The following is a 513,574-nucleotide window of genomic DNA, read 5'->3' on the forward strand; positions in this document are numbered from 1 at the left end:
TACATCACAGCAAACTCAAGCACACAGAAATAAACCCTCACCAAAGGTTAGAATGAGTGTGTCTGCGCACACATGATTTAAATACAGTATATCAATTTAGAGTTTAAGTGTGGTTAAGACCGATAAAACACCCAGATTACCCAGAAAGTAGAAAACACAATACAATAGTATAACAGTTTAAACAAACACTTCCCTGATTTCAGTGTCAAAGTCAGTCCTCTTACGTACTAATAGCATCCCGATGCTCACTCAAAGCAAGTCTATCCCCAGTCCAAGCTCACCAAACGCTGGTTATCTTTTTAAAGTCTGGGCAGTCAAATTGCAATCGCCGCACCTGCCGACAGACTGCTTTGCGCTAATTAAACAGGTGTGTCTATTCACAGTTCTAATGGAGCAATCAGCGAGGTTCATTACAATACTTTACCGGAAATGATAAAACTGACATTTGCAATAACCGTCTAAAACCGTTGCAAAAGTCTCCTGGGAGCCATAATAGTAATACAGTATTGTATGTTACATTTCGAAATGTCACATTTTTCAGTTTGTCAGTTTTTTGTAAAGTGTTGTATATGGAAAAATACAAATCGTTATGTAATTCAGTAACGTAACATTATTCACCAGGTTTTATTTGACTTTATGAAACAAACTTAGTTAATTCTATACAGGGATACAAAACTTTTGACCAAAGCTGTACAAATATGTCTCCCTGGTAACACTGTTTTACAGTAGTCTTAATATTGAATAATCATATTTATATCCAAGGTATTTAATTGTTAATTAGTTTTGGGAATAAATTAGACAGCTATATGCTACAAATAAATGATGCACCTAAACACCAATCCAAAGAAAAGGAAACGTTTTCAGTATTTTTTTATTTATTACTTGATTTTATTAGTAGAGGGTTTAGCTATTGTCCAAATTCTTAGTAACATTTACGGTAGATGACAAAGGGCCCCCTCTCATCATAGTCCTTCTTCTGAACCCAGAGCTGCTGGAATGATTTCAGAGAAGCCATAATTGATCCACCTATCCACACTGAGTATTTACGCTCCGGTGTTGCCACAACGATTGGATTGCTGTTGGGGGCAATTTTCACCAATTCGTTCTGGAGGCGATCTGGGAAGCCTTTAAACAGCGTGGATCCTCCACAAACCAGGATGTTCTTCAGCAAATCCTTCTTCAAGTTAATGTCACATTTATTGATGCTGTTCATGGTCAAAGTATGCAGTCCTGGTTCTTGCGATCCCAGGAGGTTTGGGCGGAAAAGTGCCTCAGGGCACCTGAACCTCTCTTTACCCACAGTAATCAAGTGCCCATCAGGAAGCTCGTAGTCCACAGTGTAGTCATTTGGCGTCAAAGACATCTCGGATTTTATATCAAGGGGGATATAGCAGCATTTCCTTTTAATGTCGTCCACGATGTTGAGGGAGCTGTCTGTGAATGTCTGTTTGCCTTCTTTTAAGAGCTTAATCAGGTACTTGTTTAGGTCGTCTCCAGCGTAATCCACTCTGCCAGTGCAATTGGGCAGATGATAGCCGTCGTGTATTGGGACAGCATAAGAGACGCCATGTCCACTTTCTACCACTATGCCGGTGGTTCTGCCGTAAGAGTACAGGGACAAGATGGACTGATAAGCGATGTACATAGCCGGGATGCTGAAATTTTCGAACATGATCTCTGCAAACTTCTCCCTATTGGTGGTGGGGCTCAGAGGAGGGTCAGACACCATGACTGCGTGTTCTTCACTGGGGATCTTCAGCTCCTTTTTAAAGACATAGTTCCAAAGGGATTCCACCGAGTCCCAGTCAGTTACTATGCCATGTTTCAAAGGATTAACGAAGTCCAGGTCTGGCTTGTCTAAAAGCTCTTTTCCGACAAAGGCCTCTTGGCGATTGTCCCCGGTCTTTGCAGACTGTTGGCGGGGTTTGCCGACTGTAGAGGAGATCACGCATGAAGGTTTAGGCTGCCCCCCAAAACCAGCTTTCAAGTATCCTGTACCCAAATCTAGGATCACTGCCTTTGTATGTTTAACGATCGTGGGAGGGTCCACCTTGGCTGCTAATCCTCCAGCTGGCTTCGCTTCTTCAATTGGCCCCGGTTTAGCTCCTCCAGCTGTTCCTGGTTTGCTGGCAGTGGCGTCGGGACCGAGGCTTTTTGGAGGATATGCCGATTTCGGATCATTTTTCACCAGCTTGGCCACTTTTGCAGGTCCCTTGGTCGGCACTATTGGGCCCTGCATTTAGGGGCTTGTGGGTGGTGTAACTGACATTTTTAAAACTGTTTCCAGATGCAAGATAATTTACTTTTGTGTGTATCTGAAACTAAACTTATTTATATTCAATATTATTGCATTGTGTTGCATGTCATAATGACAGATGTCGACAGTCGATTGTGATGTATGTATACATCATGGTGATGTTCCAGAATGTAACAAGCAATATTCAGGAAGGACTTATGCGTGCTGCTTATGGACTGGTGAAAGTCTTAATCATGATGCATGACAATAAAACCAAAAGATATATATTTAGACACAAAAAAAAAGTTACAAATAATAACTGGGCATGATGCCTGTTGTATCGCAACTGTGTTGCTGTTTCTTCTTTATTATAGTCCATAATTACAGTATATATATATATATATATATATATATATATATATATATATATATATATATATATACACACACGCACACACAGTAGATGCAGGTTATTAGCAACCCTGATAAAGACAACTTTTGGTTATTAACATTTTCCTAGGAACCAATCCCGTTACATAGACTGTAATGTGGAATGCTGATATTAGCAACTGCATGCTGCTTATTAACAACTTTCATTTTCATGATTTATGCGCATACTTCATGCAGTTTTTATAATACACTGACTTCGCAACTGCGTATTTCTGGCGGACTGAGGCAGAATCGTGGCTTTGAGGCAGTACTATTTAAGCCTACTTTTTTGTTTTGTTTTACACACGCGTGAAGTAAACAGTTCTATGTTTGGGTATTTCGTATCTCTCATGTTAATTTTTAACACAGTAACATTTAAAACACTTCTATTTCAGTGCCATATATGTAACTTACAACTACAGTATATATTGTTCCATATAAATACACTAGAAAATGGGGGCTTTTCACTTATTGGCAACTTTTGGTAAATTACAACTTTTTGCTGGGAACCTATTGTTAATAAGCGGCATCTACTGTATAAAGTTTTTGCTCAAAGAACCAACTTCCCAACGTTTCGTTATGTTATACCTTTGTCAAGGGAAAGTGTGTTTGAAAACAAACATTAGAGGTATTTATAGGCTTTTGATGCCATGGTAACCACACATTTATTTATCTTAAAATCTAATGTCTTTGTGATGTCATTCACTATAGCTACTGCTGTAGCAATGTACTGTTCCTTTCTATTTAGACCGGGGGGGGGGGGGGGGGGGGCAGCTTACAAGTGTTTTGTTCTTTTGTTTAAACCTTTTATTTTGGCCCTTGTGCTGTGTTTTGTTTGTTCCTGTTTTTGTGTTTGTTCGATTTAATAAAAGTGCTGGGTCTAATTCCTGACGGTAACCAGCCAGGGCCGTGAGGCTACCCTGTCACAGTGTATGCAGAAATACATATATTCAACATTAATAATTATTTTTGTTAACCCTTGCTTTTCTCAGTGGGATTCTCCCCCAGGATCAGCCATTTTTTGGCTGTAGTTGACTCTCTTCCTATAAAAAATTCACTAAAAATCTATTTTTTACAGTAGCATCATGGAAATGGTGTCCTTTTTTCAGAACACTCTGGGGAACATTATGAATACTTACATACAAACTTTTTAAAGTTAAACACTTTTTTTTTTATTTTTAGTATTTTTTATTATGTATTCTGCTTAGAGATACATGCATAAAAACATGTTATTCTATGACCCGAGGGACCTTACGATACTTCCTGAAAGTTTTGTTGAAAAATATTGATGTTTGGGCAGATTATAAAACATTGTTTCACCTGAGTGATTGCAATGACATAATACACGTTTAATCTCAGGGTCTTTATATCCAATAATGGACACTACTCTCAATTTATTTTTTCACAATAAATATTTATAAATAAAATAGTTATTCATTTCATTATTATCAGTAATAAGGAAAAAAAAAACATACCTGATAGATTTAGTTCATGAAATAGTATATGCTTATATCCACTTGTTTCTTGATATATATAAATGTTGTAAAAACATATATATTTAACCATGAGACAGAATAAATGTTCTAATAGAATTGTCAAATACATCAGATTTACAGTGGTTCCCCTTTTTTTATTAGTTCTAAACAAGTTTCTGTGAGGTTTTGTTTCTGCTTTTGTCTCTGCTTGACTTTCTCCACCCTTTAGACACTCAATGCTCCTCTCAGTAAATTAACTATCAGGACGTGAACATCAGTCCCTCCCCTATGCAGTGATATGTGTTTCAAGCCTGTACTGCAAAGCATGGTGGCGCTGTAAGTCATCAAAACGAAGTGCTTTTTTTATTGTGTTTACACGATCGCCGTCTTAGAAGCCCACTTCAGTATGATTGTGTTAACATGATCTCGGTCCTTAAAGGGTTCATTGACAATTTATATACAGAAATAAATACATTATTCGATGATATACCTGCATTTACAAATAAGCTTCGGTAAAGCATAAGATTAACCGGTAAATGTCTGAAAATAAATTTTAATATTTATGTGGGGTCAAACTAACCTGGTCTTCATGTGGTTTCATCATTGAAATGTCTTTAAATAAATGTGCATCTCCATGGGCCCAAAAATATGTCATAATCTCACTACTGGTATGTGTTGATTATGAGTAGAGTTAGTATACTTATATAACAGATGAAAAAATTCAAGTCGTAGAGGCATATAAATGTAGTAACTTTTTTTTTTTTTTTTTAAACCATCGAGCATAGTTTTAACACACTGCATACAACTATGTCTTTTACAATAACAACACTCTGAATATGAAAGACCAGAAAAAAACAACAACTTTAATTTCTAAACATTTTTATAATTAAATGAGAACTTTTACACATTTCCCACCAATTACTGGATTAACATTCAAATAAGTTGCACACCTGTAAAATGAAATATTCTCTGTATATTAGGTGCCTAAAGCAGATCACGAAATTACAAACAATAACATTTTATAAAAGTGACCTACCACATCATCAGCACTTATTCATTTACTTGAGATAAAAATGGCATATTTTAATGCACTTTCTGGTTAAACGCCAGGTGATATCACCTTGGGAAGTGCATTTTCAAATGTTCTTTTAACTGAGGAATAGTGGTCAGCTCCCTTCGGCAGACATGACATCGGAGTGGCAGTTTAAGCAATTCGTTGGTCCCATCCTTTACTTTGACTTTTCCGTTTCTCTCCACCATTTCCATGACATCTGCCAGAAAATACATTACATAACTTATGCTCTAATGTATTAATACCTTTAATTGATTTTTAAAAGGGTTGCACTTTCACTTCCAACCCAAGTGTGTTTTTGGTGCAAGGAAAATGGGTAGTTTTGCTATGCTTAGACATTCTGTTCATTGAAAGCTCTGCATTTCACCTACATAATGGTGTTCTGGTGAACAATAACAAAGCATCCACTGAGACTCGTTGTTATGTGAATATTAATGTCTGTATTTCAAACGGTGTCTGACATATGAAATGTTTAACACTAGAACCGCCAAGTGGGTCAGTTTGACCTATTTTGCATTTAAAATGTTAATTACTCTTCCGTTGTTAATCATATGTGTGTGTCCGTTTTTTACTTTTCCTAAATATATTGTAATGACCCGGACAATTGTATTGTTGCAGGACTTGTTGTCTGTCCCGTTTGTCTTGTCTGTCTTTTATGTTATGTGTATTGTAAGGGGAACGGGTCACGCCGTTAGTTGGCAGCGGGAAAAGGGGGACTGCAGACCATGGGTCGATTGGTTGAGCCGGACAGTGGCGGGAGATGAGGGGAGGTTATATAAGGTGGTGGATGAGTGACAGAGGGGGGAGAGACGGGGAGTGAGAGAGAGTGACAGCGACTAGAGAGAGAGATAGCAATAGAGGATAAAGAAGGGTTTGTTGTTTTAGTGGCGTGAATTCCGGACCCTGACAGGAATTCTCTGTTTATTAAAATAAAGATTCGAGACCGAGAGTTCCACACTGTCTCCGTGAGTCCTGCTTCATAAACCTGACAAAAACGCTACAATATGAATTAAATATCCTGACAGCGTTTGATAGCCAGAATTGCAAACATGATAAAGTTATAAACAGTTCTACCTAGAACCGCCACGTGGATCAATATAACACACCTCCTCCTCCTCGCACACGTGTTTTTTTAATTTATTTTATTTCAAGCCTTTGTTTGTAGACTGACTCGGAGACAGAGATTGCTATGATTGTGGATTTGTCAAGATGCCAACTCAGTGAAAGCCTAGTTGCTTATTTTTCAATGTACCTGGGAGACAACAATCCTTCGTTTTGTTCCAAAAATGCAACTGGGAATATATCTTGAATATTTAATCTTGAAAGTAGTCATTTTGATTGGAATACGGCAAACTGAAATGACAGGTAGGATAACAACTTATGTGCCTAATGTGAAACATATTATATATATATATGCTTTTTATATTACGTTTAGAAAAAAAACATTTTGCTTTTACAGGTTTGTTGTATGTACCAGTTTTCCCGTGTTTACACAATAGTGTTTAATGGAACTGCGTCTGTGTTTTCAACACAGCTCCCGGATGCAGGAATAGTCAGCTGGCAGACGCGTACGCTCCTCCATAGAGTACAATGCAGCCGTCATACCGGAAGTAGTGTTATATTTTCTTTTTATGCAGTATTAGAAACAATGATTTCGGTTTTATAGTTTTGTGTGTACATGTATCCGTTTACACATGTACACGGGTATATGTACATACCAATTTCTTTTGAAATGTGTATTTTATTATATTTTTTCACTGTTTGTAGTTGTGCTGCATATGCGCTCATTTTCAAAATAAAGCCTTTTATGTTTAATTTTCCATTTAAATACGGTGTTTCTGCGATGCAAATGTTAGATATGATGTTCATGAATAAAACTTTTCAGTTGTATCTGATAGTCTGTCTTTCATTTTCATAACGAAGGAGTTTAAAAATGTATGGGTCAAAGTGACCCACGTAGCGGTTCTAGGTTAAAAATAACCTGGCATGAAACGGTTCACTAAAAATATATATATATATATATATATATATATATATATATATATATATATATATATATATATATATATATATGTATATATATATATATATATGTAACATGACCAACGCAATTATAGAATACACTTGTGTACCAATAGGAAGAAGATATTTCTAACGCTTGTAGTCTATTATCCAGAAACCAAAAGAATCTTCAGTGTTTCTGGGGGCTACTCCATTTTTTAATAAAACAAAACAAAACATAAGTAGCGTTGCTATATTAAGTGTTGTTATTTGTCTGTGTATTTTCTTTAACTTAAGGTGCTATTGGGTTAGTGGTAAAACAATAGTTTTCTATGACCTTTCGCAGGACAAAGCCAAGTCTGTGAAAAGTTACTGAGAAGAAGATGTTATTGTAGGTGAAGGCTGTCTGGACTTGGTATTGAAATGTTTGTTAGCAGTGTTAGCCAGTAGCTGCAGTCACAGAACTGTGTAACCATTTATAAAATAACCTTGTGTAAGATTTAAACCCACATGACAAATATATGTAAACTACACTGTATTTAAACATTAATCTTGCATTGTAAGTCTGCACTGCCCTGTAACACCTGTAAGTCGCCTTGGATAACAAAATGCAAATTAAAAAAACTCATTTGTTAAAGACAAACACTAATGTATTATGTACAGTTGGTTTGTCTTTCTTACAAATACACTCAAATTAGGACATTTACTATTGCAACCACAAACATGCATTCAGAGAAGACAATCTTACCTTGAGATTCAAGAAAATATTCTGTTGTAAAGGAATTCCAGTGTTTTTTGTTTTTCAAGGAAGGGGAATCAAAGTCTTGGCTGATAACATGAAGATGGATGTGACTTAAAAAGAGAGATACACATGTGTCATTAGCAATAAGAAATTAGCAATTCTATTTGAAAGCCCTTTCGACACGGACAATTATTATATGGACAGTTCTTAAACATATTAAGTCAAGTATATCTGACTAGAGCAATCCCTATAAATGCTTACCTCCCTCTGGTAGTTGTGAGACAAAACCTTATAGGCCCATTGACTTCTCTGTAAAATATAAACTTCACACAACAGTCTCTTCAAAAGTTATGGCCACGAAACACAATAGTGTCCAGGACTATGCCAGGTGTCCCTGGGACTATCTCCCCAATTTGCAAATGACCTTATTATGATCACTGCAGAAAATAAAAATGAAGTAGGAAGACATTTCTAGTTGCAGACCGGATTGTTGACTGTAGATAGAACGAGATAGATAAAAATAAACTTGCCTTACCTTAAATATATAATACGACAAAGAATTTGAATAATGTGTTGTCTTTTGTTGACTATATCTGGTTGTGCTTTTTTATGTTCTACATTTTCTTTTTATTATGGTAAATTACCGTGCTTATTTAGACACTACGATTTGACTGGGGAAAGATAACGTAGGGTTATTGGAGTAAAAAAAAAAAGGTAACATTTTACTTCCTTTTTAGCTTAATTATTGAGCTTATTGCTTCATCTGAATTGTTTTCTTTAAGTTTTCAGAGCATTTTGTTAATGTACGTCTGTTTTTGTTTTTCGCTGTTTTAATGCAACTGTTCATTTTAACCATTTTTTTTAACACAACAGTACTCACACACGTTTGGTCTCCATCATAACTGTTGCATGAAACCGGAGTGTAATAAGCCAGCACCTCTGCATTTGTATGTCAGCTGACAAGTGTTCAGTTGATATTGCATCATGCCTTTCTTCTTAAAGGTGTACAGCCTCTATATATGAACCCCCAATATCTCTCACAAGCACCTGGGTACATATTGTTACAATATCACAACATGGTGCATATGTATAGCTATTATGTACTATATATCACCTTACAGTACAATAATATGACAAAAAATTGACAATGATAATACCCGAAAATAAGCTTAATATTTTTTTTAATAAAGTAGCCGACGCAAATATAGTATTAGGCAGTGGATTGCGCCGATCTCCGGCTTATTTTGACCACCTGCATTCATTGTCACTATTTTTGCTTTGAAAATAATTGGTTATTTTTTTAGCAGTCATTTTTAACGTTTTAGCCTCTCATAGTGCTAAACACAGAAAACTTGCCCCTTCAACTCTGACTGGTTAAATGTTGTGTTAAGACGTAACACAGCTGTCATGTGATTTCAAGATTTATTTTTCACCCAGCAATGTTTTTTCAGCGGGGCGGCGACAGCCACTTTGCCGGGCGGCCCTCCCGGCAGAAAAGGCCTGGGGAGAACCCTGCAATGGTAGCTTAAATGTAGCCTTTTTCCATTTATAGTACTGTTTTAAATATTTTAGAACCATTACAATAGGAGGCAGTGTGGTCCAGTGGTTAAAGAAACAGCCTTATAACCAGGAGATCCCCGGTTCAAATCCCACCTCAGCCACTGACTCATTGTGTGACCCTGAGCAAGTCTCTTAACCTCCCTGTGCTCTGTCTTTCGGGTGAGACGTAATTGTAAGTGACTCTGCAGCTGATGCATAGTTCACACACCCTAGTCTCTGTAAGTCGCCTTGGACAAAGGCGTCTGCTAAATAAACAAATAATAACAATATGAGTATTGCATCACTGTGCTGTATCCTTGTATTGTTTCAGATTAAGGCTGCACACATTTACTGTATTAAAACCATTGAAAACTAATTTTCAGAGTTATGGACATTTCAGGACCTCCATTCCCAAGTTGTTCGTAACTCAGAAGTTCTATTGTAGCACCCAGTATGAACTCCAGAGGCAAAAGGATAGGTGGTGGCTCAAATTAAGGGACATAAAAATAAAAAAAAATCAATATTGCTGTTGACAGCCTTTGTATTTTACCTCATGCTTGGAATGGCATGATATCCCTGTCGAAACTGCAGTGTGCTGAAGTCAGGGCAATCTTGTACTATCTTCTCCCCAACGTTGTGCATGTGCTTCAGGAGGGCCAAATGCTCCTTCTTGACTGCCTTCAGGCTGGAGATCGATTCCCAGGGAAGCACCAGCCAATGATACCGGGCTCTGGGGTACTTGTCCTTTATAACAACCACCTTTTCGTCTTTGTAAACCTGCATCAAAAACCACAACAGGAGTTAGTATACTTTATTCAGTATGTTTGTTTGAAAACGGAGAAACAGAGCATTCGTAAAAGCGATAAATAAATACAAAATGTGGCCAAGTTTTATTTTTGTTTTTAACTCTTTCAGTACTTTAACTTATTGTACAGAAAGATAACTAATAAACAGTTTCAGGGCATCCACATGATCAGTTTACTGGTCTACTGTTGGATTTATTGTTCCTACACCACAGCAATCTACAGGTCAGCATTGCTGAAGGAGATACAGTTGTACAGTGCCCATCACTAGGTAGTCAATATGTTAATGTTTCACTTAAATATATTTATTTTTGACACTTTTATTTTTGTCATTTTTATACATCATATTTCTGGGAGCGAGCTGACCCGATTACCTGCATTTTGGGATCTTGCATAGAGGATTTTAGTCCTTGACTCCAATGTCCACCAGACTCCTAGAAAATAAATATTATATTATTAACATTGCTATACGGCAGGTTACCAGGAACTCATCCACTTGAAGGACTACCACTTGGAATGCAGGGGGTCATGCTAACACGGTTCAAATGCAGGTTCAGTAGCTCAGGAGCACATCGAATACACACACACACATACAAGAATGACCTACAATTTGAAGTTTTAGAAGAAATCAAATTAGATTATGTACAATATAGAGACAAATAAAGGAAAATAAATGGATAGACTCAATACTATGATGCCTGAAGGTTTAAATAGAAATGATTAGTAGATTGTTATCATTAACTATGTAATAAATGACATCACAAACACATTTATAGATTTAAATAGAAATAAGTGAGTGCAGTTACCATGGCATCAAACGCCTAGAAGTACCTCCACTGTTTGTTTTCAAACACTTTCCCTTGACAAAGGTATGTTAAACATACCAAAACGTTGGGAAGTTGGCTCTTTTGAGCATATGTATATGTATGTCTATATATATATATATATATATATATATATATATATATATATATATATAAATACATGTAAATACAGTATATAAAACTGCAGTGTACAAAATTGAAGGCATATGAAAGAAAGTTTTTTAAAAGATAAAATATTTTTTAATCTTTTAAACTTTTTGTGTACATCTTTTAAAAATATTTCTTTCTATATATATATATATATATATATATATATATATATATATATATATATATATATATATTAATTATATTATGTAATTTGAAAGTGTTTGCTTAACACAGCAGATCACACCAATGTTTGTTATGAAATGATTATGCTCATAAATGTATTAACCCTTTGCGGTCCTATGTCAACATTACAATTTTCCCTTTCCGGTCCCTGTCCGACATCGTCAAAAAGATGTCAAACACATGTCTCTAGTCGTTTTTTCTCCGGAAAAAAGCCGAGAAAACCTTTCAATGGCCAAATGTGACTGATAGGAGCTGAGAGAAGCCGAACAAAAAAAAAAGGGGCGGATTTGAGCAATACACAGATGTAACACAGACATAACCAAACAAGATAGCTGCTTCCGCATCCAGCGCTCAAAGAATATCACAGACATTTGCAGAGCTTTTTGAGATGTTATAGTAATAAAATAATGACTTGGATCGCATTATTGAGGAGTTTGGTGATAAAACGAGTGATCAGGAGATGATTTATCGGTATGCATGACTATGAAGAGGTATGTGAAAAATACAGCGAACAAGGGGTGGGGCGGGGCTGGAGATGCAGTACTGAGTGTCCTGTTGATATGCAGTGCCTTTTAAACCTGTTTTACTGTGAAAAAAAAAACAACTTTTAAACAGCATGTGTGAAAATAAATTGGACCTGATGCGCCTGAGAGGCGCTGAATAAATGGACCGCTAAGGGTTAATAGCCAGTACTAAGCCTAAGCTTACCTTTCTCTCAGGCACTTTTGGAGAAGGCATGAAGGTACTGCTGTGGCTTTCCTGTGCACATCTTTCAGAATCCCTATTTTGTGTGTCCAACCTTGGAATCTTGCTACTTGGGGATGAGCTTTTAGCACTGCCAGTCTCACACTGCCAGGGCTGGCCTCCTGTGGTGTCTTTGAACTTGGCCTTTCCTCTTTGGTGGGAGAGATTGTGTTGTCTGCAGCCTCCTCCCTGAACTGCACTGTGTAGGGATACTTCTGATTGACTAGCTGCAGAAGCTGCCCTGGCTTCAGCTTCACTTCGTTGCCTTTACCAACATCCACCAAGTCCACACTGGTTGGATTTACACCCAGCTTGAGAAGACAATTACAAATAACAGAATAACGTTAGCTTATTATCATAACCCTGGTTCCCTGAAATAGAAATGTAACCATTACCAAATAGGTATTTACCTCCTAAAGACCCGAAACCTGAATAAGATATAACAAAGCTGCTCAGCTTTATGAGAAGAACGTTCCCTTTCATGTACGAAATGTAACCATTAACAAATGGGTCAGTAAATCCAAGCCATCCAAGGGCAAGATTGCTGCACACTGGAATGCTACAAAGCTAAGCCAAGGCTTAGCCTTGGGATTTATCACCATAGCAGACAAGTGTGTATGGAGCTGTCGCTCTGTCAGACTGGAAAGGAGGTGGAGGAATGCTTCCAATTCCAGACTGGTTGACATGAAATGCCGAGATCACCTTTGGCAAAAAGGCAGGATTGATACAGAGCGTAACCTTTGTCCTGGCCTCTGTAAAAATGAAGCAGGCTTTTGCAATGGAGAATGCCTGCATCTCATTCACCCGCTTTGCGGAGGAGATAGCAAGCCAGAAAGCCTTGCTTTGAGCAATAAAAATTTCTGCTCAGCTGAATGCAAGGGCTCATATGGAGGGTTCATGAGTGCATCAAGCACCACATTAAGCCTCTAGCGAGGAACAATCCTTCATAGGCGGCCAAAGTCACCAAGCTCCTTTCAAAAATTACTCCACCAGGAAGTGAGCTCCTGGGGAGACCGAGTCAATTTTGACATGGCAAGCTGAAATAGCTGCCAGATAGACCTTTAAATGTACAGTGGGATTTCCCCTCGTCAAACAGGTCCTGCAAAAATTGCAGTTTAACTGCCATGAGACAGGTCGTGGGGTCGAACCCCCGAGGCAGGCACCACGCATGAAAGATGCCCCACATGTACCCGTACTGGAAATGCGTGGATGCTGCTCTGGCATTTTGCAGGGTGTCAATACCCCTATTGGACAGACCCAGACGGCTTAAAAACAGTCATTCAGGGACCAGATGGGTTGGGATGCCGTAAGGTCCCCTGCACCTGACTGAGCAGATTGCAGTGCTTGGGCAGTCTCCACAGCTGTCCGCTCAGGAGCTGCATCAGGGCTGAAAACCACAGCCTCCTGGGCCAATAAGGGGCTACTAAGAGCACCTTGGCCCAGTCCTGCCTGACTTTCTCCAGACACAGCGGGAGCATGGTGAGCGGTGGGAAGGCATATAACAGTTGCCTAGTCCACTGGTGTGCCAAGGCATCTATCGGCAGCGGGTCCCAGCCTCCTTTTATGGAGAACCAGAGCGAAGAGTGGGTCGATTCCTGGGAGGCAAAGAGATCTATCTCTGCTCTCCCGAACCTCTCCCAAATGAGGCTCACCACCTCGGGCTGAAGCCTCCATTCTGAAGCTCTGGGAACCCCTTGAGAGGAGGTCCACCACCCAGTTTGTCACCCCAGGCAGGTGTACTGCCCGCAGTGAGATGAGGTTCTTGTGTGCCAAAGCAAAAGCTTTCGTGCCACACGATGCAGTCTCGGAGACCTGAGGCCGCCCTGGTGGTTTATGTATGCCACCACTGCTGTGTTACATAAGAACATAAGAAAGTTTACAAATGAGAAGAGGCCATTCAGCCCATCTTGCTTGTTTGGTTGTTAGTAGCTTATTGATCCCAGAATCTCATCAAGCAGCTTCTTGAAGGATCCCAGGGTGTCATCTTCAACAACATTACTGGGGAGTTGGTTCCAGACCCTCACAATTCTCTGTGTAAAAAAGTGTTGTCCGTACAGACAAGCACATGTCTCCCTCGAACCTTCTGATAAAAATTCTGCAAGGCCAGGTAAACTACCTGCAGTTCTAAAACCTTGATGTGGAGACCCTGCCATTCAACAAAGCACCCCAGCCCAGGCAGGAGGCGTCCGTGGTGATGATCTCCCTTCTGGTGACACTGCCCAGCGCTATGCCAAGGTGTAGATGGGCAGGTTGTTTCCACCAAGAAAGTGCCTTTAGACAGTGGCGAGACACTGTCACTAGGTGGTCGCAGTTCAACGTGGGATGAAAAACGCTGCTTTTGAACCAGGCCTGCAGAGGGCGCATGCACAGGAGACCCAAAGGCAGGGTCTGAGAAGCTGCTGCCATCAAGCCCAGAAGTTTCTGGAATGTCATTACCATGAGCGCTCTGTTGAGCTGAAATAGCTCTAAACAGGTGGCTATTCTCTGCACTTTTCTGTCCGACAGAGTGGACAGCATGGACCTGGAGTAAGGCCCAACAGTTGAAGGTGGCCAGTGACAAGTTCCGTGTGGGCATCTGCCTGTGATGGAGACGGCACAAATGAGCCAGTCGTCCAAATAATTGAGTACTCTGATGTCTTTGACTCTCAATGGGGCCAGGATAGCTTCCATGCACTTCGAAAAGCACAAGCTAGAGAGAGGCCAGATGTCAAGACCCGGAACTCGTATGCTGTTTCCTGAAAGGCAAACCGCAGGTACTTCCTGTACGCTGGTTTTATGGGGATGTGGAAATAGGCGTCCTTGAGGTCCCCCAAGGGGAACCAGTCATCTGGTATGACTGACTACAACAGCTGTTGCATTGTCAACATTTTTAACCTGATTCGGCTCAGATACAGGTTGATCGGTCTGAGGCCACCATCCCGCTTGGGCACTAGGAAGTACCTGGAGTAGAACTCTTCCTCCAACTGGTCTATCATGCGAATAGACAGTTTTTGCAGCAGAGCTGCTACCTCCTGAGACACCACCGTGGCGTCCTGTTGGTCTGTGACTGAAGTTACAGTCATGCCCTGAAATGGAAGGGGGACCGTGCTTGAACTGCAGTGAGTAGCTGATCGGAACGATAGTAATCACCCAGATATCCATGGTGCACTGACGCCAATACGCCTGTGGCAGCAAACCGTGGTGGCTGTTGCATGGGCTTGTGGCTTGGCCTCAGGCTTCTGCCTCTGCGCCGGAACCTATTGTAGCCTCCGCAGTGAGCAGCCATGGGCAGGTTCTGAACACCACCTCTGTCAGCAGGCGAAGCCAGCTGTGCCGGTCTTTGACACAGTAACTCGGTGAGCACAGTTCCTTGGTGGGAAACTGCTGCCCAGAGCTTCTCCATCTGCTCCAAGTCCGCCGATCACTTGGAATGGTGATTCTTCTTCTTCCTCGGGGGAAGAGAAGGAGAGACAGAGGAGGATAAGGAAGACTGTGAAGACGGCTTCCTGCACGGGCTACTTTCCTGGGTGCGTCATCCGCTCTCCCTTGGCACAGAGCCATGGGTTGAGGACGCAGCCACCTCTCTACTAGAGGGTGATGAGGAAGAGCGCTGTGCAGGCGTTAGGGACGCAGAGCGCTCTATAGAGCTGCAGGAGAGACATTTCTCCAGCATGCGCTTGGAGAAATATGCTTTGCGTGCTCTGGCCCGAGACAGGAAGAGCATCTGCCATTCTTGTCATCAACAGGCAGGCTGGCCTTGCATGTGTTGCAGGGATAAAACCCAGGCATTATGCAAGTAGTAATGCCGTGTAAAGTAACAATGTACAGGTGCTGCCTCCGTCTGCTTACAGCAACAGGGCTGTTCAAGACCTGAACAAGATCAGCTTGGTACCGGACCGGGAATGTAAGCACTGGTAGTGGGTCAGAACAGAGACAACACCGGGTCGGAACAGGGACGATACCGGGTGGTTCAGTACTGGTTTGGTGACTTTTAGCACCAGGTCGATACAGTATGGTACTGGTCAGAACTGGGTCGATTCAGTACCGGTGCGGTAACCTCAGTCCCGGTTCGGTAAGGTAAAGTACCGGGCTGTGAATGGAGCATGTCGGTGACCTCAGTACCGGTACGGGTCCCCCGGTTTGAAGTTACCACAGGTAGCACTGTACAGGGATGCCCACCTGTGCAAGCTACTGACAAAACCACTCAGTCAGTACAATGGCAGATCTGTGCGTACAGTCCTTTATACCCTCGGGGGCGGGCATGAGTATGTCACAGGCTCGGCTGAGCAGTTTTGTTATATCTTATTCCGGTTTAGGGTCTTTAGGAGGTACATACCCATTCGGTAATGGCTACATTTCGTACTTGAAAGGGAATTTAAAATTAGCTTTGTAAGGTCATGTTAATAAAAAGTTGCATGTGATAGACATTGTAAGAGTCTGTTTCTTCTTGTGCTGATTGGATTTTGCAGTAGAGTAATTAGTAATAAACACAATAAAAGTATAAGAAACAATTAATACCGATGGAGGCATAAGTTGAAATTTTATTTCCTTGCATTTTTTTTCATATAGTTCTTTCCTTTTTAAATTATCCATATTTTCATTAATATTTTTCCAAGAGCAGATCATATCTGTCTGTTGCTATGCTTTATATACAAGAATGTATATTGCTCTCCACATCTTACCTGCTTCACACCAACGTATCCTTTTATTGTAGTCCGCCTTTAGTTGTACTTAAAAGAAAAAGAAAGTTATTGATGTTGGAAGTACCTTATTGAATTTATAAGAGAAAATTGGGTGTTTCATAATAAAACTGGCATGCTATATTGTACCTGAAACAATAGCTGTTGTTGTCTTTTCATCTTATTTTTAGGAAAGACTTTCATTTCTTTAAAGAATTAAAAATGAATATCCAACACAGCAGGCATTCCTGCTTGCATCAATCACAGTGATATCTTGTGACTGTCTACATTTTGAGACCAATTGCAGACCATTTATAATATTTTTTTATAGAAGTGTATGTTTTCTTATATAGGACTGCCCAGGCTGAAGTATAAAAAACAAGCAAAGAACAAAACACTTGTTCAACAAACAAAAAGGGGATCCTGTGATAATATTGCTAGTGCTAACAACAAGCATGTCAGTGACATTCATTCCTCCACAGATGTAAATAAACATGTATTGTTATCAGTAACATAAAACGGTAGGTCACCACTACCTATTTGTATGCACATGTTGACAGACAGAAGCCTTCACCTAGCCTCAGATTCCTATACTCTCTCATTAACTGCTACTAACACAAAGTTTCATCAGAATTGAATAAGCAGTTTTTGCAAAACCTACAAATTGTAGTTTTTTTTCGTTCTAGTTTTGTAAAATGAAGGGATGTTTTACTTTCAAGAGGGTAGTGGTGTTTTAAAAAATATCCACTAAAACATGGTTACAATCTAGTTTTCAAATCGTGTAATGATAATTATTACTATTAAATTTCATCTAATGATTTTATCTGTTTTTACACAAAATGAGGTGTTTTTTCCAACCTTGTTGCCTGGAGCACTTGTCTACTATTTTGGTTTCAGGACTCTGGCCTAACACGACTGTTTGAAGATGGTCGAGTTTGATAGGTTGGTGGCTTCCATCCCTCCTAACAAACCAGCAAACACGCACCATTCCCCTGTAATTAAACAATATTATTATTTGTAATTGAAATGTACCGGCTTTCTGCAAAACATCCTACTAGTGACTCTAGAAATAGCTCGTGAAAATACAAAACAGGACAACCCACTTGATATAAAAAACATAAACCAGGAAATTAAACTAGAAATATGCATTGCAGTTTATTGTTTTGTTTTGTTTTTTAATCAGTATACCGGTCAACATTGCAACGTTACAATGACAGTATTTAAACTTTCTGTTAAGTTTATTATTATTATTATTATTATTATTATTATTATTATTATTATTATTATTATTATAACAGGATTTGAACTTATAATGGCATTTCGTAGATTCTCATTCACAAACTCTTCAACCCCACACTGTCTCTGCATGGGATAAAAACAAATTGCACACTGCTGGCGCTGTCGAGTTTGCCACAGTATGGAAGGCGAAAGGGGACAAAAAGTATTTGTCAAGGGACACTGAAATAAAATGAGAAACGCTTCACAAACATTTCTTTAATCTGGATGTTCCTTCTTAGCATGTTTCTATGTATATTTAAATGTTACTGTATTTACATTTTTTTTTTTACAGTGGTTAAAATCTGTAATCAAGTCTGTTTTCCGGAGTGGTTGATAGTGTCACCATCTGATACAGCTGCTTGCTCGTCACGAAACAGCAATAACGTGGGGTGTAAAGTCAATATTAATGGTAGTACAGTACAATTATACCATCATTTTTGTACGCAGTATCATTAAGGCTGTCATTCATACCAGCCAGGACGGTGTGGGTCCATTCTTTCCCTACGCTTACGCCACAAAAAAAATAATAAATAAATAAACACAATGATTTACAGTTTGTATTTTATTATAAAAAATAAAAAACATTTTTACAGTGCTTACTATTTTGGATTATTTATAACTTTTTCAAATAGAAAGCGTTTCCAAATAGTTTCCTAAACACTGTCTTTTGATTCTGTTCATCAAAGACATGTAATTAAATTTTTTAGGCCTATACTGTTTGGTATTCTGTCATAAACCAGCAGTTTGTTAGTCCCAAAGTGTTGTGACGTAAATTATATATTGTATATTAAATAAACAAACAAAAAAACAATTGAAAACAACTGCTTTAGGTGTCACACTTGGTACAATTTGTTTCCGATTTAAAATGATCAAAATACCGTATGTGTACCACTGTGCAGTATTGCAGAAATTAAATTGTTACACAGTGGCGACTGACTGGGCGTCAATACAGACAACGCTATTTATTGGAAGTTTACTGTTTTTTCAAGGAACTGCAGAACTTTTTTTTTTTTTTTTTTTTTTTACGTAAGGCAAATTTTACTTTATGGGCGGCACTTCTATGCAACGTCACAGGTTTGATACAAAAAGCCGGATGCCGATTGCCGAAACCAACCAGAAGGTTCTGGAAGGCTCTTGCAGCTGAGAGAAGATTAAATTCTGTAATGTAAGTACGGAAAATGGTTCGATTAAACAATTAATTTAGTGTACAATATCATTAAAAAAAAAAAAAAAAAAAAAAAACTGTGTGACGTTACAGACTAATATTTACTAGCCTTGTTATGCTGCTATGTAACCTTAAAAGATATGCCAGCAGTATATCATATGGGATATTTTATTTTTTGCGATTTCTTTCTATTATAAAAGATGAGTATACGTTTACTACTGTTTGAAATTTGAAACATAAGTCTTGCGTGACTGACGTTAAATTTAAATGTATTGAATGTGATGTTTATAATGGATTTGGGCGATATTATCAATCATTTTCTCTCTGTATTACGTTATGTCTAGAGACGGTGCCGTCTTAAATGTTTTTCTTTTCCCTGCTGAACGTTCGAGATCTCCTTTGTTCTTGTGTCGTGTTAATGTCCCCAGACGCCAGGGTTGTCATGTTTGTATGACGTCTGTAGCCAAAAAAGCCGATTCAAAAACAGCCCAAGAGTAGACTAAAACGTGTTACTTAAATTTGCACAAAAGTATAACCCAATAAATTCTGATATCAAATCTGCACCCCATGGAACAAACAACCAGTGCCGATTCTGGAAATTACCATACGGGTCAGAAGAGTGGCACAATTTAATTGGAGTATTTTTTGGTCTATTTATTTAGTGTTTTCCAACTGTAATAAAATGGTCCACAAAGACAACCATGTAGATTATTAACAAACCTACATAACCTGAAGCAAAAGTCCATGAAGTGTTGGGGGTGGGGAACACAATTATGTAACTTCCTGCATTAGGGAATTCTGAAGTGCCTTAAAATGCCATACTTTGGACACATGTATGTATTTTAAATGAATCGCGATAGAAAAAGTAAAATAGATATATAAATAACAAAAAAAAAACTTTAATGCTGACTTTAAATTCCGGGTGAGATTTGAGCGGAAGCAAGAGCTGCCTCACAGAAGCAAGAAGCTGCCTCACAGAAGCTGTATGAATAGACAATGGGGACCCGATTTGCAATATGTGAATTACGAGAATAGTGTTATATGCCCTTAATGTCTTTATTTGTGTTATTTTGATTGATTGGACCATGCATATGAAAACAGTTAAAAGCGCCAACATCTGCAGAAGCATGCAAAGTAGGCAAAAAAAAAAGTAACCCGCGACTGGCTTTTCAAAGTAGCCCAATTCCGCGGTTAAACCGCGGACATGGAAACCTTGCTTGACGCAGCCGTATGCCTCGCCTTACAGTAAACTGCGTCATTTCCACAAGGAAGACGAGAACCTATCCAAAGAAACCATGTGTAATTCCCATTGTTATAGACTTGGTTGTGATCTGATGTTAACCGCTACTGCAGAAGCTGACGAATCAGACGGTTTATAATGTTCTAGTTTTTAAAAAGGTGGGTGGGGGTTATTTGGAGTGACGTGTAGTTAATTTAGACAACACATAAACTGCACCTTTTTTATTCCGACACTGATTACCATACGTAGGTGCTGCACACGTGATCCACCTGCACTCTTTAGATAAAGAAAGTCTTTCAGTTGACCCTCGCCTCATATGTGAGTGTAGTGTATACTCTTCTCTCGGAGGTAGCCTTTGATAATAAGGGGGCATTATGCACTGTTGAAGATGTGTTTGTTGCCCAATAACTGGTTATGTAACTAATATATTCAAATAAAAGCACCCAATTTGAAATTGAGAAAGAAATAAACTGTCCTGGCAATGTTATTTATCCCCAAATCATCAATTAATAGTGTGTGGTAAAGATTCTGTTAACTCCAAGTCAATTAGTGATTCTCTACTTTGATTTTAAATGTATGATCTAATACATTGAAATATATACACATAATTTTTAGATATTTTGTGTAACCTCATGTAATCAAATAAACTACAAAATGATATTGCAAAAGTCTACCAGAAGCCATAATAGTATTTCATGTTAGATTTTGAAATGTCACATTTTTTAAATTTGTCAATTTTTTGTTAAGTTTATGGAAAACTACAAAGCAGTACGTAATCGAATATGTTAACGTAACATTATTCAGCAGGTTTCATTTGACTTTATGAAGCAACATTTGTTAATTCTATTGGGTGATGCAAAACTTTTGGCCATAAATGATATTAAATTGCAGCTGTCTGTATATTTGAATGATCAGCCATAATCTTTGAACCTTGCATAATATAACTGGGGGAGGATTGCCATACAGTAAAATATTAGTCTGTTAATTTATCAAATGTATTTCATTGCAAGTTATAAAACTGAAAATAATGCAACCCTTATTTCTGTTTGCCAGACTATAGACTCTAAAGTGAAAATGGTAAAGGAAACAGAGTACTATGACATGTTGGGTGTCAAACCCAATGCAAGTGCAGAGGAACTGAAGAAAGCCTACAGGAAACTGGCTCTAAAATATCATCCAGACAAGAATCCCAATGAAGGTGAAAAGGTAAGTACTATGGCTGCGTTATTTGTGTTCACTTTTAATCAAGGGGGAGCACTACATTTTTTATCAGATTAGTACAAATTAATCCTTGTCTCCACTGATGTGGGGGATTTGGCAGGGAGTGACTCTATTGAGAAATTGGTTTAAAAAGAAAATAATAATAATAATAATAATAATAATAATAATAATAATAATAATAATAATAATACTTTCAGCACCCGCACTATAAATTGTTCCAGTGCCACTGTTTAGAAGCCTTCACATTGACCTAGTTGGCTTCTGATTTTGAAACTTATTCATGTGGTGGTGCAAGCTTTGCCCTAGTGTAAACATTTTTGGGTAATCTGTCCCTTTACCTAGTACAACCAGCATCCACATTCATGTTCAAGCAAATTGAAAACACAAATAACTTTAACCCTTAGCGGTCCATTTATTCAGAGCGTCTAAGGCGCGTCAGGTCCAATTTATTTTCACACGCGCAGTTTATTTTAGACGTGCTGTTTAAAAGTATTTACTTTCACAGTAAAACAGGTTTATAAGGCACTGCATCAACAGGACACTCAGTGCTGCATCCACCCCACCCCTTGTTCGCTGTATTTTTCACATACCTCTTCATAGTAGTGCATACCAATAAATCATCTCCTGATCACTCATTTTATCACCAGACTCCTCAATAATGTGATCCAAGTCATTATTTTATTACTATAACATCTAAAAAAAAAGCTCTGCAAATGTCAGTGATATTCTTAGAGCGCTGGATGCAGAAGCAGCTATCTTCTTTGTCTGTATTATCTATGTGGTGCAGGGGCTATCTGTATTCATGAGATATGCCCCCTTTTTTTTTTTTTTTGTTTTCCAGCTTCTCTCGGCTCCTTTCGGTCTCACTCGGCCATTGAATGGTTTTCTCGGCTTTTTCTGGAGAAAAAACAATTAGAGACCTGTTTATGTCTTTTTGATGTCGGATAGGGTCCGACATTGGACAGGAAAGGGAAAATTGCAATGTTGGAACAGGTCTGACATAGGACCACAAAGGGTTAACATTCTCATTTCTGCCCCCTATACAGTTCAAACAGATTTCCCAGGCCTATGAAGTGCTCTCTGATTCCAAAAAAAGAGAGCTGTATGACCGTGGTGGGGAGCAGGCCATTAAAGATGGTGGCACAGGAGGCAGTAGCTTTGGCTCACCGATGGACATCTTTGACATGTTCTTTGGGGGAGGTGGAAGAATGCATAGGGAAAGAACAGGTACATATTTCTGTTTTTAATAACAATTTGTTAAACTAAAAACAGATGTTACTTTTTTAGTAACCTGCTAGAATCCCAGATGCACCCCCAATTTGAGATGTACATTTTACATTGACTGAAGATTTATAAATCCACAATTTGTTTGTTTTATAGGAAAAAATGTGATTCATCAGTTGTCTGTAACCCTGGAAGACCTTTACAATGGGTGCACAAGAAAACTTGCACTTCAGAAGAATGTGATCTGTGATAAATGTGAAGGTAGGTCCAGTTTATCATAACCATGTTTTTGTCAGAATCCATCAACCCGAGTAAGCTTATTTGTGTGTAAAAACAACAGCGTTGCAGTCCTTTTGCAACCTGTCCTGAAATCTTACGGTTATTAACATATTTGCTTATTATTAATTGGTCACCTTAGCAGATGCTTTTATCCAAAGCGACTTGTAGAGACTAGGACGTGAACTATGCCTCACTTGAAATAGGACCTTGTTTTTATCTCATCCGAAAGACAGAACAAGGAGGTTATGTGACTTGCTCAGGGTCACACACAGTGAGTCAGTGGCTGAGCCAGGGTTGAACCAGGAACCTCCTGGTAACAAGCCCCTTTCTTCAGACACTTTAACCACTGGATGACCAAGCTTCTTCCTATCATTCTGCGCACTGTCAGCACTTGTTAAAAATATATATGTAACACTCCTTTATTATTATTTATTTCTTAGCAGATGTACCCGATCTGAAGCAAGGGCATAACATGCCCCAGTATTTAAAATAAAAAACATAAATATTTTAAAACTAGCAAGAAATGACTTAGTTGCAGTAGCAGCAGTTGCATTATTTTATTATGGGCAAACTTTGCCATCTAACTTGGAGGAATAAGACAATTTCAATGGTATAAACAAGAAACAACTCTTGACTGGTCCTTGTGCAACTAAGTTTATACAGTTAAATACATACTGTTAATTGTTTTATTTAGCAGACAAGTCTGCATTTGCTTTCACAATTGACTGATATGTGTGTGTGTGTGTATATATGTATATGTGTGTATAATATATATATATATACATACAGACGTGCTCAAATTTGTTGGTACCCCTCCACAAAAAACGAAGAATGCACAATTTTCTCTGAAATAACTTGAAACTGACAAAAGTAATTGGCATCCACCATTGTTTAGCATTGGAAGACAAGCGTAACATGACCAATAAGTTGCCACCTGTTCCATCAAAACATTACACACAAAAGACAACATTCCTCCGCCCAGGAGAGCAACCACCAAGAAAAGGTGTTAAAACCAATCCTCGCCCAGGACAACTGGAAGCTGCTAGAGACTGGAATATGCTGGCAGATGTTGGTCAACGGCTTATTTTTCCACCTGAGATTGCCACCACTAACCTTCGACCAGATATTGTCTTGTGGTCTGGATCAGCACGCCTTGTTAACCTGGTAGAGTTAACAGTGCCATGGGAGGATGCTGTAGATGAGGCGTATGAGAGGAAGAAACTGCGGTATGCTCAACTAGCCACTGAAGCGGAACAGCGAGGATGGAGAGTTCGGGTTTACCCAGTGGAAGTGGGTTGTCGAGGATTTGTGGCACACTCTACAACCCGGTTTCTCAGAGACGTCGGATTCAGTGGCCAAGAGTTGCGTCGCACAGTGAAGAACTTATCTGAAGCAGCAGAGAGGAGCAGCAACTGGCTGTGGTTGAGACGGAAAGATTCTGGCTGGGGACAGGTAAGTAAGCTGGGCTGAGTTGAGTGGGGGACGGAGGGGGGTGATGCTGGGACGCCAGAATCACCGTCGAGCCCTCTTGAGGTGTCGTGGGCTAGTCGACGAAACACTGAGGATGGAAGGTGCCCACTTGAAAACCCCAGAGATGTACCCTACTTAGCTCAATCCAGACGGTTGTCATGCTGATGCGCTGGGGAGGCCGCACTTTGGTTGATCCCCGGAGCCAGCATCGCAGCCGTTGTGTGTGCTGATGCGCCAGGGAGGCAAAATAAGCTGATCCCTGGAGCCAGCATTACACTTCAGCCATTAACACCAGACAGAAGGATATCTACATCATCATATGGAAGGAAACGTAAATGGATGGAGACACATATGGATCACATTAGTTTACTGTAAAGCTACGTCTTAGTTGGTGCTTATCTTGGCGAGAGCCGAGTTCAAATCAGCATGAAGTTTTAACATCTACTCTCGTGTAATGGAAATCATGTTTATTCCATATTTAATAGAAATCAGACTTTGCTTTTGATTTTTTATTCAACATAATATTGTAAATAAGAAAACAAATGAAAATGGCATGGACAAAAATGATGGGACCGCTAAGCTAATATTTTGTTGCACAACCTTTAGAGGCAATCACTGCAATCAAACGTTTTCTGTAGCTCTCAATGAGACTTCTGCACCTGTTAACAGGTAGTTTGGCCCACTCTTCCTGCGCACACTGCTCCAACTGTCTCAGGTTTGATGGGTGCCTTCTCCAGACTGCAAGTTTCAGCTCTTTCCATAGATGTTCGATAGGATTCAGATCAGGACTCATAGAAGGCCACTTCAGAATAGTCCAATGTTTTGTTCTTATCCATTCTTGGGTGCTTTTAGCTGTGTGTTTTGGGTCATTATCCTGTTGGAGGACCCATGACCTGCGACTGAGACAGAGCTTTCTGACACTGGGCAGTACGTTTCGCTCCAGAATGCCTTGATAGTCTTGAGATTTCATTGTGCCCTGCACAGATTCAAGGCACCCTGTGCCAGGCGCAGCAAAGCAGCCCCAAAACATAACCGAGCCTCCTCCATGTTTCACTGTAGGTATGGTGTTCTTTTCTTTGAAAGCTTCATTTTTTCGTCTGTGAACATAGAGCTGATGTCACTTGCCAAAAAGCTCCAGTTTTGACTCATCTGTCCAAAGGACATTCTCCAAGAAGGATTGTGGCTTGTCAATATGCATTTTAGCAAATTCCAGTCTGGCTTTTTTATGTTTTTCTTTCAAAAGTGGAGTCCTCCTGGGTCTTCTTCCATGGAGCCCACTTTCGCTCAAAAAGCGACGGATGGTGCGATCAGAAACTGACGTACCTTCACCTTGGAGTTCAGCTTGTATCTCTTTGGCAGTTATCCTTGGTTCTTTTTCTACCATTCGCACTATCCTTCTGTTCAATCTGGGGTCGATTTTCCTCTTGCAGCCACGCCCAGGGAGGTTGGCTACAGTTCCATGGACCTTAAACTTCTTAATAATATTTGCAACTGTTGTCACAGGAACATCAAGCTGCTTGGAGATGGTCTTGTAGCCTTTACCTTTACCACGCATGTCTATTATTTTCTTTCTGATCTCCTCAGACAACTCTCTCCTTTGCTTTCTCTGGTCCATGTTCAGTGTGGTGCACACAATGGTACCAAACAGCACAGTGACTACTTTTCTCCATTTAAATAGGCTGAATGACTGATTACAAGATTGGAGACATGTGTGATACTAATTAAAGAAACTAATTAGTTTGAAATATCACTATAATCCAATTATTTATTATCTTTTCTAAGGGGTACCAACAAATGTGTCCAGGCCATTTTAGAATATCTTTGTAGAATAAGCAATAATTCATCTCTTTTCACAGCTTCTTTGCTTTATTCTATGACATACCAAAGGCATGCAAGTATACATGATAAAATAGCTTTTAATTTCATCACTTTTCAGGAGGAATGAAGCATTATTTCAATGAGCTGTAAGGGTACCAACAAATTTGAGCATGTCTGTATATATATAATCTATCTATACAGTGCCTTGCAAAAGTATTCAGACCCCTGACCAATTCTCTCATATTACTGAATTACAAATGGTACATTGAAATTTCATTCTGTTTGATATTTTATTTCAAAACACTGAAACTCAAAATCAATTATTGTAAGGTGACACTGGTTTTATGTTGGGAAATATTTTTAAGAAAAATAAAAAACTGAAATATCTTCCTTGCATAAGTATTCAACCCCATGTGCTGTGGAAGCTCCCCGTTTACACCGATGATAGAAATTGCCCTAACAAGGACACAATTACCTTACCATTGGCCTCCACCTGTGACCCATTAAAGTTGCTGTCACATTTTCTGGATAAAAACCCCACTGTTGAAGGATCATTGGTCAGGCTGTGAATCTGAAGGAAAATGAAGACCAAAGAGCATTCTACAGAAGTTAGAGATAAAGTAATACAAATGCATAGATTAGGAAAAGGGTACAAAATAATATCCAAGTGTTTGGATATCCCAGTGAGCACAGTTGGATCAATAATCAGGAAGTGGAAGCTGCATCACACCACCCAGGCACTACCAAGAAAAGGCCGTCCCTCAAAACTCAGTGTTCAAACAAGGAGACTTGTGAGAGAAGCCACAGAGAGGCCAACAATCACTTTGAAGGAGCTACAGAGTTCAGTGGCTGAGAGTGTAGTAATGGTGCACCAGTCAACCATATTAAGAGCGCTGCATAACAGTGGCCTGTATGGGAGGGTGGCAAGAAAGAAGCCATTACACAAAAAGTACCATCTGAAAGCACGTCTGGAGTTTGCCAGAAAGCATGAGAGTGACCCAGCTGCGATGTGGGAAAAGGTTTTGTGGTCAGATGAGACCAAGATAGAGCTTTTTGGCCAAAATTCAAAGCGCTATGTGTGGCACAAACCTAACACTGCCCATGCCTCAAGAGACACCATCCCTACAGTGAAGTATGGTGGTGGCAGCATCATGCTGTGGGGATGCTTCTCATCAGCAGGGACTGGGCATCTTGTTAAAATTGAAGGAAGAATGGATGGAGCAAAATACAGGGAAATACTGCAAGAGAACCTGCTTCAGTCCGCTAAAAAACTGAAGCTTGGGAGGAAATTCACCTTTCAGCAGGACAATGATCCCAAGCACAAGGCCAAAGCAACATTGGAGTGGCTCAAGAACAAAAAGGTGAATGTCCTACAGTGGCCCAGTCAAAGTCCTGATCTCAATCCCATTGAGAATCTGTGGCACTATTTGAAAATTGCGGTCCACAAGCGTCGTCCAACCAACCTGAACAACCTGGAGCAAATCTGCCAAGAAGAATGGGCCAAAATCACTCCGACACTGTGTGCAAAGCTGGTACATACTTACCCCAAAAGACTTAAAGCTGTTATTGCAGCGAAAGGTGGCTCTACCAAATATTAATGTGTGGGGGTTGAATACTTATGCAAGCAAGATATTTCAGTTTTTTATTTTTCTTAAAAATATTTCCCAACATAAAACCAATGTCACCTTACAATAATTGATTTTGAGTTTCAGTGTTTTAAAATAAAATATCAAACAGAACGAAATTTCAATGTACCATTTGTAATTCAGTAATATGAGAGAATTGGTCAGGGGTCTGAATACTTTTGTAAGGCACTGTGTTTATATATACTATCATATACACACAGACTAAGCCAGTGCTTCTGACAAGGCAAGTATTTTGAATTGCTTTACGTGGGGGGTACTTGCCTTCAAAAGAACAGTACTTGCGTTTCTTTGTTTAACCCTTAGCGGTCCATTTATTCAGCGTGTCCAATTTATTTTCACATGCACTGTTTTTAAAAGTTTTTTTATTCAAAGTAAAACAGGTTTAAAAGGCACTGCATATCAACAGGACACTCAGTACTGCATCTCCAGCCCTGCCCACCCCTTGTTTGCTGTATTTTTCACATACCTCTTGATAGTCATGCATACCGATAAATCATCTCCTGATCACTCGTTTTATCACTCCTCAATAATGCGATCCAAGTCATTATTTTATTACTAGAACATCTAAAAAAAGCTCTGCAAATGTCTGATATTCTTTGAGCGCTGGATGCAGAAGCAGCTATCTTGTTTATGTCCGTGTTATCTCTGTGGTGCCGGGGCTATCTGTATTCAGGAGGTACGCCCCCTTTTTTTTTTTTTTCGGCTTCTCGGCTCCGATCGGTCTCACTCGACCATTGAATAGTCGTTTCTCAGGAAAAACGCGAGAAAACCAGAGACCTGTTTTTTACGTCTTTTTGATGATTGAGACACAGAATTCTAGGACTATTGCTTCTGACATTGATTAAAACACTGAATTGTTGTACTCTCCTATACCAGTGACTCAGTGTTACTGAGTAAGAGAGTTTACTGGTTTATTCTCAGTGAGTATAATTTACATTTTTGTTATTATACAGTTATACTGTTAATTCAAAATATTTTTTACAGTTGATTTTGAGTTGTCAGCATTGAAAATTGTCGAACTTGGTTATTAGTTGTTAAATTAGTAAATTTGAAAATTGTCAATGGTCCTTGCTTTTGTATCAGAAAAACCTGTATGAACCCTGTATTTACGACATCTGATTGAGTTAAGCAGAGATTGTGATTCTTGCAGCTGAGGTTTTATAAGATTGTGAATTGGGCATACATGTAAAAGGTTAGAGTAACATTTCAAAAACTGTTTGTTAACTAGCCTCGTGTCATTTTACCAGATGGATCAACATGATAAAAATCACAAGTTGTAAATGAAGTTGTTTTCTGAAGATTAAATTTGCTTCTGAAAGTGGTCCAAAATGGCCCGGAATGCATCTGAGAGCATGTACAAAAGATTGGTTTTGACCCAGGAGTTTGTCAGAATGATCATTGGTAACTTCCACCCATGGTATCAGAAGTAAGATCGTAATGACATACTTTTTCATCAAAGTAAATTTGGACTGCCACATTCTACATAAGATGAGCAGTGTTCATATTTATCAAATTGTTGTATTGTGTAATATAATCTGAAAATATATATTTTTATTTTATTTTTAAATCTCAGGACGTGGTGGCAGGAAGGGAGCGGTGGAGTGCTGTCCTAGCTGTCGTGGGACAGGAATGCAGGTGCGCATTCACCAGATCGGACCCGGCATGGTGCAGCAGATCCAGTCAATCTGTACAGGGTGTCATGGCCAGGGGCAGCGCATCAATCCCAAAGACAAGTGCAAGACCTGCAATGCAAGAAAGATTGTGCGGGAAAAGAAGATACTGGAAGTTAATATTGACAAAGGTATGGGCATGACATTTTGCTGTGGTTTTTGTTGCAGGTAATTTTTTAAACTGGAACTCTATACATGTATGCAAATCCATAAGGGGAACTGACTTGTTTCTGTATAAAATTTATAACATGTGGTAATAAAGTTCAGGGTTGTGTGGGGGAGTTGCAGTATTTAGTCAGGTTAGCAATAACATTATAATTATGGTCTAAATAAACAGGGAGGAAGTATTACTTGAGGGGAGATGCTTTCAACTCTAGCAGTAGGGTTATTTTCAAGGTTCTTTTGCAGATCCGATCACTTCTACTGCACACTTATGCAATATGGAGAGGAACATGGTCTGCTAAAATAAATGGGGATTGGAATTCATAGTACTGGTTCTGTACTTGTACTAGATGTTCCCTTGTGTTTCATACACAGGCTCTCCTTACAATCTGCTATTGGTGGTCTTAAAATGTCATGCACTCTTGTAATGTTTGATTTGAAAAGTAGTGGTGGTGATGGTTAACACTGTTCTGCTAATATTGGCGTCTTCAGCTAGAACTTAAGTCTATCCATAGTAGTCTCTTTCTTACTATCTCTAGCTTCAGGATGCTAAACTGCTGGCACAAGAGCATGATGTTCTGTGGCACTGGCAGTTCAGCGAAAGATCCAGGATCACTGCTCATGGACAAATAACTCTTGTGAACATGTAATCCTTGCAAATGATGCATCAGGGTACCGTAGTCATTGAACACAGCTTCAGTGACGAGGCAGTAGCACGGGCCAGCATCTGGATAAAGGGCCCTTCGATCAGTGAGATTGCATAGGGCAGCATGTTGTCCTGGTGTGTTTTGAATGAACTTTGACACTTGGAAATGCTTCTCATAGATTCCTGCTCTACCCATTTTGGTGATTAAGTGCTCCTCCTACCCAAGAGTGGTTTGATTACATCATTCTAGCTGTGGAGGGGTTTGGTAATGTAGCGCTATAATGGTTGGGCATGCTCTTTTTGGAATGAACTTGATCCAATTGTAAAATGTTTAGCCAACCATGATAAATGAAGGGACAGGACATTTCTAATAACATGGCTGGACAGTGCAAACTGCCAGATCAAACATTTGTGAAATGACACCAACATGTGCTTTTGTATGGTTAGGTATGAAAGATGGACAGAAGATCACATTTGCAGGTGAAGGAGATCAGGAACCAGGGTTAGAACCTGGAGATATAATCATTGTCCTGGATCAAAAAGAGCACCCAGTTTACACAAGGTAAGCATTACATTTTTTTATTTCCCCCTTGGTTTGTATTAACGGTAGTAAAATATTCCTGAATTCAGAAACCGTAAAAAAAAAAGTTATACGCTGGCTTGGAAGCCTATTGTTATTGTTAAGATTATTATTATTATTATTATTATTATTATTATTATTATTATTTTTCTTCCCAAAATTCATACGTAAGTAGGTGCCTATGGCTGGACAACCAGACTGGCGTCCCCAAATGAAAGTCACATGGTTTGACCGCCATATTGGATCTTGTGGAAATTTTGGGAATTTTTCAAAACTCTTGTCGTTAAAAACAACTTAAGGTGGAACTATGACAATGGCAGCAGATAGTGCAGCAATGGCCTATAAAAAACGTATGTTCAATCAAGGTCGATTGAACAATTACTTTGCCCGCTACGCTGGATTGGCACCAAATATTCAACAATCTTCTTGTCTTAAACCGCAACGTCAATCGACACCTAAATTGGCACGCATGTACATGACCAGGTCCTTTCTACCGTTTGTAAAATCCACGCTTTTTCGTTAAACATGGCCGCGGCGTGCAAATAACCGTTTCACGGCAGCTCTATTTTCATACATTCGTGCATAAATCCAAGGTGCAATACCATAACAAGAACATCATTGCACTTATGCTCTTCAGTGTCAACACAATTGCACTGACCACTGGAAAGTAATAACTGCTGAAGATTGAAAGAGATAGCTCACACGGCGTGGCAGCCATATTGGAATTTACGTTGAAATTTTAACTCCTAGGGCGTGCCGATAGGGTCATAGTTATAATGGAATACATATAGGAAGTCATATGTGCTCTATGAAAAAATGTCATCGCCCGTGACCTCTGACCTCTCAAAGGTCACACGTGATGCATGACATCATCAACATACGCAAATGGCTATAAAACTGCCTATAACTTATCGGCTGCACCAAAATGCACGAAATTTGACACGGATGTAGAGGACTGTGGGATGTTGTGCCATGGTCAATATGGCGGCCTTTGGTCACATGGTGTGGCAGCCATCTTGGATTTAATGAAAATTAGGCAATTTTCAAAAGTCTTCTACTCATGAACGGTCGGTAAATACCACAGCTGTGAAAAAATGTTGTACATAGTGCGCTAACCAATGCGCTTAAATTTCACGATAACTGCTTGGAAGTCTTTTATAGTTGCTAGCAACTCTAGTTCAAATTGGTTATTGATTCTGAATAAAGGTAAACCTCTTTTTTTTTCTTCCTAGACAAGGAGAAGACTTGCTTATGCACATGGACCTTCAGTTGGTAGAGTCACTCTGTGGCTTTAAAAAGCTTATCACAACACTTGATAACAGAACTATAGTTATAACATCACATCCAGGTATTTTTTTTTTTTTCTTTGTGTGTAACATTTTACTCCTCCCCACCCCCATGATAGACTGACAGCTATTTTGTTCATATTGTAGGTCAGGCAATCAAACCTGGTGAACTCAAATGCATTCTGAATGAAGGGATGCCAACATACCGCAGGCCGTATGAAAAGGGTCGTCTCATCATTCAGTTCAAGGTATGCTTTCATCTTCTCTAGGTGGAGGGACATCCCAGCTAATTGGCATCTTTGTGGTTGGTAAGCCCAAGTGTACACTGTATAATTAAACCAGAAACTCTTGCCACTTCGCAGATCACTCCTCAATATACAGTAATCCATTGCGTAATCCTGTTTTTAAATACCATTATACACGGCTGTAACCGTTGTATTCACACAATTATTTTGCGATTTGGCTTTTATTGATAATCATGCAACACTATCCTTCGCTGATCATTTGTGCCCACTAACAGTTTAGGTTATGCTTCATCCAGTACCTTAATTCGTTTTCAATCTGCATTTTATTCCAGTGCTATCCAGTACTGGGTTTATAAGATTTTAGGTAGTTCAGTGGAAGATCTAACATGAGATTAAACTAAAAGTATTAAGCAAAGTCATCCACAGATGTGCCTGTGCCTTGTTTTTTCAATGTATTTTTTTAATATATAATTTATATATTTTTTTAGGTTGTCTTTCCAGATAAGAATTTTATCCCACTGGATAAACTGAAGCAGTTGGAAAAGTTGCTTCCCAAAAGGCAAAAGACTGAATCCATTGAAGATGTGGAGATAATGGAGGAGGCTGACTTGGAGGATTTTGACATGTCCCAGGAAAGAAGGCGGCATTATAACGGAGAGGCTTACCATGATGATGATGATGATGAGGACGATCACCAGAGGCGAGGCGTTCAGTGTCAGACTTCTTAAAACAAAAATGGCCTTCCCTCTTAATCCATTACTTTCTTTAATTTGCTGTCTTTTTTTTTTTTTTTTGAATTACGAAGCAGTTGCCTTCCGTGTCTCCATATAAAGTGTTTTCATTTCAATCCAGATGCATGTTTCTTAATAATGAAAATGATGCTCCCAATAAAGTGGAGTGGTTAACAAAATCTGGAAGTGTAGAATAGTTTCCTTTTCACATCCACATTGCTGGTAAAAGGTATGTGAACTGTACAACCTTTAATTTATTGTCAGTCAAAATGCATGGACTTAACATGAGTCATGTCCCATGTTAGTGTTGCTCCACCATATTGACCATATTCATCTTGAAGAGCAAATGTAACTTCAAGAATGTTTGTTTTGTTTTTAAAATGCAGATCTGTTTTATATATCTAAAATGAGGTTCATCAACTGGAATGGACTTGCAATTGAATGTTTAACTTCTTTTAGAAAGTGTGTTTTTTTTTTTTTTTTTCTGTAAATATGGCATTTTACTTTACACCCCTGGATCAGGGGGGCCAGAACCATTATTTACTGTTTCTATTTGTATATATTTATAATTATAATTAAACCTGATAACTGCAATTGAAATCCATATTTGACTCCTGTCTTAGTTCTCATAACTTTGTTGAAACTATTTTTTATAGTACTTTGTCTTGAACCATACTTCTCCAAGGATTTCATTATTAAACCTTTTTACAGTGAAACCCATTCAACCTTGGAAGATCTTCAACCAGAAGTTGTGAGGAATACTGTATAAAGGATCAAAACACATGCATAATGTAAGGGACTTGCATCTGTATTCAATGTTTTATTACATTGGCTTTTATCTCTAGATATCAAGCTTTGACAGTGCAGTGGTGGGATCGTTTTTAAATTTACTGTCAGAAAAGGGTTAATTGTCAAACTGCACATAGAGAATCGTATCTTAAAACCACAATAAAAATGTTCTGATTCCATACAAAAAAAATGACATTACAGTACTTAAGATGATATCCACAATTGTGTCCATGCAATGGTTGAGAATGATATGGCTGTAATGCTAATGGATACAGGTTTCATGGTGTCAATGCACACTGTAGTAATTCTAGGGTGCCAATCAGTGTTCATGAGCTTTTCATGTTGTTTCAAATCAGGTATTGATGCTCATCAGTCTAGAAAAGGTTATAAAACCATTTCTAAGGATTTGGGGCTCCACCAGTCCACTGTCAGACAGTCTACAAATGGAGAAAGTTCAAGACCAGTCACTACCCAGGAGCGGTCGTCCTACCAAAATCTCTCCAAGAACAAACCGGAAAATCATCAAGGAAGTCACAAAGAACCCCAGAGTACCATCCAAGGATCTGCAGGCCACTCTTGCCTTGGCTAATGTGAGTGTTCATGACTCAACTATCAGAAAAAGACTGAACAAGAATGGTGTTCATGGTAGGATAGCCAGGAGGAAACCACTGCTCTCTAAAAAGAACATTGCTGCCCGTCTGAAGTTCGCCAAAGAGCATATAGATGATCCACAAGACTTTTGGAACAATGTTCTCTGGACAGACGAGTCAAAGGTAGAACTTTTTGGCTTCAATGAGAAACGTTATGTTTGGCAAAAACCAAACCCTGCATCAAGCATGGTGGTGGGAGTGTGATGGTTTGGGGCTGCTTTGCTGCCTCAGGACCTGGATGGCTTGCCATCATTGACACTGTGTCAAAAGATTCTAGAGGAGAATGTCAGGCTATCCGTCCATGAGCTGAAGCTGAACCGAAAGTGGGTCATGCAGCAAGACGATCCTAAACATACAAGCAGATCTACAAAAGAATGGCTGTAGAAGAAGTAATTCCTCGTTTTAGAATGGCCTAGTCAAAGTCCAGACCTAAACCCCATCGAAATGTTGTGGTAGGACCTGAAGCAAGCTCTCCATGCAAGGAAGCCCTCAAATGTCACCGAGTTGAAGCAGTTCTGTAAGGAGGAATGGGCCAAAATTCCTCAAAACCGATGTGAGAGACCAGCAGTTACAGGAAACACTTAGTTGAAGTCATTGCTGCTCAAGGGGGTGTCTGTCACCAGTTACTAAATCTAAAGGTTCACATACTTTTTCACACGTGGATATTGAATGTTGAATCATTTGTGGATAAATAAATATTGAAAAAGTATCATTATTATTATTAGTTTATTTTAGCAGACACCTTTATCCAAGGCAACTTACAGAGACTAGGGTGTGTGAACTATGTATCAGCTGCAGAGTTACTTACAACTACATCTCACCCAAAAGATGGAGCACAAGGTTAAGAGACTTGCTTAGGCTCACACAATGAGTCAGTGGCTGAGGTGGGATTTGAACCAAGGACCTCCTGGTTACAAGCCCTTTTCTTTAACCACTGGACCACACAGCATCATGTTTTTGTGTTATTTGTTTAATCAGGTTATTTTTTATTTATTATTAGGACTTAGATTAAGATCTAATAACATTTTAGGTTTGAAATATTTGAAATATGTGAAAATCCTAAGGGGTTCACAAACTTTTTCTTGGCACTGTAGTCATAGATGACCTTTGATAATCTTAATTGGGCGCCACATTTGATGAATCTGGCATGTGCAGGAAAGTTGCTGCAATTGTACATTACTGTGTGTGTGTATTATATATATATATATATATATATATATATATATATATGCACACTATACTGTGTCAAAGTATGCATCAGAAAATCAAAGTACTGTTAATCAGAGCTCCAGTTACAGACAAGCCAATTTTATGATCTTCCACGAGTACTGTAAAAGAAAAAAAAAATAAATTGGGCCTTGCCCTCCTTCTGTTGTCTCTGGTACATTTTGTAGAAGAACATTAAAGAACAACGTAAAGTTGTACAATATATGTTATACTACCATAGTATGCATTAAGATTTATCATCTCCTCAACACAACAAAGTGGAGCTGCAGCTTGTTAGAAAAATGGTAACGTATAAAATAAATAACTTTATTCAGCTGATATTAAACAACTGGGAAATGATCGGTCATATTGCTTAAAACTAACTACCAAGACGTATGCTATTGGATTTATATCTAGAGTTCACGTGACATTGCACAAGTAAGCTTAGAATGTTGTTACTAATGATCATTAAACGTGGTGTTTGTACAAATCAAAAATCAGTTTTATATAAAATATTGTAATCATTAAGCTCCCCTGCGTAAACTTTGCACACAGCCAAAAGGTCTCGTCTGTCATGAGAAACAGGATAAGATCTGGTTACGTTGAAGTTCAAAGAGCCCTTTGAACTCAGGCAGAAGATCCTTGTTTTCAAGGTGCTATTTTCACTATATACAGCAGATTGGAGCATAGGTGTTAAAAACACGATCAAACCCGACAAAAAATGGTTCTCACAGACAAAGTATCGGCTTGGGCTATTGGAAGGAGGGGGGGGCTAGCTTTTATTGTGTATATTAACTGCAGAACTGTATGTCTGGACCCTTATCAAATCCTCACTAAAGTGCACTGAATGTTGTTCCATCGAGAAGGGTCCTGCAGGTTGCTTGAAAGTTTTGTTTGTTTCATAATTTTGCTTGCAGTTTGCCTGTGATTACGTTTTGGATTATATTTTTGGATTTTCCTCTGTTCCGGAATTAAACAGTTTTTATTGAAAAATCACTTCAAGAAGACTGGAGTTATTATTTTTGAGAAATTACAAACCTTACTACAGTTTCCTTCAAAAACATTAGCAAAATACAGTATAATCAGCTAACAAAAAGATCTTCCTCAGACACTTTGCTAAGGCTACAAGTATCATCGCTTGGTTAGAAGCATGTTTGCAGCAGAAAAATGCAAAGGCAAAATAGCAGTGATGTTGATTGACAGTAAGGTAGAAGTGGATGGAATGTTCAAGTGTGAGGCTGGGTGAGAAAGAGACTTGTTCTGGACAAGACATTGAATAAAAAGGTGTTCATATGAGAATTACCCTTTCCTTTGTTCATACAGTAGGAACATGAGCATAGCGTTAACAGGACCAGTATCAGTACAGTAATGCTTATTACTGACTGACCCCTAATATGCAAAATTTGGTACTCTGCAATTGGGATTTGCAATGGTAGCAACGTTAGTTCAAGGAAGTGGATCAAACTCACTTAACCCCCTTGATGGGTGTATCAAGTGGACTAAATTTAGTATGCTGCAATTGACAGTTTAGAACTCTTTCATGTTTGTGTTTTGGTCCGTATTGAAGAGGCAACTTTATAAAATATGCAGTTCTAAAATTCCTGGCTACTTTCAGTTTTACATATTTATTTGCTATCAAAAATATAAAAAATAAAAAAAACCTATCATTTCACATTCACAAAAAAAAAAAAGAAATTGACATGATTAAGACATCATGCACTTCATCGAAACAACTTGCAAATTATCCAAAATAAAAGCAGAAACCATGTTGAAGATTTAATTCCACCAGAATAACCAAACAAATGTATATTTCAATTTTACAGTCTTAATGTGTTGATCCTAATTCATGAAAATAGGTACATTAGTAACTGTGTATTCTAAAATGGGAAGCAACAACAGAGAAAATATATCTGGAAATGAGGAGGGAAAAAAAAAAAAAACATTACAAAATCTGGTTATGAAACAAGTTTATAAAAGTTGTGTAAAATGCAACCAAAATTTTTATCAAAACATAAAAAGCATGGTATGAAAACAAAACAAGTCCAACTGATGCAGCCCCTCTGCTCCCCTCCCCCATGAAAATGTATCAGTCCATTGAATCCAAACCGGGGGAAACAGCTATGGTTTCCAGAGTTTGAGGAGACCATCTTCACTGTACGTGGCAATCAGATTCTGATGTGGGTGGTGTGCAATTCCAATGACATCCTTCTCATGGATCTAGTCAAAAACAAAAGGAGCTTAGAATACTTTGTACACAATTAAGGACGTAGTCCCCCAATTAATTTTTTTTCTTTTTTGTATTCATTTTCTACACTTTAAAAAGTGTCAGTACCATTTGCTTTGTTCCTCTGTTGTTGTGTATTAAAAACCTCTTGAATTCATGCAAATCAATACGCAGAAGGCAGCTCAATGGAGCTTTACCAGATGTTCAGAAAATATTAACTCAAACTTAATCATAAACGTTTCTTTATAATTTATTTTTTAACACACACCATATCTCAGATACAAAGTCAGGGAGTGGTCAATGCTCTGTATTTTAAATATTCCGAGCATTGCTTGCATTTAACATGATTAATTTCAAGACTCATAGCCACGACTAAATATGCAGATTTTACAAACTGTGCTAAACATCAAGATCTGCTGCTCAACTTGGAACAGTTTAAAAACCACCAAGCACACTTACTGTCAAGGTCCTCTCTAGTTTGCCGGTGACTGTACTGAAGCAGTACAGCACAAAGTCCTCTCCAACGCAGTATATCCATTCACCACGGGGAGACAGTGTGCAGCACACAAAGTCACCACCTTCCCTCTTACCGGAGCTGAAGCTTCTCACAATCTGAAACCGATACACATTTTAAACATTAATTTCAGCAAGTTACCATAATCTACATTCACATAAATTGAAATGCATAGCATGAAGTCTAGATAACCCGTCCATTGTCCAGAATCTAAGTCACCATAACCACCTTTGTCAGCGTTTTAATTTTTTGTAATCCTAGTTTGTGGAGGATGAAAACAAGTAACCTCAGTTTACATTTAAGACATCTCAAAATCTAAGTACTTTATTAACCAATCACTAAGAATCTACATTCTTCAAAAACTGTACGAGATGGCAAAAGAGTATCATTACATAGCAGTTTAAGCCACTCCAACTGAGTGGTGACATCCAAGATTTGCCTAGCTATGCTTTGCCAAATTAATCTCAAGTGGGCCTAGTAAGTCTCGCAGTAAAACCGGCTACACAAATGCAAGGTCTATCACTAACCCTCTTAAGGTTTAATGTTCTTATTATCATTTTACCCTTGCCCCCCATGCCATGAACACACCTGTCCCTGCATGTTCATGATAACCACTGTGTTGGATCTGTTACACACTACAAAGTGCTCTGGGTTCTTGGGCAGCAGGATGACGTTGTTTACAGTAATGTCAGTTCCAGCTGTGGTACCCAAGGACTTGAAAGTATTAGAGCACTCTGTTGTCTTCATGTTCCAGATCTGTAAAAACAAAATAGAAGTAAATTACAATAAAATTGACAAGGGACACATTCCTAGAATGTGGAATACCAAGCTTCATGGATCATGCAAAAGAGCTGTTGATCAAAATGCTTTAGTTTCCAATATCCTAAATGCTTCACACCATTTTCACTACAATTGGATGATCAGTTGTCAAGATATAGATTGTTGCTCAAAGAGCACCGTGAGCAACATCAGGTTCAAAGTGCTAGCAATGTTGGAATACAAAATGTTATTTGTATGCATTTTCTTTTACTTGACACTATCAGGATAGGGCTAATAATAGTTTTCTATGACCGTTCACAGGGCAAAGGCAAGTCGGTGAAACGTTACTGATGTGTAACCATTTATAATAACCTTTGTGTAACTTACACTCACAACCGTTTTGTATTTTTAATTAAGATATATACAGATATAGATATATATCCATGGGAAAGTTGCTTGAGCTTACTGCATTATTAGACATTGTATAATTAGTATTTTCCTGGTATTTTATACCAGGAACATTTTATACCAATATTTTGATTAAAACGCTTCACAAACACATTATCACCTGATTCTGTTGGCCAATCAAAGTCCAATTATCGTGGCAAGTGCTGGGTGTATTAACTAGCTTGATCAGAAACTAAATTGAAATACTTCACAAAAATATTATATTTTGAGTGGATGAGGAATGGGGAGAAAATGTAAATCAGGTTTAAGAATATTCAAAAGAAAAAGTAATGTTTCGAAGTATACAAAAAGCCAGACAGCAGAAGTGGGCCAGATAAGGCAGGGGATGCATAGTACTGCAAATACCACTGCATTGAGGTACTTGTTCACGGTCCCAGAATATAAGAACATACTGAATGTAGGCGACACATTAAACTAAAACAAGAAAGTGAACTGAGAGACAAGCAATCCATTTCTGAGGCTTTTACACACACTTTAATAAAAGAGAGCGCAGAATGAGTTTGTCAGAGCGCTGTGCTTTGCTGGACAGCCGCTGTTTATTGCATAGGGGTATGTATTTGTGACTTTGCACAATATTGTCCATCAGCTAAAACACTGTCTTAACGCCTTCTGCAGACACTAGCTCTGTCAGCATAGCGATTGCCCAAATGTTCACAACTGGGTAACTTCAGAAAACGTGGCCACGATTTGCACAGATTCTGCTTCATTATACATCCCAGGGGCATTAAACTTAAATCAGAAACCAGATATGCTACACATCATATTCCACATGTAAAGTGTGTGTATACTGAGATTGTTACAGATGTTTAAATTAAAAACACATTTTTACCGATTTTATCCCTATTTAATATATGTGAAAAACTCCGAAAAATTCCTGGGAAAAATTGTTGTTATTGTTCAGATAAAAACCGGAAATGAGGAACACCAAGTATAATGTAGGGGTATGAGCGGAATAAAATTTTAGAGAAAATACTAAGTTTTAGTGAGTTAAATAGTTGCTGCACCTTCAAGGTTATAACACCTAATGCTGGTGTGAAGCAAAATTGTTTTGCTAGCATAAGTGATAAATATCTGAAGCAAACTGAATGATGTAACCAGAACAACTGGGACTACTGGGTGAAACAAAGAAGCATTTATGAAATGTGTAAACATCAAGTGCTGTATAAAACAGGTTTATTTTTAATATAAGTAAATCTTGCCTTATTCTGTATTTTGCAAGCTGTCAAAGTTTATTAAACACTTAAACCTTGTTGTATTTCAGCAAATACTTTGGGACAATCCACAAAATAAAAACACAAAAAAATAAAAGTAATCTAGGGGCCAAAATGTCACAACTGAGTTTTGTAAAAGCATGTCAAATTAAATGCTTCTGGTCAGTATACCTTGACTGTGCCATCAGAAGATGCACTGATTATGTAATGTCCATCCTGTGTAAAAGTGGCTTCATTTACAAATGAGGAATGGCCACGGAATTCCTTCAAGGTTTTCCCAGACTTCAGTCCATGAACTCTGCAAACACACACCAAAAACAAAACATGTTTGTCACTCAATACTCTTGCATTACACCCAAATGTTTCTTCAGCTTAATAAAATGTACAGTGGGGCAAAAAAGAAGAAATAATTAACAGTAGAACCACACAATAGTTGTGTTGTGCCATGGTGTTCAACATACCTGATAGTCTGGTCAAAAGAAGCGCTGAGAAGCTGACTACTGTCCTTGCAGAAGCTGAGACAGGTGACCCCTTTGCTGTGAGCACGCTCAAAACGTCTCAGGCACTGGCCACTCTGAATCTTCCACACCTGCAATTCAAACAGGATGGCCCATTAGTCTTCTGGATCAACTACTAACGGTTTGCCTTTCTCCAGGGTGGAGATATACACAATAACGCTGCAAGCTCGTTACAAATGTTTAAAAAACATGGAAAATGTGGTAAAGAAGGGGTAGGAGTTTAAACAATAATGAGATGTAAACGTAGAAGTACTGCATTATAGTTCATATTTAACCAATAGCTACAGCAATTGGACCAATACATGTCCTGCAGATCAGTACAAATGAATGCTTTGCCTAATTCAAAGAACAACTGCACTGGGGCATTGCACATTACAGTGGCCTTAATGGTTTACCATATGACAGAGAGGGTAGGTGGGGTTTAGAATCACGTGACGTTTACTGGTTGGTAAGAGTATTAGGTTCAAACTCTGTGAAAGCTACAAACAAGGAGCAATTAATTAAGAAGCTGTGTGGAAATATGTTTTCTTTTATTAAAAAAAAAAAACTATCAAGTAAAATGCCCCCATGTAACTGTCATTAAAAAAACAGGATATGAACATGTAAACTCACTGGTCACTACGAGTATCCCCACTTAATAATCAAGCAGACTTGGGAAGGATGTCATAAGGTACAAAATATTACTTGAAGCAAATAACGGCCTAATGGCCACTAACTGCTTGCAAAATACACACCCACATCTCAGGCCTACTGTGCACCTTCACTTATAGGTCAAGTTATGTTTACCAGCTTACATTCCAACACTTTATACTAGTACAGCTATTTCCAGGAAAAACTTCTTTTTTTGTTGTATTGTTGCAGACTGCTGAGTGTACAGCAGTAAATAAATAAAATACCTAATAAAATATCCATCACTTTTACCTTAATCCTTCCATCCTGTGCACCACTTGCCAACATTTCAGTGTCCCGACTGAAGCACATGCACAGAACTGCATCGTCCATCATCATGAAGTTGTCTTGTGCCTGGTACTTCAAATCCTAGAGCAAAGATAGCAAGTGTAGTTTCTAGTTATCAAACTAGAAGAAATGTTTTGTGCTGAACACACACAGCAGCCAGCAAGCAACATCCTCATAAACAGACATGGATTTTGTTTCCTAAGCATTAAATGCACCATTTGTAGGATTCTGTTTTTTTCTTTTTCTTCCAATCAATACTAAAATCTAAAATTCAAATTGTCTATTTGATAAACAAAAACAATACACATGACCTACAACAATTTCTATTGTGCAACTCAAATAGATTTTAGATGGACAATGTTACATAAAAGTATTCACTCCAATTATAAATAAATTTACAAACAAGAGGAGGTCATTCGGCCCATCTACTCTTGCACGGTTCCTAGTAACTGACTGGTCAATTTTTGTCTTGGAGAAAGTGATTCAGCATCAAACACATGACTCAGTAACCCAATCCATAACCTCACAATGCTCTTGCACTGCAAAAACCTACCTTTCTGATTTTGCCAGTGGTGAAGTTCCACACCTCAATAAATCCATCCACAGAGCCAGTGACCAGATACTGCCCATCAGGAGAGAATCGCGCACACTCAACATGGGACTTCTGGCCAAACTGTTAGGCAAAACAGATCAGTTCAAATCCTGATACAGAACTGTCTGTCTCTAATATTTTTTCACACAAAGCAAACATGTCAAATTGTTTCGACATCATTTGCTCTGGATTTACCTTGATGTGTCTGTTGAGCTGTGTGGGGAACTTCTCCTCCTCCACATCCTTTACAGCTGCTTTACCCCTGAACAAATCGATGGTCATGCCTGGTGGAAGGAGCCCCTGGTGCTGCTGCCACTTCAGAGACTGCAGGGAAGAAAAGCTTACTGAAAATCACTTTTTAAAGATGAATTTTACAGATTGTGAAAAGTCCTGCATAAGCAGCACTGGAGACTAAATTGCTCTATATGTAAATCAACAGTGCTTAAACACATTGCCCTACAAGTATGCCACAAGCCATAACTGGGGCGCAATCCTCCTAAAGTTTAGTCTATCCAATCCTTGGCATTAAGACTGCCTGCAAATGTGCCTAGTGCTAGTTTGTGTCAAACTGCATGCTGGTTTTGTTATGTAGACCATTGTCTACTGAGGAATAAGTTGAAAACACATATTTCCCTTAAAACCTGAGATCAAGTGTAGCAAACCCATTGTGTAAACCCACCTGCCCAAGTAGGGCCATAAGACGTGAAGGGGGAACCACACTGACTTCTCCTGCCAGAGCCTGAGCGATTGCTACTCTCCGTTTCTCTTTACTGCTGCCATCTGGGTAGGCCTGCAAGGAAAGAGAGGTTCCCATTAGAGGTGAATGTGCCAAATGAGGATGGGCCACAAAATGAGGTACTGAAATGATGAGTTGCTCCATCGCTTAAAGCATCACAAACAGTGAACAAAACAAAAACGCTGTATGAGAATAATTTGGATAAGTGCTCTGTTACTTTACATTTAAAATCTTTGGAAAAAAAAAATTCTCTGAACAATGTGTCTGGAATCATACGGAGGTTAGCTTACCTCTCGGGGATCAAAGTAGGACCTGGCCAGGAGGTTCTCCAAGTGAATATATCTCTCTGGCTGGGTTTGCTTCAACATGATCATGGGGTCTGTCTGCCTTAACAGAGACCTGGCAGCTCCCAGCTCACGCAGCTCAATCAGTTCTAACACCACCTGTGAGGGACATGAAAAGCAACTCATTAAAAAGGCAGCAGGAGGTACATGTGCAACTCAGTGAACAAATAATATAGTGAATAATAAAAATACAAAGCTGTCAACAGTTTTACTTTTCCCTTTTAATAATTATTTGGCTGCTCTAACAGACTATTTATTCATTTCTCATACAGTACACAGTATCCGTCACTTTTGTTGAAGGCCAAGTGGCAAGGTTGTCCTTGATTTCCTCATTCCAGACATACGGACATTTATGTGTGGAATGACACACGGATGTCACAGTATTTGTGCTGGTCTACTAGAAGTGTGACCTGTATGAATAATAAATTACAAGCATCATGATGTTCATCCCTTCTGACTTTTCAACATGAGCCTACAGAGCTCAGTGTCACATTACTTTCTGGAATGGGGAAATCAAAGACATAGACAAAGAATTGTGAATTTAACTAAAAGCTTGTTAGTAATAACTTAATTTTATTTTATTAATTTAGTCATTGCCAATTATTTTTTATTCTTTTCTCCCAATTTGAAATGGCCAATTATTTTTAGGCTCAGCTCACCGCTACCACCCCTGCGCTGACTCGGGAGGGCGAAGACGAACACACGCTGTCCTCCGACTGCGGACTCACCATGCAGCCACCCAAGAGCTACAGCGTCTGAGGACAACGCAGCTCTCGGGCAGCTTACAGGCAAGCCCACAGGCATCCGGCCAGACTACAGGGGTCGCTGGTGCGCGGTGAGCCGAGGACACCCTGGCCGACCTAACCCTCCCTCCCCCTGGGCGGCGCTCAACTGGCCAATTGAGCGCCGCCCCCTGGAAGCTCCCATCCTCAGGTCGGCAAAGGAATAGCCTGGACTCAAACTCGCGACGTCCAGACTATAGGGCAAATCCTGCACTCCACGCGGAGCGCCTTTATTGGATGCGCCACTCGGGAGCCCCCGTAATGTACTATTTAAAGCTTGCGATATCATTTACACCAAACCCCAAACCTCTGACATGACTTCACTTTCTACACATTATGCCCATAAAGAGCATCACTTACCTGCTCATAAAGGTCAATGAGAGTCTTGTCAGGCAGCTTGAGAGACTGTATAGCCTGCAAGACTGTGTCCCAGTGCCCACTGTTGATATCGGCTACAAAACTCTCAATACTGTCCACAGTGTTCAAGGAGACGGTCGTCTCCTCTTGTAGAGTAACCAGTGTCCGGTGCAAATTGTTTTCTTTCAGGTACTGCATGATCAGACGTATGACGCTGTAAAATAAAAGGTTACATTTGCTGTGAATATCAACGAAGTGTTTTTTTTTTAAACCATCAATAACCTGATGACCTTTGGGAAGGTTCGCTAATTATATGCTATGTGCTGCATGACATTAATCTGTCCACAGTGCAAAACATTATTCAACTACCTAACAGAAAGACAGTTTTTTTCTATTACTGCAATATAATGGAAATATAGTAAAATCAAGAGAAACTGAGAAACACAATTTAAAACTGCACAATGTGGGTAATAAAGCTACCATTTCTGCATAATTAATAATGCAGCCTGTTACTGTACAGGACACAATCGGCTTATAGTACCATTAACACTTCCAGATCTCAGACCACTTTAAAAAAGGGGACTAAAAACACGCACGCCGCTCTGTTCAGCGTTAGTATAGTTCCATGCTTTTAAAATTATATACATTTTTCAGTTTAGCAAGTAAAACAAAGTTTATATATATATATATATATATATATATATATATTATACACACACACACATAAATTAGATACTGGGCAGATATTGTATTTTGAGTACCGTTAACCTAGAATTTCGTCAACCAAACAAAAATAGTAGCAGGAGCTATTACTCCAGATACGCTCATTGTTATGTACCGACACTACACATTTACCAATATTACACAAGATAATAATGTTTTTCAATTTCTTTAAGACTGTATTGTTTTTTATTTGTCTTATTTCATTTATGTGTACCGGTGTTACGTAGAATTCAGTGCCCCATGGAAACCAGTTTCCCCTGCTTATTGTACTAAATGCACTTAGATGGTCTGGCGATTCGTCTAACGCACTTTTGCCATGGTTTGTTTTGGCCGAATACCGAAGTGAACACCTTTTTCTAAAGTTAAGGGTGAGGGTTAGTCTATATTCGCCCGATTACGCAACAACCTTTTTTTTCTGCCAGACCTATATTGGCAGGTGGAACTGATTTCCATGGGGAACACAATTCTTCGTAACACCGGCGGAGGTACCCTCAGAACGAACACGTAAAGTATGCAATAACTACAGCAGAACTCAACGAAACAATACATTTTGTTTTCAGGAATAATATTTACAATACAATTGCATGCGTCAACATTTCACTTCGTAGATGCAGTCTACTTAATGTTTTTAATGCTTCCGTTTTTGGCAAACTACACAATCCAAACATTCAACAGCAAACCGTGCATCCACGGCTACCGCTTTGACTAGGCCTCAATGAAACACATCCATTCGTACCCATTTACTGAATATAAATACAATTTCAGTGATGCAGACTTGTTCTGCTTAACGCATATGTAACTTCACGAAACTTACTCTGCCGATTCGACTTCCAGAGACATGATTTAAATCCAAATATGGACAAGATCGAAGAAATAACCAACACAGTGGACCCCACAGCGAACCACTGCACAGGTTCAGACCCTTGTCACGTGACCATGGAGGGGAGAGGGAGAGGGAGGGGGAGGGGGGTGTCTCTCTCTCAATTTCAATTTTCAATTTTCAATTCAATTTCAAGTGCTTTATTGGCATGACTGATAAAGTATTGCCAAAGCAATGATGGGTAAATTCCATCTTTACAAGTAACATTTAAAATATATGTAAATGTTACATAATAAAAAAAAAAACCAACACAGTATACTTAAAACAAATCACAACAACAATAATAATGATTATATATATATATATATATATATATATATATATATATATATATATATATATATATATATATATATATAATTAGATAATTATATAACATGTATTTATTTATTTCTTCTTCTTTTCCTCCCTCCTCCTCCCTGTGTGAGGAGCCTCGGTGTCACTCCCTGTCCCTCAGGCTGTGACAGGCGCTTGTGAATTGGGCTGCCTCTTTAATCCAGCTTGTTTCCTCTCCTAAGAGGATGGTGAGTTTTTCATGGTCTGCCAGGTCTGGGAATTGTTTGCAGAAATGTTCTATTTTTGGGAAGAAGGCTTTCATTAATGGATTATATTTGGAGCACTGCACTATAAAGTGTAACTCTGTCTCGACCTGGTTGAGAGGACAGTGAGCACACAGCCTCTCCTCTTTGGGCAGCATGTCTGCCTGTGTCGGCCCTTCTCGATGGCCAGGCTGTGCTTGCTGAGCCTGTACTTTGTTAAGGTCTGTCTCTGTTTGTTGTCTTTCACCCTAGTCAGCTAATCAGCCAGGGTGTAGCGTCTATTTAGGGCCCGATAGCATTCCAATTTACATTGTGTTTTAGTGTGTGTCCCCCAATGAATAAGGTATTCTTGTTTTGTGCTATAATTTGGTTTACTCTGATTGTATGTGTTATAGTGGAGCTGTTCTGAAGCTGGTTGGTGTTAGTGCAGTGAGCTTCAGGACAAGCTGGCTGAGGGGACTCTTCTCTGGGCTCTGCTCTTGGTATTGCAGGGCTTTATGGTGGTAAGAGTTTATGTTACTATTTTTGCAGAACTCTGTATGCAGGGCTTCTGTTGAATGTTTGTCCCATTTTGTAAAATCGTGCTCTGTGAGCGGACCCCACACTTCACTGCCATACAGGGCAATGGGTTGGATGACACTTTCAAACATTTTTAGCCAAATTTTAATTGGGATCTTTATATAACTTTTTCTCTTAATTGCATAAAAAGCCCTGTGTGCTTTTTCTTTTAGTGCATTCACTGCCAGGTTGAAACTCCCTGACGCGCTGATTTTTAGGCCTAGATAGGTGTATTTTGAGCAGTGTTCTAAAGTCTTTTTGCCAAGGGTGAAGTGGTACATGTTTCCCTGAGATCTGGCTTTTTTCTGGAATGTCATGACTCTGGTCTTGTTCATGTTTACTGCCAGGGCCCAGGTCTGACAGCACTAGCAGTGACAGGTTCTGCTGTAGCCCCTGTTCAGTGGGTGACAACAGGACCAGGTCATCTGTGTAGCGCAAGAATTTAACTTCAGTGTCATGTAGAGTGAGGCCAGAAGCTGCAGACTGCTCCAACACTGTGGCCAGCTCATTGATATAGATGTTGAACAGTGTTAGGCTTAGACTGCAGCTCTCTCGCTCTCTCTCTCTCTCTCTCTCTCTCTCTCTCTCTCTCTCTCTCTCTCTCTCTCTCTCTCTCTCTCTCTCTCTCTCTCTCTCTCTCTCTCTCTCTCTCTCGTCCCGTACCGTAAGTGTAAGACTAAAGCACCAACCCGAGGACTGCAGTATTTTTATGAATGGTTTCAAAATGTTGAAGACACAGTATCATGTGAATTGGTTTTACAAAGTCAAATTGCTGTTTGTTCTATTATTTATAAGTCGAAGAAAAATTATTAATTATTTTCCTTACCGTACGTTGTTTGGTTATAATGTATTTTTATTTAAATATAAATAATATTCTTAAGGCTTACTGTGGGTTATTTTGTCTTTAACTTAAATTCTAGATACATTGTTAAAAATAAGAGATCCACCCTACTGATAATAATTAAACAGTCATAAAAATTGGGGTTATATTGCAACCTCACTCTTGTCCACTAGATGGCCTTATTTTGTTGAAACACGATAGTTGAACTATTACAGTACAATATAGTACAATAGATTAGAAAACATTATCACCAATGACACACAGCTCAAAAAGGAAATATAGTTGATAGTATTCTACACAACTGCAGCCCAGAGAAAGTACGATAAATAAAGTCTAAATATCCCCATAAAATGAACTGTAGAGTTGTGTACTAAGTGAAGTTTGAAGTTCATGTCAATATATTTCTACCAGTGTGACCATATGACTGTGTTTGGAAGGGAAGAAGTTATTTCTTGTGAAAAAGGGTCATTTCGGAATTCAGAGGTAAATACAATATTTAACACTGATAATTACATTTCTTCTCAATGTAGAACTTTACAACAATCTGTGCAAGTCTGTTTCATTTGGCTCAAAGGTGGCTTTCCATGTGAAATTTTGTATCAAACCATAGGCCTTTTTAAAATCACCTGTGTGGAGATTCATCAATACTCCATTTTACCACACAAGACAACCTTAAGCACAACCTTGCTTTGCCAATCATTGCAGACACTGTAAAGTATTCAGTGTCTTTGAGGTGTTGCTTTGTTGTTGTAGTGCTACTGAAACAGATACAATTTTTCTGTATGCAACACTTTCACACATACAGTATGCATATATTTTCCATAGTCTGCAAATTGCAAACGACTAGTCAAAATGGGGGACAATTCCAAAATGATACATATAATAATAATAATAATAATAATAATAATAATAATAATAATAATAATAATAATAATAATAATAATAATGATAAAACAAATTGCCAATTCCTTTTCATCTACATTTTTTTCAAAAGTTTACCGGAATACAAGTGATGTATTCTAGGCTTAAGAAAGGATAAACCCAAACTCACTCAAAGTGGCAGATAAATTTAAACGGCAAGTAATTTCATTTTCTTTAACTTAACATTTCACAGCTAACTTACTAGGCGCATTTGAAGAATATAATGAAAGCGAGAGAGAGATAAAAGAAAAGTTTTGTGATGACCTAGATAACCCTGATGTAATTAATGAAGTTCCCTTGAGTGCAGTAATAATAAGATAATGAAAAAAACTTTAAGGTTACACCTAAATTAGCTTTTTGCATCAAGACGATATCCCCAGCACAGCATAGATAAAATAAAAAAAAAAAGTGCTTTTGTGATTTTGGAAAATATTTGAAAATGATTTAATGTCAAGTATTTCAAGCAGATTAAATGCAATTATTTCAGGATCATTTTGAATTACCTGTAACTGGAAATTGATAGCCCCCTAATAACTCAATCATGCACACTGACTAGTTAACCTGCTTTGTATCTCCATAATGCTGCAATGTCTATCATACTGCACCACTAGAAATACTGAGGGTTTTTTTTTTCAATAATCCACATCTTTAGTAGTGCTACAGCTTTCTTTGTGAAGGGCTATTTATTGAGCTCTTATGTCACTGGTCAGTTCACAGCTCCTCTTTTGTTTTAATGGTTGCTTAGGCATTCTTATCACAGGTGGTAGTCAACAGGCTATCCACAGCGGTAGGCAATCCTGATCCTGGAGTGCCACAATCCTGCAGGTTTTGTAGGTATCTCTTAATCATCAATTGCTAAATACCTGGAACACATGGTAATTCTCACCAATTAAGCCAATAATTGAATCAATTAGGGGTTGGGTAAAACAAAAACCAGAAGTGCCTGTGGCACTCCAGGACCAGGGTTGCCTACCCCTGGGCTATAGTCCCAATTTAAACCAGATTTCAATCAAATACCCAATACAAATAGAAACAGAAATTATACATTAGGTGTAGGGATAACTACATTGTCAACACTAAATCACTTAGTAGTTCAGACAGCTCACTTTGCAAGTACACTAACTAATTATGCAATTGCAGGCCTAATTTGAATTACTTACCAATTCCTTAGTTTTAATTGATACAAATGCAAAAACCAAGATGACTACATAAATTTGGAATGTTTGTAATTTGGGGATTTCTTAATCTAGACAGTTAAAGGACTTTTTGGTGGTAGTCTCAGACTGGTAGTATCTGAAGAACCTGCCACATAGTTATATTTAATAGACTTTATTAATTTGCATGACAATTGGGATGGAACTTGGTATGTACGTTTATGCTCTTGAGAGTATTAGAATCTAGGGCACAGTGACCTACTCCTGGGTCTATTTCCTCAACCTTAATGTAGGTCATGGTAACAGCAACATTTCTGTCTTGGTTGTGAAAATCATAATAAAAAAAATCTAATGACAAAACTGTTTTCAATTCAATCAATTACAATTAACACTAGTGCAATGATGCGACCACATTCTACACACCTGTCTGATATGAATCCCAAGCCAAAAAGGGAAAGGATTACTTTTTTATTTGTCCACTAGATGGTGATTCTGTTCAACCAATTACAATGACAACTAAAATACGGCAAACCCTGCAGCTCCAGTTGTGCTCCCAATCTTTCTGTCTGGTTTAGAAGAGGTTCCTGGCGTGTGAACATTAGACTGATTTAAAGTTTTTGGTTGGGTTTGGACTGCAGGGATTGAGATTATTTTCATATCAATTTAACTCTGTTTGTGCAGTAGTTTAGTATTTAAAACGTCCACACTTCCAGTGTTCGCCAAATGGACATCCACAAGTTTTATTTTTCAGCATGGATATTCAGTTTATTACAAATTAATACTACCCTGAGTTTATACATTTATTTCCAGTTGACGTTATTGTTTACACAGCTGGATACCTCAAACTTCACTTTGTAAACTAGCTTTATAGTTCATGTCAATGGAATATGGGGTTTGGATGTACTACTTAACCTACTGCTAATTAACAATGCACTACTTTAGACTATTTGAAACCTCAAGTAAATTCTAATGTACAATTGAATTAACTTGTACTTAAGTGAGTCTGTAGCAGTGGTATGTTGATGCGATTTTGTAAGACAAGTAATGGCGTTTGCTCTTACCTGAGCCATATTGAAAAGCTCTTTAGATTGTTGTGAATTCTCACACTTTAATTGCACAACTGATTTAGAAAACAGACTGTGTAATTGAGGTTGGTCATTGTATTTGCGGTATCAGGTGTATACCTTACAAATTCCTTGCATGCTTTGAAATTAGTAATGCTATTGTCTCTTTTAAAAAGCAAGCCCCCCTTTTTGTTTTGCATGCTTAAAGTATCATGCGGTTCTATACCAGTAAGTAAAAGAAAAAAAAGCAGCGCCACAATCTAGTGGGGGTCTGGGAAAGCAATGAAACGCAGGAGCATTTTCAGAGAGCCTTATGCGCAATCTATCCATTGTGCTGCAAGCTCATAGAGCCTTATTCGCAGTCTATCCATTGTGCTGCAAGCTCATAGAGTCTTACTCACAATCTATCCATTGTGCTGCAAGCTCATAGAGCCTTACTTGCAATCTATCCATTGTGCTGCAAGCTCATAGAGCCTTACTCGCAATCTATCCATTGTGCTGCAAGCTCATAGAGCCTTATTCGCAGTCTATCCATTGTGCTGCAAGCTCATAGAGTCTTACTCACAATCTATCCATTGTGCTGCAAGCTCATAGAGCCTTACTTGCAATCTATCCATTGTGCTGCAAGCTCATAGAGCCTTACTCGCAATCTATCCATTGTGCTGTGAGCTCATAGAGCCTTATTCGCAGTCTATCCATTGTGCTGCAAGCTCATAGAGTCTTACTCGCAATCTATCCATTGTGCTGTGAGCTCATAGATCCTTACTCACAATCTAGCCATTGTGCTGCAAGCTCATAGAGCCTTACTCACAATCTATCCATTGTGCTGTGAGCTCATAGAGCCTTACTCGCAATCTATCCATTGTGCTGTGAGCTCATAGAGCCTTACTCACAATCTATCCATTGTGCTGTGAGCTCATAGAGCCTTACTCGCAATCTATCCATTGTGCTGCAAGCTCATAGAGCCTTACTCGCAGTCTATCCATTGTGATGCAAGCTCATCATAGAAAGCTTGGGCTTGCAGGGAGAAATGGACATGCAAATACCTTGAGTGACGAGTTGGAAAGCCTCACACCTCAGTATCAGATCGGTCTTAAAACACTAGAGGGAGGAAAGGGGGGGGGGGGGGGGGTAGTGTTTCAGTTTACTTGTTGCTCTTATTATAGTTGGAATATTTTAATTCTGAAACAAAAATTCTGTACCTAACCATAATAAGGTACAGTCTATTTTAATGACTTAAACTGCAGTGTATCTATAAAGTGAAGTCGCCTTTCATCTTGGTCTGCTGCGCCACTTTTTCCATTCCCTTTTTATTGTATGTAATAATGATGTTAAAAAGTGGGTCAATCGATCACTCCTAGTTAAATGACATCTGTATTTTGATCTGACATTGTTTTTGCCACTGAAATACACCCCACTATGCATACTAAATAAAGCATAAAGTTATTTTATCGATAAAGGAAAAAATCGATCCATTCAACTGTTTCTAAAAGTGTCAGTGTTCAAAAACACAGAATATGTAGATTGACTGTCATGTTTATTAACATACTCTCACATTGCCAAGGTAATGTATTTTCAGAAAGCAGCCTCTTAAAGGTTAATTATGGGGAAATATGAAAGTTCATAAAACAATTAAGCCATTTAACGTGTGCTGAGTCACACAAGAGGCTGGACGCTCAAGCTGACAGGTGATCCTTTTTTTGACAGTGTAAAAGTCTGAACAGCACAGTCAGTGTTATGGCAATGTGGGAACCCTCAACCATCTTTTTGAACAGCATCTTTATTTACGATAGTTCTAGAATTAGTAGTGTATTGTCAGAATAACTAGACTTGTAAGAGTCTAGTGTTATGAAAGGATAAGCATGGCTGATTAATATATTATAGTTCAGTTTACATCACCTGTGCTACATAACCCAAACTATACCAAACTATACCAAATAACCCAAGCTGCATCATCGACTTTTTCATCATGCAGATCGCGCTTTTCACAGCCGTGGCAATGGAGGATGCATGTTACTGATGATTAAAACAGATATTGTAGCGCTGGGCTTTTTATTTGCAGTTGTAAAATCCATGGCCTTTTTATTGGTATACAGAATGCAAAAGTTATTCATTTTGCCAAATAACATTTACTTAAAGCAGTTGTAGCGAACAAACTTCTTTCATAAATTCTACTGGTCGTGCACTTCCAGTCACCACTAGTGGTCTCAATGAGAAGTTTTGAAAAAAAATATTCTAGCAAACATGTTTATTTTAAATGTTATGTTTTAATTCATTCCAGTCTTTTCAGAAGCAGGCCTAATAGTTCAGCTAGTAGGCTAATATATTGGTAAATACTGATCACAGCAGAAACAGACAGAGGTTATGATAACTTGATACACAAAACATTAGTTTTATGCCTACCAGTTAAGCCGCTTACTATGCATTTAACCAATGAATTAATTCCACAAAACGTTTGTTTAATTAATTTAAAAAAAAAAATTTCACTAAAGAACATCTTTGATTGATTTATTTTTTTTATTTTTTTCAGAAGCACTCTGTAATCTGTCTGAAGACATGCAGAAACACATTATATGTTTTTACACTAACCGACATACGCATAAAAAAAAAAAACCAACAACATTGTTTTATGTGCAGACTTTTATTGACACACATATTTTTGACAAATTTGTGGATATTCAAGCAGTCTGTGCTGCCCATTCTGACTGAATGCCACACGGGTGTCACATCGTAATGCCACATTCCAGTGCACGCAGAACTCATTTGAAAGTGATTTTAAATGAGAGCAGTACCTTTCATTCAGCAGCAAAACAAAATCTGCCAGCAACCAGTCAACCCAAATCACAGATACAGTGACTGAAAAGATTCCTAATTGTGTTTACTTCCATAATTTCAAACACACAGGGCTAGACTGTGAGTTAGTAAATTATATACAAAATCACTGTTGCAGGGAGGCAGAAATTACAGTCTCTTATACCACCTCACTTCTGAAAATGTAGTAAGTTAGTAAGCCTGGGAAATAGTGATTTAAGCAGAACCATTATTATTATTTATTTCTTAGCAGATGCCCTTATCCAGGGCAACTTACAATTGTTACAAGATATCACATTATACATTATACAGATATCACATTATTTTACATACAATTACCCATTTATACAGTTGGGTTTTTACTGGAGCAATCTAGGTAAAGTACCTTGCTCAAGGGTACAACAGCAGTGTCCCCCACTGGGGATTGAACCCACAACCCTCTGGTCAAGAGTCCAGAGCCCTAACCACTACTCCACACATAATAGGATATTAAAGGGGAAAGAAGCTAACATTTTGAAAATGTAGATGATGTAATCACTTTAAAGACCACATTTGATCCTGAACAAACTTTGTTTATTCTAAATGCAAATCAGGATGCGACTGCCTGTTTCATTTGTGTAGCCAAAGTAAACGATCACACTGTTATTTACATAGGTTGTTGTTAGATTATAATCTTGTGTTCAAAGCTTTCTGGGTAATTATACAGTAGACCTGTCTTTATCCTGTGAACCCTCAATGCAGAAATTGGGATGTGGTTAAGAAGTGGATGCAGTTCAATCTCATCATCTGCCTTCAAAGATGAAAGTCAAAGACTTCCACTTAGTATAATTTACACTTTTAGGTTATTTTTAAGTTCTTTGTTATATCCCCTTTAAAAAGTGGTGAATGTTCATGGTCATTTTGCAGTTTGCCCATGCTAATGATAATCATTTACCATAGTCTGCCATTGATTTAAATTGCTTGCCATACATAACTTTCTGTGCTTACCTATGGCAAACCATATTTTCATTATATTTTACTACACTTTAATTTGCAAGTAGTATTCCTTTACTGAATCAATGCCAGATAAGATACTGTATATTTTGTAACCCAGAGTGTGTGATCCAAAGTAGTTACTGTAATCTAAATAAGAGCTCTGCATTTAACATCTTTATTTGAGTAAGAATAAAACAAATCAAGATTTAATTACAAACCAACATAAACAGTGAAGTACTTTTGGTGTATGTTTCTCGTTATTAAGCTCAAGACCACTATGTGGTGGGCGTTAATCAAGCTGGGCAGCAAGCTGCACTACAGACACTGGATATAAATTCACCCCCCAACCAGCCTTGCTAACTAGTCCCAACTATCTCTTACGATCCCAGTCCCAAATAGGTGTTTCCTATTTCCCCTTAACCTAAGCCTGTGAGCATTGTGTTCTACAGAACTAAAGTCCATAAACTTCTTCTTCTTCTTCTTCTTCTTCTTCTTCTTCTTCTTCTTCTTCTTCTTCTTCTTCAAGTGAGGGCCAGACCACAGTAAATGACTGAAAGCGAAATCAAGATTTACTGGGGAGACATATTTTTTGGGGACCCACATTTTTGATTATGATGCTACAGTTACGTTCTGTGACCTACTGTATACACTTCTTGGTTTGGTCACATAGTTTGATTGCAGATAGGCTATTGTACAGGAATTGTCAGGAGGAGATTTGGTACCTTTAATGAAGTTACATTTGAGAAAATCTCCAAAATAAAACAGGAGACCAATGGTAATATTGATAGTTCTAATAAGAGGTATGAAAATTGATTTTAAAATCTTACTTTTCACTTTGAACATTGAACCGATAATGAGACTACTCTCACCCAAAACATTTTTGAAGAAAAGTAACCCATGAACACTTTAAATATCAATATTGATAATACTGAATATTGTCATGTTTAACTCATTTTCATATTTGTGATGTGGTTGCTCCAAAAAAATAAACTTACAACAAGAAAGTGTCTAGCGTTGTCATGGTTTTGTCAACAGGTCTCACTCCTTGCAGTAGGAGTAGTGAGTAGAGTCATGTGTCAGTTCTTGCTGCAGTACCTCATTGCCACCTACTGACCAATATTTACTATGTCACTGTATATGCAATAATAAATTGCATAACCGTATGACCTCTTCCTGAACCTTACCCTGGGGCTATCACTACCTTAATAATGTGGTGGGTAGAGCGCCAAACCTACTACTCACATGGAAATGACAGAGAAAGAGAAGAGATGGATAGGAGGGAGAAGAATAGAAGATGCTTAACTAAAGCAGATGTCTCTCCCCTGACAGAACACACCTTAATTAGTAGCGTATGTTTTAAGTTGATGGTTTTCTTCTCATCGATAGAATTAATTTACATATAATTGTGTGAAATTGGCTTATTAGTAGGATAGGTTTGTAAACATGTTAAATGAATCCTTACAGTGCCCCCTGTTTTTTCCACAATTTGATAATTAAAAATGTTGGTTAATTCATTGTTAGACCGTACAGGTACTGTACTTTACAATATAATTTACCTTCACTTATTCACTTTCCTCAGTATTTCATGTTTTTTTTTTTTCTTGTGGAATTATGAGCTGCTAGGGTTACATATTTTTTCACTAGATGATTAGCATGTGTTTCTGTTAGTATTTGTACCACTCGTTGAATCCAATTATGTGACGTTCTAATAAAAAAAGCTATACAAATTAAATGTGATGGAGTTCAGAACTGCACTTAACCAAAACCTGCTAATATAATTTACAAGGCAGTTTTATTGCTGAATGTGTTTTAAATGTGTAGCATATGATATGTAGCATGGAAACAAAAGATATATATTTTTAACAGGAGTCTGTGTGTGATGCAGTTCTAGGCCCCTTTTAGTAATTCCTGATTATAGAAATTGGTTGACATTAACAATATAAGCATGGTAATTAGTGGGGCCTAGATGATGCAGTGAGTTAATGCCTCTGCCTTTACTCTAAAATGCTGGAATAGATTACCCTCAGTGGACAGTGGAGCACATCACAAAACCAATACACAGCAACAATTGCTACCAGACATGTTTGCAGACAGTCTCCAAAAGTGAGGCCAATGTGCATGTAGACTGAACTCCATTAATCTCTGAGAGGGTGGTCCTCCTGGGAAGACTGAAGCATGCTCCTAGCATAATATAGATAACTCACATTATCAATACTTGTGCCATCGCTGCTCTGTGGCAGCCCCCTGCATTACTTAATAAACCTAATAAATAGTGAAACAGCAATAGAGAATGATTGTAGGATATTAAACGACATTAAAACAGGTAAGAAATTAAATATGCTGAACATGTAGTTGGTATAAAGCTTTGGATGTGGGTGTTGCCATTCTAGGTAGAAATCTAAAATGAAGGCTTTGGGCAGACAGAAGAGCAGGTCAATGCTAATTGTTTAACAATCCATGGCCATGGTAATCAGATGTATGTTGTGTAAGTTGATATGAAAGAAGAGTGGCATTATTATTTGTTATTTATTTCTTAGCAGACGCCCTTATCCAGGACGACTTACAGTTGTTATAAGATATCACATTATTTTTACATACAATTACCCATTTATACAGTTGGGTTTTTACTGGAGCAATCTAGGTAAAGTACCTTGCTCAAGGGTACAGCAGCAGTGTACCCACCTGGGATTGAACCCACGACCCTCCGGTCAAGAGTCCAGAGCCCTAACCACTACTCTACACTGCTGCATTATAACACTATCAGGCCATGAAAGCTACATTTCTGAACTGACCAACAAGGAAAGTAAAAACACTGTGAGGGTTTATGTGTGGCATCCTGCTGTGTGAGTTGGAACTGAGTTAGAGTACTTTTCTGCTCTAGTTCTTTGAGATAGTGGTGTTACTGACCTATAGTTGGGCATGAAATGGATACTTAGATATTTATTTGTCCCCAGGCTACTGCTGCTGAATCAATTTCCAGCTTCACTGCATAGCTTTCACTGTAGCAATAGCACAGTGAATAGCAGAATCAGATTTGTTGTTTATACTTTCTTTATTTTAATAATTGTTATAGGGTGGGCTTGTTTTAAGGTTTTCACACACAGGTGGGATTTTGGAGCTCCTAATTTAGTACTGTCTCTCCTGCTTTGTGCTTCATGCAATAAACAAGATGGCACTACTGTGTCTAAAAAGACAGCTGAAGCTTCACCGAACTCAAGCGTCATAAATGAGCTGCAGCCGAGCATTGAGAGCTTTATTTTAGTGCTCTGATGAACATTGGGAGCATGAATGCGAGCCCATGTAAAACGGGGCTTTGAAGGAAAGATCAGATTTATTTTTGTGAACGCACTTGTAGTCATTTGTCGTGTGTGCCAGTGTGTCTACGTGCATGCAATCATGTTGGAGTGTTTGTGTGTGCAATTGCACATTTAAACAAGGGAACTGCTCTATTAGTTTCACAGATGGCAGCATATAGCTTTAAACACTGCATTCCGTGTTTGTTTTTGATGTAGAAAAAGAAAAGCCAGGGATTGTTGTTCCCCATTCTGTTTATCATAGCAAATGAATAGACATTTATTTGAACTCACATGATCATAATTTCAGGTTACAGCATGAACATTTGTTGATTCCTTATTTTACATAAAAAAACTGTAAAAGTTATATCAGTATACTACCACCTATCGCAATGTAATAGGCGCATTTTGTGCCAGGCTCATATTTTCAATGCATATCTATAAAATATGACCACAAATCTAGTTCACCCCTTATAAAAGTTTGCCACAGTATTTTCGCAGTTTTCTCATGTTTTTTCTCATGGTTATGATATGCATTCACCATAGTTTACCCTGGTTTTCTATGTTTATATCAATATGCTTTAAGATACCTCACTATTCTTTACAATGCTTACCAGTGCTTTTCCATGCTTTCACTATGCTCTATTACACTTTGCTATGCTTTTGATAAGGGGTGAACCATGTAATCTAAATACTCATGTTCGTGATGCTACATGCAGCAGCAGGGGCTTTTAATCAAACACTGTTATGACACAGGGAGCGATATGGTGGTTGTTGGGGGGCCTTTGTTTGCCTTGAAACCCCATTTACAAAAAATACTACTGAATTACTGCTTTGGTACTACATTAGCGCTATTGAATACGGTACTGTTGTCAATCAGAAGTACATACAGTGAGTGAGAAAATTAATCAGTTCATAACAGGCTCTCAGCAGCTTTACTTAAGTACTACTTTAAACTCTTCCTCTATTACGGTTCCACAATTATATTCAATTGTACACTGCAAATCATTTGCAGTCAGTTTACCACTGAGACCCAATAAGTACCTGTTAGAAAGGTCCTCCAGACAAGGCTTTTTTTACTTTGAATAATTTGTTTGTCAGCTGCATGCCCTGGTGTAATTGTATCCAGGTAGAATGATTGAACACTGCTTTCCAAGATAAAAGGTTCACATTCCTTTCAGCTGCGTTCTAATAGAGATTAACCTGAACCTCCTCTGCGTGTCAGACTGTAATACAAGTATCTCATACCTCACATACCTGTGTTATTGTGTGCTCTGCCCCCAAACTATGATTTAGACAACTCTGCAAATACACAGAGAAAGTGTTGGTATTATTATGGTACTCTACTCAAACCTCACCCAAGCGCACCTCAAGCACAATACCATACAAACTGCTTGAAGTCGTCTGCCTAATTTCTGTAGTGCACCTATAATAAGAAGGTTTTGGGCTGTAATGCAAACATCATTAAACTCCAAACACTAATGCCGGTGGACAAAATGTTTGTACAGTAGTAGACTATGGACATTTTTTCAGAGTTTACTACAGTTTGTAATTTACTCCTATATTTTAATGAGGGAAAAACAGAGAAAATGTTTCACCTGAGAATGCATAGAGGCACCCGTCTGTACATACTGTACATAACTTGTCCTGTTGATCTATTGATTTTGTGTTTGCAGTGGTGGCTGTGTAAATAAATGTTGCTGACGCTCTTGTTATTATTCTGTAGCTGAAAACCACTGTTTAGAGTTCAGCAGTTCAGGATACAGCCCCAAGACACATCATGTGAGAATAGTGATATTTTTTATTGATGATTATAGAGTATGATATGGAAGAATCATTTGACATCAAGCCTGCTTGGTTTGAGGGCCCACAGCCTGGACGGCTCACAGCTATTTTAGCCCATTAATTTGAAGGTTTCCTCGGGAACAAGTAAATGCCCTTGGGTGTTTAAAGTTGGTGTAATGACAGGGTTTACCTCATATGAAAGTATTTAAACAGAACCTTGAAGGTAGAAAACCACAATGTTCATTCCCCAGCTTGTGCCAGGGTGATACTTCATCCTTGCAATTGATGATTTCCAAAGTTTTTTTTTTCCTTTGATGAAACATTTACATGCACAATTTTGTGATTTTATTTATACTCAAGTTCTTGCTGCTTTGAGTACCCTTCCTTGTGTAAAGGAAACAACAAACTGGCCTGTCAAGCGTGCTTGCATTCTGAATAAGTATGGTGTATAGTTTTGAAACATGCAGGGAATTAGTTTTCATTAAAGTGTAAAATGTAACATATTTGTAAAACGCTGGAGTTTGTTTTCCAGGTTATAGAATTAACGTATATTTTCTTATTTTGGAACACATGTCAGACTTGAGAAGCATTTGTAAACCATCCAGTGTGAAATAACGTTAGTGTGAAAATGGTGCACATCCTCGATTATGTCTTGCGGTGTACGGCATATATTGAACAGAGTAGCATTCTACCTCTACCTTGCGAACAGATACAGCTATTCAAGGTGAGAATATGTTATGACAAGTCATATTGTGTATTCATGCTCCCGATAAAAAAGATATAAGTGGTGCTGTGGCGTTGCCCAAGGAGATTACAGCGTTAGTTGCCGCTGTGGTGACTTAATTGTGCTAAATTGTCTTGTCATGGTAGTTTACTGTTTGTTTTTCAATGAGAATCTGTCTCTTTAAGAAATGTAAGGTGGGTGAGCCCCCTCTCTGACGCACGTCTGGTATGCAAACTTATAAATTTAGCAACAACGTGTCTCAGGCACAAAACTCTTAGAAGCAATTGTCAGATCATTAAACGCATTTTAATTATGATGCACATTTGGTTTGGAGCAGGAGCTGGCGCTCACTGACTGAAGGACTACACCTAATCGAAAGGTGATTAAAAATACAGTAGTCTTTATTCTCATTTAACGTTAGGCTTATTATAGATAAACACACAGCAAGAAAAATCACGAACATTAAAAAAAGTACCCGCAATTGGAGATGGCAGCAATCCTCTGGATAAGAGTTGCTGGTATTTTGGTTACAGTATCTGCTTTATCGCGCAAGGTAAGATTTACAGTATTACTGATCATTACTGTTTGGTTTGGGAAGCGTTAAAACATCTTTTGTATATTATTTTGTAATGGTCATATAGTATTGCTATAACAAGTTGTGCACCGTATGATGTCATTCTGTTCCGAGAACGCACTGGCAAGATGCTACACATGGCGTGTACATGTGGAGATCTTCAGATTTACGGTGCGCTTTGATTGGAATTGAAATGAAAACTCTTAGGTTTAAGCTATCCACCATCAAGAGTACAGTGCCACAGCAGCTAAATGGTGTTTAGTACGTTTTAACTACTGTAAATCCTAATGTCGTTGTTACGCAGGTACTCGGATGAAACGCTGTATTCCGTTAACAAAAGATGTTAACAACACCTGTTACCTGTCCTGGAGTGAATTTCCTTTTGCAGGTGTCAGTGACTTTTCACAGTTCGAAAATCTGTTCTTAAAATAACGATTCAATTTACAGAAATTGTTTTTCACTGTTCAGGTCTTCCACATTTCTGTTTTTTTTTCGGGGGGGGGGGGGGGGGGGGGGGTTGGTAGGGGGGAGAGAAAATACAACAGGCTTGCATGCTGGATACAGAATGTTTTCACGTTGAAACATGTGCTACAGCTTACCCCACGTCCCTTCAAAAATCACAGTCCTGCTGTATTTTGGACACAGTAGATTAACAGTATTACTACGGTGTACCATTATAGCTAGGCAGTAGTACTGTATTGCACCAGATTTAACGTGAAATATATTGAAATATGAGCCCGTTGTTTGCTGTAATATTGAATTATTTAGCAAGTGTATAAGTGAAAGGGGATAGCGAACATAACAGCTTCAAATCAAACTATACAGGATGTGGCCAGAAATATAGACTACAGTAGTGTTACGAATATGCATTTCTGTAATTTCTTCTGTATGCCCTCCTAAAAATCTAAGCTTATTTTTTTAATACATTTTTTTTTACCAGTACTTGCATAACATATACTGTATATGTATATATTCAAATTACACAGGCACATTGGCCCGTTAATGTACCCTTGGTTTTATGTCAAGAGGCACAGTTTCTATGGGTCTCATTACAACTTAGTTAGAAAAGTGGAGAGTGCCATAAGTAGTAATAGGTGTGTTTAAAAACTTGTATTAGTAGGATTACAATCAGACATATCTATTAACATCTGTGTGTGTGTGTGTAAGTACTGTACGTATTACATGTGAAGTGCATTCCCATTACAAACAGTCCTTATAGTGGATTCACATAGTTTGCTTTGAATTACATGTCTTTCAAGACTAATATTGCATACTAGAATAGGTAGGTTTGCATCACACAGGTACCAAGTACCTGTCTTTTGGAGCTGTGTGTCACTGACGCTATTTATCTAAATGGCTTTTCTTTGTATGTCATCAGAATGATTCATCATCTACAATATTTGCTTTCAGTGAAGGATGTTTAAACTATCCTATCCTCCTTGGACAGACTCTGACTGTTCATTTAAAGAACAGTGTCAAGTTGTCCCAGATTTTTCAAACATAAGTAAATGATAGCAGTTTGCTCTGGCTCTGTTCTAGATAACTCCCCTATGTTAGCTATATGGTCTGTTGCCAAGGTAAGGTTTAATTCTTTCACTGCTGCACCATAGCCTTTCTTCACAAAGCAATAAATATTCAAAGTTGCTTATGGTGAAGATGCACTAGCAGCCTTCCTTGAGGGTTGCTCCATTGAAAAGGGGGGAAAAACATTACATTTTGACTGACAGAAAGTGAGTTCCTTCTATAAAGGCTGCAGAGTAAAATTACCTTAAAAGATCCTGCAGTATCTGAAGTAATTTTGTATGCTTCTCTACATACTGTATATTGTCCAATCTTTTAAGAATGCATTTAGTTTAGTACGAGAAAGATTACTTCACATTAAAGATATTTATTACAATGTAATAGAGCTTTCTTGTTGGCTCAGGAACTTGCCTTTCAAGGTTGTAGTTTTTAAACAAAATATGTTTTTACATTATACATTTTTCTAACTACACCATAGTTCCACTATAGTCACACAGTACTATGTAACTACGCTTGCAATTACAATGTAGCTGGTGACACTTTTGTTAACCAAACAATTATGCAATTGTTAACATGAGAGACCACACCATAATAATTTATTTGTATTACACCACATGTAAATGAAAAGAAAAATGTACATGAATAAGTAGTAATGTGTTTTGATTTGACAATAATAATAATACTTATAAATATGTCTAAGACAGAGAACTGGACTAATTGAAGGAGAGTTTGCTTCAGGGATGTAATGTCCCCATTGAAACTGGAGACCTATGCAGCACATTGAACACAAGAGGGCGCTTGATGTTTTGAACTGTGAGATGTGCGTCCCACCGGATTAGAATTACTACTTTTCATACTTAAGTTGCAGTAATAAATCCCTGAATTACTTTTACCACCTGTCATTATGTTTAACCTGGTGTGGTCCTTCAGAAGTATTTAAGTATAACATCTTTGGTTTATGTCATGACTAGTCATTAATATCAACTTGTACAAACTTGCTTGTATAATGTGCCAACCGAATAGCTTAACCCCAAGGTTACTGAACTCCCCAGAAAGACAGTCAAAATTAAGATGGTATTCAAAATATAACCTTTCTGTGCTGATGTAAAATATAAGAATCATTTACTATAATACATTACCAGTTCTTCTTTTTTTCTTTTAGCATTAAAATGTTACATGAAAGATTTAAAGAAGTCCAGCAGGGATATTAAAAGCTGTAGTATGGACAGTTAAGGCTGGGTTATACAAAGTTATTGTAGCTGTTGGTCATACTTTCAGCCAGTCTGCGTTACTGCCAGAGTCGGCTTGTGATTAAAGTTTCCAACAGGCTCCACACTCACGGGACACTTTTGAGACAGAACGGGATTTTAAAATTGCCCCTAAATTGAATGAAGTGAATGTGTAAATTGGATCCTATATATTTGCTAAAATGAACACTGTTGCTGAATTACTATGAGCAGCAAACAAGTAAAACTGATCAGCTGTTCTCCATACTGCCTCCAATCAGACGTAGTGAACAGCTGAGCAATGTTACTGATCTGATTGGGATTGTAATTGCATGTTATGGGCGGTTTAATATTAATGAACAGAAAATAAATAGCGATGTTAACTTACTAGTGACTCAGATATATAAATAACAATAATACAAATACAAACACATTGTATTAATTATTATTATTATTATACAAGTGTTTGCTGCGCATGGTATTTAAGCACCAATATTAATTTTAGCAAAGGTTCATTTATGCTTTAATTTCATTCAGTTTAGGGGCAAGTTTAAAATCATGTTCTGTTGTTTATGAACATCTTCAATTAAGAGTTCCTCAAAAACTTGCTCTATCGCGCCTCACTGGCTTGCGACCATGTGACAAATGTTGAATTTTTTCAACATCATCCGACCCCGTGCGTTTTGCGGTCGCAGACACACAAGAAAAGGCAGTACGATTTTTCAAAAAAGACGCAGCTCGAGGCAGTGCGGATGACGTCATTCTGCCCGTCGGAGACCAAAAATGCAGAATTGTGTGGTGGTTTTGTGATGTGGACAAGCATTCACTTAAGCAATAACTACTGAGTGCACAATGACTGGGGATATTATACTAGTGAGACCCTGTAGCTATAGCTGTTATTTGACAGGGGTTTTGGTGTTTTCTTTTTAAGTTCCTGGAATTCAGCTTCCGCTCTGAATCCAACTTTAATTAATCATTCTGCCATTTTGTGTTATTGCAGGATAATAGAATGTGCAATCCCAATAAAAGGGAATGTTCCCGTTTCTGTATTCATTGTTACCTAAACAATCAGGGTTGTTCTAAAAGAACTCCAGCCATTCTTCTGTTCCTGTATTGAACTTCAGATGGTCCTTTACCCATTAATTTAGTTAGTCCTTTACCCATTCATATCAGAAAATGAAGAGTCATAGTAAGGAAAGGCATTTACCTTATAAACTTGCTCGAGAGTTACTGAAGACCTAAATGGTCCATAGGGAAGGAAAAGGGAGTTATTTTGTCAGTTACACAATACACAATAGCATTTCTAAATAATTCTTCTAGGATCTCATTTAATAGTACAATACATGCCACTCTTCACACCCTTAGCTCTGTTTTATTCTAAGAGTTCCCTGAATACAAATGAATAGATGTAGAGGCACACCAGTCCCCGATGACATCATTATTCCTTAGACATACTAAAGTTTAATAGACAGCTTAATAGAGCTTGATTTGACTGTAATTTGTGGGTGTACATGAGTGGTTTTCAAAAAACTTGCTCATAACATCATAATTTGGCTTCCGTACACAGATCTATTTAGCCATCTGTGATCCTTGGTCCACACATTTTTCTGTTGCCTGTTAGTTTGTAAACTTGCACAGGGCAATGTGTTCAAGGATTGTTGAGCACTACTGTCCAGAGTAGTTAAGTTCTCAATTTGCTGACAGCCTGTCATTTTACAGTTGACTGACATTTTTTAATCACACATGGGGAATTATTGTCACACACAACATGTTGTAGACAGTAAATTGTCCCGTATATGATGGCCTTCAGCATTCTGGAAATAAATTACCTTACACTATAAGCATCCTACTGTATAAACACACAATCTATATTTGACATGTAGGACAAAACTTTTGAACGCTTAACCTCTAACATCATTAATTACCATACCTAATTTGGTTGCCGTTGTATCATGATTTGTAGGGTTAAAAATGCATCACAGTTTTTTACAAGCAATCAGAGTAATGCTTGGATGGTGGTTCCTCCAGGGAAGAGTTGAGACACTTTGGCACAGCAGTATCTGCTTTCAGTTCAGCCAAACCTGCATCTCATGGAAATTAAACAAATAACTGTAAAGTATTTAAGGTAGGACCTTAAGACTTTGCCAACTGACATCACAAAAACAAGTAAGACAGTACATATAAATAAACTGTGGTTAGATTTGTAGATGTGGGCGAGTATTTTATTTATAGGCCTATTGGCCTTGTCATACCAGTTTCAGGAATATTCCTGTGTACATAAACTTAAATGATGTGTGCTCTACTTACTGCTATTAAATGTGAACTACTAAGAAACACTGCCAATGTCTGGTACTGCCTGGGTTCTATTATGTATTAAAAAATGTGGCAGTGAATTTGTAAGCCTCGTAGTTTGGTATGCCAGTTGCCATATGTTCACTGGACTGCAGTTTAAGCACCTCAGTCCTTACCCTTAGTTTTGCTGCACTCCATTGCTTTTACGTTCCCTACTGGCTACAGCTCATTTGTCAGAATTAAACATGTTACCTTTATTAGTCCTGTGGCAAAGTGGTTAGTAGTGCTCAAACAAAGACAAAAATTATTATTATTTATTTCTTAGCAGACGCCCTTATCCAGGGCGACTTACAATTATTACAAGATATCACATTATTTTTACATACAATTACCCATTTATACAGTTGGGTTTTTACTAGAGCAATCTAGGTAAAGTACCTTGCTCAAGGGTACAGCAGCAGTGTCCCCACCTGGGATTGAACCCACAATCCTCCGGTCAAGAGTCCAGAACCCTAACCACTACTCCACACTTGTGCCCTTATAATAACACAGTGACAATAACACAGTGTTCATGTCCAAACAGTTCTTTTAATTGTCACGGTTTGGCACCATCAAATAATAATGCTGGCAACTACACAGCAATGTGTGATTGCACAGCTAAGCAAAACAGGGTTTCAGTCCCAAAATAACAATACAATAACACAAGCATGGCTCTGCGTCCTTTCTCGCGGTGCTCCAGTGCTGGTGGTGATACACAATTATTGGTGACTAGTGCAGTATTTGGAATCCGGGTTTAATGCTGGCTGGAATAGCGACCGCTCCCGGATGTTAGCCGTCTACTAAATACAAATAAACAGTGGTTAACAAAACAAATACAAACCGTCACAGTTTCGTTTTTACTCCTTCCTGGTTCTTTCATAAAACCATAACAAGGGAACAGATTGCATCATCACATCCCCTGAAATACTGTCAGAAGTCCATATTTATTTTAGTATGTTACCCTCAAAATATAAATAGTGTGGATATCGTTTGGCCCATTGCATTAGGGTGAAGACACACAGCCTTTCTCCTTTGGGGTTTTGTTTCCCTCGTAACTATAATAACCAATACTGTTGCCTCCAAAGGCTACCCTGAGTGTTCCTCATTGGTACCTCTGAGCTCTTGAACAGTAGGATATTCAATCCATATGTATATTTAGGAAACATTAAAACATGTTCTTAAAGGTTTTTAAAATTCACCCATATTCTAATAAGACATTTTAAATCAGGTGCTATCACCTGGTAACGGTTCCCTCAATTCGGCAAGTAGTGGCGCCATTGGAGAAGGTCCACAGAACAAGCAATCAGTCAATAATAGTACTGTTTTAGACTGAATAAATAATCTTGCCCATTTTTATGGCCAACCATGTTTTTTTTTATAAATCCAGTGGCATCAGTGTTGCTTCTTAAACAGCACATATTTAAAAACAATGTTTCAATTGCTTCTTCATACTTCAGTTGTTATGAAAACTTCTCAAGCGGAATCTAATGGTGACCTTCATGTTTTCCCAGATGGTAAAGACCTAACTTTTTGAGTTTTTTTTTTTTTTTTTTTTTTTCAATTAAGGGCCACAAGGAAAACAGTACTGTATTCAGAAATGTGTATTGTTTTAGAAATGTGTGGGTGAAGAGGGGGGATTTGAGGTTGCTAAAAAGGTGATCATTAGAAAGTAATTGTTTTAGTCTTAAGCTTTTTCTTGTTTTATTCTGCAGTTTCCCATATACTTTATAGGCAAGTTCTCTTCATACAGATTTCCAATTTTCTCCCTTTTTGGAATGTTAAAACCCGTATTTATTTTTATCCAGTCAGTGCAAGAACCTCTAAACTCTGATTACAAAGCCACCACCATGTTTTTATTCCTGGTTTAAAAAAGTGGGTCTTATCCAGTCCTTCAAATTATATCTGTCAGAATTGACCTTTCTCAGTTGTTCAAAATTAGATGTTCAAATCAGCTGTCAATAGAGATTGCTATCTGTTAGGGTAACATTTGGGTTTACAAATAGGTCTTGTTTTAAAGTCCACATTAAAAAAATAAAATGATACTATCTCAACTGCTGCATGAAAAGTATTTAATGTATTTGCTGTCCTGAACATAATTTATACTCGCCCATATTTACATAACTGTTTTGAATGAAAGATACTTGGCATTGAGGTGTTGGAAAAACACTTGACATTTAACATTTTTCTTCTGTTTTTTTTTTTTTTTCTCAACGATTATATTAAAGCAAAGCCCATTGTGCAACCTAGGCGTTGACACTTGAGCTTTTTGCCAATTGCTTCAGTATCTTAAATAGTTTAAATAGTTAAAGCACATAATTAATGAGCTGCACAGACAAGGATCATACTGTTGTTGATGACATATAGAACTGAGCGTCCTGTCAATCATGACGCCTCCTTCAGTGAATCTGCTGCAGTAAAAGCCCCTCTTGACAGTCGATGAGTGGCTCAATTGACTTGCACTTTGAAGCTAGTTTTGCCGTACAGGGTTGAATAGGGCTATGACAGGGTGGAAGCCTTGCCAGTGTGTGTGTGGGGTGGGGTTGTGGGGTGGGGTGGGGGGGGGGATATTGGGTTGGCAGGGAGGGGTTAAATTTCTCACTGTCAAAAACATGTGGGAATGTGGCTGGAGCCAAGCATTGAATACATGAATTAATGATTAATTAACCACAGGTGTATAAAATAGGTGTTCACGGATGTCCGATAGAAGGATTGGAATTGATGTTGGTCTGTGTTTTGTGTTCCGTGCAGGGCTGTCTGTTTAGTTTCGTGGATTTTTGTAAAACCTTTTGTTTTGGCCCTTGTGCCATTTTTTATTTTGACAAGTGTGTTTTTTGTAAATGTTTTGTCCATTTTTTATTTTTGTTTATTTAATCAACATATTTAACCTTGCAGCTTTCTGTGTCCGAGTCTCTCTCCCTGCAAATAACATCTGGGCTGGGAGGCTACCTTGCCACAAGGGTACAGGGAATAGAGTTGCACTTCTTGTTTATGCCAACTTGGGAATCGGGCAAGTCGCATCCCTTGCAGTGTGACAGCAGGAGCTCTGTTGATTTGTACGTGTCTGATGGTAGGGCTTGTACAGGAAAGGAAACATTACAGAAGCTTACCAAAATAGTTGTTCTGAAGTCTCTATAGATGCATTGTCATTTGCTGTACACTAACTGTTTCAAATTTGTATCAAATAGTGAAGTCAAGCCAGAAATCCCCACTTATTTTCTTTTGATACTCAAGCTGGACACAGATCAGGAGGTATCCGGATGGTAATGCCAGTCTAACAGGTGCAAGAGTTGGTGGCTGCTGTGCCCATATTCCTCAGTCAATTGGTTCCTGGGACATACCAGGCATGTCTCTTTGTAATGCCCATACAATCCTTGGCCTCTTTTAAAAATTTTAAATATATAGCAGATGCTGGTTATTAGCAACCCTGATAGAGACAACTTTCGGTTATTAACAACATTTTCCCTGGAACCAATCCCGTCCCATTATTGACAACTTTATTACTAGTTGCCAGTGCTACAGAGTGCACTTGCGTGATTTATGCACATACTTCATGAAGCTTTTATAACACACTGACTTAGCAACTGCGTATTTCTGGCGGACTGAGGCTGAATTGTGGCTTTGAAACTGGCACAAAGCTGCACGCAAAATTGAGATGGATTTACAGTGGGAGGTGGTACATTGGAAAAAGCAGACAACATTGGACAATTTTTTTTTTTTTTTTTTTTTTTTAATTTAGTAGTCTCCCATTGTTTTTATTGTTTTATTTTCTCCCCAATTTAGTAATGTCCAATTATTTTTAGGCTCAGCTCACCGCTACCATCCCTGCTCTGACTCGGGAGGGGCGAAGACGAACACACGCTGCCCTCCGAAGTGTGTGCCGTTAGCCGCCCGCTTTTTTACACACTGTAGACTCACTGCCCTGGGCAGCTTACAGGCAAGCCCGCAGGCGCCCGGCCAGACCACAGGGGTCGCTGGTGAGCCGAGAACACCCTGGCCGACCTAGCCCTCTCTCCCCCCGGGCTATATTTTAATTTTTTTTTATTTTTAACTGCTTGCCTAAGGTGGCTAATGCCAATTGTTTGCATTGCATATTGGGTTTGTGATGTTGACTGCCTGCTGCTCATTGATTTATTTATAGCACACATAATCCTAAGCCTTCAGGGAGGAAACTCTGCTGGTAAGCTTTAATTGGGGGACACACAATATATGTTACAGATATTTTTTTGTTATTGTATTCTTGCGAATAATTCATAACCAAAATAGTTTTTCTTTAATACGTCTAGGTTGCGCCTACCTCACAAAGATATTTTGTTTGGATTGTGCATAGGTCATTCCTGCATTCCTTGCTACACATTTCGAATGCCAGTGTCAGGTCATTTTGAGAACTTCTTTATTTAAAATTCCAAAAATAACTTTTTTAGTGTTTATAAATAACTTGAAAGGTTAAAAAAATGGACACCTTTGGACATTTCATTTAGTTAGTTATGCAAGTAAATGTATGCCATTACAGGTTCACAGAGTGTAGCTATTTCACAATGTGTGCTTGTGACCTGGATGGCTTGTGGGTGACATCAGACCTGGAAGAGTATGCACAGACAGTACTACGGGGTATGACTTGCACACGCTTAATAACAAATAAAAGGGTTAAACTGAAAACAAAATACTTTCAAAAAACAAAACAGTGGCCAAAACAAACAAACAAAACAGACACGGAACAAACAGGTATCGTGCTGGTGTAAAACCAGCACGGGTAGCAATTGTTTTCTATATTATTCTCTTTATCTCACAACTCACGTCTCTCGTTCCTCCTCTGAACACACTAACCCTGTTCAGTCAAAGCTGTGGGTTTTTATACATGTGACCGTCTCCAGATTAGTAATAAATGAATCAATCTGGAAACAGTCACATTCTACACGACTTTAGCATGGATGGGGAATTTTAACCCCATCCATGCTGTAAAATAATGAACAATACAACTTGTTTTTACGCACTAAACAATACATTTTAAATAATAATAATACAACATACACACGGGCAGGGTTGTACCCCGTCAGAGTGCTAATTTCCTATCCATGTACTGAGAAGTGAAGAACCATGGCTTGATCATTATGGGTCTGTTCATTTTACCATGCAATGTTGAAAGGATCTTCAGTGTGATCACAAAGATGACACTGTACGTCTACGAGTTGTAAAACTAGGATACCAAGTTAAGGAGGGAATCTTTAACTTACCAAGGCATGATATTATGTCAGAATACCATCTGTCCAGTGGTCCTCGAACTATGCCTGTATTCAAAGTTGTGCCACGAGACCAGAAAGTGTATTACTGATGTCATCTCAATCTACTGCTCTGTGCTCTCAATCTCTGCTTTTGTATCCTTTGTTTTTAAATTGTATTTTATTTTATATTCTGGAATAAGTAATACAATGTTAAATGTCAGAGGGGGGAAAAAAATGTGAGAAATACACATATATGTGTATGGCCAGAAAACTTTAAGAGCCACTTCAATATTACAGAAGATAAAAACTTTAACTGGCCTTTGGACGCTTCAGCATTTAGAAATTGCTTCAAGACTTGTGGACCAAACTGCGCAGGCTGTTCTGTAAATTAAGCACTCAGACAAAGAACCATATAGTGCACTCCATACATTTATTTGAGACAGGCATACAACAACTGGCATGTTATGTCTTGAACTCTGATGTTTGCAAATAACTAAGCCATAAATAACTAAAATCCTGGCAGCTATGAGCTTAAAAAGGACTTAACAAAGTAAATTTGAAGATGAGCTATTTTGGTTTTTATTGAAACATAAAAGTCAGAGACCTGGTTTGCAAATTGTTATAGCGGGCATGGAAATAATTAAGATTTAAAAATGAGTACGAATTTATGAATCGCCCCATCATTAAATCACTAGATGTATGTGGTTTAGGGCAAACACAAACACTGATAGTCAGAAACATTAAACTCTCCCGTGCTTTCATTTCTGCCCGCTCGATGTAGGTGATTGACTTTAACAGTGATTATTGTGATTGTGTTTAACTTTGCTTTGAAAAACGGCCAAGGGAATAAACCAAAAGCTTGACAAGTTTTTCCAGGAAGAAAAACACATCTGTAGCTGATAATCGTGACATTCAAAAAAGGGAGGGCCTTGTGAAGACTGCAATGTGAAAACTAAGAAGTCCTTTATTTCTAGATTTGCCGTTTTTAAGTGCATTATGGGACAGTTCTTAAATTGTTGGTTTACTGTTCACCAAGAGTTCACCATGTTAGAAGGAGATTATATATTTTTTCTGGTCAACAGTAGAAGTTTTGGGTGGGGGTTAAAATGATGGGATGGGTGGGTTATGACCTGATGTCTGTTAGAGTCACTGTAATTCCCATTTATAATAGCCTAGAATTAAGCAATAAAAAACGTAAAAGGTATGACATACTGCCAACATTATAGTTATGCCTAAAGCTGAAGGTTAAGAGGTATTTTTTTAGCATGATATTGCAGTATGCCACTACATTTAAGTTATTTAATGTAATTATCTTTAATACAGTACTATTCTTTACATTTGTCAAGCACTTGGCATCTGAAAGCACTTTACAAAACCAGTACATGACTGAGCAAGAGGCCAGCTGTAACTTCAAACAGTCAACCATAAATTCAGCGGGAAAACTGTAGCACTACCTGTCATGTAGAGAAACGTTTCAGCTAATGCCTTTGTCGGACTGTAGATGGCCATTGCAGCAGTCATTATGTATCCCTAGAGCCATTATTTTTCTTTGAGCCAGATTGTTTCTTGTTACAGTTGGTTTAGAGGCAGTGTCTTCCTAGGCAGTCTAATGTGAGAAGGTAAAATGAAATGGTATTTTGTCACAAACAAAAGCTTACAGGCCTGATTTAATAATACTAATAATAGGGCAGCAGTGGTGTAGTGGTTAGGGCTCTGGACTCTTGACCGGAGGGTTGTGGGTTCAATCCCTGGTATGGGACACTGCTGCTGTACCCTTGAGCAAGGGTTTACTTTACCTAAATTGCTCCAGTCAAAACCCAACTGTATAAATGGGTAATTGTATGTAAAAATAATGTGATATTTTGTAACAATTGTAAGTCACCCTGGATAAGGGCGTCTGCTAAGAAATAAATAATAATAATAATAATACCCTTTACTTCAAAGTGCAACTTGCACTCTTTTTGTGAAAACAAAATATAACTGTTAATTTAACACTAGTCAGGTTCATTTAATCAAAGATGTGACTGTGGTGTTTGTTATCAGTTTTATAACATCAACAAATCAAATGTGCAAATTACATATATTGTAAATACCTTGCTAAATCAGGCCCCATATCATAGTACAAACTTAGGAATAGTATTGTAGCACTGGATGAAATTGCTTTTTGGAAAAAGAAGGCCATCTTGACAACAGAGCCCGGTTCAATAGCCAGAAGGCTCTTATTTTGCAGCAACAGGTTCACAGAAAGTAACACAGCTCACAGCACACGATTCTCCACTCTCTGAATCCACACACACTCACACACCTGATGCACCCTCTTTTATCCCCTCTCAGACACAGAAAACACAAAGTTACAAGTATGTGAGGCTTCGACCAATCGGCAGCCACTGACCTTTAACTAACAACAATGGAATAGATTATCACGTTCCTCACCCAATCGGAGTCCTTTACAGCCACATGGGGTTCACGTGAACAGCACCGGTGACCCCGTGTAGACTGCCTGAACCAGCGCCAAGTCCCAGCACCCTGTCGCACGGTGCAAGCAATCAATACCCGCAAGTTAACAGTTCCAGAATGCAGTACAGCCACAGACAAAGCCAGTCCAACTGCACTCGCCACTACAGTATTTTATTATAACCCTACCACAACTGAATGTCACAATATTCACTGTAGAAAAATAATATATTTCTTTATTTTAACCCATTGGTATCAATGTCCTGTCCAATTGCATAACAAACTTGTGTCGGAACTTCATTCTTTCTAATGTACAAGAGTAAGTAGAAGGGTTCCGAAAAATATAGCGTTCCACGTCCCCACGTGTTTCTACAACTAAATAACATACAGTGCCTTGCAAAAGTATTCGGCCCCCTTGAACTTTGCGACCTTTTGCCACATTTCAGGCTTCAAACATAAAGATATGAAACTGTAATTTTTTGTGAAGAATCAACAACAAGTGGGACACAATCATGAAGTGGAACGAAATTTATTGGATATTTCAAACTTTTTTAACAAATAAAAAACTGAAAAATTGGGCGTGCAAAATTATTCAGCCCCATTAAGTTAATACTTTGTAGCGCCACCTTTTGCTGCGATTACAGCTGTAAGTCGCTTGGGGTATGTCTCTATCAGTTTTGCACATCGAGAGACTGAAATTTTTGCCCATTCCTCCTTGCAAAACAGCTCGAGCTCAGTGAGGTTGGATGGAGAGCATTTGTGAACAGCAGTTTTCAGTTCTTTCCACAGATTCTCGATTGGATTCAGGTCTGGACTTTGACTTGGCCATTCTAACACCTGGATATGTTTATTTGTGAACCATTCCATTGTAGATTTTGCTTTATGTTTTGGATCATTGTCTTGTTGGAAGACAAATCTCCGTCCCAGTCTCAGGTCTTTTGCAGACTCCATCAGGTTTTCTTCCAGAATGGTCCTGTATTTGGCTCCATCCATCTTCCCATCAATTTTAACCATCTTCCCTGTCCCTGCTGAAGAAAAGCAGGCCCAAACCATGATGCTGCCACCACCATGTTTGACAGTGGGGATGGTGTGTTCAGGGTGATGAGCTGTGTTGCTTGTACGCCAAACATAACGTTTTGCATTGTTGCCAAAAAGTTCGATTTTGGTTTCATCTGACCAGAGCACCTTCTTCCACATGTTTGGTGTGTCTCCCAGGTGTCTTGTGGCAAACTGTAAACGACACTTTTTATGGATATCTTTAAGAAATGGCTTTCTTCTTGCCACTCTTCCATAAAGGCCAGATTTGTGCAGTATACGACTAATTGTTGTCCTATGGACAGAGTCTCCCACCTCAGCTGTAGATCTCTGCAGTTCATCCAGAGTGATCATGGGCCTCTTGGCTGCATCTCTGATCAGTCTTCTCCTTGTATGAGCTGAAAGTTTAGAGGGACGGCCAGGTCTTGGTAGATTTGCAGTGGTCTGATACTCCTTCCATTTCAATATTATCGCTTGCACAGTGCTCCTTGGGATGTTTAAAGTTTGGGAAATCTTTTTGTATCCAAATCCGGCTTTAAACTTCTCCACAACAGTATCTCGGACCTGCCTGGTGTGTTCCTTGTTCTTCATGATGCTCTCTGCGCTTTAAACGGACCTCTGAGACTATCACAGTGCAGGTGCATTTATACGGAGACTTGATTACACACAGGTGGATTCTATTTATCATCATTAGTCATTTAGGTCAACATTGGATCATTCAGAGATCCTCACTGAACTTCTGGAGAGAGTTTGCTGCACTGAAAGTAAAGGGGCTGAATAATTTTGCACGCCCAATTTTACAGTTTTTTATTTGTTAAAAAAGTTTGAAATATCCAATAAATTTCGTTCCACTTCATGATTGTGTCCCACTTGTTGTTGATTCTTCACAAAAAATTACAGTTTCATATCTTTATGTTTGAAGCCTGAAATGTGGCAAAAGTTCGCAAAGTTCAAGGGGGCCGAATACTTTCGCAAGGCACTGTACCTGGAATTTTTCTTTTCATTGTTAACATCCTGACAACTTTTTACACTTGTAACTTTAAAGTCTGTTTCAAAGCTCTTTTCAAAATGGCTGCTCTAGTGCTCTGGGGTTTGAGATCTGTCCTCTAAATCTACAAGAAGAGCGATTTTTGTGCCGTGGTGTTTCAAAATTACAAGTAGAAGTCAGGAAAGTTTAAATTCTACTGCATTTCAATGGGATATTTTGACAACCTTTCAGGCATCAATACCTTTAACATTAAAAATTCTTCAAACTGCATGAAAGTACATAGACTTATAATGATAATAATAAAATAAAAAGGATTGATTGTCCAATAGCCTTTCAATGGGGCATTTCATGGCAAAATTCAAATGGTGTATGAAAAACATTTTTCTGACATTGTATTAACTACCGCAATGTATTGTTTTTATTGTTTCGATTCACTTTGTATAATTTTTCACAAGTTTAAAACAACTCAGTGACCCCACTACAGCTCATGTCTAAGCTCCAAGTACACCTGGTACACCAGAGTGTAACCATTAAGCAGCAACATTTGTTCTATGTGGTATTTCTTACATCGAGTGTTGCAGGGGGGCAGGTTAATGGTTACACTGTTGTGTACTAGATGTATTTTAAATATGATTCTCAGACCTCTGTTAAGACCAATGGGTGTTTTAAACACCAGGATGTGATGACTAAAAAGAAAATTAAATGAATCTAAACAACAACAAGAAGAATACATTAAGAAAACTGATATTTTTTAAGCCCATAATTTTTTTATTTATTTTTTTTTGTAATTGCTGGTACTCGTGCTGTACTGTAGAATACAGCAGCTATACAGTTTTGCTAACATACAGTATCTACTAATTTTTAGTTTCTTAAAGGCCTTATTTGAAACCCCACTGACCGACACCTGTTTTAAACTTCAATACTGGTTTTTTTTTAGTCAAGTATTAAAAGGGGGTTGGGGGGCAAATACCCTTAATTATTCCAGGTTCTGTTTCATCACTGTGAATATATTGCAGTACAGAGGATTTTCTCACTAACACAACTCTCAAGCCTGAGCTGCAGAGTTGCTGGTCTTTGCCAAGTGTTCGAGACCTAGGATTTCATGTGTTTGTACAGTACCTGTCATTCTGACAGTACACCAAAAAAAAAAAAAAACTGGGAACATGAATATTTTGGATGTAGTGAAATATGTTAGCTGGAGGGCTGGAGTTTTTAATTAAACATGCTTCTTTTTGCCTGTTTTAAATCAGTGCCAAAAGGTCCAATTCATTCTTGGAAAACATTACATATTCTTATGTTTCAAATCAACCTTTTCTTCTTTCAAATCCAGAAGTTAAGCATGGTGTGAAGCACCATTTTATAGCAAATAAAAAAGAGCATCTGGTACTTCACTAGGTCTGTTTGCGTGCCTGATTTACAGGTAGTCTTGCGCTTAATTGGTTATTTCACCAGAAGAGTGAAATTGTCTCCAAACCTTCAATGCCACTTTTTCTGTCAATAAATCAACCAGCTATTGATTTCCATGCTTTGCAAGACATTGCCGAGGTGAAATTACCTAGGAAGTGAAATAACAGACTTCCTGAAAATAAGGCAAGCATCTTCTTTAATCTAGTGTTGTAGTTTAGTTTACTTGTGTGTGATATTATTAAGAGGGCAGTTGGTGCTGACTGAATGGCAGTAAGTCAGGGAGGCAGTTTAACTGCCAACTTCCAAACTCAAAATGTAAGGTTTTAGGTTTTGTGTCTTTGATTATAAACGCTGCAGCATTTTTTGTTGTGCTTGGTGAGGGGAGATCCTTTCTTTTTTTAGTAGCTTGTTTTGCTTACAGTAAAGGGGAGCTTGCTTTGGTTTACAGTAGAGGAGCACCCTACCGTGCGTAACTTTACTTTTATAGGGTCAGTGTGACAGGGTGGCTGGACGGTGACGTCACGGCAGAAGAAGGAAGGTAAACACACACCAGGCAAGTACTGCAGTTAAAGGCGGTGCCGTTTTTATTCAGCAAAAATAAATCAAATATTTTAACAAAAATAAACTGTGCTCACAGAGCAAAAATAAAAGGTTTGAACAGAAACAACACGAACACAAAATATAAACAAAACCCAGGTCAGGCTGAGCAATTGCCTTCACTGTTCCTAGAGTTTTTAATTTAGTTTCGTTTTTGCTCGCGCTCTCTCCGCTCTCGTTCCTCCTCTTAAACACGCCACCCAGAGTGCAGCGAGCTGCAGGCTTTTATATCGTGGCCGAGGGGTCTAACTGGCTAGTAAATTATTCCATTACACCTCGGCCACAATCTGCACGAGTCTATTAATTACTGCTGTGGATGGGACTAGCCATCCACGCTCAAAACAATCGGCTACACCGTCAAAATACAAAACAATAACAAACCCAGCAGCACTTCACCGTCATATTTATAATAAATAAATCATGAAACAAAACATGTACAAAACACACTGCACAGGGGCGGAGGGGGAGACCCCGATCTAAAAGTGAATAAATAATACGTACAGGGCTCTCTACCCCCCTGCTACAGTCAGTAATAGCTGTTTAGCTGCCTGGTGTTATTGACATTTAAAAAATTGTCACTTATAAAGTTAGTTATGTAAATCAGTAAAAATGAGCCAGCCATTTTCTTCTACTGACTGTTTTTACAGCCCTTGAGTAGCACTAATATTTAACTACCAAATCTCAGTTTAGGTCCTAGATTAGGGCTAATCGGGGTTTGTGAAATTAGTCACAGTCCCTACAAGTTGCTTGGAAAAGAAAAAGGAAATGATGCTGCTCAGTTTGCACATAAATGGCCTCGGGTTCTTCATGAGGTTATATCTGTTTAGCCCCCCTCCACTTAAAGAAGAAGGATCACTGATCCGATTTAAAAACCATAGCGTGAGACGGAACAACAGAAGACCCGGGGTCCTATCTGTCAACTGCTGCCGTATACTTTTTGAGGAACATCCAAGCTTTGACAGCGCTTTTCATTACCTCACACAGAAATTGCACGGTATGCAACTGAAACGGCATTGTTTGTCACAAGATACGACACCAGTCGACATTCCATCCTGTTATATCAGATTATTATTTTTTTTTTAATAAAATAGCAATTAGGGTAATCTTCAAGCAATGTGATAGTTTCTGAATAGAGAGATACTAGCAAACCCTTGCATTAATTGGTCAGTCATTGTACTGCACTGAGATTTTTCACTGACAGAGAGCATTTTTTGGTTCAGGTGACTCAGAGCCTGCAGGTAAATGGCTCCCTGCTAAATGTACATAAATAATACCGTACATTATTAATATTACTTGCTGTCTGCTTTGATACTATATACTGTTTTGTCATAGAGCTTGTATAATTTGAAGGCGGCTAATATCCTAAAATAAAATTACAAAAAAAAAAAAAAAAAACTTTTAGGTGTGTGTAACCTAAAATGAGAACATCAGGATAGTTTAATCTGATTTTTTATTTTTTTATGTTGACACCTGTATACATCCACCGAGCAGACATGACTAAAGCAATGCAAGCTTTTTTACACGAGTACAGCAGCATCCCCACAGCTGCCCTGGCATGACCACCCTACTAGGGGAGGAGGGCACAGTTATGTCTTTATGCCCATCCAGTACTGTAGGTACCCAGTGCCAATTGTGCAGAAGTTCATTTTGTGATGTACTACTGCTGTCCAGTGAGGCTGAGATAAGAGAACACTTGTGAACTCAAGCTAGATTTAAATCCAGGCCTACATAGGCAGTTATCGGCCATGTGCTGTAGCATGAAAATCAAGTTTCTGATATTATTACACTTTGATATTTTAAGTCATTTTCATTTTAAGTGGAGGAGGGGTTGGTAAATCTCTATATATTACGATAAAATAGTGGGCTTAGTTGCTTGACAAGTTACATTTACTTACGATGCACAGGAAACACAAAGGGGTAGACGTACTAAAGTGTTGCATCTGTCACAATCGTTGCAAACCACATGCAAACCAGTCGGAAGTGTAGCGTGAAATGTCTAAACCAATGCAATGCTGTTAGCATTATTTTAATGCTTTGCAGCCGCAGTTCTTATTTGCGCTTTAGCCTTAAATGAATATGAAATTCTGGGCGTTCTGCAGAAATTTGCAAAAACAGGGTGGAGATAGTGCGGGATCAAAAATATTGTAATGAGATGTACTAAAGCTGCAGGCAATTGCGACACTTACAATTGCAAAAATTTGTTAAGAACTTTTGAAAGCATGTTTTAAACAGTCGCAATTGTTGCTGGCATTTCCCAGTCCGCTTTTTCTCCTGCGTTGCCAGTTGTGCTCAATGCATTTTTGAGATGACCTCCCAAGTACCTAATTTTCACTAAAGTCAGGGTGTACTTACAAGCCTTGAAAACAAATTTCTATGACATTTCTGGTTTTCCCAGCATGTTGGGAGCAATAGTTTGCACACATTCTGAGCGTCTGTATAGGACCATGATCTATTGTGTGTTAATTGCCTAGGCTACTAAGTAGACCAAGTTAAAAATAATAATAATTAAAATAATAAAAAAAACATAAAATCATTTACCGGTAGTTTCAATTTAAAATAATCTTTTATTCACATTGTACACCAATAGACCTAATGTACAGATTCATATTTTTGTTCATAATGTAATGTGTAGCCTACCCAAAACACAGTAGTGTCATTTCAGTGTAATGATTTATATATTTAAAATACATTGAGCACTATAAATGTAGGTGTGTGCGATTTTATTGTACTGTTTTTAAACCTGACACCTCCTTATGTCGGACAAACATGTCCAGTTTAGCGAGGGGTTTCTGTATGATTATGAAAAGCTTTTTGGGGGTGAAGTTGGGATTAGATGGGATTAGACTGCCTTTCATTTTTTATCTATATAACAGTATTAAAATAGGTAAAAAAGAAGACGGAACAGATTGCATTGTACAGATGACCTTTACATTTAACAAAAACTATGTTATTTTGATTCTTGCACCCTTGCATGTATAGATGTTATCCTTCGGGCACCCTCTGCCGCAGCAAACCACAACTCAGCTGCTGCTATTTTATTTGAAAAAATGTCGCACAACTCTCGCTAGAGATCTCGCTAAGGTGACGCAAATAATATTTAAATTAGTATATTGAGGCTTTCTTCATTAACATATTTTTATTAACATACAACAAAATGTGCACTTTGCGAATTGTCGTAACCAAAATGCAAACTGCGGCATGTTTGCACTGTGACTGGCCCATCTTAGTACATCTACCCCAAATGATCTTGCAATTCAATGATGTTTTCTCTCACAGTACTTTAGCACAAAATCAAATAAAAAAAAAGAGAAGCAACAAGCACCTTCACCAGGCAATTTTCCTGATAATGTTTTAAGGGGATTGCTATAATTTAGTTAGGTGTTGTCTTTGGAGAATATGCATGATTATCAGTCATTAGTGGTACATTATGTGCAATTTTAATTTGTATGGTATAGGCTATTCTTGCACTGCATTGCTGCTTTGAAATACTATATATTCTAGTCTATATATTTTATTAGGTTATATATGGCCATCAGAAAACACATTTCTGTACTAAAGCTGTTCTTTCAGCACTATAAGCTCAAGTACTGTATAGGGTAATGACCTTTTCTAACACACCGGTTTTTGTAAACCAATTAAAAAAAACTTATCAAACTCTATTCCCCAGGGCATTTACACAGCAAAATATCATAATTAGGAAACTGCTTTTATGATTTATAACTCAAATGATGCTTTTTGTCAAGGTGCATGCCTGGTTTAATAAAAAAAAAAGGTTAGCTGTAGTTTTATAGAATATTGTATTGCTAATTTTAGTAAATTATCTAACTGGGGGGTTAACCTGGAATGAATCGGTTCTATCATAACCAGAACATTGTCTGTTTCTCATCTCGGGGCTCAGTAAAGAATGCAGTGCTGTGCAGGCTGAGAGCTGTGTGAGAAAGGGATATAAAATGCTTGCCGTGCTGTACGATTTTACAACCTCATAGTCAAACAGGGCTCAAGTACTCCCCCCAGTCCTCACACATGAGACACTGGTAAGCCAGTATGTGGCTGTCAGTGCTGGGGTGTGATTTATGTAGACAGCCAGCAAGGCTGTGACGGCAAAAGGTCTTTTACAACTTTTGTTCCCATACTGAGCCCTTCATTTTCAGTCACAGCCTGTAACTGAGGGGCTGCAGAGTGAACCTGACAGTGTTTTTTCTGATGTGCAGTTCCAGGAGTAGGTTATTCTGAAGTTAGCCTAGGAGACTGGTTCTAGTAAACAACAGTAGCTCTCTTCGCAGTAGCAGCAGATGTGTTATCTGCAAAGGGAGCAGCTACAGGCAACAAAGAATGCCCCTCTTCCTATAAATAATCAGCATTTGCATTATGAAAGTTTGCCATACCAAAGGAGCTGTGAAAATCCCTCTGTGTAAACATTGACGCTATTCAGTTCTCACAAACCTCAGCAGCCGTTGCCTTGCCCTGTCAGTCACCAGTTGCTTCTGGTCTCAGGTATATCGATCAGAAGGTGCTTTCCCCTCACACGCATACTTCCTTTAAACCTTTAAATCTTTGATTCATACCGTTCTGTGGCCAACTTACTAACAGCTAACTCTTACTTCATTACATTATGTCCTCATAGTCAGTATAAGTGGCTACGCCTTGTAGTCAAAATTGTTATAAAATGTAACTGTAGAGGGATTTTTAAAAAATATATTGTCAAAAGGAACTGCATGATTTATGGTTTGCAAACTATTAATTTAGTTAAAGAGGGGTTCACACTTTCCCTCTGTTACTGTATATCTATCAATCCATCCACCCAGCCTTATTCTCTGTTGCTTTTAAAATAATATATTTTGCCTTGTTTCCAGATCCCTAAGTCACTTATCTATCTGTCTGTCTACAGCTATGGCCAAACGTTTTGCATCACTCTATAGAATGAACTAATTTTGCTTCATAAAGTTGAATGAAACCTGCTGAATAATGTTACAATAACATATTGAATTACATACCGCTTTGCAGTTTTCCATATACTTAAAGAAAAACTGACAAATTGAGAAATGTGACATTTTAAAATCTAACATGAAATAATGTACCACTATTATGGCTTCCGGTAGACTTTTGTGGTATCCTTTTGTAGTGTCTTTGATTACATGATGTTAAATAAAAGATCTAAATTATGTTCATTGAATTTTTTTATTTATTTTTTTGTCTCAATTCTAAAATTCTAGTTGATGCAAAACATTTGGCCATAGCTGTAGATTGTGGGAGCTGACTTGGGGGAAATATGATATTAAAAACGACCAGGTTCAAACCTGACAAGCTGGGTTACATTTCCTGCCGCCCCTCCTGCTTGCTGCTTCCTGCAGGCCCCTCCCTTCCATTATGTAATTTATCTGATATTTCTCATTTTAAATGTGCACCGCATGGCATTTTTATTCAACACAATCAAAATAATTTTTAACTGTTCTTAGATGGGAAAATTCTGTGCTGCATATAGTATAATGCATCATCTTTATAATCCCTACAATTAGATTTGACAGGCACTATTGACAGGAGGGCCATTCCACTTAAGGTTTAATAGGTAACATTCAATAAATAACTACTCTTAAGAATTATTATTATTATTATTATTTTTTTAAATGTAGAAGGTTACACACTTTAGATTATCTTTTTTTAATGGAAAATTTGAAAACTGTACTGGACATATTAGAGTAATTAGATTCAGATCTTACATTGACTGAATTATTCACATAGTACGGAAGCATCACTGAGCTGTGAAGATGCGGACTTCATGGTTACTGTTTTCTTTACCTTCATAGCTCTAAAGTACCATAAACATCTGGAGCTGTGTAGTGCAGAAAATAAATACTGAGTTCTATCAAATTGGCAAGCATGGGTAGTGGTAGGGAGGAGGCAGCTGCAATGACTTCATAACACAATGGCATCGGTGCTCCAGTGCCACGTGAGATTTGAACAGGCAGTCCATCCCCAAATCCTCACAAAACACCTTTTTGGTTAAATGCTTTGTAAAATGCCATGCGTTTTTTTACGTTTTAAACTTTTACAGCATCAGTTCATTAATATGAGTGGTTTTAAATATTACAAACAGCTGACATGTTCAGTCAGGGTTCCTATATGAACTGAGGGTTCCTATATGAACCCCCCCCCCCACTGCTTTTCATGTAATGTGTCCTGCTGCGCAATTTCCATTTGCTGGCAAGTATGCATTAGTGATGTGTGAAATGTAGATTTTCCTGTCCTTGCTTCCTGCTTTGCCCTTGTTATTTGTTCCCCATGGTAACCAAAAGCTAATAGGTCAATGGGAGGGGATGGAGATACAGGATTTCATGTGTCATTTTTTTCATTTTGGACTAACTAAAATGAGTAAGAAAAAAACTATAAAATATTGGAAAATTGCAAGCACAATCTTAATCTGCATTGTGAGGCTGTGTTTAAACACCACGAAAAGGGAATTTTCTCACTACCCACTCTTTAAAAGCAAGTAAGCAGAAAAAAAATAAACACATGCAGCCGTGTTTAAATACGACTTTGAAACGTATTCAAGAATATGTATTACAATATTCTGTGGCTACTTGTTTACAGATCATCTTGACTAGAATTACTTTCTTCACTGCCAGAGAATAATAGCTTGCTGTTACCAGCAAATGAAAGGTAAACCTGTAGTTGCTACCCACAAGTTAATGAACAAGGGTCCATATAAAAATGTACAATTAGAAACATATTGGAAATCTGACAGTTGCCTGCATTGAGTGCTCCATATTGGTAAAGCTATGTAGAGGTTTGTTAAGCATGACCTGCTCTGTCTTTATCAGGTTGGGCTATCAGGGCATCATTTGTTTTCACAGTGACAGTCTTCCGCTCATGCTTTCATTCTTATCTCCAGGAACTTACCTGCAGCGATAAGTCATGCTTACTGACCTATAATTACCTGTTTCCTGGCCCTCTCTGTCATGGAGAGTCATGGAGAAATTGCTACTGTTCTCGGTACCTGCACACCTGCTAATAGAAACAGATCTATTTCTTTGCTCTTTTTTTTTTTTTTAAATGCTTACCGGGCCTGTATTGTTCAAGTTGATGGGTAGGTATTGACAACCACAATTCCTCAAGCTCATGTCTTCTCCTTTGCACAAATCTGTTGGATCCATTTGAAGCGCTTAGCAGATAGCTTAAATGTATAATATCGCTAATGGACCCATGTGTTTAATTGTGGTCTTGGTTTAGTGGAAAGTGGAAGAAACTGAAGAAAGTAAAAGTTCATTAAACACTCACCTACAGTTTAAGGTGGTGCTTATACAAGTGTTAGTGTGATGGGCTTCTGTACAGATAGGTCAGTATGTGAACCCAAAGGCAAATCTCCAGTTATAAGCACAATGCTCCTATTTGACCAATCATACGGTAACATGAGTGCCCTACATTCCAAATCTTAAACTTATAAAACAAAGTTACAGCCCCCTAAATGTTTGAGTTTGTTTATTTTTATTTGGTGTTTTCACTCCTGAAAAAAAACTAAACAAAACATGCTTATGACAATTTGTAGTAAAAAGCTTTGAGAGTCTCACCCAATCTGTTATAATGTGTTTGTGTTTAATATCAAATGTGGACTCCATTCAATTGTAGTTCCCTTTTTTAAATAAGTAGTATTTGAATAGGGAAACATGTTAGTTCATATCTGCTTTGCATCACTTTTAAAAAATGTTTTTGAGCTTTAGGTCAGTGGGTAGGGAGAGAGATATATAATTACAGATAACATTATAATCCCTAGCATTATTTCATATTTCAGTGTTAATGTGGATTGACTGCTGTTTGTACAAAAATAGTCTTTCATGTTTTCTTTTTCTCCACCAGTACTGTGAGGTATCCAAAACCAAGTCCGAATGTATTTTGTTTGAAATTTCAAGGGAAACTATATTTTTGTTGGGGATTATCAAAGTAAAACCTTGTATAAAACAGAGTCCTAAAACCAATATGCAGAAAAGCAGTGCACACAAATGGGGGCTATAGCTAAAGATCATCTGAAATCTAATGGAAAGAAGTATATGACAGTTTGGTGAAGATTGGTTCAAAATAAAGGCAGACACGACAAGCACATTTTTTAAAAGTATCCTACTTTTGACTGCTCCAAGAACAATTGCATAAACCAGTTCTGCTGTAGTCAGATGATTAGAAATTTTAGACAGGAACCACCCTGTTCTCATTATATAAACTCGCCCTAGCTTCTCGGCACGTAGAAGTACATGGCAATCTGTCATTACAGTATTTTACATTCCATTCCAGGTGACTTCAATCATTATACAGGTTCCATAGACATATTACAGTATATATATATATATATATATATATATATATATATATATATATATATATATATATATATATATATATTGCATTTATATAGCACTTTTTATGCAAAAGTATCTCAAAGCACTGTACAGTACATAGCAGAAAAAAAGAACAAAACACAGTACATTTGTATAGCATGTCACACAAAACTGGCATAATCAGACCATTTAAATAACAGTATACACATAATAATACAAAAGCAGCAGTTTTAAAGTTACATTAAAACCCACTAAGATAAGAAAGCCATTTTATAAAAGTGCGTTTTTAGTCAGCTTCCCTGACAAACGAAGGCAGAGCCATAATTTCAGAGCTCTACAAGAAAAAGCCCTACCTCTTGTGTTGCATTTGTTGACCGTAGGAATAACCAGCAGCCCTGCATCTTGTGATCTCTGAGTGCTGTTTGGTAGATACGCTGTCAGTAACTAGGTGCTAATCCATTTAGGGCCTTGTAAGTTAACAGCAAAATCTTAAAATCAATATGTACACTGCACAGGGAGCCAGTGTAAAGAGGCCAAAAACAGGGGTAATATGTCCACTTTTCCTAGTTTTAGTCAGAATTCTAGCGACGGTATTCTGAACAAGCTGCAAGACACAGCATGTGTCTTTAAAAATGAATGCTGTTTTCATTACCTTCCTATGTAGAGGGCATTAAGGTCATTCATACAGTAGGACTTGAATGTCTGCCATCTTGTTGTCTCTCCATCCCTCCACAGTCAGTTACACTTACCCAAGCTGACAACTTAAGCCATGACACATGCCACCCACAGAAGCACTTTCACAGATTACTAATGACTGTGAGGCTCTGTAGATTTATTCATGCTTATTTGATATGAATAGCTAACTGGAACGAGCTGTTTCAGTTTTTTCATGTGACGTAATAAAACAAAAAAACAAACAAAAAAAACCAGCAGGAGTCTTTGCATAGCAGAACCACATGCTTTTCTTTGTTCAAAAATCTTCACAGGGTGTACTGTATTACTTTCAATTATCGCTGCCCTTGAATAAGCGCCGCGCCCAGATATCAGATTTGTAATAGATGCCGCCCTCAAATAAACGCCGCTCTCAGTAATGAAACATGTACATTTTTTTTCCCTACACCAGCTCAGATAAATGCAGCACTTAATAAAGAAACACATACAAAACACAGTATGGCAAAACATTACAAATGGAAACAAAATGAACTGAATAAACTTGAATAAAGTGTATTTAAAAGAATACAATTACACACTGGAGCATACCGGTATTTTACTGTAAGGTTTATGGAACCCAAACAAAAAAAGGATACCGTAGGCGCACAGCACTATATATGATACAGCAGCACTAAAATAAAAAAAAAAAAAAAAAATATATATATATATATATATATATATATATATATATATATATATATATATATATATATGTATATGTAGGAATTAGCAAGAAAAGTAATACATTTTAGTTGTAATGCAGGAGCTGTATGATTATTATTTAAGTTTCTTAAATACATTTCTGTTTTGGTTGTATGCATGGTATTTTGGCTAATAAGAGATGCTGCTGAATCCTGATCCAGACAGGACGTTTGGAGGGTGGGGGTGTGGTGTTTTGCAGTGTCAAGCGGAAGCTAGTGTAGCTCTCGCTGTAGCGTTGCTGATTAAGGGATAGTCACGGGATCAACCTATCTTCCTCACTGAAGCCCTGCTGGATCAGGAGACCGTGAGTGTTTAGTTGTCCTGCTGGTTGAAGAGAAAGAAAAGCACCATATTAAAGAGTTCAGCCCTGTGACTCTTAGAAACTGCTGTAAAGAAAAGAAAGGGAAAATAAACCGACAGTGTTGACTTGACATTTCTCTCGTTATTATTTCCCTCTCCATGCTATGTGTCCTCACCTAGTCAAACACTGATCTGATCTGCAAACTCAACAGTTTTCATTTTAAAATGGTAGGACTTCTTCACCATCCTTATCAAGTTGTATTTGCAGAAATAAATTTCAATATATGGTTCCCTCAAATACCGCAATACAAAATTGAGCCTTTCAAAAACCATAGTACTTTATAATTACCGCCGCCCTTGAATAAGCGCTGCAGCTGTTTTTAGCAATTTAAAATAACTCTTGACACTCAGCCCTATTTCCGCCTGTTTTTCACTGTTTTCATTTATGTATGTTTAACTGAATAGTTTGTGCTGTATGCATATACTGTAACATATTAAATGAAAGCCCACAAAATTTCCTTTCATATTATGTAAGTTGCAACAGGATCAGGCATACTGTATGTGGTAGAGGTGAGAATATATGTAAAAAAAATGCACTATATACAGTGGTTTGCAGAAGTATTCATCCCCTACCAATAAATGTCACATTTTGTTGAATTAGAAATAATTTATGCACAGTTTTTTTATTCAAAGCTGTAGTGGTTAAACTGAACACTGTTATATGCGGAGGAGGTTAAATGTCAGGAAAACTTGCAAAGAAAATGTACAAAATGAAATGTACTGGTTGCATAAGTATTCAGCCCTTTAATTCAGCACTTGGTAGAAGCACCTTTTGCAGCAATTACTGCAATGAGTCTTTTTGGATAGATCTCTACTAGCTTTGCACAGTAGGATGGTGAAATTTTTGCCCATTCTTCACGGGAAAATTGCTCCAGTTCTGATAAGTTTGTTGGGGATCGTCGATGTACTGCAATCTTCAAGCCTCGCCATAAATTTTCAATTGGATTCAAGTCAGGACTTTGACTGGGCCACTCAAGAACATTAATTCTCTTCTTGTTCAACCACTCCAGTGTGGCTTTGGCTTTGTGCTTCTGGTCATTGTCTTGGCTGACTCAAGCAGGTTTTCCTCAAGGATTTGCCTGTACTTTGCACCATCCATTCCCCCCTCTGTCCTGACAAGCTTCTCAGTCCCTGCTGAAGAGAAGCATCCCCATAACATGATGGTGCCACCACCATGCTTGACAGTTGGGATGGTGTTGACTGGGTGATGTGCAGTGTTGGGCTTGTGCCAGACGTAACGCTTGGAATTTAGACCGAAAAGTTCAATTCTTGTCTCATCTGACCACAAAACCTTTTTCCACATATCTGCAGTATCATCTACATGCTTTTTCGCAAACTCCATACATGCTTTAAGATGAGGCTTTTTGAGTAATGGCTTCTTTTATGCCACCCGTCCATACAGGCCAGCTTTGTGTAGGGACCGGCTTATTGTTGATGTGTGAACACTGACTCCCATCTCAGACACAGAACTGTGCAGATCTCCCAAGGTCATTGTTGGCTTCAGAGTGATATCCCAAACCAGTTTCCTGCTTGCCCAGCTGCTCAGTATGGGAGGGCAACCTGATCTTAATGATGGACTTCACTGTGCTGAGAGGGATAATCAGCACCTTTGAAATTTTCTTGTACCCTTCTCCTGCTCTGTGCCTCTCTACCACTTTATCCCTGACTTGTTTCGAAAGCTCCTTGGTAATCATGGTTGCTTTGTTGGATCACTATGTGAGTTGCAGCTTGAACGTCTTTATATACCTGAGGGAAATTATCTACAAGTTAAACCACTTAGAGTACACACAGGCTGAAACCATTTCACTAATTTTGTGACCTTTCAAACAAATCATTTGCACCTGAGCTGATTTAGGGCTGCAGTATCAAAGGGGTTGAGTAGTTATGCAACTGAGACTAATCTGTTTTTTCCTGTAAATCTTACTTACTGATATTCTATATGCATTTTTTAATCAATGTGGAGTAGTTTGTGTAGATTCTACTTGTAAAGTCTAATTTGAAAGCGTCATGGAGTACGCTCAGGTGCCAACAAAATGTGAAAACTTTGCAGGGGGGTGAATACTTCTGCAAACCACTGTATATATTGTAATCATAGATGGCTAAAAAAAAACACTGCACCATTGAACTTCAATATGAATTGAACACAGGGGAAAAATTCAGAAAATTGGGTGAAAAATAACTGTTTTATTAGCACTTTACCAACCAAGCATAATCACAACTTTTTTTTTCTTTTTTAACAAAACAGAATTTGGAACACTGAAGAGAACTATTTACAATTTGACATGCTCAGGCCATGTCCCATTACTTTCTGTGCCACACTGTAAAGCAGTTCCTGTCTAGCACAAGGCGCAATGGATAAAACTCTCTCTCTCTCTATCACGCTGTCTGTCTCTCTGGTCTGTAGCTTCTCAAGCGCTCTCTCTCTGTGAACTACGTACGGTATGAGATTCTAAGCTTTCCAGATACCGTCCCTTTCCATATAGCTGCTAAAATGACAGAGCAATGGACTCAAAACGAAACTTAAGCTGTGAACTCTGTCACATATTGAGAGGCATACCTTCAGGCGATCATAGCTCCGGCTAGGAGTACCTCTCACAAACACTGAATACGTCATTGGAAAGTACCGGGTCTGTACTTTTAAACAAGCCCGAAGCACATAGGTGGCTTTTTACAGTGCCTGAGTAATATGCACATAAAATGAATGGGGGCTGAGTTTTAAGAGATATGGTAAGCATTATTTTAATGTAAGTTTGTAAAAAATATATAATATAATTAGGGCTTCTGTGTTTCGGTTTTTATTAATAAAATTTTTCGATGCTTATTTTTAGCTATTTTTAAATTATGTAAATGTTTTTTGGGGGTTTTTTCTGGGCTTTTGTTTGTTATGTACTGTATGAAATTAATGTTTTTGGATACTTTCCAAAATGCTTGGGCTTTTTTTCTGTCAAAATATATATAGTAGTAACTCGACAGTACTTGCACACTTAACCTTCTTTCCTTTGCTGCCTTCCACAATGAATCCTTATGGTCACAGGCACATTTTTCTTTTCTTTTTTGTGTGCATAGGCATTTTTGAACAAGCCTCCATTTCTAATTGTAATATAATTTTAAATTTCGCAAGCGGAGTCTCCAATAGAAATGTAGGAATGTGCTGTCACGCAGTAGTTGGGGTGAGTTTAAATTATTCAGAACAAGTCAATGATAGATAAGTCAGGAAGGAGGGACATTGCCCAGCTGCACTGGGAAAGGCAGTTTTTTTGTAGTAGTAGCGAAAGTGGTAGTTAACGTGAATTGCCTAAGCATTTCCACCATTTTTCCGGTGTTTATTGGCTATACACCGATTTCATTTTTTTGTACCGGGTGTTTTTATCAGTTAAAACCAAAAATTAGAGGCCTTAAATATAATACTGTGGCAAGTGCAATAATTCAATGTGGCTTTTATACGTTATACCATCATGTGCTCAGTTAAATGAGATATATACCGGTATATTCCCCTTGAGAAACAGACCAGTTTGTGTTGGTTATCTTCCATTCCCACCACTGCATAATATTGTATTTTTTTGTTTCAACTTCATGTTCAATGTACAAAAGAGCTGCGTTAAAGGGCTGTGATCTTAAAAGTTTTTCTCCTAGACCCACAGAGCAGGTGCCAGTATGTTTGTGATGAACAGGTTGCGATTTGATGGGCGGGTAGGTGGGATTTCCCTGGCTCTGCTTTTTTTTTATCCCTGGGAATTTGAATTTGACAAATCGCACCCTGGTGGTGAACACTGTGTAACCGTCACTACACTGCAATAACTATCTTTAAATCCAATGCATTAGTAAGACCTCATCTAGAATATTGTGTTTAGTTCTGGTCACCTCGCTACAAAAAGGATACTGCTATTCTAGAAAGAGTGCAAAGAAGAGCGACCAGAATTATTCCGGGTTTCATATGCAGACAGGCTTAAAGAATTGAATCTATTCAGTCTTGAACAAAGAAGACTACGCTGCGCTCTGATTCAAGTGTTCAAAATTCTAAAAGGTATTGACAATGTCAACCCAAGGGACTATTTCGACCTGAAAAAATAAACAAGAACCAGGGGTCACAAGTGGAGATTAGATAAAGGGGCATTCAGAACAGACAATAGAAGGTACTTTTTTTTTACACAGAGAATTGTGGGAATCTGGAACCAACGCCCCAGTAATGTTGTTGAAGCTGACACCCTGGGATCCTTCAGGAAGCTGCTTGATGAGATTCTGGGATTAATAACAACCAAACGAGCAAGATGGCTGAATGGCCTCCTCTCATTTGTAAACTTTCTCATGTTCTTATGAGATACAGGTCATCAAAGCTTGACCTGATTTGGACACCCACCCTACCTTTACATGGTCATAACTTCCTCCATAATTGACATAGAAAGCCGGTGTTGGTGTCATTTTAAAGCTCTCAAATAGGTTCATAATATAAAAAGTGATGTGAATATAAAGAAGTTGTGTGAATCTGTGACCTTCGACCTCACCCAGGTCAAATCGCATAACCTTGGGATTTTGTTCCTTATCTACATTTCCTGCAAGTTTCATTTTGTGCCTGCCATTGATTGGCACAGCACAGAGTTGAATGCAGAGTGTCAGGTGAATCTTCTAAGTGAAGCGATTACACCCCTAATACAATTAAACAAAAACACGAAAATCGTTGGGGCTTAACGACATATCTGAATTATCTCTTATGAATAGCAACTGCCGTTAAATAGGCGACAATGGACGAAATCCGATCGTGTACTCCTGTTTTCTCATTTCGACAGCCGTTAACCCTTTATGAATAGAGCCCTAAATGTCTTGCAGTTTTGCAGTCTGTATGATATTGACGTCAATTTGTTGCATAATTGGCAAGTACTTCCAATGACTTTCTTGGCAGTAGTAGTCTCTGTAAGTCGCCTTGGATAAAGGTGTCTGCTAAATAAACAAATAATAATTGGCATTAAAGACATCAAAGCATGCTGTGACCCATTTGCAAAGCATTGTGGAGTGTGCCTCACTAAAGGTCGTACCTTAACAAAGAAGCAGATCAAGGACCACCACCAAGTTACCCTTGTATGAAGTTGCTAGCCCATCGTCCTCTTGACCAAGACCAAACATCACCTTCAACACAAAGTGACCCAAAGGAGTCTCGTTCCAGAGAATCCAGCCCTCATGCTGTTCAAGACAAACAACCTGAAAGCAACAACATTTTCAAAGCTGAAAAGGAACATGAGATTTCACAAATAAACAAGGCCTTGGAGGCAATACAAGAATCTCCACTGAAGAGAAGGAAATTGTCACAAAAGGTATATGCAGCTCAGAAGGTAAAGGTGGTCAGCTGAGGGATGAACTTCAAGAAAATGAATTCCTAGTTGTTGGTGATTTTGCTGAAAAACTTCACTTTCGTCATGCAAGACGAAGCACAGTCACACCATTGGAACAACTCTCAGGCAACCATACAATCTTTTGTTTGCTATTGGCAAGACAAAGATGGGAATTCTCAGCACATCTCATACGTTGCAATATCAAAATGCATGACTCATGACACAATCGCAGTTTATCTCTTTCAAAAGCATCTTTTGAGGTTCTTGGAGAACAAATTTGGGAGGTGCCTGAGAAAAATCTATTATTTCTTTGACAGGTGTGCAGGGCAATATAAGAACTGTAAAAATGTTCTCAACATCTGCCAGCACTTGGAAGATTTTGGTGTGGAAGCAGAGTGGAACTTCTTTGCAACATCTCATGGCAAAGGACCCTGTGATGGTGTAGGAGGAACCATTAAACGAATGGCAACAAAAGCCAGTTTGCAGCGTCCATACCATGACCAGATCCAGACTCCACACCAGTTGTACAGGTTTGCAAAAGACAACATACCTGCTCTTCAAGTAGAATACTTCACGATAGCACAATGGCAAGCTGAGCAAGATTTTCTGGAGCAACAATTCCTCAAGGTAAGAACTGTGCCTGGCACACGGCATCTGCACTTCTTTCAACCAGTTTCCAAAGCAAAAGTTTTTGTACGAGAGTTCTCCCAGTCAACAAAACAAAGAGAAGAATCAATTACAGTCGAAGAGGATGTCCTACCATTTGACCAAGTGAAAGGATATGTTACTGTTCAATATGACAGTCACTGGTGGCTTGGGCTGATGGTGTCTGCTGATCAGAAGAAACGGGAGGCTGAAATTAACTTCCTGCACCCGAATGGACCAGCACGATCATTCTGTTTCCCATGCCGTCCAGATCAATTTATTGTAGAAATAGGGGATGTGCTGACATCAGTGGAGCCAACAACTGCAACAGGAAGGGCATACACCCTGAGAGACAAGGAGATGCCAAAGCATCAAAAGCCTTGACAGAGTGGCTACGAAGGAAAAGAGCAACTTAAGCATAGGTGAGTGGTAAATTGTGTTACATGCAGACATATAAGAACAGAGACCTGAAAAATCTACATTTTTACCACTTATAACAATATTGGTTTTTTGGGTTTTTTTTCCAGGCTCTGTGATTCATTGTATTTGAACAGTGGTAATTACAGTTCCTGGAGAAGCATCACTGGTGGGGACAAAATTAAACATGCACAATTCAGTATTGATTTATATTTAATTCACCTGTCTTTGTTTGTTTTAGCCAATTGTGTAAATATGGCACCTTGGTTAATTCATTAACACAGTAATAGCTGTTACAGCTGCACCAGTTCACCGCAGCTTCAATTTAACAGACGAGGGGAGTATACTCGATTGCAAATACATATTTTTGTATTAGGTGTGTAATCGCTTCACTTAGAATATTCACCTGACACTCTGAATTCAGCTCTGTGCTGTGCCTCAACCAATGGCAGGCACAAAATGAAACTTGCAGGAAATGTAGATAAGGGTCTAGGCTACACGCTATCAAAAACTGACACAAATCCAAGATTACATTATTTGACCTGGGTGAGGTCAAAGGTCACAGATTCACACAACTTTATCTTGTATTTCAATATAATGAATATATAGTCCTATCTTAGAGCTTTAAAACAACACCAACACCAGCTTTCTATGTCAATTCTGGAGGACGCTATGACCATGTAAAGGTAGGGTGGGTGTCCAAATCAGGTCAATACTTTGATGACCTGTATCATGAATGGGAGGTCACTCAGGCCTACAATTCACAGTGTAACCATTTCTTCCAAAGACAATAATATGTGCAAAGGTTTATTAAAATCAGAGGGGGTCAAGTGAAAAATTGCTGTTTTTTGATTGATTTCATATGGAATGACCCAACTGACTATCTATCCAAGGTTATCTCAGGATTACCCCTAAACATATGTACTGTAGGTGGTTGATATAATCCAGATGGAATGCTCATTGATTAACTTGTAACTAAAATAATTCTCACAAATGTAGAGGAATGTTTTCTGTTTAGAACTGGCCTTAACCTAATTCAATATCAATTGTTTTTATTAACTTCCCTTTTCCTTTTCTCTAATAATTTGAAAATATAGCCAAGCATAAAAAAACACCCAATCTTAAGTTAATTTTTCTTTTTTCTTGAAAAATGAGTTAAAATTAAAACAGTAAACTTCTAACTGCTTTAAACAACATCAAGCTTAAAGTTTATGTGTAGTCATTCTTGGACTCGTGGATGTTCCTGGATCTATTTTCACAGGACATCAACCTGCACTTAGTTCAACTACGACTACATCTCATAAAGTGGCTACATCCTGTATATTTAAATTTACTGCAGTGGTATAAAAAGACAACATTTACATGTGTAACCAGTCGGATAAATAGCCACGTTTATTGACAGTATTTTCCATGTTAAATCACTTGGATACAAAGACCACCTGCGTATAAAGGTTATTTCTATATCCCTCAAGAAGCTTCTATAAACTGGTTTGACAGTAATGCATTTTGCAGTATATTTTAGTCTTTAATGCAGTAGGAGAGACTGGATAAAATGAGAATGTTGCCATGTTTTATCCAATTTCAGTTACACAAATGTGTATTGTTGCTTGAAAAGTAGAGGCTGACAGTGTCTGAAAGTAACCTGGCAGCTCAGGCTGGAAAGAAATTAGGAGCTTCCTGAAGAACTAGGGGGGTTAATGGAAAATTGAGAAAACTGGCTATGAATACTCCATTTTATAAAGGTTTTACACTGCTCCATTACTTGGATCTCATACTGTAGTTTATATACAGCCTGATTGATGTAACTAAATACCATGGGTTGCACTATAATGGAAATGTGACCCTGATCTCAATGGGTTATCACCTTCATTAAAAAAAAAAAAAATCATAAAAACATTGGTCCCCAGCTGAGTCATACAGCGGAGGTTCACATCCTGGCTGTGCGAAGTAGGCCGGTCTTCGCTGGGTTAGGGAGGCAAAGCTGACGGGGACTTTCTGCTCATCGTGCTACAGTGAACCCTGCTGCCCAAGCGCCCAGCGAGCTTAAAGGTGGATACCTGCAGGGCTAGCCTATGTCCTCCAGAAGACGGTAGCTCGCTGACATCCACTTGAGTTCCTGGGTGAAAAAAGGAAGCTGGCTTGGTCGTGGGATCGGAGGACGCCCACTGAACCTTAACCATGTGGGCAATTGCTGCGTTGAGGGGGAAAGCGATTGGGCATTCCAAATTGGGAGAAAAGCAAGGGAAAATAATAATTGGACAGACTAAAATAAATAGGTTGGTAAATTCAAATCTTCAAACTTTTAAATTTCTTCTGATTTTTAATATTATGAAACCTGAAAGGGACTGCCCATTGGTGGCTGCTTATTCAATAGGGCTTCTGTCATTTACTTATATTTAACTGTTCTTTAACCAGGTATTGCTGGTTAATAAATGAGGGGTACTCAGTAGACCATTCATTTTACTCTACTTCAAAGTTCATTGATGTGTAAGTTATCTGTAGCAATTATCCAGCTATATCATATTTACATTTCAATATTGCATTGTGTTAAATTGGTTATAACTGACATATATTCGAAGTGCAATACCAACAGTAGTCATGGACTGTGTCTCAATATCAGATTCTCAAGGGCATTCAGGAATCTGGTGTACAAGCTGGCTTCATTGTTTGATAAAATACTATAATAGCGAAGCCCTTCTCCATGGACCTTTTGTAGAAAAGTATAGAATTGTTGCATGTTTTTGGTAATGATGCCTTGTTTCATCTTGAATGGGTCAGACCATGACATTACTCAGCTGAATGTAAAGTTAGATGCTCCCTGTTCCATATAGAGTTGCAATTAAATTAATTGGTTTGCTGGGTGCACGCGTAATTTAGAGTGTTATCAGATTGAAACAGGATAGTTCTCAACTGTTAGAGCATCCGGTTTCATTAGAAGTTGCATTCATGGGCATTTCACTACCCCTCTCTTTAGAACTAACTTGTTGTTGGTCTTATTTAAGGTTAGTGTTCTGGATTTTGTCATATGCACGAACATTATACAGTTTTAGCTTTCCCTCCTAATGAAAATGTCTCAAATCTTCTATTTGTAAATGGTAAGCAGTGCTGTGTTAAATCTGAATACCTGAGTAAGTGTTCTAAATGAAAAACAACAGTGCAGGGGTGTTTGTCTGCATTGATCTGACATGGTCCTGAAAAAGCTCTTCAAATAGAGTTGACCCGCTCTGAGGAGTTTGTTTAAGGCGGAAAGCCTTAAACAAATGGTTGCACTTCTTGATCATTACAGATGATATTACATATGAATTTATTAAAAATCTGTTTTTAAAAAGTATTAGTCGTCCTAGTAGTGGTAGTTGTAGTAGTAGGTCACATATCAACTGAGAGAATTTGAGTATTTCATCAAGTGGCCTACTACTAGTCTATACCCAATCCATCACTAAACATGCATTCCTACTGCAAGTGCATACTTCGGATGGGATGCCATCCTGGGACGTCGGAGTACCAGAGCAAACGTGGTACCACTGCTCCCTCAATTGTTTGCACAAGACCCACAATTGTTGACTATGTTTTCATGTGTGGTACAAGGAATAGGGTCACTTGGATCTTTGCCTTTAGCCCTTAACATTAGGCTATGTTACCGAAAACAATTGCCCTGACTATAATATTTTTTTTTCTTGAGTGAATTTTAGTGCTCTTGAAAGGTGATGGACAATGGCATTGCCTACAGTTAGGCACGGTCCTGGCAGGTGACATGAAGGCTTCATCTCATTGTTAAGTGTACAGACACCTCCCAAACAGTTGTGTGGAATTATGTGGCAGTTGTGTGGAATAAAGCAGACTAAAGTTTAGAACAATAAATGTGTTTCACTTTTTAAATGGATTAAATCCAGGGGTGAAATTCTGCTCCGTACCGGGACTTACTTTAATGCCGGAACTGGGTACTGAGACTGTGTTTTTATCTGTTTTTCATTCAACACTCATGCTTTCTGTCCACTTACACAATCCACTAGCACAATGTTTCTCAAATGCTGCCACCAACATGATTTTGTTTGGCCAAAGCAGCTCCCCAGTGGCCCCCACTCATCTCTTAATCGGCACACCTATACACCTTACATCTTTCATTTAGCACAGTCCATGCTGCTTGCAGCGGCATGGAGTAATTATTATTTTCTTTAGGGCGGCGATAAACTGTCTAAATATTTGAACGAACATTGCTGCAAATGAATTTGAAGGCAAAAATCCACGTTGGTGTCCACCATTAATTACATACAGTGCCTATAGTAAGTATTCACCCCCCTTGGATGTTTTCAGTTTGTTGTGTTACAACCTGAAATCTTGATGCATTTAAATGATTTTTTTTTCCTTTGATTTACACAACCTACTCAACACTTTGAAGAGGCAAGAGAATTATTATTGTGAAACAACAGTTAATGAAAAATAAAAAAAAACGGAAATGTCTTGGTTAGATAAGTTTTCACCCCCCTGAGTCAATACTTGGTAGAACCACCTTTGGCAGCAATTACAGTTGTGAGTCTTTTGGGGTAAGTCTCTACCAGGTTTGCACATCTGGATCATGCAACATTCACCCATTCTTCATGGCAAAATTGTTCAAGTTCTGTTCAAATTGGATGGGGATCGTTGGTGGGCAGCAATCTTCAAGTCTTGCCACAGATTTTCAATTGGATTCAAGTCTGGGCTTTGACTGGGCCACTCTAGGACATTCACTTTCTTGTTTTTAAGCCACTCCAGTGTCACTTTGGCTATGTGCTTGGGGTCATTGTCCTGCTGAAAGGTGAATCAATGTCCCAGTCTTAGGTCTTTTGCAGACTAAAGCAGGTTTTCCTCAAGGATTTGCCTGTATTTATCTACATCCATTTTGCCCTCTACCCTGACAAGCTTCCCAGTCCCTGCCAATGAAAAGCATCCCCATAGCATGATGCTGCCACCACCATGCTTCTCAGTAGGGATAGTGTTACCTGGGTGATGTGCTGTGTTGGGTTTGCACCAGACATAACACTTTGCATTTAGGCCAAGTAGTTCAATTTTTGTTTCATCGGACCACAGAATCTTTTGCCACATCTTTTCAGAGTCTCCCACATGCCTTTTTGCAAATTCCAAGCGGGATTTGACATGGGCTTTTTTCAGAAATGAAGAATCTCTTCCATACAGGCCAGATTTGTGGAGTACCTGAGCTATTGTTGACACATGGACAGTTTCTCCCATCTCAGCCATTGAACGCTGTAGGTCTTTTATAGTTGTCATTGGCCTCTTGCTGACTTCTCTGACCAATGCCCTTCTTACCCAGCTGCTCAGTTTGGGAGGACGGCGTGCTATAAGCAGATTCTGGGTGGTGCCGTATACCTTCCACTTCTTAATGATCGACTTGACTGTGCTCCAAGGGATATTCAATGCCTTTGAAATCTTTTTATACCCCTCCCCTGATCTGTGCCTTTCCACAACTTTATCCCAGAGTTGTTTTGAAAGCTCCTTGGTCTTCATGGTAATATCTTTGGTTTGAATGCACCACCCAACTGTGGAACCTTACAGAGACAGGTGTATTTAATCTGAAATCATGTGAACCACTTTTATTGCACTGTGGCAGAGTGGTTTCAGTGATGTCACGGACCAGGAAGAAGCAACACAAAAACAAAGAAGGGCTGGGCAAAACTGAAGCGCAAACGGCGCTCAGCGCGTTTATCAAATAATAAAACAAACAATAGAAACAAAACAAAAGACAGAAACAAAAGGGCACGTTGGCCAAACAAACAAACCAGCACATCTAGCAATTGTTATTTCTGATTACTAAAAAAAATTCACGTCTCGCCTCTGACACTCTCTTCACGGCTCTCTCCACTGAGCGCAGAAAGCTGCAGGTTTTTATACAGGTGATCTCCCGATTAGCAACAATTAATCCATGAATTAACTCAGGAGATGGTCACCATCTGCACAAGGTTTTTAAATAAATAAACAAAACAAACGCACAGCTTTTCGCCGTCATCTCAAATAATAAATAAGATGGACGCCTTCGTTCACCTGCATAAAAATACAATACAACAGCAATAATAATAATAATAACAATAATGAAAACATACATAAATAAATACAAAGGGGTGGGCATTTTGCCACATACACACAGATGGACTCCATTTAACTTACTGTGTGACTTCTGAAGGCAATTGGTTGCACCTGAGCTTATTTAGGAGTGTCATAGCAAAGGGGGTGAATACTTAATGAAGACTTTTCAGGTTTTTATTTTTAGTTGATTTGTTTTTCCACCCCCCCCCCCCCCCCCATTTTTTCACACATTGAAAGTGCTGAGTAGGTTGTGTAAATCAAAGGGAAAAAAATCCCATTTAAATGCATCAAGATTTCAGGTTGTAACACAACAAACTGTGAAAACATCCAAGGGGGGTGAATACTTACTATAGGCATTGTACATAGTTGATAAATATTAGAAATAATTATCACAACACGTTTTGCCTTGCACCGATTTACCACCTTGCCAAAATTTTCACGAAAGTTTCTAAAATGGCAAGTGATGTGTGAGACAGTAGGGATTAACATTAAAAAATGCAGGATCAGGGGGTTCCCGAGTGGCGCATCTGGTAAAAGCGCTGGTTCGAGTCCAGGCTACACCACTGCCAACTGTGGACGGGAGTTCCCAGGGGGTGGCAAACAATTGGCCGAGTGCCGCCTGTGGGGGGGGGGGGGCTTAGGTCGGCCAGGGTTTCCTCGGCTCACTGCCCACCAGCGACACCTGTAGTCTGGCCGGGCGCCTGCAGGCTTGCCTGTGAGCTGCCCAGAGCTGCATTGTCCTCCAACGCTGTAGCTCTAAGGTGGCTGCATGGTGGGCCTGCAGTGTGAGTCAGCGCAAGGGGGGAGGGGGGGGGGTGGGGGGTAGCGGTGAGCTGAGCCTAAAAAATAATTGGCTATTCCAAACTGGGAGAAAAAATGATAAAAAAAACAATTGGCGACTACTAAATTATTTAAAAAAACAAAAAAACAAAGTGGTGCTTCAGATCTGGCAATCGGGATACAGATGTAGATGTGCTTCACGCTTTCCAAACACTGGCCCAACTTGCAAGGTACATGTTAAGTACAGTGATCAACTTTTTATTTTGTTTTGTTGTGACAGTATTATTTTCTGTTATGAGGACTGTAATAAAAGAAAACCAAAACGGTGAGTACAATAAAATCTACATTTTATTGAAGAGTTTATTTAAGTTAAATTTGAGTTTTCACTTGCGTGTTCATCTAACAAAAGACATAAGTAAACCACAGTAGTGATATTACTTTATGAAAATGTGTATTTTGACACTTTGTTTATAGTGCAGAAACCACAATGCCAAGGATTAAAGAAAAAAAAACTACTTTTATACAGTTTCTGCCTGAAATACTCTCATCTTTTTCTGGAATAGATCATGGTAACTCATCTACACAGAAACACAGCAGAGAATCACATGGAATAGATTATTGTAGGATAAGTAATAAAGTAATAAGTAAAAAGAAAAAAAAAGAAAAAGGGATACATTTTCTAATCCAAGGCTATCATTGTAGCAAGGCCGATCCTGTTGTATAGTAGGTGAGTACCCAGGGTCTGGAAAATATGGGGATGATTTCAGTGAATACTATGGAGATTAAAATGGCCAAGTCAAGTACATCATTTTTTTTAAAAGTAGTGCCTTTTGTAACCATATACTGTTTCTTTTGTTTTTTTTATAACGTCATCCCTTTTTTTGGGGATATCTTGAAACAAAACTCCCTGTCTACATGTCTACAGCAGATACTGCATAGTGTAATATTTCTTAATACTTATCATTTAAGGTTTAACTTAAGTGTTATATTACAATAACTGAGTGATACAAGCAGAGGGTACAAAGCTTTCCGTATTTCCAGCTTCTTTGTTTATGATGAATTGGTTATAATTGATCAGTTATTTAAGGCATATTTTGTATTCATAAATGTACTGATTTTATGTATACATAAAGCATTTAATCATTGGCACTCACACATTGGCTCCATTTTTTAATGTTCACACCCGGCTGCAAAAACGAGTACCTGCACTTTTTTTGTTGAGAATTTCACCCCTGATTAAATCTCTACTAGAGGCAAAAGACCTGAAAGTCTTGTGAATTTGCCGTCTGTATCACCTAGCCTCTCCATTTGAAAGGCCAGAAATTGCGGTACAAAAGTCTGGTTGCAATCAATAAAACTCAACTCCATAGAAATTGTTTCAAAACAGTCTTGGAAGCAGTGGTGTAGTCGAGGGTATACACAGGTAAACAGCGTTCACCCACTTAATTTGGACAATATAGCATTTACCCACTTCTCATATAAGAGTTTACTCATTTCCACTGTCTTGTGATATGCAAATCCTGGGTTAAAGACAAGATATTTTAATGGTGAGCGTCTGTGTTGCGTTGCTGCGCACGAGACTGACAGCTGAGAGCTCTCAGTCAGAACTGTGGCGCAAGCAGGGCTGCGTGTTATGTTTGTGTGTGTGTGTGTGTGTGTGTGTGTGTGTGTGTGTGTGAGTGTTCTTAGGCACACTGGACCTGCAGGGCGGAGCTAGTAGCCTTCATCCTAGCCTACGAAAGGACGCTCACAGAACTGGGTCTGTGACTGTTCAAATAACTGTATGTGGGTGCTCTGGTTGGCTGAGGGCCAATAACAGTGTATGTGTTCATGTTTATCTGTTCAATCTATCTGTTCAACTCCACCACACAGGGGAGTTTACCCACTTTTATATTTACCACTACACCACTGTTTAGAAGCATGCAGCAACAATAAAAAAACTCCCACACTGTACAAGCCATACCATGTAACTTAACGCTTCTTCCCACTTCTTGCGTTGCCAGCATCCATTTTGTGAGATATGAGTACATACTGGATCTGCACAATAAATGTAAAAGTCTGTATAACTTTCATCCATATACAAACAAGGGTGTGTGTGGTGTCCCTCAAGAAAGAGTTCACCTAGTGACCACTAACAAATCACATTTTTACACCCTTGAAAGCTGTTTTTTAAGTCTATGCCTCTTCTATGGTTAGGAATTTGGCTTGAATGTTCATGGTGGTAGTAGGGGTGTTTATGCAGATGGAGCGTGGAGCTAGGGAAAAGCTTTTTTTGTTTGTTTGGGACACCTGTTTTCTCTTCTGTGGGATTTTCTTGACTTTGCCAAGACCTTAACTATAACAGATGCAAGTTATTTTGTTTTAAAACAATTCAAGTTTTTCTTTTACTATTTATATAACACGCATATCCAAACATACACATCTGCATATTACTTGTGTAAAGAGTGAGCTTTTACCATGGCATACCAGAGTAAACCTTTTTAATGGTCTCCACAAGGAACAGTTATAAAAGGAAAATGCAGTACCATAGTTGGGCAGAATGAACAAAGAAAGTTTGCACTGCACATAATGAATCAAAAGTGACACAGGCAGAGATACCCAGCAAGTGTCTGGCTGCCTACAACAAAACAGTGATTTTAAGAAGTGAGACAGGATGAGCAAACAGTCAGATTTCTTTTCTTATTACACACTAGTGGCACAGGGACTATTCATGCTTCTTGTGGCTTGTTGGCAAAAATATGTCTGTGAATGCAGAAAACACTGCATAGGGAGCCTTTGTTAGAGTAAGTCAATAAGGAAGCAAGAGTCAGTCAGTAGGTAAATACAGACTGCAGGCAAACAAGAGTCAAGAGGCATTTACCACAGTGAGCACACTTGTTACCTGTAAGCTTTGTTTCTTTTTAAGTCTGAGGCACGACTCATTCCATTCCACAGTACAGGGGTGTCAATGTATCGCACACGAGCAGTGCTCAGTCTTCTGGCTGATTTTCAGACTTTTTTTTCTGTGTAAGTTTGTCTTTGATCAAATATTTATTTCCACCTCATTTCGTTCTGCTTCTAAACCAACTGTCATTCTGCAATGGGCTTGTTTTTTAAATTGTATAATGTCGTTAAGTGGGTAGGCCACGTAGCTCATTGTGAGTGGAAACGTTTGTTGCTTGTCACAGTACTTTGCGCACATCTGCAAGCTTGATCCATCATGACCAACTTGACCAGAGTGGTGCAGTAGTGGTTTTTTTTACCAATGTTGCATTTCCAGAAAGACCCAGGAGACTATTTTAAAAAGACACTTTGGTCAATTCCACCACTGTGTTGAGGGAGACAGATGCATGGGCACTCACTATCATGCCCCTTGTGAAATACTTCTGCATTTCTTCTTGATTGTTATTCAATAGTTGCAAACAACTCAGACATCATATATAGGTTTAATGGATGACTTCATAATTTCACAAGACCATATAAGAGGAATTTTGCCTACAAGTAATGGCCAAAAGTGAAATATTCACTGTGTATGTTCCACCTTCAATGGAACTACCATATTTGCAGAAATGAACTTGTCCTTCGCCACTTTTTTTCCATGTATTGAATCCTAGGCCCACTTCTGCAATTTTTCAAAGTTGTGTTGTTTAGCATTATAAGATGCAATAAATATGAAAAGATGATAATGGTTAGATGATGCATTCAAAAAAATACCTTAAACTGAGCGGTCATGCACAAGTGGGCCTACCTATGATTTGATACAACATGTAAAAAAAAAAAAGATTCTCGTCTTTAAGACCCTGCAGATATGGGCTTCCAAGAGTGGTGATGGGTGATGGCACTGGGTGTGCAGCCCTCCTTATCCCTTTGAATGAAACTGGGATTAATTGATGGTTCATCCCACATTCCTGTTTATTTTGTGTGGTTTGATTTCTTTTTTTTTTTTTTTATATAAATTTAGTTGTTGCCAATCAGTGTTTTATTATTTTTTCCCCAATTTGAAATGCCCAATTATTTTTAGGCTCAGCTCATCGCTACCACCCCTGCGATGACTCGGGAGGGGCGAAGATGAACACACGCTGTCCACCGAAGCGTGTGCCGTCAGCCGCCCGCTTCTTTACACTCACCGTGCAGCCGCCTCAGAGCTACAGCGTCGGAGGACAACGCAGCTCTGGGCAGCTTACACGCAAGCCTGCAGGCGCCCTCAAGACTACAGGGGTCGCTCGTGCGCGGTGAGCCGAGGACACCCTGGCCGACCTAACCCTCCCTCCCCCCGGACGACGCTTGGCCAATTGAGCGCCGCCCCCTGGGAGCTCCCGTCCATGGTCGGCTGTGGAATAGCCTGGACTCGAACCGGCGACGTCCAGGCTATAGAGCGCATCCTGCACTCTAGCAAGTGCTTTTACTGGATGCGCCACTCGGGAGACCCTTGTGTGGTTTGATTTCATTGTAAAGGGATGCCATGTTATGATGTTTGTGAGCTCCAAGAAAGTAATTGGAATTTAACATTGGATTTAGAAACTTTAAAGCACAGTTGCAATAACTTACAATGGCTGATGTGACAAGGAAAGGCAATTTTTCTAAAGAAGAAATAAATACAATTATAGAACTTATTGGTAAAAACAAAATGGTTATATTTGGCAAGTTGTTGGGAACCCTAACATGGACAAAATAAAACATTTATATTAATTTGTTTTATTTAAGGTAAAAATTATTTGTCTGTATTTCGTCAGTATTCATTACATACATACAAACATATAGTTTGTAATCAAGCGCATGGAGTAGACAGAAGAAAAAACTCATTTTCAAGCATTTTAGAACTCACTACTCAAAGGGTTAAGTAGAGCAATATTTATAAGGTAAACAAATTATAATTATTATTGTTATTACTATTATTATTATTAACTTAACCACTGTCTCCCAAAGCCATTTATCACCAATGTCACTAAAGCGATCGGCAATATCACAATTCGCCCAAATGAAGCTGTCGTGTGTACTCCCAGGGTATCGAATGACACAGACATTTTGACATCCCAGATCACTTGACTGTCAATGGTATGAAAACCTTTTCTGCATACGTACAGGTGCTCATTCTCAGCAGGGGACATACTTTTGTATCTGACTTCCATCTTTGCCTCCAAGTAGCCTACTTTCGGCAAACCACATAATTTAAAGAAGTCTGTCATTATTCTCTTTGTCAGGTTCTTCAGGAAAGCGTGTGTAGTCACCAATGTGTTAGACAAAGCTGTAGAAACTTTGAATACGCATCTAGGAACAGTGGCCATACCATGACAGTCGGCTACTACTTCCTGAAGTACCGCTATCATAGAGACCTAACTGACCTAACTGCTGCTTTTGATACCATAGATCATAGCATTCTTCTTGACCGCCTTTAGAAGTATGCTGGGATCTCTGGAACCTGTCTCTCCTGGCTGTCCTCTTACCTATCTAGACGCATGCAGTTTGTTTTCTATGATGGAAGCAGTGCTGACGCAAACCCGGTCTGTTCTTGGGCCTCTTCTCTTCAACATCTACATGCTTCCCTTGGGTCACCTTATCCAACATAGCCTCACGTTTCACTCCTATGCACATGACACCCAGCTCTACCTAAAACTAGACCCTGGATGTCCCTGTGCCATGATCCGGCTCTCAGCTTGCATCCAAGACATCAAGGCCTGGATGTCTGCCAATTTTCTTCAGCTCAACACCAACAAATCTGAACTTCTTCTAGTAGGATCGAAAACTCTACTCAAGAATATTGCTGCCTTGAACCTCAAACTGTCTGCTGCTGTCATCTCCCATTGTATGAAGCCTTGCTGTACTTCTGGATAGTAACCTCTCCTTTGATGCCCAAATCTCCTCTGTAGTCAAATCCTCAGTCTACCACCTCTGAAACATCTCAAAGGTCCGTCCCTACCTTTCCCTCCCGGATGCAGAGATACTCTGTCATGCATTTATCTCCTCTCGAATCGACTACTGTAACTCTCTCTATGGTGGTCTTCCATCACGCGCCATAAACCGACTGCAACTGGTTCAAAATGCCGCTGCTAGGATCCTTACCAGATGTAAAAATCATGATCACATTACCCCCTGTCTTGCCCAGCTGCACTGACTACCTGTTAAATTCAGAATTCCTTTCAAAATTATCCTGCCTGCCTACAAGGCCCTTCATCACACAGGTCCAGAGTATCACTCTCACCTGCTGACCTGCTATGTCCCTGCCCGCAAGCTGAGGTCCTCTGGCTCAGGCCTGCTTATAATACCCAAGCAAACGCGCGCCACACTTGGAGAGAGCTCTGGTAGCTTCATGGCCCCGACTCTATAGAACTCTGTCCCAGCTTTAGTGCATGCAGCTCCCACAATCACTCGCTTCAAATCAACTCTCAAGACCCACTTGTTCTCTCTTGCTTTTAATGCTCTCTAAGCCTTGTATCTGTTACTAGCTGTTGTCTAAATTGCTATTTCAGGTTTTTTACTCCATTGTATGATTCTGTTTGATACACGCGTCCACAATGTTTAGAATTCACATCCTAGCCTTTTATTTAATGTATTATGCCTAAGGCCCTGTGAAAATCGTGGACATTTTCTTTCAAATTCACGGCAGTGTCACGGGTAAAGTATCGTATTTCGCGGAATGTGCAGGGAAATATGTTATAAATTACGTGTACAGATTATTATGTTGTTATTTAATGTACTATGCCCTGTATTTTAATGTATTATGCATTCTTCCTCACTATATTGTAAAGCGCTTTGTGATGGTGGTCCACTATGAAAGGCGCTATATAAAATAAATATTGATTGATTGCTCTTGGTAATCGGTACTTTGATACTAATTCTGTATACGCATCAAAAGGTTTTGCCAAGTTCCTAAATACTCTCTCTTCTCATTCCTCTGCCATATCGACGACAAGCCAGTAGTAGTATGAGAGTCATGATATCTACTAAAACGATTTGCGATGAAAATGACTATTTGCGGTAGACCTCTAGCACTCGCAAGTTTCAGGAGAAAACCAGCGACGCTGCAGCCCTGCAAAAGTTTTATGAAACACAAATTGCGACATGCAAGGGGTCTGTGACAGTGATTCCTCACAAATTGCTTTTATGAAATGGGCCCCAGGTTATTTAAAGTTTGCAACAACAACACTATTATATAACTACGATGACTACGACTACGACTAATAATGAGCTTGTTATCTGAATGTTGGGTAGAGTGATATCCCACAAACATCGTTTAATTTACTTCAACATAAATTAAGTGTTTGTTTTGTAAAACAAACAAAAAAGAAAATGACCATATATAGCATTTACATTGATAAATAATTTATTGATAAAGAATATTAAACAGCTGTCTACAGGGTATTTGTTTAGCTTTATAGCCTATGGAGCTAGTTTTTTAAAATGGTATTATTTTATTTTGTTGTTCTACAGTTATTTCTTTGGAGACAAATGACATGAAATGGTAACACATGGACAATGCAGTACCTTTGTTTCCTTTTTGTTATTGAACAGAAGGATTTTACTATATATGTAATATACATATTGTAGGTTTTTGTTTTTGTGCAAAGCAATGATGTAAGTAAGCACTTGAATTCAGTTCTAATATAAATTTTAGTAGACGCTTTTCTGCAGATATGTTAGGGTGATTCATTGCTTTAATTATCTTGCTGTAGGAAGTCTGTGTTTCATTAATGTAAAGTTAAACACTTGCTTATTTTAATGATGCTCACTTGCTATGACCAAAGGCTCACTTGCTATGTTAGTTTTCCTAAATATATTACATCTAGCCTATGCAGCTTCCCAGTGGGAGAGTCTAGTCAGGATATTCTGGGCCACCTACATAACCTTAATTGTCAAGGTAAACAGCTGCCAGCAGGATCTCCTACCTCGGCCCAATTAACTTTCAATCGCATAAATTAAAAAAAAAAAAAGGCACAAAAAACCCTCCAGCAAATATTACCCCTATTGTCAGCTTTAGTTTTCAAATGGTAGGGTAAGTGTTTTATGACCTGTTGATATTTCCATAAGTTTAATTTCAATTTTTAAAATGTATTTCATTAAAGCACCGGTAAAGCTTGTAAAACCAACACACAATACCACAAACAGACACAGTGGGGGCCTCCCCTACTGTGTTGACTTTGTAGATGTACTAGCTGAAGCTGTTTTAGGTGCACACTAGGGTCCTGGAGTGGCCGATTTGAAGCCAAGTCAATGCATGTATTAAAGAAGTACTGATATCTGACACAGAAAAGATTATACCATTGATGTTGGGTTCCCAAAGGGGGGGGGGGGGGGGGGGTGCACACATTTCATGTCTCACACTGTCATGCTAACCCAGTAAACTCTCACACAACATACAATGCATCCATGTTCTGCTGTACTGGTGTGTGTTACTAGCTTGATGCTTTTCTGTAATGTTGTGGGCAGCAATGAAATACAAAATTCAATTATTTTTAATAGTAGTTTCAGTTTTAATTGCATACTTCTGGTAATCATCTCATAGACTTTCAATGAATGTTCATACAGCATTTGGATGGGCCAATTATACTATTATCCAATTTTGTTATTTGTTTTTTAGCTTTTAGCCTTGCTGAAGCTGACTTTGGGTTGATGTGGTATGCCTGCACACATAGCATTATAGAAGTTGGAAAATCTCCGAAGAGGCTTTTGTTCCGTGGCAAAATAGGGAGAAACCACTTTAATTAAACTGCTTTCTGAAGCTACAAATTATGTCATACTACAGTAGTTTTGTAACTGGTGTGGTTTCCTTTCCCAAAATGGAAAATGGGGGGCCTTTGTGGTAGCCTACTCCAAAAATGTTTTGCTGCGTTCTTCCGAGGGAGACAAATTTGACAGTTCAATAAACTCTAATCTGCATGCAAGCTCATACATTTGGTTTATCAAGCTGAAGCCCACTTTTTAATATTGTTAACATTCTTCACTAATCATTTGCCTTAATGAAATTAATGACATTTCACAGACCGAGACCAAATTAATTTACTTCACAGGTCTCCAAGGTGTTTTCTCTTGCAAACATACGTCTCGCGCACAGAGGAGCAGTTGTGTAGAGATTGCATATCCCTGTATCTGCTCATGTGAGGCAATTGCAGTCATTGATATGAGTAAAGGCTGTTGACAGATCTTTATTAACTTTTTGCAGCGCTTGCTATTCTTTTACAGCAGGCTCTGGTGGTGTGTTCAGATTATTAGGGCTGCCAAGAGGGTGGCTGGCTAGGCTGATTTTGGTGGGAGGTGAGTCTCAAAATTCACTTCCAGACTAACATGGGCAGAGGCAATGCTGACAAAAAACGATGAGGTATATCACAGGATACGAATAGAGAGACTGAGTGTTTAAGTGTTTGAACAGGGTAGCCTTTGCTTCGCTCCTGAACCACACCAAAGCTCCATCTAAGTTTCATTTAGGAAATCCCAAGATATTTGATTCTATTTAATAGAATATCTTTAACGAGACCAAGCAACAGTCAGAACGTGCTCTTTTTTTTCCAGCTGCTTTGATTTACAATGGTCTCTCTCCAGGATTTGATACCGGTACAGAACTACAGTGCCTTGCATAAGTATTCCCCTCCCTTGGACTTTTCCACATTTTGTAGTGTTACAACCTGGAATTAAAATGGATTTAATTAGGATTTTTTGTTACTGATCTACACAAAATAGTCCATAATGTCGAAGTGGGGAAAAAAATCTACATATTTTTCAAAATTATTTACAAATAAAAAACTGAAAAGTCTTGATTGCATAAGTATTCACCCCCTTTGCTGTGACACCCCTAAATAAGCTCTGGTGCAACCAATTGCCTTCAGAAGTCACATAATTAGTTGAATGGAGTCCACCTGTGTGCAATTAAAGTGTCACATGATCTCAGATTAAATACATCTGTTTCTGGAAGGCCCCAGAGTTTGTTAGAGAGCATATCTAAACAAACAGCATCATGAAGACCAAGGAGCTATCAAAACAAGTCCGGGATAAAGTTCTGGAGAAGCACCAATCAGGGCTGGGTTATAAAAAAATATCCCAAACTTTGAACCTCCCCCGGAGCACCGTTAAATCCATTATTAAAAAATGGAAAGAATATGGCACAACCGCGACTCTGCCTAGAGAAGGCCGTCCACCAAAACTCAGTGACCAGGTAAGGAGGGCATTAGTCAGAGAAGCAACCAAGAGGCCAATGGTAACTCTGAAGGAGCTGGAGAGATCCACAGCTGAGATGGGAGAAACTGTCCATGGGACAACTATAACCCGGACGCTCCACAAAGCTGGGCTTTATGGAAGAGTGGCGAGAAGAAAGCCATTGCTGAAAAAAAAACATATCAAATCCCATTTGGATTTTGCCAAAAGGCATGTGGGAGACACAGCAAACATGTGGAAAAAGGTTATCTGGTCTGATGAGACCAAAATTTAACTTTTTGGCCTTAGCGCAAAACGCTTTATGTGGCGCAAAGCCAACACTGCTCATCACCCTGAGAACACCATCCCCACAGTGAAGCATGGTGGTGGCAGCATCATGTTATGGGGATGCTTTTCATCGGCAGGGACTGGGAAACTGGTCAGGATTGAGGGCAAGATGGATGGAGCCAAATACAGGGAAATTCCAGAGGAAAACCTGTTTCAGTCTGCAAGGCACTGTATATGATGGGATTGACCAGGAAGAGACTGAAGGATATCTTCCAGATAAAAGTAAAGAAACATAAAAAGAAAACTCTTTCAAATAAGATGAATGTTTCTGTAATAAGTTATATACAAAATATTATTACCGGATTCTGCCGCATCAACATCCTTGTTTGAACGATCACCAACCCCAACTTTTAGCTGAAAAGTCAAATTTTCATCATTAATTTCCGGTTTTTAATAACCATGCGCAAGTAATGTCTGAATGGAAATATCGCGGCACACATGAATAAAAAAAACTGCCTAGAAGTAGTTGCTCTTTGCATTGAACGATTCAGGGTTAGGGTTATATTCTGTTCAGATAACGAAGACGTGGAGTTAAGCGGTTTCAGATCAGTCCGCAGTCTGAGTGATTACGCTGTCCTGTTACACAACAATCCATATTTTTGATTTTTTTAAAAAAATAAATTAGACACTGCAACAGCTTGTAACTCAGGCATTGTTTGTATTGAACATTTTAATGTTATAGTGCTACTTTGAATGCTATGTTAATTTACTTTGTGTTGTGTTTTACTTACAGAGATTATGTAAAGCCATTTATTTTAGTGGACTGTAAATTTCACGCGTTTTATATATTTTTTAAATGTAGCAACCTTTTATTTGAGCGTTTTTCACCTACAAATGATGTGCTTTTGCACTGGACACTGCAGCTTTAAAGTTGAATGTTTGTTTTGTGAAAAGATTTGAAATGTGGAAACAGTGGACATACTGCAGCAGCTTTGAATTGTATTTTACCATTCATTAAGTAACTGCACTTCTTGATTCTTTATTGTGACTGTGTGCTGTGCTTTACCTTTAAATTTTAATCAAGCCTAATTGTAAACATAATCTATCTACCTAATGTTAAAAATACTCCCTCTGCAATAATGCCTGTAATTTCGCCCCTGCCTGAGTCAACACTCTCTCCACTTTTGCCTTAATGACGACTTTACGCCCCCTGGGCGTTGACTCGGCAGAATCCGGTACTTAAGAACCTGGGAACCATATTTGAAAGGTTTTACCCAGTCTTTTTAAATAACTCCCATTAATAAAAATAATATATATATATATATATATATATATATATATATATACAGTCTAACTTAAGTATAACAAACCTTTCTTATAAGGAACATCCGTATTTAACGATGCCAACAGCAAGAACCGATTTTTTTCAATGCAAATTAGCCCTATTAGAACGATCACGTACAGGATCGACCCGGATACAACGATCTCAGTACTGACTGACACTGAACTTTCTCCAGTGTCTATTATGTTATTCTCTCGGTGAAAACAAAGACCATGGTTGAGTAATTCAAAGATAACGCTAATTCAAAGATGACCTATTGTAGTACTAATCATGCATGACGAATGCAATCGTTGCCTGTCTGTCATCTTCACACAAACTGCAACAAGGCAACGGGCGTGAAGAGCAATCTACGCTGGATAGTTTTTTCAAGAGAAAGGACATGTAATTACTGTATTCAGCATACAAGTGTACATTCTTTCATTTTTCATTTCTTTACTGTTTTCTTTTAAACATACCACGGGTGGGAATTAGTGTAATTTATATGTGGAAACAGGTTTGTTTTGTGTGCTTTTTGGAGTTGTTATGTTTGATCAAATGATTGTTTACAGACGGGCGCTCGATTGAGACTTGCTGCCTACCTGTCCTGTATGTGTGTCTCTGTGTGTTACCATCGTTGGTAGCGTCACATGACCCGTTTGTTTACTTTCTGTGTTGTGTTTATAAATCCTGCGCGTCTGTGCCGGCGTTTCAACTCCAACACACGTGACATGAGTACACTGTCACAATACTGTTTAAATGTTGATCAATATGAAAGAATAAAAGTACTATATGTTGATGTTCAATTCAAATTTGCCGTTTTGTCATTATTCTGATACAGAAAAATGCCAAACCCTATTACAGTGAACACCCTGATATAACGAACATTTCTCCAGGTCCCATGGGGGTTTGTTATAGTGAAGTTAGCCTGTATATGTATGCATGTATGTATGTATTAATGTGTGTGTGTGTGTGTGTGTGTGTGTATATATATATATATTGTGAGACAGCAGGGAGGGGGTTAAAACCTCCCTGAAGGAAAAAACATGTAAAAATGCACCTTTATTTGAGTTAATTGTATTTTGGTTTATTGTTTAATTGTTTAATTTAATTGTTTAACGGTTTTATTGTTTAATTATCCCCTGCACCTGGGCGGTAATTGGGAATAGGGACCAGTTGCAAGGTATTTAAGAGAGGCAACTAGTCTGCTCATGGCTGCTGAGTAGAAGGAGGCAGATGAGGTGCTCTGCTTCCGAGCAGTCTGAATGGAAGTAAGTGCAGTGTTAAGTCTGCATAGTTTTTGTGTGTGTGTGGTGACAGGTAAACGGCTTAGCCGTCCTGCGAGTTAGTCAGGGAACAACCTGTTTAGTAAGCGCTCCAAAACGGAGTTAGGTGTTTATTTTCTGTTTTGTTGTGTTTGTTTTATTTTTGTGTTATTAAAAATATAGCGCGTCAGCGCGAGAAAATCCATTTCTGTGTACTGGGTCGTATTTTTAAAGGGGCACGAACCCGTGAGTGGTGCGAGTCTTTTACAATATATATATATATATATATATATATATATATATATATATATATATATATATATATATACTGTATATATATATATATATGAGCCCTTTTCACACTGGCATGCTCTACCCGGGTCTCAATTGCATTTTGAATAAGCAGGGTCAACCTAGGGTGACAGAAGCAAGTTCACAATGCCCCGAAGAAGCAACGTTCACATGACCATGCTTTCTTTTGTTTCTAATCCAGCCAACATGTTGCAAATTGTTTGGAAGACGTGCTTGTTACAGACGCTTCCATCCAAGCTTCTCTGGATTGAATCGCTGGCCCAAATGTTTCTTAATCGCTCCACGCCATCCCTGCAACAATCTGGCTTGTGCTGTGTCTCAAACAACATACCATGAATAAGCAGAAATGGCTTGCAATTTCCTTGTGGAAGAGTGCCCCAGGCTGCTCAGAACTTGTTTTGCAGTCAGTCATGTAAAATGAAAATTTGACCTGCTAAACAACCTTGGTAAATCTAGGATACTATCCTTAACAAGCTTTTAGATGGAATGTGACATTCAGTACATTTACATGCAGGCTAATATTCCATTATTATTCGAAATACTCAGTATTCGGAATAAGTATTTTAGTCATGTAAACAGCACATTCTGAATAAGATACAGTATGTGAAATACTAGTTCATGTAAACACTGTTTTCCAAATACTTGTCTTTCTCTATCCCTGTGCATGTGTGTAGTCATGATTAGAAAACCTGTGACTGGCATTCTTAACCTGGCTCCGTACTGTTAGGTACCCTGTGGCCCACAAAAAAGTCACAAATCGAGGCATGTATCAAAGTGTAAATGGTTGAGCGCCATGTAAACACTGCTAAAGAGCAAGGCCCAGTGAACTGAACATCTGTTCAGCTCAAAGAGGCTAAGATAAAAATGTACAAAATGCTGTCGGTTTCATTCAGACATTTTTGCTAAAAACAGAAGGACTTTATTAAAAGGAAAGCTGTTAAGATGATGAAACTTGGTCTTGCGTAACAGTTGGCTACAAAACAAATGAGGGCCATCTGTGTTGAAAAAGCATGAACCTTATAAATGTTCGCACAGAAGGACTGTCTTCCTATTAGGCCTGTCTGGACCTTGTTTTCATTAACAAATGATTCACACAAATAGATAAACACATGTTTCAATTCTGGTCTCACGTGGAATAACAAGCCGGTATCCTGTTTTATTTATTTATTTTTTAAATTAAGTGACTTCATGTGAGCTGTGCTGTAGTCACCGGTGCTAATTTTAATACATTTAATTAACTAATTATAAATGACAGCATCCATCTATAAAAAAATAATAAACAAGGTTGTTAAACAAACTGTGACTTTCAAGTGGTGGTGGTGGTGGTGGTGGTATGGGGGCGGGGGTATACCTACCTTGACCTGACTTCTGCAGTAATTTGTTCAGTAACATTAAACGCTACATCATTTAGTGTTATTTATGTATGTGCTTGTATAATGATAATTGCAGTCCTTTATAATCAGCATTATTACATTGAATGCTGTGCCATTAGCCATGCTTTACTCAATATTGTAGGACTACATAAAAACATGCCCCATGGGGAAACATGGCATTGATTTGAATGTGATTTATTTTAGTTAAGTCCACAATACAAAAGTTTATTTTCACATTATTACATTTTTACATATTGCACCATTGTGGAGTGAGAATAGTGAACCATATTATTAGATATCTAAGAATTGTGGAGTTGACCATAGGAAAGCAATATCCCACATGCTGTGCTGGTATGATGATATATCTGTACAGTTTTTAACACCCTGGAGTGTGTTATCTTGCTGATTTTTAAATGGCACCCCCACCCCTCCTAAAGTGAATTGATTGTCAAGAGAATCAGCCACTATTCCAAGCTGTGCTGGTATGGTGACATACAGTATCTGCACAGTCTGGAACACTTGTTAGCCAGTGGCATTGCTTCCTCTATTATCATTTTCAAATAAATAATAGTGGAGCCCAGTGATTTAGTAGACCGCTCATGCAAACAAGTAACAGTTAAAAAAAAAAAAAGAAGCAGCAATAGCTTTGTCTCCAAAAGGTTTCCAAAAGCTTTTGACAAAGTCCCGCATAAAAGATGAATTCTCAAACTGAACGCAGTTCAGGGATTCAAGGAAATGCATGCACATGGATCAGGGAGTGGTTAACATGTAGAAAACAGAAAGTACTGATTAGAGTAGAAACCTCAAAATGGACGAGGTAACCAGTGATGTACCACAGGGATCAGTATTAGGTCCTCTGCTATTCCTAATCTACATTAATGATTTAGATTCTGGTATAGTAAGCAAACTTGTTAAATTTGCAGACGACACAAAAATAGGAGGAGTGGCAAACACTGTTGCTGCAGCAAAGGTCATTCAAAATTATTATTATTATTTATTTCTTAGCAGACGCCCTTATCCAGGACGACTTACAATCGTAAGCAAATACATTTCAAGTGTTACAATACAAGTAATACAATAAGAGCAAGAAATACAATAACTTTTGTTCAAGCAAAGTACAAGTGTGACAAACCACAATTCAATAATACAGCAGATAATAGTGATAGTTACATCAGGATATGATTAAATAGTGATAGTTACATCAGGATATGATTAAATACAAAGTACTACAGGTTAAACACTTGGCAGATTACAGTATTCTGAAGTACAGGATTAAATGCAGTAAAATAGGGGGCAGATAAGAGCAAAATAAAGCACATTTACATGAAGGGTGATAGTGTTCCAGGATACAAACAGAGGAGTTCTACAGGTGCTGTATGAAGAGGTGAGTCTTAAGGAGGCGCCGGAATGTGGTCAGGGACTGGGCAGTCCTGACATCTGTAGGAAGGTCATTCCACCACTGCGGAGCAAGGGTGGAGAAGGAGCGGGCTCTGGAGGCAGGGGAGCGTAGAGGAGGTAGAGCCAGTCTTCTAGTGCAGGCGGAGCGGAGAGGTCGAGTGGGGGTGTAGGGAGAGATGAGGGTCTGGAGGTAGCTGGGTGCAGTCTGGTCAAGGCATCTGTAGGCTAGTACAAGAGTCTTGAACTGGATGCGAGCGGTGATCGGGAGCCAGTGGAGCGAGCGGAGTAGTGGAGTAGCGTGGGCGAAGCGAGGCAGAGAGAACACCAGGCGGGCAGCAGAGTTCTGGATGAGCTGGAGCGGACGGGTGGCGGATGCAGGGAGGCCAGCCAGGAGGGAGTTGCAGTAGTCTAGGCGGGAGAGTACCAGGGCCTGGACCAGGAGCTGGGTAGCATAGTTGGTGAGGAAGGGTCGGATTCTTCGGATGTTGCTCAAGAAGAATCGGCAAGTGCGTGCCAGAGTGGAGATGTGCTGGGAATAAGAGAGGCAGGGGTCCAGGGTGACTCCAAGGTTCTTAGCGGAGGAAGAGGGAGAGAGTGTGGTAGATTCCAGAGGAACAGAGATAGAGAGATCAGAGGAGGGGGAGGAGGAGGGAAAGAAAAGGAGGTCAGATTTAGAGAGGTTGAGTTTGAGGTGATGCGAGTGCATCCAGGAGGAAATAGCAGACAGACAGGTAGAGATACGGGAGGAGATGGTGGAGTCAGAGGTGGGGAAGGTGAGGAAAATCTGAGCATCATCAGCATAGAAGTGGTATGAGAAACATAGACAGCATTCAGAACTGGGCAGACACATGGCAAATGACATTTATTAGAGAAAAGTTTAAAGTACTGCACGTAGGCAATAAAAATGTGCATTATAAATATCATATGGGAGATACTGAAATTGAAGAAGGAATCTATGAAAAAGACCTAGGAGTTTATATTGACTCAGAAATGTCTCCATCTGGACAATGTGGGTAAGCTATAAAAAAGGCCAACAAGATGCTCTGGTGTATTGTGAGAAGTGTTGAATTTAAATCAAGGGAAGTAATGTTAAAACTTTACAATGCATTAGTAAGACCTCACCTAGAGTATTGTGTTCAGTTCTGGTCACCTCGTTACAAAAAGGATATTGCTGCTCTAGAAAGAGCTCAAAGAAGAGCAACCAGAATTATCCCGGGTTTAAAAGGCATGTCGTATGCAGACAGGCTAAAAGAATTGAATCTATTTAGTCTTGAACAAAGAAGACTACGTGGCGATCTGATTCAAACATTCAAAATCCTAAAAGGTATAGACAATGTCGACCCAGGGGACTTTTTTGACCTGAAAAAAGAAACAAGGACCAGGGGTCACAAATGGAGATTAGATAAAGGGGCATTCAGAACAGAAAATAGGAGGCACTTTTTTACACAGAGAATTGTGAGGGTCTGGAACCAACTCCCCAGTAATGTTGACACCCTGGGATCAACCCAGGGATCCTTCAAGAAGCTGCTTGATGAGATTCTGGGATCAATAAGCTACTAACAAACAAACGAGCAAGATGGGCCGAAAGGCCTCCTCTTGTTTGGAAACTTTCTTATGTTCTTATGTCTCCTGTGAGTCATGGTATTATATGACTTTCTCAAAGACACACACTGTAGACTTTGTATTTTCCCAAAACAGCAATACTACCAATTACTTTAAATATAAAATAAATGTTTCCCATGAATGGAAATACATGTTTTTGAAATGAATATACTTTGCTAAAATATTCAGTAGATTTCTTTCAAAACTACACATTTAAGACCTATATCATAAATAGATGTGCATGGCGTGGAACGTATATGGGTGTTGGCTGCAGTTACATTCAATGACTGCAGTATTTCGATCCACCACTCTTCTAGATCAAATTACCTTAAGGAGGATTCATTTGAATCCCTATGATTTGATGCATTCTCTCATTGATCGGTACAAAACCTTGTGTGTGGATCGCAACTATGTCGAAAATTGTTGGAGGTGACAGGGTTAACACTGTGTGATTTTATTTTCTGATGGGCCAATCTTTAGGAAACAAATACCTTATGGTAAAATTGCCAAGGATTGAAGCACTGCTCAGGCATTAATGTTGTTGTTTTTGAAAAGAAATTGGCAGTACTAAAAAAAATGCTCAACCCAAAACCAATTAGAAATCAAAACACTGCTCCAAAAAATAACTCTCTGAATGATCTCCTCTGGCTATTTAGATGTTCCAGCTTGCTGTTGTATAAAATGTGCCACCACTGTTCAATGCTAAATAATGATCTGCTCTGCAATTCATTTGCCTATTTCTACTGGCTTATTAAAGGCGTAATTTCGTAAGACCGAACTGAACTGGACAATCTGATTTGGCAAAACCATTCCACCTTCCTGCCATGGAAAGCGTTCCGCTTATTCGGTTAAACAACCCGGTCTGCTTGGCGAGCTTTACTACTATTGTGGCTTCCGGTAGACTCTTGTGATATATTATTTTGTAGTTTCTTTGATTTACATGATGTTAAATAAAATATCTAAATCATATTTCACCATGTGGAACTAGTTGAAAAGTCATATTGTCACATGATTTGAATGGAATGAGAAATGCCAAGTAAAGGCAGAAGGGGCAAAATACTACTGAGGAAGAAGCGACAGGAGTGTGCCAGAATAGAGATGTGCTGAGAGTAGGAGAGGGAGGGGTCGAGGGTGACACTGAGATTCTTGGTGGATGAGGCGGGAGAGAGTGTGGTGGATTCAAGAGGAATAGAGATAGAGAGATCGGCGGTGGGGTGGGAAGAGGAGAGAAGAAAAGGAGGTCTGATTTGGAGAGGTTGAGTTTGAGATGATGCGAGTGCATCCAGGAGATGGCCGAAAGGCAGGCAGAGATATGGGAGGAAATGTCAGTCAGAGGGGGGAAAGGAGAGGAAGATCTGGGCATCGTCAGCATAGAAATTATACAAGAAGCCATGGGAGGAGATGAGGGGACCCAGGGAGCGGGTGTAGAGAGAAAACAGAAGGGGTCCCAGGATTGAGCCTTGAGGGACACCTGTCGAAAGAGAGCAAGAGGCAGAGGGTGAGTCACGCCAGAACACCCGGTACATGCGATCGGAGAGGTAGGAGAATCAGGCAAGAGCTGTGGCAGAATCCCAGGTCAGCGAGGGAGGACAGGAGAATAGCGTGGTCGACTGTGTCAAAGGCAGCAGAGGTTGACATTTTTAATTACTGTTAACAAACTTAAGAATTCTCTACCCAATCTTGTAAACATTATTATATAATATGGAAACATTTCTGAATACAGTCAATTGGTCAAAATCTGTCTGAACCTGTTCCTTTATCTAAAAATTGTTTTCCAACTGCTTATTCTAATTATCACTTTTAAATGACCTTCTGAAGGTATTAAATATGTAGGTATTGTAATTCCTAAATTTGCAGATAAAATGGTTCAGGTTCATTTAAATCCACTATTAAAAAATATTAAGGTTAAATTAGAACTCTGGAATAAACTACCTCCTCTCCATTTTGGGAAAGATAGAAACAATTAAAATGAATATTATGCCCCTATTGGCTTATGCACTGGCCCCAATTGGCTTATGCATGGGCTATGGTCCCTGTTTGTATCCCCCCTTCATATTTTAAGACAATAAATTATTTTTTCTGATTTTTATTTGGTCCTCCAGAAAACCTAAATTGAAACTTGACATATTATTTAAACCCCACAAAGATGGTGGCCTCAATTTACCAAACCCATATTCATAGCAATGTAGACAGTTTATTTACATGGCAGTTGTTTCCTCAGCATGACACGCTGAATACTACTCCTTTGCTGAAGCTAGAAGAAATTGCTAGTCCCTTTTCTTTAAAGGAAATCTTTATGTATGGTAAGCCTCCCTTTTATAAGACACAACCCACTCTTCAAGAATGCTCCTCCCCTCTGGGCTCCGGAAGCGGCGGCTCCTCCCCTCTGGGCTCCGGAAGCGGCGGCTCCTCCCCTCTGGGCTCCGGAAGCGGCGGCTCCTCCCCTCTGGGCTCCGGAAGCGGCGGCTCCTCCCCTCTGGGCTCCGGAAGCGGCGGCTCCTCCCCTCTGGGCTCTGGAAGCGGCGGCTCCTCCCCTCTGGGCTCCGGAAGCGGCGGCTCCTCCCCTCTGGGCTCCGGAAGCGGCGGCTCCTCCCCTCTGGGCTCCGGAAGCGGCAGCTCCTCCTCTCTGGGTTCTGGCAGCGGCAGCTCCTCCCCCTCTGGCTCAGGAGGCTGCGGAGCTCCGCTAGCCTGCTCCCATTTTTGGAGTAACAGCTCCAATTCGGTTGGCTCTCTTCTTTTCTGCGGTGCCAACCCCATCTCTCTCCCCCATCTCTCAAGTTGCTCCTTCTGAGCAACGGCATTTCTGGTGATCTGTTCGATCATTTGCAATAAATCCATCTTCTGGGTCTTAGGGGCGCCCACACTCTCTGACACCATATGTGAAAGACTCGCACCCACTCGGGTTCGTTGCCCCTTTAAGAACTTGACCCAGGAACACAGGAATGGATTTTTCAAGCGCTGACGCGCTATTTTTTTTAATAAACACAAAAATAACACAAACAAAATACAAAAGCAAAACAAACACCTAGCTCCTCTTGGAGCACTAACTCAACTTTCTGTAACACCCTGACTAACGCGGGACAGCTATGCTGTTTACCCGCCCTTCTCAAAACACACCGGTTTGAAACCGCACTTACTTTTTCGCTCTCTTTCTTTGGCTACCTGGAGACAGCGCACCTCTCTGCCTCCTTCCACTCTGCAGCCCCGAACAGACTGCCTGCTCTTCTTTTAAACCCCGCACCTGGGCCTAATTTCCAATAACGTCCAGGTGCGGATGATAATTAAATAATAAAACAATTAACAAATCAATGAAACACAAATTAAACAAAAAGGTGCATTTCTCGCAGGGAGGTTTTAACCCCCTCCCTGCTGTCTCTCACAACCCGCTATCTTACAATATATATATATATATATATATATATATATATATATATATATATATATATATATATATATATATATATATATATAAATATATGCTTTTATGGATATTTATTGTACTGTTTTTTTTAAATGAATAGATAAAAATAAAGATAGTCAGAATCATTACAGTTATAATGTATTTGCCAATGTCCTTTTCTTATTGCTGATTTAAGGATGTGCAAAATAAAAATGAATAAGTTAAAATGTTGACATGCGGAAACCCACGCTCTCAAGCAGCACTGCTTAATGGCAGTGTCAGAGACAACAGCAATAGTTTATGAATGTTTAAGTAGGAGTCTGGATTGCTGGTTATTACAATGGTTAACAAATCACTACGCTTTCTTTGTTTATTTCAATAGCCCAGCACTAAATCACAGCCCTGAGGATTCAAAAACAAAAAACAAAACACTTCTTCACTTTATTAGTGTTGTTGAACAGGTTAGCTCAGGGGTGGGCAATTCTGGTCCTGGAGGGCCGGTGTCCCTCCTGGTGTTCGTTCCAATTGACCAATTAAGCTTCAAATAAGCACTTAATTGGTTCAATTAGGTAATTTAGAGTACAGTTGGAACAAAAAACCAGGAGGGACACCGGCCCTCCAGGACAGGAATTGCCCACCCTTGCATTAGATTGATGGCACAACAAGTAAGTATTTTTTTTTAACTTTAAAAGTAATGGCTCTTAAACATCGACACCCCCTCTCTTCCGCGCTCAATTTGGGAAGAGAAGTGTCAGCAAGCTTCCACAACGCCACTCTCCGTAACTACATCCCTATTCTCTGAATGGACAGTGTGGCAGGGCGGGAAAAAATTTGTTGGTGGTTGGCAGGGATAAGGTTAATGTCTGTCCCTGCCAGAGAAATGTGTGTGTGGGTCTGTGTTTGCCCAGTCTCAGGTGTAATTATTTATTCTAATTGATTCATTTAATTAGTGTCACCTGCTTTGAATTAACAGGCAGGTATTTAAACAGGACTGTGTGTGTGTGTGTGTGTGTGTGTGTGTGTGTGTGTGTGTGTGTGTGTGTGTGTGTGTGTGTGTGTGTGTGTGTGTGTGTGTGTGTGTGTGTGTGTGTGTGTGTGTGTGTGTGTGTGTGTGTGTGTGTGTGTGTGTGTGTGTGTGTGTGTGTAACATTATTTTGTTTAATCGGTAAATGGCTTAGGCATCCAATGTGTTAGGGATTGAAAAAAAAGTGTAGTTACTACTCCATGTGAGTTAGGTTTTTGTTTTGTTTAGTTTTTTTTGCTAAATGGAGCTACGAACCTTAAAACAAGTAAAATCTTTCACAACAGCTAAATTGACAGCCCTGCTATCATTGGTTGTTTCAAGTGTCCATTAAAAGAAAATGATTGATATGAACTGGAGTGATTCCACCTATTGCTCTCCTTTTTTTAAAAAACGTTGAAGCAGCCAATGATAGCACTAGCAGGGATTAACATTTTAGTGAATTGGAACCCTTTGGCCTTAAGTGAAATATGGGGACTGGTATTTAATTATGGTCAGCAATACTAAGCTCAATTACCCAGAGATCATTGCTAGATTCCAAAGACCTTGTGACTGAATAGAAAATCGGGAGGTTAGGCAGGTGTGGGTCACAGCCAGATAATATGCTTGACCTTGCAAGCGTGAGCACCCTCGCTGCCTATATGAAAAATTATTTCCTGTTAAATGTACTAAATGCATTTATTTTTTATTGGTGCGCTCGCGTACCTGCACACCAGTTATGTGAACCCCTGTATAAGAGATTAAATATCCCAGTGTATTTCGACCCAGTGGAAGTAATGGATGGATCTCATGCTGCAGGGATATAAGAGGCCATACAACCCTGTTTTTCCTTGGGGAATCGCAGCATTTAATTTTCTTCCATTTGTTATTAAATCTGTAGTAAGAGAATGGGTAACCATTTTATCAAAGGGGAATGCCAGCGCTAGGCCTCTTACCTACTGATGATGCTGTCCATGGCTCAGTTGCCGAATTTTAGGTTAGCTGTAGACTGACAGGAAAGGCTTCTAAACTACCTTTTGATATAAATTGTAGTCTGATCGTTTTTGTGGAATTGTCCTTGGCCTTTCCTAACATCTTGATCTGTTATCTGATATTATTTGGGCTGAACCGTATCCACCCTCAAGACTTAATGCGGATTATCCATCACTTTACATTACTTTTTTCAGTATTACATCACACAGGCAGATCCCAGGCTAAGTAATTTATCAGGGTGGGAGTGCAGATCCTTACAGTAAATGCATGAGCAGCAACTGAATTAAATGGCCTCAAGGTTACTGGCTGTGGAGATTGATAGTTTGTTTTTTGTGTTGTGTGGTTAGAGACCAAAATACAAACTGCACTTCCCACTGCTCTTGCAACAAGGTTTCATATATGTATTGATTGTTTCAACAGGGAATACCAAGTACTGTATGTTTGGCACATGCAGTAATAATGAGTTCAAATGGTATTTTAGACTCAAGTTGTGTGTGTGTGTTTTTTTTTAAAATATATATAATTTAAAGTGACCAATTATTAGTTTATTTATTTCCCCCCCGATTTGCAATGTCCAATTATGTTTTTTCTCTGCAGCGAGTCCCCACACAGCACCGACATTCTGAGGGTGTGTGAGCGTCCTCCGATCTCACAAGCCTAAAGCCAGAATCTCTTTTACGCTGAGCAATCCAGAGCAGAGGTGGGCGGGCTACTGATCCCGGAGAACAGAGATCAGCCCTGCTTTTTATCCACTCTGAATGTGCTCCGTGTCTGGCCAGTAGGGTTCGCTGTTGCGTGATGAGGGGAAGGAGTCCCTTCCGATTTTCCCAACCCCCACACCGGGAGTGTCGGAGCCAAATGTGACGCCCCCTACGGAGTCCCCAGCAAAGTTAAGCCTCTTTGCACAGCCTGGACGCGAACCGGCACTGTCCAAGCTGTATGACTCATCCTGCTCTCCCAGCGGCAGTGCTTTAACTGGATGAGCCACTTGGGGACCCCAGACTCATAAGTTTTAATTGGGTTTTCATGCCTCCAAGAAACAAATACAATACAGGCTACATCATTGCAATTTGCTTACACACAGAGCATGGATATATTTTTCAAGGATATTTTAACATGATCGAATCACTGAATTGCAACATATCTGTACAAAACTCAAGAACAATGGCCTTACAACTGGGGGGGGGGGGTGTAGGGGGTGAACTGAACATCTTTGTATTTGTTTTTTTCTAGGCTTTGTAATAATGCAAACACTGTAGGATGCAAGAGTTCATTATATGAGAATGGAGTGGACTCAGCCAACACCTGTTGATATATATATATATATATATATATATATATATATACATATATATATATATATATATATATATATATATATATATATATATATATTAGTCAGCTTACCCATGAGACTTTACATGAAATGTAAAAAAAAAAAAGAAATAGCAGCGATACATCACTTTTGTACTTTAACTGTATTAGAATTTGACTGGTCGCCACAGAAACCTTAGATCTGAAGCATAATCAATAATCAATCAATCAATCAATCAATATTTATTTTATATAGCGCCTTTCATAGTGGACCGCCATCACAAAGCTCTTTACAAGATAGTGAGGAACAATGCATAGTACATTAAATACAGCAGTAAAAAAAACAGTGCAGATACATTAAATAAAAGGCTAGGATATGAATTCGTGTGTCAAGCAGAATTAAAAGAATAAGATGGAGTGAAAAACCTGGAATAATAATTTATACAACAGCTAATAACAGATGTCAGGCTTAGAGAACATTAAAAGCAAGAGAGAACAAGTGGGTCTTGAGAGTTGATTTGAAGCGAGCGATTGTGGGAGCTGCATGCACTAAAGCTGGGAGAGAGTTCCAGAGAGTCGGGGTCATGAAGCTAAAAGAGCGCTCTCTGAGTGTGGCGTACTTTTGCTTGGGTATAACAAGCAGGCCTGAGTCAGAGGACCTCAGCTTACATGCAGGGACTAGCTGGTTAGCATGTTGGAGAGGTTCTCTGGACCTGTGTGATGAAGGGCCTTGTAGGCAAGCAGGAGAATTTTGAAAGTTATCCTGAACTGAACAGGTAGCCAGTACAGCTGGATAAGATGGGGTATATGTGATCATGATTTTTACATCTGGTAAGGATCCTAGCAGTGGCATTTTGAACCAGCTGCCATCTGTTTATGGCGCTTGATGGAAGACAACTGTAGAGAAAGTTATAGTAGTCGATTCGAGAGTAGATGAATGCATGAGAGAGTATCTCTGCATCCGGGATGGTAGGGACGGACATGGCATGGGTTAAATGGTTTTATTCATTTGTATCGGAAGTCTGTGCATTTATAATAGGTCTTACGTAAAATAACTTGGCCAAATCGTTCTTTCTTAAAATGATTTGCCATGCCTTTTACCCCTGTAGGAAATTTGATTCATGAAGTCCAAATGTCTGTCTCTCTCTCTCTCTCTCTCTCTCTCTCTCTCTCTCTCTCTCTCTCTCTCTCTCTCTCTCTCAATTTGTTTCTCTTGCGGCTTCTCTCACATTAAGGGAGTCTTGCATAAACTTTCCACTGTATCAAATCTAGCTTTAAATTTCCTTGGCAAACCCACTGAATACACTGAATACCCAGGTTTCCACCTCATTTCCTGGGCCGTCACTGACCCTGTCGGATTGGGCGATGTTTGGCTAGTTCCCGTGGATTTGCAAGGGAGATTGTTGTATAACAATGTTGATTCAAGGCTTGGGTATGAATGAAAGTTGTCCCCTGCCAATGTGCTTGCCACAGCTGGACCCAGGGTGGTTGCAGCTTAGTTTTCTTGACCTTGGCTGTATAAACTAGCCTGTTTTTTAAAAAAAACATTGCAGGTCCCAGTGGGGGTCCAAGGAACATTTTGGTTGCTATGGTCCATTAGCCCTTCCATCCAGCCAACATCCAGTTACCATGTCCATCAACCACTGGATGCAGACTTTCACTAACTTGATGACCTTTAGGTATTGACATTGAAAAGACACAGTGCAAATACAGCTTTTTGTTGGTTTGGTTGGTGGAAAGAGAGAGCACTAAAATAAGAGTTTAGCTCACTGAGTGCCAAGAAGGCTTCAAGATGAAGATTGTGTGCCTACTGAAACTAAGTTCAGTGAATGTGAACAAAGAAGAAAGCTAGAAAGATTATTAGTTTTTGATTAGTAACACATGACATATCTTGAACAGTCCGTAAAGAATCATATTACATTTGGTTTATAAAGGGTTCTGTTTTGTTTAATCAAATTTACAGCACAAAGAAATATATGGAAAGCTAGGGTGTATCCAGATTACCTTTAGTGATATATACAAAAACAAAATGTAACTCTACTTATTTTACGTGGGTGCACAAGTAAACAAAATACTGCTAATTCGCCTGCGTCCGGTTTGAACTTGCTGCCTGTCCCTGCATGCTCTGTCTGATAAATCTTACCTAAACATGGCCTGTATTGCATAAATGGTGATGGTCTTAGTTACAGCTTTAAAAAAATCATGCATGCAACTTTACAGCCAATTCATTAAAAAAGATGACAATTTACAGAGACAAATTATGCTCCAATGGTATCCCTAAGCAAAGGTTAACCATGGTAAATTTTGCAGCATTCAATACTTTCCTATGTATGCTTTACCATGCTGTCAACTATCCTAGCCTATAGTTTTACTATGTGTAATACCACAGCAACGTTTTACAAGAGAAGTGTCAGTCTGTCCGCATGTGCTCTGTTCCATTTTCTCTTTCCATTACTTATCGAGTTAAAATCTCAACCCCACTGGGAGGCTTCATTCAATTTCACAGCGAGTGGACATGCATTTGTAGGTTAATAACAGGCAAGGAAGATTGAGCATGACTAGATAAATACCATGCTTCATAAGAGTTCAGTGTTACTAAATGATGCATTTGCCAGTTTTTAAACAAAGGGGAAAAAAACTATTTGCCTTCAATCTGCAAGTTAATAACTGACAAAGTTACTTATTTTCCAGTTTATGAGAATTAGTTTTCAGATAATAGTTAAATATAGTGTTTTATAGATGATAAATGTTTGCCTGGTTTTGTTAATTGGTACTTCTTTAAAGCTGAAGGTATCATCTCCATAATTTATGTTTAATCCTAGTCCTGGTCCTGAACACCTGAAAAGATAATCTGGCCCCTGTCAATTGAAAACCAAACCATATTGGGTCTAACATTGTTAAGCACTAATAGAATAGTGCAGTGGAAAGACTGTTAGCTTTGTCTGAGGATAAGAATACATTTCGTAAAATAAATGCTGATGGGGTTCTGTAAATACACTGAGAAATACTATACATTAACTGATGCCCCTGTTTGTTGCTTTGCTCATGAGGCTTTACAGACCATAAACATGACCCTGACTGTCTCTTACACTTTGTTGACGCCCTTATGCAGGTGTTAACAGTTTGAAGGAAACACTCAAAAAAGGTCCCTTGAGAAGACAGCTGCATTTTTGTATCCGCTTTATCAGCTTTTGTTTCTCAGCCAAATTTCTACCGTTTCATGACCCTGTCCCTCTGCTGGATTTATTCTCCAACATTGTTGCCTGGAGGTTAGCTCACACAGCACAGCTGCAGATCCCCTCCTGCAGACAGAAAGTGAGAACAACTTGAAACTCACAGCATGAAGAGTTAAATTCACCTCTTCGTAGAGAATGTCTTTATTGTTCCCTTTTTTGTTGAAATTCAGTCGTGCTTTTTGCAAGACATGTAATACACAGAATGTAATGTTTTTCATTACAGTGTGTATTCTGTTTATATTGAAAACTAATTTTGAAACAGGGTTGTATTCTTGTAGGCCTTGGTATTTGTACAGTATCTCAAACAGATTTGTAGACATTTTATTGAATTGTGCATGTATTTGCATACTGTTGCTGTATAACAAGTATACCCTTTTTCCGTTATGGATTGTATTTTCATTTAATTACACCGTGTAACAATTATTATTTTTTTTTTTTTGGTTCCTGGGTAGTAAGTGTTATTTCCTAATTGCTTATGCCTCAAAAGTATAGAAAATGGCTATTATTCCCCACAAACTTTGCTTTTGTGACCAGGACAGTGATATTTTGAAATTTACCTATTTCCAATGAGAAAATGGGCAAATTTGTGTCTTTTTGTTCACATAAAGTCAGAAAAAAACAACATATGAATCCAAATTAACATGTATTTATACTAAAGTAGTACAAAAATGACTACAAAAGATTTAGAAATGAGTAGTTTTTCGAGATTTACGATTATACTGTAAATCACTTTCACGAATCAGCCCCCAAATGTAGTCTCCCATCATGTTCTCGTTATACTGTCCTTGGTAGCGGTGTTCAAAGTCCAGTATATCCTGGTGGAAGCGCTCGCCTTGCTCCTCCGAGTACGCTCCCATGTTCTCCTTGAATTTATCAAGATGAGCATCAAGGATATGGACTTTGAGGGACATCCTACAGCCCATTGTGCCGTAGTTCTTCACCAGAGTCTCAACCAGCTCCACATAGTTTTCGGCCTTGTGATTGCCCAGGAAGCCCCGAACCACTGCGACAAAGCTGTTCCAAGCCGCTTTCTCCATACTAGTGAGCTTCTTGGGGAATTCATTGCACTCCAGGATCTTCTTTATCTGTGGTCCGACGAAGACACCGGCTTTGACCTTTGCATCAGACAGCTTAGGGAAGAAGTCTTGAAGGTACTTGAAGGCTGCCGACTCCTTATCTAGAGCTCTGACAAATTGTTTCATAAGGCCCAATTTGATGTGCAGTGGTGGCATCAGCACCCTCCGGGGGTCCCAGCCGTACTCATCATACTTCAAGGCGTCCAGCAAGGTCTTGATGCTGTTGTAATCCTCTTTGAGGTGCACCGAGTGAGCCAGGGGAAGAGACGGGTACTTGTTACCATTATGGAGCAGCACGGCTTTGAGGCTCCTGGATGAGTTGTCAATGAAGGACAGTATAACGAAAACATGATGGGAGACTACATTTGGGGGCTGATTCGTGAAAGTGATTTACAGTATAATCATAAATCTCGAAAAACTACTCACTTCTAAATCTTTTGTAGTCATTTTTGTATTACTTAAGTATAAATACATATTAATTTGGATTCATATGTTGTTTTTTTCTGACTTTATGTGAACAAAAAGACACAAATTCACCCGTTTTCTCATTGGAAATAGGTAAATTTCAAAATATCACTCCTGGTCACAAAAGCAAAGTTTGTGGGGAATAATAGCCATTTCCTATACTTTTGAGGGATAAGCAATTAGGAAATAACACTTACTACCCAGGAACAAAAATTGTGTTACATAGTGTTATTATTATTATTATTTATTTCTTAGCAGATGCCCTTATCCAGGGCGACTTACAATTGTTACAAGATATCACATTATTTCACAGATATCACATTATTTTACATACAATTACCCATTTATACAGTTGGGTTTTTACTGGAGCAATCTACGTAAAGTACCTTGCTCAAGGGTACAACAGCAGTGTCCCCCACTGGGGATTGAACCCACAATCCTCCGGTCAAGAGTCCAGAGCCCTAACCACTACTCCACACTGCTGCCCTTAATGGTAGATGGTACTGCAATACTATTTGTTATAAAAAGTATTGCCCATGATATACACCTATTATGTTTTATTGATGAACACATTTCATCAGAAAGATACTTGATAGGCCCAAAAAAAACATACACACTGAGAAATGACTGAACCTTATTGAAGCTCATTGGTTTTGTACAGGCTCTCCTGAGTGCTGTGTGAAGGAAACATGTGGTAACAGGATCCTTTGTCACAAACAAAAGTAGAATGTCATGAACTCTGACAAAAGTGACATCTGTGGTGGATGCAGTCCTATTGCAGGAAGGCATAATTAAGTTAAGTGTCATAATTTGTTATTGAAAAGTGTACATTGACCACATCCTCCCCTCCCTTCCCACATAGGCTTTTGTGTGGCCCCTTAACTCTTATTACCTTCATTAACATTTTTACATTAAAGTTATGTGTGCAAAAGTATGTATGTTCAATGAAAGTGTCATTCATATCAACTACCTTTTTTCAAATTAAAAATGTGTTTGTTACACAAGTAAAATACTTTTTTTTTTTTTTTAAAGTTTGCAATATAAACCCTGTGTGGGAATTGAATTGAATGCTTCCAATGCAGCTTGCAATGCAGATGCCCTAGCTTTCATGCCACAAAGTTTATGCTTCCATTTCACAACATTTGCAAGTAGTATAGCTGTAAAGTTACAGTTTTTAACAAGTAACAAGATGAACAAGATTTTGTAAATAATGATTACACTATGTAACACAATTTTTGTTCCTGGGTAGTAAGTGTTATTTCCTAATTGCTTATGCTTCAAAAGTATAGAAAATGGCTATCATTCCCCACAAACTTTGCTTTTGTGACCAGGACAGTGATATTTTGAAATGTACCTATTTCCAATGAGAAAACGGGCGAATTTGTGTCTTTTTGTTCACATAAAGTCAGAAAAAAACAACATATGAATCCAAATTAACATGTATTTATACTAAAGTAATACAAAAATGACTACAAAAGATTTAGAAGTGAGTAGTTTTTCGAGATTTACGATTATACTGTAAATCACTTTCACGAATCAGCCCCCAAATGTAGTCTCCCATCATGTTCTCGTTATACTGTCCTTGGTAGCGGCGTTCAAAGTCCAGTATATCCTGGTGGAAGCGCTCGCCTTGCTCCTCCGAGTACGCTCCCATGTTCTCCTTGAATTGATCAAGATGAGCATCAAGGATATGGACTTTGAGGGACATCCTACAGCCCATTGTGCCGTAGTTCTTCACCAGAGTCTCAACCTGCTCCACATAGTTTTCGGCCTTGTGATTGCCCAGGAAGCCCCGAACCACTGCGACAAAGCTGTTCCAAGTCGCTTTCTCCTTACTAGTGAGCTTCTTGGGGAATTCATTGCACTCCAGGATCTTCTTTATCTGTGGTCCGACGAAGACACCGGCTTTGACCTTTGCCTCAGACAGCTTAGGGAATTAGTCTTGAAGGTACTTGAAGGCTGCCGACTCCTTATCTAGAGCTCTGACAAATTGTTTCATAAGGCCCAATTTGATGTGCAGTGGTGGCATCAGCACCTTCCGGGGGTCCACCAGTGGCTCCCACTTGATGTTGTTCCTCCCCACAGAGAACTCGGTCCGCTTGGAAGGGTCCACCATGCAGAAGTAGCAGTTGCTTGAGTGGTCAGTGGGTTCCTGCCAAATTCTTGGGATAGCGAACTTCATGGCTCTCTTTTCCCCTCTGTACCATCCTACAAAAATACATTTATTTCACCCATGACTAATGTGTAAGAGATTCTCGCAACATTTTTCATATATGATATATTTTTTCAATAACATTGAAAATTGTAAAACATTTTAAAATTAAAAACTTTTACAATTTTAAAAATTTTAACAAATTTTATAACATAAAATTCCGAGCAACAATTGTCCATCTTACCTTCCAGAGTTTTTTTGCAGTGCTCGCAGGTGAAATGAGGTGCCCAGGGTTTGTCTTGATCCCCGACAGGCATGCGAAATATGCCTTGTAGGCCTCACACATCTTAGCAGATGCTTCCACGGAGTACTTTTTCACTCTTGTCTTGCTAAATTGGCCGCAGACATAGCAAAATGCGTCTGCCGGATGCTTGCAGCCTCTTGATGCCATCTCAGAAAAATGCAGATATGTATCCACTTAGGCAGCTGGAACTAAACTGAACTGGTGGGCTTAAGGCCCCTGTATTTATACTACTATTTATATTACTGGAAAGTTCTAGAAAGTTCTAGAAGTTACTCCAAGTTTACTCAGCACTGAATCTATCTGGAATGTTCTGGAAAATAGGTAAATTTCAAAATATCACTGTCCTGGTCACAAAAGCAAAGTTTGTGGGGAATAATAGCCATTTTCTATACTTTTGAGGCATAAGCAATTAGGAAATAACACTTACTACCCAGGAACAAAACAAAAAAAAAAAAATTGTTACATGGTGTTATGTATTATCCTGATTTGTATTAAAAGCTTTCATCTGATTTTGCAAACTATCATAATAAGCTTGGTCCGTTCATTTAATATATTGTAACGTTTTCATGTTTAGGAAGTAGTACTCAGGGAGGCGGTGTTGAATTATCAAAATGTTTGTTTTATTTGAAACTACAGAGAATTCCTGTCAGGGGACGGAATTCACGGCACCAAAATAACCCTACATTTTAGTCTTGGCACTTTCACTGCATATTCTCTCTGGTCACAGCTCACATGGTCACTCAGTGGCACCCACAGTTTCTCATTCAAGTTCAGTGCTGGACTGTCTCCAGTCCCCAGGCTCATGCACCCCCTTATTATATAACCTCCCGTCGTTTCCCGCCGCTGTTCGGCTCATCAACCAGTCACATCCATGCTCTGCAACCCCTGAAAACAGCAGCACACATTCTCCCATATAAAAGACAAGCGAGACAAACTGAACAGACAACAAGTCCTGCAACAAAGCAATGGTCCGGGTCGTTACAATATATATATTTTTTAATTTGAAAGTAAAAATATATGAAAGCATGATGACCTTTATGTGCAAAAATACAATTGAACAAGAACTGTTGAGTATTTATTTTCATTTCATCCAGTATTAAATGGCAATGTTTATATCATAGTGAAAAAGAAATAGATAATAAATGTCTATGATGTATTGATTTATGTATGCATTTATTTAAATATTTATTAATGCTTTACTTTTATCCTTCAGCATAGCTAATTTTCAGAAAAAATGATGTTCCTTCTTGTCCAATAGGGACCACAATGAGTGTTACACTGACAGGAAACCAACATTTTTCATAGGTCAAGATCAGAATCTCAGAATGTTGATGATGATAATGATGATGAAGATGAAAATGAATGATGACTCGAAAAATCTCCAAAATATAACAAAGTCCCGAGAATTCTCAGCTGGCAGACTTCATATTTTAAAATACTGCTTGTCTCAACTAATAGTGTAGCACTGACAGTAATAACACAACACGCTTGCAAACTAAAGGTTATAGTTTCAAATCCCACACATGTCATTTATATATAAAAAAAAATGTTGCAGGCAAATGTTCCATTTTAAAATTTCATATAAACGATATAGACGTCACAAAATGTGTGTTCCCTAGCCCTTTCAGACCTGGTGTCCATTACAATGTACATCACATGTTTGAGCTTTTTTTTATAGCATATTACATCACTGGCTTCTGATTGGTGATTAGTGGACTCTGAAGGACGCTAAAGGACCAATCAGAAGGCAGTATGGCCTTACTAGTTGACATTTGAACAAGTAACACCACACTGCGCTTCAGCATGGCAGCACAGCGCCTCAGCCACCCAAGTAAGGAACACTTTTAACAGTTTTATATGTATATCTGGACATTTATTAACTCATTTGCTTGATTTAACATGATATTTAAACATGATATTTGTTAGTTCAAGTGTTATATGCTTCATACAGTTGGTTAGTGTAGAGTTGTAAATGTAAGGAAGGATTCAATCTAATTTAGTAAAACATTTTAAAAAAATGAGAGGTGGCCAATAATTTAAAAATCCTGATTAATTTTTGTTACTATACCTGTTTTTTTACTTGTTTATCCAGTATTCATGGAAATAAATTAAATGATAAAGGGAGAGAGTGAAAGAGACAGAAATCCTTTTCACCATCATTATTATTAGTAGTAGTATTGCTATTATTGTTACATTATTATTTATTTCTTAGCAGACGCCCTTATCCAGGGCGACTTACAATTGTTACAAGATATCACATTATTTTTACATACAATTACCCATTTATACAGTTATACATTTATACGAGCAATCGAGGTAAAGTACCTTGCTGAAGGGTACAGCAGCTGTGTCCCCCACCTGGGATTGAACCCACAACACTCTGGTCAAGAGTCCAGAGCCCTAACCACTACTCCACACTGCTGCCCACATTGCCATAACCTTGTTATTATAACTGTTATTACTACTACTCTTGTTATTACATCATGTCTCCTGCGATATTATTATTTATTTCTTAGCAAACGCCCTTATCCAGGGCGACTTACAATTGTTACAAGATATCACATTATTTTTTACATACAATTACAAAGTGCACCTGTGTTTTGTGCCACATAGAAATTGTTTCAAGGCTGCTCACCGCAAGTAAAAATTCTAGACCGAGGCCTATGATAGTATCTTTGTTTTTCTAATAGCATTATTTTGTGTATTTTTTATTATGTTTTAATTTCAGGAAATGTTCTAAGATGTTCTGAGATGTTCTAAGATGTGTTTTCAACATGTGAATAAGAAAAAGTACACATATCCCTGACATTGACGTTTTTTCTGATTTGCCTGCTGTTTAGTCCCAATGTCCATTGGAGTGGACAACAAAAAAAACAATAAAAGATTTGTGCTAAAATCTAAATTTTGTTTGAGTCTCATTTCTAGTTGCAATAAGACTAGGAAAAAAGATTTTTTTTTTTTTTTTTTTATGATTGAAAATAAATTTTGGACTGAAAGGGCTAGTATACTGTATTTCCATGTTGACAAAACAAGTTAATTGTCATTAAAACTCGGATGTCATGTAATATACATGTGTGTGGATAAAATTCCCTGGGGTCTTCAAAAAAGTGTTTTTTTTGTGTGTGTGCGATGCGTGTGACTAGTCAATTTTAAAATATCATTCAATTATTTAATATAGATCAGTGGTTCTCAAACTTTTTTGTTCGCAGACCACCAGAATTTTTTTTTTTTTTATCTCGGCGGACCACACAATAACAGTATTTGTGACTGAAAAATAAGTACATAAAAAATAACTATTATACTAAGAATAACCATAGACTTACCTTTCTTTGTTTCAATGCGATGGGTGGGCCTGTTTCTATGAGAGTTATTTTAAAATTTGAGTTTTAAAGAACAGTTCTAGTTTACTTTTCATTAACACAAATTTACTGAGGGGAAAAAAACGACCTGTTTTATTTTTAAATGGATAATTCCAGCAGAAATGTATTTTTGTGAATTAATAATCTGTGAAGTTACACCCATGAGGTACCAGCACAGTCGATGCTACGACGGTCCAGCTATAATCTTTATTTATAAAACGGAATGTTTGGATGCTGCACGCTGATTGGCTGTTGAGGATTTTTTTTTACCATGCAAAATAGTACAATGCACAGCAGAATTAATAAATTATCAATACACAACTTATAAAACTCGCAGTAAACACACACATTGTTTTTAAAAATGAGTGACATTCATTTCGTCACATTTGATCTTTTTGGAGGCATGACAGTAGACGTGCAGAGAATTACAAGAAGCAAAAGCTCTGTTGAAAAAAAAAAAGACACACAAAGATTTAACAAGTCAACAACTTAATGAAATTGAAGAAAACAAAAATGCTTTGGCAGGTTGTGTTTTTATTGATTTGATGAAACATAAAGAAATGGTAATCGACTTTGTCTTGAAAATGTAACGTTCTGCTACGATAATTATATGCTTCAGTGCATAATTCGGCTGGTCAAGAGTACTAGTCTCAGGTTTGTTATGTTAGCCTCCGTGCTGGTCTCAATCGCTCTGTACACTGCGGACATAAACCGCAATGATAGCCTGTTAGTGACCAAGCATTTAAAAATGCCAATAATGTATTTTTCTATTAGGTTCTCTAGCTCAGTGGTAGTAATGCGTGGATAGTGAACTTTGTCTTTGCCTCCTTTTCTGTATCTTTTCATTATCAACAAAAATACATGATTGGCATTTTTAAATGCTTGGTCACTAACAAGGCTAAAATTGCGGGTTATGTCCGCTCTGTTTACGGAGCGATTGAGACCAGCACCGGAGGCTTCATTAATTGCAATAAATGGAAACGTTGAAAACCACCAGTTTAATGTTAACAACAAATATACTGTTTCACTTTGTGCATCCAACCCAACTACAGCCGTATGTTAATGCAACACAACACACGCCCTGTCGTGTGTTACTGTACAAGCTGCATGTAAGCGCAACACGAAAACTCCCTAGTAACGAATACATTTTAGACACTCCAAAACGATATATGACGGAGAGTTTAGACATTTTTTTACTTGGAGATATTCTCCATGTATGCATTGTTTTCCTGCATCTGTAGCTGGGTTTTTAATGTATGGAATGGGATCTATAAACTATGCTGCTGCCTCCTTTCTGTAATTATGTAACCTTTCCAGGGACCACCTGAACAGAGCCTGTGGACCAACAGTGGTCTGCGTACCACAGATTGAGAACCACTGCTATAGATGATACAGACGTCAAAATAAATGCGTTCCCTAGTATATTTCCATGTTGACAAAACAAGTTCATTGTCATTAAACTCAGATGTCCTGCAATATACATATGCGTGAATAAAAGTGCCTGGGGTCTGCAAAAAAATATGTTGGGAGAAAAAGAAGGAGAAGGACATTTTTACCATACATTGGCGACTTATTTCTCTTACTGTATGACAGGTATTGACTTTTTTTTCTACATTTCACCTAAGAGTGTTGGGAACTACAAATTAAAAGTGAAATGGTGCTTTTAGCTGATTTATTTTGCTGTGCCAATACCCTGAAAACACATAAACTATCCTTGCTCTATCTGGCAGTTCTCGCACTTCGCTGATATAACTTGGCGTGAGGAACTTCCGTTCCTCTCAATATAGGACTAGCATTCCTAAGCTTGTGGGGCTTGCCCAACCTAATGCTGAATTTCTGATGGGGACTTTGTGGAAAACAAATGTTAATTAAGTGAAGCTGTTAGTTTTGTGCTTGACGAGTTTGCATAGATTTGATTTGTCATCTTTCACTCTGGTCCATGTTGTTTTTCCCACAGCCTCACAACCTTTATTTGGTAAGGGTTGCCTAGCAGCCAAGACCCCTCTTTTTTTCAAAATTCTGTTTTGTCAGGGATCCTGTGTGGCTAAAAGCTCTTTCTCACTTTTGTTTTTAAATACAGTAAATACAAGTTTAGGTCAAAGAAAGCTCTGCATGCTTCAGAAAAAAAAAACATTCTTGTTACTGGGCCCTGTCCCAAGGCCTTGTTTAAGAGCTGGTACTGGTGGGAGGCAGATTTCATGCTGCAACACTCAAGACCCTCCATGCTTATACACTCTGAAGGGAAGAAATTAAGCTTGAATAATTCATTTAATGAATACCTTTGCCAGCTCTGACACTTGGGCCAAGAGAAACCTGCAAATATTTAATACAAACTTCATGTGTTCACAATATTCTTTAACCCTTTTGACAGTTAACTATAATACAAGTATTGAAACTCTACCGGCTAGATCTTCAGATAGATTTCCTCTCATTTCCCTCTGTTTATGTACCCTGCATGTTTACATTTCAAAACGCACACCACAGTGTGGTTATGAATTTGCCAATGCTGCTGAATAAGGGTTAAAACGTACAGGCTATACTAAAAAATACGGTGGAACTTAACAAAGGCGCTATCACAGAACAACAGTTTGTAAAGAGATTATGTTATTTCTGTGAGAAGATGATATCTGTCTTAACTGGGAACACGGGTCTCTTGTTTCTGTCCAGGTGCTCACGCAGCTTACCGGTCAGGTCAGAAGATTTTTGCAGTTACTGTATCTTTGGTTACATTAAGAGGGAATGCTGAACCTGCTCTCTTACAGTACATATCTCTTTGAATAGGTATGGGCAGATGGCAGTGATGGAGCTGTGTTCCTTCGAGAGTTCACACTGATCCGGAGAGATAATCTTCAAGATGAATCCCTGTCGGAAATCTTGGCTAATCACAAATCCGAAGATCTTGTAAGTTAAGATCCTGTTGTTTGCTTGTATTGTCTTTTTATGACATTCAGTCAGTTGCTTAAAAGTATTTCTCAGCACCTGTTAAACAAACCGTAGGTACACACTACCCTTATTTTTCGTGAAGCTTTGGAAACACACTGTGGAAGTCTTTTCTTGCATAGTCTAGTGGGTGCTCTCGCATAACAAAACTTCTCCCAGGAGGAACAGATTCAATAAACACACACACCCACACACACACACACACACCCCCACACACACACACCAAAAACACTTTTAGGTGACGTGTGCACTTTAGTTTCCAGTGGACGGTATTCAGTACTCTTCTTCCATGTCAGGTACATTCCTGTTATGGGCAATTATGTCATTTCTCAAAATAACAAAAAGTGTAACAGACACCAAAACTATAAAAATGAAAACTCACAAATCTGCAGTAAATTTGCTGCAGGCTTGCAGCAAACTAAATAATTCACCAGAAATGTTTGCTAGAAGTGCAGCTGTTTGTGCTAGTGGCTAACCTTAAGCAAATTTCTGACACACAGTTTGCCAGAAGTTTTTTTTTTTTTTTTTCTGATTAACATAATGATTTTATGAGAAAATATATGTGGTACTGATTTTTAAATAATAATATTAATAATAATAATAATAATAATAATAATAATAATAATAATAATAATAGGAATATATCCTAAGTAGTATAACTGTGAAAAAAAGTTTTGAAAGGATTAGTTCTTGAATATAATTATTATTATTTTGTTTACTATTTTCTGACATTAGAGCTCATTAGAACTCAAGCATCAGTTTTTCTGTATATCAGTAAGAAAATTCAACACCAGGAATTAATTTCAAAATAAACAGTTTATTTCCAAGTCAAAATGCTTATGTTCCATCTCGGTGGAGGACAAAACATTTATGTGAATACAAGAAATATATACAAATACCTTATGAAAAACCAATGTAATTGCATTAGATTATTTATCTCCTTACTATATATTCAATTTTAATTGATAGCATATTATTTGTTATTATTATTTGTTTATTTAGCAGATGCCTTTATCCAAGGCAACTTACAGAGACTAGGGTGTGTGAACTATGCATTAGCTGCAGAGTCACTTACAGTTACGTCTCACCCGAAAGACGGAGCACAAGGAGGTTAAGTGACTTGTTCAGGGTCACACAATGAGTCAGTGGCTGAGGTGGGATTTGAACCGGGGACCTCCTGGTTACAAGCCCTTTTCTTTAACCACTGGACCACACAGCCTCCTATCGCATCTTTCCCTTAGAAGGTGTATATATATATTGTAGAGTGGTGTAGATGTTGAACTAAAGCTCATCACACTGACTCCAATGTATTTGGAGTTTCACATACAAATATTTTGGCAGTCCCAGGGACAGAGGGTCAGGTGTATGTCACCAAACGAGCAAGATAGGCTGAATGTCCTCCTCCCGTTTGTAAACTTTCTTATGTTCTTATTTGTAAACTTGGACCAATTTGCCTACACTACAGTTTGACAAAAGCTGTTACAATTTACAACAGGTAGCGTCTTTAAAGAAATCGACACAAAAATGTACCCTAATTCCACTGCCTTCCAAAGACTGCACTGCAGTGCATAAACTGTTGCAAGAAACAATGAGAAATTTGGCAACTGCCTTTTCAGCTAAACCCTGAAATCAGCAGTAGATATAACCTTTGTGCAGAATGTGTGCTGAAAGCACTGACCAAAGTGACACAAGTCAACTTATTATTTACCATGGTTTTTTAGCCTAACAGAAATATCTGGAGGCTGTAATGCAGAAAATATAAGTGCAGCCATATTCAGTTGTTTGGAAAATGAACAACATAATGATCCAGTACAGAATATTGTATGGTTTAAATCTGACAGTGCATCAGTAATGCTATTACAGCATTATGAGGTATACAGTATTGCCAACTCTCACGAATTAATCGTGAGACACACGATTTCTAAGTTAAACTAAGACCTGCTCGCGATCTCGTGACAGTACTGTTGGATCTTGGGATTTTTCGCTTTTCGAAAGATATACGTTAGTCATGCTGGAAAACTCAAAGAAGTGCAAACACTGTAGATGCAAATTCAACCCAGACTGGAGCAGTTGCTTTCCAGCTCCTTCACATTGCTAAACATGAAACACTCCAGTAGCTGTCATCACAGCAGCTGTCTGCGCAGGAGTAACAGGTACGATAATAGATCATGTTGTTTGTAATGTTGAATGGTGATCTGGACTGTCTGATTTTGTTATGCGTTTTGAGAAGCACTAATAGAGGTTTGTAAGATTTGAGGTGTAATAGACTCAATGTAAGCTGTTGTTAACAAGATTTAAAAAACAACTGAAAATATTGGTTGTCTCTTGGCACTGAAATTTAGGTTTATGTTTTGAAAAACAAAATATCTCGTGAATCGAACACCAAATCTCTTGACTTCTAAAGCTGGAGACACACGTCCGATGCGATCGTTGCATCTCTCTGGCCGAGGTGGCATCGCAAAAAACACCACTGAGAGCACGCATGACACACTGCCTGATGGAATCGTGGGAAGTGGGGCATGTTTTGTGAGTTTTTCCGGGTGAATGGCATAAAACTGAGGTCCCAAGGTCCCAATTTGAACAGATTCTGCTAGCTATGAGGTCTTGAGCAGATTGCACGAGCTATACAGGATTCAAGGAGAACAGCTTCAACAAGGCCTGCGCATATTCCTTTGGAAAGGCACGAACCAGACCAGTTTACAGGTGAGTTTACATAGCTTGAGTACATTATTTATAATATACAACATTATATATATATATACTCTACGTTAAAATGTTGGTACGTGCTTTATTTGGTGTAAGATAGATGTTACCGTCAAAAAACCATAAAATCTCGAACAAGCCACATTTTTCATAAATGTTACTATAAACTAATTTGGGATTCGCATTTAATTGATATCACTTATAAATGAATGATATTATTATTATTATTATTATTATTATTATTATTATTATTATTATTATTATTATTATTATTATTATTGTGATGTAACTAAATATGTGTAGCCACCAATCTCAATGTCAGATTTGCTGTTAACATGATTGATATACATATTATATATAAATCTTATTTTTTGTTTGTTTTAGTGTCATCCAAAAAAGTAGTTTTGGAAGCAGCAGCCAAATTAAATGTGCAGGAAGGTTCTGCTGGTAACGTGCTTGTTGTTCTGTGGGAAGATGACACATGGATGTTATTGGTGAAAGGGACATCGTGTCTGTGAACATCCAAACATTCAAATATGGAGCTTCAATTACTGCACACTATGAAAGAAACATACACTGTCTTCATTTTATTTAGATCAGGTAGGATCTCTGAATTTCTTCATTTCTATTGTAACTTAAAAAAAAAAAAAAACACAGATGTACATTTCATGTTAAGTACCACCCACTACCCCCCACAATTATTCTGCTGTAGTATTACATTGTATTATATTTCCTGTACTCGGATTTGCTGAACAGAGGGATATAATCCCAGAAATAAATCCATTACCAAAGAAAATACTTTTTAAAAAGAAAACTGCATATAATTCATTTTTTGTTTCGATCATTGTTCTCAGTTTATTCAAATAAGTTTGCAGTTTTAAAAACACTGTTATGTACCCTGATTATATAGAGTAGCTCCACAGTGGGCGTTATCAGGCATTATGGATAGCTTGGGTGTAAAAGGCCCTGAGAGAAACCACCCAAGCAGTCCGAATGCCTAGTAATGTCCTCCTGAATAGAATTAACTTTTTACAGTTTGCTTTCTAGTTTTTGATGCTTGTAAAATACAATGTTAATTATTATTGTTAGTGTCAATTAATTTGCATGTAGTATATTTATTGCAGTAAATATATCTAATCAAATGCATACTATGTTTCAGGTTATACTAAAACAAGACGATGCATGTCCTCAGGGATATGAGCAAATTGAATCGACAGAACTGGCTGTCTCAAAACCATGGCTCCAAGGAACATTTGCTAAGTGTCAAGAGAAAGGACCAAACTTTTGATCAGGGAAAACGTCATCAATGTTGGTGAAAAATCCTGTAATGCGAGCGTTAAGATGTAAGTGAAAGTAATTTTAGTAAGTGTAAGTGATTTAAAACAGTTGTATCTAATACAGCTAATATATGTTTTTTTTTTCTTTGTTTAGTGTATGCCATCAACAAGCTGAGAATGAAGGATTCAGACTTCAATAAAGCAATTAATTCATGAATCATGTTAAGTAAATGACTGGAGCTTGTTCTTTTCAAATTACATTGAGGATAAGTCCAAATGTAACAAATCTAATCCATATTTAAGTTCATATACAGTGCACTCTGTTTTATAAGAATTACTGATATAAGAATCAATCACATACAGTGATCAAAACCACTGGGACCAAATCATTCCTATACTAACCAATGTAAATTTTATTTTTATTTGATCACGTCTTGCGTGATTAGCCATGTAAGCAACATGTGCAGTATAATCCCTGGTCCGCAGCGACTCCCAGTAGAGAAAAAGCAAGTCGTGCAGTCCCCATGGCAGGTGTTTTTCTTCTTCTCTGTTAGTGGAAATGTGTTTTAATAAAATTAATACACATTCATTGAATACATACTGAGTACAGCACTGTATTACTGAGTGATATGCATGTAGAGGGAGGGGGATTGCGTAGCATGGGGGGCGGGGGGTGCAGAGCTTAGCGATTTGCATCGCTAATTGTAATCATATCGGTCTGCTTTTAAGAATCAATTGCTTTTATAAGAATCAAATCATCAAAACATTTCCTTTAAAGATGCACTTTATTCAGTCAGTTGAGTTTGATTATCGGTGTTGGCGACTATTTGTTTTGCTATGTTTGCTGTTCAACATTCAGCAACTTCAATCTCCTAACCATTTGTATGCATTCTAGTGAACTTCTTGCTTGAGGGTAAATAGTTAGCACACTTTGTCAGCGTTGTAACACATTCTGACATTTTGGGGTTTGTTGCAAAAGATTTACTTAACCTAGTTGTGTTATTCCTGTAAAATATTCCTGTAAGCGATGTATACAGAATTAATTTTCATAGTATATAAAAATCACCAGTCTCCTATCTGTTTGGAGAATTAATTGAAATTTTTTTTTAAAATATAAAATAAGTTGTATAAATTTGCAGAGCTCATGCTTTGATACATCATTCTTGTGATTTATTTTCAACACTCTCTTGAGGACGACATTGAGGAATTCAAAAAGATTTGCTGTACTTGTTTTTAGGGTAGCGCTGCAAACAACCCTGAAGAATTCCCGCTCAATCTTTTGCTTGGCACGCTGCATGTTTGCATAGCAAACAGTCATGAGAGTGCGTTTCTCGGTTTGTCTGACAGGCACGATGAAAAGCACAAATGCATTTGTATGTTTCTCACCCCCTAATATTGCTGCATACTTCTTTATTTGATTCAGAAGTTTAAAAGCCATTCTAAATGCATGTGTATTTCCTCTCATGTTGCATTTTAACTTTAATTATCCCGGTAGGAAGTGCTTAAAGATGTAGAAACCTAAGCTAAGCTTTAAATAACAAAATTATGTTTTTGTTGTCCAGACTTTTTATTGTTCCTTTGACTCGAATCCAGTCCATTTGTTTTTGTTTACCGTTACAAAGGTTCATGATACATTGATTTGAGGCCTGGTGTTCTTTGTACCTTATAATTAACCGACATAATAAAAACAATGAATACTGCAGTGCATATCTTGGCTTCTTAACCATTCAATTACACGATGATGCACATTATTCCTTTAAACATGAATTCCGATGCTGCATAACTGATCTTGAAAAATAAATAACACTAATTGTAATGTAAGTAAAATATGCAGTCAGTTTCTATTCCTCTTTTGAAAGATGTATTGAATGTGAATAGATTAACTTTGTCTTCCTTGCATCCACCCTACAATCATTTTAGTTTGTCTTTCTATTGTACTGTAACTGGTTCAGTCATTTTGATAAGCTTTGTGCCTAGCTTCAGATGCTTTTCAATTACCTGTATTCATCTGAGTAAGTATGGTGATGACAGTTGAGGTTTGCAGTTGAATAAATACTCACATGAACCTATACAGTATATAAGATTCAGGTTATACAGTATAAGAAAATTAGAAATGGGAATGGAAACAGAAATGGGCTATCACTGACAACATTAAGTAAATGAATTAATCAACAAGAGCAATTAAAATACACCCTTATAAAAGTGTTGCTGCACGCATGCTTTGTGCTGTACCGAAGATAAAACCCCTGCTGACATATCTGGTTCACAGATGTGCACACTTACCAATGTATGAGAAAGGACACGAAAAACAAGATCAGCACGTACCGTCAATATAGACTAATTGTTCAGTGTTATTGTTCGGCCTGATGAAATACCTTGCATACTTTGTCAGAAATATCCTTGAACCTTAAAGCTCATTTCCTGCCACTGGGAAAACCCTTGCTACGTGGATGCTGACCTTTGACCTCATAAGAGATCCGTGAGCACGTGGGTGTTATTTCACTCACATTCTCCTGCAGACGAAATCATCCCTATTATGAAATCATTACCCTAAGTAACACAATGGAGTTTAAGTGTCTTATTTCTCGAGTGCCCCCTGCATCTACTTAGTTTTATAACAGGGGGGGAGGGGGGGGGGGGGTCGTGGGGACAGACGTGAATGGATCAAAGGGCTTGCACAAGGGTACCCAGTGGGTGATGGCTAGTTTGTAGCTTTGCCTTAGCCACTACTATACCATGCAGGATTTACTTACTGGGATGTCTATGTGTTGAAGACTGCTGGGCAAACGAGATAAATTCAGTAGGATAATTGTGACGGGCTACTAATTTAAATGGCTGCTAGTTGCACAGTTTACTTAATTTTAATGTTTCCCCTTCGTTGCTAACATTGATGCCTTATTACAATGGCCCACTGACATACAGTATGAATGAAGAGAAACTTCTGGGATTGATGATTGTTCTTTTTAAGCCTTGCAAATAGTGGAAAATCTCTGGAGTTTCAGTTTGTCACTGTTGGGGTCAGTAATCTTCACATGTTCCCCCCGACCAGCCAATTTAACCAAGCTGGATTCAACTAGGAGGCCTAGACTTTAGTACTGGATCAAATCTGTCATCACACAGTGCAAAAATCTCAATTTTAATTTGAAAGTTGTACTGTAGTTTTCTTTGTTTCTTTTGTCCTCCTAGAAGTCCCAGAATGTAGTAACAGACATAGATTAATATTGTTTGAAGGCCAAGAAAAATACCATTATTTTTTTTCAAATCATCTTTCATTTTCGATTCAGAACTTTCTGTTTCCGAATTACTCTGAGTCCTAATGTCCAAGCGTATAGAGCTGTGGGTGCTTGTTTCCTTGACTCTGGGACAGAGAAGAATTATTCCAAAAGAAGAAAATGTTCATCCTGTCAACTTTCGTACTGTACAGTAGAAAGAAAAAAAATGAAGTCCACCATCTTTACCACAATTGTAAAACAAAAAAGAAAGTACAACTCTTCAAAGCGTTGCATCACTGTAAAAACTTTAACCATTTTACCAGTAGGTAATATACTAAAATAATGGACATGACCTCAAGATTATCTCACAATCGAAACTATGTGGGCAGTGCAAAACAAAAAAAAGGTTAAAATGTGATGACTTAACAAGGTGCAAAATCCCAAGTTTGTTATATTTCCCCCAATTGGTTGCTTGCTAATTAAAAATAGCAACAAAAAAAAACTTGGTTTAAGGCCACCTCGCAATTAAGACCTCTTTATTAGTCCTGATTATCTCCCATTGACAGCAACTGCTGAGACTAATACTGCTTTTTTCATTGAACAAAAATCTCAGCTTCAGTTCGGTTTTATGCCTGTAATTGAAACGGTAAACAGTACCAACCCTTCTGAAAACCTGAATGCAACACCATTGGCACAATTTAGATTATAATTAACTGTTAGAAACTACAGTAGTTCATTAGAACAGTTTACATAGAAGAAAGGTATGTATAGGAGGCTGGTGTAGGAGGCTGTGTGGTCCAGTGGTTAAAGAAAAGGGCTTGTAACCAGGAGGTCCCCGGTTCAAATCCCACCTCAGCCACTGACTCATTGTGTGACCCTGAGCAAGTCACTTAACCTCCTTGTGCTCCGTCTTTCGGGTAAGACGTAATTGTAAGTGACTCTACAGCTGATGCATAGTTCACACACCCTAGTCTCTGTAAGTCGCCTTGGATAAAGGCGTCTGCTAAATAAACAAATAAATAAAGGTTATGTACCTTAAGGCCATCCCCCCATTAAGGCCACATTTTGGTTGCAAGGTTTTTTCTGTACTGGTATTCTTACATCTGTGTCTTTTTTCTGCTTACACTGCAGCAGTTAGATAATTGCTTGTACTGCAGGTTGAAGAAACACAAGCAATTTATGTTTATTATCTTGTAATGCACTTGAAATCCAAATGGAATTAGAAGCATATTTTTATTTAAACTATAGAGACAAAAAAACAAACAAACCAATATAGTAGCAAAGAAAACATGCTTAAGTAAATAATATTTACAATTTCATATTTTAAGTGCAGTTGACCAGACAGCCTATATACAAGAAATGAAGGGGGGAAAATCTGGCTACAGGTTTGTGAAAATATATATTTTTCATCATAATTCTTTTTTGTGTTGCTGGTATGTAAGTGTCAAGAGTTCATAAACACAAAACTCACCCCAAACTTTGCAACTTAAAAAAAAACAAAACTGTAACACATGATCAAAAACATTCCAGAAAGGATAAGCTGCATGTAGAATAAGTATTTACTGGTACTTGCATAGTTGTGGTACAGTATATACAGAAACAAATATTAGTGCTTTATTTTTATTTTTTAACTCTCACATAGTAGCATTAAAATAGCTTTAAAAAACAAGCATTACTGAATTTGATATTGTAAAGAATGTAAGGGCTGATATGGCTGCAATGGAGCTTAGACATAGCAATTCATAACACTACCTTTTAACAGTGACTAGTTTTGATGATCATTTTAGCCCCAAACTATTTTTCTGCAGCAGTACAGTAACTTCCACACTCATATGCCTGACTCAGTTGTCTGTCACTCACAGATATATGTTATAATGGTAAGGAAAAGACACCAGTACACCCATTCAGATATCTGTCACTCTCATTAATCAAAACCTAAACTTGCAACAGTAAAGACTGTATTAGTTAAGCTACAGTACGTGGGCTTAGCATGAGTATTCATGTTGGCTTTGTTGTGATTTTAACAGACAAGTTAGGACGTAAGAAGCAACGTTAGATCAATTGAGGCCACTGGATTCCTTGCCAGTTTTTTTTGGTGAATGGTAGTCATGCTGGTTGTAGTGAGGAAAATGTAAGAATGTTTTTTTAAAATCTATTTTCTGTTGAAGAAAAAATAGACTGTTACAGTACTTAAAAGTTGATCTCTACCTCTTAGGCCTAACAAGCAACCCTATTCACACACAAAACATGCCTTTTTCTTTTCGGCAAAAGATTTTGATAGTCAAGACCCCACATAGGCAGTGGCACCCTAAATGTTATGTATTTATTACCAATGCTGATTGATTAGCTATTTGTTCTTCATTTTACCTCCAATCATGACCCAGTCTTGGCAGTTCCCATTAAAAACATGCTGATAATTGTTGTTATTTTAATAGCTTAATTATATAAAACAGTATTTGCTGGACTGTGAAAGGACAGTAGTTAAGTTACATTCCCTAGCTCACTGATACGTTCACTGGTCAACTCTTGTGTGAGGACATTTTAAAACCTATAGTACAACCACCTTGTGACAGTTGGCTTGGGTGGTGAGGTCAGGCCAGGAAGATAGATACGGACACAGACAGACTGGGTATGAAAAGCACTGCGGCGCATTTTAATTAAATAACAAAAGGTTTTTTTTAACAAAACAGGAACGAACACTGAACTCAAAATAAATTGGCACGAGGGCCAAAATAAACAAACACAATAAACAGAACGCAAAACGTGCTGGTACAGCAATCAGCAGTTGTTTTCTGTATTTCATTCATAGATCTCTCAAACACCATCTCTGTTCTCCACTCCTGAACACTCCCACCTTGCTCAGCCACAGCTGTGGGTTTTTATACATTAGCAATAAATTAATTAATCTGGAGACAGTCACATTCTACGCGAGTTTAGCATGGATGGGGAATTTTAACCCCATACATCCTGCAAAATAACAATAATAAAAATTGTGTTTTTACAAACTAAACAATACGTTTTAAATATAACACAAACACAAAATAATACATAATACACACTTCTCCCCCCTTGTGCGTAGCACACATGGCCTCAAAGGCCACCTCCCCCTTAAAAGCCCCAAAGTCTTGCCTATCGTCCTTGGCTAAGCACGGAGACATCAGGGGACCCACGGGCGGAAATGCTGACAGCTTACAGGCTGGCTTCTCCAGCCAGGGCAGTCCTGGCAGCGGAAAGGCTGCCCGTCGCAATGCTGGCAGCGGTGATGCACTCCTGCAGTGGAAATGCTGCTAATGGCAACACTGGCAGCGGCACTGCTGTCAGTCGAACTGCTGACAGCCAACGGCTGGCTCCTCCAACCAGGGCAATCCTGGCCGTGGGAATGCTGACAGCTGGACGAGGTCCTCCTCCCGTGGCACCGCTAGCAGCAGAAAAGTCGGCCAGTGGCAATGCTGGCAGCAGAAAGGCTGACAGCGATGTGGCATTCTCTGCCAGCGGCAGTGGTGTGGCATACCTTGGGGAGCAGCAGCAAACGACCTCCAGGTGGTGACAGACAGGCGTCCTCGGGCGTGGCGAACAGGCATTCCAGGACGATGGCGCTGGTAGTGGCCATGCTGCTTTCAGCGCAGGAGGTCTCCTCACCTCTCCCCTCTTCTCTGTAGCCAGCAGTTTCCTTTTCTTGGGCTCTGTCACCAGAATTTCCGGCAGCACAAATGCTGCTGCTGGATACAGGAAAGCCCCGGGTGATGACGAGCAGGCATCTCCGGGCGGTGACATGCTGGCCTCCCGGGTGATGTCGAGCAGGCCTCAACAACCGGTCTTCCTCTGGTGGTGTTGGTGGGAGCAGCAGGTAGTCTCCCTCTAGCAGTGAAGGCGTGAGCAACAGGTAGTCTCCCTCTAGAGGTGGAGGAGGGAGCAGCAGGTAGTCTCCTATCTCTGGAGACTGGTGCAGCTCTCCCTCTGCCACTGGAGACAGCTTAACTCCTCCCTCTCGTGCTGGAGACAGCGGGGCTCCCTCTCGCTCTGGAGACAGCGTGGCTCCACCCTCTCGCTCTGGATACAGCGGGCTTCACCCTCTCGCTCTGGAGACAGCGTGGCTCCTCCCTCTCACGCTGGAAAGAGTGGGGCTTCTCCCTCTCGTGCTGGAGACAGCAGGGCTTCTCCCTCTCGCGCTGGGAACTGGTGCTCCTTCTTTTCCTCTTCCTGGAGGAGGGGGCAGGACCACAAAGTGGCCCCACACCCTACAGGCAGGGCACATGTTCAAGGCCTCAAGAGTGCTGAGGTAGGCAAACTAAACAATACATTTTCAGTAATAATACCACACTGTGGCAAAGTGGTTGCTGATAATGAACAGGTGCAGAGGTGATGCAGTGCAGGAATAAACAGATTTGTAATCCGGTATGGAAAATGGTAGTTTTATTTTTGTTTATAATCCAGGTCTGGTGACCAAATAATAATAAACTCCGTTATACACAGCGATGTGTAAAACACGGAGAACAGTAACAGGGATTGCACCCCTAAACAATAAACACAGTATCTCTCCCACAATATACAACCACGGTCACCAGTCCTGGGTGCGTGCTGTAGTGCTCGTGGTGGGTGATACAGTTTTAAAGAGTGACAAATAGTGCAGTGCTGTTCCGGGTTCAGTGCTGGCTCTTAGCGACAGCTCCGGAACGTGTTAGCCGTCTATAAACACACAAGTAACAATTATAGACAAGACAAAACAAACAAAACACTCACGATTCTCAATACACAGTGCACGGGTTCTTCTGGGTCTATTTCAAAACCAAAACGAAGGAAAAGATCTACAATTCTCCGGCCCCTTTATGCAATTATGCATGACCCCTTGGTAAACGATTTCAGCTGACTCTATTGTCTGCAGCTGCTACCTTGTTTACCTTCCGGGTCAATACGTTCCTGCAACGGAGTCTTGCCTTCTTCCAGGCTGACTGACTTTCCGACCCAGGAAATGAACTGTCAGGCCAACCCGTCCAAAGCCTTTCCCTTTCGCTACTTAGCGCCCTCACAGGTCGGGAGGGAGATTTACAACCAGAACTCATTATATTTTTGTCACAAACACAAATACAAAATAATACATACGGGCGGGTGTACCCCATCACACACCTACTGTAACATATAATCTGGGTCCAAAGACCCAGATTATTATTATGAACTATACATCAGCTGCAGAGTCACTTACAACTACGTCTCACCCAAAAGACGGAGCACAAGGAGGTTAAGTGACTTGCTCAGGGTCACACAATGAGTCAGTGGCTGAGGGGGATTTGAACCCGGGACCTCCTGGTTACAAGCCCTTTTCTTTAACCACTGGACCACACAGCCTCTTCTCTTAGATTAAAACTATCTACAGTAGGACTGCCTTACCCAAGATACCTTAGTAGAGGGTAAAGTAAAGTTATTGCCAATCGGTGTCAGTGAAACAAGCCTTCGGCAGCAGTGTTGAGTAGTGGTTAGGGCTCTAGACTCTTGACTGGAGGGTCGTGGGTTCAATCCCAGGTAGGGGACACTGCTGCTGTACCCTTGAGCAAGGTACTTTACCTAGATTGCTCCAATAAAAACCCAACTGTATAAATGGGTAATTGTATGTAAAAATAATGTGATACCTTGTAACAATACAATATATCACATAAGGGCTATGATAAGAGCGTCTGCTAATAAATAAATAATAATAATAACAATAATAATAATTTAATAGACTCCATTATTTCCTAATAATTCAAAACACAGCTGGTTAAATTCCCTAAGTGTTATATTGTTGACAGCTCTGTTGTAATTCTCTGGCTCTTGGAAGACCATGCTACTGACAGACAGACATGATCCAGTGGTTGAAAACATGGAAAAGTATATATAAAACATTTTTTAAATGCTCTATTTCATTTAAGTAGGGCATAGGCTGCTTCTACAGATCAAAGGTGATAGAGGAGAAAGTTCTTTCATGTAGTACCTGTAGCTTCCAACTGGGTAGTCATCAAATGTAATTAAAAAAGCTGTCAACGGCAGGATAAACCTTTCATCAGCCGGGATGTTCCAGTAAGCTGCTCGATGCCTTATGTTTGCTAGATCGGATTTCAGATACTCTGTATGGGCTTAGCATGAGTCTTCATGTTGCCAAGGTAGGACACAAAAAGCAACGTTAGATCTTTGCCGAGGCCAGTGGATTCCGAGCCAACTTTTTTGGTGGATGGTAGTCATCCATGTTGGTTGCATATATTGACACAAAAGATGTTATTAGTCTGTTTTTAAATCTTTTAAGGCTTTTGTTAACACAGATTCAGAAAAGGGTGCTCCTCTCTGACAAATCTCTTAGTCACTGCAAGCATGGACACAAAAAGAGCCTATGACATCATATAATTGGACTTCCAAAAAGCCTGACAAATGGACACAAAAAAAATTATCCTAAAGTTGCAATTGGTGTAAGCACTGTACCTTTTTTATTCCTATCTATAAAGAAGCCCTGTGTAAAAAAACAAAAAAACAAAACACACCTTTCCCACTGAAATCGGTTTTCCTCATTTTTGTAAAACCAATTGTAAGCAGAAGGAAAGCAAAACATTGACAAAGTAAATCAATCTTTACATTAGAGATTTACAATGATTAAAATAACGAGGACAACCAACACTCATTCTTTTAAAGCACTAACAGAATCGTGTAAACGTAAACAGCACCAGGCCTCATTAAGACTAGCACTTTGTTGGCATGGAATTGTACGGCTCTAGAGAAACCCTGTGAGATTTGGGGCCTGATTTAATTCAAAATTCTAGCACTGCTTTAGACATGGGATTGTTCAAAGAGAGGGGGGGCCCATTCAAGTGTGCAGAACAGCGGCAGATCTGAATACTTAAAATAATGCCCATTGTTACATTTACAGTTAAAAACATTACTCGTCCTGTTTTTTGATAATGTTTTTTTTTGTTTGTTTTACTATGGAATAGGTTTTCAACACACTTCAAAGTGCTGTTCCATTAGGTATAATTCTATGGTAGTTAGGAGCTATGATAATAGTTTGGATGCCGCACATTATAAAGAATCATACTATTAATTAAACCTGCATCGCCAAGAAAGGGTGTCTCCCCCGACAAGATTTCAGAATTATATTACAGAAACATTACACAATCTAAATGTGCTACCTAGATTTACAACAGAAAGAGTTTACAAAGAGCAATTGTTACATTTCTTCCTTGAGATTCTATAATAGCACAAACAAGATGTGCTGTACTGAAGTAGTGCAAATACTACTTACTACATTAAAGTTTATCTACTTGCTATGAAAGTGTCATGAAGATGAGTTTGATATCCCGCTCAGCGTCAATGCTTTACTGTCATCTGGTAAAAGATTTATGATGTAAAGTCTATCTCTAGTATGTATGAGTAATACTATGAATTAAAATACTTTATAAAACAGGATTCAATGTAATGAGCTTAGAGACCATAAGCAATGGCTTTCATAATTGAACTACACAGAGAGCTCAGCTGGTTATTGAGATTTCAGTGCTGTTATCAGCAAAAGCTTGGTGGTGCATACTTGCTGGTATGAAATGTTTCCTTTTGACAATTGTTGTGATGCATTGGTGCAGCTCTTTGTCCATTTTATCTGGTTTGGATAAATACTACTATGATAATATAATAACATCACATTTATAGGAAAATAACATTTCATTCTGGGCCCCCTAACCATTGTGTAACAAGGTCATGACAATGAAACATATACAACACCAGTTAACATAAGCCTCTAGTTTATGTAAATGGATTAGTTAGTTATAATACTAAATAAGATGATTTTCATAACCTAACTTGGACCTAAAATAATGAATTGTTGGCCGTTTCAAACTCCTTGATCATTATTCACTACATAATTTCAACTCCACTCATTTTCGCTGTGCTTTCTGTTATCATTCACCGTGTTAAACCGAGCAGAGCTGATGTTGTTGAATTTTGGTTTACACTGGCAAATGCTTTTATTACCGCACGAGCCTCCGAGACATTAATAAGAACAGATTTCAGTTGGAGCCGCTGTAATGATGTGCTGCTTTAGTGTTATTTGTTGTTAATCATAGCTTGTTGGATAGGTCTCCATTTGGTTTTGTGGTGCTTAGATTTTCCATTGGCATGTGCAGCTTTTGAACTGAGGGCAGGCAAGTAGACCAGCGTAACTTGATGTGGTCTTGCTAATGATTTGTGGTGCTGAAGTCACACAAGCATTGGGGGATGCTGAGCTACACTGATGTCCTGTGTTTTCAGTTCTACACACGCGTGTGTGGGGGGAGTGGGCTTTGCCTCTGAGACTTTTCAAAGTACAAAGCTTGGTTTCACACCCATAATCTCCCAAGATGTGTGTGGCTCTTAGTATTCAATGATGTCTTCATTTAGTGGGTGGAACAAGGTCCCTGTGAGAGGTGACACTTTTAAAGGGAAGTAATGAGACACTGTGACCAGGAAACTAACTCAGTGGTAATTTATTCTTTCTGTGGCTGGCATGGCATTTGCAATGTGTATCATATGACGTTGATACAAGAACAAAATAATTGTATATGCTTTACCGGGTTTAATGCGTGTCAATATGTTTTACATTGTATATATTTAAATTTGCAGTAGGATTGCCTCTTATGATTATAAGAATATCATCTCAGAATTGCATGGATAGAGGTGACTTCCAAAGAGCTGTCAGATGAGACTAAAGTAAAATAAAATAAAGGACTTTCATTAACTTGTTAAAAAAAATATATATATATATATACAGTGCCTTGTGAAAGTATTCGGCCCCCTTGAACTTTGCGACCTTTTGCCACATTTTTTGTAAAGAATCAACAACAAGTGGGACACAATCATGAAGTGGAACGAAATTTATTGGATATTTCAAACTTTTTTAACAAATAAAAAACTGAAAAATTACAGTTTCATATCTTTATGTTTGAAGCCTGAAATGTGGCAAAAGGTCGCAAAGTTCAAGGGGGCCGAATACTTTCGCAAGGCACTGTATATATATATATATATATGATTACTCCTCCACAGGACATCCAGGATTGGGCTAGGACTATATAAAGAACAATCCCGTGATGCAGTTCAGTTACAGGCGTCATTTGTGGAGCCCACTCAGTACTGAATACATTGCAGCGATAGGATATACCGGTATTTTTTTAATAACAATACAAAATATCGTTAATATAAAGTGACTGTTGTTTGAAATTAAAATGTTGTAGTCAGATAATTCCCCTTTATATAATTGCTTGGCACATAGTTTTATTATTATTATTATTATTATAGTACTACTGCTAATCAGGGTCTGTACACTGTTTCTAATAAACGGGTCTATTAAAAGACCCTTACAAATACATCACAGAAATATTTACATCCACTAATATTTTTGAATTGTCCAAGGCACAAGATCCAATTCTTCTTTAAACGGTGATTTCTTGTTTCTTTGAAAATATATTAATTCAGGGCTACAACAGCACAACACAATGCAAATTCTAGCGTGTGAGTGGTTAAAACCTCATCATAGGAGCAAAAATAAATTGAACTATTGCCCTGACATCCTTACACCACTGGGCAATAGCCTCCATCTGTCATATGATTGGTTCACACCACTGTCAGTCCCACCCCTTTTCAAAGGAATACCTTTCTCTCCTGCACTCCTCCTCGCAACAAGAGAAAATGGCTGAACACCTATTCTGTGACTTAACAGAACATGAATTACAAAACATACTAAAAAAAGAAAGATGCTCTAAACACTAAAATGGTGATTAAAACGTCACTGTTTTCTGACTTTGTGAAATTCAAACAAATTCACTTTGACATAAACTAGATTATGCAGCATTCAGCAAACCAGAAGGAGAGCGCTACGCCAAAAAAAACTAAGACAACGATGCGGTATGAACATCAAAAACATCTTCTGTTATTGTATGTTTATGTATTTACTTATGCTGTACCAGCTATATTTAAACAAAATATATAAAGTTGTATTTACTATCTAACCTTGCCTCACTTATTTTCTTGACTGATTCATATATTAAATATGTACTGCAGAATCAGCCATAGTGGAAAATTAAATGTCCCTCGGGCTGCAGCTTCGGGCATTATATCCCCCCTGTCGGTATTATATAAAATAAAATCTATCTCAGCATTGTGTTCTGCTCTTTTTAATCTTTGAGTACTTGGAATTTCTAATCTTCACAGATGTGGTGGTGCTCCTCTTCAACAGCCAAGCTCCTTATTGCTGGGCATTGCTGTCCTACAATGACTCTCACTCATTCTCTGTACTGTAGACTGGACTACAGCTTCAATACTCTCCCAGTACTGAACAGACTGCTATGGAACACTAACTTGACTGAACTCTACACTACTGAAGAGACTACTGAACACGATAAGGCTGTCACATGTACAGATATGTGATAAAGATTACATCACAATTCTACCATATAAGGTAATACTTTGTAGTCTGGAACCTTCCCATACTGATAAATAGATAAGTCCTATGTCTAATACATAGAAATTCTGGAACATTCTGCTAATGCCAAATAAAAACAATGCAGACAACCCATAACAATTCTGGACATTTTTATACTGATAAATGGAAAAACAAAAATGACTTGATTAATTACAATATTTCGACAACTTTAACGACATGTTAATCCCGTTGTGAGAATGTAACATTATGGCTTGCTGCTTTCGGGTGGGGTGAGAAATCAGTAATTGTAGTACTACTCTATTACTGGTGTATCATTACAATCAATTCAGAGTGAGGTGTGGTAGAAAGTTTTTATTGTAACCTAGGAATGTCTAATTTTCATTGAAACAAACTAGCGTAGCAGCCTTTTCTATTGATGATCCCAACAGGTCACAGACTGTTGGGGGGTTTCCAGAATCTGGCGGATTTTTAGTCTGCCTTAGGCACACAGGTCTTTTGCCTTCTTACTAAACAAACCCCACTGAAATTACTCCCAGTCACTGGTTTTGTTTTGCAATTCTCAATCACGTTCCCATAAACAACAGGGACAGCCAAAACCCCTTAGGGCCACTTGGCATATCAAAAGATCCAGAAATGTATCAGGTAGGTATTTGCGTGCCATGTTATTTTAAATGCTAACAGTACGTAATTGTATCATGTTGACTGATCCGTCCTAATCGAGCATAAAGGCAGGGATAGCTTGTCGAGACAGCAGAATGCAGTATAATTCCATGATTGATTACTTAGACTTCTGTCACCATTGAATATAAGTTACTTGTACAGGTGTTTTCTTTCTTTTGTCCTAATTGCATAAAATACAAGTCTCAAGGTACCGAAGTCTTAAATTGGTTAAACAGTAGGGTTAGCACTGGCATTTCTTGTGTTAAATTACTGTAGCAAACCCATGAGTATGGTATCTGTTCAGATATAGAACCTGATCACTATTTTTACAATCACAGCCAATATTAAGCTTCAAATGCAGAAAGTGGAACTTCAGATTTTTTTTACTTCAATTACTAATGACTAGAGGATGCGATTTTGACATTCTGAAGACCTGTAGTATAGTTTTGTTTATCTTGTACAGCCAGTGAGACTGAACTAGCCTTGCAACTATATTCAGAAACAACACATAGGTGTTGGTGCTCACTTGATCTTTTCAGTGCCTTTGACGAGAGGGCTTGCGTCATTATTATAAATCACATATCAGAAATCAACCAATCACAGTGGAGTATTTGCCAACATTCCAGTACATCTTATCCTGTGTACAGATGTCATCCTGTGCATAGATCACCACACCTAATTCAAACGTTCAAAAATCAAGACAAAACAAAACAACAACAAAAAAAACAACACACCTGCTATCTTTAAGAAAATATTACCGAAAGTGCAGAAATGTGGAGTAGTGGTTAGGGCACTGAACTCTTGACCGGAGGGTTGTGGGTTCAATCCCCAGTGGAGGACACTGCTGTTGTAACCTTGAGCAAGGTACTTTACCTAGATTGCTTCAGTAAAAACCCAACTGTATAAATGGGCAATTGTATGTAAAAATAATGTGATAACTGTATAATGTGAAATAATGTATAATGTGATATCTTGTAACAATTGTAAGTCGCCCTGGATAAGGGCGTCTGCTAAGAAATGAATAATAATAATAATAATAGAAAATAAATAAAATCTCTAAAATCTGAACTTTTGTTACTTTTGTTTTAATAAACAGTATCACTATGACCCAGCACCTGTAGGCATTTGATTCTGGACTAAACCATTTCTTGTCTGGAGACGAATTAATACATTGTGCATAGCATCTCTTATTGTATAAGAGATGTCATTTTGCACAAGTTTAGTAGCCAAAACCATATAGATCCACGAGGTGACATCTCTGGTACAATAAGAGACACCCTACACTCAACGTATTAACTTATATTATACAATGGTAAGAGAAATTCCTGAGCTGTGATTGGTCAGCCTTGCACTAGACCCCGTGATGTTATCCCAGCATAATACTACGGATCTAGTACCGGCAACCTCCTCACTGAAAATCTAGACAGACATATCAATCCACCACAACTGTCAATAACAACAGAATAAATTGCACAATTCCAAAAGTAAATTTTACCTTAAACAACATGACAACTGTGGAAACCTTGTTTGGCAAAAAGCCTTCAAATACAGAGCAGCCAAGAGACCAGACAGCACCTCTCAATGAGAGAAAAGAAAAACCCATTAAAATAAAAAGACACCTGGAGATCGTCTCTGAGGGACTAGACAAGATAGAATCTGACAGAAACGACAAACCAACTGGGCAGTCCAAGTTTTTTTTAAATGAGCCGCACCTGAGCTGTAATGTACTATTAGAACGTCATAGTTAATACTTTACTACAGTTGTAAATGGAAAACTGTAACTATTTTATGAGGCGGAATGTTCTTGCTACATTTGTCTAATTTAAAATCATTTTTAAACATATGAAATGAGTCTTATTTGCTTTTTTATATAATGCACTCCAGGTTATGTGTTGTGCTGGGATAACATCACTTCTCGGTTGTTAGACGCCCAACCACCTGAGGCGTGCTGTTATCCCAGGACACCAACGCCTTGCCATGTTTTTAACTCGATGGGAAATTGTGGTGTGTGTTTGTAAAACATTTTAAAAGAAAAATGTAAAATGATTTATCGCGGCTCAGCAGTAACAAGTGTCAAGTTAGTAGGTTTTCTCATTAAGAAAGCACACCTACTGTAAGTGAACATTATCACTTAAGTGTTCTTTCTGTAAATGTCTGTTAGTTCCCTTCAAGGCATGGTTAAGACATTCACAGGGCTGTGTCTGGCTAGTGAGTAGAGGAGTTTCCAGTGATGTCAATTTACAAGCACTAAAATTCTGCATTTAAAAGGCTGCAATCGGGGCTCCCGAGTGGTGCATTGTCACAAAGACGGCCAGAGTGGGTGGCGTCAGACCAGACAGGAATTCAAACACACAGACAGACGGTGGTGATGAGCTGAGTGCAATGGCTGCACTCAGCGTTTATTAACAAATAAAAGGTTTTAAACGGTACACAAAACACAGGACACGGCACTACACGCCAAAATAAAAAGACAAACAAAACGGACTACACAGACAAACAAACACGGTGAGCAGATACTCTAACTATTATTATTATTACTATTCTCTTTACCTCCGTCTCCAATCCCGTTCTCCACTCACCGAACACCTCCACGAGTGACTAAACGTGCATCTATTTATACTGTTTGTGCTGGGATTCATTTACTAATTAATTATTCACTTGAATCCCAGCACGTGAATTAATTCTGTGCAACCCCGTGCTCGCATATTATATTTTAAATGCACGTGCGTGATGTGCAATCCCGTGCCTAAATACAAATATAAAATTTAAACACACGTGAAACACAGACCTGTTTATATCCCGTGTACCAATCTATACACCAACATTAACATACGCACGCATATATACAACACAGAACACACAAATGCACACAGGGGCGGGGCACTTTGCCACATATACCCCCCCTTGTGCGCAGCACACATGGCCTCAATGGCCACCTCCCCCCTTAAAAACCCAGCAGTCCAGGACAAAGTCTCGGGCTGGGAAGGGAGGCTTCAGTAGGCCCATGGCTGGCAATGCTGTCAGCTCCCCTGCCGGTAGTGGCACGGCTGACAGCATGCTGGTCCCGTCCTGCAGCGAAAAAGCTGCGGGGGCGGGTGGTCCCCCGACCTCCCCCTTCTTCGTAGCCGGCAGCTCCCTCCTGTGGGGCTCCGGCCACAAGAACTCCTGCAGCGAAACTGCTGCTGAGGAAAGTGGTCTCCAGACCTCCTCCCCCTTCTTCGTGGCCGGCAGCTCCCCTTTCTGGGGCTCCGGCCACCGTACTCCCTGCGGAGGTACGGGCAGCAGAGGCAGCTCCTGCTCCTCTGCTCCGGGCGGTGGCGGAGGCAGAGGCAGCTCCAGCTCCTCTGCTCCTGGTGGTGGTGGAGGCAGAGGCAGCTCCAGCTCCTCTGCTCCTGGCGGCGGTGGAGGCAGAGGCGATGGGGCTGATGCTGGCCACTCAGAGGGAGGCTGTGGCGGTGCTGGCTCCCTCTGCTGTGGCGGCTGGGCATGTGCGCGCCGTGCTGCCTTCAGCAGCATAGCTAGAGGCTGCTGGGGGACACCAGCATCCTGCCCTTCTCCCCCCAAAAAATTTTCAGGGGGTTGAGCCTGTAACCCCTCCCCTTCCGGCTCTTGGGGCTGAACCAGCAGGCATTTTCCCTCTGCTGGTGGCTTGGGTCCCAGGGCTGTGGAAGCCCCGACTTGCCTCCCTTTGGGCTGTGGACGCACCGACTCCTCCCTGTTGGGCTGTGGACGCCCCGACTCCTCCCTGTTGGGCTGTGGACGCCCCGACTCCTCCCTGTTGGGCTGTGGATGCCCCGACTCCTCCCTGTTGGGCTGTGGACGCCCCGACTCCTCCCTTTTGGGCTGTGGACGTTCGGGCTCCCCCCACTCAGGCATAGGACGTTCGGGCTCCTCCCACTCAGGCGTAGGACGTTCGGGCTCCTCCCACTCAGGCGTAGGATGTTCGGGCTCCTCCCACTCAGGCGTAGGACGTTCAGGCTCCTTCCGCTTGGGCACTGGCGAGCTGGCATAGGGGCATCCTGACCAGTCATGTCCCCATTCCTCACATCGCCCGCACCAGCTCGGTGGCACCTCGGAGCAGTCCCTCCAGCGGTGATCCACCTCTCCGCACCAGGTGCACCAGGGGAACAGGTTCTCTGGCTCCTCTGGCCGCTGTTGCAGTTGTGGTTGGGGCGGTGGGAGCAGCAGTCTACCCCCCCCCTGCTGGTCGTGGAGACTGAGGCGACCCCTGCTCCTCCCTCTCCTGATGGACAGGGCAGTGGGCCACGAAGTGCTCACCTCTGCAGATGGGGCATCGTTGGGGTAACTGTCCGAGGGGGTACCAGGGGCAGTTGGTGCTGGAATGCCCAGGCTCAGCACAGCAGTAACACCCGGGCTGCTGTTCCTCCGGCTGGTGTTGTGGTTGCTGTTGCTGCTGCAGCTTTCCTTTCCCCCTTCTCTTCTTACTCCTCCTCCCCACCTTCCTCTCCTGGGCCGGTTCCTCCTCCTCCTCACCTTGGAAGGGGCAGATCGCCACCGTGTGTCCGTAGACTCCACAGGCCATGCACCAGCCTTGGTCCTCGAGGCCCCCGAGGAGGTCCTCCAGGTCCCGGCAGCCGTCTCTCCAGCCTTCCATTTTCACTTTTTTTTTTTTTTTGAAACCAGTCCTGTGGGTTTTTTTTTTTTTTTTTTTTTTTTTTTTTAAACACAAAACCCCCTCTCCTGGTCTGACGCTTGGAGGCGCTGTTATCCCACTTCTAACACCACGTGTCACAAAGACGGCCAGAGTGGGTGGCGTCAGACCAGACAGGAATTCAAACACACAGACAGACGGTGGTGATGAGCTGAGTGCAATGGCTGCACTCAGCGTTTATTAACAAATAAAAGGTTTTAAACGGTACACAAAACACAGGACACGGCACTACACGCCAAAATAAAAAGACAAACAAAACGGACTACACAGACAAACAAACACGGTGAGCAGATACTCTAACTATTATTATTATTATTATTATTACTATTCTCTTTACCTCCGTCTCCAATCCCGTTCTCCACTCACCGAACACCTCCACGAGTGACTAAACGTGCATCTATTTATACTGTTTGTGCTGGGATTCATTTACTAATTAATTATTCACTTGAATCCCAGCACGTGAATTAATTCTGTGCAACCCCGTGCTCGCATATTATATTTTAAATGCACGTGCGTGATGTGCAATCCCGTGCCTAAATACAAATATAAAATTTAAACACACGTGAAACACAGACCTGTTTATATTCCGTGTACCAATCTATACACCAACATTAACATACGCACGCATATATACAACACAGAACACACAAATGCACACAGGGGCGGGGCACTTTGCCACACGCATCCAGTAAAGGTCCTCCACGTGGAGTGCAGGATGCGCTCTATAGTCATGAGTTCGAGTCCAGGCTATTCCTTTGCCGACCAAGGACGGGAGCTTCCAGGGGGCGAGCGCCGCCCGGGGGGAGGGAGGGTTGGGTTGGGTTGGGTCGGCCCCTGTAGTCTGGCCTGGTGCCTACCCGAGAACTGCGTTGTCCTCTGACGCTGTACCTCTTGGGTGGCTGCATGGTGAGTCCACAGTGTCAAAAAAAGCGGTCGGCTGACGCCACACGCTTTGGAGGACAGCGCGTGTTCGTTTTTGCCGTCCCGAGTCAGTGCAGGGGTGGTAGCGGTGAGCTGAGCCTAAAAAATAATTGGCCATTCCAAATTGGGGAGAAAATAATAAAAAATAATTGGCAACGACTAAATTAAAAAAAAAAAAAAGGCTGCAATCAGCCATAGCTAAATATAACTTTTTTTTTTCGGGAAACCATTGATAGCAACTAGTTCAAAGCTTGAAAACGTCATATTGAACAGCAGTAAATTGCTAAAAAATGTCAGGGCTAAGATCCATTCAGAGTAGTTTGAGATGCACTGCAGTGATTTAAACTGGACATGCTTCTGAAACAGGGTGTGCTCAGCCAGGTAGCAAGCAGGTCTGTTGACAGCTACACCAGTCACACCTCATCAAGGAGGGTTTGCTGTAAGCCTATGTGTGGGAGCTAAAAACACCTAGTCATCTGGAGAGCAGCGATCATGAGTTATTCAAGAATTCATTCGACAGTGAAGGCAGCACTCCAGAACATTCCTCAAAATTGTCTATTTGGAAACGGCAGAAGGAAAGAATATGCATGATGTGGCCACCCAAAGTAACCAGACTTGTTTTCAGCTGAGGTTTATTCAGACAGAAATTTAAACGATGGTTAATAAAGGGTGTGCATCTGCATAAACCACTGACCTGAGTGCTCTGGTTTCACTGAATCTGCGGATTGTCAGCCTTGTACTTGGCAGGCATCAATTTAAGACCACTATTGGTTGTTGCGTACAGTATTATGCTATGTTTTTATATGGTCATTAGGGGATCCTCTTCTCAAAAATATATGGTTGAATCATTTATTTAATATTTTTTATACAGTATAAAGAAAACACACACACAATTGGCAAGAAAACCTGTGCAAAAAGATCAATCTGGGAATATATTAACCCTACAGTATATTGCCTTGTTGCTTTTATACATTCTTTTTTGTTTATATATATATATATATATATATATATATATATATATATATATATATATATATATATATATATATATATATATATATATAATTTCACATTTAACATGCCCCATAGGTTGTTTTCTGTAAAATAAATCTTAGTTTTTACTCTCTGGTATAAAACTTGAATAAACACATTCCCCAGTGAGCATACAGTTGTACTGATACTGCTAATGGATGAATAAACTGAAACTATTGTAAACCTGAAAAGACAAGGACAGAAATGGTTTGGAACATGAGAGGTTGAACTTTAACAAAGCCCCCACATACTGTTCGGTCACTTGCTCTTTAAATTAGCATTTTACTGTGTTTTATTCAGTGAAACCAGATCGTCTCAGAGGCATCCAGTAAAAACTAAAGAGGGTTGCCTGTCCAGTTTTAAAAAACACTGCTCAACTCAGTTTTCGTTCATGTTTGTTCAGATTATATTTTATGAGTGGTGACAAAAAAAATTGTGCTTGTTTATTATTGTAAGACACACCATCTGAAAAAACATACAATCATTACATTCTATTTTATGAAATAGAGATAACATTTTTGAGCTTTTGTGCAAGCCGTGAAAGAAACTGGAATCCAGTGTACTCTTCAGATCCAAGAACACCTGTGGTCTCCCAACTTGTGGATTCCATGAACCTTCATTTGTGCCTGTATCGTTTTCATAACGCAATGCAGTGATAGTTGACCCTTTACATCACTGTATGATTTAAGAAGAAAAAGGATACAGGTGCTGGCTGTGTGCTCTATAGGGTTGCCAACGTTGTATTTAAAAAAGTAGCCCTAGTTTCTGTGTCAGTTGACAGGTTATCACTAGGCTATATGTGCAGTTAACGTTCTTCTTGGCTGAAGGAAATGCAAACAAGCAGTACAGCTCAAGATAAATGTAATAAGAAAAATTATCAGTAGTCATCAGTCAACATAACCATATTTAAGATTTGGAATTACTGAAACCAGGCAGTCTATAAAAGCCATTAACCTAACCTTAAGTACTTTGACATATATACATTGATATTATTAGTAACATACATAATCATCATTCATCTCCAATTGACTATGCTTTATTGCACTGAACATAAGAACATTTCCCCAAGTTCTCCTTTCTGTAAACTACTTTCTGTAAATAAACTATATCAGTGCCATACTTACACAGGCCGAGACACTGTGAAATTGACATTGTGCAAATCAGCCAGAGATGACATTTTTTGTGTACTATCTAGTCTGAAGATGGTGTTGTATCCTGACGTCTTCAATAAGTGTACCTCTGTCAAAGCATGGCTGGTTGAACTATAATTTGCTGCCTTGCATTACACTGTGTAACAATTATTATTATTTTTTTTGTTCCTGGGTAGTAAGTGTTATTTCCTAATTGCTTATGCCTCAAAAGTATAGAAAATGGCTATTATTCCCCACAAACTTTGCTTTTGTGACCAGGACAGTGATATTTTGAAATTGACCTATTTTCCAGAACATTCCAGATAGATTCAGTGCTGAGTAAACTTGGAGTAACTTCTAGAACTTTCCAGTAATATAAATAGTAGTATAAATACAGGGGCCTTAAGCCCACCAGTTCAGTTTAGTTCCAGCTGCCTAAGTGGATACATATCTGCATTTTTCTGAGATGGCATCAAGGTCATAGGAGACTTCAAAATGGTGGCATTCCTGATGGGTCTCCAAGGCGGTTTTACCAAGTTCCCTGCTATCTTTGCCTTTGGGACAGCAGGGACACCAAGGCGCACTACCACAGGCGGGACTGGCCACAGCGGACCGAGTTCTCTGTGGGGAGGAACAACGTCAAGTGGGAGCCACTGGTGGACCCCCGGAAGGTGCTGATGCCACCACTGCACATCAAATTGGGCCTTATGAAACAATTTGTCAGAGCTCTAGATAAGGAGTCGGCAGCCTTCAAGTACCTTCAAGACTTCTTCCCTAAGCTGTCTGAGGCAAAGGTCAAAGCCGATGTCTTCGTCGGACCACAGATAAAGAAGATCCTGGAGTGCAATGAATTCCCCAAGAAGCTCACTAGTAAGGAGAAAGCGGCTTGGAACAGCTTTGTCGCAGTGGTTCGGGGCTTCCTGGGCAATCACAAGGCCGAAAACTATGTGGAGCTGGTTGAGACTCTGGTGAAGAACTACGGCACAATGGGCTGTAGGATGTCCCTCAAAGTCCATATCCTTGATGCTCATCTTGATCAATTCAAGGAGAACATGGGAGCGTACTCGGAGGAGCAAGGCGAGCGCTTCCACCAGGATATACTGGACTTTGAACGCCGCTACCAAGGACAGTATAACGAGAACATGATGGGAGACTACATTTGGGGGCTGATTCGTGAAAGTGATTTACAGTATAATCGTAAATCTCGAAAAACTACTCACTTCTAAATCTTTTGTAGTCATTTTTGTATTACTTTAGTATAAATACATGTTAATTTGGATTCATATGTTGTTTTTTCTGACTTTATTTCTCATTGGAAATAGGTAAATTTAAAAATATCACTGTCCTGGTCACAAAAGCAAAGTTTGTGGGGAATAATAGCCATTTTCTATACTTCTGAGGCATAAGCAATTAGGAAATAACACTTACTACCCAGGAACAAAAATTGTGTTATATAGTGTTATGTGTTTAGGCAGTGTTTGACATCCAGGCTGATGTCTAACATGAAATCCTGTGCTTGATCCAGCAGAGGTGTGTAATGCTTATGGTTGTTCCAATGTAAACAATTGTACGTGAACGGAATGCTACGGTTGGATGTAAAGCAGCTTAAAATGGAATTGCTGGATGTAAACTCCAGCAAGGTTTGTATTAGACTGATGAAAACATGCTTTTGCTATCTGTTATACCTGCAGTAGAATAGCCTCTTTAGCTTGTCATCTTGTGAATGCTGTATCTTGTTAAGGGCTGTGAGTCTGAATTAAGAGTAGAGAAAAGTTGTGTTCCAGAAGAGCACTGTCGAAATAAAAAAAATAAAAAAAACACCTGTATATGAAAACTGAATTGACCTACAGCTATGGCCAAAGGTTTTGCGGCACCTTGTAGAATTTACAAGTTTAGCTTCGTAGTCGAATGAAACCTGATGAATAATGTTACGTTAACATATTGAATTGCATACCGCTTTGTAATTTTCCATATACTTAACGTAAAACTGACAAATTAAATATATTGCATTTCGAAATCTGGAAAATACTGTATACAATATTATGGCTTCCGGATAGATTTTTGCTATCATTTTGTAGTTTCTTTGATTTACATGATCTTATATAAAATATCTAAATTATGTTCGTGTTTTGTGTTATTTATTTATTTTTTTTTTAAATGGTCTAAATCCAGAAATTCTACTTGATGCAAAACTTTTGGCCATAGCTGTATATTATTTCTGTTTTAGTACTGTTGAGTACATTTCCATTGCATTTAAAGGCCTCTTCAATTGTATAGTTTACTTGCTCATGCAATTTACCAGACTTGTAGTCGAGTCCTCAAACCTTGAGTCTGTGTCAGAGTCCTGAGTGTCGAGTCTGAGTCCGAGTCATCAGGGTTCGAGTTTGAGTCCAAGTCACTATCATTCAAGTCCTAGTCCGAGTCATGAGTCCTTGACTTCGAGTCTGAGTCCTTGAAACAAACTCAATCAGTTGTCATTAAAATAGTGGTAATAGTGGGGGAACAGTTTACCTAATGTGTCTGATATCCCTCAGGGAAAATGCACAAATAATAAAAAATACAAATACAAAAAATATATATATATTTATTTTTTCTAGCTAGACTATTCTATTTGCATGCCTTTTTCAACGTGTGTGTCACTATGTTCTTTTCTTTTGTAATTGGAATACTGTTTGAATGTACCTGAAGTTTATAGATAAGCTTCAAGTTCAAGATTGTGGGCATTGTTTTTCACTTTGATAGAAGCCATGATCCAGACTAACAGCTGGTGTAGTGTTAGAAAGTGGTGCATCGTCAGAATGTGGTATGCGTACCAAAACTTGAACCGTGCAATGGCAGAAAGTGGTACGCTGTCAGCTTGCAAGTGGTACGCTGTCAGATTTTGGTACAGATCCAATCAATTGTGATCTGATGGGTGTTTTCCTATTGTCAAAAAGAGGTACATTTACCATTAATTATACATTATTGTTTTGCAACAGACTGGAAACAGACTATCAATTTCTCTAAAAAGAAAAAAACAATTGATGAGAAGTCCACCGCAAAGTTGCACAAGTAAAAAAAAAATGTACAAGACTCAATGTATTGCTGATGATAAATATTCACATACTATTTTCTTAATTGTGGAAAAATATGATAAATGACATTAAAAACAAGGTAACTGGAAAATATGATAAATTCAATTAAAAAAGATGGACGCCTCCCTGTTTTCTTAGCGGAAGTTGTTTAGGCAAGTGCAGTGCGCTGAGTACCACTTTTTAACGCGTACCTAGAAATTACACTACACCGGTAAGAAATAAACGTTACTTTCACCTCTGACTATAGCATCTACTTTGACTTGCAGTTGGATTTGTGTGGGGATATGTTTATGCTACCACCTAACTCGCTTCCAATTTCTTATTCTTCCTATGAGCTTACAAAGGGCTAACCTGTGATTGGATAATATTTTGTTTGGTGGGTTTTTATTGTGCAGTTTCCTAGTAATTGTAATATTACTTGTGTAATAGAAAATAAAAAAGGACTCGTTGTTAATATCTCTAAGTCACAGAGCCCAAACGTTCAAGTCCGAGTCAGAGTCACACAAGGTTGAGTCTGAGTCTTTTGCGGCCATGACTCGAGTCCTAAAAGTCTGCCATTTACAAATCATTTTTACAAAATGGTGCCTATTAAGTACATTTCAAAGAGCAACTTGTACTTGTGTCATTGTCTGATAGCCAGTAAGGAGATACAGCATAGCCCTATGTTATAAGTAGCACTACTACCATAGTAAGACCCTATCTGGATTAATATGGAATTAGAGATTAGTATTTAGATGTGCCAATGCTTCGATCATTGATATCTGAGATACTATCTCTGATTTGATCTCACTTAACAAATTCTATTCCTCTCTGATTTATATGTTCCCAGCCTAGGACATTTTACACCAAAACAATGCATAATCACTGTTGTTATCATAAACAAATTGTCATTTTCATTGTAAATTGCTCAGTGAAAGTATTTATTTTTTAAAAGCAGTCTCTATTTTTGCATGCATTTAAAGAAGCTGTAATATAATACAATAGAAAAACATTCATTGAGTGAATGAGAATTTGAATAGTCATTGCCGAACTAGTTTGCACTCAACAATTATTTGTAGTGTTTTACCAGACGTATCTGTAAATATTTTTATTTTCTAACCTTATTCTATTGAAAAGGCAGAACTATGCCGTATCAGTTCCAAGTGTTTTTGACTTGCTCATAATTCATAAACATGGTAAGCATTTGGTCAAAACTAATCATACAGCAGACACAAGTGCTGAACTATTTCCTAACAATGTGTTGATATTGCGTGCCACCTTCCATCTTTCACATGACAAATACCCCCCCCCCCCCCCCCCGCCCCCCTTTTTCGGAGGGAAGGGATTAGCGTTGAACAGCTTCCAAGATCCCCCTGGCTGACTTTGTGCTCCCAGTTAGTTGCTTGTAGTGATATTCCAGCACTAAATCAAAAGGCAGATTTTTTTATCGTGACTGTAATCATTTATTACCAGAGCACATCACATTCCTTTCTTTCAGCGCCTCCATGCTTTACTGCTGTCATCGTTTTGATTAATCGACCCAAACACGTCGGGTTGTCTGAGGATCATGAGAAAACCAGCAGCACCCTTGAGTGCCATGCCTACCAAATTTGATTGACAGATGACTTTACCAATCGAAGCCGTAAACAACGATGTGTAGCAAGAGTGAGCATAATCAGGAATTTCAGCTTCTCTCTTGGTTTTGGTAGGCAAAACCAGTTTGAAAAGAAATTCACTTTAAGGAATTCACTTTCTCACATTATAAACAGTTATAGATGTTTGTATTTACTGTAGGCATTCTGTTATATATGATTTTTAATCCATTCCCTCAGAACCATTTTTCGCTGATCAGAGATGATATGGATTAAGGCTCAAACAGCGTTCACTGAGTGTATGCATTTGCTAGTATTGAGTGCTTCCCTGGTTACAGTCACTTTGTGACCTATAGCTAATCAATTAAGACGAAGAATAAAAGCAAGCAGGTGAATAGCAGGCTTTTGTAGTGCATCCTTGGCAGAGTAAGATTTATGGAGAAGCAAGTTAATAGGACAGGCCATGTCTGCGCTTGGAAAAGAATGATGGATACCCTTTTCAGCAAAAAACACTGGTTGACTGATGATGATCAGTAATAAGGTCATATGAAATGAATGACATAAAGATAAATGGAGGCTATAAAAACAAATTTACATTTTTCACAGCAGTGCAGCAAGGCATCATGTTAAAACAATATGTTTTTGATTGAGGAAGAGTTGTATATGGTCACAGTTTCAACCCTTTTTAACAGTCAACAAATTAATAAAAGTGACTGTGAATCATGCCATGTTCTTTAACGGCAATAGGGGTTAATCCAAAAAGGATTAAACAAATTTCATTTACAATCCCAGACCCTGGCCCTGCACCCAGACCTTGTTGAAATGTGCTAGCAATTAGATACCTGATAATTGTCGTTAGAATATGCTGGTACTCCATAATAGATGTCTATTCTATAGATGAAAACAGTCATGTAATCTCATGAGTAACTAAGAATTGTATTGTTGGTGATGAAAAAGAAGTGATGCGTCATAACCAAGTGATAACCAAGTGATGACCATGCTATGCTTTTGGAAAGCATTTTCTGAAGATATTTTTTTCAAAAACCTTTCAGAAAGCCATCATATGTGCCTTGCAGCATTTTCTGCAGGACAAAGGCCAGCTATACACTGCCTGCAAGACCAGACTTCTCCAGCTAAACACCATCAGCATCCTGCAGTGGCCAACCCAATATCCTAATCTGTTCTCCATTGAACCATGGACAGGTCACCTTTGGAGACAACCATCCTAGTATCTTCACACACTAAGGAATGCGCTGTTGCTGTAGGTGGAGAAGCAATTCATTCCTTAGTCCGATTTATCTGGAGGACTGCAGGTGTGAGTTCCCTTTCAATTCGAAGACGACCAACAACCAATACTTTTGGGATATGCCTGACACAGGCCAGGTATTTACTGAGCATTTTATGTCAGAGGTGCCGATAGGCTCCTCCGGGGAGTGACATCCCTGGTCCCGCCTACCGAGGGAATAAGCAGTCACGCCACGGAGATCACATTCTCTTTTGCTTCTCACAATCAGGTATTTAAGGTAGGTATAAACTAACCTCTCCAGTTGCGTGATTGAGTCTTTGTAAAAGAGCTCTCACTTCGAGTTTTTCTGTTAATTTCCCAGCAATTTATTGCTGGAAGTCGGCTTGCCACTTCCCATCGAAAACTCAGCTTCTGAGGACTCAGCTTGAAACGCTGCGCAACTACTCTCTGTTTAAAAAAAAAAAAAAGTAAATCTTTTTTTCAACAGCCTAGATCGCTTGGCGACTGTAGTCTGTTTTTTCTAACCCTACAGCATCTGCTGTCTATGTGTTTTTTACTCTGTTTTTGCAGCTAAGAAAAAATAATAAAAGAGAGAAAAGAGAGGCGTATTCCTCCACCGGGACCCAGCTCTGACGCAACTGCTGTTGAGTCGACACCGCTGGGCTGAAATCGGTGTGCGTGACCTTAAAAAAAAAAAAAAAATACCCTACCCTTCAGCTTCTGCTTTGTGTGAGTGTGTCTGTGTGTTTTTTCACTGTCTTGTAGTTAAAAAAAAAAAAAAAAAAAAAAAACGTGTGCTTCCTCCACTGGGTCTGATTCCAGCCTGCTAGACTTCATGCATACATTGACCCACCCACCTCTGTGCATTGGGTCGTAATAAAATGAAAAAAACTCTCTCTTTCTCTTTCTTTATTCTCTGTGTACTCTGTAGGCAGGAGCAGTAAGTGGGCGAAACATTCTTAGCCTGCTTTGAATATCTCAGAACTGAAGAGCAAGATGGCTCAGGTTCTGGAGTATCTGGTCAGGCAGCAGGCTGTTCCCCTTGCTCCTGCCCCAGCTCCACCTCCGCACCTGCCCCGGAACCAACCCCGCCCTGACCGGCGGTCACCCCGAACGTCTCAGAACGAGACCGCAATGAGCGAGAAGGAACAGGACGCGATTTCAATCGTGGCTTCCTGGGATGGGGACTCTTTTGCACAGCAGGAGACAGAGGTCCAAGAGATAACCCAGGAGACGGGCCCTGGCTCTGAGGTTACCTCAGAGACTGGTGTTACCCCTCCCTCAAGCTTAGTTCGGGTGCTTATGGAGCGAGCCTCCCACTTCCTTGAGGTTCCCTGGAAGGCAGCGCCTGAATAGCGCCGCTCTGTTTTCAGACTGGTGCAGGCTTCGAAGATGACACACTGGCGTCCACTCGTGACACAGATGGTGACCTGGATGGTTCCGATCCTCACTCTGCTGCATGGCGACCTGAGGCATCGCCTTGATCTCTGCAGTGACTACTTATTCCCTCGGGAGGCGGAACCGAGGACGTCACTCCCCGGAAGGGCCTATCGGAAGCTCTGACATAAACTGCTCAGTAAACACCTGACCTGTGGCAGGCATATCCCCAAATTATTGGCTGTTGGTCATCTTCTCTTTCAGGGAACCATTTTCACCCCTTGTGTCTTCACCATTAGCCTGTGACAAAAGCCTTTTTTTGTTTAGTTTTTATTAAAACATGCAGCAAGTTTCAATTAAATATAAAACCAAATAAGTGCTATACTGCATGCTATATTTGTCAAATTCAATTTTAGGGTTGAGAATAATAGCCAAGCTACCATAAGGGAGATGCTGTGTGTTAAGTAAAGACTTGATGTCTGGCAGTAAGCCAGACAATTAGTAATGGTAGAAATACCATGGATTTGTGAGGAGTAAGTTTAATCACATGTAGTTAATTGACTTTATGAGAAGCAAAGCTTTATTTTTTTTTCCTGACGAAACTTTAAGCCATTGAAGCAGGTTTAATAGAGAACAGCTAAGTGGAAGTCTATGGAAGTATTACTCCAGATGGGTATGTGAAAGGAAGGGCAGTCTGTCATGGGACCTGCAGCCTCTTGACTGAACATCTATTTACATCCGCTAATGGGAGCAGAGGTCAGATGAGCTGCTATTTCTCAGTGCAGATGATGAAGTGATGATGTCCCCTCAACAACTGTTTAACAGCATACCACAATCCTGGCAACAACACAAATGGTTCCTTTGCTTAACCTTGCTGTGGAGATCACAGGAAGTGACACTGTCTTTAACTCTCTGCCTAACTTTATATTTTCTTTGAGCTCTGCTGCCATGAGGCAACAGAACCTCTGGTGCCCCACCCCTCACCCCCTTGGTCACTTGGCCGGGGCAATGCTTCACTATTCTGTACAGTAGATTGTGATTTCCTCCTCTTTGTGAGCACTCTACATTTTAATAAACACTGAAATCATTTAGTTTAAATTTAAAATAATCTTTTATTTGCATTGTACACCAATGTGTCCAATGCAGCAGCATGATTTATTTTGTGTTACCATACCGGTAGCCTACAGGCTAAAGTAAAAAGAAAGTGTGCTAGGTGTTCATTTGATTTTACTACAGTACTGTGTACTGTATAGGCGTACTGTACAGATTTAGAATTTTGTTCGCTAATGTTGGACAAACATATCTGGTTTAGCAATGCTTATGAAATATATATATATATATATATATATATATATATATATATATATATATATATATATATATATATATAGGGGTCTACTTAAATCGTGGTAAATTTATGTATTTTTCGCAGGTAAATTACGGAATAAAATTAGGATTTCGCGAACATTTTGCGGACCTGTTTAAACATGAAATAAACCTAAGTAGACAATATTTCAGAGCACTATAAAGCCTAAAAATAGTGGTACTCGCTTCCTTACTAAAACAGAGTGATTTCATTTGTTAAAGGCGAGCATTCAGCATCCCCCTGCAGTTGACTTGCCCATACATTGAGACTGCACGTCTGCATCCACTGAATTGGTTGGAAGTTAAGGCAAAGCTTTGCCTAGTTATACAGATGTGGAAATCGATTAGAAACTGTCCAAAAACTCGGTTACCCAAGGGCATCTGGCATACTTTAATAAAGGCAATATATGCAGCAAGTTCGTTGTCATGTTATTTGTCCCATCCGATAATTTATTTTATTAGTACCGAGTCAAAACAAAGAAAACATAGCCTAAGTAGCAGGTTGTTTGAAGCGAGGTGGCTGTGTTAGATCGTACCTGTAGTACTGATTTAACTGGGCTACAACCGACAGGAATACTTTTAGTCTACGCTGACTTTCCAGTTTGTTTTCTAAAAGCTGTTTATTTTACGTTTTGTTCAGCAGCCTCTGTAGTAGCCTTAGTATGTTTTTGTAAATGTTATTTGTCTAAGGATGTTTTTTTAAAAAAAAAATGTTTCCTTAAGTGCAATGCACACAGGACAGCAAAGGAATAAAAAAAGCCTATCTACAGAAGGAAGATACGTAGTTTTTATCGCTTGCGTTGTGCAGTAGTTAATTTAAACAAGGTTTTTTTTTTTTCTCCATACTTGTCCGGTATGCATTGGCCCGTAAAAGAGGTTAATTTCGCGGTGACCCCTCAATTTCCTGATTTCGACAAAATCCGCAAAATCGCAATTTAGGTAGACCCCGAAACCCAATGGTCTGGCGAGTCTAGTTTTGCCTGGGCCAATCCCAAAGTTACTTTTTTTCGGCACTCGCCCGTGTACAATCGGGAGAATCTAGATTGGCCCAGAACTTGAAAAAGACAACTGGTGCAAAACCCGGTTTTTCAACAGTTTTCACTGAATTTCGGGGCTAGCCCGGGCGAGTCTAGTTTCGTCCAACGCTTCAGTGTCGATGCTGGGCATCATTTTGCCTATGCCAATTATTTGGGCAAGTTTAGTTTTGCATTTCTACACTCTCCCCTGCCAGCTTCCTAGTGCGTGCCGGGGTGCCTGCCTCAACTCCACTTCTGACAACAATGTAGCGACTTTGTGCTGGGTTTCCAGCGGCGGTGCTGAAAAGGTAGGCAAGCTTCTCTGGGTTGAACAGTATGCCCAAATGTTGATTAGGGCAAATGTTTCTTCATCCCTGCTACAATGCAGCTCATGGTTTCAACAGAAATATGGATAAACAGAATAAACAAAAATATTCCTTGCGGAAGTGAAACCTTCACGCAGCCGTGGCTGTTTGTTATTTCGTCAGCTGTCATGCGTTTTGTCTTGCTCAACCTGGGTCAAAGAGTGTCAACCCACATGCTGAGGTGGGTCGCTGGGACCCGGGTTAACCTGGATACAACCCAGGTACGTTGTTTCACACTGCGCAGGATTGTGATCCGGGTTGCCAGAACCCGGGTCCTGACCTGGGTAGAAGTGCCAGTGTGAAAGAGGCTTTAGTACACCTACCCCTCAGTCTTTTTGTAGTACATTTTATAATTGTATCCTGTGCTGCATCTGTTCTAAATATACCCTTAAATGTAACAAATAAAAGGGAAACTATGTACAGTATTATGATAGGCGCTGTGGCAGAGCGAGAGCTCTGCCCATGTATATTTATTGCTGTTTGGTGGTGGATGGCAGGGATGGGGTTAATTTCTCCCTACCAAAAACATGTGAGAATGTGGCTGGAGCATTAATTAGATCATTGCTAATTCTTGATTAATTATTATTATTTATTTCTTAGCCACATCCCGTAAAAGGAGAGCCCAGGGCTCCATTTGGAGAGAGGAGTTTGGTGAGTGAACCTGCGTTGTTTTTGTGTCTCTGTATTGTTTCTGTTTGCCCTTGTGCATTTTTGTTTGTACTTTTGTGTTATTTTTGTTTATTAAAGTGCACTTTAGCGCTTGTACTACAGTTTCTTGGCTTCTGAGTCTCTGTCTCGCCGCCACCCTGTCACAGGCGGTTTGCGTCAGTTTTTAATTTTAAAATAAATAAATAAATACATTTTCCAGCATGTGATTAAAGTAGGCTCGATGTAATCTGCAGGGAGTGGAGAAACAGAAAACACGTTCTATTATTGAAGATTTTTAGGTCTCCTTTAGACCCCAAATATTTTGTTAATTGAAGTCACCACCAGACTTGGTTCCAAATTGAAACTTAAGCCCCTTGAAGTGGTATAGTGACTATTCACTGCAGTAAAGAGAACACTTTCTCACTGCTATTCCACTGTTGAAACCATGAGAAAGAAAACAACAAGTTTCTTTGTTTTTTTTTCATATCGTGATTAGTGGTTAGCCTGGAATGTCATTTTACATTTTTTATACAATTTGCCATTTTAACATGGTTTGAAATTAGTAATATATATATATATATATATATATATATATATATATATATATATATATATATACACACACAGTGCCATGAAAAAGTATTTGCCCCCTGTATGATTTTCTGCATTTTTCACAGAGAAAAAATGACACCAAAGTTTGGTGCTTCTTTCATTTGTGTGGTGTGCAAAGTAATCAAATATGCAATCTTCAGGTGTGAAAAAGATATTGCCCCCCCCCCCCCCCCCCCCCAGTTAACCCAACCCAATTAAAGGGATAATTAGGGTTAGCTGTTTGAGTAGGCCTGATTTGGGCCAGCCCTGCCCAATATAAATCTGACTAACTTCGGCCCTTACCATCAGAGTGAAGTTGTCAGCACACAGGTTCTAGATGCACATCATGCCATGAACAAAAGAAATTCCTGAAGACCTCTGGAAAAAAATTGTTGATGCCTATCAGTCTGGAAAGGGTTACAAAGCCATTTCTAAGGCTCTGGTGCTCCACCGAACCACAGTCGTGAATCTTCCCAGGAGTGGCCGTCCTGCCAAAATCTCTCCAAGAGCAAGGCGTAAAATTGTCCAGGAAGTCACAAAGAACCCTAGAACAACATCCAGGGATCTGCAGGCCTCTCTCGTCCCGGATAAGGTCAGTGTTCATGACTCCACCATCAGAAAGACACTAGGCAAAAATGGGATTCATGGCAGAGTAGCAAGGCGGAAACCATTGCTCCCTAAGAAGAACATGAATGCTCGTCTCAAGTTTGCCAAAAAGCACCTGGATGATCCTCAAGAGTTCTGGAACAATGTTCTATGGACAGATGAGTCAAAAGTGGAACTTTTTGGCCGACATGGGCCCTGTTATGTCTGGCGAAAACAAAACACTGCATTCCACAGTAAGAACCTCATACCAATGGTCAAGCATGGTGGTGGTAATGTCATGGTTTGGGGATGCTTTGCTGCATCAGGACCTGGACGCCTTGCCATCATTGATGGAACCATGAATTCTGCTCTGTATCAGAGAATTCTACAGGAGAATGTCAGGCCATCCGTCCGTGAGCTGAAGCTGAAGCGCAGCTGGGTCATGCAGCAAGACAATGATCCGAAACACACAAGCAAGTCTACATCAGAATGGTTGAAGAACAAGAAATTTAGGAAGCGTTTGGTTGCAGTTATTGCTGCTAAAGGTGGCGTAACCAGTTATTGAGTCTAAGGGGGTGATTACTTTTTCACATGGGGGCCCTGGATGTTGCATAACTTTCTTTAATAAATAAATGAAATATGTATCACATTTTTGTGTTATTTGTTCACTCAGGGTCCCTTTTATCTAATATTAGGTTTTGGTTAAAGATCTGATAACATTCAGTGTCAGAAATATGCATAAATGCAGAAAATCAGACAGGGGCAAATACTTTTTCACTGCACTATATATATATATATAGTGGATTTGCAGAGAGGGCGTTGTTATGGGAATGGAGTTTCTCTAGATCATTTATTCTTGTATTATCTGGAATATACAGTATTGTATACAAAGATGAACTATAGTTAGTTAATGAGAAATGCTGACGTAACTTTTAGAAAACAAATATTAAGTTCTTACTCACATCTGAGTCTGTACTGTAAGTCTTTAACAATTACCTTCTTCCAGAAGGTGGGAAACTCCTTTTTGATCAGTTCAAAGCAGTTTTATAGTAGGGCTGGTTACTTGCATCATTTTCCCAGAAGTCTTTTCAGCGTCTTCAATGTTGAAAATACTTCTAGTCATATGGCAAGCCAAATTATCATTTAGAGATATCTCAAATTGCATTTTAAGTTATCTTGAAGTAGTTAGAGATATGCGGTATATACATCATTTGCAGATATCTTTTAAATAAATTTGAGATCTCTTTAAATAACCATTATGAAGATATCATAAGCTGAGATATCTAAAAATGAAATATTTTTACAGATATCTTTAAACAATGTTTTGCTAGCATGGTACGCAAAACTGTCATTTAGAGATATCAAAATAAGTACCTGTTCATTTAGAGATTTCTCGAAATTAAGATATCTCGAAATGACTTCCTGTTCATTGAGAGACATCTCTAAATTACTTCCTGTTTATTTAGAGTGATCTCAAAATGAACAGAAAGGTATTTCAAGATATCCCTAAATGACTTCCTGTGAAAAAGCTATTTTTTTAATGGACTTCCTGTCCATATCGAGATATCTCTAAATTAACAGAGAGTTATTTAGAGATATCTCTAAATGATTTAGAGCAGGGATGGGAAACTTGAAGGTAGCAGAGGGCTAGAAAATCCACTAAAACCCTTTGGAGGGCCGCATTTTTTGAGGCTACATATTATGTAACTGAGAAATATTGCTATAATACAGCATGTTAAAGGACAATGAACAGTATAAAACTAAGTGTTCTTAAATATAGAAGCCCCTTATAATGCCCTTTATATGCAAAACAACAAAATGGTTTAAGTTTACATTTTTACTAACCCTTTATCAGTGTACAGAAGAGCTAAATGAAAGTAACAAAAAATAAAAAGGTCCTTCTTAAAGTTTTTTTTCTCTCTGCTGCTTATCATCATTGCAGTGTTTTGCCAGTGTGAAGCTTGAGGGCGAGCCTGCTTGTGCACTAAGAATGGCACATCTATAGCAATTGCAGTGCATCCAACCTGCATAAGATGGAAGAGTGTTTCATCTGTCAGCCGATTCCTTTCCTTTGACTTCAGATTATTCAGTGTAGAGAAGTCACTTTCACAAATGTAAGTGCTCCCAAGCAGTTTCCAAAACTGAATGCCTCTTTGTCGGTCTACCTTTATTTTACTCATGATGAAACTAAGTGTAATGGCTGAAGAATGCCGAGCTTCCCGTCTCACTCGCGGCGCAGCGGTTATAGACCTAACATTTCAGGGGATTGAATTTTCTTGTTGTATTCAGCATACATGCAACCCAAAGAAGCAGGCAACCCCTCAACTATGGCAAGCCAGGTTACCATTTAACAATATCTCAAATTAATTGATAGATATCTCTAAGTATTTTAATACATTTAGAGATCTCAATTATTTCCAGATATCTTTAAATGGAGCTTTAAATGAGGTATCTCAAAATAATTTAGAGATATCTTAAAATAACTGTTCATTTAGAGATATGTCCTAAATCATTTAGAGATACATCTAAATAATATTTTCACAGGTCATTTTAGAGATATCTTGAAATGACTTCCTGTTCATTTCGAGATATCTCTAGAGATATCTCTAAATGAACAGGAAGTTATTTCAGGATATCTTAAAATGATTTAGAGATCGCTAAATGAATGGGAGGTTATTTTGAGATATCTCTAAATGACAGTTTGGCATACCATGCTAGCAAAACCATTGTTTCAAGATACCTGTAAGTCAGTTTGAGAGATCTCTAAATGATGATTTGGTTTGCCATATTCCTCCTAGCGATTTGGTCTTTCACACTGAAACAAGCACTTTATACTTGCAGTACTGTATGCTTTTTACAGCAAAATTAAAAATGTTGAGGCAGAATAAATAACCTGTCAACTGTTGATGGGCCATATAAAATAAATTGGGTCGCCAGTTACTCATCCCTGATTTAGATAGATCTCTAAATGAACAGGATGTCTGAAAATGATTGAAAGATATCTGAAAGTGCATTTTAGATCTCTAATGTAAAGCTCCATATGTGGAAATCATTTTGAGATATCCCCTAAATGTATTTTAGATATCTTAAAATGATTTGAGATATCTTTTAAATATTTAGAGATATCTGGAAGTGATTTATATCTATAAATTAATTTCAGATATCGCTAAATGATCATTTGGTTTGCCATACTAGTCAATGTTTGTTGTTGTATGAAGCAGCATACTCCTTTATGGGTACAATGGGGGTTGATTTGAATAACCTGTACCTGACCTGTAGCCTGTTTTTTTAGTGCCTGAGAACCATGTATAGGTGGTTGATTCAATGTCAAATTCTGTCAAATTCTTCCTGGCCAGGTGATGGGCAGTTGGGTCACCCAGTTTTGCATTTGGGGCAGTTTAGGGACTTGAGTTTAATATGGTGTTATGAACGAGTCCCCCTTGGTTGTGAATGGGCTAATTTGGTGGATGGGATCCAGGACACAACAGTAGGTTGCCCCCTATATAGGCGTGAGAACAATTACAACAACTACATATGAATTTTCACAAGTTTTTGTGTAAAAAAAAAAAAAAAAAAAAAAAACTAACATAACATATTTTAGATATTATGGATGGTTGATGGGCAGTTCACAAAGGCACCCAGCTATATTGGGCAGAAGCCAGATTCATCTTTGTACTGTGGATTTCTAAAACATTTCTGCAATAAGGTTGTTTATTGGATAAGTAATCTTGTTTAAAAGGATGGGTTTCCCTGGGAGATTTCAGCAGCTCCACTAAGAAGATAACAACCACAATGGCTGGGTGGGAATTCCAGAGCCTGGCTGTGGTTACTGCTCCATTGTACAGTCTGCTAGGTGGCTGACATGAACACAAGGAAGCTGGAACTGCTCTTGGGCTGCTCCTTGGCACAGGCCATGCCCAGTAATTGAACAGTGGGCTGAGTAGGGATCGCCGCAGGAAATTAAACAGCACTGTCATGATTTCTATATTAGAGAGCAGATTTTCCTTTCTTTTTTTCCTGGAGTGTACAGTACATGGCCTGTCACCCAGTGTTAAAAGGCTTATGTCCTTTTGTTGACAATTATTCAAGGAAGGTTAGTGAAATGGCACATGCTGGCATTAGTATGACTTCACTTCATTTGTGCTTTTTATAATGCTATACTTAAATGGCATGCTGAGTATTTGCTAAGGGGCCGAAGTATAATTTTAACATAGTGGTAATATTTTGGCATGCCAATAATATTACAATGAGTTGAACCAATACTAAATGGTTAATCCATCGCAAAAGCACTTTGGAATATGTGTTCATCCATTTGTTCCAAAGCCTGTTTTCAGCCTGTTTTTATATATAATGTTTTACACATGTTAAAAAAGAAACCAGCAACCGTCATTTTATGAATATCAAACTTTATATTATTAATTTGTAAAAAAAAGTTCAAGCTTTGTGAATCATAATCCTTATAAAGAGTGCTTTTAATAGTACAGTACAATACTGTATTCTTTGTAATTGAATCAAATGAACACTAGAGGGTGCTGTTTAATACTATACAGTACTCTAGTAGTATTATTCTGTACTAATAACTAAAAAGCACCCAGAAACCAATTCCATTCACTGTTTCATCTGCCTGTCTTATAAAGGAAAGCTTCTATCTGGAAAAGGGTAATGTTGCATTCTTCTCAAGAAAAGCTTTCAAATATACAGGACACAGCATATGCCAATACCATCATAATAAAATTAATCCAAATAGCAGCTGTCGAAACCAAACTTAAATAGTATAAAGTAGTTCTATTCTGATGTGTAAAGCATTTACATAAATCACTGTATTTTTATATGGGTTGGTGTTATTTTTATTGACATGGATGCATCAAAAACATAAAACAAAGAGTAGACTGCATTTTTAGTAGGGTAAATATTCCACATGGTCAATACTCTCATCCGAACTGGTGTAGATTAGCTAGCTTGGAGTCTATTACTATATTACTGTTATATTTTAAGAGTAAGTTAAGTTTGTGTCTGTTATATATTGCTCTTACCCCTTTTTAAAATGTTTTTTTTTTTTTTATTGAATAATAATTTCTTACAAAAGAAACAAAATTTAAAAGAAAAAAATCATACACACAATGTAACAATAATCAAATAATATACTCAAAACATAGCTTAAACTGTCTAATTGGAAGCTGCTCTATGTGTGAGTGACTGTTATTGGAGCTGTCTGGACAGCTGAGGGTGTACTGTACCTCAGAATAGCTTTCAAAGTGTCAAGGGTTAGTGCACTGAGGTATGGGGCTTAAGTGCATTGAACCACTGGGCTCTGTAATGACACTCGAAGACATGAGTATGATTATGTCCTGTTACTGTTATCAACAGAGCTGCGCTTTCAGTCTGGTCTGTAGGGGGCCTGATGGAGTTCCACAGCATCACAGGTTCGATGTCTGTCTTTCCTCATTCAGATAAAGTACTAATTTCAGAGGTTGGCTGTGCCAGGTCTGTGGCACTTCCTTAAAGCAAGCATGTTCCAGTTGTAATATTTGGTGCTGCAAGGGCTACAGCGTCACTTTAGGAGCTGAAGCTCTCTGTATGTTTGGCTCCTGCTATGATTTTCCAGGTCCCTGAACTTATAATCTTGTGGTTCAAGGGGCAACACAGCAGAAAATATTCTGCTTAAAATTAAAAAAGGGGGGAAAACACTGATCATTAGAGTACAAAGATTTTTATTCAAAGGGAAAAATATGGACCAAATTATTAGCCAAACTATGTAAAACAAAAGTCCTGATAACATTAAAAAAATAACACAGCGATTCATTGGAAAGTGAAATATAATTCTCAGATTCTCCAGGAGAAAAACTACAAAATAATTAAACACTGATTGCATGCTATCATTTCTTGAGGTTTGCTGGGAGAGGATAAGAAAGAAAATAAGCTTTTGTCAAAACTTATGCAAATATCATAAATCCATTTCCTGACATGCATGGGGAAAATGCATATTTTCTTCTCTGTCTGTGGGGTGCAATAAAGCACCTTCTTAATGAACTCCATTAATAACACCAAGCGTGTTTAAACATTAACAAAATGAAGGTGAGTGGGCTAGTGACTTATAATTTATAATCTTAAAATTGAATGTTTCATGGGTTTGTTTTTTGCTTAGTGTACTGTAACTATTATTACCCTATCTCTGAACTGAAGGCCAACAAAATATTTAAAGTTTAAGGTAAAAAAAAAAAACTGGGTCTGTGCTTCATCTGGATAAATAATTTCCCTGAGCAGAAGAATGCTGTTTTAAGAGCCTTTGAAAGATGTCATCTTTGTTGCCTGTGGTGGTCCAGAACCTTATTAAACAACAAAATAATAGCAGATATGAATACCATCGCCTTTAATTCTGTCAGACTTGTAGTCGAGTCCGTAAACCTTGAGTCCGAGTTCGACTCTGAGTCACTATCATTCGAGTCCGAGTCCGAGTCACTAGTCCTTGAAACAAAATCAAATCAATTTTCATTAAACTAGTTTACCTAACGGACAGTGTCAGATATCCCTCAGGGAAAATGCACAAATAATAAAAAATAAAAATACAAAAAAGATGATTTTGATTTCTTTTTTCTAGCTAGATTATTCTATTCACATGCCTTTTTCAACTTGTCTGTCACTATCTTCTTTTCTCTTGGAACTGGAATTGGAATACCGTTTGAATGTAAAGTTTATAGAGCCAGTGTGGGCCGGTATTGCGTACCGGTAAAACATTTGTTTCAAGGTCATTTTATATTTCGACTTATCAAAACGATTGTTTAGGCTACATCATTTTCTCATTTGTATTTTAAGTCCTTTCCCACCTCCCGGCTTCTTGGTTGTCCGGTTACTATTGATGCTTAAGCAAAATAACTCAAGTCCTGTTCACATGATTTGGGATGACAGAGGGGTGATCACCATGGCAACCGTCACTCTTGCAGCAAGCAACGCTGACTGTGAAAGGGGGTTCAGCATACCTGTCAACATTGAGTTTTTCTGAATTAGGAGCTTTTGTAAACTGAAATCTTAGTGGCCTCAATTGTAGTGAATACAGTCTCCACCGCTTAGAACGGGCGCATTTGTGTTAACGTGATTGTGGAAGGGTGGTGGGCAATTCACTGACACATACGGGAGACAGAAGGTTTTATTTGTAACACCGCTCAGGCGCACCAATTTATTTTTACCCGCAGAGGGCGGTGTTGTCCATGGCCTGAATACTGGCAACAGTAAACAGGACTGTTGGGTTTACCAATGCTGGTATACAGTCCAGTGCACATACAAGTGCTCAAAAATAATAATGAAAACAAAAGGCGAAAGAAAAAGGGAAAATAAAACACAGTAATAAAACTACAAAACAAAAGTGTTGCTTACGCAGTGCCCCCACTGCCGCTAAGCCGGTCAATACAGGCCTCCGACCTACACTCAGCTATTTCTAGACACTGGGGTGGCCAGAGTTCCCCGTACAACTACACACGTCAGCTTGGGTACGTAATTATTTCTTTTACTTTTTAGTTTCTTTTAAGGCAGGCTGTCTCACCACCCGAATGCACAACCAAGTGCAGTTCTTATGCGCCGAGCAATCCCTCAAGGCCTACCTCTCAGTCACTCAGAGAGAGGGAAAGTCAGCAGACCCTCTTCCCCACCTCTCCGTGTCATCGCCATGACTGACAGGCGGATCTTACGAGACTGCTGCCCTCTTCCTGCAGAACCACGGATACGCCAGATAGTCAGCACAGATCCCCCCTGTTACAGTGATTCACCCGCAGTAAGAGGCGATGGACGGTATAAACTCCCACAGAACCAAAATGTCCCCCAATCACCACTACAGTAATCAAAACAAACAAGCGTGTATGTGGTTAAAAATCTTTATTAAGACACTCATTACACTAATAAAAAATATATTAAAATGTATTAAAACCTTTGAATGTAATAAAAAGTACAGTAATCCGTCGTGTATCTGACTGTGATGGGACTAGAGTAAGGGTGGATATGTAAAAAGGCGGATAAATTAATCCTGTTTAAAATACCATTATACACAGCTGTAACAATTACTGTACTATATCATTATTGATTTGAGATGCAGCTTTTATTAGGGAGCTCCCCTAAATCCCTTGTTTAGAAAGATTCAGGGTATTAATGCTTGTGGCTGAGTAGCCGTCTGCAGTGTGGATGCGTGCATTTGCTGCTGAGTGACAGGAATCTTTTCACATTTTGGTAAATTAAGTGGTATTAAGTTCTATTGTTTTTTTTCTGTCAGTTCTGATATATCTGCCTGTTTGACGGTAGCTAATTTTCGATTTTATACTTAGTGGCTAGTTTTACATTGAATTTGCCAGGTGATGATGTATGCTGGGAACAAATGGAGATTAGAAGCAAAGCACAGAATATTTAATCACACAGCGACTTTCTGATATGAATTAAGAAGCTCTAAAAGTACAATTATTCTTTTTTCATTCATTTTTGTTTTCAGTAAACTATTAAGGTGACCAATGTTCTGATGTTTTCAGTGCAAACAAAAAAATGTATTCCAGAGATTCAGGGAGCGCAGCAAAATCAAATTATGTATTGTTCAAGAATGCAGTTTTAGAAATGTATTTCTAAAGTGCTTAAAAAACTTAGAACACCGTTTAAAGTAGTAAAGAGAAAGGCTTGTTAAAAGCCAAATAATTACTTACATGTTTACCATGCTGACATTAGTTATTATTCCTTAATGCAAAAGAGAAAAAAAAAAACTTGGTCTGCGATAATTGCAATTGGATTTGTAGCTGTATTGGGGGTGTGTTTACGCTACAACCTAACTCGCTTCCACTTTCATATTCTTACTATGATTGGCTACAAAGACAACAGGGCTAACATTTCAAGTGTATTGTAACACTTGAAATGTATTTGCCCTGGATAAGGGCGTCTGCTAAGAAATAAATAATAATAATAATAATAATAATAATAATAATAATAGATCATGTTTTGTTGGGTGGGTTTTTATTGTGCACATTTTCCTAGTAACTGAAGACATTGTATTCTGAGAGATATAGTTGTTGGTGGAAGTTTTAGGGGACGCGGGCCTGAAAGGTAGAATTTCTTGTGTAATAGAAAATAAAAAAGGACTTTTTATATAAGAGATAAAAACGTTTATCTCTCCACAAGGTTGAGTCTTTTGTCTCCGTGACTCGAGTCTGAGTCACGAAAAATGCGACTCAAGTTCTACAAGTCTGAATTCTATAGAGGTCTGTGATATAACAAGTTTAAGAGCTTTAGGTTGGCAGGATTTTAATCTGCCACTGTCATGTAAATTGATTTTTAAAGCAAGTAAGTTATTCCTTGCCAATGAATATATGATACACAGTACTTGATATGAATGTAATTCCCAGATGTTATTTAAATGCTCCTTTCTTACCACCCGAGTCACAAATCCACTTCACTTTTGCCCTTCTCAATACAACAGTCAGCTACTTCACAACTCTCTCTGCTATTTCCGACACTACAGACCGGTGTTCATTTTGTCTGCCTTATGAATGAGCCCACACACTTCCACCTGGTTTCTTTGTGGTAGATAAAAATGTGGGTCACACGTTTTGGCAGATGGTTGTAGAAGCTGCTTTACGAGATTACTTTGGTGTTTATGGCCTCTTTGCTAATCTGTTGTGGTATTCTGTTTTTCCACTTAATTCGTAACTCCGTAAATGGTCCCTTTGCACAGCTAAACTAACCTTTTGTCGACCAGTTTGGGGAAACATTTTGCTTGAAAGCATTTCATGGGGCTTGTGACTCAAACAGTTGCCCTGTCTCTTACTGCAGACATTCTGGCTGGTTGGGGTTATTTTTTAGGGCCTATTATCTTTCAATGATACACTTTGCTTATCTAGCCTATATTTAGGCTTGCTACTTTTCAATTTTAATCGGTAAAGCTCATTAAACGTCGAATTCCCAAACAAATATGAGTTTGACTGAAATAAACGTACATAGGATAAACATCGGTAAAACCACTCACTATTTTTTATTTTCTTTCCAAAAATAATAATTTAGAAGTCATCTCTAGTTTGTGTAGTTTTTATACTTGCTGTCTGTCCTGTCTCCATTCTGCTCTGAATGGCTAGGGGTCGCTGTCAGTCATCTCAGTGGTCCCTTAATAGGCTACTGTAGTTTCACTGTCAGTCATTTCATCCTGTTCTGACAGATCTCGTTGACTGAAGCAGCACTAGAATGCTCCCATTCATTTAAATGACTGTCAATCATCAAGACCTGCACTGACTGTGCACTTTCATTTGCCAGCTACTGGCAGCTACTTTGAAATTAGCAGGTTACAGTGTAGGTAAGCTGTTGCTATAGGTATACGATGACAGTTACTAGTTTGATTTGAAAATGAGGCGCAAGAGGAAAACACTTAATGAATATTGTGCACAATACCCTGACCGACGGCTGAAGTCTCCTTGGCAGGACGAAGCGGGCCAGTCTGCCTTGCCTTCCAGTGACTGTCCAGCTGTGCTGAAGCAGGAGACGGGTGGAGCTCAGACTCCAAGTAATAAGTGGAACTGCAAGTTAGTTCTGTTCAACTATCTGATGTTTTGTTCTGATCATATTATTTTTACTCATAAAGATATGTGCTGCGTTTTCTACAGTTTATATGAGACAATTTTTTAATTTGTTTAGGATCTTTATCTTTACAAGGTATAGCTCCGCTGTGACCAAACATTATTTCAATTAGAATGGTTTTGTTGCATGGTGAATATGATAAAGGGGTTTCGCTAAATGAGATGTTTCTCAATGGTATAAAAAGTTTTTTTTTTTTTTTAAAGCAGAAAGGTCGATTTCACACATTCTCTGCTTGAATTGAAAAATTCTTTCTAAAATAAACGTTGCTATTAATCGTCGATTTGGCAAAAAACATTTTTGAATAGTAGCAAGCCTACCTATATTACAGTTAAAAGAGAATCTGACAACTAAAACTGATGGCCCTTTGCCCTGTAATGCAATTTTGGTGACATTCTTTGCCCCATCCATCTGGCGTCAGTGCCAGTGGGTCGGGATAACTTTTGGGGTGTGGCCTCCTTTGCATGTTAGCTTTAAGCAATTACAACATGCAAGTGGTGAAGCAGAAGAAGCGAGCGAAAGAGAGAATAGATACATTTTTTTACACAATGTTTTAATTTGTATATATTTATTTTTTAATTAAAATGAATATTGCAGCTATGCGAGCTGTAATGCGGAATGTGCCTCCATTAACATTAACTTTAAGGCTACTCTGAAAACATTTTTTAAATGCATACACATCATGCTTCGTAATTACTGGAAATAAGTTATTTTTAAAATTGTTTTCAATATTTGAATAGGCACGTAATCATTTGCTGTGTGGGGTCCTTTGCTATGTGTGCATATGTTTCCGCATGAAGAAAAGGTTCAATGTTTATCTATCTATCTATCTATCTATCTATCTATCTATCTATCTATCTATCTATCTATCTATATATATATATATATATATATATATATATATATATATATATATATTTCTATTTTTTTAAGTATACATTATTTCACACAGATATAAAGTGTGTGCTTTGTATTATTTAAGAAAACTGTTTTTGTTTGTCAGAATTATTCAGAGCAGCACTATAATGTATGAAGTCATTCTGTCTGTACAGTCGGTTTAGAGGCGTTCTAATAGCTGTGTAGCTGTGAGGTGTGATTTATACCTGAACTTTAATGACACTTTGAAAAGTTAAACAAGCCGAACAGCTAAAACAAGGCAATCTTTGGAATTAACAACCCTTGGTCCCAAGGACACAAATGATAACTGAATTCCACCAGCACCGAGTTCAAAATCCCTTCAAAATCACAACATGAAGGGGACAGCACAATCCCTTACAAATGTGTAGCATTTGAACACACAGCAAAAATAAACAGTATTTAAGTACAGTAATTGCAATATGAAACACTCACAATGATTGCAAATATCATGAAAAGATAAGGGGACAGTAAACATTGTAATTGCAACTGTATTTACGGCATTTAATTTGGTTGCAATTTAGTTCAGCAGTTGCATATTACACTGCATAATAAAAGTAAAAAACATGTCTTATGTCTCATTAGTATAACACACGTCTTGCAAGTACACTTATTTTTCTGAAGATAAGTTATTATGATGATCCCAGCTGACATTATGTGCAGCAAAGGGAGTTTAAAGCTTCACGTGGAATTCTGTTGCCCTGTGAAAATGTTGTGGTAACAGGAGGTAAGAACATGTTTTTTAAGTTTTGGTTATGGACTTTGTGTTGTTAACTCATTTTGCAGGCTGCAGAAGTCTGTATTTGTGTTCCTACTGTAATTATTATTGTAAGTGCTCTCTTAGGATATAGAGTGTTTTAAAACAAGATTGTAAACTCTCTTTGGAAATTGATAAAATGTTTGCCATTGTAGGTCAGCAACCCAGGCAGCTCAACCTGGTATTTTTCATCAGTGGGACTCGATGGTGCATTACAAATCTGGAGCTTGTGATATTGTATTATCTCATATATAAGCTGCAGTTTGGCAGCGTGTAAGCCCTTAAAACAGGGATCCTTGGTAATGAGTTACAATGATTGACTGGTGTCCCAGTTTGCAAATGCTTAAAATAAAGTATGGATTACTAACTGGTCTATAAAAGACACAACAGCAGATTTTACAGCAACTAAATACACAAAGCCTTATAGCAATTCTGGTATGAGACCTTTATTAAAGTAGAATAGCATGTACCTGTTTGTCTCATGTATGTAGTTTTCTGCCTTTGCTTTATCATATTTGTTAAAGAATTAAAATGCAGTACAAAAAGCAAAAATCCCGAATTGAAGCTGAACTTTTATTCAGTCTGACATGAATCGTTTCAAAGTGGACCAAACTGAGTTTTTATTCCAAATCAACCTGACATGAAAAGTTTGTTATGAAAAGTTCATCAGCTTCTCAAGTTTTTTTGTTGTTTTTTCTTTAATCAATTTTGCTTTGCCGCATAGTTTCTGAACAAGCCAAAAAACAGAGTGCTGTTTGACAACCTATATTCACAACAGAGATATGCCTGTGTTCCTCCTTTTTTCAAATGATCAGTATAGTTTCCAGCTTTGTTGCAACATTAAAAAAAAAAATATTTTCAGATGCATGGTTACGCAGGGTGCGGTTTTTATTGAGACAAAAGAGTTGACTTCACTGCTGAGGTGGCATCCCGTGCGTACAGACAGTGTGTGTTTTATGTTATCCTTTTTGTTTTGTTTTTTATTTGGGGCCCAAGGGCTCAGTGCGTTATAGCCGAAGGTTCATTACAATGAAGGGTGTTATAGCGAGGGTGTGCTGTATTTAAAACATTTTTACTACGAGCTCCAATTGGGATGACCCATCAGGCCTAGCCAGCATGGCTCTGTTCAGCTCAATCATGCCCCCAGGCACTGCCCCTACTCACTCCCATGCTGGGGCCGCAGAGAAGTGCTTTTACAGACAACCGGTTGGCAATTTTATTTTCAGAATTGTAAAATGCAAGAAAATCTCAAATGTGTAAGACAAACAGCATGCCTTCTTCAAAAGTACAGCTATTAACTTCATGGGCAAGTTTGCTGATGGTTCATCTGCAAGTAGCCTGTTCATAGAAAATCAATAGAATTGTACATTATATACTGAGACCTATTTCTGTGAGCTGAAACCAGCACTTTGATTATTGGTAACACTTTTCTTCACTGGATAAAGTAATAAACTGTATCTTGTTTGAATGCTTCTTGGACCAGTTATTAATAAACAATACACACAAACTATAAGGTTTTTCATCTCAAATTATCTTTTTACTGTGCATCTCAAATGTATTTTTAGAGAGGGTTTTCAGTAGATAAATAAATAACAGTATGCAAATATGGAAGGAAACAAAACTGTTATCCCCTATGTTGTTACATATGATTGCAGTGTAGCATTCTGCTATGATAGCCTATCCAAGAGTTGGACTCCCATTAAAGAATCCGACCCATAAGAAGATAACATTCAAGGTTCTATGCATGGAATGTGCAGCAGCTGCTGTGATGTTGTTGTACCTCTGTTGTGCAGACCCAATAGACCCCAGTCCACTTGTTGTAGAGCAGTAGTATGTATTGACCCCAGAGCCCTGGCTGGAATCTAAACAGAACCTCCAGTCCACCCCCAAATGTGGGTACAGGGCCTCCTCTGAAATGAAAATGTGTGTGCAACTGTCTGCCAGGAATAACCACCTTGGAAAGGATAATACTGTTGAGTTAATTTAAGCCCTAGCTGGTTTGTGTATTCAAATTTTAAACTTATTTGATTATTTTTTGCAAAAAAAGAAAATCATGCGTAATTTGATGTGGGTGAAGTTGCCAGCATTCCTGTTGCCTGTTTTCTTGATAAGATTGTCTGGCACAGGCCCAGCAACAATATTCCTAAGGAAACATTATCTGACAGTGTGAAATGCTTCAAGAGTTGGAAAATACAGGCAGCGGGGTGTGCGAGGAGAACCGCAGCAGTAGTTATATTTTATATTTGTAAGAGCAAGTCCTGCAGTATATGTGATTTATTTCTCTGCTTGACATTTGTATCCCTGGCTGGCAATGTGTAAGTTGGTGATGGGGTTATAGGGGTATAGTAGAGATGCCTGTACATATATCTGTCACGGATGAGACTTTGTATATCTTAAAGTTTCATAAACTGTATACACTCATGTTGTTTAAATTATAAGACAGTAAAGCATTTTCTGTAAAGCATTTGCCATAAAATCATATCACAGGCGAGCCAGGTTAAAAATCTGTTCTGTAATTACCTTGACTTTGTGAAATATAAACAAAAATACTTACACTGTAACTAGAGGAAATTGACATTCATTCAAAGATATCTTGGAAACAGGCAAATTGGCAAATGGCAAACAATTTGTAAACCTTACAGAAAAAGACAAGTTTTGTTTATTTTGGGATTACTCACTGTTTAAATGCCTGTCACTTTGTTTGTCTTGCACTTGAAGTCATTTCAAACTGCTGCTTTGTAAAAAGGAGGAATAAGGAGTACACACAGCAGGGTTCATTTACCATTCTATTTCAGCTGTTGGAAAAGAATATGTGTGTGTGCGTGTGTGTGTATTCCTATACTAAAGTGTTTTAAAACCTTATTTCAGGAATGACATGTGAAACTTTAAGCAAGACACAACTACAAAGTCTCTGAAATAGGGCCCACGCACCAGCTTATTGGCCAAAACTGAACATCTGAAACTGACTGTACCATGCTGGTCTGTGCATCCGGATTTCAATCTGTCATCTGCATTTCTTCGCAAACCACATGCAGGGGTTTGAGTGGGCTGGAGAATGTGCCCTGAGAAAATGTATCTCGTTTTATTTTCAGATGGGTTTCGGGCAATTCCAATTGTATTTGTGTGGGGTACTTGTTAGCCTCTATAAAAGGAATGCCTATGGGGGGGGGGGGGGACGGGACTGTTGTGGTTTGTGTTGGCACATGCGATGTGGATGTGTAGGCCTATTATCATCTGTAATGGTTCTGCCACAGCTGTACATTATAGGAATGCTGTACAGTTTGTTCCAGATGCAAGAATTGCTGTAGGAAATGGTGGTCAGTAACACAAAACTGCACACAGTAAACTCCTTCCCTCCCTACTACAGTACATGTGCCCATACTGTATATGGAAATGTGATGAGGGATGCATATTAATCCACAGATGGCATTTTCTTTGCTGATGGATGTTGCAATTAATAACTTCCATCGTCTAAATTAAAAACGAATGGTTTTATCATCTACAAAGTAAACCCTTTCCTTAGTGTTTTTATCATTTACTGTTGCCATATGAAACAAAATTTTTATAATTAAGGAAAAGACTGCAGCTGTTTATTTTATAGTGCTCCATTTGAACCGAGAAAGAAATACATTCAGATTTCCTAGGACTGTTCTTGCTACACAGAGCAGTCCACCAAAATTGATTTTAAAACCTGAATCAAAAATGTTATCAGGGTTTACAGGTTAAAATTGAAAGATATTTTTAGACAAAGCTTACGGTATGCGTACAGTATATAATATATATAACATCATGAGTCTCTCACTCTATAAAAGATGTGTATAATATATATATATATATATATATATATATATATATATATATATATATATATATATATATATACACTACCGGTCAAAAGTTTTAGAACACCCCCATTTTTCCAGTTTTTATTGAAATTTAAGCAGTTCAAGTCCAGTGAATAACCTGAAATGGTACAAAGGTAAGCGGTAAACTGCCAGAGGTTAAAAAAAAAAGTTTAGGTTACCAAAAACTGAAAAATAATGTACATTTCAGAGTTATACAAAAAGGCCTTTTTCAGGGAATAAGTAATGGGTTAACAACTTACAGCTGTTCTGCAGCAATGGAAGTAGATTAAGCCTTGAAAGTTGATGCTAACAATTCCTACAGGTGTCCCACCTTTTGTTGATTACTTACAAACCCTCTGTCTGTATAAAAGCAGTGTTGGAACAGACTGTGTTACTACACCCTCTTAAGCATTATTTGGACAGTATTGTACTGCAGGAAGTAGTATATTGCTCTCATAATGGCGAGAAAAAGGCAATTAACAAAGGAAGACAGACAGACCATTATAACCCTTAAAAGTGTAGGTCTTTCCTTTAGAGAAATTGCAAAGAAAGCCAAGGTGTCAGTGAGTACAGTTTCCTACACCATCAAAAGGCACTTGGAAACTGGAGGAAACTCTGACAGGAAGAGGTCTGGCAGACCCAAAGCCACAACAGAATCAGGAGACAAGTTTCTGAGAGTCAACAGCTTGCGTGATAGGCGGCTCACAGGACAACAGCTTCAAGCACAGCTTAACACTGGTCGAAGTCTCAGTTTCAACTGTGAAGAGAAGACTTTGAGCTGCAGGTTTGACAGGTCGAGTGGCAGTAAGAAAGCCATTGCTAAGATGGCAAAATAAGAAAAAGAGGCTTGCCTGGGCCGTGAAGCACCGCCAGTGGACTACTGAAGACTGGAAGAAGGTCTTATGGACCGATGAATCAAAATCTGAAATCTTCGGTTCATCACGCAGGGTTTTTGTACGCCGTCGAGTAGGCGAAAGGATGGTTCCTCGGTGTGTGACACCAACTGTCAAACATGGAGGAGGAAGCGTGATGGTCTGGGGCTCTTTTGCTGGATCCAGAGTCGGCGACTTGCACAGAGTGAGTGGCACCCTGAACCAAAACTGCTACCACAGCATTTTGCAGCGCCATGCAATACCCTCTGGTATACGCCTAGTTGGTCAGGGGTTCATCCTACAGCAAGATAATGACCCAAAACATACCTCCAGGCTATGTCACAACTACCTTAGAAGAAAAGAACAAGACGGTAGGCTTCAAATCATGGAATGGCCAGCACAGTCTCCAGACTTAAACCCCATCGAGCTGGTTTGGGATAAACTGGACAGAAGGGTGAAAGCAAAGCAACCTACAAGTGCAACACATTTGTGGGAACTTCTGCAACAGTGTTGGGAAGAACTTTCCGAACAATATTTGATTTCCATTGTAGAAAGAATGCCATGAGTGTGTTCGCCTGTTATATCTGCAAAAGGTCGCTACTTTGATGAGTCAAAAATTTAGATTAAATTTTGTTAAACAAAACGATTCCATGATTTCTTTTTTATCTCCAATTGTTTATTTGTTCTGTGCTTTAATTTCAGAGTACATTGAGACATTAAACTGCATAAATTTTAATAAAAACTGGAAAAATGGAGGTGTTCTAAAACCTTTGACCGGTAGTGTGTATATATATATATATACAGTGCCTAAAGTAAGTATTCACCCCCCTTGGAAGTTTTCAGTTTGTTGTTACAACCTGAAATCTTAATGCATTTAAATGGGATTTTTTTTCCTTTGATTTACACAACCTACTCAACACTTTCAATGTGTGAAAAAATGGAGGGGTGAAAAAACAAATCAATTAAAAATAAAAATCTGAAAAGTCTTCATTAGATAAGTGTTCGCCCCCTTTGCTATGACACTCCTAAATAAGCTCAGGTGCAACCATTGCCTTCAGAATTCACATAATAAGTTAAACAAAAATTGAACTATTTGGCCTAAATGCAAAGAGTTATGTGTGGCGCAAACCCAACACAGCACATCGCCCAGGTAACACCATCCCTACTGTGAAGCATGGTGGTGGCAGCATCATGGATGGAGCTAAATACAGGCAAATACTTTAGGAAAACCTGCTTCAATCTGCAAAAGACCTAATACTGGGATGGAGATTCACCTTTCAGCAGGACATTGACCCCAAGCACACAGCCAAAGCGACACTGGAGTGGCTTAAAAACAAGAAAGTGAATGTGCTAGAGTGGCCCACTCAAAGCCCGGACTTGAATCCGATTGAGAATCTGTGGCAAGACTTGGAAGATTGCTGTCCACCAACGATCCCCATCCAACTTGACAGAGCTTGACCAATTTTGCCAAGAAGAATGGGCAAATATTGCACGATGCAGATGTGCAAACCTGGTAGAGACTTACCCGAAAAAACTCACAGCTGTAATTACTGGCAAAGGTGGTTCTACCAAGTATTGACTCAGGGGGGTGAATACTTATCTAACCAAGGCATTTCAGGTTTTTTTTTATTTTTTCATTAACTGTTTTTTCACAATGCAACTTCTCTTGTCTCTTCAGTGTTGAGTAGGTTGTGTAAATAAAAGGGAAAAAAATCCCATTTAAATGCATCAAGATTTCAGGTTTTAACACAACAAACTGTGAAAACGTCCAAGGGGGGTGAATACTTACTATAGGCACTGTACATATATACAATGTATTCACTTATTATAAGACTCAAAAGGAATACAGTTTAACTACTATTAAACAAAGGCTGGTAAGGCTGGTTGTGTTCTTCTACATGAGGTATAGCATTAAACTGTACTTGTGAGGATTCACAATTTGTGGAAATAAATGTGATGTTTCACTGAAACCCATTTACCCATTTGCAAAAAAATATTTCCAATTGCAGGTCAAGAAATAGCCTTCAAAACTCGAGCTAACCCTAGCCTTTTTTGTTATTTCAACAGGCACTTCAAAAGTACAGGAGACAGATTAACTGTATGATTTTTATTTATTTATTTATTTATTTTTGTACTACAGTGTAGTGCTATGCATTTAATATAGAAATACCACCCCTGCCTGTTACACTAAGAATCGATATTTGCTTGGATCCCATAAGACGGTTTTATTTTTGAGTAAAACAAACTGTGTGGTTCAATTCTTTGAAGCGCTTATTGGAAACCACACAGTCTACCTGACAATCGAGCTCAGCTTTTTGACAAAGGGTAGTATATCCATGTGAATAAATATTATTTCTAACCATTTTTAATGTTAATCTTGATAGCACATTGGATACAGTCCTTGTTAGGATATAATTTGATATGCTTCATCTACATTTTTTTACATATTAACCTTAACAGCACCAGTGTTTAATGGATATACTTATCAAGGGCGATCAAATAAAGTGATGAAATGGCTCCTTCTGGTATACCAACTGTGAATGTACTGATCTGAGTAAGCAAGTTAATGGGAGAGGTATTTCCTATTCTTCAGAAGCACAGGAATTCAAACAGTACATATAGATGAAGGGACAGGCTCAGCTACATCAGTGCTTCCCCACCATTGTCAGAAGTACATTCTCAGGAATTTCAAAACATACACCTCCTGAATAATGTCACAGAAATCTCACAAACTAGCTGAGCGCTCCCTTTAGATCAAGCAATAAACCCTTAAAATCACAGTATTGAATCCCACTGCTGGAAAATACTTTAATACAAAATACTTCTCTTATAATAATTATAGTAGTTGTAGCATTTCTTTGAAAATGTACCGATTTGAAGTTAAGAAATATACATGTTTTACCGAACACGTGTTTTCTGACGTTCATGTTGCAGTGTAGCAATTGCATTCTATCGTCGTTATGCTGAGTAACCAAAAAACAAAGCACATACTAACTTAAGTTGTTAAAAATAATTCTAATACAATTCATTTAATTAGTAATAGCAGTAACATGTTGACACAGCTTTAGCACAGCACAGTAAGGGGTCCCTGTTTGTGCTATGAGGGAATTTTTTATAAAAATATTTAACAAATAGTAGAACCTTGGTGCATTTCGATGGGCTGGAGCTGGGGCTCCTCCCTTTTGTCATCCCGCTAAAATACCTGTCAGTCACCATTTTAAACTGTAGCCAACTCCTTAATTCTCGTCTTGCTTTTCAGTTTGCGGTTGCCACACAGACTTGCAGACCCAATCTTAAAAAAATACTCACCCGAGGCAGCTTTTTTTTTCATCTGAATCCGATGAAGATTTTTTCTCTACTTCTGGCTGTCTTCCTTTAACAAATAACCCACTGAAAAAATTCTCAAAAAAATCCGCCAGTCCTGCTTCTCCTCCATCTGACAATGCTGCCGAAGATTTCCATTAAGCCACTGCCAGTCCTGCTGCTTCAACCTCTGCTCATCCAGCTTTGCCCTCTCCCATTCCTCCTCGCCGCTCTAAACGCATCAAACCTCAGGATGATTCTCCAGCGCTAATCTCTTTAATAGATTCTTTAGTGGTCGCCGTGCTAACGCTTGCTGAGTTTGTGCTTCCACCTGCCATTCTACCTCTCTGTCCAAAAGCAGCCTCCTCTTCAGCCTCAAATTATTCTTCCGCTGCTCTTGATAACACTTTTTTTAGGAATCGTGCATCTGCAGTTTCTCCTATTCATTCTTCAGTTCCGTCTGGTTTTTGAACAAGCAAATCCCCATCTATCCCCATCAACATCCCGGCTCTATCAGATGCTCTTCAGTATCACCCTAGTCATTTTTTTGTTAATTATCTACTTTCTGGCCTTACTAATGGTGTTTCTACTGGTTTAAAATCCAACCCTTATTCCTCTATTGTTTGTAAAAACCTCCAATCTGTTATAAAGTAACCAGAAGTCATAGATTCTCTCATCAATTCCGAGATCTCAAAGGGATTCATGGAGGGCCCGTTTCCAGCCCCTCCCTTCCCTCAATTCTGAATCAATCCTACTGGAGTAGCTACAAGGAAAATGTCAAACAAGAAGCGCCTCATCATTGACTTCTGCCCCTCGCAGCTCTATCAGCAGCATTAATTCATTCCCTCAGATCAGTTTTCCTCAGCGAGGGCGATTCTTCAAGTAGTCAAGGTGAAAACCCTATTATGTTGCAAAAGTCACAAGCATTTAGTCTTTATTCTAGTAGTCCTTTTACGCAGGCCTGGCTCCTACCTCGTTAAATCACATTTAACAGTCCTTAGAGATATACATACAGACGTGCTCAAATTTGTTGGTACCCCTCCGCAAAAAACGAAGAATGCACAATTTTCTCTGAAACAACTTGAAACTGACAAAAGTAATTGGCATCCACCATTGTTTATTCCATATTTAATAGAAATCAGACTTTGCTTTTGATTTTTTATTCAACATAATATTGTAAATAATAAAACAAATGAAAATGGCATGGACAAATATGATGGGACCGCTAACCTAATATTTTGTTGCACAACCTTTAGAGGCAATCACTGCAATCAAACGTTTTCTGTAGCTTTCATTGAGACTTCTGCACCTGTTAACAGGTAGTTTGGCCCACTCTTCCTGAGCAAACTGCTCCAGCTGTCTTAGGTTTGATGGGTGCCTTCTCCAGACTGCAAGTTTCAGCTCTTTCCATAGATGTTCGATAGGATTCAGATCAGGACTCATAGAAGGCCACTTCAGAATAGTCCAATGTTTTGTTCTTATCCATTCTTGGGTGCTTTTAGCTGTGTGTTTTGGGTCATTATCCTGTTGGAGGACCCATGACCTGCGACTGAGACAGAGTTTTCTGACACTGGGCAGTACGCCTTGATAGTCTTGAGATTTCATTGTGCCCTGCACAGATTCAAGGCACCCTGTGCCAGGCGCAGCAAAGCAGCCCCAAAACATAACCGAGCCTCCTCCATGTTTCACTGTAGGTATGGTGTTCTTTTCTTTGAAAGCCTCAGAGAACACAGAGCTGATGTGACTTGCCAAAAACCTCAATTTTTGACTCATCTGTCCAAAGGACATTCTCCCAGAAGGATTGTGGCTTGTCAATATGCATTTTAGCAAATTCCAGTCTGGCTTTTTTATGTTTTTCTTTCAAAAGTGGAGTCCTCCTGGGTCTTCTTCCATGGAGCCTACTTTCGCTCAAAAAGCGACGGATGGTGCGATCAGAAACTGACGTACCTTCACCTTGGAGTTCAGCTTGTATCTCTTTGGCAGTTATCCTTGGTTCTTTTTCTACCATTCGCACTATCCTTCTGTTCAATCTGGGGTCGATTTTCCTCTTGCGGCCGCGCCCAGGGAGGTTGGCTACAGTTTCATGGACCTTAAACTTCTTAATAATATTTGCAACTGTTGTCACAGGAACATCAAGCTGCTTGGAGATGGTCTTGTAGCCTTTACCTTTACCATGCTTGTCTATTATTTTCTTTCTGATCTCCTCAGACAACTCTCTCCTTTGCTTTCTCTGGTCCATGTTCAGTGTGGTGCACACAATGATACCAAACAGCACACTTTTCTCCATTTAAATAGGCTGAATGACTGATTACAAGATTGGAGACATGTGTGATACTAAATAAAGAAACTAATTAGTTTGAAATATCACTATAATCCAATTATTTATTATCTTTTCTAAGGGGTACCAACAAATGTGTCCAGGCCATTTTAGAATATCTTTGTAGAATAAGCAATAATTCATCTCTTTTCACAGCTTCTTTGCTTTATTCTATGACATACCAAAGGCATGCAAGTATACATGATAAAATAGCTTTTAATTTCATCACTTTTCAGGAGGAATGAAGCATTATTTCAATGAGCTGTAAGGGTACCAACAAATTTGAGCACGTCTGTAGTTACAGCTGTCATAAACGCAGAAGGACACAACTAAGGAGAGTAAAATTGGAACTTCTAAAATCTTACAAAGTTGTTGTAAACACCATTTGTAATGCAGTGTGTGTTTAATTATTGGTACATTCTTATGATTAAATATTAGCATGGCCCCTCCTTAATTACCATAAAATCACAAAAGACTACCAAAAGCCATAATAGTAGTACAGTCATGTTTGATTTTGAAATGTCACATTTTTAAATTTGTCAATTTTTCGTTAAGTATATGGAAAACTACAAAGCAGTATATAATTCAATATGTTAACGTAACATTATTCAGCAGGTGAAGCAATATGAAGCAATATTAGCTCATTCTATAAGGTGATGGAACACTTTTGGCCCTAGCTATAGATGAGGTGTGTCTGGGTGGTTTAAATGGGAGATGAATATACAAATAAAGATGCAGTCTGGATTCTAAGACACACCCAAAGCAGACTGCGAGGACCTTTAACTGAGGTTCAGTTTTTCTAGCATTGTCTTTGAACTGAACACAAAAGCTAACAAGTTTACAATTGGAGCTAATCAAACAAACCTAAATGTGTCCAAATAGAGAAAAAAACTAAAATGAATGTATACCAGCCAAGGGTCCCGGTTTCTTCTCATCCACATCTCACATCATCCATGCTCTCCCAAATGAGGATACATTTTTACTGATTTTTAGCCTGGTAAGATTTGTACAGATGCATGTTTCTTGAAGACAGTGTTTCAAATTTTCATCATTTCTGTGCATTCCATGTCAACTGTGTTGCTCATTATAACTTAGGAACTTCACATAAGGACTAGTAAGTTTATGTCAGGACTAGCAAGTTTCAAAAGGTAATAGTCCTTTGGACTAGTACCACAATTTTGTTAGTTTCTAACCCTGAACTAGACTGTCCTCAAATTAGGATGCAGCAGTTTGTAGCCAAAACGAAGGATTTACTTTTTTTTCTGTGAAGAAATATTGCTTTAGAATGTGTCGAATTACAGAAGTACAGCTTGTGTTGTTTTTTCGAAGAAAACTGTATTTAGTATTGAATGGATTGAAACACATTTTTAAAGTTGCCATTAAATACCCTGTACAGTGTTTGACCCCCCCCCCCCCCCCCGCATCCGTTGATTCATGCGTCCTTCACAAAGACAAATCTGCCCGATTCCAGCCTTGCTGAAGCACCCCCAGATGAGTCCAATTTTCAGCTTTGCCCAACACCTGGTCGTCTAATGTTTAGACGGAGACCTGGAGAGGCCTACAAGCCACAGTGTCTCGCACCCACTGTGAAATGTGGTGGAGGATCGGTGATGATCTGGGGGTGCTTCAGCAAGGCTGGAATCGGGCAGCTTTGGCATGAATCAAGCCAAGTACAAGGTTGTCCTGGAAGAAAACTTGCTTCCTTCTGCTCTGACAATGTTCCCCAACTCTGAGGATTGGTTTTTCCAGCAGGACAATGCTCCATGCCACACAGCCAGGTCAATCAAGGTGTGGATGGAGGACCACCTGATCAAGACCCTGTCATGGCCAGCCCAATCTCCAGACCTGAACCCCATTGAAAACCTCTGGAATGTGATCAAGAGGAAGATGGATGGTCACAAGCCATCAAACAAAGCCAAGCTGCTTGAATTTTTGCGCCAGGAGTGGCATAAAGTCAGCCAACATCAATGTGAAAGACTGGTGGAGAGCATGCCAAGACGCATGAAAGCTGTGCTTGAAAATCAGGGTTATTCCACCAAATATTGATTTCTGAACTCTTCCTAAGTTAAAACATTAGTATTGTGTTGTTTAAAAATGAATATGAACTTATTTTCTTTGCATTATTCAAGGTCTGACAACACTGCATCTTTTTTGTTATTTTGACCAGTTGTCATTTTCTGCAAATAAATGCTCTAAATGACAATATTTTTATTTGGAATTTGGGAGAAATGTTGTCAGTAGTTTATAGAATAAAACAAAAATGTTCATTTTACCCAAACACATACCTATAAATAGTAAAACCAGAGAAACTGATAATTTTGCAGTGGTCTCTTAATTTTTTCCAGAGTTGTATATCTCATGTTATCCCTGAATAGATAATCTCTTCTAAAATAGGCAAACAGTAGAAGAAATCCCAAATTGCTTTTGGTGCAATCTAACGTTACATGGTAACGCTTATTTTCTTTGCAGAAGTTGGAGGTATTCACCCTCTAACGAGGCACAATTTCATTTTATAAGCAATCATTTGACAGTTCGTTTAACCCTCTTTGGAATGATTAGTTCATGTTTTAGGTATAAAACAGACTTTTTATGAAGTAAAATTTAAACCAAGATGTTTGTTTAAACCAACCAAAAATTGCAATAGTGCTCATTTTTAAATGTGTCATATATATTTGTGTGTGTTGCTGACTCATAGTGGGCATATAATGCTTATTGACTTATGCATTTACAGCAGGCTGCTTCTCATATTACCTCCAGGGGTAGCTTGAACTCATGCACACGAGTTTAGCCAAACCAAATAGCTTCAGAGCAATAGCTATTGTTTTGAACTTTTTCAAGACTAATTTATGCTGGACAGAGTTTTTTAAACTTCTTTCTGCATGGGGCTGTAGTATTACATAACCCCTCCTGTACATAATTAATAACATCACTAAATAATATGCCAATTTGTGGCCAACACAGGGCCTGTGTGAGAGCTTGAGGGTGGGTGTTGAAGAACGGGTGTATGAAGAGTCACATCTGTCACGGCTGACCCCGAACCAGTTATTATGTGTAGTAAGAAATTGGATTCCTTTGCATGGAGAATTTCAGTGGCTAGAGTTCACGGCTCCTCGATTGATTCAGATTCAGTTGTATTAAGTCTGCCCACTAATAATGTAGAGCAAAATAGGTATTGTGGTGTTTGCAGAGCCGACCCGAGCTGAACCCAAGACAGAAGTGGAGTCCTGCTGGGAACGAGCTGAAACATTGGACATGGACTGGATGATTTAAAAATGAAATGTATTAATGAGATGATATGTGCTGTAACCATTTGTAATGTTTGAATAATCTTTAGTCTGTAACAAATACTGTAAAGTGCTCTCTCTGTAAGACCGAAAAACAGAATCTGGTACAACTTGATACACTGGCCGGCCTTGAGCAGTCTCTTATTAAAATTGGCACGATTCCCAGAATTTAGTGCTGAAATCTCTGTTAAGACTTTTCAGCTTGACTACAGAATAATGCTGTACTAATAGATGTATGTTAATATGCTTGTTTTAAATGGTATAGATTGCTGTGGTAACATATAATCATAGGTAGTGATAATTATTGTTAGTATGAAATACTATGAACAATTTTTATGTATAAGATCATATGATTCACTTTGCTTAATATGATAGCATACCTGAAGCTGTTTTCTATCAAGATGAGCATAGTTAAAAACGGAGTCCTAATTCAATGAAAAGAATTACTGTGTGCTTACATTCAAGAATTATAACTTCTGAATATAAAGGGAAAAGGAGTTAGGAGTATTCTTAAGGGAAAGAGAAAAACAGAAAAGGATTAAAAGACCTCGCTTTGAGTAGGTTTCTGCTTGTAATTCAGTTTTAAAATAAGTAGGTGAGTAAGAACAACCTAGAGTAAAAGCAGACTCTAACTTAAGAAAATAAGCATTGTCAGAAGATACACCACAACTAGAGAGCAGAAAAATTGAATAAAATCCTATTGTAATATTGCGGATATACTGCTGCTAGCAGAAAGTAATAAGGTTAGCAGCCATACGCTATAAGAAGTAATGTACTAGTTTGACTCTGAAGTTAAAAGACGCAGCATAAAAAGATGTTGTGTTTAAAATGCAAAATAAAAGGATTGAATAAATAATGAAGAATAAAAGCAGGAGGTTTTAGGAGAGTAAACTCTATGTGACCTGTCTTCTTGAACTCTCTATCAGCCTGCCCTTGGAGAAATTAATATTAGCTGCTGGAAGGCCTCTTTGGTGGGAAGAAGCCGGAATTTTTTTATCAGAAGGCTTATAGTATCGGGCCGGACTGCAAAAATAGGGAGTTAGAACGGATGGTCTTAGCACTTAAGATAGTTAGTTGTCGGGCGGAACAAGCACGTAAGATACAGGTGTAAGGAAAGTTCTAGGGAACATTAATCACTATTAAACTTGGCAAGAAAAGAGGTGTCTCCAGCAAGCTGGTTTTAGCCAGTATGTGTATAGCTGAAAAATACAGGGTCATCTGGATGTCAATTAAGTTCAAGCTACCAGGGGCCCATAGGAGAAAAACATTACAGCTTTACAGCTCAGTAAAATAGTTAGGTTTTCCATAAGGAGAAAACTCTACATTAAAAAGATATAAGATGGAAGTTCCCTATAATACCTGCTAAACACACACCTGTAAGGAAAGAATGAAATTAATTTGAGAGTGAGATGACATGAGGGAATATATTTTTGAAAGCCAAGTTCATGTAATCAATTATAATCATTATAACTATAACTGCTATATTATCATATAACTATTGGTGTTGCATATATTCAAAAAAACACCACTTTTCTTATATTGGTGTTGCATATATTTAAAACACCACTCCTTTTTATAATGCACCCATATTAAGTAGTGAATCAAGGTTGCAGGGATTTTGTGAACTCTGCTTCACCTAACTTTTCAGATGAAGGAGGGGGGCCAAGAATGAGTGGATGAGAACATGGGCTAGTGTTGATTTATTAAATGTTGTTGATTTATTGGCATATGAGTGGGACTGAAAAGTTGGTTGAATTCCTTATAGATTAATGTTTGCTAAGAGATAAGGACTGTCCATGGGGATTGATGATTTGGACTAATTGGGGCCTCTCATTGCTCGCAATGGGACAAAATTGTATAAAAACCCTGAACTGATCACACTAGGGTACCACAATCAAGCTTGGCAGAGCTATGTGTGGTCCATCCTTTGCAGATCTCTACAGAACAGTCCTTCTCTTTTGTTCACGCTACTCTTCCTTATAATAGGAGGTAAGCATATTAATGGTATTATTGTATCTCGCATTTATTGGTTATATTGCTATGAGGTTTTGAAACTATGTTTTGGTATTAAGAGTGTTATATTGAATGTGCTAAAACATAGCAGTGGGTGCTTGTAGGCTTTGTGCTTAACCAGCCTGAGGGCTGCACTGAATACATATAATTGTATTATGTTATTGAAGTATTAAATGCTGAAGCTTGTAATAAACTTAGGATTGCTAATTATTGTTACATGTTTTCGGGTTTTGGTAGTATGCGCAAACTACTAAACCAATATTAAAGGCATTTTAATAAAACGAAGGAGCGCTGATGTTGCTCTGATTCGTAAAACTTTGAATAAATGAGTCTGAGTGATTTTCTTGATTAAATAAAAAGGTTTTAAGGACACACCGCTCGTCCAGTGCTCGAACATAAACCACTAGGAGTTTTAAACATCTCTGTCCTCCTTAACGTCTCCCCTGAGTTAAGAGTGTGTGCAGAGCAAATAATATAATAAAAGAGAACGTGAAAAGTGAAAACGTGACAGTTGGCGCCCGACCGTGGGGCGAGCGAAATAAACGGTCCACAAAATAAACCTAATCTAGAAAACACTAATAAATACGATCGACCAATAAAAATTAAAATTGTTTAACATTTTGAAACGCGTTACTGAAATAGTTTAAACATTTTAATTCCATCACGTAATTTTGTAAGGTAAATTGCGTATGGGCATTTAAACTCCGGAAACCCGACGTTGTGACGCAACCCCAGATGCGGCAACCTCACTTGTGCACAAATCTTCCGGTAAAATAAAGTCTAGCAAAAGAGGGCGTTGAACGGGCTATTATAAATAGAAAAACGGGCTACTCTACATGGCATATGCCAAAACTTTTGAAGAAGAATTCCTTGAGATAAATAACCAATTGGAAGAAGGGGCTCACGCAGTTGTCAACACATTGTCTCAAATAATAGATAGAGAGATGAATGCTGATGATAGTTCAGAAAGCGCTTCGGATATAGAAGAAGGTGGAAGGATGGAGACTCCATCTTCCTTCTCTGAAATAGAAATGGGGGAAGAAACTGCTAACAAAAAACGAGTATGTGAAAGTAAGCTGTTACTTGCCTTAATGTGTCCAAAGAAAGAAAGAAAAATAAGTTAAGCAAGCAAAGGAATAAATCTGATGGAAAAAAAAACTGCAAGAGAAAACTCAGTAAATCTGCCTTGGGAAGCTGCAACTAGCAGAGAGGAGAGAGCACCGGCTTCACCCACTAATTCATGTGACTTGCGATCAGGTCCTAAAGGGATACGAGCACAGAAAGTAACAAACTCTGAAAAACTTAGAGCGCTGAATACGTTAGACAACCAATGTATAATTTATTGGCTGTTACAGCTAATGTCTGCCAAGAAATAAATAATAATGAAAACCTCTTACATGGAGGAGGTGTGGTTAGAGCCCTGTCTGATGCAAGCGGTTTAATAATTCAGGAAGAAAGTTACGATTGGATTTTTTTTAAAAAAAAAAAGGTAAAGTTAGAAGTGAGGAATGGATGTAACTGCAACCAGTTTGTTACATGCATTTCACTTGCTATGATTCATGTAGTCCTAGAGAAGGAATGCTGAATTCAGTTAAAAAATTAAGTGAAGCAGTGTTAGCAGCCTTGATACAGCCTCTGCTTGTAATGCAAGTGAGGAATGTTTAGTTCACCCAGAGGGGCGGTAACCTGCTGCAGGGAGAGAGAGAGAGAGCTCACAGACTGCACCAGCTTGTGAGTATAAGGAGGGGGTCTTGGAGAGCCCAGAGATCGGGAATGCACAGAGAGCAGACCTAAAATAACATAGAGTGAAAGACATAGCAGACGTTCGATTTTTAACCCATTAGCAGCAGAAGCAGTTGAGATTATGATAGAGAAGGTGGAAGATTATTTGAAATATTGGAATTAATAAAGATAATGATACAGAAACAAATAATTATATTACATTAAATAATTTAATACATTTAAATAAAATAAATAAATAAATAAATAAATTAGAATTAAATTAAATTAGATTAAGCATCAGGGTATGAAGCTGAGTACAGCCTTTAAAGAAAAAGTTAGCAGTATTTCTTCCCCAAAAACAATAAAGCAACTCCAAGCCGTGATGGGGTTGTTTAATTATGCGAGAAACACTGTAACAGGATACTCAGTCCTGGCAGCCCCGTTGTATCGAAAGATTTCCCACGGTAACGCTGAGGGAATAGGGGTCTCGTGGACAGAAGAAGAAGAACTTAGGCTAACGCAGCTTAAGACGTTAATACAAGAAGCGCAGGATATTACCACTCGAGTCAGTGGTAAGTCCTTGGAAGCCTACTTCCATATTGGTGAACAAGCTGCAGTAGGGGTGAAAAATAAAGGGGATGAAATGCCAATAAAGAATTGGGGTTTCAATTTCACCTCACAGAACAGCAGTTTTGTTATGAAAAAAGGATGCTAACCGCTCTTGCTAGAGTAGCACCGTCCTTATTCAACCTAGCTCAGGATGATCTTATTGAAGTTTTCAGTGATACCCCAGGACTAGCTACCCTAACAAAGGGATCACTGATAAACACGAAAGCGCTTAAATTACGGTGGGATAGATGGGTCACTTTGCTAGCAGACCCTAGAATAATCTTCACTACCGTCTCCGAGCTAGCCTCTAACCTCAGAAGTAAATTCCTTCACCTTCCCCCGTTTGAAAAATGGGAGGAATGAACTGCCCCAGCAGGACAGCCGTTTGTGCCTGACTGGTTAATCTTCTCAGATGGATCCATTCCAGTTTGTGGAATAGGGATATCCGTCGGAAGAAATCGGAATGGAATTTATGAGGAAACGTAACACCACTCTGAAGTGGTATCAGGTCGATCCGCTCAAGTAGCAGAAGCTAAAGCCCTATTGAAGGGATTACAAATGGCTCAAAGTTTGGGGACGCCCAGTGAGACCATATTATTGATTACAGACTCAAGTTACTGCACCCAAGAATTCAATATTCACTCTCTAACATGGAAAGAGAATGGTTACTCTGACCATAAGGGTAAGCCCATAGCGCATGCCAATATATGGAAAGAGATTGAAACATTGAGGAGCAATAGGATCAGTGTTCAGCATGCAGCAGGTCACCAGAAGGGGAAAGAAGTAACTATAGTGGGAAATAATCGCGCTGATGAATTGGCGCAAGGAGCAGTACAAGGTCATCAGCATCAGCAGCAAAACTGATCAATTTGCTAGCTGATAGCCAGCTGTTGTCTGAGTTCCCCCCGGACGGGGACAGATACCAGTTGGAACAAGGGAATTCTATACCGACTGTTTAAAACAAGCAAAAGGATAGTACCCCCTAAAGCAAGTCGACAAGCCATAGTACTGGCAGCTCATCAAGGAGCAGGTGCCTTGCATAGTGCACTTAAGGGAACTTTGCATCAGTTGCGAGATTAATGGTGGACTGAACTGCATGCTGAAACTGTGGAGATCTGCAGAAGATGTTTGCCCTGCCTACAACACATTCAGAAACCAAAAGGAACAAAGTAAGAATTGCACCTGGAAATATTTCATTAAATATTTTCATGAATGAGTTTTTAAGAATCACAAATACATATTTGAATTACAGACTGCATGAAAAATTAAAGACTTTATTCATTTGACAAATGATTAAGGAAAAGAAAGTATACAGTATACTATTTAATTCTAGAGTATACATTAAATAAATGAAATTCTGTTTATAACAATTTAAAAAGAAAAATGTTATTGCAGTTTACTAGTAATTCTGTAATGGTTATAAGTAAAGCCTAGCATGGTTTCGTCTTATTTTATTACATGAATTGGAAAAAACAAAAATAAGAATAAAACTTAAAAATAAATAATTAGTAATAATACATTTGAACAGTAATGAAAGTAAAAACTTTTATATTATAAATGTGATTATTTTACTGGTTACATCGTTAAAATAAAACTAAAGCTTTTATGTTTTGTTTTTGCAAAAGGAATGTAACAGAATTGTTGTCTTGACTTGACAGGTAAAGCAAAACCATGCAATGAGAATGATAGGGATTTAAGAGAGCAGTTTGGAAAGTACAAAATGCTTATGACTGTTTATTGAGAAAGTGTGTTAATATACACTTTGCTTTTGAAACACAGAAGGCAGCTTTTGTATTGCAGAACTATTGAAAAAAAGTACAATGAATATTTTTTTCTTTTAACACTTTCTTAAATTCAGTTTTGATGTGCTCTGGGTGTTTTTGACAAATGGAAAATATAAGAAGCTTGGTCTTTGTGTCTTAAATATATACTAACTTTTGTAAGTCTGTAACAAGAACTGAAAGGAGTGAACCTTGCTTGGAAACCATGACAACACTGATAAACAAGTCAGCTGGGAGCCACTTTAACTCTTTAGGTGCAGGTATAGTGGAAGAAGTTAATAGGTATGCTATTGCAAGCAATGAAATGTTATACGTTTGAAAAAATAACTTTTAGCCTGTCTTGGTTTTAGTGATTATATATAATTGATTAACAACTATGGGTTTTTGTAACATCAGTTGATAAAATAACATTAAGAAATGTGGAAGTTTATTCTTTAAGTCTCGGTGATATATTCATTTTAACAGATATATCTGCTTGTAATAAGACAAAGAAAAACTTGCACTCATATTTCAATAGAGACCTTGTGAATAAATAATCAAACGATGAAACAGGTCATTGAAGGAGAAGCAAGCGCTTTTTTCTCTGTTACGAGCTGATTTCCAAGAGAATAATAATAATAATAAAAATACATTTAAAAATTATAATATAAAATAAAATAAATAAGCAAGAACCCATAGCATAAGCATTGGAAATTGCTGAACAGGTTCCTTATGACCCGGTGATTTATAGGGATTCATTTACATAGGATGATATTTAAATACTTTTCCAGCAGACCCTACTGTATAGACAGACATATATTTATGAGCAGGGAATGACAAACATCCATTTCATAAAGCAGCAGGGATTCTGGAAACTGTTTGAAATATTTAATATAACAAGAATAATGAGAATTTAAAAAAAAAACATGTGAACAATGTTGTTATACTGCACCTTGGCTTTCCTCTGTTCGTGTTCTTTATGAGGAGCAGGAGCCGGGGTTTGAATCTGAGTCTCTCGAGGAACCTGAAGGGGGATCTGTCACGGCTGACCCCGAACCAGTTATTATGTGTAGTAAGAAATTGGATTCCTTTGCATGGAGAATTTCAGTGGCTAGAGTTCACGGCTCCTCGATTGATTCAGATTCAGTTGTATTAAGTCTGCCCACTAATAATGTAGAGCAAAATAGGTATTGTGGTGTTTGCAGAGCCGACCCGAGCTGAACCCAAGACAGAAGTGGAGTCCTGCTGGGAACGAGCTGAAACATTGGACATGGACTGGATGATTTAAAAATGAAATGTATTAATGAGATGATATGTGCTGTAACCATTTGTAATGTTTGAATAATCTTTAGTCTGTAACAAATACTGTAAAGTGCTCTCTCTGTAAGACCGAAAAACAGAATCTGGTACAACTTGATACACTGGCCGGCCTTGAGCAGTCTCTTATTAAAATTGGCACGATTCCCAGAATTTAGTGCTGAAATCTCTGTTAAGACTTTTCAGCTTGACTACAGAATAATGCTGTACTAATAGATGTATGTTAATATGCTTGTTTTAAATGGTATAGATTGCTGTGGTAACATATAATCATAGGTAGTGATAATTATTGTTAGTATGAAATACTATGAACAATTTTTATGTATAAGATCATATGATTCACTTTGCTTAATATGATAGCATACCTGAAGCTGTTTTCTATCAAGATGAGCATAGTTAAAAACGGAGTCCTAATTCAATGAAAAGAATTACTGTGTGCTTACATTCAAGAATTATAACTTCTGAATATAAAGGGAAAAGGAGTTAGGAGTATTCTTAAGGGAAAGAGAAAAACAGAAAAGGATTAAAAGACCTCGCTTTGAGTAGGTTTCTGCTTGTAATTCAGTTTTAAAATAAGTAGGTGAGTAAGAACAACCTAGAGTAAAAGCAGACTCTAACTTAAGAAAATAAGCATTGTCAGAAGATACACCACAACTAGAGAGCAGAAAAATTGAATAAAATCCTATTGTAATATTGCGGATATACTGCTGCTAGCAGAAAGTAATAAGGTTAGCAGCCATACGCTATAAGAAGTAATGTACTAGTTTGACTCTGAAGTTAAAAGACGCAGCATAAAAAGATGTTGTGTTTAAAATGCAAAATAAAAGGATTGAATAAATAATGAAGAATAAAAGCAGGAGGTTTTAGGAGAGTAAACTCTATGTGACCTGTCTTCTTGAACTCTCTATCAGCCTGCCCTTGGAGAAATTAATATTAGCTGCTGGAAGGCCTCTTTGGTGGGAAGAAGCCGGAATTTTTTTATCAGAAGGCTTATAGTATCGGGCCGGACTGCAAAAATAGGGAGTTAGAACGGATGGTCTTAGCACTTAAGATAGTTAGTTGTCGGGCGGAACAAGCACGTAAGATACAGGTGTAAGGAAAGTTCTAGGGAACATTAATCACTATTAAACTTGGCAAGAAAAGAGGTGTCTCCAGCAAGCTGGTTTTAGCCAGTATGTGTATAGCTGAAAAATACAGGGTCATCTGGATGTCAATTAAGTTCAAGCTACCAGGGGCCCATAGGAGAAAAACATTACAGCTTTACAGCTCAGTAAAATAGTTAGGTTTTCCATAAGGAGAAAACTCTACATTAAAAAGATATAAGATGGAAGTTCCCTATAATACCTGCTAAACACACACCTGTAAGGAAAGAATGAAATTAATTTGAGAGTGAGATGACATGAGGGAATATATTTTTGAAAGCCAAGTTCATGTAATCAATTATAATCATTATAACTATAACTGCTATATTATCATATAACTATTGGTGTTGCATATATTCAAAAAAACACCACTTTTCTTATATTGGTGTTGCATATATTTAAAACACCACTCCTTTTTATAATGCACCCATATTAAGTAGTGAATCAAGGTTGCAGGGATTTTGTGAACTCTGCTTCACCTAACTTTTCAGATGAAGGAGGGGGGCCAAGAATGAGTGGATGAGAACATGGGCTAGTGTTGATTTATTAAATGTTGTTGATTTATTGGCATATGAGTGGGACTGAAAAGTTGGTTGAATTCCTTATAGATTAATGTTTGCTAAGAGATAAGGACTGTCCATGGGGATTGATGATTTGGACTAATTGGGGCCTCTCATTGCTCGCAATGGGACAAAATTGTATAAAAACCCTGAACTGATCACACTAGGGTACCACAATCAAGCTTGGCAGAGCTATGTGTGGTCCATCCTTTGCAGATCTCTACAGAACAGTCCTTCTCTTTTGTTCACGCTACTCTTCCTTATAATAGGAGGTAAGCATATTAATGGTATTATTGTATCTCGCATTTATTGGTTATATTGCTATGAGGTTTTGAAACTATGTTTTGGTATTAAGAGTGTTATATTGAATGTGCTAAAACATAGCAGTGGGTGCTTGTAGGCTTTGTGCTTAACCAGCCTGAGGGCTGCACTGAATACATATAATTGTATTATGTTATTGAAGTATTAAATGCTGAAGCTTGTAATAAACTTAGGATTGCTAATTATTGTTACATGTTTTCGGGTTTTGGTAGTATGCGCAAACTACTAAACCAATATTAAAGGCATTTTAATAAAACGAAGGAGCGCTGATGTTGCTCTGATTCGTAAAACTTTGAATAAATGAGTCTGAGTGATTTTCTTGATTAAATAAAAAGGTTTTAAGGACACACCGCTCGTCCAGTGCTCGAACATAAACCACTAGGAGTTTTAAACATCTCTGTCCTCCTTAACGTCTCCCCTGAGTTAAGAGTGTGTGCAGAGCAAATAATATAATAAAAGAGAACGTGAAAAGTGAAAACGTGACACATCCCTAGTACAGGTGTCTTGCGCACAACTGACCTTTCTTTCAGTTGTGGTCCGCTCTCAAGCAGAAATTAAATGCTGTAGTGGTTTTGTGTTCTGAACTGAATTTGAACCCAGGTCTCCAGAGGTGAAATGCATGAAAAACTAGTGGATCAGCCTCTATTATGGTGTCTCAGACGTTTATGCTACACTTCACTGGAAGAATCCCCTTTTTTTAATTTAGTCAATGGTTTTTACCCCGGTTTTCTCCCCAGTTTGGAATGCACAATTCTTATAATTTTTTTTTTATCCTGGTTCACCGCTGCAACCCCCCGGCGACTTGGAGAACGGAGGCTGAAACACGTGTCCTCCGAAATGTGTTCCTGCCAATCCATCTTTTTTCGCACTGCAGATCCACAGCGAAGCCATCAGACCTATAATGCCGGAGGACAATACAGATCTGATGGCTCCACAGCAGACCCACAGACATCCTATCAGCCACAGGAGTCACTGATGTGCGGTGAACCATGGATTGCTCTGCCGACCTAAGCCCTCCAATTGGCCAATTGTGTGCCGCCCCCTAGGAACTCTCGGTAACGGTCGGCAATGACATAGCCTGGATTCAAACCCGCGATCTCCAAACTAGGGCGCCTCCTGCACTCCATGCAGAGCGCCTTTACTGGATGCGCCACTCAAGAGCCCAACCATTCTAAAATGTTTGTATTCTTTTGACCAAATTAAATAACAAACAGTGCGACTGCTTTATAATATTGAAACACTATGTATGTATACATTATGTCAAATCATAATGTACACAGAACAGTTAAATTAATTACTTAATTACTTAATGTTTGTTCCTTGTGCTGCCTATTTTATCTTTGTCAGTTGTTTCAAAGATGATTATTGTTCAGGTGAGTATTACTGTACTGAATTTGCTACAGCATTTAAAAAGCATTATTTCTTGACAATGTTGGTTGTGTTAGTTTAGGGAAGTTAGGGAAGGCATTGATTGATTGATTTATTTATTTTTTTAAGCCACCAAGAATAAGTTTTAGGGTGTTGGAGCCGACCTCAATATGAAAGCCAGCCTCAGCTTCATCTGAACTGACTTGGGAGGTTCATCTGCAGTAGGGGCTACACTTCAAAGCCCAGGGTTGTTTGTTGAAACAAGTCAGGGAGGCACATGGAGATAAAATAAGGGAGGATGCTTTAATTTAGCTGGGTTTATTTTTCCAATCAGCTGGCTTGAAGGACCTGTTTGCATAGATCTGAATGGTTTGTTCTTTAGTGAAGCTTGACATGGGCTTTTCATGTAATCACTAGTCATAGGAGAGAGAAAACAGAGTGACCAGGAACTGAATAGCCTTTGAGTGACAGAACATCTTGAACCAGCCTAATTATTCAGTCGCCGAGATGATTACCTTATTCCAAGAAATTCTGTCGAGTACTACCTTTAGGATAAAGCTCATTTACTAATTGCTGCGGCCCACAATGTTCTGCTGACCAATAAAGGGGTCTGGATTATAAATGTTTAAGCAGACATTGGGCCATATTTTCAAAGATTTTACTTCACTGTTTATTTAGCTCTTAACTACTAATGGAAATTCCATGTTACAGGCAAATAAAAACAGCAATTACAATGAAAAATAATGAATAAGAGCCAACTGAAGTTGTCTTACTCCCTTGTCTTGCATGTAGTTATGATTTGATAACTCTACTGAGTGCACTTTTGCTTTATGAAACCAACTTGCTTTGAAGTAAAAGGTTCTGAGAATCTGTCCACCTAGCACATGTATGTATGTATGTATGTATTAATTTATTTATGTATTTATTTATTTAATTTATGTGTGTATTTATTTTGTAAAATGTCACCATTTTAGGCTTAAAATATTTTTTTAATAGAGCCAATGGCTTAATACAATACAATGCAATATAAATCCACTTCCGTAGTTCACAGTGTGTTTGCTTAAATTTGTATTTTATTTTTATTAAATTCACCTGTTGTATGCCACAATATAATTTCCATTTTGGTATGTTTCATCAGCAACAAACCTGAAGGAGTAGCTTCTTGAGCCTGAGCTAGAAAAAATGATCAAAACCCAAGTACGAATTACTGAAGCCTCCCTGACATTCTGCACTTTTGCTTTTGCTCTGTTTTTCATTTTAGTTGATAATACCACATTTTATATTTTGATAATATTAGTTCACTTTATTGTACTCTTGTAACTTGTCACTTGCTGGTGGATCACAGAGCCCTTTGAGATCCAGGAAAATGGATTGCATTCTTTGACATGTCTTCCAACAAAAACACATGTAGATTCCAGTATAATTCCCTTTTTTGGATCCTGATGGCAAGCTCTTTCATTTGCTGGACAGATGACAGAGTGAATGTATTTTTAAATAAACCTGTGTCTTGGTAAAGTTCCCTACTATTGAATTCAGACTGAGAGTCTGTAACAAGATATTCCTTCCTGGCACTTCCAGTAGCAGATTCGCTCCAATGTAGTTTGGCTGGCATTTTGTTTTTTTGGAATTCTAGTTCTGTTTCACAGTGGCTGCCTATCAGGACACGGTATTTGGGCAGAATCCCAAGGAATTGATAGAAGTTTATTTTTTCTTGCCCAAGCCCAGGGATGGCTCTTTTTTTTGTGGCCAGTGATCTTATGATATCCTGTTTCTTCCATATCCTGGTGGAGGCCTTGCTTGTTCTGCCAAGTTACATTTATCGCTATCAGTTCCTCTGTGGGGTATTTATTAGTTTAAGGCTACTCAAACTTATTTTGTTCCCTATGGGCACAGGAATTTATCACAAGTTTTGATGAGTGTTAAACTGGGTTAATTTGAAGCAAGGAAAACAAAAGTGCCTTGAAACTGGTGGTGCATAGGATGCTGAGTCTGTCATCACATGGGGGTTAGCTCTCATAACCTACTCCATCAAAGTTATGCATTATCTTTGTTACACACATGTGAGTGTTAAAAATGCAACCTGTCATGGTCGAAGTAGTCTAATTTCTTTGAAGCAGGACCCCACTTTGTTCCCAGGGATTTGGGAGTGAATATCTCATTGTACAACACAAGCGCACTTTGTTAGCTATTGTTAGTTTTTCATCCAATTGGTCACATGTAAGGTACTTGTCACGCTTTTCTTAAGCCAGTGAAAGTCCATTCTTGAATTGCTCATTAGGATATACACCACTACATTACTGCTTTATGTACTCCATTTTGAGGACATTCTTGTTATCAAAAAAACAACCCGACCGTCGTCAGACTTTGATAATCCTCCTCCCGGTTGTAAATGAACTCTGCTGGTCAAATGCAGTTGCATATTCTGGTGCCTTTTTGACAGGCAGCTTTTCTTAGATTGCTATAAATGTTTTGTTAAGTACTATTTTTTCCTTCTTTGGGAATATTAACGTAGGAAAATATCTTTGAGTTTTGCTTTCGTTAAAGTGCTGCCAAGAGCACTTAATACAAAGCTGAACAGTTGATCTAAGATAATTAATGTGCTGGTAGAATATAATAATATATTACTGTTGATATCTATTTATGGACCTTAAATTGTTACTGAACACCAGGTCTGCATTCAACTAGAAGAACATTTGCAAACGTTTCTGAGCATTGTTTTTTGTTTTGATTTGCTGACCTGAGTGTGGGGCCTGAATGCAGCCCTTGTCATTTTTAGTATCCCTACAATACATTTTTCAACACCATTAAGATTGCTTTGACATTTCGTATTTGCATACCCTGGCTCATTAATCAACTGTGAAATGAAACCAGACAGATACACTTGTTAAAGTTTGTTGAAACTCAGTTCAAACCAGAGAACTCTTTGTCTGATTCACTTAACCCTAACCCTTACTTGTGCTGCTTCTGCTGCTGGCTTTGTTGATACTGTGCTCAGCATGGTTTCTGTTTGAGGGTTTTACAGGGTTTTAACATTCTGCTGAAGAGTTCTCGAAGTGTGACCCAAGGTTCTACAAACTTCACTGATTAATGACCCAGGCCATGTAAATACAGGAATACATACCAAAGCAATATTAATTATGTTCAAAGTCATACATTTTGATCGTGAAACTTTCCCAAAGGTCAGGATGAATGGCTGGGTTCCAGTTTACATGGGTTGTAAAATCAGACAATGCGGACCAGTTGAGATTTATGGAGGAGCTACTGTACATGAATGCTTGGGCCAAAGGGTGGTCACACTTTTCTATAAATCTGAAATAGCACTAAAGTTGTATAAAAGGCAAATCTCAGTAAATGATAAACAAACCATTGCATTGTTTTCCCATGAAAATAAACATGGGTTCTGATATGTACGATCAGGAATATATGCAGAGTCCCCATCCTTGAAGTTACATGCCACACTAAGAGCACAAATCTATGTTTTTAGGCTACCAGTACTGTCTTTTATATACAACATCTTTTGGCAGATCGTTATTAAAAGTAGTAAAACATTTGTTTTAACATTTCTTTGCAGTGTTGATCAAGGTAATATTGATAACAGATATCATACTGTTATCTATCATTTACAGATGCACACAAAATCCAACAATTAGATATGCAAATATAAATAATAACACATATTTCTTAAAATCTCCACATACACTTGAGGAGACATCTTGATGTCTTGAAAGCTATTGGTTGTATATCACAGTTAATTGAAAAAACAGTATCAGCTCTTCAAATCTGTTATTATTGGTTTAATTAAGTACACTCATATCCAGGAGAACATTGCAGAAACCTTGGCTTTTATTAGGCCTGGTACTGATGGAAGAGTTAGACTTGCCATGACAAAGCAATGCAACATTATTTCAATCTTTGCCGGAAGCTCTGGATGAAAAGGGTAGATACAGCCTGTACGGTAATTCTGTTTTGTGATAAGTTTTTAAAAATTTAAAACAAGCTTTCCTGAATGCTCGGTGAAAGTGGTATGTCCAGTTTGTATTTTACGTACAGTGCCGTCTAAATAGACCACCTGATGGGCCACAGATTGGTAGCACAAGCCTCTGGTTCTGGGACTGATTCGGCCTTACCCTGGCACACAGACAGTCAACCATAGTGGTGAGTGAAAATATAATAATTGTTGTATTTTATTGTTTGGTGAAATATTTATTACAACGTTTAAAAACTTCTCAATGGTGAAAAGTTGAGCTTTGACATTACATATAGTATTTTACCACCATGATGCGGGTAATACATTTAACAAGGCTATTGAAATATATTCTGGTGTATTTATTTTTAAATGTCAACACACACACAGATATATCGAAATACAAGTCAATTAACTACGTACATACATACATACATACATACAAAAGTATTGGCACCCTACACTTTAATATAATATAATTCAATGTTAAATACAAGCATATAAGCTTGAAAGAAATTGACACCCAAAGACAATTATGGGTACAGCAAGTAGGATAATCATCCAAGCAGCTAAAAAGCATCGTAATAGTGCACAAAATAACTGTACAAAGACACCTGAACACAGAGTTGTATGAACTCAAATATAATGTATAAAACAAACCATCTAAACTTTGCCAAGAAATATTAACAGGAATCTGAAGCACTCTTCAACAAAATTCTCTGGTCCAATGAGAATAAAATATAATAGACCACAGTATGTTTGGAGAAAAAAAGGGAAAGCCTTCAATGAAGAAAACCTTGTACCTACAGTTAAACATGGAGATGGTTCGATCATGATATGGGGGTGTTTCAGCACTTCAGGGACTGGAGACATTCATGTGATTGAAGATCATTCTACAAAGTACAGAGCTACCATCTGCTCGTAGGCTGATTGGCAGACAGTTTATCTTCCAACACGACAACGACAAAAAGCATACAACTAAGTCAACTCTGAAATTCTTGAAGAAAATGAAGATAAACGTTCTGGAAAGGCCTTCACCAGTCTCAATCCAATAGAAATTCTTGGACTGATCTGAAAAAAAGCTGTAGCCAATCATTGTGTATCCAATCTGTCTGAGCTGGGAAATATGCAAGACAGAATGGGCTCAGATTTCAGATTTTTCAATTCATCATTCTCACAATTTTTTCAGAAAGGAAAAATGCACCCAAAAAAGTTACCAAACCCAAAATAAACAACTAAGACTTTTAAGTCAATGGCTTGAATGAAGTGTTGTTTCTTAAGCATTTCATTGTTGTTTTGTTAATTGAGAAAACAATTGTACAAATGACGTTTTGGAGAAAATAGCTATTAGAATCTTGCCCCAAGTGTACCCTTAGAGCTATGCAGGCTGTACAACTTTCACATCCCCTCGAGTTACACAGGAGCTTAAGTGAACTCCTAGATCTAGGTTTCTCAGAAAGGTACCTTTTACTATTACATCTGTGTGCTTTTTTTGGCTTGTCTTACCAGTTCCAGACCCTCTCAGAATTTAATGTGTTTATGGCAACATACTGTAATATTTGGCATCTCCTCCGTAACTAAGCTTTTGATGTTGGCTTGGAAACACTTGATAAAGTGTCAGCTCTTTTGATAAAGTGATGTTGTTGATTCCTTTTGACTCTCAGCCATGCAATTATCATTAGGTACTTCCTTTTTTAATAACCTAATGCATTTTAGCAGAGCTTCAACTTGACATGTAGCAGACATACTTAGGATAACAAATGTTGAATTACTTGGGGCTATGTCTAATAATAAGTTGTATAAAGCGGTTTGGTACATATTTACTTGACAGTTAACCAGTTAAACCATTCATAATGCAGTGCTTTTGTGTTTTTAGGTTTTATTTTTATATTATACAACAGTGAAATTGAATGGCCACTTTGTTCTATACTATAGGGATTCCAAAACTACATCCTCCAATATACAGACTCAATATATTAAATGAAGTGAGAACCTTGTTGGTGAGTTTTGTCATTGTTTAATTTATTAGATTTCTTGTGATGTTTTATTATTTAAACCAGTGGTTTTCCACCCTGGTCCCCAAGAAGCCCAACGATTCAAAGTGTTTCAATCAGTTCTATTTTTTGGGGGGGGTTTCTGTATTGCACTCTGGTGATCGAAGACTCTTACCGTCACTGTTGCTCCACACTAACAAAGTCTCATAGGCTGTCTCTAAGTGCTATCTTATGTTCTCTAGTAAAACAAGGCATGTTTAAAACAAGTTTTGGTTACTGTTGGGGGGGTACCCAAGGACCAGAAGTGAAAAGCATTGATTAAAGCGGTAGTGCCCATTGCTGATGGCTTTATCATCTGACAAGCCACACATTCCTCATAGCCTTCCGCTGTTAACATTTGCAGTGACTTTGACATTGGAATAGAGTTGCAGATAAATACTTCATTAAAGGTCACTACTAGCATTCCAGACCTTAGCATTGTGTTCTGGTAGTAAGAAATCCTTGATGTACTGCATTTTCCTACTGTTCCTGGAATATATTCCATTCTATTTCCAGGAAATAATATATTTATTTTAATACCCATAAGAAACAAGAGCACACTTAGGAGTAGATGTACTAAGACGGCCTAGTCGCAGCGTAAACATATCGCAATTTGCATTTTCGTTGCGACAATTCGCAAAGTATACATTTTGTCGTATGTACTAAGAGAAAATATGTTAATGAAAAGAGTCGCAATATACTAATTAAAATATTTGTTGTGTCTTCTTAGCAAGATCTCTAGCATACATTGCGAGAGTCGTGCGACATTGTTCAAATAAATAGCGGTAGTTGAATTGTGGTTTGCTGTAGCAGAGGGTGCCCGAAGGATAATGTATATACATGCAAGGGTGCACGAATAAAAATAACATAGTTTCTGTTAAATGTAAACATCATCTATACAATGCATTCTGTTCCGTATTCATTTAAGCTATTTTAATACTGTTATATATATATATATATATATATATATATATATATGTAAAAAAATGAAAGGAAGTTTAATCCCATCTGATTCTATAGTGGGGCCCCAACCTTCACCCCCAAAAAGCTTTTCATAATCATACAGTAGCCCCTTGCTAAACCAGACATGTTTGTCCGACATAAGGAGGTGTCGGGTTTAAAAACAATACAATAAAGTTGCACACACATACATTTACAGTTCTCAATGTATTTTAAATATAAATCATTCCGCTGAAATAACACTAATGTGTTTTGGGTAGGCTACACATTACATTATGTAAAAATATAAATGTGTACAGTAGGCCTATACAGTATACAGTACAGTAGTAAACTCAAATGAATACCTTGTGCACTTTCTTTTTACTTTAGCCTACTGGTAACACAAAATAAATCATGATGCTGCATTGTACACATTGGTGTACAATGTGAATACAAGATTATTTTAAATTGAAATTGATTTTAGGGGGTTTTATTTTAATTATTATTATTTTTAACTTGGCCTAGACAATTAACACACAATAGATTATGGTCCTATACAGATGCTCAGAATGAGCTGAAGGGGATAGTGGCACATGTGTGCCGTCTATTGCTCCCAACACACTGGGAAAAAATGTCAGAAATGCAATAGAAATTTGTTTTCAAGGCTTGTAAGTACACCCTGACTTTAGTGAAAATTAGGTACTCAAAAATGCATTGTGCACAACTGGCAACGCATGAGAAAAAAGCAGACTGGGAAATGCCAGCAACAATTGTGATTGTTTAAAACATGCTTTCAAAAGTTCTGAACAAATTGTAAGTGTCGCAATTGTCTGCAGCTTTAGTACATCTCATTATAATATTTGTGAACCCTCATTTGCACCTCTTTTTGCAAATTTATGCAGGAAAGCCAATAATTACATATTCATCTAAGGTTGAACCGCAAAGAAAAACTGCTGCTGCAGCAGTCCCTAAAAAGTCGCTAACAGCATTGCGCTTGTTCAGTACATTTCACCCTAGAGTTACTGCTTGTTTGCAACTGGTTTGTGATTATTGCGACAGGCGCTGCACTTTAGTACATCTACCCCTTAGTCCTTTTAAAGTAATTGTAATTGAGTACTTGGACTCTCTTGTTCAGAAGGTTTTGTTGAACCCTGATCAAATTTTACATTATAAGTATTCAAAATCTCCACTAAGTTTCCTATTTATTTATTTATTTTTAAATAACGTACATTTCATTTCAGTCTTATGTACATTTGTTCGTCTCCAGAAAATCTCTACAAAATGAAGATTTTCTGACATTGTAGATCTGTGTGGAGATGCATAAAGTCATATCTGGCAGGAAGGTTGTAGCGCGATTGTGAAAGTGAAATAGTCTAAATACTGTTTCTGAGAGCCGTTTGCACTAAAACTGCTTTTGTTTTAAACGATTTCACCAAATAAACTGCTCTCCATACAGATAAATGAATGCTGAACATTTGTTGTCTGTCAATACAATGTATTTATAGTGTCATTCCAATGGTTACAAAATCTTTTTATTATTCAAATAAAACTTAGCGATTTAAAATACAAAACACATATTCTTCTAAACCTTTTGCCTTTTTTATTTGTCTTAAGTTTTACAGAGGTAGAAGGTAAACAAGTCAATTAAGGGTTTCTTCCATGAAATACTGCATTATTTGTACCAAACATGTTAAAATCATAATTTTAAATAAGTTACATTTGTATAACTCTGACATTTTAGACAAGGATTGATATTGTTTCCTTTTTGCTTTGTTCATGTTTCATATTTTAATGCGGCTGGCAGTCTATTTGTGTTTCGGACCTCAATTCATCTAAAAGCTATTGGGGCCCTTATCTGTTACATGGTGTTACACCAATGCTAGAGGTTAACGCTACTGATATTTCCTCAACGGACGGTCTTTCCTGAATGTTATGAAGATTAATATGCAGGGGAGACAAAGAGTGTGGAGGAAATAAATAGTAGCAGTGTTAACTCTGCAAGGTCAGGCTTTGGAGTATCACATTTATAAAGCATTTACACAAATATACTTTACCCACCATTATAAAGATCAATACATTTTTTTGTACTATAAGTTAATCCATTGCATGTAGGTTGTCTCATATGTTATAAGAGATGTTATCTCATACACTTTGGCCAAAAGAATCAAAATGCAAGGTTGAAGCAGAGCAGGTAGAGCACAGGCAACTGCAATGAGAGTTTCCCTACCTTGTCCTGCAAGTGTGCCATCATCCTGCCCTGGAGGCCCTACCCTCTCTATTGGCTTTTTCTCTGTAAAGGTCTGGTAGTCTCTATGACTTAGAAACCTGCCCACATTCCTACACGCTGTAAACTGGATTTGAATTCAGCTAATCAGAACAAGATGTTATTGACCCAATGGAGTCACTGGAACCTTCCATCCACAGGAACTCGCAACTCATTTTTAGTAAAATCATGAAGTCTGTTGGGAGTCTTTAGACTTTTACTTATAATTCCCATGTTAGAAGGGTACTGCAGTACTATGGGAACAGGGTTAAATAACTACCACCATTTGCTGGAATTAAACAAGAGTCATATAAATAAAATGATTAACACTGTATAAACAATTCACAGAGCTATTGCACATTTGGATGTGTAAACCAGTCAGGGCTTGTCATTAACTTTAATCCAGCTGCTTTGGTATTGCATTGCCTATACCTAATATTGCATCAATTTTAGCCATTCTTAACATGTGTGCACTGAAATATGAGCAGTTTTACTCTGCAGTCTCCAGAAAGCTTGCAGTGAAGTAACATAATTGTCACCCACAGTGTTAAGTAAGTGGGTGATGATGAGAGTGAGATTAAGCAGCTATGGGGCTGAAACTGAAAGAGTTTTTTGTATCCCGGACAGTCACTCCATCCTATTGAATACTTACCTGAGGTCTGTTAGGCATTAATAGGTCAACAGTGTAGGGGGTCCAAACACTGTATTTTTTATTGGAATCGCCAATTATTTTTTCTCGCTTTCTCCCCAATTTGGAAAGCCCAATTATATTTTTATTTCAACCCAGCTCACCGCTGCTACTCCCGCACTGACTCGGGAGAGATGAAGACAGACACACGCGTCCTCCAAAACGTGTGCTGTCAGCCGTCCGCTTCTTTTCACTCTGCAGGCCTGCCATGCAGCCACCTCAGATCGACAGCATCGCAGGACCATGCGGCTCTGGGCAACTTACAGGCAGGCCCGCAGGTGCCCGGCCAGTCTACAGGGGTCGCTGGTGCGCGGTGAGCCGAGGACACCCTGGCCGACCTAAGCCCTCACCCACCCAGGCGACTCTCGGCCAATTGTGCGCCGCCCCTTGGGAGCCCGCCTTTATATGGTGCTGTTGCTACAAAGTGTATTTTGAGGCGCGAAAGGCGTGTTTAGCATGCAGGTAGTGCTTCAGATTAGATGTAACCTACGTTTGTCATACTGAAAGTTTCAATTTGACAGTAGATACATCAAAGTTTTTTTTTTTTTTAAATAAACTTCCCATTTACAAGAAGTCCTTCACTTTTAGTGCTTTGCTCCATAATGCAGTTCTGTGACTAACTTTCTATGCAAACGCCGACTGCACTCATTGCATTGTATGCGCTCGAGTACTCTATATTAAAATGGTGACGCTGGGAATGAGTTACGGAATGCTAAGAGGGTTGAGACAGAGAAGTGCGATTTAACACGCGATTTAAAAAATTAATCTCCAAAGAAATGAATGCGTTAGTCACAGAAGTTCATACGATTAATTGACAGCCCAAGAATGTGACAAATGCAAATGTACTTTTCACGAAAAATGTCAATACGGTTCAAAGCAGGGAAGGATTCTAAAAGTCACAGCCTGCGTCGAACAGAATAATGTATGACTTGCCAGCCAGGCTTAACAAGTGTGGTTTCTGTTTCTGCCATTCAAGAAATATTTTATGAAAGTCACTCATTTGCAAGCAATGAGAGTAACCGTGAAAACCATCTACACCTGTCCTCAATCAGACGGGCCCAAACAAGTTAATACCAATGAGTTATAATAATTAATCTTCCTGACCTTAATAATTGCAGCATAAAATTAGTCATACTTAGTAAGTAGAAAAGCCATGGATCCACCAGCATATAATCAATTATTATATTATATAACCTGAGATAAATAAAACATTACTAAAATGTATACAGTGTAAAACATTCATGCTGGTGGTAGAATCTATCTTGAATTTGCTAGATAAATGACAAGGTTATAAAGTTCAATACCTGTTGTAACAGGTAGACCCTGTGTTGCTCTACTTTGTTCAACAATGTATCTTTGTACAAAATTAGGTATCTATACAATTACCCAGAAGTGCGACAAATCTTTTTCAATGTCTCCAATGACATCATCTTTTCATTGACCGTTAGGTAAAATAGAAAGGGCATACTGTATAGGTGGTGGAGGCAACATATAGGAACTGTTATTAATAGCAATGCTTTTCTGTTAATTAGAAACGCCAGGCTTATGTCTGGCAATAATAAGGGAATTGTTTTATGAATACAACTAATCCTGTGAGGCCAACTGAACTTGGCTTGAGAGATGGGGTGCAGATATTTCAAATGTAGCTTCCTCAAGAACACAATGCCATAGGGCAGGGGTCCCCAATTATTTTTCACCGTGGGCCAGTTTCAAAGAATGACATGAAGCAGCAGGCCAGACAAGAATTTACAACGCAACCCCCCCTCCCTTCCCGTTCCCACCGCTGTGCCGGACAAGTAATAAAAAATATACATGTGAATTTAAGATCAAACATTAATGTCCATAACCACCACACATGTGTATCTGTAGTTAATGCATGGCCAACATTAAGACCCGTTATTAGTTTTGTATTTGAAAAAAAAAAAAAACAGCTTGAGATCACTAAAATCGAGCATAGCAAACACAGCTTTGCAACCTCAGTTCTTTTGCTCTTTACAAAAAAACTAGTAGATGCCAGCCTTCTGAAGTCAGGCTGGTAAGACGTTGTGGCAATGTGGAGGCATTGATGCAGGTGGTCGTCTGTTGTCCGACTTCTCTGTTGGTTTTTAATTAGATTCATCGTGGAAAAGCAAGGTATAGGTGGATGCAAACATTGTCAGCAAGAACAGCGCAAGAACTTTGGCAAATTTGAATTTAGATTCAAGAATGACACTGATTTAGAATTCATTTGTGTTGGGCTTCCACCACCTCAAGTTGGAGAGATCCCTCGTCCAATGAAGGAAGCAGCTTCTTTGCTTCGGCAGTCCGCTGTCCGTTTGCAGATACAGAAAATGGTTGGCGGAGAAATAAAAGGAGCTCGCTGGAAAATGCACACATGTCCATATCTATGGTTGAATTAGCTACTCTTCTCGCAGTGCTGGCGAAGATAAGGGAAGTGGAGCATCCTTCCACTCAAGTCTGTTTCAAAAAGAGTCTGTTTGCTACAGAAGGCTGTTACAGCCTCGTAAAGGTCAGCAACAGTGTGGTTTCGGCCTTGCAGTTGCATATTGAGCTGGATTAGATGGGAAGTGCTGTCGCACAGAAAATTTTTTAGGAGTTACTGTTCGCGATGTCATTTACAAATTCAAGAAATGCACCTTTTGGTCTTTTTTGGGTACCTAAAAAGACACAGATCTCGTCCTGCAGTGCGCACACTCTCTCCAGTACTTTGCCCTTTCTAAGCCAACAAACGTTGTGCAGTAGCAGGTCTTAGTGTGCCGCTGACATATCCTCCAAAAGGGTCCTGAAGAGTCGATGCTGAAGACTAGAGTTCTCCCGAATGAAATTAACGAGCATAACTGTATTCATGGTTTCCTGCATTGCTCCACAAAGTTTTGTGCACGGGCTGGTGAATTATACAATGGACTGACATGATCGCCGGGTTTACAGCAGCAAGCCGGCTATAATGAAGCCCTTTGAGAGCCGAGCATAGACGGGGCGCCGTCGGTAACGACTGAGTTGGTTCTTCAAAAACTACTTCACCAGTAGTGTGCCCATGCAAAGGAATCAGACATAACAGCTCCTCTCGAAAACACTTGCCATCAAAAAAAGCGCACAAAAACGGAAAGCTGGGCAACGTCGGTTTTGTCACAGGAATCGCCAATTGCAAGTGACATGAAATCGGCCTTCTTCAGATCAGAAAGTACGAAAAACAGTCGTCCCCAAGCACCTCCTCGACCCTTCTAACGGAGCTGTTATCAGACAATGGGATTTGTTTAACCAGCTCTATGGTAAATATTTTAGTTTTTTCATCATAATTTAGCACTTCTTCCAGCATATCTATAGCACACATTTTTTTTGCTTTTTGCAAGACGCCATGCAACACGAAGGGACGCTGCTGTTGTGTTTTCCTGGATGGATGCCGTTTTATGGATCGCAAGGACAGAATTCTGGTAAGAAGAAATTAAGCTTTCTATTTTATCTTTGCGTGCGTTTGACTTCGGAGGAATTGAACAGTCTCTAGTTCAGTTTTTCTCGCGACACTTGAATAACATTTTTTTTAATGAAGTTATAATGAAGTGTAAATGTGGTTGCGATGAGAGCTATATGTGTTATCCATGAGAACGTAAAAGAAAATAAAGTTAAACTTCTATCCTCTTTGTTTTATAATTTCTTCTTAATTTGTAATTCATTTTCGTAATCACTTTGCAATAGAGCTTCGGAATATTCCCAAACAAAAAATGTTTTGTTTGTTTTTTTTAACCGTCAGCTGCTTGAAGCAACATGTGAGTCGCGGGCCCCAAATTAACCCTTTGGGGGGCAGATGTGGTCCGCAAGCCGCCTATTGGGGACCCCTGCCATAGGGCATTCATTCTCCTGTATTTTAGTGATGCTTGCAGGGGTAAAACTGCTCTTAGTGAGAGACAAATACTAGCACTGAAAGCAGTGTGGTCTGATGTAAACGAAAAAGAGCCAAAAACTGTTCTAGTGCTCCATCGTTATTTCGTATCAGACTTGAAGGCAGCGAATTTGTGAAATAAAGAGCTCGGTGTCATGTTACTAAATACAATAATTACAATGAATCTAATCAAAGCTCAGTTGCATGGTACATTTAGAGATTTTGTTACAGTATTTAGGCAACAGTCAGTCTGTGTTACGGAGCTTTTAATTAAGTTCAAGATCTGCTTTTTAGTTCTAGTTGCCTGCCATAGATATACAGTATGTAATCAAGGCTAAGTCAAAGCCAGCAGCATCTAGTGATCTACCACTTTGGAAAAAGGATTCTGTTTTTTTTCATTCAATACGCTACTCTGCACTACTGTGGATGGTGGTCTGTGGCAGACAACTGAACTGAACAGTAACTCCTAAAAACGCCTTAAAACAAATCTATTGAAAAAATGTAAAACATAATATTTGGATACTTGCAATAAGAACCACTAAGAATGACTCCAAACATCATAAAAAATGTAAGGGGGACATGAATTATCAATATGTGATGATATGATCATAAAGGCACTGACACCGGAGACTGAAATCGTCTGAATAGGGGTAGCCCAAGTGTCTTCCTGCCCTGGAGTGACCCTGCTTTCACAGGGTGTGGGAGCAGTTAAGTCTCCAGCCCTATTAAATATGTGCTCTCCATCTGCCTGTAAAGCTGCCCACAGACTGCATAGTGTTCTGAATTATGTGCTGGTTTTATGATGTGGACTTATTTCATGTGTGACTTCAGCTGGATTTAAACCCTGTTAGAGGTTAAAGGGGTAACTGGCTCCTGGCTGGTACCAGAAAGCATTTGATTTGCAATATTCCACGCCAGCTTCTCTGAGCACCAAAAAAGTATTAAATAATATTTTTTTTTTGTAAGATTTGTCTACAGTGTCTTTTGAGTGGGACAACAGGCAGTGATTACAATGGTGCAAGTCAACAGATATTCATGGACGACCAAATTGAGTAGACAGGACAACATCAGGTGTCCAGTTAGGCAGCAGTGGTGCTGTTGCAAGTTGGTTTGTTGTTTTAATGCTGGAATGTCTGAAGCAAGCGAGACAGAACTCTGCTTCTTTAACCCAGCTGTCATCTCCACCACTGTTTTTGTTTGCTTTTCCCCTGGGCTACAACTCCAAACATGTGTTGTAAGGTTTCTGATGCCTAAGCTGTCGTCAAGTTGTGTATTATTTTACCTGCTTGATGTAGAAATATAAAAACAAAAATGCTCCACAGCAGCGTATTTCCAGCAGTTTGGGGTGACAAAGAGCACAACAATAGCCGTGCTTTTAGGGTGGTCCACACGTGCCTCGGCCAACAATTACAATAATATTTGACAGAATCTCTGCCAATAGTCTCATATAAAACTTACATCAGTCTGCCGTCATTATTCATGCACTTATATAGCATGGCGTAATGTTTTATGACCGTTCCATCACTAACCCAAAGTTTCTAGGAGTTCTGCATTTGTAAAAGAGAAAAAACAGTTAGTCTTTTATATGTGAGCAATGATGAACAGTGACATCTCTTTATGCTTGTGTGTGTGTGTGTGGGGGGGGGTTGTTTTATACAGAATGCACATACCTACACTGCCTGGACACTTTATGAAGACATGCTCAACTGCAGTAAGATTGATGGATTATGATGGAATATGAATAAAGTCTCTGTCATGCTCTTCAGACCATTTGCGCACAATTCTGGCAAGGCGTTGGGGTGCATCACCATCAGGGAGCACATGCAGCATTGCTAGGTGGACTTGAGCTGCAGCAGTACTTAAGCAAACTACAGCATTTGCTCAGCCTTCCAGAATAACCAGTAGACCAAGACCATGAGAGCATGCCCCACAGCAGGGCAATGCCAAATCCAGGGTAGACCGCTCCTAGTTACGTGGCCAGACAGTATATATAATTATTGGAAATAACACATATGAACTGGGAAATGACACATATGGGCCCCCAGTCAAGATAAGCAACTCGGATGACCAGGATTCGATTGTGTGACTCTCCTTGCACTGGCACGGTGTACTGGATGTGCAACTGGGGACCACAGATCAACAATCCCAGAGCAAGTTCTCAAAGCTCACAATGAAAATACATAAAAAACATTTAGGGGGATATTCATAAAAGGTACCATCTGTTTTTCCCTGGTGGCTGGGGCTATTACTGTCCCGTTGCGCTATTTCCTATTCATAAATAGGGTTTACTGTCATGGTAGTTACATTATCGTGACGGTAGGCAGTAACGTCAAAACCACCCCTTTTCCCTCATTTGGATACACTTAAACTGATTCATAAAACAATTTGATGATGGTAAATGGCTTTTACTGGCATGAAAAATACCACATACTCAATTGCTGGCAGTAATAATACACTCCCAATATCAAATTAGATAGATTTTTTTTTTGTAGATTTTAACCTTTATAAATTAAATTAAGTTTAATAATAAATAAAATATTACAAAAAAACAAACAAAACCAGTTGCTTTCATTTTGTCAGTACCTCAATATTCCATTTTTTCTCACATAAGCCCCTAGGTATTTTTAATTTTAATAAATACAAATAGGCTGCATAACAAATATTTAGTTTTATTGATTAAATCTCAAAGTAGAACACAGGTCTCTCCTGACGCCCAACAACGTAGCCTTCAAGGGCGTGCACACATTTTGAAAATCATACTTTCTTTTACCTAATTTTACTTACAATATAATATATAAATGAAATATATTACAACAAAGTATGCACTAGTTTATTTTCTCCTTCTTTTAGGAGGATGTCCCGGTTTTGAAACCTGCTCCTTTGATTTCTGCTTGTTAATGTTCGCAGTAATTGTCTCTCTGGTTTCCAGTCCCTTTCCCACATCAGGGTCAAAGTGGGTATCGTCTGGGTTTAGGACTCTTTCACTTCTGCAGGAGTTGTGGTTGTAGATGCATGTGTGTGACAGGAGGATGTGCGCAAGACTGTTAGTTTGGCAATTGTATTGCTGCAATTAATGCGTTTATAGATGATGTAACGTTTCTATTGCTTTCAATGACAGCATTGGCCACTGCAGTCTGTCCATCTATTATTGATTTGGCTATTGCATTTTATTGATCAGTTTCGTAATACTGCCTACAAATGTAACTTGAGAGCACTGTCTTTGTTTAGCTTCTGTATTGAGTTTATTTAAAGTGTTTGTTGTTTATGTTTTAAAAATGCACATTGCTTATTTTTTGTGAATCTATTACCCGTTTTGTTGACCATTTTATATTAGTGGGTTCCACGTCAGTTGTAGAGGTGGTCCCCGATGTGTATGGATGAACCCTACCCCATCTCCCTCGTTTACCTCCAGATGTGGTCTCCTTACGGTGCTGAAAGGAGCTTCCTGGTGTCATAACAGCTGTATCGTCTATCGTTTCACAGGGCTCAAGTTGTAAAACCGCCTCTGTGTCTGATGTGTATCTCGCTGTCTGTAAGGTGCGTTGTGAGACACTATTTATTCCATTATGTTTCTGAAATCTCTCCCATTTGTGAAGTGCTGTTGGAATCTGAAATAAAAGTAACATATTTTCAGTATTACAATTCATCTTATAAAAGTTTTTTTTTTTTTTACTTTTAGCTTGGGAGGTTAAGCAGAATGGTATTTACCTGACGTAGTAGTAGCTATTCCAGATGTTTCACTTGATGTGCCATGTGTTGCGTTGTTTTGAGAGGTGTGTCATGTCCACTTAATCCAACAAGTGTTTCTGGTGGCACTGTACTAAGTACAGCCTCCTCTGCTGCTGTTAGATTGCCAGCGCAACAGCCACCGCCAGTGCCAATAGCTTCTCGATGCAGATGTGCTGTTTTTTTTTAATTTGTGTCTTTTGTTCTGCCATCTCTTTTGACAGTCCAAGACACTTCATTTTACAGCAGACACAGCATTATCTGTTTTACAAATGCAGTTTTCACTCCAATGTATCTGACTTTTCCACAACCTCTTCTCTTAGAGTAATACGTTCTTCGGCTTTGTTTGCCTTTCTTTGCCTTTCTTTTGTACTATTTTAAATTCCACATGCCATTGCCACAGCACAAACTTTACCCTCAGCTCTGTCATAAGAACTGGACAATTTCATTAGCATACTGACTTGGTTGTTGGAAACTTGCCAGCAATTTTCCGTCACCTATAACATGCCGTTACAACATGGCCGTCACTTTATTTATCCTGACGGTGGTTTTATGAATAAAAAAAAAATAAAAAAACATCACAGTGAATTAACATGATGTTTGGGAAGTACTGTCTATTTTTAGTGTTTTCCCCTGTGTTTATTTTGATCATGAGAGCTGGAACAAGAAACACTCCAGGGTTTTGTGGACTCTTGATTTCTTTTTTTTTTAATTAATTTAGTAGTCGCCAATTGTTTTTTTTTTATCATTTTCTCCCAATTTAGAATACCCAATTACTTTTAGGCTCAGCTCACCACTACCACCCCCGCGCTGACTCGGGAGCGGCAAAGACGAACACATGCTGTCCTCCGAAGCGTGTACCGTCAGCCGACTGCTTCTTTTCACACTGCAGACACACCATGCAACCACCTCAGAGCTACAGCATCGGAGGACAACGCAGCTCTGGGCAGCTTACAGGCAAGCCCGCAGGCGCCCGGCCAGTCTACAGGGGTCACTAGTGTGCGGTGAGCCGAGGACACCCTGGCCGACCTAAGCCCCAACGCCACCCCCCCCCCCCAGTGGCGCTCAGCCAATTGTGCGCCGCCCCCTGGGAGCTCCTATCCATGGTCGGCAGTGGAATAGCCTGCACTCAAACCGGCGACGTCCAGGCTATAGGGCCACGTGGAGCGCATTTACCGGATGCGCCTCTCGGGAGCCCCATGGACTCTTGATTTCTGTCTGCAGCTCCCTTATCTGCTGCGCGAAGAATAGAGGGGTCATTCATTTGGTTATAATAGATTGTATATATATCCAGTACCCTATGTGAATTCTAAGCTGGCTTGCTTTGAACAGTGCCCTTAAACATAAGCAGTCGGAAGCCTGAAGGTCATTTACATCTTGTGATTGGACTATGTGCTATTAAGAGGTTCAGATAAGAATGACCTGTAGTAAGATTAACTTACTCTGCTTCTCATGAAGTGCTGCAAGGGGGAAAAAAAGTCACCTTTTAACCCTTTATTTCCTTGGATGCCACTGCAGTAGTAGCAAGTGTTATCTGAGATACAATTCATAATTCTGACATCACCTTTTGTTCACACAATATCTAATACCCTGAAGGCAGAATCATTCATAACAAAAGATGGAGGTTAGTGTTATATATTGCCACAGATAAAAGATATATAAAATATATAACAGCACCTGCAGCTGTAGGGGTATCCAGGTTAAAAGGATGAAATAAAAACTGGGTATAGTTGTGTCAAAAGTCACCAAAAAGGGTAAAACTGTTTTATTAAAAGCCAATTTAAGGAATAACAAGACAAAGTTAGGGAAGTAAAAAAAATATAAGCTGACTGAATGGCAGTTACTGTCTGACTAATATTATAGGAGAAGATATCTAGATAATTATCTAAACCGGAGATTACATACATACATACGTACATAGGACAAATTTGACATTCTCTAAAACTACAACATTGGTCCACTTGGTAGTTTTTAAATTTCCAAAAAAAGCTTTTAACTTACAATTAGTACTGAGCAGAAGCTGGTGCTTGGCACAAGAATATTGTAATTTAGTAAACTGTTTTGCAGTATTGAGTACACACATTTTCTCAATGGAATTTATTTTAACACTTATGTACATGCAGTGTATTAAAACATAACTGACATCAAAGACATTTCTTCAGACATCTGGGAGTGATTCAGGACTCTGTGCTTGTGATAAGGGGTGTTCATTTTGAAAATATTTTGCACATACTATCTTAAAGGCTTATGGGTGTCTTTTTCAAGATACTGGGCCATATACAAAAAAATCTGATTTGTTTTAAAGAATATTTCACAGTTTATGTTGATAAAATACAGTGTGGTATTCATTAAACTGATCTAGACTGTTGGATTTCTGTTGGAGAGTTTCATGTACAGTATATCAAAATGTTTGTCCATTTAAGGTTTGGTTGCCCAGTGGAGGGTATCATGGGTGTTAAACTAAGGTTTTGTAGTGCAGCTACGTGATCACCATTACAAATTGGTGTGTACATTTCAGTGTTGGCCCACATTTTCAAGACTTATTGTCAACAGGAAACTAAGGAATGTAAACATACGTCAGGGTGGATGACAGATAAAGCAATTCCACAACTAAGCGTAAACTTGGCACCAACATGGAATGGCAGGAATTCAGTTTGTTGTTTATTGACCTGTGTAATAATATGGACTGTTGTTGTCTATTTATGCCTGTGTTTTGTAAATCATAAGAGAAGGGCTCCCACCGTGAAGCCAGTTTTGAGTTTTATAATTTGAGAATGTGAGACATAGTAAGGGCATGAAAAGACCCAAACAGTACAGTATGTTTTAAAGAAAGATGAATCTGGTTCAAAATACTGAGAGTACTGTAGGACTAGAGGACTGTAGGACTAGACCTGGAAGCTATTAAGACATGTGGAAGAGATCGTGTGAAACGTTTTCTTTTTTTTTTTTTTTTTCCTCTGTGAGTTTATTTTGTGTAGGTGCTGAAATGTCAAGGGAAACAACCTCTTCTATGCACATGAGTTATCTAATGGTTTAAACCTTTAGAAACCTTTATTATAAAAATCAAGTTGCTCATCTGAAAGACATGACTCTGTGGTTTTCATGGTGTGTCATACAGTTAGGTGAGAATAGTTTCCCATCCTGGCTGTAACAGAGCACATTATATTGCCTCAGGTTGGGGCGGTACTGTAACAAGGACTATTTCTCCTCATTACAGTGATCCCTGCAGGGCTGGCCTGTTTCCTCAAGGGGTGGGAAGCTCGACAGTTCTCATGGAGGAAAGATATTTGAGATTCTAAATTGGGGAGCAAAATATGGGCAACTTTATCAGGCATTGATACAGTAAATAATTCATTTTAAACAGTTTAAGGATTAGTAACTATTTTAAAATTTGATGAAAGAAGGGGTGGGAACACATAGTTTCTGTGTTGAACAAAAGACTGCAAAGGCATTTATCTGAAAGAACATGTCAGTGGTTAAACAGCTTGAATCCCTTCTGTCAGAATGATTGATCCAAACAGCTCTTTGTGATATTACCTGGTGTCAGTGAACATTGCATAACATTTTTATCCACGCTTGACCCGATCTCTGTGTAAATGCTTGCACCTCTCCAGCAGCTGGGTGTCGTGATTGATGATTGTGACAATTCCAGACTCAGAGGGATAGAGAGGAGTGTGTTCCTGTGAGAGGAGTGTGTTCCTGTAGCAGTATTCAAAATGCAATCTTGCTTTACAAATGAATATTTTTTGTATATATTACAAGTAAAACTAATCTTTTATCATTGAGTATTTATTGATGAGTTTTAGAGGACATTGAAGGATATTCTTGAAAAAACAGACATTGACAAAGAAACGTTTGTCTTGTAGGAGTTTCTTTTCTCATGAATTTCTTTAAGTTATGGATTTCTTGGAGGGCAGTGTATGTTTGTGATTACTGTACAATACTTGGCTTCAAATAGAGGAAGGATTTGCAGCCATCTGACTGATTGAAAGGCATATAGTTTATATAGTACAAAGTCTAAGCAATGCAGAATGTCGGACATGCAAAAAGTAAATCTAAATATTTACATTGCGGCAAACCAAAAATATTTAAAATAAAGCAAACTTTTTGACAAAGTCTTTTTCTGCTATCTTTCATATGGCATTACTGTACTATAAATCCCTCCCCAGGGTTTTTGAATGAGTCACTGAAACCTATAAAATTAGTGCCTTTTAACACTAGATCACTCAATAATAAGTCTTTGCTTCTTAATTAATTCTTCACTGACTAGAGTATTGACCGTCTATGTCTGACTGAAACGTGGCACCAACCCCTTGACGATGTTTTGTTAAATCAACTAGCCCCACAGGACTTTGGCCTTTTAGAAGAATCCCGTGACACGGATTGTGGTGGTGGTCTGGCCGTTATTCACCGACTAGATATTAAAGTGAAAATGGTCTCAATTCCAAGTTTGAGCTCTTTTGAGTGTTTGTCATTCAAATTACTAACAGCTCAGCTCATAATACTTGTTTATTGTCCTCCCAAAGTGAGTGTTGTATTTGTATCTGAGTTGTCTGACTTGCTGACCGTACTGTTTATTTGTAACACTAGGATTCTACTTCTTTGGTGATTTTTAATATTTATGATTTTTTGGCTTTATTGAACTGTTTTGATTTAGTTCAACATGTCAATGTTCCCACCTATAACCGCGGTCACATATTAAATCTTTGTAAATTCATTTGGCTCGACAGTTTCCAATCTGCAAGTACATGAATTGGGCATTTCAGATCACTTAGCTGTGTTGCTAGATTTGCAAATCCCTATAGCTCCTTTTAATAATAAGCGCACTATTACATTTTGTAATTTGAGGTCAGTGTAATGTATTTGCTCAATATTTTAAGAACAAAAATGCAAACATTAGAAATCAATTACTCTCCTCTCCATTTAGCTCCAGTAATCAATTCTCACACACGTGGGGTCTGTCTTTTCTGACTTTGTCAAGGTCTCCCCCTTCAATATAAATCTGTTGCTTACTAAATCTAAATATTCTACCTGTTCCCTTGACCCAATTCCAACTGCTCTGCTTAAATCCAGGTTCCCAGCTCTCTGTCCATTTGTAACGAGTATTCTCAATGATTCACTTAGAGCTGGAGTTGTTCCAAATTATTTTAAAATTGCTGCTGTCACACCCTTGTGAAAATATATTTTGGATCCAGATGTGCCTAATAATTACAGGCTAATCTCTAATTTACCTTTGGCACATTAATGCCAAAACTATCTTGCGTCCAATGGCCTGTATGCATTATTTCAGTCAGGCTTCAGAGCTAAACACAGTACAGAGACAGCTCTGATTAAGGTTGTTAATTACCTTCTGATGGCTGCAGCTGCAGGTCTAATTAATATTCCCGTCCTTTTGGATTGGAGTGCAGCATTTGACACAGTCGACCATGAGGTATTGCTGAGCCGCCTTGAGAATTATGTAAGCAGTAAGCATCTCTGGTTCTTCAGTGGTTTAGATCCTATTTGTCTGACAGAGAAGAGTTTGTGGAAATGGGGAGTTTTAAATCTGAAAAAATGCATGTCAGGTGGTGTCCCTCAGGGTTCTGTTCTGGGACCTCTCCCTTTCAGTATTTACATTTTACCCCTTGGTCAGATAATTCATCGTCATGGAATACATTTTCATTGTTATGCTGAAGACACACAGTTTTATCTGCAGGCTGTAACCCCATTCCTGGCCTCCCTCCATTAGCTGCCAGTGAGGTTCAGGGTCGATTTTGATTTGACTTCTTACCTACAGGGCTCTTAATGATTTGGTTCCTAAATATCTGAAAGACCTCTTACATGTATATGTCCCCTCTCGTGCCCTGCGATCAGCTGATCTAAATCTTTTAGTGGTTCTTAAAGTTAGCTGACCAGGCTTTTTCTTGTTATGCCCCGTGCTTATGGAACTCACTGCCACTCATTGTAACGGAGGACCCTTCTCTTGATGTTTTTAAATCTTGCCTGAAGACGTACTTTTATACTAAAGCTTTTTAAGTTCCTTTTTTTTTCTTAATTGTATTGGTGTTGATTTAATTGTTGTTTTGCTGGGTTTGTTGTATTGTTACTGTTGTACAGCGCCTTGAGATCTCTTGAAAGGTGCTTTATAAATTCAATACATTGTTATTAATTATTATTATACTAAAGGTAATTTTATTATGTTGTGAAAATGTAATATTGGATGGTGGTAACTACAGTTTTGGGGATTAAATAATAAAATAAACCTATGCAATAAGAATTTATATGTTATAAATAGTGAATTTTCTTAAGTGTTCAGACCTAGTGTGCCCATAGGAAGGAAGAACAACTGAGTAAAAGAGAATTGAGGAAAATGCACAAAGTAGAAAAACGGAAGAAGTTATGCCTTCAAACTGAGACCCTCAAACTGGAAAATATACAATATAGAATAAATTTAGGCTGTTCTCATTCTACATTCAACTGTAACCTAACCTGTCCATAACCTAACTAGTGTCTATAGCATAACTTTTGAGTATTAAACAACACATAGTAGGCACAATTAAGCTTCCTAAGTAATTACATCAATTCAGAAAGGATCTGCAGTGCATTCCAAGCAGTAAGCAGCGGTCAGGCAGGTACCGCACAGTACTGCTGCAGCAGTTGTCAAAGCCCACAACCGCCCGCCTGTTCTTCTGTATTTTGTTTTTCATGTCTGGTGAGGAGGGGCCTGATTGGCCAGTGGAGTGCACCCTGAGATTCCATTCCACTGCCCCCACCCACCCTCAGAAACCTGAGCAGAACTGAATGAAAATGATAGGAGACTATGTTATGAGAGCAGAACTGAATGTGACTGCAGTAGGAAGGGCAGCACACAAGAGCTGGTATTTAGTTGAGGGTCAAGTGATTTACTTTCTCCAGGAAAAAGGACCTCTACTCTCAGGATGGACTACTTCTGCCACTGGCCAACCTCTGGCACTGTATTGTTTCTGCTAGGATTTTTAGCACTGGTAAATCACATTTAAATACTCAAACTCAATATATATATTCATTTAACAATCAGTATATATTATATAGTAATATAAAAATGTTTTTTTTTTAGAGTTGTGTAAATGTCTTATGCATAGTATCAAAAGGTGATTGTGCCAGTCTCACTTTTTTAGGCACATCTTTTATTTGTTATTACCATTATTGTTAGGAAAAAATGAAGATCATCATTTATTGTAATGAAATAAAAAGTGTTTATAGTAGGGTACAACATCTAGTTAACTTTAGGGTAATTCATTTGATGTTCTGAGTTACTAGTTTCAAGTTTAAACACATTTTTGTTTTGTTTTGTTTCTTGATAGTCCTATGGTAATAAAAGTACATATATTCTTCCAGCTTATTTTAATTATATATATATATATATATATATATATATATATATATATATATATATATATATATATATATATATTCCTGACTGTTCAGTGGCCTACATGTGTTGTATTACCTGCCCTGTAGTTTGCAAAAAGTCATAATTCTGTTTTGTATGTTGTGAATGGAAGGCAATCAAGCAATTTCTCCTGGCTGATGGAACAGATGTCCTGAGGCTGATTAAGAACATGTTTGTAGTGTAGGCTATTGGATTATAACTTTGAACCCATTTGAAGTTGTTATACATGTTTTGTGAATTAATTGGTACCAGTGATAAATTCCATGAAGGGTGACTGCTGGAAAAGATTACATTTAAAATCTCCAGGAATACATCCAAGGCTAGCCTTAATCAAGCATACACATGTATACATGTGTGTTTTTTTTTTAATTGACAATAACATATTAACATTCTTTTTGCAATAAAATAGATGCTGGTGCATAGATTGCAGTATTAGTGCTGAGATGAATGGGAGTAACATTTAAACCAGCATTACTTGAAATGCATTCATGCACAGATTCCTCAGAGCAAAGCTTCCACCAGTTTATTTTCATTTGCAAAGGGTGAAAAACTTGATTTAAAGTATGATTGAAAATGAAGATATGCTTAAGATAAACAGGAATTCCACTACCTGCTCCATGGTCAGTGTCAGGGGTGGGTTGGAAAGGGGACCATTGAGCAAATTCAGACCTGGAGTTGGCTCACAATGGCATTGTTCACAGTTTAAGCCATCCGTGCATCTGCATTGCTCAGACTGTATCTGGTAATTAATACTACTTGTAGCAAACCCTGTTATATATCATTGTTACACCTTTAACAGGCACTTAACTGTATGCCTGTATTATATATTACTGGTGTCCCTTTAAGTGACTGGTGACCCCAAATGTTTATGGGACAATATGCCACTGATTTAAAATCAGTCCTTTTGCAGCAGACCAAGATTAACTTAAACTTCACCAGCCCAAGAGAGGGAAATATTAGAGATGGGAGCGTGAACTGATAAATACTGTAAAGGCGATATTTGACCTTTTGTATAATGCCTGGTTGTAGACTGGATTGGAGACTGCAGATAAAACCTAAGCAGCCCCAGTGTGATGTTAAAATGAGATTCGATTTTTGCAGAACTGTTTTATGGTGGTATTAATGGCATAGAATAGAAGTTACATGTGATCGAACCTGATAAGTATGATAGCTGATAATGAAGTATTAATCCCTCTGAAGTTATCTGCCCATTCCTGGTAGCTGTGACCACTGTGTCGAAGGAATGGATTGATTTTAAAGCAACCTATTATATATGTTATATATTCATTAAATAATGGCAACTCCTGACATTGTTAAGCAACCTGTTTCCTTCCACAAATCCCTGTCATCAGGGGCTGAACAGCCACCTGTGAACACTGAGCTACAGGCATCAGCAAGGATGAAAGACACAGACACCTTCCTATTTCTTCTTTAGGCACAGAGCTAGGTCAGATGCTAAGTAGGCTACAGTATATTGACTTTCTAACTATTTATTTGGTATTTGCTTGAGATTTTTTTTGCTTTTCTGTAGTCATGTTTCGTTTTTTAAGGAAACCCTCATATATCACAATTTAAATATAGAAACCTTTATTATTGCTGGTCCTGTTTTTAATTTTCTTCCAGTAAGTAAATTAGAACCACAATGAAGACAGACAGCGCAGTTGTCGATTTTGTCGTTGCTACACCTTAAAGAAGAAAATCAGGCCGAAATGTTAACAAGAAACAACAATCTGTTTTATTTTTAAATTTAAGAAATCACTTTCCTGGAATACAATGTACATCTGTATGTTTTGTTTAAAACAGGAGCTTTTTTCTTATTTGAAGCTGAAATTAGACCATTCCAGCTAGTTAATGACCTCCTCGCAACCAATCAGAGGTCTGCTTTTGTTCCATGATGTTTATAATTTCAATTAACATGACAGAATGTCAGGAATGTTTTTTTCAGTTTCAGAGAAGTGTGACAAAGAAGTGAGAGGATATACCATTATTTAAATGAATGTCAAATCCATCTATCAACAGAAAATGCATTTAAAAAACCTTTGACCCTCTGGATAGTAAACACTATCACTATAGTGTCTGGGGCAACACATGTAATCTTTAAAGTATTTTGGAATGATCTCGGCATGTTGGCAAGCGATTCTGCAATATGATCAGTCAGTCTTCTTGTCTTGTTGCATCTGTGTAGGTTATCCTGAATGTTTGGCAGTGAGTAGTATACAATTTAAATGTAAGTGCGTTTTGTGGGGGTTTGTGGGGTCCAAAGACCCCACATTATATTGGTGCAAATGTGACCCCATGAAAAAATCATAGGGTCACAATTGGCTATTGCTAAAAAGAACAACCAGAAGTCTGGAATTCTTCAGATCGCATATTATGTGGTATGCATTTATTGTGCAGTCATTTCCTTTGATTTTGTCAAAAAGAGTACCTTGAAGAGAAGGGGTGTGATGCACTTTTGGAGAAGGAGATTAAAATTGTGTTTTGTCTTTTGAATAATGGCCTTGCCTCATAACAGCAATAAGTGTAGAGATTGAAAATCCAACACATTAAGCATAAAAAAAATGAAAGAGAAACTTGGATATGAAACACCACAGTTAACTCATGTCTTCTTCTTCTTCTTCTTCTTCTTCTTCTTCTTCTTCTTCTTCTTCTTCTTCTTCAGATTTGCTTGGTATATAATTTTATGTTTCATCCCCATATCCTGGTGACTCTTTTTAAAACTCAAGAGGTTTAAAGTACCCCTGTGACCTTGAAATATGCCTAATCTCTAAATAGTCCAGAAGATTGTAAACAAGTACACTCTGCCCCTAGTGGATGAAAGATATACCGCATTTGTCATATGTTATTTCCTATTGCTGTGTGATAAAACAAAAAAGAAAAATGGGTATTTTTACAAAGTTGCAGGGTTTTGTTTTGTGAAGCTGAACTGTACTAATGGAAAAGGAAGCAAACCACATTTGTCAAATGTAACTGCACTGTGGTTTGTTATGCCGGGTTAGTAACTAATTACTTCTCAAACAGGCTCTTTTGAAGCAGTTTGCTTTTATACAGTAACATTTTGTTCTAAATAGATTTTAATCTGACTAAATAGATTTTAATCTGAGATTTTTTTTTGTACTTTGAATTCCAGCTGTACAATTATAGTGTGGCTACATTTAATCAGAATTAGCTTCAGTTTTCTGGATGTCAGTATGTTCAGTTTTCAATAGCATGGATGATGCAGGTATAATGGAACAAGGTTCCTTTACCTGTGCCAGTATCCTTACTGGCCATTTCTCCAAAGTCTTTTTCTACAGATTAAGTATGTTGGTTTGTAGCCATTTTAGCAAATTAACTTCAGTACACTGGTAACAGTTTTTCTTACATCCATTTTTTAAGGAATAAATATTGCAGTCTACAATAAGCTTTTAATTAATTTTTCATCATAGTACCAACGATGCATTCTGAGCGACAAAAGGCACAACATTCAGTTTTTTTGGTAAATAGATTTGAGGTAATGTTTTTGCATGCAAAGCATTCTTTAATTGAGTCTTTTCCTATTTGGTGTAGTCTTCATGTTAAATAAAACCAGGCCGTCATTAGGATCAGCTATTTGAAGTCCTGTTTCTATTGATTTATTGTAGTCAGTCATTTTCGCCTGTTTTTTTTTGGTTTTTGTTAAATTAGGATTCCAACCTGTTGTTCGGCAAGATTACAAGTTTGGAAAGATCCAGAGGAGTTCAGATACATTTCTTGTTCTTTTGTGATTGTACCCAGTCCCGCTTTGGGAGGCTTCATCAAATACTAAAAAGGCAGATGCCTTAATGCACTTGTTGGGTTCATTTTGAAGCTTCACTCCCCTCTTATGGTGACTATAGTATTTCTAGAGCCCCCCACAATAGCCTTGCTTCCCTTAATTTATATGTACTAAGCACTCAGATACAATAGAAAGGCCCCCTAGAACTGTTTGGCATTCTGCCTCTTTGCCCTAAGACCACAGTCGCAATGCAATTAGTTTTGGGAGTGAGATCTAGCCCTTTTTTTTGGCTCTGTAATATATGGTGATTTTCTGTGGGTTGGCAGTCTTTTTTCTTCTCCCGCAAGGACACTCGTAATGGCAGTTGGCATGTAAAGTTATTCCAGTTTTGGAGCTTTGTTTGCTTATTCGCAGCCTCATTTGAAATGTTGGTAGAATCCTATTGCTTTTTTTCTGTATTTATGGATTGCTTGAACGTGGGGAAACAAATGCTTAAAGCTTTTGGGAAATTTCTAGGCATCAATAACTCCACCGAGAGAGATTTAGCTTTAGAAATGGGTAGTTGTGCCAGTCGTGCAGTGATTCTTGCACACTGCAGGTGAACTTTTGTATGTACTATGTAAAGATGTTTCTTTTATGCCAACTGAGCTTTGGTGTTAAACTGTAGGTTCTCAAATATAGGTGCACTTGCCTGTTGTGTTTAATGTGGTGTCAGTCTGATATGTAAGCAATAAGGCATGACATCACCACGTCCTGGGCGGTTGCTAACTAACTACATTGAATAAGAAAAAAAAAAAAAATTAACAAAATAAGTTATTTTTATTAAATATGCTTCTGCCTGAGGTAAGAAAAAATAGTTTCATTTACAGTAACTTTAAAAAAAAAAAATGCATTAATTAAAAAATAAAAAAGCAATTTATAAATGTTGAATTGAACATTGCCATTGAAGTGCAGTTTTTCTGTATTTGATTCGTTATACTTCTTGTAATTTTGTGGTTTCTTCATTACATTTTAAAGTAAAATATGACTGCCCATTTTCATCATGACACAGCACAAATGAGTCTGCCTTTAAATCACGCAGACTCTTCCTCACAAGACCTGCAGCAGTATCAGGTGAGAGTGCTGTTTTTTTTTTAGTTTTTTTTTTATAAATCGTCCTTTGTTATCCGGGGTAGTAACAGGAGGTATCCATGCCAGATTCGCACTACCACTTCACAGTGGTGAGAAAGACATTATTTGCATTATAGAATACATGGTTACTTATCAAACTGACTTTTACAGCTGGTTTAGTTTACAGCTGGACAACATGGAGAACTACTGAGCCAGTGTTAAGAAACAATTTAAAACAATGCAGTGCACAGCAGATGATACCATCGTACCTGGACAAATTAATGTGGAGAGAAAGGTACTGCAGGATTGTCGAGATGCATTTATAAATACTCTGCATCAGACCACGCAGCTGAGCAGGGGGTGGGACCAGTGGCAGCAGGCAGGGCAGGAGATGCAACCGACCAGAGAAGAACGGACAGAGACAGGGGCAGCAGCAACAAAACATCCATTTAACCACCAAATATTTTTTAAACAGCTTAAAGTTTGAGATAAATTTGTTTAAATATTTATTTTCAGAATGGGATAGGGAAATGCTGTAGTTCAGGGAGAAGCATCAGAGCGATCAGAATGGCGAGTTTTGAATTGATTTGAATACTTACTTTGGCCTTTTTTCACTACTTTAATTAATCATTGGTGTCCGATTCAATCTCATGTACACTTCGGTTTCCCAAAAGGTCAACAGATACGTAAATCTCGTCAGTCACTTTTATTGCGATAAATTTCAGTATATCTGCCGTTATTTTATTTTTTTATTTTTTTCAAAATTTTGGTGGTGTATGGATATCTACCAGTGATTTGCCACTGTTTGAAAAGTGCCAACTGATGGTGATATGCTATACTATCAACTATGACCTGTTTTGACCAATCAGGATAGAGTATTTATAATACCCATTTTAAAAGATAGAACAAGGAAAGCCCAGAGTGTCCAATATAAATACTAGTTTTATTTATTTTGAATGTCTATGTACTGTAGGTGTTTTTAGAGCTGTACGGTTGACAATGATACAATGACGAGTCAACACTTCTTAGGACAGCCGTTTTGTAAGAAAACTTATGGTGTTCAGAACAGAAACTGCATTGTCCAATTGTGAGTTTTACTGCAAGTTCCTTTCAGGAACTTGTAATCCTTGTTTAGAGGGGTGTTTCTGGAATGAGAGAGCCGGTGAACTGAGACACTATACAACCAAATGTTAGTTAGGGGGGTGTGATGAGTCAAAGGGGTTTCGGTCTGTAATTCAGCCTCCCGACAGTAGAAGGCATCAAGCTATGTAAATCCTGGTCACTCGAGTCAAGTGAGTTGTAAGGACACTTGTCAGTTTGGGTTTGGTGTTCCACTGACTACAGGGGCGGGGCTTTGCATACTAAAGCGAACACGCTACTGTGTTCGGGGTTGGTCCTTGAAAACATAGGCGGGGTTATTGGTCTTGAGGGAGACGCAGTACAATTAGTTTTTGGTTTGTTTTGGTTTCTTATCATGGTGTTTGGAAAATATAATAACGGCTCTTTTTGTTTTTATCCCTTTCATGTTCGGGATATCGTGAAGAGGACTGAGGAAATACGAACCCTCCATTCTTTTTGTTATTTATTCCAGCACCCCCTCCCTCACGCCATTCTTTATTTTTATCGTGTAACTAAAAATAATAAAAAATATTTGGTTCCATATAAATTGCTGTCTGGACATTCCATTAATACTCACACGCCTCACAGGGGGTAATAACCAAGACTTTACAACAAAATGTAGCATAAGCCCTTATTATCATTTACAGTACAGTAGTAGATAAATTGACTTCATGAGAGTGAAAGTTAAAATAAAGTGCGAAAAACCAAAATTATTTAAACTAAAATATGGGACTTGAGAAACTTGTAATGCTAAGCAGTTCACTTTTTTTACTTATTTATATCCTTTTTATATTTAATTAATTAATGCTTGACAGTAGTTTTGTTTCTCCTCTTCAATATTATTTGTAGGACTCTACAGACAGTGCAAAGTGGAAAGTACTGTAAGAACCCCTCGGTGACCCAGTTCTCATTTGATACAATGGACAACTGCCTGACACAGTATAGCAGAAATGTAATGGTTGTACATGTAGATCGTGTGAAATGATGTCAAACCCTAAGGGACTGTGCTGAATGATTGGGCCGGAGGGAAGCATGCTTGCTTCTACTGCGTCGGTATGGGTGAGGTGGTGCTGAACCACAGACTCTTTCTCTGTCTCAATTCTGCAGTGATAACCAGTGAGGCAGATAATGAGCCGTGACCAAGGCCCATATTCTGGGTAATTAACAAACAGTAAAGCTAGGAAGCGGCCAGCTGAGGACAAAATCGTTGTGATTCTTGAAAGCTGTCCAGCTCGGAGCAATGCAAGCTTGAGGTGCTGGTACACTTGAGCGTACTGTACAATTTACAAGGGCAGTGCTATGAGTTTAAAAAATAAGACGTGGTGTTTGAAATTAATGTACTGCAAAATTAGTTAGAGACCACTTAGGAGAGCCTTAAAGGTTATTCATTTCTAACTTCAGCAGGTGTTTTACTTCTTTGAAAAGAGCCACTTCTTGTGTCTACAGCTACTGGAACTATCAGTCACATCCTGCTCCAATTAGTTTGTTTCTAAATGGTATCCAGTCATAAATTATAGTGCTCTGGCATTTTCATTATTTGGCTCTGCATCTTAGACTTCTTATCTTCTTTCGTCTTCTTAAATACCTCATTTGGAGGCTGTATTTCAGTGCTCCTTGAAGTGACAAGTAACTACTGCTGTTTTAAGCATCATGCCCAACGCTAATAGCCACCATCATCGTTAGCAGCAGCTATTATCAGCCTGGAAAGACAGATTCCTGAGAGATTCCTGCTTGCTTTCTACCAGTCATAAGTCCTGTCCATAATGTCGCAGATATTTACAGTATATTATGCAAACATATTCTGACAAGCTTGTTTTTGGTATTGTCCAATAAAAATGAACCATTTGGCAGCAGGCCGCCACAATCACTTTCAACACCCTCATATCTCAAAACACTACTTGAAAGACTTTTCATAGTTATATACACACTTCTGGCAATGCTTTTGACTCTTTGGTCTAATACGGCTTCCATATTCCAAGTCATGTGGCTTCTTGGCTTTTGTATGATCGAGACTCTTCACTTTAAACAATTGGCATCAAGTCTGAATAGGGCTATTGCCCAATAAAAATGGACTTCCAGTTATAAGACCTTTTGGCTCTACCTTTTGAATATTGGCTTCAAATTTAATACACAGCTTTATTTTATGTTTTTTCTCTTTCTGAATAATGTGAATTTAGGCAATGGTGACTTAGTTCTGACATCAGATTGACTGTTATATTGAAAATAATATTTGATGAACTTTGTATGGACATATTTCTATCAGATTATGGAGGTAAATGATTACGAAGACATACTGTATGTCAGTATGCCAATCTTATATTTTTCCATGTGCATACAGTGGATGTGGGTTATGGTGATCTACTTTTTAATGTTACTGATAGCTGTCAATTTGAATCTTCATGGGATGCATTTCACTGACATATTTGTTTTGTTAGCTGGATTATTGTATTTCTCCGGCACACTGATTTAAATGTATAGGCTGATCATAGGAGTTATCAAACAAACACTGACAAAGGACTCCTAGTGGTCATTTAGCCCTAAAAACTACTATTATGATAGAGGCTGTCCCTCATTTGCAGATGAGAAGGTCCAGCATTATACTTGGATTATGGGATGAAAGTTATTATCTCAGCAGCTTCAACCCTGCTTTCTGACATTCTGACCAGTGTTAAATTCCTCTTATATTTGCAGTCACGGTTTTCTTTTTAAAAGCCAGGCCCTGGTAAAGTCTTGTATAGCTGAAGCTGTTTTAAATACTAGGAACTATGGTCATTTTAATTGATTTTGTTTTACATTTCCCTTTCAGTGATGTTTACAGTCATTCTTGGAGATTATTGATCCTGTTGCTCCAATATTGTGCTATTCGTTTGAAAAGGATAAAATCTGTTGTGCTGGTAGATCAGATTCTTAAGACACGTTCCAAGCAAGAACAAAGCCAAGTGAAATCAGACATGAAGAAAAATAATAATTACATTTCGGAACAATGGAATCCAGAGCCACTCAGAAAAATTGCAAGTGCTGTAAAAATGTTGAGGAAATGTATAAAATATCTATCAAAATGACATTTGAAGCTACTTTCTGTTAAGTAAACAGAATCAATGCGTGAGAGACACTTGCAGATTGCAAGGTTGTGGTTAACATTCATGGACTGACTTATCCTTGAACCTCTGAAAATACTTGAATTGCCATAGCTTGAAACAGTCTCGACTTCTTCTGTTTCTGCTGAGATTTCTTATAGTTTTCAAAGATGTAATTTAAATGTGTTGTAAGAATAATAAAATATAGTGATTGGTTGTCCTTGGTTACATTTTCAGTGATCTTTTTTTCAGCATTATATACACACTTCCGGCAATGGTTTTGACTCTTTGGTCTAATACAGCTTCCATATTGCAGTCATGTAGCTTCTTGGTTTTTGTATGGTTGAGACCCTTCGCTTTAAGCAATTGGCATTAAGTTTGAATAGGGGTATTGTCCAATAAAAATGGGCTTCCAGTTATAAGAATTTTTGGCTTTGTAGAGACCTTTCCAATATTAACTTAAAATTTGACACAACTATATTTTATGTTTGTTCTATTTCTGAATAATGTATATTGTTGACAATAATGACCTTATTCTGATATCAGATTGGCTGCTATATTGAAAGTAATATTTGATTAACTTTGTATGGACTTTTTTTTTTTTTTTTTACCTAACTTCAATTAAAATAATTAGAGCGATTTGGGATGGGATATTTTGAGGTCATAATCAAACAAAATCTTTATTCCCCTTCCCAGTCATATGAACGTTGGTGGATTTTACCAGAATATAAAGCTGCTTTTCACTTCACTGAATTATAACAGACATGGGTGTCCAAAACTCAAGCCCAGGGGCCAACGGCGTCCCTTGAATCTGGCCGTACACATCACAGACTCTGGACCTCTGACTTCTCAGTAACTATGTGATTTACTGTGAGTTTCGTCGGTGCCCTAATGTTGAATTGCTACCTTGCTGTATAAAGCAAGCCTTTGACCTTTCTTAGATTCTAACTATCATGCTCACAGGACCTTGAACTCTCAGTTTGTTTTATAATTTGAATAATGTGTTTTGGGTTTTTTTTTTTGCAGAGTTCACGGACTGCCCGCTCGGAGGAGGACAGGGACTCCCTTTGGGATGCTTGGGGCCCCTGGAGTGAATGTTCGAGGACCTGTGGGGGTGGAGCCTCATACTCACTACGACGATGCCTCAGCAGCAAGTAACTCACAGCCCTGTATCTTTTATCTCTTTTTAAAAGGAATTTTGTTAATCACAACCTGACACATAATCGCTTACTTGCCAATTTTAGGTCATTCTTACAAATACAGTATTTTAATTAAGTGATAATTGCTTACAGCATGCAGACATTATTGTATACTTTGTATTAATGATAGCAGATACTACTGTACAACTAATGGATGAAGGGTAGATGTATTAAAGTGTTGCACCTGTCGCAATAGTTGCAAATGAGTCGGAAGTCGAGGGTGAAATGTACTAAACAAGTGCAATGCTATGAGCGACTTTTTAGGGAAATCTTTGCGGCAGCAGTTTCTTTGACGTTCAACCTGAATATGAATATGTAATTATGAGCGTTCCTGCAGAAATTTGCAAAAATGGGGTGGAGATAGAGCAAATCACAGTTCTCAGATATTATAATGAGATGTACTAAATTGCATCAGTTTGTTAAGAACTTTTGAAAGCACGTTTTAAACAGTCGCAATTGTTGCTGTTATTTCCAGTCCACTTTTTCTCTTGCGTTGCCAGTTGTGCTCAATGCATTTTTTAACACTCATGTACCTAATTCACTAAAGGCAGGGTGCACTTACAAGCCTTAAAAACAAATTTCTGTGACATTTCTGACAACATGTTGGGAGCAATAGACTGCACGCACGTACCACTAACCCGTCCAGCTCATTCTGAGCATCTATATAGGATCTATTTTGTGTTATTTGTCTAGGCTACAAAGTAGGCCAAGTTAAAAATAATAATCATTATAAACAAAATACTAAAATCATTTATTTTCAATTTAAAATAATCTTTTATTCGCATTGTACACCAATGTGTACAGTGCAGCAGCATGATTTATTTTGTGTTACCGGTAGCCTACAGGCTACAGTAAAAAAGTGTGCTAGGTATTCATTTGATTTTACTACTGTACTGTATACTGTATAGGCCTACTGTACAGATTTATATTTTTACATAATGTAATGTGTAGCCTACACAAAATACATTGCTGTTATTTCAGCGCAATGATTTACAGTTCAAATGCATTGAGCATTATATGACTGTATGTGCGTGCGATTTTATTGTATTGTTTTTAAACCTGACACCTTATGTCAGACAAACATGTCCAGTTTAGTGAGGGGCTACTGTATGATTATGAAAAGCTTTTTGGGGGTGAAGGTGGGAGCCCCATTATAGAATCTGATGGGATTAAACTGCCTTTCATTTTTTTATATCTATAACAGTATTAAAATAGGTAAAATGAAGATGGAACAGAATGCATTGTACAGACAACGTTTATATTTAACAAAAACAATGTTATTATATCCGACACCTCCTTATGTCGGACAAACATGTCTGGTTTAGCAAGGGGCTACTGTATGATTATGAAAAGCTTTTTGGGGGTGAAGGTTGGGGCCCCACTATAGAATCAGATGGGATTAAAATTCCCTTCATTTTTTTACATATATATATATATATATATATATATATATATATATATATATATATATATATATATATATATATATATAACAGTATTAAAATAGCTTAAATGAATACGGAACAGAATGCATTGTATAGATGATGTTTACATTTAACAGAAACTATGTTATTTTTATTCTTGCACCCTTGCATGTATAGACGTTATCCTTCGGGCATCCTCTGCTGCAGCAAACCACAACTCAACTCCCGCTATTTAATGCTAGAGATCTCGCTAAGAAGACGCAACAAATATTTCACTTAGTATATTGTGGCTCTTTTCATTAACATATTTTCTCTTAGTACATATGACAAAATGTATACTTTGCGAACTGTCGCAACGAAAATGCAAATTGCGGTATGTTTGCACTGCCCATCTTAGTACAGTGTTTTAGTGCCACATGCAGACTGAATTTGTACTTTATTTGACAATTAAAAATTTATTATATGTTGATTAGCCATTTACACAAATGGTTTTTGACATCAACCTAACCCTATATAGAAACATGGATTATACAGATATTATTTCAATTAACTGGGCTTTTCATTTTTAATGAAGTGAAGATGTGTTCAACACAGCAACTTCAGTACAGTATGAAAATACTACAGGCCCTTTTTGAAATGAAGTGCAAAGGCAAATTTTCAGAGAGAAAGAAAACCGTGTTTAACGGTATAGCATAAAACTACAATTAACAGTAATTTAACAGCTCCTTCTTGACAGTTGTTGCTTGCAAGTTTTATACATTTAATTAGTTTTTTATTACTCAAAAAATGTGCTTTACATCCCATGTGTGCAATTGAACTTTGGTTCCAACTGCTGGAGCTGGGAAAACTGAGAGTTATTGCACAGTCATGGTACCTGTGGGTGGGCATGTCCACCTTAACTTGGTTTATTATCCTCTTACTGGTAAGATATTATAATTGAGTCTTTAAAGTTGCTCTTTATGGATTCATGTTTTTATATAAGGAAGAAAACATCCTCTACACATTACATAAAGAAACGCTCTCCCATTCAGTGCAAAACTAAAAAGTGAGTAAGATAGCTGGGTTTTTTTTCTCCCACAATTTATCTCAGAATGGTTCCCATTATAGAAAGTGTTTGAATATTAGGTATGGACCATTCCCCTGTAGTTTATGGCCTACCAAACCTTCTCAGACATGTCTCCTAATAGTGAAAATCAATCTTAAAATGAAACCAGCCCCTCTGGGTGTAATAGAAATACTCAAAACACATTTTATGTGACTGTTATGACCTCTGGAGGGCCACTAGAGAAACGTGTTGCGTTCCCACAAAACTGGCTCCAGTTACAAACCCCACTCTGGTCCCAAGCCTGTAATTGAGCAACAACCTTATCATGTACTGTATGTAAGAAACTGGATATAATAGTAATCTTTTACCATGCACCATGCCAAGTCACAGGCTTTTCTATGGTATCTGCTATCTTTATTGTAACCACAAAAACTGTCAATGCTTCCTTATTTTGACAGTGTTTAGATATATTTCAGTGCAGAGTTTTTGGACATCTATTATGTTTGTTGAGAGATGTGTTGGTTCTAAGTGGGTAATGCAAAAACAATAGTGTGACCGAGTTGTTTTTGTTGTTACCAATTACTACCATTTATGTTTTATACTACTGGAAAATGTGTATATATATAGTGAGCATCAAAAGAAACGTATCACTTATATTTGAGCATCAAAAGAAACATATCACTTATATTTGAGCATCAAAAGAAACTTATCACTTATATTTGGATAAAATTCACTAGATCTGATCGAAAAATGACAAACTCGGTTTTAGAGCAGGTGCAGTGACTCTGCTCCGGATTGTGAATGATCTCCTGCTCAATGCTGATGCTGGTGCTCGCTTGTCCTCCTTGACCTAACAGCTGCTTTTGACACCATAGATCAAGGCATTCTTTTTGACCGCCTTCATAAGTATGCTGGAATCTCTGGAACCTGTCTCTCCTGGATGTCCTCTTACCTATCCGGACGCATGCAGTCTGTTTTCTATGCTGGACGCAGTGGTGTTGCAAACCTGGTCACTTGTGGTGTCCTCCAACGATCTGTTCTTTGGGCCCCTTCTCTTCAATATCTACATGCTTCCCTTGGGTCACCTCATCCGCCAACACAGCCTCATGTTTCACTCCTATGCTGACGACACCCAGCTCTACTTAAAACTCAACCCTGGTAGCCTCTCTGCCATGGTATGGCTCTCAGCTTGCATTCAAAACACCGAGGCCTGGATGTCTGCCAGTTTTCTTCAGCTGAACACTAGCAAATCTGAACTCCTTCTAGTAGGATCTAAAACTCAACTTAAGAATCTAAATATAGCTGCCCTAAACCTTGGAAACTGTCTGCTGCTGCCTTCCCCCACAGTACGAAGCCTTGGTGTATTTCTTGACAGCAACCTCTCCTTTGATGCCCACATCTCCTCTGTGGTCAAATCTTCCTTCTACCATCTTCGAAAAACATCTCCAATGTCCGTCCCTACCTTTCCCTCCCAGATGCGGAGATACTTTGTCATGCATTTGTCTCCTCTCGACTCAACTACTGCAACTCGCTATATGGTGATCTCCTGGCACGCACGATAAACAGACTGCAGCTAGTTCAGAATGCTGCTGCCAGGATCTTTACCAGATGTAAAAAACTTGATCACATCACCCCCATCTTTCCCAGCTGCACTGGCTACCTGTAAAGTTCAAGATTATTTTCAAAACTCTCCTGTTCACCTACAGTGCCCTTCATCACACAGGTCCCGAGTACCTCCTCAACCTGCTGACCCGCTATGTCCCTGCCCGCAAGCTGAGGTCCTCCGACTCTGGACTGCTTGTTATCCCCAAACACAAGTGCACCACACTTGGAGAACGCTCATTTAGCTTCATGGCTCCGACTCTTTGGAACTCTCTTCCAGCTTTTGTGCGTGATGCTCCCACCGTCGCTCACTTTAAATCAACTCTCAAGACCCACCTGTTCTCTCTTGCTTTCCATGCTCTTTAAGCCTGATATCTGCTATTAGCTGCTGTGTTGCTGCTACTATTTCATGTATTATGTTACTATCATGTATTATGCACTTTCCACTATATTCAATGTATTATGCTTTTTTTTTTTTTTTTTTTTTTTTACTGTATATCATGTATTATGCAATTCTCTGTATTTAAAGTATTATGGATTTTCTTGTAACTGCATCTTGTAAAGCGCTTTGTGATGGTGGTCCACTATGCTATATAAAATAAAGATTGATTGATTGATTTTTATTGTGCTGATTAACAACTGACATCACAAAGATGCTGCAAAATGATCTGTCGATCTTGGGCAGGTATTGTGACTGTTGTTCTCCCAGTTCGTGGCCTGTCATTGGTTATACCATCTCGCCAGGTTTGAAATTGCTGGCTGTGAGCACCCAAGACGGCGAACCACAGTACGCTGCCCTAATATGCCCTCCAACATGCCGATTGCACGAAGGCGCTGCTCTCTTGACAGACGTGGCATATTGGTGTTTTGCTTTTATTCAAGCTTGCAATTCAACAGCTGAAATCACTTCATATCTAGTGTCCAATCAGCTGTCTCACTAATTAGGTGATTAAGTGCATATGCTTCAGTCATAGTCACTGAAGCGTGTCATGGTCAAGGATGAATGATCAAGTGATTAAAAAGAAACCAAAAACATTTTGACAATGTCCATCATTTATATATCTTTTTTTTTTTTTTTAAATAAATGTGTTATAATAGTGATAAGTTTCTTTTGATGCTCGGTATATATATATATTTTTAACTGATACCTTTTTGCTTCATTGATAACACTTACCATACAAGTTGTAATTTTTTGCTTGGATTTGCTCTGCTCGATGACCTGGCCAGTGTTTGTGATGTGCTTCTTCTTTATGGAAAATAATTTTGCTTTGGAAAACCCACACACATAAGAAAAAATGACTAGCATGTACAGTGACATTTTTTCCCATATACAATGGCTGCAAGCCCAATTTTACACAGGTTTACATCTTTTACACAGGTTTACATCTTTTACACAGGTTTACGTCTTTTACACAGGTTTACGTCTTTTACACAGGTTTACGTCTTTTCTCACATGTCCCATTTTAATGCCAAATAGCTAACTAACAGTTACCCACTCCTTGAAATTATAAAAGTAGAAAACTTGAATACTTAGAAGCTTTAAAAATACCCTCCTGAGATGTCAAACAGCATAGTGTTACTGGTCACTAGGTGATATTAGTGGACAGTTAAAGGAACGACAATAGTTAATAGGACTGTCATGGACAGTAGCCAGAAGCACAGATGTGATGTCATGTCAGGAATTCTCTGACACATGCCATACTGTAAAATTTGATATTGAGAACATTTTAAAGCCAGAGGGGCTGTAATATAGTAACCTTTGTGTCTGAGGGAAAACATATATTGTATTGTATATTAATTGCTCAGTGAACTAAAGCACTGAAACTCTTTGAAAAAGGGGTCCGGTGAAGACTAAATCAATTCCCCAGCAGTTGGGTTTTGTGTTTCGCAGATCAGAGCCTTATTCACGTTCCTCTACAGAGGCCCAGGTGTAGCTGTGCAGTGGTTTTAAACTCGCTATGGTATGGTCTGTGTGACAGCGAGGTCCCCAGACTGCATATACTAGCTACACACCAGTCTGTCAGTGGATTTGGAACTGAACATTAAACCTGTAGTGTACCTACACACTGGCACACAACCCCAAAGACTAGAGTCCTCAGAATGGTATGCTTCAAGCTTATCTTATAAAAGGGTAATTTTGCAGTTTTCCCATGGTTATACTATGCATTTACCATAGCTTTATTACACATTGCAATGCTTTTACTATGGGAAAAGGGACCACTCATTTTGGGTCTTCATGAGGGTAAAGAAGCTCACCAAACACCACTTTTGACCAGAGCCAGCATTGAAAATGTTGATGGCTACTAATCACACCAATGCATTCAAATGTTGAATTTTAAATTCCAGTATTCTTGGTTTGTACGAAATGTTCTAACGACATGAACATAAATACTAGGTTTATTCGAACGATTCGATTTTGTGTGCCCAGTTAATTAATTGCTATTTAGAGGCTTAACTGACAGCCCTAGAATATTTCAAAAACTAAATACAGGGCAAATTGCCAGCTCTGCAGAAACAAAACTTGTATTAGTTTCTTACTGGTTTCCCCAAGTGTCTGTAAAATCCAGCACAAAGACCATTCCGGTTAATGTGTAACAGAGAGTGGCAGTTGTGTAACACTAGGGTAGTAAACATTTGGTTTACATTGTTATGATCTAGTACCATATCCTGAGTACTGTATATAATGAGACTAATCAAACATAATAAACATGGTAAAAATAACCTAGGTACTAGCAGAGGCACTGTAATGTTTTGATTTGGTTTACCCATTTAAACAGGTGAAACAGATCTTGACCGATCAAACATTTATGGATTCTCCCCACACACAAATTCACAGAATATCTAATTTTGTTTATACTCAAAACTTATATTTGTTTTACAAGTAGATTTTCCTGTCAAAACAAGTTTTTGAAGAAGTTCTACAATATTTGTATAAATACTTACAGAGGGGAAAAAAACAGACAAGCTACATTTACTGTGCTGGCAGTAGTTACTGTGAAACACTTCACAGTATTTCCAAGCTCTGTTGAACAAAATTCGAATCAGTAATCCTGCTCCCACACCATCCAATTAAATCCCGCTGTTGCTTAAGGTATGGGAAAATTAGTGCATCAGGATTGGATTAGGAAATTAAGTTTGTTGGTGGGACTAGGCCTAGGCCATTGGGATTGTTTGTCTTAGAAAAGCAGAATGGACCTTGATTTTACTACACATCACACCACAGTACATTTTTACAGTAATTTAGAAGTTATACTATGCATTTACCATACGTTACCTTGTTTATTATTATGCTTTACTATACCTCTCTGGGATTTAAAATGCATACTTATGCTCCACCATGCTTTCACTATGCTTTTATAACACTTTGCTACACTTTGCTTTGTTTTTACTATGATGGGCACTAAAGGAGGCCAGACTGAGGCACTAAGTGCACGTGGACTATCCCATAAGCACAGTTTTAACACATTAACTTCTGGCCCTGCTGAGTGTGTGTTTGGATTTCAAATGAGACCCATTAGTGACATTTACACGGGGAACCATGTCGCCACATAAATTCACCTCTCTTCAGGACAGATATTACTTTTCAGCCCATTAGAACATTTAATGAAAAAGTGTGGCAGAAGCATGCCGACTGTAACGCTACATAATGAAGTACAGCGGTGGTCGTTGTATTCTCTCAGATGCCAAAGATAACAGATATTATGACCTCCTCTTTTTGTATCCCTTGGTCTTTTCCTTGTTGATGTATTGTTGCTGTGATACTGTCAGCTTGCCATCCTAACAAAAGCTTTCAAGGTTGCTTGTTAACCATCTAAATTATGTTTGTGGTAATTGCTGTGCTGGTTTTCAAAAGGGGTTATTTTTTTGTATTATTTAAGCCTTATGTAAATCCTTAAGATATTGAACCAAAGTGACATCTGTGTTTATTCACAGATGCTTGTTTTTACTGGGCCTGCACAAATTCACAGAATATTCTTCTTTTTTTTTTGCTTTTATAAAAAAGAAGGACAGGAACTCTTATATTTCAAATTCTGAAGTGTTAAGATGGAAATGATGAAGTTTAAGTGCTACTGATTTCAAGGGTTGCTTAGTAACCTCAAGTACCACATAACACTCCAGAGATGCCAAAGCTATAAATTTGTAGTTTACTGGAAAGGGTTTGCGCGTTGAAGTGGCTCTTGAGGCCTGTCTCAAACGAATCGAGCTATACAGAAAGTAGCTGCAGCAAATGAACTTCAACGTTGTCAGTATCACAGTTAATAGAACGGTATAAAAACTGCAACTTTACATCGTTATCTATAGTAAAAATTATGTATATATTCATATTGGTATGGTAGAAACAGGTGTCTTCCTTTCTGTTTTGATGTGATTTCTATTTCACAAGCATTGCAGCGACATTTGGAATGATTATAAATACGTCAAGTTAGAATTGCATAGTGCCCGGTTATTCTTACTGATGCCTTCTGAAAAAGAATCCCGATTCGTATGTCTTTACTCCGGTACTGTAATTATGAAAGCTTGTTATCCTGGGATAAGAAATTCCAAAGATAAATAAATAAGTTTAACTTCAGCTGCATTGAAATAAGTGATGCTGTCATTTAGCCAAGAGTTGCCTGTGTGGATCAAATTAAAGCAACAAAGTTATATTCTAAATCTATAAGCATGATGCCTAACACTGCACTACCAAAGTACATATTGTATTTAACTTTATTTTCCCTTTGAAAAGGAGTAAGCTGAAGACTTGAGGGCCTTATCTTTTATAACACACCCTAGACTCTAACCTGAACCTGAGTATTGCATAAACGAGATACAACTATAAGAACTATATGCAACTATAAGAAACTATTATGTCACGTCCCCAGTGGAACATATTAGCAGCAGATGCACTTATAATTTCCCTGAGGGTGTAGATCTTGCATTCAGAATGTCAACAACAAAGCATTCTAAATGTTTAAACCACATCATGTTCTATGAAAAAACAGATCAAGTATGTCAATATCAGGTTTTCGTCTGTTTTTTATTTAATGACTTCTAATATGTTTATAAGTGTTCGGTGGCTTCCTCAACTCAAGTTGAGAGTGTGCTTTCTCTAGCACTCTTTGCATGATGGACCTGACACAGCAAAGACAGTGTACGAGAAATATACTCAACTTGGTAAGAGGTAGCCACCGAACACTTGTAAACATTCATTAGAAGGTCACGTTTCACATAAGACGTCATTAGTACATTAGTTGAAGTGTTTGTCATACCTCAGAAATGATGGTTGTGTTTGAAGTTATGAATGCCTAGATGGCATGTGTGGTCCAGTGGTTAAAGAAAGGGGCTTGTAACCAGGAGGTCCCCGGTTCAAATCCCACCTAAGCGACTGACTCATTGTGTGACCCTGAGCAAGTCACATAACCTTCTTGTGCTCCGTCTTTTGGGTGAGATGTAATTGTAAGTGACTTTGCAGCTGATGCATAGTTCACACACTCTAGTCTCTGTAAGTTGCCTTGGATAAATAAATAAACTAATAATAATGTTTGTGTTTCCTTGGGTGTCATTTTGGCTTATGTTCCCTGTGCTGGCAGCATGTAAATATTTCCTTTGTTACCAAGGATGTGTCTGACTGTTAGGTTAATGTAATAATTGTGAGCAGCAACTATTTATATGGAAACCCTAAGTTATCCATTGTGGTGAGTGGTGTGCTCTACTATTTCAACCGTTAGTGATAATGATCCGATGATGTACCCTGGGTGGTCTTCATCTCTTGTTGCTTGGCAGGTAGTACTCCCTGTATTCTGCCCACCTCCAGTCTGGGCAACAGGTTGGTGGAGATCCTCTACTTGCTTGGACTGCCCTGCTTTCACCTTTCCCCCTCTTTCTTACAATCAATCATGTCTTACACTGGGTGGTGCTGACAGCTTTGACATGGTCAGCTGTACGTTCCCAGATCCTCCCCCCTTATGGCTAACTCTGTAATATAACAATGTCCAGACTTTACTTGTTTATAGGAAACTGGACCCCCCACACATACATACATTACTGTAAAACATTTGTTTTTGTAGTGCTGCTAGTTGTATAAGAATATACGTAGTTCTGTTGGGTTTAGTGTTGTCATTGCCCTGTGTGCATATTTGTTTACTTTATTTATAAAGGTTTTTTTTTTATTTTTTTTTAAACATTTGGTTTATTCTAAATCAGATGCTGGTATATAATATTGAGTTAAAGGTTAAATAATGGTTATAAACAGCAACAAACTCAATTTAAATATACTTTATTTTTTCTGAGAGAAATGAAAGTTACAGTTTGCGAGAGGGGATTTGTACAGTAATTTAATAGAGGCTGTGAATGCTGTATTTATGCTTGTTGCCAACTTGATGGGTAATTCTTTTTTTTGTTTCTTGTGTAGGAACTGTGAAGGGCGGAATATCAGATACAGAACATGCAGCAATGTGGTAAGTAAATGTTAAATGTAGAATTCAACTGCGAACTGGCAGCTGAGCAGTTCTGTTCCCAAATGTGCAAATGAGAAGATGGTCTCACACCATAGACAGGACAAACCTGTACATACAGTAATCCGTCGCATATCCGACTGCGGTGGGACCAGAGTAAGGGCAGATATGTAAAAAGTCGGGTGAATGAATCCTGTTTTAAATACCATTATACACAGCTGTAACAATTACTATATTCACACAATTATTGTTTTGAGATTCAGCTATTATTAGGGAGCTCCCCTAAATCCCTTGTTTAGAAAGAATCAGCGTATTAATGCTTGTAACAGGGTAGTCTTCTGCCGTGTGTGTGTGCATTTGCTGCTGAGTGACAGACAAGAGATCGAGACGGAGGTTGAAGTTGATACGCCCCGCAGGCAAACAGGATTTATTTACATATCAAGTCAACACACTGAACAGCTCACGTGACACTACCAGCAATGGCAGCGCACGGAGCACATACAACACAGTGTACGAAAACTTTGATAGGACCTACAATATCTGAACTAATGTCCTCTGTTCAATAAGAAAATAATGTTGCTAAAGAAGTTAATCATGGTGGATAAACGGCTAGGGCGGATATGTGATGGGCGGATATTTTTGATAGATTATTGTATTTAATAGTCATTAGTAAAAAAATAACTAAAAAAAAAAAAACAGTTTTGTTTATACTTTACCAGTAAAAAAATCAATTTGATTAAATAAATTGCTGTCATCCCACTTTTTATAAAATGATGTATGTACAGATCACATACTTTTTGTTAAGAAGATGCTTATTGACAAAATAAGCTGTTTTGATAACATGAGGTGGATTACATTATTTAATGCAAAGTAGGTTAGAGGTGCCATAACTGTTATTAGCTAGGTTTACATCTTGGAAAAGATGAATGTTGTCAGCAATACCAACCAATGCAATCTCAGCGCAGATAATGTTCAGCTTTCGAGTGCCAAGAATTTCAGACCAAGACCTTGCTGCTACACTGCGTGTGTGCTCAAAACACTAGTGTATATGGTGAACATAATAAAGGCCCTAAGGCCAGGAGTACTGTAACAGCTTGAATTGAGATGATGAATAATGTACACTGCATTACTCGGCATATTCCAGTTGGGTAGTGTGAGTCCCAGTTGTAAACTGGTTCCAGCCACACTACCCAGTGCATTTACCACCACCACTGATATGTTACAATGTGCTTTGCTTACTAAAAAATGTAATGCCGCTCAATGTTTAGACAGACCTGTGGTGAGTTAAAAAAAAAAAGTGTATTATTCCCAGCTATTTATTCCCAAACAGGTAAAAAGGAAAACATTGATTTAAAAAACGAGGGGTTGGGGAACAATTCTTTTCACCAAACTGTCTGTGATTTGAAGGAAACTGCTTGGGTTATTAACTCTGTGGGTATCCAGTTTGCTGCCGAGCAATATCAAAGACGAAACATCTGTTTTTTGTGAGTTTGTGAGTCTTGGCTGTAACGTTTTCGTTATTGTTAAATTGCACACATTTGGAAGAGTTTAGAGACTGATTATTCTTTATGGTTTTTTAAGAAGATATACATGCCTAGTTTATATATATATATATATATATATATATATATATATATATATATATATATATATATATATATATAATCTAGGCCTGTATATTCTTGTCAGTTGTTTTGGAGCATCTTTTGGATCCTTTCTGTATCAATCAATAAGGCAGTTGTTTCTTATATGGAACATCTGGGACTTGGACTCAATCTTAACCAGATGAATAAAGCCTAAAAAAAACGCCATGATGTTTATTTAAATGCAGGGTGTAAATGGAATGTCAGTCTTTATTAAGGGGAGAGCTCTTTTAAGTCATGTGCTGTGCTTTGGTCATTTTTCTGACTGGGAATGAGGGGGGTGAGATTAATTCCTTTAAAAGTGCCTCAGCTTATGAATAATTACTAAAGCAATATGTTTCAGCTGGTGGTCCCCCCACATAGTCATTGGGATTTATTTGTAGAACATGAGCGGATGTTGAGAACAAACCAGCTACCTCAAAAGCTGGGCCTCTGACTGACTATGTCATGAAACAACAAACCATCTAAGAGAGTGCCTTCTTGGTGCTGGGCCTAGTAACTGATATGAAAATGGAGCCCTGAGGTGTTCTGACAGGCATAGAAGTGACACTTAGGGGGTGATGTAAGGATATGGTGCAAACCCCCCATAATGCTGCCGTAAATCATGTATATTGAAATACATTCAAATGAAGAAAAGAGCATGGAATTGGATGGGATCTGGATACTAAGCAGGTGTAAACATTATAATGTGATGTAAGAATTTTTCCTTGCACATCTGCCCCCTTTTGCGCAGCACACATGGCCTCAAAAGCCACCTCCCCCTTAAAGGCCTAAAAGTTTTGGCCCAGGTCCTGGCCCCTGTCTGGAGCTACTAATGGGCCCACGGACGCCGTGTTGTCAGCGGCAATGCTGACATTGGCAAGGCTGGCTCCTTCAGCCGGGGCAATCCTGGCAGCCGAAATGCTGCTAGTGGCACCGCTGGCAGCGGCAATGCTGACAGTGGCAAGGCTGGCTCCTCCAGCAAAGGCAAACTTGGCAGTGGAAATGCTGCCTGTGGCAATGCTGGCAGTGGCTTTGCTGATAGCGGTGCAAAGTATCCAGACGTGGCGGTGGTGCTGGCAGCAGAAATGCTGCCCTCAGCGAGGGACACTCCAGCAGTGACAGCGGACACAGCACTGAAAGGCCCCTGGGCAGTGACGAACAGGCATCCCCGGGTGGTGACGAACAGGCAGCCCAAGGCGATGCTGGCTTGGCAGCCCTAGGTGTTGCAGGCTTGGCATCCCCAGGCGTTGCAGGCTTCTTAGCCCTAGGCATTGCAGGCTTGGCATCCCCAGGCGTTCCAGGCTTGGCATACCCAGGCATTGCAGCCCTACTCGGAGTAGGACAGGACAGGAGTGGTCCCTCAAGAGGTAGCTTCAGCTCCTCTGGTGGTGGAGGCGGGAGCAACAGGTGGTCTCCCTCTTGTGGTGGAGGTGGGAGCAGCAGGTAGTCTCCCTCCGGCCGTGGAGGTGGGAGCAGCGGGTAGTCTCCCCCTTGAGGTGGAGTCGGGAGCAGCGGGTAGTCTCCCTCTAACACTAGAGACAGTCTGGCTCTCCCGCAGTCACTGAGGACTGGAGCGGCTCTTCTTCGGTTGCTTGGGACTGGTGCGGCTCTCCCTCGGTCGCTGGGGACTGGTGCGGCTCTCCCTTTTTGGGCGCTGGCGTGGACATGCCTACTGCCTGTGGATCTGGAGTAGGTGTGGCTCCTCCCGATGGGACTGGACGCTGGGCGTGTTGCTGTTCCCAGGCTTCCCATCGCTCCCCATCTCTGGCCCACAGCAGGTTGATCGCCATCGGGAGGTCCTCCTGGAAGTTCACTTCAGGGTCCATCAGCCTTTCCCATATTTCCCTCAAGGGCATTGGACACTTGTGTTTCCCGCTTGTGGGCACTGGATGCTCAGTCTCCCCCATCGTGGGCGCTGGAGCTTGCACCGGCTCCTTCCCTTTCTTCCGGGGATGACCACTTATCCCCTTCTTCCTCTTCAGTGCAGGTGGCTGAAGGGGCCTGTGATGAGGCCGTATACGATGGAAGTCTCGGGCTCAGCACAGGCGAAGCACTTCTCTTCCCCTTTAAGGCAGGTGAGGCAGGTGTCCTGGTCCATCTATGCCAATGGTAAGGCCTTCAGACAGATCCACTCATCTGTGGTCTCCACCTCACCCCGATTGAAGGCTTTCATAAAGAGGGGGTCTTCCCAGGGGCATATGTCAAAGAGGTGTCCATGCTCCAAACAGGCAAGGCACCATGGATCCCCTCCTTCCTTTAACTTGCATGCCACCTGTCCATGTATACCCCCACCTTCATTTTCTCCACTCTTCAAAAACTACGCAACCAAAAAAGAATTCCGCGCAGTACACCAAGTTTGACCGGATGGCTTGTGGTGACGTCAGACCAAGAAGAGACAGACTATGGGGTATGAAGCGCTGTTGCGCTGATTTAATAATAAATAAATAGTTTAAACAGAACACAAACACTTTGTAAAAGAAAATGGCACGATGGCCAAAATAAACAGACATTTACAACACACTGAACCAAACAAGTATAGTGCTGGTTTTAAAGCCAGCACAATTAGAATTGTTATTTTATATTTTAGTTCTCTTTCACTCACATTCCACCTCTGAACACCCAACAAAGAGTGAGCGATCCATGCCTCTTTTATGCATGTCTGCCTGGGCTAGATTGCTTGTTAAATCATTCAATCAGGCCCAGGCACAGTCTGCACGTGAACTGCTTTGGGAGGGAATGAAATCAAATCTTCCCCGCCGACCTAAAACACCAGTGCACAAATATATACATACATTTTAATACTAATAAAACCACACCCTGTGCACCAATACATACATACATACATACAAATCATAAAACAACAGTAGACAATAAAAAATAAACAAAATACACACAGGAGCTGGTGTACCCCATCACAGACCACAGTTGGAATGTCTGGAGGGATAGCCCAATCCACCTTTTCCAGAGTGCTAGGCACATTTATGAATGTCATGCTGAAAAGGGCAGGCCAAATACATATCATTTCCTAAGGATACTCACATTACTGATGTTGGCTGAGGCTTTTCCAAACAACTCCATTTCATGTTGAGTGACCCCTCCGTAAGGACTCTCAGCTCTTTCTTAGAAAACTTTTGTTTCTGTGTGCCAAGAGGACTTTGCTGCCCTTCCTCTGACATTTGCATTGTATTTTTGTGCTCCACAAATGTCTTACAGCGACTACTGCTCTCTGTACTCCTAACTCTGCAAGTGCGGCCGCTAAATAGACCGATGTGCTCATTGAAACCCTCATTATCATACTTGCGGATCATTGTTTGTGTGTGTGTTGAGTATTTTACATTGCTCTTAAGCTTACATAGGGAGCAGTGCAAAATAATTGCTTGGCTGCAATGCAATTTGAATTTTGCATCCGCAATTATTTGCACTGCACCTATACTTACATCACCCTCTTAATCTCACAGATTGTCTTGTTTTACCTTTTTACCTTATAGTAAGGGATTCTTAAGTTCTGGATAATTAAATGTAATACTCAGTACTTCACAAGTAAAGCAAGTTTGAAGGAACCATTGTGCACACTTAAAAAAATGCTGAGTATTGAATAGGCTTGGAGACTGAACTGCTACCTCACCCTGTAAGAGGTGGGTGGTCCCTTAGGGCAAGTTTGTGTTGCAATTTTGCTTTATTGACAAATGGAAATTGATATGGATCTGCAGTAATCAGACCAGAGCATTCCCCAAGAAGACCACTCTCCGATAGAAACATAATTTGTATCATTCTGCCCCCATAAGTGCTTCCTTCTCTTGTGACTGACTTTACATGTTTCTCCTCAGGACTGCCCTCCAGACTTGGGTGATTTCCGAGCACAGCAGTGCTCTGCCCACATTGACGTCCGGTACCTGGGGCAGTATTATGAGTGGCTGCCTCTTTACAATGACCCCGAGAACCCTTGTGCGCTCAAGTGCAAGGCTAAAGGGACAGCACTGGTGGTGGAGCTGGCACCTAAAGTACTTGACGGCACCAGGTGCTACACGGAGTCATTGGACATGTGCATTAGTGGCGCTTGTCAGGTAAGGGATTCACTTCAATGTAATAAATACCTTGGGAAGTGGCATGAAATCACTTTTCAAAAAGGCAATAATACTGTAACACAGCAGGCTTAATCAGACAGACATTTGACCAGTAAAACAAGGGGTTCTCACCTTGAAAATATTTATGCAGTTTTACTGCGTTTTAAATGGTAAATGTCTGCTTAGTGTATCAGGTTCAAGTTGGGGTTATGGATAAAATGCCAACGGAACCATTTTAATAGAATATTTTCAGTACAAACTAAACGACTGTTACACAAACTTACAGAACAGTGTAGCAGTTTACATAAAGGCATTTAGTCTCCTTTTGATACATTGGAGATTACTTTCCATAAAAGCTGACAAGTTTTGCTCTCTGTTTGTATATGAATCATACAAAACTTGTCACAACTAATTTGAAAACAGGTTCCTGTCTTTCTTCTTCAGGTTGTCTGTCCACTGACATTGTGTGCTCTTCTCTTATCTGGAATTCCATTGTGTCTCTGTTTTGGCTTTCTCCTGGGTTATCCAAACACACAGTTGCCTGTTTACAGAATTAGCTTTTCCTTATTTTTAATCTTACAAGTGCAATCCAAACTAGTGCTGTTTGTGATCACTTATCGTGTCATCTTATGGTCCCTGTGACAGGGGGTTGTCGGTAATCCACTGACAGACATGGAGAGACACAGGAAGTTGACGTTGAGACGTCACGCAGACACCCAGGATTTATTTACAGGAACTATACTAGAAATGGTATGCCACGGGCGACTATACAACAAGTATACAAAAAGGCAAAGCAAATGAAACTCAGATCCCAGGTTAAAGAGGTTTGGTTTCTTTTCACAAAAGATATGTTTTCTGTCAGGGGTAGTGTGGGCGGTGCTGGTCCTTGGCTTGTAGCATGGAGGTGTGTCAGTGGCTCCCTTTTATCGCATACCCGTCCAATCCTCGGCTGCGATTCCCTGTAAACAAACATAGCTGGTGGCGCATCTCAGTCGCAGCGTCTGGCTCTCTAATAACACAAAAGAAAAATAAACACATGATGTACACGTATCCTCGCTCTATATAGCTAGTCAATATTAAAGTAGCATTTTAAATGCTTTTTACATCCACCTTACTATTTTATGCTGTTTGCAATGCTTCTGAGTGTTTCTGGCATAGCTTGCTTCATTTATTGAATTCTTACCATTTTCATTCAGTCTGCCTTTACTTGGCTTTGAACTTGCCCAGGATTGAACAGCTTTCCTCATTCCATTCAAATCATGTGACAATGTGACCTGTCAACTGCCAGCCCCAGTGTTGAAAAGTCACTTTGGGGCAGTTTCCATGTATGTTCTAATTTTTCTCGAAACATTGTGCTCGAGCCAAATAAAGAATGACCCTATACATTTGGGATTTCCATTGGCTCAGTTTATTTTACTCAAGAAGACCCTCTTTTCACCTGATGTCATACAAATGAAGGGTAAAAGATGAGGTTCTTGTGCTGTTTTCACAGACAGCTCTGGAAAATGTCATTTCCATGCACAGGGAACAGGTACAGGAGAGAATCTCACCTGGAAATCCATGGTTGTCAGGTGACATCTTGTTTGAGTGAAATTTTAAAGCACAGTGTTAAGCTCATGTAATAGAGCTGTGATTTGTAAATCCCTCGTGCCTGGGTGTTTAATAATGTGTTTTATTGCTCTTGCCCAAATTGTTTTTCCAGTGTCCATTGGTGGGATGGCATATCGTTAGTAGTGAATAATATATCAACTAATTTATCACACAATTTATTAATTAAAGAAAAAAGAAAATAATTAACCCAGAGGTATATAATGAAACTGTCCAACCCAACTAGTACAGATCACCGTGGCTGAAAACCGGCGGAGACGTAGGATTATTGAGATCTGTGCCAGAGCCATGTGCACCCTTGTGCATCCACATGTGGACCCAAGGCTCTCTAGATTGGGAGCAGTGGAAGTTTTCACATGAACTGTGAGTTTCCATGTGAAAATGGGCGTGGATTTCCTGTGTTTTACGTCATGCTCACGAGTAAATGAGATTTACACAGATGGAAACTCCCCCATTGTGACATGATTTGAATGGAATCAGCATGGCTGTTTAGCCCCTATACTTAGGATTCTATAGAGAAGCTCAAAACACTCAAAGCAAGGCAGATTTAAAGAAAAAATATAATAACTATAAATATTGGAGAATTAGAACTCAGCTACTTACTGTTTAATTAGTAACAACAGTTCTGTCTCCCTCTTCACTGAAGGTACCAGAGCTGCTGTGTGACTTGCACAAGATGAATGAATAACTTATTTTATTTGATCTTTTAAAATATAACTATAGATTTATCTTGAACGGCAGAGAATATCATAAAAGGTCAGACATACTATATGAGTCAAGTAGGATTGTATAAATGTCACTGAACTGTTATTTTGAACAAAGGGGCCAAAGTTGCACATAACAGTTTTTTTTTTTATCCATTTCAGATTGTTGGCTGTGACCATGAACTGGGAAGCACCGCGAAGGAAGACAACTGTGGAGTGTGCAATGGAGACGGCTCTACCTGCCGGCTTGTCAGAGGACAGTATAAATCCCAGCTCTCAACAAATAAAAGTAAGTGATACAAAAAATACCCTCCGCTTTTGCCTTTTAAAAAATGTGTAACGTGCTTTGGATAAAGCTATGACCGTGTGTTATGCTTTGGTGACCTATTTTTTATAGTACTGATTAGGATGAACCTGTTGTAAGAGAATGTCTTTTGTCTATTCCACTTGTTGTGAATATTAGTACAGAAGCCAAGTGGCCAAGAGTGACTTAAATTCAGAGTTCGTTTTCCAGGCAATACTTCCACAAAATGTGTTCACATGTTTGTCAAACACAGTCTTGTGAATAAGAAATGAGTGCGTGATTTTAAAAATTGAATTGTCTGTAGTGTTTTGTGGTTACCCAATGCAGTGAATCTGTTGTTATGGTATATGGTAGTTATGGTTCATGGTTATTCAGCATAGATTTTTTTTGTATACGATTGTGAAAAGTATGGTATGTTTGTTATGGTTACTTGGGATTTGGTGCCAAAAAAATGTATTTCATAATGAATCAATTTCCAAAAAAAATGTTTTACAAATGTGAATCTAAAGTGAAGCTGAAGAGAGATGTTAAAATACAGTTAAGCACAAAACATTAGGAATGTATTCAAGAAACATTTGAATACTTTATATACATTCTAAACTAATGTCTTCTGTGCCAATAGACAGTGCTTAATGTGTAAAGAAAGAGGTGCCGGGGCGCAAGCAATGACAATAATACCGTTCTTAAGAACTACACATTCAAAATCATTCACGTTTATTTGAAAGAGTATTATATGTACTAGTGTTAGATGTTTACAACCATGTATTCTGCATCATTCATAGATAAAGTAGTAGTACGTGCAAAGATTTTTTTTTAGTTTTCAACAGCAGCGAGAACTTGAACGTGAACCATTGTTTCAGAACATTGTAGCCTACAAAATATCCTTTGAGTCTATTTTTTTAATTATTTTATCCAACTATTTATTATTTTTAACAGCGACATCTAGAATTCCACAGGAATAGCTGAGGTTGCATCTACTGCAAAGTTCTCTTTTGACCAGTCCAACATATTTCACTTTCAAACCCAGTAATTCTCTCGCAAGTCTCCTCACTCTCGCGTGATTTTCAGTCACACACATGGTGCGCTTGCATGTTGGTGGACAGACAGGCAGCTGCTGTTTTCAGTAGTTTTAATCTGTTATCACTTAAACCAGGCAAGTGGCAGTACTGCAGCAATGATCTTAATGTTCATATTGAAGTAGGCTACAAATTTTTTTTCATTAAAACTGGTTGTTGTTCTTTGTTGAAATTAACGTTCCGCTTCCATATTTTGTTGTGTAGCCATTTAATCAAACCAAGTACTGTAAGAAGATGTTTTTCAAATCAAGTAGCCTAAGCTTATTTGTAAATCGAAAACGACAACAGAGTCTCACAGTCCTTGTTGTGCTGCCAGTGTCATTAAAGCTTTAATATTTTTAGTCTGCTATAAATCTCAAGCTTAATGCTCTACTGCCAAATGCATTATTTTTTTCGTACAGCACTCAATTCCGCGTTAATATTCTTTTGATTCCATGATTCCGTCCGTGTTCTCGTTAACACGGATTCCATAGGGTCCTATGAGACCTGAAAAAAGTCAACGCGATGGAGATACAGAACAACACAGGAAGTTGGTCTGTCCTTAATTTATGCAAGATGTATTTAGAGTGATCACATGGAAGAACAGGTCAGGTTTCCTTAAAGGGAAAAACCATAGAAAGGGAAACATATCTTTGTGGAAAATATGCAAAAATAGTTTGATAATATATTTTATTGTTAAATTGCATTTAAATCTATAATACAAATTTTAAACGGAAATATTTTTAATCCATGTTTACCGTTTAAACGTTTAAACCTTACAGCCCTAGAAAAAAGGCCAGTATATAGAGAATGATTAGCTTCAACCTACAACCATTTGCAAGCATTTATTATGAAAGACAATTCCTTGGGTTTGGTAATAATATGATTTTTAAACAAAGCAGTTTCAATCCGTTCTGTAAAATCGTAGAGTATAAAAGTACGAATTTGGCAGCGGACTGTCTCTCTTTAGCACGGACTCAAGAACTGTGTTCAGAACTTTAAGAAAACACATTTGACAGCAAAAGTTTGTATGAGATTTTTAACTTTCATAACTGAAGAGGTTACAGGGCTGTGTCCCGGCAAGCCCAGAGGTACTGGGGCTGTGCCCCGGCACAAATTAAGCACTGCCAATAGGACCAGGCTCTGTCAGCAGAGTGAACAGATACATCTTTGTTGTTTTGCCTATTCAACTCACTCAGCTACCGGAGATCCTTACATACTTCCCCCACCTAAGCAAAGATTTTCATATTTTTGGCAAGCATTTTTAGACATAACGGTTGGCAGAATACTCTCTAGTAGAGACAATTGAAAGCTGTCCTAAATTTGTGAATCAGTCACGCCACGAAGCTGAAATTTGCTCATGAATGAGTTTAAAAGTGCACCTGCAGCCCAGCTTGGTTCCCTTTCAATTTGAAGACAACCAACAACCAATACTTTTGGGATATGCCTGCCATAGGTCAGGTATTTACTGAGCATTTTATGTCAGAGCTGCCGATAGGCCCCCCTTGGAGTGATGTCCTCGGTCCTGCCTACCGAGGGATTAACCCTTTGCAGTCCATTTATTAAGTGCGTGTCAGGCATTTCCGGTCCAATTTATTTTCACACGCACAGTTAATTTTAGACGCGCTGTTTAAAGGTATTTTTTTTTCCACAGTCAAACGGGTTTAAAAGGCCCTGCATATCAACAAAGCACTCACTAGGCATCTCCAGCCCCGCCCCACCCTTTCGTTCGCTATAGCTTTCACCTATGCTAAGAAATAAATAATAATAATAATAATAATAATAGTCGTACATACCGATCAATCATCTCCTGATCACTCGTTTTATCACCAAACTCCTCAATAATGTGATCCAAGTCATTATTTTATTACTATAACATCTCAAAAAAGCTCTGCAAATGTCAGTGATATTCTCTGTGCGCTGATTCAGTATCAGCCAGCTTGTTTCCTTATGTCTGATGCCAGGGGCAAGTATGACTATTCATGAGATACGCCTTTTTTTTTTTTTTTTTTTTCGACTTGTCTCGGCTCCTGTCGCTCCCACTCGGCCATTGAATGGTTTTCTTAGCTTTTTCCGGATACAAAATGACTAGAAACCCGTTTTTTGCGTCTTTTTGATGATGTCGGACAGGATCCTACATTGGACCTGATAGGAATAATTGCAGTGTCGGACCAGGTCCAACATAGGACCGCAAAGGGTTAAGTAGTCACTCCGTGGAGATCACTTTCTCTTTTGCTTCTCACAATCAGGTTGGTAAGGTAGGTATACTAACCTATCCAGTGATTTGAGTCTGTATGAAAGAGCTCTCACTTCGTGTTTTCTGGAAGTTCCTCTGCAATTTTATTGCCAGAATCAGACACTCGGCTTCTGAAGACTGAGCTATAAACGCTGCGCAACTGCGCTCCATTAAATGTTTTCTTTTCAACAGCCGGCGACCATAGTCTGCTTTCTTAACCCTACAGCATTGCTGTTTTGTGTTGTCTATTTCCTCTGCTATTTGCAGCTAAACAAAAAAAAAAAAAATGTGACACGTGATTCCTTCACCGGGGCCCGGCTCTACCTCGCCCGCTGCTGAGTCGACGCCGCGGCCCAAAAATAAATAAATAAATAAATAAATAAATAAATACATAAATAAATACATAAATAAATACAAATAAACCCTACCCCTTCAGCTTCTGCTGTGTGTGTACTTTCTTCTTACTGTCTGTAGACTGTGCTCTACTCCGCTGTAAGCTATGCGCTGCTCCAGTTGTGTGACTGCATGCGGTCCAGACTAAACTGTCTGTAGACAGTGTTCCACACCGCTGCAAGCTACACCCTGCCCTGGTTGTGTGACTGCATGCCATCCTAGCCCCCTTGCGGCTGCAAGGAATCAGGGTTTTGAACTACCTGGACGACTGGTTGATCTGCTCCCACTCGCAGAAAGGAGTAGTGGCCCACACGGCGATCATGACGGAGCATCTGGTGCAGGGGCGGAGCCACGCTTGGGCCTGAGGGGCCTGGGCCCGCCTATTTTGCTCATGGGCCCACCCAATTATGGAGCAATTGACAATTTTAATTTTCTCATGCCAAGCTGAATGTACAGGCAAACCCTGCGCGCTACAATTATCAGACAATTAAAACCAAAGTTTGTAGAACGATCGTCTGACCATGCTGTGCCATTAACGTATAGGCAATTTTTCTTTTCACTGCAAGGCACGCATGCAACCAGCTTGCTAGCAGCTGCTGTTTAGCTACGTTTTTACATTTGCAATTAGCTATCTAATTACCTATAGAAAGTTTAGCCAACTTTGCAGTAAACCATAGCTATATTTGCATCTTATGCATTAGCTATGTCCCGACTATCCAGTCTTTTTATTTTTGTAAAAAGAAAACAAACAAATGAATCAACGAATGCACCAGTACCAGGGATCAGTGAACCACCTTCCACTTCTTTAAATGCACATATTACTAATTACGTCATTACGTCATAAATTTGAATACTTTATATACATTCTATATATTCTAAACTAATGCCTTCTGTGCCAATAAACAGTGCTTAATGTCTCCGGCTGGACTCCCTTACAATGCGAGCCTAGCTCTCACATGACAGAGTAGCCGCCATTCACAACTGTTTAACCCTGTTTCAAAAGGGATCGACAGTACAATCGGCGTTGTGTCAGAAATTACTGGGTCTGATGACCGCAGTTTCATCGGCCATCCAGCTGGGGTTACTCCATATGCGCCCGATTCAAGCATGGCTCAATTCTTCTGGCTACATCCCAAACGCAACAGATACTGTTGGCTGACCGTGTCCCACATATGCTAGGAAGCTCTGTGCTGGTGGGGTCGAGCCTCTCATCTGTGCGAAGGTGTAAGGATGGGAGTGATCGATGACAGACACATCGAATTTGGGTTGGGGGTACGCTCTGGGCATGCAGAGGAGTCCGCAGGTCCTGGTCGGGTCGCTGGCATCCCTGCACATAAATGCGCTGGAACTGCGAGCGGTTCATCTCGCTCTCTAGCATTTCCTTCCAGTGCTCTAGAGGAGACATGTCCTTGTCCGCACAGACAACATGTCTGTAGTAGCATATGTCAACCACCAGGGAGGACTTCGGTCCCTGGGGTTGCACCGCATAGCCTTTCGGTTGTTGACCAGGGCAAAAAGGAATCTGCTATCCCTCCGATGCTGTTCATCTCCCGGGAGTGGTGAATTGGGTGGCGGACCTCCTCTCGAGGGAGGGTCCTCACCTGTCAGAATGGCGACTCCACCTTCAGGTGGTAGAGTGCATTTGGCAACGTTTTGGGAAGGCTAGATTTGATCTGTTTGCTATGGCAGAGACTCACTGCCTACTATGGTTCTCCCTCCACCGCTATGGCCGTCCACTCGGCGTCGATGCCCTATCCCACGAGTGGCCAGGACGCTCTTGTATGCATTCCCGCCAATACCGTTGCTCCTGGCCTTCCTAGAGAAGGTGACAGTTCTCCTTGTGGCCCCCAGATAGCCCAGGAGAATCTGGTTTTCAAACCCTTGCCAGCTGCTACAAGGCCAGCCCTTGGAGATCCCGCTATGCATGCAAGACCTGCTAGAAGAGGGTAGATCCCCTTCTACACTGAAAGTGTACGTAGCAGCCATATCTGCATGCCATGTCCCCATTGATTCGGTGTCCTCAGGCACTCATTTCCTGCCGACACATTTTCTGAAGGGCGCTTAGCGGTTACCTCCTAGAAAGGATGTCCTCCCCGAGTGGAGTCTAGACATGGTATTGGAGGCTCTCACTAAGAGCCCGTTTGAGCCTATACATTCTATAGAGAAATATCTCTCTATGAAGACAGACTTTTTGCTAGCCATCACCTCCGCTAAGCAGGTTAGTGAGCTACAGGCTCTGTCAGTGCACAGTGCCTGTATGCGTATTTGAGATGATGGAAACAGGGTATCGTTACACACGAACCCCGCTTTCCTCCCTAAGGTGGTTATGGCTTTCCACTTAAACCAGTCGGTGGAGTTAGAGGCTTTCCATCGCCCTCCTTTTTCTTCAGAAGAGGATCGGTTCGGGCATTGAGAGATTATATGGATAGGTCAAGAGTGCTTGTGTCAGTCTGACCAGCTCTTCGTCTGTCATGGTGAAAGGACCCTGGGTCAAGCCCTCTCGAAGCAGCGACTGTCCCACTGGATTGTGGACACAGTCTTGACTGCATATACCTACCTCCACCTGGGAGGGTGGCCGCGCAATCTACCAGAGGAGTGGCTACGTCATGGGCCCTCTTTAGAGGAGCTTTATTGACCAAGATTTGTACTGCGGCTAGCTGGGCTACTCCGCATACATTCACCAGGTTCTACCGACTCAATGTGGTAGATCCACAAATATTAGTTTGGCGCTAGCGAGACGTCCCTCATCTGCTGTCTCAACTCACGCTCCCTCGCAACGGGTTTGATATACTTTCCCAAAAGTATTGGTTGTTGGTCATCTTCGACTAGAAAGGGAACGATAGGTTACGGATGTAACCCCGGTTCCCTGAAAGAGAAGATGACCAACAAACCGGCCTATCGGCAGCTCTGACATAAAATGCTCAGTAAATACCTGACCTGTGGCAAGCATATCCCAAAAGTATGTTGGTCATCATTAGGGGTCTACTTAAATCACGATAAATTTATGTATTTTTCACGGGTATGTTGCGGAATAAAATTAGGATTTACGTATTTTTCACTGGTATGTTGCGGAATAAAATTAGGATTTCGCGGACATTTTGCGGACCTGTTTAAACATTAAATAAACCTAAGTAGACAGTATTTCAGAACACTATAAAGCCTAAAAATAGTGGTACTTGCTTCCTTACTAAAACAGAGTGCTGTCATTTGTTAATAAGGCAAGCATGCAGCATCCCCCAGCAGTTGACTTGCCCATACATTGAGACTGCACTTTCTGCATCCACTGAATTGGTTGGAAGTTAAGGCAAAGCTTTGCCAAGTTATACAGATGTGGAGATCGATAAGAAACAGCCCAAAAACTCTGTTACACAAGGGCATCTCGCATACTTTAATAAAGGCAATGTATGCAGCAAGTTCGTTGTCATGTTATTTGTCCCATCCAATAATTTATTTTATTAGTACCGAGTCAAAACAAAGAAAACGTGGCTATTCGGGTCTAAAATACTAAGCAGCAGGTTGAAGCGAGGTGGCTGTGCTAGATCGTTTTAGTACTGATTTAACTTGCAGACAAGAATACTTCCTGTCTGGGCTGACTTTCCAGTTTGGTTTCTGAAGGCTGTTTATTTTACGTTCTGTTCAGCAGCCTCTGTAGTAGCCTTTTGTTTAATGTGTGATTCTGAAGCTAAATAGCGATCAATTGTATTTTCTCCAAAGACACATTAAGATATGCAAAACAATTACCACAGTCTGCATGTACAGACATCATCAGCCAAAATATACTTTGCTTTTTTGTCGTCCATTTCTACTATCTTACCTCCAATGCGGAAAACTAGATTTTAGCAACCTAAATCAAAACAATGCAGCACCAACTTTGTCCCACCCCCTACTGCAAAGTACAGGTCACATAAAAGCAGTAAAGACGCAGTGATAGGCTGATTAAAACTTTGTCATTTGAATAGTAAACAAGAACGTTAACTGCTTTGGAGAATTTGTTTTGTAAATGTTACTTGTGGACGTTTTTTGTTTGTTTGTTTTTTGCTTAAGTGCAATGCAAAAAGGGCTATCAACAGATGGAAGATACGTAGTTTGTGTCGCTTGCGTTGTGCAGTAGTTCATTTAAACAAGGTTTATTTTTCTTCCTCTCCGTACTTGTTTGTATGCATTGGCCCCTAAGAGGTGAATTTCGCAGTAAACCCTCAATTTCAGCATTTCCGCGAAATCCGCGAAATCGCGATTTAGGTAGATCTCTAGTCATCATCTCTTTCAGGGAATCGTTTTGTTCACACCATCATCACCACACAATATATTTTATTTATTTATTTATTCATTATTTAACCAGGAAAAAACCAATTGAGCCTGAGGCTTCTTTTACAAGAGTGTTGTGGCAAGATGGCCAGAATCAGACAGCAGTAATTTCGCATCACTGAAAACAACATCACTCTAAAAGACAATCTCATCATACATTCAATCTGGGATCAGAAGCATTTATACATCAATATTTCTTGGAACCTGCTCATTAAAATAAATGTAATCTTAGTCATTGTTCTACGTTTAACTGACATGGAAAAGTCTTAACTGGTCCAGACTTTTCCATGCCATAGGGGCACTGTAGTTAAATACTGACCAACCAATCCAAGACCTTCTCCAAGGCACTTGGTAAATAAGTGCAAGACTAGATTGTAAACTGCATTTGGGTATATTTACCTGTAGCGACAAACCTAGGTAACCTGGCAGAAAACCTATTACAGTTTCACACACAAAAAGTACCTAGTGAATTGCCTTCTACAGTTAATTGACATCCAAATTTAACCCTTTGTGGTCCATCAAAAAGGCGTCAGTCACAGGACCCTAGTCATTTTTTTCTCCAGAAAAAGCTGAGAAAAGCTTTCAATGGCCAAGAGAGGCCGAAAAATGGAGGTGGATCTGAGCAATACGCATAGTCCCTTCACCACAGACATAACACGGACATAAACAAACAAGATAGCTGCTTCCACATCCAGCGCTCACAGACAATCGCGGACATTTGCCAAGCTTTTTGAGATGTTATAGTAATAAAATAATGACTTGGATAACATTATTGAGGAGTTTGATGAGAAATCAAGTGATCAGGAGATGATTTATCAGTATGCACGACTATGAAGAGGTATGTGATAAATACAGCGAACAAGGGGTGGGGCACGGCTGCGGATGCAGTACTCAGTGTCATGTTTACATGCAGTGCCTTTTAAGCCTGTTTTACTGTGAATACAAGTACTTTTAAACAGCGCATGTAAAATAAACAGCTTGTATGAAAATAAATTTGACCTGACGCGCTTGACAGGCGCTGAATAAATGGACCTCAAAGGGTTAAAGAAGCCAGTAACTGACAGTGATGGATTTGAGGGGGGCAGTCTAATACAAATCTGGCTGCTTTGTCATTAGTCGATCCAATTTTTTAAATTGCTCAGCAGAGGCATGTAAAAATAAATTATCACCATACTCAAACAAAGGAAAAATACAGCTCTTTATAACACGATTTCTACTTTGAAGCATAATGTTTTTTTGCTGTCTATTTTCTTTGAGATAGTTCAAATCTGCAGATCAAACTTCAGGAATGGATCCAGCCAGGTCCCAAGATATTTATAGCTAACCACCACCTCAAGATGCTGTCAAGTCAATTAATTAAGTCTTTTTTCAAACTTATAAATTTAGGTCCAAAAAACATGAAGTTATTTATTTTTTTTATTAAGCAACAGCTTTAAATTCCAAAAAAACGTTGTTGTACAATATTGAGAGCCTCCTGGAGTTTTTATTTTTAATTGTGTCTGTGCCAGGGTATCCAGTAGTATAAAGTACTGTATCATCTGCATATACATGACAATGGACTCCATTCAGATTCCGACACACGTCATCAATATACAGTGAAAACAGTAGGATAGAGCCCTGTGGTACACCTTTTTTTATCTCTAAGATAGAATACAATATACCTCCTCCCTTTACCTGTTGTTGTCTATCTGTTATATAACTACAAAACCAGTCAGTGGCTTTATCAGACAGACCCAATTTCCCCAACCTATCACATAATACATGGTTCACAGTATTGAAAGCCTTGGACAGATCAATAAAGACTGCAGCGGCCTCCTGCTTACTATCCAAGCTACTCGAAATGTAGTCAACCAGTCACTGCTGTTATTGCCCCATGGCCTGATCTAAAACCAGACTGGATTGGGGATCGCAGGTTGTTTGAGTCAATTAAGGCTTTCAGCTGATCCGGCACCATCTTCTCCAAACATTTTGCCAGAACAGGCAACAATGATATTGGTCTGTAATTGGTGACCTCCATTTGAGAGTCTCCCTTTTGTACTGGTACCACATGTGCAAACTTTCACAATGTTGGTATGGTTCCATTATTTAAGGATAGAGTAGACAAATGCGCTAGAGGATATGAAATAATATTACTAGCCAATTTTCGAAAGAAAGGCTCCAGTTGATCAGCTCCAGCCCCCCTTGAAGTATCCATGCCTTATAATAATGCACATACAGTTGATGATGTCAGATTTTTAAAATCAAATTTAACAGTACCAAACGTTTCTTCTCTATTAAAAGAAGACAAGTGTCTTGAGAGTTGAGGTGGATCATCTTTTTCATACATACCAGAATTACCATTCAATGCATTGCTAGCTTGTATAAAATACTGGTTAAAGGCATTAATAATGTTTCCCAGACCCTGAACTTGTTCAGTTACAGTGTTAAGTTCTGTTGGTAACCCATTTAAAGAGCAGGTACTACCAATATCCTGAACCACAGACCAACATTGTTTTTAAATAGCAATAGCAATGCTTCAATGCCACTGGTAAAGTTGCTGATCAGCCCTACTCTGGACCACAGAGTGGAACTTCCTGATCACTTCCAGGATGCAGAAATTTTCTCCCATACCAGCCCTGACCACACAACTTCTTGCAGCTACTGGCAACCATATGATGTCACAGACTGTGAAAAACACTGTTGTCAACGCGCCTGTAGTGCTTTTCCCCCTCCAATACGCCTTGGACATCATGGAGCATCATTGCTGTGGTGGAGGAAGTGTCACAGAAACAAATTATTTTGAATAAACAACAGTGTCTCGACCAGCCCGACCTCAGACCTGTCCCTAACTGGACACTTGTGGGATGAGCTCCACACTGGGTGAGCTGAAGCATGGGTTGCAGGTGGAGTGGAATGCCATTCCTCTTTGTCAGATCGAGGACCACATTCAAGCTTGCTTGCATGCCAGTTTGCTCACGGCTTAGAGGACACACCCAGTACTGAATGCAACTGTGATTTTCAAAACAACCATCTGCATTTTTATAACTACCTCTAGCAGAGTGAATTCAGAGCTTCAGTTTGGAGTGACATTTCCATCATCTACAGCAACTAAATAATAACACCTTTGATATTCAGTTATTAAAATATGCTGTAGAGTTGAATTAAATGGCCTAAATCTCCTGTCCAGGTTACAAATGGTTCTAATACAGCAGCTCATATTCTTACTAAAACCAAGATGGCTAGCACTATACTCTGAATACAGTATATCTAAGCTAATGTCATTTCTGGGGTTGCTAAATAATATCTCCAGTTTCACTAACTGCTGTGGCACATACTGTAAATTGAGAAATGTTTGCTATCAAAATATTGGCAAAATACACCCAGACACCTGTTGCCCTGAAAGTTGTTTACTACTTCATAATACTGTATGTACAACATGAAGAGCTGATGATGGTTAATATTACTGTATGTGCCTTCAAAAAATAAAAATAAATCAAATCAAACTTTTTTAGTGCATTTATACAGTGTATTTACACATAAGCTAATAACATGATAGGTTATCACAGGATTTGAAAGAAAGAAAAAGACACACAATACTGCATAAAAAATATAATTTACTGACAGGAAAATTAATATGAAAATCAATCAACCAAAACTGTTTCTAATGCAAGAACTACACAAACAACTGCAGAGACATTTAAAGTGATGTATGCAGTGTATAGGCCTACTAGTGCAATATTAACTCCAAAACAGAACTGAATGCAAATTGTGATATCATAGTAAATCAACAGAAATATATTTTGTTTTATAGCATCTTAAAACCAAACATTCTATTTTTTAATTTAGAACAGAGACAGTAACAGAAAAGCTATGTGGAATGTTCAAAAAAAAATAAATAGCCACCCACAGTTAGAACATGAATTTTACAGAATTATACTATACCATAGCAAAACATGAAAATGAATAAATTTACAGTAGCTTTTATTTATTATTTAGAAGATAATGTAAATTGTACCAAATACAAAGCTTCTTTTTTTATTTATTTTTTTCTTACATGGGAATATCACTTGTGCTGGTACTGCAGCTTTCCTTAACTACATTCTATATCCCTGAAAGAGACCAGCCTGAAATGATCATTTCTATTTTTTTCCCTAGTTCGTGGAGAGCAGACATAAGCCAGTTTGCATGCTTTGGCTTTATTGTGGATGTTTTCAGATCCACATCAATTTCGATAACGTCGGCTACTTACGCCCTCCAGCAGTCGGATGAATTCCGTATGAGTCAACCATTGGAAGCATTTATATATGCGCCAACAATGTTTGCGGTTTTTTTTTGATCCGCGAAATTCGAATAATAAAAGGCTTGCAAATATTTCTGGATTTACAGTATTTCGAGTGGTTTCCCAGTAGTACTATAAGTCTTCAGCCAGTTCCCAAATGGTTGATATTATGAAGACCCATAAACAAATAATTCTTGATCAGTGTACAACATGTAACTGTATATGACATTTTAGTTTTGAAAATTACTACAACTTGACATAAAATTGTTACTAAAATGGGGAAATGTACACAGAATTTAGAACAACAGGTTAATATATCACATATTTACTTACTGTGTGATCTGTTCTGCATTATACTTTCAACCCATGTAACATACATTTGGTGTATACTAATTACTGTGATTTCTCAGATTTTCAACCCATTTAAGTTGGCTACTGTTTCACATACATGACTATATATATATATATATATATATATATATATATATATATATATATATATATATATATATATATTTTTTTTTTTTTTTTAATTGCCCACTCTTTCTTAACTCATCAACATACTGGCTTTCAAGCTCTAGCAAGATTATGAGGAGGTACAATACTCCCGAAACAGCCTAGGATCCTGGCTTCTGGACTATCTTACTGTAGGTTATGCTAAGCTCATTTTTTTATAGAACATTTCCTGAAATTCTGTCATTTGTATACTTGCTGATATGTATGTAACCTACAGCACATACCCGTTAATATTGTAGTCATTGCTATAATATTTTTTTTACTGTTCATTCCTAGTCAGTGTTGAAGGTGCTATCACTCCTGGCAGTCGTTGCCTGTGTTGGAGCACAGACGCTTAGAAAGAGGTAGACACTACTGCAGACGTACCAAACTAAACGAAGGTCATTCTTTCCTTTTTCTCCTCAGTGGAGGACACTGTCATTGCAATCCCGTATGCAAGTCGACATGTCAGACTGGTACTGAAGGGACCTGATCACTTGCGTAAGTACTAGCAGGCATCATCAGGATACAAAATGTTGGCCGTGAGAAGGACGCTTGTCCCATCATGCCTCGACCTGTGCTTGCACACTTTTATCTTTCAGCTTCACCTGGTAATATATGTTATACATTTATTAATTTAAAAATGGGTTGTTTTCTGTAGGGGAATGACAGCCACTGATTTTATGTTTAAAGTGGTTTGTTGCAGTCTTCAGTTTCTGTGATGATATTCAATTTAGATTACTGTATAAAAGGCAAAAGTATCTGGTGGTTCCCTGTTTTTTTTTTTGGCTTTTTTTTCTTGAAGGAAAAAGATTTTTCTGTTGTTGTCTGTGGGAAATATTAAATAGGTTTGGACGATGAAAAACACATACAAATCGCACAAGTTCTAAAAAAGGCAGTGTAAAACAAACACAAAAATACATTTAAAAAAATGAGAGTACCAATGCTAACTTTTTGTCATTTTATGTATGTAGGATGATGCAGTTCAATTCTTCTAGTTGAACTGTTATTCATTTAAACAAGGGCCATTTTTTAGCAGTTGTTAAGCAACTTGGAAAACAAAGAGACAACTCTGAAGCTAACCATAGCAATATAATGAAATAATACTATTTAAAAAAAAAAAAAAAAACTTTGCAAAACAATCAATGTTAATGTTTAAACAATCAAGTTAAAAAGAAATACAACTGCCCATTCCATTTCCTCATCATCCAACAAATTTGTATTGTTTGCCATTGCCTAAGCTTATTAATTTGTTTTAACAATGCTAAGTAGAACACATTTGATCCCATATGGTAACTTATTATCATGTTAGCTGTAAACACACTATAGTAGCTGAGCCAATTGCATGATAAATCCAAGAGAAACATGTAGAAACGTAAATGCAATTAAATGAGGTTTGGGAAATAGAGCTTTTAAATGGTCTCCATGTGCTTTATCCATTTTTCTGTATTTTGGAGATTGTTGCCAAAGGTCTTGGATCACATTCAAATAGGCTCAGTATATGTTATTTAATCAAACTCTGTAGGACCAACATTTCTTTAAGAGTGTTGGTTTTGTGTCATGCTCAAATGCATCTATTTTCTGTACTTTGTTAATTCTGTTAAATGTAAGCTTTAGGCGAGGTATGGGGGATGATAGCAGGGGCTCCAGTTATACCCTAATAATCAAGTAACACATTTGATTGATACATTAACACCCTATACGTTCATCACCTAACTCACCTATTTAAAGTACTTGAAAAGGACACAGCAAGACCTCTCCATTTTGCTATAGTAAAAGACAAGCCTGCTATCATGTCTACCAACCGGACCCTTACCTTCTCATCCAATTTGGACAAAAGCCAGCAGCCAGGTCCCTCAACCTCAGCCTTCCAGTCAGCGATCCACCACCCAGCTCAGTAACTTTGCAGATCCAAGCGCTGCTGCTCGTCCCTGCAACTGCTTCATTATAAGGACTGGCCAATTGCAAAAATACTGAAACATCTCTTCAAAAAAGGTATAACCATTCCAGCAGGAATTATTTCATATCCTCTGCACAGATCTCGGAGCCGAACCAGCGATTCCACCTCGCTTGGCAGCCAGCAGTCAGGCAACCTCCAGCAAAAGTAAACTCCACTTGTCCCCAGGGACGCCCTTCCACCATACAGTGAAGCACTACAACCGCCAAGTCCAGCTCAACCCGATCCCGTTTACAGTCTGCACCAGAAGATAGTCAAAGACATTAAAGGATTAATGCAACCAGTCACGGAAGCCATCGTAGCCATCAATACCAGGCTTGACAAACTGGATAATCAGGTAGCAACTCTAGCTACAGCCGCAATTATCCCTGCTTCCACAACTCCAGCCCTAGCCACGGCTACTTCCAGTTTCTCAACCCCGGTCCTCACAGCTGACAATCCCACATACAACCTGGCTACAGCTACAGTGTCAGGATCACAAGCAGCTAACACCACTCGACACCAGTGCTTGTCTCCAGCACTCCGCCGCAGCATTATAGAAGGTAAAGACATAAATCTCATTTCCATTCTGATAGCCACATCAGAATTATTAGACCACCGGGTTGCTGACTGTGGGGATTTATTGGTAACATTAAAATCCAGGGATCCACGCCTTCTAAAATATGTCACATTGGGGGAATTTGCGATGGCTTTCTCAATTTACCGGGACGTCCTCTGCTCTGTTTACCCTCAATGCCGGAACGAATTGGACCAATACATGTTTCATGTTATGGAGCTGTCAGTAAGATACGGAGGTACCATGTTTTACGATTACCATAAATCATTTTCTGCAAAAGCTGCTTCTATCCTTGCAACAGATAACCATATTAACCAATTTGGTCCTGTCCAGATCCAGACCTGTTTAACAGGATTTTCAGCGGTCTGCGAGCCAACGCCTTTGGAGTGTGCGCCTCCACTGCCAATTCCACATCACTATGTCCAAAAGCAGCCTCAGCAGCAACCTCATACCGTCAAGACCGGCACTCCACCCCTCCTCGTTTCAACACCAGAATCTCAGCTTCCAACCCAATCCACGGCTCTGCTCCACCCGACTACTCGACAGCCATGAATACGGACGCAACATTAACTTTTCAGACAAAACCAACCTTTCAGCCCCCTGAGGGAAGTTCACAAGCAGCATTAATTCATTGATCACTCACACACAATGTTCTCTTCAATACATCACAATTGCTGACGCCATCAAAAGCATCACGATGGCAGGCCACAGATTCTGGCTAGGAAAAGCCGACATTACAGACGCATTTAAAGTTATACCTATCCATCCCTCCGTCCGCCATCTATTCGGAATCTGTTGGCAAAATAAATGCTTTTTCACTACCCAACTCGCCTTTGGCTGCCGCAGCAACCCGAAAATATTCGACTCTCTCTCCTGAAGCTTTGTGCTGGACATTACTCAATTCCTGCCACATACCATTTCTTCTCCATCTTCTCGATGACTTTCTTTCATTATATGACCACCTTCGGATCCCCCAGCTCAAGCCATTACCAGGCTCAAATCAATTTTTTCAACACTCGGAGGCCCGCTGTCAGAAGAGAAAACAATCAGGCCACTCAGTTCCATCGAGTTTCTAGACATTACACTAGATACGTTTAAAGTTTGAAGCCTGCTTTCCTCCTGCTAAATGGGAACACATCTGCCTACTCATTGATAGCTTCCAAATCTCAACAACCATTAGGAAACAAGATCTGCTGTCTCTTCTCGGCCATTTCAACTATGCCATCCGAATCATTCTGCAGGGCAGAACCTTCATTTCTCGCCTCCTAGCTCTTTCAACTACAGTAAAAAACCTCTATTAACATTTCCGATGAATCAAGAAAGGACATAAAAATATGGTCAACACTGATCCACCATTGGAACGGGCTGTCTCTATTCCACGACGACCTAATTTCAGCTCCACACGATCTATCCTTGTTCACAGATGCTTCATTCATAGGATTTGGAGGCTATCTAGGATCCGAATGGTTTTTAAGCAGATGGCCCTCAGATACAGGATTTATCTCCCCAACTCAAAGCCTCGGCTCTACTAGAGATATACCCTATCGTCGCAGCCGCACATATCTGGGGTCACCAGTGGTCAAGGAAGTCAATTTTATTCTACAGCAACAACAAATCAACAGTCCACATCATCAACAAAGGCAGATCATCATCCCCTTTCATCATGCAGTTACTCCGCCGGCTCATTTGGATCTCTGTTTCAAACAATTTCATTATTGAAGCATGTTACCTGCCAGGCATTCACAATAACACAGCTGATGCTGTTTCTCATCTCCTGGTCCCCAGATTCCGTCAACTAGTTCCTGCAGCAGCATCAGAACCTCTTCAAATCCCTCGACTTCAGGATCTAATATTCAAATAAATACAACAATCTCCAACCTGCTTCACTCTGCTCGGAGCTACATGGCAGCCACCTTGGCGACATCTACAAGGTCTTCATACTCCACAGCATTGTCTACCTTCTCAACCTTCTCAACGATATGCTCATATACATCCATTTAAAGGTACATCTCCCGGAAGAAACCTTTCCTCCCATCAGATCCTCTGTTCATCGACAGATCACACTCAGTGGTAACCAGGCACTGGTTCTCAACCCACCTAGCCACACTCATCTCTAGAGCAGGGCTACCACCTCAGTTCTATGCCCATCACTCTTTCAGGATCGGATCATCCACTTCAGCAGCTAAAGCTAATGTCAATCAACATCCTATAAAGAACATGGGGCACTAGACATTGTCAGCAGTAAAGGGCTACATTCGTTCATCAGTCTCCGACATCACTGCAGCCTACCAAAGAATAGTTATTATGCCTGGAGTGGGGATTATGTTACCGCCTGGACCAACATGTTTCCTCCTAACAAAGGGGGTTTTTCCTCACCACTGAGCGGCAGGTATAAAATCATATAGTCTAATTTCACTAACTACTCTGTTTGTCTTGTATGTTTTCATTCTAGTACATGTGATGCGTGGCACATCTTTGTTCGTCCCACAGGTGTGGGGTTCTACAGGGAGCCGGGGGTCCATCTTTTGGGGGGGGGGGGGGGGGGTGAGACTCACTTCCGCGACCTCGCGTTGGACACAACACCCGCGAGCCTCCGTTGAGGGAGGTTCTCACCACGTGAGTTTGAGGGGACCCCCGGCCATACTGTGTTTCGGTGCAACTAAGCACTGTACTTTGCGTCACCGGGATGAGGCTCTACTTCAATTCCCTTAATCGAATATGGGATGTGGCCTGCTCTCACTGTCAATGATCAAATCCCAAACTAACCTAACACCTTGCCATTTCCTTCCTCTTTCAGTCGACATGCTCAGTGAGCCGGACATATATTATGTGTTTTCAGGGCACCTCGGGGTTGCCGGGACAACCAGTCTTGGAAAAAGCGCCTCTTCCCAGCAAGGTTCCAGTACGATGAGACCCCTCTTTCCTATTCTATCTTATCCCACGGGGCCACTCAGCAGAAGCATTCCAAGCCTTGAATATTCGGCCATTAGGTGGAAACGGCCCAAACTCTTTACGAAGCCCCTTCTGTCGCCCCGTGAACTTTACATTACATAGAAAACTTGTCTGTTTAGCATTTCACATTGTTTGTTAAATAGACACATTTAACAAACAATGTGATAGCCTATTCATGCATGGTTACTGAGTTAAAGTCTTTTAATTTGCACTGAAGTCATTTTCTGGAATCATGTGAGCCGATAGTAGCGTATTAAGGTGCTGCTGTATCTCTGGTTGCAACTCATACCTCATCACTAGTTCCCATTAGGTTATGTCACTACAAACCCCACTAAATGTATGCCAAACGGATGTTTTCATTTTTAGATTTAGAAACTAAGACTCTACAAGGTCAGGAAGGAGAGAACAGCCTCAGCACTACCGGGTCTCACCACATTGACAACACAACTGTGGACTTCCAGAAGTTTCCAGACAAGGAGATACTAAGGATGAGTGGCCCTCTTGGTGCAGACTTCACTGTCAAGGTAAGAATATGTGTATGTATATCAAATGCAGGGGTTGGAATACTTTGGTATTGGGCAACCATGAGCAGCCAGGGCAGGATTGTTTCGACATGGCAAGTCTACGAGGTGTTTAAAATCATTTTGGAGGAATATGTGACCATTCCTCAATGACTTCCAGTATATGGTGGATGAAATGGGCCAGAGCATCATTACTTTTGATGTTTATAATAATAATAATAATATCTTTATATAGCACCTTTTGTAGTGGACGACCATCACAAAGCGCTTTACATTATATGCAGAGTCACTAACAATAGGACATTGATTTAACATCTCATCTGCAGGATGGAGCACAAGGAGGTTAAGTGACTTGCTCAGAGTCACACAGTGAGTAAGTCATTGGCAGAGGTGGGATTTGAACTGGTGACCTTCTGGTTACAAGCCCTGGACTTTAACCACTGGACCACACTGCCTCCTGTAATTGTCCTGTTATTGCTCTTGGATATGTAAGCACATTCCAGCTGAGATCATACTCTCAGTGTCCACTGTATGTTATCTCTTATATTTCACAGTACATGTGCATGCTATATATTGTAGCCATATTGTGTCAACCCACTATAATGTTCCTTATTGTGGAAATGCTTCGGCTTTCTCATGATTGTTGCTGAATAGTTGCACACAAGTCTTGCACATCTTATTTCGTCTAGTGTTTCACATCTCACATTACCACAAACATTTGCATTAATTTCAGACTAGGGGGTTTTCTTATTTTACTAACACCCTCAATTACAGTATAATACAAAACACACACACACACACACACACACACACACACACATATATATAGTCTAACTTCAATATATTGAACCCTTCTTATAACAAACCCATTTTTTAACGATCCAAGCAGCAGGAACCATTTTTTCAATGGAAATTAGCCCTATTCGGAGGCTGTGTGGTCTAGTGGTTAAAGAAAAGGGCTTGTAACCAGGAGGTCCCCAATTCAAATCCCACCTTGGCTACTGACTCATTGTGTGACCCTAAGCAAGTCACTTAACCTCCTTGTGCTCCGTCTTTCGGGTGAGACGTAGTTGTAAGTGACTCTGCCACTGATGCATAGTTCACACACCCTAGTCTCTGTAAGTTGCCTTGGATAAAGGCATCTGATAAATAAATTTGAACATTCACTTTTACAAAATCTACCCGGATAAAACAATCTCGCTAGTGACTGACACTGAACTTTCTCCAGTGTGAATGTGTTATTCTCTCAGTGAAAACAAAGAACTCGGTAGGCTAATTCGAAGATAAGGCTGAACCTATTGTAGTGCGAATCATGTGTGACATATGCAACTGTTGCCATCTTCACACAAACTTCAACCATGGCAACAGGCATGAGGCGGTAACGAGAAAAATTACCTTTCTCTGGTTATCTGGGGACACCTCTGAAAAATAGGTGGTTGATGCAATCCAGGGTGATTCCCCAGTGCTGTAAAATAGTCCAATAAAACCCAGCTGTGGCTTATCTTTATTCAGAATCTTATCTGTAACACTTGTGGCAATGTTTCAGCAGATTTCAGCACATTTTCCACTGTTAGTAGATATGCATTATATTTCTTTTTTTGGTCGAGTTTCATTTGACATAATGCAAAACATATTTCTGGAGTGTATGCTGTACATGCACTCTAGACAATAGGAATACATTGAAATACAGTGGGCTTGGTCCTTAATGTATATAAACTAGCACAGTCTCATCAGCACTGAAGCTGCAGCAAAGCTGTTTTGATATCGCTGCCCTAGGGCTTATGGACGCGGATTTGATGGTCTAGTGCTGGTTATGGTGGATTACAGGGTACTGTTGCAATTACTTGGAACTTCAGGCCTATAAAATAATATACAGTAGAGATCTGTCATGTGAGTGAAGGGCTGCATGTTCCCACAACGCCTGGATTTCAAGTGTTGTATTACAGCAGTTTAACTAAAACACCTGTGCACCTGCATTTGTGTGTGTTCACGTCACATTCTGACCCTCAGTTAATGCACTGTTACAAGTCTGATAAAGTACGTAATTGTAGCAGCTCACCAGGTGGATGAATTGGCCCATTTCTTTAACTGATTTAATCCATTAAACTATAACTAAATAAACTGGCATATCAGGGTAACTTTGGGTACCCTTAACACATTGCAGTGAAACAATACTGCGCTTTTTGTGGGTTTCTTCTCTGTTTAAATTGAAGTTCCATGTAACATTAAGGAGCATACAGTATTTTAAAGAACAGTTTTGAAAGGAATAAATCAATGTTAACAGTTTAATACCTGCAAGAAACAACTTGGTTGAATGTAGGAAGGTATTTTAAATACATTTTTTGGTAGTTTTTCTTAAACCACTGCACTGGCTTCCTGTTAAATTCAGGATTGTTTATAAAATTCTGCTTACTACTTTTAAGGCCCTTCATGGTTTTGGGCCTTTATGTTTACAGGAACTGTTGGTACCTTATGCGCAGAGTCACACCTTGAGATCAGTGAATTCTGAACTTTTAGTAGTTCCTGGAAGTTGTCTAAAATCAGTAGGTGCAAGGACCTTTTGTTGTTCTGCTCCCTGCCTTTGGAACTCCATCCGAAGTCATATCAGGAATGCTGGCAGAGTTGAATATTTTAAATCACATTTAAAAACATATTTGTTTGCATTAGCTTATTTCTGAGCTGGATTGATTGGCCAATGACTTTTTATAGTTTTTTATTTTTTTATTTTTATTTTTTATATGGTAAAGGACCCTGGGATGTTTCGCATGAAGAGCACTACATAAAAGCAAATTGTATTGCATTGTGTTTTGTATTGTATAGTTTTGTGCTTTAATACTTCTTCAACATGACTGTGTTTACTTATTCTTTTCCGACAATGTGCCTTTGCCTTTTTTCACTCATTTCCAATTTGGGCCCTCTGTCTTTTTGGTTTATACACAGAGACTCTGTAGCAATATTGTATTGTCTTCTGGGTTTCCTTTGCCAGGGCAGGTTTGGGGCTTGCTTTTAGGGGAATTGGGGAGGACCTCATTACCACTGATTTTGTTATCTCAGCCCTGTAAATAATAGAGATGACTTTTGTCCCCAGCACTTTTTACAAACAAGAGATGTATTTTAAAAACAAAAAAAGTTTCACTCAGCACCAAGTTATTAATATTCATTTAATCAAGTACGTTTGCTGCCGCTCCAAAACCTTGCCAAAAGTCCTACAGTATGTATACAGGTAGTGGAAAAAAAATGGAAACATCAATGTAAAGTCACTTAATAGGGCGTTCGGCCACTATGGTATCCCGCTCTGTGGAGTTCTCGGCGGACCATTTTTGATGAAACTGGCTGCTCGCGCCCCAGGTTGAAATTTGCTCTCCTGTTTTGCCTTGTACTTCGAATTAATGCACGGATATCACGATCCTGGAGTATGCGCTTCTGCCCACTGTTGCCCTTTGCTGATGATGTCTTTCCCTCTGAGTTCCATGCAGACATCACCTTAGACACCGTTGCTCGTGAAACATCAGCAAGTTGAGCTGTCTTGGTCACTGAAGCTCCTGCCAAACGCGCCCCAACAATCACCCGTCTTTCAAAGTCACTGAGGTGCTAGCCATAATTATAGGCAACCAGGCCTGTCCAGCATTTTTATACATGACCCTAAGCATGCTGGGATGCTATTTGCTTAATTAATGCATGAGCCACACCTGTGTGGAAGCCCTTGCTTTAAATATACTTAGTTACCCAGGTGTTTCCATTTTTTTGTCCACTACCTGTAGTTGGCCAATAATGAAAATATAATGGTGACTTAGTGGATTAGCAGTTAAATTTTTTTTTATTTTATTTTTTATGTCTGTAACCAGTTTGAAAGTACTGCAAGAAGCCAGTTTTAACAGCTGACTTTGACATTTAGGGAACCGATTATCACTTGTGAGCCTATTGGCACTCACTTTGACAGACTAAGTGGTCCATGGGCATCTTGACTTGCATCTCCTTTCAGGTGTGCATCATCCATGGCAAAATATTAGCCAGGGAATCTGGCAGCAGAAATTCACTCAACTTCCCGGCTAAAGGATTGATTTTAAAAGCAAGGTAACTTTCAGAATCTCTCCCTGAATGAATTCCAAAAGCAATTTAACAAATTATGTTTTGTGTAAACTTACCTAAAACAGCTTGACTTCTTCCCAAACAGCAGAGCACGACATACATTTTAAATTTCTAGTTGAAAGCAGGCTTTAACTAAATAATAAGTAAGAGCATTTTCCCCAAACTGTCCTTTCTTATTACCGAACCCATTTACCAGCTTTTAAAAAGCTGACCCAATGAGTATAAACAGGCAATTTCAGTTCTCAATACGTCTGGCACCTTTCAAAAGCACTTCATTAAATGCAAATAGAGGTGATTAAAATAAGGCCAACAATATATCAGAGCTTTGTTTTGGAAGTGGATCAGGCACCTACATGCATATATTACACAGAGTGGCTGTCCCCACACTGAAAACAGTATGTAATAAGTATTGGAGCCGACTGACAGGATAAAGGGTTACTGCTCTAAAGCAAAGCCTTATTTTTCCCATTCTTTCTTCTTTCTTTCTTAGCAGATGCCCTTATCCAGGGCGACTTACAATTGTTACAAGATATCACATTATACATTATTTCACAATATACGGAGATCACATTATTTTTACATACAATTACCCATTTATACAGTTGGGTTTTTACTGAAGCAATCTAGGTAAAGTACCTTGCTCAAGGGTACAACAGCAGTGTCCCCCCCACCAGGGATTGAACCCACAACCCTCTGGTCAAGAGTCCCGAGCCCTAACAACTACTCCACACTGCTGCCATTCCCAGGCCTTTGGAGGTGTTCTATCAGTTTTATGCCTTGCAGATCACCCTCTATTTTTTATACACCCATTATGTTTGGGAAGCGTGAGTGTGCTTGGTTTAATTTAATACTCTGCTGTTTTTTTGCGGCAGGTGTTCGCCACCTGTTTTGTCCGGTGGTATTTGAAAGTCACTTTCATGTGTGAGATTAGGGCTTTTCACATGTCTGAGTTACTTTTTATATGTTTGCCACGCAAAAGCAGACAGGTGATTCATGAATGCCTAAATGGCAGACCGGCCAAGATGTAGTGCCTCATACTGACACTTAAGTAGCAGGCCCAAGTCTTTTTTTTTTCTATTGATTGGGTGGGCCTCTTAATTGCCTTTGAACCTTTGTTCAGATGTTTAATTCAGTGTTTTACAAGTGCTTCCCCGTTGCTTATATACAATTTTTTATAGTCTAGTGCTGGCAGTGGTTTTCAGAAGTGTTCTGTTTATTCAGAACTCCAGTTCCATAATATATTGTAAAAACGCCCTCTTAAGTGATTGGGGTTTTGTATGTTATCAAGTCTAGAGTTTCATATGTTTTTCAATTTCCATAAAAGTTGGTGTATAAATGTACTTTTTGGCAGTATGGCTTGTATGGTGCTGTCTATGTTTATACTGTAACAGGTTTGTGAAGGTATGTTTTACTATTGTACTAGAGTTTACTTTTTGTGCTTACAATGTTGACATTTTCTTAAAGGAAAGTTACTTTGCTTTAAGATCAATCCAAATTCATAGCATCGTATAGAAAAAAGAGGGTTATTTCTTTGTTGAATTAAATTTATATTGTCTGTTTTTAATATTTCATCTTATAATTCATGGACAAATTATTAATTGGCACATAGTTTCAGTTCAAAAAGGCTGGGGGTCCAGATTTTCACCAATTGCATGGGGAACAATGTCCATATTTTGTTAAATGTTTTTGTTAAGTTCTGAAAAAGCAAGCAATTTACATGCTTTTGCAAAGTCTTAACCCAGTGTTGTGAAAAGACTTTAATCATCAGTGCAGTTAAAACAATGACATTGATGCCTGTAAATGAATCCAGTCTGGCCCCAGATATCACAGCTCTTTGGAATAATACATGTTGTCATTACTCAGAGTGGCTTTAAATGAAACCATTGTGTCTGTGGCAGCTAAATTACTACCGCTGTTCAGGATGCTTCATGGTTTAAACTTGACCGATATTTCACATCTGATATGAGGCGACGCAACGTACAATTTAGAATAATGTTGGACTTGGGCAGCAGGAAAGAAGCAGGAAGGAACAGCAGGAAGGAATTGCACATTCCATTTGTTTTGAAAACGAACATCTTTTACTTTTTTCACTTTTAAGTCATCAAAGAATTTAACCCCTGCCATGCCCAGTGCTTTTTGCTCTGACAATCTGACAATTGTTATTAGTTTTAATAAGATGTCTTGTCTTGTAGCCAAATGAACCTTATAATTAGATCAACAGAGGCACTTCACAATCAGGAAAATGTGGGACCTGTTCAGAGTGTGGAAGTGAAGGGTTTCATCAGTGAAATACAGTAGTTTTATTTATTTATTTATTTTTAATTTTTTTAAATGAAAATACAGGGTCTACGCTAACGTGTGTGGGAGTGCTTAAAACATATTGTACGTGCTCTAAAATGTCATTTTAATAGATGTTTTACATTTTCACATTTTTACACGTTTGTCATTCTGAGTGGTTCTGCGTTCTGCTGCTAAAATACTGAGTCACATTGGTCACATTACAGACTACAGGATTTTCTTATTTTACTTACATTGCCAATTTTATTGTAGTACAGTATATAAAAAAGGCAATCATAAAAATACAGTATATAGATACACAGTGATTATTATCCAAAAAGAGTGGCAGCCCCCAATACCAAAGAGCATAGAGCCAGAACTTTCTTAATGAAATACGTCTGAGAAATGTGCAAAACATTAACTGTCTATTGAAAGAAAATAAGTTGTGGCAGATGTTACTTATGAAAACCAATGAAAAGGGTCATGAATGTTGACTCTTCTTTTAAAAAATGTAAAATACATTTTAAAAAAAAAGACAAAGTAAAGGAATTGTGTACTCTCCATTGATGCCAGGCTGACTGAGAATTCCATTCTTTATGTACTGCATCAAAGTGACAGTGACTTTCCTATAATTCCCAACCAATGCAGTTTTATATTGGATGTCACCAAACTTTGGGAGAGGCAGTTTCAGTATTGGCTGGTAACTCCAGGTACCAAATTGGATATCATTTTTCATTGACCCTGCAGGGCTCTCTAGATCTAGCCAGTGATCATGAAGATTAGTTTTAATATGAGGCTAGAATTGATGGAACATCATGTTTTATTACTGACTAACAACTAACATGAAAAAGAGACTTTGGTGTCATGAAATCTAGTGTTTTTTTTATGTAACGGAACTAATGAACAGTATTAGCTCTTTGCATCTATTATGATAAATACCTTGATCAGCACATCAAAATATTTCTTCACATGGCTAAACTCTTAAGAAAATGTATCAATGTGCACATATTTTGTATACCATACATGTAAGATTGCTGCCTCAGGCCCAGGGCCCCTTCTCAGAGAGCCATCTGGAGAATTGGCGTGAGTGCACCACGGACATCTGGGTGCTGACTACCGTTCAAACAGGCTAGTCACTGCAATTGAAGCACGACCCCCTTCCCTTTCTGGACGTGACTCCAACGTCAGTCACGGACCCTCAAGACGCTGCGGTGGTGTCTTAGGAGGTAGCAGCTTGGCTGCAAAAACAGACTATTCGCATGATAGACCCTCTCCAGTTGGAGGAAGGGGTCTACTCCAGGTACTTTTTAGTGCCCAAGCGGGATAGTGGCCTCAGACCAATCCTTTACCTCAGACAGGTCAACCTGTATCTGAGCCAAAGGAGGTTCAACATTCAAACTCACCACTCTGCACATATGTCTGTTGTCTACCGTCTGCACTTGCTGTTCTGTGTCCTGGCGTTCCTAGCTCGCCCAAGAGCGCTGCTCGTCTGTGCTCATCCTTGCCTTGTCCTGCCTTGTCCTCCACCATTCAGCTTTGTTTCTGCCTGCCTCTCTCCCACCTGGACTGTTAACTACCTGCTCTGGAACTACTGTACGACAACCAATTCATTGTTTTTCTCTTTCTGTCTTCTCCCCATCCTACCAAAATTCCTCCCTTCTCCCTTCACCCTCTGCTTCCTGTTTAGACCCCATAACTACATTCCCAGGCTCAATGTGAGTAAGTCTGCTCTAACATTTTTCTTCCCACCCTCTCCCTAGGTACTCCTTTTTTCCCCCTCCTGTTTCCTGTGTAGGTGAGAGTATGCAGGAATTCATCAACTCCTTCACTCAAATGTCCCTACCCTACCCTCCCTCCCCTCCCTCTCCTTGCACTGTACCCCCCTCACACTCCTTCCCTTTATTATTATACACCTCTTCCAACTTCCCCTTGCCCCTGGCACCTTGAGCCACTTTGATCATAATTCCTCCCTGGCCAGACTCCTCTATGTCGCCCAGCACCCCTCTAACATTTCACATCCCCCTCCTTTCAGACTGTCCCTGCTGCAAAGTAATCAACCCCTGTTGCTCCATTTTCTCCAACGTCATTTACCTCGCCTCTTCAGTCTCACCCCCCTCCCCCCTCGTCATCACCTGACCTCCCCAATCCCTGAACGTCCCTCCCACCACTCCCCAATCAAATTAGGCCTCTGGAATGCCTTATCCCCCACCTTTTCGTTCTCCTAGGAGACTTCAACCTCCACCTCCACTGTGTCTGAAGAACATCACGCAGGACTGGGCCAAGGTGCTCCTAGTAGCCCCTTATTGGCCCAGGAGACTGGTTTTCAGCCCTAATGCAGCTCCTGAGCAGCAAGCCGTGGAGACTGCCCAAGCACCGTGATCTGCTCAGTCAGGCACGGAAGACCTTATGGCATCCCGACCCATCGAGCCTGCAGCTCTGGGTTTGGCCCCTGAACAGTTGCATTTGAGTCACCTGAGTCTGTCCAATAGGGTTACTCACACCCTACAAAATGCCAAAGTAGCATCCACATGTTTCCAGTATAGGTGCAAGTGAGGCATCTTTCACACATGCTGTCTGCCTCATGGATTTGACCCCACGACTTGTCCCATGGCAGTTATACTGTAATTTTTCCAGGACCTGTTTGACTAAGTTTTTTCAGCTTGCCATGTCAAAATTGACTCGGTCTCCCCAGGAGCTCACTTCCTGGTGGGGCAATTTTTGAATGGAGTTGGCGGCTTCGTCCGCCTTTGAAAGATATTGTTCCTCGCTGGAGGCTTAACGTGGTGCTTGATGCACTCATGAAGCCTCCATTTGAGCTCTTCATTCAGCTGAGCTGAAAAGAGTTTATCGCTCAATGCGGCTTTCTTGCTTGCAATCACCTCTGCAAAGCGGGTGAGTGAGATGCAGGCATTTTTAGTTGCGAAAGCCTGCTTAATTTTTGCAGACGCCAGGACAATAGTTACACTCTGTACCATTCACCTCCTTTCCAGTCTGATAGAGAGCGACAGCTTCATATGCTCTGCCCAGTGCAAGCCCTGGCGTACTACATTGACAGGACGAAAAGTTGGAGGCAGTCCAAATTATTTTTTGACTGTTATGGGGTGAAGTTCTATGGTCAAGCCCTGTCTAAACAGAGGCTGTCCAAGTGGATAGCAGATAACAGTCCAGACTGCCTATGAGTGAGCCAACTTCCCATTCCACCAGGGGGATGGCAACTTTGTGGGCTTTATTCCAGGGTGCATCTGTCAAGGACATTTGCAATGAAGCGGTGTGGGCAACTCCCCATACCTTCACTAGGTTCTACAGACTAAATGTCGTGGATCCTCAAAACCCTGTCTTTGGAACTAGAGTGTTAAAGGTGGCTTCCAAGTCGACCCTTACAACACAGACATAGAGGTGAGTTCTCCCTCAGTTTTTTTTGCCCTAGCTACTTGTTACTGGGTTTCCTAATGGTAACACACAAGGCAGCCTCTCGGCTTAAACTTGTAGCATTCCAGTTGTTCTGCAATATTGCCTTTGCGATGACTTGATTATACTCACCCATTAGGTAATGGTTACATTTCGTACTTGAAAGGGAATGAAATAGAAATGCAACCATTAACCTTCAGTGTCGCTTCGTCCATGATTGCAGCAGGCTTGAAGGAAAAGTGACGCTATGTGTGCAGTCCTTTTATACCCTGGACATGACTGCGTCACAGGCTCGGCTGAGCAGCTTTGGTATAGAATATTAAGGATTAGGTAATGGTTACATTTCTGTTTCAGGGAACCGGGGTTATGATAATAACCTAACGTTTTCTGGTCTCATAATTTTGGGAATATGTGCTTCATCATCCATCATTATTATCCTGATTGATATTCCAGATCCGTTACGTCAGTGCTTCAGACAGCATAGTCCAGTTCATCTTCTACCAGCCCATTATCCATCGCTGGAGGGAAACAGATTTCTTTCCATGCTCAGCCACTTGTGGTGGGGGTAAGAAACTATTTTAAACCACTAATTACTGTAATTTAGTCTTTACTTTTACAGCATTTTTTAATATATACCCTACATAGAAAAAAAAACAAAAGTGAGGCAGTGGGTATATTGCTATAGTTGGAAGGCTTTGTAAAGGATTGTGTTCTGCCGTATAATGAAAATGCAAATGCAAATGGCATTATAAGAGCAACAGAGGTTATGCGCTTACCACCTTATAACCAGTTTCTTACTATAAAGGGCTCACCTTATATAGATTGAGCACTGTATAAAAGATTTAGATAACATTTTAAATGGTTAAGGTTTTAACATTGAACTATTAACAGCCCTACCTGTTGTTTATGCCATGATGACTACGATATGACATTTTTACTCACTGGACTAGCATTCGATGATTTGAGTAATTTTGAATTTGTAGTGATCACATACTCATATGTTTTTATTTGACATTCCCACCCAATTTACTACCAAACACCCTCATTTCAGGTAATGACATCCAAAGTACCTTAGGAACTCATAATCAGGTGTGCCCATTACTTTAAACTTGTGTGTTTCAGGCTACCAGCTGACCTCCGCTGAGTGCTTTGACCTGCGCAGTGAACGTGTGGTAGCTGACCAGTATTGCCACTACTACCCTGAAAATGTCAAACCGAAACCAAAGCTTCGAGAGTGTAACATGGACCCCTGTCCAGCCAGGTAGGTGCACTGTTCCCATAAATACTATTGGTTACTGTAGAAAGCATCAAGACAGTAATACGGGGCACTGCTGAATTGAACTATATTCAAATCTCTTTTAAAATATGTATCAAATAAAAAACTTAGAACACACTGACCCCCAATATTGTATTTTTTTCCTAAACTATATTTGTGTCTTAAAACCTCTAGTGTTTAGGATTAAATCAAAATTATGTTGGAGCCATAGCTGTTACAAAGTGCCATCTGAATACTGCTGTGCCATAACCCTTGATTTAAGCCTAAATGTGGCCGTAACTGTTCTAAACTACTTGAATGATAGTGTCTAAACTGCACCGTTAATTTAGTATTCACTTCCATGGCATATCATTCAGGACCAAACCCATTGATAGTGTCACTTTAATTGTTGATTGTGATACCTGAGGTAACGTGTGCAAGATGCCATCAATAAATTGATGATGGTCTAGGGATATATGTTTGCATAAAAGGTGTAGTGCCATGTACTGTAATGTGATCATTTAGTGTTTATTTTGTTGTGTATACCTTCTACTCAGAGGGTTGGCATTATTGTTCCTAACAGTGACGGCTACAAGGAGATCATGCCCTATGACCTCTACCACCCCCTACCACGGTACGTACAGCAGCCAATCAATGTGAAGGAATACCAGTCTCAGCAGTAAACAGAAGTTTTACATGAAACGGACATGTGATAATATGAATGTCAGTTTTTTAAATCAAATTAATATTTTAAATCTTAGCTTTAGTCTCAATATGCATGAAAGGGATTATGTTTAATAATTATCAGTAGCACAAGTGCACCATTATGTGTCCTGAAATATCATTTTCAGGAAATAATCTAGATTACACATTTCCCCATGGTCCCTATAAACTGTTAACATAGTCATTCCATGGTTATCCATGGCCAGACCATTTTAATTGGCAAACCATGGAGTTTCAGAACATGTTTCTACCATTCATTGTTATTAAACCCATGGTTTACCATATATCTGAGTTACAAGCCCCCCAAATTGAAACATGTGATTTCAGTGGTTTGGTATTTTTTATTGTGTGCATTTTTTCCTTTCTGAAAAAATGGGCTAATGACAATTTGGATTAAAATGTCAAGTTTTAGAATCAAGCCCATAGTGCTCTAAGACAAGTAGCCATGGCAAGGAAGAGATTAATGCCATTCCAAAGTCCTTTATTATATAAAGTCATCTATGGACTGGTGCAGCTTTTGTCTTGGTGCTTTGGCAATGACTTTGTTATTCATTGCATCTTGTTTTTAGTGATCTGCCGGAGGTGGATGTAAGCTATTACATGAACCAACCTCTCAGAGGCAGTGTAACTTTTGTAAGAAACTTGCATATTGCCTGTTCTGCTTCTGCATCATATCTGTTACAAGGGACTGATTTTCAAAGCTTGGTAATTAAATTGTATTGATTTATTAAATACGTTCTAGAAAGTATTCATGGGTTTTAACACATATAGCAGTGTTAGAATTTAACTGAGAAAACGTTTAATTTAAAGTTATATGTTCAAAGTTGACTGAAAAACCCATTGCCAGCATTGAAAATCAGGTTACAGAAAATTGGGATGACAATTTTGTATTATATATTTTAAAGCTGTGTCAAGTAACTGTCAGCCCTTACCTGCTTACAAGGAGCAAATTCTGAACAGCAAATTTGTTGATGTGCTTTGTAGTTCAAGCTATTTTTGTCTGTAGTCTAATGCATGCTAAAAGTACAGTATCTTATACAGTACATGTTTATTTCATTCTGTTAGCCTGCTGAAAATGCCAAAAGCATTTGTATTTTTTTCTAGAAGGGACTTGCATTGTTCATTATATCTATTTATTCTACAAGAATGCCAAAAAAAAAAAATTGGAATAAAAATAAAAATCTGTTATGATTCTAAGACGACTAGAGAAATGCAGGCTTTGCAAAAATACTTTAAGAATACAAAAAAAAAAAAAAAAAATGGAACAAAAAGCTCTGACATTTTTCATTAGAACAAATTCAGCAAGCTTATAAGCTAGCAGAAGTGATAACGAACAAATGAGACTGGCCAGCCAAGCGTTGTTTGTAATGGGCTGTGTTGTTTTCTCAGATGGGAGAGCAGCCCGTGGACAGCTTGCTCCATATCTTGTGGCGGGGGGATCCAGAGGCGCACTGTGTCCTGCGTGGAGGAAGACATCCAGGGCAACATAACCCCCGTGGAGGAGTGGAAGTGCATGTACACCCCCAAGATACCAATCATCCAGCCCTGCAACATCTTTGACTGCCCCAAGTGGCTTGCACAGGAGTGGTCCCCGGTGAGTCTCTTCTGAGAGACTTTAAATCCCTAAACACCACTGTTAATTACGGTACATATGCATTGACTGGCCAAATTAATACAGAATGACCATAAAAGTGGGTAGGAGTGTGTCTGGTGTTGAAGGTTTCTGTGTTTCTGTAAGGACGCACTTCTCTGAAAATGTTGCCCTGCCAGGCACTTCTGGGATGCTGTCTTGATGGACCCCAGTAATATGTGGCACTTACCATGGGCAGATCTACCAGATTGATCTAGAGCTGATAGTAGGTGCAGAGTTGGCAGTAGGATAGCAAGTAACTATACTTAGAGATATCAGCCATTTCGCTCATTTGGTATGTTATTCATTTGCTTTCTTATCACACAAGCACTTTATTTGAGTAGATTATACACTGCTAATGAAGAGCACCGTTTTAGCGATGTATAATTGTACAATAATATGCAGTCATCATGTTTTGAAACATAATTGTGAATGAAGTGAATGGCAATCACATGGTTTAAATGCACATTGGTCGTGCATTATTTATGCAATTTACAAGTAGGCAGTACAGGTTTACAAGTAGGCAGACATTTCCTAATTCAAGATTGGACAATATACACTTACTAATGAGCCCAAAAACCTTAGTCTCCTTGCCTGTTGTTTCAAGAGGAGCAGTCTCAAAATTGATGAAGAATATATGAGTAATTCTGAAGAACCAGCTATGAATGATCACATGACCTTCCAGAACAATCCAACCCAATGTATTCTTTCCTATTTATTAATTTAGAATTTTCCAGCCCAGTCCCACTTTACAATTAAAAGGCACCCTGCCTTATATGTTGGATTCTGTACCCATCGATCTGTTCTGGTACTGTTGTATATTACCACTGACATGTAAAACAAGGGTCTAGATGTGACAGACATGCTTTAGAATGACTTAGGTCAAATCAGTTACCATCTGCATTATACATGTGTACAGTACTAATGCAGGAAATGAGAACTCCCAGAAAGGAACCTTTAAATTGTAAGACACGGACCAATATAGAGGCGAACCCTTGACGTTGCTTTTACCATATGTGTTGCTTCCTGGAATCTTTGAATTTCTTAAATCATATGTGTAAAGTCCAAACCACGTAGCTAATATTGCACAACTACTGTTTTATAATATAATTTCTGGTATTTCCATCACTGGGTGCTACCTCCGGGATCAGTTTCCAAAATATTCCAATCTACACTGAGTGTACAAAACATTAGGAACACCTGCTCTTTCCATGAAATAGACAAGGTGAATGTGAATCCAGGTGAAAGCTATGATCCCTTATTGATGGAACCTGTTAAATCCAATTCAATCAGTGTAGATGAAGGGGAGACAGGTTAAAGAAGGATTTTTAAGCCTTGACACAATTGAGACGTGGATTGTGTATGTGTGCCATTCAGAGGGTAAATGGGGAAAACAAAAGATTTACAGTAAGTGCCTTTGAACGGGGTATGGTAGTAGGTGCCAGGCGCGCCGGTTTGAGTGTGTCAAGAACTGCGACGCTGCTGGGTTTTTCACGCTCAACAGTTTCCCGTGTGTATCAAGGATGGTCCACCACCCAAAGGATATCCAGCCAACGGCAGGCCAGTGGTCAAAAATGGCTCATTGATGAAAAAGGCCAAAGGAGGCTGACAGGAATTGTGCAGAGCAACAGACGGGCTACAGTTAGTCAACTGAGAGTCCAGTACAACATTGGTGCCGAAAGACCTATACAAGAATGCACAACTCGTCGTACCTTGACACGAATGGGGTATGGCAGCCGACGACCTAAAAGAGTTCCACTTCTTTCAGCAAAACACAAGAAACTGCAGTTGCAGTGGGCTAAGGAACGAAAACACTGGACACTGGAGGATTGGAAAAACATTGCCTGGTCTGATGAATCCCGGTGAGATGGAACTAGCTATTCGGAGTAGAGATCCACTACCAGCCAACTTGACACAACTGTGGGAAGCATTGGAGTCAGCATGGGCCAGCATCCCTGTGGAACGCTTTTGACACCTTGTAGAGTCCATGCCCCGACGAATTGAGGCTGTTCTGAGGGCAAAAGGGGGTGCAACTCAATATTCGGAAGGTGTCCCTAATGTTTTGTACACTCAGTGTAGTTCACAATTGATGATGGTAGAGGTATAACACCATAATAGATCATAGATCAAATTCCCATTCTTTGTTTTTAACTTAAATAAAAATAATAAAGCAACATTTTGGCCTGACGGCCTTCATCAAGCTGTAGTGAATTGACACAGTCCACACCATTAAATACATTAAACACATTACCTCAATTAGTTAATTAAACAATACAATCATTGAATATTAGGAATTCAAATAATCATATGTGCAAACAATGTTCTTAAGATTAGAATACTGATATTTGAAAACATGTATATTTATTTTTACTTTTAGACCCTCACTGTAATATTGAATTGCCTGTTATTGTGATTATTCTTGTGATTGTTATTCTACTGGTGATAGAGCCGTGGGTTTATTATGTATTGCGCATGCTGTTGATCATGTGTGTTTGATATACGATGGTGTATTGCTGTAATTAGATTAGGGCGCTTCCATTAATGAAGTTACCGAAGCTATACATGTGGAACAAGTGTTTTGTTATTGCCATATGTTCGGTAATCTTCCACTAGAAGGGATAATGCTAATTTTCAGTCTTTACTGGTAATAGTTAACAACTAAAGAATAATAATGACAATGATAATAAGTAAGCAATAAAATAGTTTAACGATCGTTTGTAAACAAAGACAGTATGCAGTGTGGAGTAGTGGTTAGGGCTCTAGACTCTTGACCGGAGGGTCGTGGGTTCAGTCCCAGGTGGGAGACACTGCTGCTGTACCCTTGAGCAAGGTGATTTACCTAGATTGCTCCAGCAAAAACCCAACTGTATAAATGGGTAATTATTTGTAAAAATAATGTGATATCTTGTAACAATTGTAAGTCGCCCTGGATAAGGGCGTCTGCTAAGAAATAAATAATAATAATAATAATAATATGCGTGCAGGTTAAACAAACATGTATAAATGAGAAGAAACATGTTTAACATAAAATATATGACTGTTTTATTGTAATAGTATGAATGTTAAATAATAAATTAAATTTATAATTAAAGTTCGGGAGGAGGGTCAGACACCAATATCCGCATCACCAAATTGAATCATTCAATTTACACATTAGCTAATTTAAATTGTTAGCACTATAAATACCCTCTTCACTTATCTCTCAGTTGCGTTTTGATTTCATCGTAACCCACCACCTCCCCATCTCCACCTTTCTTAACAGTTTTTATGTTTTATCAAATGGGGGTCTCAGCCTCGTCCAGTTGGCCAGGCAGCGAACCCTCAAACCAAGTTAGGTTTGATGCCAAATGAATGTGTATATACAGCATACTTTTCTGTTAAATCGCATACTCCGCATTCTCTACAATAAATATTTGTACTAAAACATTTTGTGATTGGTGTTTGTCCCGAACTACTGAATTTATTTTTGTATAAAATCATCCCAGGTGCAAATGTTTATTGAATAATGAATCCTGTTAGGAGTAGGCGGGGCTGGGGATTATATAATGTTGTGTCTTTCCTTAGGAGAGAGAGGATTATTCAGTCAGTCATGATCTTGTCTGACGAATGTCAGTTGTTGATGATACACCTGCTAGTCTGTGTTAATCATTGGTAATTTGTGTACAGTCTCCACTGCAAAAGAACAAAATAAACATTTCTACCTGTGAACGCTAGGATGTCTGTATATAGACTATTCACATCTATACATACCATAGAAGTTATTTCCAAAGTACATGTGTGGAAATGCAAGAGCAAGACTAACTAGGACATTGGGCCCTACTCACAGAACTTTAGAGTTTTAATGACAGTTTTAAGGAATGTTTTATCAGGAACTTTTTTAAAGCCCTTTTTGGATTGTTGAATCTATTTGCAGTTCACCAAACATTTCGTTTTAGTGAAAGTTAGAGGTATATTATCATTGTCCTTGAAAATGTTTTTTTTTTTTTTTTAAATAGGGCTCATTATTTTATTTACAAAGGAATAATTTGATTACAGTTCTCCCACCTGCTGAATGTTCAGTTTCTGTACAGTTTGTCTTGCAATTACTTTTGAGAACTGCATGGATACAACATTTAAGTTTTGCAAATGTCCTGTTGAAATGTAGCTTCAAATGTCACTTTGTCACTTAGCGTTATAATTTCAATTATATGAAATATTTGCAGTTAATTTAAAAAAAAAAAAAAAAAGTGTTTTACTCTTTAAAGAATGTAGAACTGGACACCTAATTCTCCGGTCTGTTTAGTACTTTGTAAGCTGCATCAAAGAGGCATTCTTCAGACAAAAATTAAAACACACATAACCCTGTCTTCCTAAACCTTGTTATTGTGGAAACAAATTTAACAGCAGAGGTAAACCCCACACATAAATCACTGAAATTAAAAAATAACAGTAAGCATATGGGCTCTTTTTCATTAAAATTCAACGTTTGCTTTATTTTTTTAACAGTAAAAAAGAGGGGGTGAATATTCAGTTGAGATACTATACAATTGTGCAGCATAGCGGCTAGCCCAGAGGGCTCCCTGTATGGGATTAATGGAAGGTAAAAAACAACCTCCTGGGCTACTGCCGATATAATTTTATGGTGCTATTCATTTCCCTCTCTAGCAAACACAGCCTGAGACATGCGAGTCAGATTTGTAGGCTGTTAAAATGCAGGATTTTGTTGACCTAATACATTCTTCATTCTGAACTCCTGGAAAATGTTTGTCTTGGCAGCAGCAATAAATAAAACACTTTGCAGCCAGCCAATCTAATTTTTTTTTTTTTTTACCATTGACGTGATGATTTTAGTAATATATGTCTCTATGATTAGGATATTATACATGTACATGTTGTAAAAACGTAAGTAGCAATTCTGTCTCAGACTACAGGATAATGGTAATGTTGTTGAAGCTGACACCCTGGGATCCTTCAAGAAGCTGTTTGATGAGATTCTGGGATCAATAAGCTACTAACAACCAAACGAGCAAGATGGGCCGAATGGCCTCCTCTCGTTTGTAAACTTTCTTATGAAGTGTAAGGAGAAGTGACATTATCATTGTGTTTGCATTGTAGTTTTCTAACACTGTACCTTCCTAAAATTGTCATCATTGTTAACATTTCAAACAATTGACTGCAGCCTATGTTGCTACGATTTACAGTAGAATATGAAATATTCCAAACATAGTTTAACCATTAGTACAATACGTTTATTATCTTCATATAATTACACTGCACTCAACATAGACTTGGAAACCATTATGAAATATATTTGATAATTGCTTGTAAATAAAATCTAAAATACTGTTTGTATCACATTTCTCTTAGGAGCGTATTTTGGCAGTTGTATTTTAGAGCCTTTGAACACGAGCTTAGACGAGAAAGACCAGATTTGAATGGTCAACTGTGGTGACCTCTCAAAAATGTTGCTTTTCTAACCACAGTGCATTTGTATTGCATTCAGCCTTAATGTTTTCCTACTGAAAATTGGAAATGTATTTGCTTACGATTGTAAGTCGCCCTGGATAAGGGCGTCTGCTAAGAAATAAATAATAATAATAATAATAATAACTGAAGTGACAAATAGGCCAAGCTCAAGACCCTTTTCAGGCTTTCGTAATTTCCAATCTATTGTGAACAATGTTGGTTGTGTTCTATATGAGGCATCTTCCAATGGTGTCGAGTGGAGTGTTGTATCTGACTGTGTGCTCTGTGCTCCCTGCAGTGTACAGTGACGTGTGGCCAGGGCCTCCGCTACAGAGTGGTGCTCTGTATCGATCACAGGGGACTGCATGCGGGAGGCTGCAACCCTAAGACCAAGCCTCACATTAAAGAGGAGTGCATCGTTACTATTCCCTGCTACAAACCAAAAGGTAGGCTGGAAAGGAAGCACCATGATGTTGACAATATCAGCTTTTTGTGGTAATGCAATCCAAAATGTAACCGTTTTAAAATAAAATGGTATTTTTAAGTTTGTAAATTGGTCCAATTGCTTCTAACAAGTGGACAAACGATTCAGCTTGTTACGTTGTTAAAGTGTTTAAAGTTATGGATGAAGCCTGAAAATGAATGAAGCATAGAAAGAATTTAAAAGGTAAACAGAGATTGTGAGAGACCCGGCTGTGGTGTCTTGCTAAGGTGTTTGCTGCTGTATTGTAGAGAAGCTCCCGGTGGAGGCGAAACTGCCCTGGTTCAAGCAGGCTCAGGAGCTGGAGGAGGGAGCAGCTGTGACCGAGGAACCCTCGTGAGTACACAGTTAAAGGACACCTGGTCTGAACTAACTCCTGCTTCTTTTCTTGGAAGTTGGGTGATTACTCTGTTTTAAGCCTGTTTGGTGTTTTAAACTTTCTAAAATATTTCTTTTCACTGGAATTATAGAAGGAGCTTGGATTATGACCAGCATCTTACGAGACACCGCTGCTGTCTAAGATCTTTGGCAAACCTATCATTTCTATCTTCCCCTGCACACATACTTTATTACAGGGTGTCAGGATGTGAGTGGTGTGGGTAATCATCCAATGTCCACAACAACTGGTGTATTTACAAAAAGTCCTGAGTTTTTAATTAAATATAACACTCCTCTTTACCAGCAATGGTATTGGAAAATTGGCAGTTGGTTTGAGGTCCCAAAAACAATAAAACAATAAAAACAATAAAAATAAACATACACGTGCTGCCGGGGGTGTGCAAGGGCAGGTGCTCCGTGTGCTGGTACAGGTTGAAGTGTTGTGACAGTGCAGCTGCTCCAGGTGGTAGTGCTGGCTCCATAGCTTCAGCTCCCGAATCCGTCTCCATCTGCTCACACAAAAACAACAACAAAAACAGCAGTGCTCCACTTCGGTAATGTCAGCATAAGGGGCCGTACTCGCGTATCTGCGTCCCCTTTGTACTGCCAAACTCCTCCCTGTGATCAGCACAGCGCCACGCTCTATCCAATTGCCATGCACACCACAGCTTATCACAATAGAGCTGTCCAGCAGTCTTACAGCTACGCCCTTTCACCAAGAGGGCCGACTTCCGGTTCCATCCTACCGTCAAGTCGGCCCATCCGTGTCAAAGTGTACCACCAACCTTACTTAGCGCCCTTCCAGGTCAGGAGGTAAATTTACAGTTCGGATTCATTCTCTCCCATTCACACAGGGTTATAGACATTTATATTCAGGCGTGTTAGACACTGTGGCCTTTATAAATTCAGGAAAGTGCTTCCCCAATAAAAAATGTGCGTAGGCTAGTGCCAAAAACCTATAAAGCTCTTACAAATCCTCCACGGGACATTTTATAAAAATATTATTGAATACTGAAAACAGAAGCAGATCCTAGTTAGGACTTGGGCATGTACGATAAGGCAAATGTAATATTACTTAGTGATTTTTATGTCATTGACAAATGGACACATTTATAATATACTGCACTGACACAATTGTTTTTAATTTACTTTTAACCAGGTTTATCGGCGTAATAGTGCAAGCACACAAACCTAACCCGTTCGCTTGCTGGGTCACCCAGCCTTCACCCTGTTACACTGGTGCTACAGCCAATCACCGAGGCTGAATGAGAAGAGTGTAACAGGCAGTGTTGTGTGATGTCGTTATGCATTCTGACTCTTCCCTAGCTCTTCTTTGCATAGTGGTTAAGTAGCTGTTCTGCGGTGTGTGCTTGGTCAATGGTTCACACCCTGCCTCTGCCCTGGTAAATATGCATATTTTATATAGAAAAATGTAGGATTTACTAAGTAATAAGATTCTCAGAGGTTATTTGATTCATGGTGTGTAGTTATTTTTTTAGCTTTATATCTGCGCCTGTTTCTTATTTATCCCCACATCTCTTTTCTCCTCAGTCTGTCCCTATGATTTAGTTAAGAAAATAACGCAGAGTGGTGTGCGAGAGAGAGAGAGATGGGAAAGGACAAACATTGCCAAGTTTTAATATAACTTTAGTTCAGGTTTTAATTTTACTTCAAGTCACTCCATTGGAAATTATTGAGGCATCTACCTCATTCACAAGCGGTTCATGGTTATTGTGGCGTGCAAATAAGAAAACATGATTCTTCACGCTATAATATATACATCAAATTTCAGAATATTAAATAACAGGCTGCATTCACAGTACAAGACTGCTGTATCCTAGCCAACCATCAGAATCCGGCTGCTTTTCTTTTAGTTTTTCTATGTTATTGCCTTTGAACTGTATGTAGTGCACATTTTATAACCTGCTTACAAACCCTACATTGCACAGATATTCTGACAACCTACTGTGCTTGAAAACTGTAATACAGAAAAAATGCTAAGTAAAGGACCCTCTTTGATTAGCACATCTCTGTGTCTTTCCTAATGATCTGTATCAGTGGTTCTCAACCCCAGTCCTCGGGACGCCATGTGTCTTCTGATTTTCATTCCAACTGAGCTCTCAGTTACTTAACTAAACCCTTAAATTAAATGTGCTTAATTAGACTCAACTCTTCTTGTTCTCAACTCCTTGCAGATTTCAAGATACTTGTACAGTATTACAGTGAACTTGAAATCTCCAACTGTTTAAAAGCTGAAATAATTAAAAAGGTCTAATTAAGCAAATTATTAGTTCAATTAAGGTTTTAGTAATTGAGAGCTCAGTTGGAACGAAAACCAGAAGATACATGGGGTCCCGAGGACCGGGGTTCAGAACCACTGATCTATATGATAACAGAACTAAAAATTACCACTGTTTTAAATAATAGAAATATGGCCCCTCTCTGTTATTTTACATACTTTTTAAAAACCAAATACATTAAAGAGTCTTGCATGCACTATAAGAGATAAAGAGAATCCGTAATGGACCCCTTTATTTCTCACATGCTTTTAATGTCTGTGTAACGGGTGTTTGTTATGGTTGCGCGCATCCTTTGATTGACAGGAGAGACACAGGTTTTCCTTGCCACGCCCCGCAGGCACACAGGATTTATTACAAGTATTTACAGTTCAGGTGCAGTGGTGCTTGGCCACCACTAGGGTACCAGCAATGGTGGTTCACTGGCGGCACAGTGCAGGTGCTGGCGCATTACTTTCAATGTGAACTGCAATGCCGTCACAGCCACCGCATTTTGCGTTCAAGGTGGATCCCCCCCCCCCAAGTGAACGCAATTTCCTGTTCCGCCACGTGTTGATTGAAGAAATAAATCCAACTAAATGGCAAGTGACCCAGGCAGTAATTGGTCTGAAAAAGAAGTAAAGGAGCTTTCAGTGGAGTAGTCATAAATCCTAAAGTACCGGAATGCCAATTAAAAGATATATTTTTCTAAAACAAATTATAGGAACTCACATTTTATTTGTACATCGAACTTGAGGGTACATTCATTTTAATAGGTAATGCATGCGTCTCGCATGCGACGTTTAGCTTACTTGCCCCGGTGCTGAGATTGCCGTTTTTCCAGCCAAATTTGGCCTGTTTTGAAAGCATCTAGTGGAATAATGTTGTCTTTGGTGGTTTGGTTATTTTTTTGGTTATTTTTATCATGCACGGTTTTTTTTCAATTTTTTTTCTATTTTTTTCTATTATGTCATCTCAAGCACAGAACTTCAATCACCACAACCTCCTGTATAGTATATCACGTCCTCCCCCCATCTTTCTTCTGGAGCTCTGCATCCAATGAAATTACGAATCACACTAATGCTCAGTATTTTTATTCATCACCAATTTAGAACTGTATCAGTACAATTTAAAAAAAAAAAAATATATATATATATATATATATATATATATATATATATATATATATATATATATATATATATATTTTTTTTTTTTTAAAGACTATCAGCCGACAGTTTTGAACAACGTTCTGAATCAGACAATTGTGCGAGAGATTTGACTACAAACATTTAAAATGCGCGCTGGTTATCAAAAGAAGAGATAAATGCACAACATGATGGAACTGTGCGAGATGCTAACATGTATTCCACAATAGTAGAAAAGTTAATGACACGGGGTGTTGTGCGTAATAAAAAGCAAGTGATGGCTAAATTCTATCTGTATGTCTTCCAATCTTTTCATTAGTCTATTGTGATATTCAGAAAGTTTACTGAAAAATATCATGCATACCACGACAGGTACCAAAGGTATCATTGTTTTGATCACGGTACTGAACACTAGCAAATTAGTTAACACGAGTTCTGTGTAAATGGGGGAAAGCCACCAAATTGCCGACACGTAACTGGCAGTATTATTGTGTGTAAATGGTGAATTTAAAAAACGAAATACGGCATCAGTGCAGGCACTGGTCCTGCATTTTCTGTGGGAATACGGCTCCAGTGCAGGAGGACACACACACAAGTGTACATGAAAATAATAAATACAAAAATGCAAAACAAAACACAGTGGGGAAAATAGCTAATAAAACAAAAGCTGGCCAAACACCGGCCAAGCGCTGCTCCATCACTGTAAGGGAGGTTCCACTCCAGGAACACACTGGCATATGCTTTTGTGGGAGTAAAATCAACTAAATGAATCCCTTTTCCAAATATGCCGATCCCGGCTAACACAGACGAGTGGTTGCTTTGTTTGTTCACCCTGGTTCAAACACACAGATGTGAGGATTCCCATCCAATTCACTTCCAACTTGCTGACAAAGAACAACAAACAGCAAACAAAGGGTCTGGCTTTCCAGATTCTTTTAAACCATGTGGCCAGGGTTTATTGATAAGCAATTAGTCAATCAACACCTGGCCACATTCCGCACATTGACTTGTCAGGGATGGGATTATAAACATATTATACCAAAAATCTGATATTAACGTATTTAAAATGTTTGTGTAAATTCTGTTGTGGTTTAAATGTTTAGAATTCTTTGTCACTGACTACACACCAAGTGCGGAATTTTACGTGTGGGGACGTGACTTATAATTCTAATTGGTTGATTTTAGTGACAAACCTTCCCAGAAAAACATGTGTAATTAACCTTTTAATGACTGCCATGGAGTATAGACACTGCCGGTTGAACATTTGTAATAATTCAAATGTGAAAATCTTTACAAATGTAGTTTTTAAAAGATTTTATATTCAAAGTTGATGGGCACAGCAGTGATTTAAAGGCCTTATTATGAAGTTGGAATCCAAGTACAATTAGAGTGATGCTGAAATGAGTTCAATGTAAAATACTGTATCTAACCTTATGTTAAGTCCTTGAGTTGTATAATAGTAGTTAGCCCATGAGTTACACTATAAAACAGCAGAACAATGGTTAAAGCAGAAATGATAAGGCAGCCACATACAGTCCAGCTTATTCAATCATCTCTATTTATATTTAAAAGAAAGAAGAAAAAAAACATTTATGTAACTTGGGTAGATTACTCTAGGCAATGTTTGTGTCAGGTACGCCTACGTACTGTACTATCCAAAAATCTGCCACATACGTTATGTATTGTGTTTCACCCTGTTAGATTACTTTTGCCTTAATGTATAATATATAAATAATCATGGCATATGTAATACATTTGTGCTTTAGAGCCAGCAATAATACCTGCATGCCATATGGCAGCACATTTTTAGAGGGATTAATGCTGTAAGAAAGGGGACATTTTTGGCAGATACTTTTTCCAGCCCTAAATCCCAGAGGTAACACACATGGACACAGTGCAGAAGTGTCAACATTTACATTACCAATCATTTAAAAACCCAACTAGCATTAAGATATCACATATATTCAGCTCTGGCACGAGAAACCCCTTAAAAAATACATTAGGATTTGTAATGGTGCATACGAACCAAGGGGAATATTGTGTTTTTTCTCTCTATAGAAGTTTACAAAGGTCAGTTTGCACAGTTTACCACCACCATGATTTACTGTCTCACTTATACATCTGCTTGCAGTTCTATCTTTTACCATGTCTTTTAATGCATTTAATATGCAGTGTTTTAGAATGATTTGATATGCTTCCCTATGCTTCACTGTTTTGCCATGCTTACCGAAGCTACCCTATGTGCTTATCTCACTTACAATATATCATGTTTCTGTATGCTTTGTTTCACTGTGCTTTACTGTACTTGTCAAAAGGATGAACTAAACTTTAGCATTCTGCAGTGGAAGCTGTACCTGTGTTTTGAAGTGTATCCCAAACATGTTTTCATTGTTTTATGGCTTGTTATTGAGGCAGGTATACAAAAGGGGCAGTGACATATGTCATTTTTTTTAAAGCATTTCTTTCAAATTGTGCATAAAACCTCATATTTTAGTGTACAATCTGAAACCTGTTTTGTAAAGGAACATAAGACAGGCAATGTTCCAAAATGAGTGAAAAAACAACTCTAGGCTAATTCAAGGTCTTTTAAGTCCACCTATGATGTTACTGTAAATGCCTAATTTTGTAAAACTACTGCTGCGTTTTCCTTTCACAAAAAATAAATGGGTCAAATTGTACCCTGGAGTAAAAATCTGATATGAACAATTACCTCAAAAATATAAATATATTATCTTTCTACACAGTGTGGCATGGTCTGATATTAACAATTACCTAAAAAATATATGTTCTCTTTCTGCATGGTGTGTGCAGTAGAGTTATAAAACATATGAAATAGGACTGAACAATTCATGTCTAGATTTGAAGCCAAGTTGGAATATAAAATGAAACATTAAAGTGTATGATAATAATAGAGACAATCATACTGTATGCACAATGGATCAGCTATTTTGGGGGAAAATGGGGGGGAAGTACAGTTTACTCCTCTCAGTCTTACTGAGTTATTAACAGAACTACACTGTGTCATTTTGAAGCGAGACATCTTTTTGAAGAGCATTCGAGCTAGCTGCATCTAAGAATAAGCACTTGGTGTTTCCTTGCGTTTGTGTCTAGGTTTGTCCCTGACGCCTGGTCCCCCTGCAGCAGTACCTGCGGGGCAGGGAGCCAGCGGCGTAGAGTGAAGTGTCAGGTTCTGCTATCCTTCTCCCAGACGGTGGCAGACATGCCTGACGATGAGTGTGAGGGGCCCAAGCCCCCGACCAGCCGGACGTGCTACAGCGGACCCTGCGGAGGAGAGGGGGGGGACCACAGCCCCGAGGAGGAGGGCGAGGTTCTGCTCTTCCAGCTTGACGACGATGACGAGCTCCACGACTGGGAGTACGAGGGCTTCACCGAGTGTTCTGAACCCTGCGGGGGTGGTACGGCTCTCTTCTCTTTTATTTAATACCCCTTGAGGAGGTGATGAGGATGTTATAAATACTGTTTCTGCATGCAGGCTCGTTGTGTGATAGGTAAGCAATAACACACAAGAAAGCACAAGTTGTCTGAAAGCATTGTGAAGCGCATGAGTCTAGTCACACCTTCCAAGTGTACTACTGTGCTTATTAATAAGGCATAAGATAACCTAATAATGTAATGTGTTGGTGTTATGAGGCTAATAAGCTCTCAGAATGCTTTTCAGACAAGCAGAGTGCTGGGTCCCTTGAGGCCATTTTATAATAACTATGAAAATATACAATATGTATTATAGAACAAGGCAAAGGAACTGCTTTTTGAGATAGAATGTGATTTTTGTACCTCCATGGTTGCACGTAACAAAACTAATACTATGCACATTAATGCTCTGTTTTAAGGTTTGTTTTATGGCAGTGTAGTCCTAACCCAAGTATAAACATTAGTCCTACCTCAGATTTAATGGTTGAATTAACATTTGTTATGTTTTTAAAATGGGAAAGAAAACACAATGGAGGTTGTATATTTTTAAAACTAATAAAGGAAAACATACACAGTACTGATACTGTACTTGACCCTCACTATAACACCTTCACCATTTAAAAGGCGTCTAAAGTTTTGGCTCACCAATAGCTTGCATCCTGTTTATTACAGTATAACAGATACCTTTGTTAGGCTTGCCAAGTGCCTGGCTCCTGGAGGCATGTGAACAGGAGGGCAGATAAGTCTTGTTATGTAGTCAAAGCAGCAATGGTTCCACTGAATTTTTTGTTTTGTAAAGACACACAGAAAGCCCTTGGCTCAGACTCACATCTTCAGTTTCCTACATTGCATGTCGGGTCAGAGTAATCCTGTATTTCATCTCTCTCAATAAACACTACTTGATAGATCTGAGGTGATCTGTGATTTTGGAGTGTTAGGAAACCCAATGTAAGTCATTGCATTACTGATTAGCCTTTGTATCAGATATCCACATGAAACTACATGATGTTGCTGCAAGCTATGACATTGCCAATTTTGTAAAATCAACAGGCGCCAATTTACAAATGACATCATTGTAATATTAAGTTGAAGAAAAAGGGATTTATAAAATGAATAAAGTTGTAATTATACAGCAGGGTTGTCAGGGATCAATATAAAAGACACATACAAGTTAGGAAAAACAGCTATCTCCGTTATCTACCCTGATATTTTGGGATAATAGGTGGGCTGATGCTCGAACTCGCAATAATCTTTATGAAGTATTTATAGGCAGGTATTAAATAAATCTATTCATTAATGTCTTGGTTTTAAAACAAGAAAAGCTGTCATTTCCTCACCTTTACAATTGAGTACCAATTAATGGCAATTAATGTCTGCATTGAGTTTTTTAAGTCTATTTCGGAAGCTAATTTTCCTCTGTTCTGGGGCACTGACATTTTTTTTTTACTGCCGTAACAAGGCCGTAAACTGACTGAATGGAAGTCAACACATTAACGAATGAATAAATTAACATTAACGAATCAATAAATACTTCTTAAAGGAGTATGAGTATCAGCACACCCCTATTAGGTACTCAGATAATTCTGTCAATAACTGTTCAATATGCTGGGCCTAACTGCATATTTAAATCTGGTTATATACACAGCTGATCACTTGTGTTGGCATATTAGCTTGCTAGTTCTGCTTGTATATTACGATGATGTAGGACAGCACCTATGGGTAATCTTCATAAACGACAGGGCTGTCAAACCAGGGGTTCATTGACCTCCACAATATAGCTATTTTCATTTATACATAAAGTACAGTATCCCATTGTTAAGTTTTTTAATGGTAATGAATGACAATCTGAAGCCTCTGGTAGAACCAAACACAGTCATAATGCAACAGAACTGATGTGTTTAAACACATGACATGAAAAATATGAAGCAGTGACGTAGTCTGCTTATTTTTTTCAATTTCTTTGCTACTGTTTAGTTAACTTTTTAGTTTTACCAGACTATTTATATTTGTTTCTGTTATTTAAATATTTTTAGTCTTTGTATGGCTTTTTGCCAAACGGTGGAGGACAGCTTCAAAATCTTCTCTCTGTACTCTTAACAGAAAGATACTGTCATATATTAGTCACTCCGCCCATCGCCATAGATTGTATTTACAGGTGTCTCCTGCACTCTAGGAAGCACTGTGTAAATCATACAGATGTGTTTAAATTGTTTCAGAAACAACATTTAAATCTTTTGGATTTAAACAGACCCCACAAGTTTGATGCTTATGCTTCCATATTCTATGAATTTATGCTTTGACAGCAGGGTTCTTTCTTTCTCAAGACCGTTCATTTGTGCTGCTGAGCCCTCCCTCATCCTTCTCTTACAATGGACAGTTTTGCACAGTGTCAGAGCCTCAGATTTTTGTGTAAGCATGATTAACCCAGAGGCTCCCAAAGAGAAACCGTATACCGTCTCCGGGTATAACTTTTAAATCAGCCTTCTCTGGATTTGTTGTATTTCACAGAAAAGTACAGCAACTTTAATGCTGCACTGTTTAGGATGTAATATTTTATCAATAGTACTTCAAAATACCCAAAAGTATAACAGTTTTTTTTTGTTTTTTTTACTGTTTTTGTTGCGTGAAGTGAAAATCCCTATTTTCAGATGCAAAAACAAAGGAAAATTTTTTTAAATGTAATAGGTTTAAACAATGCAAAAGTATTTTGTTTTGTTTTTTTAGAGAATTAAGAACTTTCTGGTCATTGGTATTCGCCAAAAATGAAGCATGCCTTAGATGTATTTTTGTTAATAAAGTTTTGACAGTGAGTTTCTGCCTTGGTGTTTCCCGGGCAGGGCTGCAGGAGGCGGTAGTGATCTGCCTGAACAAGCAGACGAGAGAAGTGGTGGAGGAGAGCCTGTGTGTGAGCCATCGACGCCCCCCTCAGCTGCTCAAGGCCTGCAGCATGGAGCCCTGTCCACCAAGGTACTGTGCAAGCATGACAGTGACTGAACACAGGTGAATATCAGGCACAATAGTATCCCTCAGCGCCTCACTGCCACAGTTCACAAACGGATTAATGAACAAAGGAGATTTTATAGAACCATTGAAATCATTGACCAGGTTGTAAAATTAGACTTCTACATTTTTTGAGACCTGCATCACTGATATACAGTTGATTCTTCACAGTAATGCATCGAAATCCATACCGTAGTATAAAGGAAATGCCTGGTAAATCACTAAATAGCTGTTCACATTTGCCATGGTTAAAAGGGACAGCTTGTGGGCTCCCGAGTGGCGCATCCAGTAAAGGCGCTCCACGTGGAGTGCAGGATATGCCCTATAGTCTGGACGTCGCGAGTTCGAGTCCAGGCTATTCCTTTGCCGACCGAGGACGGGAGCTTCCGGGGGGGCGAGCACCGCCCGGGGGGAGGGAGGGTTGGGTCGGCCAGGGTGTCCTCGGCTCACCGCGCACCAGCGACCCCTGTAGTCTGGCCGGGCGCCTCCGGGCTTGCCTGTAAGCTGCCCGAGAGCTGCGTTGTCCTCCGATGCTGTAGCTCTTGGGTGGCTGCATGGTGAGTCCACAGTGTGAAAAAAAGCGGTCGGCTGATGGCACACACTTCGAAGGACAGCGCGTATTCGTCTTTGCCCTCCTGAGTTAGCGCAGGGGTGGTAGCGGTGAGCTGAACCTAAAAAAAAAAATAATTGGCCATTCCAAATTGGGGAGAAAAGAAAATAATAACAAATAATTGGCAACGACTAAATTTATAAAAAAAAATAAAATAGGGACAGCTTTTTTACAAACAAATCCAGGGCAGAAGCCAGCATGAAGACACAGATACATATAGTCATGCACATTAAATACAAGCACAAGGCTGATATAAGTACAGTAGAACCTGTCATATGCAATTTTAATTGGTTCCAGGGGTCCATCGGATATGTGGTAATATCGTATCTCAGATGGCATCATTCTACTACATTGTAGTTGCTTTATTAACATTGTGGCATTATAAATTAACAGTGTCAGGTATAGCAGTGTTTCTAAAACACCAAAGTATGGTACTGCATATATACTATACAAAGAAAATCTGTGAAAATGATTGCAAAACAATGCACTGCAATACAGTATTTGGCAATTTACAAAACAGCATTCCAAAAACAGTTCTTTTCTTATTTGCAACTGAATCCATTCTAATCTACTGAGAGCTGAATTTACTATTTTATAATAAAATGTGCATTGATCAGCTTCCATCTTCCCTTAATTAGAGCACTGTTCCCTATACAGGATGGAGGGAAGGAAGCTCAGTGTTAACACAATATGTGACTAATCAGAGGCCTGTTCCTGAGCCCTCTTTTCAGTGCCAATGAAGTAAAATATGCCAGCACAGGTGTCTGAAGCAAGGACAACAAAATTGTGAAAGTATTTTTTCTTTCTCAAGATTATTGTATGTAAATGAAACACTGTGTTTGGTAAGTTGTACCAGATACAGATAATGCATTGTCACCAAGTATTTCCAGTCAAAGATTTGTCAAAGAATTGTACTACAGTTTTATAGTTGTGTGACCATTTATGACACCGTGCCAGTTCATGCCAGGAAATCAACTCCTGTGGTACGGTGCATCATGCTTTTCTGCCGTTTCTCTCAGGTGGGAAACGGGGAAGTGGAGTTCCTGTTCCGCCACCTGTGGAGTGGGCCTGCGGACCCGGGATGTAACGTGCACCCACCTGCTGTCCAGAGAAAGCAACGAGACCGTCACCCTTAGTGGTGAGAAATGCCGGCCGGCCAAGCCCACCCAGGTGCAGGCCTGCAACCGCTTTGACTGCCCACCCGCTTGGTACCCACAAGACTGGCAGCAGGTAATTCATTTTGCCGTACAAGGGTTTGGTGCACTCACTGATCGGATGCAGTTAGAAAAGGGCCCAAGTAAGATCCGGATCATTAGTGAATTTGGTTTTGCAGTGGTGTCCACATTTGCCTGAGTGAGCATTGCATTTTCAACTCCCCAGATCAGGCCAATCATATCTGCTCAGGACATGAAAAAGGCCAAACCACCTGTGTCAGATTAATAGGCACAGCAATATGTGCATGGTGACCCACAGTAAGTGTTGTGTGGAAATTACATTACCCATTGTTGACAATCGGCTGAAAAAAAATCACAATTTCTATGAGAACATATGTTCATAATTACAAAACCCCTTTTTTTAAATAGATAACTAAAACCCAGAAATAAGATTGTCATGCCAGTCTGTCTTACACTGTGTTTATCTCTTCCATAGCCTGAGCAAGGGGACCACTGGTCCATTTTCAACTTATTGCTGAAAGTTACTTTTTAGTACTACTATAAATGCAAATTACATCTACTAGAAATGCAAAATGACTTCATCAGAATTACATCCCAGTAGTGAAATTCTACTGTATTTTAATACTATTGAACTTTCATTTTGTATATTTTGTTTGGAGGGATTTGCGTTTTCCTCTTTTTAAGATCAGTTCAAAAGTGGATATTTCCCCAGCATCTTTTCATGCAAAGCATGACAACATTGGTTAAGCTGTCCCCTGGCGAGACGAAATGCAGCAGTTCTTCAGTGCAGACAGTGTGCAGGGATAAATGTTATAAATGTCAGTCATTGGTTGTGGTTTTTGTGGCTAGAATTGCAGCCCGCAAGCATAATTGGGCAAACTATATAGCTGATTATAGGAAAATTGTTTAACTGTTACGGTTAAAACAGTAACCTTTACAAGATCCAGTTCACATCAATGCATTTGCTTTAATGGAATGTGTAGTTGCATGCCTAGAGGAAGTTAACTGAGGACCACGAGAAATGTAGTGTATTTTACTTAGAACCATTCATCTATATACTGTACAGTACAGAATCAGTTTAAGTCACAGTCAGATGCACCAGTTAACTATATTAGAAATCATCTTTGGTGAAAGGACCTACATATTTTGGTAAAGTTCCATAAACACATCAGGAATATTACAAAAATGTATTTTGATCATCTAAGAAATATTGTCAAATTGATAAGTATTCTTTCCCACTGAGATACTGAGAGATTGATGCATGCTTTTGAATCTTCTAGAATTGCTTACTGTAATGCCCTATTCTCTTGTACTCATAGCTGTGTTATGTCGCAACTGCAACTTATACAAAATGCTGCAGCTGGAATTTTAACCGGGACTAAGAGATGAGATCACATTACTTCTGTGCTAGCATCTCTGCACTGGCTTCCGGTCCCATTCAGGGTAGATTTGAAGGTGTTGCATTTAATTTATAAGGGATTAAATGGCCTTGCACCATCGTATTTAAATTATATTCTAATACCATATATTCCTAGACACCCACTCAAATCACAGAATGCCAGGTTGCTTACTGTCCCACAAAAAAAAAAAACACAGGTGTTAAAGCTTTCAGTTATAGGACCCAAAACTGATCTGCCTAACTCTGTAAGGGAAGCACCAAGTGTCACTGCTTTTAAAACAAGATTAAAAACACACTTTTATAATGTAGCGTTTTTATGCTAAAATGATTTCTCAGCCTTGTTTTACTGTTCTATGTGTTTCTTTTGTTTTTATTGCTTTTCTGGCATTCTTTTATTAATATTTGTCAATGTTTTTATTCACGTGAAGAGCTATATTAAAAATACATATTATTTATTTTTATTTTTTTAAAATTTAGTCGTCGCCAATTATTTTACCCCGGTTTTCACCCCAGTTTAGCATGCCCAATTAGTATCTGTATCCCCGGCTCACCGCTCGCAACCCCCCCGCCGACTCGAGAAATGGAGGCTGGAACACGCGTCCTCCGAAACGTGCTCCTTCCAAGCCGTCATTTTTTCGCACTGCAGATCCACAGCAATGCCACCAGACCTATAGTGCCGGAGGACAACACAGATCTGGCGGCTCCGCTGCAGAGCCACAGGCGCCCTATCGGCCACAGGGGTCGCTGATGCGCGGTGAGCCGTGGATTCCCCTGCCGACCTAAGCCCTCCCTACCCGGGCAGCGCTCAGCCAATTGTGCGCCGCCCCCTAGGAACTCTCGGTCACGGTCAGCTGTGACATAGCCTGGACTCGAACCTGCGATCTCCAGGCTATAGGGCACATCCTGCGAGGAGCGCCTTTACTGGATGCGCCACTCGGGAGCCCCCTAAAAATACATATTATTATTATTATTATTATTATTATTATTATTATTATTATTATTATTATTATTATTATTATTATTATTATAAGAATTCACAATCGCAAACTTCTCTTACTGCATGACTCGCCATGTACATTTTAAGTACAAATTAAACCTGACACTTAATGCAGGGTTACTTTTACTCTACTGGTAGAGCTTATTATAACAATATTTGATATATCAAGGCACTACAGGCAATTGTATCTGTGCTGTCATCAAGTGAATAGCTCCATTGCAAAACCTCTAAACATCACTGTCTTGAACCTAATGGGCCTAGAACACACAACCTACTGTAGAGTGCAGCCGTGAGTCTATGCTATAGTATTTCTGGGTGTTGAAGCTTATTTGGAAAAGTAATGTGTTTCATTCATTAATGAAATCTACCAGTAACAATCCCTTGTAATAAAATGATTTAGAGTGACTGAGATTTAATGTGTGAGTTGTCATTTATACATTATAATGTTTAGGGGATTAAAAAAATGGAGACATACTGTAAAGAAATTAATGGGAATTGTTGGAAATCGCAAAGCCAAGTAGACTTGGTGGTGGATTTGCGCCAGGACATTTTTCTTGAGGACGACAAATGGCTATAGTAATCCAAATGCTATAGACAAGCAGACGGGCCTCCTTAAAAACAGTTTATCATGCTTAAGCACCATAAACAGTTGTATTTGTAGACTGAAGCCTGTGTCATAATCGTATTAAGGTCTATCATGGAAAGTATGTTTCATAGGAAAGAGATTTGTAACTTTTTTTTTTTTAATGTACTCCCAGAAAAGAAGAATTTAGATCCCTATACCTTTTAAATGGCTTTAGTTGAACGAAGGGCCCTTTCATACCTAGTTTGTTTATGAAGATCCGATTTAGAATTCACTTGCAAACTAACTAAAATATTACGATTTTGCTTCAATTGGTTTCACACCAGAAGATCTCAAACAAACTGCATTTTTTATTCTAAGCGACTTCAAGTTCGCCTTCTCGACTGTAATCGCACCAGAATGCGTTTGTTTTCACACTGCAATTTTGTAAGTGAATCTGATCGTCTGAATTTGTGCACGTGACCAAAATGATATCTTCCTGTTAATGCTCAGACAGATGTTCATTATTAAACATGGAGGGTTCCGCCCATGTAAAGCTTGCGATATTAGTACTATGTACGTACATTGTGTTTATTCAACATCTGCTGGTAGAATGTCAGCACGAAAGCCTGATAATAAATATTGTTCAGCAACACCAACGTTTTCGTGCTGCATTATGAGCAAGGAGGAGACATTTTCAAAGGCGACAAATGAGAAGGAGTGCTTTCTTTTTTCAATTTTTGTCGGCTGTTGCATTGCCAGTGGCATTATCCCGACATCGGCGAGTTGTAAGCAGTCCCTATCAATCCCTGTTTATCATCCTTTCTCGTCTCAATATGATTGTATTGTAATGACACATAAACGCAGAAAAAGTGTGTCAAGGCAGAAAGACCAATTATGCGAGAGACCAAGCTATTTATATATGTAACGTAAAAATAATAAAAATAATTATAATTATAAATGATAATATATACAGTGGGTTATGCATTACATCACCACCACTCGGTTCGGTTTGTGTTGCATTGTGAATTCTAACGCGATTGCTTTCACACTGGCTGACTTTGAGGGGGAAACGCATTACAGTTCCCCCTCAATCGAGCCAAGACCACCCTTTCAGGTAAATCCTAGAACTCTTATTTGGTGTGCACTCTGATGCAAAACGAATATTTCTGATGTTTCACACCTGCACAAACGAGCCGAACTTAGGTGTTAACTTATCTCTAGTGTGAATTTTCCTCTCCAAACGAACTAGGTGTGAAAGGCCCCTAAGTCATATATACTGTACAGTATCTATATCAAAACATTTGTAGTTTTTTCTTTATATATATATATATAAATCCCCATCATCCCTGAGATGATGAAATTACAGCATTAAACCCTTACTTGGTACTTGATATTGTTTATTAATATATTCTATTTAAATAACACATAGTGTTATATAAAGTATAATAAAAATAAAATGGTACAATTTGCAAATGTATTTACACTCCCTATGTAATTAGTGAATAAAACATCCTTTGTAACTCCCTACATCCTTTTTCTTTGATGTTTCACAGTGTTCCCGTAGCTGTGGAGGTGGTGTTAAGACCCGGGAGATTCTCTGTAAGCAGAGACTGGCCGACGGCAGTTTCCTGGAACTGCCTGAAACCTTCTGCTCTCCTCCGACTCCGACAACTACCCAGCAACCCTGTGAGAACAGGGAATGTCCTGCAGAGTGGGGGGCTCTGGAGTGGTCACAGGTAAGTAGGTCATAAGGACTTTTTACAAATCATATGTAGCTTTTATATTTCTGCTGAAATCTCTCATAAGTATAAATGCGTTATATGAAGAATAAAATATGATGGTATTCATGTTTATCACTGAAATAAAGTTAGTTTAAGTTAAAACGGTTTTCTTTTATTGCCTCCTTGCTTTTTTGATGAGCAGTACACTATATATATATATATATATATATATATATATATATATATATATATACACACACCGTATATATATATATATATATATATATATATATATATATATATATATATATATATATATATATATATTATTATTTGTTTATTTATCCAAGGCGACTTACAGAGACTAGGGTGTGTGAACTATGCATCAGCTGCAGAGTCACTTACAATTACATCTCACCTGAAAGACGGAGCACATGGAGGTTAAGTGACATGCTCAGGGTCACACAATGAGTCAGTGGCTTAGGTGGGATTTGAACCGGGGACCTCCTGGTTACAAGCCCTTTTCTTTAACCACTGGAGCTAAATTAGTTTTCTCATAACTGTTACTTTGAAAAATTAAATCTTCCCGAGTACGTTTACGTTTCGTAAATTCTTAAATATATCTTTAACAGTGAATCATTAGCCTCGCTTGCTCCTGCTAATGTGCCCAGTGCCAGTAGTGTTACATTGCGTGTGTGGTTTTGTGATTTTGTATTTGTTTCTGCCAGTGCTCTGCAAGCTGTGGAGAAGGTAACCAGGTTCTTCTAGTGGTCTGCAGGAAGATGGATGAAAACGGTGAATATGTGACCCTCAGCTCTTCAGCCTGTTCCAATTTACGTCAGCCACCTTCTGTCAGACCCTGCTCACTAGCATCCTGTGCAAGTAAGAACCAGAGTTCTATAGTCTGTGTGAACTAACATAGCAACCAGGTTTCCTTTCCTTGTTGTATAATGTGCCAAACACTAAATTGAGTACACACACACACCTGTCAACTAAGTCTTTACAGTGTGTGGGGTGATTAATATACTGTAGGTGTGAAGGGCAGGCAACTCTTGGTGGCCATACTATTATAAGGAAATACTGTAATTAAATGAGTTTGTAATCTTATTCTTATTGGAAGACTGTAATAAACAGACACCGATGGATATTGTATTGTATCATTAAATCTTTTTGAGACCTGTTTTAAAATTCTGCTTGTAAAGCTAGTTCCAAAAGATTTTTTTTTTTATTGTTTTAGGACCTTTGAATCCTGGCCAAAAACTGGCTCCACACATAATAACTTTGAGGAAGGTTTACATGCAGCTGAGAAAAGAGAGAAAGCTGCAGTTTGTCATGGGCGGATATGCTTATCTGAAACCAAAAACCTCCATTGTTTTAAGGTGTCCTGTCAGAAGGTTCAGGAAATCTCTAATCAACTGGGAAAAGGATGGCAAGCCCTTAACCAGCTTACCTCACCTAACAGTCTCTCCATATGGATATATTAAAATCCACCACCTCAAGCCATCTGACATTGGGACCTTTACATGTGTGGCAGGGCGAATGAGGGAGAACTTCATTGTCAAGCTCATTGGTGGTAACCATAAGCTCATTGCCCCACCATCTGCAGAAAAAATGAAAGCGTCAAAAGACAAACCGTGGTTGATATCCAATGGCAAGACAATTGCAGAATCATTGGGTAATGGCAAAACATGGGTCTTCCGGGATCAATTTAACCATTACGACGACATTGTACTGCGACTCCTTGAGATGAAAGGGCTGACAAGGGAGAACCCAGACTCTTGGGAGCTGCAGGAATCATCAGAGAGAAACATCTCCTTCTCTGAAGAGGACCATAGCCTGGAAGCAACAGCTCCAATGACCATGGTCGCCGAGCAAAGAAGGCTGGATGAGATCATCAAGAATTTATCCGCACAGCCCGAGGAGGTCAGGGGCGATTATGCCGACCGTCTCCTCACCCAGCTGTTGGCGGAGGTTACAAAGAGCCAGGTTGAGAGCAACGCGTCCACCATGAGGTATCAGGAAAAAGGCGACTCCAATTCACTGGAATCTGTGGTCCATAAATCTAATCCTGGAACCCCAATCACACCACATACAAATTTGTCAAGCTCTAACGAGTCTATGGGGCACCCCAGGCAGCATCTAAGGGCTCCTTTAATTGTGAAGAAGACACATGCTCATCTGAAACCACACTTGTCCTCTCCTGAGGTTGTTGTCCATGTTGGTCACACAATCCTCCTTCGTAGCTGGATTAACCTCTTGGTTGTCAAGTGTGAAGCTGTAGGGAATCCAGAACCAACCGTTAGCTGGTCTAAGAATGGAGAGCAGTTGAAAGCCAGCAGTAGGTAAGTATTACTCACGTCTGTGCAATAATTGCAAAATTGAATTCAATGCTATTCAATGGTTTGCATTGCCCCGGTGCCACCCGTTTTGTCTCCTGGGATGTGAAAGGTTCTTATAGGTAGTATACAGGTTCTGTTAGTCTTGTTGCATTGCATAGGGTGTGTAGGGGCCTTAACACTAAACAACAAAAATAAGTATACTCTAAATAGCGTGTAAATGAAAAACAGGTATTCTGCATGTATGTTAACATAGTGGTTAGGGCTCTGGACTCCTGACCGGAGGGTCGTGGGTTCAGTCCCCAGTGGGGGACATTGCTGCTGTACCCTTGAGCAAGGTACTTTACCTAGATTGCTCCAGTAAAAACCCAACTGTATAAATGGGTAATTGTATGTAAAAATAATGTGTAAAAAATAATGTAATTGTATGTAAAAATAATGTGATATCTTCTAACAATTGTAAGTCGCCCTGGATAAGGACGTCTGCTAATAAATAAATAATAATAATAATAGGTAAGTATGACTTGTTGTATGTATGATGCATTTTAATGCATACCTGGAAAGTCCTTATCCTAACTCTGAATACGTGAAGAGTCATGTATAGTAAAATGTTTGTTCGCGTAACTGTCATGTGGGAATCATGTTCCTGTCTCAATAGAACTGTTGTCAGAAAAGGCTGAATTGCTGTATTTTTTATTGCAGGGTTGGAATGCTCCCAGATGGATCCCTACAGATTTTTTCACCCAGTGAGACTGATGTGGGATTCTACACGTGTACTGCAAGGAACAGTGTTGGCTCCACTGCCCTCTCCTCCACTATCACACTGACAGGTGCTCTTTCAGTTTAAAACCACACTCAGCAGTATTGATCTTTTAAAAACTAGTATGTCCCATTTTATGTAAACCCCCCTATTTATATGATGAATGAAATACGAAAACAGATGTAGCTTTCTTCGCCATTTTGTTCATATCACATAGTATTCTGTGAGGTAGTTCAGAATCAGTAGCACTGAGTTTTAATACATTTTTTATTTATACTATTTTTTGTATACAGACATGTAAGTCAAACAGTTTAAGAAAATGTTAAATTTTTAAGAAAATGCAAAACATCTGCTACTCACCTGCTTACTCTGCTTCAGCATGCCTGTTTTTATCCTCCTATAATCTCTTGAAGTCTGCTCATTGGTATTACATGAAGCCTGATAGTTTTATAAAAACACACGCTCATATTACAAAATAAATACCAAAAAGACTGTAAAATATAATAATTTGTTGTTGAAGTTATGTTTATTCGTGTTTGTTGTTGTCCTATCATCACATACTGATGTTATATCATTTCTTTTTTTTTTTTTTACTCACAGGAAAGCCACTGATCCAGGGTTCCAAAGGCGAGCATGTGATGCTAAACTTGAGCTCCATGACTGTAGATGTGGGAGGCAGAGTTACGGGCCGTCTCGGTGCCAACATCACCCTTCGGTGTCAGGCTGAAGGTGAGCATGTCATGAAAATATCACACAGAAAAAAAATATGCCTCGAGTAAATTGCAACACACGTCCGCCTGTGATAGAAGGTTTTGAATTTGCAAAACCACATAATAACACCTGAAAAGGGAGTTCCTAGTTCAAGTTCTCACTGTCTATTGGAATTTTGCAGGAATGAAAAAACAACCTTTCACTCAAACCTTGTTTGAAATTATATCTAGTAAATTTGTAAGCATCCGCGTGAGGGGAGCTTGTGTGTTTTTGGTAATCCATTGCCACCATTGTTTGCTGTTCAGCTTCTGAGCTTTTGGCTTAATTCTCTGTATGCAACTGTATTCTGTGATTCTGTGCCGTACAAGAAAAATTAACCCTTGGGTGGCAGTCATTTTGCAAAGCTGTCGTCACCGCACTATTCCTCACACCATGCAGTTGCATAATAGTACCATATTTGTAACGCATCATCACATACATCATTTCTGTACAGGTGTTCAACACGTAAAAGACATACTAGTGCGGTTTGAGTACTATTTTATATACAGTAAGTAATGTGTGTGGCTCATTAGGGGATGTAACATAAAACAGGCTTACATGATTCTTTGCAATTCCCCTCTATTCTAAATCCCACTGTCTTTACATGGCTTAGATTAACCAACATAATATATATATATATATCAGTAAGGACAGAAATGAGTTTGTGAATCAGATGCAAATGCTTAATTAGCTGATTAACAATATGAATGTGTGTCTTTTTGTTATTGTTCTTGCTAATATAAAACAGGTTTTGGAGAATTAGACTTGCTGATTTACATTTTTAAAATTTGTGAAGACATAGACAAATGCAATTCATTAGAAACAGTTTGAGAATTGAGCCCTAAGTCCTTAAGTTTCAGTAAGACTGTGTGCAGTATTGAAACCAGACAATTGCACATGCACAGGGGTGAACTGTGGTTATTAGAAATCTCAGGAGGAAAGGAGTTAAGAAAAAAATTCCAGGGCTTTACCCTTTACCATATGCATGAAATTGCAATTTCTTGGTGGGAATTACTGTATTTTGATTGCGGTTGTTTTATAGGTAATTTATTATTTTATTGGGTTACAATTCTGCAGTTGAGTTTCTTCATCTGTGCAGTGATGTTGATTCTCAAGCATAACCACAAAACTGTGCAGACAATGTACAGTATTGCCTCAAAGGGCAAAAAAGGATATATCATAATCATGGAAGCTGCCGGCGGCTCTGTGCATGTTGCAGGTAGTTTGCAGTTCAAATAAAGGCGTATTGTAAGTAAAGTATGGGGGTGTTATCCATTACCATGTGCAGGAAATGGAAATGTCTTGGTGGTAATTGCTGTATTTTGATTGCGGTTGTTTTAGAGGTAATTTATTATTTTATTTGGTACAATTCTGCAGTGATGCTGATTCACGAGCAGCCAATGCACAGTATTGCCGCAAAGGGCAAAAAAGGATATATCATAATCATGGAAGCTGATTGTACAAATGGACAGGTTTTCTACACTTCATTACTATTAAAAACTGCAGGCGGCTCTGCATGTTGCAGGTGGTTTGCAGTTCAAATGAAAGCCTATTGTAAGGAAAGTAGGACTGCTTTGGATCTTTATGAACTGATCATATGTCACTCTCTATCTATCTATCTATCTATCTATCTATCTATCTATCTATCTATCTATCTCCTTTAATGCTGTCTGTCGCTGAGGTTGCCGGGAGGGAGTGTGTGAGTCTCGAGTGATTGGCGTGTGAGTAGTTTTTTTTTGTTCTTTCTCTCTTTTTTCATTTTTTCTTTCTTTTTCTTTGTTGTGTCGGTTAAACGGATTGTTTGTTTAAGTGTCTGGGTGAATTTTTATTTATTATTATTTATTATTTTTTCCAGACACGGCCGCTATGGCTAAGTCCGGAAGGACGCCAATTGGTTTGCATTTCCAAAACAAGTACTAGAAAGTACTAGGTTAAAGGTCAAGTACTAGGTTAAAAATACGGATTCTAAGAACATAGAAAGAAATCTTAAAAGGAATAGTAACAGTGTAGATATACAATCAGAGGAAGACATGGAGGAGGGTGGGCAGGTGATTAATGCAAATATTGATTTTTAAAATGCCTGGGAAAAAGAAGAAAATAAAAACTAACGAGATTCATTCAGCAAAACACAGTGTGTGCTCAGAAACTATAGTCTCTCATAGTGATGACTCCAGGAATGGTTTAGCTGTGACAAGAGACACAGTCTCTGTTAGTGTTAGCAGTGCTGCCAATCTCTCAGCGATTCAGAGTATAGTGGAAGACAGCGGAGACGCTGACAATGATGCGAGTGAGAGTGATACTGACTCCTCAGTAACTTGTGAAATATCCGCTAGTCAGTTGGAGAGAGGCAGGTGCAGTTTTCTGGAGCTAATTAATGGTAAAAGAAATATTACTGTAGTTGAGCACTTTCCCAACTTGAAATTATTTGTAAGTTCTGCAAGGAATTGATGCACAGTGCGTCAGTTATAGGAATTGAGAAAAAAGAACGAGACCGATTGAAGAATTTAATTAAGCAAAGTGCGTGCTTCTTTTAAATCTAGTAAATGCACTTTATCTTTTTTCTTTCTGTCTGTTGGCTTGTTGTGTTTATTTTCTCTGGGTACCTTAAACATCAGTGGAGGAAGAGATGTAGGAAAGAGAACAGCAGTTCAATTCAATACAGAAGAAAATGAGTGTTGCCATGCTTCAAGAAACACATACAGATGAAAACAATAAGGCAGATTGGTTTAAACAAAGGGAGGGGGGGTTATACTGAGCCATGGCACGCATTTCAGTGCAGGAGTCGCTATTTTATTTTCTAAAGATTTTAAAGTGGATTCTTTCATTGTGAGTGAAGAGGTTCAAGTGCGGCTATTAAAAGTTCAAGACAGTTATTTGTAGTAATCTATTGTCTTTATAAATGTTTATGCTCCAAATTATGGGAGAGAGAGAATGTTATTCTTCCAAGCCTGTCAGCCTGAGGATTTTTATTGGGTGGGGATTTTAATTGTACAGTAGACAACAAGGGGCAGCAGTGTGGAGTAGTGGTTAGGGCTCTGGACTCTTGACTGGAGGGTCGTGGGTTCAATCCCAGGTGGGGGACAGTGCTGCTGTACCCTTGAGCAAGGTACTTTACCTAGATTACTCCAGTAAAAACCCAACTGTATAAATGTGTAATTCTATGTAAAAATAATGTGTAAAAAATAATGTAATTGTATGTAAAAATAATGAGATATCTTGTAACAATTGTAAGTCGCCCTGGATAAGGGTGTCTGCTAAATAATAATAATATTAATAATATTGATAGGAATGGCTTTGAACCCGATCAAAGGTCAGTCAGTGAGCTGGTCTCTGTCTTAAGAGAGTATGATCTAGAGGATGTGTGGAGATCGAGATTTTAGGTGTGGGGGGTTGTATCGGCTCTTAGAAGAGCCGTTGGTATATAATAGTTTGAAGTGTTTACTAACTACTAAATGATTGATAAAAATTGTACAGTTAGTGGATCTTAGAGTGAGCTTGGAAAAGCCCTGAGGCCCTAGCATCTGAATTGGAAGTGAGATCGGTGAGGATGGTAAAGGGTTTTTTAATATAGCTATGGGCCGCTTTGTCTAGTGAGGGCTTAAAAGTTATGAGTCAGTTTTTCAAAGGGGACAGTTCTCAAAATTTAGAGCCAGAGGTTTTTTATCTTCAGGTTAGACCTGCTGTCGATCAGATTGCTGACTCCCCAGGACACCTTCTACAGACAGTTGAAGGTGAATATAGCGCACAAAGTATAAAGGAGTTTTTAGGTCAGGCATGAGGCAGACAAGGTATTAATATTGAAGAGTTTTTCCTGATACTAATTTATTTTGGCGCTTGGTGCCTCCACTCGAAAAAAATGTAGCACTCAGGAGCAGATCCATCCGTAATGGTTTGAAAACAAAAAAAGATCATAATGTTTAGTTACAACAAGCTGTTTTCTCTTATTACTGTCTGCTTTTCTTTCTGTGTCCGTTTGTTCTTTTCTCATTTTCTCCTATGAGCCTTTTTTTTTTTTTTTTTTTTTTTAATTTAGTTGTCGCCAATTATTTTACCCCGGTTTTCACCCCAATTTAGCATGCCCAATTATTATCTGTATCCCCGGCTCACCGCTCGCAACCCCCCCGCCGACTCGGGAAACGGAGGCTGGAACACGCGTCCTCCGAAACGTGCTCCTGCCAAGCCGTAATTTTTCGCACTGCAGATCCACAGCAATGCCACCAGACCTATAGTGCCGGAGGACAACACAGATCTGGCGGCTCCGCTGCAGAGCCACAGGCGCCCTATCGGCCACAGGGGTCGCTGATGCGCGGTGAGCCGTGGATTCCCCTGCCGACCTAAGCCCTCCCTACCCGGGCAGCGCTCAGCCAATTGTGCGCCGCCCCCTAGGAACTCCCGGTCACGGTCAGCTGTGACATAGCCTGGATTCGAACCTGCGATCTCCAGGCTATAGGGCACATCCTGCACTCCGCGCGGAGCGCCTTTACTGGATGCGCCACTCGGGACCCCCTCCTATGAACCATTTAAATATTGGGGTTTTAAATATCAATGGTTGTAGGAATGCTCTCAAGAGAGCTGCTGTTTTCTATAACATAGCCTAGAAAAATAATCCATGCAGGTGATAGAGGCTGAAATCCTGGAGCTCCGGCGAGCCATGGAGTCTCGCCCATCAGATAGACTGATTGAGAGTCTGAAAAAAAAAGGAGTTTAGCGGATCTGTTGGAGATGAAGGTGCAGGGAGCACTAGTTAGATCACGTTTTCAGAGCTGCGCAGAGATGGATGCTCCTACGCAGTATTCTTTGGACTGGAAAAAAAAAAACTGCACAGAGTAAAATGATCCACTGTTTGAAGACATCGACGGGGCAAGAACTGCGGGAGTCTGGGGAGATCTGGAGGCTCACTGTGGGTTTTTATACTGTTTTGTTCATGGCGGAGGCTGAACGGTGCTTTGAGCTTCCCAGTGAAGAGAAGTATTCGTCAAGGCTGCTCTTTGTGAGGGATGCTTTACTCTTTGGCAATAGAACCCCTTATTAATAAGTTAACGAGAGTGTTGACTAACTAACAGGACTAACTATCCCCCATTGTCTCAGTGAACCGTTGAAAGTGACAGCGTATGCTGATGATGTAGCTGTGATAATAATTAATGACAGAGACATAGAAGGGTTACAAGTTTGTCAAAAACTGTTTAAAAAGCTATCTAGTGCAAAAATTAACTGGGTAAAAAGTACTGTTCTACTTGTGGGACACTGGAAGGGCTGTCGTGCATCAGGTTTACCCGCTGGGCTGCAGTGGAGCAGGGGAGGAATTATTTTTGGAGTTAATCTTCCTGAATCCCAGGACACTGGAAAGATCTATTGCACACACACACACACACAGTGGATCGTCGTACAAATTCATCATTATCTTCAAAGGACTACTTAGTCTACACCTCATCCAACAATCAATGTAATGTTTCTATTTTTGTGTCCATTTTGTATTATTTGAAGCATTATTCTAATACTTTAATATCATATTTGCTACCTATTGTTACTGATAGCTTCATAAAGACAAAAACAAAACATAAAGTTTTACGTTTACATTCCCAACTCTGAAATGGACATTGTATACAGTAATGCTGAAATAATTATTTCTGACTTGTATTACAGGCATCCCTAAATCTAAAATCACCTGGACAGTTGTGAATGGCAAGTCTGTCCCCAACCCCTATCAGTCAAAGGATGGATCTCTGCTGATAGTGAACGCTTCTCCATTCGATCAGGGGCGATACACCTGCCAGGCAGCTAATCCTTATGGACAAGTGACTGAAGTAACGCAGCTTCTCTTGCTAGGTAGGTCACTGAACCAAGGTAGAGCTCTGGCTACTGTATGGTTAGGTCCTAGGCACTACCACACTGACATGCAAACCTTGTCCTCTTTGTCACAATGACCCACGTTTATTTTGATATGGCCTATTTTTCAAAATACTGACACCAGTAAAGAGATATTTATGTCCTTGGTGGGGTGTATGTACTGTAAGTTACTGACATACCTTATTTTGGATTGGAATGGGTCTGTTTTTTATCCATTCATAAATGTCTTGCCTTTTACTACACACACTTTCATTTGAAGCCCATTTTATCCTGACACAAGAAATAAGTACTTGTTTTGCTTTCCCTTGGTGTATTATGACCCCACCCGCGACTCCTAGTGAGCTGTTAACCCTTTGCGGTCCATTTATTCAGCGCCTGTCAGACGCGTCGGGTCTAATTTATTTTCTTACGAGCTGTTTATTTTACATGCGCTGTTTAAAAGTACTTTTATTCACAGTAAAACAGGTTTAAAAGGCACTGCATATCAACAGGACACTCAGTACTGCATCTCCAGCCCCGCCCCACCCCTTGTTCGCTGTATTTATCACATATCTCTTCATCACACTGTACTTCATCTGTGTGTCTTTTTTAGTGTATTACTTTCATGAAAAATATGTGAAAAATCAGGGAGGGTCCTATTTTACTGATTAAAATAATGATGGTGTTTAGATCCGCCACCTACTGTACTAGATCAATAGAACAGACCCAATAGTGTTCAGGTGGGGAAAAAAATTGCTTAATCTGAGTGACTTGTGAGTATGGAAACAAAAACCAAGTAAAATGATAAAGCAGAAAGTTGTTTTACTAATACAACCTTCCAAACGGTAACCATGTTATGTTACCGTTGCTTCTGATGGTAGACTCGCTTTGTAGTGATCTAGTGGGATTTATGCTATTATGTTGAGATGCATTATGATTATAAGATAACAATGGTTCTTTTAAAGGGATGAGACCTCTGGTTGGGGACAATATATCATAACAAACCTCTGGCAGCAGCTGTTTAGGTTTCACCCTTCCTGCAGTGCCTGGCCCTCTCCCCAGCAGGTCTTTTTCAACACTTCCTACCCTTTCAGATCCCCCACAAGCCTTCCCAGAGTCTGAAGACTGGGCTGCGGTGGCCTCAAGAGCAGGCCCCAGGGTTCACACCCTCCTCGTTACCACCACTGGGACCAGACTAGCGCTGAGTGCAGGGAGCACCCTCCTCGTAGGCAAGTGCTGCTCATCCCCTCTAGTATTGTTACAATGTATTCCATGTGCAAATAAAACTATATTACAACTTTTTTTTTCTGGGCTGTTACATCATGGACTCTTTCTTGCATCAGTTTCATTTGTAAACCAACCCTTATCAGAGGCACAGGATAAAAATAAATGGGGCAGTAGTATTGAAACAAAACTATATTAGTTTAACAAAACAAACACAGACAGCAATTCAGATACATCATTTAAAATATACAGTACACCCTGCTTTTTCAGCCTTAAAGACAATGTTTAAGTCTGTGTGGCCATCTGCTGGAAGCGTAATGCCAGAGAACAAAAATGCCACATGTTAATAAAAGAAACAAATAATTATCCGATTTCTATTGCACAAGGGTGTTTGGTTCCTTAACAACAGTACATAATGGTTCATTTGCAGTACAGTAGACCGTTATTTACTGAGCAGTTAACAGGTTTCTTTACGTTCTTGAAACATAACCTGACTGTCAAACAAAGATGGAGGGCCTGCTGAACAGGTGTGGTTTTGCATCCCAGCATCCACAATTAAAAGGGATACCCTGGACCTGACATTTGCTTTCAGCCATGGCAACATGTAACCTTGCTTCCAAATCCACTCATAACAGGGACCACCTGCACAAAACTTAATGCTGTTTCCTATATGGAAGCACTGTTTTCTTTATACAAAGCACCACCTGTCTTTAGCATGCCACTTTTTATGAGGAAACATCTTGATGTCTTTACCACCCTTCACTTTGAGAAATGCATGTCCCAAGGTGCATTAGCCATATACACTTTTTATAATGAGAAACATTCCTAAGGCAAGCCTATTGTTTTTAATGTTTCTCCCAAACTCCTACATCTGTTCGTTCCTCAAAGGCTCATTGCGTGCAACTCTGCTGCGGCATGTGTGCCCCCCTTCCTTGCAGAGATGGTTGGGGCAGTCAGCTGTGTAACCCACATTAAAAAATAGTTCACATTGTGTTCTGTTTTACTTACAATGGTATTCATTCCCATAGGGGTGTGCTGTTAATTCATCCTTTCCAGAATCAATGTTGCACAACCTTCTGGGAATAACATTTATTGAAACAAAAGTTCTCCAGCTCCATTAGAATGCTTTAAATCTGCAACTATTCAGCTCCATAAAACTGTCAGGGGAAGTAGAGTAGTTGTGTCATGCTTAGCAGGATGAATAGGAAAGGCAGAGGGAGGCCGGCCGTTTTTGGCATATACTGCACTTTTATATCAAACCCATTCACGCTTTTGTGTAAAGAATTTTGGACTATAAATATATAGTAGCTTTCTGGCGCTGGCATCTTTTCCAAGGCTTCTTGTTTCCTCAAAGTAGAACGTTTTATTACCGTGGGCTCTTTCTTGCTTGAGGCAAGTTGATTGGGTAGGCATATGGTTACCATGGAACATAACATCGCACCAGCCAATCAGAACACAAGGTGGAACCAACTTACTATTAGGAGATTTTTTTCAAATAAAATTGGACAATATGTTATTGAAAAATAAAGATTGCCCAACTGAAATATTGAATTTTTTTTACTGTGATTAGATGTAATCTAAATAGCTGTTCTTGACATCATAAAAGATGCCTGGACCCCTAAACTTATCAACTTTGTCAATAATACTGCAGTGTGTACCTTACTACGGTATGTATCCCACGGAAAATGTTGTCTTTTGTTAGTTAATTTTCAGGAACCTCACAGTGACTTGCATAGATATGCATTTTTTTTGCCTTGGTGTTCAGTTGAAGTAGCTGGTAGATACATTACTTGCAGAATCGCTGTTCACACACATCTGCAACTCAGCCTTTGGCCCTCTGTCTCTTTGGCTGTTGTGAGCTTGTATATTTAGCCTCTGACACCATTTCATTCCACTGGAGAATGAGAACTCAAAGGAGGTATTTTTTCACGCTGGATTTTTCATTCTTTGGGCAGTTTGCCCATCCCTTCTTTTATTTTATTTTTTAATTTTTACAGATTCCCCTAGTGGTCCTGACTTTTACAAAGCATTTTGTTCTGCTGGTTTTATAAAGCGCATATTCAGTTGTATAAACAAAAAATATGCATTTCTCTGCTTCTGCATTTAAAGAGCACACAGATGCAGGAAAGCAGGAGAAAAAGTCAACAGGTAGGGCCTTATCCAAGACTAGCTTGTGTCCCATTCATAAACCTCATGTCCATCAGCAACAGATGTTAAAACTTCAGGAAGTGGGAGCGAGTGATACAATAATTAATCTGACTTCAAGAAGATCCTAATTTCAAAACTGTCTCATTACAGTTCAATTTAATTATTTAAAATAGTTTGGTCAGCAGCAATTAATTAGCATGCTACATGACGGTGAGGAGGAGACCGTGTTAGGATATTGTCGCTTTCTGAACCTCACAGATGCACCAAGGGCTCGCCAAAGATGGAGGATTTGAGAGGTTTGAGTTGTTTATGTCAAACAAATGACAAGGGGTGAAATTTAGCAGTGTTATCAAGTACTAGAATAGGGTTATATCAGACACAGCCGTATGTGAATTCGATTTTTTAGTGGATATAGGTGATGTCCAAATCTAACAGTCATTTTCATTTGACTTAAGACATGCTGTAAAAAAAAAAAAAAAGAGCAGGAGAAAAATTCCTCAGTTGTGTTTTTATTATTCCAATTGTTTGAGGACCTCAGAACCACCCAAGCTTTGCAAATTTACACGGGAGTAAACTGTGGACAATAGTGCTCGATATCCAGCAAGGAACAACTCCTATTCTCAGCTGACTGAACCTCCAGCTGTCATCTTATACCAGTCCAAATATCAGTGATTTATAGCCCTGTGGTGGACAATCATCAGATTGGCAGGCTATTGTAAAGTTATTAAATATTATCGACACAGAATCGGGGCAGAGGATTGCCTTCTTTAAATAACTGTCCAACAAATTACCCTCTAGGAAAATATCCTCTAGGTGCAATCATGTCATTGTAATGCACTTGGTTTCTCAAAAGAAGGCTGTAGCAAATTTTTTGATAGAAAGCAAACTGTTTTTCAAAGAATAAACTATTGTAACAGGATAGCGGCAAAAAGACAAAGGAGCTGCAGTTTATGAAAAAGACAAAGGAGCTGCAGTTTATGAGCTAACACACACACTGTAATAAACAAAAATAACACCTAACAAAAGGGCACACAGGTCAAAATAAAGGTTTACAAAACACAAAAAACATTTTCAGGCTGGTCATTCGCCTTCACTGAACAAAAATAAAATACAAACACAGCAACAACACAGATTCACAACACTCACCAAATCCTCTCCCTGGGCTCTCCTTTTATGTGATGTGGCTGCTCCCAATTAACACCAGTTATTCTATTAAGTAGCCACATTCTCTCATGTTTTTGGCATGGACTCCCCGGGCGAATTAACCCCATCTCTGCCAACCACCACCATACACAAACAAAACACCACAATATTTACAGGCAGAGCTCTTCCTCTGCCACAACTATAAAGAAACAAAATGAAGCAGTAGTTAAATTATGCTTCAAATTATGCAAATTAAACCTTTTGAAATTAATTTAATTCCTCTCAAACACAAAAAAATTATTTAGATTTTTTACTTACTTATGGGAGATGGCTATTTACTCATATGCCTGATGGTGGATGGAATTTTGAATATTTGTGGAAAAATACCTTTTTCAGACTTCAGTTCATGAATGGCCCTAAAGCGATGTATCTCCTCCCTCTCGAATCAGGTTGTCCTGTGAAGGGCCACCCAAGACCACACATCTCCTGGTTTCTCAATAGCCAGTCTCTGGGCAGTGCAGCAGAAATAACACATCAGCTCCTGGCAGAAGGGCAGGTCCTGCGACTTCCAAATGTTACCAAGCACCTTCATGGAGAAGTGCGCTGCCTGTCGGAGAACGACGCGGGCACATTACAGCAAAGGGCAGTCTTAGATATACAAGGCAAGTCATTTTCCAGTGCTATGTTTAGATTTTTTTTTATGTTTCTGTGATAGGTGGTTGTTTAGAATGAGTTTCAAGGGTGTTGTCTCAATTGTATAGGTTCAGTTATTTTTGTCTACAAGATAACAATTGTAAAGGGCTATTTCATACAATCAAATCTCAAATATGCTCTATGGAAAGTGTGAATTTCAGATACAGTATTGTAATGCTAGCCAGGAAGTGGCCTCAAGAATTTTAAAAAATATAGTGCACTGGCCTCTCATACAAGGGTGAAGAATAATCTTCTGTGCCTCGTAAAAGCGTTACTTTTATCCTGGGTTAGATACCTGTGGAACAAAATTATTAATTGTAATGGATCATAATAGAAAAAATCACCACCAAAAAAAAAGTGCAATGTTGGTAAGTGCACACCCTGTCAAGGCACAAGACAAAGAATATTCCCCACAAGGCAGCTGTGCTTGTGCCTCCTCATGCTCTGTGGATAAACTGAGATAAATTCAGATTTCAGTGTTGTCAATAATTCCTAATATTTTTTTACATTTGGACAGACTATGAGTGGAAGGTTGATGACCTGATGCCGTGCTCTGCTCCTTGTGGTAACAAAGGCACCCAATATCCGAGGCTGAAGTGCCTGTGGGACAGCCTAGAAGTCAACCGGTCACTCTGCAGGGACAAGCCTAAACCTGCTCTGAAACCAGTTCCCTGCAATATCAAAGACTGCCTTCCCAGGTGGAGTTCATTTTTACTAATTTTCACTGTGCAGGTTATAGGACAAATCCAACAATGTGGAATGATATTTATTCGAAACATTTTGTTTAATACCTTTATCAAACCAAGGCTGTGCCTAACTGTACAAACATTTGCTGAATGTGTTTGCTGAAAGCTCTCCATCATGCAGGCCAGTAAAAAAGCTTGGTAAAATTTGCGTATTTGATCACAGACCAATACTTGGCTGTAATTTATACCCGATACCTGTATTTTGGATGTACGCATAAAAGGGAATTCTGCAACTTTATTTTGTGTTGTATAACAAAAGCCACTAATGTGCTGCCTTGTGCCCTTCTCAGGTGGCTAGTGACGCCCTGGTCTTCATGCCCACGAAGCTGTGGAGGGGGCATGCTGAGCCGCAAAGTCACCTGTAACAAGGTAACGGCTGCTGGAATGTCTATGACCCTGCCAGAAGACAACTGCGGCCCTGCTGGCAAACGCCCAGCAGACATGCAGCCATGCAACACTCTTCCCTGTGTGGAGTGGGCCACGTCCACCTGGGCGCAGGTGAGTGTGGGTAACTGGGGAAAGACTAACTGTCCTGCTACTTTTTTTATTGGTACAAGTGGAATATCCATCTTTTAAGCTGTCACTGATGCCAGACTTAATCTCCTGTCATTCCAGCCTGTCATTTGTTTTTCTGATTTTAAGAATAATTTTTGAGCACACAGTTAATAATAATAAGCCTTCTTGGTTGGCACTGTTACAGAGCCTTGTACCTTTCATAGGTTTTAGAGGAACCGGATAGTTTTTTCTTAACTCGGGGATTCAGAAGGCTGAAGAGCATAATTCCTTTCAACGCACATGCTTTTCACAATTCGAGGATCAGGAATTCATTATTGGCAGATGATCAATGGGATTTCCTGCTGCATCACTGGTTCCCTTTTAAATATGAAATGTAACCATTTACCTCCTAAAGATCTGACAACCTGAATAAGATATACCAAAGCTGCTCTCTGAGCCAGTGACGCAGTCATGGCCCGCCCCCGAGGGCACAAACAGACTGCGCTCACAGATCTCCTCACCATTTTTCCTTTCAAGACTGACTGGTCGGAGAGCCTTGTTCAGATGAGTACTTGTTACTTCTATCTGCTATATATTTCACATTTATTGTGTTTTTACACAATTTATATGTGATATTAATATAATCGATGTAACAGCGGTTAGAGTCGCTCCTTCCCAGGGATCGAGCAACATAAGAGCTGACTTTGTGCTCTTCCCTCCAGGCTGCATTAGCTCTGACTGGAGTTATTTATTTCTCATTTTGGCTTTGGCTAAAAATACATGACATGTAATATTATTTATGTAATTGTTTAAATTACTGTATTTGTGAGAGTTTTTTTCTCTTAGGCCTGTCTACAATGTGGTGCTATAGCACACACGCAGCAAGAGCAAGCACTGTGCAGGACCAGGATACTTGCTTCGGTTGTGATTGCTTGCAATCTCTTCCACAGTATCTTGCTGCTGTTTTGGTGACAGCTTTAGCATCACCATTACGAAGGCTTAGTGTCATTCTAACAAGCAGGCTTCCCTCAGTCTCGTGTGGTACTGACTGAGTGGTTTTGCCAGTGGCTTGTACAGGTGGGCATCCCCGTACGTTGGCACCCGTGGTGACTGCAAGCCGGTCGACCCGTAACCGGTACCAAAACGGGACTGAGGTTACCGCGACGGTGCCGGACTGTACCCGTACCGACCTGGTGCTAAAGTCACCGAACCGGTACCGACCTGGTACTGTGCCCATACCGAACTGGTTCCGACCCGGTGCTAAAGTCACCAAACTGGTACCGAACCAACCCGGTACTGTTCCGGTCCAGCGTACGAGTTCCGTGTATTGCCATTTGGCCTTTCCATAGCTCCCTATGCCTTTTCGAAGAGCATGGAAGCTATCCTGGCCCCATTGAGACTCAAAGGCATCAGAGTGCTCAATTATCTGGACGACTGTCTCATTTGTGCCCAGTCTCCAGCACAGGCAGAGGCCCACACGAAATTTGTCATTGTCCACCTTCAGCGCCAGCTCACACCGTCTCAGACAGCTTCCTATCTAGGAGTGTGCTCGGACGGCAAAGTGCAGAGAATAGCCACCTGTTTGAAGCTCTTTAAGCTCAATAAAGTGCTCACAGTAGTGATGTTCCAGAAACTTCTGGGCTTGATGGCAGCAGCTTCCCGGACCCTTACATTGGGTCTCCTGAGCATGCACCCTCTGCAGGCCTGGTTCAACAGTAGGGTTTTTCAGCCTGTGCTGAACCGCGACCGCCTATTGAAAGTGTCTCATCACTGTTTAATGGCATAGCGCTGGGCAGTGTCATCAGAAGAGAGGTTGTCACCAGCCTGGGCTGGGTTACTGTGTTGAATGGCAGGGGTACGCAAGGTGTGTGGAACGCCCTTGGCAGGGTCTCCACATAAATGTTTTAGAGCTGCAGGCAGTTTACCTGGCCTTGCAGAATTTTTTGCAGGAGATTCGAGGAAGAAATTTGCTTGTCCTTATATACAACACAACAGTGGTGGCTTACATCAACCATCAGGGCGGCCTTAGGTCACCCAGTCTCCATCATGAGGTCTGCAAGCTTTTGCTCTGGGGACACGAGAACCTCCTCTTACTACGGGCAGTACATCTGCCCGGGGTGACAAACATCTGCCCGGACCTATCTGGCAGGTATTTTAGCTTGTCATGTCAAAATTGACTCTCACCAGGAGCCCTCTTCCTGGTGGGGCAATTTTTGAAAGGGTCTCGGTGGCTTCGGCCACCTATAAAGGACATTGTTCCTCACTGGAGGCTAAACGTGGTGCTTAATGCACTCATTGAGTCTCCATCTGAGCCCATGCATTCAGCTGAGCTGAAATGTTTATCGCTCAAAGCGGCTTTCTTGCTTGCTATCACCTCCACAAAGTGGGTGAGTGAGATGCAGGCATGCTCTATAGCGAAAGGCCAGATCAAAGGTTGTGCTCTGTACCAAATCTGCCTTTTTGCTGAAGACGATCTCGGCATTCCATGTCAACCAGTCTGTGGAATTGGAGGCTTCTAATCCACCTCCTTTCCAGTTTGACAGAGAGCGACAGCTCCATAGGACAAAACGTTGGAGGCAGTCCAAACAATTCTTTGTCTGCTATGGGGCTAAGTCCTATGGTCAAGCCCTGTCTAAGCAGCGGCTGTCCAAGTGGATAGCAGACACGGTCAGGACTGCCTATGAGCTGGCCAACTTGCCCCCCCCCCCAGAAAAGCTCACTGCCCCTTCCACCAGCGACATGGCAACTTCATGGGCTTTATTCCAGGGTGTATCTGTCAAGGACATTTGTAATGCAGTGGTGTGGGCTACTCCCCATACCTATAATGGCTTCTACAGACTTAATGTCGTGGAAGCGTGTTAAGGGCAGTTTTCCAGTCAACCCTTGCACTACAGGCATAGAGGTGAGTTTCTCCCTCAATTTTTTCACCCTTGCTACTTGTTACTGGGGTTACGTATGGTAACACACAAGGCAGCCTCTTGGCTTAGCCTTGTAGCATTCAGCATTCATTCTGCAATATAGCCCTTGCGATGGCTTTGGTTACATTTCATACCTGAAAGGGAACGTTAGGTTATTATCATAACCCTAATTCCCTGAAATAGAAATGTAACTATTAACCTTCAAGGTCACTGCGTTCATGATTGTAGCAGGCTTGAAGGAAAATTGACAATGAGATCTTTGAGCACAGTCTGTTTGTGCCCTCAGGGGCGGGCCATGACTGCATCACTGGCTCAGAGAGCAGCTTTGGTATATCTTATTCAGGTTTCGGGTCTTTAGGAGGTAAAATTCTATGTCAGGGAACCAGGGTTATGATAACGTTTCTTGTTAAAGTTGGCTAAATTGTGACATGACAATTTTCAATTATAATTTTAATGTTAAACAGGTTTATGTGTAAGGGGTAGGGGAGGATCAATGAAAATCATGACAAATATTTAGACAGCTGCATGATTGAGCCTGCCAGACCACTTGACATAATTAACATGTCTGTTTCTTCTTTAACAGTGTAATGGCCAGTGTATTGGACTAAGACAAGCTACACAGCACAGACAGGTGTTCTGCCAGGCAAAGAATGGCACTGTCATGACTTTTAATCAGTGCAGTAGTGTGCCCAGGTAAGATGTTTGTTTGTATTGAAGAATTTTGTTTTGTAACATTTCTGTTTCTCTTGCACTCGTGAGACACTTTTGTATACCAGTCACCACATGGATCTGTGATCAAAATTCATTGCAGGCTCATGCAGCAAGAAACATAGAAGAATATATTCTTAACCCAAATATGCCTATTGTCATACATTTATAGGTCACTTGGATTTAGAATTTAGGCATATCTGGGTTAAAATCACAGAATCCCAAAGTACATTTTCAAAATAAAAATTAAAACACTTGGAAATGTAGGTGATCTTAATTTGGGTGAAGACCACTGGGTTAAGGCGGTAAATGTCAGAAGTATTTAATCTCAAACTAAAGCCTGGTGTGCTTTTTTGTGTGTGTGTGATTGCCTGCAGGCCACCCAGCATCCGGAACTGTTCTGCCGAGGCCTGCAATGTGCAGTGGCATGTGAGCTCTTGGACTCAGTGCACAGCCACCTGTGGGAACTATGGCTTCCAGTCCAGGAGGGTGGAATGCGTACACCTCCGGAGCGGCAAGACTGGGAGGGAGCAGTTCTGTTCCTGGAGACAGAGACCCGCCAACTGGCAGCGCTGTAACATCCTCCCCTGTGAGAAATGTGAGTCTCTTGTTTATGATTTTATTAAGTTTACCATATATAGAAAGTCTAAGACTGGGGGAGGTTACATTCATTGATGAAAGACTAATACAGTTCCATTGAACAGTGGATGTCTCCATGTGGACAGTGTATCTAAATTGTTCAGCCAATGCCAAACTCCAATAGGGACAGACTTTCAAGATACACTTTTTAGCAGCAGCCAGGCCAACATATTTATAGAAAAATCGTAACTTGGGACTTTGTCCTTTTCCTAGTTAGCTATCTCTTTACTCACTAACCTTTTCTGAACACAGTACAGGTCTTTAATGTCATCATTGTTTTCTTACAGTGGAGTGCCGGGACACCACCAGATACTGTGAGAAAGTCAAGCAGCTGAAACTCTGCCAGCTCTCCCAATTCAAGGTGCGCTGCTGTGAGTCATGCAAGGACACATGAGGGAATCCGCTTGTTCAGTTCTGTGGGTGAAAACAAAAGACATAGAGAGATGGAACAATGGGCTGTCCCACAAGGCTGATGAAAGAATGCTAGGGCAGAACCATTAATCTCTCCTTTTGCCTTTGAGTGATTGGGGGGGGGGGGGGGTGAGGGGGGGGACCTGCATGTGTTCCTATGCCGTGGATCGAGGCTTTTATATTATTGTAAAGAACAAAAATGACCTGAAGAACCATTGTGAAGATGGTGAAGGCCAGGGAACCAGCAGCCTTTCTCAAACTAATCCACACTGTAACTGAGATGGAATCTGTTTTTTTCTGTATTGCCTGTTAAATGCATGGATGGAGCTGATATATGAGCAGAAGGTTCATGATATTTGCTTTTAGGATAAAATGTATGACAGTATTAATCAAGAGAAGGATGATCTGCCACTATGGGCCTTATTCCATACCCACCAGCATTGCATTGCCAGTAATAAACAAGGGTTCAAAATTTGATTTAAAGTGTTGGTTAGGTCTTGGACCAAAGCTATCCCACACTGAAATACATTGTACCAAGATAACATTTAATTATAAAGAAACACAAAGCCAGAGGGAACTAAATTAGATCAAACAGATCAGTTTAGACCAGTCCAAGCTACACTAACATTTGGAAAGAAGAGGAGTAGCACATTCCCACTTAAATTAATAGCCAACATAACAATGCTGTCTCCTAGATTTTCTGGTCACACACTGCCGAGTCAGGCTTCTAAAACACCGGAGACCTGCTTGGCAGGAGGTCCATCTAAATTTTATTTGTGATTACAACCTGATGTGCAGTTTACGTGTAAAAAGTAACTTCACTTTTGGGTCTTTTGTGCCTGAATGACAATGTATTTTGAGTTGTATAAACTAAGCACAGCTAAAAATGTAGTCTATGTTGTCTGGTTTGCATATGTCTGGAGCATTGTAGTTAATCATGTGCCTTATTTTTCTGATTAGAGCTTTTGTTGTAATTATAAAAAATACATATTTTTTTTAAGCTTGCATGGTTCATTATGAAAATTTGTGTTGTGTCTCAGCAGAAATAATTTTAAACTTTTTTAATATGGTATATTTCTGTTACTAGTGGGATTTGTTACAGTTTTTCTGCATTTGGTGGATGTTTCTGTATGTAGAGATTGTGTAGCAATGCCAGTGCACTAACTGAATATGTTGAATATGAATTTCTTGTGTCCAGCAGAAATGGTGTGGCCATTGGCGCTTTTATTTTTTTATATTCATGCAGATATAGTATAAAACTTTAAACATGCTATACACAATAAAGTTAGAAAGCAGTTAGAAAGCAGTTCCACAAAACAGTAACCCCACAAATCTGTTTTTGACAGCTCTCTAAAGATATGTAAACGAGGGAGCCACTTAGGGAATTACTGTAGTGCTCATCTTTTAACTTCTAAAATACTGCGTTTTAAACATTATGGTTTTGAAGGGCATCCGCACCAATATTGCCTAAACACAGAACCACCTGCACCCACACTTGTTTTAGGATATGTACTTACTGTAGCTCTCAATAGTCATTATTTTTTTCATGTATGAAAAATACATCTGCTTTTACCTTGCAAAACTACTATTTTATTAAACTCTCCATAACTGAAGTCCTTTTGCCAGCTGGTATAAATAAGGTATGCTGGAAAAGATGTAAAAAGTGATGCCAGAAAAACAGTTTGTGAGAAACAATGTATTTGACAGGGAATATTCTCGTTTTTGTAATGGGTGTCTGTTTTGTAAATAATTTAATGAGAAACATGTTTACCACATTGTATCTATTTATTAGAATGTCAAGTATAAAAAGTGCAATATTGTGATTTTAATGTTGTCCAGGCAGATCTTTTTTTTGTCCTTTTTTGGTTGTTGTAAACTTCTTCCCTTGTTTTTGAAAGCACTTCTCAGATGTTGAATTTTTACTGTTTCTGATTCACTGCTTCCTCCCCAAAAGCAGTTAACATATTTTATTTGCATTCCTTTAGTAAATGGGCTGGTCCGTGTGTACTTACCATCCATGTGTACTTACCATACAAGGGTTTTCATCGGTCTTTATTCTTTACACATAAAGAGTTTTTGTAACACTGGTCACATTGACGGTTCGAGCGGTCTGATTGAGTGATTTAATTACAGCATGTGATAATGATCTAGCAACAGCTCTTTTGCTGAATAATGTCTTTTCCTGCAAATATATTTATACAAATCATTTGAATACACCTATTTATTAAAATAGTATTTTTCTCTGTGTGTTTTCTTTTGATCATCATACCAAGAGCTATTTGCTTTGGGTGGTGCACTTAAGATTCATTTCTGATAAATACTGATTACACCTAACCTTGAAAGATGGCAGGTAATAATACAAAAAACAATTTTAAAGTGTGAAAAAAATACCCAGTGTATTTCATGACAGTCTTGACATTGCACATTCTAGTTCCAACCAAAGATTGCACTTCACCTTAAAAGCAGTTTTAATTAGATAACACTGATTCAATAAATCCCTTATTTTTGTAATGCCATTGTATATATTGAGTACCCCCTCTTATTTCATAGCCAAATGTATACCAAGTTAGATGTAAGACTACCAAATAATGTAATCAAATTCTTTTGAATATGTATCTTTTAATTTACACAATATTTCATCAATTTTATTAGAAACAGCTGGTGAATAAATCAATAAAATTGAGAAAATGTGTTTGTCAGAGATATTAAACTAAAACTTTTCATTGCATTAAAAAAAAAAACTGTGTCTTGAAAGGACTGATCTCTGCATACAAAGTTGAAGCATTTAAGCTGTGTTAAGTAGCTCCTGGTTCCATGTTGAGCCCAAGCCATTGATTGTTTGTTAATTACGAGTGTAATCCAATACACTGTTTACTTTCCTTGCTGCATTAGCAGTGTTTCCATTCTGTCTGGCAGAGAGTTTGCGATATAGTCGATGGCCACGGGGTTTCGTTTCTTCATAAACATAGCCCGGTGGGTTGGCAAAAGCAGCAGGGCATACTTTGATCTCCTTGGGAATGTAGCTTGTGCAGTAAGTGGTTTCATTGTCCAGTGGCTGACAGCATTGTACAGTGAGAATGGGTTTGCAGCTCAGAGTGCGAGCGGGGGCATGTGACACATAGTCAGCACGGAAAGTGGTTGTGTTTTCAAATGGGCCAGTAGGTTTCTCTATTTGCTGTACCCCTCTGATCAAGGGTGCCGCCTTGGCATCCCATAACTTATAGTCATCTTTCATAGTTGACTTGGACTCAAAAGGCGAACAGTTCCAGGCTTGAGTTTGAGGGCAGACTGCTACAGCTGGTGAAATCTGGTGCTCCACGAAGTCTGCGTGAGCTGTTGAAGTCATGTTCATTGCAACTTCTGGGGGAACATATTTACCATACTTGTGCAGTGGTATTGGTCGTATAGGCCATGATTTGTAATTATCACGAAATTCAGTCGAACAATTAAATTTGTGGGCCGGGGTTCCTCTGGCAGCTTTAGACCTGACTGATTTGCTTGCTTCCCCCCGTAATCCCTTGTAGTCTTTCCTTTGTGTGGTGAGACCATCAAACGGGATAACACTTGGCTTATGGGGCTCTCTTTGAATGCATTTATAAGGCTCCACAGAATAGGGTATATACTCCTGTTTGTAGCTGGACAGACCATCAAAAGGTCTTGGGCCCATGGGTACATGTGCCGGTTTAAAATTCTCTTTTGAAATTGGGCCTGGGAAATGGTAGTCATCCTGAAAAGTGGTTGTGTTGCTAAACCTGTCTGTGCACGGCTTTAAGTTGTCTTGTGTTTTGAAGTTTTGTCTTTTTTGAATCCCCCATACTCTGTAATCATCTGAAATAAAAAAATAAAAAATAAAGAAAGGTTTTAAAGTCAATGTAATAACTTGACCCCAGGAAAGAAATATACATTTCAAACAGAATGTTAACACAAACCTCATACATTCTGTAGTGTAAGGTGAATGTTCCTCTTACTGAATGCTATGCTTTTTTTTTTGTTCTTTTTTTTTTTACTGTATCTAGTAATATTACACTCAAATTAAATTTTTCATATATTAGAAAATAATTCAAGCATTCTAGTATGTTTTTAAATTTCACATTGGATGTCCTGTTGTGAAGTTACAGCCCACTGAAGTCAGAGAAAATGTGTCATTTATTGGATCACAAGCCTATACAAGTACATGGTAATGAAGATAAATAAACACCAAGGTGTCCATATTAATAAAAAAGCACTAGATAAATCAAACTTGCTACACTGACATTTTTGCAAATATCCATAAATATCAAACACTCAGTAGTGTTGAATTTAATCAATTCAAGACAAATGTTTTGAGTCTTTTTCAATTTCAGAAATGATTGGCACAAGTATTTTTCACATCAGTGTTGGTTTTTATAAAAAATATCAGGTATTTGCATGGTACTTCTGCTGCACATTTTAACATGCAAGTATGTAAATTATAGCTGGATGCACAAAGTTGGTCCCTTTTTTCAATACATATGGTATGCATTTTCAAGTTTTTATAACTAAGAATGTTGTTTATTAAGTAGGATGTACGTATTCAGCTTTAAGAAAAATGGGTAAGAAATGGCTAAGGTGCAACTACTTTAGAATTGTCTTTTTTTGAACTGCTGTTTAAACTTTGTCACAGAGATCTGATGAGGTATAAGACTTACTGTCATGACTCTTTGTATTATTTATTTAGTAGCTCTCTATTTTCTAGAAAGTTAGTAGAGCATATACAGCATACTTCCAGATCTGTTCTCTTGATATGATTTTTTTTTTAAATGTGCTGCAGAAAACTAAGTTTACAGTCTTTTATTTTTATTTACAGTACTATTGCAGCTTCTACATATCCCATTTGTGCTGAAACAACTGCCCAACTTGGTGTGTTTACAATAACAAAAGCAGTAACATGATCAATAAAAAAGGTTCTTAACTCTTTCAGGGGCCTGGCAGGAGTCACTACCCCCACCAAGCCCCCAGCCCCCGCCCCCCCCGTTTTTTTTTTTGTTTTGTTTTTTTTTAATTACGCAGAGTGAAAATATTTTGAACCCATTGTTCAAGCATTTAGTTTTATTTGATGAATGACAGATTTAGATTTATGGCAGTTATTGTCAGGTTCACATTAACAGTGTGTTATACAGTACATTCTGTTTCATATTAAGCTTGTAATATCAATAATCAAGCTTGACTTTTTCTTGCAATTTTTCTTATCCAAGCGAGTGGATAATCTCAAAGTTGCTTGTAACATATGTTTGATCTGCGATTTCGGTTTATAAATATCCATTAAGTACAAATGTACTAATTGTTTTAATCTGATTGTCAAAATGTGTTTTAAATAATAAAACATTCAATCACCCATTCAGAATGCACCTATGGTGTTTGCTTGTTTGTTTGTTTTCTTATGCTTTGCTTAAAACAATACATATATTTGGGTTCTAAATCTGACCCTGTTCTATTTTTGTTAGCGTTCTTGTCCTCTTTCTTCTCCGTCTAAGCAGTGACCCAGTACTCTACTCACTCACACTGTTTGGATTGGTGTGTCTACAGGGATATCCGTGGTTGACAGAAAACAGAAAGTTAGACAAAAACAAGATTTCTTGTAGGTTTTTTCACAAGAAAAGGTGTGAAATGTATTATAAGAGGATCATTTCCTAACTAACCCATTAAAAAATAATTTTAAAAAAATGTAACCTCTGTTTTTATATGTTGTTTTATATAATGAAAAATGGTAGTTTAGGGTAGTAAACAATTTTTTATCCGTGACTCATGTTACTCATGACTCATTCAGCACAGATTGATATAAAAACTGTTCGCTCTGTGTAACTTTAATGCCATTCATTGGACTTCCTTCACAAGAATCTGAAAACAATTCTTATTTTTCACACCATGGGTCTTCCAGGATTTTTTTTATTTGAACTTTTTATTTTTCATCTGTAATGTTTAGGAAGACGTTGCCCCATCTCTACAAGTCATCAGGTGTCCATGAATAAAATGATGATTTTACCAAATCAGACCCAATAGCATCCACAAAAGGCATGCATGCATACAGTATGTAGGAATTAACAGAATTAAACTACAACACTGCAAAAGCCAAACACAACCCACAACAATACGGTATTGCTTCAGAATGTGGATTTTAGGCTGATTTAACCTACCTTTATATGTAGGTTTCAAGTCCATCCTAGCTGGGGGCTGTCTGTACCCAGCAGATTTGGCTGCAGGAATAGGATGAACTGGGTATGGCTTAAAATCCTGTAAGTATGTGGTGCCCATATCAATGACTCCTTCTGGCTTGACGTATTTTGCAATGTGCGTCTTTGGTCTGTGCACCGCATGCAGTACATAATCCGCCCTAAAATAAATCAAATACTTTTTTTATGACTTTTTTTTTGTTCAACAAACCACACCAACCAACCTATTTACCGGTAATTCACCTAATATAGAAGGAATCAAGGCTAGTTTGCATTTGAGAATAACTACATTAATAAGTAGAGATATGTAGTGATGCTCATAAGTACTGACAATTTATATTCATTTCCCCTGAGTAGCGTTCAGGATTTGAGTAAATGTTTTAACACTGAGGTGAAAACATCAAGGTCCATAGCCCCCATCACCAGTTATGAATCCAATCAAGCAATTCTGGCTTGAGATGAAGAGGTTGGTGTCTTGAGTACTGAGCAATCGAAACCAGTTGAGAAGAGTAGCAAAAGGTATCCGCCTGACTTGTGTGAAAGGTTTGTACATGTTCTGGAAGTCATCTAGAAGTTGTGAAAAATCCAATAAATGTCATACCACATTTTTAATAAAAGATACAATGAATGGTTATCAGAACTTATTCATCAAGTGTTCACGCTGAAGTAGTCTTTAAGGTTAATGCAACTTTGATGGCAATGTTGCTTTGTGTTGTACCAGTAATAAACCTTTTTTGAAAAGCTGACAGACAAGTTTGCAGCTTTATTAAATACAATTAGTCTTATTATTATTATTATGTTTGTTTGTCTGTTAGTCCACCGTTTGTTTAAGTGTTAGTCCATTTTGTTTGTCTATTTATTTTGGTGTAAAGTGCTGTGTGCTGTTTTTGTTTAAATCTTTTATTTGATTCATTAAAACACTGAGCGCAGCAATTGCGTCTCAGTTTCAACTCCAGTACTGTCTGTTTGTGTGTTTCTTTCTGGCCTGACGTCATCCCTACAGCTAGCCTGTCACAGTCCCCTTAAAGGTTTACTTGACTGAAAAAAATGATTGGAGATCTTGAAACTGGTTACCCAAGTGCCCATATCGGATTACGATACATGTGTGACCTAGTGATTCCAAACCTTTTGGCAAAATACTAGAGGCTTCCTAAGACAGGCATTATAAATCGAATGTTAAGTCAAAACAGTGGTAAAGATGATAAGTTGTAAAATGGCTGTGAAAAATCTTTGCAGCATGAAAAGCATTACATATACCTTTAGGTGCCACATACTGTACTGTACTTGGCACCAATCTTACCTGAATGTGGTGGTGTTTTCCATTTTTTCTGGGTTCCTCTGATAACGATTTTTGGGTCTGCATGACTGTGCTGCTCCAGTGTTGCTGTGTGGGTAGTAGTTATCTTTGTACTCTGTGACCAAACAGGGTTTGTCACAGTTGTAGAGCACTGTAGGAAGGTGTGGACAGCGGTGACGCCTGTAATAGAAATTAACAAATAAAGCATAAAATATTAGAACATGTGTCAGTAATTCCAAAAAATATATGTTTCTCTCCAAAAGCTAACATGTACTTTTTTTCCCTTTAGCTTTTTTTGGGGAAATCTGTAATTTTATATTTCTATTGCATTTTTCATTTTATTTCAATCCATTTTTAGAAAACAAAATATGAAATGTGATCAAAGTATAGAGACTAGGTGGCACACTACACTAATGTACTAGCTTTTGATGTCTTTGTTTGAATATAGGTCAAGGTCACAAGTGACACTTTATGAGCATATCAAATGACAATACCAGCTGCATTTTTTCTGTCAAAGTTTACATTTCAGATGCATTGTTAGGCCTACAGTATATCTTGTCTCCACACGGTTTTCTGTTGCAACACAAAACACAGCAGAACCAAAAATTGCTTTGCAGAACCATTCTAACATACAGCACACCATAAATGCCATATATCGTACCAGTGCATTCCAAAATCACCACGATAAGAATTCTCTTTTTGTCACACAGCTGGGCAGTCACCTGACGTGAACTTTCAAACGCAATGGACAGCACAACAAGAACAGCAATTAAGATAACAACATGACTTCATTCAGCCTTATTATATAAAGTAACATTTATCAATAAATCTGTGTGGTGCTGTCACAGCTTAACAGTTTGTTTAAAAACAGATGGCCTCAGTGATAGTGTCGGATATGGGCTCTGACATTTTGCTGCTAACAGCAGGCAAGTAAGGAGAGTAGTGCATACCAGAGCTAATAGGAAACATTTAAGGTCTGTTATAAAAAAAAATAAGAAAAAAAGATCAATAGGCTTACCTCATTGTATACAAATCTCTGCTATTACAACAGCATTATTATGGGACAAGCACACATCACAAAGATTATTTTTCCTTTGATTTACAACTTGTGTTTTAACCCATCCAGTATTAAACACAGCATCACAGTAGTTGAATTATTTATATAAAGCACTTGCTGTGCAAACAGAACAAGCTACTAAGAAGGGAAAGTTACTATAAATACCATTCTATTACTCACTTCAGCACTGATCCGTCCTGGTAGCCAGGAAAGGAGCAGGAATGAATGGAAACATTCAATTTGCTATTTCCAGTGGAATGAAAGTAAATGACTTGTTCTCAAAATTAACTAAAATATCAGACCTAGAAAGGCAGAACTGTAGAATATATAATAATGTATTTTTTCTAAGTTTAATTGAGTTCAATACATATTGTCTACATGTAATTGTTTTGCCAACCAACACTGTACATTTTTGTTTTATCATTGGTAATAAAGCCTGAAAGCAAAAGTGTAGTATTTTAGACTGAGGAAGAAGCATTACCTTGTGTCCTGTAACTAACCACTTGTACTGTGCACATACCAGTATTTATTTACTGTATCTTAATGATTCTTTATGAACAATTTGCTTGAGAACACACTCTCAAATTTGTTGCAGTTAAAAAAAATAAAGAAATGTATCTGTTAATGTTTGTGCAGCCAAATACATCTAACTTCCAAGGTGGTCCAGGGATAGATACAGCCCCTTCATAACGCTATAGTCATTTGTCTTATATTGACAATGAAAGTGCTAGTGGCATTATGGGGTAAATGGGAGCCACGATCAGGTTGCCTTAATACTGATTCCACATTATACAGTGTGGAGTAGTGGTTAGGGCTCTGGACTCTTGACTGGAGGGTCGTGGGTTCAATCCCAGGTGGGGGACACTGCTGCTGTACCCTTCAGCAAGGTACTTTACCTAGATTGCTCCAGTAAAAATTCAACTGTATAAATAGGTAATTGTATGTAAAAAAAATAATGTGATATCTTGTAACAATTGTAAGTCACCCTGGATAAGGGCGTCTGCTAAGAAATAAATAATAATAATAATAATAATAATATGACCACCTTATAAAGGGGGGCACTGTACAGTTATTAGAAATGAACAAGCATGGAAAAATGATCAGCTTCGTTAAACCACTATTCCACCTAGCCCCCTTGTGGGACTTGAAAACAGTTAACAGAAATTGTAACTTAAAAATTGCTTGGTGTTTTTGGACAAAATGTGTAATAGTCTCCGCTATTGAAACCCTTCAGTTCATTGAACAACCTTGTGTTGAAACGGAATTTTCCCATTGATCTGTCTCAAATAGCATCATTAATGAGGAAAAAGTCAGTAATTTACAACTGGATAGCGTGCTGTGCTTTGTCAACATCGCTCTTATTCTTAAAATATAAGATATAAAATATGCAACGCGCGTATTTTTTAAAGTACGGCACGGTTTATATAACAAACTTGAAGTTGTCACAATGATTAATAGTAGCGATAGCTAGGGCTGTATTTTGTTCGCAGTAAAAATTGCTTATTTCATAGCATTTCACGGTCTAAAAGAATTGGTATTTCAAGATATTTCACGATTAACCATAATATTTATTAGAGCACAAAAAATATAATGTCGCATCAAAAATGTATCATTTTATCTAGTTATTATATAACAAATGTTCCTAAATATAAAAATTTTACCTGAAAAACGATAAATGCTAAATTGCAATATATATAGTTTTTTTATGTCCACCTTTTGAAGACATTTTATTTTTACCATCAGTGAATTATCAAACACAATACAAACCAAAATCAAAATAACAACAGGCGTGAAATGACCACTTCTTGAAATGGACAGAGTGACATTTAGCAGAAATATCCGATCTGTGATGTAACTGGTGTCCTTTTCGTTGAAGACATTTTAAAAGAAATCGTGCAGCTCTATGCCGTGTGTTCTATCATTTACCGGCTGACAGATTCCTAAATGCAGTGAGGTAGTGTGCGCCAATTAGGCAAACGTTTGCTGGATTTGTTTTTTAAGTGATAAAAAATATAGGTATTCTTTCAGAAATAGGAATTTTCACTGGTAACTACATATTACACCGCACCGGGTAAATTTCAAGGAAATCGTGAAATCTGAGATAACCATGAAAAGAACACAGCCTATACCAGGCTGGTTCGACTCGGCACCGGTTCGGCTGTGCAGGTGTAAACGTAGCTAGTGACAGCTGCAAAGGCGTTATTCACACACACACACACACACACACACACACACACACACACACACACACACACACACACACACACACACACACACACACATATATATATATATATATATATATATATATATATATATATATATATATATATATATATATATATATAATTTTTTTAATTCATGAAAAAAAACACACAAGAAAAAAATGTAAAATGTAGAGTCCACTTTTCCGAAGTTGTAGTAGTACAATCAATTAATATTTAACAAGCATTTGGCAATACCTGTTCTTTATGTGCCTGCTAGTAGCCGCATGTCAGTGTCCATTCGAGGTTATCTATTATAAATATAGATACACTACATTACCTACATGTAGTTACACTGTAGTTACCATTTAGCACATTTACTACATGCACTAATTATACAATTGTAAATAGTTATAAAAAAAAGTTATAAAACTGTAATAGGCGTACACTTTAGATTATGTTCTCATTCAAGTACTTCTACTAATGTGCTGTACTACATATCCAATGCAGTGAATACATTTTATACAGTAATTAATAATAAAGTCGTGCAATCTGGTCCTATTTGTATGATTTCACTTCCTCCACACTAATCACCAGCAGTACTTATACAAAGCAAAAGACAGTCCACAAGAATATGTCACCCCCTTCTCTATTTAGATCTGAACTTAATTAATTCCTTTGATTTAATTGAGAAACTAATTCAAGTTAAGAGGATTACAGTAGAACAAAAGATCACATTAGAAAACACAATCAAACACTTGCTTTATTATGGCTCAGAGAAACTTTTAGACATTTTCTCTGAATGGCACAGTTGTAATTAAACACCTGATTAGATTTTTTTTTTTAAAAAAACCCTTTTCAATGGTTACATTTCAAAACATTCAAACGTACGCAGTCTGAAAGCCCAGAACAAAACGTGAAAGGTTACAGAGATGAGATTTTATTTCACATGCAAAGAAAAACAGCTGCACTACATGGACTCTGAAGCACTGCCTTTTGTTATCATGCCCTTCACTAACCAGCACAAAAGAACCCCACATTCCATCTATTAATACATCTGAATGCAACAACATGATCTGGCGTTTTTATCAAGAATTGTTACGCTATACTTTGGGAACGAGACACCCAAACTCCCAGAACAAAACACGCCAGCATGGTTTTTTGTTTCCAGTTCTACAATTATCTGTCTCATCCTTTTGAAAGCACTTTACATGGGCTTTTCCACAGTGTCATTTTCAGGTCATTTCATTCATCTTTTTGGGGTCGTGAAATTGAATTTTCAGCACATGTTAAAGCAGCTGCAGCATTTATAAATTGAAAAGGTGTTTTCATTAAATTGAAAGTATTTTTGCATCATCTGCAATCTGACCAATAACACCATCTGGAGGTCAATCCCAAAGGAGGCCAAAAGCATTTTTTATATCTCAGCATTACCTTTGAGACAACATTGCTATCAACCTTTCAACATTCCTAAGGTGTCAAAAAGGTGTATGTGTATATATATATATATATATATATATATATATATATATATATATATATATATATATATATATATATATATATATATATATATATACTGACGCACAATGAAAACGAAACAATCTAAGTTTTACATCAGTAACTCATTGGGCACATACATAATGTTATTTACATTTTAAATAGTGAGCAGTTAGGTTTGTTGATTGTTTGAGTAGTATTGTTCCTTGGGATAACATAATAATACTGAGCTCAAGTCATGTTTCATAAAAACGCCAGGTGCTCAGTGTTTGGTATTTGAGTTGTTACAATTGCCAAAATGAGTTGATTAAGAAGAATCTGTATAAATAGCCATTCGAAAATACATGATTTTAATTAACTCAAGAACAGCGAAAGACAAGACCATGCCCCGCTTGAGTAATGAAGATCGCCTGGTTGCTATCAGCATGAATGAAGGCCGCCTGTCTGTGAGATAAGTTGCCCTGAGAATGAGATGTTCTGCTTCAACAAACTATTATAAAAAAAACCCTCTCAAAAAATGAAAGCGAGCCCAATTCCGGCGTTTTGCCCATGGCAGACCTGATGGAAGACAACGTGTGTGGAGATGTCTTGGTGAGCGTTATGCTGACTGTTGCGCTGTTCAAGCCAACCGGTGGGGCGGTGGAAGTGTGATGATGTGGGGAGGAATCTCCTTTAACACAAGAATGCCTTTGGTGCTAAATTGACGAAGTTGTAATGAATGACCCCTACTGGCCGAACAGGCACATAGTATGTGTGCATAAAATACATGACTACAAACCCCCTCTACGAGAGAATTCCCCTTTAGTGAAACTGTAGCATGTCTGCCTGTTCAAATCTGGACCGCAGTGAGTGTAGAAATAATTGATAAATAATATAAATAAAAACCGTTACAAAGTCCTCGAGGCAACAGTTTTTCTGTTCCTGCAACCCAATCCGGAAGTGTCGATTTTCCAGCAGGACAATGCAACACCACACAGTGCTAGGATTACAATTGCACAAAAACAATGTTGAGGTCTTGCTGTGGCCAGCTTTTTCTCCTGACCTGAGTCCAATAGAACATCTGTGGGATCAAATCGCCAGTGCCATCCACAGGAGACAACCGCGACCAACCAACCTTCACCAGCTGGCTGCAGCTGCACAGAGAGAGTAGCGGAACATCCCACAGCAGTCTATCCAGAGGCTGATCAGGTCTATACGTCAGTGCTGCCAGGATTGTGTTAATGCTCAGGGGGATCATACCCGATACTAACTTTGTAATGTTTTCAATTTGACAGTGTGTCACGTGTCATACCAAATACTTATCATGATTCACATTTTCTGGGATGTTGTTTGATATCTATGTTTAAAATATTTGATTAAATCCATTAGTCCTGAGTGTTGAGTTTCTTTTATGCACCAGTATGTATACACAGTAAAACTGGGTTATGATCTGAATGGACAATACAGAAATGAAAATATACAAACTTATTAACACCTGACTGCAGTGCATGGATGTATCCCACTTGAAGAGCAGGCATCCATTCAGACTAGTACCTATTGTTACAGTAATCAAAATAGACATCTAGACGTAAATCAAAATGAGATGAAATAACCACTTTCCCAAATACAAAAAAGCAAGGTCTAAAAATTCCAGTCCCTTAGTTACCTTAGCAACCCCAAATTGGCTGTTACTGTACAAGGTGTTTCAATTTTTTTAATTAAATTTAAAATAAATACAATACTTGCCTTGCTGCAACCTCTAGTGGAAACAAATAGGAATTACACATGCAAAATCCGGAGTTGATTCCTAGGGAATATGTCTGTGATTAGCAGTCTGGTACAGCATATTTTCATTCTGTATTTTACATTGAGATCATAACCCAGGTTTACTGTATGCGTAACTCTCCCTGAGGCTCTGATTCAGATCTGGGCTCAATTCCTGCTTTCTTTCACACAATTATTTTTAAAACTCCTTTTTGTTGCCTTAAAATGATAAAAAATTGAGACCAATGAAAATAATCTCAAGGGATTATATATATATATATATATATATATATATATATATATATATATATATATATATATATATATATATATATATATATGTTTGTGTGTGTGTGTTTGGCATAATTTAACTATACTTAATTTAGGCTATGTTGACACTACATATCTCGAGAACCATACTGAAAAACTTTCTAATTAATCCAGCTCAAAGCACCCACACTGGAGTACCGTTTCATGTTTAGTCGGGCTTAATGTGTACAAACACTATTAAAATAGTTCGGTTACAGTTCCTAGCCGCGCAATAGACAGTGGGACTTAATATGATAGTATCCCACCATGCCTGAATTGCAGAAAATGTTTCGAGCTCACCACCACAGAACCGCAATAATACAATTTTACCTGCCATGTTGTTTTACCAGGCTATTTCCAATATGTATATATATATATATATATATATATATATATATATATATATATATATATATATATATATATATATATATTAGCTCAAAGAGCCAGCTGCCCAACGTTTCGATATGTTGTACATATCTTTCTCAAGGGAGCCTGTGTTTTATATATATATATATATATGGGCAGCTGGCTCTTTGAGCTAAATATATATATATATATATATTTATAAATTGTAGTAATTTCTAGTACATTCGAATCCAGGACCTTAAGAACATAAGAAAGTTTACAAACGAGAGGAGGCCCATCTTGCTCATTTGGTTGTTAGTAGCTTATTGATCCCAGAATCTCATCAAGCAGCTTCTTGAAGGATCCCAGGGTGTCATGCTTCAACAACATTACTAGGGAGTTGGTTCCAGACCCTCACAATTCCAGACCTTGATCCAACCAGGTCAACTAAAAGCCCTAGTACATTTGAACAGGGCTCTAGACTGGTCAAGTCAATACAAGGCTTGACAAAAATTCTGGCCTGGTTAATAAAAAGAGCCTCAGGAAGTAATTTATGACTGGTTTTCGAGAGATATTCAACCCCAAATGAACAACACCCTTCATACAGGTTCAGACACCATTACTCTAACACATACGTTTGTTCAGCACATTCTTGCCGTTTCGAGGGAACAGGACATGTCTTGACAAACTGTTTTCAGCGCATTATAAATATAATCCATCTAGGGCAGGGAGAGCACTGCTTCCGTACTTCACATGTAGAATATTTAACTGTTTTGCTCCTATTAATATAAATAAGTAAAGACTACGATAGCCGTAAGAAAGCCTTGAGAGAGAAATAACGAAAAACGTTTGAATATAGCGTGACCGGTCTGGAACAACAGGTATGAATAATGAGTAAAGAGAGGTGAAGGGAACCTGTATTAATGCTGTGCTGAGGTGTCAACGTTTTACAATTAGATGTAAATTGGAAAAGTTCTTATTTTTAGACACATATATAAGAAATCATGTAGATAAAATAAGCTAAACATTTATTTAAAAGATACAACTCAATCGCAACAAACAAATAAAGGGTGGCTGTGTGTGGCTTTACCATTCAATATACAAGAGGGTGTGGAGGAGTTACACATAGGATTAATAATTAATAATGACTGTGTTTTAATCATGTGTGTATTAGTGTATGAAACTGGTTATGAAAATATTTATGTATTTATATTTATAAATAGCTGTAAGTCTAGTGTCTTGCATATACTATTGCTTTACAATAATACCTCAATACCCGATTGTCTGAATTTGTAATTAATTGGTACACTTGTTAGCCCTTTCAAAGACGGTAACTACTATTGGAGTGATAAACAGCGGTTCTGTTGAGTGTATGTGGAAACTCGGACGGCAGGCGGTGTAAATAGCGACCCCTCACTTCTAAATATAGCACTACACCACTGCGGTAAATCTGTACCCAGCAATAACCCATCTGGTGCTCCACCTGTGCCTATCACACAGAACGTACAACACGCGCTTGAGAGAATTAAAAGGGCAAGCAAAATAAGACCCTTCGAACTATGTAACGTAACAAAAATATAAAATTGTTACTGTTTGATTTACTTACCCGCAGCTGCATATCTCACATATACACGTTCTCTTCATTGCTGTCGAGGTTTGAGTTCAATTAACTTTCTTGTGTACATGATGTTGTATAGCGTAGCGAGTTTCAGCACTTTTTCATGTATTCATTTGACTCTGTCGTCTTGCCAATGGCTTATTAAACCAACGTTTTTTTAAAAACTTTCTTTTTTGTTAACAACAACGTATTTGTGGTTTCTACACAAACAGAATGCTGTCCTCCTACTGTACCGTGTCTACCACAATCCCGCCGAAAGGTGATTAGAGGATAGTGGTTACCAAGATAAACGCGTGACGTAATAATGTTTCAGAATTCTCCACAAGTATGGAACAGGTGTAGAGCTTCTGTGTAACAGTAGGATTTAGTGATCAGTACTCATTTATTTTGCAGTTGCACACTATAAAGATGTAGTTTATGTCAAATGTACATCCAATTTTGTGTTTGTTACATTTATTTAAGTGTTTTCCATATAAACATACTGATAATCAAGATAAATATAGAAATAAATAATGATGGCGTTTGGGATACTTGCAAAATACTACATACAGTAGTATAAAAGCAAATGAAAAAAATGTCTATACTGTGAATACTGTTTCATGTGCTGCCCGGTTTATTTTCCTCTTAAATCTAAAAACAATCCAAAAATTGAGACAGTTCAAACAAGAATAAAAACAAATGGTATTACAATAGAATGTACAATGAATCTCAGATGTACAACTTAGAAAAATGTTATTGAAAATTAAGCTGGCTTTTAGTCGGAATACTGTACTGAAGAAAAAATGTATAGGAATGGAACACTGGAATTTGTACTGAACTTATTTGTAGAGAAATTCTACGAAATATCACTGTTGATGTCTTATCCCTTCAGCTCTGGAAATTCACCTACCAAGCAGAAGTTGTAATAGTAAGTTATGCAATATTACAGTAGGTAATTGTCTTGATCATGGAACTGAACATTTGACAAATGTATGATATTTGATAATTTACATTTAAGTTTGCTTTTGGGAAAAAAAACACACACAACATGCATGATTTCAACTGCACTTTAATTCTGGCAAAACTGGGATAATTTGATGATTTCTATTGACCTAAAAAGCTGTGAATGGTCTGGAGACTTCTCATTTACATTTAAATGTCAGCTGACACCCCCAAACATAGAGCTAAGGACATTATCATCAGAAAAGGTTCCAGTACAAACTTGCTTCAGTTTGTTTTTATTTATTTAAAAAGTGTGGCCACTCCTCAGCAGGATATACAGGTTTTAATCATAATATTGATTAGTCATTAAATCAGCAAAACCTTTAATATAGACCACCTGTATAAAAAGTCCCATTACCGCTCTTATAAAACCATATGGTACTTTTTTCCTGTGTAGTAACCTTGTCAATGCCCTGCTAAGTTTACCAGAGAAAGATGTTCTACAGCAGGTAGCAAGTACATGCTAATGGACTGTGATCCGAAATTACATGTTACATACAGGTTAGGTGTGGCCTTTTTTGAAAGGTTGCTATATAGGTCCGGGTTATACAAGGGGTGTAACCCATCTTAAAACAGGGTTCATGTTAAATTCCAAAAATCTTATTTGCTTTATCGTGGGATTTCTGTTAAACAAATTTACAATCTTTATTCATGTAATTCTATTTACAATTTCAGAACATTAAATAAACAAATTGCCTATGTCAACAGTACAAGGCATCAAACCTTAACAATAGCAGTTTTAAAAAAAAAAAAAAAAAAAAAAAAAAAGTATAAAAACTACAGGTTGCATACATCCCTTAACTTCCCTTACTGAGTTATTGTGTTTTCCAGTGGCTTAAATATAATATGGCCTCATGTAGAAAAATGGTTTATCCAATTCCTCCCCTCCCACCCCCCCGGTGATCTGAAACACTCAAGGTGAAACAAATATTAAAAATATAATTAAAAAGAATGTGGAAAATATATTACCCAGCACCTGGGACAAGGTTAGTCTCCAGGGCAAGTTTTACTTGAACTTTAAGGACCATGCTTATTTGCTCATGTACAAAACAATTTAAAAGTGAAACAAACATTTGACTGTAAAGAAGATGGCAGCAGTTAGCTTTTGTTATACAGTACAATTCCCAAAAGTTGTACTCTTAATCCCTACAGCTGTAGACCCCCATTACATCAGAACAGATCAAAATCTTCTGCTCCATCACCCAGAACACTCCGGATATCATTCAATGGAGAAAATGTTGCCAACTTTGGGAGAGTCAATCTCTTATCTTTACTGGTGGGAGTCAGGGTTTCCAAGAAGTCCAGATCCAAAGTGAACACCTGGTCTGCTGTCTCCCATTGTGCAGGTTCTGGGTTTATATCAACAGACTGAGGAGCAATTTCCACATGTGCCTCCTCAACCTCTTCAGTGGGAAAGGTTTTCGAATAGGCCTGTCTGATTTTCTCATACCTGCTGCGGAACGACTGCAAGTCTACCCTTGGCCCTTGATGCATCTCTGAAAGGTTTGCTGCAAGAGTGTAGTTTTCCATGCCTTCATCTTCAGATCCAAGTCCATCTTCTGAACAGAGTCCCTGAGAACTCTCGTTGCCAAGTATTTCAGGGAGAGTTTCATTGGAGATTCCAAATTGGACAATACTGCTGCTGTCAGCACTGTCTCCAATTCCAAGCATGCAAGCAGAATTCCAAGATACTGTGGAGTGCAGTGAACCACTCTCATGCCTGTATGACAATCCACAAGAGTCAGTCAGTTTTTGGTTTTCCAGATGTCTGTCAGCTTGTGAAGCTGGTTTCATATTTAAGAAAGACACTTCAGGGCTTAATTTCTGTTCCATTACAGGGTGATGATCTGGGCTCCCTGCTCCATTATCTGCACTATTCAGGGAGGAAACCTCACTTTTTAGGTCTGTTATTCTTCCTGTCTTGAGCAATTTCTTGGTTTCACAACTGACTCCAGGTGTTTCCAGTGTAGCAAAGTTCATCCAATTTGCTAATTTATTAACTGGATCTGAGAAAGTCTCCTCAAATTCAGTGCCTTGCGGCGACATAAAGCAAGCTATGCTGGAATCCACCCGATTGGCTGGTGGCTCCTCAGCCTCATCTAAAACATGTTTTCCAGACAATCTTGCCTGTTGTGCTTCTCCTTCCGCAACAGCTTTTCTCCATGAACTTCTTATATCTGAAACTGAAAAGAAACCATTAAAAAAAAAAAAAAAAAAAAAAGGTTATAAAACAGTATCAGGGTTGCAATCTGAAAGCTCACGTCCCTTCAGATAAAAGTGTGCAAGAGGCTAAAGATGTTACCAAATTGTTGTTCAGCCTCGTATCTGTCCGTTGTGATTTCTTTCAGTTCGCCCTGGTCATCAGAAGGCAGTTTTATTGTAGGGAAGGTTTGTGGCAGCCAGAACACATCTTGCTTCTACCTGTGTATCACCCTCCCAAACAACTGGTCCAACAAAGCCCTAAAGTAAATTACAATTTATTTATACTTACGTAAGCTTTCTGGTGTGCGAGGAAGCTCCTTCCGTGTCATAAATGGATCTGAAGTTAATGTGCTTAATATATCCTCCAGCTCAAAAGCTTTCCTTTCAAAACCAGCAGGGCTGGCTGCCACAGCTTCAGCAAACTGCAGAAGAAATTGATAAATTGTTAAAAAATAAAAAAAAGTCTATGCAATATGCTTGTCAGCCTCGTATCTGTCCGTTGCGATTTCTCTCAGTTCGCCCCGGTCATCAGAAGGCAGTTTTATTGTAGGGAAGGTTTGTGGCAGCCAGAACACATCTTGCTTCTACCTGTGTATCACCCTCCCATGAATGTGCATCTTAAAAAGAATGACAGGTTACAATAGCAGTAAAGAACCTGGCTGTGATGGGAAACCATCCCACGGACTGCTGAGACAGTTAAGAAATAAATAAATAAAAATCACAGCCCTGTTATTATTTAAGTCCCAAGATTGCTTAAGCACTTAATTTATTAACAGAGTATTTGAAAAATGTCACTTAATTGATACTTGTGTGTATTCCTCTAGGTTTAGGTATTGTCTTATGTATAGGTCGACAATGCTGAGAGAGATATAGCTATATATTTATTTTAATAAATAAATAAATAAATAAATAAATAAATAAATAAATAAAATAAAAATAAAGCAAGCATAGCTACATTGTGGCTATTCAGGGTATTGTAGCAGAGCTTGTCTCTCTATATAAAATGAAATGGCCCATCATAATATTTGACCTTTTACTTAATTATCTTAAAATATTTGTGTATCTTCACCGGCTTTTCATTTAACCACTTCAACACCATGACGTACGCAGGTACGTCAATTGAAAACCCACTTACAGTACCATGCCATACCTGCGTACGTCAAGTTTCCCATTCTATTCTATAATCTGTTTCTCAGTCAAGTGTTTCAGGTTTCATTCTCTAAAGCAGTGCTAGTATTGTGGAATGTGCAATGAAAGTTGGGGGAGGGTCAGGTGACATTTTTATCCAATTGTGTGTCATGTAGCGATTGCAATCTAACTGTGGGCGTTTAGAAGGCCGAGATATATTGCAGGAAGCCATTCAGCTTTTACAAGTATATATATAGTGTTTTAAATTTTTTTTTTTATTATTTATTATTAGTTTTACTTGTTTAGTTATAGTTTATATAGTTTTTAGCGAAAGCTAAACATGGCAACGTACGTGGTCTTACTACAATGAGCAACGGGAGTGAAGTTGGTTCGGAGGATTTCAATACCAGCGACAGTGATGCTGACTTATAACTCAGCAATTATGATGAAGAGGATGTGGAGCCAAGAACAGTACAAACTGTACAAACAGAAGAGCATGCAGCACTTTACAGGAAAGCCAGGTGCAAACGGGAAGCTGTTTGGTTTGAAATGGCAGTGCTGTGACGAAATACTATCAAAACACAGCACTGGGTACAGGCAATGCGGCAGCCAGATCCATCACAATGCCTGTGCAAAGTAGCTGTGTACACGCATTTGTGACTATCCCTCCAACACAAGCGAAGCAGACACTGTATAAAAGGTATAGAGTCTGCTACGAAAATGAAAACAAAAGAAAAGACAAAAGAAAAATGTGCAGTGGTTGCGAAGGCAATCCTGGGTTCTGTTGTATTGAACATTTCAATAAATGGCACAGAGCAAATAGATACTGGCACACGTTTTGATGTTTGACTTTTTTGATAATTACTGTTTACTGATTATTATTATTGTTATTAGCAGCGTTTTTGTTTTCATTGTTAAAAAAAAAAATCATGTTTATCTCTACTGAATATGGGTATGTAGTACACAGCAGCATAAAGGGTTAATGAAAAACACAGTAAGTCATTTATTTGTGTTTTATTCATCATATGTTAACATTGTATAGCAATTACAGATTTGAAAACATCATTATTATTATTATTTTCAAAATCTGGTACCTGGGAAGGGGTTTCATTTTTACATCTGGAGTTAAAATGGTTAAAGGTGAACTTGAATAAACAACCAGGGTTGAGTAGTAGTTAAAGTATGTAAATGTTTATATATGTAAAATGTTTGTATATCTAAGAATGACACAATACCCGATTTCGGGGTGGGGTTGTGATAAAGGATGATCACAAATCACCTGTAGTGACATGTCCTTTAAAACCTGTATGTGGATTTTAACCTGCACTGAACTCTTAACCCTTTGCAGTCCATTTATTAAGTGCGCGTCAGGTCCAATTTATTTTCACACGCGCGGTTAATTTTAGACGCGCTGTTTAAAAGTATTTTTTTTCCCCCCCATAGTCAAACGGGTTTAAAATGCCCTGCATATCAACAAAGCACTCACTAGGCATCTCCAGCCCCGCCCCACCCTTTCGTTCGCTATCGCTTTCACATATGCTAATAAATAAATAATACATACCAATCAATCATCTCCTGATCTCTCGTTTTATCACCAAACTCCTCAATAATGCGATCCAAGTCATTATTTTATTACTATAACATCTCAAAAAAGCTCTGCAAATGTCTGTGATAGTCTCTGTGCGCCGATTCAATAACAGCCAGCTTGTTTCCTTATGACCGCCCCTATGTGATGCCAGGGGCAAGTATGACTAATCAGAAGATACGCCTTTTTTATTTTTTTAAAAATCGGCTTGTCTCGGCTCCTGTCGCTCCCACTCAGCCATTGAATGGTTTTCTTGGCTTTTTCCGGAGAAAAAACGACTAGAAACCAGTTTTTTGCGTTTTTTTGATGATGTCGGACAGGGTCCGACAATGGACCGGATAGGAATAATTGCAATGTCGGACCAGGTCCGACATAGGACCGCAAAGGATTAATGAAAATACAGCATTTAAATCAGCCCTGTGACACTGGCCAAGGGAGATTTGATGGGATCTAAAAGTTCTGCACAATTCTTAAGAGTTTATAAACTTATGGAAAACAATGCCTTTGCAATACTCTGCTAGAATATCAACTGTTAATACAAACATTGGTGTACCTTATCTGCCAGGTTGTCATATTCCTTGTGAAGGACATTGGCTTGGATCCTTCCCAGGCTCTGGGCTCGTTTTCTCTTGCAGCTAAAGTCATTAACTGGAGTTCTTAATGATTTAGATACCTGGACTTCATTCAGCTCAGACTTCAGCTCGTTTGGTCGTGCACCACGCACAACCCCAGGTTCAGTACATGGCTTGTGAAATACAGACAAATGTCAGTAACATTGCAAGAGTCAAAGAGAAAATTAGACCCCTCAATATACACTTAGACCCCTCAATATACATTAGACCCCTTTAATATACACAACATATAATTAACCTGTAGCTAAACATAATGACATTCAAGATTTCTGCAAAATGCATTTGGTCTTCGTTGTCAGCCAATATGTAATCCAGAATTCCTAATAACCTGTTAAACTACACACACTTCTCTTTATAAAAATCAAGCCCTTACATAGAATTGAAATTAGACACGAGTATATTCTACATGATTGTCAGCCTCGTATCTGTCCGTTGTGATTTCTCTCAGTTCGCCCCGGTCATCAGAAGGCAGTTTTATTGTAGGGAAGGTTTGTGACAAGAGAACACATCTTACTTCTACCTGTGTATCACCCTCCCAAAAAGGGCCAAACCTACTTCAAATACAGTTTTTAAAGATGACAATTAATAAAAATAAAACTTAAAAAACAAAGAATGAAAAGACATCAAACTGGTGTTTAACATAAGCTTGCTACTCTGTTCTGTGGTAGTTTAGTAGTAACACATCACATTTTATTTTCTTAGTTTGTTTTCCTGTCCCTATATTTTGCAATCGTTCTGGTGGTGGTTCTTATTGCAATTTCTGATTTATTTATTATTATTATTATTATTGATTACTATGATTTTTTTTTTTTTTTTTTAAGTTCAGGAGTTTGTTACAATTTAATAATTGCAATAGGAACAGGGTTGGGTCGTTTTAAAACAGTACTGCTAATTGCAATTTTGATCAATGATCAAAATTGAGAATGGGAAATTGGTTTTCAAAAGGAATTAAAACGGTAATTGACTCAAACCCTGAATAGGAACCAATCACCCAAAATTCAGGCGTTTGTTACGATTGACTAAATCGCAATAGGAACCACTCAACGACTGCAATCATAAAAGTAAATTGGAATTTGAAGCTATTTAACAATGACTTAGAAACGCATTAGAAAAAACAAACACTATTTAAAAAAAGGGACCAACCTCTGCTAGACTTGTACATTTTGCTCTATCAGGTGTGCTGGTTATTCCAGCCAATGAGGACCTGAAATTGATAAATAAATAAACAAACAAACAAACAAACAAACAAACACTTTAGCAATCCGTGCAAGTATTCCAATGCTCACAGTATATATTGCAACATGCTTGTCAGCCTCGTATCTGTCCGTTGTGATTTCTCTCAGTTCACCCCGGTCATCAGAAGGCAGTTTTATTGTAGGGAAGGTTTGTGGCAGCCAGAACACATCTTACTTCTACCCGTGTATCACCCTCCCATTATTATTATTTTTTCTTAGGTCATGAAACTTTAGCAATATCAAGCAATATGATGGAATTCAGCATAGTAAATCAGTATTATAACATAAGAAAGTTTACAAACAAGAGGAGGCCATTCAGCCCATCTTGCTCGTTTGGTTGTTAGTAGCTTATTGATCCCAGAATCTCATCAAGCAGCTTCTTGAAGGATACCAGGGTGTCAGCTTCAACAACATTACTGGGGAGTTGGTTCCAGACCCTCACAATTCTCTGTGTAAAAAAGTGCCTCCTATTTTCTGTTCTGAATGCCCCTTTATCTAATCTCCATTTGTGACCCCTGGTCCTTGTTTCTTTTTCAGGTCAAAGAAGTCCCCTGGGTCGACATTGTCTATACCTTTTAGGATTTTGAACGCTTGAATCAGATTGCCGCGTAGTCTTCTTTGTTCAAGACTGAATAGATTCAATTCTTTTAGCCCGTCTGCATACGACATGCCTTTTAAACCCAAGATAATTCTGGTTGCTCTTCTTTGCACTCTTTCTAGCGCAGCAATATCCTTTTTGTAACGAGGTGACCAGAACTGAACACAATATTCTAGATGAGGTCTTAGTAATGCATTGTAAAGTTTTAACATTACTTCCCTTGATTTAAATTCAACACTTCTCACAATATATCTGAGCATCTTGTTGGCCTTTTTTATAGCTTCCCCACATTGTCTAGATGAAGACATTTCTGAGTCAACATAAACTCCTAGGTCTTTTTCATAGTTCCCTTCTTCAATTTCAGTATCTCCCATATGAGATTTATAATGCACATTTTTATTGCCTGCATGCAATTCTTAACACTTCTCTATTAAAATGTCATTTGCCATGTGTCTGCCCAGTTCTGAATGCTGTCTAGATCATTTTTAATGACCTTTGCTGCTGCAACAGTGTTTGCCACTCCTCCTATTTTTGTGTCGTCTGCAAATTTAACGAGTTTGCTTACTATACCAGAATCTAAATCATTAATGTAGATTAGGAATAGCAGAGGACCTAATACTGAACCCTGTAGTACACCACTGGTTACCTCGCTCCATTTTGAGGTTTCTCCTCTAATCAGTACTTTCTGTTTTCTACATGTTAACCACTCCCTAATCCATGTGCATGCATTTCCTTGAATCCCAACTGCGTTCAGTTTGAGAATTAAATCTTTTATGCAGGACTTTGTCAAAAGCTTTCTGGAAATCTAAATAAACCATATCATATGCTTTACAATTATCCATTTTCAATGTTGCATCCTCAAAAAAGTCAAGTAGGTTAGTTACACAATCTCCCTTTCCTAAAACCATGCTGACTGTCTCCCAGGAAATTGTTACCATAGAGGTAATATTCTATTTTGGATCTTATTATAGTTTCCATAAGTTTACATATAATAGAAGTCAGGCTTATTGGTCTGTAGTTACCTGGTTCGGTTTTGTCTCCCTTTTTGTGGATCGGTATTACGTTTGCTATTTTCCAGTCTGTCAGTACAACCCATGTCAAGAGACTGTTGCATGATCTTGGTTAGCAGTTTGTAAATAACTTTTCATTTCTTTGAGTACTTTTGGGAGGAAACGCACACTATACTTGACAACACATGGCTTACCAGTATATACACCTGTAGATTGTATCAGTTTATAGTCCGAGTATACAACTTATTCCAGGAAATTTGAGTTGCTCCCTCAATGTCTCAGTAAGCTAGGTAACGGGTTTGAACACAAGTTTTGAGATGCCATCTTAAATACTCCCTCTTCATAACCACACCCTTCATGAAGATTAGCATGTGCCAACTGCTAAAGAAGCCATTGTCTCTCGATTGGCTCTGCTGTTGCCAAACTCCTTTCTCTGCAATCAGGTGTTGATGCTCGGGTCATTAACAGAACATCAGATGTGAAAAAGATACCAAAGTGTTTATCTACTGGACTAAGTTTATCTATATAGTCCTGAGGGAAAGCTATAAGTAACTTAGTCAAGTAGAAAAATATATGCTGCCTTAGAATTACAAAATTAGGAATTGCCTGTACTAGCAATTGTTACCTGTGCATCATGAACACAATGCATGTTTTGCTGCCCCATTGACAATCTGCCTGTCACAGAAATTGAGGCTTGTCTACTGCTTTTTTGTAGCATTGTACTTTAAAGTAAAGCAACATTGAGTCGATGGAAAAACTGTGTGGCGAGATTTAAAAGGTCAGTTAGACCCCCGTTCACACTACTGGGCCGGCCCTGGACTGCCCCATATTTAGGACTGCAACACCGTTCACATTTGTGTTTTTAAAGCGCTACCGGGACATACAGTAATCCTTTTGTAGCAGGTGTTTCGTAATATTTATTTTTTGAATGCAGCACAGTAGCAATTTTATGGTATATATTAAAAAAAAAAAAAACATTGACTATGAGTGTTTAACGAGGTGACGGTCTGAGCTTACCAACACCCACAATCACATTATTCTTGTAAGAACACAGAGGTATTTATAACGCGGGAAACAGCAACTTGCTAATGTTGACAGGTATAAATATTTATTTTCATAATGGATACTTCACTCAGGTCGCAAATGACTATCAGGTTGCACAAAATGACATTCACAAGACAAACTCACGACTGACCACCTAATAGTATTACTGCTCCCTCCCAAGGAAAGACAGCATTAAATAAATGTTAAATACATTACACCTATTTCTTCTCATTTATACATATATTAACCTGCATGAATACCGTCTTTTTTTACAAACACTATCGTTAAACTATTCTTTTGTTTACTCGTTATTACCATTATTATTATTCTCTAGTCCCTAACCATTACCAGTAAAGACTGAACATTATCATTACCCCTTCTTGTGGAAGATTACCAAACATATGGCTATATAACAAAACCCTTGTCCCACATGTAAACGACAACTTCAATAAGGGAAGCACCTTGATCTAAATACAGCAATACGTCGTCACATATCAAATACACTTCTCTCAACATGCACGATACATAATAAACCACTGATCTAGCACCAGTAGAACATTAAAAATAATCACAACAGGCATTGAAATATTACATTGAAATGTTACATTGAAATGTGCATCAATGATCTTAGTATTTGTGGATGAGAACAGTATTTTGAGTGTGTGTAAAAGCAAGCAGCTAAAATAAATATTAATGTAAAGACACACACTTCTGTAGCTATGTATATCTGTGTACAAAATGGTGGCTGAATATTCCAAGTCTCCAGCATTATTATTTAATGTAATACTTTTATAATTAAAAGTTGTATGATGTAGAAATAATTATCCATTCAATATTGATCCACTGCCATCTTGCCTAGCAGATTCAGCTTTCTATTTACCTGCGCACGTGGGAATGTCTACCGAGGTATGTAACCACACTGGTCATGTGATACAAAAAGCCAGCCCTAAATCTGCTGTGTGTTCATACATATGTAAAGACCAGCCCTGGTCTCCGATTGCAGGCCCTGGGCCCCATCGAAGCAGCCTAAATCTGGGCAGACGCTCATACCATGAAGAGTGTATGGTCAGGTCAAAAGTGTGAATAGTCTATTATCCCCGAAGCTTCTGCAAATGTAAACACACCTTTATCATACCTTCTGAGATTTGATTCCTTTTCCACACTCTTCCCCAAGTCATACACGAAGCTGTTTGTTGAGGCCCCTTCCTTTTGTGAATCTGATCAGAAAATGCACATTTAAGCAGGGAAATAAATACAGCTTAAAGTCCTTGCTATTTTCCTAGTATAATAACTAGGTTAAAAATTAACAGAGAACAAGCTCATCTGATAGAGAAAGTGCTTGGTCAAAGGCTCACTTGAAATGGTCTTTGGAAAATACACTGATAAAACACCATGGTTTTCTTTGACATTCCCTTAAGTGTTTTCTTTACAGGCTACTGTTAAATTAATAAATCAACCAATCAATCTTCTAGCCAAGTTTTATCTTGACCTGCAATAGGCTGATCAAACTGACACTTAGTTTTATCTTTCCATTGAGCACTGTAGCTGGTTTGCCATTTCATAAAGTAATAATGATTAAAAACAGTTAAACACATTAAACAGCCTTATGTATTTAATATAAAATTGTCAACGTCTAAGTGCTTTTCATTATATTAACCCCCCAAATTGTCTACATACTATATGCATAGATTATAGCATAAAACTTACTTTAAGTAAAAAATGTTTTGGAAAAAATGTAAAATGAATATAAGCAGCAGTCTTAATAGCAATATTAAACATTATAGGTCCACTTAGGAATAGTCTTCTTTAAGTTAAAACTAACTTTGCAAACACATTAGACAAAAAGCACCAGACAACAGATTTAGTAACTCAGGGACGGATCACATGATTTTGACCTGCATAAAGAGATGCCAACACATCCCTCCCTACTTGTCAAATTAAAATAGTAATTGCACAGAACCCACCTGGAAATGCTGCTGGATATTGAGAGAACACACTCATTTTGTAGGCAGCTTCTGTGGCAGGCTCAAAAGACAAGGCAGACATAGCTGGGAGCAGATCAAGAGCCTAGGGAAGAATAAACAATACAGTTAAACTTTCAGGATTTCAGCTACATTTTCATTAATTCAATTAAACTTCTAAAGCTTCTCACTCCAACTTTATACATCCAGAAGTAGCCAAATCCCTAAAGCCCCCAAATAACGTGATATACAACTACTCACTGGATTCTCCTGGTTTAGTAGACTGAACGGATTCTGCTTCAACAGTTCTTCCCACTTCTTATCCCAGGCCTTTTCTTTTTCAAGTATCGATTCTTTTACATCAGGGAGGGCCTCCTTTGTAATTTTCTCCCTGTTGATAAAGTCCAGACCCAAGTGAAATGAAACACACCACAAAGCATAATTAAGGTTCTCTTGTTAATAAATTCCAAAACAGTATTGTATAATGCACACTGTAAACAGGTTAGGTTATAAAACACTTCCAAAATATTTATGCACCAAGAGTAAATCATTATCTTTATTCAAGCAAACTACAAAAGTTCCCATCCCATACCTCAATTACTTAAACAACTTTAGAAACCTGGGCAGTTACAGAAAATCCACATTCACAGGCCTTTGAATAAAGAACAGTCTTGCACCACAAATAGTCAATACCTCAACAGTTTAAGACTCTGCAAAGTTTTAGTCTGGAGCTTCATTTGTCCCTCAATTAACTGCACATTTAAATCCACTTTATAGGGGCCTGTGTGCAACTGCTCTTCTCGGAGAAACTTCAGGGCGTCATTCAATAACTCAATGACTCTTATGAAATGTATATTCCCAGCCTCATACAGATTCCCAGTGTGTGACTGAAAGAGACAAAAGGAGTTTTAAAACAATGAGAGATTTTGAAAACATGGTATCATATTTAGAATATCTAAACCTAAAGTGCATTTGCTTGAAAGGTGAGATGTCCAAAGGATCCCAATGGAGGAATATGTTGGCGTTGGTCTTAATAGTATTTGTGAGCAACAAGAAATGACAGATGTCACTAGCTCGTAGTTGTCCCTCTCCTCTTCTCCAGAAAGATGCTGTTGGCCAACTTATTGGTCAAGGGTACATGACAGCCCTTTCTTAGACAGCAGTTCTCTCTATGGGATTGTGTCATAGTTGTTTACAGACAAGGCAAGATAGATCAAGACTTGGTAAGTGTATGTTTAGCCATTGCATATTTTCATTCATTGCATTTACTTACTGTGTGCACAGAGTTTTCGATCTTTTCCAGCAACAATCTTGGAACCTTCACCGAAACATCAGTGCCATCAAGAGTGTACTGGTCAACATTGCCTTTAACAACCGAGTCCACAACCTCTTTTTCATCTTTCAGATGGTAAATGACTTCATTTAAACATGCCCAGAGGGATCGAACCTAAGGGAACAAAATTGTTTCAGCCCACTCACAATCCGCATGAAAGGCCATTGTGCACTGTCCAACCTTTACTAAATACAGTGTCTCAAATTATGACTGATTTAATTATTACTTTATTTCTTAGCAGACGCCCTTATCCAGGACGACTTACAATTGTTACAAGATATCACATTATTTCACATCATACAGATATCACATTATATATATTTTTTTTTTTACATACAATTACCCATTTATACAGTTGTTTTTTTTTACTTGAGCAATCTAGATAAAGTACCTTGCTCAAGGGTACAGCAGCAGTGTCCCCCACCTGGGATTGAACCCACGACCCTCCAGTCAAGAGTCCAGAGCCCTAACCACTACTCCACACTGCTGCCCCAGCATATGAATACTAAATTCCATAAATGTACTGTACATCGGAGAGAGTTGGCTGTCCTGTTTGAATTTCACAAATGTTGTTTCAGCTTCAGGCACTCAAGCAGCCTCCTTTCTTACTACACAATTACATGCCACAGGATGTAGTGTCGTCAAGCTCAGGGATAGAATTTAACAGTTCCTGTAAACACAGGATGCTACAATAAACCCTTTAGTAAAATTCTGACAAAGGTTTCAACTAGAAGTATTCCTCAATGTCTTTAATACTGTAACTGTAAATATATGGTTTAGGATACTAGAGTAAATCACAAACCTTTTTAATCTTTCCAGCTCGAAGACCCCTTTCTTGGTTGTTTTGATCATTTTTCAGTCTGGCAATAAAAAGAAATAAATTTACAATTTGGGTTTACATGTTTTAACTTCATATGCAAATGCATGCTACAGATGCTTTGGAATATGTTTCAAATCCTTGTGATAATAATTACTGTAATATTTTGGTGACACACTATGGTCTTTGCTAGAACTATATAGGTGACACTACAAGCAAATTCTCAATGTAAAACAAAGGATTACAAGACATTGGTCTAATTTCACAAAATATTTAAAATAGCAACAGAACAAATGGGAGCAAAAAGAGTATACATTTAACTTACTTCAGCAAACGATCATATTCAGCACTTTCAGCTCTTAGATCCCTCATAGATTTCACCAGAGACCTGCAAAATGACAAGACAGGCTGTGACAAGTGATCACAAAACAATGACATGTTTATCTTATAATGCTATACATGAACAACTGATGACCATTAGGGTTACTAGAAGTTACAATGAATGCATTTGATATGTGAACAGAACCAGCTGAATAACCACAAAGGTATCTTTAGACGAGAAGATGTTCAATCATTCCAATGTATTATGTAGCACTGAACATACACACACCCTCAGGGGAACTGAAGTTAGCCTCCAACAGGTGTCACCTTTACACACTGTGTGGCGTACACAGTGAAACAGTAAGCCGTTAAATGGACACTGTAGTAGTTGAAAACTAAACCTTCATTAAAGTAATCCAGCTGTGTCCATGTCAATTCTCTCTATATAAAGAATGGCTGTATAATAATAATAATAATAATAATAATAATACACACAAAACAATTAATCAGTTAAATTCTATAAATACATAAATATAATACAATAACATCGGTAAAGAGATAAAATTGATCATATTATACTAAACAGCGCAGACTGTAGTAAAATCAAAGAGTTAAGAAAATACAGAGGAGAATAAGTGCGTCTTAAGGGTATTTTTAAATTTGGCTACTGTTGTGGATTCTCTAATGAAAGTTGGTAGTGAGTTCCAAAGAAAAGGAGCAACACAGCTAAAACTACACCCTCCGAGGGGAACACGTTTTGGAACAATGCATTTTAACAATCCAGAGTTAGAGGATCTAAGCTGCCTCCCAGGGATACAAGGGCTAAGAAGGTCCATTATGTAACTAGGACCCTGACCGTGCAAAGCCTTGTAGGTCAACAATAATATTTTATTAAGAAGTTTGTTTATTTTCTTAGTCACATAAAAAAAGGATTCAGAGGTCCTACTCATCACTGGTAAATCTTTCTTGCGTATATATCTGTATATCCATGGAAACAAGGTAAAAGTCTAAACAGAGAGCACAATTGATTTTGTTTCTCTACTACTTACTGTGCCTTTTTGTGGTACTCCTGGATCACATTATCTTGCCTCAAGGCTGCCTGTTGAAACCTATTTTTTACAAGTTTACATCTCATTTTTTTTGTCTCCAAATACTGAGCCTTTGAACCTGCAACGTCTGCTTCCCATGTATCATCGGCTTCTCATTATGAACATAAATAAAATAAGAAAGTAACATTTAAGCACCTCACAAGAAAAACAAATGTTAAGAAAGTAACATTTAAGCACCTCACAAGAAAAACAATGTTAACAATTACAAAGAATTGCCATAAAGAAATGGAACACACACAATATTATTTTATACAATCACCATTTACTTATTAAAACATGCTCTGATTTGATACACTTCAAATGTTACTTACACCAATCTCCTAAATTCATCAAAACCTCACAAATAAAGAATTTTCATTTATCCAATAAAAACTACTTAAGTAAAGTCTGACATGTGTAAAGTAATCTTGAATCATGCATCATACTTACCCCGGACATGTTTCTTTATGACCTGCATCACAACATACTTGGCAAAGTGGAAGATCAGATTAATAAACTTGGGACCACCCGGAGAAAGAAATAATGAAGCAACAATTTTGGGAAAGCAACCCCCACATTCATTCTAGGAGAAAACAAAAACAGATACTGAAATGATTTGACAACTACGGTTTTAAAAAGTACACAATCTTACCTGTGATGCACCAACATATCCTACTCCAAGTCCCGTAGGTCTCAAATTCCAGGGATTCAAAGAAAAGACATGAATAGGAAAAAAGACTACCACTGCATAGCAGTTTTTTGCTTGGGAAATTAATCACACTTTAACTGGTTTCTTGTGGTTAATTAAGCTCATACAAGACATAATATATTAAACTGGTATGCAAGGGAGTTACTTGAAAATGTAATTGTTTTTTTTTTTTTTTTTCTAACAAGAGTCAGCTCACCGTTCAACTCCTTCTTACTGGGAACCCTTTCACTGCTTTATTGGGTTCCTGAAATTCATAAATGTGTTCTAGATTTAAATGAGATACATCACTATGGATGGCCTTAGTTATTGACTTCTCATCCCTTCTATGACAAACTCAATTTTCCACAAACCTCCAACATCCTATATTATGCTTATTAACCAACAAGCATCTCCAAGTATAGCCGTTACGAATCAAAGTAAATCATTGCGGCACTTTAGCACTAGATGGACAATATATCCCATTTGAACATGGATCTAGAGTGACATTATTTAGATACAAATCTTTTCATTTCTGTTAATGTATTCAATTCCAAAGACTTAGTTTAATGTGTGAAATATCCAATACCTTAAGTTAACTTTTTACACTGCTCTTTTATAATCCCTTCAGTGAATATTAAACTTTGTCTGGAGATCTAAAGCAAATCTACAGCGAGGCTATGTGGTCCAGTGGTTAAAGAAATGGGCTTGTAACCAGGAGGTCCCCGGCTCAAATCCCACCTCAGCCACTGACTCATTGTGTGACCCTGAGCAAGTCACTTAACCTCCTTGTGCTCCATCTTTCGCGCGAGACGTAATTGTAAGTGACTCTACAGCTGATGCATAGTTCACACACCCTAGTCTCTAAGTCACCTTGGATAAAGGAGTCTGCTAAACAAACAAATAATAATAATAATAAAATGGCCTTACATGGAACAAACTTCATATTGCTTCTAAATGTCATATTTAATAATTGTACCAGTTTTAACCATGTATGTTGCTTAAAAACTGTAATTTGAAACCAACATATGAGAAGGAAATGTACTAATGGTAAGATTTAAATAACTTTTTTTACACTTTGCAAACTTAAAAAGTAGACTTACATAGATTTCCTGCAGCCATCCATAGCTCATCTTACGAAACTCTGAATCAGTCTTTCTATCCAATGGAGGCCAACAAAACCTTGATGTAGGGAACAAATTGTTAGTCCAAACCACACATTTTATACACATTTCTGTCAGCATAACTATCAACTCAAAGTATACTAAAAGCAACTATTACTGTATGTTAATATTCATTCCCATACCTGAACACATCGTTGGCACGTGTGGGGTTCAACTTTTCAAATAAGAAGTGGGCTACAATGTAAAAAGCATCCTTGTTAGGTTTGTCAAACATATGCCTAAAAGAAAAGAAGAGTTTGAAACAAATGAGAAACCATATTGTAAAAGGACTTCACAGCATAACCAAGACGAATACATTGAAAGCCAACTTTCTTTCAATACGGTTCCCGCTGTATAGCAATAACCATAAAATACTATCTTGATTTAATATTTTTGTAGATAGACTAATCAAAGTAATACAATTGTCAGATCATTAACAATAAAATAATATTTGAACCAGAATACTGATCAGCATTTTTAAACAGACTTGACTGTAGTACAGACTGCACAAAGTCATTCTAGAGCTGGCATGAAGGAGAAGTTGAGTGCTCAGATAATCTAGCCCTGTCTGTCACGATTTTGTCTGTGAAACATAAAATATAAGTTATTTACAATTTTTGGAAACATTTCTATATATTTCTTGCTGGTGAAAGCGTATATGTCATTAGAAAAAAAAAAAAATTAAGTTATTCATATCACTTTTTTTTTTTTTTTTTTCCCTAACAGTCAATTACATTTGCAGCCCTGGAATATTTATTATAGGCCTGACAGGCATTCAGAAATTGTCATTCTTCACGTTTATGATTAAATCCAAAAAATGTGATAATTTACAAAGCGACTGCAACTATTTCTAACTAGTCTCTGTCTCGAGACCCTACATTACAAATACATAAAGCCAGAATGTAAAAATGTCTTTTTTTAAAAAAATTAGAAAAATTATGTAATACGACTAGGGGTAGAGAAATTGCTCTTACACAAAGATACACGACGTCTCCTAGCAACTTCCAACTACAGTACTAAAACTACCCACTTTAATCATTTGACAAAGTACCAGCCTATATCCATTCAGAATTACATGATATACTGTAATTGATCTGAAAAGCAACTTTTATACATATTTTACACACATTTGGCGATACAGGTTAGTTCCGATACAGGCATCCACAATTCTAGAAGAACTGAGAATATATTTCAAATTAACTTTTTAAATCTACACACTAAAAAATACAGGGGCATGGCCTGTCCCGTCTGCAAAAGGATATATACTGTGCTCTGAGTGAAGTTAAAACTTTTGTTTTGTTTACTCACACGCCGAGGCTAACATGACTAGTCGGTTTGCCGATAGAAGCGCTGGCGTCACCCGGGTGAAACCCCAAAACCAGGAGGGACATCCACAGATAATCTGCATCATTGCAGACTGAAGACTGGACATTAGACATCTTCTTGCGGTGAACCAGAACACACACACATATATATACATTATATATATATATATATATACATTATATATTATATATATATATATATATATATATATATATATATATATATATATATAACGTTTACACAAAATGGTTCTCAGACCAACCGGTGGAGCTTCTGGAAAAGAAGAAAGAACAAAAGCAGAAAACCTTCTACTTTATTCATTTCAGTGGTGGTACGTAGTTACTATGCCCAGACAACAACAAAAAAAAACATTTCCTAAATACATCAACGTCGCTGTTTGATTATGATAGCCACTGTACTGTTAAAGTTTTCCTACACAATGAATTCAAACAATTACAGCCGAACTGGTCTGTCTTCTCGCTTACAAAAAGGCCATCTTTCTCAAACCGCCAATATGTTTGAGGGCGACCCACAGACGTCACATGACGAGCCCAAGCTCCGGAACCTATGAAAACGTAGTGCTTCTTTCACCAATCATTTTATAATCCTCAAGGGACCATCCCATATGTGACGATAACTACCAGAATGCAATTTCAAATTATTAGAAAGTTAATTTCACCAATAATCATGCGTCTAAATGGATATGAAATAACCATGACAAATCTTCGGTGGGTGTATTTCAATGATTTCTGTTATTACATCTACCAAAATAGGTTCAATAAAGACTTTACTCATTTGAACAATACTTTAATAGTTAAACGGATAAAACAATGCTTGCTTCAACTATTGGGTTCACCATATCAGTTATTGTGTTGGTCATTTATTTACGTTTAATAAATCAAGTCAATAGGATGTCCTTGATTTTTGACTGCCTTTCTACTGCCTTAACAACTTTATTTAAAATGTATTGGTTTTTTTTGCAAAGTAATGTTAGCAGGGTGCGATTTGACGAGGTCGTGTCCCTTTCTTCGCTTTTTCATTTTCATCCACAGCAGGGAAAAGATTTTCTGCTGAAAAAATAATTTCTACAGATAATTCAAGCATGTTGCATATAATATGGCAATTCTGTGTACGTAGTTTGACAAATGTTGTTTGTAGCATTATAAGCGTAATTGTTATTGCCTTTTACTTATCTATCATAATAATAATAATAATAATAATAATAATAATAATAATAATAATAATAATAATAATAATAATAATAATACAACGTGTGAAACGGCAATAACATTTGCATGGTGCAGATGTTAGCATATCAGTGGTGTATCATCAACGGGATATATCTTTACTAGAGACCTTCGTACTGTTTTGTGGTTTGTGTATTATATCCCCCCCGTAAATTTGTGAAGTGGTATTGAAATATAAATGCTATATTAATGTTATATACAGTGCTATGATGGGCTACTTTTTTATTTCCTCTGCTGGCTAGTGGAGAAAATGCGTTTCACAGCCAAATTGTGGTAAATGCATACCAATTCATTGTTCATGGGAGCGGTATAGTTAAACAGAAGTGTGCTAAATATTGTATAAATATTGTGGTAAATGCATACCAATTCATTGTTCATGGGAGCGGTATAGTTAAACAGAAGTGTGCTAAATATTGTATAAATATTGTGGTAAATGCATACCAATTCATTGTTCATGGCAGCGGTATAGTTAAACACAAGTGTGCTAAATATTGTATATTTCAATGTTGTAGGAACCCTTTTTTATGCACAGTGCATACAATATACAAACGGTCCAGTAGGTGGTGTCACAACCCTGCTTTTTATTTTTACCAAACAAATAGATACAGAAAACACTCAAACGTCCTTTAAAACACATTTAGGTTAATTGCTACTCCATTAAGTACTGTTTTAGTATAATCTTTGATCAAATGATTTTCTGTACTAAAGCAGATATGTATAAAAGAGAATCAACCATAGACTCAGCCTCAACAAAAATAATCTATAAAAAAGGTGTCATGCAAAATGTTAAATAAACAGACAGGGCTAACTTCACATTTTTCACAATGTTGCAAATCTGAGTGGTTTCGTTTCTCCAATAATTATATTTAACCATTTCACACTTTGCAGTCGTCACTATTGTATGTTTTACTGCTGTATATACAGTGCCTATAGAAAGTCTACACCCCCTTTTAAAATGTTCACCTTTTGTTGCCTTATAGCCTGGAATTAAAATGCATTATTTATTTTTTATTTTTTTTCATTTATCTACACATCCTACCCCACAACTTCCAAGTGAAAAAAATATTCTAGAAATTTGTAGAAAATTAATTAAAAATAAAAACTGAAATAGCTTGGTTGGATAAGTTTCCACCCCCTTGTAATAGCAATCCTAAATTAGCTCAGGTGTAACCAATCATCTTCAAAATCACACACCAAGTTAAGTGGCCTCCACCTGTGTTAAATTGTAGTGATTCACATGATTTCAGGATAAATTCAGCAGTTCCTGTAGGTTCCCTCTGCTGGGTAGTGCATTTCAAAGCAAAGACTCAACCATGAGCACAAAGGCACTTTCAAAAGAACTCCAGGACAAAGTTGTTGAAAGGCACAGATCAGGGGATGGGTATAACAAAATATCACCGGCCTTGAATATCCCTTGGAGCATGGTCAAGACGATTATTAAGAAGTGGAAGGTGTATGGCACCACCAAGACCCTGCCTAGATCAGGCCGTCCCTCCAAACTGGATGACCGAGCAAGAAGGAGACTGAGCAGAGAGGCTACCAAGAGGCCAATGGCAACTTTGCAAGAGCTACAGGCTTTTAAGGCCAAGACTGGTCTAAGTGTGCATGTGACAACAATATCCCAAGCACTCCACAAATCTGGCCTGTATGGTAGGGTGGCAAGAAGGAAGCCATTACTCAAGAAAGCCCACCTTGAATCCCGTTTGAAGTATGCAAAAAAAAACACTCAGGAGATTCTGTAGCCATGTGGCAAAAGGTTTTGTGGTCTGAGGAAACTAAAATGGAACTTTTTGGCCTAAATGCAAAGAGTTATGTTTGGCACAAACCCAACACAGCGCATCACCCAAAGAACACCATCCCTACTGTGAAGCATGGTGGTGGCAGCATCATGTTATGGGGATGTTTCTCATCGGCAGAGACTGGGGCACTTGTCAGGATGGAAGGGAAAATGAATGGAGCAAAGTACAGAGAAGTCCTTGAGGAAAACCTGCTTGCCCTCTGCAAGAAAGCTAAAACTGGGACGGAAGTTCACCTTTCAGCATGACAATGACCCAAAGCACAGAGCCAAAGCTACACTGGAGTGGCTAAGGAACAAAAAGGTAAATGTCCTTGAGTGGCCCAGTCAGAGCCCCGACCTAAATCCAATCGAAAATGTGTGCATGACTTGAAGATTGCTGTCCATCAACGCTCCCCAAGGAACTTGAAAGAGCTTGAACAGTTTTGTAAAGAAGAATGGTCAAATATTGCCAAATCTAAGTGTGCAAAGTTGGTAGAGACCTATCCCAACAGACTCACAGCTGTAATTGCTGCCAAAGGTGCTTCCACCAAGTATTAACTCAGGGGGGTGGAGACTTATCCAATTATGATCTTTCAGTTTTGTATTTTTAATATATAATTTTTTCCCCCTTAACAGTGTGGAGTATGGTGTGTAGATAAGTGAAAACAAATTGTCATTTAAATGCATGAAACTCTGAGGCACTGACACAACAACATGTGAAGAAAGTTCAAGGGGGTGTAGACTTTCTATAGGCACTATAAGTGCTAATGCTGCTTAAAACTGCTGCTGGGGATTTGCTTTTCCTGCTGCAAGTTACAAAGGTCAGCAGGTCTGGCTTGGCATATGTAGGCCAACATGAGGCCTTGCACCGTCCTCCAGAAGCTAAATGTAAATACTAAATTGCAACGTGGACACTTAAACCTTTCAACCATACATACTCGGACGTTCCTTGGTCATACATTCTATGGCCTGAGAATGCTGCCAAAATGATAGTCAGTGGAATTACTTGACAGCAATTAGTAAGGACTGCATCATGCACACAAATGACTACACTTTGCTCTTTCCACATCCTCACATGTGAAAACCTTCTGTTAGAACAGAGTATGACAAGATTAGATTCTTCCTGACACAGAACATCTTAACCCCTCATCATTAGCATAGTCAGGTGAAATGTCATCCTTCATGTGAATGGCAGGATACCCAGGAATATAGTCAACAGCCTATTAAGAAAGATAGAATTGTAATGCTATAATTTTTAGAGTAGGGGTTTTCATGAATATATTGCTTGCATCATAGAAAATTAAAATGTAAAGGGCATGGTTAACTTATATCAATGAAGAGGCGTTATTTTCCCACTATAGCAAGTTGGATATGAATATCTATGGAAACAGAATGATTACAGGAATGAATGGTCCCCGCAGGAACAGAATATGGAGGATGTCATGGATGTACAAAATATTCTTCATTACATTTTTCCCTTTGCTGGAACTATACTCATACTCTGACATTCCCCTTTTAAACGCCAGGAATCACACAATTTGAGTGTCAAGGTTTTATAACTTTATTGCATAACATTAAAAAGAAAACCAACCACCCAGTCAAACACAAAAGATACCTTCTTGCACATTAGCTGCAAACAGTGTTATTTCAAGGCATTTCCAGAACACTTAACCCCATGGGATAAGCCCAAGTAGTCTCAACTACTGTAAAACAGAAGCACCCACTACCATCATTAAGTGCTTACATTCAAAATCGATCATCTGAAATAGAAAAATATCTGTACAAGAAACACACCAAAACAAATACAAAAAGATGATAAATTCCAGAGTTCAAATAAAAATCGAAAGAAAAAAAAATTATATAAATTAACATCTCATGCAACAGCAGGCTGCTTTATTCTACATAGGCAGCTGCGTGGGGCCGTTTGCACTGGAGCAGTTGTTTTGGACACCGTCATAGTCTACATCGTACGGAAAATCGTCAGGCTCAGATGAAAGGTCTGTGATGGTGAAATCTGGTACCTGTTAATTGGAAGAAGAAAAAATGGTAATGAAGGTGGCCTCGTTAACTCCCTTTTCTGGGTTTTAAATCAGATGTTATATATAGAATACACGGCTAACTAATGCCACTGTTTAATACAACAAACCCAGCGTTTATTTTTTTAAAACCTTGTTGGTTGATGATATCCCTGATTCTGTTATTACTTCTTAGTTAATTTCTTCGAAATTGTACATCATTTAAAAATGCAGTGGAAAGGCAGGGTGGGAGCATACATATTTATGAACAAACCAGTTATTATAACACGTTGCAGGAATCTTTTTAAATGTAGCGGTACCGTGGTGGAATTAGCTTTCATTTTCAAAATAGCGCGTTTGTGGTTGTAACACGAGCTTCCAACAGGATGGATGACACTGGAGACAAGGTTTTCAGGGCTAAATGACAGCAATGTTTTTTTAATTTTATTTAGAAGCACTCAATACCTCTCACAGTCCCTGTTTGGGCGCTACCAAAACAAAATACCTTGTAGCTAGCTAAACTGTAGTTCCCCCGTTCCATACAAGCTACCTGATCATAACACGGGCTCCTAACCTCTCTCACACGAACCAGTCGCACCACAGGTTAGGCACTTCAGTTTCTCACACTGTTCCTCTATCAATCGCTCTTACTATCCGTCTCTAATGCTATCTCGCTCTCTCCCGTGCGTTCCCCGTGTCCCAGGTATTTATACCAAAAAAGTCCAAACACAAAAGCCCAACAAAGTCCCCTTCAGTTGGCCGGGTCGCGACTATACTTTGATTTAAATAGGTCTACTATGTGATAGTTTGGGGTATTATCTATTAACCAGTATATGGTAGGCGTTTATTTTTATACAGCGACTTTGTTACGTGGAATGTAATAAAACGATAACCAAAACTGATTCCACCCCCACTTTACAACGCTATTTCCACGTTTGTTTTATTTGAAGTGTTAGTTACATTTCAGTATTTGTTTGCTTGTTCAGCTACAAAAAGGCACAAGTAAACCTCATGTTATTACTTTATTTATAACGTGTCGATGGCCACTGTTTACTGTGAAGAAAAGGCAATGGCAAGGAACGAAAACAAATAAAGCGCATTAACTTTATGTATTATTTATTTCAGGAATAAACCAACACGTTGAAATTGAACTGCTATTTGGCATCCTTTGTTTTGTAGTTAATTCCTGTGCTAAAGCAACTCCTACACAATCTATTCTTTACTTCTGGGATATTTTTCTATTTTAACGCGTTACATAATGCAAGGTCTTGCTGTAAAATAAAGGTGCGCGCGCACACACACTGCCACGGCCGTGACCGGTGCCACTATGCCGTCTCTGGGCAATATAATGGTTTATTACTTTTTGAAAAACTTATTAATATTTAAATTATGAGCGAATATCCAAACATGAAAATCCAGTGTTCATCCCATATATATATGTAATGCATTTTTGGTATTTAAGATGTACTTCCAACATCAGTTACTCAATACTGTAAGAAAAAGCCAGCCATAAAATGTCCCTTACTGGGCAAAAAAAATAGTAACACTTTAGCCTACATCTTGATGGAACGTTTAACCAAACTTGCACACGACCTTCTCCCTCACTTCAACAGCCCGAGGACCCCAGAGGTCACCCTGCACACTAGTTATTGCTCAAAGCTCAGCTCCATCAGAGACCATTGGACCACTGACCTCAGCCACAGAGAATGAAGGGTTTATTCAGGTTATCTCATTACACTATCAGTGGCAGTGAACTGGTGAACAAGGGATTACATGGATTAACAGAAGAGTTTTGCTAGTCCATCTGGGCACTCGGACTCCTTTAAAACAGCTGAATGACATACTAGTTAAATTAAAAAAAATTTAAAAAAACCCCCACTACAAATGGCTTGCTACCACTGATGCACAGGCAGTTTGTTCCCTGTAGTTGCCCCCTGAGCCCCCGCCCCCAAGTAACTGATGTGGGAAAAATAGAAATTAAACTTCTTTACCAACAGCAATGCTTTCTTCTTTAGTGCAATCCTATGGCTGATGGATGCCAGACGAGGCTATTGAATTTATGTTAAAACATTCTTTATATACAGTCTATTTTTCATAAAAAGCAAGAATGTTGATTTTTCTAATAAAGGATAGATATGAAGGATTATGCCGATGTGTAACATATCACTGGCCAATCCAAACAAAGAAAAGTCAAACAAATTAAGTTGCAAACGCAGAGATTAGTTGATAGACATTAAACACCATTTAAAAAGGCATATTGACTCGCTAGAGTGCAGGATGCGCTCTATAGCCTGGACGTCGCGAGTTCGAGTCCAGGCTATTCCACAGCCGACCGTGGACGGGAGTTTCCAGGGGGCGGCGCTCAATTGGCCGAGCGTCGCCCGGGGGAGGGAGGGTTAGGTCGGCCAGGGTGTCTTCGGCTGACCGCGCACCAGCGACCCCTGTAGTCTGGCTGGGCGCCTGCGGGCTTGCCTATAAGCTGCCCAGAGTTGCGTTGTCCTCTGACGCTGTAGCTCTGAGGCGGCTGCACGGGGAGTTCGCAGTGTGTAAAGAAGCGGGCGGCTGACGGCACACGCTTCGGAGGACAGCGTGTGTTCATCTTCGCCCCTCCCGAGTCAGCGCAAGGGTGGTAGCGGTGAGCTGAGCATAATAAAATAATTGGGCATTTCAAATTGGGGAGAAAAATAAAAACTAAATTGGCAACAACTAAATTTATAAAAAAAAAAAAAACATATTGAAACCCAATCCCATGCAAGCCAACCAATTTCAAAAGCAATCAGGCTTCATAGCAATTACTGGGCAGGAAGGTCAGAAAAGGGTGCACAACAAGCAGCACAAGGGGACTTGCAGAAAATGATTGGAAAGATGGAAAATGTTAAAGGTAAAACTAGAAGAATTGAACCAGTGAAAGAAAAAATTATATATACAACAAATTTTAAAAGACGCAATAAGACTCAAATGAGACAGAAATAGATGCTTATTCATTTGTTTATTATGAATAAATGTGTACAAAGTTAAATTACAAAATACATATTCAATGCAGTAGCAAAAGCAACTTAAGTGCACATAATTTTGGCAAAGAACTCAGTCAGGTCTCAATTTGAATTTTATAGCAGTTTCCAAAAATCAGGTTTTTCATTTTCTTTCCAACTTTCCAAAGGCACAGGGGATAACTCAACAAGCAGGTAGGCAGCGGTTATCCATTGCCAACACAACAAAAGAAAAAAAAAAAAAAAAAAAAGAAAAACGCACACTTTGGATTACAAGCCTTGGTGATCCTGAAACCAACTGGTTTTCAAGTTACTGTACACTGTGAAGCTAAATATGTATCTATAAGTGCTCATGTGTGATGTACATAATGGTTACTGCCACCCAAACCGTGATTACCTCACAACATTAAAACAGGACTACTTTAAATGATTGCCCAACGTGTGCGCTCAGGCAGAAATATTCTCCAAAGAGCATCCTGACATGAGGATGTCCCGAGTCATCATCAAAACAAGTAGATGTGATCGTATCAGGGTTGGTGAAATAGCAAGAGAGTTTTACAGAGACAGTAAATTCCTGGTTATTACTGATGCAACAAGATGTAAATGGGACAAATATTTTAAATGTATGATGTTTAAACATTTAAGACACTGTATGGAAAACAGCATATAATTAATTAAAAAAGGGAGTCACTTTTTTGATTGGCTTAGGTGGGGGTGGACACAAAACATCAGATATACAAAATTATAAATTGTGTATTGAGATGTTGGGACCCTATTCCTCCCGTTTGGACTTTTTCTTCTCTTCCCTATTTTGCTCGGGTGGCTGGGAGTCAGCAACCAGCCTTGAGTAAAAGGGACCTACCAGCCAATTGAGAGGGGTGTTGTTGACCAGGTAATCCATCACGCCATCCACAGAATCCTTCATTTTGGTGAGCTGCCCTTTGCTGCTGGCGAGGACAGTGTCAGAAACCTCACGGAATGAAGAGACGGAACTGAAGTTCTGGTAGATGTCGGTTGCAGAGCGTGCGAGAGAGTTAGCCTGGTCCTGGATGTTCTGAGGCAAGCCCTGGACGCTGGCGACTATGGTAAGGCAGGTCGTCTGGAGCTGGTGGGTAAGTCCACGGGTGATAGCAAGAGTGCGAGATTCAATGTGCTTGGAGGAAAGAAAAAATAATAAAAAATTTTTTTTACAATTAATGTTTATTATAACAGGACAAAAAGGTAACTAAAAGAAACCACACATTTCACACTATGACATCACTTTGTCAAAAAGACAACAAAAGCTCTCAAGTTACCACTAGAGATAAACAGCACCAAGGTTAAGGGCAAGGTAGCAGAAGGTCAAATCTTCTGGGCACAGACTACAAACCTTCCAGAAACTAGGTCCAGCTGGGGAAGACGAGACTGTGAGCATTATTTGGGTTGTATATCTTACACACAACACTATGAATTTTTATTTATTTTTTTAAATTAGCCGAAGTTTCTTTGCCGCCTCCTCCCCCCCCCCCCCCCCAAATATTTGCACTAAAATTTAAAAAGGAAATATATTTTATTTACATCAAAATATATTCCAACCCTTGTCCGTTTTTCAGGGAACACTAAAAAGATAGGAGTTAAATACATAGCTGAAAGGACCGTTTTAAAAGTAAGTAGGCTTCCATTTAGATGTACCAAGTTGGTTTTGTTGGTACAGTACTATATTTAACAGAAGTATTTAATTTAGAAAAGATTCTGAAAATCACTTGCCAAAATGAGCAAACACATGGAGTGTAATACAGTACATACTTTTAAATCTGGTATGTATTGTAGCAGTATGTAAAATTCCCCATCAACTACCCAGCAAAATGAAATCAAAATGTTACCCATGCACAGAACTGCATAAAACATAATGCAACTTCACAAAATAATTAAAAAACAAGTATCAGTTTCCTGAATTAATAGTATCCCAAAAAATTGCAGAATACAGTGCCTGATAAGACCCCAATGTCAGTTCACTTGCAAATAAACACACAAAAAGCAACTAAAAATCATATATATAGATTTAAAAAGCTTGTCTCGTTAGCTTTGTTTTTGCTGCATTTGTCAGGTGAAACTGGAAGCGCTGTGTAAGTCCACAAGCGAGAAACGCAGGCTGTGACAGAAGAGATGGGCTTTGTATCAGAAAACTGGTGATGGAGTTGGCAATTGTATGCAACGGGCAAGTGCATTATATCCAAGTAATGGGAAATGGTTTCTTCATACTAACGGTAAAACACGACTTACATCTATCCAAGTGTCGTATATCAGAGTGCTGACTATTTAACATTTGAACATGCATGCCATCTCATGTGTTAATATAATGTACAGCCATAAATTACGCAGCCGCAAACATTTTTAGCACGAATATCAAATTCCACTAACAATACATACTTCGTAAATTGCAACAGGTCACCAACATTTCTGGAGCAAAATAGGTTTTATGGGTGTGATTCGTCAAATATATTTATGGCTTCACAGTATATGTTTTTACAACATTTATAAAATATCATTAACAAAATGTATCTGGTACGGTTTCTTATTACTGATCATGGAATAAATAAGTTAATTGAGAATTAAATAAATAAAATAAATAGTGTCCATTATTGCTTATTGATGCCCAGACAAATATTTCAGGAAATATTGTAAAAGGTCCCTCGGGTCATAGAACATGTTTTTATACATGCATCTAAGCAGAATACATAATAAATACTCCAAATGTCGTGTTTGGGGGAGGGGGGGGGGGGTTAATAAATAAAGTCTGCTCACGACCAAAACCTTCAGCGCACTTTGTGCACAAACAAACAAACAAACAAACAAACATTCTGCAGCCCCGATTAAGGGGTGCTAGTTTTAAAAAGTACTGTACTGTTTAAACGGGTGCCAAATTATTCTAGTCTCAGAATGCTTTTAATCATGTTTAAACGATCATATTGGATGACTTTTTGCTAAACTGATAATAAAATTTCCATACCTCTGCATCGTGAACCTCATCATTGCATCCTGTCTTTTTCCTCCATTCCAGCCAAGACTGCTGCAGCTTATCCTGGACATTGTGAAGTTTCTGATTGGCACTGTCCATGTTTTGTCTTGCATATTCAATCTAGGAAAGAAATGTTATAGCAAAATTAGTCAAAACAAGTAGTGGTAGACTGACTATTTTGGCTGAAATTGAACAAATGAAGATCCAGATTCCACATTTAAAACTATTTCAGAATATGAAATAAACAATACTCCATGGAGTACTGAAGTTATTCTGTGTTTGAAGATAAGCCCCAGAAGGAAGAGTGGGTTGTTTACAGGTCACCCTCATGAGTGAAACACCCAAATTTAACACTGAATATCTGGTTTATACAATAAGTACAACATATGCAAAATAGGCATTTAAAACCTACAATTAACTACATTTGTAGAATTACTTTACTTCAAACTCAGCACCCGATTGACAATGTAGCTTAATTTGGACCAGTGCGATTAGCCCAGTCATTCAGTCACTGGATCTGAATGAATGCAAAACAGATTCCAATAATTTCAAAATGCATACTGCAAGTTAAATGCCGTCTGTCACTATCAAAAACTGTGAAACTTCTAGCAAGATTTACCAAGTCCACATTGTGCCGAAGCTCCGAAATGGCCTCATGACTCTGCTGCTTTGCGTCCCGTACCTTGCCAAGGGCCTGATGGTAAGCCCGCTTGCGTAGCTTGGTTGAAACCGATCCCAGCCTTACATAATAACTTGGCTTATTGGCCGCAAGTTCAAGCCCATCTACATTTTTGGCCTTCGTGGCTGAATTGTAAAAACAAAACAAAAAACAAACAATTAGTTTAGAACCATTCTAAACAAACATAATGGATTAAAGCTAATTATATAAAACAAGGATAAGAACAACTCTTTCAAAACTAAGAAAGTCCTTTGCTGATCAATCCCTTCTTAAAGTAGAAAATCTTTGGGGGGGGGGGGGGGGGGGAAGGGGTTTGAGGCTGCTTATAGAGTTCCAAAACTTGAGACCAGAAGCTTATTTCAGTTCCAACAAGAGGACTTGGTATTTAGGTCAAATACGAGATTTACTGTGAAGCTTAACTCATTTGAAGAAGTCACAGTTCATGCCAGAGAGGTTGGGGGCATCGGTGAAAAGGGTACCTTTGAAGCTAATCAATTGGCGACTGCACAGACTGACCTTGAAATATAACAACCTTACCAGAATTTCAAATTTAAGCCCAATGTCTTCTCAAATGGCCTGCGTCTTAAATTGAGTATAGCGATATGTATTAAAAGACGTGACTGCCCAAGTACACAAACAGGAACATGACCAACTGCCCGAGAAGACTAACAAATGTTACTGCCCGATCGAATCACCCATGACACAGGTAGCCATTTTCAAAGCAGCATCATTAGCTTCCCAAGGAATTTGAAGAGAAGCTTTTACAATTTCAGCATGTCTATTAGGCTCCATTCCAACAAACAGTACCAGCTTGAACATATTAGAATTGCTGATCAAAGACCCATATTTGACATGCCAAGCAAAACCACAGTTCAAACAGGTGAGAGTAATCACGACTGGAAAGGAGAAGCAGCGCATAACTAGGAGACAGCCACAAACTACTTCCATATGCTGTTTTCTTGTGTAATTGGGGTTGTTCCTAATTTATTTACTGTAGTTTGTTTTACCAGATAACATGTTAAATATTCCTAATTCTCATATAGTACCATCCATGACTGTGTGGCGGTAGCAAAAAAAGTGAAAGTTCTTGTAAAATGCAAGGTTTTACTAAGTCTCCAAGAAGTCTTACCCAGTTCTTCCTCAGTCAGGGGGAGATACATATCTACCAGGGACTCAGACTTGCTCAGCACCGTGTCAAGTCCAGTGCTCACCATCTTCACTACATGGCTGCCCATCACAGTATTCACACTGCCATTTACAACCGCCTTGGTCATCTCCACACTCTCTTGAACGGCTTCTTTGGTCTTATCTACCACCCCGGTGATAGTGAAAGACACCGACTCCTTGGCCCCAGTCACGGTTGTTGTCACCGCATCTTTTGCTCCAGTCACAGCATCTTTGGCATTAGCAACAATCTTATCAGAATATAAAAAAAAGGAGGCAGTGTTAATAGTTTACTGGAAATCCTCAAACATTTGACATATCACCATGACACTCCCAGAAGATCAACAAAATGAAACCAGTAAAGGGTGCAACATTCCAGTAATTAGGCTATGAAAAAAAAAAAAAAAAAAAACACACACCACAATAAATAAAATACAGCATCTACAGCACGTTATCACACAGTTCTCACTCTCAGACTAAGATATAGTATAAGAGTTACACTATTAATATGTCATACATTGTAGAATGTTTGTAATGATACTCTTAAATGTTCACACTGTTCTATTCATATGGTACAATCTGTAAATCTTTGTTCAATAAACTAACATTACATAATATTGATATATTGCTTATAATGTGCAGAGTAAAATACTTTTGGCCCACCTACTCCTAACTCCACCCCACTAGTTGAAGAGCCCTAATCTACAGTATGATTCAGCAGCTGTTCAGAATGCAAACCAGACACAGTACCTTGTCAGAGGGCTGGTGAAGAATTGGCCATTTCTCTTCTATTTTATCCAGACTTCTGCAGGCAAACGAGTTTGCAATTGCAACTGTAAAGATGTAATCATACATGGAATTTATTACACGTACAACCCCAAGTTTAACAAATTAAATAAATAATAAATGAAAGTACACACTGACACTCCATTACATAGGTTATCAATCACATATGCTTTTAGCTGCTGCTCACAATATTACATGCTCAAAACTGGGTTGGGTTTTGTGGGAAAGCAACATGGGTTGCATGAAACAGTACTGTCTAGAATCACTGGAGGGGCTAATCTGCCACACAAAACACACACAATCCAGCATGTCTCATGGCAAGAATGAAAGTACAAGGCAGCTCCATTTCAAGACATTTAAAAATTATAAAACCCAGTTTTTATATAGTTTTACAAAACAGCCATTTGTATCGTTAATGCTGTAACTTTTTAAATTGTCAAAAAGTCCCAAAACAAACATTTGACTTAAAAGGTTTTCAAAAATATATATCTGTTTATTGGAGTTTGCACTTGGTCAGAATTACATAAACCCATAGGTCTTTTATCACTAAAGACAGGCCAATGTTACAATTAAGAAATACAATACCAGAACTATACGATTAAAACAAATGGGAAACAAAGCTCAATCACAAGGGTACGGTTTTGGTAAAAAAAAAAAAAAAAAAACATCTTGCACACAACAGCTTCCAGGGACATTCCTATACCAGCATAACAGTATTCTCAGAGGGACAAGTTGAATGACCAAGAAGTAAACTTCTTACTCAGAAGTCAACCAAAGGCCAATAAGAAAGTATGTGGCAATAGTATGTAATAGAAACTAGGTAAAAGTTCACCCACCATCAGATAAGAGTTACTCATCACGGCCTAGTTCGCTTTCAATATAATTTGCTATAGTGTGCAGCAGGAAAGTGACTCAAGTACAGGTGACAATTACTGTCACACGATTAGTTTTATAAATGATGAAGCTGTAGGGAAACAGTTCAATTAAAAAAATTACTAGTTTAAATTTTCAGGGCTATTACAAAACTTTTTACAGTGTGGCCATCAGGAGACACTGTTAAATCTACTTCCTTACCCGAACAGTCATCACTTATGTTACCATCACCGTACACATATTCAAAAGTTAAAATGGGATAAAACCTGCCTGGTTATAGTCACAACTTATTTTAAAATTCAGGTTTGAGAGTTTAAAGTATTGAAATGTTTTGACGAAGCCATATAAAATGTTGGCACATAAACTGCACATTTGTCTACAGCTCTTTAGGAAGTTACTGGTAAACTCCAGTGAATGTCCTTTTGTTGTCACCATTTACACAACACTTACGGCATTGGGCAGTATGTTTTACTTTCTGCATTCACGGTTTAAAAAACAAAAGTTTTGTCATTTACATTTCCAAAGAAAACATTACAACATAAAAGCTGCGCAACTTGTAAAATTGTTACCGAACAGTTCTTACTTTGGGGCTCCAGCTTTTGGATGATGGGCATGGCGCTGGTGAGGGCCACTGAAGTGATGGTCTTCACACTTTTCTCTGCCACCTCGCACATTGACTTTATATAGGGGTGGTTCTCCTTGGTGTTGCAGTACACAGTGGAGAACATGTCATAGGTAGAGCTCACTAGAGGAAGGTTGGCCATCCTGGCTACAACATTCTGTGGAGGTTAAAAACAGAATCAAACAAGCCATCCATGCCCTGAACAGCAAGGTCAATAACAGATATCTATTCCATTACTTTAAATACAAATTTGAACTACATCTGCAGTACATGTAGTAAGAATGCAAGTGTGACTATCCACAATAACTTGGGCAAAAGAATGTCCTGATCAAGTTTAATTAGTTTGATAAACATATCTTGTACAAATTAAAGTGTAATAAAAAAATAAAAACAAACAATTACTTTTGTTAAAAGCCCAGAAATTGTATAGTGCTTTCATTGAATTCCTCCCCACTGCTGTATATCAATGCCACACTAATTTTCAGAAACACGTTAAATAAAACAGGTTACATAATATCCACCGATTTCTACTAAAATTTGAGCATTCCATATTGGCCAAATGAGTTAATACAGCATGTACAGTGCGCTACAGCATCCACCATTCATACTCCCCTTGACCCCCCCCCCCCCCCCAAAAAAAGAGACCAGCCTAAAATATATATCTTACCTGTTGCGGTTCAACTACCATCATGTCCATGGTTTTACCTGCAGTAAATAAATCAGAACTTCAGAATCAAAATTTAATATATTAAGGTAACCTACTTTTGTTTTAAGTATAAATTCGATTATAAATCTGCAATATTAGTCAATTATACATTACAAATCATGCGGTGATTTTCTGCGTTGAATTACAAAAATAAAATATATACGGTTATTTGTGAAATCCCTGCTCTTTAGCTTAGGATATAAAATGCACCTACTCCGATACTCTGGTTGAAGTTATACTACCAGCCCTAGCAGCAACATAAAGTGTTGCAACGATTAAAAACTTCAATTTCAAATCATAATGCTAAAAAAATAATTATCCAATGAAACTTGAAAATAAAATACATTCTGGCAGACACGGCATTTATTACACCGGTGTTGCTATTTAAAAAATAAAATCAAAGATGATAGCAAACTATCAATAAATACATATGCATCTACTAACCTGCAAAATGAGAGACGTAGAAACGAGTTCAGCGGGTATTCGAAACTTAAAAAGTCTCAAAAGATAAATGTCTTAATACTTCAGTTGCACGCCAGCTGTTTTATATTGCAAGCAATGTCTTTCTCTCGCGAGAGCCCAGTAATCCTGTCGTCATTTAACCACTGTGATGGGCTGAGATTGGGCAATTAATTTTGTAGAGCAAGGGTCACAAGGGGATTTCCTTTGTATGCAACACTTCTAGAATCTAGATGTTTGGCTTTTTTCCCAGTGTGTGAGGTTACTCGGATGTAACGGCAAATGCTGGGCTAGCCAGTAAAGTGTCTGTCTCACGGATGACACAGGCCATATTATAAGAACGTTCCGGAATACTTACATGTTTCCATGGCAACAAACAAGCAAAACAACATTTTCAACATTTATTTTGAAGGAAAGGTTCACACGTCTCATCCTGTTTGGATCACATTTATTTGAAAGCTAAATGTTTTGGCCATGTTACACTTAAGTACAGTATAAGGTTTAAAAACACACCATTCTGCCAGACTTGTCAGTCTTACACTTTATTATGTAGGTGTAATCAATAACATTTTCGTATTACAAATACATTTGTTTAATTTTCTGTAAGTCGATTTGGATAAAAGCGTCTGCTAAAAGTGTAACAGTTCGTGTTACTTTCAGGTACGCGGCTAAAAAGTGGTACTTAACGCACTGCGCTTGCTCGCCTAAACAACTTCCGCTTAGAAAACACCGAAGTGCCCATTCAAATCTGGGGTGCGTTCAATAACCAGAGCGCTACAGAACATTCGAAAACATACCGTTGAATAAGACCGAACTTCAGCTTTGTGCAATACATTGGGTGTTGTACATTTTTTATTATTGCAACTTTGCGGTGGACTTTTCATTTTGTCTTGTTTGTCATTATTTTTTTTATTTTTTTTTTTATTTTTAGAGACATTGATTGTCTGTTAACAGTTCAAGTTTTCAAAAAAATATGTATAATTAATGGTTTGCAAAAAAAAAAAAAGTATAATTAATGGTAAATGTACCTCTGTTTGACAATCGGAAAACACATCAAATCGCAATTGAGAGTTGAGAGGAAAGGTGTGTGTTGGTGGGGTCGTTATATCAATGGAAGGAGAAACGATCCCAGAAGAATTGATTCCGGATTCAGTTTTCGTCAAGCTTCGGAATCAAATCTATTTTTGGTACGAAATTGAGTCGACTCGACTCCAACCCCATGATCGATTCCAAATAATGGAATCGAAACTACACTTTTTTTTTTTTATTTAATTCACATTCATTAAAAGTTTCCCTTGTTGTTGTTAGTTAGCATCTGAGGTATTAAATGGTACCTGTTATGGAATGTTGCGAATGTACTGTGCACTCAATCATAGGTGATGTCGAGTCTCTCACGTCTGTCATATGATTCGGGGGACGGTGCAATTCGACAACAGCAGCAGAAGTAATTTCGAAAATGTCAGCTTTTGACGAAATGCATTAGAAGGTGAAATGTGGCATTTGTGACATTGTTCATGCTGTATTAATCCAGCAATAATACACTCTAAAACAAAATAAAGGGTTTGTAAGAACAGTTTGTTTGCTTGTTTTTTTTTTTGTTTTGTTTTTTGGGGGGGGGGGGGGGGGGGGTTTGGAATCGGAATCGAAATCAGAATCGATTCCATCAATTCCAAAAATCTTGGAATGGGCCATCCCTAGTTATATCTGTTTTTGTTTGGGCCCCTGTGGTGTGATGTCAATCGGCACTACTGCATTGAAACAGGTCGCTTTATTTTGTAAATATGTTTATAATTTCTTTATAATCCGCAAATGTTATTGATTTTATCGACCCATGGCGCGAGGGAGGATGAGAATTCTGGATTATTATTATTATTATTATTTAAAAAAAAAAAAAAAAAAACATTACTTAAGTTTAACATAATGTTTTTGGGTTGGTGCAGAAACAAAAAAAACAACTTCCCCCCCCCATAATTTCAATGACTTCTTATTGGTATTTTTGTTAATTATTCTTGAATGACTCTTTAGTCTCACTGTTCATTCATTCATGGGCTAAAAAAAAAAAAAAGATTATGTTTTAGCTCAGCTTTAGCCAATAATTAATCAAGGGGAACTTAAATTGTTAATTAACCTGTATTAACAATCTTTGGTCAAACCACATAATCTGAGCAAGACAATAAAACTATGACATATGCTTAAATGTTAATCGTTGTGTAACTACATTTTTACAAAGGTTCTAACTAGGCTTTACAGGTACAGTAATAACATCAGCATCTCACCTATTGTATTATTTTGCAATATGGAAAGAGGTTAAAGAACTTTTTTTTTGTTATCAGGAAATTGAGCAAAGCTTTCTTTTTTTTTCCTTTACCATCACAACGAATACTAACCAAATGGTGCACAGCCTAAGTTGTAACACATTGTATTTGTGTTTGAGTCCATTGCATAAGGGGAGCAGGAGTTTGTTAAACAAATTCTTATCATATTGTGCTTTTCTATTTAATTAAATATGAAATAATATTACTACTACTAATAATAATATTAATACTGTCCTTTACATTTATGTATAAATATATTGGTACGTATTGTAAGACAGCAGGGAGGGGTTTAAATCCTCCCTGCAGGAAAACATGTGCATAGGCACATTTGGGGTTTGTTTTGTTTTATTGTTAATTATCACCTGCACCTGGCTATGATTGTAAATTAGAGCCAGGTGCAGGGTATTTAAAGAGTGCAGTCAGTCTGCTTAGGGCTGCTGATGTGTGTAGAAGCCTGACTGTGTGGGTACAGCTGTAAAACAAAGGAAAAGGTAGTGGACGCCTTTTGGTGTGTGTTGTTTTGTTTGTTTTTATACAGGTAAACATCTTAGCTGTCCTGTTTTTAGTTTAGGTTCCTGGTTTGTTTAGTTAGTGCTCATAAAAGAGCTAGGTGTTTGTTTTGTTTATTTTGTTTTTTGTGTGTTCATTAAAAATAGCGCAACTGTGCTTTAAAAATCAATTTCTGGTGTCCAGGGTCAGTGTTTTTAAAGGGGCAATGAACGTGAGAGGTGAGATTCTTTCACAGTGTTAACTATACCCTGTTCAGAGACCCACCTTAATGGGACCTTTGGCAATCCACAGACTGGGAACTACTGATCTCCATCACTTCTTTGGGAGAATGATATTACTGTTTCTTTATGCAACTGCCACTGTTTTATAGTGATTCTGGTGTGTTTTATAAAATATGACAAGTATACATTTAACCATTGTTTAATATATGATGAGGCTTACATTTGATTAGTATCACGCAGAAGCACAATTTAAAATATATTAGTACAGGAATGATCAGTTAAATTGATATTGCAGCTTTCCCCCTTGAACACATTTATAGGAACATAAGAAAGTTTATTAATGAGAGGAGGCCATTCGGCCCATCTTGCTCATTTGGTTGTCAGTAGCTTATTGATCCCAGAATCTCATCAGCAGCTTCTTAAAATATCCCAGGGTGTCGGCTTCAACAACATTACTGGGGAGTTGGTTCCAGACCTTCACAATTCTCTGTGTAAAAAAAGTGCCTCCTATTTTCTGTTCTGAATGCCCCTTTATCTAATCTCCATTTGTGACCGCTGGTCCTTGTTTCTTTTTTTCAGTTTGAAAAAATGTCCCTTAGGTTGACCTTGTCAATACCTTTTAGAATTTTGAATGCTTGAATCAGATTGCCACGTAGTCTCCTTTTGTTCAAGACTGAATAGATTCAATTATGTAAGCCTGTCTGCATATGACATGCATTTTAACCCCAGAATAATTCTGGTCGCCCTTTGCACTCTTTCTAGAGCAGCAATATCCTTTTTGTAAAGAGGTGACCAGAACTGAACACAATATTCTAGGTGAGGTCTTACTAATGCATTCTAAAGTTTTAACATTACTTACCTTAATCTAAATTCAACACTTTTCACTATATATCTGAGCATTTTGTTGGCTTTTTAGCATTTTATAGCTTCCCCACATTGTCTAGATGAAGACATTTAACATAAACTCCTAGATCTTTTTCATAGATTCCTTCTTCAATCTCAGTATCTCCCATATGGTGTTTATAATGCACATTTGTATTGTCTGTGCGCAGTACCTTACACTTTTCTCTATTAAATGTCATTTGCCATGTGTCTGTCCAGTTCTGAATGCTGTCTATATCATTTTGAATGACCTTTGCTGCTGCAACAGTGTTTGCCACTCCTCCTATTTTTGTGTCGTCTGCAAATTTAACGAGTTTGCTTACTATACCAGAATCTAAATCATTAATGTAGATTAGGAATAGCAGAGGACCTAATACTGATCCCTGTGGTACACCACTGGTTACCTCGCTCCATTTTGAGGTTTCTCCTTTGACCTTTAATAAAACTTTGTAAAAATATATAAATCAGAAAACCTTCTTATAAAAGCATAGACCAATTTTTATAGCCACTATAACTCAATGTATCTCCTTATACTTGCATATACTGTATTTATTCTTCTGTGTTTAAAACCTGTAAAGAATTGTAAATGTTTCTGCTTAGAACTCAAGTAACATGCATATAATAAAGATCTCTGTGTTATAATGCTGGATATGCTAAGTGTAGGTCTAAATGCCATTAATAAGCTTAGTTAGCATAAATCCCAATGCCATCAACAGGCTTAGCGATCATAAATCCTAATGCTACTATTAGGTTTAGTTTGTGTGGTCAAATTATTTTTTAAACTGTTTTCATAAGGAGCCCTAATTTTGTGTTTTAATGTTAACAATTAGCTTACGAACACATAAACATGTTATTCTTAATTGTTTGTTAAAGGTAAGTTCAAGTTCTGTATAATTATGCTAATTGTAGTCCTAACTAGTAAACGAAACCACTGGTTTGTTTGGTGCATAGACATTGCCCTTTGACTGTCATGCTCCTTGTTGCTCCCTTCCATCTTGGGTAACTACTGTATCGATGATGTCACCAAGATGAAATAGGATAAAGTTCAGACACAATGGAACTTTTTAAAAATGAACTGGCTAAAAAATGACTATGATCAAATAATGACAGTGTTTCTGTTTCACCTTGCAAGTAGACTCTCGCTACTCTTAACCAGATGGGACCAGAACTTGTTCATTTGTACTGGTCGTTATTTTGTGCAATACTAAACGTTTTGTACAGCTTTTGTTTTACGTTTTAATACGTAATAGCCATTTTGAATAAAAAAAGTGACTGCTGTAAATGTTACAGAATTCTGAAATTGAAGTTTCTACAACTGCAATCAGAATTTATTTAATTATTATAGCATAGCTCATTATAGGACAGTTTGGACTAGTATGGTTCAGATTAGCAAGAGCCTTTTGTATCTTGTAGTCTCTTTAAAGTGATTGAGAGAGGAATCATTGTCCCCAGTCTTTTGTGTATTAAGTTCACAAGCACCTGAAGTGTTTGTGTGTATATATGTGTATATATATATATGTATATATATATATGTATATAATATATATATATACACACACACAGTATAAAAACAATCGCAAATAAAAAGTTAGATTTTATGTATGTGAATGCAGTTGTCCCATTTATAATAAAATATGACTTGAAGATTGCAACTATAATATAAGAGTACAAATTGAGGTCATATATATTTCAATGTATTGTGGAAAGAGGTTATTTCACAAACCAACACGCTCAGTCATGCAGATTACTGTTACTGATTAATTTTGCTACCTTGAAATGTGCTGCGACTGTCTGTTTTGTTTTATAATGTCACATGATTTGGTACATTTTTTTTTTTTTTTTAAATCCGTGCACTATTGCTTATTTGTTCAAATTGTTCAAAGTACAACATACTGCCCTTACCAGACATAGACATAAGACTTAACATGTGTTCAAGTCCAAATAGTCACACAGCATTCAAGTTAGCACTGCAGTAAGCTATAAAGTATTAAATGTATTACATATTCACTTATATGCTGTTATTTCTCTCTAGATTATTGTAATGTAATGTTTTGTTTGCTGGCCATCATGACTCTAATTTAGATCAGCTCAAACTGCTTTGAATGCTGCTGCCAGAGTGCTTACATGCACACATTGTTCAACATATTACTCCGGTTCTTAAACCACTGCACTGGCTTCCTGTTAAATTCAGGATTGATTTAAAAATTCTGCTTACTACTTTTAAGGCCCTTCATTGTTTTGGGCCTTTATATTTACAGGAACTGTTGGTATCTTATGCTCCGTGTCGCACCTTAATGTCAGTGAATTCTGAACTTTTAGTAGTTTCTAGAAGTTGTCAAAAATCAAGGAGGACAAAGGCCTTTTGTTGTTATGCTCCCTGCCTTTGGAACTCCATCCCAAGTCATCAGGAATTCTGGCACCATTGAATCATTTTAAATCTAATTTAAAAAGGTTTGTTTGAGTTAGCTTATTTAACTGGCCTGATTGGCCAATGGCTTTAAGTTTTTAATTGTAAAGAGCCCTGGGATGCTTTCCATGGAGAGTACTATATAAAAGCAAATGGCAAATTACTTTTAATATAGAAAGGTGTAAGGTATTGCATGCAGGCAATCCAAATGTGCATTATAAATTCCATCTGGGAGATACTGAAATTGAAGAAAGAATCTATGAAAAAGATCTAGGAGTTTATGTTGACTCAGAAATGTCTCCATCTAGACAATGTGAGGAAGCTATAATAAAAGCCAACAAAATGCTCGGATATATAGTGAAACGTGTTGAATTTAAATCAAGGTAAGTAATGTTAAAACTTTACAATGCATTAGTAAGACCTCATCTAGAATATTGTGTTCAGTTCTGGTCACCTCGCTATAGAAAGGATATTGCTGCTCTAGAAAGAGTGCAAAGAAGAGTGACTAGAATTATTCCTGGTATAAAAGGCATGTAACATGCAGACAGGCTAAAATAATCAAATCTATTCAATCTTGAACAAAGAATCTGATTCAAGCAATCAGTATTCTAAAAGGTATTGACTGTCGACCCAAGGGACTTTTTCGACCTGAAAAAAGAAACAAGGACTAGGGGTCACAAATGGAGATTAGAAGAAGGGGCATTCAGAACAGAAAATAGGAGGCACTATTTTACACAGAGAATCGTGGGAGTCTGGAACCAGCTCCCCAGTAATGTTGTTGAAGCTGACACCCTGCTGGGACGCCAGAATCACCGTCGAGCCCTCTTGAGGTGTCGTGGGCTAGTCGACGAAACACTGAGGATGGAAGGTGCCCACTTGAAAACCCCAGAGATGTACCCTACTTAGCTCAATCCAAACGGTTGTCATGCTGATGCGCTGGGGAGGCCGCACTTTGGTTGATCCCCGGAGCCAGCATCGCAGCCGTTGTGTGTGCTGATGCGCCAGGGAGGCAAAATAAGCTGATCCCTGGAGCCAGCATTACACTTCAGCCATTAACACCAGACAGAAGGATATCTACATCATCATATGGAAGGAAACGTAAATGGATGGAGATGCATATGGATCACATTAGTTTACTGTAAAGCTACGTCTTAGTTGGTGCTTATCTTGGCGAGAGCCGAGTTCAAATCAGCATGAAGTTTTAACATCTACTCTCGTGTAATGGAAATCAAGAAGCTGCTTCATGAGATTCTGGGATCAATAAGCTACTAACAACTAAACGAGCAAGATGGGCCGAATGGCCTCCTCGTTTGTAAACTTTCTTATGTATTGTATTGTATGCTGTATATGTACTGATATTTATTACCAAGGTTCATTTTATTTTAGATTTGATGTTAGCAACTGTGCAGCCTTGACCTCTCAGACTAACAGCAAAGTGACACTTGTGAGAACTTTCATTTTCACAAATTCTCTAGATTTAGTATTGAAGCAAAGGTTGTGGCATTAGATCTGAAAGGTCTAAGCCTATTGTATTACTTGTATTGTAACTCTTGAAATGTATTTGCTTACGATTGTAAGTCGCCCTGGATAAGGGCGTCTGCTAATAAATAAATAATAATAATAATAATAATAATCTTGCAACCAGTCAGCAGAAAAACCCTATTCATGACATCAACTGTGCCACTTTCAGTTTTTACAGTGTTGTATTCTCCATATTAGCATAGCTGACGTCACCTGCTTTAAAAATCATACGTGAGGCCCCTCTGAGAATTCAGTTCAAGTCCATTTAAAATGGTAACATCGCAATCGGCCATGAAATGAAATTGACAATGGACTAAATAAAGGTTGGCAATGATAAGTAAATATAGCAGGATTTATAACTCATATAAATAATGCAGCAGTAGGCCAATATAATAAATTGGTAACACTTTATTTTAAGCACTACATATTAGGCATTTATTATGTATTTATTTGTGACTAATTAGAACATAATAGATCATGTATAAGCTCTTAATTACAATTAAACCTTCACGTCAGAATAGGCGCTGCAAAATTATTTACTAGTGACCAACATCCTCCTAATAAGCCCTTTATTGGAAACAAAGCCCAGCTCTGGGATAGAGTGTTAGCCATGCATGGTCCACTTTGTTTTGCTGCTTTATTACCAAGGTATTACTCATATATAAGTAGCTAGTATGACCTAATATAGTCAAGAACAGTCTTTACTTCAGTATAAGGCATGCAAATCCAGTAACCTGATAGCAAGTCATGTTTTGAGAATAAGCATAATAAGTACCTATTAGCCCCTTATTAGGAGGCTATACATGATGTATTATGTGCTAATTAGTCACAAATAAGTACATAATAAATGTCTAATATGTAGTGCTTAAAATAAAGTGTTACCAATACAATTTATATGACAGCAAGCCTCTAAGTTGCAAAATTAATAACAGCAATGAATAAATAAAGAAATAATGATATTAGGCACTTCATGTGTTCACACTTGTAGGTCTTCTGGAGTATGGGAATGGTGTTAACTTCATAGTTGCTTTGTTGAAAGCTTGAAAACTAGTGTTGTGAGTTTCTATTAAAACACAAAAAAGAGAAAATGCCTCTCTTAATCCTCCACAGGAACTTGTTTATTGCTCACTTTTTCCAACATTAACTTTTCAACTGCAGAAATGTGTAAAAGCAGCAATTGCTTCCTATGAAGGGTTGCCGGACCATGGGAAACCATTGAAATGCTGCTGAAAGCACACATGCTGAAGCTATCCAGATGCATATTACATGGTGAAAACTTCAAGCAGCTGCATGGGAACTGATAAGATAAAAAACACAATTTACTGCTGTTCAGTATATTGCATAGAGTTCATCCAGTCAGTCAGACACTGACATAAACAGTGAAAGACTTAATTATACAGACGACATAATTGGCAGATTTACAAGTCTGACATTTTCAAGGCAGTTCTGTTGGACAACAAACTTTGTTTTTTCATACACTCCTTATATTATATTTCAATAATTCTTTATTAAACCTTTGGGGAAAAAACACAGAAACCTGTAAATATTTGATTCACTTTTCATAGATGATATTGTGGTTTCTAAAGCCAATTTTGTTATGATGTTTTGGATTACATGTCAATTCTGACAATTCCTGTCCAGAATAGCGAAAGTCTACTGTAATGTTTACATTTACACATACTATAATTATATTAATTCATATCACAATTCATGATATGTCATTATTCTAAACTATTGTGCAATCATGCTATTTGGAAGGACCTGTTTCAAAACCATATTTCCTATTTTTGGCTATGATAATACAGTCTGTATGTACTTAATAACAACCTTTGTATAGTGTTTATACAGTACTAAACCTAATTGACAATCCATGTACAAAAGTGTGTGGAGTATGATTCACACTGGTTGGAGTTTTCTGCAGTATAAGCGGGGTACAATACAGCATAGCCAGCAATTAATAGGACATTATCTAAGCCATTTTCGCCTGTTTTTTTTTTTTTTTACTGTTAGCTTTGTGGCTATAACTCTAACTATAAAGGTTACAGGTATGTCATACATGAAATGAATGTGCACACACTAGGCTTTCATAAAAAAGTGAAATAGTCTGAAACTCATTCTGTTCAATACAGATAACAAAAACCACAGAAAAAGAGAGATGCTTTTTAGAAAACAAACATTATTTATTGTTTGTAAAAAATATTTTAGCATGGCCAGCTCAAATCTGACAGTGTAAAATGAAACTGTAACATGTAGGGAACATGGAAAAATGTTTTTGAACAAACTGGATAAAAAATAAAGGAAGTATGGCCTTAAAAATGGACCAAAAGCAACCAAAAAACGGATTAATTGAAAATATGCAAAAGAAAACAAAAATAAAAAAAAACATTCAAATTATTCGTCCTAGGCACAAGATGGAGCTGTTTACTGTGGCTTGAATAGCCAGCAAGATGGTGACCAGGGCAACGTAACCCTAAATAGCTCTGGTTTTGTGCATCTGATCCACAAACACAAAAAAAAAGTTATATATTTATCGGAAAATAGGTCCATGTGCCTTCGATGTCGCCATCTCTCTTATTTTGTAAAGATTTTGTGTGAGAATGTTTGTTTGTTTGTTTGTTTGTTTGTTTGTTTGTTTACTGCACTGAGGTAGGGATGTCTTCAGTGCAGCAGCCACATTCCAAAACACTGGCATTCAAGGCTATCTCCTAATATGGTCATCTACTGGAAATACACAAGTAGGACCTTGTTTTAAAAGCCTGAATCTCCTCTTTCCAATGACAGTGCTTGAATAAAAAAGAGTTAAAGGGCCAGGTCACTGGGGGGATATTTAACATCGGGCGGACCCTAGTATGGATACTGGTACATTGTATATTGAAGGGATATCTATCTATGAGGCTCCAAGAAACTGGCAAAGACAAAGATATATAATTGTATTATTGAAAATAATACAAAAAATCATACAATTATTGAAATGAGCTTCTGCACATTACCCCATTTGCATGACTCAAAGGGGTGAGGGAAAATAATTCAGCTTCCATCCTCAGCTAGCCTGTCCTCTGCCCCTCTTATTGAGGCTGCAGGAAAAGAATTACCAATTGTAGTCTAGTGGCAGAACACATGATGAGCTAAGCTAAGGACTCTAGAAGTGAAGGATTAGTGTATTAGCTCACTGCATGCTTATTAGAAACTAACAAACAAAAAGATGTATTACATAACAATAAATAAATACTGATAGTAATTTAAAAAAGAAAAAAAAAAGTTTGGTGCAGTTGATTTTACCCTATAGTCATTAAGTCTAAAGCCATATTTTGTTTGAATTAAAATCTGTGGTATGAGGTATTTTCATAATAACCAACCAAAGAATATGCTTCAAATGCCTGCTGTTCACACCTTTGGATAGTAGAGAGATGCTGTCAAATATTTGACATGCTTGTATGCAAATACGTGTATAAGATGTGTTTTTATTTATTGTGCTCCATACTTCTCTTTAACAATGCTTGAAGCAGTGCTAACAAAGGTTTTGCAATCCATATTCAAGCAGAGTATCCCTGCCACCACCCTTTAATTGTGTTAAGAGATTTTTTTTTTTTTAGCTTATATGTTTGAATTCTGGTATATAAAACATGGCATTGTGGTTGTGGGATGCAATATGAATGTGGTAGGCTGTCTGGGGCTGCAAAATGTATAGCTGCACATTTAAATTTTAACAACATTGCACTACATACTTAACCCACCCTCCCCAGCCTTTATTTTTAAATATAGGGTAGCTAGCTAGTGTATCTGGATAGCTAGTGTATCTTATGTATATGATTTGTGAAGTTAAAAGGATGTTTTACTGTATATCATTTTTTGTATCCTATTATTGTATGTGTGTTTTGTATTATTTTTTTGTTGTTGTTTCTTCTTAGGTCATATTTATCATGCTTACAAACTATTCTAGAAAAAATGGCTTCTGAAATCCTCAAGGCAATACTAATATGCTTCCCTACCTCCCTTTTCTACATAATCAGCCCTGAGGACTGGTTTGTAATCCTGGCAAATAATGATCTTAGCACAACACACATAACAGAATATTAAACAGGTAATGAATTAAATAGTAGGAGGAACATGCAGATTATATTTTGGGACTGATGTAAGGATAGCCATAGTACAAACAATTGCAGCTGCAAAATCCAAATTGCCTAGCAGTCAGGCAATTATTTTGCACTGCGACCTATATAAGCTTAGGAGCAATGCAAATTACTCAACACGCACAAATAACAAACTGCAATCATGATAATGAGTTTTCTGATAAGGAGCTCAGAGTCTTTACGGCTGAGGTGACTCAGCATGAAATTGAGTTATTTGGAAAAGCCTCAGTCAACATCAGTTATGCTACCAAAGAAGCTATATGGTCCTTTATAGTGGAGAAAGTCAATGCTGTCGGTGTTAGCAGGGGGACAGTCAACCAATTGATGAAAAGGTGAAATTCAGCTATTAGGTCTGGGATGACCTGCAGAGTGAGATGATAACACCTTACCACCACATCCTCCAGCATCTCAAACAAAGTGACCCTGGGTTTGAATATGCAGGGTCTTCTCCGTCTTGCCCTTCTCCTCCGAAGGTTTTCTTGCCTGTTCTCAACAAGAAGCAAGTGTCACCGCATCAGGAAGTGTACCACAGCAGCCATCCTGAGGCCAATGACAGGTCTCTGTGTGGTGTGTGCTTTTATACAGCTCTTAATTACTCGCTTCTACAATGGTTTGCACCTTGTGAGGGGAAGTACAAAGTTTTTGGAGGGCAGGGCAAAATCCTTACATCTCATTATAATGTTTGCACCCACTTAGTATTCCATATCCCCGCCCAATGCCTTTCTTTTCTTCATTTCAGTATCATTTAAATGGATTACTGAAAGCAAAGTGCTAATTTGATAGCTGGTGCAGAATGCCAGGTGAAAACCATTCTTTACATATCCCGCATTTTTAATGGCTAAAGTCCCACTTTACGGCCGCTAAACACGGTTTGCTCATGCAAAACACAGATTTTGGCCGCAATATGGGTGTTTTGCAGCCGCAAAGCACTTTGCATGTAGCCTTACATCAGCCCCTGTGTATCCATTTAATTACATATAATAGACTCCAGACCTAATAAAAAATATGAGCTCTTTAATCTATACCTTTCTTTAATCAAGAAAATGTACCAAGGAGATGAGGAAATTGCCGCCTTAATCCCGATTTCAACTTTTGATAGGGATCTTGAATTCAACAACACCAAAAAGAAATGGAAGACTTCTTATATTGATGGTTGATGTCATCGACCCCCTAGCATCACAGTCTCAGAGATAATGAGGCTGGATCAGTTTACCTGGGCTCAACTAACTCCGCTATTCCCTACAATCAATGTATGCTTTAAAAAATACATCACTATATTTCATACAAAAAGACAGGACAGAATTAAAAATGAAAGTGCCCTTTACTCTAGAAAAAGGCACATAGCAAACAAAACCACACCCATTTCAGCACCGTCATCCAACATTGTGGTTTAAGCTGTGATGATTTACAACAGGGTGCATGAGCAATATTTGAAATGGTGTCCGACTGTTATTATTCTCGGAAAGGTTAAGTATAAGAGATTACATTTTATTTCATCCACAGACAGTAGAGGAGTCCTATCAAAGTGAGCTGACCCATTACAGAGTAATCATTAGTGTTACTGTGCAACTGTTTTTTTAAAAGGGTAAAAGGGTTTTGCACCAGGGAGGGTTCTGAATCTTATGACATCATTCTAACTCACTATTGTGTCTTAATGGGTCTACAATTTGACAATCATTAGCTGCAGTGGGTTACCCTATTAGCCCCTTTTTCCTTTTACCTATGTAAAAATCCAGCTCAGCTAACAAATGAGTTTAGCATCACATATTGAAGAAATTTAGTGTAAAATATGGGTGCACTGTGTAGTGTAATATTTCACAATATACTGAGATTTGAGAATATATAAAACAATATCTAGCACGTAAATATATTGAAATGTACTGATAAATACACAGCCTGTCCACTTTATTAGGTGGCACCTGATAATGGGTTGGGCCTCAGTTTACTGTCACCACAGCCTTGACACAACACGGTATAGACCCCACAAGGTCCTGGAAGTTGTCTGGAAAGGTATTCCATTCAGTAATAAATATCTCAGACTTCAAAAACATCTTCAACCATCTTTCCTAATTTCCATTTGCGGTCACAGCTGTGTCTCTTGTTGACCACTTTCCCTTTGTTTTGTCATTGCTGATATACTCTGAAGACTGATACCTCGCAGCAGTCTACCAACATGACTGTCCCTGCCACTGTGGCACCTGCTCAACATTTGCATCTCTAATTCAAGCCGATGCCAGTAGGATAGACGTCCTAATAAAGTGGCCAGACAGTGTACTGTATTTGATCCCATGTATTGAAATACTTAAAGGATAATAGCATTGCTGTGGTGTTAACTTACAAGGTAATATAAGGTAGAAAATTAACGACTGATGGCTGAGGTTTTTTAATTAATTATTCGAAGAAAAACAAATATACACTTCATAGTTGCAAGGGCAACCTTATCCCCTTTCTTGTGTTGAATAGCTTTTAGGCTATTTGCTTGACTTTTAAACTTCAATTCATGATATGCAGATATTTCAAACATTATGCTTTAGAAAGCAAGTTGTTACTGCTTTCTGATGCTTAATTGTTAAATATTCTGCAAGTCATTCCCATCTAAGCAGCTTCTGGTAGGTGATGTTCTAACTTTGTACTTGAAAAATCTGGTTATGCTGAATTTAAGTTAAAGATATGAAATATCTTGATGTATGAGGATGTTATCTTAACTGATGTATTCTTTTGGTTGTTTTGATCCACTGTATAACATTTTCTGTTGTAGTCATCAGATTCAGTGACTTTTGAGTGTAAGCACTCATGTGGTCTCAATACACCACTTTGAATAATATCTACCCCTGGAACTCTTAGTCCCCTGTGGATGAAAGAAATACTACTTTTGTTCTATGTTGCACTTCTTACATCCACAAGAGGGAGCGTGTCGCTTTAAACATCAGTTTTAAAAAATCACCAGGATGAGATGCAGGAAACAGACAATAATACAAAATGTGAATCTCAAAAAAAAAATAGCTACTTCAAACTGGAACTCCCCTTGAAGGCATTTTTTGTAGAAAACAAAACCCTTGTCAATTCCTATATTTTACTGAAAAGTCACCATACTTTTCGGTCAATACTGTGGAGTATAGAAATGTACTTGCTATTTCTACCCTAATTATTTACTTTCTGTATGATTTCAGTTAGTAGAAATAGAGCACTGTCGCTTTAAGTAGCGTCAAGTTAAGTCTTGTGAGAGGTGGAAGTTTTTGTTAGGCGCAGTGGGTGGAATGCCTATGGAAGATGTTAACAAATCACTTTCTGAATGGCACAGTAAAATAGAGACAATGCTCTATGATATTCAGAACTCCATCAGAATGATATTGAATATATAAAAGCATTGCCTCCTCATTCAACTGTGCACACTAGCCTGCTGCCTGATGTTTTTTCAGCCCTTCCAAATGCTGTTGCTTGGCTTGAACAGCTACAAGCATGGATACGTTTCAATACATGGACTGATTCTGTGTGGATTGCAAATGCAATGCGCCTCTTGTTAAAAGGAACTGCCATTTCTTGGTTTAATGCTTTGCCTGACCAGACCAAGAGCACCACTAGTGCCCTTTCACTGCATTTAAAGAACATTTCACTCAAGCACATCCTCCATGGCTGGTAGAACAACAGTTGTGGGCGCGCACTATGCAACAAAGTGAATCACTTGAGGCTTATATTATAGACATTGAAGTCAAGTGTAAACGATCGCAAAAAAAGTGAAAAGGACTAGATTACAGCATTCGTGCGTGGTTTACTGCCTCAATTGTGTCCGTATGTTGTTCAACAAAAGCCACAAACTTGGATGGCTACTATTCAAGCTGCATGTCTTGCTCAGGAATCATTGTCCATGTACCAGGCTAATAGCATACCAGGTCCACAGCTTGCACAGACCTCACAACTTGTGGCGCTCACAACCTGTGTCCAACAACAACAAGCTGTATTGGACAAATTGATCAAGTCTGTGTCTGAGCCACACTTCACTCAGAACCCTTCTTCAAACTCAGTAAATGCCCTGCAACCAGCTCCCAGCCAAGCCAACCCAGTTTACTGCCAGTTGTGTGGATACAGAGGTCATGCTGCACTTTTGAACAGCAACAGATTAATTACCTTGGTCACGTGGTCAGCTCAGAAGGCATCCAGACCCTGAAAAGCTTACAGCAGTCAAACACTATCCAGAGCCTGTAAACCTAAAAGAACTAAGAGCCTTTCTGGGACTGTCTGGCTACTACAGAAAGATTATCTGTAATTACGCCAAAATAGCAGCTCCACTTTATGATCTTACAAATAAAGGGTCTTGTTTTGCTTGGACCAGTACGTGCCAACAAGCTTTCAACAAACTAAAGGACATTCTAGTCTCTGCTCCTGTTCTGGGCTATCCCAAGTTTGGCCACCCCATTAAACTGCATATTGATGCCAGTTCATTTGCACTGGGTGCTGTCCTTTCTCCAAAATGGTTCAGAACGGATAATATCCTATGCAGGACTCTCCCTATCTCCTGCTGAACAAAACTATGGCATAACTGATAAAGAGTGTCTGGCATTGGTATTTGCAGTAAAAAAAAGTTTGACTGTTACCTTCGCTATTCAAAATCTACTGCTATTGTTGACCATGCTGCCATGCACTGGCTGTTTGAGATGAAGGACTGTGACAGAGATCGAATGATTCTTGGTGTTAGATCTCCCTCCCGACCTGTGAAGGTGCTGTGCAAAAGGAACAAAGTACCCCTAAATAAATGGCATGACAATTTATTCCTTAGGATAGGTGGAAGTCAGTCCTTTAGGAAGGGGGCGGCGCTACGGTACCAAAACTCAATGACCCGGACGGTAAACGGTGTGGCATCTGAGGATTGGAGGAGCGAATGCGCTCATTAACCTAGGGGTCATGAGCGAGGGTATAAATAGGGGACATAGTGTAAGTGATCTGTTCCTTTGTAAATGGTTAGATCAAACCTAGAAGGAGAATCATGTGCTGCCAATACATGAGTGTTGTGTTTTAGTTTGTCTAAGTAAAAACTGTCTATTTTGTTATCTTAGACTGCTACTAAAAGATCCAGAGCTGTTGCTATTCAGCCAGCATCAAACCCGGACACCAACACTTTCCCTTTGTTCACGGAGAACTGTCTTGCACCACGAGTACTAATATCACTCACTGTTAACTGTGTTTGTGTTTTGTGTTTTGTGTGGGTGTAATAGAACTGGACTTTTTGGTTACAGGTCAAACCCGGGGATTACAATGATCGAGTGATACACGCCGCTGTATCACTCCATCATTATTATTTACAGGTGTTTGCCATAAGGCTCTGGACATTGTTAAATAAATCAATAAACACCCTTGCACCTGAAAATCATTGTCTGTTTTGTATCCACTCTGCACTGCACACACCTGTAATCAATCACCATTTTTTTTTTTTTTAAAGATTTAGTCGTCGCCAATTTTTTACCCCGGTTTTCTCCCCAGTTTTGTATGCCCAATTATTATCTGTATCCCTGGCTCACCGCCCGCAACCCCCCCGCCGACTCAGGAAACGGCGGCTGGAACACGCATCCTCCGAAACGTGCTCCTGCCAAGCTGTCATTTTTCGCACTGCAGATCCACAGCAATGCCACCAGACCTATAGTGCCGGAGCACAACACAGATCTGGCGGCTCCGCTGCAGAGCCACAGGCGCCCTATCGGCGACAGGGGTCGCTGATGCGCGGTGAGCCGTGGATTCCCCTGCCGACCTAAGCCCTCCCTACCCGGGCAGCGCTCAGCCAATTGTGCGCCGCCCCCTAGGAACTCCCGGTCACGGTCGGCTGTGGCCTGGATTTGAACCTGCGATCTCCAGGCTAAAGAGCACATCCAGCACTCCGCGCGGAGCGCCTTTACTGGATGCGCCACTCGGGAGCCCCCACAGCATCGAGGTTCAGTACAGGCCAGGTAGAGTTCATTCCAATGCTGATGGAGTAAGTCGTCGTCAGTACCCCCCCTCTGCAACTGACAATGTGGAGGAACTTTGTGTAGATGTTCTACCTTTTTACTCCACTGACATACCCACACTGGACTACTGCTGTGAAACCCCTTGTTGGTGCCTCTCAAGCTGCTCAGGACACCAATACCTACAGTCATAATCCAAAACCAAATTCATGTGTAATGCAGCCACACTTATGCAGGCCACAGATTCTGTGCTTTCACTGGACACCTTGCGAGATCACCAGAGACTGGATTCACAATACACTGATATTCTTGCTTACCTAGAATCTGGTGCCCTGCCTGTGCAAAAGCAGCGCAGGCAGGATACCCTTACACTTGCTCCACAGTACTTTCTCAATGTGGGTGTGCTGTTTCACATCTACACTACGCAAGGTAAGGGCCATTGCACTGACAGAACACATGTTCAAGTGGCTGTTCCTAGGGACCTTTTTTGTGAGGTCCTACACTCAACACATGATTCCCCCTTTTCTGGTGAACACATGGGTATCCATAGGACTCTTAAAAAGACAAGGCTTACTTATTACTGGCCTGCGACAGAGTGGTGAGTGAATACAGTTGAGTGCATTGCAGAGCAGATACAAAACAGACAGACAACAATTTCCATGTGCAAGGGTGTTTATTGAATAATTTGTAATGTCCAGAGCTCTATGGCAAACACCTGTAAATAATAATGTTGGAGTGATACAGCGGCGTGTATCACTTGGTTAATTATAATCCCCAGGTTTGACCCGTAACCAAAAGTCCAGTTTTATACGCACACCCACACTAAATACAGAACACAAACACAGTTTTTAGTGACAGTGATTAAGTGCTAGTGGTGCAGTACAATTCTCCGTGAATGCAGGGGTGAAAGTGATGTCCAGGTTGATGCTGGCTTGCGCTACAGCTCTGGACCGTGTTACTGGTAGTCTATTAAAACAGACAACAGTTACAACAAACACTAACAAACACAAGACAAACACTCATGGTTTTCAGCAACAACAGGGTCTCCTTTTAGGTTGTATCCAACCATTTACAAAAGGAACAGATTGCCCCCCCCCCCCCCCCTCCCCATGACCCCTAGGTTAACGAGCGCATCCGCTTCTCCAATCCGCAGATGCCACGAAATCTCCCGTCCGGGTCATCGAGTTTGGGTATTGTCATGCCATTTAGTCCAGGGTACTCTGTTCCCTTTACACAGAGCCCTCACAGGTCGGGAGGGAGATCTAACACCAAGAATCATTCGATCTCTGTCACATGGCCACATATGAACAAGGACATTATTCAGTTTGTAAAATCATGTCAGACCTGCACAAAAAGAAAATCAGCAGCAAACGTAATCCCTATGCTGATAGTGACAGAACCTTTTCAGAGAGTCAGCACTGATATTCTGGGACTGTTTCCCAAATGTAGAGACACTGAAAGTCGTTATGTTCTTGTATTTGTGGACTATCTTAGTAAGTACACTGAACTAGTAGCAATTAAGAACATGAAAGCATCGACCGTTGCTGCTGTTTTTTTGCATTCAGTTATCTGCAGACGTGGCGCTCCAGCATTTCTGCATTCAGACAGGGGTACAAATTATCTTTCAGCCATAGTCACAGAAACATTACTTTCTGTATAATTTCAGTTAGTAGAAATAGAGCACTGTCGCTCTAAGTATAAACTTGTACTTTATAGAGAATAATAGCAAGAAAAAAAGAACAGTAATATCCCTTTTGCAATGCATTAATTTTCAAGAAAATGACATTTTACACACACACACACACACACACACACACACACACACACACACACACACATACACACACAATTTAGCACTGTTGGAACATTTCTGCAGGTTGTCTCAAAAGGAAAGGTCATTTGCAAATGCTGCTTGTTTTTGAATCCCTGAAAATTGCCTCTAGTCCTGATTTACAGCTGGCGGGGGGGGGGGGGGGGGGGGGATGGGACGACGGCCCCATTGGTTTTGCTTGAATTCACCTCGGTAGTCAAAATCTCTTGTGAAAATAGCTATGATGGTCTCAAATCAGTTTTCTGGAGATGTGTTTACATCACAATTGCAACTACTATTGTCACTGTATTTTAAATAATAATAAATTGTGTCATTTACTGTAGAATACTGCATTAACTTATTATTATATTTCTTAACAGACACCCTTATCCAGAGCAACTTACAATTATTACAAGATATCACATTATTGTTACATACAATTACATTATTTTTACATAAAATTACCCATTTATACAGTTTTTTACTGAAGCAATCTAGATAAAGTACCTTGCTCAAGGGTACAGCAGCAGTGTCCCCCACCTGGGATTGAACCCACGGCCCTCCGGAATACAGAGCCCTAACCACTACTCCACACTCCACACTACTATAACTAGAGCAAGATTTGCTGCCAAATCCTATAATCACTGCAAAGAACGGCATTATACTGAAGTATATGTCAAGTGTATTGTATTCTACAACCACTGATGGCATTAAAACGAAAAAACCTGGTGGTTTTGAGATGCAAGTGGACTTTCTTCTTGTAAAAATTACCGTGAAAACATTAGAAATATCTTGCACAATTGAATGGCTTCATTTATTAGCCTAAATATGTTATGCACAACGCACACCGAAAGAGAAGCAATTATAACTGTGGTCACGTTTAAACTTGTTGCAATAGTAATAATGAAATGGTCTATTCTCTGGTTACCCCCATTTATTATCTGTGTGTCTGTTGTATGGCGAAGGAGTGAGTGTGGCAAACAGACGACAGCCAGGCGGCGAACGTGTTAAGATCTAGTGCTTTAGGGGCTGGTAACACGCCACTCACTTCACTCTGGGCGGTTCCATTCCGCCTCCAGCAGCAAAGTAACACAGCTCACAAAAGTAACATAACACAAATATGGCGCCTGGTCCAACCATCAGCAACAGATAAGACTACAGCAAACAAGAGAAAAAGAAAGTTTCCAGGCATCTCTAAAGCTTGCAATTAAACGGTTCCAGTGGCGTGCTTCTGATCTGCAACCAGGGTGGAATCTAAGTGAAAACTGCACATTGCCTTCATGCCAGCATTGTTAGCGGTGTAAAAACCAGCTGGTGAGTCATTCGGTTGTTTTTATTAGCAGTAGTATTGAAAGATGTCCGAATAAACTTCAGACGGAAGACGCATTGTTGCATCTTTCTAATTTATGTGGAGGGGGTTGGGAGTCCTCTCCGGTCTGTGTCATGTTTATGTTGACAATAAAATTCAACTTTGTATCATGGTGTGACCATCGCAACAACTTATCTTTTATTTTGATACCGCTGCCGCGGTGCTTTCATTTCGCAGTTGGGAACTTCCTAAAACGTGATATTTATTATTTAAACGTTGTCAACATTTCCACACACGCAAAAAACTCAACTTTGTTGTCGGATGTTTCGGCGGTGTATTTATTAAATATGCATTTACTTTGTTGCTACGATCTTACTTTTTTCTTCTTAGGCCCGGATATCTGTTTAAGTGGGATAGGTTGCTTCTTGCAGGCGTACAGCAAATAGAGCAGGTGTTTGAGGTATGACACACAGGTATTGTGTGCGAAAACCAACATGGTCGTTGTGCATTTAGCTCCCCGTCCCCTTTAGGATGTACAGATAAACGTTGAAATAAGAAACAAATACAATAGAATACGTTGCTTTTTTAAAAGTTAGTTTGTAATAAAATGTTTAACCCTTTGTGCTCGTGATTGTGTTGTTTTTAATAAATCGGCTACCAGAATGTGTTTTGAATCAAAACCACATGCTTTGGCCTCCGGTAGTACATCTCAGACCGCTGCTGATAATTGTTATTAATAGTAATAACAAAACATGTAACTGTTAATAATAATAATAATAATAATAATAATAATAATAATAATAATGTAATTGCAAGAGCAAAATGGAAATAAAGTATTTGTCAGAATCACCTTAAAAGTAATAACACGATATTGCTTTTTACAATAATTATGAAGAGACATCTATCTGTATGTGGATATTCCTTGTGGAGAATGTGATGTGATGTGTGTGTGTGTGTGGCGATTGGAAGGATATTTACAGTGCAACTGAAAGTGGCTCTTTTTTGAGTAAACAAACACCATCAGTCAGGTTTTCCATAAGTTTTAATGTACCAGTTCTGTTTTTGGTTGCAGGACTCTTGTCCACCCACTTTCCATACTTCTAATTACAATTAAAAACTTTTCCAGAAGATTTGAGTTAATGCTTTGTACATTAATGCTTTGTACATTACCATATATAATAAAAAATTTAAAAAAATTAAAAAAAGATGCATAGTTTGTGCTGTGAGCTGCAGAAGCTGAACTGACAATCCATAATCTGTAGCCTCTCAACCATGAGCCAGAAAAGGTATTTGTAAAGAAAGCAATTATTTACGTCAAGGTTTAGTTTAGCAGTTAGAAAAGGGGAGTACCAATGGGAGAATTACTTTTCACTCCTTGTCATGGGTAAGAGGTTTTAATATTCTAAGGAGGTTTGACTGTAGGACAAAAGCTTGTTTTGAATGTCTATTAAAATGCTGAAGTTGTTTTCATATTCTTTTCCAGGAATGTTTATGTTTTAAGGCATATAAAATGATTGTTTTTTTAAAACAGGCCTAACATATCCCATGTCCAGTATTTTACATATTGTCAACTTACCAGAAAATGTGTTGCTTTTGCAATGGTTTGGAATATGGAAGCTAAACAAACAGCTTACTCGATCTATGGTAGTCAATGACTAAATAAATACAATTTAAATTAAAAACTAATCAGTCATCCTTATTCATCAGTATGTTTGGAAGTTAGTCTGTCAGAATTTTCAAAGCAAACTTTATTTTAATTTTGTATATTGGAGCCAGAGTCTATTTTTATCTCTTGTAGTCCTACAGCAAGTATCAGATGATTAATTAAAACTAGAAACGTTGTTTAGAAATTCATTAACTAATTTTTCCACCCTTCAGTTTTGATTAAATGGAAACCAGTATTTTACTGACACAGCTGAGCAGTCTGAGGTCATTGGTGCAGTGTCACCTGATATGCTGGGGTGGAAAATGTGCATTGTAGTGAAAATGAACTTTGCAGGTAGCAACAGTAGTAAAAGAGGTTGGTATTGCTGAACCCTTGGGGACTGTCATTAGGTGGCATCTATTTATTTTGCAGTAAGTCTTTAACCTAACTCTGGAGTAACCAGTTTCAATACTGGCTTGGTTTTTGTTCTGTGATATCTGTGGATTCAGCACTGCTTCTTGCATTTAGCTGAGCTGACTAATGGTCATGCTAAAGAAGGAATCACATCTTGTGACTGAGAGAATTGCCCTTTTATCTGTTTCTATTTGTATAATTCCTTTGTCGGCTAAGTGGGTCAGGGCCCTACAGGGATTTTAAAAATATTCTCATTAGGTATGCCAGGAAGTTACCTTTAAGTCCATGTGGAAAATATAAGAGCTTGATGATGCAATTTACAACCTCGTACTCCTGCAGCTTGTAACAAGAGTATCAAGATTTTGGGAAGGAAGATTTTGTCTCCAGAGCTGCAATACTTTTAAGGAATACAGAAGGTTAATTGATAATTTATTATAAAACATTCATCAAAGGATTGTGTGTTATAATCTCACCGCTTTGTGGAAAGGCAGTGGTGCTGCTAACGCTTTACTGTTTCTCCAAAGGTCAGGAAACTGGTCTGTTCTGATTTTTTTTAATTTGTTTTAATTATTATTAAGATCAGATTACATTAAACCGTGATTTTTGTCTTTTGTTAGAAAATAAAAACTGTACTGTATAACTATTTTAGGCTAAATACTAATTCAGCTACAAGGATTTATACTTCCTAAAAGCCACCTACAAATCTGTTGAGCCATTCATCTTTTGGGTTTGTCTAGCGCAATCAAACCTTGTGGGATTGTCAGACCTCTTATATCAATTGAACATGTATTTATGGAAAGTTTTAGTTATTTTCAAAAAGGGGTCTGTCTGTACTCTTCATGGGACCAAAGGATAATTAATTTAAAGCACACGTTGGTCAGTGGAAGCTTGGGTTTTAATCCAGTTGAGATTACTTGGCCACTAATTGGAAGGCAGTGGATGGATGTGGAGTTTTCCCAGCTACAAGGAGAGGTGTGAGGCATACTTGTGGGCCTGTGAGGGGGCTCTTTTTATTAGCGTCAAATTAATCGCGCCTGACAAACAGTTGCCTGTTTAAAAAGTCACCTGTCCCAGAATCCATTTGATTTGGCCTATAATTTGGTACCAACTTTTGAACTCTGACTTTGTTTTTATCATGCTTCATATAGGCAAATAGGAAAGTAATTCAGGATGTTTCGGACAAAGGTCCTTCTTCAGCTGTGTAGAAAGAAAAGTAAATGGTGCACTAAACTTGTTATTTAAGACTAATGTGACCATAGCATAAAAAATAATGAATACATATCCTACATAAAATGCAAGAATGACAGTTCCATTTCTGAATGATCGATTCCATACTGAGCATTCCATTCTCCATAGTCTCAATCGGTGGAGACCATTTTCCAAAGTATAACAGTAGTCTATTCCCTTCTTATGTAGTCACCAAGCAACTACAAAGGGAGCATAAGCCCCACCCCCAGCATACAACACATTTCTCTATTTGTTTAGACTGGTGTTGGACTCTAGCTGAAAAACTCTTTACCTTGGGAAAGTTGTTAGTTAGATTATCCGTTTCATGGTTGTTTTTTTTTTTTTTTTTTTTTTCTAAAAGGGTTGTGTGTCTTGGAATGACTAGGCAGTGGTTAGGAACAGGGGACGACATGACAACCGAATATTGGTTCTGGCCTCGGCTCACAATCAGAGCTGTCTTGGTATTTAATTTACTGTACACAACAACTGTAGCAGTAGGCATTTTACAAAATTACATTAATGATGTTTTAATAGTAGCTTTAATAGTAACTATAATCGATAGGATGTTGAGTTCACTCCCAGAAGACACTGCTGCATGTGACGCTAGGCAGACCATATCCTAGCAACCTGAGCAGCTACTGTGTAAAGATTAGCTCGGGGGGGAATTATTGAGTGAGAATATTTGGTGCCTCTACTGACTTTTATCACCTGCCACTACCTGAACGGGATGATAATTCCATGCTGCAGGCAAAAATGTGACCATACCACCAAGTTTCGGGAGAGATCGGAGGTACCTGAAGCAGTTCATAATGGAGAAAAAGTACTGATTTGTTATTTCAAGTGATCCTAAAAGGTAGGAAACAGCACAGCAAGGTCCAATACATGTTAAAAGCATTGTTATGACTTATTTGGGTGTGATGCTGGCTCTTTAAGGAATTGTCTTCATCAAAAGGTGCAAAATATTTGTAGAACATTGTTACCCATCATTCAGTGTCTCTACCTGTCAAGTTTTCAGCATTTTTGTCCTTGTTGTTGATGATGATAACAAAATAAAGCATACTATTATCAATTCTCGCTCATAACAACTTAACAAAGGTCAGTAACTCTGCCAGATGAATTGGCAGAAAAATGGTCATTCAGATTGAAGCTATTGAGCTGCTGTACTTATGTCCTGATACTTCATTCTAGTATTTTCTTTTAATAGAAGTGGCAATATAGACTTATATCCACTTTTATTGATGTAGCCCCAATTGAAGGAATGCAGCCTCTGATTGCAGAGGCTTCAGTTTGAACAGCAAAGTTTTTATAGCAATGTGACACATCCAGCATTTATTTCTACTCCCTGTGGCTCGCTTATACTACAAGACTGCGTCAGATCTGTGTTAACTAGATGTCACAGCCAGGAATTAATGAGCTTTCTCTGCGGGAAACTTCAGTGCCCTTGTACGCCCTGCTGAGAATTTGCCACCTTTGCGAGTTTATCTGATACCCATTGCATAACGTGCAAGTTGCATCTTTTAATTATACTACAGACCTGTTTTCCCTTTAGGTAACAGTTTCAAACGCTTGTTCTCGTGGAGGTAGGTTACTCAGTGGGTTAGTTCACAAGCTTTTCCACTTTTTTAGTTTATGATGCTCCTTTACATTTTAAGCAGGTGGTATCTTCATTTCAGACTTTACGCATGTTCACAGGACATTGTGCAGGGTAATACATATGCATAGATATACAACAGCACGGTATAAGCTTGTGATTACTAGTTGCAATTAAAATAATCGAATTGAAGCAACTGGGTTTTGTTTTATAATGATTTATAGCGCAACTTATTCTTTCAGGCTGAAAATTGTGGATGCCCATGACACTCAAATTAGGCAAGCCTTAACAATAAATAAATCCTGCACCTTTCACGTGGAAGCATTTTAAGATGCAAGCAGAAATACAAGCAGACACACGTCTAACCAAAGGCTGTAACAAACAGTTATTTAGCAAGATATCTTTATATAATGATGGTACGTGCAATATTTTCATATCTCAAACCATTTTGTTTTGCTGTGCATTGTGAATGTTAAGCAGCAAGAATACAATCTCTATTGTGTAGCTTTACCTTGGGTTGAGTACAGTGTTTAAGAGCTGCAAGTAAGCATTATAAAAATGTGCTTGCAGGAAATCCTGTACATGAGGCATCTCCTTGCATAAACAAAATGTATAAATATGTTCAGCCCATACTCTGTTGTTAGATGTCACTATTGATATACAGTAGGGCTTCTTATATGTGGTTTGTGTATTTGCGAACAGGTTCGTTTTCTGTGTTGAGGATTTTTTGTAAACAACAAAGCTAATAAAATTGTAATATACACAGAAATACCAATCTCAATCCTGTGCCTTTGCACACATTTCTTATTTTATGCTCTGTTCTTTCTTACAGGGGAGTAGATTTGCATGCTTATCAGAATTCATTTATACTACTTAAAGCTGTACAATCATGTGTGTTTCCACTTGAAATCAGCCTCAAATTGTCAGACTTGTTTTCAAATTGATTAAAACAGGGACAGGCGGCCTGTTTATTACCTGACTGCGGCCTTGTGTATTTCTTCCATTTCACTTAGGAATATATCCTAAATATTTTTTTTAAACTTTTGTTGACTTGCTTTTTTACGTTCTTCGCATAAAAAGCAGCACACCGTTTTAATTTGGGCTGCGGGGGTAATTGCTTCATCTCCAACTAACTTTACATGTCTTCCTCTCCTATCTGAAAAATGGACTAACAAAATGGCATGATAACCCGCTGCATTGACCTGCGCCTTCCACTGCGGCTTGCTCCAACTGAACACCTTGTCGGTTTCAATCACGTTAGTAATCAGCAAATCACCGTTGGACAAAATATGGGTAAGTTTGTTTTTAGAAAAAGAAAAGAAAAAATGAAGCAACACAGCAGCTGTCTGTTAAAAAAAAAATGGTAGCATCCAAGATGAGCACTGAGTTGTTAAAGGGGAACCCAAACACCCATACCTATGTTCACACTAAACTATCCTTTGATATCATAGAAATACGGTATGATGTGCCTTTTTTCAATTTCCAATTTAAAAAATAGGTATTTTTAACGATTAAATCTGGATTTTCTTGAACCACCTTTTACTTCCACGATCCCTTGCCGTGACGTCACAACGTGAACTAACCCAACGTTCTACTACTATTCACATTGAAGACAACGATACAGTCCATGATTTACTTTTAACTTGTAGTTCGGTTTTTGCCACAATGCCACGTCGATGTTTTTAGGGGGATGCAGCAATACAAACCAAGATGGTTTTAACCTGCATAAGTGGTCAAAGAATCCAAAAGTTGCCTGGGCTTGGACAAAATTTGTTCAAGTTATGCGAGTCTGGATGAAGCTGAGAAAATGGTCACATTTGTGTTCGGCACACTTTGAGAACCGCTGCTTCAATACGTCAGAGATGGCTAGATCCTTTCGTTTCACTTCCAGATTGAGAGAGGATGCTGTACCAACAGCAAGAGCCAAGAAACAAACAAAAACAAATGACCTCAGAAATGTGTAAGCTACGCAATGCGAGAAAGCAAACAGAGCTGTATGAGTTTGTCAAGCAGACCACCTACTGACTGCTCTCCGTTGGATATTTTAGCTCATACGGAAGCAAATGTGTGTGTCAGACGCCAAAGAAGAAGTTAATAAACAACCGAGATTCTCATCTGTGTTGACATCATTCCCCAAAACGAAAAGATGAGAGTAGGTACATTCTCTTACAAATTCTATTCAGAATCAACCAACTAAACAAGATGCAATTGTACCCTATGCTATACAGTAATATAGTAGTCTCACACTGTGTATTTAGATTTTTATATATATTAACAGGATCTAATAAAGTTATGGCAAGTTTTTTTTCCTCCTGTCATATCTGACCTAAAGTTGATCACCAACTTCCTGTGTCATAAATGCCAAGATTTCTGACAGTGTGACAGTCACATACTACAGCTAGCTACCTATTTCCCAGCTGTTAGAAATGTGACAAGGACAAAATGTGGTCTACAATGTACATTGGGTGCGATTTGTCAAATTTCACTCAATTATTCGCATGTTTTGCTAATTATGGAAACGTCTAGGTTTATAAACAATATATTACACTCTCCGAATTTGGTCAATGAGCGATTAAAATAACGACATTGCGAATTGAACAATGCATTTTTTTTCAAAGACGGAAATGAAAGTTATTTCGGTGTTTGAGCAAATTATTTCTCACAATTTGAAGAAAATATTTTAGATATTTTAAATAAAATAGTGGAAAATATGATTTACGTACTCATCCGGGCGTTTCTTGGAATCTTCTGCATTGTACTGGTGATAGGCTGTATTTCATTGTACCCATTTCTTGGCAGCTACCGCAGGAGCACCTGTGATAAGGAACATAAAATACTGTACATACCAGTGGAATTAGGCCTTTATTCTCGTTTGTATTCGAGAATCTGTGCATGGACATTGTTGTGCTTTTGGCTTCATCTAGCAGATTTTGAAAAAACGTTTCTGAGTAGGTGAGTGTAGAAAAGTGGTTTGCAGTACGCCGGTGTAGTGGTGATGCGGTGCTCAGGAGAGATAGACACTAATAAAGTTCACGGTCAAAACACAGCTCTTTAATCAGTGGCTCTACACGACAATGTGTATGGCGCAGATAAAAACACAGGGCACAGTCCCGAAATAATAATGCTGTTCACACACACTTTATACACACATGCTCACAAGTCCAGTAGTGGTTGCTCCTTGTCCAAGTCGTGATTCAATACAGTTAGGGGCAGCAGTGTGGAGTAGTGGTTAGGGCTCTGGACTCTTGACCGGAGGGTCGTGGGTTCAATCCCAGGTGGGGGACACTGCTGCTTACCCTTGAGCAAGGTACTTTACCTAGATTGCTCCAGTAAAAACCTAACTGTATAAATGGGTAATTGTATGTAAAAATAATGTGATATCTTGTAATAATTGTAAGTTGCCCTGGATAAGGGCGTCTGCTAATAAATAAATAAATAAATAAATAATAATAATAATAATAATAATAATAATAATAATAATGGTGACAGCAATGGTGTAGAGTGGTCCGGGGTGGGTGTTTGGCTTTTAGCGACAGCTCCCAGATTAGTTAGCCGTCTACAAATGACAAACATAAATTATTAGACAATACAAAACAACACAAAACACTCCAGGTTCTATTCTCTCTGTACTCCTTTACAGGTCCTTTCGTAACCATAATAAAGGAACAGGTTGGTCCATCACATTCTCTGATATACCTTCAGTCACGCCCCCTTTGGTAGCGAGTGCAATCATCTCTCCTCCAATCCACAGTAAGGCGCTGACTTCTAGTATTGTGGCTTCGCCCCCTTTTTGGATGGCCGACTTCCAACTGACCCTGGAATTAACTGTCAAACCATCCAGTCCAGGGCACACTGTTCCTGTTCTACCGTACCCTCACAAGTCGGGAGGGAGATTGTTGACTCAGCTTCATTCGCTCTCTGTTATTATTATTATTATTATTATTATTATTATTATTATTATTATTTATTTCTTAGCAGTCGCCCTTATCCAGGGCGACTTACAATTGATACAAGATATCACATTATTTTTACATACAATTACCCATTTATACAGTTGGGTTTTTACTGGAGCAATTTAGGTAAAGTACCTTGCTCAAGGGTACAGCAACAGTGTCCCCTTCCAGGGATTGAACCCACAACCCTCCAGTCAAGAGTCCAGAGCCCTAACCACTACGCCACACTGCTGCCCTGTATTATTAGCAAACTTACTTTTTTTTTTTTTTTTTTTTACAAAGTTATGGTACCCAGCAAAACCCTTACCAGTCAGTGTTGTTTAAACGATCACCGAGATGGTCTTGATTGCAGCTGTTTTCCGTTTCATCCGTTTCGTTCTCGTACGGCTCGAAGCGATAGGACTCTATCAGGTTATCTGAAGATAGTTGTTCCATAAGGCTTTCATTATTGTACATTGTTTCTAAATACAGACACACCAAATCTGAATAAGAGCTGCTGTCGTAGTCTGTCTGTATTGCAGCTGCCATGTCCAGCACTGAAGGTGTTCACTCTGACATCACTAGTCACAGGTTACAGGATTTTTTGCTTGGGGGCAAAAATACCAGTTTTAAAAGTTTTTTTGGGATGGGAATGGATTTTTTTTATTTTGTCTTTAAATACGGACCACGTAGAGTAAATATCAGTATTTTTTATTAGATTTTTTTCTGTTTGGGTTCCCCTTAAAGACTTGGAGAATCATTTAGTGTAACTGAAAAGCAGGGTAAGCCATTGTGACAGGTTAGCGTCACGGCCCAGGCTGTTACCGGCAGGAAAGAGACCCAGAGACAGAAAGCTGCAGTTCAAGCACTAGAGCAAACACAAAAACAGGAACAATATAAACAGACATGAGGGCCAAAATAAAAGGTTCATCAAAACAATATGTACTGTAGACTGGGCATTACCCTTCACTATATGTACACAAACACACATCAAAACACTCACCTACTCCCTCCACCAGACAAATGATTTCTCCTTCCTTTTATAAATGTGGCCACTCCCTAATTGGCACTCAGTTACCTAATTGGGGAATCGCCGCATCTGTGATTGCTGACAGGGACAGATTTAACCCCATCCCTGCCAACATTACATTCCCACACACACTCTATATACATTAAGGGCTTTCACACTGCCACAGCCATGTTGTTTGCTTTGCTTGTGTTCTGTCAGTTTGCAAGACATATAATATAAAACAACATTTTAAACTCGGCATTCAGAATTCCACAAGAAGTACCCTGCAGATAGTGTAGACAGAACCTTAAAATTAAGGAATCTGAAACGGGATTTAGAAACACAAGTTATCCCTGACCGCTGCCTTCACTGAGTTTCAGTTGGTGACGTTAGCATCCTTTTGTATTTGCTGACTTCAAGCGAGAAGATGCAGAACATTCAGTGATGGTGAACTGATGAATGACGGCATCCAGCAAAGTGCTGTTTCAAAATCTGAGACAAAGATGAAATGTCTATGTTGGGGGGGCTCCCAAGTGGCGCATCCAGTAAAGGCACTCCGCGTGGAGTGCAGGATGCACCCTATAGCCTGGAGATTGCGGGTTTGAATCCAGGCTATGTCATTGCCGACCGTGACCGGGAGTTCACAAGGGGCGGTGCACAATTGGCCGAGCGCCGCCCGGGTAGGGAGGGCATAGGTCGGCAGGGGAATCCACGGTTCACCGCGCATCAGCGAGCCCTGTGGTTGATAGGGTGCCTACGGGTCTGCAGTGGAGCCATTTAGATCTGTGTTGTCCTCCGGCACTGTGGTGTCTGGTGGCTTTTCTGTGGATCCGCAGTGCGAAAAAAGGCAGCTTGGCAGGGACACGTTTCAGAGGACACGTCTGTCAGCCGCCGTTTCCCCGAGTTGCCAGGGGGTTGCAGCGGTGAACCGGGATTTATAATAACACAATTGGCAGTTCTAAATTGTGGAGAAAAATTGTGTAAAAATCATTGGCAACGACTACATTTAAAAAAAAAAAAAAAAAAAAGAAGTCTATGTTGCAACTAAGCAGGGATACAATTGGCCGACGTGTTACTCTTTTATGGCAATCTGTCAGATCAGTACAGGGGAAATTGGAAGAGGCTTGTGCAACTAGCCTGGCACTTGACAAGTCCACAGATACAAGGGATGATGCACAGTTGTGTGTGGGTTAGGTGCGCCAACAAGGATTTTGAAATTGGGGAGGAGCTTCTTGAAGTGTATGGATTGCACAGACTCGTGGCGAAGACGTTTTCATTGGACTGCAAGAAATCTGTTCTAACTTTGGAGTTGAATTAAAGAAAGTAGTCACTGTAACCACTGATGGCGCTCGCTCCATGACTGGTAAACATAAAGGTCTGGTCAGTTTAATTCAAAGAGAGAAACCAGACCTACCATATTCCTTCGAATTTAAGATGCTCTCAAATTTAAGACACAGCCCAAATTTCCCACCCTCCTGAGGAAAAAAATAAAACCATCAAATTGCGCATATGGAGGCAGTTTGTGGCCATCTGATATCACACAAGAGCATTACAGTCATGTGTTGCTTCTCATTACTTGCACCTGTTTTTCTCCCAATTTTTGAACGGTGGTATTGCTTGAAACATCGTACATTTTTGGGGGTCTGATCAGCATTTCCGATCTGTCCAAGCTGGTACTGCTTGTTAGAACTGAGCCTAATAACGAAACACTGAAATCGAAAAGCTTCTCTTCAAATTCCTCAGGAAGCTAATGACGCTTCTTTGAAAATGGCTGCCTGTATGTCATGGATGATTCGAGATCGGGCATTAATGTTTTTGTTCGTCTTTTCTCAGCAGCATGTCAAATTGTTGCTTGTGTATTCGGGTAGTTACGTCTTTTGTTGGCGATTTTTCAATACACACATTGCTATACTATACTCAAATTTAAGACGCAGGCTATTTTTGAGAAGAAAACTATTATTTAAAAAGTGTGTCTTAAATTCGAAGGAAAAAGATAATTGGTATACGCTGTTTGATCCATCAGCAAGCTCTCTGCTCAAAACTGGGAAGCGGCTGTTCACAGGAGGTTATGAACACAGTTGTTGAAACAGTGATCAAAATTCAGACATTCGCTGCAACATAGATTGTTTGTTAAACTAGTTTCAAGTGCACAGGGTAGTCACTTCTTTGCCACACAGAGGTGCATTGGCTTAGTAGGGGTCGGGTTCTGAATATAGAACTCCAGGAAAAAGACAGACTTCTCAACATTGTTATACAGAAAATTTGGGGTTTCATGAGCAAACTCAACCTGGTCATCGCACAAATGACAAGCAAAGATTTTACCCACTTTCAGAACTTTCAGGAGGAAAGCCTGGATACTTGTGGCTATGTTGTGTTGCTTACTCAGGTTAAAGACAACTTCAAATCCAGATTCATTAAGTTAGAACGGCTGAAAAAAACAACTCGGTTTGGTAAGAATCCTTTTGACTTCCCAGTTGCAAATGCATATTATGTAGTAATGTGGGGTTTTATTATAAAGCTGAATCTCTACTTTCTATTTATCTTTTAATAGAACAATTAGAAATTATAGAAATCACTTTTTGTGGTTTCTTTTTTTTTTTTCTTTTTTTTTTTTAACTGCTCAAATATTTTTGTCGACGACTGTGTCAGTCTGGTCTTCTATAAGTTTGCACACCCTCCTATCTTTTCAGTACAAAATGCTTTAATTCACAGTGATATTATTCCTATAGTTTTCAGTTATGTGAAGAACGATGGTGTAAAAGTATTTGTACTTAAAATTATAAAGCGAAAATATTTGAAAACAAATTGTTCTAAACTATTCTTTCATTTTCGGTTAAAAAGGCTGCTAAGTGAGGATTTTTTTTTCTTAGTTTCTTTTACTTGGGCTTATTAATTCTTCATATCTACATCTTTGTGTACCATGTTAAGAATGGACAGGTGTCACACGAATGATGTTGATTTTGGGTTGTGACTGGTAAAACATTTAGTGACCAGTCACTGTGATGAGCAGTAGTTTTTTTTCCTATTGGAAACTCTGTTAGCTATGCACCTTTTTTTCTGTCTCATTTTCAGATTGTTTAAAAGTATGTACTGTCCCTAATGAGTTCACCTCCTATATGCATTATATTAAACTAGATGAAACAAGATGGTTTGACCTCTGTTTCAAATCTCCTGCAGATGTAAGACATAAAAACAGTTTTTTAGGAACAAAAAAAAAATCTTGCTGCTGACTTTTCAATGGAGCCTTCTGGCATTGCAACTTCATTGTGTGTGTAACCTGAGAGCCCAGCTGCATGACATGTCCGGGACCTGCAGCACAGCAGTCAGGACATGTAGCAAGCTATAACAGGTGAAGGCAAGCACCTTCTCAGATATTTTATAAACATTTTGGATATATTTGTAATTAATTCTACAAAGCCCCAATGGCATTTCCCCTAGAAATACAGTGGTATCACACTCTGAATGACCTATAAAGTGAATGTTGATTTACAGTACCCTCTGAGGGTGGTCACAATGTTGGTTTCTTCATGCAGAGGCATCACACTGCCTAGGGGGAGTTTTATTTTTCACAGCCTGTCAAATATACTCCTAAGGAGTGGTTTAGAGGTTGGCTGAGAGATTCCTGTTTTGTGGGCTACAGGGATGGAAATTAGACTCATGTGGACTGTGTTTTTAAGGTGACTGTGACTTAGATGACAGTGGAACCCTGGCAATCGTTTGTAGGCCTTCTCTCTGCTAAAACTCAACTCCAGTGCTCCAAGCTGTGCTGACAAGATTTCCAGATTTTACGTCTGAGCTCAATTTTATGCTCTTTGTTCTTTATTTGAATATGTGAGAACAAGGCAGGCTGTATTGTTTTACAATGTATGATGTCCCACTAAAGTGACTGTGACATAATAACCTGTTTACTGTCTGTATTTGAGTATTTGAGTATTTGAGTATGAAAAGCAAGGTATTTTCCATTTTTAGCTTCACACCAGTCAGTCAGTGCAACAAATCTGTGCTCAGGAGCACAGGTAGCTCTATTGTATTGGTTATTCATACTCCTAATGAGCTATGCGGATAGTCTTTCAATTAAACTTACTTTCAGTACATTTATATGAAGCAAGGTGAGTAAATGGCGTGTTTACATTACATATGTTTGTTTTTAATATATAATAATATAGTTGGCCTGCCAATACTAATATACCATTTCTTAAATGCGTATTGTGGAAATTGTGCTTCTGTTTTTTTTCCCACACAGTAATTCATACATAAGATACAGATTCTGGACCTAATGCAGTCTGGACCTTGTGAGAATTTAAATCTTGAAAGAAATACTGAATAGTTCAAGTGCGCTTAAATGCCATTCAGCTTCCCCCCCCCCCCCCCAGCTGTATTATTGTGGATTTCCAGTTTGTTTGTTTTTCTCTTTGAAAGACGGAGGATGAGATTCACTATTGAAAATACCTGACTGTGTCCCCTTCTGTCTAAAGCCCATGCTACCCTAAATGGACTGTTTGAAGCTGTGGCAGTATAATAAAAGGGCTTCCTAATGAAAAACAAGCTCCCACTCAGAACCTCATTTATTACTTGTTCCTTCCTTTCGGATTAGGAGCTTATTGTGTGTCTTAAGCCTGGGAAGAGGAATTATCAATGGGAAAACTAGTACGAAGTCTGCATTGTTTTTGTATAATATGTTGATTTTGTTAACTTTATATTATGTTGCTTTTGTTAACTTGTTAGTGGGCTTGCATGTTTGTCATGACAATTTTAAGACTTGAAGGGAAAGCCCAATGTGAAATTGTCTACACCCACACGTTTTTTTAAAAACTAAACAGGAAAAACAAGCACTTGGGGAGTTCTCTTATTTTTTATGATGATATGACAAATTGGAGTGAACTGTTAAGCCTGATTTTGAAGTATTTGCATGAAATACCAAAACCTCATTAACCTTTTTGGCCTGTTGGGAACGACACATTTGACAGTATGAACTAGCTAATCTACTGCATATAAGTGATGGATTTCAACATAGATGTATACCAGCACAGATTAGGCTGATGCACAAGAAATTTGATAAACCATACACTTTAAGACACTCTGGGAGCAGGTGTTACCAGAAGTAACATGATAAGTGGCAGGTGGGAAACATTCCAGTGATCTGCCTGTACAGTGCACATCATACATTTTACCGTAATAGGCAGAATCTGTCGTTTTGGTTTTTATTCAGTGGACTGGAACCAGAAAATATCCTATACAGTACATGCAAGCCATATTCTTAATATTTCACTACATTTCTTTAATGTGGTGTTGCCTTCCATATGCCTGTATTGCAACAAGTTTAATTTAAGAAATAATAATGTAATGAATTTAGCTACATAGGTCTCAAATGTGCAATTTTTAAAGAAACAGATGTTGCAAACGTTTCATTTTGAAATGACATCTGGTACTACACTAGGCAGTTTCAGTAAAGTTGTTACTGCTTTGCTTCCTGGGTCGTTTCACATCGGTAGTGTCTTCTGGGTCAAAGCATGTTACTGGATGAAAGCATGTCAGTCAATAGGGGAAGCAGCTGATTGTTTAATGACAATAAAGCAGCTGTGGAAGAGATTACTTTAACCTCGTGTGTTGGACCAAATATTGTGTTTTAAAATTAAAATAGATGTGTTCTAAAATGTGTGTTTTTTTTTTTTTTTTTTTTTCTTCCCAAAACTGCAGTATAAGGGACTTGTATAGCGAATGGAAGTTCACAACAGTTTAGGTGAAATTAGAACTTGGTCACTGAACTGGCTCTTTGTGTGACCTTGGGCAAGTCACTTGACCCCCTTGTGCAATGGTCCCTCCCAACTCTAAAAATGCATAGAGGTCGGACAGTGTTTGTAAACAGGATGTTACAACTCAAGTAAGGCTCCCATTGCATAGCGGTTTGATCCATTCCTGGTTTTACTACGTAAGACACTCCTGAACTTGTTAGATAGAAAATGTGACTAATCAAACTCACATTAAAATCTGGAATGGGTAAAACTGCAATAGTAGTCTTATTTCCATCTTTGTTATTCCATACTATTGTGAACATTGCTGCATTCTTCTGGTAAAGCAATGAATTTGAATTCAAAGTGCAGTGTTGCCAGTGCTCAAACTAAACTGGTGACCGGCCCACACAAACACATGCACTGAAACTGATTGCTGACATATTCTGTATTGGTTTTCACTAAGGAATAAGCATGACATTGATTCTTTAGCAGCATCCCGCCTTGTCTTGTGTTTCCAGTTTGCATTAACTCTTCATCTCCGTGTTGCAGACAGTAGCAGTGTTTTTCTGATCAAAGTCCTCTGAATATAGATTGTTTCTCATGGTTCTGTGTACAGTAGTTATTTTAGTGTTGTCTATTGTTTAGACCTAAAAAGGATTGGTGCCGCCTAAAGTTATGAGGACCTCTGTGAATTAATTGGAAGAGCAGTTCGTCATGCTGACAAAGTACTGCAGCATGTGAGGTGTAGGGCGAGTTCAGGCAAGGGGCGTCGGCTTATTTCAAGGAACATGATTTCCTGCAGTTTGTATTTTTGTTAAGTTGGGATAAACTTCAGATCATCCATTTGTTTGTTTTCCAAAATGATATACAGTGCAGTTGACAGGAAACGAAACACTTGGTTGAAACAATAAATACAGCCAAATACTGCATAGTGCAGACTCTGTTTCCAACAAGAAATATATGGTGAGATTTTTTGTGTGTTAATCAGTCCTCCTTGCATGTAGTATTAGCAGCTGCAGTAGTGTTGGTAGAAATATTCAACAAACTAGAATTTATATACAAAATACAAGGTATATCAAATGTACTCAAGTAGCCCTTGTGAGGGGAGCTATGTGATTTGTCAATCTGTTGCCACGGCCAGTTATTTCAACTACTATACATCATTCGAGATGCCATGATGGGGTCTTGTGGTTTCCAGATGATAAAGACGTAATGCTGTGAGAGATTAGCTTCATAATCTGTACGCAACTGTATTTTGGAATTTCAAGTTTGATCGGACAGGAAAAATGAACTCTGTGCCAGTAATTTCACAAAGGTCCTATCAATGATTCAGCTCTTGTTAAAATATTATTTTTGATATGCCATTCCCCTTACATTCTGCCCCAGGGATGCATTATTTTTGTCAGCAAAATTGTATTTATTTTTTCATTCATTCATTTATTTATTTATTTATTTATTTATTTATTTATTTCCTAGAAAAAGCCCAATAGACCTACTGTAAATGTTAAGGGGCAAGCAAAAAGGGTATTAGTTTCACAGTTAATGTTTCAGAAACCCATTTTGTGAGGTATAATAAAGAACCAATATCCCATCGAATAAATAGATATACTTTTAGGTTCCCGTCTACCTATTAAAATATTGATTTAGATAACATTTTGGGGTACCACTGTTTCTCTGTGATGGCTTTCTCGTATAAGGTAACACATTTCTCACCCCTTGTATCACAATCTAACAGGGCTGTCTCAATACCACAATTCTGTATTTATGATTTATCAGAATGGAATGTTCCAATACTTCTTTCAGCTTGTTGAGCAAGAACTGAGTTCCCACTATGCAGTTACAAAGAATAACCTTGGCCTTCAGTGTAATTGGGAGAAAAGTCATGAAAAACAAGTTTGTGTTCAAATGGAAAATTGTGATTTGAAGTTGCTGTAAAGCCTGTGGGCAGCAACACTTCCGTTACTTCAGAAGGACACGCACCAACAATGCTGGAAGGTTTTGGTAATTGTGCAGTGAAGATGAAAGGCACAAATCCACAGTTATTTGCTGAGCTTGGCCTCAGCAGCTCCTCGGATTTAGTCCTCAATCTAAATTTAAATAAGTCCCCTAAGAAAATACAGGCAGCAGCTGAAAAAGCTTGCTGGGTGAGATGGGGAAAGGATTTCAGTTCCTGCCTTGACATCTTAAGCACTTTGAAGTTTCTTGTTGGCACGAGTGTTTATTTTAACTTTTTTCAACATACAATGCTCTGAACTGAAGTTTTACTGTCAGGAAGATGAAACAACGGTGTGAAAAGCGGCGTTGAAAGGGATGGATGCTTTGTCACTTATGTGCAGTTAATACATCTACTTGATTTACAGTCTCAAGTGGTTTGGTTGTCTTTTGGAGATTGATGCATTCTGTTTTTTGCTTTTGAAAGTTCCTCTAGGCTGTGGATCAGTTTTTATACTAAGACCTTCAAACAAAGAGCTAATAGTTTTAAACTTGCAGTAATATGTTAATTTTAGTTTAAGAAACCACTAGTCATATTCATCTTATAAGTCAATTAAACCTACGTTGGATTGGCTGACGAGCATCCTGAGTACACACTGTAAATGGATGGAAATCATTACAGCATGAACCCAGCAGACATAAAAAACAACATTAAAACCAGTGCAGTAATTAAAAGCCTTGAACAATAGATGGTAATAAAGCATTATATTGCCGGGGCTGTTGCCAAGGGATAACCACACCTTCCGTGGTAGTAGTTTTTATTCCCTCTCAACCACATTCATAATGTTTTTAGTTTTTTTTCCTTAAGAAATGTTTAGATCTGTGGGCACGCACTGACGAGATCAGCATTTTTACTTGTTATTAACTACCATTACCCGGAATTCTTTTTACTGTCATGCTGTTTCTATAACTGAAGATTTTAAACCATCAAGCTAGCTGAATGTGTAAGATGTCCTGTCATCATAATTTTCAGATGATATGATGAGTATAGTCTGGACATGTAATGAGGAGAACCTGCAAAACTTCCATCTTATCTCATTTAGTCAGTGAGGCATGGGTATTGTACATAAGACATATGTTCTAGTTACTCGGGTGGTTTTACAGCACTTGAAGGGGCGTTTTGTTTAATGTTTACACTTTAAAATTTTAGCTGCTGTGGCAAAGTGGGGTGTGCTCTGCCACTTACAGGAGCTTTTTCACTTGTCTTCTGGTGTAAAGATAATCACTGGACCACAGAATGAAATAAAACAGGGCGATGCCTGTAGATTTATTCAGTTGCAAACACAAAGTAAACAAACAAAACAAAAGCCTATCTCCATTTGGAAACTGAGACTAAACACTTTCTTAAAGTAAACTAAGACGGGACAGCTGTTTCCCTGTATCCCAAAACACCAGCTACTTTACAACACAGTTGTTTAACATTTAAACTACAAACACTCAAGGTTTCTTTGTACACACAGTACCCTGGTACTCTCTCTCTAATGGACCTTCAGAATCCCTTTTCGTATTATGTGGCTGTTCCCAATTACCACCAGTTGTCTAATCAGGGAACAGCCACATTCTCACATGTATTTGGCAGGGATAGGAATTAACCCCATCCCTGCCAACCACCACCCAAAACACATAACACCAACATTGTATTTACAGACAGGGCTCTGTCCTGCCACACTGCTTATCGACAGTCTTTGGGATGTGCTTATAACTGTCTTTCTTTAGTACAGTGACATGACTACCTTCCCATAACATATTTTGAGGTACAAACCCTGACTCCTTACTTGGTGCACAGGTGTATTTTATCGTGGGTGTTGTGCAAGAAAAAAAGAACCCTTTTCTCCAATTTTTTTTTTTGGGTGTGTGTGTAAAGCTGCCATGCCCCATAGTGAGATAGTAACTTTGTATTTGCAGGGTCATATAAACCCTTCATGCTAAATATGTTGCACACCATGAAACTGACCTCAGGCTTATTGTGGCCGCCATATTTGAGGACATGTGACTTTTGAAGTTACAGCTGAACAGTTCACAGAGATATTGTATTCATGTTTGGTACACAGCTGTATTCTTTGAGGTGTGCGTATGTATATTAAGTTCCTTTTACCAGTGTTGTCCAGTAAAAATGAACCCTTTCACTGAGGATCTTTTATAGTTGGTACATAGTTGTATTCTATGAATATCTCAGAATTCCATTGATACAGGTGGAATCCTGTGCCAATGATACCATCATTTTCACATTCCCATTTCACTTCATGTTTACAAACCGTTCAATCTGATTTCCGATATGGCACCCCCTTAAATTATGCTCCCAGGTCTGCTTTTGTTCGCTCCTTTCTAGTTTTAGTGTAATAGGTACTGGATTTTTTTTAGGACACAAACCGTCATAGTTTCAAGAGGCTCCATACAGGCAGCAGTCCAGTGTTTTTTTTTGTTGTTGTTTTTGTTTGTTTTTGATTGACAACACTCTTTTGCAAGCGGTCTTGACCTTGGCAGAGTCGCAATGCATTTTTTTAAAGCTGGCATCACTCAGCCCTATGCTGTTATTCATCCAGTAAGTACTATCAAAACAACAACAAGGAATCAAAACAAATGAGGAGACGGTTGTGTGTTTCTGTTTATTTTGACATTTTCAGTGCTAAACCATTAAGGGTGTACCAATACAGAGCTATTTGGGGGGGAAAAAAGTAGATGAAAATTAGAAGGCAAACTGTCTAGACATTATAATGAAACTGGTCATTGTGTTCCTCTTGCATACCTGTATTAAATGGACAATTTATGAGTAAAAGATTGCCAATTACGTTTCCTGTTTCTGAGAAAGCTGTTTAGCCTCTTCCATAAATATTGGCAACACACTGCTGAATTATGCAGGTAGGGGTAGGCTCTGTAAATTGCCTTGGATAAAGGTGTCTGCTAAATAATAATAATAATAATAATAATAATAATAATAATAATAATAATAATAATAATAATAAATTATTATTATTATTATTATTATTATTATTATTATTATTATTATTATTATCTGCCTCTAGCTTTCAAAGAGTAATGGTAATGATGCAGTCTGGTGAGTTTTGTTGTTTTGAAAGAGAGGTGTGGCCTGTAAAGGTGTATTGACTGCTTTCAGTTTCAGTTCCCTCACAGTGCTGACTGCATGTTTTCCAAACCCTTATTCAAACTCCTTGGGAATTGGCTTAATGATCTACTTTTTATGTCTGCCTCTAACTGTTAACCATCAATTAAGTTCCAGGCGTTACTTGTGGTAAAGCAAGTTTATATATTTTTTGTCCTAAAGACTTTTCTAGCCAGGCTGACTTAACACAAACCGACAGGCCAAGGATCCTGTTTTATCAATGCTGTGTGCACAATAATTGCTATTTGTAGTTAATATTTTATATCAAACATGTTATCAGTGTTTGTGACAAGGCTTTGCAAGGGTGACATCAGACCAGAGAAATGAAACCAAAACACAGGTAGCTGCGGGACAAAACTGAGACGCTGCGGCACTCTGCGTTTTTATTAAATAACAAAACAAAAATATTTAAACAAAACAAACACTTTCAAACAAAAAGGCACGTTGGCCAAACAAATAACAAGTGTCATGCTGGTGTATAAGCCAGCATGCTTAGCAATTGTTATCTTTCTATTTCTGTTACCTCCTTCCTCCACTCTCGTTCTCCACTCCGAACACACTTTTCCTGTGCAGCGAAACTGCACATCTTTTATATTTGTGACTTGTGGCCTCCAAAGGTATCCAAGTGTACAGCTCCCAGGCTCTCCAACTAGAAAAATCTAAATTTGGAGAATGGGGGAGGTTAAATTAGTGAGTCAGTGAGTGTTGAAAACTTGCATTGCTCCTGTGGATAAAGTCAGCCTTCTGTTTCCTGAGCTGGCCTGTCTGTCTTGCAGTTTGAATTGAGTTCAGAGATAAAAAAAAAAGGATAAAGTAATTACAGGTGCAATTTAAACACTGATAGCAACATAATGTGCTCATATTTTGCTTGTCCTCTAGTATTTTAATAACCGAGGAGTTTCAAAGGTTTGTTCTGTGTATGCATGTGCATGGTTGCAGTGAGACAGTATTCATTATCATGGAAAGTTGAATGCATTGTGTGCTTAAAAGTGATTTCCTTTGTGTAATAGGCCTGGAGGTGTCGAACTGGCTACTTATTTAAAAATGTCATGTGTTTTATTGCTTTATTTTATTACTGTTGCTAAATTGAATGACTTGGTAAATAAATGTGGTAAAGAAATATCTATAAACATGGCAAAAACAATAATGGATTATGAAACTGTGCTTGGAGGGTCATTTGTAAATGTAATCTCTTATACTGGAATTGATCATTCAGGAATTAACTAATACACACCCTAGATAATACTGTAGATTAGACTTTCTTTGAGCTCTCTGAGAACACAGAAGTACTGAAAATTCACATCCCAGCTACTGAAGTACAGAATATGATCTGCATGACAGGTTTGATCCGTGCTTGCACGATAAATAGAGAGGACATCAGTTTCTACTACTAGCTCAAATGGACCAACAGAGGTTACTCAGCCCGTTATGTACATTTTATAGATGCAGTTAATTCTCATTAAAACAAAAAATAAGCAAATTGCATGTACTATGAATGATTTACATGGTCCCAGACAAATTTAGTACTAATAATTTACTTAACATGAATGTCCTGTTTTGTATGAATTATTTTGCAGGCTGACTAACCACTCCATGAACAGCCAGATTAGTGCCTCTGTGCTGTTGCCATAGTGCTCAAGCGTCAATGCCAGTTCAATGAAGCAGTTCAAAAAACGTGCATTATCCTTCCATACAAAAGTCGGTGTTGAAAGCGGTGGAAAATATACCACCGTACAAGAAAAATAAAGATGTTGCTGCAGATTCCAGCATTCCCACAGACAAACTATTTGTCAACCATTCTGGGATACAGTAACACCTGCCTATAAAAATCATCAGATTTGCTAAACCTGATGTTGATGCCTTGCTTTTGTAGTTCTAAAATGTCCTTGTTCAAAATGGAACAAGCAGATTTCAAGTGCAGTTCATTTGCAAGGTATACTTTTTAAAATGCCCTTTATAACTGTATTTTCGATAAAATGCACATTACTTTTAAATGTGTAATGAATATATAATTGATTTCAGTGGTACTGTAACTTCAATAAAAACTGACAGCATGGATTTGGTTTAGACTCCTGTTAATGGGCAGCAGTGTGGAGTAGTGGTTAGGGCTCTGCACTCTTGACCGGAGGGTTGAGGGTTCAATCCCAGGTGGGGGACACTGCTGCTGTACCCTTGAGCAAGGTACTTTACCTAGATTACTCCAGTAAAAACCCAACTGTATAAATGGGTAATTGTATGTAAAAATAATGTGATATCTTGTAACAATTGTAAGTCGCCCTGGATAAGGGCGTCTGCTAAAGAAATGAAGAAGAAGAATTACCGATCAGACAATTTTTTTTTTGCCTCAACCCTTGAAATTCCTAACATTATTTCTGCAGGTCATCCCTACATAGAGAAAGACAATGTCAAAGGTTATCAAAATTGACCGCTCGTTTGCGACATCCACCACTAATAAAAGGAAACTCCTTCCTTGAATTGAGTCCACTTGAGCTGGAATGAGTCGTTGGAACTTTATGCTGGCAGACTATTGTTTATGTTTTATCTTTTTTTTATTTATTTTAGGTACGTCCAGCCATGATCGAAGACAAAGGCCACCGAGTGACGGACTACTTTGTAGTCGCAGGACTCACGGACAAGTCCACACCTCTAGACCAGGAGATCAGCCTCTCTGATACCAAGTCTAGCGGCCCCAAGGCCCCCATAACAGACATCTCGGTAATCAACAAATCTGCAGGAGAAACAGTGCCTGAGGGCTTCACTTGCATCGAAACCACATACACGGGACAGCCGGCTAACCTGAACCATGGCAGCCTCAAGAGCCCGGAGTTATTTCTGTGTTACAAGAGGATACGGGATAAAGCACCACTGATTGATATTGGGTAAGAACCAGTTAAGCTAAACAGGTTTTCTTTTATTTGATTAAGTCCACCCATCATTTAGGGCTGTTTTTTGGTCCATCAACCGCATAGTGAAAAACACATGGCTGTGAAAGTGATAAGGTAAAAATCATTCCTACCCAATGGGGTTTATTCTGTTGATGTGTTTTCCTGCTAATTGAGGGTGCATAAACAGTAGGTGTGTAATATGTTTCTGGGAAACTCCCTATATGTTTGGAATGCTTCATCAATAAACCTATTGGTGGTCTACCTCAACGTTTCTTAAATGTGGCCACCAGCGTGATCTTGTGCTGCCACAGCAGCTCCCGAGTACCGCACCGTCAACTCCTTAATCGGCACCGCTATGCTACTTGGGACCCTACCCGATTCACTGCAGTGAAAATCGCTACACAGGAAGGTAAAATTGTAATGTGAGATGTGTTCTGTAGTGCATAAAACATACTCAGTAGCTGCACGTAATACAGTGTAGTGCTGTTTTTTCGCATGGCATCTTTCAACGTGTACAAATGTTTACCATCCTGTGAGCAGCGTCGTAATCAGAGCTGACATTCTGCTGAGGTCAAACTTAGGTTTCAAGCTATAGCTGGCAGTATTTATATGACTTCTTGGTATTTACTATTCAATCTCCAAATCTATGTTACACGGCAAACCAACAGAGAACATTTAAGGAGTCTTTTGTACCTGGCCAAAGTTGCTTTGCTTTTCTTGTCCCTGATCCCTATTATGGTGCTGTATGTCTATGCCCTTGTTTAACAAGGGTGTATTTATGATTTGTTAGAGAACTTTACTATCTAAAATCATTATTTAATTTAGCTCTGACTTGTGTAGCAAGTGATTGATTGTTTTATTTTGTCTGCTGACACACACCCAAGTTGTACCTGTTGTCAGTGCAATAATAATACAAAATAAACCTTGCAAGTGCCTGTTTTATATCTCCAGTTTATTATTAGAAGGGCCTTGGAATTCATTTCCAGGAGAGAGGGACTGTATAATTTAGCTTTATTACAGAAATGATTGAACACTATTTAGATGTGCATATGTCTACATGTTCTATATGTTTTTAAACGATTAATTATATTTAGGAAACATTTCTTACTGGTGGCCACCAAAGAATATAGTTTGAGACCTGCAGGTCTACACCGCTGTATAAAATGGGACAATTGGGAGATGAGGAAGGACCATTGCAGTGTGGAATCCCTGAGGAATGAAAACCAGCTGTGATTTTGCCCCTTATCTGTAAGGGTGGACTTGTGTGTTTGTTTTATAATGGCGATCTAGAACAGACCACAGTTAGTATCAGAGCTAGGTCTAAAGAAAGATTGCAGGGTGTACTGAAAATGTGATTTTTTTTTTTTTTTTTTCCCCGCATTGGAAGGAACTATACTAATAGATTAAGTGTAAGTGACCATTACATATCAGGGTCATAAATCAACAAGGGAGAAGGGGCTTTTAACTGAAAGTAATTCATCTATCTGGGTGTTTGGATTAATTACTTTCCCAATATTAATGCATTAATCCTGATTTTGATGGTTTTAATGGAAGTTACCTTAATGTGTTGACAATATTCCTTGCATCATCTAAGCATCTTCCATGATCTCAGCTGAAAAAACCTGCACTGGGTAAAAACCTAGAGAAAATGTTGCTAAAAACTTCAGTTCAAAGCTCAGACCCTACTGAGTTTCAGCAGGTGTTCTCCTTGGCTTACTAGGCTGCCTGCCAGTATTTGCTTTGAACCGCCGCCACTGTAGAGCAAATATATTAGCTGACATTTCCTGGAGATCACTGCATGCTGTTTACTGCTTTTCTTGCCATCGTATGCTTGTAGCTGATTAGGGTACCATGGTTAAGGCTGGGATTAAGACATGGTGGTCACGGGTGAGAACGTTGAACTTTACCAACACTACTTGAAATTCTACCTTAACCAAAAAAATTAATACAAAGTAAACTTTTTTCACGGTTGCTCTAATGGTGTTGAACTAGCTTGGTTGCCTTACTTTGCAATGTAGCCGTTCACACCTTAACTCAATTGACAGCACTGAAAAAAATTGAAACATACATGCAAGGGCAACTCTACTGCCCGATTTTTATCAACCTGTAAAATGCCTGTCAATGTCTTTGACTCAAATCCAGCAAAGTATCTTGGCATAGCTGAGAAAGAAGTGTTTCAGGCCATTCTACTGTTTTAAAGACACCTGTGTAGCACAGTGTGAATACTGTGCTTACTACGAAATTATCAGTGAAGTGAAATGTGACAATGTTAACCAGTTCTGGAAAAACATGGAAATGAAAATTCCAGCTCTTGCTGTAATTGCTGTCAGTTGCTTGACAGTACCAGTAAATAGTGTTGACGCAGTGTAACAGGAGTGTTATGTGTGTGGGTCGTCGCAGATAAATACTGAGGCAGACACAGAGCAGTGGGTGTTGACACGGCGCACAGGCGTTCAGATCTAATAAACAACACAGGCCCGAAATTAGGGTACCAACAATGGTAATCCTAGCGTTTGGATTTAATAAAGAAAACAAAACAAAACAAAGCTACAAATAAAAGGTTGCCACACGAGGTGAGCGCTAGTCCCACTAAAAGGAAGTCCCTCTCCTGGAATCTACTACTCTTCCCAAACCCCCTCTATACTGTTTGGGATCAGCATCCCTTAAACTGGTTTACTTCTGGGCTCCACAGTGACTCCTGCCTCTTCAAACGGTCTTGGCTGGGCAATGTCTTCACGAGCACCGTCTTGCAGTGGAAGGGTTTTGTGTAGTAGTTTGGTTGTGCTGTGGCAGTGCAGGTGCTCCGGGTGTTAGTGCTGGCTTGGTAGCTTCAGCTCCCGAATCTGTAGTCTGGCAATAGAAATAACCATAAAAAACCACAGCGCTCGTCTGTGTAGCGTTGCTGTCGCCTCAAGCTGTAGTGCAGATGCCTGTTGAGCTCCGCGCAGCCAATCCAGACCTCCCAATCAGATCAGCACCAGGCGAGCCTAACTGCTCAATTGGTTGCCTAGCAACGCGTCTCCTGTTCCACGTCCCAGCTGCACACATTTGCGCAGGAACCAGCGACCATGGCTCTCCCTGTCATAGGTAGGTATGGGAATAACTTTGCTTTTTACAGACAAAGGAGCTGCATTAATTTCCGTACTTTTACCAGTATCCCATGAACATACAAGATTCAGGAACTTGATTGTCTTAAAGCTGCAATACCCTTTATGCTTTTAAAAATAGTTTGAACATTGTAAGGAATTTTGTAATAGTTTTTATTTTTTATTTTTTTATATTAGAACAAATTATTTTTATAATGTCATTTTCTACAGCAAACTGAGAAGTTGGGTGTGGTATTTGAGCAATGGAGCAATGAGTATTTGAGAGAATGTAAGGAGAGAAGGGGCCTCTGCTTGCATGGGGGATGGATGGGTGAATCTCAGAGATAACAGAAGCCAAAGGAATGTCTTTGTTAGGTTTCAGAGAGTACACGTTGAACATAGAGGAAGGGGTCATAAATGATGTCATTACAAGGGCTTGTTTTGGAAGCTACAAAACTGAAATGAATCTGTTATTGGGGGCTCCGTTCTCAATCACTGTAGCCCAGAGTGAGCGTCTCTGTCCATGAAAATTATTCTTTTTCTGAGCTATACCAATAAACATATATTTGACATCAATAATAATGTTGATCACTTCTATATATAGCAGAACTTTGTTACCTTTTAGGTGAAAATCTAAATGGTCCCTCCTTAAATGTTTCCTGCTCCAAAAAAAATAAATAAATAAATAAGCCCAATGGGAATTTGGTATTTTTAAAAGCATGTTTATTATTTTTATTTTAGTAAATGTAACACTTTTTCACAGAGCAACCGTTCTTTCGGGCTGCTGTCAGTTACATACCTGAAAACACAAGACAGCTGAGCTGCGTTTCCATCGTCGGTTGTTTAATCTACCATTACAGCTACGTACTTGGCTTCCTTCCTGTACTTCTGCATCTAGCAGAATCTGAGACACCGAAGAGATTAAGCCGTTCTGAATCTTGTTACAGGTACCCGAGAATACTGTGGCTATTGACAGGTGATTGCATAAAGGGTACATAAGGAACTTTTTTATTTTATTGTGTTACATGTTCCCATGTGTTGCTACAACTGTTTACATAAGGTGTGTGTATTGTTTAAATTTTTTTTTTTTTTTTTTTTACAACTTTTAAATTGCATTCCCTGCCTCAAGATGGCTTCACATGTACATATATGGACCTCTGAGAACTACATTTCCCATCATCCACATATGTAACTGAGATGGATTAACCAGTGAGCAGGAGGATGATGGGAAATGTAGTTACCCATATTTATAATGAATAATTTTCCTTTGTCTCACTGAACCGACACATTTTAATTGAAGGACGATTAAACTTTTAAATCACACAATTAGGTTGTGCTGTGTGTATAATCTCCAAGGTGCTTTCAATTAAACAAATTGTCACCTTTTAATCTGTAGACAGATGAGTTTCGTGTGGCCGATGCAGATCCACATTATATTAATGGAACTAGACCCTCATTTAAATTCACCGTGGAGTATAGTAGGTTTGAAATACATTTTTTGGATTTATTCATTTCAATTTCTGATTTTGGAACAGTGAACACTTCTATCTTTTAGAAAACCAACAGATAAAAATACCTTGTAATGTGCAGGTAGTCATCATCCAAAACATTTGATTAGAAATATACTGTACGGACAGTTTAAGACTCAAGCGAATTTGCAATAAAAAGTCTGATTTTCAAATGAAAGCTTCAGAAGTGCTTTCGTGACCGAGGTTATGATACACAGGCGATTAACACAGCCTTTAAGAGAACGGAGACTCAAAATCGAGAAGATCTTTTGGTAATTACTAAGAATATGCATACAAATAAATCTGATAGCGTTTCCTTTGTCACTGAGTTTAATCACTATGCTATTAAGAGTATAATATACAAACATTGGAGACAGTATAACTAGACACACATTGTCAATGACAGGCCATGAACTGGGAGACCAAGAGTCACAACACCTGCCCAAGATCGACAGATCATTTTGCAGCATCTTCGTGATGTCAGTTGTTAATCAGCACAATAAAAAGTCACAGCACCTGCTCTAAAACAGAGTTTGTGATTTTTCATTCGATCACATATAGTGAATTTTATCCAAATATAAGTGATACGTTTCTTTTGATGCGCCGTATATATATTTTACAAGGAGGCTGTGTGGTCCAGTGGTTAAAGAAACGGGCTTGTAACCAGGAGGTCCCCAGTTCAATCCCAGCTCAGCCACTGAACATTGTGTGACACTGAGCAAGTCACTTAACCTCCTTCTGAATAAGATGTCTGTTATAAAGTGCAAGCACAGCTTTTCTTCAGTTCAGATACTGTATCAAAAGGGAGAGACAGAAACAGAAGTTAGACTAAGAAGTTGTTTACAGTTTGAACAACACCAGTACTGTATTTACTGTAGAAATATTGCTTGAATCGCTAGTATAGGGAATTGGGGGACATGCTGTAGGAGCGTTATATCTGAGGCGCGTTATAATCAAGAGCCTTATAGCCAGGGAGCACTGTGTGTGTGTGTGTGTGTGTGTGTGTGTGTGTGTGTGTGTGTATACAGTGGTTTGCAGAAGTATTCACCCCCTACCAATAATGTCAAATTTTGTTGAATTACAAATAATGTATGCACAGTTTTTCAAACAAACTTTTTTTTATTCAAAGCTGTAGTGGTTAAACTGAACACTGTTATATGCGGAGGAGGTTAAATGTCAGCAAAACTTGCAAAGAAAATGTACAAAATGAAATTTACTGGTTGCATAAGTATTCAGCCCTGTGGAAGGGTGTGGATATTCACTGACATGGGAGACAGAAGTGTATTTGACGACACCGCACATGTGCCCAGTTTTATTTATTACTTTTGTTTTTTTCTTAGTTTAGCCTGCAAAGGGCGCTGTTGTCTGTGGCCTGAATACCAGCGATGGTAGACAGGACCACAGAAATACCCACAGGTAAATAGATCCGCTGGCGAACTCACAGGTGCTCTCAAATAATAATAACAAAAGGCAAAATCAAAAAGAGAAAATAAAACACGTAATCAAAACTACAAAGAAAAGGTGCTGCACTCGGCAGCGTCACCCAGACCGTCGCTACCTGCATGGCCTGGGTTCTCGTCCTACACTTGTCCGCTCCCTCAGCCTGCTTGCTATAGCTTATGGGGTCTGCCCAAGGTTTCCCCGCTATCAGTGTTTTTATTTTCTCTTCTTTGGGTTCTTTTGTTTTTCTTTTCCCGGCCGTTAGCTTCCGCTAGCTCGTTAGTTCATCTTTCAGGGGCAGATCTGAGGGAACAACAGAACGTTTGTTATTTATAGGGCTGGCAATTCCCCCAAGGCCTGCCTCTCAGCCACTCAGAGAGAGGGAAAGCCCACACACCCGCTTTCCAACCTCTCTGTGTCACTGCCGTGGCTGACAGGTGGATATTGCAAGGCTGCTGCCCTCTTCCTGCAGCACTATGAACACACCAGAAGAGTCAGCACAGATTTTCCCCTGTTACAAGACCCTTAAGTCAGTACTTGGTAGAAGCACCTTTTTGGATAGGCCTCTACTAGCTTTGCACAGTAAGATGGTGAAATTTTTGCCCATTCTTCACGGGAAAATTGCTCCAGTTCTGATAAGTTTGTTGGGGATCGTCGATGGACTACAATCTTCAAGTCTCGACCATAAATTTTCCATTGGATTCAAGTGAGGACTTTGACTGGGCCACTCAAGAACATTAATTCTCTTCTTGTTCAACCACTCCAGTGTGGCTTTGGCTTTGTGCTTCGGGTCATTGTCCTGCTGAAATGTGAATTTCTTCCCCGGAGTCTTGGCTGACTCAAACAGGTTTTCCTCAAGGATTTGCCTGTACTTTGCACCATCTATTCTCCCCTCTATCCTGACAAGCTTCCAAGTCCCTGCTGAAGAGAAGCATCCCCATAACATGATGGTGCCACCACCATGCTTGACAGGAAGTTTCTTATTGAAGAGGATTCTCCATAGTCAAATGCAACATAAATATCTAAACTGCATGACTCGCTGACAGTTTAACCTGTCTTCCACTTAATGGCTTAAACGTATGTAAAGTTTGTTCAAGAATACAACCCAATAAGAATAATGCATAGTGAAGAACTGGAACCTCTTATTTAGAACAGTATATAACTGCTCAAAAGCCACCCCAACACTTGATAACCTCAGCAGTAAAAGGTACATTTAGGAAGTAAACACTGGCTGTATAGCTGTCTGCTTGAGGTACACGTGCTCATAAAGTATCATTTTTATTATTTGTTGTGCAATTTGTCAATGTTGGCTTTCTCATTTTCAGACTCCTATGCAAGTGATGCGTTATTTGGCTGCTCATCCTGTCTGTCATTAGGGATGGCAACATATTGATTAGAAAAAGCAGTGTGGGAAGGGTTAGCGAGTGTGAGTGGGGAATAATGACAGGTGGGATTTTCTATTTTAAAAAGAAAAAAAGAGGACACTTGTTGTAAAGTGGTATTTATTGCATGGGTTACTGCAATTTCTTAAATATTTTGTAACAAAAAGAAATGATTGCCTTTATCATAGCAGGTGTTTACCTTATATAAATGGTTTGTGAATATCTATCTAACCAAGCCTCTCTTTCGGAAACAGCTATGTGGGGACTTGTGAGATTGTCTGCTCTCTGTTCAGGGGATAAATTCACTGTACTTGTGACCCAAGCTAGATTCAAATCCAGGTCTCAATATTTGACCCACTGAGAAGCAGTTAATTTGACTGTCTGACAGAATGCCACTCTATTCCAATCTGCTTTCCACTTTATCTTGCAGGGTTTTGTATGAGGGGAAGGAGAGGCTAATCCAAGGCTGCGAGGTGATCCAGGCCACACCCTACGGACGCTGTGCCAATGTCAACAACAGCTCGGCCAACTCCCAGCGCATCTTTATCACCTTTCGGAGGACACCGTTAATAAGGCCTCAGAACTCTCTGGCAGTCACTGATATCTGCGTGATTATTGCCAGCAAGGGAGAGACCCCACCACACACTTTCTGCAAAGTTGATAAGAACTTAAACTGTGGGATGGTAAGGACACGTTTTGCTGCTCTTCAGAACGCTGTGGTTTCTAGAGCCAAACGGAAAGCCAAACTTAAACTTTTGAACCCAAATGTTAATCAGCCCCATGCAGTCAGAAAGGATTGGTTACATCAACTAGTGTTGAATGAAATACATACAAAGTTGGATATAAAATATTTGATGTCCAACAGATGGTTTCCATTAACTGGAACCTTTTTTTTTTAATTTGGCCTTGTGTCACTGTTCTCCAAGCATTTTTTTTCAGACAGTCAGTTTTTGTGTTTTACAGTAACTGCCCTAGATAATAGGTTAATGGGTGCTTTCCACTTAACCTTTATACTGCTGGGAGTGAAAGCATTTATTTTCATGTGTGGTTCTGCAGTTTATTATGTGTGTTTGCCAAATGAAAGTACATGCAAGTCTGTTACAATTTGATACTGTAATTGTGAGTGTGTGTATAACATATAACTACTCTCCTGCATCCCCTGTTTTCAGAAGATTACAGCTTCAGTGTAGATTTGCGATGAACCTCTGTTAGATACAATTATCTCTGTTAGATACAATGTTTTGTCCAGTTAACCCTTTCACTGATGCATTGTTTTACCTTATATGGCTAATGTACAAAAAACATTTTATGATGCTCTCGATAAAGTTCCTTGTGGCAAAGTAGTTGATAGTGTACAGGTGTCGGAGTGATGCAGTGCGTAATTATTGGACAGAGAGATGTAATCCAGGGTTTTATTAATTATAATCCTGGTCTGGTGACCAAACAATAATTCCAGACAATACACAACAATGTGTAATGCACTGGAATAAATAAACGGGTTGCAGTCCCAAATAATAAACACACATATATTTCCCATAATGTACACGGTCACCAGTCCTGGGTGCGTGCTGTAGTGCTCGTGGTGGGTGATGCAAGTTTATGCGTGACAAAAGTGCAGTGCTGTTCTGGGTTTGTGCTGGCCCTTGGCGACAGCTCCGGAACATGTTAGCCGTCTACTAATAACAAACAAGAACAATTAGAGACAAAACAAACAAAACACTCACGATACCTTATCACAGTTTCCATAGGTCCTTCCGGGTTATATTTGTTAACCAAAGCGAAGGAACAGATTGCGTCTCTGTCTCCTTTTATGCCGTCACACATGACCCATTGGTAAACGAGTGCAGCCGCCCCTCCACTCTGCGACTGCCACATCGTTTCTCTTCCAGGTCGATGAGTTAATGCACCGGAGTTCCGCCCCCTTTCTAGCTTGCCGACTTCCCTTGAACCCTGGGAAAGAACTGTCGGGCCAGCCCGTCCAAAGTACTCTGTTCTCGCTGCTTAGCGCCCTCACAGGTCGGGAGGGAGATTCACTACCAAGAATCATTGTATTTCTGTCACATTCCTTTATAGGCAGTGCCCAGTAGGAATGAACCGATTCAGTGTCACGTTGTTTCAACCTCCAGACATATCAATGGGGGAAAAATGACCCTATATATTTCGGGTTTCCATTGGCTAAGTTTATTTTACTCTAAGACCTTCTTTTCACCTGACGTCAAGCAAATGAAGGGGAAAGGAGGAGGTTATTACACAAATTAGCCATACGTTGAGTTCTTGTGTGGTTTCCATGCACAGAGAATAGATACACGAAATAATCGCCAGGAAATCCATGGTTGTCAGGTGACATCTTGTTTGAGTGAAACTGTTTAAAGCACAATGTTCTTCGGCTGGTTGTTTAAGAATGTGTTTTAATGCTCTTGCCCAAACTGTTTTTCAAATGTCCATTGGTGGGGTGGCATATCATTAGTACTGAATAATATTTCAGCTAATTTATCACGCGACTTAATTAAAGAAAATAATGAACCCAGAGGTATATAATGAAACTCTCCAACCCAGCTATTGCAGATCACCATGGCTGAAAACCGGCGGATACATAAGATTATAAAAATCTGTGCCAGGCACCTTCCACGTATGCTCCCAAGGCTGTCTGGATTTGGAGCAGCGGATGTATTCACGTGAAATGTGGGTTTCCATGTGGAAATGGCTGTGGATTTCCCATGTTTTACGTCATGCTCATGAGTAAATGAGATTTACCCTATCCCTCTCTGTGGCCGTTATTTTCGGCCACGAATCTGATCCTCTCGAGCTCCCAAACGTGCATGTGCATCGCCACTTCACATCTAAAGAACCACACATGGAAACTCCCCCAATGGAAACCCAAAATGTATTGGGCCATTTTTCATTTGGCTCGATCACAATGTCTTGAGTAAAATTAGAACACACATGGAAACTCCCCCTATGATACAGATGTTTTTTCACATTTCCAAACTCCCATTTCTAGTTTTATGTATTTTCCTTGTTTTTATAGCAGTCTTTTGAATTATTGAAAACTATACATTTGAATACTGCCGATGTAGTAATTAATACAGCTAAAACAATCTGTGTTTTTAACTAGTTGTGACTTTTTGGGTTTATGAACTTCTACTGTAATCTGAAATTGTTACCAGTGCCCTTTACTGTGAATTATACTTATGTGCCTATTTAAAATGAAAGACTATTTAAGAAATGTAAGATGTGTATTCTTTTGGACTAGCCTGGTATTTTATTTTTCCTGAACAAAGGTCATCTCTTTGTAAATCATTGTGTATTTTTTTCTTTTAAAGTGGGGTTCCAGCGTATATATTTGTTACAAGAAGTCGGTCTCTGCTTCCAATTCAATAGCATACAAGGCTGGTAAGTTGCTATTTTTATATTACTGTGTTTCACACTGGGGGTCAAGCATATTGACTCATCAAGTGTTACAAATCAAATGCAAATGATCTTTGGTGTGTCTGTACTGCTTTTGTGAAATTCTCTAAGCAACGCAGTCTTTCAGCATTGTGCAACTTCCTAACAGATCGAAGTACTACTCCTTCATATCCATGTCTCCATGTTGTTGGGCTGCCTGTTGCTAACATTGTGATCCTGATGTATTATGATAAACGGAATGTGAGCAGTGAGCCCAGCTCTTTTGAACTGTGGTTAAGACGCCTGCTTGCGGTGGTACAGTTACCGGTTTGTGCCCAGCCTTCACCCTGTCACACATTTTCTGCTTTTAATTAGATTTTCATCTGTGTGATATATTTTGCCCCACAAGGTGATAGTTAGTGTATTGGTGCATTCTTGTTATCCAGCATGTTAATTTATTGATCTTAAATCGGTGGAAGAGATCTGGTAAATATTTCCTTACAAGACAGGAACATGACACAATGTGATCCTCACCCACCCTTAAGAAAACAAAAACGTCTACAGCTATACTGCTATAGTTGTAACGCAACATATATGTAAACATACATTTAAACTACAGTAAATAGTCAGCACTGATTTTATTAAAGTGCACCTTTACGTATCATCATATGTCATAAGGAAAAGCTTCTCTCTTTTTTTTTGTTAGGGTGCCACCACTTAGGGTTACCACTATATAAATAACCTCCCGAAAAGGGGTACTAAAACGTTGTGTTGTGTGACAGGTTTGATCTTCAGGTATCCAGAAGAAGACTATGAATCATTCCCTCTGTCAGAATCGGTCCCCCTATTCTGCCTTCCAATGGGAGCTACCATAGAGTGCTGGGCTCCTAACACCAGATATCCACTGCCAGTCTTCTCAACATTCGTCTTAACAGTATCTTCTGGGGAAAAGGTGGGTGATTTTCTTTAATTACTTACTAGTAAAGATACAGATGCAATTTTTTTGTGGGAAATGTCTGTTTTTTATGTAAAGCATTGTCACTTGTTTGTTTTACAAACCACTAAATTGACCAATTATGACAAACCCAAACGTCCAAGTTCTATGATAAATTCTAAAGGTTACATTCAGTTGTTTAGCTGAGAAGTGCGTATGATCTCTGTTGCAGAATTGGTGCAAACTACTTTAACATTTTTTTTCCCCCAGGTGTATGGTGCTGCTATTCAGTTCTATGAGCCTTACCCCATGGAGATGCTGACGGAGAAGCAGAAACAGCAGCTGGGCCTCATCACTGCGGTGGAAAAGAAGATAATCCCCAACAAGCGTGTCAACACCAACAAGTGCATCTGTCTGCTCTCGCACTGGCCCTTCTTTGAGTCCTTCCGCAAGTTCCTCATGTTCCTCTACAAGCTGTCTGTCTCTGGACCTCACCCTCTTCCCATTGAAAAGTAGGCTTTACATTTTAATTGACCAAAACACCATATGAGGAGATAAGCTGCAATTAGCCAAATATTTAAAATTCAGACCTTGTTGATGGTCCTGTTTTATATATGTATATGTCTATACTGTAGGTAGGGACACAAACCAGCTTTCCACTAAGCCACCACTCTGAAAATTAAAATTTGTACAGTATCAAGTATGTGTGGGTATTCATTTTTTTCTAATAATGATGATTTCTGTTTTAGGCACATCTCCCACTTTATGCACAGCCTTCCTTTCCCTTCACCGCAGAGACCAAGAATCCTAGTTCAGGTAAGACATTTTTAAATATGTTTCTCCAATGTTACCTCTCATAGTATACTATGTGCTCTGAGTGATGATGGAAGCTAACCTGAGTTATGTTGTTTCAGCTCTCTGCCCATGATGCCTTGATACTTTCTCAGCCTGTTTGCACGCCTTTACCACTAAGGTATGTTCAGAATCAGAAAGCTTATCTCCGGTGTAGAGTTTATATACCTATTCTTGGAATGCTTCATACTAAGCAGTTATACATTGTGTAATATTCAACAAGTATATACATATGCTCCATCTCTAGTTGGTCAACTAAGCCTTTTTTTTTTTTTTTTTTTTTGCCAGACATGGTACTATTTATTTATTTTTTTCCCCCCAGAACTATCATCTCATTATATATATTGGGAGCTGCTTGTCTGGTTTCTGAGAGAATGTCTGTGATCATTTATGAGATTCTATACCCTTCAATGTACCTCAATGGTGCTGACATTGTTTTATGAAATGGATTAGTTGCTTGCTGACATTTACTCTTGTTGTTTGTGTTAACCCCTTAACCCCCTACAAGGGACACTTCGTTATTATAGGGAAAGCTCTTTTATAATGTCTTATGTTCAGTACTGACTGTTAATTCCCTGCACAGTCATTTTTTAGCTTTAAAATAACACAGCATTCAGGGAATATTTATATTGCATACAGATAGGTTTACATTGCAGCTACACTGTTAAAAGTAAACAAGCATGTCCTTTGTAGGAACATTTGACTTTATCAAAAATACTTAATATGTATAAAAGAAAATAATGTTAATACAATCGTATAAACATTAGATACAAGCAAGCAAAGATGCGCAGGTCACAGCATGCCCTAATGTATATGTTTGTATCATAACACAGACATCCGCGGAGTCAAATCAAATAATTAACTGACAATTCAAACAAAAACATTACATTAAATACTATGAATATATTAGCATTTCCAACCTCATTTCTTCCAATCAGTATGGCTCCACCCTACTATCACACACCTTCAACACATCTCCTGGTAAGGGGGGAACTGGTACAAATCTATAACATCCTATAGTGCGTCACATTTAAGCATTTTACAGACCTAATCTGTTAGAAACTGTTTCAAACTAGTTCTTTGTTTGTAGTGTTCTGTTTTCACACTGTGTCTCCACTCCTCCACCCATCTTGATTAGACACCTGCTAACTTTTGCTCTCTTCCCAGATGCCAAGACTGCAAATGTCTAGTTTTTTAGAGACAGGAAAATTGCAGAGTCTTGCGTGTGCTTTAAGATGTATCAAAATATGAAAATATAAAAACATACAAATATGAAAATTATCATAGAAGAAACTTATAACCAAATACATAATTAATACTTTAAGAAGAATGTCATCTCTTACAACTCACATCCTGCTTTTTCTGAATGGAGACACCAGTGAAGATTCTCTAATAAATACATATTGATGCCACAATTCACTGTTTGTATTAGTTATTCCACAATGATACAGTACTCCAGTCAAGGTTATACTTGTTTAGTCTGTAACAGGATTTCAAACATGTTGTACCAATTCATGTTACCAATGTATTTTATGGAATATATAAGAATATTGTATAGATTGTGTATGGTACAAATTGATATCTACCCAACAAGAGGTACTGTGTATACCTGGGCTCATCCACTTTTAATTCTCTAGTGATTCTTTAGTGTCAGTATCTGTATCTATCGTATGTCTATATTGATCTCTTGTGGCAGACTCTTGAAGAAGCACACTGACATTTGGAGTCAAAAGACCAAATTCTGGTCATGCCTTGAAATAGCTGTACAGCTAAATACAGTGCCTATAGTAAGTATTCACTCCCCTTGGACGTTTTCACAGTTTGTTGTGTTACAACCTGAAATCTTGATGCATTTTAAATGGGATTTTTCTTTTCCTTTTGATTTACACAACCTACTCAACACTTTGAAGAGGCAAGAGAATTTTTATTGTGAAACAACAGTTAATGAAAAATAAAAAAAAAAACTGAAATGTCTTGGTTAGATAAGTATTCACCCCCCTGAGTCAATACTTGGTAGAACCACATTTGGCAGCAATTATAGCTGTGAGTCTTTTGGGGTAAGTCTCTACCAGGTTTGCACATCTGGATCGTGCAATATTTGCCCATTCTTCTTGGCAAAATTGTTCAAGCTCTGTCAAGTTGGATGGGGATTGTTGGTGGACAGCAATCTTCAAGTCTTGCCACAGATTCTCAATTGGATTCAAGTCCGGGCTTTGACTGGGCCACTCTAGCACATTCACTTTCTTGTTTTTAAGCCACTCCAGTGTCGCTTTGGCTGTGTGCTTGGGGTCATTGTCCTGCTGAAAGGTGAATCTCCATCCCAGTCTTAGGTCTTTTGCAGACTGAAGCAGGTTTTCCCTCAAGGATTTGCCTGTATTTAGCTCCATCCATTTTGCCCTCTACCCTGTCAAGCTTCCCAGTCCCTGCCGATGAAAAGCATCCCAATAGCAAGATGCTGCCACCACCATACTTCACAGTAGGGACGGTGTTACCTGGTGATGTGCTGTGTTGGGTTTGCGCCAGACATAACGCTTTGCATTTAGGCCAAATAGTTACATTTTTGTTTCATCTGACCACAGAATCATTTGCCACATCTTTTCAGAGTCTCCCACATGCCTTTTTGCAAATTCCAAGCAGGATTTTACATGGGCTTTTTTCAGAAATGGCTTCCTTCTTGCCACTCTTCCATACAGGCCTCTTGCTGGCTTCTCTGAACAATGCCCTACTTACCCGGCTGCTCAGTTTGGGAGGACGGCCTGCTCAATGCAGATTCTGGGTGGTGCCATATACCTTCCACTTCTTAATGATCGACTTGACTGTGCTCCAAGGGATATTCAATGCCTTTGAAAACTTTTTATACCCCCCCTGATCTGTGCCTTTCCACAACTTTATCCCGGAGTTGTTTTGAAAGCTCCTTTGTCTTCATGGTAGTATCTTTGCTTTGAAAGCACTACGCAACAGTGGGACCTTTACAGAGACAGGTGTATTTAATCTGAAATCATGTGAACCACTTATTGCACACAGATGGACTCCATTTAACTTATTGTGTGAATTCTGAAGGCAATTGGTTGCACCTGAGCTTATTTAGGTGTGTCATAGCAAATACTTATCTAATGAAGACTTTTCAGGTTTTTATTTTTAATTGATTTGTTTCTTCATCCGCCCCCCCCCCCCCCCCCCCCCATTTTTTCACACATTGAAAGTGTTGAGTAGGTTGTGTAAATCACATTCAAATGCATCAAGATTTCAGGTTGTACCACAACAAACTGTGGAAACGTCCCAGGGGGGTGAATACTTACTGTAGGCACTGTACATGGACATATGCCTTATAATAGAGGTACAGTAGAATAATTGAAAACCTAACTAGACATGTCTCCAGAACCTTTTTTTTTTTTTTTTTTTACTGGATTTTGTCCAGGACAAAAAAGTAGACGTGTTTAACACATCATCATGCAGGATCATTGGTGTCTACAAGGTTTAGTCTTAAAGCTAAGCATGACACATTGGTCCCTAATGGGTTCTGAGTATTAGTGAAAACATAACTATGTGTCTGTATTATATGTTCTTGCAGAAGGGATTCTGACATATTGCTCGAGCTGCAAGTAGACTGCTATTGGCATTGAGAACAGTGATTTGTAGCTGGCTTATTTGTATTTTTTTCATATTTTCTATATAAAAATAGGCCACTGTTTTAAAATAAATGCCTTTTCCTGATCAATTGATGTTTTATTGATATTTAAATATGGAATGTTTCTGGTATAAATGTGTATATATATTTTTATATTATGAAAAAAAGGAAATGCCTTCTTAAGGGTACAAAACCCTAACCCTAACCCTAACCTGTGGACATTTTAACTGAGGGGAAAAATAAGAAATTCTGGGAACAAGAAATTTCAAATCCCTTCCAACTATAATAATTTGAAATCAAGTAGGACCACTCCCCTGGGCAAAGCTATTTAATACCTGTTTTCTGTTTAGTCTATCTTTTAATTTGGAAATGCTGTCTTGTGAAACAGATTTTACAATACTGGTAAATAGCCAATCCGTTATGCAGTAAATGCATTATTCAGTATTGTATCAGTATCTGCTTTTTATATTTGGGAGTTACTGTTTCATGCTTTGTCTTTGGTTTCTTTGTACTAAATTAATTTGTATGTAATTTTAGATCTAATTTGTTTGGCTTCTGTGAAGAAAGTTGTCCAAGTTCCCTATTATGCAGGGTTTTTTCTTTTTTTACTTTCTCTGCTGACTTTCTGGATATCTATAGTTAGTGGGTCTAGCTAACAAAGTCAGGTCATCAATCTTACATGTGGTGCATTTCCATTTGCTCTACAAGTCTCGATTGTGCAGTATAAAAAACGCATGTTATAACAAGTATGTATTTAAATTTTTAAACCTATCTGGTACTTCAGTAGAAACTTCTGTTTACTTGCCCTACATTACATTCAGTATGTTACTGTTTCACTTCCTAGGTCGCCTCAGCAGTGTCTTGGGGGTAAAGCCTGTTTCTGGCTTCAAAGCTTGTCAGTCAATAGGGGAAGCAGTTGTTTGGTTAAATGGCAGGAAAGAAGGCCTTGAATGGGTGGGGGCAATTCAACTGTCCAGGTGAGATGACCAAGGAAGTGCAAGACCACCTTTTTAAGCAAGTCTTTCAAACAGATGTATTTAACTTTGTGTAGTACCTGTTATGTTTAAAAATTATGTCATGCGTTGCTTTCAAAACTGTACATTTTATACCTATATTTTTAATGGAGGTGCAGAACAGTTAAGATTTGCAGAACAATTGTGTTAGCTACAACCAGTTTAATAGCACTGCTTTTGCAGTGAGCAGCATTATCGTTTTGCATTTGTCCTTTTTTCTATGCCGCTAATCACCAGTCAGTTGCCTGAAGCAGAAAATATCCATGCCTCCCTCTTTCTGTGGAAAACGTATTCTGCATATCTCCTCATGTAAACTCGAGATGTATTAATGATCTTCTCCTGTAAAGAAGAGGTGCTGTGTTTGCCATGAACCCATACTGCATTTTTATATAATGTTACTTTTCTTTTTTCTTCCAATCAGTGGGGCAAATTTTAGCACTTTGCTAATGAACCTTGGTCCAGAAAACTGTGCCACCTTACTGCTGTTTGTCCTGCTGGAGAGTAAAATTCTGCTGCACTCACTGAGACCTGCTGTACTGACTGGAGTAGCAGAAGCTGTGGTAGCAGTGAGTGGTCTTTTTTTACATACTGCATTGTGGTACTATTTAAGCACAGAAGCACTAAAACAGATCAAATTAAGGTTATACAGTGTATGAGCCTGACAGTGTGTTTTTGTTGTGCCTTTATTTCAGATGATCTTCCCTTTCCAATGGCAATGTCCCTATATCCCTCTCTGTCCCCTGGCTCTCTCTGGGGTCCTCAGTGCGCCTTGTCCGTTTGTCATTGGAGTGGACTCAAGATATTTTGACCTCTATGATCCACCTCCAGATGTGGTCTGTGTGGATCTGGACACAAACACAATCTACTTGTAAGCATTCACATGTTTTATGTGTATTTGGTCTGCTGCATGTGGTATGCAAATATAGAGTGGTTCTGGCTGATAGTGAAACCGTTACACCAAGGGTTGAAAAAGTGACACAGTAGCCTATAATGCCCAGAGATGCAGTGTTTTTGCTATGCATTGGAGGGCACTATTGACCACTCGACCTATAGTCTGTTTTTTGCGCATCAGCACAAACTATGTGACCCTGCATTATCCAATTTGGATGCGGGTTTACACCTTAAGTGAAGCAGACAACTGTTTCGACTAGTTCCCACATCATTACAAACTCTCAAATATATTTTCTGTGGGTTGTTTTTATACTATAATAGATCGGATGACAAGAAGCATTATACCTGGAAACACCTCCCAAAGAAACCCAGCAAAAGTCTCCTCAACTCCCTGACTAACCTGCATCACCAGCTGGCAACAGGTACCGTTATATGTGATTAGAGGAGGATTCAGACCGCTTGAGGCAGCTGCTGAGAGTTAAAGAAATGCAAGGCTGCAGAGCTTCAAGAGAGCACTTCTGTTTTATTGATGCAATTTTATATCTCAGAGAGTCTGTGCCTACTGCTGAACTACTAATGACAACGGATGGTGGTAGTCCCATCCTGCCAGTGCATCACATTCACCTCGTAGGAGCTGTTTGAGGAATCGATTGATGGGATAGAGTAAGATTGTGGTTTATAACTGTTTATAAAATGGAGTGGATACACTTCTGATTGATTTGTAAGTGATAACATAGATTAGTATTAAGTTGAGATGAGACAAATGTGGGTATTATTGTAGACCGTTAATCAGAGAGCACTGTTGTAATGTTTACAGGCGGCGCTATACTTTTCAAACAAAGGGATTGTTTAAATCTCCCGCCGCACGTTCTGATTGGCTAGTTTGTGCCTGAATTGGGCTTGCAATCTGATTAGTTCATTATCATAATTTAAAAATGGGTAACTTTTAAACGTACATCACTTTTGCGAAATCATTCAGATTTTATTCTGAATTCCCGTTATTTTTCCCATAAGAAATTACATTTCTTTAGACACCAAATAAGTTTGGTTACGACTTTGGTTAGACATCACAAACAGTTTCATTTTCATAGGGTTTTTCTACCGGCATTATTCTATGCTTGTTAGGCAATTTAAGAAAAAAAACAAACACGTTTTCTTTATTTTGCCTTACTGTAGGCTTTGTGCTACCCCCCCCCCCCCCCCCCCCCCCCAAATAGACTGGGTAATTCAATTTCAAAAAGACAGGTTTGATTAGCCTTTGTTTCATGAGTGCCTGGCGTATTCAAAGTGTTAGATAGATCGTTATCACCAAGCAAAGCCAGACGTATTAGATTAGATTTAATTAGATTTTGTTTTCTGTTAATCTAAAATATCCATGGCATTTGCGATATATTGGTGATGACAAAGACTATATGATCTACACAAACAAACCCCATACATTAATGCGAGAGACTAAGGCCTAAGGCTTTTTACAGTTTTCATATTTGTTATTTTATCCATGTTTATAAATGCTTATTTTAGCAGCATTGAGTTTAACCCTTTGCGGTCCTATGTCGGACCTGGTCTGACATTGCAATTTTCCCTTTCCGGTCCAATGTCAGACCCTGTCCGACATCATCAAAAAGATGTAAAAAACAGGTCTCTAGTCGTTTTTTCTCTGGAAAAAGCCGAGGAAAACCATTCAATGGCCGAGTGAGACCGAAGAGAAGCCGAAAAAAAAGGGTTGTATCTCATGAATACAGATAGCCCCGACACCACATAGATAACACGGACATAAACAAACAAGATAGCTGCTTCTGCATCCAGCGCTCAAAGGCTATCACAGACATTTGCAGAGCTTTTTTTTAGATGTTATAGTAATAAAATAATGACTTGGATCGCATTTTTTTTTATTTTTTTTATATAATTTAGTCGTTGCCAATTTAGTGTTTTTTTAATTATTTTCTCCCCAATTTGAAATGCCCAATTATTTTTAGGCTTAGCTCACCGCTACCACCCCTGCGCTGACTCGGGAGGGCGAAGACAAACACACGCTGTCCTCCGAAGCGTGTGCCGTCAGCCGCCCGCTTCTTTACACTCTGCAGACTCACCGTGCAGCCGCCTCAGAGCTACAGCGTCGGAGGACAACGCAGCTCTGGGCAGCTTACAGGCAAGCTCGCAGGCGCCCGGCCAGACTACAGGGGTCGCTGGTGCGCGGTGAGCCGAGGACACCCTGGCCGACCTAACCCTCCCTCCCCCCGGACGACGCTCGGCCAATTGAGCGCCGCCCCCTGGGAGCTCCCGTCCACGGTCGGCTGTGGAATAGCCTGGACTCGAACCGGCGACGTCCAGGCTATAGAGCGCATCCTGCACTCTAGCGAGTGCTTTTACTGGATGCGCCACTCGGGAGCCTCTTGGATCGCATTTTTGAGGAGTTTGGTGATAAAACGAGTGATCAGGAGATGATTTATCGGTATGCAGTACTATGTAGAGATATGTGAAAAATACAGCGAACGAGGGGTGGGGCGGGGCTGGAGATGCAGTACTGAGTGTCCTGTTGATATGCAGTGCCTTTTAAACCTGTTTTACTGTAGAAAAAAAAAATACTTTTAAACAGCGTGTCTAAAATAAACTGTGCGTGTGAAAATAAATTGGACCTGACGTGCCTGATATGCGCTGAATAAATGGACCGCTAAGGGTTAATATATATATACAGTGCCTTGCAAAAGTATTCAGACCCCTGACCAATTCTCTCATATTACTGAATTACAAATGGTACATTGAAATTTCGTTCTGTTTGATATTTTATTTTAAAACACTGAAACTCAAAATCAATTATTGTAAGGTCACACTGGTTTTATGTTGGGAAATATTTTTAAGAAAAATAAAAAACTGAAATATCTTGCTTGCATAAGTATTCAACCCCCACACATTAATATTTGGTAGAGCCACCTTTCGCTGCAATATCATCTTTAAGTCTTTTGGGGTAAGTATGTACCAGCTTTGCACACAGTGTCGGAGTGATTTTGGCCCAATCTTCTTGGCAGATTTGCTCCAGGTTGTTCAGGTTGGTTGGACGACGCTTGTGGACCGCAATCTTCAAATAGTGCCACAGATTCTCAATGGGATTGAGATCAGGACTTTGACTGGGCCACTGTAGGACATTCACCTTTTTGTTCTTGAGCCACTCCAGTGTTGCTTTGGCCTTGTGCTTGGGATCATTGTCCTGCTGAAAGGTGAATTTCCTCCCGAGCTTCAGTTTTTTAGTGGACTGAAGCAGGTTCTCTTGCAGTATTTCCCTGTATTTTGCTCCATCCATTCTTCCTTCAATTTTAACAAGATGCCCAGTCCCTGCTGATGAGAAGCATCCCCACAGCATGATGCTGCCACCACCATACTTCACTGTAGGGATGGTGTGTCTTGAGGCATGGGCAGTGTTAGGTTTGCGCCACACATAGCGCTTTGAGTTTTGGCCAAAAAGCTCTATCTTGGTCCCATCTGACCACAAAACCTTTTCCCACATCGCAACTGGGTTACTCTCATGATTTCTGGCAAACTCCAGACGTGCTTTCAGATGGTACTTTTTGAGTAACTGCTTCTTTCTTGCCACCCTCCCATACAGGCCAGTGTTATGCAGAGCTCTTGATGTGGTTGACTGGTGCACCATTACTCCACTCCCAGCCACTGAACTCTGTAACTCCTTCAAAGTGATTGTTGGCCTCTCTGTGGCTTCTCTCACAAGTCTCCTTCTTGTTTGAGCGCTGAATTTTGGGGGACGGCCTTTTCTTGGCAGTGCCTGGGTGGTGTGATGCAGCTTCCACTTCCTGATTATTGATCCAACTGTGCTCACTGGGATATCCAAACACTTGGATATTATTTTGTACCCTTTCCCTAATCTATGAATTTGTATTACTTTATCTCTAACTTCTATAGAATGCTCTTTGGTCTTCATTTTCCTTCAGATTCACAGCCTGACTAATGATCCTTCAACAGTGGGGTTTTTACCCAGAAAATGTGACAGCAACTTTAATGGTTCACAGGTGGAGGCCAATGGTAAGGTAATTGTTATCCTCGTTAGGGCAATTTCTTTCATCGGTGTAAACTGGGAGCTTCCACAGCACAGGGGTTGAATACTTATGCAAGCAAGATATTTCAGTTTTTTTTTTTGTATTACAGTAGTCCGTCGTGTATCAGACTGCAGTGGCACCAGAGTTGTTATTGTTTTGAGATTCCACTTTTATTAGGGAGCTCCCCTAAATCCCTTGTTTAAAAACATACCGGTTATTAATGCTTGTGACAGAGTAGCCGTCTGCCATGTGGGTGCGTGCATTCGCTGCTGAGTGACAGACAGGAGATCTAGACAGAGAAGCTGATACGCCCGCAGGCAAACAGGATTTATTTACATATCAATACATTGAACAGCTCACGTGACACTACCAGCAATAGTGGTGCACAGAGTATATACAACACAGTGTGCAAAATGTACAATCTCTGAACTAATCTTCTTTGTTCAATAATAAACAAACTCTGGCTACTCGCCCTGCTGTTAGCGGTTTCGACTTACTCACTCTTCGGAATACAACCCTGGTTCTGGTTCTCACTCACTTTCTCTCTCTCACACACACACACACACACACACACACACACACACACACACACACACACACTGACATGTTTGTATTCCTATATTTGTGGGGACTTCTCATTAGGCCAGTCTACATGTGTGGTTTGTTTCATGTGAATGGACAATGCGCTTGAAACTTGGCAGGGAAAGCTTGTAAAAATGTCCAAAAAAACGGTCTGAGTATTTTACTGTGACCGTCTCAATTTCTTGGGAGATTCCAGGAAATGCCTGTGAAATCAACGCCCACTTACACATGTAAACACGAGTTTCTCATGAAAATGTTAATTAGCTCGTTCAAGTCCTTTCCTAAAGCCGCTATAAAGTCACATGGGGATATGTAAGTTACCAGGGTCCAAAGATGGCAGCAGGGAAGTTAATGTTTTGTTTGCAGTATTTCCTTTATCAGGTTGATGTTGCAGATAACCCTACTTTTTTCTCTGTCTTCACTAGAACTTATCATAATGCTAATCATATTCTAAATGTGTTTGTAAAGTATCATACATATTGTATTTACCAGGTCTCTCTCTAAAACTGTTACTAAAAATGTTTGATAAACTGCGACGTGGGCTTGTGAATTCAGGTGGTTACAGCTACTGTACAGTACTTCAGAATACACTTGCAAAAAGCTTTCCAAACAACTGTCAAAACGTCTATTGTAAAGTACTACTAAGTACTATGTTTAAATGGGCATAGCTATACTACAAATGCAATTTCTTCTAGTTATGTCTGATCAAAACTTGTGTCCATCCTCCACTTATGTCCGTTGGAGCGATGAAGAGACTCGGGTGTTAATATCCATAAGGGATATTAACACCCGATGAGACAGCTTGATACAATGCTCAACACAAACATTGTTTAACCCACTCTCAAAATACAATGTGGTGTGGAATTTTTGTGACTTTTCTCGGGAATCAACAATACTCAATATTCCAATTCTTTATTTAGCAGAAGCAGTCATACAAGTACAGCACAAATGAGGATGCTATGTTTGATATAACGAGATACAAAATAAGCTAATGAAACAAAAGTGATACAAAATAAAAGTACACCGTCTGGTTACAAAAATAAAGATAGCCGTGCATCTCTAATAGCAGGACTCTCTTCATATCGCTGTTGTGCAGTTCTTGCTGGAGGCTGAGGTAGCTGTTCCTCTGCTTCGCCCACCGTCAGCAGCCACTGAACACCTCCTTACGGTCCTTACGGCAACCTCCCTTTGGCCCAGTTTATTATTAATAAAGATCTACCCCCCGCCCGCACCACCACAGATGATGTGTAAAAAGCAGTGTGACAACAACACTAAAACAAAGTAGTAAAAAAACAGGCACTATTCATCAGCAAATCAGATCTTTAATAATCGTTTACGTCAAACTCGATGCCACGTGGATTCTTTCTCGTGAAACTTTTCTCTGCTCATGTAAACCCGTTTTTTGGGGACTTTCACTGTTAACAGCGCGAGAATCTAAGTGGGCCGTCAGCATGGCTAATTATTTAAATCTGATCCCCCTCTCCTTCATTTGCATAGCATTCAGGGAAAAAATAGGCGTTCCAAAGGGAAATGAGAGGTTTTACATACAAACACAAAAAGGCACCATGTCCATTTTTATTTCATGAGAAACAAATGTCTCGAGAAAAGCAAACACTCATGTAACATGACCTATTGACTCTCACTATATTTTTATTTACTATTTCTAACTTCAGTCAGACAAAACTCGACACAGGGTGAAAGTCAACAATAAACTAAAAAATGTGGCACTTTTTGATTTAGATTCCACACCTGGTAATCGCACACACCAGACAGGCTCTCCCAGGAGCATCAGGTACTTCATTAATTAATTACAATAAACACACTATTTACAATATACATTTACACAAAAAAACCCTCTTCATGTGCAGGGCTCCAGCCCTACCACAGTGCTGTATACACTTACATTAGTGTCAGGTAATTTACACAGTAGCAAAATGCATAGTTTTACGAAAAGATAAAAAAAATACTTTCAATTGTAACAGAACTCGCTTTTGTTTTCCTGTAGCCATTTTGCATTAGCGCTGTACGCGTGGGTGATGTTGCTGAAGAGCTTGATCATGGCGGATAAACGGTTAGGGTGGATATGTGACGGGCGGATTCACAACGGATTACTGTGTTCAAGTTTAGTCAGTTACCACTGGCAAGGGACCTTCTTGGCAGATTGGATGCATTAATGTATTGTTAATTTAGAAGTGATTTTGTGGCAATGTGGTTTTCTCAGTGCACAGAACAGCGCAGGAAGGCGCTGCAGTGGAGATGACTCCTATCGAGGCTGACTTCACTTGGCACAAAAAGATGACTGGGCTGGAAATGGAGACCCAGGAGGCTTTCCTCCGCTTCATGGCCTGCATACTAAAGGGATACAGAACATACCTCAAACCCATCACACAGGCACCATCGGAGAAGGCCACGGCGGCCGATTCACTCTATGATCTCCAAGGTACGTGCCTCATAGCGCATCCCCCCCGCCCTGTGTCGTTCAGCTTAATGAAGCAATTGTCTCTGTTGCGGCACAAATCTATTCATGGTGTCGCAAGGTGTTCTCTACTTCAAGCCCTCTTCTTAAGGGCTCTCTGTATAAAAATAAATAAATAATGTTTGTGTACTTTGAAGACTAGGTTTAAGCTCAGTAGCAGGAAGTGTCTCACAGAACATTCATTGTTTCTTTACGTGACAGGGGCCTGCCTAAATCCTAAAAAATTAAACATATATTGTCTGTTTTGTAAACATAATTAAATGGAAGAGAAAATAAAGGAAGATAAAAAAAAATGTGGACACTTAAAAATAATAAACTTTGGACTTCAATGAAATGTTCTCTAGGAAGCAAAAAGTGCCAATAATGTTTATCTCAACTCCTGTCTCAACTGGCTTCCTTCTCCAGGGTTCTTGAAAAGCAGAGATCGTGCACATCAGAAATTCTATTCGCAGCTGACGAAAACTCAGATCTTCATCCGCTTCATTGAAGAATGCACTTTTGTGAGCGACAAGGACACAGGCTTGGCGTTTTTTGATGATTGCATTGAAAAAGTGAGTTTTCTAGTTTTTAAGTGGAATCAAAACTAACAGTCAATAAAAACATTTTAAAAGCCAAGACATTCAATACTTAAATTAAACAAAGTAAACAAATGTTTGGTCTGCATCTTTCCAATTGTGAGACAATACGCATATATCAAAGGCTAATCTTCTGAAATAAATATAATTAACAATATCCTAACGTTTTTCGGAACAATAGTTTACTGATTTCAAGCTGGATAGTTTCTTCATAGCTTTATACCATTAAAACAGTTTTATTCCATTCAGAGAAACTGTATTTATTTCCCCATGCATTTGTAACTAAATAGGGTCCTATATCTTTGTGGGTTTATTATCATTTTTTTAAGGCCTAGCCCGTTTTAAATGATAGGAAAGAGTGTCTAAGCAATCAGTAAAATATTGCGCTGTAAAATAAATAAGCAGTAGACTGTCCTCAATCCGAAGGCCGCTAGTCTGAATTGACAAATGTAATCCTGATAAAAGGCATGCTGATAAACTGCAGGAACTTTATATCATTTTATGAGTGGAACACATTTTCAGCTGTCCTTGTATGTTTTATTTTAATGGTTTATGCTGATTTTCGATGCAATATAAGTATAAAAAACATAAGACTAGATCAGGAATTTTTAGAATGGTAAAGATTATAATGATTAATCTCTACAAATCATTAATCACAACATTTATTCAGCCCCAGCGGGTTTGGATTAGTGATTGGATTGTACCTTGAACTAAAATTCTCTTTTAAAGCAATCATGAACTTTGTTCAAGTCTTGACTTTGCCAGGTGGTGACCTATAATGTAAAACTAAATACTGACTCTGCCTAAATTTGTTAAAAGAACTGTACATTGTGAAAACCAGCATGGAAAATATGTTAAATTGGTTGTGATTTTCAAATGAAACCGAGTTGTGAGGTTAGCCTGTGATGGGTTTTAGTTGCCTTCAGACATCATAAACTGATTTTAATTGAGGCCTTGAAGCTGTTAGTATTGTACAGCTCTCTGACCCTGTCAGTCCTGTAATAACTATGAGTGTTTTGTATTTTTTTTTAATAGATTTTTCCTTTGGATAAAGGCACAGACAAAGGAGCAAAGGTAGTTTTTTTTTATGTTTTTTATTTATTTATTTATTTACTTCATTAAACTGTCATAGGAGGCTGTGTGGTCCAGTGGTTAAAGAAAAGGGCTTGTAACCAGGAGGTCCCCGGATCAAATCCCAGCTCACTCACTGACTCTCACTGTGTGACCTTGAGCAAGTCACTTAACCCCCTTGTGCTCTGTTTTTCGGGTGAGACGTTGTAAGTGACTCTGCAGTTGATGCATAGTTCACACACCCTAGTCTCTGTAAGTCGCCTTGGATAGAGGCATCTGCTAAATAAACAAATAATAATTATAGATTTCTGCTTGCAATATAAAATTTGCTTTGTTTTAACTGTACATGAGATATAGAAAAGTGACTGGGGGGGGGGGGTCTAGGAAAAAGATAAGTGTTCTTGTTTGATATTCAGCACTTTTGAGTTGTAGGTGCCTAAGGCTAGACTTCAAACCTGAGGTGTATAACCTTTTGCTATCATGCCCACACAATGGGATTTGATCTGAATCTAAAAAAAATATGTTTGTTTAATATAAAAATGTGTTTTGTTCTTAAGTAAAATGCCATGCATCCATTATGCATATTTTTCCTTCTTCGGTAAGCACTGAAGAGAATGTCTGGGTAAATGTCAACAGTAATTACTGCTAAAATAACTTTTAAGGAATACACCTGGGCCTACTCGGATACCCTTTGAATTATTTTTAAAGTAGTATTGTATCTGGTACGCAGAAAATAACATGGCAGTGTTGGCTACATTTCCAGTTCACAAATAAAGTTTTGCATTTTTATGTTATAAGCAGATGGTTGGTTAATGACAGAACAGAGACGTATGTTTTTCATACAAAACTGCACATTTGAGACCTAATAGTGAATGAAAGTGCAGAACTGGTTAGATTAATTAAATGGGTGTGTTTGCTGCAACCGCCTTCACCTTCGTTCTTACTGTACTTCGAGGCTGTTAAGCCGAGGCAGTGGCAGCTTCAGTACTGCACATGAAAGTCTTATAAAGTGCAATATTGTTTTGCTATGTTCTGTGCAGGTTGATGTTGACGCCTCTGAGGACACTAGGCTGATCGAGCTCGATGAGTCACAGAAAAGTGAGCACACAGTGTTTGTGATGCCTCCAGAACCCCCGGCAACCGACGGACCTGACCCGCCGGGCAAGTACAGGTGATACACTAGAGGGATCTGCGTTTTCATGGGTTTACGTTTAATTTGATGAAAGCAAATAGGTTATCATCTCCCGCTGTGTATATAGTGAAGTTTTACATATATAAAATCGCTCATCCAGTTGTGATTTAAACTTGGTTAAGATGTTTTCTACAGTAACAATCTAATAGTGGATTTGTTTACAATGATTTGTTATTTTTATACTTTATTTATAGAAAGTACAAGTAGTAGTAGAAGCAGTATTAAGCATCGCTGTTGTTGTTATGGTGTATTCTGTCTGGTTTTGTTCAATATGCATTTTGTTCTTTGATGCTTTTTTTTTTTTTAGCTATAAAAACTTCCCCCGGTTGGACCCAGAGCTTTTCGACAGACCAATAGAACTCAAGCCTTCTAGCATCAGCAGACGGGTGGCAGGTGCCAGTTTATGCAACAGCCCGGTACTGCTGGCGAAACGAACCAAGCAGGTGAGACACTGCAACAGCTGTCTGGGCATTTTTTTTTCAGTAAGGGCTGTGATAATTGAACTACATGAATCAAAATATTAAAAAATAAATAAATAAATAAATAAATAAGAGAGAGGTCACAGGCTAATTCAAATTTCTGGTATGTGAGGTGAGACAGGATGTTGCAGCACTGTTCCTGGTGTTTAGAACAATAGACTTTGTGCACAAAAGGCTTTATTTTTAGTTCATCATTGTCTAAATCAGATTTAGTATGGTAAAGCCATCAATGGCTCACAAGCTTTGTTTCCATATTAAATTGTTCAGACTTTAACCCCTAAAAACCTGTGACCAACATTCCTTGTGTTGCATGGAAAATGTATCGCCATTTCAGAGCAGATTTTTTTATATATATAAAAGGTCCTGAAGTATGTATTGTAATGAACAAATTGTGTCCCTTTGTCAGTCCGTCTGTCTGTCAGTCACAGACTACTAGCCTGTAGACCTTTCAGATTGCGTTTGGACTCTGATTCTGATCACCACATGTAGTTAATAAAACGAAACTTGTGAACATTTGTTGACAAATGTTTCAACTAGATGCCATTCCCATTGTAAAAGAATGTGTGTCAGTTGTCTCTTTTTGAATTACTACATAGTCTACCCTTGAGTGTTTTATAAGTTTTTAAACTTATGAACCACAACATTAAAAAAAGCCAAAAATCCATGCATGGTTCTATACAACCAGCACCCTATACTATATTGAATATTATAAACAAATGCTCTGTGACACAGTGGTGAAATGTCCTACCTACAGATGTCAGGACTGCCCAGTCCCTGACCACCTTCCGGCACCTCCTCAAGACTCACCTCTTCAGACAGCACCTGTAGAAATCCTCTTTTTTCCCTCTGGACACTTTATCACTCTTCCTTAAATGTGCTTTACTTGCTCTTATCTACCCCCTATTTTACTGCATTTAATCCTGTACTTTAGAGTACTGTAATCTAACAAGTGTTATTTAATCTGTAGTATTTTGTATTTAATTATATCCTGATGTAACTATCACTGACACTGTTATCTGCTCTATTATTGAATTGTATTTTGTCATACTTGAACTTGCTAGAACCAAAGTCATTGTATTTATCTTGCTCTTAATTGTATTATTACTTGTACTGCGATTCTTGAAATGTATTTTTGTTCGACTGTAAGTCGCCCTGGATAAGGGTGTCTGCTAAGAAATAAATAATAATAATAATAATAATAATAATAATAATAATAATAATAATAATAATAATAATAATAATAATAATAGGCAGAAAAAGTGCATGTATGCAAATAATGATAGTTTATTGTTTTTGCAGGAAATCAAATCTGCCCACAAGATGGCTAAAAGGTTTTATTCCAGCCCTTCTCTCTGGGCCAAGTGCTTGTTCAGCCACTGCTACAGCTTGTGGTTCATCTGCCTGCCAGCCCATGTGAGAGTATCCCATTCCAAGGTCAGGGCCATGCAGCAAGCGTACAACGTACTCATCAAAATGAGAAACACAGAGGTGGAGGTCCTGGATGAGGCAAGTCCATGCATTTTATGTTGTACTTCAGTTGACCTTTAAAACAGCAGGGGTCCATGAGAGTGCATCTCATTTAGATTGTTATCACATGAAGCTATTTTTCCACTTGGAACTCATGTACTTGATTTTTGATTTATGGGCGTCAAACCAGGCTATGATCAAAGCCAAGGGAGGAACCACCAAAACCTAACGAAGAAAACCAAGGCTTATTAAAAGCTATATTACACACTAGCATTTTTATTAACGTTTTGAACCACCTATCCAACTGTGAGATAGCTGGGCTTGACATTATTATTCAATTTTTATATGAACGTACACAGTAGATGTAAGTCATGGTCATCAACTTTAAGATACTGACAGCTCTCATTTTGAATTTATAGCTGTGGCAGGGACTGTATGTGTCTAACTTTTCTACATGTATCAGAAGCATTGTATTACTAAAATTTGGTTACATTTCACTCATTTGTATTTAAAGTACTTGTGACACCTTTTAGGGAAAATGTGTTAAGAATGAATGAAAAATATAATATGATGTGTCTGCCAGTGTGTTGGAAAGCTGGGCTGACCCCTCCCCCCCCTTCCCCTCTTCCTGCAGGTCTGCTACAGGGTGGTGATGCAGCTGTGTGGAATCTGTGGGCTTCCAGTGCTGGCAGTGAGAGTTCTGTTTGAGATGAAAAATGCTGGTGTTGAACCTAACGCCATCACCTACGGCTATTACAACAAGGTAAGGCAAACAAAACATGAACTGCAGAGTGAATGTAAAAGTATGGAAGACCGGTATACTCTAATGGGTATATCAGATGTTGCTCCTGCGTGCATTACTTTGAGTTATTCATATATACAGGTGATATACATACATGCAACACACATGTCATTTTCATGTAACATATTGTTAATTTATTTACTGATGGAGTGAAAAGATTCATTAGGGGTCAATGACTGGTGATACTTCTTTACATGCTTTGTGTTGTGATACAGAGGTAGTGTATCTTGGTACAGGACCAAAGGCACTACATACTGTAGCTGCCTATACTTTACCAATTGGTTAACGAATGATGAATATGTCAAGGCAGAGACTCCAATCCAAGGTTTGAAGTTCTAGTGGTTCCATTCAAAGCCTTGACTGGTAGTTTCCTGTGGGGATCTCTGCTTGCAGAATTTCAAATCTTACCAAAAAGAGAACAATTTGTACCAATACAAACTGAAATCCTGGATTTGGATCTCGCCCATCTCACTTAACCTATGAAGTGTGGGATCCAGAGCAATGCCAGACACTAAAGCAGTCCTTTATCTCTAGTAAGTGCATTTTAATTGTGTTAACTTAATCCAAACAAATATCACTCCCAAACAAGTTGCAAGTTTCCGTCCGAGATTTAATAACCAGGCACGGCAGCAGACAATAACATATCTTTATCAAGTTCACAAATGTGTTTTCAGTGGAGTTATGCCAAATTTGGTAACTGCTGAATTTTGATTAGCTTCAATACGCCCAAGAGATGGGATAGGGTATAGCACAGTGCACTTGTAAAGGCCTTCAGATTTAAGTACAGTCGTTTGATGCATTTTACTTTTAGCATTTACCTGAGCACAATAATGTGTTTTGAAAAAGTTTATGAAGTGTATACATGTGTCTATTAAAAAACAAAACAAAAAAAAAAAAAACATGTTGCTATGTTAATGTTCAGCCATAGTGATGACAAGCCAAAAACACTTGGTCCATTTCACCTAAACAATAAGAAGGTTACTTTTTTTTTTGCGCATACTATTGATATAGGCTGCTGCTTCCACTTTACAGCCACTAGTTGTTTTTTCATATCCATTTTGCACTGTGTTTACTAAGCAGGGTTGCCATTCAATGTGGTACCTTTCTTTGCCACTCCTGCTGTCCTATGAATGTTGTACTGACTGGTTTTCACTTGCCAGGCTGTGTTGGAGAGTCCGTGGCCGAGCAGGAACAGAAGTGGTTACTTTATGTGGACGAAGGTACGAAGCGTGTTGCGTGGAGTGGCACAGTTCAAACAAGCACTTGGAAAGACGCCATCTTCAAAAAGCCCAGCCTTGGTAACCACAGGTAACAACAACCGGGATATTATGTATCTTACAGATTTAAGTGGGGCAATCTTTTTTCTTTTTCTATCCAAGCAGAAGCAAAGATTCAGTTAACATCCTGTTTTTTTACCCAATCTGAATGTTGCCTCACCGCTGTAACCCACTTACTGATCAGGGCCTGAAAATCCTGACCAACAGACCTCTGTTCCCACTGTCAACCCACTCTCATTTTCACCCACCAAACCTAAGCATTGGACATTGCCAAGCTACAGAAACCTGGAGGCATGGGCCCACTATGAGAAGTCTCCTTGTGAACTCTTGAGGCACCTGACCAGTAGTGGTTGTGGCAAACTAGCGCTACCGGTTCTCCTCCCTAAGTCTGCAGGAGTTCAAAACAAACATCGTCTTGTAACGCACAACCAAGTAGACAAATAATCATTTTTTTTTAAACATTTTGTAACAAATATTTGTAACAATATATGGCAACAAATATTGACCAACTCTCCTAATTTGTTGGCAATTGCAGTTGAATAACAATATTTTAGCCATTGTAGTTGCTGCCAAAATATTTCAGTCACTTACAACTGTTAGAAAGCTTAAATGCATACTACTCCACTGCTTCTGTTTCTCTGCAGCCCCAATCAGCACTGCAGGTGGGAGCGATGGTGACACAATGAGCCATGGCAGTGAGGACAGCTCGAACAACACAAACGGTGGAGAACACACACTGTTTGTGAGGAACCTAATCATCCTCGACTCGACTGACAAACACTGCAGCACAGGTACTGCTGCAATCAGTAACATTTACTAGGAGCTTGCAATTATGTAGTGTTTTAAATTATGCTTCGTGGCTGTATTAGAACTCGTGGGTTAGTAACAAATTATGAAGATATGATTTATTATTTTATTTTGTATTATGTCATAAAATGTACAGCGACCACTATAGCCAATGCTGTTGCATACAGGGATGGGAAACATTTCCACACTGAGTCACAGTCAAGGCCTTCAATTTGAGCTGAGACACCTGTGATTGTGGTCTCCACTGATAAGCTCAATAATCTCAGCTATGACTTAACTGTGACATATCAGGATTTTCCAGCTGTTATACAATGAGAATATTCAGCAACATCCTCATTACGAATTGGTTTCCACAGTTGAAAGGAATCACTTTGGGATGCGATGATGATACAAAACTAAATATTGTATTGCCTTAAATATATTGAACTGGCGCCATACAGCTGCAGATGCACATGGGCATGTTGCATTCTGGGGCTGTAATATGATTATTTCACCTAACATAGTGGTTACATAGTTGGTGGTACATGGTTTATTAGGGAGTTCATAGCACTGCGGTCTGTACAGTCAATAAGAAAAAGACAGCTGTGGTTGTTCTACAGCAGAGACCAAACTGCTCCTTGCCCCCTAGAGAGCTGTCCCTCTAGTCAGGCTTTAGGCATGAATGTGGGGAAGATCACATTGCCACGGCATGTGTTAACCCTGCTGCTACAGGGATGCAATAAAACTCTTATTCTACAGCAGTTTGATCCATTCCTGCTTTTACTATGAGTTTAATAAGACACACCTGAGCTTGTTACCGATTACACTGGAGCTAATCAAGCACATATTAAAACCTGGAATAGGTGAAACTGCTATGCAATAGGAGGACTATTTCCATTCTTGTGCTTCAATCCAGCATGTTTCCTTGTGACCTGTATCTTAATGGTTCAAACTAAAACAAACCTTTCTGAAATGTTATTACTTGTTGTTCTATGGGTTTCAAAATATTGTCCACATGTGAAGTTAAGCTATTTAAAAAAAAAAAAAAAACATTCAACATTAACTGTTTCAGATTCTGCAAAAAATACATTACTGGCTTGTTTCACAGACCCTGAAATGGTAGACAAGCATAAGGCATACAATAATTCAAGTAAACCAAGCCTAGTATAGGTGTGGCAGTGATCAGGGACTGCTGGTATCTTGCATGTCTTACATAGCTAGAGTGGTAGCCAAGGCCAGATATAAAAATGACCAGCACGCTATGCTGCATGCCATAATTGAGATCAATACAACATAGTGCTTCGTTAACCTGTCTTGCATCTTATGCTGGAAGGCGTTATCCAACTAGTAGATTTATGTAGTAATACTGAAAAACGTAGTAAAATGTATAAGATGTCTTTTTTTCAATGTTTGGTATCTTGCATGCCTGTGATATCATCTTTATTTACTCTACATATTTGGCCCAGCTTCTTCTTAACTGCTTTTCTTTTCCACTAAGGCTCTTTCCTTTGTCTGTTACTAAAGAGTCCCTCTCTCTGCTTTTGTGTTTCTGCTTCTGCTCTCTGTGCTGTCTCTTTTAGTGCTGCATGTGTCCTTGGCTGTCGCAAAGACGTGTGTGAAATGGAGCTTTGGATGGGAGGGGAGTGTTTTGTTCTGCTCTTAAGTAGAAGTGCTTCAGGTAATAGCCCTCTTGCAGTTTCTGTGTCATGGTGTATTCCAAGGTTTGCCTGTCATTGTTCCATGTATCTTAAAGCTGTGCTAGTTTTCTTAATTTAATTTGAAGATGTTTATGCTGAATACAGTATGTCCACTGGGATATTGCTTTCAGGGGTGTTACAGACCAGTTAGCTGGTATCCAGACCCCATTTATATGGGCAAGGGAACTGAATACTTTTTAGCCAGGGTAGGGTGTATCCAGACAAGTTCTATTGGGCATGAACAGTATTCATCACAAGTGAAACAGATATCTTCTGAAGTTAAAACCATGGCCGTAGGCACATGGTTACAGCCTCATAATGACTTCACCATTTACGAGTACTAACCTTGTAAAGGACTAACCTGGCTGCAATTTTGTGCCGGAGTCTGTCCAGTACTGCGTACCTGTGGGTGGCAAAAACAGGCAGGAAGCTTTCTTATGTGTTCTATAGAGCACTGGACAGAGCTACCAATGGTTTGTTGGTTTTTCCAGGGTGTTCTGCAGATGGTATGGTAGATTCTGCCTAAATTATTTCTGATGTTAATTCTGCTAAGACTCTAAGTGAAAGCTGAGCCTGTGTCAGTTACATTTCCTTTAGACCACGCCAGGTTTAACAGCTACACTTATATAATTAACTATTTAAGGGTCTGGATGGAAGTTTAATTGCTTCAATTAAATCATTTAGAACAGGGTTAGAACAAAGACCAGGAGCGGAAGGGCCGACATTGGACACCTCTGCTTAAAACCTGTTTGCTAAACCAGTTTCCTCTGAGCTTCACGTTTCTTTGTCAGTGATGGTGCCATCTGGTGTTATGTTGTGATAATGCAGTCAGTTGTTTTGAAAACCTGGTTGTATCTATTAAATTAAAAGTTGTCTCTAAACTTGGACATTTTTATGTGTACTGGTAATTCACACTGGATGATGGGAGAAAAAAGGGTTTTGTCCCACAATGGAACCTGCATCTGTAGTAAATGTGTGTCTATATTTTATTAAAACAACATTAGGAGTTACTGATATATCTGCATGTCACAAAACAATAGTTAACACAATATTCTAGTCTTACTATACTAGCCATGATTTGATGAATTCCTTTTTATGACTTATGGGATGGAATGATCATTAGTGAATGGCTTAATAGGATATGGTGGTTTAGAGCACTCATCATAACGTGCACTAATGTAAAACACAAAGTTCTGTATGAAATGCGCTCAATTGCTCCTTGTCTTTTCCATGAATCAGGGGGTCAGTCTGACCAGGGATATGGTTCCAAGGATGAGCTGAGAAGGGATGGCTCTGATGGAGCTGTGGTCGCTGCAGCGCTGCTAAAGACGGGTCCATCCAGTAAAACCAAAGCAAAACAAGATGGTAATGTTTACAGTGAGCTTTCTGATACATCACATGTGTGGGTGGGTGGGTGTTATGAAAGTCTGTAGGAAAGCTTATATTTTGTTCATTATGTTTTAGAAATAAAACACAACCAGATATATACAGTATATACAAAATAAAGATAAACAGTCAATCGTGTTATAAATGGTAGACAATAAATGTTAAAAACTAATGAAACATTATGAAATTAGAAACCATTTTGGTTGTAAGTCTGATATTAAAGTCTTAATATATTAATCTAAGTCTCCCAAACAGCTAAAGTGTATAATTTACCTAAGACATTGGAAGACTAAATTCAATACATGTAAAATATGATTCGTTCAAATATTCACTGTGTGCTTCGTTTGAACCTTTACAGTACTTTAAGTCAAACTCCTTGAGCACCAAGGAGCATTATGAAGCATACAAGGGGTCCTAGTGCTCAATGATAACCATGAAATTACTGTTGCTGTTCCGCGAGGTATAGAGTCACTACATGAGCGCTGCCTGCGTCCTGTGCAATAGAGCTTTGCTAAGTCCGGAAACTTCTCTTCCATTCTAGTTGCCTATCATAGATCCATGTTGCTTAGGCTAGATCATTATCTCCTAAAGAAGTAAGAACCAGCACCATGTAGTGATCTGTCACTTTGAGTCAGGTTTCATTTTGTTTTGCTGGCACTGCAGTGCTGTAGATGGACCTGGTGCTTACTAATATAAAGACAATATGGCTGATCTAGCCTACGCTCCATATATCTATGACAGGCAACTAGAACAAAGAGCAGCTTCAAGTCAGCTTCAAATGCATCTTAACACAGATTTATCAACAAATTTGAGGGGACAGTAAAAAAAAAAAAAGTACTCTTACTCTTAGTATTGTAATGCTGCTTCCTTGAAACAGTTTTATTTTAAGACACTTTTTCTATACATGATTCACCATAGTTTCGCAGTGTTACAGCCATCACTTGACAATGTTGCTGTTAATAATGCTGTTTGATTTTCAACCATTTTGAGATCATTAAGATAGTAAAAAGGTAAAACTGCTATCTATTGCCAGGAGAGGGTGTGGCTAGCTCCTGTGGAGATGTCTTGTCTGTCACTGAACACCAGTGCCCCATAGACTCGCCAGCCTGTGGACACAGCATTGTGAAACTGTCCTCTGGGAGCTGTGACAGTGGGAGCAGTAGAGCCAGCAGTGGTAAGTCCTGCTTTAGCTGCTTCTAAGTAATATTTGATACTGGAGACGCCCACAGAGTAACATTGGAGCACTGCACTTGGATAGCTGCATTGAAGCAGTTTGATTATTATTCATGTAATGAGTGTATGCATAAGTTCAGGTAGCAGGCCGTGCATGTCAGTAGACTATTTTTTTTAGTAGTCTTTTTTTCTGCTTTATTATTTTAATGATGCAATACATAGCAAAATACAATTTATAAGAAACTAAATGTTTCGGCTAGTGCCTTTTTTTCTCCCCTGTGTTTGGAAGTTATGGATGCAATACAAACTAACATGGGTCTCCTGCAGGGTTTTAATTCCAATTTAAGCTCTCAATTAACATAACTGATCTAATTTATTTGTTCAATTGAATATATTTAATATTTAATATTACCGGCAGTAGTATACTGAATGCTGAAATAGCTGCTTAATCTCAATCATGGTCCTGGAGGGCTATTCCACTCCAGGTTTAACAGGTAAAATGATACAATTAACACTTCAGGTGTCTGGATGGAGATTGAATTGGTTCAATTAAACAGTTTAGAACAGGGTTGGAATAAAGACCAGGAGTGAAAGGAGCAACTTTGGCCGCCCCTGTCTTCAGTGTCCTCCGTGTTTACTATACAAAACACACTTGTGTCATTGTTATACTGAAGAATGCAACTTTTTGATTATCAACATGCAGCTTTTGATTGAAATGATGGGGTTAAATAAGTATGAAAAAACATGGCAGAAATCTTGTAATCTGATTGGCTCATTGCATTTAATTGCTGTCCACTTATTACTGCTTGCATGCGCTGCGGGTGTTGCTGCCTTTTTGCACAGGTATGGATTTTCTATCTTGATGTAATCTGTTCTGCAAATGCAGTAAGAAAATATTCTGGTCTTCTAGACCAACACGGTCTCACTGGATGGGCCGTTCCAAAGATTTAGATAAAAGCCCAGTTCTGGTTGTGCTTTGTTATTTTGCATATTAAGATGTTTTGACCTGTCACAAGTGAGGTACTGGCAAAGCAGAGTATATGATGTAATTCCTAAGCTATGTACTAGTGTGTTATGGCAGTACTTTATATATTGCCTTGGAAACTGCATTACAAATTTTCTGTGCCTCACAGTTTTAATGTGTTGCAGGCTCATTTGAGAAAGCATAAATTAGACACATACATCAGTGTGGATAATTTCTGACCTCTGTAAGCCTCATGGAACAATGTGGGTGTTCAATAACCATCCTATCAGAGCAACAAATGAACCAGCATTTCCTTAGAGAAAAATAAAAAATACAACACATTTTGATATATTATGCAGTACTGTATGTAGATTTGCATATCCTTGTAATGACTAGCCAGTGCATCATTTATACCCTCTTATTTAATCGCCTTTTGTTTTTACATTAGCTGTATTTAGGTTTAGATTTGGCCTTTGTTTTAAATCGACATGCAGTACCTTTCCTGGAATACACACAGCATTTCAGGAAATCCCCTGTACACTGACGCAGATTTTTGTTGAAGGTAGAAGTGCAAAGGAACACTAGAAAACCCCCCCCCCAGAAAATTAAAGAACATTTACTCCACAGACAGATTTGAGGGTTACTGCATTAAACTCTTATTTTAAATATAGACAAAATAAATATTTATTTTCTGCATCTTTTACTTAAGCAATCTGTGGTTTTCCTTGCTGCTTTACTTCTCCTATTGCGTTGCCCAGAAACACTTAACCTATTCACATTTCAGAGCAGGTCGAATGAGCACATTCTTTCCATTTCCAGAATTTGTTTTAATTTAGAAACAACATTATATATTTTTAGAAATTTCCATCAAAAGCGTTTTTGTTGCCTTAATGAGGGATGTTATTTTACCATTTCACTTTCTGTTTGTACTGCAGTATGGAAAGTGTGTTCTTTTTTTATTTGTTTTCCTATTTTTGTTAGTTTCTAAAAACCTAAAAAATATTTGCATGGTATTTAAAAAAACAAACAAACCAAAAAAACAATAATATTGAATTTTAAAAAGAAAATGTAACAGTTGTGATTTGGCATGTACATATTTCTGGAGATGTAGATGTGCAGTTGTGTGACTACAGCACGTTCTTTTCCGTTTGATTTGGTTGGTAATGCCCCAGGGCTGCTGTTCACTTCTTTCCCCAGGTGCCATTGAGGATTCTGTTGTTGAACAGGGTGCTCCAAAGATCCCCCGCGGACCCAGCGATGTAGGGCAACAGCAGCAGCAGCGGCAGAAAACTTTTGCAGAGCGGAGCTGTAGCTTCAGCGCAGACAGCCGGGCAGGCATGCTGATGAAGAAGGGGAGCCTGGACATGAGCCCTGACGAGATAGCCATCAAGATGGGTGCCGACGCCAAAATCCTGGCCGCAGCCCTGTCCAGCACCAAAACCTCACCATCTGCAGATAACGGCACCAAAGCCAAAAGAGAGCTGTCCTTCGAAGGAGTAGGGGAGCAGGAGAACAACACAGAGAGCAACATGCCTTCTAAGCTGCTGGAACTTTCAGAGGACCATGTGGAGAGTGATGTGGTAGACAATGTGACAGGCCCCCTGGTGGACACGGGAGAGATGGTGGTGCTCAGGAGCAAGCTCCGGGATGGAATAGAATTAGACCCATCAAAGAGAAATAGCTTGCACTCAAAGCCTGTTGAGAGGGAGGATGTGAAGGAGGGGGCTGATCCCTTGTCTCTGTTGTGGTCAGAGAGTGTGGAGTCCATATCGGTCCAGAGCGAGGAGAAGATTGTCCCTGTTGTGGTCTCCAGAAACCTTGCCGATGAGATTGAGATGTACATGAACCTCAAGAGCCCCTTAGGAGTCAAGTCCACCAGCATGGAGCTCCACAAGGGGGAGGTGAAGCAGGAGGATACCCATTCAGGAACAGCAGTCCTTGAGCGCAGGTCTAGTCTGCCCGCTGACGCCGTCCCGCAGACCGCCTCTGTCGCACCCAAGCGCAGCCCGGCCGTGACACGGTCCAAAACATTTACGGGGAAGCCCAAGACCTCCAGCCAGACGCCCACACGGGCCCAGAATCTGCGCTCTAGTTCCCTGTCTGCTCTGGTGCGCTCCTCCCAGAACGGCTCTCTTGGCTCTGTTATGAACAGCATCTCTGGCCTAAAGATGGACAACCTGCTCTCTGGACCCAAAATGGACGTTCTCAAGTCGAGCATGAAACAAGCTGCTAACGTTGCCAGCAAAGTGTGGGGAGCCGTGGCGTCGGCCTATAGTTATTCAGATGATGAGGTTAGTCCTGTGTATTGTCTACTTTTTTGGCAAGCCTTTTGTCCAGCACTTGGCCATATTCTTGAAAGCCTAGATATACTCCAGCAATACCCTTTTACTGGTATCTCCCTGCCTTTTAATTATTTAATAGAGAAATATGTGTACACCAATATAATTAAGGTTGATTTTCAGGCAGGAAGACTAATAATGAGCAATTATGTAGAAAAGGTGTAGTCTTGCTGTGGGCATACAATAGCTGCATTGTTTTTGTTGTTATATCCTCATACAACCTAATGTAGCTCTTACTCCTGCTGTCTGCACCAAAAGTTTTAATGAGCTGTAATGAAGGACAATCTATTCCGTCATTACAGAGCAGGTTTGTCATTCTAATAGCCGTACTTCTATTGAACCCTTTGACACATGATAACCACTTATCAATACCAGAACCAGGATGCTGTTTCAAAGTCTCTGGCTTATCTTATTACTAGTGTCTCTGACTAATATCATAAGTAGAGAGATTCCGAGAGCATAATTACAACAGCTACTTAAGAAGGGAGTATCTTTTGATGAAATAACGAGTGAAGTCTATTTTCATCACATGATAAATAGCTGATGTAACTCTAATTTATATTTCTTTTGATTTTTGACACAACCTGCTACCAATAAAATAAAAATGTAATTTCTTTTAAAAAAAATGGTGTTAATTCAGGGTTTTGCAGACCAAAATGGTCATGAAATAGACAAACCTAATAATAGTTGCTTTAAAAATGTGGGTCGATTTATCCAGAAAATCTTCTAACCAAACTGCTTTGGTTTTAATGACCAATGATTTAGATTTATTATTTTTTGGACCTCCCGTTCTAAAGATAAATGAAGCCTGCCCATTTGAGAACACTTTTAGGCCTTTCCTAAAAAGCAAAATGTTGAAATTCTGTTTTATAAATCCCATTGGAATCAAACGTAAACAGTAACTCTTTAAAAGGAAAGTGTGTCAAGCAAAGTCTCTTTACATGATGGAATAACACCACCAGCTCCACTCTGAACACACAAACATACATCCCAGGTCATATTTTTTTTAATATCCGGTCACAGTGATTGGTCATGACATTCTCGGTCACGTTTAAGCCATTTGCAAGTTTAACTATTATTGTTATTGTTGTTATTGTTTTTATTGTTATTCTTGTTGTTTTAGTTTTTGTTAAATTGTGTATTTTGAAGGAGGAGAATTCCCGGAGTGATAACAGCTTCCCTGTTGGTTTGGAAGACCATCTCCGAGGAGCGGGAGGAGGAGGAGGAGAGAGCCCAAGCTCGAGGGGCATGATTCCTGGCCTGGCCTTGAATGGCCTGACTCAGAGCAGCACCAGCCTGGGCAGTAGCAGCAGCAGCAGCGACACTGGGAGACTGCAGCACTCTGCCTGTAAGCCTCCTCACAGTCAAGTTCACCACTCTAAAGCGACCAGTCAGAGCAGTGTGATCCAAAGGGCTGTTAAATATTTCATCCACCCTTTTTAGCATTCTCTCAACTTACAGTACTGTTACTAATAAAACATTGTGTATACAGTTACTAGTTATGAATAAATAAACAACAATTATATTTTGCTAAGCCTTCAATGAGCAGGTAAAGTCACAGAACTGAACTTGAAGCTACTGCACAAACAACTGCAGTGTGATAAGTGTTACAGAAACTTGGTTATCCGAGAGTGATGGAGATGAATATAATATTAGTGTTTATACACTGTATAGGAAAGACAGGCAGGACAGAAAAGGTGGAGGGGAAGCACTATACATCAAAAATAGTCTTGAAGTCCAGGTGTTCAATCTGGAAGAAAAAAACAATGCAGAATCAACATGGATCAGAATAATGAACAAAAATTGAAAGGGCATAATAATTGGGGCATGCTATAGACCGCCAAATTCAGATACAGAGCAAAATAATCTGTTATACAATGACATTTGAAATGCATGTAGCAGAGGAGAAGCCAAACTAATGGGGGATTTCATGACTGCCAAAATTGAAATGGTAGAAATTACAAATGACTGCTTCCTAACGCAATTTGTCAAGGCACCGAATAGAGGAGGAGCATGCCTTGATTTAGTCTTTTCAAATAACGAAGACAGAATAACTAAAACACACATTGGAGAACCTTTGACAAATTTAGATCACAACATCCACAGAGAAAGGATGGCTATTTTTCAAAAATGTAGTACTAGAGGTGCAAAACAAATTACATCCCAAAAGTAGACAATCAAAATCTAAAACAAAATGGTTTAATAGATCAATTAAAAAAACTATTCAGAGAAAAAAGGCATTTTAAAAGGGACCAAGAACAAAGTACATAGAAAGAGTACTTGAAACTGCAAGCACAAGTCAAAAAGGAAGGCCAAGAGAAATAAACACTGCCAAGGAGGCTAAAACCAATTCCAAGTTTTTCCAATATTATAACGGCAAAAGAACATTGAAGGAGGAAGTAAAATATCTAAGAGATACAAATGGCAACGTCATAGATGAAGAGAAAAAAATAGCAAATATATTAAATGATTACTTTTCAAGGATACGGGCAACATGCCCAACATGTCAACCTGTTCCTATCCAGTTTTAAATAATTTTAGCATACGAGGGTGAAGTGTTAAAGGGACTAGGAGCTCTTAAAATAAACAAATCCCCTGGGCCGGATGAAATCCTTCCAATAGTACTCAAAGAAATGAAAGAAGTTATTTACAAACCGCTAACCAAGATCATGCAACAGTCTCGGGACGGGATGTACAGACAGACTGGAAAATTGCAAACGAAATACTGATCCACAAACAGGGAGACAAAACCGAACCAGGTAACTACAGACCAATAAGCCTGACTTCTATTATATGTAAACTTATGGAAACTATAATAAGATCCAAAATGGAAAGTTTCCTCTATGGTAACAGTATCCTGGGAGACAGTTAGCATGATTTTAGGAAAGGGTGTCTAACTAACCTGCTTGATTTTTTGAGGGTGCAACATCGACAATGGATAATTGCAAAGCACATGACATGGTTTATTTAGGTTTCCAGAAAGCTTTTGACAAAGTCCTGCATAAAAGATACATTTTCAAACTAAACGCAGTAGGGATTCAGGGAAATGCATGCACATGGATTAGGGAGTGGTTAACATGTAGAAAACAGAAAGTACTGATTAGAGGAATCAGTATTAGGTCCTCTGCTCTTCCTAATCTACAATAATGACTTAGATTCTGGTATAGTAAGCAGGGTTGCCAACTATTTTTACAAAAACCTGCCTAAAACCCACCCAATCAGGAGCGTAAGTAAGCGTTGTGACATCACAATCACCTCTGATGTTCCTCATTGTAACAAATAGCAATTACACTATTTGCAATTGCAACTTTTTTGTGTTTTATGTGCTTAATTACCAGGGATCCTAGGAATCCGTTTGCTGCGGAATAACGCTGAAAAACACAGATTTTCTATGCTTTCGGAAAATTTTTATTTTTACTCTTGCAAGGCTTTTTTTTTTTTTTTGCTTTAAATTCAGTAAATATACTTGTTCAATAAAACTGCTTCTGGTGAACGAGGCACACTGTCACATTCATGCTGAAAAGTAGCTGCAGTTTACTTCAGTATCCAGTGCGTTTTTACTACTCAACAAGCTGTTTAAAGATGACGAAAACTATAGAAATCACACCTAAATATCGGGTCAATGAGTTTGGCAATCCAGGTGACAAAGACTAACTCGAGATAAACTAATATAAATACTATTTTTTGGTCTTTTATTAGTACACAGATGTATTTGTAATGTGTAAAGTAAAATTGTAGGCCTATGTTTGTTTATTATTGATTGATGGCACTCTGGTGAGTTTGTGGAAATTCCTTCGAATTTGAAAGTGTACCAATTAATGCTTCCTGAAAAAACGAACTGTTATTCAATAGTACTGTTTGCGTATCTTATAATGTGACATGGGGGGCACTCAGTTTTAGCCTTTTATTTTAATTGAGGAATAATGCTAATACGAATCAATCATTCCTTTTCTATAATCAAGTAAAACCCTTGAACAAATTCTCATTTGCAATAATGCCTGTTACCAGACTGTGCCTTTTAGAAAGTGCTACGTTTGTAGCCCAAAGTAATAATGAAATGTACGTCTAGCAACAGTGATGTAAACACTAAGGGTTGTGTATCATATAGCTTAGTATTTTGCTTAAAAATATCGTAAATATTTTAAAACTATTCAAAATATGTCCAAATGTAATACCCGCACAAATGCCCAAAACTAGCCCTAAAAATAGGCACACGCCCAAAGCCATTTTTTCATTTTTTTTGTATTTTTTCAATACAAAAAAATACAAGCCCAATTGGGCGTGAACCCACCCTATCTGGCAACACTGATAGTAAGCAAACTTGTTAAATTTGCAGACGACACAAAAATAGGAGGAGTGGCAAACACCATTGCAGCAGCAAAGGTCATTCAAAATAATCTAGACAGCATTCATAACAGGGCAGACACATGGCAAATGACATTGAATATAGAAAAGTGTAAGGCAATAAAAATGTCCATCATAAATACCATATGGGAGATGCTGTAATTGAAGAAGAAATCTATGAAAATGATCTAGAAATGTATGTTGACTTAGAAATGTCTTCATCTAGACAATGAGGGGAAGCTATCAAAAAAAAAGGCCAACAAAATACTCAGATATAGTGAAAAGTGTTGAATTTAAATCAAGGGAAGTAATGTTAAAACTTTACAATGCATTAGTAAGACCTCATCTAGAATATTGTGTTCAGTTCTGGTCACCTCGCTACAAAAAGGATATTGCTGCTGTAGAAAGAGTGCGCAGAAAAGCGACCAGAATTATTCCTGGTTTAAAAGGAATGTCATATGCAGACAGGCTCAAAGAATTGAATCTATTCAGTCTTGAACAAAGTAGACTACGCGGCAATCTGATTCAAGCATTTAAAATTCTAAAAGGCATTGACGATGTCGACCCAGGGTACTTTTTCGACCTGAAAAAAGAAACAAGGACCAGGGGTCACAAGTGGAGATTAGATAAAGGGGCATTCAGAACAGAAAATAGGAGGCACTTTTTTTACACAGAGAATTGTGAAGTCTGGAACCAACTCAGTAACACCCAGTAATGTTGTTGAAGCCGACACCCTGGGTTCCTTCAAGAAGTTGCTTGATGAGATTCTGGGATCAATAAGCTACTAACAACCAAATGAGCATGATGGGCCGAATGGCCTCCTTGTTTGTAAACTTTCTTATGTTCTTAATCCAGTGCTAAATGTTAACTGCTTTTTACTTTCTTCAGCATGACTGCTAAACAAACAGCAATGTGAAAGCAATTATAGCCTACAAGTTGGTTGTTACTATTAGTAAAGTTTGAGAGTGAAGTGTTTTATCTGCCATAGAAAGACATGTCATGTAATACTATATTGAATGTTTTGTATTTATTGTATAACTTGTTTGTATGTATTATTTCTAAACTTTTCTTATCGGTGTGTGCCATGCAGTGCTTACAAGAAACTTTCTCCTTGTAGATATGACCCCAAGAAGTGTGAAAGGACCAGAATCTGAAAAATCTGAGCTTAGTTCATCTCATCATGCCAGTACCGCAAGCATATATCAGAACTGTGCACTGGAGGTGAGAACTGAATACACATTTATATATTAGACTTAAAAACAGCTTGTGTATTGTGATTGATTAATTATATGACAAGTCCAGTCTGTTTTCCACCCTTTAGATTTCAAGTTTCTATAGCTCTATTTTTTTCATTAAAGTTCCCTGATATTGTTTATTTTATTGTTGAGTAGCACTGTGCATTTGGCATGATACGGAGAGAAACTCCAATAGATACTTGTTTTGAACTTTCTTGGTTATTTTCCACAAACTTACACTGATGCATGGAGACCAATTTAGTTCCAGACCTTTTTTTATAATATAGGGGAGCTAATGCATCCTCTTCTCCCGTCTAGGTGTTAATGTCCAGCTGCTCGCAGTGCCGAGGGTGTGAAGCCCTGGTTTATGATGAAGAAATAATGGCTGGATGGGCTGCTGACGATTCCAATTTAAACACCACATGCCCCTTCTGTAAAAGCACTTTCCTTCCTTTGCTCAATATTGAGTTTAAAGACCTCCGAGGCACTGCCAGGTGATTTACTCCTTAAATAAGTAATTAAATCGAGACAAGTATAGAGCAGTATTGGTCAGATCTAGTTTCATGCTTGCTGGAATCTTTAAGCAGGTGTAGCGACAAAATTGTTGTTTTTTCTTTTTTATAAGAACTTGTGTGCTGTTGTATTAATTTTCTTTTGCACGTATTGTAAATTGCTGTTCAGACTTCAGAACAATGTGCAGTTTAACAATTTGAAGAAAAAATAATTGCCATCATGCAAAAGGTTTGATGAGGTGCTATTATGAAAAGCTCCTATTAATATTTTATTTGTTGCACAGTTTTTTCCTGAAGCCCAGTACATCTGGGGATAGTATACACAGCACTAACATTCCCATGACAACGGAGCCTGTGGAGCAGAAAACCGGCCCTACAGCTCCTGAAGCAGCCAATCTGATTGGTGTTTCAGATTCACCACAAGCCAGTCCCTCAGCACCTCCAGAGCTGAATGCTGAGGAAAAGAACAGGTAACTATCAAACAGTGGAAAGATTGGAGTTATGACCTTGGAACACCAAATGGTTTATTGCCTCAGGCGGTTCTGTTCATTAGTTGTCTTCTTAAACTTGGCTTCATGTGGTGGTGGTGGTTGTTGTAGTTAGTTAGCCAGAACTAACCCACTAAACCATCAGATTCCTCTTTCCAATTGACACTGAATGGCCTATCAAAGCATTCAACATTATGTATCCTGTTAATGTATTTTGTTCTCTCCTTCCCATTTATTTCACCATTACCACCATTTAGTTCCATCTTCTTTAATTGTTACCTAATGGGGTTAAGGGTGCATGTCCAGAAAAAACACATATAGACGTCTTCCATATAAGGGACAATTTCTAATAAATTATTAAACAATTTAGGTAAAAACAATGACTTGGATTAGAAAACAAAAATAAAAGAAGAAATTTGACATTCACCTCCAGTGTTTCTGATTTACTGAACAGTGAAAATACACAGGGAGGCCAGATTGACCCACTGGGACTGAACGACAGACTCCCACACAAACGAGGGGCGTCTTTGACGCGAAGCAACAGCGTTGGGGGACCCCTGCAGAATATGGACTTTTCCCAGCGGCCGTCCCATGGCGTTTCAACAAGCAGCCTTCCCAACAGCCTGCAGGAGGTTGTGGTGAGTTGCTGCATTAAAACACGAGGCTGTAACTCCCCATACACGTGATTCCAACCGCCCCATAGCACAGCCATATGAAAAAATAACAACCAGACCCAGACAGCAACCTCCTGCTACTGTACAAGATTGGGTCTTGTTAAATGACATTGAATGATGGTGACCTGTCAGCCCTTCTAAAAGTTTACCATAGGAAAAGCACAACAAAGTGTAATAAAGCATAGAGAAAGCATACAGCATTGTAAAGAATAATTTTTATTATTATTATTATTATTATTATTATTATTATTATTATTAACTGTATAATCGTATTAGTGCTCCAAGTTTATAAAGATGATTCAAAATCTTTAATGTTTCTATTCTAGCTTCCCTAATCTTCACATGAAACTAGTATGTCTTTGCACTATTTGAGAACACCTAACCTGCTACATGAACAGTTGTAATTTTAGCAGGGCAGACAAAGCTATAAAGATTGGTGTTAAATTAAATTCAGTGCTGTCAAATCTTCTTTTATTTGCTTACATATTACATTGGATTAAAAAAAAAAACGCACTTTTGAACCCTTGTGAATTACACATTGTACAATTGTGACATTGTTCCTAGGATCCACTGAGCCTGACTAGGAAGCCCAATCCTATGCCAGTGTCAGTCCCTTACCTCAGTCCTCTGGTGCTGCGCAAAGAGCTAGAGTCTCTGCTGGAGAATGAGGGGGAACACGTTATCTACACCCACAAGTTCATCAATCAGCACCCCATCATCTTCTGGAACCTCGTCTGGTACTTCAGGAGACTGGACCTGCCCAGCAACCTGCCCGGCCTCATCCTAACATCCGAGCACTGCAATAATGGAGTGCAGGTCAGTCAGTCAGTGTCTGTGTTTGACGTCAGATAGCAAACGTTTCCAAAGTTAGTACTTACACAGCATAATGCACGGCTTGAGTGTTACATATTTTGGGGTGAAACAATTCCATCTTTGCTTCCTATGCTCCTAGAAACGGTGGGATGCATTGGGTTAATGAGCTAGCCTCTCACCTCTGGAGACCTAGGTTTGAAGCTTAAAGTAGGTCACAGTGATAGATGTTTGGTGGTCTCAACTTCATCACAAAACCATCACACAATTTGACAATTGTCCCTTTTTGACTTAAGGATGGGATAAAGAACTGATTCCTTACATTTTAGCATGGCAGTCCCACCAGGGCATGTTTGTGGAAACCTGATACAGTAATCTGTCGTGTATCCAACTGTGGTGGGACCAGAGTAAGGGCGGATATGTAAAAAGCCATATAAATGAATCCTGTTTTAAATATCATTATACACAGCTGTAACAATTACCGATATTCACACAATTATTGTGAGATTCAGCTTTTATTAGGGAGCTCCCCTAAATCCCTTGTTTAGAAAGATACAGGGTATTAATGGTTGTGACAGAGTAGCCATCTGCCGTGTGGATGGATGCATTCACTGCTGAGTGACAGGCAGGAGATTGAAACAGTGGTTGAAGTTTATAAGCCCCGCAGGCGAACATGATTTATTTACATATCAACACACCGAACAACTCACATGACACTACCAGCAATGGCAGAGCACAGAGTACGTACACAGTGTATGAAAACTTTGGTGGGATCTACAATCTCAGAACTAATCTTCTCTGTTCAATAATAAACATACTCCAGCTACTTGCCCGGCTGTGAACTAAATAACCTTTTGTCTTTCTTTCTGTATTTTCTAATGTTATAAATATATCAGTTAATGGTTGATTTCTCCACATACCAAAGCCTTTCAGATTTTTAGTAATGACTTTTCTCTCCCTGTTCTTGGCAGCTTCAACAGACGTCTCTGTCTCAGGACAGCAAGCAGGTGTTCGTGCAGCTGCTGTGGGACAACATCAACTTGCACCAGGAGTCTGGAGAGCCGCTGTACCTGTGCTGGAGGAGTTTATGTAATTGTACTTTAAACATACATGTAGTCACTTTGAAACCCAAAGGAACCCCTCACTACATATGTATTCTTTCACTTGTATTGAAAAACAAATTCAACCTCTGAGGTTTACTGGCTGTAAGAAGCTGGTGACCGTTTAGTCAATGGACATGTAGGTATATTTGAGATGTTCTTGATTCCTAGAAGAGGTGGGGGAAAAAATGATATTACTAAATTGCATTTTACTCTTTTAAAACTGAATTTCCAGCAGTGTTACTGTATAAAATTAAACTGAATTGTTTAGGGGCTCCAGAGTGGCGCATCCAGTAAAAGCACTTGCGTAGAGTGCAGGATGCGCTCTATAGTCTGGACGTCGAGAGTTCGAGTTCAGGCTATTCCTTTGACGACCGAGGACGGGAGCTCCCAGGGGGCGGCACTCAATTGGCCGAGCGTCGTCCGGGAGGAGGGAAGGTTAGGTCGGCCAGGGTGTTCTCAGCTCACCGCACACCAGTGACCCTTGTAGTCTGGCCGGGCGCCTGCGGGCTTGCCTGTAAGCTGCCCGAGGGCTGCGTTGTCCTCCGACGCTGTAGCTCTTGGGTGGCTGCATGGTGAGTCCGCAGTGTGAAAAAAAGCGGTCGGCTGACGGCACACGCTTCGGAGGACAGTGTGTGTTCGTCTTCGCCCTCCTGAGTCAGCGCAGGGGTGGTAGCAGTGAGCTGAGCATAATAAAATAATTGGCCATTCCAAATTGGGAGAAAAATAATAAAAATAATTGGCAATGGCTAAATTTATAAAAAAACAAACAAAACGGAATTGTTTACATTAATAGTTCCATCATATACAGTGCACCCCTCCCACCCCCCCATTCAACCCACAAGACCGACTTCCTGCCTTGTACAGTATTGTACACCTTGTAAAACACCCACCTCTTAACTACCACATTTTCTGACTGAATTAATATGGTGTCTTAAAAGAAGAAACACTAATATTAATGTTAGCCAGAAAGTTCTCCTTGTGAAGTTGACATTCAAACCTCCCACTTGTGTTATCTTTTAACAGTGGAAAGGAAAGCTTTACTGTCCCCCACGGATCACCAGGAAACAAGGACTCTGCTGAACTCCATTGTGCGAAACATCCAGACTAACGATGTGTATGGACCCATCAATCTGCTCCTGAGGGAGATCAAGAAGCACCCAGACATTAAACGCCAAAGGTGGGTACCAGGTATTACTGTACAGTGCCTTGGGTACTGTGTCAGTCGGCTCATTACAAAAGCAGCTGGAGTCATGAGTAGTCAAACTCTTGTTGGAGCCAAGATGATTAAAAGAATATCATATAAGAAAAATGGTCCTTTTTATGAAGTTGCTTAAAGTCGCCATGAAAGGACACACTGTCTTATTATTTTTAATAAAAAATACAAATCGTTTTCCATTTATTCTTGACTTGCCATTTAATAGTTTGAGATTTCAGATAGATTTGGTGTGCCAGTTCTTGTGTTCTATGGAGGCCTGTGGATAGTCTTAAATCTTCCAACTTGGCACCTCACATTTTGTACTGTAAGTCATCTATATTAGAGAATTACTGCATGAGGTAGTGTGGGATATGAGAATCTAATGCTATCCGAGGGTGGGTTGCTTATTGTGGGGGGCTTGCTCTACTTCCTTTCACTTTGACAGCGTGCACTGGGGTTGTGCTCTGTTGCTGGTGTTAATGAGTGCGTGTTTCCCGTAATAATTGGCCTGTTATTAGGGGAAATATCAGCTGGATGAGTCCACTGAAAAAATTTCTCACCCGTTATTGGTAAATTCAATATGGTGATCTGAAACACAACTTTAACATATTTGACACTCCTGTCAGGGGTAATGTGTGTATTTTTTGTATGTTAACTCTGGTCTGTTTACTCTTTTGCAGGAGCATTTACAGAGAAATCCTGTTCTTGTCACTGGTGTCTCTGGGGAGAGAGAATATTGATATCGGTGAGACAGATTATTTTTATATATGTATATATATATAGAGTGAATTACCTTTGTTGCCTTTAAGTGCAAAAGCGCACTGCCACCAAGCCACCCGTTGCAATGTTTATTTAAGTAACTTAAATACTTCCTGACAACGCTATAGCAACGGAACTAAACAAAACATCAATGCACAGTTTATTTTCATCATGGGTTACATATATAGGTTACAGTAAGTGTGGGGGGAGAAGAGAGTCCAGAATAAAATGCAACAATGTTTTATTTTATTCTTATTGCAGTAGTACAATACACATTTCTGAGCAGAGTTGCGTTATTTGAATGAGACATCATTCAATATCAGCAAGAGTCTAATAATCACAGTTAAGTTTAAACGTGCAAAAGCCACCCAGTTAAATATAGTTACCTGAAACAACCAAACAACATGTGTTTGTGTTTGTGTGCTTTGTACCACTCGGAAGCATGATCTTACTGTTTAGTTTAACCCACATCTCCACTCAGTAAATATAGGCCTATTTGTATTATTTAAACGATAATAGCCTTTCTTTCTAATAAAACTAATATATAGTGACAAAGTTGTAACATTTAGTCTACATGTCAATTGTTGCCTATTTATTTTAATCGTAGCCTCTATTTTCATTAGGATTTCTACGCGTATGGTCACATGACAGTACAGGGCCACATAGGATGCAGTTTCTCATGCTACACCAGTAGGACTTTGTATCTCCTACTACTCAAACTCAATTATTGTAAGGTGACATTGGTTTTATGTTGGGAAATATTTTTAAGAAAAAAAAAAAACATAAAACCAATGTCACCTTACAATAATTGAGTTTGAGTTTGAGTGTTTTAAAATAAAATATCAAACAGAACAAAATTTCAGTGTACCATTTGTAATTCAGTAATATGAGAGAATTGGTCAGGGGTCTGAATACTTTTGCAAGGCACTGTGTGTGTGTGTGTGTGTGTGTGTGTGTGTGTATATATATATATATATATATATATATATATATATATATATATATATATATATATATATATATATATATACTGATTTAAGAATCTGTATAAATAGCCATTCGATTTCAATTAACATAAGAATAGAGAAAGACGACCATGCCCTGCTTGAGTACTGAAGATCACCTGGTTGCTGTCTGTGAGAGAAGTTGCCTGTAGAATGAGATGTTCTGCTTCAACAATCAGCAGACTAATCCAGAGAAACCAGGAAACCTGCTCTGTGAGGGACAGGCCACGTCCTGGAAGGCAGAGTGTCACCACACTGGCCCAGTACATCCGACTAATCAATCTGCGTAATCGTTTTAAGACTGCAGTGGCTACAACACGAGAAATTCCAGCAAGATAACCCGCGCATCAGCAGAATGACTGAAGTTCGCCTTCTGCATGAAAATGATTTGCATACTCTGAGGCCGTTCAGGGGTAACATGTTGACAGCTGAGTGATGAAATCGCCGTAGCGGCAGAGAGAGTGGTGGAGTGTTTTATTCACCGATGAATGCCGTTTTGCCCTTGACAAACCTAACAGAAGACAACGTCAGCGTCTTAGGAGGCTGTGTGGTCCAGTGGTTAAAGAAAAGGGCTTGTAATCAGGAGGTCCCCGGTTCAAATCCCACCTCAGCCACTGACTCATTGTGTGACCCTGAGCAAGTCACTTAACCTCCTTGTGCTCCGTCTTTCGGGTGAGACGTAATTGTAAGTGACTGATGCATAGTTCACACACCCTAGTCTCTGTAAGTCGCCTTGGATAAAGGCGTCTGCTAAATAAACAAATAATAATAATAATAATAATAATAATAATAATAATAATAATAATAATAATAAAAATAATAATAATAATAATAATTAATAATAATAATAACATGTGTGCTGACTGTTGCGTTGTTCAAACCAATCAGTGGAAGTGTGATGATGTGGGGAGGAATCTCCTTTAACACAAGAATACCTTTGGTGCAGATTGAGGGCAACCTTACTACTCAGCGAGACAAAGTCCTTGAGGCAACAGTTTTTCCGTTCCTGCAAGCCAATCCGGAAGTGTCGATTTTCCAGCAGGACAATGCCAGACCACAAAGTGCTAGAATTACAATTGCAAGACTTCAAGAAAACAATGTCGAGGTCTTGCTGTGGCCAGCTTTTTCTCCTGACCTGAGTCCAATAGAACATCTTTGGGACCAAATCACGAGTGTCATCCACAGGAGACAACCGCGACCAACCAACCTTCACCAGCTGGCTGCAGCTGCACAGAAAGAATGGCGGAACATCGCAGAGCATTCTATCCAAAGGCTGATCAGGTCTATACGTCAGTGCTGCCAGGATTGTGTTAATGCTCAGGGAGGTCATACCCGATACTAACTTTGTAATGTTTTCATTTTGACAGTGCGTCAAGTTTCATACTGAAAACTTATCATGGTTCTTTGATCTATATTTTTGTTCACGTTTTCTGTGATTTTGTTTGACATATATGTTTAAACTATTTGATTAAATCCATTAGACCTGAGTGTTGCGCTTCTTTTGTGCATCAGTTAGGTCACAGCAGTGTATTGCCAGCAAAACAAAAGGAACATTGATTCAAAGTGTCAGATGACTAGATGTTGGCTGCTCTTACTTATGTAAAGTCACTTTGGCTGCTTTAGTCTTTATTACACATATCTATGACAGGCAATTACAATTGAAGAGCAGATCAAGGACTCCAGTAAAAGCAACTTCACACAGACTTATTAAAAAATAAACACACAGTATTTGAGTAATTCCAATAAAACCACTCAATTTGCAAACGTCATAAAAACATAAATTCCATTTGAATAATTTTTCTCTTCAAGAAAAAATACCAAAAAGATATACATCAGACCTGCAGCTATATTTGATGGATACTGCCATTGAACCTCTGATGTCAAACATTCTTTATCACGCTCAACTGAACTTCAATTGTCTGGTTATTTCTAAATCATTCATGTCTACCTCCATTAAAATTCAAACCTGTGTGGTTTCAGAGGCCTTTGACAGAGAGTACAAACTGGCATACGACATGCTGAGCCCGGATCAGCTCAAGGCCCTGAGCAGGATGGATGCCCCTCCAAGCAAGAGTGTCCAATGGTGCCTGAAATGCTTTGGGGCACCGGTGATCTGAGGAGCAGCCGCGGAAGCTAAAGGAAGGCAACCACTAGAGGAAAGTGAGCTCGACACCTACCATGGCCATTCAGGATCACACAACCTTGGCTTACTTGTCACCTCTGCATAAATGCAGGACTCCTGTTTCACAGTGGTGGTGTGTAAAGGGAGGGATTGCTTTTTCATGCTTTTTCTCCTGTTCCTTTTCCGAAAGGCTGCTGTTTTCCCCTACAGAATTGTTAGATCTAACTCTGGTTTAATACTTAAATTGACTGCCAGGCTTAAGGAGAATGACTGGAACTTGCTCCTCCAGCTTTTAGCTACAATATGTACATTTGTTATGGTATCTGTGGTCAATCCCTTCACCTATATTTAATATTTACCCCCATCATAAGCCACTGCTCAGCAGGAGGTGCTGGTGGGTCAGGCTGGACTGGAGTAGATTCAGCCAGGTTACCACATAGCCATTGTCACAGCTGCTTCTGCTTGTTTGCAAGATTGTCCCTGGGAGAAGTTGACTGTGCAGCATTGTTAGGTTAGCAAAGTTCAGTAGCATCTTGCCCTAAAACCTGTTTCAGTTCTAATTAAAAGTTGTTGTTTTTTTTACATTGTCAGTTCACTTGTTTTAGTTTTTTTTCCATGAATAATAAACAATAAAAATCTGAACCAGGGTTGCTTTTTAAAATTTGATTTTTTTTTCTTTTAGTCCCTCTGTAATGCATAGGGCTCCATGTTAGTCTTTCTGTTAGGATTCAGTCTTAAAAGCCCCTCCGTGGTGGCTATGTTTTCCAAAAGAATGCAGTCTGTACAGCGCCTGTGCAACTTTTAACTGTATTCGAATATTACATTCTGTAAAAGAAAAAAAAAAGTTTTATACAGTCCATTGGGTGTCTTGTAATCAGCCCTCAAATCTTAAATGATTACAATGTTGTGAATGTGTTTTCAGATTGTCAATGTAATCATTTTGTTAAGTACATTCCAGCAGCTTTGAACATTAACCAGATTAGTGTTTCTTGTCCTGAATGAGGGTGGCGTTTAAAAAAAATAAATAAATAAATAAATGCAGCTTAACACTTGAGTTGGGTGTAATTATGTTAATACAACTCCTCTGAGATGGGATATGAATCAAGAAGTGTGAAGTATGTACAATCTTTAAGATTAAGGCTTGAAATCACACTGCTCAAATTTGTACATTAAATGGCCCAAGGGGTTATTTTTACTTGTTTTGCAACGTCGTGATATCCAGCGATACCAGCACATATGAAATTGTATATTTTAACATTTCCAGTTTTTAAATTGCAGTATGTGCCGTTTAAAATCTGTATAGTTTCAACAGTTCCCTTAAAAAAACTGCTTAGCGTTTTCTTTCAAACAGTGTCATGTTGTCTATTCTGAATTGTAATGCAATAAATAACATTTCTTCTGATTTTAATGCAGTGTTTACTGATTTGGTTACATTTCTTATGCAGAATGGGTGGGAAGAGGTGAATGTGTTCCATTGTCTTGTCTCTAACTTGCCTCCTCATCTTCTAAAGGACATGATGTGGCAGTGAGTTTTTTTTATTTTGAATGAATTTGTTTTACTTTTTGAGCTGCTGCTCTTAGAAAACAACCAAGACCAAAGTTTTCTTTTAGCAATGTTGAAATTCCATCTTCTAGCATTATGCAATCCATTAAAGACGGCTGATCCATTACTCTGTCCCCAAAGACAGAAATACTGCAGAGACCTGTTCTATATCTTGTGGTGCAATCAAGTCATGGAAATACATTTTGAATCTCACAACATTTTCTCTCAATATTCACAAAGAACTTTCTCACTTTATTACCAGAGCGCCTCCAAAAGGTATTTGACACCACTAACGTTTCCTGTTTTACTCCACTGCTTACAGTACTTATTAAATATCTTGCTATTGCTGAGTAGAATGTCTGTTCTTCAGTGCTCTTCATTTACTGCCAATGCAGAATGACCGAGTCTGTGTATTTTCCATTTCACCACAAATAATTGGATTTCTGCAATGGTAACTGCCGAGACTGGTATTGCATTGAATGCAGTATCCAACAAACCACAGCAATACGACTTGGCACGCGATTAAGCAACAGCCATGTATGCAGTTTGTAAGTATGTTTTAAAATGTGTTTTGAACTGAAGCCAGGCACTATGGAATCCTAACAGCCGTACTGTACCAAGAAGTGATACAGCTGCATGGTTTTCCACTAATAACGAATGTCACCACACCAGCCATATTTACTTTAGATAATAAAACCCTTGATTTAGACACCAAACTATGGATGCAGTGATGTTGAAACGGACACTTCTACTTGTCTCCCTCTAGAGGACTCTGGCCTATTACAGCAGAAAGATAAGCAAATTACTAGTTTTTAATCTATCTATCGATCATTTTCAAATATAATCATTTGAAGGGTATGACATTTGAATGGTGTATTCCGGGATCTGCATCCGTTCTTGCACAGTCAACGCCATCATATAATCTGGAGATAGTCCCACTTTGTTGTTCAGCATCCACAGTAAATTAACAATATTGTGGATACCACTGCACTTTGTGAAAATATAAAGAGGCACAATTTTAAAAAATCTGGAGCACCTGTAGCCAAACTTGAAAATCAAGGACCACTTTGAAATACAAACTGGGCTTTTAGGAGTAGAAAACATTCCAGAATAAATTTACGCAGAGGCCCACGTGGTGAGAAATAACTACTGACTGATGAGAAAGATTAACGTATTGTGACCTTGAAAAGGTGTTACTAACACAAACAATAAAAAAAAAAACGTGAGTGCTACACCAGCCACTATTCTGTATTGCAATGTACAGTAATATACATCTGACGTGTCATCATTATAGTGTAAATGTGCATTTAAATTCCTTATTCGACAGATCAAGGATTTTTGTAAGTTGATTCAATTCTTGTCTCTTTAATTCAATACGGTATCCTTTCTTTATACAAACTATGGGAAAATATGAGGAAATCAGAAAGTAAGCACTATTGGTATGTTAAAATAAACACCCTGTTTTAACTACAGGTTTTTGTTAAATGTCCGGATGTAGCGTCTAGTAAGTGCATGAGATACCGCAGCCCATTATTGCATATAGACTAAACTACAAAACACAGTCCCGTATTTAATTATATCCAGTAGCATACGCAGGTAAGTGGTATTGTATTTACGGTTTTATGTCAATCATATATGTTAGTATACGTGTATTTTTCCCCCAATAATGTAAAACATTGTGCTGTCTGACGTTACGTCTGCATGGACAGTACCATCTACCTGTGTTTACTGTATGTTTATTAAAAATACATATAAGGATGCATCTAAATGCTTGTGTTTTGTAGTCATGTCTGTAAGTTAATTCTAATTTTGTTTAAACAATGTTTTTTTCGCCAATAGCATTGCTGAGATTAGTTACCAAGAACACTGCAAATTGTTATTTTGGAAACAACAAATCCCTCTTTGGGCCGGGGTTCACGCAGCCAAAATAATAAAACACACGACTGTCTCAGTCTCTCTCTAACTGCCTTCCTTTTTCCTCAACCACCCACTCTACCAGTCTCTTTCTCTCTCTCTTCCGACTCATTTCTGGATTGGGTTCAAATCTGTGTCTTGCAGCGGAGGTATATATAGCTTTGGAGGGGCCCCGCCCACCACCGGGATCAACCAGTCAGATCCATTCCCCGCAATCCTCCGGCTCCCGCCAATTCTGGAGGGTGGCGAAGAATGATTCGGAGTGATGCATCCCTCGGCAGCAGCCGACAACCAATCCCCTCCCAAAACATACACATACACATTCACAAAATCTCTCCTTTCCCTCAGCCTAACTGCGTGACCCGTTCCCTTACAATACAGGCAGCAACTGAGACAAGACATGACAAGACAGAGTCCTGCGATGATACCATAGCCTGGGTCGTTACATAGCCCCACCCTTTGTCCCTTGCCCCCGAGGGATGGACAAAGTCTCGAAAACGGCCCGGAAGCCGATGGCGTCATTGTGGCCATGGTCTCCTCACAGGTGTCGGTCCCTTGTCAGGCACAGGGAACGGACGGGCAGAGCCCAGTAGTGCGGAGCCCACAGGCAAGGGGCTGTCAGGACAAGGTGAATCAGGAGGTGGCAGGAGCAAACTGTCAGGAGTCGCCGGCTCAGCCTGCACCGGGAGCCATCCTGTCCCGGTGCAGGACCACCTTGCGGCCTGTAGGTGGCAGCTGCACCCGGTACACTACTGCCCCAATCCGCTCCAGGACCTGGCAGGGCCCAAGCCAGTGGCTGTCCATCTTGGGGCAACGACCCCTCTTTCTTTTGGGGCTAAAGACCCAGACCAGCTCTCCAGCGTTGAAGTGGTGCCCTCGAGTCCTGAGGTCGTAGATCCGCTTCTGCCCGAAACCTATATTTCTTCAACTGAGGTTTTTTTAAAATGGAAACAAAAACTAGAAGGGTGTGTACAGGGTATCCTGTCAGTGTGTGCTTGCTGGATTGAGCAGGGGGGCCTTTTCAAAGGACAAAATTCCTGGCTGCGGCCCTGATTAGCACCTCTGATTCTTTCATGAAAGTTGGGGATGGAAATCTGCAGCAAAATCTATTATCAAAAATGGTCCATAATATCTGCATTTGTGAGAGTATCCTTTGTGAGAAATCAGTACTTTGGTCACTTTTGGATATGGAAGCACCTGCCAATTGAGTATACAACCAGTTTATCAAAATCATAACTGAAACTGAACTGACAACAGGGAAATGCAGCTTGTTATATTACAAAATGCAGACAGGATACAATTTGCATTACTAAACATGAGGAACAACAGCTTTGTTTACAGATAAGTGTCTGCAACATATCAAAGGTGGCCAAAATGTATTTGCATACTTCAAATCAATATTTAAAAAATGACATCGTGATTTCGAAGCAGTTCAGGTTATGACAGTTCTTCTATGGTACTAGCATTCTCAGTTATCACTCTCGTTTATACTGTTGTGTGTAGAGACAGAAATCGCCATGTTGGCTCATCCGGCTTTATATTTAGTATGCTATATTTATTTTTTAGTGGAGCCAAAATGGCCTCAGTTTCTAAACTCATGCCTAAAAAAACATCACGGCTGACTGAAATCCCATGTTGAAGCTAACTGGACGAGTTGTCGCGATAGTACGTCGCGTCTATGTGAGAGCTTGGGGCGGAAATCCGTTCTCTTTTCACTGGCAGGTCTGAGTGGCGTTAGTTCCATAAAATGAAGGTGAGAGTAGATGAAATACATTTTTAATGTTTAAGCTGTGAAGTAAGCCCCGCCATACCCCAAGAAATAGAAACTCCACGTCCTTCATAATATAAAATAATCAAATTGGTCGCGGTTTCTTTTTTTATAAAAAGAAGATGGATGTAGATTTTGTTAGCGAAAACGGAGTCTAAGAAACATGGCTGCCTCCTGCTAGAGAAATGTGTCTGCAGTTTTCTGAAACTGTAGTTGGTTCTAGTGTATTGCTGTAGCGTAACACCGTTTCAAATACAGATACCTCTGTTTCCTGACGACTTAAAATTACATGTGTTTTTTCTGTGTGGACAAACTTGGTACAAAGCAAGAAATTAACTAGAGAAGACAGGCCTTGTTTCATAACTGCAAAGTTGTTGTGGTCTGTGTTAAGATGCATCCAAACGTATAAAGCCAGTTGTCATAAATTGTATGTCATGCTAACTTCAGATGCGAATCAAGCAGCTTACTTTTTAGGTGACAAGTTCGTATCCATATTGCCATGTAGACTGGGAGAAAATCGGTTAAGGATTCTGTGTTGCCTGCTGTAGTTTACTGCAGGTTTGGTTTTCTCTCTAAACGTGTTGTAGGTTGCCGATTTTGGAGTCATGTTTATCTGATCATTAAGAAATATATGGACCTCTACTTAAGCAATTTTCAGATTTGTCTTAACGTTGATAAGCACTGTATTCCGAGTTAATCGAGGTTGTTTCAGCGTGTTCACTTTGTTTTCAGTTATGTGTCATTCGTCTATAGTACCCCTAACCCCCTATTAAATCCCAAGTCGCTATGAAATAAAATAGCAACGGACCATGTCATTGTACTGTGGAAGTGTTTAACTTTATTTAGAAATCTGTCTTCACGGAAAATGTTACCCGTTTGTTTATAATATATGAATCTGTTATTTTGCTTCTGTTTAGCTGAACATATCTTTCCCGGCTACTGGCTGCCAAAAGCTCATCGAAGTTGATGATGAGCGCAAACTGCGTACCTTCTATGAGAAGCGTATGGCCACCGAGGTCCCTGCTGATCCTCTGGGTGAGGAGTGGAAGGTAGGAAGTTCTACAGCATTTATCCATACATATTTTTTGTTACTTGGGAATAGAGCGCATATAAGGAATGCATCACATGGTATTATTGCAGGACTAAAACTGAGTTAAATATACCTTTTTATAGGGTTAGGGAAGTTGTGGGTTAAATTCTTGTGGTGTTTACTCTTAGTAATGTAAATGTAATTGAAATTGAGTAGCCAGAAATAAACAACAACAAAACTGGCAACGTTTTGTAAGTGTTAAGTCACACTTTCACCATGGGGATGCTGCCAGTTTGGGCTTTGTGTTCCTATTGTATTTGCTAGCATGCTAATACTTTTCTGCATATGACCCTTATTTTAAAGCAGTACACAATGGGAAACAAGATTTTATTAAGTTGCAACCCAGTTTTCAGTTCCAGGAACTGTTCAAATATGAATTTAAATTAGTTTGGTGCTTTAGGCTTCAGGTTATGTACTATGCGTTTGTATTGTTACATCAAAGTGCTCCTAGTAATTCCTTTCCTGTGTTGCAGGGCTATGTTGTCCGAATCAGTGGTGGCAACGACAAGCAGGGTTTCCCCATGAAGCAGGGTGTGCTGACCCACGGCCGTGTGCGTCTGCTGCTCAGCAAGGGCCACTCCTGCTACCGCCCCAGGAGGACTGGCGAGCGTAAGCGCAAGTCTGTCCGCGGCTGCATCGTTGATGCCAACTTGAGTGTGCTGAACTTGGTCATCATCAAGAAGGGTTAGTGTACTGGGCTGGCAACTGGGAAAGGAGACAAGGGATTAGTCTCGAGGTTTTTGTTTTGTTTTTTCACATGGGTCTGCTCGGCAGTCATGTATAGTTGGTGGTTTACAGTTCGTAGTCTATAGTTGTGATGCTGGCACTTCAAATATATTTAATTTACAAAAGTGGTTTGTAAGTCCAGGTTGATAGCTGTCATGTTTCACAATCTGGGAACTGGTAAAATTTAAAGATAAACAAATGTCCACCGTACTGAAATTCCAATAAAATATTGTATATGAAACTTGAAGTTTTTGTAACATTTTCAGATTTACTTGTGAAATAATTCAAATAGATTGTACTTGTAAAGAACGTGGTTCTTGTTGTATACCCATAAACTTATGGACTGGCATTGTTTGACACAATTAATCTCACGATTTAAAATTTCTCAGATAATCTTGTTTTTAATCACATATTGATACAGTTACTGCATCCATTGCATTCAAATTAGTTATTACTGATATTATTATTATTAGTATCATCCAAAAAACAGCCCATCATAAAAACCCTGTTTCTGGATTCATATTGCTGTCCCCTCTGGTTTTATATTTACACATTTTTTTATACAGAAAAAGTACAGCATTTGCTGTTAAATTGATTGAACCAACTGCTCAATCACAACAGTCAGTTTATTACTTACTTTACTGCATTTCAGATTAATCTATTTTCTTATCGGTTTCCTTTTAAAAGGGTATCCGTTATGCTCAAGTGAAATCAGACTCTCATTTGGTTGGTAAACCAATCTAGTTTGTCAAAACTGGCGCACACGTTTTGGCCAAATCAGCAACTATTTTGTCATGTCCTTGCAATGACAAATTCAGTTAATTCAAGTGCTTGTGATCGTTGTCAGAAAGTAAAGGTCTTGCAGCCAAGCATCATTTTCCAACAGAAAATTCAGAGAATTTCTACTTTTTCAGAAAAGCAATCGCATGCGGCAGCAAAGAGAGAAATCTCTAAAGAACATTACCTGGCTTAGCCTATGTCCGCAGCGTGAAACTGTAGCGCTTTTGCGAGGATTCTATTTTCACTACCTTATCCATGCAGACTTTCATTGTATTGGACACACAAACTTTCCTGGTGAATAAGTACCATGGAAAGCATACAGCCGATCGGTTGTCTGTGTGAAACAAATCCCAACAGATGCTGTTGCAGCAAAGCTGAGAATCCGACAGCAGAGCCAGCAGCACCATCAGTTGTGCAAGACACAAGTTTTCCCAAATCGAATTCCCATTGCTCTTCACAAAGCAATAGTCATTTTCCCAACTTTGCTGAAATGAGCATTTTTCTTGCTCCAAACATCTGACTGGTCAGGACTTTTTGGCTTCGGGCTCCTCCGATATTTCCACGTCTCGACTATGACTGCCACTTGCACTCGTTTCTGCTGTCGGAGCTGAAGCTTTACCTCTAATTACAAATGTATTCATAATTGTTTCTCATCATCTTAAATTCCTGCCACGTTAACCAATACTGCTGATTAGCAAGCAGTGACTCATTCATGCTTGCTGTGCAAAATCTGCGCAGCAACAAGTGAGTCAGGATGGCGCAAGTGCCGGAAAGTAAATATTTTATAAAATTAAAAATAAAATGAATTAACAATGCTCCCGGGCCGCCACAAAAAGCCTTGTGGGTCGTCTGTTCCCGAACCCTGCTCAGTGCCACAGAGCAGTAGTCTGGAGGGATGTTATTGTGGCCTATGGTTGGCTGACAACAGCTCCTTATTTAAAGTTTAACGTGACAGCCCCCCCCCCCCCTCCCCCAATTCAGTTTTCACTGTGTTGTGCACTGTTTGGATACTTGTAAATAATTGTAAATTGTTATGTTTGTAAGCGGTAATGTAAACCTACAGTTTATACAATAGCATAAACTGTGAATTGTCATGATCTTATCTCTGAATCATTGGCATTTACATCTGGATGTATGAAATTAAAGAAAACAAATATACCTTTAAATGTGGACAGGGTCCGACATTGGACCGAATAGGAATAATTGCAATGTCGGACTAGGTCCGACATAGGACCGGTAAAGGGTTAATGGTACAATAAAGAACACTACTGAAAGGACCTTTTGTTTTGCAGGCGAGAAGGACATCCCAGGACTGACCGACAGCACCGTCCCTCGTCGTCTTGGTCCAAAGAGGGCCAGCAAGATCCGCAAGCTCTTCAACCTGTCCAAGGAAGACGATGTGCGCCAGTATGTTGTGAGGAGGCCCCTGACAAAGGAAGGTGGGTGTGTGTTCTGTTGCATGGTTTACTCTCTTCCGAACCCCCATACGTTGCAGTGTATAATACACATTTATATAAGTAAAACATCAATACATTGAAGTGACTTTTATTGTATTGGCTGTTGCTAAATTGCTTTTCCATCCTTGCAGGTAAGAAACCCAGAAGCAAGGCCCCCAAGATCCAGCGCCTGGTGACTCCCCGTGTCCTGCAGCACAAGCGCAGGCGCATTGCCCTGAAGAAGCAGCGTACTCAAAAGAACAAGGAGCAAGCATCTGATTATGCCAAGCTGCTAGCCAAGAGAATGAAGGTATGAACGCTGGAAACAAATACATACAGTAGCATTGTAAAAAGTTTGTGCCCAACAATCGTTTAATTTCACTAGCAAGTGTAATACTTTTCCCATTTTATATCTATACAACTTAAATGGCAAGCTTGTGGCTGATGTAAATGTAGCTCCATCTAATTCAACTCGAGCTTGAGACTTCAGTTGTGTGAATATGATAACTTATTGATAAGGGTTATGTTGTCTTCCTATCTTCCTTAAGAAGGCGTCCATATGTGTCACATAGCTAAATTATTGAGAACAGATTGTTGTGATAAAACCTGTGTGGTTGCAATCTGTCATGTTTCTGATGTGGATTTAGTAGGTGATATAGGTGTTTTATAACTTGGCCAGATGTCAGTTTAAATGTAATGAATAAGGACAAGGTTGTAACAAATACATTTGCAACCTATATTTACAAGAGTTCTGACCTGGTTGGCTTCTGATAACATTCTTCAGTCCATTTCATTTTACAGGAAGTTGTTTTTCATATTTTAGGTAATGTACAGGTAGTGGACAAAAAATGGAAACACCAATGTAAAGTCGCTTAACCCTTTGCGGTCCTATGTCGGACCTGCTCCGACATCGTAATTTTTCCTTTCCTGTCCAATGTCGGACCCTGTCTGACATCAACAAAAAGACGCAAAAAACAGGTCTCTAGCCGTTTTTTCTCCAGAAAAAGCCGAGAAAACCATGGCCGAGTGAGACCGATAGGAGCCGAGAGAAGCCGGAAAAAAAAGGGGGCGTATCTCATGAATACTGATAGACCCGACACCGCATAGATAACACGGACATAAACAAACAAGATAGCTGCTTCCGCATCCAGAGCTCAAAGAACATCACAGACATTTGCAGAGCTTTTTTTAATAAAATAACAACTTGGATCGCATTATTGAGTTTGGTGATAAAACGAGTGATCAGGAGATGATTTATCAGTATGTACTACTATTACGAGGTATGTAAAAAATATAGCGAACAAGGAGTGGGGCGGGGCTGGAGCTGCAGTACTGAGTGTCCTGTTGATATGCAGTGCCTTTTAAACCTGTTTTACTGTGAAAAAAAATACTTTTAAACAGCGTGTCTAAAATAAACTGCGCGTGTGAAAATAAATCGGACCTGACGCGCCTGACGCGCTGAATAAATGGACCGCAAAGGGTTAATAGGGCATTGGGCCACTATGGTATCCCGCTCTGTGGAGTTCTCGGCGGACCGTTTTTGATGAAACTGGCTGCTCATGCCCCAGGTTGAAATTTGCAGTCAATTCATCTGCAGTTGCTCGCCTGTTTTGCCTTGCACTTCAAATTAATGCACGGATATCACGATCCTGGAGTATGCACTTCTGCCCACTGTTGCCCTTTGCTGATGTCTTTCCCTCGGAGTTCCATGCCGACATCACCTTAGACACCGTTGCTCGTGAAACATCAGCAAGTTGAGCTGTCTTGGTCACTGAAGCTCCTGCCAAACGCACCCCAACAATCACCCTTCTTTCAAAGTCACTGAGGTCTCCTCTTGCAGCCGTGCTAGCCATAATTATGGGCAACCAGCATTTTTATACATGACCCTAAGCATGCTGGGATGTTATTTGCTTAATTAACGCATGTGTGGAAGCCCTTGCTTTCACCATACTTGGTTTCCCTCATTTACCCAGGTGTGTCTATTTTTTTGTCCACTACCTGTAGATTGGAGAAGAAAACCAAAATGGTTATTCTACTTGTTTGAGGTGCCTAATTAATCTTGTGTTACTGTCCCACTGCCCTGTTATGACTATTCTTATGACCATCCATTGCTTAAGCAGTGTTGTAAAGAAGCATCATCAAAATTTCTAAATGTCATGTTTGTTTTGTAGGAGGCAAAGGAGAAACGCCAGGAACAGATCGCCAAGAGGCGTCGTCTGTCCTCTCTGAGAGCCTCTACATCCAAATCAGAATCCAGCCAGAAATAAAATCTTTAACATGTAAAAACAAAATAAAAAGTGTTTGCTGAAGCTTTTCTTGTATAGTGTGATCGTACAATTATTGACTTCTACATTAAACCCACACCTTGTTGGTGGGAGGAGGTAGGGAACCTTTGAATGTACTATATAACTACTATATGGTATGTAAGTAAATTAAGATGGGTTTTCTGATTGCAGAACTTACCAGAAGTTAATTAGTCTGAATTTAAGAGCAAAACACAATATGCATATACAGTATTCCAAATCATACGAACAAAAGGCAAGGTTCAGAACTACCAACACCATGTTCCCTGTTAACCTGTATTCTGACTTCCTACCAGGTGGATGTGCTGGTGGTTACCAAAAGAAATGACCTGGTCCATACTTTGTGTGCCCAACATGGGCAGTGTTTTAATGTACCATAAAGAACATTTCTGAAAGGCTTTGCAGGCAAGGAGGATATAGCCTGTATGGTGCTAGTAAACTGAGATGATTTTGGGCTATTCTTTTGGCAGTGAATTTTAATTTGTACTGTAAAATGTCCCAATAACTCATATAGTGGTTGATGTTGACTACTGTGTAATCTAGATTGCTAAATGTCAAGTTCTGAAAATCAGTGACAAATGTTAAACAGCAATTGTACAGTATATACTGTACTGTATAATTGCAGTATATATGGTTATATAGTATGTATCATAGAATTTTTTTTTAAGCTCTTCAGAGTACATGACCTTTAAACCCCATGCACCATTTTTCCATCTGCCAGTGGGATTATGTTGAAAACAATCTTTTCCATCTGTGGAAGTGATATGAACACAATTTTAGTTTGCAGTTTGGAACAAGTATGTCAGTAACCTACATCCCCTGCCACAGCTATAAATTCAGAATTGGTTATCCGTATGATAAAAAGTTGATGATTATGGCAGAACGGTATGTACAGAATAGTATAGAATAAGAATTGCCATCTGAAATGTTTATTCCAATTAGAAAAAAGGATTGCCAGATAAATGTAAGTGACATGCAGACAGACAGCCCTCCATGTATCCCCATTAATCTATATTATGCTAAATGTTAATACAATGTTTCATGACAACTGGACAAGCGGTTCTCCAGTAACAGAATAATGTGGAGTGCGACATTTCATCCCAATTCTGTCTAGTTGCTTTGATGGAGGATGTAACATAAGCATCCATGTGCAAATGACATATAGTGACACGTTGAGATTGAGATCTGAAATAGCTAAGAGTACAGTGTATGTGGTTTGATTTTAATCTAAACAGAACATAATGTAAAATGCATATTTGGACAAAATGATTGTCAGAATTGGGAATGATTATTATTATTATTTATTTCTTAGCAGACGCCCTTATCCAGGGCAATTTACAATCGTAAGCAAATACATTTCAAGTATCACAGTACAAGTAATAATACAATTAAGAGCAAGATTAGGTGATTAAATGGAGAATTTCAAATGTGACTAAAATAAAAATAGACTAAATGGGACACGTTTGTATATCTAGCTAACTTTACAGTGTAGAAGTTTACATTTTGTCTAAATATTTTATATACGGAAATTTGAACTGCTAAAAGTATATATGTATTTTTAAATAGTTTCAGTCTTGACCATCCCTTGTAACTGCATTATCCAGCTAATCAGGCCAAATCCTTTATAAAAAGAATAGCCTTTTTCTCCTCATGATTTTTGAAATGTTTTTTGGGACACCCCACATTTAAAAAAAGATACAGCCTAGAAATAATGTACAGAATATTTTTCAAAGAATGTTTGGCTTGTTTTACAGGATTATACTTTTACATTGTGTGAATAGCAATTGGTATTAAGCAGAGTAGGTTTTTAGTTCCTTTTTATTTATTTATTTATTTTAGAGAGTGCTAATACTGTATTTAATGCTGTTGGGATACCATTATCGTAAGTGTTCTACCCTGAATAAATCCAGTATTGGAAGTGGAATGCAGTGTTTCTGATGCAGTAGCACATGTGTCCTGATGTAGAACCATGGCCAATGGATTTGACCATCCCACAGTGGGAAACCTTAAATCAACAGTTTCCTGCAAAATATACTCTCTCCTTAGGATGTTTATTGTTGCTGAAATACCATATGCAAACCACATACTTAATTACACCATTGTCTTTATAGCACTTGCCTAAAAGCTACACGTGGTTAGTGACTGATGGCCTTCAAATGCATGTAACAGGCTGAAAGCCTGAAACAATGGCTCATAATGCAGAACAAAAAGTCTTTTTTGTATTGAAAAGTTGTCATTGCTGCAAAGTAGATTTAAATTAGTTATAGCTGCAAAGTAGACAGCAGAATAGAACTTTCTTTAATCGTTTATGTTACCAGATAATGAAAATGAGTGGTATAATGGCTTCTTTCAAAACTGTTTATGCGAGTGCAGCAGAGGACCAAAACTCCAGATATTTCTCTGGAGCCTATAAGCACCTTTTCACAAAAGGTAGTGGTGTTTGGACCCTGGACCAGACTCAATTCTGGTATTCAAAATAAAGTGTAGCATATTTTAATTACCCCATAGTGGCCCACTAGATTCTCTTGCATGCACTGCAATAAAGGGTGGGCACATTATTATTTATTTCTTAGCAGATGCCCTTATCCAGGGCAACTTACAATTGTTACAAGATATCACATCATTTTTACAAACAATTACCCATTTATACAGTTGGGTTTTTACGGGAGCAATCTAGGTAAAGTACCTTGCTCAAGGGTACAGCAGCAGTGTCCCCCACCTGCGATTGAACCCACAACCCTCCGGTCAAGAGTCTAGAGCCCTAACCACTACTCCACACGGCTGCCCACATTAGGTCACAGCTATTTATTAAACATTGTTGCTGTTAATTCATTTCGCATGTGCATTGAACCTTGAAACAACAGCTTGCTTCATTGTTCTTTGTGTACCTTTTTTTTTTTTTGCTTTGCAGAAAAGACTAACTGCACAAACACACTATTAGCTCTTACCAGAACACATCAGTACCACCCTTAAAAACATTTAATGTGGTACATTTTTATGGTACTTTTACAGATTCCCATGTTTTTACTCTGCTATGGTTAACTGTTTTTTTTGTTTATATATATAAACTTGTCAATACTTGTGGCTTGTCAATATGCATTTTAGCAAAATCCAGTCTGGCTTTTTTATGTTTTTCTTTCAAAACTGGAGTCCTCCTGGGTCGTCTTCCATGGAGCCCACTTTCGCTCAAAAAGCGACGGATGGTGCGATCAGAAACTGACGTACCTTCACTTTGGAGTTCAGCTTGTATGTCTTTGGCAGTTATCCTTGGTTCTTTTTCTACCATTTGCACTATCCTTCTGTTCACTCTGGGGTCGATTTTCCTCTTGCGGCCACGCCTAGGGAGGTTGGCTACAGTTCCATGGACCTTAAACTTCTTAATAATATGTGCAACTGTTGTCACAGGAACATCAAGCTGCTTGGAGATGGTCTTGTAGCCTTTACCTTTACCATGCTCGTCTATTATTTTCTTTCTGATCTCCTCAGACAACTCTCTCCTTTGCTTTCTCTGGCCACGTTCAGTGTGGTGCACACAATGGTACCAAACAGCACAGTGACTACTTTTCTCCATTTAAATAGGCTGAATGACTGATTACAAGATTGGAGACATGTGTGATACTAATTAAAGAAACTAATTAGTTTGAAATATCTCTATAATCCAATTATTTATTATCTTTTCTAAGGGGTACCAACAAATGTGCAGGCCATTTTAGAATATCTTTATAGAATAAGCAATAATTCATCTCTTTTCACAGCTTCTTTGCTTTATTCTATGACATACCAAAGGCATGCAAGTATACATGATAAAATAGCTTTTAATTTCATCACTTTTCAGGAGGAATTAAGCATTATTTCAATGAGCTGTAAGGGTACCAACAAATTTGAGCATGTCTGTATATATATATATATATATATAAACTTTGCTTTACCATTCTGTCTGCACTGTCGTATACCATACTCTAATTGTCATTATCTTTGCATTAGTATCCAACACTGCAACAGTTAAGTATCCTGAGCTGCAGAGAATATTCATGATATTTGCAACCAAGTATTTTTTGTACTGTATTCATGTTTTGTTTGTGTTGTTGCAATTTCTGTATTTTAGAAAATTTAAGCCGGCATGCGCTGTTGAGCAGAAAAGAATAATTAAGGTTCATTATTATATGAACACATGATGTCTGAACAGAGACACCATGTGTTCATCTTATTGCTGAAGGAAACACATTTGGATTCCAAAATTGCAATTGAATTGAATGCTAAAAGACATCTAAAAATCACTGTTCTTGGGAACTTTCTCCTAGCAACCTTTTACAAGAAACAAGCACTTGCTTTGTCTCAGGAGTCCCATGCTAATGACTCCCATGATTCCTGAAACTAGAAAGGCACAGGATGAAGATACATATTAAAAACAGTCCATCAGAAAAAAAGCATTACTTTAAATAATAATAATAATAATAATAATAATAATCAGTTCTCACAGTATAATGGATAACCAGATTACCAAAAAAGGATTTACTGATAGAAGCTTGCTCATTTCTTTCCCAAGAATCTGCTGAATCCTCTGAAACTCTCGGAATGTGTCTCTGCATCCCCTCTAACTGGTACTCTCCTGTCCTCAGTTGATGCAGTGACCCTCTACAATGCCACCCTCTACAATGCCGACGCTGTTGCCCCGCTTACAACCAGAACCGTCAAGAAACATCGAAACTGCCCATGGTACACCCTCGATCTTCGAGTGCTTAAGTCTGCCTGCCGCAAGCTTGAGCACAAGTGGAGGTCATCTGGACTAATGGTTCACAGAGAGATCTGGACCAACCATCTTGTGAGCTACAGGTGTGCGCTCGCCATGGCCAGGGTGAAGTACTTCTTTGAAATCATAACTATGGGACACGGTAAACCCAATGTTCTCTTTAAGAGCTTTGACCAAATCCTACATCCAGCCACCGACGGATCAATCTCCTGTTCATCCTCCTCTCTTATCTGTCATGAATTCTCCTCTTTCTTTCGGAACAAAATTGACAACATCAATTCTATGCTATCCCACCACAAACCCTTTACTATTTGACCACCTTGACGCTCCTCGTTGCCCCTCCTGCCCTCTGCCCTCTCCTCTCTCTATTGCTGATGTCTCTGGCTTACTGTTGAAATCAGCTACTGCCACATGCCCCCACTCACATCACCCCCCATCTTGCCCAGCTGCACTGGCTACCTGTAAAGTTCAAGATTACTTTCAAAACTCTCCTACTCACCTACAATGCCCTTCATCACACAGGTCCCAAGTACCTCCTCAACTTGCTGACCCGCTATGTCCCTGCCCGCAAGCTGAGGTCCTCTGACTCTGGCCTGCTTGTTATCCCCAAGCAAAAGTGCACCACACTTGGAGAACGCTTGTTTAGCTTCATGGCTCCGACTCTTTGGAACTCTCTCCCAGCTTTGGTGTGTGATGCTCCCACCGTCGCTCGCTTTAAATCAACTCTCAAGACCCACCTGTTATCTCTTGCTTTCCATGCTCCTTAAGCCTGATATCTGCTATTAGCTGCTGTGTTGCTGCTACTATTTAATGTATTGTGCTACTATCATGTATTATGCACTGTTTTTTTTTTTTTTTTTTTTTACTGTATAGCATGTATTATGCATTTCTCTGTATTTAAAGTATTATGGATTTTCTTGTTGTTACTGCATCTTGTAAAGCGCTTTGTGGTGGTGGTGGTCCACTATGAAAGGCACTATATAAAATAAAAATTGACTGATTGATTGATTGATTTTTTCTTTCAAGCCACCGGTACATTGCAACTCATGTATTTCATGACTTGATTTTTCTAACCAGCGACAAGTTACAATCTGTATTTAGATACTTATAAAATAAACCTATAATAACTTAGTTTTGAATATGAAACTATCTGACATGTTGTTTGTTGTGTTTTTTCACTTTCACCTCTACTTTTTCAGATTCCCCAAGGCAACTCTCTCCATCACTTTGTATTAAAGCAGCACACCAGTATGTGTGCTAAAAGCAATTTTATATAAAAGTGTCAGCTGAGTCCAATTCACATGTTACTGTCAAGAGTAACTGCAGAACACACACAGCCTGTAATAGTCTGAAGATTATGAAATCCTCTACTGGCAGTAGAAACAATGTTGTTACAATGCCTTTATGTCACTGGTTTTATTACAGTTCAGGTCAGTTGAGTCCAAAAATATTATTCACTCATTTCCATCTAGTGGTAGCCCTGTTCATAGTGTGTGCTATATCACTGTTGAGAGTTAAATCCAATTAGCACACATGGGAGAAACTAAAATGTACTACCCCCTCCAGGGTATGGCTGACACTCATTAGTATAAAAGGACATCTTTCATTACAAATGCTCATACTCTACATGTGGACAAAAAAAAAGAAGTACTTTTTCACTACCCAGCATTCAGATAACAAGCTCATTATAGTCGTGGTAGTAGTGGTAGCTGCAAACTTTAAATAACCAGTTGACTATAAATATATACCCTGCTTTAATACTTGACGTTGTTGTTAAATTGGA

General features: G+C 38.8%; 10 protein-coding genes, 4 non-coding genes and 1 pseudogene across 17 annotated transcripts; 5 read left to right on the forward strand and 10 right to left on the reverse strand.

Moving 5' to 3' along the window:
* Window positions 1-782: 782 nt before the first annotated feature.
* On the reverse strand, window positions 783-2,424 carry LOC117420449 (actin-3-like). The gene has a single exon (XM_034033895.3). It carries the CDS (start codon window positions 2,237-2,239, stop codon window positions 923-925), a length of 1,317 nt encoding a protein of 438 aa, XP_033889786.2. The 5' UTR covers window positions 2,240-2,424; the 3' UTR covers window positions 783-922.
* A 2,707-nt stretch (window positions 2,425-5,131) lies between these two features.
* On the reverse strand, window positions 5,132-17,943 carry LOC117420636 (aprataxin-like; annotated as a pseudogene).
* A 1,246-nt stretch (window positions 17,944-19,189) lies between these two features.
* On the forward strand, window positions 19,190-34,121 carry LOC117421422 (dnaJ homolog subfamily A member 1-like). Its single transcript, XM_034035840.3, has 9 exons — window positions 19,190-19,299; window positions 21,593-21,745; window positions 22,807-22,987; window positions 23,141-23,245; window positions 29,771-29,998; window positions 31,123-31,237; window positions 32,488-32,603; window positions 32,689-32,789; window positions 33,275-34,121. The coding sequence occupies exons 2-9, from the start codon at window positions 21,614-21,616 to the stop codon at window positions 33,512-33,514; spliced, it is 1,218 nt and encodes a 405-aa protein (XP_033891731.2). The 5' UTR covers window positions 19,190-19,299; window positions 21,593-21,613; the 3' UTR covers window positions 33,515-34,121.
* A 3,804-nt stretch (window positions 34,122-37,925) lies between these two features.
* LOC117420818 (WD40 repeat-containing protein SMU1) lies at window positions 37,926-47,301 on the reverse strand. The gene is made up of 12 exons (XM_034034471.3): window positions 47,162-47,301; window positions 45,628-45,838; window positions 44,432-44,584; window positions 44,085-44,195; window positions 43,601-43,729; window positions 43,367-43,486; window positions 42,778-42,894; window positions 41,800-41,927; window positions 41,510-41,636; window positions 39,489-39,656; window positions 38,846-38,998; window positions 37,926-38,379 (listed from the first exon to the last, which is right to left on the reverse strand). Exons 1-12 carry the CDS (start codon window positions 47,185-47,187, stop codon window positions 38,281-38,283), a joined length of 1,542 nt encoding a protein of 513 aa, XP_033890362.1. The 5' UTR covers window positions 47,188-47,301; the 3' UTR covers window positions 37,926-38,280.
* Window positions 47,302-62,159: 14,858 nt separating this feature from the next.
* On the forward strand, window positions 62,160-307,369 carry LOC117420450 (ADAMTS-like protein 1). The gene is made up of 14 exons (XM_059029130.1): window positions 62,160-62,445; window positions 140,320-140,439; window positions 250,011-250,138; window positions 260,646-260,691; window positions 266,141-266,377; window positions 268,852-268,978; window positions 282,162-282,236; window positions 287,567-287,724; window positions 297,949-298,060; window positions 298,618-298,756; window positions 299,334-299,384; window positions 300,863-301,067; window positions 306,847-306,994; window positions 307,281-307,369. The coding sequence occupies exons 1-14, from the start codon at window positions 62,380-62,382 to the stop codon at window positions 307,367-307,369; spliced, it is 1,701 nt and encodes a 566-aa protein (XP_058885113.1). The 5' UTR covers window positions 62,160-62,379.
* A 30,972-nt stretch (window positions 307,370-338,341) lies between these two features.
* On the forward strand, window positions 338,342-344,631 carry LOC131728626 (ADAMTS-like protein 1). The gene is made up of 6 exons (XM_059019777.1): window positions 338,342-338,579; window positions 339,128-339,308; window positions 339,647-339,854; window positions 343,353-343,462; window positions 343,855-344,075; window positions 344,404-344,631. The coding sequence occupies exons 1-6, from the start codon at window positions 338,342-338,344 to the stop codon at window positions 344,508-344,510; spliced, it is 1,065 nt and encodes a 354-aa protein (XP_058875760.1). The 3' UTR covers window positions 344,511-344,631.
* A 2,421-nt stretch (window positions 344,632-347,052) lies between these two features.
* Window positions 347,053-361,027, reverse strand: LOC117421067 (stabilizer of axonemal microtubules 2-like). The gene is made up of 4 exons (XM_034034959.3): window positions 360,780-361,027; window positions 352,016-352,192; window positions 350,680-350,876; window positions 347,053-348,355 (listed from the first exon to the last, which is right to left on the reverse strand). The coding sequence occupies exons 1-4, from the start codon at window positions 360,815-360,817 to the stop codon at window positions 347,370-347,372; spliced, it is 1,398 nt and encodes a 465-aa protein (XP_033890850.3). The 5' UTR covers window positions 360,818-361,027; the 3' UTR covers window positions 347,053-347,369.
* A 794-nt stretch (window positions 361,028-361,821) lies between these two features.
* Window positions 361,822-380,061, reverse strand: LOC117421065 (HAUS augmin-like complex subunit 6). Of its 2 annotated transcripts, none has more exons than XM_059029132.1 (16): window positions 379,883-380,061; window positions 378,718-378,813; window positions 378,515-378,593; window positions 377,177-377,309; window positions 376,688-376,838; window positions 375,643-375,705; window positions 375,303-375,360; window positions 374,441-374,614; window positions 373,861-374,054; window positions 373,429-373,558; window positions 373,171-373,273; window positions 372,342-372,423; window positions 368,463-368,523; window positions 367,241-367,432; window positions 364,264-364,396; window positions 361,822-363,955 (listed from the first exon to the last, which is right to left on the reverse strand). In XM_059029132.1, exons 1-16 carry the CDS (start codon window positions 380,011-380,013, stop codon window positions 362,943-362,945), a joined length of 2,793 nt encoding a protein of 930 aa, XP_058885115.1. In that variant the 5' UTR covers window positions 380,014-380,061; the 3' UTR covers window positions 361,822-362,942. The 2 variants fall into 2 exon arrangements, with proteins under 2 accessions (XP_058885115.1, XP_058885116.1); XM_059029133.1 differs by having other exon boundaries at window positions 376,688-376,835; window positions 379,883-380,060.
* LOC117421593 (small Cajal body-specific RNA 8) lies at window positions 364,081-364,211 on the reverse strand. The gene has a single exon (XR_004547527.1). It is a non-coding gene; the product is annotated as a small Cajal body-specific RNA 8 (non-coding RNA).
* On the reverse strand, window positions 364,450-364,580 carry LOC131696873 (small Cajal body-specific RNA 8). The gene has a single exon (XR_009306763.1). It is a non-coding gene; the product is annotated as a small Cajal body-specific RNA 8 (non-coding RNA).
* Window positions 367,728-367,857, reverse strand: LOC117421592 (small Cajal body-specific RNA 8). The gene has a single exon (XR_004547526.1). It is a non-coding gene; the product is annotated as a small Cajal body-specific RNA 8 (non-coding RNA).
* LOC117421591 (small Cajal body-specific RNA 8) lies at window positions 368,623-368,753 on the reverse strand. Its single transcript, XR_004547525.2, has one exon. It is a non-coding gene; the product is annotated as a small Cajal body-specific RNA 8 (non-coding RNA).
* A 4,408-nt stretch (window positions 380,062-384,469) lies between the features above and the next one.
* On the reverse strand, window positions 384,470-396,349 carry LOC117420754 (perilipin-2-like). Of its 3 annotated transcripts, none has more exons than XM_034034360.3 (9): window positions 396,202-396,349; window positions 395,719-395,756; window positions 395,013-395,208; window positions 393,521-393,603; window positions 392,736-393,021; window positions 391,610-391,731; window positions 390,919-391,047; window positions 388,792-389,082; window positions 384,470-384,945 (listed from the first exon to the last, which is right to left on the reverse strand). In XM_034034360.3, exons 2-9 carry the CDS (start codon window positions 395,746-395,748, stop codon window positions 384,823-384,825), a joined length of 1,260 nt encoding a protein of 419 aa, XP_033890251.3. In that variant the 5' UTR covers window positions 395,749-395,756; window positions 396,202-396,349; the 3' UTR covers window positions 384,470-384,822. The 3 variants fall into 3 exon arrangements, with proteins under 3 accessions (XP_033890251.3, XP_033890249.3, XP_033890250.3); XM_034034358.3 differs by having other exon boundaries at window positions 391,547-391,731; XM_034034359.3 differs by lacking the exon at window positions 384,470-384,945 and having other exon boundaries at window positions 387,910-389,082; window positions 391,547-391,731.
* A 20,592-nt stretch (window positions 396,350-416,941) lies between these two features.
* On the forward strand, window positions 416,942-496,889 carry LOC117421153 (DENN domain-containing protein 4C-like). The gene is made up of 33 exons (XM_034035147.3): window positions 416,942-417,259; window positions 440,480-440,796; window positions 448,649-448,901; window positions 451,542-451,611; window positions 452,388-452,557; window positions 452,810-453,051; window positions 453,289-453,355; window positions 453,454-453,512; window positions 458,454-458,598; window positions 458,725-458,900; window positions 459,245-459,345; window positions 465,773-465,991; window positions 466,433-466,578; window positions 467,638-467,676; window positions 468,714-468,844; window positions 469,173-469,308; window positions 470,644-470,850; window positions 471,446-471,574; window positions 472,774-472,921; window positions 473,535-473,681; window positions 476,613-476,738; window positions 477,793-477,933; window positions 480,094-481,187; window positions 482,385-482,583; window positions 486,697-486,800; window positions 487,133-487,308; window positions 487,611-487,796; window positions 488,269-488,452; window positions 489,053-489,304; window positions 490,270-490,387; window positions 491,425-491,578; window positions 492,277-492,341; window positions 495,340-496,889. The coding sequence occupies exons 2-33, from the start codon at window positions 440,492-440,494 to the stop codon at window positions 495,474-495,476; spliced, it is 5,826 nt and encodes a 1,941-aa protein (XP_033891038.3). The 5' UTR covers window positions 416,942-417,259; window positions 440,480-440,491; the 3' UTR covers window positions 495,477-496,889.
* A 3,684-nt stretch (window positions 496,890-500,573) lies between these two features.
* On the forward strand, window positions 500,574-507,047 carry LOC117420765 (small ribosomal subunit protein eS6). The gene is made up of 6 exons (XM_034034378.3): window positions 500,574-500,691; window positions 501,624-501,755; window positions 502,270-502,480; window positions 504,595-504,741; window positions 504,891-505,048; window positions 506,910-507,047. The coding sequence occupies exons 1-6, from the start codon at window positions 500,686-500,688 to the stop codon at window positions 507,003-507,005; spliced, it is 750 nt and encodes a 249-aa protein (XP_033890269.1). The 5' UTR covers window positions 500,574-500,685; the 3' UTR covers window positions 507,006-507,047.
* Window positions 507,048-513,574: the final 6,527 nt, after the last annotated feature.

Source organism: Acipenser ruthenus, chromosome 1 (genome assembly GCF_902713425.1).
Source record: "Acipenser ruthenus chromosome 1, fAciRut3.2 maternal haplotype, whole genome shotgun sequence".
Taxonomy (NCBI): Eukaryota; Metazoa; Chordata; class Actinopteri; order Acipenseriformes; family Acipenseridae; genus Acipenser; species Acipenser ruthenus.

Excerpts from the sequence above, each read along its gene's own strand:
- LOC117420818 (XM_034034471.3), bottom strand. The coding sequence starts at position 47,187 with ATGTCTCTGGAAGTCGAATCGGCAGA. Across the intron at positions 44,585-45,627 it reads TCATTGACCTTTATGAGCAG|GTGGTGTTAGAACTGATTGA; the intron begins GTAAGTGATGCT and ends TGTCCCTCACAG. Across the intron at positions 38,999-39,488 it reads TCATGAACATGCAGGGACAG|ATTGTGAGAAGCTTCAGCTC; the intron begins GTGTGTTCATGG and ends TATCGGTTTCAG.
- LOC117420765 (XM_034034378.3), top strand. Across the intron at positions 501,756-502,269 it reads CTCTGGGTGAGGAGTGGAAG|GGCTATGTTGTCCGAATCAG; the intron begins GTAGGAAGTTCT and ends CCTGTGTTGCAG. Across the intron at positions 505,049-506,909 it reads TGCTAGCCAAGAGAATGAAG|GAGGCAAAGGAGAAACGCCA; the intron begins GTATGAACGCTG and ends TTTGTTTTGTAG.
- LOC117420449 (XM_034033895.3), bottom strand. The coding sequence starts at position 2,239 with ATGCAGGGCCCAATAGTGCCGACCAAGGGACCTGCAAAAGTGGCCAAG.
- LOC117421067 (XM_034034959.3), bottom strand. The coding sequence starts at position 360,817 with ATGAAGAGAACGTGTATATGTGAGATATGCAGCTGCGG. Across the intron at positions 352,193-360,779 it reads TGTGAGATATGCAGCTGCGG|GCGTCACCGCTGTCCACACC; the intron begins GTAAGTAAATCA and ends TTTCTATTACAG. Across the intron at positions 348,356-350,679 it reads CTTGAAACCTACATATAAAG|ATGATTACAGAGTATGGGGG; the intron begins GTAGGTTAAATC and ends TTTTTATTTCAG.
- LOC117420450 (XM_059029130.1), top strand. The coding sequence starts at position 62,380 with ATGGCAGCAATCCTCTGGATAAGAGTTGCTGGTATTTTGGTTACAGTA. Across the intron at positions 282,237-287,566 it reads GAAGGGACCTGATCACTTGC|ATTTAGAAACTAAGACTCTA; the intron begins GTAAGTACTAGC and ends TTTCATTTTTAG. Across the intron at positions 298,757-299,333 it reads ATGGACCCCTGTCCAGCCAG|TGACGGCTACAAGGAGATCA; the intron begins GTAGGTGCACTG and ends TGTTCCTAACAG.
- LOC117421422 (XM_034035840.3), top strand. The coding sequence starts at position 21,614 with ATGGTAAAGGAAACAGAGTACTATGACATGTTGGGTGTCAAACCCAAT. Across the intron at positions 23,246-29,770 it reads GATCTGTGATAAATGTGAAG|GACGTGGTGGCAGGAAGGGA; the intron begins GTAGGTCCAGTT and ends TTTAAATCTCAG. Across the intron at positions 32,790-33,274 it reads GTCTCATCATTCAGTTCAAG|GTTGTCTTTCCAGATAAGAA; the intron begins GTATGCTTTCAT and ends ATATTTTTTTAG.
- LOC117421065 (XM_059029132.1), bottom strand. The coding sequence starts at position 380,013 with ATGTCTAATGTCCAGTCTTCAGTCTGCAATGATGCAGATTATCTGTGG. Across the intron at positions 376,839-377,176 it reads CATAAAGAAACATGTCCGGG|AAGCCGATGATACATGGGAA; the intron begins GTAAGTATGATG and ends GTTCATAATGAG. Across the intron at positions 373,274-373,428 it reads TACTAAACCAGGAGAATCCA|GCTCTTGATCTGCTCCCAGC; the intron begins GTGAGTAGTTGT and ends ATTCTTCCCTAG.
- LOC117421153 (XM_034035147.3), top strand. The coding sequence starts at position 440,492 with ATGATCGAAGACAAAGGCCACCGAGTGACGGACTACTTTGTAGTCGCA. Across the intron at positions 440,797-448,648 it reads GCACCACTGATTGATATTGG|GGTTTTGTATGAGGGGAAGG; the intron begins GTAAGAACCAGT and ends TTTATCTTGCAG. Across the intron at positions 488,453-489,052 it reads ACAGCCTGCAGGAGGTTGTG|GATCCACTGAGCCTGACTAG; the intron begins GTGAGTTGCTGC and ends CATTGTTCCTAG.
- LOC131728626 (XM_059019777.1), top strand. The coding sequence starts at position 338,342 with ATGTATCTCCTCCCTCTCGAATCAGGTTGTCCTGTGAAGGGCCACCCA. Across the intron at positions 338,580-339,127 it reads GGCAGTCTTAGATATACAAG|ACTATGAGTGGAAGGTTGAT; the intron begins GCAAGTCATTTT and ends ACATTTGGACAG. Across the intron at positions 339,309-339,646 it reads ATCAAAGACTGCCTTCCCAG|GTGGCTAGTGACGCCCTGGT; the intron begins GTGGAGTTCATT and ends TGCCCTTCTCAG.
- LOC117420754 (XM_034034358.3), bottom strand. The coding sequence starts at position 395,748 with ATGGACATGATGGTAGTTGAACCGCAACAG. Across the intron at positions 393,604-395,012 it reads CCAAAAGCTGGAGCCCCAAA|TTGCAATTGCAAACTCGTTT; the intron begins GTAAGAACTGTT and ends ACATCTTTACAG. Across the intron at positions 391,048-391,546 it reads TTCGGCACAATGTGGACTTG|ATTGAATATGCAAGACAAAA; the intron begins GTAAATCTTGCT and ends TTTCTTTCCTAG.